Source organism: Lutra lutra, chromosome 2, assembly GCF_902655055.1.
Source record: "Lutra lutra chromosome 2, mLutLut1.2, whole genome shotgun sequence".
Classification (NCBI taxonomy): domain Eukaryota; kingdom Metazoa; phylum Chordata; class Mammalia; order Carnivora; family Mustelidae; genus Lutra; species Lutra lutra.
The window spans coordinates 22140036-22716751 of record NC_062279.1 but is presented as its reverse complement, the minus strand read 5'-3'; the positions used below and the strand labels follow the sequence as shown (position 1 = coordinate 22716751).

At 36.2% G+C, this 576716-nt stretch overlaps 2 protein-coding genes, 1 non-coding gene and 1 pseudogene across 5 annotated transcripts; 3 read left to right on the top strand and 1 right to left on the bottom strand.

Annotated features, from left to right (window-relative positions):
* Nucleotides 1–28670: 28670 nt before the first annotated feature.
* On the top strand, nucleotides 28671–31473 carry LOC125091893 (vacuolar protein sorting-associated protein 26A). Its single transcript, XM_047716011.1, has one exon. It carries the CDS (start codon nucleotides 28792–28794, stop codon nucleotides 29773–29775), a length of 984 nt encoding a protein of 327 aa, XP_047571967.1. The 5' UTR covers nucleotides 28671–28791; the 3' UTR covers nucleotides 29776–31473.
* A 123416-nt stretch (nucleotides 31474–154889) lies between these two features.
* Nucleotides 154890–406589, bottom strand: TUSC3 (tumor suppressor candidate 3). Of its 3 annotated transcripts, XM_047715981.1 has the most exons (11): nucleotides 406237–406589; nucleotides 306183–306352; nucleotides 281796–281913; nucleotides 274493–274633; nucleotides 270211–270351; nucleotides 252853–252942; nucleotides 189434–189497; nucleotides 171326–171400; nucleotides 167088–167178; nucleotides 162464–162526; nucleotides 154890–157218 (listed from the first exon to the last, which is right to left on the bottom strand). In XM_047715981.1, exons 1-10 carry the CDS (start codon nucleotides 406372–406374, stop codon nucleotides 162508–162510), a joined length of 1047 nt encoding a protein of 348 aa, XP_047571937.1. In that variant the 5' UTR covers nucleotides 406375–406589; the 3' UTR covers nucleotides 154890–157218; nucleotides 162464–162507. The 3 variants fall into 3 exon arrangements, with proteins under 3 accessions (XP_047571937.1, XP_047571946.1, XP_047571956.1); XM_047715990.1 differs by lacking the exon at nucleotides 162464–162526 and having other exon boundaries at nucleotides 406237–406588; XM_047716000.1 differs by lacking the exons at nucleotides 154890–157218; nucleotides 162464–162526 and adding an exon at nucleotides 162559–162731.
* Nucleotides 275691–275797, top strand: LOC125094507 (U6 spliceosomal RNA). Its single transcript, XR_007125534.1, has one exon. It is a non-coding gene; the product is annotated as a U6 spliceosomal RNA (small nuclear RNA).
* Nucleotides 406590–571918: 165329 nt separating the features above from the next.
* LOC125094343 (60S ribosomal protein L35-like) lies at nucleotides 571919–572294 on the top strand (annotated as a pseudogene).
* Nucleotides 572295–576716: the final 4422 nt, after the last annotated feature.

The window sequence follows — 576716 nt, the reverse complement described above, 5'->3', positions numbered from 1 at the left end:
TGGTAACACATTTGTTATTAAAAATGTGAATTTCTTGTTGATGCTACTTGATTCTTCCCAGTTCCTACCTTTGTGGACATCCTTTTTATTCTCATTCTTCTGCTTGGACATTTTTAGTCTAAATAAGTAGAAATGACAACCAAAAAGCCATGATAGAGATGAAGCTTGAGAAGAGATATTACGAGGTTATTGGGCCCCAGAACAGGACAATTTGCACTAAGCCCAATCAGGGCTGATGATATGAATGTGCTGTGAAGCCCGGATGGTCAGGATGGTTAGCGAGTACAGACTTGAATTCAAGACTTAAGACCACTGGATCAAGTAAGTTATTCTGAGGCTTTATCCGTAACAGAAATCCCTGTCTCCTCTGTTAATATTACCAGGCTAGAAATTTGCGGCGTCATCTAAAAGTCAGTCAACTAGAACAGGCTTGCCATCTTTGCCATCTATCCTATACATACCTCTTCTAATGTCCAAATGCACATAAAATGAAGAAAAGCATCTCTACTTGTCAAAACTGAAAATCACGAGTTTACCTGAAGTGCGTTTTGTTTTGTTTCTCCTCAGTGAAGTGGGGATGCCAATGAACAAATTAAAAATGGTTGCAACTGAAATCATTTTTGTTTTTTGGTCTTTGTTTTCCTCCGAGACTACAGAAGGGGACTGTGTTTTACTGGACCCACTGCCATTACTTAGTGTGCAAGTGGTCTCCAGTATGGGGAACAGGATGACACCCCCTTCCCAGCTTGCTGACAGTGAGGAGGCCTCTGCCCTCAGGCTGGCAGCAGAGTGATGGCCAGCCAAGCAGCGGGCAACAGTTGCTGTTGGGGGAGGCTTGTCCTCGAGCACTGAGCTGACCCTCAGCACAACTTCCCCCTCATTGGAATTCATCTGGTGTCTTTTTCATAGAGACTTCATGAGCCCAAAGGGACGGTTCATTCAGCAGGAGGTATAGCGCGGGAGGCTTCCTGATTGATATTCTCCCTGTAGAAATGCAATAGAAGACTGGACGAGGAGTCTAGCTCTCATCTCAAAAGAAAATTTAAACAGAAACCAACACAGTGAAAAAGCTACACGTGTATTTGACCAAATCGGCCAAACTCACTAATGGAATGAAAAAAAGAATCCGAAGGAGTCCACAGATTATCCGGCATAAAAATTTTGAAAAGAGATTTAAACACCCACAAACTATAACTGATGGACTCAAAGAGGTAACTTTTCAGTTCGTTTTGCCAGGGACATGTAAATGTGCGTTAACAGCAAAGAAACAAAACCGCCTCCCCAAAAATAATTTTAAAAATCCCAGTGGAAGTACACAACACTGTTTATGAAGACTTATCTTCAAAAAATTGAAATGGAGTCTGAGCACTGGGTATCTACATCTCCCTGCCGGTTTACAGGAAATGCAGAGGGACATGTTAAATGGTAGCAGAGAGATGAAGCAGCAAAATCCAGACTGTGGGACATACTGAACCCAGTTTTTTCATCTCATAAGTTGAAGGCGGGAGAAGTGAAATGATGAAAGATCCCTTAAAACCCAAAACCCAATCCATTTCAATGTATGATACTTATTTGAACAACCTGTAAAAAAAAAACAAAACTAAGGAGACATTCGGGTTAAGTGAATGTTGATTGGATATTTGATGGTATTGAGGAATTATTATTAATGTTTTAGCATAATAATGGTTTTCATGGCTGTTCTGATCTTCTCTCTGATGTTGCATTTTTCATTTTACAGGTTTCCCTTTGGTTTTCTGATCTTTGCTGAACCCTGTTCACACGTGTTGTTTATTTTCTCCTTTTAACACATTTATTATTTTGAAAGTCCCTCTCTCATCGTTACAACACCTGGGCCATCCTAGGTCTGGTCTTACAGATCCTCTCTTGATGATGACTCTTTTCTTATTGCTTCTTCATGGTATCTCATAACCTTTTTTTTTTTTTTTTAAGATTTTCTTTGAGAGAGAGAGAGAGCGCTCACGAGCACAAGTAGGGGGTGCAGCGTTGGAAGAGGGAGAAAGAATCTGGATAGGGAGCCTAACGCGAGGCTCCATCCCAGGACCCCAGGATCAGGACCTGAGTCCAAGGCAGCCGCCTAACCAGCTGAGCCACCCAGGCGCCCCTCTCATAACCTTTTATTGTATACCAGGCATGGTGCATAAAATCGCAGTAAAAACGGAAATAAAAGCATTAACCGTCTTCAGTTAGGCAGTCAGCGTGTGTGAAGGCTTGCTAACTCAGTCTCACCTGTGGTTGAACTGGGTCCGGGGTTGCTGCTGCGGAGATTCAGTTAACCACGGATTTCAGATACTTGGTGGGCGGGACTTGAACTCTGACGGTCTGGGGAGGGGTCTTAGTTCTCTTGCTCCGCCCCCAGGCTCCCCGCAGAGCCCGGATGTAAAGGGAGGGTCTCCTTCAGCTGTGCCTTCCCAGTCGGGACACTGAGCTTGGTCAGAGGTCGGCGGCCTGAAGGAATTCTCTCAGCTCTGGCTCTTTCCTCAGCTTTCCGTGGGCCCAGAGGGGTGCAAGGGGACCCTCTCAGCCGGCGCCCCTGCTCCCACGCGCCTCGTGGGCAACCCTCATGGCGCTTCAGCTGCTTTCTCTCCGTTCTGCCCCGCGTCCGGTCCTGACGTGCTCACCCCTTGATACGGAACCAAGACAAAGAGTTCACAGGTGAGTCTGAGTCGTCTTGGCGGGGCTCCCAGGGATTCTAAACTATCAAACCAATCTTGCTCAGCGTTTAAAATATTCGTTCGGGGTGCCTGGGTGGCTCACTGGGTAAGGTGTCTGCCTCTTGATTTACAGTGAGGTCCTGAGTTCAGGGTCGTTAGATCGAGCCCTGAGCTGCCTCAGCTCCATGGTGGGCATGGAGCCTGCTTAAGAGTCTCTCACCCTCTCCCCCATCCCCTTTCCCTCTTCCTTTAGCCCTCACCCCCTCAAAAAAAAATTTTTTTTTTCATTAAGTCATCCTCTGATTTCTTTTCACCCAATCTATGGTGAGTTTTGTTTTGTTTTGTTTTGTTTTCCTCCCGCCGCTCTACCAAAAATGAAAGCAGGCTTGGATCTCAATGCCCCTAAAGGGACCATTTTAGATTTTAATGTCATTTCACTATTTTCTAGATTTAATTTTATTTTGCTTACTTTGCACCCTTGGAGATTATATATAATATATATAATCTTTTTTTTAATGGCTTTGTAGATTACCTAATTGGCTCTTCATGTTAAAAAAAAAAAAAAATGAAAGCCACACTGTCCTACAACTTTCTACATCTCCACTGCAAGTGGAAATTCCCTGGTTGGATTTTCATTCTTTAGAGATTTATAGTGAAATAAATGTTGATGAAATGACATGATGTCTGAGAATTGCTTCAAATGGTCTAGTGAGGGAGGGTGGGTGGGATGTAGATGAAATGGATATGACTGCTCTTGGTACCATTGTTGACGTGGGTGTTAGGTCAATGGATATTCAATGATATTCTCTCTACTTTTGTGTATGTTTTAATAGGGTTTCCATCATAAAAAAGCTTCTTAAAATGGATACTGTAAAATGTTAATGCCTTGCTACCAGTGGGTCAGAAAATTATTTCCAAGTTTGCAGGGGTATATACAAAAAGAAAACAAGTCAATTACAGAATTCAAAATGCCAGTATAGAAAGGAAGGGGGTAAAGAGCTAATTTTTTTTGTGTGTGTTAGGGCAGATAGAAATCTCTCCGAGGGTTCTCATAAAAGAAACATTGAAAAAAGTAGTAACAAAAAGTCTATAACAACCTCCTCTCAACAGAAACAATGACGAATCTTTTTTTAAAATTAAATTTTTTCAGTGTTCCAAAAGTCATTCTTAATGCACCACACCCAGTGCTCCAAGCAATATGTGCCCTCCATAATACCCACCACCAGGCTCACCCAACACACCACGCCCCCCCCAAACCCTCAGTTTGTTTCTCAGAGTCCACAGTCTCTCATGGTTTGTCTCCCCCTCCGATTTCCCCCAAGTCACTTCTCCTCTCCATCTTCCAATGCCCTTTGTGTTATTCCTTATGCTCCACAAGTAAGTGAAACCGTATGATAATTGACTCTCTCTGCTTGACTTATTTCATTCAGCACAATCTCTTCCAGTCCTGAGCATGTTGATACAAAAGTTGGGTATTCATCCTTTCTGGTGGAGGCATAATACTCCATAGTATATATGGACCATATCTTCTTAATCCATTCGTCCATGGAAGGACATCATGGTTCTTTCCACAGTTTGGCGACTGTGGCTATTGCTGCTATGAACATTGGGGTACAGGTTGCCCTTCTTTTCACTACATCTGTATCTTTGGGGTAAATACCCAGTAATGCAATTGCAGGGTCATAGGGAAGCTCTATTTTTAATTTATTGAGGAATCTCCACACTGTTTTCCAAAGTGGCTGCACCAACTTGCGTTCCCACCAGTAGTGTAAGAGGGTTCCTCTTTCTATACATCCTCTCCAACACTTGTTTCTTGTCCTGTTTTTGGGCATTCTAACTGGTGTAAGGTGGTATCTCAATGTGGTTTTGATTTGAATCTCCCTGTTGGCTAATGACGATCAACATTTTTTCATGTGTCTGTTAGCCATTTGTATGTCTTTGTTGGAGAGGTGTCTGTTCATTGTCTTCCCTCCATCTTTGGATGTTTTGTGTGTGTTGAATTTGAGGAGTTCTTTACAGATCTTGGATATCAGCCCTTTGTACTGTCATTTGCAAATATCTTCTCCCATTGCGTGGGTGGCCTCTTTGTTTTGTTGACTGTTTCCTTTGCTGTGCAGAAGCTTTTGACCTTGATGAAGTCCCAAAAGTTCATTTTTGCTTTTGTTTCCTTTGCTTTTGGAGACATAATCTTGAAAGAAGTTGCTGTGGCCGATGACGAAGAGGTGACTGCCTATGATCTTCTCTAGGATTTTGATAGATTCCTGCCTCACATTGAGGTCTTTTATCCATTTTGAGTTTATCTTTGTATATAGTGTAAGAGAATGGTTGAGTTTCATTCTTCTACACATAGCTGTCCAATTTTCCCAGCACCATTTGTTGAAGAGACTGTCTTTTTCCCACTGTATATTTTTTCCTGTTTTGTCGAAGATTATTTTACCATAGAGTTGAGGGTGCATATCTGTGCTCTCCACTCTATTGCACTGGTCTATGTGTCTATTTTCGTGCCAGTACCATGCTGTCTTGGTGATCACAGCTTTGTAGTAAAGCTTGAAATCAGGCAATGTGATGCCCCCAGTTTTTTCTTTTTCAACATTTCCTTAGCAATTTGGGGTCTCTTCTGGTTCCATACAAATTTTAGGATTGTTTGTTCCAGCTCTTTGTAAAATGCCAGTGGAATTTTGATTGGAATGGCATTGAAAGTATAGATTGCTCTAGGCAGTATAGAAATTTTAACAATGTTTATTCTTCAAATCCATGAGCATGGAATGCTCGTCCATCGTTTTGTGTCTTCTTCAATTTCTTTCATGAGTGTTCTGTAGTTCCTTGAGTACAGATCCTTTACCTCTTTGGTTAGGTTTATTCCCAGGTATCTTATGCTATAGTAAATGGAATGAATTCTCTAATTTCCCTTTCTATATTTTCATTGTATAATATAAGAAAGCAACTGATTTCTGTACATTGATTTTGTGTCCTGCCACATTGCTGAATTGCTGTATGAGTTCTAGTAGTTTGGGGGTGGAGTCTTTTGGGTTTTCCATATAAAGTATTATGTCACCTACGAAGAGAGAGAGTTTGACTTCTTCTTTGCCAATTTGAATACCTTTTATTTCTCTTTGTTGTCTGATTGCTGTTGCTAAGACTTCTTGTACTATGTTGAATAACATTATAGAGAGTGGACATCCTTGTTGTGTTCCTGATCTCAAAGGGAAGGCTGTCAGCTTTTCCCTAATGATGATATTTGCTGTGGGTTTTTCATAGATAGATTTTATGAAGCTAAGGAATGTTCCCTCTATCCCTGTACTTTGAATCGTTTTAATCAGGAATGGATACTGTATCTTGTCACATCCTTTTTCTGCATCAATTGAGAGGCCCATGTGGTTCTTCTCCTCTTACTGATTTGTTCTATCACATTGATTTGTGAATGTTGAAACACCCTTGCATCCCATGGGTAAATCCCACCTGATCATGGTGGATAATCTTTTTAATATACTGTTGGATCCTCTTAGCTAGGATCTTGTTGAGAATCTTGGCATCCATATTCATCAGGGATATTGGTCTGAAATTCTCCTTTTTTTGTGGGGTCTTCACCTGGTTTGTTGAGCAGGGTAATGCTGACTTTATAAAAAGAGTCTGGAAGTCTTCCTTCTCTTTCTATTTTTTGAAACAGCTTCAGGAGGATAGGTATTATTTCTTCTTTGAATGTTTGGTAGAATTCCTCAGGGAATCCGTCAGATCCTGGGCTCTTGTTTTTTGGGAGGTTTTTGATCACTGCTTCAATCTCGTTACTAGATTTTGGTCTATTCAGGTTGTCAATTTCTTCCTGATTCAGTTTTGGAAGTTTATAGGTTTCTAGGAATGCATCCATTTTGTCTAGGTGCTTGACTTACTGGCATATAACTGTTGATAATAATTTCTGATGATTGTTTCTATTCCCTTGGTGTTAGTCATGATCTCTCCCTTTTCATTCATAATTTTATTAATTTGGGTCCTCTCTCTTTTCTTTTGGATTAGTGTGGCCAGTGGTTTATTGATCTTATTGATTCTTTCAAAAAACCAGCTTCTAGTTTCATTGATGTGTTCTACTGTATCTCTAGTTTTTATCTCATTGATCTCTGCTCTAATCTTGATTATTTCCCTTCTTGTGTGTGGGGTTGGCTTAATTTGTTGTTGATTCTCCAGTTCTTTAAGGTGTAAAGAGAGTTGGTGTATTCTGGATTTTTCAGTTTTTTTGAGGGAGTCTTGGATGGCTATGTATTTCCCCCTTAGGACAGCCTTTGCCGTATCATAGGTTTGGGACTGAAGTGTCTTCATTCTCATTGGTTTCCATGAATTAAGTTCTTTGATTTTCTGGTTGATCCAAAGATTCCTAAGCAGGGTGGTCTTTAGCTTCCAAGTATTTGAATTCCTTCCAAACTTTTTCTTGTGTTTGAGTTCCAGTTTCAAAGCATTGTGGTCTGAGAATATGCAGGGAATAATCTCAATCTTTTGGTATCAGTTGAGCCCTGATTTGTGACCCAGTATGTGGTCTAATCTGGAGAAATGTCCATGTGCACTAGAGAAGAATGAGTATTCTGTTGTTTTAGGGTGGAGTGTTCTGTATATATCTATGAGGTCCATCTGCTCCAATGTGTCATTAAGTGCTCTTGTTTCTTTATTGATTTTCTGCTTGGATGATCAGTCTGTTACTGAGAGTGGCGTGTTAAGGTCCCCTACTATTAATGTATTCATATCAGTGTGACTCTATCTTGATAAACAGTTTTCTTATGTAGTTGGCTGCTCCCATATTGGGGGCATAAATATTTACAATTGTTAGATCTTCCTAGTGGATAGACCCTTTAAGAATGTGTAGTGTCCTTCTGTATCTCTGACTACATCTTTTAGAACTTTTATTGTAGCATCTTTCAATAAGGGCTGATGACATCACACAGAAGTATGAGTCAGCAAAGACACTTGGTCACGTAACAATAGTGGGTATCCGGTCAATAAAGATATGAATAGATGCTCAATTTTATTCGTCACCAGGAAAATGCATATTAAAAATTAAATGAGATACCATCACACACAAACACACACACACACACACACACCCCCTTACTACCCCCAGAATTAATAAAAATGTAAAGAATGATGACAACAAATGCTGACAAGGCACTGGAATAAATAGAACTCTGTATACTATTGGTAGGATTATATGTTAGTATAAATTTTTGCAAAATTACTTGGCAATATCTACAGAAGCTGAATATGTATGTGGTTTATAATCCAGCAATTCTATTCCTTGGTATGAATCTAAAAATTGCACAGGCCTGAAAGAGAATGATAAAAAATTGTCACAGTATTATTTGTAAGCTAAAAACAGAAAATAGCCAAGATGTCCCTGAGCAGTAGAATGGATTAAAATACTGTGTTATATCAATAGAACATTATAGAAGAAAGTTGTAGATGAATGAACTACCATTACATTCAACAAAATGAATGGCTCTCAATGCTGATAATGTTAAAAGTGAGAAAGCCTGCTGCAGAAGATCACCTATGACTCCATTTAAACTACAGTATTTAAAGATAAATGTTTGGGAGGTAAAACTGTAAAGAAATACAGGAAAAGTAAGCATTACGGTTACTTTTGTTCGGGAAGAAGGTCAGTAGTGATTGGAAGGAGGCACAAGTTTCCTTGATACTGATAATATTCCAGTTCACAACCTATAGTTGTAATACAGGTATTTTCTTTGTGAAAACCTACTGGGCCATGCATTTTTGATTTGTGAATTTTTCTCTATGGGAGCTGTATTAAGCACACACAGAGATGATTAAAAGAAAACTGCATAGTTGAATGAGTCTTTATATCTTGATGGAGAATTTAGCAGAGGGAAATTGAGTGGGAATAATGAAGTGAAAATAATGCAACCATTTATAAGAAAGTGTATAATCAATTAGCTGAAAGTTCAATGAAAACAAATCTCCTTTAGCATAGTAGACTATAATTGAGACTTGTTCAAGTATGAGTAAAGCAAATGCTATAGCTTATGCCGATGTTATATATATCGGTGTTATATATTAAAGGGATTAACATTACAATGAAAGTGGGCAGTGATAGAAAGGAACAACACGTTAACTTGGAGAATAGATTCTAAGTAGGCTTCTCTCTATGTGGGTAACAATGAAAGGAAGACGAGAGAACATAATAATGAAATAGTATCTTTAAAAGGAGTATATATCCAGAAAAACTTTTCAAGAAATCCAGGAAAAAAAACTTTTCAAATTCAGAAAAACTTTTCAAGAAAAACATGTCAATCAAGAAATTAAATATTCATTTGCACCTGCTCTCTGCAGAGCAATGTGCTAAATGTTAATGGAAGGAGGGATATACTAAGCGTATATATGAGAGAAAGAACATTTAACCACCATAGAAACCAAAATATAATTATTATGTTCCAAATAGAAAAGACATATGCTTTCTTAAGACTAATCTGATGTAAGCCGAGTGAATTAGTAGAGGAAGTAAGATTTTTACTGGGCCTTTAAGAGAAACAGGAGAAAGGCAAAAGCATGAAGTCAGAAAAGAACAAAATGAACTTGAATTTCAGTAAAGGACTGGTTTTGCTAGAGTACATCTTAACCTAGGAGATTGGAGAGAGGTAAGATTGGAATGGTCAATCAGGAACATACAGGAAAGGAATTTAATGTCACCAAGCTGTGGAAACTTCTTCCTATGGGAAGCCTTGCAATTTTTGAATGGAACAAAATTCTCTTTTCTTTCTTTAAAACTCTAACACACCTTTTTTTTCTTTTCTTTTCTCATATGATTCTTAAAAATCATATCTTTAATTACAGTTCTTTGGGTGTAAGTAACTTTCCTCTCTACCTTGATTATAAGCTCTCTGTAAGCAGAAATAGTTTTATTAATCTTTTATACCATAGAATCCAGCGTGTCTGCCTGGTTTACTGTGAAATAATGAGACTGGTACTTTTGTGATAGTTGACAAAGAATCTGAACACAAAGGAACCAACCAGTAAGGAAGTTAATATTTTTTTTCCTGAATTTGAACTAGAGCGGTAGCCATTGGAGTAAAAATTAACTGGTAAATGAAAAAGGCATTGTGAACACACAGTTAGTCAGTCCTTGAATATATGCATCAAGAAATGATTCCAAAATGGATAGCTGTGGAAAATTGTGATACCACTACACCGTGATATCTTTGTCCTATCAAAGATAGCATGCACTTAGATGTTATTATATTAGCATGGCACTTAGATGTTATTCAATAATACATAGTCATGAATGAGTGTGTGAGCAAATGTCAGTTTCAGTTTTCAGTATTCTCTTACTTCTGGCAGCAGATAAATTTTTAATTTATATAAATTTGCATTATTTATATTTATACTATTTTTTAATTATATTATTATAATCCAAAGTTCAAAAACAGATATAAACATTTTTCTTCTGACATAAATAAAACATGAACATTTCTTTTCTCTTACGGAATTAAATTCACTATTCTAGTATGTATTGAGTGGTGTTTTATGTTAATATATTGGTAAGCTTTATTATAATCCATATAATATATAGTTATGATATATTTGTGATATATACTTAAATTTAAAGCCCATAAGATCTTATGCACAAGAAAACCAAAATTGATACATAGTATGTGTTTTCTATGTAACATACCCAATAATCAATCAAATTTTAGTTTTTATCCATACTGCCAGAAATAACCAGCCAAAATGTTGGGGGTGGAAATGGAATGACTAGGTTTGCAATAATTTAAGAGCATACCATCCATGTATTCCTCCTGTAAAGAGAGTTCAAAGAAGTACTTTATATCAATATCACTGATATTGAAAATAGGGGAAAAATAGAAAATACAGAAGATATGATTTAAAAGAAATGATTTAAGAACTGAACCCTGCTAATAAGTAGTATTTAGGTAATCATTTTATAGTTAATAGCTATATAACTGCATGTAAGTGTTAAAGAATGATCCTGACAGAGAAGATAAATAATGTAAACATGATAATTAATAATAAGGATCTTAAAACTCAGATTATTTAAATAACTATAGGGAGGTGGAAGAGGGATGAAAAGTGATAAGATTGCTAAATTTCTCACCTGTTATAGGGAGAATTAATTTGTTTTGTTTTAACCTTAATATGGAAATAGGAAATAAAGACACTATTTAGACATAAAAACAAAGTGTAGGAGAATTACAACAATATTTTTCTAATTATATATAAGTGTATTTTTTTATTTTCAGTATCTTACTTTCCATATCATTAGAAATATTTTTGTTTTTTCTAGAGGCTTGAGGCAAAGGCTTATTTAATTTAATATCTTTCAGGGGTGCTTGGGTGGCTCAGTCAGTTAAACATTTGCCTTCAGCTCAGGTCATGATCCCAGGGTCCTGGGTTTGAACCCCATGTTGGGCTCCTAGTTCAGCGGGGAGCCTGCTTCTCCCTCTCCCTCTGCCCCTTTCCCTTATTTGTGCTCTTTCTCAAATAGATAAATAAAATCTTTTAAAAATCATGCAAATTTAATCTTCTTTCATTCTTATATAATAACAAACATTTAGAGCTAGGAGTTAATCTTTGGTTGTATAGTTTGATGGGTATTCTTAGTCCCAATCTTATAAATTATTTTTCATTCAATAATTAGAAACACAAAAGCAATACTTAATCAGTGCAGCAGTGCAAACAATACAGAAGCTTTGAAAATAAAATTTTATAGTTGCTTTTCTTCTTCAGTGTAACACGTTAGCATTTTGATTGGGTATCAGTTTATAATACTATTTGCTTATAAGTGCAAATATATAGAATTCTCCCCAAAATTTCATCATAGCATATATTTATTGATCTATTTTAATTTTGTTGATTAAGAATATAATGGCAATATCTTTCCAATCTATCAAAATGCTGCCTTATTTTACCAAATCCTTATAAGGTAATTCATATTATACAAGAACCATATACAATTTACATTTATTCCCTGTAACATCATTTACTGAATCATTCTACAATTGATAACCATCCAAGTTATTGCTAGGTTTCTGCTGTTACATTGACCTCTGTTTCTAAATAGTCTGTAATTGCAATTTTAAATTCTCATTTTGATCCTGAGTTATTTAGGAGGATATTTCTAAATGTGTAAATGGTTGAATACTTATTTTTGTTAGGAAATAATCCCTCAACATTTAGAAAGAATATCCATTCCCATGTTTGGTATACAAAGTCAGCATAATTTTCTAATATCAGACTCATGAATTATTTTGCCTATTTATATGCCACTAAATCTATTGAAAGACTAAGAAGTTATTCATCACAGTTTCTTTGCTTTATATATTTTGATGCTTTTTTTAGTACATAAATATAACTGGTTTGTCTTTATCGTGCATAGTATAAATGCTTTGATCCCAAATTCCATTTGATCTCATATTATTATCATAAACCCAACTTACTATATATTTCCCTCTTCATATTTGCAGATACCTTTACTATTAACCTTTATTTCAAGAGTATTTCTTTAAACAGTGTATAGTTGTGCTTGTTAAACCTCATCTAAGAGTCATCATTTTTTTCAGAAAAGCAAGTCCATTTATTTATTTTGTATCTTATTTTATTTAAATTCAATTAATGAGCATATAGTATATCATTAGTTTTAGATGTAGAGGCTCAGTTATTCATTAATCACAGTATTATACCCAGTGCTCATTACATCACATGAGCTCCTTAATGCCTGTCACCAATTACCCCATCCCCCCCCCACCTCCTGTCCAGCAACCCTCAGTATGTTTCCTATAGTTAAGAGTCTCTTATGGTTCATCTCCCTTTCTGATTTCCTGTTATTTTATCTTTTCCTCCCTTCCCCTATGATCCTGTTTTGTTTCCTAAATTCCACATATGAGTGAAACCATGTGATTGATAATTTTCTTTCTAGATTGATTTATTTCACTTAGTATAATACCCTCCAGTTCCATCCACATCATTGCAAATGGTAAGACTTCATTCTTTTTGATAGCTAAATGATATTCCATTGGATATATATACTACATCTTCTTTATCCACTCATCTGTTGATGGACATCTGGGCTCTTTCTATAGTTTGGCTATTGTGGACATTGTTGCTGTAAATGGTGGGGTAGAGGTGCCCTTTCAGATCACAGTGTTTGTATCCTTGGGGTAAATACCTAGTAGTGCAATTGCTGGGTAGTTTTTTAACTTTTTAAGGAACATCTATACTGTTTTTCAGAGTGACTGTACTAGACTACATTCGCACCAAAAATGTAAAAATGTTCCCCTTTCCCACATCCTCACTAACCTTTGTTTCCTGACTGGCTCATTTTAGCCATTCTGACTGGTATGAGGTGGTATCTCATTGTGGTTTTGATTTGTATTTCCTAGATGTGAAGTGACATGGAGCATTTTTTCATGTCTGTCTTGGCCATTTGGATGTCTTCTTTGGAGAAATGTCTGGTCATATCTTCTGCCCATTTCTCGGCTGGGTTATTTGTTTTTTTGGGTGTTGAGTTTGATAAGTTCTTTATAGATCTTGGATACTAGCCCTTTATTTGATAAGACATTTGCAAATATCTTCTCCCATTCTGTCACTTGTCTTTTGGTTTTATCGACTATTTCCTTTGCTGTGCAAAAGCTTTTTATCTTGTTGAAGTCCCAATTGTACATTTTTACTTTTGTTTCCCTTGCCTTGATGTGTCTAGCAAGAAGTTACTGTGGTCCAGGTTGAAGAGGTTGCTGCCTGTGTTCTCCTCTAGGATTTTGATGGATTCCTGTCTCACATTAGGTCTTTCATCCATTTTGAGTCTATTTTTGTGTATGGTATAAGAAAATGGTCCAGTTTTATTCTTCCACATGTGGCCTCTGATTTACCCAATACCATTTGTTGAAGAGATGGTCTTTTTTCCATTGGATATTCTTTTCTGCTTTGTTGAAGAGTAGTTGGCCAGAGAGTTGAGGGTCCATTTCTGGGTTCTCTATTCTGTTCTGTTGGATCTATGTCTCTGTTTTTGTGCCAGTCCCCTGCTGTCTTGATGATTACAGCTTTGTAATCTAGCTTGAAGTCTGAAATTGTGATGCCACCAACTTTGGTTTTCTTTTTCAACATTCTTCTATTTGGGGATCTTTTCTGGTTCCATACAAATTTCAAGATTATTTGTTCCAAAAAAAAAAAAAAAAAGATTATTTGTTCCAGCTCCCTGCTAATTATGGGTCTGTTCAGGTTTTCTGTTTCTCACTGTTTCAGTTTTGGTAGTTTATATGTTTCTAGGAATGCATCCATTTCTTCAAGATTGCCTAATTTTTTGGTATATAGTTGCTTATATGTTCTTATAATTGCATTTCTTTGGTGTTTGTTGTAAGCTCTCCTCTTTCATTTATGATTTTATTTATTTGGGTCCATTCTTTTTTCTTTTTGGTAAATCTGGCTAGGGATTTATCGATCTTATTACTTCTTTCAAAGAACCAGCTCCTAGTTTCATTGATTTGTTCTACTGTTCTTTTGGTTTCTGTTTCATTTATTTCTTCTCTAATCTTTATTATTTCTCTTCTCCTGCTGAGTTTAGGCTTTACTCACTGTTCTTTTTCGAGCTCCTTTAGGTGTAAGGTTAGCATGTGTTTTTGAGACTTTTCTTATTTCTTGAGAAAGGCCTTTATTGCTATATACTTCCCTCTTAGGACCACATTTGTGGCATCGGAAAGGTTCTGAACTGTTGTGTTTTCATTTTCATTTGTTTCCATGAATTATTTTAATTGATTTCCTGGTTGACCCTTTTATTCTTTAATAGGATGCTCTTTAACGTCCACATTCTTGTGTTCCTTCCAAATTTTCTCTTGTGATTGAATTCAAGTTTTTAAAGCAGTGTGGTCTGAGAATATGCAGGGAATAATCCCAGTCTTTTGGTATTGGTTGAGACCTGATTTGTGACCTATTATGTGATCTATTCTGGAGAATGTTCTGTGTGCACTCAAGAAGAATGTGTATTCTGTTGTTTTAGGATTAAATGCTCTGAATATATCTGTAAAGTCCATCTGGTCCAGTATGTCATTCAAAGCTCTTGTTTCCTAGTTGATCAGAATTCTGCTTAGATGATCTGTCCCTTACTGTGAGTGAGGTGTTAAAGTCCCCTACTAATATTGTATCATTATCAATGTGTTTCTTTAATTTTGTTATTAATTTGTTTATGTAATTGGCTACTCCCAAGTTAGGGATATATTTACAATTTTTAGGTCTTCTTGTTGGATAGACCCTTTAATTATGATATAGTGTCCCTCTTCATCTCTTATTACAGTCTTTGGTTTAAAATCTGATTTGTCTGATATAAGAATTGCAAAAGCTTTCTTTTTTCTTTTTTTGTGCAAAAGCTTTCTTTTGATGTCCATTAGCATGATAACTGGTTTCTACCCCTCACTCTCAATCTGGAGGTGTCTTTGGGTCTAAAATGAGTCTTTTGTAAACAGCATATAAATGAGTCTTGCTTTTATCCTGGTCTTTTTGCGCTTTTAACACATTTACATTCAGAGTAATTATTGAACAATATGAATTTAGTGTCATTTTATTACCTATAAAATCAGTTTCTTTAGATTGTCACTGTTCCTTTCTGGTCATTATTACTTTTGGGCTCTCTATTCACTCAAAGGATCCCCCCCTTTAATATTTCTTGTAGGGATGTTTGAGTGATCACAATTTTCTCTTTGTCCCGGGAGGTCTCTCCTTCCATTCTGAATGACAGTCTTGTGGGATAAAGTATTTTTAGCTGCATGTTTTTCTCATTTAGCACCCTGAATAGATCATGCAAGTATTTTCTGGTCTGCCAGGTCTCTAAACAGGTCTGCTGCCAGCCTTATGTTTCTACCTTGTAGCTTAAGGACCTCTTGTCTCAAGCTACTTCCAGGATTTTCTCCTTATCTCTGAAATTTGCCAGCTTCACTATTACATGTCAGAGTGTTGACCTATTTTTATTGATTTGTGGGGGGGCAGGGGTTCTCTGTGCTTCCTGGCTCTGAATGCTTGTTTTCTTTCCCAGGTTAGGAAATTTCATAGCTATAGTTCATTCAAACAAATCTTTTTTCTCATCTTCCAGAACCCCTGTGGTTCATATTATTGCACTTTATGGTATCACTGATTTCTTGAAGCCTCCCCTCATGATCCAGTAGTTCTTTTACTCTTTTTTCTATTTCCTTACTTTTCATCATTTTGTCTTCTATATCACTGACTCTCTTTTGCCTCATTTACCCTAGCAGTTAGATCCTCTGTTTGTTACAGCATCTTAGTAATAGCATTTTTAATTTCAGCCTGGTTAGATTTTAGTTCTTTTATTTCTGCAGCAAAGGATTCTCTAGTGTCTTTTATGCTTTTTTTCAACACCAGCCAGTATCTTTATAATTATTGTTTTGAATTCTAGTTCTGACATCTTATTTATATCCATATTGATCACATCTATGGCAGTGAGTACTACCTTTGGTTCTTCCTTTTGTTGTGAATTTCTCCTTCTAATTATTTTGTCCAGAAAAGAGGAGAGGAAAAAAAAAAAACCAGCGACAACAAAAATATCTTTAGGAAGTGATTCTGGTGTATGCTGTGTGCACACCATTGTGTTTCGGCTGCTCTTTCCCATTGGTCCTTCCTCTACAGAGTTCCTCCTTGCGTGTAGTGGGGAGTGTTTGTTCCTTTAAATGGCTATGCTTTGATATGTTTGTGAAGTTAACTTGGAAGCTGATGTTTTGGAGATTTCTTTAATCAGGAGATTTGTTATATGTAGGGATTTGTGTTCTGCTGAGGGAGAGGTCTACCATGCTGGCTCACAAGCTGAATTGCCCTTATAAAGATGCTCCTGCCAGGTCAGAGGGAAGGATTTTAGTGTGGGAGACTCCAGCCTCCCATAGAGGTGCTGTGTTTCTCTTTGAAACTGACTGTGCTGGTGGGCTGGTGGGCTGGTGGAGGGGAGTGAGATGGGAGAGGTAGAATATGGCATTACCTATCCCTTTTGTCCTTGGGGGTGGAAGTGCCAGCAGCCATTGCCCAGGAAGCCCTATAAGAAAAGTGAGTAATTTCCTGTGACCTAGCTGAGCTCAGTTACTTACCCTAACCTGTGTGTGTCCAGTCGGTTGGCATGCCCAGAGTCGTAGAACTCTTGTATTTTATCTCTGGCCAGTGGCTGAGGTTCAAAACTCTAAGTTTTAAAGGGCCTGGTAATGTGCATGCACATTTTTGTCCCTGGCCAGGAGGCTCAGGGCATGCCCAGCTCTGTCCTGTCCCCAAAAAGCCTTTGTACAATATGCACAAAGGCTAGAGTTTATTGTAATGCTCAGTGAAAAGCTGGAGCTGGGCTACCAGCCATCTGCACTTGACTCAGCCCCCTACTCCCCTTTCTCTCAAAAAAAGCCTTCACAGAGGCTTCAGTCTATTATGGCAGAGAGCAAAAAGCAACCTGGTTATCCACAGTCTGCTCCAGTCTCTACACTCTGCTCTGTCAGTGCTTTTTTCTACTGAAAAGTAGAGGTATGGTGTGTGCACAGAGGTATAAGCCTATTCTGGCTCAGAGCAAAAAGCAGGGCCAGGTTATCTGCCATCTGCTCCAGTCTCTGTGCTCCATTGTGTCAGTTCTAGAAAAGCAGCTGTTTGGCACAAGCCCAGAGGTTTAAGCCTATTGAGGCTCACACCAAAAACTAAAGAGGTTTTCTGCCCTCTGCACACCCCTCTGATCCCGCTGCTGAGCTCCCCATAATGGTTCCACAGCTGCCCCTTTGGAAGGACAAATACACTCCTCTATGTGCCCTCCAGGAAGGGAGCAATCACTCCCTGAGCAACCCAGGGATCCCATCACTACAGCTTATTATGGGGTGACAGACCACTGCATTCTTTCCAACTTTATCCTTCTTCCTGACTTTGCTCCGGGAGCAAGGCTTCCTCCCCTTCCTGGCCCTTGGGGTTTCCCGGTTCCCCAGTTCAGTGCTCAGAATCTTGCTTCTGCCAAATTCACTCTTCCAACTATGCTGATTTTTTTTCTGTAATCCTCCAATTCTCTTCCTAGAGAATTCAAAATAGTTCAAGGTTCAAAATAGTTGAAGGTTGATCTAGTTGTATTTAAAGAACAAGGCAATTCAGAGTTCCCCTATTACTCTGCCATTTGGAACTCCCCCCATAGTCTTCATCATTTAATATTTAATAAAAGTGCCTATTTATGTGGATTGTTATGACTGAAATGTTTAGTACAATTATTTAAATATATTTTGACATTTCTGTTTTTGTTTTAGTGACTTTTTTGCTTTTAATGACTCATATCTTTCCCCCCTATTTTCAGCACACTGATCAAGTTGGTTTCCTTTTTCTTTAAATTTTGTACATTGATTAAATAGAAATTTGAACACAAGGATGGAAATACTTAATTTCATAAATATTTTTAGCATTCCTCATGTTGATTTAAAAATAAAATACATGGTAGATAAGCAATGAATCTTGGAACACTAAAAAAAATTAAATTAAGATTAATAAAAATCACTATGAGATAATTTTTGGTGGGATATATTTCAATATTTTAAAAATTTTTCCTGGGGGGGGAAAGCAAAACAAATGTACTAGTACAGAAAAGAAAATGCTGAAACAGAGAAAAGCTGCTTTACTAATTATAACACTAAAGGTGTTGTAGTTAAACATTTGGAATAAAAAGTTAAACTCTATAAATATAATTTCTAGGCAACAACTAATCTATTTTCTGTCTCTATGGATTTATCTATTCTTGACATATCATGTAAAGGAGATCATTCAGTATGTGGCCTTTGTTTATTTTTGTCTTTTGATATTAGCCATTCTGACAGGTGTAAGGTAATATCTTTTGATTTGCATTTCCCTGGTGATTAGTGATGTTGATCATCTTTTCCTGTGTCTGTTGGCCATCTGTATGTCTTGTTTGCAAAATGTTTATTCAGGTTCTCTGCCCACTTTCAATCAGATTATTTTTGTTTTGTTTTGATGTTGTGTTGTATGAGTTCTTGATATATTTTGGATATTAACCCTTTATTGTATGTATCATTTGTAAATATCTTCTGCCATTCAGTAACTTGTCCTTTTATTTTGTTGGTGGTTTCCTTCACTCTAAGAATCTTTTTAGCTTGATAGACTTTCAGTTGTTTGTTTATGCTTTTGTTTTCCTTCTGTAAGGAGACAGACCCAAAAACATATTGCTAAGATCAATGTCCAAGGGCTTACTGCTTACATTTTCTTTTAGAAGTTTCATAAAAAGTCTTTAGTCCATTTTGAGGGTTTTTTTTTCTATATGATATTACCAACTGGTCCAATTTCTTTCTTTCCTTGTAGCTCCCAGCACCATTTATTGGAGTGAATGTGTTTTCCCCAGTGTATATTCTTGCCTCCTTTGCTATAGATTAGTTGAGCATATAAGCATGAGTTTATTTCCAAGCTTTCTATTCTGTTCTATTGAGCTAAATGTCTATTTTTTGTGCCCATATCATACTGTTTTGATCAGTATAGCTTTGTAGTATAGTTTGAAAGCAGGAAGTATGATGCCTCTAGGTTTGCTCTTCTATCTGAAGATTGTTTTGGATATTTTAAGTGTTTTGTGGTTCTATACAAATTCTAGTATCATTTGTTATAATTCTGTGGAAAAATGCTATTGGTTTTGGTAGGGATTACATTGCATCTGTAGATTGCTTTGGGTAATGTGGACATTTTAACAATATTTTTTCAATCCGTGAGCACAGTATGTCTTTCCATTTATTTGTGTTATCTTCAGTTTCTTTTATCAGTATCTTATAGATTTCAGAGCATAGGTCTCTTATCTCCTTGGGTTACATTTATTCCTAGTATTTTATTCTTTTTGATGCAGTTGTGAATGGGGTTGTGTTCTTAATTTTTCTTTCTGCTAGTTCAGTATTAGTGTATAGAAACACAAAAAATTTTGGTATTTTTGTATTGTGCAATTTTACTGAATTCATTTAGTTTTAGTAACTTTTGGTGGAATCTCTAGAGTATTAATCTGCAAATAGTTACAGTTTTACTTGTTTCTACCAATTTGGATGCTTTTTTTTTCCCTTGTTTGATTGGTGTGGCTGTGAGTTCCAGCAGTATGTTGAATAGAAGTGGCAAGAGTGGGCACACTTATCTTATTCCAAGTCTTAGAGGAAAAGCTTTCAGTTTTTCATCTTTGAGCATGACATTAGCTGTGAATCTGTCATTTATGACCTTTATTATGTTAAGGTACATTCCCTCTGTACCCACTTCGTTGGGATTTTTTTTATCATAAATGCATGTTGAATTTTGTTTAATGCTTTTTCTACATACAGTGAGATGATTATATGGTTTATATCCTTCATTTAGTTAATGTGTAACATATAATTTGATTTACATGTATGGAATCAATCCTACTTGATTATAATTTGTGATCTAATTTAATGCTAATATTTTGTTGAAGATGTTTATATCTATGTTCATTAGGGATTTTGACTGTTTATTTATGGTAGTGTCTTTATCTGGTTTTGTTATCACAGTAATGGGTGGCATCATAGAATGGATTTGGCAGCTTTCTTTGATCTTTAATTTTTTGGAGTAGTTTGAAGGTAGACATTAACTCTTCTTTAAATGGTAAATAGATTGATCTGTGAACCATCTGGTCCTGGACTTTTGATTGTTGGGGTTTTTTGATTACTTACTCAATTTTATTACTAGTAATCAATCTTTTTAGATTGTATATATCTTCCTGATTCAGTCTTGGAAGATTGTATGCTTCTAGAAATTTATCCATTTCTTGTAGGTTTTCCAGTTTGTTGACATATGATTGTTTGTAATAGTCTTATAATTTTAGTATTTCTGTGGAGTTGGATGTACTTCTCTTGCCTATCTGGTTGTACTTCTCTTGCCTATCTCTTTTTCTTGATAAGTCTGGCTAATGGTTTATCAATTTTGTTTATCTTTTCAAAGAACCAGTTCTTAGTTTAATTGATCTTTTCTCTTTTTTATCTCTCTTGCCATTCTGATCTTTATTATTTACTTCTTTCTCATAACTTTGGGCTGTTTTTATCTTTTTCTAGTTCCTTTAGGTATAAACTTATATTGTCTTTTTTTCCCATTTTATTTTATTTCTTTTGTTTATGCACCATACCCAGTGCTCCATGCAATACATGCCCTCTATAATAGCTACCACCAGGCTCACCCAACCCAACCCAACCCCCTAATCTCCTCCCCTCCAAAACCCTGTTTGTTTTCTTGTTTCTTGAGATAGACCTGTGTCACCATAAAGTTCCCTCTTTGAACTGCTTTTGCCGTGTCCCATAATTTTGACAAGTTTTGTTTCCATTTCCATTTGTCTCAAGGTATTTTTTTTTATTCCTCAGTTTCTTCATTTACTCATTGGTTGGTTAGTAGCATTTTGCTTAATCTTCCTGTGTTTATGTTTTTCCATTTTTCTTGTAATTTATTTCTAATTTCATACCTCTGTAGTCAGAAGAGATGGTTGATATGATTCAGCTTTCTTAACTTTATTGAGCCTTGTCTTGTGGACCTACATGTGATCTATTCTGGAGAATGTTCTATATGCACTTGAAAAGAATATGTTCCCTGCAGGTTTTAGAGGTAATGCTCTGCATTTATCTATTAAGGCCATCTGGTCTAATGTGTCATTTAAGGCTTCTGTTTTCTTATTGATTTTCTGTCTGGATGATGTTACATTTGGATGATGTAAATGGAATATTAAAGTTCCCTTATGTCTGTTAATATTTGTCTTATATATACAGGTACTTCTGCATGGGTGTATGGATATTTATAAATGCTATATTCTCTTGCTGGATAAATTCCTTTATGCTTATGAATTTCCCTTCTTTTTACCTTGCCATGATTTTTGTTTTAAATTTGAATTTGTCTGATATAAATATTGCTATCCCAAATTTCTTTCCATATCCATTTGCATGGAATATCTTTTTCCATCCCTTCACTTTCAGTCTGTTTGTGTCTTTAGGTGTGAAGTAAGTCTCTTGCACGTGGCATATAGATGAGTCATGTTCTTTTTATCCATTTATTTCCCCTACATCTTTTGATTGGGGCATTGATTAATTAACATTTATTTTTTTAAAAGATTTTATTTATTTATTTGACAGAGAGAGATCACAAGTAGGCAGAGAAGCAGACAGAGAGAGAGGAGGAAGCAGGCTCCCTACCGAGCAGAGAGCCCAATGCGGAGCTCGATCCCAGGACCCTGTGATCGTGACCTGAGCCGAAGGCAGAGGCTTTAACCCACTGAGCCACCCAGGGGCCCCTGATTAATTAACATTTAAAGTAATTGTTGATAGGTATGCATTTGTTGCCATTTTGTTAAGTTTTCTGGATTTTTTTGTAATTCTCTGATCCTTTTTTTAATCTTACCTTTTCCCTTTTGATTTGATGATTTTCTTTAGTATTATGTTTGGTTTCCTTTATATTTACTTTTTGTGTGTTTATTATAGGTTTTTGGCATATGCAACACCCTATATGTATACAGCGATCTATTTTAGGTTGATGGTTGCTTAAGTTAAAACACATTCTAAAAGCACATTTTAACCACTCCCACATGCACACTTCATGTTTTTTATGTCATTCTGCCTATTTATATATGTGTGTGTGTGTATATATATATATATATATATAGACATAATGTATTACTTGCCCCAGGGGTACAAGTCTGTGAATCATCAGGCTTACACATGTCAGTTAACACTCACCATAGCACATACCCTCCCCGTGTCCATAACCCAGCCACCCTATCCTTCTCATCCCAACCCCCAGCAACCCTCAGTTTGTTTTGTGAGATTAAGAGTCTCTTATGGTTTATCTCCCTCCCCAGTCTCATCTTGTTTCATTTTTTTCCCTCCCTGTGCCTGACGATCCCCCACCCTGTCTCTCAAATTCCTTGTATCAGAGATCATATGGTAATTGTTTTTCTCTGATTGACTTATTTCTCTCAGCATTATACCCTCTAGTTCCATCCACATCATTGCAAATGGCAAGATTTCACTTCGATGGCTGCATTGTGTTCCATTGTGTGTGTGTGTGTGTATCTATATTTATCTATATCTATATCTGTATCTATATCTATATCTATATATATCTATATAGAGAGATATATATGTATATCCACCACATCTTCTTTATCTATTTATCTGTTGATGGGCATCTAGGTTCTTTACATAGTTTGGCTATCGTGGACATTGCTGCTATAAACATTCGGGTGCCCTGCTCCTTCGGATCACTACATTTCTATCTTTAGGGTAAATACTCAGTAGTGCAATTACTGGGTCATCAGGTAGCTCTATTTTCAACTTTCTGGGGGCCTCCATACTGTTTTCCAAAGTGGCTGCACCAGCTTGCATTCCCACCAACAGTATAGGAGGGTTCCCCTTTCTTCTCATCCTCGCCAACATCTGTTGTTTCCTGACTTGTTAATTTTAGCCATTCTGACTGGTGTGAGGTGGTCTCACTGTGGTTTTGATTTGCATTTTCCTGATGCCAAGTGGTGTTGAGCACTTTTTCATGTGTCTGTTGGCCGTTTGGATGTCTTCTTTGCAGAAATGTCTATTCATATCTTCTGCCCATTTCTTGAATGGATTATTTGTTCTTTGGGTGTTGAGCTTAGTAAGTTCTTTATAGATTTTGGATACTAGTCCTTTATCTGATATGTCATTTGCAAATATCTTTTCCCATTCTGTCAATTGTCTTTTGGTTTTGTTGACTGTCTACTTTGCTGGGCAAAAGCTTTTGATTTTGACGAAGTCCCAGAAGTTCATTTTCATTTTTGTTTCCCTTGCCTTTGGAGACATGTCTTGAAAGAAGTTGCTGTGGCCAAAGTCGAAGAGGTTACTGCCTATGTGTTCCTTTAGGATTTTGATGGATTCTTGTCTCACATTGAGGTCTTTCATGCATTTAGAGTTTATCTCTGTGTATGGTGTAGGAGAATGGTTGAGTTTCTTTCTTCTGTATGTCCAATTTTCCTAACACCATTTATTAAAGAGACTGTCATTTTTCCATTGGATTTTTTTTTCCTGCTTTGTTAAAGATTAGTTGACCATAGAGTTGAGGGTCCATATCTGGGCTTTCTGTTCTCTTCCATTGATCTATGTGTTTGTTTTTGTGTCATTACTATGCTCTCTTGGTGATCACAGTTTTGTAATATAACTTGAAATCAGTCAACATGATGCCCCCAGCTTTGTTTTTGTTTTTGTTTTCTCAGTATTTCCTTGGTGATTCGGAGTCTTTTCTGGTTCCACACCAATTTTAGAGTTGTTTGTTCCAGCTCTTTGAAAAATGCCATTGGCATTTTGATCGGAATGGTGTTGAAAGTATAGATTGGCCTAGGCAGCATAGATATTTTAACAATGTTTATTCTTCCAGTCCATGAGCATGGAATGCTTTTCCATCTTTTTGTGTCTTCCTCAATTTCTTTTGTAAGTGTTCTGTAGTTTCTAGAGTATAGATCCTTTACCTCTCGAGTTAGGTTTATTTCAAGGTACCTTAGGGGTTTTGGTGCTATTTTAAATGAAATCAATTCCCTAATTTATCTTTTTACAGTTACATATTTAGTGTACAGAAAAGTAACTGATTTTTGTGCATTGATTTTGTATCCTGCCACATTACTAAATTGCTGTATGAGTTGTAGTAATTTGGGAGTGGAGTCTTTTGGGTTTTCCACATAAAGTGTCATGTCATCTGCAAAGAGAGAGTTTGACTTCATCACCAATTTGAATACCTTGTATTTCTTTTTGTTGTCTGATTGCTGATGCTAGAACTTCTAGTACTATGTTGAACAATAGTGATGACAAGAGTGGGCATCCTTGTCATTTTCCTGATCTTAAAGGAAAAGCTCTCAGCCTTTCCCCAGCAAATGATATTCACTGTGGAGTTTCATAGATGGATTTTATGAGTTTGAGGAATGTTCTTTCTAACTCAACACTCTAATGAGTTTTAATCAGGAAAAGATGCTGTATTTTGTCAAGTGCTTTTTCTGCATCAATTGGGAGGAGTATATGGTTCTTGTCTCTCCTTTTACTAAAAACCTCCCAAAAAACAAGAGGCCAGGGCCCAATGGATTCCCAAGGGAATTTTACCAAACATTTAAAGAAGAAATACCTATTCTCCTGAAGCTGTTTCAAAAAAATAGAAACAGAAGGAAAACTTCCAAACTCATTCTATGAGGCCAGCATTACCTTGATCCCCAAACTAGGCAAAGACCCCATCAAAAAGGAGAATTACAGACCAATATCCCTGATAAATATGGATGCTAAAATTCTCAACAAGATCCTAGCCAACAAGATCCAACAGTACATTAAAAGGATTATCCATCATGAGCAGGTGGGATTTATTTCTGGGATATAAGTGTGGTTCAACATCCACAAATCAATCAATGTGATATAACATCTTAATAATTTACCTTATTTTAAAACCTTTTAAAAGTATATATTATAGTCATAGGAAATATCAATTGTAGCACAATTTTGAAAATGAAACCCTACTTAAACTTCAGCTGTTTCCTTGCCTCTCCCCATTCCTACCCCATGGATTATTTAAAGGGTAAAATAAATTAAAATAGGTGGAGAAAAAAATGTTGATTGCTAAGAAATCTAGGAGTAACAATGAGAGACTATTATCTGAACAAAATCACTATTAATTAAAAAAAAATAAACCATCCCAATATCCATTTCTCATAGTTAGAATTTTTGATTTCTCATAATTTTAAATTTTTCCTTCATAAAAACTTTATTATCAACATTATCGTCATGATCAATCTAAAATCATAATACCAAATACATATTGTGTGAGTATATCCAACATTCATATTTAAATACTTTTTGAGATTGAAATGATAATGTCAACCAACGAATATTCTTTCCCAATCATCTTCAATCTTCCTTATTTTTCTTAACTATCACCTACCTGAGTTTCTTTAGCCCTTTGCAGAATTTGTTTTTCAGAGAACCTAAATTCTACACCACTAGAGATGTGGTTCTTTGTTTTGTTTTGTTTTTAAGATTTTATTTATTTATTTGACAGACATGCAGGGGGAGCAGCAGGCAGAGAGAGAGGGAGAGGCAGGCTTCCTGCTGAACAAGAAGCCTGATGCAGGGCTCTATCTCAAGACCCTGGGATCATGACCTGAGCTGAAGGCAGACGCTTAACTGACTGAGCCACCCAGGTGCTCCTGGAGCAGTGGTTCTTAACATTGGCTAAATATTGGACTCACTTTGGGAGATTTAGAAAATACTGATGCTTGGGTCTATCCCTGCACACTCTAATTTAATTGACCTAGAGTGCAGCCTGAATGCTGGAATTCTTAAAAGATCTTGAGATAATTCTCATATGAAGACAAGGTTAAGAACCACCATCTGGTGCTCTTGTTGTAACAACAACAAAAAAAAAACCACTGGGGAAAACAAGTTATCATTCTTTTCTTTAAAGCTATCTAAGAGCTATAGATGCAAAGGAGTCAAAAAATGAACTAAATTCTGGAGAATTAGGCCTTCTTAAATTAGAAAGCATCAGCTGCTCACATAGCTAGGAGCTGCAACCTAGTCTACTTTAGTTTGTTTTGAGGGGGATGAGGACCAGTCTTGTCGAGGCAGGGATACTTTCTTAGGACAAAGAAAATCAGCTGAATTTTTAATGAACATGTGGGGTATCAAGAGGAACTGAAATATGAAAGAGCCCCAGTGGCAAAACTAATAATCCCAATGTTCTAGTTCTCTCACGGAGTATATTTTGTTAAATAAATAATGACTAGGAAGGGAGCAAGGGTATAGAGGAAGATATAGTGGTACTTTAATCCCAAAGTCTTTCTGGAGAAGGCACCAGACCTCAATCTCAAAACAGAAGTTTCCTTATAAAATGAAACTAATTAAGTAATGACCCAGCCTCTACCCAGTTAATTTCTTCATAGCATCAAAGATTTTAACACCTTGCAAATAAGAAAGCTGTCTGTTTTCTTAAAATTTGTGTTCAGACCCCAGAGCCTTTTTGGAGGGGGGCGCCTAACCAAACTTTTGAAATATTTGGAATCAGAAGTAAAATAAAACTATTCAGAGTCGCAAATAACTCCCAGTAGGCTCAGCAATCTCACCATTAACAACCAGCAAAGTCATGAGACCTCTCTGGGGGAAAGTATATCTCTATCTGTATCTACATACTACATCTATTCAACTTCAACATCAACTTTTATTTTATATATGGTATCTGGAATACAATAAAACATTTTGAGATATGTGAAGAACATGTGAAGAAGCCAAATCAAAACCCATAAGCATGAGAAGAAAATGTCAATAAAAGCATTATCAAAAGATGCCCTACTATATGTGCTAATGGATGTCAGTTAGACTTACTATGATTATTCTGCAATATATAATCAACTCATTATGTTGAACAACTGAAGCTATCCAATCATTATGTTGTACAATTGAAGCCAATATAATGTTATATGTCAATTATAACTCAATAACCAAAAGATGAGTTTTGGATTAGTATGTTAAGTCTTAAAATACTATTATAAATATGTTAATGGATTTAGACGATGCACAAAATGGATCAAGATTTATGGTGTTGTTTAAAGAAATGAAAGTCTATAAAGAATCAAATGAGTACAGCACTGAAACAATTTTTAAATGGAAAATTCATTAATAGGTTTAAGAAGATGTTAAACAGTATGAGAGGACTAGTGAATTGAAGTCAATTAAAATAAATTGAAACTATCATAACCAAAGCAAGCAAGAAAAAACAATAAATAAAACAGAATCAGTGACCCGTGGACTAATAGAGTAACATTGCTGCCCTAGGAGAAGAGATAAAGAGTAGAACAATGGAAATATATAAAAATTTTAAAATGTGTAAAGATAGCAATCCATAGATCCCAAAATCCCAGTGAACGTCAAGCATTTTAAATACAATGAATACCACAGCAGGACATCAGAGTCAACCTATTGAAATATAAAATCTTAAAAGCAAAGAAGAAAATCTAAAAGTGTATTGGGGTTAATGTAGAGTATGAAATCATCCATAATATCTGGCTTGCTAAAATATAATTTGGAGGCCACTGAGGGCAAGGGAAGGTTTTGGAGAAGGGCATAGACCTTTGGAATGAGGAGACCTGCATGACCACTCTGCCGTAGGAATGCCCTAGGGAGTTGCCTTCCCCAAAGCTTTCTTAGCCCAAACACCTGCCCTGTGATCTAAGAGATGTATTCAATGTTCCCTAAAGCTATGTTTAGCAGAACTCTTAGAACAAGCTGATCAGCACATTGTATCTTCCCTGTAATCAGACTCTTTATTTTCTTTAAGACCCCTTACCACACATTTGCTTGAGAAACAGAGTAGTAAAGATTTATGATTATCCTGAAGCATAAATAAAGGTAAGAGCAAAGAAGAATGAAGGATCTTTGTCTCTGAGCATTGACCTCCTTTCCTTCTCTCTTTCAAAGTCTGGAGTAATCTTTCATCCACCAGTATGGGGATTGCTGGCTGTCCCCAGCGAAAGTAGCCAGAGAATAAAGGCACATTACTAAATTCAGCTGAGCAATATTAAGAATAATAGCTGACTTCCCATAAAAAACAATGGAAATCAGAAAACAATAGGATAGTTTTAATGTGCTACAGAGAAAATAACTATCAATTCAGATTTCTATCTCCAGCAAAGATATTCTTCAAAACCAAAAGCATAACTAAAGCTAAGAGAATTTCTCACAGAAACCCCATAATGCTAAAGGAAATACTTCAGGCTTAAGAGAAATGCTTCCAAATGGAAATCCCTATCTTCAGGAAGGAATGAAGAGTACCATAAACAGCAGATATGTTGGTAAATGTAAAAAAAGAAAAAATTATGAATAAAGTTTTCTTAAAAGACTCATTAAATGTTTGAAGTAAAAATAGCAACAATAAATGGCAGTTTTAACTATATATAAAAATTAGGGGGCGGGGCAAGAGGCCGGGAGGGGACTGGAGCAGGGGGAGGAGAGGAGAGGAAAGGAGGGGTCACGTGCGGCCAGCGGCTCGAGGTCACGTGACGGGCGCTTGGGCGGAGGGAATCTGGACTGGGAGTTCTCCTGAGGGAAGCGAGTGAAGTGGTGGGGACGCGGCGGCGGCGCTGACAATGAGTTTTCTTGGAGGCTTTTTTGGACCCATTTGTGAGATCGATGTTGTCCTTAATGATGGGGAGACCAGGAAAATGGCTGAAATGAAAACTGAAGATGGCAAAGTAGAAAAACACTATCTTTTCTATGACGGAGAATCCGTTTCAGGAAAGGTAAACCTAGCCTTTAAGCAACCTGGAAAGAGGCTAGAGCACCAAGGAATTAGAATTGAATTTGTAGGTCAAATTGAACTTTTCAATGACAAGAGTAATACTCATGAATTTGTAAACCTAGTGAAAGAACTAGCCTTGCCTGGAGAATTGACTCAGAGCAGAAGTTATGATTTTGAATTTATGCAAGTTGAAAAGCCATATGAATCTTACATCGGTGCCAATGTCCGCTTGAGGTATTTTCTTAAAGTGACAATAGTAAGAAGACTGACAGACTTGATAAAAGAATATGATCTTATTGTTCACCAGCTTGCCACATATCCTGATGTTAACAACTCGATTAAGATGGAAGTAGGCATTGAAGATTGTCTACACATAGAATTTGAATATAATAAATCAAAGTATCATCTAAAGGATGTGATTGTTGGAAAAATTTACTTTTTATTAGTAAGAATAAAAATCCAACATATGGAGTTGCAACTGATCAAAAAAGAGATCACAGGAATTGGACCCAGTACCACCACAGAAACAGAAACAATTGCTAAATATGAAATAATGGATGGCGCACCAGTAAAAGGTGAATCAATCCCAATAAGACTATTTTTAGCAGGATATGATCCAACCCCTACAATGCGAGATGTGAACAAAAAATTTTCAGTAAGGTACTTTTTGAATCTAGTCCTTGTTGATGAGGAAGACAGAAGGTACTTCAAGCAGCAGGAGATCATTTTATGGAGAAAAGCTCCTGAAAAGTTGAGGAAACAGAGAACAAACTTTCACCAGCGATTTGAATCACCAGAATCACAGGCATCTGCTGAACAGCCCGAAATGTGAACTGAATAGGAGAAAAAAAGAAAAGCAAAAAACTCCTATGTCCATTGAGATGAAGTTCAGCTTGTTAAAGATGGCTGCAGCTTGTGGGGGGGGAAAGGCCAAAACTCCATTTATAATAGTCTTCCTTTATCTTACAGTGCTGCATTTATTTTATGATACAACTAAATATTCTTCATGTATATACATTAAAAAAAAAGCGCTTTCTTTGAAACACTGGAACTTTCTTAAGCTGCCGTTTTTTCTTTTTTTTCTTTCCTTTTTTTTTTAACTGCATACTTTGACCTGATGATAAGCACCCAGATATGCATAAACATAAACATTAAAGATTTTCATGTGAGTAGGCTGGTATTTGTAATTTTGCTTTTCTTCATAATGTTGATTATACTTTTCTCCTTTTTCATGCTAACAATTACCTCTATTCTCTACATGCAAAAAATTAAATAGTTTGTGTTCAAATAGAAATAGAAAAATTGACTGGGCCTTATATCTGGCAAAGATTTAAAACATGGCATCTCAATATTTTTGAGAAATACATTTATGTTTCTACATGTGTGTTTGAGAAATACATATGGAGTGTTTCACTGTAGGTGCTTTCGATTCTACCATTCCGTGGCTTCCTGAATTGTATCTTCTTTGAAGTTCTGTGGTGTGAATGTTAAAATTTTTCCCTGAGATTATGTGGCATGTCACAGTGGCCTGCTTGCTTGCCTGATACTCCCTTCCTCCCTCCCTCCCTTCCTCTTTTCTGTTCTTTTTCTTTCATTCTTTCTTTCCTTTCTCTCTCTCTTTCTTTTTTTGCCATATTAAGTAACTATTTTGCTACTACTATCCAGCAGGTACCACTGTATGTTTTCTGCAATGTAGAGTTGACTCTATGTTGGTGTTTTAGTTACAACTATATAATTTTTCTATAACTACTTAAAATTTTTTTTTAATTTAAGGCATCTTTTTACCACATACATACAAATATAATTTTCTTGCCTTCACAAATACTCTCTTCCCTTTCCAGGAGAAAATTTGAGGATGGGGAACTCAGGAGGACCTGTGAAGCACATAGTTATCTAGATCTGGACAATTTCATGTTTGTTAAACTGGAACTTTGGCTAGTTCAAACTGAAATGTAATTTCACCCACTCTGTTTAAATTTTGCTAACACTAAATTCAAGTCATTCATTCAAAGTTCCAAAAGAAGGTTTCAGTCATCTGTTCGTATGCATGGGGTCTGATCTCAGATACACTAAATGTGGGGTGTAGGAACTAAAATGAAGCCTGCCGTGTGAAACTACTTTCACTAAGGGTTCACTGGTTTTTGTACCAATATTTTTTTTATACACTTTAGCGCAAGTCTTGTCCGTTAACCTTACTTTATGAGTAAGCTAAGTAACCCAAATTACATTTCTTTAAACCTGTTTACTACTATGGCACTTTGATAAAATGGTCAGTAACCAACTTCATTACCTGCAAAAGGTTCCATGTACCATGTGCTGGAGCATCTATTTTAAATGTGGCTATCTGTGAATGGTAATGTTTTCCTTCGTGTAAGTGCCTGTTCAGAGTTTCAAAATTTAAAAATGCCAAATATTTTCATGGTCACATGCATGTAGTAATCTAGGAACTATTCGAAGAAATTTTGGAAACCAATTGTGTTTAACCAGCCTCAAATTGTGCAACCATGATGTATAATAAAGGATTTGAAATGATAAAAAAAAAAATTAAATATGAAGTAGGTAAATGATGAAAATAAATGGAATTATACTGTTACACAGTTTTTACAGTGGACTTTGATAAATTGAGGAAACATACCTTAATCCTTAAAGAAACCACCAAAAATATTTTTTTTAAAAAAGGAGTAACTAAAAATGCAATAGAGAAGAAAAACTTGAATAGTAGAAAATACAGGTTTAATCTGAAAGACATCAAACAAGGAAGAACGAGTAGGGAAAAAAGCAGATGAGACAAATAGAAAACAAACAAGATGGTAGACTTAAGTCCAACCATGGGACTCTTTGAAATAAAACAAAAACAACCAAAAAAACCTGGTACCCTGTTCAAATGTATATCAGTACAGTGGTATTTTTGCTATGTATATAAGATGATTAATAAGTAGTTTGTGCTTTTCCACCCACATTTTTACAACAGTATTTTATTCTATGAGTACATTTGTATCTGTATTTCTGCAGGCAACATCTCTCCTCATCATTAGCATTTGGGTAGAAATGCAGCCATGAAAATCCCATTGGCTATGCTACACAACTTTTTAGAGAAGTCACATTCTAAGCCTTAAATTTGAGAAGATAGAAATGGAGGATTTTGGTCTACTCTAGACCTACATACAAGAAAAAGTTATTTGACTACTGAAATATTTCTGTGATTCGGGTTTGCAGAAACCAGATGTTCAGCTTGAAATTAGAAGTTACCTCCCAAGACACAAACATGAAAGATAGGGATGCTACAAGTATCTGTGAGAACAGTAGCTACTGATTCTCTTTTGAGACTAAAGTGAAGGATAGGATAAATTTCAGTGAAGATGCATGTAATTTAAACCTTGATATACTAATATTTATTAAGCATTAATAAGTTTTTTATTATATTTATTCAGGTTGAGTCTGGTTATTTTTTCTACTGTAACAAAAAGTATGTAAATAATTATTAATCGAAGGTCAAATAGACAATCAAGCTTTCTTTCCTGGTTAAATATACAATAGTCTGAATGCATATGAACTTTTTCGACCTTTTAGATCTTGCTTGATCATATTGGACTTTATGTAAACTAGAAATACTCTTTATTGTTTTTAACCGACTGAGTTTTGGGGGTTATTTGAACAGTTATTTCACTCTAATAATGCCTAGATAATGTCTACTGAGGGTATGTAACTCCACATTTTAAAATATTAGTATCATACATCAACTTGATTGAATATGAATTATTCATTTTCATAAATATGAAATAGCTCTTGAAGAAAAGTATCCTGTGTTCTTTTTTTTTTTTTTAAGATTTAGTTTATTTATTTGACACAGAGAGAGAGAGAGATCACAAGCAGGCAGAGCAGCAGGCAGAGAGAGAGGGGGAAGCAGGCTCCCCGCTAAGCAGAGAGCCCGACATGGGGCTCAATCCCAGGACCCCGAGACCATGACCCGAGCCGAAGGCAGAGGCTTAACCCACTGAGCCACTTAGGTGCCCCAGTATCCTGTGTTCCTATAAAACTGACATGAGTGAGAATAACAAAGGGGATATGTCCAGTTTTGATGGGTACTTTTTATTTTTTTACAAAATAACAATTGAAATCATTGGAATATGGGGGCTCCTGAGTGGGAAGGAAGTGAAAGGATTCTAATTTAATAAGAGAACTATTTTTCATGATTAGCAAAAGTAAAAGTAACAAGGTTTATTATGAACATTTTTAAATAAGTGGGTGATGGTAATGTATGAAAGACTCAAATGCCGGTTGCTTTAAAAAGCCTAACATTATTGTGGCCAGGTGTGTCACCAAAACTTGTTCCACCTCCACCACGACCACACATGACCTTTCTTCCTTTTTTTTTTTTTTTTAAGATTTGTTTATTTATTTATTTGAGAGAGAGAGAGAGAAAGTGAGATAGAGCACATGAGAGGGGACAGGTCAGAGGAAGAAACAGATTCCCTGCTGAGCAGGGAGCCTGATGTGGGACTCGATCCTGGGACTCCAGGATCATGACCTGAGGTGAAGGCAGTTGCTTAAGCAACCCAGGAGCCCGCATATTACCTTTCTAACAAAGTGAATCAGAAGAATTAAATCAGAGGCTGACTCCCAGTAAGAGCTAGTCTGATTAACTGGAAGGCTTTTCATGGGGGCAGAAAGACAATCAAGTGCTGTGCCACTTAATAAAGGGAGATGGGGCATGTGAGGAAAGCAGAAGATAGTATTTTTCTTAAAGAGCTGAGTTCCAACTAAACGGACCAGGAAATCTTGTTTATTTAATCTGACTTTAGGCTGTTTTGTGCCATATGTTTACTTCACCAGTAAACACGCCTTGAGTTACTGCTCAAACAAAAGAACCCCTGGGCACAAAAAATCTACTCTTGTGGAAAGAATTGAGATTGACCCACAGAGAAGAGTAAAGTGATTGACAAAGAGACAAAGATGTTGATTATGGGGAAGTCTTCACGCTGAATGTGAGAGGAGAATGAAATGAAGAAGATGGCAGATTAAGAGCCAGCTAACAGACACAGTGAAAGTGATTGCTCTTCATTTAACACAGGCTGCCCCTTGATGAGGTAAGCCCGGGATCATAACCTGAGCTGAAGGTAGATGCTTAACCGACAGAGCCACCCAGACGCCCTCCTTCTTGCTTTTAATTCATGACTATTGATATCCTAAATGATAATAATAAAGAATTAAATAATGCCTCTCACATTTATAGCCTTCTTGACCATGCATCTATTCATTTTGTTTTAAAAACATTTAAATGGAAAACGCCTTAGGAACTCAGAAGTAAATGAGACCCTGACATCAAGTGGTTGTAGTCTACTGGCAGGGAGCAGGCATGAAAAGAGATCTGTGTAATGCATAATAATAAATATGGAGCAGGACACACTTTCTGTCTATGGAATGTGCACGATGGAGAGATTAATCCCTCCTGAGTTAGAAAAGAGAATGCTAGAGAAAATTATATTTTCATAAAATCATGTTTTGTTCTTTTGCTTTGACATCTAAGTTCAGCTCTCTTCTCATCTGAGTACTTTCTAAAAGTAAAATTATTAGGAAGATGTTCTAAATATAGTAATATAAAATATCATAATCTGTTGCCAGTGTTTAAATCTCTGGGGGAAGGGGCTTGAGATAATTTATGCAGTTTCCCCCAAAATTCTTATCCCTACGAATGCTATTACTGGCCAGTTCCTCAAGCCCTGTGGATTTTGTCTTAGTCATAAGCAAGCAGAGTAGCTTTGCACAAAGCCACTCAACTCTGAGGGCTCAAAAAGTCTGATGAGGATGCTGCTCAAAATCATGCTCAAATGTGTGGGTATGGCCAGGAGGGAGATTTTTATGCATTAACATTCATCATAGAATGTTCATCATAGATGAATTCATCATTCATCATAGATGAATTCATCATAGATACAGCTTACTCCTGGTCATCAAAAAACAAAAGCAGAAACAAAAACAAAACAAAAAAACAGGAAAAGAGAGCGAGAAGTGGGACAGAAATGAGCCCTGTATGTACGTCTTCGTTTTAAACTCCACAAATGCACATGCAAGCTTGGTATTGTAATCACAGTGCTCCAGAGAAGAAAGCATCATTTAAGCAATAAAATAATTTGTAAGTGACATAGATTAAATGAGTGGTGAGGGAAACACTGCAATGGAAATCAGGGGAATCTGACTGAAACCCTCTTCCCAATACCTTGGCACAGCCTTGCCTCCAAAGAGGCAGTAAATCCATGTGAATAGCCCAATTCTGCAGTGAATCTGTGAAATTTGTCAATGAAGTGTCCTGTCAATGCTGTTGCCAGCCTTCTACATTTTCCATGTATTTGTTTATAGAAAACTCTGCTGAATTGACTTTTATTCCAATGGCATACACTTTTCATAGTAAAGTCAGCTGAATATCCATGATATCTAAAAGTCAGTGCCATCTCGAGTGTTCCATGCCAAAACATCTTTGTAGCCTAATGAAGAGTAATGTGTTACTAAATTATTTCAGGTGATTCAGATAAGGTTTAGGAAGCTTAAGCACTTTTTTCAAGACTATATAGCTACTAAGTGACAGAACCCACAAAATATTAGATTGCAAAGTCTATATTCTTTCCATGATATTACCTATCCTCATTCACTACAGCAACTACTACAAATCAATATATAAAGCAGTTACTATAAATAATAGAACTAACAGCAAATAAATTTGTATTTATATAAATATGAATATATTTAAATAATATATAATAACAATAACAAAAATAACAATAATAACAAAATATATATTTAAATAATCCATTCATTTTCCTTTTTTAATGATTTATAGTTTGTACATAAGGGGAAAATGTGTTTGTTCTGTTTGGGGTTTTTTTGTTTTTGTCTTAATCACCAATCTGAGTAGGGACCACAGAAGCTTGTAGAGCTCATTCAAAAGTTCAAAATCTGGGACTCAGAGGTGGATGACAGGAAAATTTGATCCAGGAAGCAGCTTATCCACATTAAGGACATCTAGTAGGCGTGACTGCTTTTATGTTTACTGATGAAGTAATCTGTCAGGTGAAAGAATGTGAGCTCCCTGTGCACCTGGCTGTTCCTTGGAGTTCTACCTGCTTGGGAGTCCTCTTCAAATCAGAGTAGAGAAATAAATCTTATACATAAATCAATCTGTGGACCTTGCTGAACAGTTTTTGCTTTTGGGTTCTTACAGAGCATTAGGAAAATTGAAACAGTTCAATAACCTTACTTCTTTTCAAATAATTTATATTTTAAGCTGACTTGGAGAATTTCCTTGTGCCAGTTCAATTCAGTGAGGTCCAAGAGCCAACGATGAAAGTGTCAGGGACATCTTTTCTAAATGGACCAGCATGAATGGGCAGGTAGGGACTCCTGAATCACAAATACCCTGCCAGCCCATTAAGGCAGACTATGCAGAGTCAACCTTAATATAAGGTTGAGTTAATAAATCTGACATTAGTTTTCTTATGACCTATCTAAAAATGACACAGAAATTTGTATTTACGTAAAATGAAGAAGTAGGTAAGTGTGCAAGCTGTTCATATGTTAAAGTTTAAATCCCATTTGTTGTAAGGTAATGTTTTCTGCAGTCCTTTTACTATTATTATGGTGTGATAACTCTAAATGAAGATCATGTGCAGCAATAATGCTAAAAATAACTACACAAAGTTTTTTTTTATCCTTTTTGTTCATTGTGAAAATTTTTACTAAATTCATCCATGTCCATTTCTCTTTATAAAGGTAACATTAATATGATCTGTTACTCCACTAATGAGGGATACTTTGTTCAGAAATAGAGCTCCATTATGTATCTTTTCTTTTGCTTATGCAAATTCCAACAAAAGTAATTTGATGTTTCTTAATTCTCACTATTACATTTAAGAAAAAGAAATAATTTTATTCAGCCATGAATATGTATGAATAAAATTATTTCTTCCCTTCTGAAAAATAGGGGTGACTGCACTATTATTTATTTCAAGGTCCTTCAGTGCATCTTTTTTATTTCCTTACTAAAACATCTGTTGTTACATGACAATTCAGTTGCTTACTAACTACTTGAGGAAAAGGCCATGACAATATTTTAAGTGAATTTACACTTTTACATCCTAAAGTGAAGCAACAAACACTTATAACTGTGCTGAGGAGGGGACTGTGTTTCACTTGGTCTTCTTTCCCTTTTCCTGCCAACTCAGGCAGTTTTGGGCAAGGTAGATAGTGATGGAAGGAGTCCTACAGATTGACATGCGTGACGCCTCAACAATACGAGGTGTTTTCTATGTACTAGATCAAGAGAGAATTCAGAATCCCACATAGTTATATTTATTGTGTACCTTTATTCAGCGCAGTTGAGGACAGGCTCTCATTTGACCCCTAGTAATCAATCTGTCTATGAAATGGTGGCTAAATTAGAGGGAGAGAGGGAGAGAGGCAAAGACCATTATCTGTAGATTTCTTCTACATAACAAAAATAACTTAGTTGTTCCATAAATTGCTTGAAATAAAATGTCTAAACAAAGAGTACTAGAAGCTCAACCTATCACAGATAACACATGGGAGCATTTTTTTTTTTTAACAGAAGTGAAATACTGTCCCCCCAAGCCTAATGGTGGCTCCAATGGCCTGAGGGAAGGAATCTAGGAGGGTAAGGATCAGGGATGTACCCCCCAGAGGATCAAAGGGTAAGAAGTTGTACAAATAGCTTGGAACATGGCTTGTCCTAGGCAACTACCTAGATATAGCATTCCTTTTCTTATAAGGCTCCATGATGGGCTTGGCTTCCTCCCTTCCTGCTGGCAGTTGTAGCAGAGAGAATCATAGCGGGATCAGAGAACTGCCTTTGGGGCCAGACTGTCAAGTTTTTATCCTGTTACTTGATATCTGTATAATTTGGGGAAAGTTTCTTAGTCCCTTTGTGCCTCAGTTTCTACATCTATAAAATAGAAATAATAACAACACCCACTTCGTTAGATTATTACAGTGATTGAGTCATACCTGAAAAATGCTTAGAACATTGTTTGGCATATTGTTGGCACTTCCCATCTTGTCACCTCAGTCAATACCAAAAACAAATGTTTAATTCTCTTTGTTTTTTGTTAAGACATAGTAGATAAAAACAAAGTCATACATGGATTATTTATTTTACATGGATTTTTTTAAAGATAAATTTTTACTATACTCTTAGCATTAAGAAGATGAGACTTGGGCTAGAGTACCGGCAGATTTGATATAGCAAATCAGATTTGAACCAAGGGTAGGGTCAGAATAACGAGGGAGTATAGACAGGATGGGGTTGGGGGTCTTTACTACAAATAGAGAACCAATGGCAGAGGTGCAGGATAAGGAAAAAAATAAATGAGGGCTTTGCTTTTCCCTTCCCTTCTCACCACCACCTGAATCATCAGCACATCTTCCTTAGAGCAGTGTTGGGGTGAGATGAGAAAGAGGAACCCAGGTGGTGGGTTCCAAAACAAAGTAAATGAGGGGTAAAGTGGAGGCATAAAATGCCACATATTTCTTTTTTTTTTTTTAATTTAATTTAATTTTTTCAGTGTTCAAAATTCATTTTTTGTGCACCACACCCAGTGCTCCATGCAATAGGTGCCCTACATAATACCCATCACCAGGCTCATCCAACCTCCCCACCTCAAAACCCTCAGTTTTTCAGAGTCTGCAGTCTCTCATGGTTTGTCTCCCCCTCTGATTTCTCCCAACTCAAAGAGAGTCAGTTATCATATAGTTTCACTTACTTGTGGTTCATAAGGGATAACATGTAGGACATTGGGAGATGGAGAGGAAAATGCCACATATTTAAAGAAAAATGGAAGTAAAGGGGTGAGAAGGAAGCAACTGTTCAGAGCCCAAGGAATTTGAAGAGTAGTTGTAGTGCTGAACAAAGGAGACAGCCCTATGGCTGTCTGCTATGTAGGCTGGCTTTTTATTCTTAAGAGACACAACCAGCTGGATTATAAAATGTTGGAATTTATTATTCCTAAAATAATATCTTGCAAAGGAAGTCACAATATAAAGTGAGTTACACAATAAACTTTGAGATGAGAGATTGCAATATGAACCACGATGTTTAAAGAATTTTCCAAGGAGTGGTGGTGTTTAAACTCGGTTAAAATAACAGAATTCTATATGTGTGAACCAGACTCAATAGGTAGGATTTTCATGTTCTATATAGGAAGACCAAAAATGATAGACACTGAATGAAAATAAGATAGATTGGGATGACATTGAAGAGATCCTTGAACACCAAGATGAAGGTTTCAAAAGACAATTGTACACAATGGAAAGCTGCTAACATATGAGGAAATCATAAATGCACTGCCTCAAGGACGTAACTCATGGTCAGGGAAAGGCTAGACCAGGAGAAGGAAATGCTAGAAATATGTATAATGAGGGAGCAGTCGGGAAGCTAATAATGGAATAGTAACTATGAAAATGGAAAAAGAGGGTCTACCCAAGTTGCTGGAGAAATGTAGCAATGAAAGTCCGTTAACCGTGAACTGAGACAGTGAAGGACTATAATTGCAATCTTAGGATATGGAGTCAGAATAATGAAGGTTTGGTCCCTAATCAGGCTGCTCACTTGATCTTTGTCTTTGGGTAATTATTTGCCTCCCTAAGTACAGTTCCTTTGTCTGTAAAGTGAGGATGATAATATGCACCTCACAGTTTTGTGTGTATGTTAAAATACTACTTTTAAATAATTCACTATTGTCTCCGATCATAATAAATTATTCAAAAATATTTATCATCACATCACTATAATTTCCATAAAAGAATGCTTTTATATTGTTTCTTTCTCTTGAATGTAAGATCTATAAGAGCAGGGATTTTGCCCGCTTTTATATTGATGTATCCCCAGCACCTAGGATAGTATCAGAAACATAGCAGATGGTCACTCACTGATAACTTCAGGAGACTATCATTATGATTTGACATTGGGAACCTGAAAAAATAACAGAGCTTTTGTCAAAATAGGTAAGCAGAATGAGGAAACTACACTGGAGGCCAGATGATGAAACATGGGTTCAGATAATTATTTTGAGGTGTTATTAAAGTGTTACCTTCCAGCAAACACTACCCACTGCCCTAAACATGTTATACCTGATTATTGGAAACAATCAGTGAACCCACTTTGGTCACTAAAATAAAGATCTAGAATGTGGGAGGAATATGCTTGCCAGCTCTTGGTACTCAGAAAGGAACAAGATTTTGCAGAGTGTGGGAGCAGTATTTGATAACAATAGGACACAGAGAACAGGAATTCCAAGAGGGTTTCAATTCAGAGAAGCTAGAAATGAAACTGACCTGTTACTGAAGATTATCTGGCCTTTTCTGTTGCTCACAATACACAGAGCACTCTTATTTATTTTTGTCTCAATATTATCTCAGAACTTTTACTTAAAGTTCTTTTTACAGTATTCTTTTAAAATTAGTTGTTTATCATTTATTCCCATTTCTTGCTAAATTGTTTCACTTCATTCTTTTAATTAATGGTGGTTGACCGTTCGGGGCAGACAAACTGAAATTTTTAAAGAGCCAATAATAACTCATGGTAATTGAATTGAAACAGTGGGAAAGAGTTGATAAGCCCAAATCTCTTCATACGGCAGTAAAGTTGAAAACAATATATGAGGAACGAGCAAATTAAAATAATATTTGAGCAACGAGTATGTTAATAGAATAACATCACTAGTGAGCTAAATAAGTAGGGAATAATTATATAAATGTCAGCAAACAAAATTCATTCTATAATGAATAATACAACTCAATTGGAATAGCCATTTGTACAACTAACTATGGGAGAACAAGGCCAAAATGGAAAGAGTTATTGAGAAGGAGTATTCCCTCTGAGGTTACGCTGCAACACCCTTCCAAGTGAAAGCTAACACACCTTGTATGGATTACTAACTGTACAGAATAATCGCCGATTTAATACTTAATTTCATGGTTTCCGAGTACCGTAAACCTTATTGAGAGAGACAAGTTAAAGTGGACATCTCTGAGACGTAATGTTTGAAAAACAAGCTATGGCACGAAAGGATGAACAGGATCCAACTGTTTGATGAATGCCCACCCGTGCCACGATGGGACAAAGATAGTAGATGTAGAAACAGAGGCCCCAAGGAGACAGAGGAAGTTGAAGATGAATGATATCAAATGTTACCTTTAATGGAAAACAACTCGGACAGAATGCTTTAAGCACTTCGGCTTCTTTATTGCTGCTTCCTTGAAACACTTGTCTCGCTTTCCTTTACCACTTTGATGCACCGGCGTGTGCCACCACTCTGGAGGTCAGCAATGAGGTGAGATGCGCAAAGTCTGCTTTTCAAGCTCTTTGGCTTTCCCTCCTTATGTTTCAACCAAGGAGAAAGCCGTAGAGACAGAACAGTTCGCTGTGATGGGCAGCGAATGGGCACTAGGTGGGGCTCTTTAGAACCCGGTTCCCTTACAGTTACTGTCTCTGCCCTTCTCCTGTCAGCCCTCCAATCAGGTTTTGCAAGTTTGAGAGGGAGGGGAAGGATGCCGAGGATTCTGGCCAAGGATGCCCCACTGAAAGCACACTTTGTTGTAGTTGAAGCTATACCTCCTCATGGATTGCTTTGATTTAGGCTTGATATTTTTATTGTATTGTACTTTATTTCCTATGGATTTAACATAATACATGTCCCCAGAACCAAGTGTGCTTAATTATTAGGTTCACCATGTGGAAACGTTCTTGCCTGGGAACAGATGGATCTTTATAAGGTTTATGTGTTTCATAAAATGAATTCCAGGGTGATAACGTTTATACATGGGTGAGTCCACTCTGTGAAGTAAATCTTATTCTTAATGCGTGGTTTTAGGAATGTATATAATATAATCACCCCCAAATATTTTGATATAAGTAGAATACAATATAGTTTTTTAAATGCCCCAGACTAAGTGTTCACCCCTTGACCGAATGGAATACCTTTGATTTTTAAGTCCTGGAGGCTTAAATATATAATATAAATACTAAATCTGAAATATTCTATATTCCTATGACTAATTAAAGAATAAGGACTTTAACTCTTCATTAGCGTTCTGGGCATGTAAGGGATGTAGAAAGACCTGTGATAATCTCTGCCTATAAGAAGTTTTCCACTGAGGGACGCCTGGGTGGCTCAGTTGGTTGGGCCGCTGCCTTCGGCTCAGGTCATGATCCCGGGTTCCTGGGATCGAGTCCTGCATCGGGCTCCTTGCTATGCAGGGAGCCTGCTTTTCTCGCTGCCTTTGCCTGCCTCTCTGCCTGCCTGTGTGTACTCTCTCTCTCTGGCAAATAAATAAAATCTTTAAAAAAAAAAAAAAAGTTTTCCACTGAGGTGGAAGTAAGACTTGAAATAAAAGAAAATACCATAGCACAGTCTATGAGATTAAGTGCTTAGTATGTTCTGGAATTTAAAACAAGAAGTATCTTAGAGATCAAATCATTCAACCCCTTTGTTTTATAGAATATAAATGTCAATCCCAGAGAAGTTATCTCCATAGGAACACAGAAATCTACTCAAACCAAAAGTCTTCTAATTCCAAGTTGAGGGTCCATACTCCAGCCTCACTATTGCACTCCTGTCACAGCAGAGGAGGATCAAAGAAGCACTTGATGCATGACCGCTGAGGGGTCAGATAAGTTGGCTTCCCGCGGTTGACTACAGATAGGGCATGCACTTAACTCCCCTTATGGAGAAGCCCAGGATGATCATGCAAGAGGCCAGGATTGAAATGGGGATGTAAGAGGAATGTTCCCAGCAGCCACCTACAGTGAGTTGTGGAGACAGAAAAGGAAGAAAAAGGCCAGTTAACCAGTACTGTCTCTCCACTGTGTCCCACCATACTGATTGGTGCCCTATATGCAGCAGTTCATATTTGCTGGATGAAAGGCTCAATGGTCTCATTTATTTCCTCCCAGTTGTGCTGGCGTGGTTATTCCTAGCTTCAGTAAGGACGTGGAGGCCATTCACTCCATCAGCTCCATCACTCCATTCACTCCATCAGTTCGGTCATACTCTGTTGAGTGGAAGGTCTCGTGTTAGACTCAGTGATATAGAAAGGCCTCTAATTCCCTACTCAGGAAGTAGACATATTGGAGATTGAACTTTGATATTTGTATGTGCACTGTGCCTCTGAGCTTTATTTCTACACGGAGAAGTCATCTGACTTTTTAAAGATCACGTAACTTGAAAGTGGCAGTTAGCTTTCTTAATCAAAGCTTTCAAAAAATACTTGAAAATTCCTACTTTTTCCATTACGATTCACAGCCTGCCCTGTGAGAGGACAGCAGAGAAGATAGTATCATCTAGGTGGAGTCAGTTTTGTTTAGAAAATGCAGTTGAGAAGAACAGAAGTCAATGAGGATGAGAGCAGAGAGCAGAGAAAAAGGTAGCCTGTGGATACTCTGTGTTCAAGACAAGGACACAGAGACAGCTGTTTAAATGGATTCAGATCCAAGTACTTTGAGAGCTCTGCATAGAGAGAGAATATTGGAAAATCAGAAGCAGCCAAGAGAGGAATGGATATTTTTCCAGCAGACCAAAAGGAATTAAAGAGATGTGAATTGAATACACTTCTTTACTGCAGAATTCATATAAAAACACACTCTCTTTCCTCTTGTCTCATACATAGCTTCACATACATGCCAGAACCCTGTGGTTTATAATTCTTTCTCTGCTTCTCCCTTACACCTCCTATCCCTCAGCATCTATGCAAACCTCTCCAGAAATCTCTTTGAAATCCATGGGACAGAATAGTGGTATGAGGATATATCTAATTTCCAAAAATCACGGGTCATCTTCTATGTTTGGTGTAGATGGGGGTTTGCACTGAGGTTACCCAGAGATTATTTTAGGCAACAGGGCCTTCTCCTGAGAGTAGGGCCATCTGTGTGGCCTCTGGGCAGCAGGACACACATATTATGGAATCTTTTTTCCCTCTGGCTTAACTTAGTGTGTTTACAGGCTGTCTGCTGATATGTACCATGATTGATTAAGTAAAGCAGTCTTCAAAAATTGAGGCGTGTGAACTTGTGTTGGATAAGTAAATGCACAAATCTCAATCTTTCTAAAATAATTACCATGATAAAGTAGATTTATCCTGCAAGCAGTTTTGTAACTCTTACAGATGCGTCCTAACCACACTGACCTATAATGTTTGCATATACTCATGACTGTAGTGGAATAGGTAAACGGGAAAGAGGGAAGGGCTTGTGGCTATTATGTTTACTTTTCCAGATTCCTAGAACAAAACAAAATGCTGCTCACCTTCTGAAAAATGACAACTCAAGACTTCAAATGGATTGGTTGTTTTAAGGGATCCAGTTTACTCTAAACACTGCCTGTGCCCTGAGAAAATGTGACTAAAATATTAGATTGTAAAAAATCACAGAAGCTTTAAATATTTTAAACTGAAAAGCAGCATTAGAAATGACTTCTTTAGGTGGTTATTAACTTTTGCAGGGAAAAGAGAATCGAAGATAACTTTGAGAATCACTCCTCGAACAAATACACATATCAGTATAGTTTGCATATAATTTTAGGGAGTGTAAGGATTTCTTTATCCCTGCTATCAGACTAAGAACTCCTGAGCTAGTGGAACCCTCAGTTAAATTAAAACCTCATTTTTCAGAGATCAGGTGTCTTTCCCAGGATCACATGGCTAACTGGTATTAGAGCAGGACAAGAACCAAGTAGCTCAATACTTAGCCCTCTCTGACTAGAGTTACCAACCAAATTACAGGAAGTCATTACTTGAGGAACTTAAAATTACCTAATAAGGTTAACCATCAGGTTTTTTCTAGTTTTTGTAATTCAAGATTATGCCCTAATGGCACCACTAGTAACTTTCTAGAGGAGTTCAAATTATAAGAAATTTTTAGTTAAGTTGTATTATTTCCATTTCATAAATTCCACGTTCTGATCTGCTGTTTCCCTGATACTTTTTAATATGTTTTTCTTGTTATTTTGAAATGTCTGGGTAATATAGCACTTCAAAAGGGTGTAGAAAAAAATTTAAGACCACCCATGAGAACTACCCTTGGGTATCAGATATTCCTACTACTCGATTATTATGTTAAAATGAGATTCTAGAATAAGTAGGCTTTAAAGTGTCTGAGCCAGTATCACTTGTATTGAAATTCAAAGGATGGTAATCTAAAGTTAGTGTTGTTAGGTTCTCTAATGAGGTGGGCATATTTATCTTAACACAGAGATTTCAAGAATGATTTCTGTAGGACCAGTAGACAAACTGGAGGTTGTAAACTTATGTGTCATTTAAATAACAGATTATCAATATAACAATATATAGCCGTTATTTCTTGGTTATTTAGCAACATCAGCAAGCATAAAAAAAAGTGACATAGTTCTCAATTTTGGGCACCTGGTGTTCCTCCAGTTGTACTCCCCTCTCCTCAGACAGCACTTGAGTTCAGCCTACCTTCCCTGTCCTTGCCCTGTCATGGAGGATTCTGCTACATTAGCAAAGAAAAGGGAAGGAGGGCTCATAGCTCCTTAGAAAATAATTTGGGAAAATGATAAACTTACAGATTCACTGAAATTGATTAGGACATTTGAGAAGGCATAGCTAATGGATTTGCTAGATATCAGATGTCCCTTCTATCCCCCAATAAACCAGAGATTGATTTACTAGACACAGATATTTCACAGAGTGCTTCGGATAGGGTTATCCTAAGACTTTTTGCAATATTTATGAGATTTGAGTAACAGTTCAGGACAGATCTTATGTATACATCAGATCTCCAAGGGCAAAACCGTATCTCATAAGACATTTCTGTGTCCTCAATATTCAGTATGAAGTCTGGCACATAATAAAACAAAACTTTGTTTTATATCTTTAAGATATCTATTTTATATCTATATTTTAAAAAAGTGTGTTGAATTGGTGTTTACATATATGTCAAGTGATTTTTGAAGGGTTTTAGGAAGGTCCTGCTGCCAAATTTATTTCTTCTGTGCTTCAGAGTCAGAGACTCTGTTCCTGTAGAGTTATTCCCTTAAGTTATGCTTATTGCACTTGGAATTTTGGGAAATTAGTAGTTAAACATTTCTGCAAAATTTCTTAAAATATATAGCATGGTTTTGTCTTGTAACTGTCCAGGAAAGGAGATATATGCCACAACCTTTCCCAAACTTATTTGACCTGGTATCGTTTTTCAAGTAACCTATTTTTGGACTAGTGTTATACAGAGTATCATTGCTGGTGGATACTAGGAACTTATTCACACTAATGCATTATGCTTTTATTACCACAAATAAGGTCAGGGTGGGGGGCCCTGGTGTGTAGAGAAATCCCATGATGAGGTACTTAAAATAGAGAAAAAAAAATCATGAGGATAATTATCATCAATTTTGCAGATGATGGGTTACTTCTCCAAAGCCCTCTCCCCTGGGTTCCTGTCCTGCAGTTGCTGCTAATAATGTTAACAAGGGTAGTCGTTAGTGGTTATGAACATTATCAAAAAACAATGCGAATATTTTCATGTTTCCACATGGTCAATACTTTCTGACCAAAAATTACTGGCACCCGAGCTGAGAGGATAAGCGAATGGCTAAAGCCCTGGAAGTTCCAGACAGTTAAATGCCCTACAAAGATGTACATATTTCTCCCTCTTGGAGCCATTTGTTTACATTCTAAGGGGTAGTCAGCTTTGCCCTTTTCTTCCTACAGAGGACTTGTTTAGATTCTATATTTGAGAACAAAGGTTTTTCTCTCTCTCTTAGGAAGGAAGCAGCTGTCTCACTCCCCATATGAGCTCCAAGATTCATAATTTTGGGGTTTTTCTTGAATGTTCAAATCCCACTATTGCCTGCACAATATCTGCCCTCATGTTGCCTTGTGAGGGATTAGGGCATAGGAAACTAATGTTAGAATTACCAATAAGTAATCAGTTTGCCTCTGATGCAGAAAGCTTGTGGTTACTGTTAGGATATAATAAATACATGTAGATATTAAAAATATATCAAGTTTTATTATATTCCAGTTACTGTGCTGAGTGATCTGTGTACAATATCATATTTAATCTTCACAGTAACTGTATGTGGTAGGTATTAGACTTGATTTATAGATAAAGAGACTGAGGGTCAGAACTAATAAGTAATCAGCCCAAGGTCACTTTGCTCTTATTTAGTGGGGATGAACTTCTAACCGAAGTCAGACTGACTCTTAATCACTCTGCTAGAATGTAGATTTTGATACCAGAGAATGTAGCTTCTTAATCACTCTGTTAGAATGTAGCTTCTTGATACCCTATTTGATTCATCAATGTATCCCTAAAGCCTGGGAAAGTGTGTGACACTCAGTAGGTGCTCAGCAAACATTTGTTGAATGATTGCCCTACTGCTATCAGGAGTTCAGAATGTGGGTAACATTCTTATTAAATCTCAAGTGGCAAGTCACCGACAGAGCCCTCTTATGGGATAATGATTTAATTTAATTATGCAAAATTTTTCACAGGTTTTAAAGAATAGATTATAAAATATTTAAGACCTTAAAATAAGCCACAGGTAGAAAATGCTCAAATTTCGTGTAGATGATAAACCGAATTCACTACCATGGAGTACATGAAAAGCATTTGTGCCATACACCCAACAAAAGAACAATGTTGTCTTCTAAGGAAAGATTTATTTCCTTGTGTAATGATTGGTATAACAGTTTCCTAAGAAAATAATAAAATTTAGTTCAATTTGGCTGGTTATATTAGAATACAACGTACATGAACAAAATTTACATACAAATAGAATGAAGGGAGGATTGTGACCTTGGGTAGTAAATTTATTTACTGCATATTTTCATGTAATCCATTAATTACTACAATAGAGTATGGTAAAATATGTAATCCAGTCCTTAGTCTTGTTAACCACTTATACAATACGGAGTCTGGACCTATATCTTTGGACATACAGAAACTGAAACAAACTGATTTTAAATTTTCTAAGATAGCTCTCTGCAATTTAAGATTTACAGAAGCCAAAGAGCAGATGAATAATAAATTTGGATACTGGCTACATGGCTGTGATAATTAATGCCAAACTAGGGAACAACTTAAGCTAATGGAAAATATAAACAGAGGTTTTAATTGGACTTAAGGGACTCCTAGCGATGTTAATAATGGATTATGAAATACACAAAAAAAATGTCCTCCAGCAACCACTTTCAATAAAACAGTGGACCAAAAAGAATGTTCTACTTCAACCTAATCCATATATGCATGCTACATTTGCTGTTAAATTAGTGACTTTACTTCTTGTTTATTGTATCATTAACTAAGCTCAGGGACCCACATACATTTTTAATTATCACTTTACCATTGGCATCCTGTAGGATGTACGCTTAATTTAGAAAGAGACATGATTGTTTCTTTCACATAGAGAAAATCATGGACTTGATAGGATTTTCTCTGGGTAAACAAGCAAAAATTATGACATTTGTTCTGATTCTTTTTGAGCTTATCTTTTTATCCCATATTGTAAACAGCTATTGAGTGTTAACTGGAAATTAACCTTAAGGGACTTCAAAAGTAGAAACCTATGTCACACTTCTTCTCTTTCAAGTCTTAGTGCTCTCTTCTTTCTATCTTATTACCATCTTCTGCTTTCACTGTATTTGCATTTTTAAATATAAAAATTTTAAGCTTTTTACTCCTGGACTTAGAGTTTATATCCTACCAAATCTTTAAGATTTGCTCTCCTGAATTTTGTTTTTTAAGTAAAGGTTCCCATTGAATAACATGTCAACTTTTTGGAGCTGGAAATAGGTCAAATGTTGGATCTGAATATGGAGAAGATTTTTATCATTTAAAAATCTGGAAAGAGAAGTGAGGAGAAGGTTGTTCATAGTCATGATATATATGGCCAAGTTGGGAAACTGAACATCTTTACATTATAATTGTGGCTTTGGTTAAAATAGAAATTTTCTGAAACTGAGATGGCTTGTGATAATCTTACTGGGGAGCAAAATGAACCAGACTGAGGACATGTTGGTTGTATGTCCCTAAAAATGCATAAAGGATAAGTCTCAGAGGCCAGCAACACACTCTGAGGTGTTAAACCAATATCCTTTGTTTACAATAATAGAAAAGAGTGCAAAAGCTGGGAAAATATTTTCAAAGCACAAAGAGTGGCTCTTTCAGAAAACCCACATTTGCTGGAGATGGTCTGTTGATGATGCAAGAGGCTGGGACAGAGACCTCACATTATGAACAACTGAAGAGTTGACAATTCCCACGCACTGGAGAAGTAACAAAGGAATAGTAAGTAAGTCATGTTGAAATTCCTGCCATCTGGAACATAGTCCTACACTCTTCTTTTACGTAAACTTCTGCTAAATATTTGCTTAAATAAAAACCGAGTTTGTTTAAAATAGGTTTTGTTTTTCCATTTATAGAGCACAGGCAGAGTAGATTTAGCCTAATTCCTAAGGGCCATAGGATTTCTGAAATGGTAAATGAGCATAGGCTTCAACTTAAAGCCATCAGCTGCATTAGCCCCTTACAAGAGTCAGTCTGAACTTTGAAACTTTGAAGCTAGGCATTGAGTTCTGAAAGTCTTAAATGGTGTCTTCTTCTACTAGAAGGTTATTTTGTCTACATTGAAAATCTCTGCTTAGTATGAAAATCTTCATGAATTCTCTTAGCTAGATCTTCTGGATAACTAGCTGCTAAGCTTCTACACCAGCACTTGCTGCTTCACCCTGCACTTCAATGTTACAGAGATGACTTCTTTCCTTAAATCTCATGAACCAACTTCTACTAGCTTCCAACTTTCCTTCTGCAGCTTCCCCACCTCTCTCAGCCTTCACAAGACTGAAGAAATTTAAAGTCTTGCTCTGGATTAGGTTTTGGCTTAGGGAATGTTGTGCTGGTTTGATCTTCTATCTAGACCACTAAAACTTTCTCCGTATCAACAATAAGTCTGTTTTGCTTTCTTTTCATTCGTGTGTTCATGGAGTAGCACTTTTAATTTTCTTTAAGAACTTCTCCCTTTAAAAAAAAAAAAAAAAAAGAACCTCTCCTTTTCATCGACAACTTGATTTTTTTTTTTTCATATTCCATTTGGTTCTTTTTATTAGAAGTTGAGAATACAGCAAGTTTAAGGGAAATCCCATGGTGAATGGAACCATCACACAGAGGCCTTTCTGAAACCCCAACCTTCTCTGATCCCCAAAAAATGTGCTTTGTGGCTTCAGCAATTTATAGAGGGGAAGGGGGAAAATACTGAAAAAGGCCACTATTTAATGGTTAAAGAATGAAGCTATAGAGGTCTTAACCAGCCTAGGGCCAACGAAGAAAATTAAAAATCTGCACAGAGCAAGCAAGCCTCTGATGCTGAGAGGAAGGCATTCAGGCACCAACCTGGTGAGAGTTCTCAGCGAGCACTGTGAAGACCAAGTGCACAGTGAGGCTGTTGGTAGTGAGTTGCACATAGACACACACACATTAATGGGCGCACACACACGCAAATACAAGTTACCTTCCAGACTATCCTGCCTTTACTTCCTTTCCAATCTTAATCATTTCTAGCTTTTAATTTAAAATGAGAGGTGTGCAATTCTTCCTTTAAGTTAAACACTGAGAGGCCATTGTAGGGGTTATTAATTGACCTAATTTCAATATTGTTGTTTCTCAGAGGCTAGGGAGTGATAGGGTAATGGCCATTCAGTGGGGCAGTCAGAACATTCACAAGATTTATTAAGTTTGCCATCTTACATGGGTATGGTTCATGGTGCCCCTAAATGATTATCAGAGATCACTGATCAGATCACCAAAAACAAATGCAATAATAATGACAAAGTCTGAAATATATTGAGAGTTACCAAAAGTGACATGGAGATAGGAAGTGAGCAAAAGCTGCTGGAAAAAGGGTACCAATAGACTTGTTCAGTGCAGGGTTGCACAAACCTTCATTATGTTATTAAAAAAAAAAAAGGCGTCATACTTGCCAATTGCAATAAAGCAAAAATGAAATATTGGAGAAAACTGATAAAAAAAAGTGTGAGTTGGAAGGTTGTCATGATTTCTGTTAGAATTGACTGTGTCTTTCTTTTTCATCAACCTGGGAAACTACCATTTAAATATTTAGTGAATTTGTGTATTTTCTTTCATTCCAACTTTTGTTTCTTTGGCTTTCCTTTCTCCCTCAGTGACAAAACAAATGGCACAAAAAGATTTAATTCACAAAGAAAGAAAAACAAAAGGAACAGTTTCCAGCCTAACAGGTTTGTTAGGCAGCCAGGGTGTCTAGCATGCTTGCCAGCAAGATATAAAAACTGGCAACAATTGTTCCAGTTTTTGTCTCTGGTTTCCTAGTTTAGCTGAAAAGTAAAATATTAGATAGTACTTTAAATACTTAAATATTTTTGTAAGGAAAGTATTTTCCTGTTTGCTAATATGTCATTCTTTTTTGATCCAAAAGCAATAATAAATGCATACCTTTGTAATTCAGCTTCTTTAGTAAAGATATATTAAAAAAATCACAATTCTCATTTGTTCACTATTTAATAAAATAAAAGCTTGGTAGCACACTTCAGCCACTAGAAGAATGTTAAGAGTAACTTGTGAAATATTTAGAGTCTAGTCAGTATCTCGAGTCCAGTAGCAGTCTGTGAAATAGGAAAGGTAACTAGGACATTAGCCGCAAGTTCTAATAGTGTATAGGTACCTACAGATGTTAATATAAAACCTAGTGGCACAAATTGCAGAATCAAAAATGGTTTCAAAATCTGTATTAGTTTCTTAGGGCTACCATAACGAAGTACCACAAACTGTGTGACTAAGAGCAAAGAATTAGTCTCCCAGTTCTGGAAGCAAGAAGTCTCAATTCAAGTTGGCAGCAAGGCCACATCCCCTCGGAAGTCACTAGGAAAGGATCTGCTCCAGGCCTCTTGCCTAGTTCCTAGTAGCCTCACATCCTCCTTGACTTATAGATGGCTGTCTTTTCCCTGTGTCTTCACATCATCTTCCCTCAGTGCCTGTCTGCCTTTGTGTCCAAATTTACCTCTTTTTATAAGAACAACAGTTCCAACATTGGATTAGGGCCCACCCTAATGACCTTATTTTATCTTGATTAAGTCTGTAAAGACCTGGTTTCCAATAAAATCTCATTCTGAGGTGTGAGCACTAGGATTTCAACATGTTTTGGAGGATATAATGCAGCCCACAATAGTCTACCCTCCGGCTCCCCAAAATTGATGTCCTTCCCACATGCAAGATATATTTACCATCTCAACATCCTGATGCTGGAAAGCCTTTGGCATTCTAGGATCAAGTTTCATTTAAGCATTATCAACAATATCACCTCAAAGTCCCGAATCTCATCATCTAAGTTATTCCAATTAACTCTGGTGAGAACTAGGGTGTGATTCATCCTGAACCAAATGATTAAGTTTACTGATAAAAACTTAGGGGAAGCATTCTGACTGTAGAAGAACCAAGTCCAAAAACCAAAAGTACCAAAAAAAGGTACAAAATAGCAAAATCTGGGGATAAAATATTTTTTAAGTGCTGCAGCAGTGAAAACATAGCAACAATTTTGAGCCAAAGCTCTAGAAATGAATTTATCATTTTCTAGTTCTCTGAAGGTATTTTACTTATCTTAACCTGGAAACAAGATTTTATCTGTATAATAATCAATAAGAAAAATACAATCTATCCTAGTATCACACAACAAAGCCCAGTTGAACTTTGGTACTATTCATTGAATCCCTCTCAGTACACCCTATCCAGGCTGTTCCAAACTTACAGCTAGTTGTCTTCAAGTTTACTTGTAGAGAAAATTTCCCCCTCCTTTTTTTTAAAATAGAATATCCATGAATATCATATATCACATTAGGTTTTATTGAAATGTAATTTGATAAATACTTTGTTGAATGTATCTGAAATAAGAGGTTATTCCTCCATAAAAGTTATTTTTTTCAGTCTTACACAAGTTAGAATTTAGTGTTACACAGAAGAGCTCATGCTTATTTTATAAACGCTCACACTGCTCACACTGAAAAGCCCAGTGGTGTTTCATCAGTTACGGAGAAACAGAGAGAGGTGTATTCAGGATCCCTAATTTGCCTTTGCATCGGGTTGAGACAATAGATGGTAGTAATCTAATGTGAGAAATGTGGAGAGGCATTCAAAGGAAGAGACTGAGTATACAAATGGGTTATGGGGAGACCATATATAACAACAAAACTCTAGGGGCGCCTGGGTGGCTCAGTGGGTTAAAGCCTCTGCCTTCGGCTCAGGTCATGATCCCATGGTCCTGGGGTCAAGTCCCACATCAGGCTCTCTGCTCGGCAGGGAGCCTGCTTCCTCCTCTCTCTCTGCCTGCCTCTCTGCCTACTTGTGATCTCTGTCAAATAAATAAATAAAATCTTTAAGGAAAAAAAAAATAACAGCAAAACTCTAACTGCAGCCTCTGCAGCAATCAGCCTAGAATGGTCAGGACCTGGTCAAGGACTTAGACTTGCCTGTTTTTTAACCCCTACTTCCAACTCCAGACAAACCAGAAAAAGCTCAGCATGCTCCCCTGACCAATCCCCTAAGAAGTGCCCTTTCCAGTCAGTGCATCTCCAGCTTCCCTATGCCAGCAACTTCTAATCAGGGTATTTCCAGATCCTTCCTTTATTTCACTATAAAGCTGTCTTACTTCTTTGGCTGCCTTTGAGTCTCTGCCAAAGGCAAGTGATGGTGGCTGACTTCTGTGCTGTAGCAGTCTGAATAAATAGCCTCTGCTTGGTCTCATTTGGGTGGTCTTCATTTATTCCCACAGAACACTTCACCTTAAAAGCAGGAGAAAATGGCTCAGATGAAAATCCAGACCTGGAATCATTTCCCCATAAGTGCAGCAGGACACAGCTGCCCACCCTGGTGAGTAGTATTCACTAAATAACACCATTATATTGATATTTTGGGTACCATTATGAAGCTAGAAGATCCTTATCTTTTGTATTTGTATTTTCAGGTAAGAATATGCTGAAAAAGAAATTAGAGTTATTTTAAAAGCATATAGGGAGCTCATTGGTATTCACTTGTCACATATTTGCTGTTTGGAAGATGAAGAATGATTATGGTTGAGGTGGGGCAGTGCAAGTTCTGAGTGCTCACAATAATCTAAATGATCCCGAGTAACTTCATACATTTCAAAATGCCCACTGTAGCTAAAAATGCCATCCTTCAAAATTACATTTTTAAGTGATCTCTAAAATATTTTTAAAGGATGCATGAATTCTGTTTAAAATCATCAGTCATGTATCACGCTTATGCACTACAGACTCTAAGCTCAGTTCACAAGCCAAGATATCTGTACACAGAAATACAATATGAGGTGGAAAATGTCATGCTGATGGCATTTTACCCAGAACTAAAAACTGAATCACATCAGCAAATTTTCATTTTAATATGTTCAAGTTTGTCCATGAATTTTCCCAGGCAAAGAAACTCATTAATTGTGTTGAATGTTTTTGAAAAAAAATTTTAAACTCCTTAATGGTTTAGTAATTGATTACTAGGAATTATTTTATCAGAGTCATTAAAGAACATGAACTTAAGTTCCAATAGCTAAGGCCTTACCAACAAAATACTTGGGTAGGATGTACATAGGAGGCTCTCTCTGCCTTGTAGCCTAAATGTATATATCTCCCACAGGATCTATAATATTTCAAGGCAAATATTTGCATTCATGCCTGCCTTTTTCTAAAGGATCTCAATTTCCTCAAGAATAAACACAGTGCCTTATTAGTACTTGAGTATCTCAGTGCTTTGTTGCCAGACTAAAACATAGTCAGTACTTAATAAATGTGGAGTGAGTGAATAAATGAATGAAAATGCCATTGTGTTTACTTCCTGCCCTTGGCATTGAATATAATTTCTGGCAGTAGATACTGGGAATGCCTGAAAGGACATAATGGCATGGCTGTAGGATTTGGTAAAAACTGAATGAATGAATATTCCAGTGAATATTAGCTTTGAAACTTTAAGTGAGAGAATTATGGAAAGGTTGACTTCTTTCTTAAGTTTCTAGTTCCTATGGAGAGGAAAACATATAGTTAACCTAGATAGAAATGGCAGTCTAAAGCAAATTTTGCCAATAGGTTCTAAAACCTTTCATTCCAACTCATCAGAAGCAAGAAATCCTATGCTTTGGGAGAATTAGGAGATTGGCTTGAACTTGTGATGGAAATTCTGTTAACAATTACATAGGAAAGATACAGGACAGGTCTATAGATTTTCAAGAGCCCCAGGATAAAGACTGTACATATTAAGCCTATTGGCTAACCTTACATTTTGCTGATAAATAGAACTACTTGGAAAATGTTGCTGGGTGTTAAGTATGTTTACTTATACTCTATATATGAACAGATGTTTGAAAGGACTTTATGGAGGAGACTGTGGGGGTGATTCATGCATCACATAATAGTTGGACACTAAAAATAACGAGATATCTTCCACCTCTGTGATTATTTATTTCTTTGAGACAACAGAGTGATTCTCAATTCAGCGCGGTCATCAGTTAGGACCATCATGCACTTACTGAACCTCATCTTCCTCCTCTTTCAAAAAGACAGGGTCACTCTTGATACTTTAAAACATTTTCTTGTTCTAAAATTTTAAATTCTTTAAGAACGAAAGCTCTAATGGAATAGAAGCATTGTTTCTTTCATCTAATTTTCTTAATGCTGAGCCAATACAAGAAAGGCATCACATTCAGTTCTAGATTATATTGTCCCTACATGGAAATCAAATAATAAATACAACTGTACCGAAAAGATTTATAATAGAAAAATTATTGTTATTTGCTGCTTGTGTACCAAAAATATGGGGTGGTTATTCTTTAAAGAGCTGAACTTTCCGGTCTGAGTTTAATTTGGCTATAGGATTAGAAACCTGATTTCTGCACTGTTATTTTACATCCAACTATTAATTCTCTCTGAATAACAGAAATTTTTACATCAGTTTTATGATTAAGTACAAACATTTTACATGGAGGGATCTTACACTGTCAAAATTTTTTTAGTATTTGACATATTTGCCTAAAAATTCTCTAACTTTTTATAAATCAAATACACAATGGTGTCTTATTTGGAAATACCTACATGAATAAGTAAAACTCCTGAAGTTCTGACTACAATATGAAAATATTGAAATTTAGAGAAAGAAATGTTTTCTGACTTCTTTATGAATATTATTCTAATGTAAAGGCATAGAATCATAGAACTTTAAAGATGAAAGTAACTTTCGAAATTACAAAGTCCAGAATTCTTACTTTTTATAAGATAAGGCTGAGATTATGGCTGCTTAAAAAAAAGATAATATTGGACTTCAGAGGAAGAATGATACTTCGATGGGGCCTCAGCTCTTCAGTCTGATCTTCAGGGGGAGCTCGAGAAACCCTATTGTGTTGACAGAGGATCAGGATTTATCAGGATCAGAAAAACTGGTTCAGGCTTGCCTAACTTTTAAGAGACGATGCCATAAGGCAAAATCCAATATATTAATTTGAACTAAAGATTTTTGTACTATAAAGCAAATACAAAAATCACATCGGTTGATCTGCTTATTTTCTTCCTTTAAAAAATCTACAAGGAACAGTACTTGTTGAGGATAATGCCAGAGCAAAGGATTTTAGTGGCTGTTGTCACTGAGCTACAGGGACAGTTAATCTGTTTACACTATGAAGATATGACTTAAATCCACTACAAACAGGCTGTTGCCCTAATTCTCCAACAAAACTGATACTATAAAGGTTACTAATAATTTCCGTATTGGTATATACAATAGTCAACTCTCAGTTCTTCTTTTACTTGTCATATCTGCAGCAAATGAAAGCTGATGATCTCTTTTCCTTGAAATAGTCATTACCAGCACACTATCTTCAAGGTTTCCCACCTCACATACTGCTCTTTCCCTCTCTTTTATGTTGTTTCCTCATGCTTTTTTCCAATTTCTTAGCACAAGTTCCCTCAGAGCTCAGTCACTGAACTTCTTCTCTTCTGTGTCTACATTCACCATAGGGCAGTAGTTTCCAAAGTGTGGTCCTCAGACTAGCAGCATCAGCATGACCTGAAAACTTGTTAGAAATGCTAATTTTCAAATCCCTCTAAAGACCTAATTAATCAGAAACTCTGGGATTGGGGCCCAGCAATTTAGTTTTAATAAGCACTTCAGGTAATTCTCCTGAATGCTAAAGTTTGAAGAACATTTCCCTAGGGGATTTTATAGATTTTAACTTACTAATACCATTTGTAAACTTTGGCTTCTGGTTATTTTAATATATGTAGCCTAGTCTCCTCTGAATTCTAGATTTCTATATCCATTGCTAATATGATTTACTCACTTCTCTATGTATAATAGGTGCTTCAACAGTTATTTGCCAAAGCTAAGCTTCTGACAAAACAATTCTTTCCACTTGTAGTATTCCCCATTTCAATTAATGGCCAAAACTTCCTTCCGGTTGTAGAAGCCCAAATTCTCGAAGTTATCAGTGATGTCTCACTTTCTGTCATGCTCCATATCTAATTTATCAGGAAATTGTGTTGGCTCCACTTTTAAAATATGTACTGAAAAAAGGCTACATCTCGTTATTTCCACTACTACCAGCCTGGTCCATTTAGCATCATCTTTCATCTGGATATGTGCAATAGCATACCAGCAGGCCTCCCTCCATACCTATCTATAGTCTGTTTTCAACACAGCAACTAGAATGATCCTTTTAAAATAGAATTTGGAAATTCAATTCCACTTTAATGGTATAGTACAAGCACATTAAATCCAGTCTGCCTCATTACAACCAAGATCTCTGAACAAAATACAAAGATAAAAAGAAACCAAAGCTACCTGTAGATTTTCAAAAATAAATGAAAGGGAGCAGATTATGTGAGGAAGATAAAATTCAGAGAAGCAACCTGGCTGACTGGAGGTGTTTGCTTTAGTTTCTTGTAGGTATTGCTTCAATTGTGTGGTGATTTTTAGTCACAAAGGAGACTATCAACATGAGCAAACAAAACTCCCCCATCTTTCTGGGGGAGTAAGAAGGTAATCTTGTTGGAGAAAAAAAAGAGATAGGGCAAGCCTAATTCTGTGTGTGAACCTGAACACAGCCCAAGCCTTGTCTCTGAGTTACTGATACATGAAATGAACCTGAAACAGTATGTCAAGGGCTTTGAGAAGTGACACAAAATTTGGACAGCCACAGAGGGCAATACACAATTCATGTGTGAACCTGACTCAGTTGATTGGCAGTTAAATGAACAACAATGTATATGTTTTACAAAGGATTATAATAAGACCCAAAGTATTTCTTTTTTCTTTTTTTTTTTTTGACCCAAAGTATTTCTGTAACAACATTGAAAACACAGGATACAATTTAAATTATTAATATGCAAAATAATAAATAAGTAGTAGCTGGGTAAATAAATAACATGTGTTACTGTGTGTTTAAATGTGGCCATTAAAAAAAAAGCACTATTAGTAAATGCCAACCCTGAAATTACATATATCTTGGAACCCAGACAGAGACTTAAGGTATGATTTTAACTGTGCTCCATAGTATAAATGAAAATGCTCTTGAAAGGAATTTTAAAAATGGGAGATCTCAGCAGGGAAAGAAATCAAAAGGAATAACATTGAAAGTTGAGGTGGAAAAACACAACATCAGAAATAAAAATCATGCTGTATGGGCTAGCTATAAAGATGAAAATGAGAGCAAAATGAGTTAATGAACTAGAAGATTTAGCTCAATATAAAGAGTCCCTCTGAAGGACAGAAAGAAAAAACTTGAACAAAGATTCAAGGACATGCATGACAATATCAAAAGGTCTAATAGACATGTAAGGAGAGTCCTAGAAGGAGAACAACAGGGGAGAAAAAGAAATCTTGAAGAAATAATAGTAGAAAACTTCCAAATTGTGTGAAAGACATATAGTTATAGGTGAACAAACCACAGATAAGGTTAACTGGAAAACAAAAAACTTGCCAAATTGTATTATAACCAAACTGCTAAAGAAAAAAAAAAAAGATATAGAAATCTCAAATGCTTCTGGCAAAAAGAGATGTACTACAAGCATAGGAACAATTATTTGAACAACTGAAATTTCTCATCAGAAACCATGGAGTCTAAAAACAATGAAGCAATACCTTCAAATGCAGAAAGGAAAGAACTACCAACCCATAATTATATATTCAGAAGTATTCTCCAGAAATGCAGACAAAATATATTTTCAGATGAAAGAAAACTAAGAGACCATCAAACCATTACTGAACATCCAGATTTCTCCCAGAAAAGAAAATAAATACATACATACATACTTCAAGTTGAAGGGAAATAGCATCAGAGAGAAATCTGAATATTCAGAAAAGCTTGTAACAAAATCAGCTCTTGTAACAAAAATGGTAAATAGCCTGTGAAGTTAAAATTTAAATAGATGTAAAAAAATATATACATAGATAAAAAGATAATAAAATTATAAAGGTCAATATGAAGATGTTTCAAGTTTCTAGATTTTACATAAATATGATGTTAACTCGAAGTAGATATTGAAAAGTTGGTATGCAAATTGAAATTCCAATTCACAGCTAAAACTATGCATATTAAAAGATATATGTTAACAAGACAGGAGACAACAGTTAGCAAGAGTGTGGAGAAAGGGGAACCCTCTTACGCTGTTGGTGGGAATGTAAGATGGTACAGTCACTCTAGAAAACAGTATGGAGGTTCCTCAAGATGTTAAAAATAGAGATAGTCTACGACCCAGCAATTGCACTCTTGGTATTTACCCCAAAGATACAGAGGTAGTGAAAAGAAGGGGCACACACACCCCAGTGTTCTAGCAGCAATTCCACAATAACCAAACTGTGGAAGGAGTTGAGATGTCTTTCAACAGATGAATGGATAAAGATGTGGTTCATATATGCAATGAAATATTACTCAGCCATCAGAAAGGATGAATACCAAGCATTCGCATAGACATTGTTGGAACTGGAGGGGATTGTGCTAAGTGACATAAGTAAAGCAAAGACAATTATCATATTGTTTCACTCATATGTGGAACATAAGGAATAGCATGGAGGACCACAGGGGAAGGAAGGGAAAACGAAATGGGAAGAAATCAGAAAGGGAGACAAACAATGAGAGACAAACCATGAAAGACTCTGGACTCCAGTAAAGAAATTGAAGGTTACAGAAAAAAGGAGGGGGAGGGGGTAACTGGATGATGGGTATGAAGGAGGGCATATGCTGTGATGAACACTAGGTGATTTATGCAAATAATGAATCATTGACCACTACATAAAAAACCTATGATGTACTATATGTTGGCTAACTGAACATAATAATAAAAATAAATAAATAATTAAAAATAATTTTAAAATATGTAGGTTAAAAAATAAGAGCTAAGAAGTAAATTAAACTGAATTAAATAGAAAATTTTAAATAATACACTATAGCAAGAAAGGGGGGATAGGGGAACAAAAAGCAATGAAAGTAGAATACAAATAACTTGATAGTTGTAGATCAAAATAATCACATTAATTACATTAAATCTTAATGGTTAAAAAACTTGAATTAAAAGGAAAATGTTGACAGAGTCTATCAGTAGGAAGGTACTGCTATATTCTTCCAAGTGTTTAAACATAAAGGCACAAAAAATGTGAAAGTAAATAGATCAAGGATGTCAGTATTATGGTGGCAAAAGATAACTCTTTTTTCCCTCATCAGCAGCAAGAATTCAGCTTCTGTCCACAGACAACGTACCTTTGAGGGAATTCTGGGATTCACTGCCACATACCAAGGGACGCAGGAGAAGTCTCACCCACCCATTCGCTGGGTAATAGATGGAGAGACTTTGTATCCAGCTATGGATCCTGCAAAGGCCCATGAAATGTCTAAACCACAATTTGAGAGTCCCTGGAGAACACTGACTTAGACAGTAACCAATGGATGAGAGAGCATTATCAATCAATAATTACTCTAAGTGTAAATGGATTGAATCATTCAATCAAAAGGCATAAAGTGGTTGGATAGATAAAAAATAAGACCAGACAATATGCTGTCTAACAAAAACTCACTTCAGCTATAAGGGCAAATATCAGCTCAAAGTAAAAAAATGGAGAAAGATATCTCATGCAAGTGGAGACTAAAGGAGAATAAGAGTAGTTATACTTATGTTAGAGAAAATACAATTTATGCCAAAACTGTAACCAGAGAAAATAAGGTCATTATATAATGCAAAAGGGATAAAAACACCAAGGAGATATAACAGTTATATGAGGATATATGCAGCCAACATCAATATCTAAAGCAAACACTAACATATCTGAAGAGAGACATAGAAAAAACAATAATAGTAGGGACTCCATTTTCCCACTTTGAATAATCAACAAACCATCCAGTCAGAAAATCAACAAGAAACTTTGAAGTTGGACTGTAATTTAGACCAAATGGACTTAAAAGTCATATACAGAACTTTCCACCCAATAGTAGCAGAATACACTGTCTTCTCAATTGTATACATAACACTCTTTGGGAGAGATCCATGATAGGTCACATAACAAGTATTATGCAAACTTAAGAATATTGAAATAATACCAGCCATCTTTTCTGAACACAATGGTATGACCCTAGAGTCATTAATAAGAGAAAAGCTGTAAAAATCACAAATATGTGAAAATTAACATACTCCTGAACATTTAATGCATCAAAAAGTAAATAAAAAATGAAGTAAAAATTATCTTGAAACAACTAAAAATGGAAACAAAACATAAAAACAAACAAACAAAAAAACATAGAGAGGCACCTGGTAGCTCAGTCAGTTAAGCATCTGACTATTGGTTTCAGCCCAGGTTGTGATCCCAGGGTCATGAGATCAAGCCCTATATCAGGCTCCATGGTAAGTGCAGTCTGCTTGAGATTCTCTCTCCCTCTCCCCCTCCTGCTCATGTTCTCTCTCTCTCTAAAACAATAAATATTTTTAAAAAATAGGATCCTGTAAGCAATTCTAAGACTTTTATAGCAATAAATGCCTACAGTATGAAAAAAGAAAGATCTCAAATAAATAACCTAATTATATACCTCAAAGAACTAGAAAAGAAAAAAAAAAAGCCCCAAAATTGGTAGAAAGAAGGAAATAACAAAGATGAGAGCAATAATAGAGATAAAGAAATAATACAAAAGATACTGGCTGCTTTTTTTGCAAAGATAAACAATATGGACAAAGTTTGAGCTAGACTAAGGTGAAAAAAAGACTCAAATCAGAAATAAAAGAGGAAACAGTACAAATGATACCACAGAAATACAAAAGATCATAGAGACTGTGACAAATAATTTTATGCCAATAAATTGGATAGCCTAAAAGAAAGTAACAAATTCCTAAAAAACTGCCAACTATGAATTCTGAAGAAATAGAAAATCTGAGCATAACAATTACTAGTAAGGAGATAAAAGCTGTAATCAAAAAGATCTCAACAAAGAAAAGCCCAGGACCAATGGTTTCACTGGTGAATTCCACCAAACATTTAAAGGAAGAATAAAGCCAATCCTTCTCAAACTTTTTTGAAAAATTGAAGTGGAAAGGACATTCTCAAATCTGTTCCACAAGGCCAGCATAACCTCATACAAAATCTAGATAAGAACACTATAAGAAGAGAAAATTACAGACTAACATACCTGAAGAATATAAACACAAAAATTTGCAACAAACTATTAACAAACTGAACTGAATTCAACAGCACATTTAAAAATCATACAATAGGACAACATGGTCAGCAGGATTTATGCCTACAATGCCAGGATGGTTCAACACAGGTAAAAGATTAATAATACTACATCACATTAATAGGATGGCAGATAAATCATCTGACCTCTCAAAAGATGCAGAATAAGCATTTCCTAAAATTCAACATCTCGTTATGCTAAAAACTCTGAAAAACTGAGTATAGAGAGAAAGTACTTCAACATCATAAAGGCCGTATGTGACAAGCGAACAACTAATACTCAGCAGTAAAACATTAAAAGCTTTTCCTCTAAGATCAGTAACAAGACATGGGTGCCTGCTCTCACCACACCAATTCGACATAATATTGGAAGTCCTAGCCAGAGCAGTCAAGCAGTAAAAGATATCCAAACTGGAAAATAAGAAGTAAAATTGTTTGTTTGATGATGATATGATCTTATATAGAGAAAATCCTAAATACTGTACAAAAGCACTGATGGAACAAATTCAATATAATTGCAAGATTCAAAATAAAAATACAAAAATCAGTTGCATTTCTATACACTAAAAATAAAACATGTGAAACAGAAAGAAAACAACTAGATTTACAAGGGCATCAAAATAAATTAGAATTAAATTAACCAGAGAAGTGAAAGATCTGAACACTGAAAACTAATAGACTTTGATTAAAAAATTTAAAGGAGTGAGGTGATATCTCATTGTGGTTTTGATTTGTATTTCCCTGATGCCGAGTGATGTGGGCACTTTTTCATGTGTCTGTTGGCCATCTGGATGTCTTCTTTGCAGAAATGTCTGTTCATGTCCTCTGCCCATTTCTTGATTGGATTATTTGTTCTTTGGGTGTTGAGTTTGCTAAGTTCTTTATAGATTTTGGACACTAGCCCTTTATCTGATATGTCATTTGCAAATATCTTCTCCCATTCTGTCAGTTGTCTTTTGGTTTTGTTCACTGTTTCCTTTGCTGTGCAAAAGCTTTTGATCTTGATAAAATCCCAATAGTTCATTTTTGCCCTTGCTTCCCTTGCCTTTGGTGATGTTCCTAGGAAGATGTTGCTGCGGCTGAGGTCGAAGAGGTTGCTGCCTGTGTTCTCCTCAAGGATTTTGATGGATTCCTTTCTCACATTGAGGACCTTCATCCATTTTGAGTCTATTTTCGTGTGTGGTGTAAGGAAATGATTCAATTTCATTTTTCTGCATGTGTCTGTCCAATTTTCCCAATGGCTAAAATTAACAAGTCAGGAAATGACAGATGCTGGCGAGGATGCGGAGAAAGGGGAACCCTCCTACACTGTTGGTGGGAATGCAAGCTGGTGCAACCACTCTGGAGAACAGCATGGAGGTTCCTCAAAATGTTGAAAATAGAACTACCCTATGACCCAGCAATTGCACTACTGGGTATTTACCCTAAAGATACAAACGTAGTGATCCGAAGGGGCACGTGCACCCGAATGTTTATAGCAGCAATGTCTACAATAGCCAAACTATGGAAAGAACCTAGATGTCCATCAACAGACGAATGGGTAAAGAAGATGTGGTATATATACACAATGGAATACTATGCAGCCATCAAAAGAAATGAAATCTTGCCATTTGTGACTACGTGGATGGAACTAGAGGGTATCATGCTTAGCGAAATAAGTCAATCGGAGAAAGACAACTATCATATGCTCTCCCTGATATGAGGGAGAGGAGATGCAACATGGGGGGTTAAGGGGGTAGGAGAAGAGTAAATGAAACAAGATGGGATTGGGAGGGAGACAAACCATAAGTGACTCTTAATCTCACAAAAGAAACTGAGGGTTGATGGGGGAAGGGGGGTTGGGGGGGTGGGATTATGGACATTGGGGAGGGTATGTGCTATGGTGAGTGCTGTGAAGTGTGTAAACCTGGCAATTCACAGACCTGTACCCCTGGGGATAAAAATATAGTATATGTTTATAAAAAATAAAATTAAAAAAAAATTTTAAAGGAAACAGGGTGCCTGGGTGGCTCGGTTGTTAGGCAATTCCCTTAGACTCAGGTCATGATCTGCAGTCCCGGAATCGAGTCCCACATCAGGCTCCTTGATCTGCGGGGACCCTGTTTCTCACTTCTGCCCTCCCCACTCTTATGGTCTCTCTGTCTCTTATTCTCTCTCAAATAAATAAAATAAAATCTTTAAAAAAAGAAAGTAAAGAAAACATACATAAATGGAAACATATTCCATGTTCATGGATCAGAAGAGTTATTGTTAAAAAGTCCATACTACCCAAAGCCATCTATAGATTCAGTGAAATCCCTATCAAGATTCCAATTGTATTTTTCAAAGAAATAGAGCAAGCAATCCTAAAATTTGTATGAAACTCAAAACAACGTGAGTAGCCAAAGCAGTCCTGAGAAAGAAGAGCAAAGGTGGAAGTATCCATCATGGTTCTGATTTCAAACTATACTACAAACCCATAGTAATCAAAACAGTATGATATTGGCATAAAAATGGTCACATAGACAAATGGACCATTATAAAGAGCCCAGAAAGAAACCCTAGCATATTCATCAACTAATATTTGACAAGGGAAAGTAGAATACCCATCTGGGGAATAATAATCTCTTCAATAATTGTATTTGGAAAATTAGGTATTCACATGCAGAAGAATAAAATTAGACCCCTACCTTACAGTACTCACAAAAAAACATTAATGGAATGAAATAAAGACTTAAACATAAGATCTGAAATCATAAAATTCCCAGAAGGAAACAGAGGGAAGTTTCTTTGAAATTGGTCTTGGAGACAATTTGTGGTTGTTTGTGCCTTTTTGTTGCACAAGCAACAAAAGCAAAACTGAGTAAGTGAGACTTGAGACTAAAAAGCTCTGCACAGCAGAAGAAGCAGTCAACAAAATAAAAAGTCAACTTACAGAATAAGAGGAAATAATTGCAAATCATATATCTAATAAAAGGGTAATACCCAAAATATATAAAGAACTCATACAATAGAAAAAAATCTGATTTTAAAAGTGGATAGAGAAACTGAATAGACATTTATCCAAAGATTTACAGATGGCCAAGAGATACATTAAAAGGGGGTCAACATCAGTAATCATCACAGAAATACAAACCCAAATCACTATGAAATATTACCTCTCGGCTGCTAGAAGAGTCATTATTGAAAATGACAAGAAATAACAAGTGTTGGTGAGGAGGAGGAAAAAGGGGAATTTTGTACACTATTGATGAGTTTGTAAATTGGTACAACCACTATGAAAAACAATATGGAGTTTCCTTAAAAATTAATATATAACATATGTAGTCATAGTATGTGTTATATTCTATATTATAAAAAAGAGATCTGAATTCTTATATTCTGTATTCACTGCAACATTATTCACAGTAGCCAGCATGTAGAAATAACCTTAGTGTACTTAAACAGATAGATTAGAAGATGTGTTATATATATTACACACACAGAGACACACAGACACACACATATATATACATACACACACACAATGGAATACAGCCATAAAAAATATAGATGAACATTGAGGACGTTATGCTAAGTGAAATAAGTCAGAGAATGACAAATACTTAAATGTAAAATTTATGAAAGCCAAACTTGTGGAAACAGAGTATAAAGCTGGTTTCCAGGGGCAGGTTATGGGGAAAATGGGGAGATGTTTGTCAAAGGGTAGAAAATTTTAGTTACAAAATAAATCGGTTTTGGGGATCTAATGTACAACACGATGATTATTGTTAATAATCTGTATTTTATCTTAGAAAGTTGCTGAGACTAAACCTTGAATGTTCTCACCATCAATAAGAAATGGTAATTATGTGATGTGTTGTTGGAGGTGTTAGCTAAAACTCTAGTGGTAATCATTTTGTAATATGTAAGTGTATTAAATCAACATGTTATATACCTTAACCTTATGCATGTTATATATTGGTAATATCTCAAAGCACAAAAAAAATCCAAAACTTAAAAAGAAAAAAAAAAAAGAGAAAGTAAATGGGTCAAAAACATATCCCATGGAAACTATAATAAAAAAGCTAGAAAATCAGTGGCACCTGGGTGTTTCAGTGGGTTAAGCCTCTGCCTTTGGCTCAGGTCATGATCTCAGGGTTCTGGGATCAAGCCCCACATCGGGCTCTCTGCTCAGCAGGGATCCTGCTTCCCTCTCTCTCTCTCTGCCTGCCTCTCTGCCTACTTGTGATCTCTGTCAAATAAATAAATAAAATCTTTGAAAAAAAAAGCTAGAAAATCTATTCAATATTAGATAAACAGAATATTACTAGAGATTATGAGGAATATTTCATAATGATAAAAGAAATAACCACCAAGCATAACAATTTTAAATTCATCTGCGTCTCAAAATACAAAACAGAAATTGATTAAATAGGAGGGAGAGATGGACAATTTTACAATTATAGCAGAGAATTTTTAGACCTTGTCTCAGCACTTTACAGAACAATGAGGCAAAAAATTAGTACATACATAAAATATACAAAAACATGATCCACAACTTCAAAAAATTGATCTTTATAGAACATTACACCCAACAACTGCAGAACACAAATATTTTCCAAGGACAAATGGTGCACTCACCAAGATGGACGACACACCAGGCCACAGAAGAGTCTTCATAAAGGTAAAGGATTGAAATCATACAAATTGTATTCTTTGACCACAACAAAATCAAATCCTAAATCACTATTGCTACTAAGATATCTCAGAAACCAGCTAACTAGATCTGGAAGTTGAACAACATACGCTTGACCCATGAACAATAGTCAGAAATCCACATATAACTTTGACTCCCAGAAAGCTTAACTACCAATAGCCTATTACTGGAAGGCTTACCAATAACATCAAGTTGATTAATACATATTTTGTGTATTATATGTGGTATGTATTATATTCTTACAATAAAGTAAGCCAGAGGAAAAAAAAACGTTTTAAAAAAGCATAAAACACATTAACTGTATGTTATTGAAAAAAATCTGCACTTAAGTGAACCCATGCAGTTCAAACTGAGGTTGTTCACAAGTCAACTATATTTTTAAACAGTTCATGGGTCAAATAAGAAATCACGAGGAAAATAAGGAAATATTTAAAAATGAAGAACAATGAAAATATGTCATGTAACATTTGTGGAGTACTGCTAAAGCAGTGCTTGGAAGTAAATCTAGCATTTTAAATGATGTCATTGGAAAAGAATATTGACCTGGGATAATGCATTACAAAGCTAGAAAAGGGAAAGCAAAGTAAATTCAAAGTACGTACAAGGAAAGAATCCATAGAAGAAAAAAAGGAAATGATAAAAATAAAACCCCAAATCAGTAAGATAGAGAGAGGAGTGATATCAGAATAGTGGAACAGGAGGTTCCAGGCTCTACCTCCCACCAGAAACACTTACTTCACAGCCACCCACAGAATAAGGGACCCTCATGAGAGCTCTGGAATTCACATCAGAGGTTATACAACACCTTCTTGCGGAACACAGAAATGAGAAATAACAAGGCATTGAAAGGCGTAAGAACAGGTTCACTTTCCCTGCATTACCTCTCCCCATGCCAGCACAATATAGTACTGAAAGAGATCCCCTCTGTCAAAGAGTTGTGTAGATTAAATAAATAAATACTATTAAAGTAATTGAAAAGACAGTAAAATAGAAAAACAATACTAGGAAAAATGAACAAAGCTGAAACTTGGTTCTGTGAAAAGATAAACAGAATTAATAAATCTTTTTTTAGATGAATCCAGAAAAGAGAAGAGAAATCATCAATATCACGAATGAGAAAAGAAAATATGAGTACGGTTACCGTGAACTCTAAAGGGAAAATAAGAGTAAGTCATTAAACACTGTAAGCTAGCAAATTCACTAATTTTGGTGAAATGGACAACTTTTTGAAAAAAAAGTCACTTGCAAAATTGATGCAAGAAGAAACAAAAAAATCAGTTTAGATCTATATCTAACTTAAAAATTGAACTTTTAATCTAATACCTTCCCCAAAGAAAATTCCAGGTCAGATGGTTGTGATATTCAAGGAAGAAATACTACTGATGTTACAGAAAAATTTTAAGAAATTAGGAGAGTGATTTCTACCCAACTAATCTTGAAAGTCCAGCATAACCCAAATACCATGCATGATCAGACAAAAATATAACAATAATAGAATGGCATACCAATTTCTTCATGAATATACATGTAGAATTCTTAAGGAAATATCAGCAAATTAAATCCAATAATATATAAATAGCATAATACATCATGAACAAGTAGTGTTTATACACTGATTAAAAATTAATCAGTGTGGAGGGGGCCTGGGTGGCTCAGTGTGTTAAGCCGCTGCCTTCGGCTCATGTCATGATCTTAGGGTCCTGGGATCAAGTCCCGCATCGGGCTCTCTGCTCAGCAGGGAGCCTGCTTCCCTCCCTCTTTCTGCCTGCCTCTCTGTCTACTTGTGATCTCTCTCTGTCAAATAAATAAATAAAATCTTTAAAAAAAAATAGCAATTTTGATCTTTTATAGAAAACTCACTGTGGGAAGATACTATTAAGAAAGGCAAATCTCAAATCAATCGATAGATTCATTTCCAGAATGTCTTAAAAAATTGACTCACTGATTCCAAAATACATAGAGAAATGCAGAGGATATAGAAGACCCAAAAACAATTGTGAAAGAATAAATTTGAAGAACTACCTTACCTGATTTTGAGATTTATTATAAAGCAACAATATTTTAAAATTTGGTATTGCTTAAAGATAAACATGTAGATTAATAGAATAGGATAGGATATCCAGAAATGGATCCACACAGATATGGTCAGCTGATTTTCAATAAATGCCGAAAGGCAATTCAGTCAGGAAAGGGAAGTCCTTCCAGCAAATGCTACATCAATTGAATATCTATATTAAAAAAAAAAAAAAAAAAAACCTCTATCTCACCCCATACACAAAAGCAGTCAGAAAAGATCACAGCCCTAAATATAAAACATGAAACTATAAAAATGTTTAAACAGGAACACGGGAGAAAATTTTTCCAAACTTGGATAGGCAAAATTGTCTTAGAACACCAACACACACACACACACGCACACTCATACAAAAATGAAATGTTTTCCATTAAGTTTATAAGCTTCTTATCTGTAGTATGTAACGTTACGAAAAGGCAAGCCACAAACTGGGAAAAAACATTTACAAAATATATATTCTATTGGGGGGCCTGGGTGGCTCAGTTGGTTAAGTGTCTGCCTTCTGCTCTGGTCATTATCTCAGGATCCTGGGATCAATCCCCACATCAGGCTCCCCACTCAGTGGGAGTCGTCTTCTCCCTCTGCCTCTCCCCCTAGCTTGTGCTCTCTCACTCAGTCTCTCTCTCTCTAAAATAAATAAAATATTTATATTGTATAAAAGTCTCTTACAGATACATAATAAAAAAATAAACTCTAAAGTGGGCAACTGATTTGAGTAGATTCTGCATAAAAGACACACAAATGGCCAATCACACATAAGATGCTCTACGTCATTAGTCATAAGAGAAGTGCAAGTTAAAACTACGATGCAGTATGATTACATTTCAATCAGAAAAGCTAAAATTACAAAGATTGACCAGACATAGCATCTGTAAGGACACGAAGTAACTAGTGTTTCTCCTATACTGCTAGTGGGGATTTTAAGTAATAAAGCCATTTTGAAAAACTGGCAATTTCTTGAAAAGTTTAACATATGACTCCCATGTGTCTCCAGCTTTTCCATGCCTAGGAAACAAAAAATATATGTCCACACAAGGATTTAAATTTTGAAGTTTTCTCAGTAAAATCCTACATAGCCACTTTATATAAACAGATCAATCTTCTGTTCTTCCCTGCAGTCTGTATCCACTGCATCTCCCCTATTTATTTTTCCCCAGAAATTATCACCTTGTAACATTTATTATGTTTATTATCTAACACTTATTAGAATATAAATTTCATAAGTATGGGGATATTTTTCTGTGTTATTCATTCTTATATCTTCAGAACCTAGGACATTTGGCATGTAAAAAATGATAACTAATATCTGTTGAATGAGTAAGTTCTATTAAGAAATACTGAAGGAGGGGCACCTGGATGGCTCAGCCTGTTGAGGATCTGCCTTCGGCTCAGGTCCTGAGCTCAGGGTGTCAAGGGATCTAGCCCTGAGGTGGGTTGCCTGCTCAGCAGGGAATCTGCTATTCCCTCTCCCTCTGCCCCATGCCCTGCTCATGCACACCCTCTCTCTCTCTCTCTCTCTCTCTCTCTCTCAAATAAATAAATAAAATCTTAAAGAAAAAAGAGAAGAAAGGAATACTCAAGGAATCACGTATCCTGAACCTGGTAGCAACAAACTGACAATTGATTGCTTTTTTGGTGCCTCATTTCTGGATGCTGTTTCTCCATCAAACTGTTTTGTGCAACATAATTGGTCAGGTTCTAGCTTTCTTGGTAATAATCTTACTCTAGTTATGATTTCTTTACAGAGCATGTTGGTCATCCTGATTGGATTTGAGGTGATGAAGGTGGTAGTATCATTGATGATAACAGGTAACAGTTATCACAGGCTTACTTTATGTGAAATATCAAAATGCTTTAAGATGCTCTGTAAAAATACGAATTTTCTCTTAACACTGCTAACAACCCTCTAAGGTAAGTGTTGGTCTTCTAATCATACCACAGCTGAAAAAAATTGAGGGATAGGGAAGCTAAATAATTTGTGCATTGTCAAGCAGCAGTTATGCCTGAGCTATGACCTCGGGCTCATATTCCTCAACTAATTACTGATCCTATTGAATTTCTGCTTATGTATAGTCCTATCAATTAAATGTTATTTTTCCTTTTTAAATTTCAAAAAGTAATAATTTCTTTTAAGAAATAAAGAAGAGGAAGAGGAGGTGTATTGAAGGTTATTACTATATCTTTCTATAGGACTAAAGGCCCAGAGAGAGTACATTGAGTCCCCAAGATCACACAGCTTGCTGATAACTGAGCCAGGGGGTTTTCTGGATCCTAAGAGTATCTCCCATCTCCTTTCCCATGTGTCTCAGTCGACATAAACTATAATTTATCCAGCAGATTGTAGTAGGTTTGTGACTGTTTTTCAGATGACTACTTAACCACTTTTGGTAAAAGATTTCTGATTAATTCCCATTCCAGGAATCAAGTGTGGTAAAAGCAGAGTCACACTCAATTTATTAATGAGCATCTTGAGAAAAAATGATGTATGTGGACTAATTAAACAAGTCAGATTTAATGCTCTGCAGACTGAATGCTCTGCAGTGATGACCCTTTCTTCCCTTAACTATCTAATCCTACTAGAAGAAAGCAGAGAAAATGTAAATGTCATTAATATTCATCATTTTAGGGACCTAAATTAAGCTCGAGATAAATAAAAGAAATTCTGACCACTACCTTCAATCAGAGATCAGACCAGTTGACGAATAAGAATGTTTGGAAAAGGGAGTAAATGAAGATGAAAGGGCAGGAAGGGCAGATCCCATTCTCCCTATTATTATAAACAAGCCCAGATTCTATAAAATTTCAACCACTTAAATGCTCACATTGCAACTTTTGAATTTAAAGAATACACTCGAGGCCTTATAGCTCAGGGGTTAGAGAGCTGGTCTTGTAAAAGAACATTACAATAGCTAACTTAATCATCTGGCATCATTTTCATACAATAGATACTCATTTTGAGTATTGCTTAAGGCAGTGTTACTAAATTCAGATGAATTTTATTAGCTTTCGGCTCTATACACCAACTGTACAAAGTATTGGAAGACATGCTAATATGAGAAACATCTAATTACCATCCTCAAAGAGATTATTAGATAGTATGGAAAGAAAGGAATTGATGTAGTGTCATTATCATGAGAAGCTGATAGTCAAGTAGATATGCCCGTGACAGTTAAAAATGAAGACTAGCACTCAGAAAAATTTTAAGATATAAATATAAACGAGGAATGGCCTGCCTAGAGGTAATGATGAGAAGGTTGAGATAAATTAGTTCTAATTATCATATCATATAATTATTAGTTCTAATATCTCTTTATAATTAGTTCTATTATCTCTGGATAACAGAGATAAATTAGTTCCAGAGAACTCAATAAAACCAAGAAAATTGGAAGAGGAGGAAGAGTGGAATAGTGAATGGTAGTATTGTAATTTTATGAAATTAAAGCATAAGAAGAAAAAAATAAACATGTCTATGGAAACAGGGTTGACAATGAATTAAAGAGAATGACTGATGTTCAGTCTGCTGACTTACATCTGGGAGAGTGTTAATTTAAACATAAACTTCCAGAAGAGCCATCAGTGAATTTTCATGATGGAGGACGAAATAAACCCTATAATCAAGAATGTTCTGAATTTTCACCAGATAAAAGAAAGGATTTTGTTCATATTGTCTTGTCTTACTAAGAAAGACAAGGTGAACATGCTACATATTTAAATAAAGTCTTCACTGTTGAGTTAGCAATGACGCAAGAACCACAAACAGATAATTGTACTGAATTGGTGCCAGCAACAATTTCATTTTGATATTTAGTTCTTAAAATAAGAGGCAGTTAAAAACATATGTTTCAGTTGTAAGACATAATTGTTGTTGCCCTTCATATCTATATACCTAAGAGGTAAAATAGTCTCATTTGTATCATTCTGCTTGAATTTCCTCTTCTGATCTTTGGTGTCAATCAGAGAAGATTTGGAAAATTAAAGATTTCTATGCACTTTAAAAGCTCATTTTTAATGACTTGTCAAATGCAAAGGCTGTGGGGTAAGAATGAGGAAAATGATAAGATTCAAGCTGTACGATTGACGATCTAAGAACATTCAATTTTGCCAATTTTATGAAAATTAAAATAGAATGCATTTGAAGGTATTTTAAAGAGGCAAATGAAAGTACAATCATAATTTAACAGGAAGACAGCTCTAAAGAAAGTCCCAAAAGCTGTTTGAAAAGATTCTATTGAAGTTATACAATGATAAAGTGTAATCGTTACTTGATGTTTGCTCTGAGTACATGTTCTCTCAATCATTGAAAAGAGTATTGAACATCATGTGTCAGTTTTTTCTTAGCATATCAACTGAGGAAAGAAAACTTTTTAAAAGTTTGTCTTGACATCATCCTGTGACAGGATCTCCTGATAATCCAAGTTCTTCTGCTACTGAATCTACCTAATTTCATCTCTGTTCTTCTCCAAGGTTCTAGAATTTAAAGCTGAAATTTTATGTTTGCCGTGATCTCTATCCCTGTTCCCCTTTATCACCTTCATAGTGCTCTCTTCAGCTGCCTCTTTCTTTCATTCCTAGGATCTCCAGTGTGAGTCAGGGCTTCTGACTTGAGTCTAGCCCTAGTAGCAGTCTACTGGGTTTCTCTGCCCCTCATCTTTCCTCAATTCGCTTTCACAATTCAAATCCTCTGGAAGAAGATTCTGAGATGGAGTTTGGGGGCAAAATCTTTATTAGGGGTCAACACCTGGGAAAGAGAGTTGGAGGAAGCCAGAGTGGAGAGGAAGGAGGCAAGTGATGGGAGAGGCCCTGCAAAGTTTGTCCCAACAACACAGAGCTTTCCAGAGTGTTCACTCTGAGAGTTTCCACACTGGGCTTATTATATTCCACAATCCACACACCCCACTCCATCTAGATCAGTGAAAAGACGTGACCTCAGGGAGGCAGCTCTTTGAAAAAGCTGACAGTTTAAGACTGTCTGAAGACTATAGTTTTTACAGCTGGGCAACATTCATGCCTGACATGTTAGCCATGTTCATTTCCTAAAAAAGTATATTAAAAAATATAGTCGTTTCAGTAACATGGATTTAAAGGCAAAAAACCCAAGAATTTGAGTCCCCAAACCTTCCAGTTACTAGGTGATTTACTCTGGGTGAATTATTTAATTGCTCCAAGCATCCTATTCACATGTCAAAAAATGATTACACACACTTATTTTGTTATGTGGATTCAATGAGGAATGCAAATTTCCTTTTTTATATAAGATTTATTTATTTTAGAGAGAGAGAGAGCATGCCCACGCATAAGTGGGGGAGGAGGGATGGGGAGAGGGAGAGAGAATCCTCAAGCAGACTCCCTGCTGAGCACAGAGCCCACATGGGTCTTGATCCCAGGACCTTGAGTTCATGACCTAAGCTGAAATCGAGTCAGCTGCTGAACTGACTAAGCCACCCAGGTGCCCCAGGAATCCATGTTTCTTAAAATAGTGCTGACATACAATGGACTTAAATCAATGCCATATCCTCCTTGGCATCTTAATACATTAAATATTGGGGACTAGCATCCCTTTCTCAAAATATTATAATCTCACCCTTTCTATGATTCTGCATTTTCCTAGTTCTATATTGCTATAACATCAGTGAATTCTCCATTATATGTTTTTTCAACCTTTTGAGCTATTAACAATATGTAAGGTGTACAATATAATGATTGATACACTTAGATATTGTGAAATGATTACAATAGGGCTATACCTAACACCTCCATAATTATCTTTTGAGTGTGTGTCTGGTGAGAATATTTAAGATTTACTCTCAACTATATTCAGTTGTATAAATGGTCTTATTCTCTCCAGTCACTCTGCTGTGTATCAGATCCCCAAAACTTATTCATCTTATAACCAGAAGTTTGTACCCTTTGACCAACATCCCCACATTTCCCATGCCCCCCGACAACTGTCATTCTACTCGCTGTTACTACGAGTTCTTTTTTTATTGTTCTTATTTCCCTATGTAAGTGAGATTGTGCAGTGTTTATCTTTCTCTGACTTATTTCACTTAACATGATGCCCTCAAGGTGCATCTGTGTTGTCTCAAATGTCAGGATTTCCTTCCTTCTCATGGATGAATAATATTCTATTGTGTGTATATGTATACATCTTCTTTATCCATTCATATATTCATGGACAATAGCTTGTTTCCTGAACTTGGCTGTTGTGAATAATGCTGAAATGAACATGGGAGCAAAAATACCTCTTGAAGATCCTGACTTCATTTCCTTTGGATATACACCAAAAGTGAGATTGCTGGATCATAAAGTACTTCTCCTGTTTTCCATGGTGGCTGTACCAATTTACATTCCCACCAATAGTGCGTAAAGGTTCCCTTGATTCTACAAATTCACCAACACTTGTTATTTCTTGTCTTCTTTGTGATAGCCATTCTAACAGCTGAGAGGAGATACATCCTTGCGGTTTTGAATTGCATTTCCCTGCTAGTTAGTGGTATTAGCATCTTTTCATATGCCTGTTGGCCCTTTGTATGTCTTCTTTGGAAAAATGTCTACTCAGGTTTACTGCCCATTTTTAAGTAGACTGGTTTTTGCTTTTAACTTGTATGGGTCCTTCATATATTTGAATGTTAACTCCTTACCACATATGTGGTTTAAAATATTTCTTGATTTTTTAGGATGCATTTTCATTTGTTGATTTTCTCCGGCTATGTAGAAGCATTTCAATTTGGTATAGTCCTACTTAAGTACCTTTTGTCTTTGTTGCTTATGCTTTTTTTTTTTTTTTAAGATTTTTATTTATTTATTTGACAGAGATCACAAGTAGGCAGAGAGGCAGGCAGAGAGAGAGGAGGAAGCAGGCTCCCTGCTGAGCAGAGAGCCCGATGCGGGGCTCGATCCCAGGACCTTGGGATCATGACCCGAGCCGAAGGCAGAGGCCCCAACCCACTGAGCCACCCAGGTGCCCCACTTATGCTTTTTTTAAAAAAATATTTTATTTATTTATTTGACAGAGAGAGGGAGATCACACATAGGCAGAGTGGTAGGCAGAGAGAGAGTGGGAAGCAGGCTCCCTGCTGAGCAGAGAGCCCGAAAGAGGGCTCGATCCCAGGACCCTGAGATCATGATCTGAGCTGAAGGAGGAGGCTTAACCCACTGAGCCACCCAGGTGCCCCTGTAGCTTATGCTTTTGATGTCATATTTAAAAAATAATTTGCAAGACCAATGTCAAGATTTTCCCTATGTTTTCTTCTGGGAACTCTATGGTTTTAGGTTTAAGTATTTATTTCAAGTTAATTTTTGTGGATAGTATAAGATAGGGGTTCAATTTCATTCTTATGTGTGTGATGAACCAGTTTTCCCAAACATTATTTATTAAAGAAACTATCCTTTCTTCATTGAGTATATTTGGCTTCCTTGTCAAATATTTATTGATTGTATATGTAAGGGTTTATTTCTAAGTTCTCAATTCTGTTCCATTTATCTATGTGTCTTTTTATGTCAATATTACACTATAATTACTATAGCTTTGTAGTATAGTTTGAAATCAGACAGTATGATGACTACACCTTTGTTCCACTTTCTCAAAATTGCTTTGGCTATTTGGGGTCTTTGTGGTTCCATAGAGTTTTATAGTTGTTCTAGTTCTGTGAAAAATGCCATTGGAATCTTGGTGATTGCATTGAAACTATGGATGGCTTTGGGTAATGCAGACATGTTACCAATATTAATTCTTCTGCTCCGTGAACACAGGATATCTTTCTATTTATTTGTGTCCTTTATTTCTTTCACCAAGATCTTATAGTTTTTAGTATATAGCTCTTTCACATCCTTGTAAAATTTCTTCCTAAATATTTTATTTTGTCAGTTCTTTTGTAAATGTGATTGTTTTCTTTAATCCTTTTTCATATATTCGGTGGGTTCTAAGAAACACAAATGATTTTTTTTAAAGATTTTATTTATTTGACAGAGAGAGAGATCACAAGTAGAGAGAGAGAGAGGGGAGGAATCAGGCTTCCTGCCTAGCAGAGAGCCTGATGTGGGACTCGATCCCAGGACCCTGAGATCATGACCTGAGCCGAAGGCAGAGGCTTACCCCACTGAGCCACCCAGGCAGCCCAAACACAAATGATTTTTTATGTTGATTTTTTATCTTGCAATAATACTCAATTTGTTTATTCTAACAGTTTTTTGGAATAGTCCTTAGGATTTTCTTTCTTTCTTTTTTTTTTAAGATTTTATTTATTTATTTGACAGACAGAGATCAGAAGCAGGCAGAGAGGCAGGCAGAGAGAGAGGAGGCAGGCTCCCCGCTGAGCAGAGAGCCCAAAGCGGGGCTCGATCCCAGAACCCTGGGATCATGACCTGAGCCGAAGGCAGAAGCTTTACCCCACTGAGCCACCCAGGTGCCCCTAGGATTTTCTATATATGAAATCATATTACCTGCAAACAGAGACAGTTATACTTCTTTCTTCCCAATTCAGATGCCTTTTATTTCTCCTTCTTGCTCAATTGTTCCAAGTGGAATTTCCAGTACTATGTTGAATAGGAGTGGAAGTGGGCACCCTTGGCTTGTTCCTGATCTTAGAGGAAAAGCTTTCAAATTTTGTCATTGAATATGGTATTAGCCGTGGGTTTGTGCTATAAGGCCCAATGGCTTATGGTTCAAGTATTTGAGTGTCTATTGCATATTCAATGCTAATGATAAAGTTATGTCTGTACTAAGTACTCCTTAGCATAAGAGAAATATGAGAAACATTGGCTATCCATAAAATGCTTAGAAGCTAGTTGATGGTAAGATGAACATATGAAACAAACAAAATCATACTATGTATATACAAATACATAAAATGCTGCTATAATTAGAAGACTACTGATGAAAAATGGATCCAAGGATCTTGCAAGTTGCCTCCTTGTTGTTTTATGTGCCTTTTTTCCCCAAATTGAATCTCTCCTAAGATTGCTGTTGATTTGAACTCCAAAACAGAACAGAATGTTCACCATGATAGTGAAGACCTCACCATAAATTCTATTTGTTTCTTGCATCTAGTAAAAATATTTTGACTATTTTAAAAATCTCTAAAATCTGGCTTTGTTCTGCCCATTCAATACTGGATTTTTTTCTGATTTTCCTCCATAAAACCCATCTAACTCATCTGCTTGCTTTTTTACACTCCTTTTTTACACTTTCTCCCCATCCCACACCTATAAATCCTCTATGACTTTGTCCAAGAATTCACTCTGCTCTTTACCCTGTTAGAATTCCCTTCCACTTTCTATCCATTTTTTTTTTTCAGTTTCCTTGAAGCCCAGAGACATTGTACCAGTTCTTCCTCCTGTGTAATACTTTTCCTGTTGTCTCAGCTGATATAATCTCTGTTCTGGTGAAGGTTTTTTTGTTTTGTTTTGTTTTTTGTTTTGAGTTAAGCATTTACTGACATTTGTCATATGATTAATATCTTTTTATATATCATCTTATTATCAAATAGTGTACATCAGTAGTCTTCTAATTACAGCAGCATTTTATGTATTTGTATATATATAGTATGATCTTGTTTGTTCCATATGTTCATCTTACCATCAACTAGCTTCTAAGCATTTTATGGATAGCCAATGTTTCTCATATTTCTCTTATGCTAAGGAGTACTTAGTCAGACATAACTTTGTCATTAGCATTGAATATGCAATAGACACTCAAATACTTGAACCATAAGCCATTGGTTTTTCAGTACATCCCAAGATATTCATGAGTATTTTTTGTACAACTAGTTATATGACACTATTTACCCTGTGCTTTTAATCATGATATGAGGGAATAAACTTTATTTTATTCATTCTCTGATGATAAATTTATAGGTATGAACATAATATAAAATCTTTGGTTTGTACTGCTGGGGATTAACATAGTTTAAAATTTCATGTTTTGTAGGGTCCTTATATTCTAGCCTTTGCTATTCCTATTAGGCAGTGGTTCTCAAACATTAGCATTTATTTAGAATCACTTGGAAAGCTTGATAAAACACAGATTGCTAGGTACACCTGAGAGTTTCTGATTCAGGGGGTTGTGGATGGCAGCTTGAGAATTCACAAGTCTGACGAGTTCACAGATAATACTGCAACTGCTACTCCTGGGACCACACTTAAGAACCAGCGATCTAAGAAATGAGAAATCCAGATATAGGACCAAATTCTTTATCATTGAAGGGTATCATAAAGATATTTGGGAAAAGAGCCAAAACTAAAATGCCAGAAGCAGAACACATTTCAAGAAAGGACATCGCTCTCCTATATTAAAAGTCTACATCGTTTAATTTTAAGATCCTCTCTTTGCAGCCTGTCTGCCCACAACCGGTTAAAAGTTTGCTCTTCTTGTTTGCCTCTGTGTTGTATGTTTTGATCAAAGGGATGGGTTTTATACATTTTTTGTAGTGAGCATTTTCAAATAAATGAATGAATGTTTATTATAAACTTTAAAATAAATATGATTTTGGTTAAAATAATTTTTCAACTTTATATATTTGATACATAAAATGTGGAAAGAAAACTAGTATTACTTATTTGGCATCTGTTCATAATTTAAAACAGCAATAATTTTCCTTGGGGGTATAATATATATGTATATTTACATGCTTACATATTATATGTATAGTATATACATATGTACTGTATACATAAAATATATTAGTGCAATCAATAGAAGAAAGCAGAGTGTATGGGATAGGAACCAATACTTTGGTCTTTGAGGGATCTGAACCTGGCTATGAAGTGTTAAGCAAGTTATTTCACCTCTCTCGGCTTCCATTTCTTCATCGATAAAATTCAGATAACAATATTTCCTTCATAGACAATCTCGTAAGGAATAGGTAAGGTAATATACTTAGCCAATGTCTGGCATATAAAAAGTATCTGAGAAATGATTGTTATTATTATTCTTACTATTAACAAACAGTACCTATGGAAGATGCTCAGTAAATGTTTAGTGAGTCAGTGAATGAAAAGTTCATCTTACTAGGATTTCAAAAAATATAATACCACATTCAAGTGAAATAGATAAGAATTATTTACCCCAATAAATTATCATATGCCAACAACCTAAGAAAAATAAAGGACATCACGTGATAACATAAACACAGACATGGTGGCTTGTGATGTTTGCTTTTCATGTTTTGGTTCATGTTTGTGTTTTGTGTGCATTTGTATTTAGTCATGGCTAATATAAATGCTTTCCATATGATAGGGTTCCGTGAATGTTGACTCATTACCTATCGACCGTTTGGAACATAAAATGAGTATATTTTCTGCTTATATTTTCTTTCATCTCTTTTTTGTGTTTGCTGAATCTATCATATTTCTGTCCTACCTTAGTGTGACTCTGAAAACTGTAGTGTAGGTGTCATGGAAATGTACATTATTTCCAAGGTGTTCTTTGGGCATGTACATTTCAAGACTTAATTTCTTTGTTCTCTGGTTGTACAGAAGCCAAGGTGCTAACTTGGTGGAGAGAATAGGTGGGACGGTTACACTTACCATGAACACCCTAAGTCCTGATGAATGTTTTCACAGTTGCACTTACTCCACTACCTCATGCTTCCAAATAGCAAATAGGAAAAAACCTGACAGAGTTTTTAAAAGAGAGAGATTCTGTGCTTTCACTAACAGGAGTAGTCAGCAGTGAGTGGTGGTCCCTTACAACTAATGATGACATTATTACGGGAATTATTGCTGAATTTACTATGTTTCTTGTAACAGCAAGTTCTAAAATACTAACTGGGAACTTCAGTTTCTGTCCTTCACATGTTAGACTTCATTCTCCAATAAAATAGAAGAGGAAGATATTTTGGAGGTACAAAAATAGAAATAAAAAATTTCCTTTTTCCCTTTCATGTGTAACTTTAGAGAGCTAGTGTCATTAGGTACTGTAAATCTCCAATTCTGCCGTAACCACAAACTCCGTCTAGACTATGATTGTAACTCACTTGTATATCATTTGAATGGCACTGACTTAGAAGCAGCTACTCCATGAGGCTTTTAGTTGTTGGGAAAGCTCTGAATTGTGAGTCTGTGAATAAGTATGTTATGTTCCCAGGTACTACAGGTTAAAATGTGGATAAAAGCCTTGGCCTAAGAGTTGTACTGAATGAACTGTCATTTGGGGGGAATCACCATTTAAATTAAGTTTCCCAATAGGTGGCACCAGAAAACTGCACAATCCTTTAGGATAGAAGAGGTCGCACCCAGGACTCCTTGCTGAGGGCTACCTCTGCCAGGGTGTTTCAAAGATCTATCTTGTCCCATAGTATCTCCCTTCTCGTTTCATTACCTGAATTTTCACAATGAGTATCATTACTGTATCCAATGACATAAGTTGGGCATTTGTTTTCAGGAGAATAGTTAAAATGCATGTATTGCTATTCTGTGCGTTATATCCTCAGTATTCAAGTATTCCCAGCATATGCTTATATAATGGGTGGCCCAAATCAAAGAATAAGACTTTACCTCTGTTACCTCTCTTAAAGCTCATCTTCAGTTCTCTCCATTATCTAGATCTGTTGAGATAATTTAGGAATCTGACTCATAAACTAGGGCACAGCCAAAGACCGAACCTTGTAAAAGACCCTAGAGAATTCCCTTTAGGTTATCTTTGTCCAAAGATGACTGCTAACCGGGGAAAAGCAGTCCCTCATCCTAACGGCTGTTGATGTTGAAAGTTCACCAGATACACTAGGTAAACTGCCTCACTGAAATTTAGATTCAAGATATCTACACCTCTTCCTCTTTCTTCTGAAAAATTTTACAGGAAGAGGCAATGAGGTTGCCTCGTGATTTGCTATTTATAGGTCTGTGTTAGCCCTTCTTGCACATTAAGTGCTATAAGACAATTTATTCTGGAATTTTCCCCCAGAAACAATGCTAAGCTTACTATTTTATAATTTGCAGCACTCATTTTTAGAAAACATTTAGTGATGCTGTCTACCAGGGTCATTAATAAAGGACTGAGACGGAATTTACCTGAGTCAAGAGATTCGAACTCATTGCTCAAAGGATGAGAAATAGAGAGGCAGGGTGCCAAAAGAAGTGGAATTTGCTGAATCTTGGAAAGGCATAACTCTATCTGACATTACCCCTGGAACAGGTATAGATTATCTTGCAGAGACTGCTGACAGAGTCTTCTGTTCCCAGTTCCAGTTGTTCTTCCTATGCCTCTCCTTCCCTTGCTAGAGTTTCTCTTACACATTTCTCTTGGTTTGAGCTTCAAACCAGCTTTTCACTTTTTCATATGGCTACCCCATTCAAAAGTTATAATAGTTCCTAATAGTCTACTGTACTTAGTGAAAACACATTTACCTCTTTTAAGGATCTCTGAATTTTGACTTAATCTTTAATATAGTTTACCCTTGAACAACACAGTGGTTAAGGGTGCCAGCCCCGTGCAGTCGAAAATCCACATGTAACTTTTGACTCCATAAAAACTGAACTAACTAATAGCTTACTGTTGACTAGAAGCCTTACCAATAACCATAAACAGTTAATTAACACATATTTTGTATTTGGTACATATTCTCACAATGAAGTAAAACTAGAGAAAGGAAAATGTTATTAAGAAAATCGTAAGGTTCCATCCATGTCGTCGGAAATGGCAAGATTTCATTTCTTTTGATGGCTGCTGGGAGGGAGACAAACCATAAGTGACTCTTAATCTCACAAAATAAACTGAGGGTTGCTGAGGGGAGGGGGTTTAGGAGAAGGGGGGTGGGGTTATGGACATTGGGGAGGGTATGTGCTATGGTGAGTGCTGTGAAGTGTGTAAACCTGGCGATTCACAGACATGTACCCCTGGGGATAAAAATATATGTTTATAAAAAATATTTTAAAAAAGGAAAAAAAAATCATAAGGTTTACTCAGCTGTAAAAAATGTTTACTCAGCACCCATTGGTGCTGGGCTGGCTCAGTCAGTAGAGCATGTGACTTTTGATCTCAGGGTTTGTAAGTTCGAGCCCCACATTGAGGGTAGAGAATACCTAAAAATAAAATTTGCCATTTGCAATATAGATGGAGTAGAGAATATAATGCTAAGTGAAATAAGTCAGTCAGAGAAAGACAAATACCATATAATTTCACTCGTGTGGATGTTTAGGAAAAAAAAAAAACCAATGATGGAAAAGAGACAAACATCCTTACGTATAGAGAACAAACTGGTGGTTGTCAGAGGGAAGGTGGGGGTGGGGGTGATGGGTTAAAAACGAAAAGAAAATCATGAGGTAGAGAATACACTTACAGTACTATACCATTTAAAAATCCATGTATATGTGGACCTACACTATTCAGACTCATGTTGTTCAAGGGTCAAATGTACTAAATAGTATTTATTATTATTTCCTCCAGAAACTCCATCTGATCAGCATCCTGATTTCCTTACTCTCTCTCCCTACCCAGCCCCCAAGGCCTTTCATGATTATGTCCATGGATTTGCTCTTGCTCTTCCCGTATTATACCTCCCTTCCATCATCTCTTTACTAACACTTAATTCATCTTCCTGATCCACCTCCTGGGTGCTACCTCCCTTGAAGGTTCACAGTCACTTCGCAAAATTTTTATGTGCAAATCATTTACTGATTATTTAGTTTATTATTCAATTAATACCTTTTTTATACCAGATCATTGTCACATTACCTGTATTAATTGTGCTTCAATTATTACAGCATTTAATTTGTGTGTTTGTGTGCATCTTACTTGTTTCTTGATATATTTTCTTAGCAACTAAATGAGAAGCAATCTGTGGATAAGCAACATATATTTTCTCATACTTAGTAACCAATATATCTTACTTTTTTAATACTTAGTAACATTTTGCACAAAGCTAACTTTACTGTTATTATTAAGTACATAGTCTGCATTCTCTGCCTACTTGAATTCTGGGCCTCTGGCCTTTCAGCGTATCTCTAGGTATTCATGAATATTTTTGTGCAATTATTTGTTAATACTTAACATTGATGAATCTCTAAGTGCAGAGGCCATCTGAAATCTTTGGTTTGCTCAAGGGAAAGATTTTGCTTAAGGCAACTCTTTAGATAATTGAAATGAGCAAACAATAAGGACATATTATGTATTTGTGTGTTAACATAAATGCAAATTTTTCATTTAACTTCTGGGAAAATGGATATTTATGGACTTGAAAAAAATTCAAATCACTTAAAGTGTGTCAGTAACCAAAATGCCCTAAAAATCAACCAACTGTTGAATCAAAATGCATATTTCCTACCAGTAAATTGCCTGGAGGTGGTTAAAATGAGATATCTATATTTACATTTTGGTAAATTGAAAACTACATCTTTCTCACTTCTTCAATTTACTACTCATACTTAAACATGAATTTGTTCTTACAAAGGGTCAAAAATAAAAAAAAAAACCATTAATTTATTTTGGTCAGCTTGTCTCCACATCCTTCTAAAAGAAAAGGTTTTTTTTGGTTTTTTGTTTTTATCATGGAACTTCGTAGGAATATCACACACTTTGTCAGAGAAAGACTAAACATAACTACAAGTCAGTCAAAAATTAAATTGTGTTCTTAATCCCTTAATTCTAGCGTGAGGTACCTGCTGATGGTCTATTAGACTAAGTAAAAATGATAAGTAAATTCACTTAAAAAATCCCAAATTTCTAGGCAATATATGCATAGTTTTCTAACATAGGACTAAATACAGAAGCCTTCTATGTCTAGGCACTGTTCTAATTACTTTATGGTTATTATCTCAGTAGTCCTCACAAGAATCCAATGAGGTAGATACTATTATTATGAGGGAACTGAGACACAGAGAGGTTAAGTAACTTGCTCAAAGTCACAAAAAGAATAGTAGCAGGACCAGGTTTTAGACCCACATCGTCTGGCTCCAGAGAGATTGTACTCTTCACACTTCCTTATACTGCCTTAACATTCTGCTTTGATCTCAATGTTGAAAGACCAAAGAAAAATGCTGAAAGTCTAAAAGGTAAAGTCTCATATCATGGAATAAGCTATGTTAATCAATCCCAGGAATGTATAGATACTAGGTACCCAGTATAAACTTGTCAAGTGAAGAGGATTCCCATGTATCATATTTCATAGATTCTAAGAAACATGTAAATTTTACATTTCAGTCATTTACATTTTTATGTTTGACATCATTTTTATCAGTACCATGCTCTAACCAACTGAGCTAACCAGCCACTTGGTTGACATCATTTTTAATGTAAACATTAAAATATGCCTTCAGATTTATAGCATTTTTCAATTTCTTCTGGCAAGAAAATAGTTGTAAGGTGGTTGCTCTTATCTGATGAATTCTAGTAAGCTCAGGAAAGAAAGCATGAGAATTTGTAGGATGACATCAGAGGCTCAGAGGAAAACCCCAGATAGAAGTGATATATTTTGTTTTTCAGTTTCCTTTTTTTTAGTAAGTGCTGCATCACCAATACTCTTAATGGTGCAGAGGACTTAGTTACCTTAAGTTGAAAGCTATTTCAGATGACTCAGGATCCAAATTGCAAGAACTTTCAGGAACATTTTAACCAATCTAGTTCCATTATGTTTTCTTTTGGTTGGTGTACAATTTCTGAATCTAAGCAAACTCTTCCAGCAAGTATAAAACATAAATTCTGTGATTGAAAAAATTGTGTCCTGCATTAATGTTAGCTTTTTTTTTTTTTTTTTTTTTTTGCATTACTGAAATTTACAGTCCCATCTTACTTTCATGGGATATTGGAATCAATGGAATAAGGCAAACTTTTTTTTTTAAAAGATTTTATTTATTTATTTGACAGAGATCACAAGTAGGCAGAGAGGCAGAGAGAGAGGAGGAAGCAGGCACCCAGCTGAGCAGAGATCCCGATTCGGGGCTTGATCCCTGGACCCTGGGATCACAACCCGAGGTAAAGGCAGAGACTTTAACCCACTGAGCCACCCAGGTGCCCCAAGGCAAACATATTTTAAATATCACCATTCATATACTTCTAGCCATAGCTGTCTGTTTGTTTTCTGCCACTGGGAGTGATTTGAGCATCCACTGTTCTCCCTTACATAATAAGTTGCCGTTCTTGGGACCAGTGGCCACTACTGAGGTGTGGATGGCCTGGAGTATGTGTATTTTCTCAGTAGGAACCTCATTGAGATAGAGGAAGCCTGTGACCTAACTAGAACCTGGCCATGTTTTTTTTTTTTTTTTTTTAAATATTTATTTATTTATTTATTTGACAGACAGAGATCACAAGGAGGCAGAGAGGCAGGCAGAGAGAGAGGAGGAAGCAGGCTCCCTGCCGAGCAGAGAGCCGGATGGGGGGCTCGATCCCAGGACCCCGAGATCATGACCCGAGCCGAAGGCAGAGGCTTTAACCCACTGAGACACCCAGGTGCCCCCTGGCCATGTTTTTATAGCAGTCACAAATCTACCTATTGTAATCTCTGAAGCTGTTTCTTTAACAAAAAAATGGACATATTAGAATCAAGCACAATTTTTCAAAGTTGCGTTAGTAGTAGTTGTATCAATGTATACAATGTCATTTCCTTCAGATTTTGATTCCTATAGAAACAGTTAATACATACAACCAGGTCTCCAGAATTTCTCCACAACACTGTATAAATATACTGTCTGTGATTCTTTTGAAACTTTTAGTCTACAATCCACTCGATGTAAAAACTCAGATAATTTTACATTGAATACTTATTTGTTTATAAGCTTTATATTCATGGCAGCAAATGTGTTTCAATTTAAGATGCACTTTAATGCCTGCTGACAACACAATTAAAACTTTGCATCTAAGTTGTATGTTCCCAAAACCTTGACAAGAAAACCAATAAAAGTAGTCTTGCATCCTGCGTCCTATTTCTTTGGAGAATAAAAGGAATGCAAATTAAGTCAATAAGAAACCGTGGGCAAAATATTTTAATGGATCATCATCAAAGAGAACATAAAATCCTCTGTTCTTCAAATACCTATTACTGGGTTTTTGTTTTTTGTTTTCTATTTTTAATCTTGCTGAAATCAGTAACTGGAGAATAGCTCTGCCATTTTATGCAGACTTTTGCTCTTCAGATAAATGTGACAGCCCTCAGTGAAACTTGAAAACGTAATTAACAACGGATAATTTTTCTAACCTTTACCACGTCTTCAAAAAACTATATGGTTTTTTAAAGAAGTCCATGCCACCTGTTTACTTCCTCTGGTTTCCCTCCTCATGTGCCTTCTTTTTCAAATTAAATTCAAAGGTCAATTATAATAGTCCTATGACTTTTCACATGCTGTCCTTCCTTGCTTCTCACTTGATTCTTTGTGTTTGCCTTGCAAACCCCATCCTGGTCAAATCCAACACTACGTCTGTGTTTTACACCATCCGTGCAGCTGAATGTGTTTGGAAAAAACACAACCACACTGCCTTGTTTCACTCTAAATTCACGTCTAGAGCCTATGCTTCAGTGTCTTCACCAGATTCAGTTTCCTCTTCCTTCTGGGCACTTAGCTTGACCACATCTCCTGATCTCCTTCGCAGCTGGCAGGATCCCTAGAACTTAGGTCCCACCAGTGAAATGTGGGCAGAAGTGATGTATGACTCCTAAAAACCTGAGAAATTGTCCATCTCTCCCTCCCTTCCTCCTTTCCTTTTCTCTTCTCTCCTCTCCTCTCCCCTCCTCTCCTCTCCCCTCCTCTCCTCTCCCCTCCTCTCCTCTCCCCTCCTCTCCTCTCCCCTCCCCTCTTCTCCTCTCCTCTCCCCTCTTCTCCTCTCCTCTCCCCTCTTCTCCTCTCCTCTCCTCTCCTCCTTTCCTTTCCTTTTTTCTTCCCTCCCTCCCTTCCTCCCTCCCTCCCTTCCTCTTTCTTTCTTTCTTTCTCCCTCTCTATCTTTATCAGATCCATGTAGAAATTTTAATGAAGAAATTTGAACTTAGGCAGTGGGTTGGGAGGGAGGGGGTGGAAATGCTCAATGAAAAGACTATGTGGAACAGAGAACCTCTTCCTCTCCTTAAACTTCTCTGGAATGTAACAGGGTAGAGGGAAATAAAAAAAACCTTTATTAGCCTCTGAGGCTTGGGGGTTGTTTGTTAGAGTCATCTGCTTACATGTACTACTACAGTTACCATAAACAATGAGTCCTAATGCCTCAAAACAACCATGCTGAATTTCCCAAGCTGTTCACAGGTCTGTTCTCTTAAATGATACTTCCACACTTTTTCTTCTTTCCTCAAACCTGGTTCAGTGCTCCTCTCACCCAGTGTTCACCAGAGCTCATGTCTAAAATGACCTTCCAGTGTGCACTGGCCCCCATGCCTCTCAGTTGCTCAAGCACATTGCTCCACTGAGTCTCCCATCTCTTGCAAAATCAGTTTTTCTCTATTAAGTCTTTTTTAAAAAATTTATTTGACAGAGAGATCACAAGTAGGCAGAGCAGCAGGTGGTGGGGGGTGGGCAGGCTCCCCACTGAGCAGAGAGCCCAACGCCTGCTCCATCCCAAGACCCTGAGATCAGACCCAAGCCAAAGGCAGAGGCTTAACCCACTGAGCCACCCATGTGCTCCTATTAATTTATTCTTAACAACCAACCAACGAGTTATAATTTCTCTCAATAATATAAAACGTAAATTGGGACATCTGGGTGGCTCAGTCATTTAAGCATCTGCCTTCAGCTCAGGTCATGATCTCAGCATCCTTGGATCAAGCCCAGAATCAGGCTCCTTGCTAATCGGGGAGTCTGTTTCTCCCTCTGCCTCTGCCACTCCCTCCATTCATGCTCTATTTCTCTCTCCCTCTCTCAAATAAATAAAAATATTTTTAAAAAAACAACACAAATTAATACGACAGAAACATGTCTAAAAGATCAAGAATTATACTAAATATGATTGACTAATTTCCAGTTAAAAGTCAGAGAGTACCAGATTGGATTTTTTAAAAATTCCAGTTATACTCAAATTATCAAAAAAATTCTTAAAAATAAACACTTATTTTTATGATTGTTATTTTTTCTTGTAGATTTTCTCAAAACTTCTCCTGTCAACATTTCCCCCCTTCACTCCACTGAAGCTGCTCTTCCCTTGGACCCCCATATTACTAACCTGTTGTCAAGTCGTTCATGTTCCCTGGAAAAGGAGCAACATGTGGTGTAGTTGGCCATTCTTCCTTTTGGTTTCCAGGACACCTCCGTCTCATGGTTTTCTCCCTACTTGACTGTTCCTTGCTACTTCTGCTTCATCACCCTGATCTCTTATTGTGGATCACTCAGAGGCTCAGTCCTTGGTCCTCTTCTATAACTACACTCATCCTTAGAAGTCCAATCCAGTCATAGATTTAAATACAATCATTTGGGGGCACCTAGGGGTGCAGTCAGTTAAACATTGCACTCTTGGTTTCAGCTCAAGTGGTGATCTCAGGGTCATGAGATCAAGCCCTACATCAGGCTTTTCTGCTCAGCACAGTCTGCTTAAGATTCTCTCTCCCTCTTTCCTTGCCCCTCCCCACTACTCTCTCTAAAATAAATAAATGTTTAAAAAAATAAATACAATCTCTGTATTGACACTTCCCAAGTTTACATGCCATCCAGACTTCTACCCTGAACTCTTTTTATCCAGCTCCCTACTTAACATGTTTACTTGAATGCTCTGGAAACATTTTAAACCTAATGTGTCCAACACTGAACTTTATCTCTTCCCTGCCCTAACCTATTCCACACAGTATTCTCCTTCAGTTGATGGCACTTCCATTTTTTTCCACCTTTTCAAGCTATATTCTTTGTAGTCACCCTTGACGCCTCTCTTTCTCAGACCTCATGTTCAGTGTGTCAGCAAATCCTGTCAGTGCTCTGGAGTGGACTGTTTCTCACACCTCCACCAATGATACTTCGGGATTCCAGGAAGAATCACATCTTGCCTGGGTTATTATTAAAGACCTCCCAACAGGTTTCTCTGCTTCTGTCCTTGCCTCCCTATCATCTGTTCTCCAAATAAGAGCCAGAATGATCATTTTAGTGTATAAATCAAATTACAACTCTTTGTTCATAATCTCACAACATCTCTCCATTCTCTCAAAGTGAGAGATTGAGTATATAAAAGGACAATGGCCTCCAACTTTGATATGATAATACGATAATAGATATGATGATAGAACTTTGACCTCCAACCTCTGCAGCAACTAGGCAGGGATGACGAACCACAAATTCTGCAGTAACCTGTCCAGAAGCCGTACCACAACCTCTGCAGCAGTTGGTTCAGAATGGTCTGGACTTGGTCAAGCACTGAAAATTTCTCTCTCTCTCTCTTTTCTTTTTTACACTTGCCACTACCCCTGATTCCAACTCAGGGCCAATCAGGAAGAGCCAAACAAAGTCTCCAAACCAATTACATAAGGTGTCCTACTCCTAGTTAGCCCACGTCCGTCCAACATCCTCTGATCCAATCACTATCTGAAGATTTCTCTCTCTCTCTCTCTCTTTTTTTTTTTTTTTTTTACCGTAAAGTTTTCCTACTTCCCTGACTACCTTTGGGTCTCTGCTAAACGCAAGTGATGGTGACTGATTCCTTTGTTATAGCAAACTCTGAGTAGATCACCTCTGCCTGTTCTTACCTTAGGGTCATCTTTGTTTATTTTCATAAGAGGAAGACCCCAAATTTCTATGGCCTTCCAGACTCCCATTGATTCACTGCTGGATTACCACCTTGACCTCATTCCCAGTGCCTTGCTTTTGTTGCATCCACACCAGCCATACTGGTGTTCATGCTGTTCCTTGAACACACACGGCATGTTCTTGCCTTAGGGCCTTTCCACTGATTATTGTTTAAGTTTTGAATTATTTTCTTTGCACCTTTCATATCTATATGGTTCCCTCATTACTTTCTTCAAGTCTTTGTTAAAAGTGACTTTCTCAGTGAGGTCTTCCTCTTTTAGACAGGGGAAGGTAAGCAATTCTGAGTCTGTTGGCCTTGGTTGTCTTCAAATTAAATGCACATGCCAAAATGTCATATTTTGGGGTGGTATATTCTGTTATTCCTCAATTAGATGCCTTATAACATGTTTGTGTGGAGTGATTCTTGAATACCTTGGTCTATTTTCATAACATGGGAGCAAATTAACTTTCACCTATCAACTCTCCATAAGGAAAGTGACAATTGAAAGTAATCAAATGGCACCAGTTTCCAGTTATGAAGTAATCCTGTATCCCACCAGAAAGAGACATTTAAGGTGGTCATACAAAAATATATCCAACATAGTCATGGGGGTGTAATGTATAGCATGGTGACTGTAAAAGAATATTTTAAAATTTTAAAAAAGAAAATGAAGGGGCTTCTGGGTGGCTCAGTCAGTTAAGCATTTGACTCTTGATTTCAGCTCAGGTCATGAACTCAGGGTCCTGGGATCAAACCCCATGTTGGGCTCTGTGCTAGCACAGCGTGTGTTTGCACTTCTCCCTCTGTTCCTCCCCTAACTTGGTCTCTCTCTCTCTTTCTCTCTCATATCTCTCCCTATCTCTAAAGTAAATAAATAAAATCTTAAAAAAAAAATGAAGATTGCAGATTATTTTTATCTGTTCCACACTGTAGTCTACTGTTTGAATACAAGGCATATTTTAATTTCATACTGTGCAAAATGGGATTTGCTGTGACATTCAACATCTTGTGTCTAATGACTTGGTGTCGAAGAAATATTTTAATATATAATACTCTAAGCCAGAAATTCTCAAACTACAGAATGCATCAGAATCACCTGGAGGACCTATTAAAATACATGTTGCTGGGCCACACGCCCATAATTTCTGATTCTGTAAATCTCATGTACTTTGACAATTTGGAGTTCAGAGGAGTTCTCTGGTGCTGCTGCTACTGCTGCTGCTGCTACTGCTGCTGGTGATCGAGGACCACATGTTGAGAATGCTGTTCTAAGGCTTGCTACTAAAAGTGTGATCCGTGGGCCAGCAGGATAGGCATCACCTGGGAGCAAGTTAGAAATTCAAAAGCTCAGCCTTTTCCCCAGTTCTACTTAATTAGAAATTGCATTTTAACTAGGTGATTTAACAAGGTGCATTCTCTAGATGATTTGTATACATATTAGAGTTTGCAAAACATTAAGGTTCTAAAGAACAGGAGGAACATTGGGTTAAATGTTTTCCCTAAGGCTGGGTGAAGGCCAGCATTACCAGGTGTAAAGATAGCCAAATGGTGAGAAGCTTTAAATTACATTTAATTATATACATGTTTGTAGTCTACAGAAGCATCTTTTAAAAACACAATTTATTGTAGCTTGAGGAGCTTCAGGTTCAGAACACATAACTAGCAAACCAGGTGGCAGGCAAATCAGAATCAAAGGGTTTTGGGGGGCACTAGCAGGACCAGGTGAACATGAACACACACTTGAGCCTAGAAGTTGTTTAAAACGAGAAGACATCAGGCAAATTTCCAGTTATCTAACTCTTGGGAAGTATAAAAGACTTTTACATGAACTGCTTCTGTTTACCATGCATGTTCTTAGTTTCATGGAAGAAGTAACGATGGCAGGTTTGGAGGGGATCAGTTCAAGAGTAATCTGAACAACCGGAACCAGGCTGGAGGCAGAAATGGGCAGTGAAAGGTCTATATACAAAGACGTTTCCTATCTCCTCAGTTTTTCTTTGTCTACCATCAAAACTTTTGTGTAGTAATAAAATGCAAAGAAGTATCAAGAAAGGCTTACATATCAAAATAAATGTGTTCATTTTATTCCCCCAGTACTCATGACACAGCATTTTTTCAAAATGATTCTGTTCATTTTATGTTTAATATCTTAAAATAAAACTTAGTATTAAAATAATAATGGGATGAAATTTGTGACAAAAATTCCATGCAATGCTAGGGAACAATTGTTACCAAGTAAAGGAAGTATGTGCACTGAAGATAGGAGGTAATTTTTATACAATCACATCTTTTCTAATACAGGTCAGAACATAAAGCATTCCAAATCTCTATAATAAAATTATATGAGGTAATATGTTCATAATACATTGATAAGCTAGTATGTGTAGGAGGCTTTAAAAAGATACTAGTGTAACTAGGTATTTACCCAAAGAAAAGAAAAACACTAATTCAAAAGGTATATTCACCCCAATGTCTCTTGCAACATTATTTATGGTAGCTTAATTATGGAAACAACCCAAGTGTCCCTGGATAGATGAATGAATAAAGAAGATGTGGTGCGCCCGTGCACACACACACACACACACACACACACACACACACACACTGGAATATCACTCAGCCATAAAACCATTGAGATTTTGCCATTTGTGACAATGTGGATGGACCTAGAGGGTATTATGCTAAATGAAGTAAGTTAGGGAAAGACAAACACTGTATGATTTCACTTACATGTGGAATCTAAAAAACAAAACAAAAAGCAGAAACAGACTCCTAAATACAGGGAACAAACTAATGATTGCCAGAGGGGAGGAAAGAGAGATGGGCAAAATTGGTGAAAGGGAGTGGGAGGTACAGGCTTCCAGTTATGGAATGAGTACACAGGGATGAACGGTACAGCATAGGGCATAGAGTCAATAGTGCTGTATGGTGACGCATGGGAACCTCACTTGGGAGCCCAGTGTAAAACGTCAAGTTGTGGAATCATTGTGTCGTACACCTAAAGCTAAGGTGATGTGCGTCAACTCTATAGCCATTTAAATAATGATACTAATGTAAACATTTTTAAACATATCTATTTAGCCTTTCATGCTACTGAAATTCCCTGCGAATATTTATTTCAACCTGGTATAAGAGAATATATTTTGTTGTTATAGCAAACTCCTCAGTTCTCATTTGCTGAATGTGACCTTTCTTATCTTTAATTAGAAAGGTTTTATTTGATTTCAGAAATTATAATGTTGAAAGATGTTAGATATTTTACAGTCATGTATAGGCTTATAAAGTCATTTTATAGCCTAATAACAACATATTTCATCGTGGTTTAAACTGCCTTCTATGTGTCAAATTAGGATGATAATACTAAATTTCCTAAGACATGTAAGCAGTTCAATGTAATATTTCCTACTAGGCTTTGCCTCTCTTCCCTGCAAAAGAATCATGAAATATAGCCATGAAAGTACATTGCCTGAAAGAGAAAGCCTATTTTAAAACCTGAAGTCCTTTTTAAACAATTTGAAAATGACTTGCCGTCATTGTTTACTTGCTACCATGATTATAAGTGCAATGAGGAGAGTAAATGTTCAGAAGAAAGGAGTGAACATCAACATCAACTCTGTTCTTTAATTTTTTTCTGTCTCCTCCTGGCCATTATTGCCATGTGTTGTTTGTAAGGATCACACATTTACCTGAAGTGAATACTGTTTTTAACTAGTAATTATTTGTAGGTAACATAGTACATACATAATAATTGCTTATGCTTATTAATCTTAAAAATTTTAATGCTGGAATGACCACTGGGCGTGACTATAATTAGCAATTTTCTGCTACATTTAGCCAAATTCTGGGTCTGTCACTGAACAAATAGCTTTTCCTTTGAGAAGATATGCTTCATTTGCATTACCTAAGAATTCTGTCTGCTATCTGATTAATGGTTCTCAGACTGACCACATCGTCGGTTATATGACAGAGAGAGATTTCCGGATCACAAAAAAAGTCATTAACCCTGTGTTTATTCAGTAGATGCAGTTATAGCCATGCCACACATGAGGAAAATATGGCTTTCTATGTAAGTCTACAAAAAAGGAGACACCGGGTACAGAGATGTCCTATCTCTCTTCTCATCTAGGGCTCCACTCAGATGTCAGGCTCTATGACTATGGGAAAACCAGGGTGTTTCCCATCACAGCATCATTATCTTTTCTCCACCTTGTCAGCATCTCTAGATGTCCCATTCACCAGCTTGAGGTGTCTGCTCTATAAAACTTTGTCAGTGCTTTCAAACACTCCAAGCAACACCACGAAGAGTTTGTGTGGGACACAGCAGGTGCCCTCTAACAGTGAAGAAGAGCGCTCTACCAGCGCTCTGGCTAGGCTGGTGCTTTGGTCTTGGACTTCCAGCCTCCAGAACTGAGCAGAAAGAACTGTCTGTTGTTAGAATCCCCAGTCCGTGGTGTTTTGTTACGACAGCCCAAGCTGACTGAGACCCCAACCAGTCAAAATTCTCTTTGTAAATTTAAAGTTCATTGAACATGTCCAATCTCAAGCATTTTTTTTTACTTCATTTGAAGCTTGAAGGATCAGTTCCTCTCTGTAATCTAACAGAGCTATTATATCTTTAAATAAGCAAGCTAAATTTCTAGGCAAAAACAACAACAACCACCCCCCCCCCAAAACAAAGAAGCTTACATAGGAATTTTGCAGTTATTCCTATTTCTTCCCATACTACAATATGCATAATTAATACTTGAGAAGGGGCACTTGAATCTTAGTGGAATTTACTTGAGAACCATGAACCACCAACACAGTTTATTAATACCATGTGTTTTGACAAGAATAAAGATAAGTGTTAATTACCTGGTGATTTCTGGGGCTCTTCATGACTGCAATGTGGGATTTCACCCAGTGTCTTCCCAAACACTCTCCCACTCTCTATTATGGATTAAAATACATGCAGTGAATGTTGTGCTTTAATTGAGGACTCAGGCATTCCTCATTCTACTGCTGGGTGGGTGTCTTCAGAAAAAAAAAAGTGTGCACAGCCAAGTTGCTTCTCTAAGAACAGATGCCGGTTTTGCTAAAAACCACAAGATACAAAAACGGACAGGCCATTTTGTTTTATCTCCTCATGAATGCTAGTTAGAAGGATTTAACAAGAAATAATAGCAGAGTTCAATTATTCCTACAGTAAAATCTGTGAAGAGCAACCATGCTCTATTAACTGCCTCAACTGTTGAATTCTTTGAACTGTCCTTCTCTCCTGAACATATCACCAATCTCCTGGAATGTTCTCAGGATTTAGAGCACGAAGCCACATAGTAAAAATTTATCCCTGAGAAGTTGAGAAACACAACAGGCATCACACTCACTGAAGGGTTTAATGGACAGAGAGATTGATTTGCTATCCTCATGAAACGCTTCTCTTTGCAGCAATACAGGAGTCTGATGGTTTTGTAAACCATCAGGAATAATTGTAGTTACAATTTTATTAGTAGCTGGGGGATATAGTTATATTTCCTCTCATCTTGATTTTCAGGCAACTTTGCTGTGGAATTTTCTGCATCTTAATTTAGAAAACGAGCTCAGAGCACACCCTTGCCATCGTCCCTTAACGAGTACACACTGGTCGGCTAGACATTATTTACAGGAAATTCCTGATATTCCTTCCATGCTTTCAAGATCTTACCAACTAGGCTTAATGGACCTATTTTAGTCATACTCTTCAGTGTAAGTATTCACATTTATTTTAAAATTAAAATTTAAAACTTTTTATTCCCCTCACACAGGGAATGAGACTTGGAAAGATAGAGATATTCTGCCTTTTTTTGATTTAATATTGAATTAAGCCCTCGTAAAACTGTGCTTTTCAAATGTATAAATTTATAAATTTGTGTCTTTAGTGCCCTTGTTTTATTCTTTCTCACCTCTGAGTTCCCCTCCTGCATTCTGAGGTCCCCCAGGTTAGATTCTGAACATGAGGATAACATGTCTCCATCTGAAGCATCCGCCAAGCACTGGGATTTTTAAAAGACACTCAAGCCTCATGTGGAAATAGAAGTAAATTTTTTGATGGGAAAAGTGTTTTTTAGCAAGGTAGAATCAAACTACATCTGTTCTGTGGTATATAAATGCACCCCATCTTTAGTATCAGAACAACCTGACTAAAGTTGCATTGAAATCAAACTAGTTGTGTATTAGAAGAGTGAGAAATACTAGTATTAGATACCCCTAAGAATAATCCGTGCCCTAAATCTAACTTGGAATTAACATTAGTATTTTGGAAGAATGGGTAATTGTTAAGAATAAACAAGACAACAGGTTCAAAATGGAGTCACTCTTGCTAAGCCCCTTGTCACTGAACTGTGACTTAATTACAGTTTCAGTGCTTCCAGAAATGAAATCTTAAAACAGCCAATCAGAACTGTTCTATGCTGGTCACCTGATCAGTATTAGATAGGTAATCTGCCTGAGGGACCCCTCTTTTCCCCTGCAAGGAACCAAACCCTGCAATAACCAATTCAGTTTTTGCCTAGTCCAGCTTCCTCATTCCTGCTTCCTCTCCCTATAAATTTTTTTTTTGTCTTGCATATGTCTTTGGAGCTTCTTTCTACTTGCTAGATTCGATGCTGCCCGCTTTATGAATCTTTGAATAAAGGTAGTAAGTTCTTTAAAATTTACTCAGCTGAATTTGAGTTTTTAACAAAATGTAGTAGTTGGGTCTACCAATTTTGAATCAGAGGGATCTGGGTTCAAATCTAAGTGTAACAGCACACATGGTGTTGGATGAGCTATTCCACCATTCTCTATCTTATTTTTTGCTGTTTTTTATCTGTTCAGTGGAAAACAGCGATAAGCTTATCTGCCTCCGACCTCCTAAGGCTTTTGTAAGAATTGAAGGTGAGGATCTGGGCAGAGGGCTTAGCACAGGCTAATATTCCCACTGACTCAGGAGCAGCCCCAGGGTAAGCACCTACTCCTGGAGAAGTTGAAGCGAGTCTGAAAAGGTCATTAGCATTACAGTGGGGGTAATAGAGTGGGAACTCTGTTCCCTAGCATGAAAGGGATGCAGTGATTGCAGCCTGCAGTGTACAGCTTGTTTTCTCCTAATCTTAGCCTGAAGGCCTAGAGGGCTGCCTCCCTCAGTTTCTCCTTCACTTGCCCACATCCTAGATTCCACCGTCCTTTAAAAATACACCCTTAAGGGGCGCCTGGGTGGCTCAGTGGGTTAAAGCCTCTGCCTTCAGCTCAGGTCATGATTCCAGGGTCCTGGGATCCAGCCCTGCATTGGGCTCTCTGCTCAGCAGGGAGCCTGCTTCCTCCTCTCTCTCTCTGCCTGCTTCTCTGCCTACTTGTGATCTCTGTCAAATAAATAAAATTAAAAAAAAAAATACACCCTTAAAGGTACCAAGTTAAAATCCCAAATTAGAGGTTCTTTGCCTAAAGGGCGCCTGGTTACAGTTGGTTACATATCTGCTTTCAGCCCAGGTCATGATCCTATGGTCCTGGGATCGAGCCCCAAATCCAGCTTCCTGTTCAGCAAGGAGCTGCTTCTCCCTCTCCTCCTCCTCCCTACTTGTGCTCTCTTTCTCTGTCAAATAAATAAATAAATAAAGTCTTTAAAAAAGAAGAAGAAGAAGTTCTCTGCCTGCTCTGCTTGCACTGGGGCCGTTGAAGTTGGCTGAGGAAACATACACAAGGTCATCCTGATGGACATCAGTTCATATTCTCCCCCCAGCCCCAACCCACACACTCAAGGGAAACCTTACCACTTCCTCCCAAACCCAGCATGTTTCCCAAATCCCATTTCTCTGCCACCACCTCCGCCCCCTTGACAGTTTTGCATCTTCTCTTTTTCCTTCAGAGCATCAACACCTGGTCTCCCATTTTCATCCTGATAATCTAGCTTCCTATTTCAGGGAGAAAAATCCTATCAACCAGAGGAGAAGTTACACATGCTCCTGTGGCTAACAACATTGTCCCATTTTTAGTGCCTTTCCTCTGAAAGGGGGAGGACTTTCCCTTTCAGCTCCTGTTCCAGGCTGGCCCCTCGGTTTGAGCTCTGGATCCAGTCCTCTCTCACTTTCTCGGGACATTGCTCCAGCAATTGTACCTCTCCTCCTGCATTGTTGCATGATATCTCTCTTATGTCATCCGAAATATGGTCATAGAGCACAGTTTTTTTTAAAGATTTTATTTATTATTTATTTGACAGAGAGAGATCACAAATAGGCAGAGAGGCAGGCAGAGAGAGAGGGGGAAGCGGGCTCCCGCCGAGCAGAGAGCCTGATGCAGGACTCCATCCCAGGACCCGGAGATCATTACCTGAGCCGAAGGCAGAGGCTTAAGTCACTGAGCCACCCAGGCGCCCCATAGAGCACATTAAAAAAGAAAAAAAAAAAAATCTTTCCCTTCACCTCAGGTAATGTTCTAGGTACTGTAGAGGCTAGTTTTAGGCAATGGCCCCAAGCAATGGAACACTAAGGTAGAAGAGCCCACAGTGACCCCCTACCCATCCTGGCCATTAGGCGACCTACCTCAAAATATCCATAAGCCCTAGCTGACCAATGGGTTACTTACACCCAGACACGGTAAACAAAAAAGGAAAATCCCATAGGTTCCCATAGTAATGGAGGATGGTCGGAAGAAAAGCAGGCAGGGGCAAGCCCATCCCTCAAGAGGAAACTACCCTTAAAAGGAAGAAGACCCCATCCTGTTATTCTACACCACCCTGGAAGGAGCCCTCCACCCTTTCCCAGGTGGACAACTATCTGATAGGTAGATGAGCATGTGGGCAAAAACATGATGGGGTGACAGGTGCATGGAGGGTTAATCAGATTAAAGCAGCCCACACCAAAGAGCCCATAAAACCCCCTAGCTTTAAACACCAAATCTGCAACCATCTCAGGTCCCCTCCCCCTTCAGGAGTCTTGTATTCTTGCTCAATAAATTTTGCTTTGCTGCCCACCACACTTCATTGGTCTACCTCTTCGTTCTTTGAAGCCGGCTGACCAAGAACCAGGGGCACTAAAGGAAAAGAAATCCTGAAACAATACCTCCTCCCCCACCCCCTTAACTAGAGCTCCCCCACGACTGCCTCTAGGCAGGCAGGCTCTCCTTTGCTGCCCTGCCCATTGCTCCCTTGCAGTGTATTCAGTAAATGTCTATGTCCTTTGTTCTGCCTCCAGTGAATTCCCAGCCCTTCCCCACCCTGTGCTGCAAGCCTCCACCAAAGCACATTGTCCCACAATTACTACCTATTTCTTTATGCCTTTTAATAGAAAAAAAAAATCAACAGAGTTGTCTAATTTTACTGCTTCCAAATACTTGGGCATGGTCCCTTGAACTAACTTTAGTCAAGGTGTTGCACGAGTCACTTGGCTGAACTTGCCTCACACTGGCAAACCCAAGGAGCAGCATTTAGTCTTCGCCTTCTTGACCTGTCAGCAGCATTTGATTCAGCTTATGACTCCTCCTTTTCAAAACCTTTCTTCCACTTGGCTTCCTGAACACCATCTTTTTGGTTCTTGGATAGTATGTGTTGGATAGCTAGTTTGTGCAACCAGACCCTGAATGTCCTTGTTAATCACAGTCTTGCGAATGTAGAAATCCTTCCTCCCTCTGTATTCCCAGTAATCAGAACGTGCAGTAGAATGTGCTGTTTGGTGTTCAAGGTCAAAGTGGGGGATACACACTCTTGTAAAAGAGTTTTCAGGGGCGCCTGGGTGGCTCAGTGGGTTGAGCCGCTGCCTTCGGCTCAGGTCATGATCCCAGGACCTGGGTTCGAGCCCCACATCGGGCTTTCTGCTCAGCGGGGAGCCTGCTTCCTCCTCTCTCTCTGCCTGCCTCTCTGCCTACTTGTGATTTCTCTCTGTCAAATAAATAAATAAAATCTTTAAAAAAAAAAGAGTTTTCAAGTGGTATCCCTTAGAAATTCTGGTTGTGCAAGGTGAGGAAGGGTCACTGATAGTTGCTAGAGGAAGTTGCTATGATATCAAAACTTGCTGCACGTAGGTCCCAGCAGCGGATGCTCAGTCCAGCCAGTGGCTCCTAGACTTCCCCTATTTAAGTCCCCCCAACAAACCTATAGTCTCAGTCGCTGTCTCTAGGTCTTTTCTTTGGCCCCACTAGACCATCACTCACTCTAGGCTGGAAGTGTGCTGGGTGCTGCTGTATAGTTCTCCTGCTTTACTACCCATCCTCGCCCTCAGTCTGCATAGCTGATCCCTCCTCCTCTCTACGGCTCAGGGTTCAATGCCATTGGGACTCTGTAATTATCTAGATGATCTCTTCCACTCCTGTGGCTTTCTGCACAGAGGTACACTGACAGTTCCCGAATGTGTATCTCCTGCCCGGACCTTGAAGGAGAGAAGAATACACCATTTTGACATTTTGATTATTTTGAATAAAAAGTACTTGAGTAACAGCTGGTACAAGAAGGACACTTGCCTTTGCCTCTCTAAACGCAGGAGGTAGATCTCCCATGTGGCAGGTACCTTCCTGTAAGGAGGGTCTAATGCATCTTCATCATCAGAGAGACGGAATTAGGACCAAGGAGACTGTATAAACAAACCGTGTTACTTCTTCACCAATTTACTACTCGATGCTCAAACCCCTTTGTCTTGTCAATTCTTCACAAAATTTTTGCTTCTTTCTCTAAAGTGTTACAAGCGACCTGCTTTGGTCACTTCTTTGAGTTTCATGTACTTCTAAAATTAATTTTTTTCTTCTGTTAATCTGTCTTATGTCAATTTAATTATTAGATTGGCCAGAGAACAAAGGAGGGCAGAAGGAAAAATTTTTTCACCCCTACAACTCTGCTCTCTGGATTTATGTATCACTGCTTGCTGGGTGGTTGTGTCTCAATATTGACATGCCTAAAACCAGACTCCTGATTCCTCACTCACCCCATCTGCCCATCCCAATTCTGGCAATTCTTCCTGCATCAGTATATGAAAAGTCTTTGCAAGTCATCAACAAACCTTCTAGCTTTTCATGCAGGGTGCTCTGACCATCTCTACTTTCCTCTTCCCATCCCAACCTCTATCACCTCTCAATTTAATGACAAGCCTCCTTATTGAATTCTCCACCTCCACCTTTTCCCTCTTATTTCTCCCTTCACTCCCTTAGTCTATCTCCTTACAATAGCCTGTCATTTTTTAAAAATATGTCTGATCATGTCATGCTCAAAACCCTCTGTTGACTTTTCACTCAGTAAAATCCAAAGGCCATGAAAATGCCTTACCAGCACCTCCACAAGCAGCTCCTCTCTCCCTCCTCCTGCTGCCTCCTGGCCTGCATGTCCTACTGCTGGTTCTAGTCCTCATTCTGTTCCAGCCACACTAGTCTCTTGTGGCTCAAAAACACCAAGCAAGCCCAGGTTTCAAGGCCTTTTATTTGCTGTTTCCTTTGAGAGAGTGGGTTACTTGGCTTACTTAGGGTTATCTTAATTTTGCATTCAAATATCACCTTACCATAGACGACTTCCTTGACCATTTTGTAAGACAGTTCCTATCATTCTAATTCAGCCTGACCTATTTTCCTTATGTTGTTTGATTTTTTTCCCCATTGCATTAGCCCTATATTTGTTTATTTTGATATTTACTGCCATAGGATATGTACTCACAAGAGTATGAATCTTGCTGGTTTTCATAGTTTTATTCTCAGTGACTAGAACAGTACTAGCCATTTAGTAGGTGATCAATTAATATTGTATGAATGACTAAGTGACTGGAGTAATCCCTAACTGCATTGTTTGGAGTTTTTAGACTAAGTATGTGAGAATCTTAGGGTGTGGGCGGAGACCAGTAGGAGCCAAGGAAAAAATGTATCAAATTAAGAATAATATGGTTTACTGGGTATTTACCCAAAGAAAACCAAAACACTGATTTGAAAAGATATATGCACCCCTGTGTTTATTGTAACATTATTTACAATAGCCAAGCAACCCACATGTTCATTTATAGATGAATGGATAAAGAAGATGCGGAGTGTATACATACAATGAAATGTTATATATGTATGTATGTGTATATATATATACACACAGCATCTTCTTTATCTATGCAATATACATATATACAATGAAATGTTACTGAGCTATAAAAAAGAATGAAATCTTGTCATTAGCGACAACATGGATGGACCTAGAAGGTAGTATGCTAAGTAAAATTAGTTAGAGGAAGACAAATTCCATATGATTTCACTCATATGTGGAATCTAAAAAAAACTAAACAAATGAACAAACAAAAAATCAGAAACAGACCCACCAATACAAAGAAGAAATTGATAGTTGCTAGAGGGGATGGGCAAAATAGGTAAAGGGGAGTGGGAAGTATTGTCTCAAAGTTACGGAATGAATAAGTCATGGGAATGAAAGGTAAGAGTGGTGTTATTACAGCTGTGCCATGAATGTCAAGGTGTGCACGAATTATCAAGATGGTACTTTTTGAATGTCTACATTCTGTGGAGCAGGTTGGCAAGTTAGTAGCTGGTAGAAGCTAAAGTTAAAGAATTGTATAAACAGCATTGCTATAAAGAAAGTTCATCTCAGAAGAAAGCATTATCTATGAGGTTTCCAAGTGGTGTTGTCAGGGAAGAGCTACAAAGAACTAATGTTGACTCTCCTGGGTTTCTGTAAGTCTTGAAAGCAAGGTGCTGACTGCCCTCTGCTGTGACCTGTCTGTCCGGGGAATAGCCTTAGAGATAGTAATGTCTGTCTACAGCAAACAACAAATTTGCTTACAGTCTTGGAAGACAGAGTGGTGTTTCTCCCTGGAGCAAAAGTCAAACATGGCTACTGCCTGTTATAAAAAATTTGGTTTTGTGGGTCCTCTGGTATAGCATAACCCACCACATTGGCTGGTGTCATCTTGTCATCTTTGTGTGGCCCAGTGGGAACTGGAGCTCAGGAAACTGGCACAAAAATGCAAACACTCTGGCTACTGCTGTTGCTTTGAGGAATTATCTTTCATCTCTGACCTCAAGTTTCATGTCATCTACCAAATTCTGTGAAACTGTGGCAGGCTAACTTGTTAGTTCTCAAGTAGGATAATATTTCAGACCATTTGTAGTCCTTGACAGGATTGGCAAGGATGGTGGGATGCTGACAAAGACTTGCCTTGCTAGAAGATAAGGAACAGTGACTTCATGAGCTGATTAGCAACACATGAGGGGAGTCTATGGGAATTGAACATGTTGCAAATTGTGTGATCGGTTGGACAATAAATTGTCCTTCCCCACTGACCATTAATGAGGGGAAACTGGGAAAGTGGTCATAGGCCAAGAAGAGCAGGAAGCAGACTAAAAATGGTTGCCTGATTGGTATGCCATTGTGGTTGACACAATGTGGTTCCTCAAGGTGGAGGAACTTCCTTAAGACCCTAATGGTCAGCCCAAGTCCACTGCATTGTAACAAGTAGGGCTAAGCTTCATCCCCGGCAGGCAGAAGTTTCCCACCCTTTGTAGGCAACATTTACAGAGTTGTGTGTCTGCACTGAGTGTGAGGAGGGAAATGTGGGACTACTCCGAGGAGAAACTAAACTATTTGTTGGAAGCTTGACTGGTTCCCTTGGGATATGAGGGCGAGGACTCATATAGGAAGAGTGGCAGCAGCTGGGCCATCTTACAGCCCAATCCCCCTTCAGTCAGTGATGCCAACTGTAGAGGACAGCAGTATAGGCCTCAGCGACTGGCTTTTTCCTTGGGGCGGCATGTTTTTGGTTTGTTGTTATTGTTGTTTTTTCTTTTTTGCAGTGGATCCTGGCTGTGATAAGAAAGTGTTAGCCCTTTCAGGCAGGTCTCTCTGAGACAATTTAAGTCCCAGGGCAGCCATAGAAAAGACATTGACAAGTATTCTGCATTTTGCTGGCCTGGATTGGATTTAAATGCTGACAAAAAGGACCTACTGACCCAATGAAATTTAAGTAAATTTCTGTGGCCAGCCCCACCATGCTGAAAACTTCCCTGGCCCTTTTACTGAGTTGAAGCAAGAGCTTAAGAGATGTTAAGTGTGGCAGTAGGGCCCCAGGTGTTGCATATTAAAGTGGGCACCTTAAAAAGCAGCTGCATCTGAGTGTCAGAGTGCAAGCTTAGGCGTGTTGTTGGGAAGCAGCATGCTGGTGGTGAGGGAGCAGAAGGTAAGCTGAGGGCAAAGCACATGCTAACGCCCCACTCCCTCACCCCCCCCACTCCCATCCACCCCCTACAGACCCCTGGGATGGGATATGTGTGAAATGGGAACTGTGTCTGCCTTAAAGTTAGTGTTTTGCTAGAGGCTAAAAACAACTTTATCTTGACAATAGCCCAACCCCGGGGATTCTGTAACTCTTCCTTAACCTGCAGAAGTCCCTTTAGAGGCCTAGGCTATTTTTATCTGGGCCCCCCTCCCTCCACAGCTTAAAAGTATATCATCAGTCACTTATCAAAATTCCAACGGGGTTACAATGAAAACATGTCTTTGCACCAAAAACCTCTGAAGAATTCACTCTAAGACTGCACTTCAAATCACATCAATGGGGCTGCTGAGTGGAGGGGCTCCCCAGGTCCAGCGAGAGGATCTCACCCGTCCCTTCCCCCCACAGAGTACTAGGTGGAGTGGAAACACTCGAAGTTCATTTGGTAGAGTCAGAGCAACAGATCAGTGTGAAGCCTTGGAGAATGGCACAGAGCCTCGCTCTCTGTACTACCCCCCCCACCCCCTCCTCTAGTCTCCTTCCCTGCTGACCTCAGCTACTTAGAGGAGGACAGCCGGAGTATACTTGAGGCCTCCCTCCCCAAGGGGGTTGAAAGACTGTATCTCCCCACCTGAGTATGGTTGGGAATTTTGAATGGGGAGGAATTTAAACTTTCATGGCTTTTGGATATAGTTGCCTGAGGCATAATCATAAACAGACTAGATGCAGCTGACCAGGTTTGCGAAGACTTCACAGCAGGGAAAGGGAACTAATGTGACTTAGTGGGCCTATCCATGCTCTCTTGTTGCTGTTTTTCTACATCTGTATGTATAGTAGAAATTGATGTGTGGTAATTGTACTTCCTTGTCCCGTAACTCCAGGGGCATTTTTCTTTTTTTTTTTTTTTAAAGATTTTATTTATTTATTTGTCAGAGAGAGGGAGAGAGAGCAAGCACAGGCAGACAGAATGGCAGGCAGAGGCAGAGGGAGAAGCAGGCTCCCTGATGAGCAAGGAGCCCAATGTGGGACTCGATCCCAGGACGCTGGGATCATGACCTGAGCCGAAGGCAGCTGCTTAACCAACTGAGCCACCCAGGTGTCCCCAGGGGCATTTTTCTTGATTGGAAAGAACCACATACAGAAAACCACTAGTGGAACGTGGAAATAGCTCCCCACTTTGCATGCCCATCTTCCCCTGGCTGGTCTTACAGAAAGAGGATAGCATCTCAGAATGGGGAAGGAAAATTGCAGACTCGATGAAGGACTTAAAAGTAAGGAAGTAAAATAAGAGATGCACTAGTGGGATTACAGCGGTCTTGCACAATTGGCAGGAAAATCGGCAGCTGTTCTTCCACAGCCTCAGCCGATGCAGACACTGGAAGAGTAGTTGAATCTGTTACACAGATCATAGCTCTTGTTATGTCTTGTTTCTTAAGTGTCTAGGCCTGGTTCACTGATGGCTTGGCTGAGCTGAAACCCATGAGTATAACTTGGCTGCTGGGGGTCTTTAATCCCCATAGTAGCTCTGCAGAAAAAGTAGGTGGTTCACTTCAGTCCACAGACATAAATCCAAGTCCTTCGGATAGCTCTGCCTGCTACAATCCTTGGTGAACTTTGTCTTATTTTTACTAAGTCTTAGTCAATGGCATGGCTGCATGGTGTGACAGTTGGAAGGCTGTAGAGTGGCATATTAAAAATGCCCTTTTGGAGGTCCAAAACTGGGGAACGGTTCACAGCTGCTGGTCAGACTGTCTGGGTCACTCACGTAGACACACAGTAAGAGCCTGTTCTTTAATGAGACTAAACTGAATTAAGCACCAGATTGTCACCTTTGCTTCCTGGAACTATCAGGACACCAGGCACGGTATCCCATCCATCAGTATACTCTGAGAACCAAGGAAGGGCCTCTTTGTTTTTGATGCAGAGGCAACTAATACAAGCCAGAGTTGCGACTCCTGCTGCAAGTTTGTCTTCAGGTGAAGGGAGTCACACAGTTGGGAGTGTTGGTCCGCTCTCCTCCTGGAAGATTGACTGCACTGAACTTTGACCTTCTCTCACACTCCTTCAGTGTGAGTGTGAGATGGTACTTCAGCACTGATGACATGTTTTCAGTTTGCGCTATTGCTATTCTAGTCCGTTCATCTACTTTGGGGCATTCTTTGGGATAGACAAAGGGCACTCAGCTGGTGGTATAAACCCAAAGGACAAGTTGGAACCATTGACCTCAAGCACTCCCTCCTGAAGAATTGATTACATTATTCAAACTGCACTAGAAACCATAGTGTTCACCAGTCAATTGGGAGGCCACAGTAAAGGGCCTGCAACCTTTGCACAAAAACTAGTCTAGTTATTACTTGGGGGACTCTGACTAATGTAAGCAACACTTTATTCCCACAGGCCTCATGTCTTCCCAGTCCATGCTGCTTGTAAAAAGACAAACGTTTCTTAAGTCCCTCTTGAAAACATGGTGACTCCTACCTTACAGTAGACTTGAGAGCTCTCAGATGACCTCAGATCTCTCCAAAATGAGGCCACCCTGGGTTGACGAAGGGAGTAAATGGCACACTATTCACATGCAACCTGTAGGCAGTAATCTGTACATGGGGAATCCTCCAATTGGAAATGATAAAATTTGTTCCTGACTTGAGCTGAAGTGATCAGTGATGTCAGCTTGGCCCTGGAAGACCATCAGATCAGTTTCTGCTCGTTGGCCAGGGTTGTTATGAGGACAGAACTGCCCTATGCCTTCTGCTTGGGGGCAAGGCAGGGTGTGTGCAGACACTCATACATCCTGCTGTGTATGGATCAGTGTTTTCAGCCAGGTAGAAAGGTCAGTACAGGAACTTAAAAAGCTACCTGGCCTTCCATGGGTAACCCTGATTGATGGCTTACTGATTTGTTCAGGTGATTGGATCTGGGATTCCAGAGGGCATGATTAAGATCACGACTGCTGCTTGGACTCCTGTTGCTAATAGTCTCAATGAAATGCTATGTAAGATGAAGGATTTGTCCCAGCCTCTGTTCAGGTGGCAGAGTGGCTGTCAGAGTGGCATCTAGAAGGTTTATCAGAAGCCAGGGTGGGACAGAAAGGAGGAGCAGATGTTGTTAGGAGATAAATCTCCATGGGCCTCTCACATTCTTCTTTATTTTGTAAGGCACTGGTTTCCCTTTGTTCCAAACCCGCCTCTAAAATGTATTTGTACAGACAGCAGCGAGGGAAGACAGAATTTGTTTTTCTGGAGCAAAGGGCAGGCATACTCACAATATCCATCGCTAGAATAAAGATAACATTGCCCTCAGAGCAAAGGGCAAACATGATCACTGCCTATTATAAACATTTGGGGTTCCAAAGCTTAGGGTTCCTCTCCTGTAATTAAACCCATTATAAATACAGGCATCCTCTGGCTTTCTTTCTGTTGCCAACTTGGAATTGGAGTCGGGAAAACTAGCAGGAAAGATACAGCTGTTCTGGCTCAGTTACCGCTTTGAGTAATAGACTGTCTTTTATGATAAGGAATCTGATGCCTTCTACCTACATCCATGAAAATGTCAGGCTAACTTGTTCACTTGGAAGGAGGATAAAAATTTCCAGTTCTTTACAGTTCTTGATGATAAATTTCAGTGAATTCAAATATGCTAGAACTATTCCTCTATTTGGGAGGAATCATCAATTTTCTATAATAAAAATGTAATCTGATTTTCTAGTTAGAGAGAAAGATGGAAGACCCAGTGATCACCTCCCTAGAATAGTTTATTAGAAAAATAAGAGCTTTTATACTGGCTGTGTCATTCTGGGGAAAAAGCTCACTCTCAAAAATGGCTGGCTTTTCAGAAAAATGTGATGCAGAAGGAGAGAAAGGCAGAACACAGCAGAGAGTGACTTCCAAGGGCCAAGATAGTGCTGCAGGTCTAGCAGCACATCCTGGAAGGGCCATTATGTAGTAGAATGTACGGTGTTCCAAAAGTACCACGATTGAAATGTACAGTTCATTCAATACTTAACAACTGGAAGCCCTGTCTAGTGGAGGGGAAAAAAGCATCAGGGATGTCAGGCAATGGTCAGGGTCTAGGAAAGACCAGTGTCAGTTTTTTTTGACCCTTACTTCTTTAGGAGGAAGTGTCTTGGACCACTGTCCCCATCTCCTCCTCTGCTCTAGTCCTGTTGACCTACTCTGGTATTCTCAAACACACCAAGCTTTTTCTCTTCATAGGGGTCTTTGTTTGAGCTATTCCTTTTGCCTGGAACATTCCATCTCATGATCCTTGGAAAACCAGCTGCTGCTTGCATGTGTTCCAATTCATTCAACAAACATGTAGTGAGACCCAGTGCATCCCACATTTTTTCTATACTGCAAGGATAAAGCAATAATAAAACTAAACACAATGATTTAAGAAAATTCCACCCTTGTGGAACTCTTAATCTAGTGGAGTGTGTGAGGGCACACTATACACTATCTAAATAAAACTTACTGTGATTGAATTAATGATCAATTTGAAATGAGAAAAATAACTGGTAGGGAAGACAGTAAATGACAAGGTAATTGTGAGGGGTTTAAGTGGGGTGTAGGGACTATCTCACAAGTAACATTTGAATGAAGAACACAGGAGGATGGGTTGAGTCACATAGAAATCTGGAGAAAGACTGGTCAAGGCAGGAAAAAAAAATCCAAAGTGCAAAGGCCCTGAGATGAAAGTGTGCTGTGCCATGTTCGAAGAATAATCAAGAGGCCAGTGTGGCTCGAGCAAGGGGAGAGCGGGATGGCAGAGAAGTTAAAGTCCTCGAGAACCATGGCTGGATCTTGGTGAGCTTTGTGGCCATTGTGAGGACTTGGGTCACTCCTGGGTGTGAGGAGAAGCAGGTTCCATTTTCAGACAGGCGACTGATGATTGGATTGATCAGGGAGAGAAAGAAATAGGAAGATGTAGGAGAGACTGGGGAGTGGAGTTGAAGCCACCTTAGGGAAAGCAACAAGGCAAAGGACCTGGGGTCGAAATGGAAGGAAAACCTTGTGTAGTCACCCAGAAGGTTCATCGAGAGCAATAGAAAGGAGAAAGGCAGCATGGGTGGCCGACGTGGTGGCAGGCACCTGGAGAAAATCTTGTTCTCCAAGCAGTTTGTGACTGCTACTCTTTCCTTGGTGGAATAAGAGGCTGGGTCCTCAGCAGAGTGTGAGGAAGGGAGATATTGGAGATTTGGAAAGTAGTAGATAAGTAATGGACTAGAAAAATGTGATCTCATCGCCAGCAGTGTCAGGGGTCCTGTAGAAATCTGTGATCATGAATTTCAAACGCGACTCTCAGCATGCTCCTGTGTTTATCTCCAGGGTAAATCCAGCTGTAGGTACAGACATGAAATTATCTAGTCTTCATTCATGGCTCAGCTTAAATGGTACCTCCTCAGAGACCTCTCTCTCCCCTCTTCCACAGTGCCTCCCCACCCCACAGTGATATCCACCTGTTTTAATTCCCTGCATAGCATGTAACACTGTTTTTCTTCTCTAGTTGTCCGGGTGCTATCTATTTCTCATAGGGAAATGTGAAAGCAGATGTATATTCTACCTCATACCCTGCTAAGTTGGAAACTATGCTTGGTACATATTAGTTGTGCAATCAATGATGAATGAATGGTGACTCCCTTTATAGTGTGTGCACGTGCGTGTTGGTGGTGGGTTAACAGCAAATGCACTTGCTTTCTAAACCTAAATCCAGACTTGAAGGCAGACAGATAACCCATAAACCACAGCACTCTCCTCACCCAAATGGAATTGACAACCCAAATGGAAACACCAATAGCCTTCTTATATTCAAGAATGGAAAGTATTGCAGAAAGTTCAGTATTTCTCTTTTTCCCTCAATAAGGGAGTTTACATGCTGGGAAAAAGAAAGGATAAAAGTTGGCCACATAGATGATGTCATAGATTGAGATTTGTTACTTAAAGCATTTTATAAACTAGAGTGGAATAGCATGTACATATCATGAAGAGGATAAAATCATGGCTCACTGGAGGCCCATGGTTTTATCAAGAGGTCAAATAAGTAAATCTCTAAAACTGTGAGTGGCAGAGCTCTCTGACCTCTTACCTTCAATTTTTTTTGTGTATGTGTGTAAGATAAAAATGAGGTTTTTGTTTGTTTCAGTGTTGGCAGTGCTGTGAAATTTATTGGGAGAAGGTTAGGTATAAAGTAAATGGAAAAAATTCTAGCAAAGCTGGCCAATAGTGGGAGAGTATTTCTCAAGAGTGGATTCCCCAGTCCTGTTATCCAAGCAGGAACCAGCCTAGGTGGTCGCTAATCCCAGTTTACAGTGAAATCCATGTGCTTGCTTCAGCAGCACATATACTAAAATAAAATTAAATCTATGCCATGCATTCACATTGGCTGATCTATGCATATAAATAGACATATAAAAACAAAGGATATGTCCTATTTTTGTTCCTGAATGATAGAATTACCATTATTTACCATGACATGTATTTCTATTTAAAGGCAAACCCAGGATGAGGGAGTGTGTATGTGTGTACCTGAACATGCATGTGTGTGCATTTGTATAACCGACACCATGGATTAGGAAGGTGCAGGTTTTCCGGTTAGCCTTTTTTTTTTTTTTTTTTTTTTTAATCATTACATTAACATCTATCCTGGCAAATGGACAAATTAAAGACAAGACTGATTCAGTAGAAATAAGCTTGCTGGTGATTCTCACAAAACATTCAGTTGGGGTAAGGTTGTTAATTTTTTGTTGTTGTTCCCTAAGATAAAATCTGTTTTGTTTTTTTTTTATTCCATCCCTACTTCCATCACCCAGGTTGAAGTTGATCAATTTTTTGTCTTGAGTATTCCAACTTCCTCCATGCCTGCCCCAACCCAATCCATTGCCTACGTGGTTGTGAGAGTGCTGTTTCCAAAAAAGCAAATCTATGCCTCTCCCCTGCTTAAAAGTTGCCAGTAGCTTGCGGACAGACTCAGCATTCACTCCATGAGAAGGCTTTCCAGGCTTCTGTGTGATGGGGACCCTGTAGATGCCTCCAGGCACATTTCTGCACCCCCCCCTCACTCATGACCTCTCAGCCATGTTGAAATAGTCTCATGTCCTCAAATATACCTTGATTCTCCTCACGTTCCAGTCTCTGTCGGGTGTTCTCATTTGTGTGTTCTGCCTGACCTCCTATGTCACAAGGCATTTCTCTGTTACCCTTGCTCTTCTGGAGGTGGGTGTCCTTCCTGTGGGCTCACACTGGCCTATCATTTTATGCTTCCTTGCCATCTGCTTTTCTTTTTCCTTGTTATTCTGTTGCGGGAAAATAATCAGACCTACAAGAGACCAAGTGACAGGGAAGTAGGAGAACTCAGATTTATTTGGGGGACCCAGATGAGCTCGTGCTGGACGTTTTGGGCCCCAGATAGTGGGGTTACAGGGTTTTTATGGGGGGGGTGCAGGGTTAGGTTTCAAGGGCTATGCTGGCTGCTGGTAGGTGAATTTAAACTGGTGGAGTGGGGGCTGTTTAGGCGGGAACAGTAGTGTAGGGAGCCTGCAGCAGGAAGCCTGTTTGCAGAAGCAGAAGCGGCTGGCTTTCTCTTGCTCCCAGTAGGGCTTCTGGTTATCACTAGCTTGTTGTTAGTAACTTTCCATCTTCTGGGACCACCTGGCCTGGGCCTCCTCCCAGTAATTTTCCTCTTCAATTCGTAAGCTCTTCCAGAGCAGGGACTGTATTTGTCTTCTTCCTTATTGTAGCCCCAGTGTATGTCCTAGGGCTAGGCCGACAGTAAATGTACAATCTACCTTCGTTGAATGAGTAATTTTCTGTTCATTATATTTAGAACTGATTGTATTTTATTTCTATATCTGGATGTTATAATTGATACATACAGTCACAACTGATGTTTATTTTACTTTGTTAGGATGACCTGAATTTTCAGGATGCTTTTAATTCATGAAGTTTCATGGCTTCATTATGTTAATGGCCTTAATGAGGCATCAGCAGGAGATCCTCTGTCAGTGAACTTGTGAGTTGTCTCTTAAGACCGGCTGAGGGGTGCCTGGGTGGCTCAGTAGGTCGAGTGTCTGCCTTGGCTCAGCTCCGGTCATCATTCTGGAGTCCCCGGGATCCAGCCCTGCCTCGGGCTCTCTGCTTAGCAGGGAGTCTGTTTCTCCCTCTCCCTCTGCTCCTGCTCCTGTTCTCTTTCTTTCAAGAGAAAAAAAAAAAAAAAAGACTGGCTGGTAAATCAGATGAGTCCACTGTTAAAATGTAAACATAATGTTACCAAAGTGAATTGGGTTTAGACAATAGGAAATCCTCTTCTTGGAAATGATATTTTCTGTTGCTTCTTGTGCAGAGACTTGAGGCTTGGCCGTTCTTTTTCATTGATAAATAGGACATCAGACCCATTTTACAGTCTCCTGAACACTGCAAACAGCCACTGACACACACACATACACACACACATTTCTCCTCTGAGCCAGTGACTGGGGGCACCTCAGGGGGCTACACACAGCGGCAGGTATGAGTGACGCAGAAAACACCAAGCGGCTTTTTTGGCCTACCAGTCCGGGAAACTGTGGACAATGCTATTAGTTCACAGTTCTGGGCATGCTTGAATGAGGACACTGATTTCTCTTTGCTTGAAATGGCAGGAACTTTATTAAACAAACATATGTGAAGCTAAGCCTGAGGGTAGGAATTCCTGGCAGCTGGGGAAAAGGGGAGCCGTGGTTTGCCAATGCCATCTGCTTAATTTTCCTAATAATCGAACACCTGCCAGTGAGACTCCTCTTGTATCCCAAAATGGCTGAGCATTGTGGAAACCTCAACAATAACTTCTTTCAAGGTCCTCACTGTCATTAGCAGGAGAGTGGCTTTCCAACTTAGCCCTTTTGCTCTAAAACGAAAAGGATGCTGGTATATCCTGGGGACGCTTCGGCTGCCGTTAAGTCTGGTTTCCTGAGCGCCCGGCATTCTCGGTGCTCTCTGAGTGAAGAGACTGATTAAGTAAGAGGCGTCAGAGAGAAGTTAACCTTTCACCTCATCGTATTGTTACTGTTTCCATCAGTTTCCAGTTAGGCTGCCTGCATGAAGGCCTGATTTTTCTTTTATTTTTTATTTATTTTTTTTTAAAGATTTTATTTATTTATTTGACAGATCACAAGCAGGCAGAGAGGCAGGCAGAGAGAGAGGAGGAAGCAGGCTCCCCGCCAAGCAGAGAGCCCGATGCGGGGCTTGATCCCAGGACTCCAAGATCATGACCCGAGCCGAAGGCAGCGGCTTAACCCACTGAGCCACCCAGGCGCCCCCTGATTTTTCTTTTAACCGGCTTTAAAGATTAACTCCTATAAGTACTTACCTCCCACTGAAGGATGGAAGATTTGCTCGTATTCTCATGTAAACATTACTGTGACTTAGTTTTTGTTAATGTCTATCTTGTTTAGATTTAGTGTGATTTTTAGATCAAGTTCTTTCAAATGAGAATCTCTCCCAAGAATTCTTGACTTTTTCCCAAAGGTCCTCAAAGCCACGGTCTGTTAAAACCCTGGTCACTCTGACTACTGAGGGCAGAGAGGGTCAACCTAGGCCCATCGGTCCCCTGAACTTCCCTGAAAGTTCCATACCCCTCCTGAGTTACTCTTTGTAAAAGAGCCAGGAAAGGAATACTAGGGAAATAATTGCTCTGTTGTGACTATAGAAGTCCGCTCACCACTCCAAATGACTTTCTTTAGCAAAAACCAGAGCTTGTGACTAAAATCAACCTTGCAAGCATAAAATCTTTTAAGAATGAGAAGGAATTATGTGAACTGTGTTTTTACTATTAGGCTGTGAAGTGGATTCTATCTTCAGAGACTTTCAGTCTAGGATAAAGGGGAATAAGCAGTCTAAGAATAGAAATTGTTCCAATTGCCTTTGTTGTATATGAAGATTCAGTGCAGGAAAGGGCTCTTAGGAGGTGAAAGCTTCAAATTTTAATGTTGTGGAATACGTATCACGGGAGAAAAAAGTGACCGTGGATGGTGAGAAAATAGTGGCCACGAATATTGATCTCATATTCTATCAAAGGTTTCCACTGGCAATATAAAATCCATTCAAATATAATTTTCTTAGAAGCTTTACGAGACTTTGACCCAAATACTACAAGAAATATAATCAATGATAAACATATAATCTGTTGGCAGGATTTCACACAGACGAAATCATCATCTACTTTGTCCATTGTCTTTCATATTTCTTGCTAGGTTCATTATCAAAGATTGGTTCTAATCCATTATTAACCAGCACGTTGTTTTCACTCTGTAGTGTGTACGATGCTGATAGGAAAAGTACCTTGCTTACTTTACTTTTGAAATCCTGTCGAAAAATTTCTGAATTTAACACTGTGTACAAAAATAATTAATTTTTAAGGTAATTGATTTTTCTGAAAAAGACATAACTAGCCTAAATTTAGCCACAGCAAAATTATAAATTCTAGGACAGAAGAAAACCATAATAATATACATATCTGAAATATCTGCAGAATGCTGCAGTTCTAAATTTTGAGGTGCGGTGTGAGGGGGCAAATTAAGACAAGAAAAAAAATTTTGTAAGTAACAGTATAGATCAAAAGCCATGAACTTTCGTGACGCTTTCTACCTTCCCCTAATCCGTATCATTTCATTCTGTTCTACTGTCACTTCTAACTGGTTTCTAGTATGTTCTAAGCGGGTCTGCCTTTGTGTATGTGTAAGTATGTTTGTGAAGAGTAAGGGAGTTAGAAATGTATCATGCTTTTCCCCCCTCTCTATTGGACTTCTAATTAGTTCCAGGTTTTTCAAAAGTGTAGAAATTTACTGTTGCTAATTCATGTCAGGGAACAAGATCTACCAGCTTGCTTTCTGTCTGAATATTTTCTCTTTAACGTCCTCGTTCTTTTGTCTTTCATATTAAAAACATAGTAACACATTTCACCCTAAAACTGGTCTGTACACGGACATATTGCTCCTTTAAGACAAATGTTTTAAATTCTTAAACATTTGTAAGGGTAACATTTTGTAACTTTCTACTTCTGTAAAATGGAGTCATAAGATCTGGTATGTTTTGTTTCCAAACATAGTTAAGTTTTATCCTGGCCTACTTTGGACCTTGTTAAAAACGAGCTCAAACATGTATGCATGAAAAAAAACAAAACAAAACTCAGACATGGTATGAATATGCAGTTATTTTTCAACTCAGGATATAAATGAGGTGGTAGAAATATTGTGAAAATAACTTGGAAAGTACTAGATAACTGTGCTATTGAAATACCAGTGAGAAGTTGAAAAAAATCCAACTTTTCCAAAATAGTTTCAGAAGTCCAACATAGACTGTATATGGTCTTCTCATTGCATTTACTAATGCATTAGAATTTCTTGCAAGTTTTATTTGGAATCATGAAAAAGTCACTGTAGCACTAAAAAGACCTTAGCTAACATTTGATGAAATCTTTGAATTTATAGATTAGAACAATGGCTTCACAAATGGCTGTATTTTTTTTCACAAGTCAATGCATGTCTGTGGCACAAATGCGATGAAAGTTTTAAAATTTCTAATCTGGAGCTGAACTGATTATGGTGGTTGTTTTCTTGTTATTATTTTAAGGTTATTTGTCCAATAAAAGATACAGCATTTTGGACTATTAAGGGTTTTCTTCGCATAGACGTTTTGTTACTGTTCACTTGGTTGTAACAATCACATATTTATTTTAGTCCTTTTTCACCTAGCAGACTGTGATGAGCATATTTTACTTCTTTATATTATCATGATGTTTTCTTAATAAAAATGTCTCTATAGAAATTTTAAAAGTAAGATGAATTTGCATTGAAGAAAATCTGATAGGATATCCTCCCAACCATCAAGAAGGGTTGCCTAGTGTAGAGGAGCTCCCAAGCAGGGAAGGACTTGTACTCCCAGCTCAGAGTTCTTCTGAATTGACTGGACTTTACATCAGAAAGAATGTGATACTATTGCAAATAGAACTACCTAGAAAAATAGAAATTCTTTTCCTTGTATTAATTTTAGTCAACTCAAAAATGGACACAACTAACCTTAACTACATGTATGCCTACACCTTGCCAGACCCTTGAAAAATACATTTAGGTATAATGTTTCAGCTATTACTTTAGAGGAATAGAAGAACTTCGCAAAAACCTACTAAAACAATGATGGTATGAAAATGTAATTCTCTCCTACTCTCCTTCCTCTGTAAAGCTCCACCCCATGTTTCAAGAGTCCATCTCATAGGCAAATATTTTATTCATTGCTTTTTGAATTATTTCTCTAATTACCATGTTTCTAAAGAGTTTTTCATTTTCTGTGTCTTGATTGGTCGGCTCAAGGTAGTATAAACAGAATAACTGATAGAGTAAACAGGAGCTGGAGGCAAAGACCGTGATAAATAGGCTACCCATTCTAGGAGCACCACATCCTGACCTTGTGGCTTCCAAGACCCCTGGCCTAGCAGACGAAGGGCTGCCGGTGCAGAACATGTGCTCTCCCCATCCACGTCTGCCCTGGGGTCACCCATTGGATCATTATAATGCATTTGCTTTGCAGTTTTAGCCACCATCACCTCTCTCCTCCCAACCAGTTGGGGAAGGCTCCCATGATGATTCTGGTACAAACCTTGTGACATCAAAAACTCGCCTTCCCAACAAGTGGGAGGAGTCCCCCCAATGATTAGAAGCAGTCTCCATTAGAGACCACCCCATCCATGACCCAAGACCCCACTCACATAAAAGAGCCCTGTAGCCTCAGTGCAGTTGCCATCTCTGGGCCTGCCCACTCCCTTCCGGAAAGTGTTCTGTCCTTAATAAACTCCTCTATGCTTGCTACTTTCCTTCTGGCTGTCTTTATTGGGGCATGGATTCTCATGTAAATCTTTCATGGGGAATCCAAGAACCAGGACCTCCATTCACACACTACAGACTCTCCCACAGGTAATACAACCTCCCTCTCCTCCCAGCTGCCTCTGTTCTTGTTAATCTAATAAGATCCCAGTAACTTTGTGTCTATTGAAATCAATTTAAAGAAAACTGTGCTGTTGTCATTTGGATACTTGAGGTTATCAAGCCTGTTTCCAATTGGGTTTTTGGGGTTTTTTGTGTGTTTTTACTTTTGTTTTGTTTTGTTTTTGCATGTAATGAAGTTTTAGTGGTAACTTAAGAGGTATAGAAAACACATGTGCTTATGTACCATGTTAAATACAATATTTTTTTAATTTAATAATTTTATTGTATGCAGATGTTATCAGCACTAGTGGCCAATGTAACTACAGAAAAAATACATCAAATTCTTTGTACATTGAGATTTTTAAACTCCTACTCAGTTGTTGAAGTTAAACTGTGACTCATATCATATTTAAATATTTCAGCACACTTCAGGACCATGGGTTTTCCAGCATGGAGTAGCTTCCTTTAACTCTATATATCTATTGCCTTTTTTTGTTTTTTTAAAGATTTCTTTTTATTTGGATGGGGGTGGAAGGGTGAGGTGGGGGAGGGGGAGAAGAGGAAGTGGGAAGCTCAAGGTGAGAGAGAGAATCTCAAGCAGACTTCCTGGTGAGAGTAGAGTCTGATGCCAGTCTCTGTCCCACAATCCTGAGATCATGACCTAAACCAAAATCAAGAGTCTGTTGCCTAACGTGAGGCACCCAGGCACCCTATATGTTACTGCCTTTGCCACTTTGCACTTTCAGTCTCAAAACGTGTGAGCCAAAATTATTCAAATGCTGTTCTGGGGTAAACTGTGGCCCAAAATGCGGCTCTGTAAAAATTGGTATTTTGTGGTACAATTAAGGTAATCTTTATTATTAAATATCATTGTGACCTTAAGCATCTTAAAAAAAAAAATTAACATGAGAAAAAGACACAAAAATCACCCTAATTCCACTACTGCATGACAATCATTAACGTTTTCATTCACTTTCTTCTGGTCTCTTCCATTATAAGTAAGTGTATGTACAACTCTTGGGCTAAATTATTTTAATGAAATTTTTAACTGTTCACAGAAATGAATACATACTGTGTGGTAGACATTTAAAAATAGTACAATTCTAATATTGTTGGAATTAGAAATAACTTCTCTAAATTGCCCAGTCTTCTGGTCCAAAAGTGAGGGATCTCCATTTATTCTCATATAATTTCTTAAAGAAACCCACAGAATTGGGGCGCCTGGGTGGCTCAGTGGGTTAAGCCTCTGCCTTCGGCTCGGGTCATGGTTTCAGGGTCCTGGGATCGAGCCCCACGTCGGGCTCTCTGCTCAGCGGGGAGCCTGCTTCCCTTCCTCTCTCTCTCTGCCTGCCTCTCTGCCTACTTGTGATCTCTGTCAAATAACTAAATAAAATCTTAAAAAAAAAAAAAAAAAAAAGAAACCCACAGAATTCTACTTAGGATCAGTTCTAAGTGTTTTTTGTTTCTGTAAATGAGCTTTCATCTTTCGTATTTACTGTTGTTGTTATCAATAAATAGAGTTTTTTTAGTATTAATACAAAACTTCTGCAAATGCAGTACAGTGGGACACCATATAAAGCTCCCAAGTTACTGGAAGCTTTTCCGTTGATTCTAGGGTGTTGAATCTTTTCATGTATCCTTTGCACACATTCATACTTTCAATGATTATCATTGGTATGAACTTTCAGGTGGAAGTTATGAAAGCAATTTGTAAAAATTCAGAGTGGGTGCTGCCCTATCAAAGGGCTTTTCTACATTTAAAAAAAAGTTTACTTTCTTGTCATGATGTTGTACATGCACGACTAAGTCACCCTGAATTTGAAAATGAACTCTATTATTCTATATTTGAACATTTCAAAATTTGCATTCGTATCTATTACAATATCTGTATTACTATGTTTAGTTTTGATAACCTTCCCCTACAAACTGATTTTGTCAGCGCTTGCTGCTTTTTTTTGCTGTCCTGTTTTATCATAGAAGAATATATTTGTTCAGTTATTATAGGTCTCTAACTTATGCTCTTATTCCTGTTTTCCTTATTCATCTCTTATTTCAATTTCTTCAGTTGAACTGATTGATTTATTTCATAGTTCTTTAAAAGTTAACATGCTTAAGGAGTACATTTTCACTGATTATAATAATTTTGGATTCTAGGACTTTTATATAAGGAATTCTAAAGAATTTAGAATTCTAAAGCAGATCTATAATTGTAATTTATCTTTTGTAACTTGACATTTTAAGTGGTGATATATTTGACATATAGCACTATAAGGTTTCCAACATGTTGATTTGATTACATTTATATATTATAAAGGACTGCCATTCTAGCAGTAGATAGCACCTCTCTCATATCGCATAATTATTCTTTTTTGTGTGGGAATAGAAAGCTAGTTTCTTAGCAAGTTTGGCATTTGTAATACAATATTGTCTATATGTACTACATTTTGCATTAGATTCCAGGACTTACTTGCCCACTATAACCACTATTTTACTCTTTTGGGAGTTGGCATTTTAGGTTCCACATATAAGTGGTAATATGCAGTATTTGTCTGGTTTATCTTAGCACCATGTCCTCAGAATCCATCCATGCTGTAGTGAATGTGTAGGACTTCATTTTTATGGCTGAATCATATTTTACCATGCATATATACCATATCTTTGTTATTTTACTTGTATGTGGATACTTAGGTTGTTTCCATATCTTGGCTCTTGTGAATAAAGCTGTGATGAGTATAGAAGTGAATAAATCTCTTGATCTTGATTTGGTTTTCTTTGTGTATACACCCAGAAGTGGAATTGTTGTATCATATGAAAGTTTTATTTTTAATTTATTTAAGAACAGCCATATTAAATTATCTTAAATTAATAATTTAAATTAATGCTTTAAATGATAATTTAAGTTAAATAATATTAAATATGAAATAAACTTGTTCCTACAGAAGTATACAAAAATTCCCTTCTCTCCGCTTCTTGACAGCTTCTTTGTCATCTTGTGTTCTTGATGATAGCCATTCTAACAGGTGTGAGATGTTATCTTATAATGGATTGAATTGGGTTTCTCTGATAATTGGTGATGTCCAGTGTCTTTCCAGGTATCAGTTGACCGCTGGATGTTGTCTTTGAAAAAGTTGTCCACGTAGTCTTCTGTCCATTTTTAAAATCAGATTGTATGTTTTATTTTTGTTGGGTTGTAGGAGTTCTTCATAATTTTGAATATTAACCCTTTATCCAATATATGGTTTGCAGATACTTTCTTGCATTCTTCAGGTTGCTTTTTCATTTTGTTGGTTGTTTATTTTGTACAAAATCTTTTAATTTTGAAGTAGTCTACTTCATTAATTTTTGCTTTGTATGTGTTTTTGGTGTCTTACCCAAAAAATAATTGCCAAAACTTATGTTGAAGAACTTCTCTGTGTTTTCTTCAAGGAGATTTGGTCTTACATTTTTTGTTTTTGTTTTTGTTTTAAGATTTTATTTATTTGAGAGAGAGAGAATGGGAGAGAGAGAGCATGCATGAAAAGGGAAAGCGGGAGAAGCAGACTCCCCACTGAGCAGTGAGCCTGACGCGGGACTCAGTCTTAGGACTCCAGGATCATGACCTGAGCCAAAGGCAGTTGCTTAACCAACTGAGCCACCCAGGCACCCCTGGTCTTATGTTTAAGTCTTTGTTCTATTTTGACATAAATTTGTGAGCAGTGTAAGATAAGAGTCTAATTTTATTTTTCTGCATATGTTTGTCTAGTTTTCCCAACATTGTTGAAGCAACTATTTTTTCCCTATTGAATGTTCTTGGTTCCCTTGTCAAGTACTATTTGATATGTTATACATATGAGTGTTTAATTTTGGCTTGCCAGTTCTGGTCTGTGTGTATGTTTTATGCTGGTGCCATACTGTTTAAATTACTATAGTTTCATAGTATCATTTGAAATCAAGATGTGTGATGTCTCCAGCTTTATTCTTCTTTCCCAGGATTGCTTTGGTTATTTAGTCTTTTGTAGATACATAGAAATTTTGAATTGTTATCTATTTCTATGAAGAATGCCATTGGAATTTGGATAGGGATTTCATTCATATCTGTAAGTAGCTTTTGTTAGTATGAATATTCTAACAGTATTTTCCAATTTTATGAACACAGGATGTCTTTCCATTTGTTAATGTCTTCTTTGATTTCTTTCAACAAAGTTTTGTAGTTTCTGGTGTACAGATCTTAAATGTATTCTGAGGCATTTATTATTTTGACACTATTGAGAATGGGATAGTTTTCTTATTTTCAAATGTTTCATTGCTAGTATATAGAAATGCAACTGATTTTTATATGTTGATTTTTATATTCTTCAACTTTACTGAATCGTTGATTAGTTACAATGCTTTTTTTAGTTGAGTTTTTGGGATTTTGTATATGCAGAGCATATCATCCACAAACAAGGACAGTTTTACTTCTTCTTTCCTGATGTGGATGCCTCTTCCCCCCCCCCCCCGCCCCTTGATTGCTCTATTTAGGACTTCCAGTACTATGTTGAATAAGAATGGTGAGAATGTGCATTCTTGGCTTGTTCCTGATCTTAGAGGAAAAGTTTTCAATTTCTCAACACTAACTATAATGTTTTCTATGGATTTGTTGTAAAAAGTTTTTATTTGCTGAAGTATTTTCTTTCTATACCCAATCTGTGGAAGGTTTTTATTATGAAATAATATTGTGTCTTGTCATGGTTTTTCTGCATTTATTTGGGTGATCCTCTGACTTTTATCTTTCATCTGTTAATGCTGTGTATCACATGTATTGATTTTCATCCTTGCATCTGAGGAATAAATCCCACTGGTCGTGCTATATAATCCTTTTAATGTGTTCTTGAATTGGACTTGCTAATATTTTGAGTATACTTGAATCTATATTCATCAGGAATATTGGTCTATAGTTTGCTTTTGGAGTCCTTATCTGGTTTTGGGATTAGGGTAATGCTGGCCTGGTAGAGTAAATTTGGCAGGGTTCCCTCCTTTTCATCATTTTCTTTGTTGTTGTTGGATATGTTTGAAAAGACCTTGCATTGATTCTGCTTTCAATGTTTGGTGAAAGTCAGATAAAACCCTCTGGTACTAAGATTTTCTGTGTTGGGAATTTTTTGATAATTGATACCATCTCTTTTGTTGTTGTTGGTCTTTTCAGCTTTTCTTTTTCTTATTCAAAGTCTTGGTAGGTTTTGTGTTTCTAAGAATTGATCAATTTCTTCTAAGTTATCTAATTTGTTGATCTATACATGTTCATAGACGTCTTTATGATCCCATGTATTCCTCTAGTATCAGCTACAATGTCTGTTTCATTTTTAATTTTATATGAATCTTCTCTTTTTGGTTAGTCTGGCTAAAGGTTTGTCAATTTTTTTTTCTTTTTTTTTTTTTTAAAGGAGGCTTCGTTCCATTGATCCTTTCTATTATTTTTCTGGTCTCTATTTCCTTTACTTCTGCTCTGATCTTTATTGTTTTCTTCCTTCTGCCAAATTCCAGCTTAACTGCTTTTTCTAATTCCTTGAGGTGCAAAGTTGGTTGTTTGTGATCCTTCTAGTTTTTTAATATATTCATTTATCACTATAAACTTTCCTCTCAGGACTGTTTTGCGCAACCCATAGGACTTGATATGTTGTATTTCTATTTTCATCTGTTTTGTGATTTTTTTTTTTAATTCCCCTTTTGTTTTTTTCTTTGGTTATTTAGAGGTATGTTGTTGAATTTCCACATATTTGTAGATTTTTCCAGCTTCCCTCTTGTTTTCTAGTTACATATCATTCTGCCCAGAAAAGATGGTATGATTTCAATCTTCTTAAATTTTCTAAGACTTGTTGTATTTTATTATATGATCTATTCTGGAGAATGTTCCAGGTGTACTTATGAAGAATGTGTATTCTGTTGCTTTAGATGCAGTGTTCTATATGTATCTATTATGTTCATTTGGTGTAAAGTATGGTTCAAGTCCAATATTTCTTTGGTGATTTTCTGTCAATTGATTATTCAAAGTAGGTTATTGAAGTCCCCTGTTACTGTATTATTGCTTATTTCTTCAGATTTATTAGTATTTGCTTAATATATTTAGATGCTCCAATATTGGGCGTGTGTGTGTGTACATCTTCTTGATGTATTGACCCTTTTATCGTTATATAGTGACCTTTACCCTTTGTCATAATTTATGGCTTGAGGTTTTTTCTGATCTAAGTATGGCTACTTTGACTTTTTTGGTTTCTACTTGAATGTTACATCATTTCACTTTGAATCTGTGTGACTGTAGAGCTGAAATGAATCCCTTATGGGTGGCATATACTTGGGTCTTGGCTTTTTTTTAACCCATCAAGCCACTCTGCTTTTTGATTGGTGATTTAAATCCATTTATATTTAGAGTAAGTATTGATATGTAATGACTTCTGCAGTCTTATTGATTGCTTTCTGGTTGTCTTGAATTTTTATTGGTTTTTCTTTTGTTTCTGCATACCTTCTGTAAATTGGTAGTTTTCCATAGTGGTATGCTCTGTTTCTCCTTCTTTGTTACATGAATCAACTCTATGCTTTTGCTTGAGGCTTACAGAAAATATCTCACAGTTAAACAGTCAATTTTACGCTGATAGCAGCTTAGCTTCTTTCACCTATAAAGGCTCCGCTATTTTATAGCTCCCTTTTATATTTTTGATGTCACAATTTACTTCTTATCTGTGTATTAGTTGAATTATAGTAGCTATAGTGTCGGGTACCTGGGTGGCTTAGTTGGTTAAGCAACTGCCTTCAGCTCAGATCATGATCCTGAAGTCCTGGGATAGCGTACTGCATCAGGCTCTCTGCTTAGCAGGAGTCTGCTTCTCCCTCTGACCCTCCCCTTCTCGTTCTCTCTCTCTCTCTCTCTCAAATAAATAAATAAAATCTTAAAAAAATTAGTAGCTATAGTTTCTCTAATATTCTCTTCCTTTAACCTTTATATAATTAAGTAGTTAACCTTTATATAATGAAGTAGTTAAGTAATTAAAGAATTGGAGTTCTTGTTACTATGTATTTTTCACCTTTACCATTGTGTTGAAGTACTCAGTGTTACTAATTTTAGCCATTATAAAGGACATGCAGTCCTATCTCACTGTGATTGAACTTGCATTTCCTAATGACCAAGCATCTTCTCATGTGTTTATTTGTTAATATGTCATCTTTGGTGAGGTGTCTCTTCAAATCTTCAGTATTTTTAAGATTAGGTTGTTATTGTGAGGTCTTTATGTATTCTAGATACAAGTCCTTTGCCAGATATATGCTTTGCAAAAATTTTCTCCTGGTGTATTGCTTGTCTTTTTATTCCCTTAACAGTATCCTTTGAAGAACATTTTTTAATTTTAAATGAATTCTAATTTATCATTTAGGTTTCTTACAAATCATGTTTAGTGTAATATCTATAAAGTTTTTTAACTTAGGATTAGAAACATTTTCTCCATGTATTTTGGGTTGTGAAATTACTTGTGATCCATTTTGACTAACTTTAACACTTAACTCATGTCATTATAAGAATTAATTTTTGTGCATAAGGATATCCAGTTGTTCCAGCAACACTTGCTGAAGCTGTCTTTTCTCTGTTGCATTGCCTTTGCACTTTTGTTGCTTTTGATTTGTCAAAAATCAGTTACCCATATCTTTGGCCCTAATTATGTACTCCATTTTGTTTTCTTGATGTATATGTTCATTATTATGTAAATGTGTTTTGTTACTATTGTTTTATATTGTTTTGGAATTAATGTAATTCCTCCCTTTTTATTAAAAACATTTTGGCTATTTTAGGTCCTTTGCGTTTCTCTATATCAACCTTACAATCAGTTTGTAGAAACGTAACCGATTTTAGTGTATTAATTTTGGATGCTCGTCTTGTATCCTGTAGCCTTGCTAAATTCTTTAGTTCTAATAACCTTTTTTTTTTTTTTTTTTTGCAATTTCAACCATATTTTCTACATTGACAATCATGTGATAGTTGTACTTAATCTTTTCTAATCTGGGTGACTTTTATTGATTTTTCTTATCTAACTGTGCTGGGAAAGACCGCTCTATAGTACATTGAACATAAATAGTGGGGAAGATAGCTTTCACCATTATGACGTTACCTATAGGGTTTCCAAAGATGTTTATCAGCTTGAAGAAGTTCTCTTCTGTGTAAATTGGACAGTTTTTTAATCAGAAATGGATGTGATTTTTCTCCAAGGACTTTTTGAATTTATGGATGTTAAAACAAATTGATGACCTAGATGTTTTTTCAAAATAGTTGAATTACCTAATTTTTAAAAAAATTTTAGTTCAAAAATTAAGTGTTCATCTTTATACCATGTATCTTACCCTGGGATTTTACATTTTTACTCTTCTTCCCTTTTTTTAGTCATTACCAGTGTAAGTTGTAAGAATATATAAAGATCGTGATTACTGAAATTTTTAAAGTATTTAAATTTTAAATGTATTGGATGGGTGAGCCTGGTAGTGGGTATTATGGAGGGCACGTATTTCATGGAGCACTGGGTGTGGTACATAAACAAAGTATGCTGGAACACTGGAAGGAAATAAAATGGAAAAAAAAATTTTTAATCAATTACTGACCTTTTTTCACAACAGTATTTAGACAACTTCCATACAGCAGTGGTGTCAACACCCACTGATCCCTTCTTGGACCTGACTTTTTGTTTCTTGAGTTCTTAGATTAAATTAATTACATGGTTGAATGAAGAATATTTTTGAGTAACTTTTTGTTTTCCATGAAAAGTCAGTGGATAACACATTTGAACTCCTAGAAAAGTAAAGCTGTCACACATAAATAGGTATACAATTTAGGATCACTGTAATTTTTGGGGTCACTACACTCTGAAACTATAGAATGATACTATTTCAGTGTCTTTTTTTTTTAATGTTAGCTGGAGAGACTATGAAAGAAACGTGATTTCTGTCCATTTTTTTAAATTAAATTACTTTTTCTATAGAATTCCCCCCTATAGTCTTGAAATTTAATTATTTCTTTATAATATATCTTGGGATTAGTTATAGCTTATTCTGTAAACTGTTGAGCCATTTTGGTCTACATATCGGATTATTTCTTAGTATAAGAAAGCTTTCTCCTATGTTGTATTTGGTTACTCCTTCAATGTCAGTTTTTATAGTCTTTTTAAGGATGTTCATTATTTTTTTTATATCCCCTTTTTAAGTTATTTAAATTCCAGTTAGTTGACATACTGTGTAACATAGATTTAAGTGTAATTTAGTGATTCAACACTTTAATACAATATGCAGCACTTATCACAGTGCCCTCCTTATTCCCCATCACCTATTTAACCATTCCTCTACCTGACTCCCCTGTGGTAGCAATCAGTTTGACTTCCATAGTTAAAACTCTGTTTCTTGGTTTGCTTCTCTCTTTTTTCCCCCTTTGCTCATTTGTTAAATTCTACATATAAGTGAAATCAAATGGTATTTGTCTTATCTGGGTGATTTTGCTTAACATAATACTCTCTAGCTCCATCTACATTGTTGCAAATGGCAAAATTTCTTTTTATGACTGAACTATATTCCATTGTATATATACACCACATCTTCTTTATCTGTTCATCAGTCAATGGACATTTGGCCTCTTTCCATAATTTGACTAATGTTGATAATGCTATAAACATCAGAGTGTATGTATCTCTTTGAATTAGTTTTTTTGGGTTTTTTTTGTTTGTTTGTTTTTAATTTCTTGGGCATATACCCACTAGTGCCATTGCTGGATCCTAGGGTCGTTCCGTTTCTGTGAGGAAACTCTATATTGTTTTCCAGAGTTGCTGTATCAGTTTGCACTCCCACCAGCGGTGCAAGAGGGTTTATTTTTCTCCACATCCTCACCAGTATCTGTTGTTTCTTGTATTGTTGATTTTAGCCATTCTGACAGGTGTGAAGTAATATCTCATTGTAGTTTTGATTTGCATTTGCTGGATGATGAATTATATTGGGCATCTTTTTATATGTCTGTTGATCATTTGTACCTCGTCTTTGGAAAATGTCTGTTCATGTCTTCCACCCATTTAGTTGGTTTTTTTTGTTTTGGGTGTTTTAGAATTTCTTTATATATTTTGAATATTAACCCTTTATTACATAATGTCATTTGCAAATACCTTCTCCCATTCTCTAGGTTGTCTTTTAATTTATTATTTCCTTCACTGTTCAGAAGCTTTTTATTTTGATGTAGTTCCCATAGTTTATTTTTTGTTCCTTTGAAGAACATCCATTATTTTTTGACTGAATATTTGTGTATTCTAGGTCTTTTCTCAGTATTCTAATTGTCTCAATCTTTGCTAGGACTTCTTAGATACCCTCCAGTTTTTCTCTACCACACTAATTGGATTTCTTGGAGATTTGGTCCTATTTGTTAATCTCATCAATTCAGTCTATAATTCTATTTTGCTTTTTTTTTTTCTCCTGTGTAGTCTCAGCAGTGCCATCTCTTTTTAATCTTATCTCCTACCTTAATTCAGTTCCCTTTCTTCTTACTTTACACTGCTCTAGGCATGGTTTGTTTTGTTGTCCACATTTTATTGAAAACCCAAAGCAAATTTAATTTTCTTTTACTTTTCACTTAACTAATAAGCCTCCTGGACAGTATAGCATCACAATACAATGACTCAATGACCAAATCAAAATTTGTCCACATATGTGGACAAATTTCTTGAGTATGTCAAGGGTCTAACTAGTGTCGTAGAATAATCTCCAAAACCTCGTGAGGACTTTTATTACCACTGTTATATTCCAGAAGATCCACCGATATGTCACTGAAAGAATAGCTTCTCTTTTAAACAATCTGCATCACCACTTGTGTTCTTTATATCTCTGATCTCGCTATCTCAAAATCTTTTTAGGTGGATGCTGAGATTCCAGGCTGAATGCCTTGTATCTGTTGATGAAGGAAGAATGACAGAAGTCCAAGACCAATGGAAATATATGGAAACTAAAGGTACTTTTATCTTTTGAAACTTACCCAGAAAGTTACCCTCTCAAGACTTCAGATAAACTCTTGGACTATACAAATAATGAATTTCAAAGCAAAATTGGTCCTCACTAAATACTTGGATTCAGATGAGGTATAAATAGGGATAGTAGACATAAGAAAGAGCATTCTAATTATTTTAAAAAGCTGAAAAGCAAACTGTATTAAGGAAAACAAATTATTTCATGTGGATAAGAAAGACTGGGAAGGAAATTAATAATTAGAAAGAAATGGGGACGCCTGGGTGGCTCAGTTGGTTAAGCGGCTGCCTTCGGCTCAGGTCATGATCCCAGAGTTCTGGGATCAAGTCCCGCATCAGGCTCCTTGCTCAGTGGGGAGCCTGCTTCTCCCTCTGCCTCTGCCCACCACTCTGTCTGCCTGTGCTCACGCTCTCTCTCTCTCTCTCTGACAAATAAATAAAATCTTTAAAAGAAAGAAAGAAAGAAGGAAAGAAAGAAAGAAATGGGGACGCCTGGGTGGCTCAGTTGGTTAAGCTGCTGCGTTCGCCTCAGGTCATGATCCCAGAGTTCTGGGATCAAGTCCCGCATCAGCTCCTTGCTCAGTTGGGGAGCCTGCTTCTCTCTCTGCCTCTGCCTGCTAATCTGCCTGCTTGTATGCTCTCTCTCTGACAAATAAATGAATAATCTGAAAAAATAATTAGAAAGCAATGACTTATTCTTTTTTTGTTCTGAGAACAAGTTCAGAAGAATTGGCCAGGCTCCCTGCTCAGCGGGGAGTCTCCTTTTCCCTCTCCCCTTGTATGTGTTTGCATATCTATCTAAAGGTCAGTAATAATACCTTAGGGCAAACTAGTCCCAAGGTTCTGTTCATTTTTCACTCTTTTAAAATATAAATATACTATTAATATCTGTTTTTTCTTTGTAAACTTGGTATGATATTTGTGTGTTGTAACACAAGCTCTTCATAGGCTCCATGATATTCTTCTCTTTATTAGTAATATTACTCATTAAGTAATGAGAAGTCATGGGTATTTATTGGAGATATGTTTTGTTTTGTTTTTTTTTTTTAAAGATTTATTATTTATTTATTTGACAGAGATCACAAGTAGATGGAGAGGCAGGCAGAGAGAGAGAGAGGGAAGCAGGATCTCCGCCGAGCAGAGAACCCGATGCAGGTCCTCGATCCCAGGACCCTGAGATCATGACCCGAGCCGAAGGCAGCGGCTTAACCCATTGAGCCACCCAGGCGCCCTGGAGATATGTTTTCTAATTCTAGGTTTCTCTAGGATCACTCTTCCTGTTTTTCTCCATCGTCTTCAACACTACAACCACAGTCTTTATGCAAGGTCCTGGTTCCTCGTGTTAGAGATACGTGGGCTTTTCCCTTGATCCCATTCATAATAGTATTTCTTTCTAAATAATCTAAACCATGTACCATTACTCTTAGGCTAAAAGTTATGTGAAAAAAGATAATGCTAAGGATAGACAACTGCTAGTACTTTCCAGGATGTTTGTGAACATAATTGAAACAGACTATCCAACTCCAGGTCTGATGAAGAATTACTAAACTTACATAGAAATGATATTAAAGTGAACTAAAAACATCTGGGATTTAATGTTCAAATAGAATTACTGCAAATTCAGAGAGACAGAAAACTTTTAATGCCTTATTCTGTATTCATTATTGTATATTTAATAACTCAAGGCAAAATGTCTTGCATAAAGAGTTTATTGCTGGAACTTTCACTTCCATAATCCCATTATGTGAAAACCACCTTTTTTGTGGCCAATTATTTTTTCTATGGAGGAAAAATCCATTTGGGAAAAGTACATTTAGAAATAAACCCTTCCCCTATTGGTATAAAATCTAGGTAAATAATGACTTTAAATGGATGGCATAAGGCACCTTTTATATTGTGCTCAGCAGGTGATGATAAATGTTGGCGCAGGATAAAAGAAGAAAGATGCTTGCATTTATAAAAATCTGTGCTAAGAGTTGCCTTTTTTTGAGTCAAGCTTGAATTTTAGTCCCCTGGCATAGTGGATGCTGATGAGTTGAAAACACTTAATTCTAAACCGAAAGATGTTTGCCTGTCTTCTGTCTGTTTTTTCCAGGACCTTACAAGGACATCAGTATTGGAAAAATGATATCTGTTACTTGTAACACTTTCTCTTGCTCACTTTATGTTGTACCTTAGTGCTGATGATAGTTTCCAGAATGAATGTAGTAAGTCTGGTCCTTAGGAAAGCCAGGTGGGAGAAGCAGCTTTGGTACCTGAGAAGCAGGTCCTCATTAGTTGAAAACAGTGTGGTAGTAGCCAGTTTTTCTGCCTGTGTGGGCTCAGAATCTCTGATATAAGGGGCACACTGGGATTGGTGGAGGGAAGAGGAGGGGAATGAAGATGTTCTTCAGTGCTCTTTTCATTTCAAAGATCTAGGCATCCAGTGAATCTTTGATTATTTGATCTGATCCACCTACCCTCAATTTATGCTCATTCCTCCAAGGAATTGACAAAGCTGTATATGAATAGCCTTAATTGTTAGGAATTCCTATGAATTTATACTTTTCATGTATTTATGTATATGTATGTGGTATTTTAAAAGGGAATTTCGAGGAGAGAAAAAGGATGAATCAGGAAAGTTAGTGAATAGGCATCACAGTCCATTAATTTTTGAGCATTTTTTCCTCTGTGCCTTAGACATCTATCAAAGTAAATTGTTACACCTGCCTTACCTATATGAAGCTATAAGGATTAATTGAGATAATTAATGCATAAAACTTTCATTAAGATGCCATGCATAAACATACTATTTATATACTATTTGCTTGAGCTCTGGGACTGTGTCTGTCTTTTGACTCCCTAATATGAAACAGTACAAAATTAAATTATACTTTCAGTTTATCTTTAAAGCAGAATAAATAAAGATTTCTGTCTTCTACCCATTAACTTATTGGTGCACTTGCACCACGGACCTGATAAAATAAAAATCTCCATTTAGGGTGATTTTGACTGAGGAAAAGGAAATAAAACTAGAGGAAACTCATAAAGGCAAGTTTTACCTTTTTTCTTCACCTTTGGGAATAGCTTGATAACACCACTCCACCTAAAAAGGGAGTGAAGGTAATCAAGATACCTTGAATTTTCTGAGGTGGGTATATTTCCTCAAAATATTCTGTGTAACTGGAAGTCGGGGATGTTAAACAGCAGCAGTTGACTTACTTAATTCCAATTTTTTAGAAAGGGCTGGAAAAATTCTCCTTTTGTGCTTTCTACTCTTCAAAGTCTCTAGCTAGAAAAATCTTGAAACCTAAGCGAAGAAATGTGTAAAACCTGTTTTCTGGATTTCACAACCTGTCTGCAGTAGGTACAGTGTCATTATTTTAAAGGCTGATACAGCAATGCCCAGGCGTTAAATGACTTTTTAAGGAACATAAAAATATAACCACATTACACTTCAGTCTCAAGTTGTTTTCATCCTGTTTCTTTGCCATTTTCACATAACAGGGACAAGTTTTATCTTACAGAGATGGTCAAAATCATTTTGGAACACATCAGTTAAAATGATTACAAATGACCCTTGAACAACATGGGTTTATAGGGGTCCACTAATGTGCATATTTTTTTTCAATAAATACAGTCAGGCAAGTGTATTTTCCTCTTATTATTTTTTCCCTGTAGCTTTATTATAAGAACATAGTACATGGGGCGCCTGGGTGGCTCAGTGGGTTAAGCCGCTGCCTTCGTCTCAGGTCATGATCCAGGTCCTGGGTTCGAGCCCCACATCGGGCTTTTCTGCTCAGCAGGGAGGCCTGCTTCCTCCTCTCTCTCTGCCTGCCTCTTGCCTACTTGTGATTCTCTCTGTCAAATAATAAATAAAATCTTAAAAAAAAAAAAAAAAAGAACATAGTACATGACACATACACGTTCAAAATACGTTAATTGATATCAGTAGGCTTCAGGTCAACAGTAAGCTATTAGTAGTTAACTTTGGGGGCGGTCAGAAGTTATAGCATATTCTCAACTGAGTAGGGTCAGCACCGCAACCCTCTGGTTATTCAAGGGTCAACTATACAATATCCAAAAAGTCTTTAAAATCATTAAGTATTTTGTAATGTAAGGCCATTTGTGAAATAATACTTAAAAGATAATATAGTTCATTGCCAATTATAGACAGCAAGAATAAGGGGAAATATACTAAAAATCCCCAAATGTTAAAAATTGATTTGAGTATCTAACACAGTGATTCTAAACTTTAATCTTTTCTTAAACACCAAAGCATGGTAATACAGAGAAGTTTAAAATGCTAACTATATCGAAACTTACAAATTGGAATAATTATATAAGGCAATAAATCTAAGACCTGCATTTTGGGCTATGACAGGATTGGACTTGGAAAACCACATATAATGTTAAGTATGGCAAAATGTTTCCAAAAATAGTATTTCTCTAGGTATCCTGCTACAGCCTTCTCTTCCCGAGAATGGTAGGCTATGTGTTTACATTTTTTAGGGTATCTGTCCTTTAATAAAAAAAAATAAAAAAAAATAAAAATCCAAAATATAGGCTAAAATAGAATGTCTTCTTCCCTGAGGGTCACAGAAAAATGTGATCCTCGGTAATAATGAGACACCAGAAAAAGGAAAAAAAATTTAAAATAGGGTGAATCTTGATTCATAATAGAAGGTTGAAAAGCTGCTGATATAAAAGCAATCACCAGTTAAGATACTCTTCCAAGCTACTGTCCTTTGCATAGTGATAAGCTAAAAGTGCTTTACCGTGTAGAAACTGCTATGCATTGAAAAGCAGTGAATTAGATAAGCATATCATTTCTCTATCTGAAACTCATACAGTAAAACCTAAGAATTGAAAACACCATTGATTAACTTCATCCCAGTCAATTAATTGGATCTTTTTCTTTCTTCTTCTCCTTTCTTCTTATTTTCTTTTCTTTCTCTTGCTTTCTTTTTTTGCATTGGTTTATCTTTTCTTTTTTCTTTCTTATCTTTTTTTTTTTTTTTTGCTCATTTTCTCTTGCTTTCCCTACTAATCAACCTCTTTTGTCCTATACAAAGACACATTACAATGGGAAGAAGAGACACATCAGAGTAAGGATTCCCTTCTCTAAAAAGATGAGCTGTTGCCTTCACCATTATGAATATTTTGTGTGTGTGTGTGTGTGTGTGTGTGTGTGTATGTACGTGTGCCCATGTGCAGTATAGACATTTATATGCACATAGAATTTTTGTTACCTGAGAAGAAAACTCTGAACTCATGACATAGTCACTACCCTTCTTACTCCTCTCCCTGGCCTTTGGCAACCACTAATATGCTTTCTGTCTCTGGATTTTGCTATTCTAGGTGTTTCATATAAATGTAATCTTAGAATATGTGGCTTTTTTGTGTCTGGATTTTCTCACTTAGCATAATGTTTCAAGGTTCATACATATTGTAACATGTATCAATACTCATTCTTTTTATGGCTGGACAGTGTTTCATTGTATGGGTATAACCCATTTGTTTATCAGCTGATGGCTATTTGAGTTTCTACCTCTGGACAATAATAAATAGTGCTGCTGTGTACATCATGTACACATTTTTGTTTGAACAGCTGTTTTCAATTTTGGGGAGCATATACCTATGAGTGAAATTGCTGGGTCATATGGACAGCTATGTTTAATTCATTGAGAAACCATTAAAATCTTTCCAAAGCAGTTTATTCAGTTGACATTCCCACCAGTAATATATAAGGGTTCCCATTTTTCCACATCCTTGCAGACATTTTTTTTTTTTAAGATTTTATTTATTTGACAGAGAGATCACAAGCAGGCAGAGAGGCAGGCAGAGAGAGAGGAGGAAGCAGGCTCCCTGCTGAGCAGAGAGCCTGATGCGGGGCTGGATCCCAGGACTCCGAGATCATGACCTGAGCCTAAGGCAGCAGCTTAACCCACTGAGCCACCCAGGCGCCCAGACATTTTTCTTTTTAAATGATGGTTATTCTGGTAGGTGTGAGGTGGTGTTTTACTGTGATTTTGAGTGTAGTTCCTAACAACTACAGACGAAAAGCATCCTTTCATATGTTCTTGGTTATTTGTCTATCTTTGCCCTAATGTTTACTCAGGTCCTTAGCCCATTGAATTAGTTTCCGACAGCCGCTGAAGTAAAGTACCATGAACTAGATAACGTTAAAACAAAATCATGGTCTTAGTGTTCTTGAGGGTTAGAAGTCCAAAATCAAGATGTAGGCAGGGTCATATTCTCTCTGAAATCTTCAAGGACATCTTGCCTTGTCCTTTCCTAGGCTCTGGTCATTTGCTAGTGATCTTTGGCATTCTTAGCATAAAGATAAATCGTTCCAATCCTCCATATGAGCATCTCCCTTTGTCTTCATATGGTGGCCTCTGTATAAGGGCACCAGTCATATCAGATTGGAGGCCCACCCTATTCCAATAGGACCCCACTTTAAGTAATTACGTCTACAACCACTCTATTTGCAATCAAGAAATTCTGAGGTAACGGTGTTAGGATTTCAATGTATCTTTTTTTGGGAGGAACACAATTAAACCTGTAACATATACTTTTTACTTAGGACTGTTTTTATAGTTTGATTTATGAAAGTTATTTACATATTTTAGATATTAGATCTTGATCAGATTGAATCACAAACGTTTTTCTACTTCTGTGGACTGTCTTCTCATTCTCTTTATAATGTGTGCACAAAAGTTTTTAATTTTGATGAAGTCCAATTTTTTTTGTTTGTAATTCGGTTTCATATCTGAGAAACCATTGCCAAATCCAAGTTATGAAGACTTACACCTATGTTTACTTATAAGAGATTTAAGTTTTGCTTGTGAAAGTTTTAAGTTTTAGCTTGTTTGTTTATAGCTCTTATATTTAGCTTTGGTCCCTTTTGGGTTAATTTCTGCATATGATGAGGTAAGTGTCTACCTTTATTCTTCTACTTGTGGAACCCAGTTGTCTCTGTAAAGTTTTTTCCGGCGAGATAAACACGACACCAGGCAACGTGGGTGCAAGGCAAGATTTATTAAAGGCACTCTCCGGGAAGTTTCAGGGCTCAGGGAGAAGGGGAGCCAGGAAAATTGCGCCAGGAGGAGGTGGGCACCCTTGGGCGAGGTTCCACGACTCTGGAAAGCAGAGTGGCGGAAGTCGCGCCCAAGGCAGGGAGGAGGGGCCTTTAAGGGGTCTTGAGGGGAGTTCAGGGGTCTTTTGGCAAGTTTCCCTTATTTGGATATTTCGCCTGCTCGTCGGGGTCCCATGATCCACTGGAGCCTGGGGTGGGGGTCTCAGATTCCCACTTGTCAGGGTCCCATTGGTCTATGGGAGCCAGGGCGGGGGGTTTTCAGATTCCTGCTGGGTCTTTGTTCTCCTGTCCGAGCACAGGTTTTGTGGTGGGAACTTTCACCATCTTAAGTAGCCCTTTCTGCCAGCCCAACAGTCTCAATATCATTTGTTGAAGAGACCATTCTTACTGAAGAGTATTGGCACCTTTGTCAAAACATTAAAAGAACAGATTACAGATATATTTTTCATCTCTCAGTTATGGTGCATTAATCTATATATTTCTCCTCATGTGGTCGCTAATGTTTGGAAACTTGTAATTATCAGCGCCCGTGTTTGCATTGTTGTAGCATTGCACAAGGTTTTAAAACTGGGACAGGTAATCTTCTACATTGCTTCTCTTTTTCAGTATTGTTTTAGGGCCTCTTACAATTCCATTTGAGTTTTACAATCAGCTTGTTCATTTTTGCAAAAAGGACATTGGCTTTTAATACAAACTGCATTGCATCTGCAGGTTGCTTTGGGAATATTACCGTCTTAAAAATAGTGGGTGTTCCAATATATAAACACAAGGTGCTTTCCCATTTACTTAGGTCTTCTTTATTTCCTTTCAGCAATATTTTCTATTTTAGTTTTTTGGTAAAATTTGTTCCAAAGTATCTTCTTTTTGGTCCTATTACAAATGGAATTATTTTATTTCCTTTCATATTGTTCATTCTTAGTGCATAAAAAATCCAACAAGTTGACCATGTTTTCTGCAACTGTGATGAACTCATTTATTCTAATAGTTGTTTTTAAAAAATTCTTAGGATTTTAACAGTGATAGTATTATGTCTTCATTTCAAATTTTGTTTATTTTTCTTGATGAATGTTCTGGCTTAGAACATCTATAGTGTTGAATATAAATGGGGAAAGGAGGTACCTTTTCATATCCTTGGGTGAAAGATTTAAATCTTTCAACACTGAGTATGATGATAGCTGACAATTCTCAAAATGTCCTATATTAAGGTGAAGTTGTCTTCTTTCTAGTTTTGTCTATCTTTTTAAATATAAATGGGTATTAGATTTGATGAATGCTTTTTCTGTATGAACACATAACATAATGTAGCTCTTGCCTCTTCATTCTATCTGTGGAGTGTGTACACTGATTTTTTTCCGTATTTTTTTTTTAAAGATTTTTTTTATTTATTTGTCAGAGAGAGAGTGAGAGAGAGTGAGCACAGGCAGACAGAATGGCAGGCAGAGGCAGAGGGAGAAGCAGGCTCCCGCGAGCAAGGAGCCCGATGTGGGACTCGATCCCAGGACGCTGGGATCATGACCTGAGCCGAAGGCAGCTGCTTAACCAACTGAGCCACCCAGGCGTCCCTTTTTCCGTATGTTTAATCACCCTTAGATTCCCGGAATAAATCCTACATAGTTTTGCTATACAACACTTCTAATATTCAGCTGGATTAAGCGTGACAGTATTTGTTTGAGTATATATATATAGTCATAAGAGTTACTGCTCTGTAATCCTATTTTCTTATATTGTCTTTAGTATTGGTATCAGGGTAATGCTGGTATATAGAACTAGTTAGGAAGTGCTTTCTTCTCATCTATTTTTTTGGAAAAAAATTAAGATGGTGACCAATCTTTGAAAATTTGGTAGAATTTACCAACAAAGTCATCATGTGTTGCGTTTTTTTTATTTATTGGGAGGTTTCTGAAAACTGATTTCATTTTCTGTTATAGAGCTGTTCAGACTTTCTATTCTAGATTCAGTTTTGGTAGTTCTGCGTTCTTAGAATTTGTCTATATCCAGGTGATCTAATTTGTTGTACAATTGTTTATAGTACTCTTTTGGGTTGAATTTCCTTTCTTTTCTTTTTTTTTTTTTTTTTAAGATTTTTATTTATTTGAGAGCGAGCATGGGCAGGGAAGAAGGGCAGAGGGAGAGGGAGAATCAGACTCTCCACTGAGCAGGGAGCCTGATTCAGGGCTGGATCTTAGGACGCTGGGATCATGACCTAAGCGAAAGCAGACGCTTAACTGACTTAGCCACTTAGGGGCCTTAAATTTCTATTTTTTAGTTAAAGTTGACATGAAATATATTTTATGTGTACAAGATAGTGATTTGACGATTATACATTACAAACTGCTCACCACAATAACATTGGTCACCATATAAAATTATATCATTGATGTATTCATCTGCTATAGTTTTTACCCCCATGGCATATGTTATTTTATAACTGCACATTTGTACCTCTGAATCCCCTTCACCTATTTTCCTGTACACCAATTCCCACCCCTTCGGCAACCATCAGTTTTTTCTTGTTCGACTATTCTTTTGTTGCTGTTATTTAGTAATTTTTTTTTCAGATTCTACATAAAAGTGAAATCATATGGTATTTGTTTCCTCTGATTGATTAACTTCACTTAGCATAAACCCTCTAGGTCTACTCATGTTGTTGTAAATGGGTAAGATTGCATTCTTATTAATTTTCATTTATTTTTTAATTCCAGTATAATTAACATACAGTGTTACATTAGTTTCTGGTGTACAATATAGTGCTTCAACAATTCTGTATATTATGCAGCATTCATTACGCTAAGTGTACCACCAGTCCTCTTCACCTAGTTGACCCATCCATCCCCCCACCTCCTCTTGGCAACCACCAGTTTGTTGTCTATATTTAACAGTTTGAGTGTTTTTTTTTTTTTTTTTTTTCTTTCATCATTTATTTTTGCTTTTCTTAAATTCCAAGTACATGTGAAATTATATAGTTATGTGTCTTTCTCTGACTTATTTTACTTAGTATATACATCTAAGTGCATTCATGTTGTTGCAAATGGCAGTATTCCACTGTGTGTCTGTATATGTGTGTATGCATGTGTGCGTATATCTGTGTGTGTGTTCTTTGGGTAAATACCCAGTAGTAGAATTACTGAATCGTATGGTAGTTCTGTTTTTAATTTTTGAGAAACGTCCATACTGTGTTCCACAGTTGCTGCACCATCTTGCATTCCTACCAACAGTGCAGGAAGATTCCTTTCTTTCCACATCCCACCAACACTTGTTTCTTGTGTTGTTGATTTTAGCCGGTCTCACACATTTGTAGTGATATTTTACTGTGGTTTTGATTTGCATTTCCCTTATGATGAATGGTACTGAGCATCTTCATGTGTCTGTTGGCCATCTGTATATCTCTGGAAAAATGTCTGTTCATGTTTCTCGTTTTTTTAATTGGATGCAGGTTTTTGTTTTTGTTTTTGTTTGGTGTTGAGTTACATAAACTCTGCATATATTTTGCTTATTAACCCCTTATTAGATGTATCATTTGCAAATAAGTTCTCCCACTCAGGCTGCCTTTTTGTTTTGTTGATTATTTCCTTTGCTGTGCAAAAGCTTTTGTTTTGGTGTAGTTTTGGTAGTTTATTTTTGCTTTTGTTTTCCTTGCCTTAGGAGACACATCTAGAAGAATGCTGCTCTGACCAATGTCAGAAAATTGCTACCTATGCTCTCTTCTACGTTTTGAGTTTATTTTATTATGGTATAAAGAAGTAGTCTAGTTTCATTCTTTTGCCTGTAACTGTCCAGTTTTCTTTCTCTTTCTTTTCTTTTTTAAAGATTTTTATTTATTTGACCGAGACACAGTAAGAGAAGGAACACAAGCAGGGAGAAGAGGGAGAGGGAGAAGCCGGCTTCCTGCTGAGCAGGGAGCCCTATGTGGGGCTTGATCCCAGGACCCTGGGACGATGACCTGAGCTGAAGGCAGGTGCTTAATGACTGAGCCACTCAGGCACTCCCAACTGTCCAGTTTTCTCAATAACATTTGTTAAAGAGACTGTCTTTTTCTCATTGGATATTCTAGCTTCCTTTATCTTGGATTACTTGACCACATATTCATGGGTTTATTTCTAGGATCTCCATTCTGTTCATTCATCTACAGGTCTATTTTTGTATCACTACCATACTGTTTTGATCACTGTGGCTTTGTTTCATATCTTCAGATCTGGGATTATGAAGCCTTCAGCATTGTTTTTGTTTCCAAGCTGGCTTTGGTTATTTGCTTTGGTGGTTCCATACAAATTTAGGACTATTTGTTCTACTCTGTGAAAAATGTTGGTATTTTGATAGGGTTGCCTTAAATCTGTAATTGCTTTGGTTAGTATGGACATTTTAACAATGTTTGTTCTTCTAATCCGTGAACATGGAATATCTTCCCATTTCTTTATGTCATCTTCAGTTTCTTTCATCAGTGTTTTATAATTTTGAGAGTACAGTTCTTTTGACTCCTTGGTTAAGTTTAGGCTGAGATATTTTATCATTTCTGTTGCAATTATAAATAGGATTGTTAATTTCTCTTTCTTCTGCCTTATTATTAGTATATAGAAATACAACAGGTTTGTATATTGATTTTTTGTATCCTGCAACCTTACAGAGTTCACTTATCAGTTCCGGTAGTTTTTTTGGTGGTCTTCAGGGTTTTTTTATATATAGTATCATGTCATCTGCAGATAGTGATGGTTTTACTTCTTTCTTACCAATTTGGATGTCTTTATTTCTTTTTGTAGTCTTACTGCTGTGACTAGGACTCCCAGTACTGTGTAGAGTAAAAGTGGTAAGATTGGACATCCTTGTCTTCTTACTCTTGACCTTAGGGGAAAAGCTGTTTTTCACAGTTGAGTATGGTATTAGCTGTACTTTTTTTTTTTTTCATATGTGGCCTTTATTATGCTGAGGTTCCAAACCTACTTTGCTAAGGGTTTTTTTTTTTTTTTTATCATGAATGAATATTTTACTTTGTCAAATGCTTTTTCTGCATTTATTAAAATGATCATATGGTTTTTATTCTTCCTCTTATTGATGCGATGGATCATGTTCATTGATTTGTGAACATTGAACCACCATTGTATCCCATGAGGAAATCCCACTTGATTGTGATGAATGATTGTTTTTAATGTATTGTTGGATTCAGTTTGCCAGTATTTTGTTAAAGATTTTTGCATCTGTGTTCGACAGAGGTAATAATCTATAGTTCACTTCTTTTTGTGATGTCTTTATCTGGTTTTGGTTTCAGTGTAATACTGGCCTCAGAATGAATTTGGAAATTTTCCTTCCTCTGGTACTTTTTTGGAGTAATAGGAGAACTGGTACTACTTCTCTCTCTCTCACTTTTTTTTTTTTTTTTTTAAGATTTATTTATTTATTTGACAGAGAGAGAGATCACAAGTAGGCAGAGACAGGCAGAGGGAAAGGGGAAGCAGGCTCCCCGCCAAGCAGAGAGCCTGATGTGGGGCTCAATCCCAGGACCCCGAGATCATGACCCAAGCTGAAGGCAGAGGCCTACATGACTGAGCCACCCAGGCACCCCTTAACTCTTTTTAAATATTGGTAGAATTCACCTGTGAAGCTGTCTAATCCTGGACTTCTGTTGTTGGGAGGTTTTGTTTTTGTTTTGTTGTTTTTTTTTATAGGTTATAGGTTTCTAGGAATTCATCCATTTCTTCTAGGTTGTCTAATTTGTTGGCATATAATTTTTCACAATACTCTTAAAATTGTATTTTTCTGGTGTTGGTTATTTCTCCTCTTTTATTTGTGGTTTTATTTAAATTCTTTCTGAGTTTGGCTAGAGCTTTATCAGTTTTCTTGATTCCCTGCCTCCACCCACCCCACTGCCACTGGCAAGAACCAGCTCCTGGTTTCATTGATTTGTTCTATTGTAATTTTGTAGGTTTTTTTTTGTTGTTGTTGTTGTTTTTGTTTGTTTGTTTTTGAGGTGGGGGTGTCTTTTTTTGTTGTTGTTGGTTTTTTTGGGGGTTTTTTGGTTTTTGTTTTGTGTGTGTGTGTGTGTTTGTGTTTTTTTGTTTTGGGGGGGGTTTGGTTCCTATATTTCTGCTCTAATCTTCTTCCTTCTGCTGGCTTGGGGGTTTGTTCCTTTTCTAGCTCCTTTAGGTATAATGTTAGATTGAGAATTTTCTTGCTTCTTGAGTAGGCCCATTTGCTCTAAGCTTCCCTCTTAGAACAGCTTTTGCTCCATCCCAAAGATTTTGGACTGTTGTGTTTTCATTTCCATTTTTTCCATATAATTTTTCAATTCTTCTTTAGTTCTTGGTTGACCCATTAATGGTTTAATAGCATGTTATTTAACCTCCATGTATTGTGGTCTTCCTAGGCCTTTTTCTTGTGGTTGATTTCTAGTTTCATAGCAATGTGGTCAGAAAAGATGCATGATATGATGGTAGTCTTTCTGAATTTGCTGAGACTTGTTTAGTGGCCTAACATGGGATCTGTTCTGATAAATGTTTCATGTGCACTTGAATGTGTGTTCTGTGGCTTGGGGATGGAATGCTCTGATATCTTCGATCCATCTGGTCCAATAAGTCATTCAAAACCATCATTTTCTTGTTAATTTTTGTTTGTTTGGGTGACCTATCCATTGAGAAGTTGTGTGTTAAGATCCTTAATTTATTGTATTAATATCAGTTACTTCCTTTGTTATTAGCTGCTTTATGTGTTTGAGTGTTCCCATGTTAGGTGCATAGATATTTACAGTTGTTATATCTTCTTGTTGGATTGTTCCTTTAATGATTATATAGTGTCCTTCTTTGTTTCTTGTTACAGCCGTTGTTTAAAATCTATTTTGTCTGATAACAAGTATTGATACCCTGGTTCACTTCCATTTGCATGATGACTGCTTTCCCATCCCGTCACTTTCAATCTGCATGTGTCTTTAGGTCTGAAATGAGTCTGTTATAGGCAGCATATAAATAGATCTTGTTTTTGTTTTTTTAATGTATTTAGTTTACTCTGTCTTTGATTGGGGCAGTTAGTCTATTTACATTCCAAGTAATAATTTAAAGATATGTACTTACTGCCAGTTTATTTGTTTTGTGGTTGTTTTATAGTTCTGTTCTTCTCTTGCTTTGTTCTATGATTTGCTGGCTTTCTTTTGTGATACACTTGGATTCTTTTGTCTTTATTTTTGCATATCTGTTAGAAGTTTTTGATCTGTAGTTACCATTAGATTTATTTTTAATATCTTATGCATATAGCAGTCTGTATTACACTGATGGTTGCTTAAGTTTGAACCCATTCTAAAAAGCACTAAATTTTTAATCCCTCCTCCCCTGCCCAACACACTGTTTAGGCATATGGTATCATATTTCACAACCTTTAATTTTGTGAATCACTTGATTGATTTTTATAGATACACCTGATTTTACTGCTTTTGTAGTAAACCGGTGGCTCCATACCGGTTTTATAACTGAATAATATGCTTTTATTATGTTTATATGTACCTGTGAAATTTTTTCCTTTCCTATTTTTCGTACTCCTGCTTATGGTCATTCCTTTCTACTCAGATTATCCTCTTTAACATTTCTTGTAGGACTGGTTTAAGTGGCAATGAATTTCTTTAACTTTTGTTTGTCTGAAAAACTACGTTTACTTTTTTCTGAATGATAGCCTTGCTGGGTAGAGTATTTCTTATTGTAGGTTTTGCTTTCAACACTTTGAATATATTATGCCATTCCCTTCTGGCCTATAAAGTTTCTGCCAAAGAATGAGCTGATGGCCTTATGAGGTTTACCTTGTATGTAATGGTTTTCTTTTATTGCTTTTAAAATGTTCTCTTTATCACTAATTTGCCATTTTAGTTATTATGTGCTTTGGGGGGACCTCCTTGGGTTGATTTTGTTGGGGGCTCTCTCCTTCTCCTGGATCTGGATTTCTATTTCCTTACCCAGATTCAGGAAGTTTTAGCTATTATTTCTTCAAATAAATTCTCGGTCCCCTTTTCTCTCTCTTCTCCTTCTGAGGTCACTATAATGTGAATGTTATTATACTTGGTGTGTTGCTGAGTTCTCTTAACCCATTCTCATTTGTTGTAATTCTTTTTTTCTCTTTCTTGTCCAGTTTGATTGCTTTCCGTTACTCTGCCCCCCAGGTTGCTGATTCATCTTTCTGCTTCCTGTAGTCTGTTGTTTTCCCTATATTGTATCTTTCAGTTACTGGGTTTTCATCTCTGATTTTTAATACTTTCTATTTCTTTGTTGAGGGTCTTACTGAGTTTCTCCATTGAGAATACTCTCCAGTGAGTATCTTTATGACCATTACTTTTAGTATATGTGTTCCTGAAGGGAGCATGATGACCATATTTAAAAAAAATTTTAAGGGGCACCTTGGTGGCTCAGTCATTAGGCATCTACCTTCGACTCGGGTCATGATCCCAGGATCTTGGGATCGAGCCCTGCATTGGGCTCCCCGCTTGGTGGGAAGCCTGCTTCTTCCTTTCCAACCCCCACTACTTGTATTCCCTCCTTTGCTGTCTCTGTCAAATAAATCTTTAAAAATTTTTTTTTTACAGATTTTATTTATTTGAGAGAGCACACATGCAAGAGAGCAGGGGGAAGGGCAGCAGAGGGAGGAGGAGAGAATCCTAACAAGACTCTCCACTGAGCATGGAGCCAGATGATGGGCTCAATCTCATGACCCTGTGACCATTACTTTAATTCTATATCAAGCATATTGCTTGTCTCCATTTCACTTAGCTCTGTTGCTATGACTTTGTCCTATTCATTCATTTGGGACCCTATTCCTTTGTCACCTCATTATGTCTCTATTGATTTCTATGTTTTAAGAAAGTCAGCCAGGTCTCCTGCTCTCAAAAGTAGTGACCTTGTGAAGAAGAGGTGCTGTTGTGCTCTCCCATGCAATTTCCTCTCTTCACCAGATCCTGGTGCTTCACAAGTGTCTCCTATGTTTATTGAATGCCCCCTACTGTTGTAGCCATGACACTTTTACCTTCAGTCTGGTTATCTGCAGTGGCTCTCTTGCCTATTGTGGGCAGGGTTTGGTCTCTGTTTTGTTAAGGGGCCAATCTGCAGCTGCTTTGGGCTTAAGTTGGGTCAGATCAGATGTTTGCCAGAGATGCGGTCACAACAAAGTGCATGGTGTTGTCCCTGTGACACTTTTGTTGGTGGACTGGGCCTGCAGTCAGACTGGATGTCAGCCCAATGCTGGTGTTGCAGTCAAACTGGTATTATGGTTATCTTTGCTTTTCCCTATGGCAGGAGTCACTTGGAGTGGTGGTGACCCCTTTCTGGACTGCTTGCACAAAGCCACTATTATGGTGCCACTTAGATGGACTCCTGCCAAGTGAAGTGGATTGGATGGGGTGGATCAGCAAGAAAATGTGGGGTTAGGCTGTATGGTTAGGAAGCTAAGTGGAGTGTTTATGTTGGTTCTGGAAGATGCCCATTTATCTTAGCTGAGGCAGGGGGCAGAGGGAGAATGGGAGAGAAATGGTGACTAACAGCTCTTTTGCTTTTGAAGTCTCCTAAGGATCCCTGACCCTCTTGTGTTTGTTCTGGGATTAGTCAATAAACGTGCCTGTATATCCCTGGCATTTTTCAAATTGCTGCTTCTGTGCTGTATCTCAGTGGTTTTGCTTGTTGTGCCATCTCTTTAAGGGCAGAGACTTTCCCTTTGCTGTCCAGCTCTTCCGGAGCTCTGCTCACTGATTTTTAAAGTCCTTGGTGTTAAAGACCCACTCATAGTTTAAACAAACAAACAAACAAACAAAAACCCGAACAAAACTGACAAAGTGATGTTCCCCTGGTTTTCAAAGCCAAATGTCATGGGATTTGTCCTCTAGTGTGTGTTCTCCATGCCTAGGATGCCTGTATGGGATCTGCTCCTTTTTCTTCTCTGTGCTTGTAGTTTCCTTTTCTCCTGAGGTCAGTCTTGTGGCTGTTTGGTTCCTGGTGATGTCTCTGCCCTTGCTACTCTTGTCAATGTGGTCTCTTCTCTAGATAAGCTTGTGGTGAGTCTGTTCTACCAGTCTTCAGGTTTTTTTCTGGATTATTTCTGCTAATGTGGATGTTGTATAAGTATATTCATGGGACAAGTGACCTTAGGATCCCCTTACTCCACCATCTTCCCTAGATCTGATTTCATTTTTCTTTAGACACAAATACTGCAGTGAGCATATATATCACTTCTTTATCCATTCATCTATCGATAAACACTTGGGTTGCTTCCATATCTTGGATAAATAATGCTACAATAAACAGACTTCTGTGCATATATCTTTTCAAATAGTGTTCATTTTCTTTGGGTAAACACCCAGAAATGAAATTACTAATTGTATGGTCTAATTTTAATGTTTTGAGAAAGTTCCGTATTGTTCCATAATGCCTGCACCAATTTACATTTCTATTAACAGTCAAAAGTATCCTTTTTCTCCACATCCTCACCAACACTTGTTATTTCTTAAATTTTTGGTAATAGCCATTCTGACAGGTGTAAGGTGATAGCTCATTGTGTTTTTAATTTGCATTTCTCTGATGTGTTGAACATCATTTTATGTGTTGGTCATGTGTGTGCCTTTGGTAAAAGTCTGTTCAGTCCTCTGCTCATCTTTAGTCAGAATTTTTGTGGTGTTGCATTGTATAAGTTCTTCATATATTAACCCCTTATTAGATCTATCACTTGCAAGTATCTGCTCCCATTCAGTAAGATACCTTTTAGTTTTGTTGACGATTTTCTTCACTTTGAAAGGCTTTTTAGTTAGATGTAAGCCTAGTTATGATTTTAGCTGTTTTTGTCTGGGGAGACGGAGTCAGAGAAATATTACTGAGGTTGATGACCAGGAGTTGACTGCTCTTGTGTTCTTTTAGAAGATTTATAGTTTCAGGTCTCGTATTTATTTAGTTCTTTAATCCTTTTACATCTGTTTTTGTGTATAGTAATAAGAATGGAGTCCTGTTTCATGCTTTTGCATGTAGCTATCCCGTTTTCTCAACACCATTTATTGAACACTTTTCTACACTTTCTTTTCTCCTTTGTTGGTTAATTGCCCATATAGGTGTGAGTTTGTCTCTGTTTCATTGATTATGTGTCTATCGTGCCAGTAACAATTTGTCTGATAACTATAGTTTTGTGGTATAAGATTTGGGATTGTGATACCTTCAGCTTGTTTTGTTTTTACTTTATTTTCCTCTTAAGAATGCTTTGGCTATTTTACATTTTAGGTCTTTTGTGGTTCCATGTAAACTTTACAATTACTTGTTTGAATTTTGTTGAATTTTGATAGGGATTGCATTGAATCTGTATATTGCTTTGAGTTTTATGGACATTTTAACAATGCTCTGCCAATTCATGAAGCCATGGTATATTTTTCCGTGTGTGTGTGTGTTGTCTTCAAATTTTTTCATCATTGTCTCATAGTTTTGAGATTATAGGTCTTTCTTTCATCTCAAAATTTATCTCTAGGTATTTTGTTCTTTCCCATGCAATTGTAAATGGAATTGTTTTAACTTTTTTCTTTCTGCTAGTTCATTATTAATGTATAGGAATGCAACAGATTTTGTGTATTACTTTTCTGTCCTTCAACTTTATGAATTCACTTACAGTTTTTGGTGGAGTCTCTAGGGCTTTTTATGAATAGGGTCCTGTCATCTGCAAATAGTGACAGTTTTACTTTTTCCTTACCAATATGGATGACTTTATAATTTTTGTGGCTAAGAGTTCTAATTCTATGTTGGATAAAGTGGTTGATAGTGGACTAATCTTTTTCCAAGATAATGGAAAACTGTTCAAATTTTCTATTTCTTCCTGATTCAATCTTGGAAGATTATGTTTCTAAGGAATAAGCTTTCGGGCAAAAGTTTTCAGCTTTTTACTATTGAGTCCTCGAGTATGTTTATAGCTCTGTGTTGTCATATATGACCCTTATCTGTTGACTTATGTTCACTTTATACCTATTCTGGTTCAGAAGTTTTTTTTTTTTTTTCTTTTTTAATGGATGTTGAATTTTATTAAATGCCCTTTCTGCATCTATTGGGATGATCCATGAGTTTTTTTTAATCTCTGATTTCATTAATGTGGTATATCATGTTGATTTGGGAGGTCGAATCATGATTGTATTCCTAGAATAAATCCTACTCATTATGGTAATTCTTTTCATCTATTGCTTGCTAATATTTTATTGAATTTTAGCATCTATGGTTATTAGGATATTGGTCTGTAATCTTGTTATTTTGTTTGTTGTTTTGGTAGTGCCATTGTCTGGTTTTGGTATGAGGGCAATGCTAGCCTCAAAATGAAGGTGGTAGCATTGCTTCTGTATAAAAATATATAGGTATTATATAAAATACAGGAATAATAAATAATAGTATAGGAATATAGGAATTAATAGTTTGACAAGGATAAGTATTCTTTATAGAATTTATCTGTGAATCCATATGATGCTGAACATTTTTTGAGAGTTTGATTCAATTTTATTAGTAGTAATCCAGTCTTTCAGATTTTCTATTTCTTCCCAGTTCAGTCTTGGAAGAGTTTGCCTTCTAGGAATTGGCCATTTCTTCTAGGTTTCCAGTATGTGGCATACAATTTGTCATAGTAGTTGCTTATAATCCTTTGTATTTCTGTAATGTAGGTTATAACTTCTCATTCATTTCTGGTTTTGAGCCCCCCCCCCCCACCCTTTTCTTCCTTCTTCCCTTCCTTCTTCCCTTCCTTCCCTTCTCCTTCCTTCCTTCCTTCCTTTGAGGACTCCAGCTAAGGTTTATTTTGTTGATCTTTTCAAAGAACTAGCTTTTAGTTTCATTGTTTTCTTTTGTAATCTCCATTTATTTCCACTCCAATTTTTATTATTTCCATTCTGATCTTTTCCTTCTATTAACTTTGGGCTTTGATTTGTTTCTAGTTCCTTGAGGTTCAAGCGTAGATTGTTAATATTTTTCTTGTTTCTTAAGGTAGGCCTGTATCATTACAAATTGCCCTCTGAGAACTGCTTTGTTGCATCTCAAAGATTTTGAACTACTGTTTCCATTTTCATTTGCTTTCAGGTAATTTTTATTTGCCTCTTTGCTTTCTTGGGACCCACTGGTTGTTTAGTAGAATGTTTAGCCTTCACGTGTTGTTTTCCCCCCCAGTATTTTTCTTAGAATTCTGGTTTCATAGAGTTGTTGTGGTCAGGAAAGATGCTTGATATGATTTCAACCTCTTGAATCTATTGAAACTTGTTTTGTAGCCTAACATGTCTATCCTGGAGAATCTTCCATGCATGCTTAAAAAGACCATGTATCATTTTTTGAATCAAATATTTGGTGCATATCTGTAATGTCACTGTTTTCTTACTGATTTTCTGTCTGGCTGATCTATCCATTGGTCTAAGTGGGGTGTTTAAAGTTCTCTACTCTTGTTGTATTACTGTGAATCTCTCTCTTTACATCTGTTAGTGTTTGCATTATAAATTTAGATGCTCCTAGGTTGGATGCATAGATATTTACAATTGTTACATCCTCTAGTTGAGTTAGTCCCTTAAGCATTATGTAATGATCTTCTCTTGCTATAGTCTGTTTTGTCTGATATAAGTACTGCTATCTCATTTTTTAATTTTTTGCTTGCATTTGCATGGACTATTTTTCCATCCCTTCACTTTTAGTCCGTATGTTTCTTTAATACGGAAGTGAGTCTTTTTTAACAGCATACAGATTTTTTTTTTTTAATCCTTTCATGTACCCTATGTCTTCTGATTAAATTTAAATGGATTTAATGCTTCAAAGTAATTCTAGGTAGCTATGTACCCTTTGGCCATTTTGATAATTGTTTCTAATTGTTTTTATTGTCAATTGTTCTTTCTTCTCTAGCTCTCTTCTCCTGTGATTTGATGCTTTTTTGTGTGTGTTATGCTAATTCCTTTTTCTTTATTTTCTGTGTGTCTGTTATAGATTTTTAGTTCATGGTTAACATAAGGTTAATAAATAACTTCCTATATTAAGTGATTAGTTGGCTTTGAACATACTCTGTAAGACTATATTTTACTCCCCGCCCCCTGCCATGTTTTATGTATATATCCTTATATTTTACATCTATTTTGTGTACTCTTAACTAAATTTTGTAGATATTATTTATTTTACTACTCTTGTCTTTTAACCTTTATACTAGCTTTGTAAGTATTTGATGTACTACCTTTACTGTGTGTTTACTTTTACCAGTGAAATTCTTTTCTTTCATAGTTTTCCTCTACTTAATGGCCTTTTTTTGCCCCCCCACTTAAAAGTAGTCCTTTTAACATATCTTGTAAAGCCAGTTTAGTGGTGATGAATGTTTTGGAAATTCATTCTCTTCCAACTCTGAATGATAACCTTGCTGGGTGGAATATTTTTGGTTGTATGGCTTTTTCTTTCAGCATTTAGAATACATCATGCCACTTTTTTCTGGACTGCAAGGTTTCTACTGAAAAATGAGTTGATAGCCTTTAGGGTTTCCACTGTATGTAAATAGTTGCTTTCTCTTAGCTTTTAAGATACTTTTTTAAAAAAATATTTATTTGACAGATGGAGATCACAAGTAAGCAGGAGGCAGCTAGAGAGAAAGGGGGAAACAGGCTCTCCGTTGAGCAGAGAGCCCAATGTGGGGCTCAATCCCAGGACCCTGGGATCATGACGTGAGCCGAAGGCAGAGGCTTTAACCTACTGAGCCACCCAGGTGCCCCTAAGATACTCTTTATTAATTCTTGACTTTGTTACGTGTCTTGGTATGGATGGCCTTGTGATCATATTGTTGATGTGGTGTGTTTACTGGAGCTAGATGGCTACTCCCTTCTCATGTTAGGGAAATTTTCACGTACTATTTCTTCAAACAATTTTTTTTGCCCCTTTCTTCTTTTCTCCTCCTTTTGGGATTCCATAATGCAATATTAGTACACCTGATGTTGTTGCCGAGATCCCTTAATATATCTTCAATTTTAAACTTCCCTTTTCTTCTTGCTGTTCAGGTTGGGTTCTTTCCAATACCTTGTGTTCCATATCACTGATACTTTTTTTGTTTTTGTTTTTTTTTTGTTTGTTTGTTTTACATCTTCTAATCTGCTGTTGATACCCTCCGGCATATTTTTCATTTCAGTTATTGTATTCTTCAGTTATGAATGGTTTTTATGTTCTCTTTGTTGAAGTTCTTACTGAGTTAACCATTCTCCTTTCACATCTAGTGAGTATCTTTATGACCATTACTTTGAACACTGTATCAGGTAGATTGCTTATTTTCTGTTTCAATTAGGTATTTTTCTGAGATTTTTGTCTTTTGTTTGGAATGTAATTTCATTTTGTCTGTGTCTCTCTGCTCCTATGCTTTATGGAAGTCAGCTATAATTTCTGGTCTTGAAGGTAGTGGTCTTAGGTAGAACGCATCCTGTAAGGCCCTTCCTGCTGTGACTGGGTCACAACTGCTGTGGAAGTGCTGGTGAATGGAGCTGGCTTCCTCTTCACCAGGGCAGGATTTGCTCTCCAGGAGTGCTGGTCCTGGCTGGAGCTGCTGCCAGGTGTGGTGAGGTAGTTGCTTTTGGGAAAATGCCAGTACTGAATGCATTTAGGTGGAGTTAAGCCCCCCTGAGTTGCAGAGGTCCCAGAGTTAAGCCCTGCTAGTTGTTATGGGGGTTCACCTTCCTGGTACAGGTCCCCAGGGCTGGGGGTGCTCCATATGGGGCTTGATCCCTTTGTTCTCATGGATAACCTTCATAACTATTCTATCCCTCCTGTTTATGTGTTCCCACTGTGTCTCTGTTTTCTGTCATTTTCACTGTCACTTTCAGAGAGTTGCATTATATATGTTATACCTTGATTTGTCTGTAACGAGAAGTAAGCTCAGGATCCTCCCCCAATACCATTTTCCTGAAATCTCTTTATAGAACTTTTTGATAATCCTTTTTATTTCAGTAGGAAAGGTGTTATTATTCGTTCCTACTTTCTAATTTTAGAAGTTTGAGAACTATTTTGTTTTTCTTAGTCTAACTGAAGGTTTCTCAATTTTGTTGCTCTTTTCAAAGACTCAGGTTTTGGTTTGATGACTTTTTCTCGTTTCTTTATTCTTTATCATATTTATTTCTCTTCTAATCCTTCTAATTGCCTTCATTCTGTTGTCTTTGGGTTTAGATTGCTTTTCTCTTTCCAGCTCCTTAAGGCAAAACTTAGGGTAATGATTTGAGATTTATTTTGGTATGTGATTTATATAGTTATATCATACTGTAAAATCCTTTTGACAGATCTCTGCTTTTAGTTGGAATGTTTAATGCATTTATCTTTAAAGAAATTACTGATAGGGACTTCTGTCATTCTACAATTTGTTTTCTATATGTGATAGGTATTTACTCAATTTTTCCATTACTACTTTGGGGTTTATATTTAAATTTATAACAGTCTAGTTGAAATTAATAGCAGCTTACATTCACCAGTAGGTGAACAATGAGAGACTATGGGCTCTGAAAAACAATCTGAAGGGTTTGAAGAGGTGGGGGGTGGGAGGTTGGGGGAACCAGGTGGTGGGTATTAGAGAGGGCATGGAGCACTGGGTGTGGTACAAAAACAATGAATACTGTTATGCTGAAAATAAATTTAAAAAATTATAAAAAAGAACTGTTTCACTGCAATTCTAGCCATTTGCTTTTATGAGATTATTGTCAAATTACATTTCATAAACTGTGTCAGATCTGTGTGTTTTGTTGAGTCCCTCTAGCAAATTTTTCAATTACAGTTTTTCAGTTTTAGAATTTGTATTTGACTCCTTTTATAATTTCTGTTTCTTAGTTGATATTTTCTATTTGCTGATGCATTGTTCATTTGTTTCCTTTAGTTTCTTTGTGGTTTCCTGTAGCTTTTTGAGTACTTAAAGACTGCTAAAGTCTTTAGCAAGTTGAATTTCTGCTTTAAGGACGGTATTAACTTCTTTCCTGTTTCTTTGTGTGCTTCCCCGCCCCCCAAACCGGTCATTCTAAATATTCCAATGTAACAACTGTGGAAATTGGATTCTGCTCCCTCTCTAGAATTACTTTTGTTGCTTGTTGTAGTTATTTAGTGAATCTTCCAAACTGTTTTTATAAAAATTGTGTTCTTTGTCATGTGTGGTCTGTGAAGTCTATGTTTCATTAGTTTAGTGGTCAGCTAGTGGTTTGACAGAGCTGTCCTTAAGTGCGTGCAGATGAAAGAAAGAAAAAGAAATAAACTAGTCCCCTGGGCTTTAAATTGACTCTGTTAGGTCACCCCATCAGTACTTATTCAGGGTGTATATGGGCTGATGTAAACATCAGCAAGAAATAAAAGCTTAGGGTCTTCTCAGATCTTTCCTGAGGATGTATCCTGATCTGAGTTTTGGATGTGGCAGCTTTTCAAAGCCTTTTTTCCCCGAAGTATTTCACTCTTCAGCTTTTCCTTTCATTCAGTCCTCAGCCATGTGTCTGTTGTCTGTCATAACTGTTAACTCTAGCCTCAGGCAGGAGCATGTTCATTTCTTTATCAGTATTTTGGAGAAACACCCTCTGGAGCAACACCCTGAGAAACTTCTGAGTTAGGTTAAACAAAGGTAAAACCCCTTATTTCAATCCTCCCAGTAGCCCTCAGGGCAAAACAAACACTATCCTTGGGAATAGGAGTATTCTACCTCCTCTAGAACCAGGTCCCCATACCACTTACAGGCTGCCATTTTTTAAGACCACTACTGACTGAGAAGAAGGATGGGGAAAGACTAAGATAAAATGCTATCAAGTTAGCCATCTGAATTTCAGTCACATTTTAAACTTTCATTTGATTTCTCTTCTGTCATCTTCCAGACTTTGAACAATATTGAGTGACAGTTTCTGCCAGTCTTTCTAGTGTTTCTGTGGAGTGGATGGGTCCTTAGAGTTTCATTCTGCCATTTTCATTGCCTATATGCATGCATAATATTTTGTGGAAATAGACACACCAATTGGATGAATGTGACCTGATTTTCCTAGTATATTCTGAATGTTTGATGCTTTATTAAAATTTTGTAAATACTTAGACTGCTATATGATAAAAAAAATTGCATATATATTTGACATAATAGGTAAAAAATGGAGTATAGAAAAATTCATAAATTGTGCAAGGGAATTTAGGGGCTAGCATGAACATACTTGTACCCTTGTAGTATGACTACCAAGCTCACCCTTTCCCTACTATTAGAAAAAAAAAAAATACTATTAAAAAAATTATTAGTTTGACCCAGTACAGCTTCTTGTTAGAGTATGAAAAGCCTCTTGTTTTAATATTTTAAACTGAACATTAAAGAGCTCTGAGGAACATTGTCTCCAAAAATCCATTCAAATGTTTTGTTGCTAGATGCTCTAATGCATTTGTCTTTGTTACCAGTACTTCTTAAAACACACTGTTAACTGTCTTTGATTTCAAAATAATATGTCATGCCTTATTTAGAAATAACTACTCCCTTCATGTACCTTTAGGGAAGTTCTCCTAAATAGCAAGAAAGGGAATACTTGTCAAGCTCTACGGTTACAAGATACAATCTCCCCAAATCACCATGCTTGCTAAATTGTTAACTGACAAGGGATATTACTTTATATGCAAAAGAAAATTATAGTAAACACACAACACTATTGGGCTTACTCATGTGAATATCTGATGCAAGGAACAGTATGCTGAGCAAAATGCAACATTTTATTCATTAGATGTTGTTAGAAATTACACTCCTTTGGATGGGATTTTATGTTAAGATTTTTTCCTCTGGGTAGGAAAGCAATTCTTTTTATTCTAACTGAAGACTGTTCAACATATAATCAGTTTTTAGGGGAGCCTTCAATACAGTACATCTGGTTGAAAAGTGACATTGCAGGATACAGCATACCAGATAAGAATTAATTTTTCAATTTAATTTGTTTGGCAAAGGTAAAGATAGCCTATATTACATACATGATTTTCCATATGCTAAATTCTGAAGCAAAACTACATTTGAACCAGTCTTTGTAGTTTTGCCCACAGCACTTTCCAGTAACAACTTGCCTTGAGGCAGTTTATTTCCCTCTAGAATCACTTCCCTAATGTAACAACAGGCTACAGCAAAGTGACAGCTCTCTAGCTATAAAATGCTAAAATTTTTTTGTTGTTGTAGGCATATATTACTGAAAGGAAATTACATAATACAGGCTACAAAAGTTTTACTAATCTGAAATAGAGAAGTTCTCCTTACCTTGGTCATTGTCTGACTTTGGTCATGATTGAACACTATATTAAAGTTTTATAGACGTATGTATGTTGTTAATAACAACTTGAGCCTTAAGGAGACAAAAATAATTATAATAAACATGTGTTTACATGTAAAGCTTTGCTCTCAGATTCCAATTGTAATGCCTGTTCTGAATGATCTTAGAAAATGTAAAAATACTCAATGGATTTACATTTACAGGTCAAGTGCTCCCTAGGGATAGGCATTCAACAAATGATCATGATAACTTAATGTCTTTCCATAAATGCCATTCCAGTACTAAATTTATCACACTTTGAACAGGAACTAGGGAACTTAATGTGCTTTTTAATAACAGATTTGGGAATATGTGGTAAGGTGAACAGAGTTCTGAATTATTATGCAATTTTCACTGAATATCCTGTTTTGACAAGATAACTTATTTCTAGCACACACACTGCCCTGGAACTTAGCTTCATATGCCCCTGTAGGATTTTTATATTTCCCATTCTTTATTGAATTTCATAAAGGTATGAAATAAATAAATTTAGTAGATGTGCACTTGGTTCCTATTTAAGACTATACACCTGAAACTCCTGAGCTTTCCATGTTCTATTATTTAGATCTTAACCAAAATTAGATAACAAAACGTTAAAAAAAAAAAAGGAAAAACAAAGTTTATTGAACTGTGTTTTTAAATTCTTCCTTAGCACCAACGAAAATAAAAATTCAGATTTGAGAGTTCTAAAGCCCAGTTTATAAGCCCTATTTTTCTATTCTTTCTGGCTTCCAGCTTCTAAAACTTCTGTAAGTCAGAAAAAAATTTTAAATCCTGTCTAATTTATAGGGTTGTTGTAAAGAAAATAACATATGCCAAAGTGCTTTATAAACTAAAAGAGGATATACAAACATAGTAATGGTTAGACTCCAATATTTGGTTTTCAAAAAAGCTTCACTGAGTCACTCATGTATAGGATAATTTTTATCTGGATTCAGGGAATGAAGTTTTGATGGCAAACTTCTTCCATATAATACATGGGGAAAATGGCCATCAGGGTTAGTTTTGCAGTAACAAGTCTGGATTCCTGGGTGACCCTTCTAAATTTAGAGAGGAAATTAATTTCTAGTTCTGGTGTGTTGCTTCCATCACCTAATACCTTCAAGCTTACTGATTTAGACCTATTTGTTTTTAAAATTTATGTCCTGGGAAAAAACCTCCCATTTCCCAGGTTAAGCTTCTAAGTTGTAGGCACTATTCATCCAGCTCCCTGCCTCTAATTGTAATTAATAAGAACAAAACATTTGTAACCATACACACATCCTTTATACTGAAATGACAATGAATATATTTTCTCAGTATGTGACATAGTTTCATGCATATACCTTATCTCTGTACAACCTTAAGGATTCTTTAACATATATTTCATAGTTTTCCCTTACTAACATTGTGGTTTTCTTTACTAATGAGTGAACAGTTCTAACACATGAATTCATAATTACATTGTCATTTATTTCAGTCCTACAGCATACACTGAATATAATATGCTTGAAAACACTTCAGTATTTCTTGTTCTTTCCAGTGCTAATATGAATCTTAACTATCCACTTCTATAAATTAAATTGGCTAGGAAAACACATTTCAAAAATTGTACAAGAATAAGCTAGAATTATCACAATCAACGTGGATATGAACTCAAGAATTCAAACTATATCTCAGGAACACTTTATCTTCATGGTAAACATTCACTTTATGCAAATCCCACTTGGCTTCATTTAATTAAAAAGCTGAAAAAGAAAGAAAATTATATGCTGAAAACAGGGAAAACACAATATGCTTTTTATTCATTCTAAAATAGTACATGTAAATAGATACAATAAAAATGTCATAATTACATTAATTCATCTCATTCTAATTTTTTATCAGGGCAATTTCTCTGAACTAGTTCCTGAGATGGGGTCAAAACTTATGGTGAGAACAGGCGAGGGGTGGGAGAGGATGCTGATAAGAACTTGAACTAGCAGTGTTTAAGTTTGGCTAAAATACCCTATTTCTTTCTGTGAGCCACTTTCATTGCTGCTTAGAACAGAAGTTTAACCAGTGTTTAAACTGGCAATGTAAGAGGAACAAAAAGTATGAATTAAAACAAAGATTTGAAGTGGGTCATTTCAATGTCCTAAAAAAAAACAAACAAAAAAAAACTTTCTTTTCTTCAACCTGTAATTCATTCACTTACATAAAATGACTAAACGCTTGATGTTTTTAAGTGAAATTTATAGCTGAAATATATTGTACAGCCAGAAAGAATGTATATATGAATCATGAGTCTCCTCAGATTCTGAGTACATAAATATCTGTACATAAATGCTTGTACAGACAGAAATAAAAGGGAGCTGTTTTTCTTAACTTCCCTAAGCAAAGTTTTAATCTATGAACAGAAATATAAGTTGTAAGATGGTAAGTCAACTTAAATAACATTAACTAAGTTTCTGCTTGATATTTGTACCTCTTTCTAACATGTGGCAAGGTTTTTTGTTTTGTTTTTTTTTTTTTGTTTTTTTTTTTTTTTTTTGGTCCTAACAATATAACTTTGCAGGGTGACCAGAGACAAACCATATTTTAACAAAATATTAAAATAAAAACAAAAATAATTGTTGCTACAATTAGAAAGCCATGTAGTTGGAAAACTGTTAAATTCGTAAGGATATATAATATCTGGATGTTTAAATCTTAATATCCTAAGAATATATTTCTTTGTCTTTCTGAACCTCGGTTTCCTCATTAGTGAAAAGAATGTTTGGCTGATCTCCAAAGTTCTTTATAGTGCCCATATTTTATCAACCTAGTGACCTTGTGATGCTATGTGCTAAAAGTAAACACGTATTTAAAAAGACTTAAAATGTTATATAACAAAAATATAATAAATGTAATATAGTATAATAAAATTATAAAATAAAAAGGTTATACAATATGAAATAAGTACTCCATTTCTGAGGAATTATTAAAGGCTAGAAATCGTGTGCTGACCCCTCAATGCAACAAGACCTTGCTTCTATTTTTCAAAATAACTAGCTAAGACTGAGGCCTGAAGACGAATGTCAGTGGGGAAACTTCCTTAGAGCAGTAAGCAGTGGCTGCTGTTCAATCCACATAATCCTTAACACTCATGGCAGTGCACAGAGATGTGTCCTTTGTAGACGAACTCTTTGGCATTTTCTGTCTTTAATTTTAAACTTCCCCTAAAAATTAAAGCTAACTTAAGAATGAGAGTAATGATAAAAAGAAAACTTGGTCATAAAATACTTAAAACTTAAAGTTGAAAAAATTATGACTTAAGGAAACTGAGAACTTATAGGGTTTATTTATTTTTTAAACAACTGGTCTAAACCTTTCTAGCTGTGTGCATTAAAGATCACCTTTTATCATTGTTAAAACTATTATACTATAAAAGCAAAAACAGTAATATGACCCTTATGATCATTTTATACTTCCTAACTTCTTGGATCTAAAAAGTCAAAAAAATTCTATGATTTTTAGATAAAATCTAAAATAAATAAATAAACAAAAGGATCTCTGTACCTTCTTATTAAGGTAAACTAAGAATCCTTAGTTACCATGCTGTTGGTTCACACTAGGAATTTTTCCCAAACTATAATACTTATTTTTTTAAAAAGCTTGTTAAAACAATCTTTTGTTTACATTTTATTATGCAATGACAAATACATGTTTTATCTTGAAAGGATTCTATTATTTACAATAAAGGATAAGTTTAACAGACTACTTCCCGTTTTTTATATTTAAAATCTCTTTCATAAAAAGTTATAAACTTTACAAGTGTTCATTCAAGACACTGGAAAGATCGAAGTGTATCAAAAATGTTTTGTTAAAATCTTAGAAAAGCATAAAATATTATTCTCTAGGTAATCATTCAATATTAATATTAAGCATCCAAGGTATATTCCAATATGAATGTTTTATATGGATTTCATCATTTGAGATTAGTCCCTCATTCCTATCTGTCACGTTCTGACATAACTTTTTCTTTTTAGATTTACCTGTCTAGTAATTTTGATATATAATGTAACAGTTCTCTTCTATCTGTGTTTCTAATAGTGCTTGGATAGTATCTTTCCTAGGAATGCTTATTGTAAAAATGTATAAAAATACTTTTATAACATAAAAACTGTTGAATGCCAAAAACCAAATATACTCCTCTTACTTGGAATGTATTTTTCAGTATTGTGGTTGAGTTCCTTAGAGAGGGAGCAGCTGCCTTAGGTACCACCATCAACTTCTGTCTGGACTCCCTTTTACCCTTACACGAATGATTCTCTTCACAGGTCCTGGTAGTATGTGCATACGTAGCACTGACTACTGTAGCTAGCTTACTTTGAAGTGAATGCATGTATGGTCAACTGACGCAAGTAGTGACAGAAGATGGAAGGCTACATGGCAAGTCTAGAAAATTGTACACAGATTAGAGAGCAGACTAGAACCAGCATGAGTATGTCCCAGAAACTCCCCCTTTTGCTAGCTTAAAGGGATGCAACTATTCCCTTCTGGTCTACATAATTTGATTATTGCTTAAAGTAGATCAGGGATGCAGAGGGACATTGTGTATACAAAGAAGGAAGGGGATAGAGATCTCCCAAAACTTGCAAGTGTGGTTCTTTCCTAATGATTCCCTCATACTTACAAACATTCAGGATCTATATAAAAATGCAGTCCTTGACTTGCAGAGAAGTGATGTTCCAAAAGTTTGTAACAAGGTTATTATTTGAAATACCAAATAAGTTTTTCTAGAGAAACATGATTTAAAATGGTAGTTGTTTTCTCAAAGTTGAGCCAAAAAAAAGTCTGTCTCAATCACCATTCAGCAAAGATTTACTGCCCATCTATTCTGTACAAGAATATTGTGTTTAGAAGGGTGCTGTAAGATATGAAATGACTGAAAGTCATGGCCATTAGGTTTTTTTCCCTAGAGGAGAGTAAGACCTGGACATGATTAAGTATAACACAGACATATTTGATGTGATGGCAGGTCCAATTGTTAGAGTTTTGTTTGCTTGTGTTTCAGTTCCTCTGACTTTGAAAACAAGTTAAAGGAAGGGATAGTAGCCTAGGCTATGGGAGTTCAGTGCCAAAGAATAAAAATAACATTGTGTTATGTTCAGTATGGGAAGTATGTTCAGTATGACGAGCCCATACACTTTCTGTAAAAGGCCAGGAAGTGAATAAAAACTGTGGGCTGTAAATCTCTGTTGAAACCACTCAACTAAGCTCTTGTGGAATGGGAAAAGACCTCTGGACTTGGTCACTGTGTGGTCACTGGAGACTCATATTATATGTAAAACAAGTTTATTCCTTTTTTCTTCCTGTGAAAAATCTAACTAGGCATGAAGTAATGGCTTGCATTTTGTTTTTATTTATCTTAATTATCTGTTGTTGGTGTTTAAAAAAAAAAAAAAAGATGCATACACAGTGCTCTTAAATGAATGCTATCCAAGTGGGAGCTGGTTAAATTCTCTGAGCTCTTCAGATGGACATAATTTGCTTGTGTACTGTACTTCCTATTCTCAAACTGGGGAAGAGTCAGGGAGACCTAATGGTGACATGCCACCCTGTCTGACAGAACTCATGTATGTGATTAAAGGGCAGTTGCTCAGATTTCATTATGGTATTGAAAAGAAATTGGAAGGGAGGAAAAGCCTTGCTTCTTTACTCAGAGCATGGATCATCTGCTAGTTGAATTGTTCAGTTGGCCTTGCACCTAGTGGAAGGTGCAATGATTCACTGTTCTTAGGGCTTTCTTAACCTTTACTTTATATTCATAAATGTTCTAAGGGGATGCAAGAGAGAAGTACATTATGGCTGTTAGCCAGTCGTCTTTAGCCTGCTTCTCGGCTTTGTAATAGAAGATTACTGAACCCAGAAAAATGTTCCAATCTGAACTCCACAATCCCCAAAAAAGGCCTAGAGGACTTGACTTCATTAGGACAAGGGAAAGGAGAAGGGAAACGAGATCTTTGGGTATGGAAACCTTTCTGTATCTGTGTGTACACAGGGCAACAGCTCTCAAGTCTCATTACTGCTAAGGCCACTTCTCTACACAGCCTAAACTAAGAGACTTAGTAATAGCTTTCATAGCATGGTTATTAATAATGAGGCATAATCAGGAAGGTAGATACTATTCTGGGGAAAAAAGAATAATAAAGCTAGTGTGTGGAATAAGGTTGGGAGATAGCTGAAGAAGAAAAAAGTCTTTTAGATCACAGGAGCTGCCTATGCAGGGTTTCTGCATAGAGTAAGTGGTTCCTGTCACAGTAAGGAAGTTGAATTTTCAAGATGGAACTCACCCTCTAGAGCCATTTTGTGTATGTCTGTTCAGACTATGTGTTTTGAGGCTGGAGGGGTTGGAATGAGCAGTACAGAATGTAAAAGAAAAACAAAAACAAAAAACGGAATTTTCTACAGAAATTATCTTATATAGAGGTTCTTAGTATCTATTTCTAATATTACTAAATGCTGGTTAAAAAATCTTAGTACATACTTAAACATGCATTTTGTTTTATTATCTTGGGAATTAAAATTTATACTGTTTGTTAGTGGAAAGAGATGTGACTACATTTGTCCTAGGCAGAATGATATGTATTTCTGTCTTTTGTTTTAGTTCTGCTTTCCTAACCTTTTTCTAACTTCTTCCTAAAGTAGTAAGAGGGAAGTAACTAAATGAAATTATACATTGTTTGGAGTGGAGTGCATATGCATATATCGGAGTATTTTACAAAGCTACTATTTGTCAAACGGTTAATTCCATGGGTCAAAGTCTATTGCAGATATCTGTATCTGAGGTCTTATCTTTAAAGCAATGTACAACAGCCTAAGACTGGAATATAGGGTCTCACAGTTAAAAGTTATCTTACATCTATAAAGCAGCAGTTTGCTATAATTGTCTTATGTATGAGAGAAATATTATGGTCTTTATTTGAAAGATGAGGAAAACTGAGGCTCAGAGAAGATTAAAAGACTTGCCTGAGGTTATAGTTTTAAAGTGCCATGGTCCAAATCACATCTTCTCACTCAAAGTCCAGATCACTTTCCAATACACCACAGTGAAATACAACAATATGGAAAAAATAGTCCTTAAGATTCAATTTCCATTTGCAAAATATTATTACAAGATTTAGCACTGTATTCCTTATCTAGATAAGATAGGGGCCAGACAATGGTGCCTTTAGAGCATTCCAGCTCTTCTCCGAATCCTCTCTAAATCTTCGGTCCTTTATGTCATTCTTCAAAGCTGGAACTCAGCAGGAGAAAGACAATCCCAGTGAAATTCTTATCAGTGATATGTATTGTGGATTGATCACCACATCATTTCAATATTATTTTTCTATTTGTATAACTCAAGATTATATTTAATATTTTTCTACAGATGAAAGATCTACATGTAAGATACAGAAATGAATGTGAGATTGCTATACTGGATATCCTGGGATTTTTTTGTCTTGCTGTACTTGTCCACTACCATACTTTCCTCAAAATTCATATAAATGTCTTTCATTTCTGTTACTCTGTACTTCCCATTACTGAACGTCCATTTTTTTGTTATTCATTATTTCTCAAAATAGCCAAGGACATCAGGAATTAAAAGTAATTTTTTAAAAGACAATAGAAGATAGTTTCTATGTCCATTATAAGCTTAATAAAATATATTTTTATTATTTGATGCCAGCCAGCTAAGAATCAATCTGAATTTGCAATAAGTATCTTTAAAGCTCAGGTTTCTGGAATAATTATCTTTCCACACAGCACACAACCCTTTAGGTGTGTGGAATAACCTAACAACTCCAAGAGGTGTCATTTGATGTGAATCCATCTTCTGGAGTTGTACAATGTGGCAAACCAGTACTCTTCTTGTCACTGTTTCTATCTTAATGGTTCCTGTTGCATTTAGATAATACATAAAAAATGTTTTTGAGTTAAATAGTCAATTAATATGATGAGCACCTACTATGCGCACAGCACTTTGGAGATACAAAAAGGTATTTTCACAGACTCTTCTCTATCTCATAATATTACAGAATGAAAATGACTTTAATACATAAAACAGTAATATATGAATACTCAATGAAGAATGTAATGAAGTAAAGTGCTGAACAAAAACATAATGAAGTAAGATGCTAAAGTTGAAGGGCTTGTACAGGTTAAGAAGGAGGTGAAGTAAATATTTATTGAGAACCCCCTTACATTTTAGGCATTACAAAGTGATCATATAATTTATCCCCACAGAAGAAGATAGGTGTTATACCAACTACAAATGAAGAGAGAAGCTCAACAAAGTTAAATATCTTGACAAAAGAAAGAGAAATAACTTGAGACAAACCTAACAACTGAGCCTGTCTCCAACCCCATAAAAAACTAAAATGTGATTTTCAAAGTGAAGAAAAATGAGACCCAGAACTTAAGTAACTAACTCCAAGCCCCAAAGTTAGCAGAGAGGATCTAAGATTCAAACTCAGATTTATTTGACTGCAGAGCTAGAGCTATTAATTAAAAAATTATATATTGAACTCAGCTCTATGGTAAATATTATTTTCCATTCTGCTACTCTATCTTGCTAAGACAACTAAAGAGTTCTATAAATAGGAAGCAAAGTGATTGAATTAATAGAGAATGTTTCATGTTATTATTTTTTTTTTAACTAAAGTAGAGGCATGGGTCAGAAGTACTTTTACAGAAATTTTTTGAATTTTTGTAGGTCAATGTGCATCAGTGGAAAAAAATGGGATATTACCCGTAAGGAAAGACTATCAGGTATTGCTACCAGCTCTTTGCTTTTCTCTGAAAATGGGATGAGCCTAAAGTTAATCTTTATTTAATATACAAAATGAATGCAGTGCTACCATTGAAATAAAATTCTTTTTTGAATTATGGCTCAGATGGTAATTAGACCAAACTCTTAATAATCTTGATATTTCACTAGTAGTTTCAAGGGACTCAGGAGCCCAATTACGTTCATCAGAAGGTTCAGGGACAATCTGTTCTTCGCTAAACTGAATCATGCAAATATAAAAGTTACTTAATCTTCCGTGTAAAGAAAATCCTACTTAGTAAATGAAATATAAATGAGTTTGAAATATTTTTATCTATCTGAATTAGTGACAGTAAGCATCTAACATTTATTGAGTAATTAATACTATATGTTATTTACCACATACTTGGCAATGTGTTAAGTAATTTACATTCACTCTCATGTAATCCTTACGATAGTCAAATGAAGTATGTATTTTTTTTTTCATTTAGTAATCAGAAAACCAGTATTTAGAAGAATTAAATAATTTGTCCAAGGTCACAGAGTAACAGATCAGGGTTTTTTTGTTTTGTTTTTTGTTTTTGTTGTTGTTTTAAGATAGGGAATTTAAATGCAGCAAGTTTGCTTACTGAAACCTAACAGAATCTGGGAGAATTCAGTGATGGCGTCAAACCTATTGATACTGTAGGAAAAGCACCCTTAGGACTAAAATGTAGGAGAGATTTAAGGAAACAGGATAAACACTTCAAGCAGACATTTGTTTCTTTCAACAGTTATAAAGATCAACAAAAATAATAGTGTGAAGTGCAGAGATAATATAATGAAGAACATAAATGTTTAAGGTTTTGTGAGGCTTAAGATTAAAAAGAAAAATAAAACGCATAAAGATCACAGAAGAAATTGAAGGTTGTAGATTAAACAGAATTCAAAATTAAGAGGAATAAAAAATTAGCACTATGACCAGGATTACCTTTAAACTATCAATAGTATTCTTGATACAAAAGTTAGAATTCACAGAAATTTAAAAGGAAGAAATCAAAGGCCACAGAGGGCTTAAGGCATTATACCCAAGAAAGTACTTTAGCATTGGAGTTTGAAGTCCCTGGTGACAGGTGATTTTTAAATTAGTATATGATATTGTGTTCAAATGTGCATCTTCACTATGGGATAGCTCAACGGTTTTATCCACAGTATGGGTATTATCCAAAGTAGGCAGAAGTGGGAAGTTTCTTCAGTCTTTTTAAAGGAAAAAGTGTGTTTGTCCTTGCAGTTCATGTTGAAGTCAAGGATATGGTCTTGGACAAGAAACTATTCTTGTCTTTTGCAAGCCTACTTCAGTGTATGTCTGCTGCAAAGGATTGCATTAACTTAGCTCTTGGTCCCCAGGGTTAATAGTAGGGCTTGACTCTCCGTAAAGACGGTTAACCACAAATGTCTTGTCAGAAGTACTTAGGACAGCACATGCCTTCTGGAATGTTTTGCATGTTTTCCCTTTCCTATAATGGTGGTGTCCTGTATATCATTCTTTTATTCCTTACAAAGTGCTTTTGAGATGAGCAGGGCTGATATTTTCTTTTTTAGGCAGGTACTTTAAGGCTTGTGCCACAGAAACACACTTCTGGGAGTGCAAACTGCTTGAAAATGTGGTGCTATGTGACACTCATAACTGACCTGGCTTCTCATGCTGAATAATTCTGTGGGAAGAGAGCTTTTTCTTTAACATCTCACATTTCCACTTCTCAGAATTATTTCTCTCTCCCACTCTTTGATTTATTACTTCTCTCATTCTTGCTTGTGCTATCATCTTTGCCTTTTCTCCAGTGAACTAGTTGTATAGATATATATTTTCCCCCTATGCTGTTAGGTTTTTAGGATTTAGCTCAGGAGATATCCAAATCTCTGGCATGTAATCTCTGCAGACCTTTTAGCAACACTTGGTTTTGATGTTTATCATCTATTTATTAACACACTCAAGATAACTGATGAAAATTTCTGAGAAAAAAAAAGATAATTCAAAAGGCAAATGATGCAGTGCAGCAATACTAATCATTAAAAATAAAAAGCAGGATCAAGGGGCGCCTGGGTGGCTCAGTGGGTTAAAGCCTCTGCCCTTCGGCTCAGGTCGTGATCTCGGGGTCCTGGGATCGAGCCCCGTGTCGGGCTCTTTGCTCAGCAGGGAGCCTGCTTCCTCCCCTCTGCTCTGCCTGCCTCTCTGCCTACTTGTGATCTCTCTCTCTCTCTCTCTCAAATAAATAAATAAATAAATAAATAAAATTAAAAAAAAAAAACACAAAAACCCAGAATCTACCACAACTAAGGTAACTTGAGCGTAAATCTATGTGCTAGACTAATTAAGGAAGAAAACTTGTCGAATGTAAAATTGGTATTTTGGGGGGTATGTACTGATATTCTATACTACATTTTTTTAGTTCTAAGAGATGCATATATGTAAATGTCATGGGAGGAAACATATATCCTATATAAACCTGAGGAAGCCAAAGAATTTGAACGTGAGTGATCGGATGGACAGACAAAACAAGAGAAAAAGAAATTTGATGAATTCCAGAAAGCTAAACCCACTGTATTATATGTACATATACAATACATATGTGATAGGTATCTCTAAAATGAAGTTCTACTGTCTATAAGGCCGTGTGCCTCATAGGCCTCTGCAAAGTCTGAGCCGAACGCATGGCAGGTGCTCAAAGACTTGTTTAACTGAGTTAAAAATCACTTGGCAAATGAGTTAGCTACTTGATATTAGTCTTTAAATATCCATTAACCAATGAAGTCATTTATTAGTTAAAAATAAAAACATTCACATTAGTATAATGATATTACCTATAAGGATAGCCGTGGTATTTGGAACGAAATATTGAAAGTAGAAAACTGAAGAAGAAGACCACCAGGCCTAATCCCACTAGGCAAATTACTAGAAAGAGACAGAAAATGCCATTAATGTCTAGACACATGGAACCAAAATGCATATGTTTTTTAAATGCATTCGATTAATAACAGTATACTTACATTTTAATAGTTCATGGCACATACAGGCACAACAAACCAGATAATCCAAAATACAATGTATTCATTATTTTCCACATTCTTCTCAATGAAAATGTACTATTTGGGGTATGAAAACAACAAAAGTGACTGATCTAAGTCTTCTGGTGCTTTTCTTCTCTTACAGAGTTCCTATAAGTACTAAAATGCCTCAGGGATCAAAACAAAACAAAATATGTGATAAACCACAAACAAGATTATCAGCCCCTGTCTTATAAAGCATTGGCTATATTAGCATAGACATTTGCATTGTTAGAATACTAAACAGAATTTTATTCTTTTCAGATGCCATGCAATATTTACTAAGAAATGTCATTTTAGATTATTGGCTAGATTATTGTTTCGGTAAAAGTCTGTTACTTAGAAATAGTCATCCTAGTGTACAAAAAGCTGGAATAAAACCTTCAGGAGTGAAGTAGTAGGGATTCTGGAGAGCCCAAAGTGGGGGGAGAATCCCCCCACAGAGTAGATACTTTTGTCAAAATGCTATTATTTCTTTTAACAAACAAAGAAACTTTTAACAAATGGCATATTAGAGTAGAATGTGCTGTGGAATAGGTTTTCAGTATCCCTGTATCCCAGGCAAGTTAACAAGAGTGAAAATACTTTTTGTCTTCTTTTCCTTTTTGTTATGGTTAGGAAGATTTTACTCTAAAGTCAAAGAGTAATAAATATTCGTAATACAAAACAATGGAAATATGTATGCAAATAGAGTATTTAAACAAGATTTATTACTATTAGTAAAATACATGCTTGTAAAATTAAAATGCTTAAAAATCTGAGCCAATTAAATGCAGGTCTGTTTGGAATAAAGAAAAACATGAATTTAAAGAAATTGAAATGGACAAATCTATGCCATAAATAAGTAGAAAATAGAGTTAATTCTTAAGAAAAATCTAAGCATTTAAGAATAAAACACTTGCACGATACTTGTATCCTTTCATTCGTTTCAGAGAATTCTTATAAAAATACTGAAAATATTTGAAATAATTAAAGAAATGAAATACACTAAAGCACAGAACACAAGGAAGAGTTAGCAGTTCAATATACTTCCATAATGATGAAAGACATTAAAAAAAAAATCCTTCTAGCAGGTCTGAGACCAGGTTTAATTACAATCCTGGAAATCAAGGAGTGGATAAGTTATGACACTGTCAAAAAATGGTCTAGAAATCTGTCAGTTTTCTTTCAACAGTGTAGGATTATCATTCTTTCAGTTTCGAGTATAAATTGCTGAAAGTCCCAAGAGCTTAACAACATTCAACTGTAGCCTCTGTGACATTCCATTTCAGACAAAGTTCATGCAGTTGAACTTCAAATTAATACTGGCCGAAAATAAAGTAAAAAAGTAGGTTGCTAAATATCCCCAAATGAAGAACACCTTTTTAAAAACATGTAAACTGGGACGCCTGGGTGGCTCAGTTGGTTAAGCGGCTGCCTTCGGCTCAGGTCATGATCCCAGCGTCCTGGGATCGAGTCCCACATCGGGCTCCTTGCTCAGCGGGGAGCCTGCTTCTCCCTCTGCCTCTGCCTGCCACTCTGTCTGCCTGTGCTCATGCTCGCTCCCTCTCTCTCTCTTTCTAACAAATAAAATCTTTAAAAAAAAAATTAAAATAAAAATAAAAACATGTAAACTATCCAAGTGTGACAGACACCGGGCACTAGATACAACAATAACAGCATCACTTCTTACAACAATCTTACTAAACCTAGAACTGATTACCTCATGCTTTATTTTACACCTTACCACATCTGGTATTTTTATCAAACACTCATTCTTTCCTTTCTTGTTTTAAATTTTCAGAAGCTTTTAGTTGCTTTGCCACTTTGGTTGTGCTCAGTGGAAAATGAAGCTCAAAGTACGTGATCAAGTAAAACAATATATTTACTTGATGCTGTGCAGTGGAACAAAACAGGGCTACTCAAGTCCTTGTATATAGGGAAGGGAGCAGTGGAACTGAGTGAGTAGTAGTGAGGAGTTAGTAATTACTGAATGAACCACTGCAGCCCATATAAGGTAACATACTTGTAAGAAAATGCTATGATACAGAATCATTCTGATCTGGGAAATAATAATCAGAGCAGTTGTATTAAAAATCAAAAAGGAGTAACTGTAAAATATATTTCCCATGTCTCCTTCTTTCTCTCACACTACACATGAATAAATAATTTGACAATGCTGAGTGTTGGAATGATATGTTGGAAAATATCTACCAAGAGGGAAGCTGGAAGTAGTGATTTTATAAACTCAATATCACAGGTGTTATAAGATAAAAAAATTTGTGTATTTATTACTATTACTTAGCTTAATAAGATAGGATATATAATAATCACATAAGAAATGTCTTCATTAACATTGTCAATTCCAAGAACATTAGATTGTTTGTTCAAAAGATGTATCATAAAATGATATTCTGCACAATGCTTAACTAAAAATAATACATTAGATTCTTTTGTAGTTTCTTTACAATGGTGTATAGATACCATCATGGGAAAAGAAAGGACAGACTAAACTGTATACTATATTCAAAATATTTTAACACTTAAGACAACTATTTAGAAATCATTATGATTTATTTATATGCATGTCACCATAGCTAATACCTCCAAGAAGAAAATAAGTCTGGATTTTTATTTTATTTTATTTTTTAAAGATTTTATTTATTTGACAGAGAGAGATCACAAGCAGGCAGAGAGGCAGGCAGAGAGAGAGGAGGAAGCAGGCTCCCTGCTGAGCTGAGAGCCTGATGCGGGTCTTGATTCCAGGACCCTGAGATCATGACCTGAGCCGAAGGCAGAGGCTTAACTCACTGAGCCACCCAGGCGCCCCTGGATTTTTATTTTAAACTTCTTAATAAATTGTCTTTCTCAGATACCTGTGCTGCTCACACATAAATTCTAAGTTTAAAAAGTTTCCAGAAATGCTAAGCATACTGGGAAAAATTTTAATTATGGGTTTAATTATAAAATTACATAAGAACTTGATAATTAAAAAAAAAATGTTTGTGGCAGGAAATTTAAGGTCCTGTCTTCATTCCTAACCTATGCTCCTAAGGGTAGATTCTTCTCCCATGTTCTTCCCTTGTCTTGTCAAAATCTAATACTTCATACATATGAATTTTTTTTTCTACAACCTCCCTGAAAGGAATAGTTCCATCAAAGGATAAAACGTAGATAACTTGCTTAGAAACACAATGCTTAGAAAACACAAGGTGCCTGGGTGGCTCAGTCCCTTAAACATCTACCTTTGGCTCAGGTCATGACGCTGGAGTCCCAGCATGGAGTCCCACATTGGTCTTCTCCCCCACTTAGGGGTGGGGAGTCTACTGCTCCTTCTGACCCTTCCTGCTCTGGTGCTTTCTCTCTCTCAAATAAATAAAATCTTAAAAAGAAATCTTAAATCTTTCTAAAAGAAATCTTAAAATCTTAAAAAAAAAAAAAAAAACAACCATAATGCTGGAAATCTGTGGACTTGTAAATCTTGGAATACCACTGGAAAAGGCGTAGGGCCTGGAAAAGGCATGATCAAAACATAACTTTTTAAATGTTGATTAAAAGAAATTTGAAAGTAATCGGAAGGTATTCTATTTCAGTGTTTTGTACACTGAAAACTGTGAGTCCTTGAAATACCTGATTGTTGTAGAATAAGGAACACAGCATTTGCCAATAAAATCTGAAGACTCTGACCACAGAATTGTGTGTCTCCCTGTAGTGTGGACGTTACTATGGAGAATACAGCTTCAGTAGACACGGGTCAGAGCAGCCCTGACAAGGGCTGACAGCTTGCCTTTATGTGCAATTCCACCGAAAATCACCCAATCCCATTTTGGAAGAAACCGATTTTAAGTATTTGTACACCCACATCCAAGAACTAGAAAAAAGTAAAACAAACTCCAACCTTTCTCATATCAGAACATTTCTTTAGAAATTTATTAAGGGCTTTTATATATTTCCCATTTTACTTAAATGAATCTTAAGATTAAAACAAAACTACAAAAATAGCAACACACACTTACTCCGTCTTTTTCCAACATCTCCCTTGGATGTTGCCGCTTCATTTAGAAGAACCATCCCCATGGTGATAGCAGCATCTATAGTAGTTGTCAAGGAAACAGCAGAAATACATGCAAATAAAATCTATTAATTTTTCTGGATCTGAACACCATGTGTTCTGTTCCAGAATGGGAATGTTACAACTGCACACAGGACTAGATATGATTTAACTCTCTCCACCTAACACAAAATGACCATTCTTCGTGTGTTTGACTATGGATTAATTTTAAAAAATAAGTAACTTGAAACTGAGATTTTGAGGGTCTAACTCTAAATGTTAAGTTCCAGGACTCATTTTCTTAGCATTTAGGAATTAAATGGATTTCCAAAATCAGTTACACCATTTCACATTATTATTATTATTTTTTAAGATTTTATTTATTTATCTGAAAGACAGAGATCACAAGTAGGCAGAGAGACAGGCAGGGGGGGGGGGGGGGAGCAGGCTCCCCGCCGAGCGGAGAGCCCGATGCGGGGCTTGATCCCAGGACCCTGGGATCATGACCTGAGCTGAAGGCAGAGGCTTTAACCCGCCGCTGAGCCACCTAGGTGCCCCACCATTTCACATTATTGATGGAAGCTATGTACTAGTTATAGTCACAGGGACACATTTCATCGGCAATCAGAGAAAAAACAAAATATATTTACTATGATTTTTTCCCCAGGGCTTGTGTGCATAGCTTTCCTTTTCTTGGCTTCCATTTCATGTGTTGTTTCATAGATTACCTTGTTTAAAGAAATATTTATTAAGGTCCAGTACTGTGTCATGTGGAAGTTCTTGTTACAAATTACAAGTCTTACAAAAGCAACAAACACATTGTGATAAAATGCTCTCACAAATTTAGCAGGATCTTAATTTAGTTAAATTGACATTTTAAGAATAAACACAAAAATTCTGTAATGTCTGCTTACAGCAGGATGAATATATTCATACCACACTGAAAGATGCCAGAGATTAGAAAATGATAGATTTCACTTTTTTTTTTAAAGATTTTATTTATTTATTTGACAGAGATCACAAGTAAGCTGAGAGGCAGGCAGAGAGAGAGGGGGGAAGCAGGCTCCCTGCTGAGCAGAGAGCCTGATGCGGGACTTGATCCTAGGACCCTGGGATCATGACCTGAGCCAAAGGCAGAGGCTTAACCCACTGAGCCACCCAGGTGCCCCGAGATTTCACTTTTTTAAGAACATTCTTGGTCATGTTATTAAAACAGGTTTTACAAGGACTAATGTTAAGACTCATCAACTCTGTAAATACATTTATTATGTATTCTGCCCAAATGACTAACAGGTTGAAAAATAATGGGTTGAGAAAACTAAAGAAATTCTAGGCCAGAAATTCCTTAATTTGTTCAACTCTATTATGGTCTCCTTGTATTCATTTCTACTGCTATGTATGTACAACCAGCATCAGTAAGTCTGTTGTACAGGATACACCTAAGTGTCTTCTCCAAACATTGAAAGCTCAACGAGTATTATTTGGCTTTGTCTATATAATTAAGTGGAGTAGGTCAGGGAAAATTCTGCAGGTAAATATTTCCACTATATTTTCATAACCATCATATCAAAGTATTGGTTAATAATTATAAAATAATTTCTTTCATGACCATATTATCCAACTTCTAAAAACAATAAATACCTGACTTCTCCAGTTAGGTATTTATGCTTATAATAACCTCTCTCTATATATGAGTGGTTTTCAATCTATTCTATTTAGCAATCCTTTATGGAATTCTTACTGGAGAGAACCAACCAACCAACCAACCTTGATTTGAAGCCTACCGCATACAAGAGAAAAGCCACTATCAGCACTATGTAACACCAGCCCCCCCCCACTTCCCATTCTCAAACCAAGCCCAAAACACATATATATCTTACACTACCACTGAACTTTTAGGGAACCATGATACATAGTTTGAGAACCATTGAAATTTTGGTAATTATTTGAGTTCCTTGAGTTTCAATCATGTCGTGATAGCCTGAAAAGGGTAAGGTAAGACAACGAATATTTCATTTTATGGTATGGTAGTCTGTGGACTGAAAGGATTCATTCTTCTTTTTTTTTTTTTTTTAAAGATTTTATTTATTTATTTGACAGAGATCACAAGCAGGCAGAGAGGTAGGCAGAGACAGAGAGGGGGAAGCAGGCTCCCCGCTGAGCAGAGAGCCTGAGGTGGGGCTCGATCCCAGGACCCTGGGATCATGACCCGAGCCGAAGGCTGAGGCTTTAACCCACTGAGCCACCCAGGGGCCTGAAAGGATTCATTCTTAACATGTTTTAGACAATCCACTGATAAAAATTCCCTTGACCCTAGAGTCCTAGGACTATGCTAATTATAAAGTTATGGGGAAAAAAATTAAAAGCTCCTATCACTCAAACTGCTCATACGTAGGGAATTTCTATTGCTTAGCTTATTGGAGTAAACTACTGTGACTGTATAGATCCTTAATAAAGAGTTAAATTAGGTTTCCGTTTCATTCTTCTCTGGTTACATCTGGCCAAAATTTAGTAATAACAAAGTTAAAACCATCAAATCAATAAATAGTACTTAATAATAGTTTATTGGGAGTGCAAGAACAATTTTTAAACTAGGGTTCCCCAAATTCACGGACTAATATAATCCTCAGGGACATGAAGTCACTGAGTGGCTTATAAAGTAAAAATGAAGAAGTTACTGACTTTTATAGTGATTGGTTATTATAGTGGGGATTTCCAGATAGCAGGGGATTGGTTACGAGTGATTATCTCTCATGCCATTTTTAGGAAGATGACAAGTTTCTTTTATAATTATCAGAGGCATTTGTAAGAACTGTCGCGAGTTAATTTCACTTATGTTTTTGAAAAGGGCTAAATTTAGTCGTGTTTATGCGGCTTAAATGATTCTGTCTGCTAAGGGAATCCTTAAGTCTGAGTTCTACTTTGTAATTCACCTTAACATTCTTTATTACATTCAGGTACAATTTGAATCTACACAGTTAAATATACACATTTGATCTGAAAATTCACAAAGGATTCCAGATCATTTTAACTCCAACAAAATGCTTTTTGCAAATATTCAAAACATAAATGACATTTAAAATGATTTTATGTAGATATTATAAGTAAAATAAGTATCACTACAAATGCTTCTGAAATTCCACTAATAAAATCATGGGCAAATGTGACTATTTCTATTTCTGGGGAAGAAGTTTTGCAAAATTAAATGCTTAAAAATTTTAATAAAAGTATAGCCATATATAAAAATATATTCAGGATAAAATTTTACACATAAACATTCATTTGCACATATATATGTATGTTATAAACATACCTATACACAGATATAATGTCGAGAAAAAGTATTCTTTATTCGGCAAAAGAATATTGGATATTAACTGTGGTTACACAAGTAAAACCAGTCCCCATTAAAAGCTCTTCATGCCATTTTTTACTACTTTTCCTCTGCAAAGAGTTAAGCTACAATGTGAAAACTACATGAGTAATATGCTTCTTGTTGGACTTGTTTTTCAATAATCAAATTCAATTTGTGACAGAATTATAGGATTTTCTTAAGCATATACCACATTTTATTGCTTTATATTACTGATGCACAATTGTTCCCAAATGTTTGCTATTATAAATATTCCTACAAGGTTATCTGTTTACATGTGCAATATTTTCCATAAGATCTACACTTACAGGTAGAGTTTTTTTAAGAGGCGGCATGTGTATTTTCAAGTTTACTAAGGTACAGTCACACTGTATTTTTCCTGTATTTCATCAATAGTTTTGCTGAACTATTGCTTTTACCAAACTGATGGGTGACCATCTGTAATAATAGTCTGAGCATCCTTTGATAAGTTGATTCCTCTCTTTGTTTAACCTTCTGTATATTGCTCTTTTTTTTCCCCATTTCCCCATAACTCTATTACCCATATTTGTATTTTTCTTAAGTTAATTTGTATGGTGCTTTCTTTTTCTGGATGTGATTTGGTTGAAGTGTTACATTTGGATTCTTCCTTTATGTGTTGTTTTATATGTTTGTATGTATGTATTTAATCTAATAGCCAACATTTATTTACCTCAACTATGTGCAGGCAACTGAGCTAAGCACTGTGCATGGATTTCTCTCATTAAGCCTTCTAACGGTGCTGTGAGGTGGGTACTGTTTTAGTTCTTACTTACAAATTGGGATAATGAAAATTAGAGACTAATAACTGGCACAAGGTGTTAAGTAGTGTGAGAGCCAGAATTCAGACCAAGGCTGTCTGAGCCAATGCCCATTTGCTCTTAACTACAATGAGATAGACGTCTTCTCTCCTTTTTTTATTATTAAAACCTTAATATGTCTGACATACGACATTGTGTAAGTTTAAGAGGTACAATGTATTAATTTGATATATTTTAATTTGATTGCCATTGTAGTGATAATCATCACCTATATTATATAATTACCCTTTTGAAATAATTAAGGTCTAAACTAAGCAAATTCGATTACAGTACAACACTGTTGTCTATATTCATTTCACTGTGCATTAATTCTCTATGGTTTATTTACTACCCATTATTAACTTCATACTCTTCACTGTCTTAGCAACCTTCCTCCCTCTTGTGGTAACCACCATTTTACTGTTTTGACAAGTTTGGCTTTTTAAAATTCCACGTATATCATACAGTAGTTGCTTTTCTTTGATCTCACTTAGCATAATGTGCTCAAATTCCATCCCTGTTGTTGCAAACAGCAAGACATCCCACTTTTTTGTAGCTGAACAATATTTGTGTATCAACTTTTTTTAACCATTCATCTATCAACAGACACTTAGGTTGCATCCATATCTGGCTATTCTAAATAATGCTGCAGTAAACACAGGGGTTCATGTATCTATCTAAAGTAGTTTTGGACACATATCCAGAAGTGCAACTACTGAACTGTATGGTGGCTTTATTTTTAATTTTTTGAGGAAACTCCATATTGTTTTTTCATAGTGGCCACACCAATTTACATTCCCATCAGCAGAGCACAAGGGTTCTCTTTTCTCTATAGCCTTGCCAATATTTATTTATCTTTTTGATAACAGACTTAAATTATAACAGAGTGAGGTGGTATCTCCTGGTGATGCTGATCTGCATTTCCCTGATGACTGGTGATGCTGAGCATCTTTTAATATATCTGTTGGCATTTGCACATCTTCTTTGGAAAAATGGCTGTTGAGTTCCTCTGCCCATTTTTTAATCAGGTTGCTTTTTGTAATTGAGTTGTAGGAGTTCTTAATATATTTGGATATGAACCCCTTATTTGATATGTGGGGTTTGCAAAAACTTTCTTGCATTCTGTAGGCTGCCTTTCCTTGTTGTTTCTTTGGCTTTGCAGAGCCTTTAAATTTGGTGTAGTCCCCCCCCCCCCTTTTTTTTTCTTGTGTTGTGTTTTTGGTGACATATCCAAAAAAATCATTGCCATCAAGACTGCTGTCAATGAACTTCTTCCCTTTGTTTTCTCCTATGAGTTTTATAGTACCAGATCTTATGTTTAATTCATTTTGGTTTACTTTTGTGGGTGGCACAAAGATAGGGGTCCAATTTCATTGTTCTGCATGTGCAAAAGAGACATGTGTTGAAGAGACTGTATTTTCCTGAATGTTCTTGGGTTCCTTGTCAAATATTAATAGATTGTATATGCCAAAGTTTAATTTTGGGCTCTCTATTCTATTCCCTTGGTCTCTGGGTCTGTTTTTGTGTCAGTACAACACTGCTTTTATTACTATAGCTTCGAAGAATTGTTTGAAATCTGGAAGTGTACCTCTCGTTTTGTTCTTTTACCCAAGGACTGCTTTAGCTATTTGTGGCCTTTTATGGTTCAAAACAAATTTTAGGATTGTTTCTCCTATTTCTTTTTCTTTTCTTTTCTTTTTTTAATTTTTTAAAAGATTTTATTTATTTATTTGAAACAGAGAGAGAGAGAGATAACAAATATGCAGAGAGGCAGGCATAGAGAGAGAGAGGAGAAAGCAGGCTCCCCGCCGAGCAGAGAGCCCGATGCGGGCCTCGATCCCAGGACCCTGAGATCATGACCTGAGCTGAAGGCAGAAGCTTAACCCACTGAGCCACCCAGGTGCCCTCTTTTCTTTTTTTTAAAAGATATTATTTATTTATTTGATACAGAGAGAGAAAGCACAAGCAGGGGGAGCAATAGCAGGAGAGGGAAAAGCAGGCTTTCCATGGAGCAGTGAGCCCGATGTGGGGCTTGATCCCAGGACCCTGGGATGGTGACCTGAGCTGAAGGCAAGCACTTAACCAACTGAGCCACCCAGGAGCACCTCTTCTATTTCTGTAAAGAATGCCTTTACATTTTGACGAGGATTGCATTGAGTATGTAGATGGCTTTGGGAAGTATAGACATTTTAATAATATTCTTTGGATCCATGAACATAGAATGCATTTCTATTTGTTTGTGTTTTGATTTCTTTCAGCAAAGTCTTGTAGTTTTGTTGTACAGACTTTTCATTTTCTTGGTTAAATTTATTCTTAAGATTTTTAAAAATTTTGATGTTATTGTAAATTAGATTGTTTTATTTCTTTTTTAGATGTTTCATCATTAGTGTAAAATGCAGCTCTTTTCTGCAACTGGATTTTGTATACTCCAACTTTACTGAAATTGTTGATTAGTTGCCAACAATTTTTTGGCTCAGAGTTTGGGATTCTCTTTATTGGTACTGATATAGATATATATATAAGCTCAGATCATCTGCAAGTAGCAACAATATTACTTCTTCCTTTCCAATTTAGATGCCTTCTATATCTGTGTCTTGATTGCTCTAGCTAGGACTTCCAGTATAGTACTGAATGAGCGTGGTGAGAGTAGGCATCTTTGTCTTGTTGTGGATCTTAGAGGAAAAGCTCTCATTTTTTTTTTTTTCCATTGAATTTCAATGTTAGTGGGGCACCTGGGTGGCTCAGTCGGTTAACCATCTGCTTTCAGCTCACCTCATGATCTGAGAGTCCTGAGACTGAGCCCCACATCCGGCTCCCTGCTCAGCAGGAGTCTTTCTCCGTCTGCCTCACCCTCCCTCTTCTTCTGCTTCCTTTCTCTCTCAAATAAATAAATAAAATCTTTAAAGAAAAATACAGTGTTAGCTTTGGGTATGTTTTATATGGCTTTCATTATGCCAAGGTATGTTCTGACGTTCTGACTATATACCTAATCCATTAAGGATTAGGTATAATCCCATTAAGGATTTTTATCATGAAAGGATGTTGTATTTTGTCAGATCTTTTTCTGCATCTATTGAGAATGAACACATGATTTTTATCTTTCGTTTTATTGATGTTATGTCCTACATTTATTGATTTGCATGTTGAACCATCCTCGAATTCTAGGATTAAACCCCACTTCATTATGGCGTATAATTCTTTTTAAGTGTTCTTGAATTTGGTTTACTGATAGTTTGTTGACAAACTTTTATATTTGTAGTCACCAGGGATATTAGTCTATAGTTTTCTTTTGTTGTGCTGTCCTTATTTAGTATTAGTATCAGTGTAATGCTGGCCTCATAGAATCTGAAGTGTTCTCTACTACTCCTTTTTTTTTTTTTTTTTTTTTTTTTTTTGGTGGAATTGAGAAGGATTGGTGTTGATTCTTATTTAAGTGTTAGGTACAGTTCTCCAGTGAAGACATTTGGTTCTGGGGTTTTCTGTGTTGGGAGGTTTTTGATTACAGATAGGATATTTTTATTAATATTTGATCTGTTCATATTTTCTCTTTCTTCCTGATTCAGTGTTGGCAAGTTATGTTCCCAGGAATGTATCCATTTCTTCTAAATTATCTAATTTTTTGGCATATAATTATTCATAGAAGTCTGTTATGATCCTACATATTTCTGAAGTAACCATTCTAATAACTCCACTTTCATTTCTGATTTTGAGTCTTTTTTTCTTGGTTTAGCTAAATGTTTGTCTATTTTGTTTCTTTTTGAAGAATCCACTCTTAGTTTTTTATTGGTCCATTCTATTGATTTTCTGGTCTTTATTTCATTTTTTTCTACTTTGTACTTATTTCCTTTCTTCTGTTAACTTTGGGTTTAATTTGTTCTTTCTTTAGTTTTTTGAGGTGTAAAGTTAAGTTGTTTACTTGAGATTATAATTTCTCAATATATGCATTGATTGCTATAAACTTAAGTCCCAGAACTGCTTTGGCTTTATCCCATTAGTTTGGTATATTGTATTTTCCATTTTCATTTGTTTGAAGATGTCTTTAAATTTCCTTTTTGATTTCTTTTTGACCTATTGGTTGTTTAGAGATATGTTTTTTAGTTTTCACATTCGTAGATTTCCTAGATTACCTCTTATTGATTTATAATTTTATACCATTGTGGTCCAGAAAAGATAGTTGTTTGATTACAGTCTTCTTAAATTTGCTAATATGTGTTGTGGGTCCTATCAAATCATTTATCCTGGGGAATGTTCCATGTGCACTTGACAAGAGAATGTGTTTTATGTTGTTGGATGGAATGTCCTGTGTCCATTTTTTCTAAAGTTTGGTCCAATTCTATCATTTTCCTGTTGATGATCTATCTGGATAGGTCTATACATTGCTGACTCTAGGTTACTGAAATTGCCTACTCTTACTGCATTGTGTTCAATTTCTCTATTCAGATCTGTTAGTATTTGCTGAATATATTTTGCTGTTCTGGTATGTTTGGTGCATATATATTTACAATTATTGTATCTTCTTGATGTATTCACCCTTTTAACATTATATAATGACCTACTTTATCTCTTGCTAACATTTTTGGCTGAAGTCTATTTTGCCCAATCTAAGTATGGGTAGTTCCACTTCCTTTTGTTTTACACTTGCTTGAACGATCCCCTTCCATTTCTTTATATTGAGCCCACGTGTGTGTTTAGAGCTGAAATGTCTCTGACAGGCAGCATATATTTGGGTCTTGCTTTTTAAAAAATTCTGTTCAGCTAGTCTGTGCCTTCTGATTGGTGATTTCAATCCATTTACATTTAGCATGAATAGTGATATCTAAGGACTTACTACCACCATCTTATCTTTTGTCTTTTGGATTTTCAATGTTTCTTTTTCCCTCTGTTTCTTTGTAAATTTGTGGTTTTCCATAGTAATTTGCTCAGTCTCCCCCCTAAATCCTCCCCCATTTTTTGTTTCCTGTATCTGGATTTTTAACTTGTGGTTATCATGAGGCTTAGACAGAATACCTCAGATAAGTTGCTATCAGCAGGAAAACAAAAAAGAAAAACTTTCTCTTCTTGATTCACGTATAAAAGTTCTACCCTTCACTCCTTAGCTTTTTTATTTTTGATGTCACAGAACAGCTCTTTTTATGCTGTGAATTCATTAACAAACTGCAGTAGCTGTAATTATTTTTAAAGTTCTTTCCTTTAACCTTTATATTAAGTGGTTAATATACTTTTCTAATATAAAGTTACAGTTTTCTATTTCTTTCACCTTTATCAGACATTTGTGGACTTTCATTTCTTCTGTGTTTCTAATTAGCATCTTTTTATTTCAACTTGAAAAACTTCTTTCAGCATTATTTATAAGACAGATCTGGTGGTGTAGAGTTTCTTCAGCCTTTCTCATATTTGAAGGATAATTTTATGATATAAAGTATACTTGACTGGTAACTTTACTTTTTCAATACTTTGAGTATGTCATTCTACTCTATCCTGGCCTATAGTGTTTCTACTGAGAAATGCATTGAGAGCTTAATGGGGGTTCCTTTCTAGGTTATTTTCCCTTTTCCCCTGGCTGCCTTTAAGATTATTTCTTTATAAATGATTTTTAACAGTTTCTTGGAGATCTTTTTGCATTGAGATAATAAGGTGCCTCCTTAACTTAGTAGATTTACAAGTCTAGTTTCTTTCCCATGTTTAGGAAGTTCTCAGCTATTACTACTCTAAATAAACTCTGCCTCCTTCTCTCTCTCTTCTCCTTCTGGTATACAATTATTCTGATATTTGCTTATCTGATAGAGTAATAATCTTTAGGTTTTTTTTTTTTTACTTTTAAAAATAATAGTTCCCTATTATTCCAACTGAGTCATTTCTAAATTCCTATCCCCCAACTTGCTTATTCTTTGTTCCATCTGATGTGCTCTGTTTTCTATGCTTTCTAATGTATACTTTATCTCATTTATTAAGTTTCTCAGCTCCGGAATTTGTTTCATTCTTTTTTTAAAATTTAAATCTCTTTGGGGCACCTGGGTGGCTCAGTGGGTTAAAGCCTCTGCCTTCGGCTCAGGTCATGATCCCGGGTTTCTGGGATCGAGCCCCGTGTCGGGCTCTCTGCTCAGCGGGGAGCCTGCTTCTCCCTCTCTCTCTCTGCCTGCCTCTCTGCCTACTTGTGATCTCTGTCAAATAAATAAATAAAATCTTTAAAAAAATTAAATCTCTTTGTAAAGAACCCCTTCGTTCATTAATTTTATTCCTGAGCTCACTGAATTGCCTGTTTTCTTGTAACTAATTAAATTTCTTCATTGTAATGAAGAAATTTTGAATTCTTTATCAGTTAGATTACAATATTCCATGCCTTGATTTGGTTGCTTGAGAATTATCCTTTTTGTGATACCCTATTACTGTGATTTTTCAGTATCTAACGAAATGTGCCTCTACTGTCCCATTTGAAGTAGCACATGCCTTTCTTGTTCACTTCGTTACAGTTCAACAGGCTGGCAATTAGAAACCTTTTGTTTTCCAGAAGGTGGTGCTAAAGCACAAGTTTTGGGCTTTCTTACTGGAGCTGGCTTTCATTGCTACCCTTGGGATCAGGCTTGTAAAAAGAACTATGTTTAGAAGAAAAAAAAGGCTGGGGGCAAAGTCTGAGTAGGTATGGACTTAACACCTGGGGCTATGGGAGTGCCCTTGGGCCAGTAAGAGAATCCTCCAGTGGGGAAATCCCAGAGGTCTTTGGGCTGACCTTTAGCTGAAATCCTGGAGCCTACTGCAGGAAACACTTTACTTGTAAGACCCCTTGATGTTCTTGTCTGCCTCTCTCCATTTACTCTTCCTTTCCCCAGTCATAAGGTCCCTCCTCAGGAGCTGGGTCTTGCTGGTCTCTGCAGCCTGCACTGCCAGGCAATCTGTCCTTCACCATTTTCCTTTTCCACTTCTTCTTCTGCCAGAGATGTAGTTGCTGTTGCTTCCCACCCTCCAAGCCTAGTAGGTGGCAGTGTTGCCCTGGGACAGAAGGCCAACTTGGGTTTGTTTTCCTCTTTTTTTCTCTGCCCCAAAACTTGTCTGTTCTTGTCTGACTGTTTGCCAGTTTCTCCCATCAGGCTGGTTGGATCCCGAAAATACTCTATCTCCGGTCAGTGTACTAGTTTTTCACTCTCCACATTACCTTTTCTGATGGCAGCAAGTGGGTATGGGACAGGCTCACAGACTCCTTTGGATCCAGCCCTCTCTGACATCCTGTTCAACCACTATAGGGAGTACAGAGGGGTATCCTGGTGGATTGAGCTGAGGTACTTTTGTTTGGTTACAAATGTCCAATTTTGTAAATAAAAAAGACAAAAGGAACAACTCATACTGTCATGATGCTGAACTCATTCTCTTTTTTAAATTGCTTTGTTATGCATAGTTGTCATTTTAATGTGGCAAATTATTTTTCCCTATGAATTTGTGGTTGTTTCTTGCTTATGAAATTCCCTTAAATCTTAAAAACATTCTTGTTCTTAATATCTTTAAGTCAGGTAATGACACTCTTCTGTTCAGAACAATTTAAAAGCTTTCCATGTCACTCTGAATAAACAAGATTTCAAAGTGGCCTCTAGGCCCTACATGATTTGTATCCTGATCCACAGCCTATACGTGTCTGCTCTTGTTTGCTCTTATTCTTGTCCTACTAGCTATTTTTCCAACAAGACCGAAATCTCTTTGCTTAGGCATCTTTGTACTTGATATTCCCCTGCTTAATGCTCTTCTCCCAAATATCCACAAAATTCACTTCCCTCTTAGTTTCTGCTCAAATGACGTCTTATCAGAAAAGCCTCCTCTAACCTCTCTCATTCCTTTTTCCTGTTTTTTCTCTGTAACATTGTTTTTGAAAGAAATTTCACATTCAATTAAAAAAAAAACAAATTTACTTACTGTCTTTTTCCTGCCACTACAATGTTAGATCCCCAAAAAGGCAGCAGGTTTTTGCTTGTCCTCTTACTCATTGCCATACAACTCTTTGACAGATACCTTTTTTTCAGTTTCCAAATAAGGAAAATGAAGCAGAGAGGTCTGAATAACTTATGCAAAGCCACAAACTAGTAAGTGACAGTTGCCAATCAAAAAACCATAAGAGAAATAAGGTAGGATGATATCACAAGGATAGATGAAAATGATGAGAGAAGAGCAAAGTAACAAAAGAGCTGGAAATGCAGAGAAAGATAAGAAAGTTAACAGCAACTATCTTGAGGTCATAAGGTTGGGGATTTTTGCTTTTTTTACTTACCACATCCTACTGAACAGTAATTTGCAGAATTTTTCTGTAAAGGCCTAGAAAGTACAGTTGACCTTGAAAACCACAGGTCTAAACTGCTGGGGTCCACTTGTATGCAAATTTTTTTTGTTACTCTAGTACAGTATTATAAATGTACTTTCTTTTTATGATTTTCTTAGTATTTTCTTTACTTGAGCTTTATTTGTAAGAAACAGTATATAATACATATAGTATTTAAAAATACGGTATGATTATTTGCTATCAGTAAGACTTCCAGTTAACAGCATGCTCTTAATTTTTGAGAAGAAAAAAATAATTATGTGGATTTCTAAATGTGTGTGTATGTGGCGGGGGGGGGGGGGGGTGTCAGCAACCCTAACACACACACTGTTCAAGGTTCAACTATAAATTTGATAAATACAACTATATGAACTCTCTGTAAGCTGTATGACGTATGGCTACTACTTAACACTGCTGTTATAGTGCAAAGTAATCAAGACAATACAGAAATGAATAGGTGTGCCTATGTTCCAATAGAACTTTATTTACTAAAATAGTAGACAGACTGGATTTGGAACTCATTGGTACTAGTTGTCAACTGTGTTACACAGAATCCAAGGTAGTGCAAAAGGCAGTATAAACTGTTATATCTGAGAGGAAGTTAGTTTTATTTACTTGAAAATAAATCTGAGAACTTAGTAAATACAGAGCATACAACCCCAAAATAGGATTTAAAAGCAAAGGAATGAGTATATATGGTTGTGTATAAGCGCAAGGTAAAATATTCTATTCGAAAGCAGTAGGGTCAAGAAACAAGTGTTATCTTAAGAATATTTACTGCAAACTTGAGTTTTCTAGGCTTTACCAAAAAATAAGCTGCAAACCTACTTTAAACTTGATTGTAATTAAGATTATGAACTAAAATGGCTTAAAAGAGCTAACTTTCCTTTTTCCCTCTCTTTATTTAAAGATACCTTTTTAATTTAAGGCCTTTGAGTGTTGAGAATTATTATTTAACTTAAGTTAAATATCATATCATTTTGCATATCAATGACAGGAAGTTTTGGTTAGAAAAGGGCCTACATAAGACTCACCATTTGGGAAAAAAAATCTGTAACATAATTTTTAGGTGAAGTATTAACTTTTAGAAAGAGGTAAAAGCTAGATGATGGTCTGTCAGACTTGATGTGTAAGGCTTTCTTCACTGAGTAGAGGGTTGAATGACTCAGCACTAATCTGAGAGTTTCTATGTTCAACTCTGGATTAAACAGTTGATTTTCTGCCATTAAACTGTGAGTGTAGCCATTTTGGCTGTCTTACTGAAGAGTCCCAAGCGGTGGATGAACTACGTTTTTGAGACTTTTTCTGTTGTTCTGAGTTTCCTAATGCCTGTGCCTACACACACACACACACACACACACACACACACGTCCTAGTCTACTTCATGTATTACTTTCACTTTGTATTGAGTAATGTCATAGCAATGCACACCTGAGTTTCTCTGCTAAATCTGTCAGCTTTTACTGCTTAAAAAGTCAAAATATTGACAGAATTCCACATAAAACGGAAGCTGCTATTTGTATAAATTATATGCAGCACCCAGAGGCACTGCGCATCCTACTAAACAGGTAGCAAATACATTTGTACTATATTATGATCCATTCTCAGTTGTACATGATGTTAGGTTTACTGTTGCTCCTAGGAAGAGAATGAAGGCTGTCAATTGAAAGCTAAATGAGAGCAGATGTTGAAAAAAATGTTAGCATATTAAGAAGACTTACAGAGCTCTAAATCTAAAATTATCTTCAATTTGCATCCATTTTTTTATGTAGTATGTTTTTCCTTTGATATAACATACTAAAACATTTGCTTTCTATCACAGATTGAAAACAAATGCAAAGTGAAATAATATTCATTCATAATAAGTGGAAAACAAATGTATTTCTCATAGGAAAAGCAAATGTGACCTAAGTGTGTGTGTGTGTGTGTGTACACATATATGTGTGTGTGTATATATATATATATATATTTAAATTATTGCTAGTGTACCCTTTGTCTTTTATATTAGCATTTTTACTTTGAAAAGATGTTTATGTCATCATCTTGAGACCCTAGAACTTGAAGGATGTAGAGAACTAAGGAATAGATCAGAGTTTTAAAAAAGTTAAAAGCCAGTCCTAGAACTCCTGTATCCTGTATCTGCTAGCACAAATAGACCACATCTTGGTGAATTCACTTAAGGTTCAAATTTCTTAGCAAGGTATGGGAAGATTTTCATTATGCATCCAAAGTAACCTTTCATCAATCTGCTCTTAAGCATTTGTGAATATTCTCTCTCATTTTATGTTTTTGTACCTGCTCGACCTCCTAACTAGAATATTCTCATTCATTCTCTGTCTGGGAAACTCCTTTTTCCACTGTACCAAAACCAGCTGAAAAGTCAGTGCAAGTTCTCTAGGCAGTGAGTTGCTCTTCCTTTTGAGCTTCCAAGCACTCATTATAACATTTGTCACACTAAATTACAATTATTTTTCTATCAGTCTACCTTCTTGTAAACAGCAAATATTTTACATTTGCATCAGATATTGAAATACAACTGAATGAAAAATAAGTAACAATGAATTTTTACTAGGAAAAATAAAAGGATTACATAAAGTTATTCTTAGTTCATATATTCCATATTAAAATGTGTTCTCCTTTTTATATAGTTTTCTCTCATGAGCTACTTAGGACTGCTTTTTGTTTTTTTCTTAAAGAAGGTACTGAGAAAATAAAACACTAATGGGGAGAAAAATCTTATTTTTAGTAAATATGAATCTATAGCCTATGACATCAAATGATTCCATCTGTTCTTAGTTTTTTTCCAGCAAAATTTTGCATACAGCAATTGCATCTAATGATTTGGCTTACTAAATCAGAAGGAGAAAAACAAAGAGCAGGCGTATTCTCTCTAGATGAACAAGAAGTGACCGTCTGGAATTTACGGGATTTTTCCTTCCTTCCTTCCTTCCTTCCTTCCTTCCTTCCTTCCTTCCTTCCTTCCTTTCTTTTTGTAAAAAGGAAAACATACACATGCAAATTACAAAAAAAAAAAATACATGGTAAGTTTAAAAAAATATCAGAGTCTGCCAAGTGAAAGTAAAAGCAGAAATTATTATTTCGGCTACTTTTAAAATTTCACCAGTAGTTTTTTTTTTAAAGATTATTTATTTATTTATTTGACAGAGATCACAAGTAGGCAGAGAAGCCGGCATAGAGAGAGGAGGAAGCAGGCCCCCGCCCAGCAGAGAGCCCGATGTGGGGCTCGACCCCAGGATCCTGGGATCATGACCTGAGCTGAGGGCAGAGGCTTTAACCCACTGAGCCACCCAGATGCCCCTTTCATCAGTAGTTTTGATGAGTCCACCATTTTAAAAGACATTTTCTCAGTTACCTTACAACAAACAAACCAGGAGAAGAAAGCAGTAAGTAACTACTGGTAGCATACAGAGAATAAGCACTTTTAAATCTGTTACATATTACTGTTAAAAATCTATATGGAAGCCTTCATATTGCTTGTACAATTTCTTTGCATCCTAAATCTCAGCTTGATGTCAGTGAGCCATGAAATGAAACCCTGGAGAATTCCTGCCATACAATGATGGTCTCAACATAGTTTTTGCTAGGTACTCCTGATGTGTTTCATAGACTAGCTGCTTTGAAGAAAGTACATGGCTAAAATGCTGTTTCATGTATTGAAATAAGGATAGAAAATAAAAGCCTACAATATATAAATAAGAGCTAAAATGTCACCTGTAATAGTTGGTTTCCTACCAATGTGCTTCAACACAAATGTATTTTGCTTCATAAATACATCTATAAAATGTAGAGATAAGTAAAGAGTAAAGATGGTCTTCCTTTATTTTCCGATAAGGAGAAAGAGATGTTCCAATACATAGACCTGGATTTCATTTTCTCACCCAAGACACCTCTGATGTGCATAAAGTATGAATTTCTTATTGTATTAAAGTTAGAAAAGAGAAACCTGCCACTTACTGATCAAGACCACAAAACTCGAGAATGTTAATTAAAATACTGATATTTCTGATTTTAATCTATGAGACAAACTACAGCAAAAACATAAATCCAGTAGAGCTTCTTATTAAAGCACACAGGTAATTAAATACATGCAAGCAAAAAAATGGGCTGAAGATGCACAATTCCCCATACTCATACAAGTATGTGTAAAGGGTGGAAGAAATATGAATTCAGAACTCATGGGAAAGTAAAAGGGGAAAAAAGAAACCCCAAAATAGCCCCCAAATGCTATGTGGTTACTTTGCTAATCCTGGTTTTATAAATGAGAAAATTTGTGAGCTTCTTGAGAATTGGAAGTGCTTTAAGCACTCCTACCCCTCTCCTCCACTATAATTAATCAAAGACTCAGTATATACTAACACCTGACACACTGTCCAGAACATACTACGCAAACAAAATAGATTGCTTAAAAAGCTGAAGGTAGAAAATACATACTTGCGGGTGAATTTAAAGAATGCATATTATAAGGTAGAGAAATACAAAAACCTTAATGATATTAAAGTCGTTTCCTTCTCGATTAAAAACAAAAACTTCAAGATGGAATGACTGACATTTATTCATGAAATCCTGTGTCATAGAACATAATAACATATATAAAACTTAACTGATAGACCATAACAAAGAAAAGGGAATTCTAATCCTAGTTCTTCCTTCAACTTAAAACAAGTCAATTAAATTTTGTAGGTTTTAGTTTTCCTACCTATGAAATGAGGTTTGGACCTAGATGAGTTCTAAGATTCCTTAAAGGTTTAAATAGCTCTGATTATATAAAATACTAAAAATTTGTTCTAGATTACTTCAGTTGAATATGAATCTTGGTAACCGGGAAAGTAATCAAATTTTATAAACAATTATATAGGCACACTTTAAATCCTGATGATGACTCAATATATTCAACATTATAAATTTAAACTTCAAATATTTCTCAAAACACACATTAGTGTTCCCCCAAAATACAGTTATTTACCCCAAGAGTAACTTTATTTCATTCAAGAATATTCAGAGTTTGGTTTTAATTAGACACTTTAAACTTAACCTCTTTCCTGTTCTATTCTGTCTTCTTTGCCCTTCTACCACCAAACCATAAATTGTACTCCATTATCTGATTTATAACATTTAGTCTGCTATGTTCCAAAAAGACATGTCTAACCATCTTAAATCTCCCTTTTCTGACTTACCATACTATTTAAGGTAATCAGTATTAAGATAGTATTTTAAAATTGTGCTTTTTATATTTTAGGACACGTTTTTCTCCGTTAGGACCCTTTAAAGTAAAGCCACACAAACTCCACAAAAAGATGTTAGTCAAAGATAACCAAAGCAGAGCAAAAGCTATACTTTGCAATTCAACAGTCAGTAAAAAAAAAGAGAAAATTATAGGTTGTTAATGACTCAGGATAAAAGCAAAATTAAATAATAAATAATTGGCATAGGAACTAGAAAGTAACATAGTAAAGTTCAAAATTTCATGACTTTAAAATCTTGATAATTACTGCTATGAAAAAAAGTCAGTTTGATAGCATGCAACTTCTGTCCTTTTCAATCCATCAGTATTTTAAAGGATACTTAGTACCAGAATAATGTGTGACTCTGCCACGAACTGAGCTTGGCTGCTTCCGTGAATGTAGCTCTATAAAACAAGACAAAGAAACAAAAATTACAATCTAGAGAAAAGCAGATCTTTTCGTAAGTTTTTTTTTTCTTTCCTCCCTTCCTTTTTTTTTTTTTTTGTATATTTAATTTTATACCATGAAGGGAAATAATAGAAAAATCTAAACTCCTGTTTCTAATTCTTTTGAATAAAATAATTAACTAGAAATAACAGATGAATATGTTTGTTGAAATTACTGTAATTTGTAGAAAGCAACTTAATATCAAAAGTAAATTTAATATAATTCCTTAAAAGGTTTACTACAAACACAAGCATATAATTTAATGATTGCTCCACAGTTACTGAAGATATAAGATACAAATTAGAGCAACTAAGTTTATCTTTAAGGAAAAAATGACTACCAAATATTAAATTGCTCTTTTCCCCATTATCAGAGTTTTAAAATAAGATAGCTTTATAAATTTATTCATTCCATTAGAGCATTTAAATTGGCCTTTAAAAAAATAAAACTGTTACCACACTGAGAAATGTACAGTTTTCCATACCTAGTAAGAACTATTAATAGTTGATGCCAATCAATTACAGAAAATATGAGACAAATCTCCATCTAGGATATTTTACTGCTTAAAAAACTGACTCACATTATTTCTGCTGTTAACCTCTTATGAAAATTAACTGCTATGCAGTTGTTATAAATACACATCATTTTCTAGGTTTTCTGATTATTAAAAAAAATTTTTGGAGAAAAAAATAACATCTATAATATAAACCAATGTCCTCAATTTTAACACCACATGTGAAGCATAATTATCATTTGAGAGGACCCTTTTGGTTCTCTCAAAATCTTTTGTTTTTATTTTTGACAATAAATATGGATGAAAGCATACCTAAAGCATGTTCTTATAAAGAGTAACTACAAATTAGAAAATTACTCTTTCTTGGCCTTGATCTTGGACATGTTACCAAATTTCTCAGAAACTCCATATCCCTTCATCTATGAAATCAGGAATGGAATTAGATGATTTCTATGATTTTTGTGAAGTATATAAAGTCTTCTGTTTTGTCATAAATTTCCATCTCTAATATCATAAGTTTCCATCTCTAATATCAGTAATTCATAGGGCAGCTGTCTTATCCAAAGATATGTTTAAAGATTTTTTTTTTTTTTTTAATTTGACAGAGAGAGATCACAAGCAGGCAGAGAGGCAGGCAGAGAGAGAGGAGGAAGCAGGCTCCCTGCCGAGCAGAGAGCCCGACGCGGGGCTCGATCCCAGGACCCTGAGATCATGACCTGAGCCGAAGGCAGCGGCTTAACCCACTGAGCCACCCAGGCGCCCCCAAAGATATGTTTAGTTATGTCCTTTAAGCCCAGCTTCAAGCAAACTGACTAAAAGAGACTTGGTATTCTAATAGTTTTCACTAATGTACTCCACTTGAAAGTCTAAGACTTAAAGTGGTCCAAACCAAAGCTTTGATTCTATTCCAGAATTGGCAACATAATTTTTCCAGTTGTTTAAGCCAAAATCTTGGAATCATCTTAGTCTATTCTTCTCTCCTTCCTCCTCTCTTCCTCTCTTTCTACTCATTTGGAAAATACACTGACTCTACTTTCAAAATCCACTCCAAATTTAACCAGTTGTAACTACTTCCAGGAAGCACTAGTAAAAGTGCCCATGGAGGGCTCCTGGGTGACTCAGTGAAGTGCAACTGAGCCTCACGTCAGGCTCCTTGCTCAGCGGAGTGTCTGCTTCTTTCCCTCTTTCCCTCTGCCCCCCAACCCCCTGCTGGCTCACATTCTCTCCCTCTAAAATAAATAGATCTTAAAAAAAAAAAAAAAAGTTCTCAAGGATAAAGGCCAAGACTTATTGCCTGGTCTAAGCAGTCACCATCTCTTGCAGAGATTATTGCAATATCCTCCTTTCTTCTCCCTGCCTCTGCCCTAAAGTCTATTTGCTAACCAGATTAATCCTGCTAAAACTGAGACTCTATCACTATCCTACTCAGAATCCTTCAATTCTTAAGTGTGTAAGGAAAATATTGTATGATATAATGTATTATCTGCTTGTAATCACAATTCCAAAGAATCTACATTCTCTCTAATTAAAAAAATACAGCTAGACTAAAAACAAAAATCTGAAGTTGATCCTTAAAGACTTACTTCACTCTATCCGATCTATAATACATGTGGGCTTACTTCTTGTCTACATGAGGCAATACAGAGTAAAGGCTTGGAGACAGTCCTGAAACTGCTACTTGCTGTGTTATCTTGAACAAATTACTTAACCTCACAGCTTTAATAGGATTAGGAAGATATTCCTCAAAATATTGTCCTAAAAAGTAAGATAATGTCATGGTAAGTAATTAGCACAACACCTGGCTTTCTTTGTAGTACACAGTCAAAAATAATTAAGGTCCTATCATTTTAAAGTCTCTATTTGAAACTATTTGTATCACGCCATTCAGAAATTATTTACATGGGTAAATTTAGTGTGTTGAACTGATATTTTAAAAAGATGATAGGAACCTGTACTAATTTTAATTTTAAGACCAGATACCCTGAAAGACTTCAGGATTTAATAAAGTAGAATGCATTAGATAAATTTTTACTGAAAAATTCTTATGTACCAGGTATTAATTTAGGCAATGGGGACCAAGCATAACAAAACAGAAAACAACTAACCCCCCCAAAAAAACTAAGTTTTCATGACTTAACACATTCAAACTGTGAGAACACTGTTTGTCTACCTAAGTAAACAGAAAGATTATTGGCACATACTAAAAGCCATTGAGAGCTAACACAAGAATACAAACACAAATAATAAGGAAATATACAAACACAGACTTTGCAAAGGCCTGGGCGTTGACCTTAGAAATAGTTATCTTTAATTTATGGGGCCACCCAAAGCAATGACTTAATCAATTAAAATGAACTAAAGTGCTTGATTTTTAAGGTGGTCTTAAAATATTGTATTTAATGCACACACTTTCAAAATCCTTTGACAGGGGCGCCTGGGTGGCTCAGTGGGTTAAAGCCTCTGCCTTCAGCTCACGTCATGATCCCAGGGTTCTGGGATCGAGCCCCGCATTGAGCTCTCTGCCTGCCTCTCTGCCTACTTGTGATCTTTGTCAAATAAATAAATAAAATCTTTAAAAAAAAAAAAACCTTTGACAGAAACATCAAATAATAAATTCTTTTGTAGCTTTAGCATGATTAATATCTTTTCCCTTTCTGATTTTTACCAATTCTGATAAGGGAAGTATTAGTAACTAATGATAAATTCATCCTAGCTATATATGGACAACACAGTTATAGAATGATGAATGGATAAGAAGGAAATCTGCATAGTCTTAGATACTCGATACATATCTATCTTTTCCATAGAGATAAAATGTTTTAACAAACCATAAATATATTCTTCCCTTGACCAGTTCATCGAACACTTATTTATAGAGCATATAAGTTAAAAATCAAATGAAAGACTGGCTCATAAAAATTATTGGAAAGTTCATTACCATGACATCACCTAATGACCAATTTTATTAAGAAGAAAAATTAAAGGATTTGAATTTTGCATAGCATAATATAAGTAAATAATATATATGAATAACACTTTTCTCTTAATTTCAAGTATCATGCTTGAAAATAAAAAAATAGTATGTTTTGTTTAATATAGTGGTTCTAATACCTCTTATAGAAGAGTATCAGAAAAGGAAATAGAAATTAAGCTAAATATAGTATAGGTCAGTAGATAAAAGGAACCTCATTCCACTTAATCCTAAATTCTTGGGAAAATGTTATCTGTCATTCTCTGCCTTTTCAATATTGTTTAAAACTGTGTTGGTACTGAGTAGTCGTTAAGCAGTTCTTTATACACTTAAATATTCTGAAAATAACTGGTTAGTGTGAACCAACAGTTTGTTGTCCGAGAAAGAAGCTTTTGTAATGAAAAGTACACTGAACTCAGAGTCAGGAGTCTTGTTTTCTAGTGCTGATCATCTCCATTCAATTTAAGAAACTAGCTGTTAATCTCAGTCAATTCAATCATTTGGGTCTAAGTTTCCTAATGTGAAGACGAAAGACACTGAAATTGATTATATCAAGAAAACAGGATAGTATGGTAGTTTCAATCCAAATTTCAATCCAAATGCCTGAGTTGGAATTCCTATCCTGGATCTGCCACAAATGTGACCTTGAGCAAAATTACTCTAAGCCTCAAAGGGTTCAACTGGAAACAACTATTTCCAGCTGGGAAAAAAAAAAAAAGTGAGAAGTAAATGAGCTAATACATGTGAAATACTTAGTATCAGGCCTAAAACCCACTAAGCAGTCAATAAGTGTTATTATTATTACGATTAGTTGTCTAAAATTCAAATGAATTTCAACATTTTACTTAGATATGTGACTCACAGATGAACATAATGGCCATTGATTTTATGTCCATTGGTAGTCAATTAACAGTAGATTATGTCTGGGTTAAATTCTCCCTGTCAGTGAATAAATATTTTTTAAACTTCCAAGCTGATATTAAAATTACCTGCCTTGGAGCAAAAGCAAGATCTAAACAACCAACCAGTTTGATGAACCTGAACAGACTGTTGCAGTTAAATGGGCTTTGGAGCAAAACCAAGTAACATAAGCACAACACAAAAAGTTCTTCACTAACCTATATAAGCCAGGAAATAACTCTTCTGAAGACAGTAATGCAAAGGATTCAAATTAGTTGTCTCTCCCTTATTCACTGATAAAATATATATTGGTATCTATTTGCTTTGGCATATGTGTCTTGCTGGGAAAAAACCAAAAGTGTACTTAAACCAATCCCAGGGAGATATAAGTGGTTTTGAATATTAAAAATGTAACTTATTTTAAGTGAGTCATTTATAACACCAAGAAAATGGCAAATGCATGAAGATTGGATATTGGGTGTTAACCCAATGGCAATCTGTCTCAGCTCAAAGGTCAAATCCACAAAAGTGCTTTTGGTTCCATCTTTCATTTTAAAATACGTGGTTGTGTAATGAACCAAGAACTTGTCAACTGCTAGAAGAAACACTGCTGGGATTATCTTTCAGCAACTACATGAATTTTTTCTGTCCATTTTTTTCATGTACTTTCACTTAAACAACATGTAAATTTCCTTCCTGTCCATTTTCTTTCCCCCTTTTTGTACATATTGCAAAAAATTACTTATATGAATCCTTTTAGCTTTGTTCAGTCCCTTAATCCTAGTACAAGAACAACAGACACATAAAATTTAAGATAATCTTAAGCGATAGACTCAACTGTCTAGTATATGATTCTTACTCTCTGCAAAAGAAGTATTGCATTAGCAAGAAAAGGAATCACCATTTTTACCAACATAAAAAAAGTAGAATGAAAATACTATATTTTCTTTGACAGCACTTCCAAGAAGTCAAAAGAATTGCCTCAGTACTTTTAAAATTTTGTCTTTGAAATTAATCTTGGCTATTTAAGAGTCGGCAGTAGAAGAACAATTGCTTTCCTGATTGAAGCCTAGGTAGAATGAGGGATCTATTTTTTGTATATGATAGAATCGATCATTTTTTTTAGGATATAATTCTAAAGAAGTAAGATGATATTTCAAAATACATATGCTAGTAGGAATGCAGTAATGACATTATTGTCCTGAGTCTCCTTTGTGTGCTAAAGTACACAGAACACTAAAATGGAATAATCTTTAGTATTTCCTTTTCAGTTTCTTTCTGGGAATTCTAATGTCCAGGAAAGAAGTCTTTTAAACTGTTAAGATACACTATCTTATTTAGTGTTAAAATTAACAGAAATACTTAAAGGCATCCTATGATCTTCCCCTACAAGATACCTGCTTAACATGGAACAAATTAATTGGGTCTCTAGTAAAAACAAAGTGTGAGAGAAGGAAGAGGGTAGGAAAGCAGACAGGCTTCTGTTTAGCTAATGGCAAAAAGAAGTATCCTGTGTTATTGCACAAAACAAGTTGAAATCCCAAGGTACGTATCACATTGACATCTAATAAAAGATTTCTCTTTTTTTTTTTTTTTTTTGGATAGTTACACATTTCTAGCCTTCTCCTAAGGGCCTGTCTTTTTATTCATCATCTTACATCACCTTTTCTAAGGTAGCACCAGTGTTTGCTAGGCTGCTACACTAAATGGCAGATGTGATATAGATCATAAAAGAGCTAGGCTGAGTCCTTCTGGATTTGCCTGAAGGAAGAGCTATAAATAGGTATTACCTACATCTAGGTGGTAAAGAATGCCACAATATTTGATTTCTCTAGAGGGTACACATAACTCAGGCTTGAAATTCCCAAGTACTTCATTAAATATTTGGCTTACATTAAATAATTACAGTAGAATGAAAACAGTTCTTCATGAAAATAGTGATAAATCTGTCTGCCTGTCAAAGTATTTTGTCGGTCAGCTGTTAGCAGTAAGTTACCCCTCTCATTCACCTGAGATATTAGGGCATCTTTAAGCCCTATTTCAGTTGAACTTACCAGTTGTGGAGTATGAAATTGCTTACCTGCCCCAACCATATTCCAAAAACTATCTCTTCAGTTTTTCTTATGATATTTGAAGATCAAAAAGGTTGACCAGTTAACCTAGGTCAGGGTTCTCAGAATGTGTGTGCATGACATTCACCTGGAATATTTGTTTAATATCATATATGGAGATTATAATGCAATAGGTCTGTGGTAGTAACCAGGAATTTGTACCGTTCATGAGCTGAAAGCCATTTCTACACATCTACATTTTGTAAAAGGCTCTATAGGAAGAAGAGAATGTGTAATCCTTTAAAAATTGTCAGAAAGGCTACTTTATTGGGGAAAAAAAAATCTTACTAGTAAGTTTGGTTTTAAGTAATAAAAGAATTCCTACATATTCAGAGAAAATACCTTACTAGTAAGAAGTCTTTGGTTGTTGTTTTATGTTTTTTGACAGTAAACGAACTGCTACATAGCCAGAGAAAACACCTTATTAGTAGGAGGAGTTATTGTTTTTATAAATAAAGAACCATTATTTCAAATGTAGTCATTTAGCTCTATGGATGCAAGCCTATAAAAAGAGTGCTGGCTGAAATCAGACCCAGGCAACAGAAAAAAACTACATGATGTTTGTCAAGCAGGTGAACAACAGATATTATCACAAGTCTGAAAATCCAATTTCAGTTGTCCTGTCCAGTATTATGAGATATTTTCTAGAACACTAGAAGACATTGGGTAAAAGTTACCAGGAGGCGGAAAATGAGCATATTAAATATGGCAAAAAATGGTGGGCTAGCAGCTCCCAACTGGGGACATAAGAGAAATTGACAATTTTAGAGTAACTGTGATCCCATGCTAAAAAGGGTGTGCTTGGTCCAATTCAAACCCTTCTCCACCAAAAGTTGTGAGCCCTAATAGTAAAGTGGAGAAATCTCTCTCATTATGAGCTTTACCTGAATTTACCAGTCTTACTGAATTGTATTCCTGTATTGTAAGGGGACAGGGCTGGTAACAACAAAACAGAATAAAAAAATTTTTTCCCAGTCATTCCATTACTAAAGAAATCCTAAACAGAATATGCTGTGAAACAGTTCATTGTAATTGCCACTTCCTAGCAGGTCAACCAATGGGAATATAGAGTGTAGGGGTGAAAAACTTCTATGATAAGAAAAACAACCCTAAGACTCGGACACTAGTGAGAGAAACTGGGGATAAACTATGTTTGGACAGGCGTCTTTTACTTTCTGAAGAGAACTGGTAATATGACCAATGAGATAAAGATCTCATATGTACTTTCAAAATGTTGAGAGAATAAAACTATAACATAAATGAGACTTTTTCCCCAAGTGTATGGCAAAAAATTAAGAGGGCCTATGACTCACCTTCTAAGTAATTTTAGTAATATTTTGTTGACAACACATTTTTCTAGGCTTATTACAGTTTTCATTTCATTGAGTAACAAAAGAAAACTTAAAATGTATAGTGTAATTATTCGCATAGAATTTTCTTTTGTAATTATTCCCATAGAATTTTCTTTTGTAACTAAATAAAATGTTCAAAAGAAATTGTTATATTCAGCATTTTAAAATCCAACTGAATAGCTTCTAATGTGAGATATACTGAATATGTAAATCTACAATGTAAAAGCTTTTTTAGAATATATATAAAGTAAAATCATATCAGGTATATGTGTATATGTATATATGTAAAGTAAAATCAAAATGTACTTTTTTTTTCTTTATATCCCCCAAAATAAGTAACCGTCAAGGAAGTTTAATACTCCCAAGTCATTATTATAAAAATAATCCAAAATGCAAGAACAAAAAAAGAGCAACTTAATTCCATGTTAAAAATAAAATCACTCATTTTATATCACCAAATATTTTGCACCCGTGAATGGTCTAAGACATGTGTTAGGAACAGAGCTTTTCTGTGTCCTATTTCAGTTTTCCACTTTTGCCAACAAATTGAATGATTTCCCCCAGGAAAGCCATTTAATCTCTCTGTAATTCATTTTCCTGGTACAGAGTATTTGTTGTTACCTATGAAGCTATTAGGTGATAGAAAAAAAAAAAGATGTTATCAAGCAAAGTCTATAAAAAGGCATTTAAACAAAAACCAAGAATCACTCTTGTGAAGCATAGATTCTTATATTTCTCTTCTTTTTTTCATGTGTCTATGAAAATGGATGTCTACATCTCCACTCTTAGTACTCACATGATAGATAATTCTTTGATAATTCTATACAGATAAGCATATTCATGTAGATGACAAATGCCCTGGGTGGCCAGGCAATTATTCCTTAATAATGAATCTTTTAGCATATCTGTTAAATCATTCTCTGAACATTATTTGTATTTTGTATTTATTCATATTGCTGCCTCACTGATTGCAATATGAGCAAAATATTGCTGAGTCAAGTCCTGTTACATCATGCTGGCCTATCTGCTTATGCCAGTTTTTCTATTCTAGTTCTTCAGAAAGCTTTAGTTTATATCCTTGAAACTTATATTGTCTTAATAATGTGACTCTTTCTCTGAAGTTTGCCGATTGCTTTAAAAGTCCAGTGTCATCCATTTTCTCCATACGTCTAGGACCACTGCATTTTGATGAGTGAAACTGGGAAATCACTGCCTCTAAATCTTGGACATCAGAGACTCTATCTTGACATTTGATATGAAATACAGTATAAAAGTATGATAAATGAAACCTATCTAAAAAATGAAAATGAGACTGATAAGGATTCAGATATAAGACCCATATAACACAGTTGACAGTTCCATGGCTTTCTGAGCCTTGAGAATGGGTTTAACTAATGATGGATGTTACTGGTTGAACCTGCTAATCGGCCAAATGAGACATTAAATTCTTGGTTTAATTTTCTATTTCTTCAAACCTATTATTTGAAAACTGTAAATTATCAACATTCATCTTTACATTTAATCAGCATGCCATCAGTGTGAATTCGGTTATATAAAAAGTATTCTGCATATAACAGGCTGATATACAACTTGAGGTTCCACTATAAAAACTTTATAGCACCAAACACAATAATCTTTAATAGAAGTACCACATTCTAGTGGTTGGGAGCTCTAGTTACAGAGCTCAGTTGCTGGGTTTGAATTCTGGCTTGAGGGATTGGCATGTTATTTACTCAACCTTTGGGTTCAGTTTCTTCATCTATAAAACTAGGTTGTTACAAAAATTTAAAGCTTTTAGAAAAGTACAACATTTAAGTGTTGGCTATTATTGTCATTTTATTTATTCCAATATTTACTGAATGTCTAACATGTCATAAGTATATTTTTAAGCACTGGAAATAAAATAGTTAAATAAATCTGGCCTCAGAGGCTTACAGTCTAGTGTGAGAGGAAGAGTATCATGATCTATGCTGAGAATAGCCTATAGTGGAGCAAGGATAGAAGCAGAGACCAGAGAGAGGTTACCAGAGCAATCCAGACATAAAATGCTGATGGTTTAAAGAAGGTTGATGGCAGGTATTTAAGAAGCGATCTGATCCTGGATATATTTTGAAGGAAGAACAGCATTTCTTATTCCCTCTGTTTTTATGCAAGATGAAACTGTAACTTTATAAATGGGGAGGGAATGTATAGTAAAAATGTAGTTAAAGTAAAAAATCATAATAATTCTATACATTGTAGTTTTTATAGTAACACAAGCATAGAACGTTTACATTCAGGTACGGAAACAGAAATTGAAAACAATCTATAGGTTCAGTTGTATGAGTTTATTAAAACACAGAGGTCCCTCAAATGGTAAACATACTTTAATAAGAGAGATGTTACGTTATTTGCCCATGAAGTTCTATTCTCTTTTTATGTTTTGTCTCTTGAATGATGCATACTTTTCAATCACAGTTCTGCTGTATGAAAGACCCCTTCTCAGCCAGTCTGTATTTTCAAGTCATACTATCAGTTGTGTACATTTATTTGAATATCCCACTTGACTCTCGTAACACTTTAAAATATTCTCAAATAAATGTCAGTATTCTCCAAACAAATTAATTTCTTTGCCAGAACTTTACGCTTCTATCAATAATACAGGCATTCTTCTGATCTCAGTTTCAACTTTGACATCTGTGCCTACATTAATCACAAAGCCAGTGAACACTTCCTATTCTATACTTGCCATTTTTCTATTACTTTGACACAACTGATTCTGTGTGAATGCTTATCATAGCGTGCTAGGATTATGGATTTCCTAATCTTTAATCTCTCACTCTAGGTAAATCTTCCAAAATCACCACTTTCATCCGTTTACTGCTCACAAAGTTTAGAAAATTTTAAAATTGCTGAGAGGCCTTGGCAAGATACTTTTGTGTATCTTAGAGGCCTAAGCCAGATACTTTTGTGTCAATCAGTCAGTTAATCAGTCAATCGATACAACAAATACCTATTCAGTACTTAGGAGTAAGAGATACTGTAGTTCATAAAGTTAGAAAAACAAGTAAATATTAAACATGGCGGTTCTGCTCAAAAGGAAATAGAGCATATGTACAATAAAGGCAAAAGTGAGAGCACTGTGCTTAACACTATAGATTTAGTAGACCAAGATTTGAATCTGTGCTTGAGTTGCCTTTGTAAAAGGGGATAATAATAATATTATCTTTCTTAATGAGAAATGCTATAGGATTAGACTTCGTATATTAGTAAAAGTAGCTATTAAGTTGCATGGCACTTGGTAAGGACTCTACAGTTTTGGTTATCAATTTACCTATGGGTACAATGACTTTTAGAGAAATGTAAAAGGCAAAATTACTGTATGCTGAAATGGAAGAAAAAAGACTCCAAAGTTGGTTAACTGCAAACAGGGTATTTCAATGTATTTTATGTTAAGAAAAGCTAGGGACATGAGGAGAGAATTTCAAACAGAATGTGACAAGGAGACTGACAGAATGGAAAGCAAAATTGTTTAGGTGATCTTACGGGGTAGGAGTTTAGAGGTAGCCAGATCAAGTACAATTACACACACACACACACACACACAAAATAATAATGTTTCAGTAAAAATTCTGTTCACAGCCCCCAAATTCTCTCATTTCCACCTCTATACAGGTTCGTAAGGCTGCTTGATTTCTCTTTTTCCTGACACATACCAAGGAATGAGCTTTATTCTTATTGGTTAACCAAAATTTGCCCTGATTTTTAAGGCAAATCAAATTCCTCATCTTTTTTTTTTTTTTTTTTTAAGATTTTATTTATTTATTTGACAGACAGAGATCACAAGTAGGCAGAGAGGCAGGCAGAGAGAGAGAGGTGGAGGCAGGCTCCCTGCGGAGCAGAGAGCCCGATGTGGGGCTCGATCCCAGGACACTGGGATCATGACCTGAGCTGAAGGCAGAGGCTTAACCCACTGAGCCACCCAGGTGCCCCAAATTCCTCATCTTTTAATAAAACCTTTCCTGAGAATTTTGCCTTGGGGTAATATTTATTGCTCTTAAGCTATTAATATTTATTGTCTATCACATTTAACCTGCATCTTAGTCATTTATAATTTTAGTGTTGTTTCGTGTGAGTTTTCAGTCCAGAATCCTATCTGTTTCAGGAAAATGGATATATTCTAGAATACAAATAGAAAATATACTTTTTTAAGATTTTATTTATTTATTTGACACAGAGAGCACAAGCAGGAAGAGCAGCAGGCAGAGGGAGAGGGAGAAGCAGGTTCCCCACCGAGCAGAGATCCTGATGTGAGGCTTAATCCCAGGACCCTGAGATCATGACCTGAGATGAAGGCAGAGGCTTTAACCCAGTGCACCATCCAGGCACCCCTCCCACATCTTATTATTATTTTTTAAAGATTTTATTTATTTGACAGACAGAGATTACAAGTAGGCAGAGAGGCAGAAAGAGAAGGAAGCAGGCTCCTTGCTGAGCAGAGAGCCCGATGTGGGGCTCAATCCCAGGACCCTGGGATCATGACCTGAGCCGAAGGCAGAGACTTTAACCCACTGAGCCACCCAGGCGCCCCTTATTATTTTTTTAAAGAAGTTTTCCCATTACATTACAAATGTTTTTACAAAGAGATTTATCACCTTGACAAATTTCACGTTACCTTACTTTACTTTAGGCTAAATTCCCAATGTGTACAGATTGCACTCTATGCCATCCCTCTTCACAGTTTGTAACTCTATGCATTTTACGGAAAACATTATTTTTTAAAAAAGATTTAAGAGAGAGCTTTGTCTGTGTGTGTGCTTGACTAGGGGTAGGAGCAGAGGGAGAGAATATCAAGCAGACTCCCTGCTGAGCAGCAGGGCCCATGGCAGGGTTTGTTCTCATGATCTATGAGATTGTGACCTGAGCCAAAACCAAGAGCTGGATGCTTAATAGACTGAGCCACTCAGGTGCCCCCAGAAAACATTACTTTTTTAAAAAAAGAGGGGCACCTGGGTGGCTCAGTTGGTTAAGAGACTGCCTTTGGCTCAGGTCATGATTCCAGAGTTCCGGGATCAGGTCCCGCGTCAGGTTCCCTGCTCCCGAGGTAGTCTGCTTCTCCCTCTGACCTTCTCCCTTCTCATGTGTGCGTGCTCTCTCTCTCTCTCTCAAATATATAAATAAAATCTTTAAAAGAAAAAAAAATTGGGCGCCTGGGTGGCTCAGTGGGTTAAGCCGCTGCCTTCGGCTCAGGTCATGATCTCGGAGTCCTGGGATCGAGTCCCGCATCTGGCTCTCTGCTCAGCAGGGAGCCTGCTTCCTCCTGTCTCTCTGCCTGCCTCTCTGCCTGCTTGTGATCTCTCTCTGTCAAATAAATAAATAAAATCTTTAAAAAAAAAAATTTAAAAAGTGAACAGTCTTCAAATATTTCAGTATATTTTAAAACAATTTAAATGCAAAATACATTAGAACTCTAAAGTAAAATGTAAAATGATTCTTCTAAGAATTTATATATTTAGAGTAATTCAGGAATTTAAAATAAAAACCTAGACCATCTATTAACAATTCCCTATCTTTTTTTAACTTCTTAAATGAAGCTAAAACTGAAGTAAAATTCCTCAAACTGGAATGAAGAGCAGTTAAACTCAGATCTTTTTTTATCTATATAAATCTTAAGAAGAGTGTTAAGTTAAACAACCATAGTGAATGTTATTTAGAATTTATAAAATCAGAGTTTACTGGTTTTAGATTTATAGTGAGCTCATTAAATAATGACTCTAAAGTAAATAGTTTTTTTAAAAGCCAATAAAAAATTTTTTAAAAGATTTATTTATTAGAGGGAGAGAAAGAGAGCTTGAACACAAGCGGGGAGAGCAGCAAGGCTAAGGAGAAGCAGACTCCCCACAGATCAGGGAGCCTGATGCCAGGCTTGGAGCTCAATGTCAGGCTTGAGGACCCTGAAATCATGACCTGAGCTGAAGGCAGATGCTTAACCGACTAAGCCATCCAGGGGCCTGAGAAGCCAATGAAATTTTTAGTACAGATAGTAACATTTGGTGGTTATTAGTATGTACTACAAGCATATAATTTAAAAAATGTTTCCACAATGGCTGTACCAATTTATAGTCCTACTAACAGTGGATGGTGGGTTCCTTTTCTCCATATCCTTGCTGACACCTATTATTTCTTATCTTTTTGATAATAGCCATTCTGACAGAGGTGAGGTAGTATGTCATTGTAGTTTTGATTTACATTTCTCTGATAAGGAGTGATGCTCAGCATCTTTTCATGTGTCTGTTGGCTATCTCTGTCTTTTTTTGAAAAATGTCTGTTCAGGTCCTCTTCCTTCCTTCTATTTTTTTTTTTTTTTAAAGATTTTATTTATTTATCTGACAGAGAGAGATCACAAGCAGATGGAGAGGCAGGCAGAGAAAGAGAGAGAGGGAGGCAGGCTCCCTGCTGAGCAGAGAGCCCGATGCAGGCCTCGATCCCAGGACCCTGAGATCATGACCTGAGCCGAAGGCAGCGGCTTAACCCACTGAGCCACCCAGGCGCCCCCTTTCTTCTATTTTTATTGTTATTGAATTATAGGATTAATTAGTAAATTTGGGGCATCAACTCCATATCAGACATATTATTTGCTAGTATCTTTGCCCATTTATGAACCTCAAATGCTTATAAACATAAATTATATATATTACACATACATATATCTTTTACAACTGGCCATGTGTGGAAAAGCAATTGGTAAGATGCCCACAAAAATGTAAACCATGAATAATTACTTGTAGAATAAATTTTACAAATTGACAAGAGAATGATGAAAAGGAGACCTATATGTTTTAAATATAGTTATGTATAATTTGAGTCCTTTACAATGTTTACAAAAAGTATTTGAGTATTCGTGGGGATCAACATGTTCTTCTAAAAGAAAGGCAAAAATATTCTTGCCATCTAGTAGTTTATAAAATTCTAGAAAAATAAGAATTGCCTGCAAATGGTATAGGACAAATCAAATTTCAAAATTGATTGAAAAATATCCATCTAATTTAACAACATGGAAATACCTGATGAACTTAGAGTGTGATTTTCAGTGGGTACAAGAGCCAGACTGAAGTGCTGGAAAGAGTGAAAAGGAAATGAAGTAACTTCATGGACACAGACAACTCTTTTTTGGTATCTCACACAGGAAATAAGGTCAACATCTAATGAGTATGAAGACTGGGACAGAGGTGTAGTGGTGAGAAACTTCAGGAATAAACAATGTGGAATGCATTACCAAAAAAAACTTAATAACTTTCCATACTATTTTACAAGTAGCAGCCAGATAAAGAGTAAGCTTAACAAGAATGAGGATTGGTAAGAAAGATATGGTTGAAAGAAAAAATAGGCTGGAGACTCTAAAGAAAAATTGATTTTAGTGTCCTTGGAGACCAGTTAAGTCCCGTAAAAGAGGCTGACAAAATAGGAAAATACAGGAGAGATCCAACAAAATAGGTAAGCAAAAATAAGAGAGTGGAAGGAACTGAATTCAATGATTAATTTCAAGTTTGAGATCTTGGTTTTGGAATGGTCACAGGTTTTGATGAGATGTCAAGTGCTATTTCCCAAATGAGCAATTTAATTGGAATGGAAAGGTAGGTTATAGAATTTAAAGAGAAAATGATAATAAGAAGTCAGTGTGCTAAAAGAATTGACAGCATGGGTGTTCTCAACAAAGAGACTTAAACTTTTTTTTTATCATCTCTGAAGACAGAAGAATGAATTAGATAACCTTTCAAAGTCCTTTAAGACCTTCTAATCTTACTTTACAAAGAGGTTACTACATGATTGTCTTCAATATTATAAAAAGAAAAAAAAACGGACACTGGGCCTTACATAAGACTGATGAATCACTGACATCTACCTCTGAAACCAATAATAGATTATATGTTAATTGAATTTAAAGAAAAATAAAATAGGTGACAATTCAAAAAAAAGTATAAGTGACACAAAAAATAGTCAATTCTAAGGAATAAAAAAAAGTAACATCATTTACAGAAAGTGCAAATTAACTTACTGAGGTTTTTTTCCCTTGAAAATACAAAAAATAAAGGGCTGAGCAATAATGATTTGTCTTAATTGGAATATCATATGGTAGCTACTGCAATGTTTTTGCTTAGCAAATCGTAACTATATATTCATAACTTTAGTCTCTTATTTATGATTTCCTTTCAGTTCCTAAAAATAGAGTGAAAACCTGACTGTATCAAACTGGAGGGAGAGGGGCGCCTGGGTGGCTCAGTAGGTTAAGCCGCTGCCTTCGGCTCAGGTCATGATCTCAGGGTCCTGGGATCGAGTCCCACATCGGGCTCTCTGCTCAGCAAGAAGCCTGCTTCCCTCTCTCTCTCTCTCTCTGCCTGCCTCTCCGTCTACTTGTGATCTCTCTCTGTCAAATAAATAAATAAAAAATCTTTAAAAAAAAAATGGGGGGAGGAGGAGGATATAAATTTTAAAACAGATTCTTAAATAGTAGAATAACTCTAATTGTCAAAATTTTCCAAGTGGAACACTTATTTCAATAAACAAAACATACTGGCAATTTGATCATCCGGATGGATATAAAGAATTAAGGTACTATTGTTCACTAAAAGATACTTGCTTGAGCAAATTAAACAAAACTCAGATAAAAGTATTTACAGCTTTAATTTGCTTAGTAAAACAGGCTTGCACAGTACAATAAGCTTATCTAAAGATAATGTTAAGCTATCACAAATTCCAAAATTAAGAGTCCTTGATTAATGCTTAAAGCAACTTAAAAATCTATCTTTTGTACCCCCCCCCTTTTTTTTTGTCTAGAACCTAGTAATCTCTTTAGTAACCTAAGTTTTTGGTTTAGAAAAAGTAAAATAGATTGCCAGTGGCACAGGTATTCTGAAATTAGGCTTGTCCTCTCAATCTTCCAAATGTTTGAGAAAAAAGGCAAGATGTTCTATGCATAATAGATGAACTATGGAATACTACAAGAGAAGGGAGAGAAACGTAACGTTAGAGCATAAGGAGGAGAAACTTAGATGAATTCTTCAGAAGAAATTTTTCATTATTTTTTATTACATAGGAGGACAGGTAGTAGGGAGGGGAGAAAACAGGAGGAGGAAGAAGAAAAAGGAGTAGTAGGTTTTGAGCATAATGTTTGTTATGTCTGCATTACCAGAAGCAAGCCTGCATTTTAGGGCAGAAGTTCTTAAATTTAATGTACAAAAATTTAATGTACATAAGACTCAAGAAACCCTTGGGCAGGTGGGCGGGTTGAAGTGGTAGATTAGTTAGTGACTACAGAGAAGCAGGGAATGGCTTCTGGAATGCAGGTGACGTTCCAGTTCTTGATCTGGTGTTGGTTATAGGGGTGTCTTCTTTTCATGACAACTAAGCTGCATACTTAGGATTTGCACATTTTTTCAAATAGGTATTTCTCTAGAAATTCCACTCAGATAAATAAGTAAAAAATCTGGCAATCATGCTACAAAGGTATATTTCTGTGTCCCATTTTCTGGAATCTGCATTTTATCAAGTACCCTGGGGTGTCTATGCAGCCAATCTTCAGAAGTAATTTCTTTACCAGCTCAGCAATGCTTTTTCCCTCCATAGGTATTTCTAGGCCATTCAATGAATCTGCTGATTTTAAGCCCTGCTACTGCAGCTGTCCAGCAAGCAGACTGATCACTGACTGTAGAATAAGGGCTCACCTTGGGTTAAAACGCATTTACACTCTTAATCTTTTATTATATCTAGGTTTATTTTTTTAATTTTAAAAGATGTTATTTATTTATTTGACAGAGAGAGACACAGGCGAGAGAGGGAACACAGGTGGGGGAGTGGGAGAGGGAGAATCGGGCTCCCAGCCAAGCAGGGGGCCCAATGAGGGGCTTAATCCCAGGACCAGGATCACAACCTGAGCTGAAGGCAGACACTTAACGACTGAGCCACCCAGGTGCCCCTATTTTATCTAGGTTTAAAAAAGCACCAGGCCCTATACTAGATAACACAAAAATAAAGTGTTTTTGCATTCAAGAAGTTTAAAATCCACTTTAAGTATATATTACCTAAAATACAAAAAAAAAAAATTAAGTAGTGTAAGTGGTAGCAAATAAAGCACTATAAAAGAGGAACAATGGAGAAACAAGGTTTCTTAAAGGATACCATAAAAGCTAGATAAAACCTAAATTAAATTTCAATGTTAGAAAAAAGAATGAAATATTTCCAGAAAGGGAAGGTGGGGGAGCACTAAGGTAAGGAACGATACAGTCTGTATAAAGGGTTACCCGGGAAGGAAGTAGAGACCAGGCTAGGAATGTAGGTTGTCACTACATTTGAAAGGGCCTTGAATACAGGGCAGAAATAACTATACCTTATTTTAATTTTACAGGCATAGAAAGTCACAGAAGACTTTGAACAGAAGAGAGAGTGACTTTAGGAAGCTGCATCTGGAAGCCATCAACTTAATGGATTGCAACGAGAGCAAGATGAAGGTGAGTCACTGCGCTGTTCCTAGGGATCGGGAATCTAGGCTACACAGTTGGACACATCTGAATTCCACTGCGACTCTACTTTGATCAAGCTGCTTAGCCTTTCTGAATCAGTTTCCTCACTTGTAATTAGGGGATAATAGTGACTACTTCATGTAAGAGCACCGTACGGCCTGAAGGAGGTGAGACACAAAGCTCCTAACTCGTTAGGGGTAATTCATCATCATCATTGTCCTCTTCACCTGCTTGTTCAATGGTTGCCTGCTTTTCCTGTGCTCTTAGATTCGATGCATTGAGATGGCTCAGGTGAGTTTTGCCTAAACTAAATTCTGATGGGGGAAATAAAGGGTAAGCGAAAAGGAAAAAGGAAATAGAGATAAAAAACACAAGAGGATAGATTAACTACGTCAAGTTCAATATGCCAAAGGAGAACTGGAAAATATATGGAAGAGCCAAAATACATAAAATCCACCTTCTCTAACAATGCATGTTCTCATCATCTCATACTTGGGAGTTTGGCAAAAGCTCCCAGACTGGCTCTCCTCCCTCTAGTAAAATAACAGAACTATACATTGCTGTCATGTTAATATTACTGAAAGAAAACTCTCTTTCAAAAGTAACTAATCAATCAGTTAAGTAACCAGTCTGCCTACCTGACCTTCCAAATAGATGATGCTGGCTGTGACTTAACTTTCCAAACTTAATACTGTCTAACATTTGGCTGCCCTCAGGCTATCTTTCCTATATAACACACACAACTTTCACTGCCACCTTCTCATCTCAGTGTATGATCACCTATCATTTTGAGTGTTTCCTGTCCTCTTTTGAACCAACTTAAATATGACTTATCAAATCTAAATTAAGTACCACTTTCGCAATCAAGCTTTTCATAGCACTCAACTCCACACAGATATTTTTGAATCTGAAACTGAAGTATTTATAAATCAAAACCACCAAGTTTATACTTGCCTATATATGGATTTGAATTGTTTTCTGCTTCATTTTATTATTAGTCTCATGACTCCAAATGGTTTGTGAAGTTCTTGAAATAGGGTCAAGATTATGCATATGAATCTCCAAAGTACACAGGATAATAATGCTTGGCAGAAAGTGTTCTTAAATAACTGCTGATTGATTATTCAAATCAAATGCTATATCTAAACTATCAGTGTTTTTTCCTTCCCCATCAAAAATCTGTTACAGCATGCATTATCAACGTGTCTCCCAAGCCAATCTGAAAATCATCTCCATTCTCTTTTAACTCTGCTCATTTTACTGCCTATGAAGTTCTGTAATTACCTGTCTGTAGTCACTACCACACATTTATTCATCTGTTGCCTCAATCCCCAAACCAGACTTTCAACAATTTTTATATCACTTTTCTAAAATACAAATCTGCCTGTGCAGCTCAAAGGCTGATGGGCTTCTGAGGGCCAAATGCCTACACAAGACTGTGTGAACATCTTAGTGTAGCCTACGAGGCTTGCCTGATCGACTTTCTCAGCGTCGCCTGAACAGTACTCAGGTTACTCTATATCCTCTAAATTTATTACCCTGAACCTTCCAATAACTTTTCATGCCTCTATCCTTTTAGGCATTTTCTTTACTTTATGCTACTTTGCCCAGTGTAAGGGGGAGGGTTGAATATTGACTCCCAAAATTTATGCCCATCCAGAAATTTGGTGCGACTTCATTCGAAAATAGCACCTTTGCACATGTAATTAGTTAGGATTGAAATCATACTGAATTAGGGTGGGTCCTAAATCCAATGACAGTATTATTGCAAGAGACAGAAATATAGAGAAGAAGATATATGAAGGTAGAGGCAAAGATTGGACTGAAACACGTAAAGTCATGGAATGTCAAGGACTGCCAGGAATCACCAGAGGCTGGGAGAGAGGTATGGCATGGTTTCTCTCTCAGAGCTTCCAAAAGAAACCAACCCTGCCAATGCCCACCTCTGAGAGAACAAAGTCTCGTTATTTTAAACTACCCAGTTTGTGGTACACTTTGTTATGTCTGCTCTAGGAAACTAAGATATCCAAATATCTGCTTGTGAAAATCCTACTTAAATGTAAAGGTCTGGGTTCTTTACTTCTCTTTCCCCATCTCCTGAGGATGCATCCACACAGTAAACTGTTGCTACTTCTTCGCTCCCATGGAAATATATCCATCCTTATATCTAACTATCACTGAGTTGCATGATGGTTATCATTTTCAAGACAGAAAACAAACTCATTTTACTTTGATTTACAGTATTTAGTGGTACCTAACATAATAGATGGTCAAGAATTACTTGCTGAAAAAGTTTTTTCTTGTTAGAAAAAAACGTACACCATTCAACTTAAACATTTTTGTATTATATTCAGCACCATTATTACAGTGCTTGTCACAGTTCAGGATAGGAAACAAAAGACCACTAACTTAAACCTGATTTTAAATTTTTTTAAGAAGTAAATTTAAAGCTTTTGGGATTAACTTAGCAAAAACATTTTCTAGTTGTATATGCATTTTCATTAACCTATTATCTAGTTCAGTTATTCTGTGTAGGCACTATGAAAGAAGTAGCTGAATCTCAGAGTGATTAATACCACCTTATATAAAAATTCTGTTAGTATGGAAGACTTTTTAAATATAGCTGACATTTTTTTTTTCAAAGTTTTTATTTACCTATTTGGCACAGAGAGAGAGTATAAGCAAGGGAGCAGCAGGCAGAGGGAGGGGAGAAGCAGACACCCCACTGACCAGGGAGCCCAATGAGGGGCTCAATCCCAGGACCCTGAGATCATGACCTGAGCCCCCCAGGTGCCCAATAGTTGACATTTAATATTATTTTCAGGTGTATAACAGTCTTCAATAGTTACGTATATTACCAAATGTTCACCACAGTAAGTGCAGTTACCATTTGTTTTTACAAAGTTTTTATAGTATTTTGACTCTCTTCCCTATGTTGTACCTTTCATGCCTGTGACTTATTTATTTTATAACTGGAAGTTTGTACCTCTTAATCCCCCCACCTATCTGGCCTACCCCACCACCCTTCTCCCTTCTACAACCACTTGGTTCTCTATATTTATAGACTTTTATTTCTTTATTTTTCCTCCAATGGCATCTTAGAGATATCTTTTTCTTTTTTATTAACATACAATGTATTATTTGTTTCAGAGGTACAGGTCTGTGATGCATCAAGTCTTACACAATTCACAGCACTCACCATAGCACATACCCTCTCCAATGTCTATCACCTAGCCACCCCATCCTCTCATCCCCCTCCCCTCCAGCAACCCTCAGTTTGTTTCCCTCTCTGGTTTCATCTTGTTTCATTTTTCCCTCCCTTCCCCTATGATCCTCTGCCTTGTTTCTTAAATTCCTCATATCAGTGAGATCATATATTTGTCTTTCTCTGATTGACTTATTTTGCTTAGCATAATACCCTCTAGTTCCATGCACGTCATTGCAAATGGCAAGATTTTGTCTTTTTGGTGGTATGCATAATATTCCGTTGTATAAATATACCACTTCTTTATCCACTCATCTGTTGATGGACATCTAGGCTCTTTCCATAGTTTGGCTATTGTGGACATTGCCGCTATAAACACTGTGGTGCACTATAATAACAGTAAATAGGTATAAAACTGGAAGAGACTTAACATTGCAAAAAGAAAACAAAATGAGTATTCAGAAAAAAAATGGAATCTAAAACTCATGAAATACACTTTTTATAGTTAGCAAATGATGATTTATAATTCCTGTGACTGAATGATCAAAACTAGCATGCTTCTGGTTACTGTTGTTTTAGTGTTGCTCTGGATGCCTCAGTCAATTTCACAAGTTCCCTTAAAACTTAACTTCCCAAATTTAAAAGCACAGAATAGTAGAATAAAGAGCAGAATACAGCTGTCAGCTTAATACATGCTTCTCTAGAAGTACTTTATGTTCCTTAAACGTTGAAATTGTAGAAGGAAGGATGTTCAGAATGTTTGTGATCATATCTTTTCATGATCAACAGTTCAGTATGGTTCATGCTTCATCCATACACATACACAATCCTGTGATTCTACTTTCAAGTCATGAAATACTTATCACTGTATTAATATCTTTCTTTTATTATAGGCTACATTTTTATAAGCAACATGAAATTGGCTATACTATATATATATATATGTATATATAGAAAAAATTGATATTATCTTTTCTCCACTCCTGCAAATATAATTTCAGAATGGAAGCTTCTATTGATATCTCAAACCCTTTTTAAATATTCACATTTTGACTGACTGCTAAGTACAAAGTCCTGATGAAAGTTACTTTCTTGATTAGCTTACTTAAGAATTGGTATTTTAATACCTAATTGAATTTCTATGTTAGATTATATATTATGAAAAATCTTTCCTTCATTATCTGGGTAAAATATCTCAAAATAGAATGCTATTCATGAGAAATAACGTTTTCTTCTTTCCCTTTCCTTCCTTAGCTATGTACTGATAACATAAAGAATATCCCTAGACTCTAAAATGAAAATTAGCAGCACATAAAAAATATATATCAAAAGATAGCATAAATGCATGCTTTAATAGTCATTCATTATTTATGAAGTATTCAGAGGACCATTATGCAATACTGGGCTACACCAGGAGTACTGAGACAATAGCTAATGCTATTGTCTCTAGATCACAGTCTAGTTGAATTAGTTACAAAAGGTAACCATTTATGTTAGGGTCACTATTAAAATTGGGAGAGATTCAGGGTGCATGGGTGGCTCAGTGGGTTAAGCCCCTGCTTTCGGCTCAGGTCATGATCCCACGGTCCTGGGATCGAGCCCCACATCAGGCTCTTTTCCTCAGCAGGGAGCCTGCTTCCCCCTCTCTCTCTGCCTACTTCTTGGCCTACTTGTGATCTCTCTCTCTGTCAAATAAATAAATAAATAAAATCTTTTTTAAAAAATTGGGAGAGATTCAACCATGTGCAATATGAACATCTTTAAAGAGAGTATTTAATTGGCATCCAAACCCCAAATTTACAACATAAAAGAAAACACATAGTAGAAAAATGGATGCCTTGAATTTGATCTCTATGGAGTCACATCACAGGGATTCAAGTTTTATGAGCAAAAAAAGGAAACACGGAGTTCCACATGATTATAAATAAGACTCAGAGCATAAAGAGGGGAATGACAGCAGAAAGAGAAGCTATTTCTAAAATATCTAAGAGATGTGAGTGATTGAATAAGACCTACCTGCTATGGCCACAGTAGTGAAGCAGTACTACAAAGAGGACATGCATGAAGACCTTGCTTTTTCTAATCCATCACAGAGCAGTGCTCAAGGAGGTTAGAAAGCAGTCTTCTGAGAAAGCTTTATCAGAGCAAGCTATCAACATTCAGGTAAGAGTGATTTTAAAGGCAGTTTGGTCGCTCTATTGTACTACCAAAGAAATGGTTACATAAAGATTTTATTCTAAATTTAAGTTAATGTATATGGTATTATAATCAAATCTTTTTTTTTTTTTTTTTTTCAGCATAACAGTATTCATTATTTTTGCGCCACACCCAGTGCTCCATGCAATCCGTGCCCTATACAATACCCACCACCTGGTGCCCCCAGCCTCCCACCCCCCACCCCTTCAAAATTCTCAGATCGTTTTTCAGAGTGCATAGTCTCTCATGGTTCACCTCCCCTTTCAATTTCCCTCAACTCCCTTCTCCTTTCCATCTCCCCTTGTCCTCCATGCTATTTGTTATGCTCCACAAATAAGTGAAACCATATGATAATTGACTCTCTCTGCTTGACTTATTTCACTCAGCATAATCTCTTCCAGTCCCGTCCATGTTGCTACAAAACTTGGGTATTCATCCTTTCTTTTTTTTTTTTTTTTTTACAGCTTTATAAACATATATTTTTATCCCCAGGGGTACAGGTCTGCGAATCGCCAGGTTTACACACTTCACAGCACTCACCATAGCACATACCCTCCCCAATATCCATAACCCCACCCCTCCTCACCCCCTCCCCCCATCAACCCTCAGTTTGTTTTGTGAGATTAAGAGTCACTTATGGTTTCTCTCCCTCCCAATCCCATCTTGTTTCATTTACTCTTCTCCTACCCCCTCAACCCCCCATGTTGCATCTCCTCTCCCTCATATCAGGGAGATCATATGATAGTTGTCTTTCTCCGATTGACTTATTTCGCTAAGCATGATACCCTCTAGTTCCATCCACGTCGTCGCAAATGGCAAGATTTCATTTCTTTTGATGGCTGCATAGTATTCCATTGTGTATATATACCACATCTTCTTTATCCACTCGTCTGTAGATGGACATCTAGGTTCTTTCCATAGTTTGGCTATTGTAGACATTGCTGCTATAAACATTCGGGTGCACGTGCCCCTTCGGATCACTATGTTTGTATCTTTAGGGTAAATACCCAGCAGTGCAATTGCAGGGTCATAGGGTAGTTCTATTTTCAACATTTTGAGGAACCTCCATGCTGTTTTCCAGAGTGGTTGCACCAGCTTGCATTCCCACCAACAGTGTAGGAGGGTTCCCCTTTCTCCGCATCCTCGCCAGCATCTGTCATTTCCTGACTTGTTCATTTTAGCCATTCTGACTGGTGTGAGGTGATATCTCATGGTGGTTTTGATTTGTATTTCCCTGATGCCGAGTGATATGGAGCACTTTTTCATGTGTCTGTTGGCCATCTGGATGTCTTCTTTGCAGAAATGTCTGTTCATGTCCTCTGCCCATTTCTTGATTGGATTATTTGTTCTTTGGGTGTTGAGTTTGCTAAGTTCTTTATAGATTTTGGACACTAGCCCTTTATCTGATATGTCATTTGCAAATATCTTCTCCCATTCTGTCAGTTGTCTTTTGGTTTTGTTCACTGTTTCCTTTGCTGTGCAAAAGCTTTTGATCTTGATAAAATCCCAATACTTCATTTTTGCCCTTGCTTCCCTTGCCTTTGGTGATGTTCCTAGGAAGATGTTGTTGCAGCTGAGGTCGAAGAGGTTGCTGCCTGTGTTCTCCTCCAGGATTTTGATGGATTCCTTTCTCACATTGAGATCCTTCATCCATTTTGAGTCTATTTTCGTGTGTGGTGTAAGGAAATGATCCAATTTAATTTTTCTGCATGTGGCTGTCCAATTTTCACAACACCATTTCTTGAAGAGGCTGTTTTTTTTCCATTGGACATTCTTTCCTGCTATGTCGAAGATGAGTTGACCATAGAGTTGAGGGTCCATTTCTGGGCTCTCTATTCTGTTCCATTGATCTATGTGTCTGTTTTTGTGCCAGTACCATGCTGTCTTGATGATGACAGCTTTGTAATAGAGCTTGAAGTCTGGAATTGTGATGCCACTAACTTTGGCTTTCTTTTTCAATATTCCTTTGGCTATTCGAGGTCTTTTCTGGTTCCATATAAATTTTAGGATTATTTGTTCCATTTCTTTGAAAAAAATGGATGGTACTTTGATAGGAATTGCATTAAATGTGTAGATTGCTTTAGGTAGCATAGACATTTTCACAATATTTATTCTTCCAATCCAGGAGCATGGAACATTTTTCCATTTCTTTGTGTCTTCCTCAATTTCTTTCATGAGTACTTTATAGTTTTCTGGATATAGATTCTTAGTCTCTTTGGTTAGGTTTATCCCTAGGTATCTTATAGTTTTGGGTGCAATTGTAAATGGGATGGACTCCTTAATTTCTCTTTCTTCTGTCTTGTTGTTGGTGTAGAGAAATGCAACTGATTTCTGTGCATTGATTTTATATCCTGACACTTTACTGAATTCCTGTACAAGTTCTAGCAGTTTTGGAGTGGAGTCTTTTGGGTTTTCCACATACAGTATCATATCATCTGCAGAGTGATAGTTTGACTTCTTCTTTGCCGATTTGGATGCCTTTAATTTCCTTTTGTTGTCTGATTGCTTAGGCTAGGACTTCTAGTACTATGTTGAATAGCAGTGGTGATAACGGACATCCCTGTCGTGTTCCTGACCTTAGCGGAAAAGCTTTCAGTTTTTCTCCATTGAGAATGATATTTGTAGTGGGTTTTTCATAGATGGCTTTGATAATATTGAGGTATGTGCCCTCTATCCCTACACTTTGAAGAGTTTTGATCAGGAAGGGATGCTGTACTTTGTCAAATGCTTTTTCAGCATCTATGGAGAGTATCATACGGTTCTTGTTCTTTCTTTTATTAATGTGTTGTATCACATTGATCGATTTGCGGATGTTGAACCAACCTTGCAGCCCTGGAATAAATCCCACTTGGTCGTGGTGAATAATCCTTTTAATGTACTGTTGAATCCTATTGGCTAGTATTTTGGCGAGAATTTTTGCATCTGTGTTCATCAAGGATATTGGTCTGTAGTTCTCTTTTTTGTTGGGATCCTTGTCTGGTTTTGGGATCAAGGTGATGCTGGCCTCATCAAATGAGTTTGGAAGTTTTCCTTCCATTTCTATTTTTTGGAACAGTTTCAGGAGAATAGGAATTAGTTCTTCTTTAAATGTTTGGTAGAATTCCCCCGGGAAGCCGTCTGGCCCTGGGCTTTTGTTTGTTTGGAGATTTTGGATGACTGTTTCAATCTCCTTACTGGTTATGGGTCTGTTCAGGCTTTCTATTTCTTCCTGGTTCAGTTGTGGTAGTTTATATGTCTCTAGGAATGCATCCATTTCTTCCAGATTGTCAAATTTGTTGGCGTAGAGTTGCTCATAGTATGTTCTTATAATTGTCTGTATTTCTTTGGTGTTCGTTGTGATCTCTCCTCTTTCATTCATGATTTTATTTATTTGGGTCCTTTCTCTTTTCTTTTTGATAAGTCTGGCCAGGGGTTTATCAATCTTATTAATTCTTTCAAAGAACCAGCTCCTAGTTTCGTTGATTTGTTCTATTGTTTTTTTTGGTTTCTATTTCATTGATTTCTGCTCTGATCTTTATGATTTCTCTTCTCCTGCTGGGTTTAGGCTTTCTTTCTTGTTCTTTCTCCAGCTCTTTTAGGTGTAGGGTTAGGTTGTGTACCTGAGACCTTTCTTGTTTCTTGAGAAAGGCTTGTACCGCTATATATTTTCCTCTCAGGACTGCCTTTGTTGTGTCCCACAGATTCTGAACCGTTGTGTTTTCATTATCATTTGTTTCCATAAATTTTTTCAATTCTTCTTTAATTTCCTGGTTGACCCATTCATTCTTTAGAAGGATGCTGTTTAGCCTCCATGTATTTGGGTTCTTTCCAAATTTCCTCTTGTGATTGAGTTCTAGCTTTAGAGCATTGTGGTCTGAAAATATGCAGGGAATGATCCCAATCTTTTGATACCGGTTGAGACTTGATTTAGGACCAAGAATGTGATCTATTCTGGAGAATGTTCCATGTGCACTAGAGAAGAATGTGTATTCTGTTGCTTTGGGATGAAATGTTCTGAATATATCTGTGATGTCCATCTGGTCCAGTGTGTCATTTAAGGCCTTGATTTCCTTGTTGATCTTTTGCTTGGATGATCTGTCCATTTCAGTGAGGGGAGTGTTAAAATCCCCTACTATTATTGTATTCTTGTCGATGTGTTTCTTTGATTTTGTTATTAATTAGTTTATATAGTTGGCTGCTCCCACGTTAGGCGCATAGATATTTAAAATTGTTAGATCTTCTTGTTGGACAGTTCCTTTGAGTATGATATAGTGTCCTTCCTCATCGCTTATTATAGTCTTTGGCTTAAAATCTAATTGACCTGATATAAGGATTGCCACTCCTGCTTTCTTCTGATGTCCATTAGCATGGTAAATTCTTTTCCACCCCCTCACTTTAAATCTGGAGGTGACTTCGGGTTTAAGATGAGTTTCTTGTAGGCAACATATAGATGGGTTTTGTTTTTTGATCCATTCTGATACCCTGTGTCTTTTGATTGGGGCATTTAGCCCATTAACATTCAGGGTAAGTATTGAGAGATATGAATTTAGTGCCATTGTATTGCCTGTAAGGTGACTGTTATTGTATATTGTCTCTGTTTCTTTCTGATCTACTACTTTTAGGGTCTCTCTTTGCTTAGAGGACCCCTTTCAATATTTCCTGTAGAGCTGGTTTGGTATTTGCAAATTCTTTCAGTTTTTGTTTGTCCTGGAAGCTTTTAATCTCTCCTTCTATTTTCAATGATAGCCTAGCTGGATATAGTATTCTTGGCTGCATGTTTTTCTCATTTAGTACTCTGAATATATCATGCCAGCTCTTTCTAGCCTGCCAGGTATCTGTGGATAAGTCTGCTGCCAATCTAATATTTTTACCATTGTACGTTACAGACTTCTTTTCCCGGGCTGCTTTCAGGATCTTTTCTTTGTCACTAAGACTTGTAAATTTTATTATTAGGTGACAGGGTGTGGACCTATTCTTATTGATTTTGAGGGGGGTTCTCTGAACCTCCTGTATTTTGATGCTTGTTCCCTTTGCCATATTGGGGAAATTCTCTCCAATAATTCTCTCCAATATACCTTCTGCTCCCCTCTCTGTTTCCTCTTCTTCTGGAATCCCAATTATTCTAATGTTGTTTCGTCTTATGGTGTCCCTTATCTCTCGAATTCTCCCCTCGTCGTCCAGTAGCTGTTTGTCCCTCTTTTGCTCAGCTTCCTTATTCTCTGTCATTTGGTCTTCTATATCGCTAATTCTTTCTTCTGCCTCATTTATCCTAGCAGTGAGAGCCTCCATTTTTGATTGCACCTCATTAATAGCTTTTTTGATTTCAACTTGGTTAGATTTTAGTTCTTTTATTTCTCCAGAAAGGGCTTTTATATCTCCTGAGAGGGTTGCTTTAATATCTTCCATGCCTTTTTCAAGCCCGGCTAGAACCTTGAGAATCGTCATTCTGAACTCTATATCTGACATATTACCAATGTCTGTATTGATTAGGTCCCTAGCCTTTGGTACTGCCTCTTGTTCTTTATGTTGTTGTGAATTTTTCCGCCTTGTCATTTTGTCCAGATAAGAGTTTATGAAGGAGCAAGTAAAATACTAAAAGGGTGGCAACAACCCCAGGAAAATATGCTTTAGCCAAATCAGAAGAGATCCCAAATTGTGAGGGGGGAGAAAGGGGATAAAAAGGGTTCAGAAAGAAAAAAAAAAAAGGAAAAGAAAGAAACTATTAAAAAAAAGAAAGCCGATAAAGAAAAAATATAAAAAGAGGAAAAAAGTACATATATTAGATAAACTATTTAAAAAACGTTAAAAAAGAAAACGGTAAAAGTTAAAAAAATTTAGCAGAAGAAGAGAAAAAGAAAAAAAAATTAAATTAACTGCAAGGCTAAAAAATCATGGGGAGAAAGCCATGAGTTCCGTGCTTTGCTTTCTTCTCCTCTGGAATTCCGCCGCTCTCCTTGGTATTGAAACTGCACTCCTTGGTAGGTGAACTTGGTCCTGGCTGGGTTTCCCCTTGATCTTCTGGGGGAGGGGCCTGTTGTAGTGATTCTCAAGCGTCTTTGCCCCAGGCGGAGTTGCACCGCTCTAATCCGGGGCTGCGCTGAGTAATCCGCTCGGGTTTGCTTTTGGGAGCTTTTGTTCCCTGAGCGCTTTCCGTAGAGTTCCGAAGGACGGGAATGAAGATGGTGGCCTCCCGGTCTCCGGCCCGGAGGAGCCGAGAGCCCGGGGCCCCACTCCTCAGTGCGCCCTTAGAGAACAGCGCCCAAACACTCCCGTCACCCTGGCCTCTGGCCGCGCTCCGAGCTGACCGAGCCTGCGACCGGTTCAAGGCAACCCCGAGCTGAGAGTCACTCCTCGGCTCTGTCTCTGTAGCCGGCTTCCCCGTTCTAATACCGGTAAGCTCTGCGACACTCAGACACCCCCGATCCTTCTGCGACCCTGCGGGAGCTGAGGCCGCGCTGACCCCGCCTGGGCTTCACCCCAGTTAAGCCTCTGGAGCGATGTCCCTCAGCGGAACAGACTTTTAAAAGTCCTGATTTTGTGCTCCGTTGCTCCGCCGCTCGCCGGGAGCCGGCCCCTCCCCCCGCGGTCTACCTTCCAGTTGCTTTGGATTCACTTCTCCGCCAGTCCTACCTTTCAGAAAGTGGTTGATTTTCTGTTTCTAGAGTTGCTGTTCTTCTTCTCTTCGATCTCCTGTTGGATTTGTAGGTGTTTGCAATCTTTAGATAAGCTATTTAGCTGATCTCCCGCTACCCGAAGTAGTCTCAGCCTGCTACTTCTCCGCCATCTTGACTCCTCCTATAATCACATCTTATTAACAATTATTATATTCATCTTGGTTTCTAAACACGGTTTCATAAAAATGAATAGATTCTACATTAGATTTCTAAAAGAAGTCTTACTGCTTTAATAGTTATAGAGAATATTTTAGAATTTTGTTTTTGTTAAAAAATATATTTAAAAAATATATTCAAAAATTGTTTTGTTCAAAATATGTATGTCTATATATTTTGTTCAAAATATTTATAGGACCATAAAGTCCCACTCATCATAAAAAGCTAAGAAAATACTCTAGTGATACTGCTTTTCATCACCAAAATTCTGTTTCTTTCCTCCTCCTTTGGAATAATTATTTTGGTGACTGTGGCTCTAATTCCTGTCTTTAAAAAGGTCAGGAAAAAAAAAAAAGTCATGCTTCCAGGACATTATTATTATTATTAAATTATCTTTGAACAAATATGTCCTAAAATTACAAGAATATACTGATGAAATAAAGCCATGAACTATGAGATGCCAACTTGCTATGTGACTTTGGGCAAATCATTTAACCTCTTTGATTCCTGGTTTCTTCACCTAAAAATTTAAATGATTGAGAAGGATTCTTCTCATTACAAAGTCTATGCTGATAAAGTTTAGTCATATAGGAACAAACATTGCTCATTTTTTTCTATTTCCAAGCATCATAAATCTGCAAAAGAAAAAGGAAAAGAGGGAAGGCGATGAGCATAGAGATGGGGAAGGAGGGAAGGAAGAGGAAGGGGAAAAAAAGGAATTTCCTCTAACTGGCATGCATGTTTATCTTGGTGCTGCTCCTGGGCAGCGTTTCTGAACTGGGGCACAATATTTGGTGTGGGACAAGAGTATCCCACATACTGCAGAACATTTTGCTTCTCTGATCCTTGGTCTCTAAATGTCAGTCACTATAAAAGCAAAGATATTTCCCTGCACTTCCAAAATGCATTTCTCTGTAGGGGCGGGAGGAGCAGTATGTGTCCTCTGGAGAACCAGTGTTAGAAGCCACTTTATTAGTTGCCATAAACTGAATGAAAACTAAGCTTTGTGACTCTCTTTTTGAAAAAGTGATGCTTTAAAAATGTTAGTTCATCTCACCACTCTGGTTAATATTCTCCCATTAGGATACCACCCCACTTAGATTAAAATCCAAAGTCCTTACCATAGCTTACAGGACCATACAACATATGCATGCTAACCCACACTCCCACTGGGCTGGGAAGGGTGAGGAGAGGAGAGTATGCCCCTAGAATCCTGTTGTCACGCTAATCTCTTCTATCAGCATTGCTATTGCTCATTGCTATAACCACACTGCTTCCTTGCTGTTCCCACAAAATGTTAAACGTATTTCCTTTTTTTTTTTTTTTAAGATTTTATTTATTTATTTGACAGGTAGAGATCACAAGTAGGCAGAGAGAGAGAGAGAGAGGGAAGCAGCAGCCCCCCACCCCTCCGTGAGCAGAAAGCCAGATACAGGGCTCTATCCCAGGACCCTGAGATCATGACCCCAGCCGAAGGCAGAGGCTTTAACCCACCGAGCCACCCAGGCGCCCCTGTTAAACGTATTTCCATTTCAAGTTCTTTGCATTTGCTGCTGGTGCTTCTCCTTCCAGGTATTAGTACAAATCATTCTCGATTCTCTCATTTCCTTCAGGTCTATGCTCACATGACCTCTTTTGGGACAGAACGACTCAAAACACTATATAAAAAAGCATTCTCCCCCAACTCCCAATCACCTATCCACTCTGCTTTGTTTTTCTCAAAGTACCTAGTACCACGGGACACATTTGCTTTTTCATCATCTGTTTCCCCTAAGATGAAAGCTTTCAGAGTTGAAGAGATTTATCTATTTTGTTCCCCACTTACCTGCAGTGCCTAACCAAGATCACTTAGCAGCCAGACTAAGACAATATCTAGCACACAGGAGACACTCTTGAGACTTCTCTTGAATGAAGACATGAATGCTAGGCTGCCCCAAACGGTCATTTTAGCATCCCTAATAAATATACATATATGTTAAAAACAAGACTGAAACTTCAAATTCTCTAACTCATTTGCAACCCGAAGTATACTAACTTTGAAGAAGAGATTCCACTAAAAATGGTTCAGAAAAAGAAATGGATAGTGTAGGGTAGTTGGAATGTATTAGTTGTTTTACCGCTATTTCCATGATATTATAATCTGTAATTAATTAGGCTCCAGCCACCTATCTCTTTCAAGTTTACAGCTATACTAGTATCCCCTGCTATTTCTTTTACAAAGTCCTTGAATTCAAAAAGAAATTAGAAAGACACCTCTTTCCCTGATAACAGCAAGCCATGCAACTAGAACGAGATTCTGTCATCACACGGGAAATCAACAGCAAGCATCTCAGCAGTTCTTCCTGTTCTAGGATCTAAATTAAACAATAACAAGATAGCTTCAACGCTGCTTCCTTTGCACAGGTGTTTTCAGATTCAAAAAAGAACTAGTAGAGTCAAATGTGTTCTCTCTCTCCCTGCCTAAGAGTTAATTACTTAAGGACAGAGGCTTCTTCAAATAAATGAGAAATCCAAAAGCTGTCTATTCTTTTGGACTTCTGCTGATGATATTTTCTAATCTCCTTTTTGAAACCATTAACTCTTTGAGGGCAGATTACTTCAGAAATAGAGCTATGTTTTCTCTCTTAACTTGCAGAAGTGTGGTTTTGACAACCTCATTATAAATACTCTCTTCCACCATTCACTTTTAGAAGCAAATGAGCTTCATAGAGAGATGAAGCAAAGAGCAGAGTGGTCTTTACTAAATTAGTGAATAGGGACAGTATACTTCCAGGTATTATGCACATCAACAGGCAGTTCCACTACCTGGCATCTTCTCCTATGCCTAGCACTGCCGAAACAAAGGGAATCGTGAGTTGAACTGTCTGATGTAGCAATTAGAAAAGGTAGGAGAATTTGTTAATTGCTGTCAATTTTTTTTTAAGTAATATAAGTTTGGTACCCAGAAATAATAGTAATACTTCTCCCTGTTCAGAAGACATCTGGAGAGCAGTTTTTAAATGTGAACAAACCAGAACGCAAACAGAAGGCAGCAACCAGGATGGTGAAGAGTTACGACATCAAGGACCTGAAAATAAGTTGCCTAGAAAAGAGTCCAGATTTGAGATTCCAGGGAATGGGGAAGAAAGTACTAGTACTATACTAGGCATTACAAAGAAACAGTTTTCAACTCAATATGCAAAGCATCTTCCCAATGAGTAAAGCTAAAACTGGCTATCTCATGAGAAAGTGAGTTCCCTACCATCTGAATTGTTTAAGAAGCTCAAACACCTTTTTTTTGATATGGATGTTGTAAAGGGGTTGCTCAGCAAAATAAGAGGATTCCAGCTTTGATAACTTCTAAACTCCCTTCTATCCATTAAGATCTATAAAAAGTCTTTGAAGAATAAATGGCAAAGCAAAAAGTCTATAAAAATGAACTCTGTCAGGCCCTGAAAACAGAATCCTTGTTGTTTTACTCCACATACCCTACTGGTTCCTTATATAATGATTCTTCCATTCTCATCACATTGTTATTACTTGGGTTATAGCCTTAGTAACCTGAAGTTCATCAACAACCCCTTAACTTATCTCTGAGAATGGAGACTGTGTCAACATGACTTAGTAGTTTGTCCAAAGAAATCTTTGCCTAGCAAAGGTAAGACTACACACACATCCACACCCACCACCACCACCACCAACAACAACAACAACAACAACTCACTGTTAGCCTCAGGAAATTCTTACAGATCAATTTGTCAGAGGCAAGAGTCTGAACACCTGGCCAAACTGATTACTTTAGGATTTTCATTTCACAGTGCTCAACAAACCTATACTGTGCTGTAAAAAATTTTGCCTAATCTAAATCAGTTCCTGCCTTTCAAACTCACCCTAAAACAAAGAGTCTAGATCCCAAGATCTTATAAATATCCTATTTCTTATAAGCCACGGCAAAAACTTTCTTACTGAAGTAAAGTTCTAAGACATTTAGCTCTGCTTTAACACCTAATAATGACACTGGGGGGAGTAAACCTCTCCATGTACACCTACTTTGACAATGACCCACCAACCACCCCCTCACTCCCCAAATACCTAATATACCTACTATAAAATTCCATCCTAAAACATTACTTTTAATATATTGTTGACAGTTTAGAATTTTTAACAGTAAAATATAGGTTCACACACCCACTCACACACACTCCCAAGACATTTCACAAATCATTTCAATCTCAAAAACATTGTGTAAAATTCCAGACGCATACAATGTAATTTAAAAAAATTCTACTGTAGGCAAATTAATCTATGGTGATGAAAATCAGAACAGTGGCTTCCTAGGAGGGGGAGGATATAAACTGAGGATCTAAAAACAGCCTGTGGGGGGATATAAGCGGTCTATATTTTGATTGTTATAAGACATATATATTTATCAAAGCTTGTCACGTTGTGCATTTAAGCTCTATTATACTGTTGTATACTTTATTTCTGTAAAAACTTTAAAAGTCAAATTAAGACTACTGGTTCTGGACAAGGTAGAGAAAGTACATTTTCTCCCTGTTTCTCCAGTCTGTCCTAAACCCTGGATGTTATACATTAAAACAAACATAAAAAGACTCAGAAAGATAGAAGAAAACAGAGTCTAGGGACCTCAGGAACCCAGGTTCAACACAACAGTGAATTCACTGGGTTTCTTCACACTTGATGTATTTGAGACTGGGTGATAGTGGAGAAGTTGGCAGGCCGGGAAACACCAGTGGGCCCTGACAGCTCCCCCCTGCCACCACCGTCCCCCCCACCCACCCAAAAGACTCCAATAAAAGCCTGCTGTTTCTAGCCAAAAGACCAAGACAGGTGCAGCCTAGCAACAATGGAGAACTTTCATACAAGCATTCTCTCAGGTTACTCCACCCCATCCTTGCTTCAGTTCATTCCATGACTTCCTACTGCTCACATGATAAAGAGCAAATTACCACAAGGTTTTCAAGGTGCTTCCTAATCTAGCACAAAGTTATCTTTATAGCCTTATTTCTCAACACTTACGGACACTAATCCCATAAAATTACTTTCTGTTCTCCGGACATGGTATGTGGCCTTTGCTCATTCTGTCCTTTTTTGAATATACTTTCTGCTTTATTTTGATGAAATTTACTTCTCCTACAATACTCAGCCTGAGAGAAAAGGTCTTTCATTACTCCTCATTCTATGCTCATGTATCATTTTTTTTTAAAGATTTTATTTATTTATTTGACAGAGATCACAGGTAGGCAGAGAGGCAGGCAGAGAGAGAGGAAGAAGCAGGTTCCCTGCAGAGCAGAGAGCCCGATGTGGGGCTCAATCCCAGAACCCTGGGATCAGGACCCAAGCCGAAGGCAGAGGCTTTAACCCACTGAGCCACCCAGGCACCCCTCATGTATCATTTTGCTCTTATCATCCTCTTCATCACACTGTATCTGAACCAAACTGTATACTTACCTATACCCTTGACTAAATTGTGAGATTCATGAATGGAAGAATGAAGCCCAGAATGTTGTTACAATATCAGAGCAACACAAGAGTGAAAGGCACACAACAGTTACTCATTGAATTGAACTGGAATGGTTTCAAATGTAAATATTTCCAGTGGTACAACCTGGTGAACTTCATTTTTTGAGTCACTGCCTCTGAGATTATTTGGAGTTGACTGGACTTGGATACTTAATGTATCATCACCTAGGCCTACTGCAATCGCTGTCATCTTGCTTTTTTTATCTAAAGAAAGTGCAAAAGACAAGGTATTCAGTCTCTACAACTAATAAAGGACTCTACTCAATGTATTCCACAAGTAGACTGCAACATGCTATTGCTCTTGATGTGGACCCAAATCCTGCTTATGAGATAGGAAGGTATTCTATATGGGTTTTTGTTGTTTATGTAATTCTTCAATGGCATTTGTTGCAAGGACAATCACTTGGTCAAAACAAAACCAAAACAAAAACACTTCTGAAAGTTCTATTTTACCTTTAAGTGCACTATGTAACATTGAATTAGGTTTTTCCAGTGCTTTTAGTTCTGACCAAATAGAAAGTCTGTGCTATCTGTAACTATAGAAAGTCTAAAAAAGCTACAAAGCACTCCAATGGCTTGTCATTCTTAACCTAAACTCTTAAGAGAAGGGGAAAAAAAAATGTCCTGTGCTATCAGAATCTAAAATTCATTTGAAAATCCAATTATAATTAATAATGAAGTAAGTTTCATACTGCATTTTCATGCAGAATTTTTTTTTCACCTTAACTGAGATAAAGACAACACTAGCAGTATTTCCCCATTTCTCATCCTCAAATGCTGGTACCCACTGCTCTGCTGTATCTCTAAGTGCAGCTTTTTGAAGGTTCCATGCATATGTTATATCATACTTTTAAATTATGTCCTATCATGTTTGTCTTTGGCTTATTTCACTAAGTGTAATGCTCTCAAGGTTCTTTTTAGTTGTTGAAAATGACAAGATTTCTTTGTCTTGGCTGAATAAAATACACACATACGCACATAAATACTATATTTATCCCTTCCTCCAATGACAAACATGTAGGTTGTTTCGTATCTAAGCTACTGTGAATAATGGTGCAATGAACACAAGGATGCAGATATCTCTTTAAGGTTTTCAAGATCTTGTTTTCACTTCCTGCATATACACCCAGGAGACTGCTGATCATATGGTAGTTCTATTTTTAATTATTTGAGAAACCTCCATATTGTTTTCCATAGTGGCTGTACCAAGTTACATCTCTAACAGGGCACAAAGACTCCTTTTTCTCTACATCCTAACAATTTATCCACATAAATATTTTTATTTTATTGAAGTATAGTTGACATACAATGTTTTATTAGCTTCACATGTACAACACAGTGATTTGACAATTCTGTATATTAGTCCATGCTCACCATGGTAACTACAGCCACCATGTGTCACCATACAACATTATTAAAATATTATTGACCATATTCCTGATGCTGTACTTCAAGATAAGTACAGGGGTTAATAGAAACTTCTAGTTATAAATATGTCAGACTATTTCTTACACTTTTTGATAACAGCCCTCTAACACATGTGAAGTAATAGCTCATTGTGGCTTTAATTGGCATTCCCCTGATGATTTGTGATACTGAGCATGGTTTCATATACCTGTAGGCCATTTGTAGGTCTTCTTTGGGTAAATATATTCAGGTCCTTTGCTCCTTCTTTAATCAAGTTCTTTGTAATTTTTGCTACTGAGTTGGATGAGTTCTTAATATATTTTGGATCTTAACCCCTTATGACATACACGATTTGTAAATACTTTTCCCATTTTGTAGATTGTCTTTGCATTTCGATGATGGTTTCTTTTGTGGTGCAGAAGCTCTTTAGTTTGATGTAGTCCCACTTTATCCTTGCTTTTGTTATTTGTGCTTTTGGTATCATATCCAGAAAATCACTGTGAAGACTAATGTCAAAGAATTTTTCCCAATGTTTCTTCTAGGAGTTTTATGGTTTCAAGTCTTACATTTAAGTCTTTAATCCATTTCAAGCTCATTTTTCTGAGTGGTTTAACAGGTAGGGGTCTACTTTCATACTTCTGGATGTGGTTACCCAGTTTCCTGAACCTCATTTGACTGTCCTTTCCCCACTGACTATTCATAGCTCCCTTGTTAAATATTAGTTGACCATTCATGAGAGAGTTAATTTCTGGACTCTTGATTCTCTTCCATTGGTCTGTGTTTCCATTTTTATGCCAGTACCATACTGTTTTGATTACCACTGCATTGTAGTATAGTTTGAAATCAAGAAGTGTTATGCATCCAGCTATGTTCTTTCTCAGAATTGCTTGGGCTGTTATTATTTATTTAGTGTTTTGGCTCCATACAGATTTCAGGAATTTTTTTTTCTCTATTTCTGTGAAAAATGTCATTGGAGTCTGATAGGGATTGCACTTAATCAATAGATGGCTTTTGGTGGTGCTCTGGCTAGGACTTCCAGTGCCGCTGAAGTGGTAAGAGTGAGTATTCTTTCTATCTTAGAAGCAAAGCTTTCAGCCTTTTGCTATTGAGTATGATGTTGGCTATGAACTTGTCATGTATGGCCTTTATTGCTCATAAGTATGCTCCTTCCACACCCGATCTGTGAAGTTTTTATCACGAAAAGGTGGGATAACATGTTAAATGAATTTTTTTTTTCCATCTGTGGGGATGATCATAAGGTTTTTATCTTTCATTCTCTTACTGTGGTGAATCATAGTTATTAATTTTGCATCTCAGGAATAAATCCCATCTGCTTGTGGTATATGATCTTTTTTGTGTGCTGTTGAATTTGGTTAGCTATTATCATGCCAAAAAATTTTGTATCTGTATTCATCAGAAATACTGGTAATTTTCTTCTATTTTAATGTCCATATATGGCTGTGGTATCCAAGTAATGATGGCTTTGTAAAAGTAAGTTTGGGAGTGTTTCCTCTTCAGTCATTTGGAAGAGCTTGAGAAGAACTGATGTTAATTACTTCTTGGTAGAATTCAACAGTGAAACCATATGGTCCATGGCTTTCCTGTATCGGGAAACTTTTAATGACTGATTTAATCTACGTAGTCGTTATTTGTCTCTTCCAATTTTCTAGGTCTTCATACTTCAGTCTTAGTAAGTTCTGTGTTTTTAAGAATTTATCAATTTCTTCTAGGTCTATAGTTCACTGGCATAGTTTTGCTCATAGTAGTCTCATCATTCTTTGTATTTCTGTGTTATAAGTTTTAATGCCTTTTCTTTCCAATTTTGTCTTCTGTTTTCTGACTTAAGCTACAAATTTGTCACTTTTGTTTATTTAAAAGCCTGACGCACTGATCACCAATTCATTATTGATACTCTTCTTCCATATTGTAAATGGTGCTGTATAAAGCTTTTTAGTAATGCTACACTTAAATGGCAAATATTATGTAACAACTTCTGTTTGTATGTAAATTGTACCCTAAGAGAATTAAAACTACAACCTATACTTCCAGTGAATAGCTCCCAGGAAGATGTAAACTTGCTTTATGATATTAAAGAGATTTATGATATATCTATATCTATCTATCTGTATATAGAAAGAGAGTGAGAGTGTGTGTGTGTGTGTTAGGCATGAAATAATTTTAGGTCAAGAATTTCTTTCAGTTGAGTAAAATAAATTCATGCATACATATACATATGTGGATGTACACATGTGGGTGTGTTCATCCTTATCTTCCAGTGTGTTTTCTAAATGTTTCCTGATACAGCCTGTACATACTTGTGTGTAGGGGTGATGGGAGTTGTGTACTTATTTCCAGTTGGCCAGGTTGCAGACTCCTTAAAGATACAGTATATCAAGTTTTCTGTTATTCTTTTTTTTTTTTTTTTTTATTTGACAGATCACAAGCAGGCAGAGAGGCAGGCAGAGAGAGAGGAGGAAGCAGGCTCCCTGCTGAGCAGAGAGCCCGATGCGGGGCTCGATCCCAGGACTCTGAGATCATGACCTGAGCCGAAGGCAGCGGCTTAACCCACTGAGCCACCCAGGCACCCCAAGTTTTCTGTTATTCTGCTGTTTCTTTCTAAGATCAATTTGTTGCATCCTATAGTATCATTTTCATAAGTAGTGATCTTTATTAAAATAGGGTATTTTTTTCTAATAAGTAATTTTTCTATAAAACATTTTGTTTCATTGACATTTTGTTTTTCTTATTTATATTTTATTTATACTTAAGTCCCTACTATTATTGTATTGTTGCCTACTTATTTCTTCAGATCTATTTACTAATAAAAACCCCTTTATCATTATATAATGAAGTTCTTATCTCTTGTTTTATCTCCTGAAGTTGCCATCTCATTTTTGGGTATTATGGAGGGTACATATTGCATGGAGCACTGGGTGTGGTGCATATACAGTTTGGAACACTGAAAAAAAATAAATAAAAAATAAATAAAATATCTTTTGTCAGACATAAATAGAGCTACTCCTGCACTCTTTTTGTTTGTACTAGCATGGAATACCTTTTTCCTTCTCTTCATTTTGAGACTGTGTGTGTCCTTAAAGCTGAAGTAAATTTCTTGTAGGCAGAATACAGTGAGTCCATTTATTTTATCCATCTAGCCACTCTATGCCTTTTGATAGGAAGATTCAATTTTTAATTGAAATATAGTTGGCAATGTTAGTTTCAGATATACAACATACTGACTTAAAAACTCTGTATGTTACATCATCCCCACAAGTATAGCTACCATCTGTCATAATACAACACTATTAAAACCCATTCACTATATTCCCTGTATTGTACCTTTCAGTCTGTAACTTATGCATTCCATTACTGGAACCCTGTATCTTCACTCCTCTCCACACATTTTGGCAATTCTCCACCCTACCTTTACTCTGATAACCTATCAGTTTGTTCTCTGTATTTATGGGTCTGTTTCTGCTGTTTGTTTGCTTTGTTTTTCAGATTCCACATATAAGGGAAATCATACAGTATTTGTCTTTCTCTGCATGACTTATTTAACTTAGCATAATACCCTCTAGGTCCATCCATGTTGTCACACATGGCAAGATCTCATTCTTTTTTTATGGCTAAGTGATATTCCATTGTGTGTATATATACCAAATTTTCTTTATCCATTCATCTATCAGTGGGCACTTAGATTGTTTCCATATCTTGGTTACTGTAAATAAGGCTGCAGTGAACATAGTGGTGCATATCTTTTCAAATTAGTGTTATCATTTTCTTTGGGAAAATGCCTAGTAGTATATATGGTATTTCTATTAATTTTTTGGGAAACCTCCATACAATTTTCTCTAGTGGCTACACCAATTTACATTCCCATCAACAGTGCATGCGGGTCCTTTTACTCCATACCCTCACCAACAGTAGTTATTTCTTGTTGTTTTGACATTAGTCATCCTGACAAGTATAAGGTGTTATTTCATTGTGGTTTTGATTTGCATTTTCCTGACGATTAGTGATGTTGACCATCTTTTCATGTATCTAATAGCCATCTGTGTATCTCCTTTGGAGAAATGTCTCTTCAGGTCCTCTGACCATTTTTAAATCAGACTGTTTCTTTGCTATTGAGTTGTTTAAGTGCTTTATGTATTTTGGGTATTAACCCCTTATTGGATATATCATTTGTAAGTAACTTCTCTGATTCAGTAGGATGCCTTGTCTTTCTGTTGACAGTTTCCTTTGTTCTATAAAAGCTTTTTAGTTTGATGCAATCTCAGTAGTTAATTTTTGCTTTTGTTTTCCTTGCCTGAGTAGACATTTTGCTAAGGCCAATGCCAAAGAGATGACGACCTATGTTTTCTTGTTTTATGGTTTCAGGTTTCACATTTAGGCATTTAATTCCTTTTGTGTTTATTTTCATCTATAGTTAAGAAAGTGGTCCAGTTTCATTCTTTTGCATAATAACTGTCCAGGATTTCCAGTACCATTTACTGAAGACATGGTCCTTTCCCCACATAATATTTTTGCCTCCTCCGCCATAGAGAAATTGACCATGTAACTGTGGATTTATTTCTGGGCTCTCTATTCTGTACCTTTGATCTAGGTGTCCATTTTTGGGCCAGTACCATATTGTTTTAATTATTATAGTTTCATAGTATATCTTAAAATCTGATAGGATAATACTTCCACCTTTGTTCTTTCTCAGGATTGCTTTATCTATTCTAGGATTTTTATGGTTCCAGACAAATGTTAGGATTATGCTGGTTTTGTGAAAAGTACTGTTGCTTTGATAGGGATTGCATAAAATCTAAAGATTGCTTGGGGTAGTAGAGACATTTTAGCAATATTAATTCTTCCAATCCATAAGCATGGAATATCTTTCCAATTATTTGTCACCTTCAGTTTCTATCATCAGTGTTTTATAGTATTCTGAATACACATCTTTAAGCAACTTGGTTAAGTTTATTCCTAGGTATTTTATTCTTTTGGTGTAACTGTAAATGGAAATTTTGATTTTTTTTTCCCTGAAAGCCATAAGACATTATTGAAATAAATTTTTTATTTTTTCAGTGTCCCAAGATTCATTGTTTATGCACCACACCCAGTGCTCCATCCAATACATGCCCTCCTTAATACCCACCACTAGGCTAACCTATCCCCCCATGTCCTCCCTTCCAAATCCCTCAGTTTGTTTCTCAAAGTCCACAGTCTCTCATACTTCGTCCCCCCCTCTGATTTCCCCCAATTCACTTTTCCTATGGTTTCTTTTTCTGCTACTTTGTTATCAGTGTATTGAAAGAACAGACTTCTTTATCCTGCAACTGTAATGAATCCAATTATTCTAACAGGTATATAATGGAGCCTCTAGGGTTTTCTATCACAGTATCATGTCATCTGCAAAAAGTGATGATTTTACTTCTTTCCCTAGTTGGATGCCTTTTCTTTTATCTGATCACTGTGGCTAGGACTTCCAGTACTGTGTTAAATAATAGGGGTAACAATGGAATCTTTATGTTGTTCCTTCCCAAAAGGAAAAGACCTCAGTATTTCATCACTAATGATGATTTAAGCCATGGGTTTTTTCATATATGGCCTTTATTATGTTAAGGAATTATCCCTCAGTTTTTGTCACGAGTAGATGCTGAATTTTGTCAAATACTTTTTCTCTGTCTACTGAGGTAATCATGGTTTTTATGCTTTGCTTTGTGAATGTGGTATATGACACTGATGGATTTGCAAATATTGAACCATCCTTGCATTCCCAGAATAAATCCCATGTGCTCATACTGAATGATAATGGTAATGTTTGGTTGAGGGGTTTTGCATCTGTGTTCATCAGGGATATTGGTGTGTAGTTTTTGTTGTTTATTTTTTAGTGTCTTTGTCTTGTTTTGGTTTCAAGGCAATGCTGGCCTCATAGAAGGCATTTGGACCCTTTCCCCTCTCTATTTATAGGAATAGTTTGGGAGTAGGTATTAACGCTTCTTTAAATGTTTGGTAGAATTCACCTGTGAAGCTGACTGGTTTACTGATGTGAACTTGTTTTAAGTTTGTCAGGAAAATTCTCCTGCACTTATGCATGATAACCTTGCCAGGTAGGGTATGCTTGGTTGCAGATTTTTTTCCTTTTTGTACTTTACAGGCCAAAGGGAATGGCATGATATATTCAAAGTCTTTGCTGAAAAATCAGCTATTATAGCCTTACAAGATTTCCCTTAAAGGTAACCATTTGCTCTTTTGCTGCATTTAAGATTCTCTGTTTATCTGTAATTTTTGTCACTTAAATTACCATGGATTTTGGTGTGAACCCCCTTGGGTTCATCTTGTTTTGAACTCTCTTTGCTCTTGTACATGACCATCTGTTTCCTTCCCCATGTTATTAGGAAGGCTTTTAGCTATCATTTCTTCAAATAGTTTTCTGTCCCCTTGTCTCTATTCTCCTTATGGGACCCCTATATATTATGCAAATATTTTAATGATGTTGCAGAGGTACCCTTAACCTATCTGTTTTTTTTTATTATCCTTTTTCTTTTTTGCTATTTGGTTTGCTTTGCATTATCTTGTCTTCAGGACTACTGATCTGTTTTTCTGTATGCTTTAATCCAGTGGTGATTCACCTACTGTATTTTTCATTTCAGTAATGGTATTCTTCAGCTCTGATTGGTTTTTATATTTTCTATCTCTTGCTGATGTTCTCACCGTGTTCACACAGCCTTCCATCAAGTCTGAGGATTAGCTTTATGACTTACTTAGAGGTCTTCACTGGTAATGCTATTTATCTCTGTTACATCTTTTTTTATAATTTTGTTTTGTTCTTTCATTTGGGACACATTCCTTTGCCTTCTCATTTTGTCTAACACTCTACCTATCATGCAGGTTCAGCTATGTCTCATCTTGTGGCCTTATGTAAAAGGGACCCTGTGGTGCCCTATAGTGCAATTCCCCCTATCACCAGAACTAGGTGGTTGATGTATGTTCCCTGTGTGAGCTATATATATGCCCTCCTGTTATGGCTGAGCCATTACTGCTGTGGGCATACTGTTGGGCATGGTTTGCTCCTTGTCACCTGTCTGCAGTGAACCACTGTCGAGGTTTGCTCCCCATACAATTAGCAGAGAGGCCTGGCTGCAGCCCCTTCAGGCTTGCTGATGGGTAGGTTAGTGCTCAAACCTGCTGCCTGCAGTGAGTTGCTGTGGGCGTCCTGCTCAGCAGTTTCTTCCACACACTGTGAGCATGAAGCCTTGGCAGCAGCCTTCGTCAGCTTGCTTGCGGATATTAATCTTCCTCTTCTAGCTCCTTGGTGAATTTCTCACTTTGCTCTTAAATTGTTTTCCTAGTATTGTTCATTTGTTCTCTTACAGCTAATCATCTTTAGAGCAATTATTTTCAGTTCTTTATTGGGCAATTCCTGAATCTCCATTTCTTTGGGGACAGTTATTAAAGGTTTATTCTCCTTTGGTGGAGTCTTGTTTCTCTGATTCTTTATAATCCCTATAGACTTGCTTTGGTATCTAAACATTGTAAGAAGCAGTTGCATCTTCCAGACCTTATGGACTGACTTTGATAAGAAAAACCTTTCTGTGGGTGGGGGCACAATGGAGTGTGATGTCACCCTGTGTCTAGTGGTCCAGGGAGCCAAGTGAGGGGCATGTGTTGGTAGCTGGTTGGGTTGGGGGGGTTGCTGTCTCTTTATTCTTCAGCTCAGTCTACCATGGTAGTGATAAGCAGGGCTTCTAGGCTTTCATCTTGCATGGCAGAGCCCTGGAGTGGCTTCCAACAGGACTCCCAGGCTCCAGTGGGGCAGGGTTGAACTCAGCAGCTGGGGTCAGTGAATAGAAATACGCGCGCGTGCACGTGTGTGTGTGAGAGAGAGAATATGGCTGGCTCGATTGGAAGAACCTACCACTCTTGATCTCGAGGTTTGGAGTCAGAGCCCTATGTTTGGTATGGAGAATTTAAATAAATAAAACTTAAAAAAGAAATACCTGTGAGGTGAAAAATGGCAAAATTTGCAGGGGGTCCTTGGTGGCTATTTTGGTCATTGGCTTCACCTACTGAGTTTATGCTCAGAGCAGATCTCTGTGAGAATCGCTCCTGCTGAGTGTCAGCTAATAGCAGTCTCTTCCTGTCCAGCTTGATCCTTGCTGGTACTACATGTCTCAACTTTGTTGGTCTGGGTGGGTAAAATTGAAAGGGACCATGGCACAGTACACCAAAAGTCAGAATAAGCGTTTTGTTCATCCCCTCTTCCCTCTTAGGTTCTGGGAATCCTTTCTACCTGGGAAAGTTCTTTCTTTGTGCTGAATAATGCCAGCATGTGATGATGGCATGCAAAATGAAGCAGTCTTCCTTCTTTTGTTGTGCTTCTGTTCTCAGGTTTTTTTGTTCACTGTGTTGCTAACAATGGACTCTATAGCTTCTTGCAGTGTTGTTATTTGTGAATAATTGTCTATCCATTGATCTTTGTGGGTAGACAAGGAAGCTAAAGTTCTTATACACTATTTTTTTTGCAATTAGCACTTTTAGAAACCACATTAATTGTCTCAGATCATACCATCCCTTTTAATGCTAGATTTTACCATTGATTTTGACTGTTGATAGCTGGACACTTAAAATTCCAGGGTGTCTAGGATTTTACAAGCATTAATGAAATAGTAAACAGAGAGTGAGAGAATAAGAGAGCAGTATAAAGGTTTGAAAGTTTTTAAAACCACAGTGAATGGAAGGAGTAGAAGGGGAAAAATGAGAAAGTGAAAACACTCTAAGCCATTACTAAAGGTTTTTTCATTTTAATCAGTAATGAAGTATAAATAACAACTGACTGAGGACTTATTACACTTAGAGATTGCTAGTTATATTTAGTGTATTTTGATAAAGCTGTTAGTTGTTTAATATATATTGAAGACAATCCATGCCTTCAAAACTCAATTTTTAACCAATAAGCAAAATGGAGAAAAAATTATTTCTCAAAACTTAAAATATAAACAGTATTAGAATATCATGAGGACATATCACAATGAAAGGCAAAAAAAAAAAAAAAAACCACTTCATTTTCATGTCAAGTATGGGAATGGTACAGTCAACATATACTGTCAAACAGTATATACTGTCAGAAACTATAATTATCTAATGGCAAATATTTTGAGATGTAATAGTTCCAAAGAATTTAGATGCCATAGAGATTATGATGATGCAAATGTTTCTTCTTCATATATGAGGCTTGAGATAGTTTGTATGAATCGAACAGTTGCAGGACTTCTGAAGAACAGCAGAAAGTGGTAGTGTACTCGCTATATGTGCAATCTTACATTATTTATACTATTAAATTTTTTGAAAAGCATATACCATTTTTGCTCCCTTATTAATCATAGTATTAGTTTGCATATCCAATTAGACTGAACCTAGACAGGTATGTACTTCAAAGAAAGAGCACCATGGTATAATGCAATCTCCTATAACTGGAAAATCATTACCAAAGATTCCTAGTTTACATTTTGAGCCTGAAACTGAAACTTAATAAGTAAATAAATTGCAAATCAAATTTCAGATACAATAAATAGTGATGACTTAGTTCATAATGTTCCCTTCTGCTGTGGGGGGAAAAAAATCTGTTTGCATTTTGTTAGTGAAAGGAAACTATAATGTTACCTAACTTTCAGGGCTTTTGACAGATTCTTGTGAGATGTGATGTAGGACACAATAATTTCTTGGCAGAAATAAAATGTTGCTATTTACAGTAATTGCTTCTTTGGGAGTGAATTAAAGCATTTTTGCATTATTAACACAGCAGCTCCTCTGTTAGTATATCTATTATAAAATTCAGGAATGAGGCTTAAAACTTTTAAAAAGTTACACTCATGGATAAAATGAGATTATACATTATAGCAGAGGCAAGTAATATTTTAAAATTGTTTTAAAACATTTTATGGTATATATTAACTCTGTATTTCAAAACACAATTTGGGGTAAGTCCAAATTAAATACACACACTTGGAACCAGTCCAGAATCTTTTAAATAGATTAAACTTTCATGCATGTAAGCAATAAACAATTACAATCTGTACTGGAAAAGTATTAAATAGAGTAAATACATATAGTTATAGAGCAAGAAATAATTTCATAAATCATTTCTATACTAAATTAGTCAATGGTCTCCCAGTTAATAGAAAAAAAAAAAGCACTCTTTAAGGTTAACCTAAAACAAGCAAAAAATGAAAAATAAAAACTTTGACATTTTATAAAAATGTCAAAATGCTTTATAAAAAGCTAGGGAAACACAGGTAGCATCAGTAGGCTATATATAGAAGAAAAAAATCTACATATATGTCCATTAGGTTTGGTCATTTTTTGTGCATATTTTTTGGCTTGCTCATTTATTCATAAGTGTATACAGTCTTATAAAGAAGATTATAAAGACAAGTAATATTTTGATTCTGTGCTCAAGATACTCTAAAAAATTAGGGGACATGATTATGCAAAAAAACCCATAAAACTGAAACGTAAGACAAGTAACTTAATAGGAAAATTTTATATGCATCCAAGAGCATAAAGAAGAAACTTTACCAAAACAGTGACAGTTGAAGTAGGAGAGAAAGGGCTTAGAAGTATGGAGAAAGGAAAAACGTCATTCCAAAATTATAATAGTTACAATAAAATATTTTCTGTTTATTATAAACCAGAGTTAACAAAAAATAAATCTGATTCATTTTTTAATCTACATGCTATTCTTCCATGCTTTAGGCTATTTTTTTTTTTAAGCAAAAATGACACCACAAGTGAGAGAGATCTGTTGTTATTTTAAAATATTCAACATGACTCATCCAAAGTAATGGGAAATTTTTCTAGCACATATCTATTGTTTCTTCCCTTTAGAGTTATTAATTATTTTGAAGTTTTAGAACTTATAAACTAAAGCATAATCTGGCCTAAGAACATGACCAAATCATACTGTGACCTTTATTTAATATAAAAGTGACACAATATATTTGGTTCTCTGTTTTGATAAATATTTGAGACATGTGACTGATGGTGCTTAAGACTTTACCAAAACAAAAAACCCCACAAAACTTCCCTAATATAAGAAACAGTAAAACATATTTCACTGAACCTAATACTTAAATTTTACAAATTTTCACATAGCTTCTAATCTTTTTATCTAAAGGTGATATACTGAAGTAACTTTTGAACGTAAATTTCATCTAGGTTTATGAAAAGTTAGTTGCATTTATATCAGTGATTAGGATTCCAGAGAATCAAAATACAATGTTTATTGTTTTATTTTTAAAAACACATAATGTATTATTTGCCCCATGGAAAATGTTTAAAAAATTTATATTAAACAAGAATTACTGTGTTATTGACATTTACACGGTCTTATTAGAAGTTGGAAAGACAGAACTTTATTTTTTTTCAAACTAGAAGGTGTATGCCTATTATGTTTAATATAACTGACTTAATTTTATTGGTAGGATGAGAATAATGTCGTTGGATTTTAAAAGCCACATTACTCTTGCCAATGCACTAAATAATTATCCCAAAGTGGAAAAATTTAAACAATATGAACCAGTTAGAAAGCAATATATCGTTTTCTCTGTGGAAAGAATGTTTTTCTGTTTGTCTCTTTTCTCCTCTGACACTGTATTTATTCTGGAGTCTCAGAATATTTAACTGTAGTAGATTAAGTTTGACAAAAGAAAACACATTCTCATTTTGTAGTTCTTTAATTCTCTGTGTATATGCTTTCAAGGTGTTAATTACAAAATACAAATAGAACTTAGGGAAAACCATTTTTTCATTTTTTTCTTTACGATTATTATTTTTAAGATTTTATTTGTCAGAGAGAGCGCGTGTGGCAGGCAAAGGGAGAAAAGGCTGAATCGGGACTCAATTCCAGGACTACGGGATCATGACCTGTGCCAAAGGCAGACTCTAACCGACTGTCCCAAAATCACTTTTTTTAAATAAACATTTTTGAGAGGCTAAAACTAGGAGTTCCTTTTAGCACGGGCATATTTATTCATCTATTCAACTATGTATTTAATATCTATCATGTGAAATGCTTTGATCAGAGGTAAGGATACAAATCACAATGTCCTTCTTAATTGCCAGATCACAAATAGCAACAGCTGAAAGCAAGAGTAGGCATAGTTTGGGTTGGTTCCAGAAGTTGGTAATCAAGGTCAGGCAGAGTTTTAAGACTGCATATTGTGATGATGAAGGCACAAAGCAATGGCAGCAGGTGCTAAAAGGGAAGGAGTTTTACCAGAGTCCAACTAAGACACAAAAAAATATCAGAAGGAATAAGATGATATAAGGCAAAACTTACTGTGTTATTGACATTTACATGGTCTTATTAGAAGTTGGAATGACAGAACTTTCCATCTGTTTTGGAACTTTTGGAAGTTCCATCCAAAACTTCGAAAACACAAGATTCTAGCAACAAAGTGACCAGGGTACTGAGGCAAAATGAGAAAACAATTTCAGTTTCTAATACCGTGCAATGAATGCACGAAGAGGTGAAGCTTTACTAACTGAGCTTTTAGGCAAACCCGTATGATGTCATCTCTCTCCACTAGTCTATGAGCTCCATGATATACTAGCACTACTAAGGCAAATCTGGGACATAACATTTAATGGGCTCTCAGAAAATGTCTACTGCATGGAAAAATAAGAACACAAATAAGTGAAAGGGCAGAATCCCAACTCCAAAATCTATTGTAAAGTTTCTGCATTTCTTCAATGTATATTGATTATGATTATCTGAATTTATTTAAATGACATAGTCTGTGGTGGAGGTATGAAGATTACAATAAAACTACTGAACATCCTGCAAATATTTCCATTCAAAATATTTGTGCTTAGTTGAAATAAGTCTATACAGTTTCCAACTTAAGGCTAAAATATGTCTCTCAAAAAGCTAGCATATGCAAAATCCTTGAGGTCTAAAAGTATGGAAGAATTGGAAAAAGTTTAAGACTATTACGGCTGCCTGAGATGCAGAAAAAGTGCTTCATTATGATAAATTCTGTATTAAGCATCATGCCATTTTTGCAATACAATATTTTTCAGTGTGCACAGAGAACACAGCTCTTAGTTTCATTTACAACTGAAGTAGCTTTAATGCAGTGAAATATTTTGGATTTTATATGGTAAACTGATAGCAATCCTCAGGTAGTAGCTAAAAGTCAAATCCAGGGAAATGAAAACAGAAAGAACACTACTCTTATATATGTTCACAGTTATGAGCTATAGATAAGCTTTATTTCACTGAATGTATTTTCTTCAGGATGATGTCTTTTTTTTTAACAGAAAATAATCTTTATATCCCATGTGACCATACAGTTTCCCTTTAGCTACACAGTAATAACTGCTTTTGTGATGACTTTCATGCTGTTAAGTGGACCATTAGTACTTGCCTTGTCCCATTACATAACATCTTAATGGTGACAAACAAACAAACTTGCAAATCAGCACAGCACCATACTGTGAGCACTATTAATTTTCTTTACACTCTCTACACACTTACATTCAGTTCAGTGCAGTGAAAATCATTCTAAGAGCATTTTTAGATCTTGTAGACATGTTTTTTACTCCACAATATATGAAAATATGAACGGTCACCAATATTACAAATGTTGAAATTTATAAACTAATAGCTAAATGAAAAGCTAACAACATACTCCATAGTCTTTTTTAAAAAGGACTTTTTTTTTTTTTTAATTTCTTTATTTGACAGAGAGAGAAATCACAGGCAGAGAGCCAGGCAGAGAGAGAAGGGGAAGCAGGCTTGCCACTGAGCAGAGAGCCCGATGTGGGGCTCGATCCCAGGACCCTGGGATCATGACCTGAGCCGAAGGCAGAGGCCTTAACCCACTGAGCCACCCAGGCGCCCCTCTCCATAGTCTTTTATTAAGCTCTCTGACCCAATTTGCTCAGTTCAGTTAAAATATTAAGACTATTAAAGCTAGAATCAGAAGTTTGGAACTGACAGACTCAATATATGTAGATCCTATTGATGGTCACAAACTATGTGCCATTCCCACCCCTGTTTCCCGTCAATTTTAAGGTAAAAAAGCAGTAGGGATACATAGCTAAGAGGACTGCAATGCATACTGCTATGGAAAAATACAATTAAAAACACAGACCCTGTTGATAGAGCATCAATAACAAATCTTCTATAAAGGAATAAATGATTTGTCAATCTATATAAGAATTGCAAAAACTTAAAAGATACAACAGATAGGGGAGCCTGGGTGGCTCAGTGGGTTAAGCCTCTGCCTTCAGCTCAGGTCGTGATCTCAGGGTCCTGGGATCGAGCCCCGCATCGGGCTCTCTGCTCAGCGGGAGCCTGCTCCCCCCCCCCCCGCCCCCGTCTGCCTCTCTGCCTACTTGTGATCTCTTTCTCTGTCAAATAAATAAATAAATAAATAAAATCTTTAAAAAAAACAGATGTACATACTCTTAATTGAATTACTACCTCTGAGACTGTTTTGGGAAGAATCCAAACTAAGGCTGAGTGTTTTCCTTTTTTAAAACTGCTTATACATCTACTATCATATTTTGTAAAGAATTATATAAGGTAAGAAAAGCAAGATTAGACTTATTTTACAGAAGAGAGACTAAGTACTCTCCCCCCTAATGATATAACCAGTAAGAGGCAGAGCTTGGGAAAAATTCAACGCTGTTTGTTTCTCTTACACAGTACAGAACAAAGGCATAAAAATGATTGGGATTAAGAATCTTCTTCACCTTCTCTTAGGTAAACGTCTCTTTTTAAGCATATAAAATGTCAGATTAAATCATGTTTACTAAGGTATATTAAAGAAAACGATTATGTAAAAAACATTTCTATTTCAATATATTTACTGCTGGCTTTCAGTATTTATTTTTTTTTAAAGATTTTATTTATTTATTTGACAGAGATTACAAGTAGGCAGAGAGGCAAGCAGAGGGGCGGGGGAGGCAGGCTCCCTGCCAAGCAGAGAGCCAGATGTGGGGCTGGATCCCAGGACCCTGAGCCGAAGGCAGAGGCTTTAACCCACTGAGCCACCCAGGTGCCCCGGCTTTCAGTATTACTTAAAATTTATTTACTTAAATTTTTTTTCTTTTTTTTTTAAAGAAAGTCAACCTTTGAGTATAAATGCTAGTTGGAATGTTTCCTTGGCTGCAAACATCTGAGAAGACAAAATTAAGGTTCTCTGTAGCTCTAAAACAGGGCTGCTGCTTTTAACATTCTGACATTTGGGACCAGACCATTCATTGTTGTGGGCAACTGTCCTTTGCACTATGAGATGTTTACCAGCATCTCTGGCCTCTATCATTGTTATTAGCAGGCAGCTGCCCCCACAGTTTTAACAACCAAAACTGTATCTAGAAACTACCAAATGTTCCCTGAGAGTGGGGGGCAAATTCATCCCAAACATCCCTTCACTACTATTTGAAAGACAGGCAATATATAAGGGCAATAATGTTTAATGTAGCATTGGAACAGAAATCATGTATACCTGTACTGAAATTTTATAAGTCAGGAAAGTCCAGATAATACTTCCCTAATATTACAGGATTCCAAATTTATCAAGTGTGGGAAAAATATTAGATGTGAAGCTTCTACTTCTGAAACACTACTTAATGGTGTTATACAGAAAGAACCATGGCTTTTCATATGAATCTGTTAAGAGCTTGTGTTCCCCACCAGTAGCTCAACAGAGCCATGACAGCATGAAAAGTAAAACACAAAACACTCTGGTAAGAGAAAGGGCATGTGAAGTGAAACAGTATTTTTGCGGGATAAGTAAGATACACGTCAGCATATTAATGAACACATAAGAGTGAACTATGATGAAGTTCATAAGCAAAAAGAAACTGTGTGCCAATGTTTACTTCAACAGCTCCTGATGTTAATGGAAGTTCTCTCTTACTTTGGTGTTAGAAGAGAATTACAAAGCCAAGTCAAGGAAACCCTAAGTTTCTCATTCTGATGAATCTCTACCAGTGTTGTATCAGTGTCGTAACCAGAAGGAAGGAAGAGGTATATGAGGCACATATAATCACATATATTACATATAATCAGCATATATAATCATCTTAACCCTGAAAATCTTCTGTTTCACTGTCATGTTTTTGTTGTATCATCCTGAGAATGTATACAGATTCATTCCCTTTTTTCAACTGTGTGGATATAGAAGGTGTTTATGTATATATATATATGTTTGTGTATATATACACATATTTATATACATATATATGTACAATCTAGTATATATACATCTAGTATATGTATATATACATCTAGATATATCTATATCTTGATGCAAGAAAAAGCCATTCATTTCTCAGTGGCCTTTTAAGCTCTCTTCTCATATTTTGAATGACTAGCTAAGATTTTAATGCTATGCATTTCCTATTTCTCATTACTTCACAGTTTAATCTATTACCTATAGATAGCACTTTGATTACCTGATGCAGTCTCTCCCCTTGATGCGAAACTGTAAGGTGGTATCATTTACTGATACATATTTTATACTTTTCTAAATTTCCACAATGAACACTTATTAATTTTATGATCAGAGAGTAAATTTTAAAAGCAAAAGCTGAAATAGAAGAAGGCAAAGTATCCTATTTAAAAAACTAATTAGGAGAATCAGAAAAAAACAGCCTAGAAGCAAATGATACATTTTTAGGACTACACCTAGCCATATATATCTTTAAGTCTCCAGGGTCTTATTAAGTCTTGGTCATATTTAAAAGGATTCTATTTGTCAAGATTACAGAGGTTGCATGATCTTTCACCCATATTTATTTATTTTTTAATTTTTATTTTTTTAAAGATTTTATTTATTTATTTGACAGAGAGAGATCACAAGTAGATGGAGAGGCAGGCAGAGAGAGAGAGAGGGAAGCAGGCTTCTTGCTGAGCAGAGAGCCCGATGTGGGACTCGATCCCAGGACCCTGAGATCATGACCTGAGCCGAAGGCAGCGGCTTAACCCACTGAGCCACCCAGGCGCCCCTCACCCATATTTAAATAGGCAATCTTTATGAAGAAAATAGGCATTATCTCTGATGCATAGGTCTCAGATTTCTTAACATTTCAGGCAGAATTTTAAAATGGATTTTATCAAGATTTAAACATTAACCACTGTTATTAACCATATAAATTTAGAGATATATATTTTAAAATAATTCAGTCAAATTATCATGAAATTAGTCCATGAATGAGTTTATCATGTTAGAAGACTTGCCATTCTAATTCTGACTACTCCTTTATCTTGAAATATTATTTTTCTTCATTTATAAAATACCTGCTCTCTGACCTCACAGTATTGTTCCTTAGTATCTACAAGATAATGTGCATCAAAAGCACTATATATATTACATATCAGCATTTCTCAGAATGTATCTAGTAGCTATGTAAGGTGAATGGAGACAAAATAAGTTTGAAAGCTTTGGGTTAAACAAAATTTCCTTATCAATGAATATGTACCATTCACTTCTACATGAGTAATACAAATGCAGTACTTACCAAACATCTAATGAGGAAAAATTTAGAGAATAATAACAATGATCTTATTTAATCTTTGACACCAGTCTTTTGGGTAAGTTTGACCATTAGACAACAAAAAATAGGTGATAGGATTGAACTCAGAATTATTAGCATCTAAAGCATGAAATTTTTAAGCATTCATTGAAAGCCTTTATGTTCTGGAAATTTTTCTTATTAATTTTCAGGTGTACAACATAGTGATTCCCCATTTATTAACCAGACAAAATGATCACAATAAACTACATATATCCATCACCACACAAACTTGTTAAAATACTACCATATTCCCTATGCTGTACATTGCATTCTCCTTATAAGTAGAAATTTCTAATTTTTAATGTTCTTCCCCATTCTACCCATCTCTCAACCCCTGCCTCTTCCCTCTGACAACTGACACTTTGTTCTCTGTATTTGACTGTTTCTGCTTTAATTTGTTCTTTAGATTCTACATACAAGTGAAATTAGATGGTATTTGCCTTTCTCTGACTTATTTCACTTAGCATGATACCCTCTAGGTCCATCCATGTTGCCTCAAATGACAAGATTTCCTTCTTTATGGATGAGTAACATTCCATTGTGTGTTTGTGTGTACATCACATCTTCATCTCTTCACCTAATAATGAACGCTTACCTTGCATCTATATCTTGGCTGTTGTAAATAATGCTGCAATAAACATAGAGGTGCATATTATCTTTTCAAATTAGTGTTTTCATTTTCTTTGGATAAATACCCAGAAGTGCAATTGCCGGATCACAGAGTAGTTCTGAGTTTTTGAGGAGCATCCATACTGTTTTTCACAGTGGTGTCGTCATATTGCTTTCCCACCATTCACACAGGAGTGTTCCCTTTCCTCCTGCTAACCCGTTACTTTGTCTTTTCGACTCTCTCCGTTCTGCCACGTTAGGTGATATCTCTTGTGGCTTTGATTTGCAGTCACTGATGATTAGTGGTTTTGAGCATCTCTTCCTGTATCTGTTGTATTCTTTGGAAAACTGTTCAGGTCCTCTGCTCATTTTTTAATTATACTGTTTTCTTTTTTTGTTACTGAGTTGTGTGAGTTTTCTATGTATTTTTGATATTAACCCCTTATCAAATATATCCTTTGTACATATCTTCTCCCATCCAGTAGGCTGCCTTTTCATTTTGTTAATGATTTCCTTCCCTATGTAAAAGCTTTTTGCTTGATATAGTCCCAGTTGTTGATTTTAACCTTTTTTGCTCTTGCCTAAAGAAATATCAAGGAAAATATTGCTTAGAGAAATGTCCAATACTATGTTACCTTTTAAGAATTTCTCCAGGCTTGTACTGAAGTCTTAAATCCCTTTTTGTGTATATTTTAAGAAAGTGGTCTAGTTTTCCCAACACCATGTATCGAAGAGACCATCTTTTCCCCATTGTATATTCTTGCCTCCTTTGTCAAAGATTAAGCCCATGTAATAAGCCTCAATAACGTGAATGATTTGTGGACTTTAAGCTGCTCCACTGATCTATGTGTTTTTGTATAGTAGTATACTGTTTTGATTACCATAGCTTGGTAGTATACTTTAAAATCAAGGCTCTTGACACTGCCAGATATTTCTTTCTCAAGACAGCTTTGGTTACTCCATATCTTTTGTGGTTCCATTTTAGATTTCTTTGTTCTAGTTCTGTGAAAAATGCCATTGGTATTTTGATAGGGATTACACCGAAGCTATAGACTGCATTGTGTAGTATGCACTGCACATCCAAATGTTAATTCTTCTCACTTATGAGTGTTGTATATCTTTCCATTTACTTGTTTATTGTCATTTCTTTTATCAGTCTTAGTTTTCAGAGTATAGAAAAATGTTTATAGATGTACAGCATACACCCAGAAAAGTTCATATTTCACAAGTTTAAAGTTAGATGAATTTCACAAACTGATCACACCTGTGTGCCTATCACCTAAATGAAGAAATGGGGATCTACAAGCCATCTACTGTGCCTGCCTCCTGTCTCCTCTAATTCCAGTTACAACCCATACAGCTCAAATGTACCACTTCCCTGACATTTAACACATGGATAAGTTCTGCCTGGTTTTGTGCCAGGCTTCTTTCACTTTATAGCTTTGAGATTTGTTCTTTTTGTTGTAAGCAGTTATTTGTATTTCACTATTTATAATTTATTCTACTGATAGACATTTAGGTTGTTGCCACTCTGGGGCTATTAAGAATAATGCTATTAACGTTTTTCTACACTGCATTTGGCACTCATATGTATACATTTCTCTTAAATATATATTTATGAGAAATTCCAGGATCGTGGGTATGAGTATGATCAGTTTTAATACATGTTGTCAGCTTTTAAACTGCTTGAAACTCTGCATGGTATCAGTGTTACTGATTTTAATAATTATGCTGATGGTATCAGAGCACTGTATTGTGTTTTAACTTCCATTTACATAGGTAATAATAAGGTTGAAATCCTTTTCATATGTTTAGTGGCCATTCCTATAGCCTCTTTTGAGAAAGTGTAATCAAGTCTTCCCCAAATTTTTGCCAGTGAGTTGTGTTTCTTCTTTATGTCTTCTGGATCCAAGTCTTTGTGAAGACATCTGTATTACAAATATCTTCTCCACTCTGTGACTTATCTTGATGATGATAGTTCCTAATTGTAAGGTATTTCAATGTAGCATGTTTTCCATTCATATTTATCTCCATAATCCAGGGGGATTTATGTTTATGGTATATGACAACTGTTAAGATTCTGTATTTTTCAATTACTCTAGCACCATTTATTAAAAAGGCCCTGGTTCCACACTACATTTTGGTTATTACTATGGCCATAAATGTGTGCATATGTCTGTTGAATGAAAGACAAATACACCAATATAACAGAATGAGCTTGCACAATTAATAAAATGCTGTTTTAAGTAATGCAGCTTTAATATATGTTTTGAAATTTGGTAACCTAAAGTCAGTTGGCTTTGTGCTTCTCTTTCAAGAATTTGAATTTCTATGGATTTCCTGAAATATCAAGTGATAATCCTAATCAATACCTGAAATGAAAACTGGTCAGAGGAAAAAAATAAAGGCTTTTTGTAACTAACATGGTTTTTATGCTTAAAAAATATAAAACTGGATCTTATAAAGACAACTGCTATTAAACAGGAAAAATGGCAATCTAGTTATGTAGTGTTTGGGACAAAAGAGCTAATAACCCAGAATTCTATTTAGAAATCACATCTTCAGAGGAAAAGGAAAAAAATAAATATTTCTGGAAATCATAGAGAATTTCATAATGCAATCCTCAAGTATTTACAAAGTTAGTTCACGTTAACCTAACACTGACATAAATAATTCTTCATGAATAATTTAACACAAATTCCTTAAAACACCTAACAGAGTTGAAGTAAACCATTTATGTAATTAGCAAAATTACAACTCAATTAGCTGATCTTTATGTATAACAGTTAACTACAAGTAAATCTCCAAAGTGTAAATGGAAATTGTCTTATACAGCTTACTCCCCACTAACACACTTGATGTACACTGGTGATCAAGAATAAATGCCAAGTTATAAAATTCCTTTATATATTCATAAGATACTCCGTACCACTGAAAGAGGTAAACAGCCTCATTATAATATTCTAAAAAACACAAATCCTACATGGTAATTTCTCTTTAGAAATACAGATTAAAATATGAAGAAATTACCAAAGAAGGATGGCTCTAATTTTCAAGTTATATCTTGAAATTTAAACACATCTATTATAAAGAAAAACATTTACTATTATCATTCTAATGAACAATCATTATTTAAAGTTCTGTACTAGTAACCATTTCATTTGTAAAGCAAAATTAATCTCGTATTTTGTTTCAGTAATATGAAAACACATTATTATGTAAATCAATTCATTAAAACAAAACTTAAACCATAATTTCCTTTTTCAGTGTATGTTGACATTATGTATATAAAAGGCAGGAAGATAAATTTGCTTGGGAATATGTTAAAATGCAAAACAAGAAAAAAGCTCTATACTAACAGGCAACATTCTGCTGCTCCTTTCCACAGTGCTTTAATAGGCAGACTAAAGGCTTTGTCTATACTGCTAAGCAGTTAATATCTCACATAAACTTAAACCTGTATCCACATCTCTGTGGCCAGGAGTACATTCACGCATCGTTGCTCTAGAAGAAGCTCCTGAATTTCTAAGATCTTTTTATTTTTATAAAATACGAGAGGGTAAGGAGTTGGAACAAAATTCATCTTTTGAAATACCTTAGCTGTTGGGGCGCCTGGGTGGCTCAGTGGGTTAAAGCCTCTGCTTTCGGCTCAGGTCATGATCCCAGGGTTCTGGGATCCAGCCCCACATCGGGCTCTCTGCTCAGCAGGGAGCCTGCTTTCCTTCCTCTCTCTCTGCCTACTTGCGATCTCTGTCAAATAAATAAAATCTTAAAAAAAAAAAATATCTTAGCTATAGGTTTAAATTTCATTATTTCTAACTTGACTAAGTTGCTGAAAGTTAAGATAAATATGTTAAAAGATGTATGTATGAAGGAAATGCTTTTCCCTTTACAGAAAATTCTCCCAATGTGTTTCTCTGGGCCTCAGAGTATCTTTTCCTAAGGGCCATGCCAATCACTACCTGAAAAATAGTAATATAAAAATGTGGAAAAAGATAAATAATTTTCTAAATAATCTCTCTCTAATCTGAACTTTAAAATAAATGTTCCTGTCAGAAGAACTGGTTTATGCTGAATTAACAGTGACATGTTAATCTTATTCTTCTTCTGACTAGTGAGACCATTAAAAGGAGAATTAAGGGGGTGCCTGGGTGGCCCAGGGTGGCCTGGGTTAAGCCTCTGCCTTCAGCTCAGGTCATGATCTCAGGGTCTGGGATCGAGCCGCATCCCGCATCGGGCTCTCTGCTCAGCAGGGAGCCTGCTTCCTCCTCTCTCTGTCTGCCTCTCTGCCTACTTGTGATCTCTCTATCAAATAAATACATAAACAAAATCTTAAACAAAAAAAAAACAAAAGGAGAATTAAGATAATCTAATTTTAGAAACAAAAATCTAGTATGAATCCTTATAATCATTTAATAAAACACTTCCTGAGGACCAGCTACATACAAGTTGTCAAGATAAAAATAGCTTCAAAGAAACTCCATTATGTCTAAGGATTTGACTAAAGTGGGATATATAAAATATTGAAGAATTATTGTACTAAAAAATGCATAGATACGTAAATGGACTAATTACATGTTAATAAATATGTGAAGGGAAGTAGGGACACTTCCAATGTAATTACATAACGCATCTCAGCAGGATGGCAAAATCAGGTGAGATATGAAGGATGGGTACAATTTTATAGATAGATATAGAGGACATTTCAGGAATGGAAGCAGGAAAAAGGCATATATTTAGGAAACAAACAATGGCACAAATAGGCTAACACTGAGTTTGTTTGCAAAGTAGAAGAGTTAACAGGTTGAAAAGTAAAATTACAATGGGAAAGGTACTTGGGATTGTAAACTGGTAACTTGGGTCCATACGTATTATAATAACTTATGTTTTAGGAATATTCACCTAGTATCCTAAAATATTCAGCTATGAAGTCTACTGCCTCACATGTAGTCAGTAAACAATAGGTCACACCCATTGTCAGTGACTGTTACTGGCACAAACTCTGGGAGCTTATTACTCCAGTAAACTACATGTAAGAAGATTAGATGATTTAGAAAAGCAATAGACAATAGAGATTACTTTAAGAAAGGCAGCAGCTTTCATGTAAGGACTATTCTGAGTTGAGGGCAGTTGAGGAGAAGATAAAAGAAAGATTTCTGGCCTCCCCAATCTGCCTAAAAGTAGCATATAAAATTACAAAGGTGTCCCTCCTCCCCCTCTACCAGGAAGGAGAAAGGTAAATTCCTATAGACAACTTTAGACCTTTATCAAGAAATGTGGGGGAGTGGGGAGAAGGCACCTTGTAACTTAATTCTGCACAATAAATCTGACTTTTACTTACCTTGCTTTTCCTGGTCACCTCTGAGTATTACTGATTTTTCCCTGAGTACCTCCCATGTATAAAGGAAGTATACTTCTTAATAAATGTGTTTTTCTCTTATAATTCCGTATTTTGTTATAATGGTCCTAGCCAAAAACTCAGAAGAGTAGAGGAAAAACTATTTTTTCTTCCCCTATCAACTAAACACATTTCATAAGAATGTTGGTTAATTTTCCATATACTTTAACAAATCAAATAAAAAGCAATGCTTAATGCTTTTCAACCTAAGGAATATTCTCTTAAAAGACAGTAATAACAAATTTATAAGATTTCCTAAATTTACTGAACTAGTAGGAACATAATAGTGATCCAATCTTTGCATTAGGACTTTATGTAATAGGAACAGATCAGTGACAAAAACTGGTAATGGTAAGTACCTGACAGCAGGACTTTTTATGTCTTACTGGTGTCGTGGTAAAAGGCAGACAAATACAAATAATACAAAATAAGTAGATTTGATAGCATATTAGATGATTTAGTGCTACGAAGGAAGAATACAATAGGAAAGGGACAGAAGAGTATGGGTATCAGGAAGGAGGAGAGGAAAGGATAACACTTTCTAGTCAGGCTGTTGGAAAGATTTCCTTGATAATTATTTCCACTTATTTTTCTTTAAAATAATTTATTAAAAACACTCTATAACTCCTATAACTAATGAAAGATTTCAAAAATATACACACATGGCAAAACCTATGTCTAAATGACTATGGTAGCTGATCAAACAGTCTAACTCTGACACCGTATCATTGCCATCTTCAGGAGAAATCTGAGACCAAACTGATCCTTACCTAACTCTGGCTAGCAACTAGTCCTTAAAACCTGACTCGGCAATGAACAAAGTGAATTATTTCCCCAATGTATAGAGTTCCATCAAGAAGTTCAAAGAAGGGGCGCCTGGGTGGCTCAGTGGGTTAAGCCGCTGCCTTCGGCTCAGGTCATGATCTCAGGGTCCTGGGATCGAGTCCCGCATCGGGCTCTCTGCTCAGCGGGGAGCCTGCTTCCCTCTCTCTCTCTCTGCCTGCCTCTCTGTCTACTTGTGATCTCTCTGTGTCAAATAAATAAATAAAATCTTTAAAAAAAAAAAAAAAAAAAAAGAAGTTCAAAGAAAGTCATAATGTAGGAAGAAGAAATAATAACTTGTTGGCTTTAATATTATAGGTATTTGAAGCACTATAAACAATGAATCTCAAACTTATGTTGTCATCTATAGAGTTAAACAGAATTTATAACATTCTGCCATATGAAAATCTCATTCAAAACTGCAATTTTAGGAGTTAAGAATTTAATATTCTAGGTGACTGTGGCAACATGGTTATGATTTTCAAAGACCTTGTCTTTTAGAGATACCTACTGAAGTATTTCTGTATGGAAGGTGAAGAGAACTGAGAGGAAGAAGAGATGAAACAAGTATTGTTATGAGCTGGTAATTGTTTGGTAACATGTACATGAAGGATGTCATTACATTATTCTCTCAAAATCTGTGTTTTCAAAATGAAAAAGTTAGAGAAAGTCACATTTTTAAACAGTTAATCTTCACCAACCTAATAAATATTAAGCCCAAAGACAGTTGATCTAGTTTTCCAAAGTTGATTACAATATATCCCATTCACCAAACAAAAACAAAATACCTAAAAAAGTAAAGCAAACAAAATAAATAAATTCAGTAGCAGTTATTAATGTGAACTTTGCTACTGATTCAACTGCACATCATTTTCCTTTTTAATGTTGTAGCAAACACTTCGTAGCATTCTAATATGAAGACTGCCAGGGTGCTGAATGATGTTTTAATTAATCTGTTCTTAACTGAATTTACCATTAATGGGACACCGACTACAAACTATTCCTGTTGCCTCTCCTGGCATTACATAATACTGCTGTAGCAATATGTAAAGGTGAAAAAATAGGTTATGAACATTTATTTCATGTGGTAGGTACCCTAATTTTCTTAAACACTAAAGCAGTCCTCACCCTAAAAAAACACATTATATATGCATGCATGTGTGTATATAGTAGAGGTAGTATTAGAAGGGAAAGAACAAAACTTTAGATTTATAGACAAAATCTGTTCTCACTAAATACTGCACATGATTTTTGATTCCTATATAAACAGGATGAAAGGGGTACCTGACTGGCCCAGTCAGTAGAGCACCTGACTCTTGATCTTGGGGGTCCTTAATTCGGGCCCCATGTTGTGTGTGAATACTATATTAAAAATAAACAGGATTAAAGTTCAAAATATGAATGCTTAGAACAAACACTTACCACTTGTCCATTGTGTGGGTTCTTATGAGCATATGGAGGTCCACGAATATGATTCCACATCTGCCCAGAAGTCATAGCGAAGACTATACACTGAAAAACAGGGTGTAATGTTATAATATGTAAATCGAAGTATATCAGAATTCTGCATCTTTTAAAAATAATGATCACAAAACTAAATTTAAAAAAATCATGTATCGCTTCACCCATTAGAATAATTTTTACTTACTAACTATGGGACTTTGGGAATTAATCCCAAATGAAAGAGCAAGATAAAGCCATAGCCAGAGTTATAAGTAATAGGCCTGATGGAAAATTTAAAGCAATAATCATAAGGATACTCACTGGGCTTGAGAAAAGAATAGAAGACATCAAGGAGACCCATACCACAGAGATGAAGAATACAATGAATGAGATTGGAAACTGGCTTGATGCAATGAACAGCAGGCTAGAAGAAGCAGAGGAACACAAGTAAATGACCCAGAAGATAAAATAATGAAGCTGAACAGAAGAGAGAAAGAATTATGGAATATGAGAATAGACTTAGGGAACTCAGTGACTCCGTCAAACGTAGTAACATAGGAGTCCCAGAACAAGAAAAGAGAAAAGGGAGTAGAATATTTATTTCAAAAAATAATAGCAGAATACTTCACTTATCTTGGGAAGGCAACAGACATCCAGATCCAGGAGGCACAGAGAACTTCTAATCAAAATCAACAAATGCAAGCCAACACCAAGACATATATTGATAAAGAACAAATCTTAAAAGCAGCAAGTTAAAAGAAGTCCTTAACTCATAAGATCCATAAGGCTAGCTGGAGATTTCTCAGCAGAAATTTAACAGGCCAGAAGAGAGTGGCATGATATATTCAACGTGCTGGATGAGAAAAATCCACAGCCAAGAATATTCTATGCAGCAAGGCTATCATTCAGAATAGAAGGAGAGATAAGGAATTTCCCAAACGAAAACTAAAGGAGTTCACTGACCATTAAATCAGCCCTGCAAGTAATACTAAAGAAGACTCTTTGACTGGAAAGACCCAAAGTGACAAAGACAAGGAAGGATCAGAGAAATCTCCAGAAGTGACAATACATAAATAAGATCTTACTTTGAATGTAAATGGACTAAAAGTTCAAATAAAAAAACACAGAGTGGGCGCCTGAATGGCTCAGTGGGTTAAAGCCTCTACCTTCAGGTCAGGTCATGACCCCAGGATCCTGGGATCGAGCCCCACATCGGGCTCTCTGCTCAGCGGGGAGCCTGCTTCCTCCTCTCTGCCTGCCTCTCCACCTACTTGTAATCTCTATCTGTCAAATAAATAAATACAATCTTAAAAAAAAAAAAACGGTGTCACAATGGATTAAAAATTCAAGACCCATCTATATGCTGCTTCTAAGAGACCAATTTTAGACCTAAAGATACCTGCAGAGTGAAAGTGAGGGGATGGAGAAAAATTTACCATACAAAGGGATTTTGAAAGAAAATTGGAGTAGCAACTTACCTCAGAAAAACTTTACAGCGATGACTATAACAAGAAGACTAAGAAGGGCACTATATCATAATAAAGGGGACAATCCAACAAGAAGATACAGTAATTGTAAATATTTATGCCCCCAACCTCAGAGCACCCAAATATATAAAACAAAAAAGAATTGATAATAATAGAGTAATAGGGGAATTTAACATTCCACTTACATCAAGTGACAGATCATCTAAGCAGAAAATATATAAGGAAACAATAGCTTCAAATGACACACTGGACCAGATGGACTTAACAGTTATATTCAGAACATTCTATCCCAAAACATTCTTCAAGTACACATGGGACATTCTCCAGAGTAGACCACATAACAGGTCACAAATCAGGGCTCAACAAATACAAAATGACTGAGATCATACCATGTACCCTTTCTGACCAAATGATATGAGACTAGAAGTCAACCACAAGAAAAAATTTGGAAAGACCACAAATACATAGAGGTTAAACCACAGGCTACTAAATAATGAATGGGTCAACCAGGAGATCAAAGAAGAAATTTTTAAAAAATACATGGAAAAAATGAAAACAAAACAGTCCAAAATCTTTGGGACACAACAGAAGCAGTCCTAAGCAAAAGTGTATAGCAACACGGGCCTACCTCAAGAAGCAAGAAAAGTCTCAAGCAACTTAACATTACACCCTTTAGGGCTAGAAAAAGAACAACAAAAGAAGATATAGAAACTAAAAAAACCCAACCCAATAAACAGACCAGTGGAACCAGGAGCTGGTTCTCTGGAAAAAAAAATCAATAAAATTGATAAACCTTCAGCCAAACTTCGCAAAAAAGAGAAAGGACCCCCCAAAAAATAAAATCACAAATGAGAAAGAAGAAACAACAACCACTGCCACAGAAATACATACAAGAGAATATTATGAGCAATTATATGCCAACAAATTAGATTATCTGGAAAAAATGGAGGCACTCTGAGAAACACTTAAACTACCAAAACTGAAACAGGAAGAAATAGAAAACTTGAACAGACTAATAATCTGCAAAGACACTGAATTAGGAATCCAAAAACTCTCAACAAACAAAAAGGCCAGGACCAGATGGCTGCAGAGGTGAATTCTACCAATGCTTCAAGGAGAGTTAATACCCATTGTTCTCAAACTGTATCAAAAAAATAGAAAACTTCCAAAGTCATGCTATGCGGCCAGCATTACCCTAATACCAAAACCAGATAAAGACTATAATAAAAAAAAAAAAGAGGGGTGCCTGGGTGGCTCAGTTACACAACTGACTCTTGATTTCAGCTCAGGGCATGATCTCAAAAGAACTTGGCTTCAGATTCTCTCTTTTGCTTTCCCTCTCTTTCTTCTCCCTCTGCCCCTCCCCATTCACACACACACTCTCAAATTAAAAAATAATAAAACACTTTTTTAAAAGTGGGAGAGGTGAGGACTAGAGGAAGAGGAGAGAGAGAATCTGAAGCAGTCTCTGTCTCACATCCTCGAGATCATGACCTGAGCTGAAATCAAGAGTCAAACACCCAACTGACTGAGACACCTAGGTGTCCCCTATTATATACTTATTCTTAAAATTAGCTAAAGAAAATACCTTACCAGTACTGTACTGTATTTATCACAAATAATCTGCATATAACGGACCCACACAATTCAAACCTGATTTGTTCAAAGGTCAACTATATTCACTTTATAGTAAACACTAAAAATATCCTGTTTTATATAATCCTCTCTACAGTCCATGTCCTTACAATGTTATATTACAAATAATTTAATGACTTCTTCACTTTAAGTATAATTACCAGAGTAACAAGAGACAACCACATCAGAAAATTCATACACTATTCATTTCTACTAATGATAAGTGACTTTAATTGTAGTAAATTTATAGTATAACCATTATTTCCTATCACTCAGTCTATACACTGCAATTGAAAGAAAAAAAGGTAGGCAGTATCCTTCTTGAGACTAAATATTTTATTTCATGGAAAGGAGTTACACACTGAACATAACTGTCTCAACAAGTATTACTTATAACCACTACTGAGTTGGATTAAGGTTAGCAGTGAGTGGCATGGAGTACAGAAGCTAGATAGTCATTCCGAGTATTGGGTCTTCATAGTGAGGTTTATTTAATTACGACTTTATAACAAGCAAAAGACTAGGGCAACCACACAACATTAAAAAAGAAAGAAAAAGGAGGTCCATTCATGTATGAGTAGTTTTAAGATGTTCTTTTAATTATTGAGGCTACTGTCTGTCCTCATTACACAAAAAGGAACTACATTAAGAAAATGGTACCCTAAAAATATATGAAATCTTTTCATTATATTCTTGCCATAGTCCTAACACAAAAATATACATGAGGCTATATACAGAAACTACCAATTTGCAAAAAGACATACCCATCTTCAAATGACTCCAAGTTAAAAACAGCAGTTGCTTCACTGAAAAAAACATTAGCAGCACTTACCTGCTTCTCACTTATAAAGAGAACAAAGTAAAAAAAAAAAAAAAAAAAAAAAAACCCACAGAGATAGTACATGCATAATATTAGAAGTTACATAATTTCAAATAAATGTGGAAAGGTAATCATTGTGATGTGAGAGCCACCTTGCAGTTTTGAATGGTCACAAGAAATACATTTCAACTGATACAACACAATATGCAGACACCAAAGAACCCTTCAGGAATGTGAAACTCATGTAATAGTTTGTATTAATTTCAAGCTTAAATTTGTCACAAAACTTAATTAAACTGATCTAATTTCTTTGAGACAGAAGACACATTAAGGTATGTGAATCATCTTACAATATAGATCATCAGTGTTAAAAGGCAGAAAACTGCTCTGTCCTACTAAGATTTACTGTGATAATAAAGTTTGGGTTATTAGATTTTTAAAAATGATATTTATATTTCACGTTTTTAATTGCAACTTCTTAGGATATTTTTCTTTGCATGTGAAATGAATATAACTATCACACTTATATTTCTGCTTTGAAATGACAGCCATCTATGAAGAGCTTTAGGCTGCCATGAAGATCTGTGCTAAGGGCTACAAAACATAACATTTTAACTCATTTTGATATTCCAAGTCAACATTTATTTCTGAAAACTATAAACTATAGATTTATATTATACCCCTTAAAATTATGTAGCAGTGTAGTTCAATATTTTACCCAACCATTCTATTTTAAACTCATCATAAAACAGGTAATGTATAAGCTTATTGTTTATCATCCTTCTTCTTTCAAGGATGGAGGAAGGGAAAATGGAGTAAAACCAGAATCAATGCTTATTCAGCTCTATAAACAATTACCACCACTTATAAACAGGAGTTAATAGCATTTTTTTTTCAAGACCAGGAGGAACTTATGAATACTCCTTTACCTATTTTTTTTTTTTAACTCAGAATCAGGAAGCTCTAATATACTTTTTAAATATTTGCATATCTTCCTCCATATAAGGAAATTGCAAACTTTGTCTCTAATCTATACCCTAAAGCTCTATGAACAGCTTCCTATCTCCAGGAAACACCACATTCTCAGCCTGTAAGTCACATAACATAATATGAATAATGAAAAGAAAAAGAAAAAAAAAACCCTAGCAATAGAATAGTCTATAGAACTAAGGATGTGTAACACAGTAATCCCCTGGGAGATACTTCTGCAAAGGTTCAATATCCAAATGCTAACTGTACAGGCTTGTTCTTTACCAAGAAATGGGTATGTGGACAGAGCTTCTTTAACAAACTTTTTCTCGTTATTCTCATTTGCATACAGTTTTTGGTATTATAGAAATGGTCTGGTCTAATTCATTATTTTTATTTTAGAAGCTTTCCTTTTCTGTGCAATCCAATCTTTCATCAGAGAAAAATTACTAACAAACATTATCTTTCCCAAAGGAAAAGGGGATATTGGTTATTTCACACAACTGTTTGAAAATCTGAATCAATGGGTTAGCATTTTAGTTCGCCTCTTAACTTTGTGAGGCTATCTTAAGAATTGGGTAAGATTAGAAATGAACAAATCCATTTTTTTTCCCACTTCAGTCTAGCTGTTTTTACAATAAATAGTCATGTTTGGTGAGGGTAGTGGTGGCTATCAGGCAGAATGAAGATTCAAATTAGTTTCCATAAGCTATCTATAGCTAAGGAAAATATCACGGTTTGTATATTTCTATATTAATGAAAAGCAGGAAAGTTTCAAGAGGAGGAGCTTTTTAAATTCAACATTTTGTCATCAGACCAGAGTTTTAAAATACATTGTTTGAAAACATGTCTGTACTCTGCAGCCTGTTACTAACTTCTAAAGTCTGCCATTGAGGAGTGTGCACACTTGCCAAGATTTCCTTCTCAAGTATGTGTTTCTGAATGTTAGAATATTTTCTGCTATGCCAAGGTAATTAGATTCCAAAGATTCAAAGCAGAAATACAAAATCTGCATGATGTAGCAGAGGATGGAAGAAAATTTATCTGTTCAAGTATTTAACATTTATGCACCATATAAAACTTCAGGCATTTATTTGTAGTCATAATGGCTCGCTACATCCATTGGTTTAAACATCCAACATATGAGATACATGTCCCAATTTAGAGAAGCCCAGAATCATTAAAAGAATTTAGAACTAGAAGTAAGACACATGGGATCAACTCCTAGCCAATCATTTTCTAGCTGTGTAAGCTACAAGTTAAGTTTGCTGAATCTTAGTTTCCTTGTTCATAAAAGGAAGAGAATACAAATTCCTTTCCATTATCATTTTAAATAAGTACATAAAACATAACCCAAAGAAGGAAAAGACTCAATAAATAGTAGTGATGGTTACTATTAGCTTACAACAACAATTCTGGGGAGGAAAATAATGAAGGCATGCTATTGTCAACTGAGTCTAATTCAGAGAGATTACATTATCAGTGTTTTGGTAGACTAAAACAGTGACAAGATTTGGCAAAACACTAAATACTAAATAACTTTTAACTTTACAAAAACACTGAAACAAATACTATATTTTCATTAAAAAACCTGGGTAGCTTTACTGAATGAAGCAACTTGAAAACCAGCCTAAGCAAAACCCAAAACACTTTTGAACTAAGATAACTAAGATAACTCTAGTATCCAATTATATTAGAGTATAATTAATCCATTATAACTCAGTTATCAAAAGTAGGAAAATATTAAACTTAATGAAAAAGCCCAAACTTCAAATTTGTATTTTCTCTATCTACTAGAGAGATATTTTCTCCATATATGAGAAAGTCATAGAGGTTCTTTTTGAATTTCCGGACTCTAGGTATTATTGAAGATAGATGCTATGCTATAATGTGACATGCCTGGTTGTCTTAACCTGTCCTATCACATCCAACTCAATCATAAAGACTACTAATTCTTTGTAGAAAATAAAACCAGGAGGATAAAGGACTACCACATGAAGATGAAGGCATAAAGCAACAATTAGCTATAAATATATACACACATGTAGTCTGAATTTTGAAATTCTAGTCATATACGTTTTTTATCATTTGCAAATATCTTGCCCCATTCCATGGGTTGCCTCTTCATTTTGCTGTACAGAAGTTTTTTATATTTATGAAGTCCCAAAGTTCTTTTTCACTTTTGTTTCCCTTGCCTTTGGAGACGTGTCTTGAAAGATAAAGGGCTGGTATCCAAAATCTATAAAGAACTTCTTAAACTCAATACCCAAAAAACCAAAATAATCAAGTCAAAAAATGGGAAGAAGATATGAACAGACACTTCTCCAAAGAAGACATACGAATGGCTAATAGACACATGAAAAATTATTCATCATCATTAGCCATCATCAGGGAAATTCAAATCAAAACCACACTGAGATACCACCTTACACCAGATAGAATGGCAAAAACTGACAAGGCAAGACAAATGTTGGAGAGGATGCGGAGAAAGGGGAACCCTCTTACACTGTTGGTGAGAATGCAAGTTGGTATAGCCACTTTGGAAAACAGTGTGGGGGGGGTCCTCAAAAGTTAAGAATACAGCTACCCTATGAGGGAGCAATTACACTACTGGGTATTTACCCCAAAGATACAGATGTATCGAAAAGAAGGACCACATGCACCCCAATGTTGATAGCAGCAATGTCCACAATAGCCAAACTGTGAAAGGAGCCAAGATGCCCTTCAACAGATGAATGGATAAAGAAGATGTGGTCCAAAGTTTCAATGGAATATTACTCAGCAACCAGAAGGGATGAATACCCAGCATTTGTATCAATATGGATGGAACTGGAGGAAATTATGATAAGTGATGTAAGTCAAACAGAGAAAGCAATTATCATATTATTTCACTTATTTGTGGAACCTAAGGAATAGCATGGAGGACACTGAGAGAAGGAAGGGGAAAATGAAGCGGGGGGGGGGTGGTGGGATCAGGAAGATGAACCATGAGAGACTGTGGACTCCTGGAATCAAACTGAGGGCTAATTTTTTTTTTGGAGGGGAGGTTAGCCTGGTGATGGGTATTAAGGAGAGCACGTATTGCAATGAGGGTGTTATACGCAAACAATGAGTCATGGAACACTACATCAAAAACTAATGATGTAGTGTATGGTGACTAACATTACTTAATTAAAAAAAATTTTAAAAAACCTTTTGTAATCTAAAAAATATATTTAAGTATATTTTTTCTTCTTATTAAAGATTTTGTGTTCAATTACATATTTAAATTGCTTACTGTATAAAAATAGTCGTGATTATTGGATAGTGACTTTGAATTCAGAAAACCTGTTCAACTCCAGTAATAATTTTTATTTTTGGTTCTCCATAAATGGTGATAAATTTTTCATGTGGACAATCCTAAGTAAATATGGACATGTCTACTCATTTACATTTATTTATTCCCTGCATTTCTTTTTCTATTCTTATGCTTTGACTAATACCACTAACAATTAGTAGTATGTAATTATAGGCTTTATTTTAAATTATCAGTATTAAATAAGATATTTGCTAGACATTTTAAGATATCCTTTACCTAATTAAGAAAGTTCACTTATATTTATAGTTTGCTAACTTTTTAGAATCATAAATGGCAAACATTAAGTAATCTCTATGGTATTAGTGACACTACTTATACTTTTAAGCCATTACTGTGATAGTTTTCAATTAATTTATACTTCCTCTACAGCTTAATCAACCATTCCTACAACCTGACTTTTGCTATTTTATATACAGCTAAATTTGGTTGGTAGTACTATTAAAGAAAAACCTTCAAGTCCATGTTCATAAGCAAGATTTATCATATGCCACATTACTACTTCCTATTTTCTAGCCACCTCTAAATTCTCATACTTAGTTTTACAGTCTTTCCTCCAAGTACTTCATCATCCATACTAGAGTAATTTATTTATTTATTTATTTTTGCAATTTCACCTAACTTTCTGGCAAGTTTTCTGTATCTGCAGGAAAAGTTGCTCTCATTTGTAAATTATTGCCTTGTGACAGCTACGCACAGATACTCTCTTAAATGCTGTGTCAATATTGCTCATGTTTGAATAGGACCCATTCTTCTTGAACTGGTGAACTGGCTACAAGCAAAAGACCACATAGCTTAGGGGTTCAATTTGTTGTTGTTGTTAATGAAAACTATCTACTCCCTTAAAATATGGTGCCTCTGTGTAGCCATGCCTCCTTCGTCTCTCAGAACTTTACCTATTTCAGGCAGACTTCTTCCACTAACTCTTCACGCCCCTTGATTTCTTCATGAGCCACTGCCACTGAGAAACACCATCAGTACTTCACAGGTAAACCACTCGTTTTCCTGGGCCGATCTTTGCCTGTACTTTGAATTCTGCCATCTCTGGTCCCTTAGCACTCATTGCCTGAGCTGTTTTTACCACCTGCCCACGTAATCCTTCTCTATCGAAGTAAAGTCCCACCACAAGTATTCCTTCTCCAGACAGGGTCCTCATTGTCTGGGAAGAAATGTTTCTTGCCAATTTTTGATACCTGCCACTATAACGCTGCACCCCTTAGGGCTTTCTGCTGCTCTCATTAACAAAGGGTCTTTATGACAGCGGGCATCTTACAGTGGCTGTGCTGCTTTCAGTAGTTGTTGAATATTTGCTAAAAATGACTTAGAAACTACTGGACTTTTTCACTTTTCAAGGATGATTTGCAAATGTTTAAACTTAACTAATGGTTACTTATATACTATGAATTTAAATTTTTTCCTGACATAATTTCAGGTGATATTTTCTAAGAAACTTGCTTTTTATATGTAGTAAAATTGACAGTACTGACTTTCTAAGAACCATGGTTTATAAGAGCATTCTACCACTTCCTCTCTACAAAACACTGATTTTTGACAGTCGCCTATGGACAAGAATGCCTTTGAGGAGGTTGAGTGCAACAGAGATATGCCAGAGCACCAATGGAACAACAATAATAATGAAATAATAGACGCACTGGAGAGGGTTTAAAAAGAAGAGTTTCAGTTTCCTCCACTGAGGGCACAGCTCAGTGCCCAGAGAGAACTTCTCCCATGATCTCTCCCACAGGGGAAACTGAGTGTGTGTTAGTGAGCACCTGGCCTCCCCAGCTGTGTGGGAGATGGACAGAGACACAATTTTTACTCCATCCAGAATACTGAGTCATACAATGCACAACTAGGGGGCAATGAACTGGTGGAGAATAGCAGCCAGGCCTCAGAATGGAACACATCAAAAAAATGCAGATCCTAAGAACCACCTGATGCAATCCGTCAGGAAGCCTGCCACCGAGTTGCTGAAGAGACTTCAACAGTGACTCCCCCTGAGCTGGCCCACAGGCACCCTCAATACTCCATGGGCATCACCTACACACCCTTCTATCCTCTGTCGCCTGTGCACACTCTGAAGGCAATCAAAGTCTTTCAGACAAAGTCTTTCTGGCCAAATGCAGAAAGCCACCCCGATTCTGCAGGATGAGGAGAAAGGACACAAACCAGAGCATTCAGCACCCAGCCTACTTTTACAGGATCAACAGAAGGTATAAAAAGCTGAGTCCCCCCTCAGAGGGAACAAGAAGTAAATGGTGGTTTTAGTAAGCTACTGAAGTTAAATTACCAGTGAAAAACAGACTATTCTCTCATAAGATGTTTCAAGTAAGCCTCATGGTAATCTCAAAGCAGAACTACACAAAATACACAAAAGAAAAAGAGAAGGAAGTCAAAACGTACCACTGTAAAAATTCATCAGTTTATAAAACAGCCAGAAACAGCTGCCAGTATCCTCTTATATAGTGACTGATTCTTCCCCGCCACCCCACCCTGTGGGTGGGGGAAGTATGGAATTTATTTTATTTTTCTGAGTCTGTGTTTTGTTCCTTAGACATCACAATTCCTAGATTACAGGGACATGTTCCACCTGCCCGACTAGTAGTCCCATGGGCCTGTTTGGATTGTTTTCCAGATTCAAAGTGCACTGAGAAGCCTTCACGGTTTTAATACTTCCTAGATGCTCAACTGAGGCAGAGTGACAAAATGACTCCCCTACCCCCGCCTGCCAAAAAAATAAAATCCTAGGCCCTCTGGCAGCAGAAAACAATTAAGATGACATTAATAAGTCCTTATCTGTCAACAATGACTTTAAATGAAAATGGATTATTCATTCAAAAGATATAGAGTGGATAAATGGATAAAAAAAGAAGACCCAATTATACGGTGCCCCCTAGACATTCCTTTCAGCTTCAAGGAGAAAAATATTTTCAAAGAGAGGATATGGATTCCATGGAGATGGAAGCCAATAGAATAGGGTAGCTATACATGCATCAGAAAAAAATAGAATTGAAGTGGAAAATGGTCACAAGAGATAAATAGGGTCATTATATAATGAAAAATGAGTCAATTCATCCAAAAAATATAATAGCTTAAGTATATATGACCGTATCACAGCACCTAAATATATTAAACCAACAGTAACATATTTGAAGGTAGAAAAAAAACAGCAGTACAGTAGTCAGGGATTCTAATACCGCAGTTTCAACAGGAGATGACTCATCCAATCAATAAGAAAACAATGGGCTTGGATTATACTTTAGTCCAATAGACCTAACAGACATAAAATTAACACTCCATTCAACAGCAGCAGAATAAATACACTTAAGTGTACAATGAACATTCTATGGGACAGACCATATGTTAGGTCACAAAACAAGTTCTTAGCTAACTTATGATGGTAATTGTACTAAGTAGTTCTTCAAATACAATGGTACAAAACTAGAAGCTCACAAATATGCTATAGAACACACTCCCAAACAACTAATAGATAAAATATTGTGAAACAAAAGGAAATGGAAACAATATACTAAAACTTACCAGATGGTACAAAAATAGTTCTAACAGGGAACTTTTCAGTAATAAATGCCTATAAGAAAAAAGACTATCTGAAATAACCTAATTTTCTATCTCAGGGAAGTAGGAAAAAAAGAACAAACTTAGCCAAAAATGAGCAAAAATAAGGAAATAAATTAGAGCAGAAATAAAAACTGGAAAACCCACAGAAATGATGAAACAAAGAACTGGCTTTTTAAAATGATAAAACTGACTACCATTATCTAAATGAAGAAAAAACTGAATGAATAAAATCAGAAGCAAAGAAGACATTTCAACTCATACCACAAGAATACAAAGGATTAGAAGAGACTACTATGAACAAACATACCCTGAGAAATTTATGACCTAAAAGAAATAGAAAAGTTCCCAGAAGCACGATCCTATTAAGAATGAATAATGAAGAAAGAGAAAATTGGAGACCAGTAGCAAGTAAGAAGATTGAATCAGGATTTAAAAACTTCCCAACAAAGAAAAGCCCAGGATCAGACAGTTTCCCTAGTGAAGTCTACCAAAAATTTCAAGAGTAACAATCCTTCTCAAATTTTCCCAAACTCACTTTATTTTTTTTCACTTTATTTCTTTTCAGTGTTCCAGAATTCATTGTTCCAAATTCACTTTATGATGCCACCATTACCTTGATACCAAAGCCTGATAAAGACACTAGAAGAAAACTATAAATAAATATCCTTGATGAATACAAATGCAAAGATTCTCAACAAAATTCAACAGTATATTCAAAAGATTATACACCACGATTAAGAGGGATTTACTCTTGTATGCAAGGAGGGTTCAATAAGGATAAGACAGGTGATATACTATATTAATAGGAAGAAAGATGAAAATAAACCATATGATCATCTCTATAGATACAGAAAAAGTATTTCATAAAACTCAACATCCTTCATGAGAAAAACTCAATAAATTAGATACAGAAGAAATGTAGCTCAACATAATAAAATCCCTATTTGTTGAGCCCACAACTAACATCATACTCAATAATGATAGGCTGGAAGGTCTCTAACATCAAGAACAAGACAAGGGTGCCCACTATCATCATTCCTATTCAGGATCATAGTGGAAGTCCTGGACCAGTGGAAGCCCAGACCAATTGGCCAAGAAAAAGAAATAATAGGCATCCAAATCAGAAAGAGGAAATTAAAATTGTTTGTAGATATGATCTTATATACAGATATTCCTAGACCCCACCAAAAACCTATTAGAATTAATAACCAATTGCAGTAAAGTTTCAGGATACAAAACCAATATATAGAAATCAGTTATGTTGCTATAGACTAACAACAAAACATCTGAAAAGAAACTTTTTTTTTAAAAGTCCCATTTACGTGGCTGGGTTATGGACATTGGGAAGGGTATGTGCTATGGTGAGTGCTGTCAAGGGTGTAAGCCTGATGATTCACAGACCTATACCCCTGGGGCAATAATACATTATACGTTAATAAAAAAAATTTTTAAAAGGAAAAAAAGTCCCATTTACAATAGCATCAAAACAATAAAATTCATAGGAATAAATTTAACCAGGGACGTCAAAGATAATCATGAAAGAAAGAAAACAAATGGAAAAATACCTGTGTTCACAGAGCAGAATTAATATTGTTAATATGTCCACACTACCTAAAAATCAATGCAATCACTATCAAAATTCCAATGACATTTTCACATAGAAAAACAAATCCTAGAATTTGTATAGAACCATAAAAAGATGCCAAATATCCAACACAATACTGAGAAAGACGAACAAACCTGGAAGCACAAAATTCCCTGAATTCAAAGTATATTACAAAGTAATCAAAACAATGGTACTGTCAGAAATAGACCAATGCAATAGAATTGCAAGCCCAGAAATAAACTCACACAAGCACTGTGAACAAGTATTTGACACTACATCTGTATCTTTGGTATTTACCAGTACCCCAAAGATACAGATGTAGTGAAACAAAGGGGCACGTGCACCCCAGTGTTCACAGCAGCAGTGTCCACAATAGCCAGACTATGGAAGGAGCCCAACATGCCCTTCAAGAGATGAATGGATACAATGGAATGTATTGTACAATGGAATACTACTCAACCATTAGGAAGGACAAATACCCACCATTTGCATCGACATGGATGGAACTGGAAGGGATTACGCTAAGTGAAATAAGTCAAGCAGAGAAACAAAATTATCATATGGTTTCACTTATTTGTGGAACATAAGGAAGAGCACGGAGGACCACAGAGGAAGGGAGGGAAAACTGAACGGTAAGAAATCAGAGAGGGAGACAAACCATGAGAGACTATGCATTCCAGGAAAAAAACTGAGGGTTACAGAAGGGAGGGAGTAGGGGCGTGGGGTAACTGGGTGTTGGATATTAAGAAGGGCTTGTGTGGCAATGACCACTGGGCGTTATATGCAACTAATGAATGCTTGAACACTACATCAAACACTAATGATGTTATTACTACATGCTGGCTAACTGAACAAAATAAAAAATAAATAAATTCCAAAATGGCAAAACAACAAGTATTTGACAAGGGAATAAAGAATACTCTATGAGGAAAGCATAGTCTTTTTGATAAAAAGTGCTGAGAAAAGTAAATCTTCAGATGCAAGAGAATGAAAATGAACACGTATCTTATGCCAATCACAGAAGTTAATTCAAAATGGATTAAAGGCTTAAACATATGAAAAAAGCTCATTGACACTGGTCTTGACAATATTTTGAATATGACACCAAAAGCAAAAGTAAACAAATGGGACTATATCACACTATAAAGCTTTTGCAAAGCAATGGTAACCATCAACAAAATGAAAAGTTAAAGAATAAGAGAAAATAATCTGCAAATCATATGTTGGAAAAGGAGTCCAAATGTGTAGGAAACTCACAGAACTCAAGAAAAAAAAATCCAATTAAAAAGTGGGCACAAAACCTGTATGGGCATTTTCCCAAAATAGACCTAAAAATAGCCAACAGGTACATGAAAAAAATGGTCAAAAATTACCAATCATCAAGGGATTGGAAATCAAAATCACAATGAAGTAACACCTAATACCTAGTAGAATGATTATCAAAAAGATAAGAGGTTACAGTTGTTGGCAAGGATATAGAAAAAGGAATACTTATGCACTGTTGGTGAGAGGGTAAAAGGTATAGCCACTATGGAAAACAGCACGGATTTTTCTTAAAAAATTAAAAATATAACTAGCATATGATCCAGCAATCCCACTTCTGGGTATGTATCTGAAAGTCATATTTCCATCCTAAAGAGAGATCTGTACCTCCATATTCATTGCATCATTATTCATAATAGTCAAGACATAGAAACCACTTAAGTGTTCATTGGCAGATGGATATATGTGTGTGTGTGTGTATACATATATATGTATATATACATGTATCTCTATTGTGTGTGTATGTGATACATATATACACACATACACATATTTCAGCCTTTAAAAAAAATAATGCCATTTGCAACAACATGGATGGACCCAGACAGCATAATGCCAAGTAAAATAAGTTAGACAAAGAAAGGCTAATACTTTATGATCTCCTTTATATGCAGAATCTTAAAGGGAGAATAGAATGGTGATTTCCGGAATCTGTAAGGTGGGGAAAACAGGGAGATATTGGTCAAAGGGTACAAATTTCCATTTATAAAATGTGTAAGTTCTAAGGTTATTGTTTATAGCAGTGTGACTAGAGTTAAAAATACTATATTATATACTTGGAAATTTCTAAGAGAGTATTCTTAAATGTTCTCATCACACACACAAAGGTAATTTATATGAGGTGATAAAGGTATTAACTAACCTTATTATGGTAATCATTTTGCAATATATACAGGTATCAAATCATCACACTGTATACCCTCAACTTTCACACAATGTTGTATGTCAGTTATTCCTCAGTAAAGCTGGGATGGGGTGGGGATTCCTTTCTTTATAGATAGCAAAGAAACAAACAAAAAGCCTACGTTTCTAGATTTATACATTGTTTTACTCAGCAGTGTGGGTTCTCAATGCAGCAGTTCTCCGAAAGGGTACTTACTTGTGTTACATGATTAACCAGGCCACCTTCTCCTTTTTTTCAGTTGTACACCCTTATTTTACAACATTGATATCCTGGTCTCCACAGAAGACCCCACAAGGGCCTTTCATATCCTTTAAGCTCTTAACCTCTATCCAGTGTCTCAAATTGAGGAGGGATCAGAATGGCTATTCGAAAGCCAGCAGTGGAAGACCATAACCTCTTTCTCTATTTTTTTAATCCCCAGGTGCAGAACATGGATTTTTGCTTACAAGTACTGCAGTCAATCAATAAATTACCAACCATAAAATGGAGGCTCCTGAGTTCAGTATTTTCTTTAATAGGACCCTGTCACTTTGCCTTAGGTGGCTCACAGGATATATGCCAGTATACAGAAGAGAAACTTTTACTGGACCACAAGAACATCTAAGCCAGATCTGAGTTCACTACCATAGAATTTGCATGTGCCTTTTTGCCCTTTGTCTATGCTCTTTGGTCAAGCATCGCATCAAATCTTTTGCCCATTTTCTGAATTATTAAACAGTAAAATTGACTTTTTAATTCTTTTGGTGAATAGTTTTATTAATTTTGTCATGGTGAGGAAGGTTCTGCTTTAAGAGTTTGGCTCCTACAGTTTCCACTGCCAACTGCTTTCATTGTCTCTACTGTTCTACCACGGGATCGCCTGAGGAACTGAGGTACAAGAAAATAGAAAACAAAAAACACAAGAATCTCTTCTACTATCCTTGAGCCTGAACTAGAGGTATCTCCTAGATACCTCTCTGTCTGCTCCAAATTGCCCAAACTCAAGTCAAAGAAAACCAAAATAGAAGATGTAGAAGGTTGATAATTTTTTATCTGCTAATTAAATGTCATCTTGAATGTGGGTTTTCTTATCTGATCTGCTGGCTGACCTTTACTTTTTAGAAACACCAAATACCTGAGCAGCTTTGCATTGACTCCAGGTTTATAGTTCTATTAGCAGGAGAGAAAGGCTAGTATGTACATATGCCATCTAACCTATAAATACATTGTCTGTTTTTTTAAAACCATGATTCCTATCTTCTTGGTAGCAATAATTCTTCACATATTCTAGATGTATGCCCCATAAGCATGTATTTTCCAAATATTTTCTCTGAGTCTATGGATTCTTTTGAAGAGCAAATATTTTAATCTTAAGTCCAATTTATTTTTTCTTCCATGGTTTATGCTTGTGTTACACAGATTTTGTATTCTTCTGGAAGATTTATAATTTTAGTCTTACACTTGGAACCATAATCCATTCTGAATAACTTTTATATGTGGTGTGGGCTAAGGGTTTTGGTTCATTATTTACTTGAGGATATTTGACTGTTCCAGCACAATCTGCTGAAGCCTATTCTTTTCTCACTGAATTACTCTGACACCTTTGTTGAAAATCAGCAACCATACAACTTACACTATTTACAAAGAAATAAGGAGAAAAAGTATACTGTAATAACATACCAGAGATACCATGGCCCAGCCAGTCTTGTTATAGATGAATTCCAAGTTGTTCCTTCTTAAATAGAGCAAACCGCCAACGAGTGACACTAACAGGGCCAAAGCTATGGTGCCAGAATAGTTGGGTGGTCTGAAGACTCGAATCTGCAAACATGAAATGAAAATTTTTAGAGCTGAATAAAGTAAACTGTTTTTTCTCTTGACCATATCCTAGTCTTTCCAATTTTCAATTCCAAAACCTCAGAAAGGTGACACCCTACTTTTCATTTGTGGAACTAACTCCTTTTATTCTTTACAAATCAAAAACATATGGCTTCCAACATTATGGCTATGTAAAAAGACCTGCTTTAGGTAACCAGTTAATATACACACACATTACCTATATTTAACCCACAACTGCTGTGTTTCACCTATGAAACATGGGGTCATCTAGTACAGGGGGAGGAAATGGGAGTGTAATTTATTTATTATTCCAAATTGGGACTTTTTTTTTTTTTTAAAGATTTTATGTATCCATTTGACAGACAGAGATCACAAGTAGGCAGAGAGACAGGCAGAGAGAGAGAGAGGAGGAAGCAGGCTCCCTGCCGAGCAAAGAGCCCGATGTGGGGCTCAATCCCAGAACTCTGGGATCATGACCTGAGCTGAAGGCAGAGGCCCCAACCCACTGAGCCACCCAGGCGCCCCCAAATTGGGACACTTTAACATCTTTAACATTTTTTAACATCTTTACCAACATATAATACATATACCATACAATTCACCTGGTGTACAATTCAATAGTTTTTAGTATATTCAGGGGGTTGTGTAACTGTCACCAAAGTCAACATCAGAACATTCCAATCACATCAAAAGAAAACCCTTCAGCAATCCCCCTGGTACACCCCTCACCCTACAACACTAAAAGGCCATGAATCTACTCTTGTCTATACAGATTACTCTTTTAACTAAACTTTTCATATAATATGTGGTCTTCTGTAACTGGCTTCTTCCACTTAGCATGATGTTTTCAACGTTCTTCTTGTAGCATGTTTCAGTACTTCATTCCTTTTTATGGCTGAACATTCCTTTGTACAGAAATGCCACAATTTGATATCAATTATCAGTTGATAGGCATTTGGGTGTTTTCCACCTTGTGGCTATTACACATAATGCTGCTATAACTATTCTGATACAAGAATTTGTGTGGGTACACATTCTCATTTATCCTGGCTATATACCTAAGAGTCGAATTGCTGGGTTATATAGTAATGCCACGTTTCCTGGTTTGAGAATTGCCCGACTGTTTTCCAAAGTGGCTGTACCATTTAACATTCCCACTGGTAGTGCATGAGAATTCCGATTTCTCCACTTCCTTGCCAATATTTTCTCTCATTCACTGATTCCAGCCAACCTAAATGGGTATGGGATGCTAACTCACTGTAGGTTTTATTTGCATGTTCCTAATGACTAATGATGCTGAGCATCTTTTCATTTACTTATTAACCACTTGTATATTTTCCTTATACAAATGTCTATTCAGATTATTTGTTTTTTAATTGCATTGTCTTTTTATTATTGAGTTGTAAAATCCCTATATACATACTAGATATAAGTCCTTTGTCAAAAAATGATTTGTAACTATTTTCTCCCCTTCTGTGGGTTGTCTTTTCATTTTCTTGATGGTGTCCACTAAAACATAAAAGCTATTTTTAAAAAGTAGATGGCATTGTTATGAAATCATGATTTCCAAGTATATTCAGATCTTGGTTCTAATAGTATTTCTCAAATAAACCAAGGCTCTGAGAACAGATGTATAATTGAGTTCTACACAGGGCAGATTAGGTAGATAAGCCTGAAATATGTCAGGAAAGTAAGAAAATGCTCAAAAGAAAATAACAGAGAGCGGGACACCTGGGTGGCTCAGTGGGTTAAGCCTCTGCCTTTGGCTCAGGTCATGGTCTCAGGGTCCTGGGATCAAGCCCCGCATCGGGCTCTCTGCTCAGCTGGGAGCCTGCGTCCCCCTCTCTCTCTGCCTGCCTCTCTGCCTACTTGCGATTTCTCACTCTGACAAATAAATAAAATCTTAAAAAAAAAAATGACAGAGAGATGTCACACTGACATGAGCCAGCATAAAGAAGATTCTGCTAGTCAAATCTAGAACAATTTTAGTACCAAAATATTTAAAGTATAGTAGTAACTTACTAACCACTGGAGAAAAAAATGCAACTCATGAGTCCCTACCAATGACTGATAGGTAGGAGAGGAGAATTCTTGCTCACAGTAAAATGCTGAAGGCTAAGTAGAAATATGGAGGGAGAAGTGGAACATCATCATTTTGCAACCAGTTAGGTAAAATCTGGATCAAAGAAAAATCACCAATGGATGTTAGATCTAGGTAAGAATTTTGATGAGGAGTATGATATTTCTCTGATCTTAAGGTGTTTCCACACAGACAGCTTACTAATTATAAGGCAGGGCAGTAATTATACAGCAGAGAAATGGAAAACACCATGACCAGATAATCGAAATTAAAGATCATCAATGAGAGTCAAGACAGATATCATGACCAAAACATGACCTATGTAGTACTATGTTTAAGAAAGTGTAAATAGAATCTAATCAGAAAAAAAATCAGAAAAAAATAAATACCAGGCAAATAAAATGAGGATCATTCTATTTAAAAAGTGAAAAAGGATTCAAGATGTCAATGCATTTAAATGACAAAGATGGGCTATGGAAATATTCCAGATTAAAAGATGCTAAAAAAAAAACCTGATGACTAAATCCAATGACTAACTCTAGAATGGATCTTGTACTGGAGGCATGAAAATGCTATTAAAGGGTATTTTTAGGTCAACTGACAAAATAGAATATGGATAGTAGCTCAAATAAAAATATTACATCAGTGTAAATCTGTGAAGGTGATATCCGTACTGTTTTTATGTATGTCTCAGGAAATGCAGTTCACCTTCTGAAAAGAAATATATGTGCGTCTATGAAGTATATATATAGATAGGAGTGGGGGAGAATAAAGTGGTAAAGCAAAAGGGGTAAAATGTTAAGTATATAGGTGAATTTGATAAAGGTACACATTGGTACTATTTGCATTATTTTCATGTGTGAAAAAGGTTGAAATTATTTCCAAATATTTAACAAAAGTATATTTATCATATAACTTAAAGTGTAGATATCATCAATAGATTAGAATCACATCTGATGAAAATTCAGTAACTCTTATAAAGAATTAATAGTACTTTTTCAATGTTACACTTAGTATCTTGTATGAACTAAATGATACCACTGCAGAACTGAATATTTGCCAAAGATTACAGAAAAAGGATGACAAGAGTTAACAATGACGTCAAACACCCATCTTGACTAAGAATAAATATGTTTACACCTTATGGTAAAAACTGCATATTCTAGAACAAATGTACTTTAAAATTACTGGTTATAATTGTTCTCTATAGAAAATTCTGGTGAGATAAAAGAATAAAGCAGCCTTAAGCCCTCCCCATAGACATTAACTATCATCAAGATTTTTGCTTGTTTACTTCCTAAATAAACTCTCTACATATCTACATTATATTTATGCTTTAAAACAAAATTCTAGATCATACTATAAAGGCTATTTTTCTAACCTTAAGCTGCTTTCTATGTCAAATATACCTGCAGACCATTTTTGGCCATGCTATATAGTACATTTAAGTAGTCTCCTATTTTTAGACATTTCACTTATTTCTAATTGTTTTCCATTTACAATGAATGTTATTTAAAAAATATTTCTATTTATATTTCTATTGAATCATCCCTAATTATATCCTTAGGTTAAATTTCTAGAAGTAGAATTAGTTAAATTACGTAAAATAAAGACATTACACACACTTAGAATTAAGTTATTCCATAGTTCAAAGAACAGTATACATATTTTCTCACATGGTTCATGAAAAGTAGTATATCATTTGTATTTGCCCAAAAGCTAAATAAAAAGTACACTTTTTAATTAGAATTTCTTTACTAATACCTCTGAATAATATTCCATATATATTTTAGTCTCTGAAATTACTTTTTGCCAACTTGTGAACTTTTTAATGGTTCTTAAAATGCCAATATACCATTATTCTAAAAACCATTTAAATTCACCTAATTCAGTCAAAATTCAGCTTATGCTACCACATGGTATTCTCTAAACAAGGAAAAATATTCTATAGAGTAATTTTAAGAATCCTTTGGCCTTACTACAGTGCTGTAACAAACCAAACTATTTAGTCTATTATTAAAACTGTAGGGAATAAAAACATACATGAACATCCGTTCTGTCAGCAATCCACTTTGCTAGTTGTTCAGCAGCAAATCCAATCCTTTGAAGGTCAAAAGTATCAGCTCTTTTTGGTCTGCCTTTTGGAGGAAAATGCATGAATGTAGGGGCAGAATTCATGTTGAGCTGTAAAACATAAGATAAAAAATAATAAATGTAATATTGCAGCAATCTTTATATCTCATTAATCTAACATTTTATGTTTTTTTCTGCATGAATTTTAAAGAGATAGAATTTATTATGAAAATTCAAGTGGCTTTCCAGAGCTTAATTATTGTGTTTATTCATTGTAATATACTACTGACTGAAAAAAAACTTGTGAGTTTGACTAAGTTCTTGAAACCCTCACATATAATGTACTATTTCACATAAGCAGTTATTAAAGAAAAAGTACTGGCACTTGTTGAAAAATATAAATGCATAAGAACATTAATGTCAAATTATTAAATTCTCTATTAAAAATTTAAAGACTTCTTAAAAATGATGATTTTATCAGAAACCAGCATTTTTTGTTCTAAACAACCTGAATTTACCAGATTACAGGAGAAATCCACAATGATAATCTCTTTCTGCTCAATTGCTCTATTAATTCAAGTGTCTTACAATAATCATATCTCACAACTATTTTCTATAGGTAGTTCCATTTGAAGAGTGTACTGAATAGAATACTACTTTGATATAAATGGTGCCTATTAAGAATACCTAAAACAAGTGTTAGCTTAATTTGCACTGAGTAGCAAACTATAAAAATTATATAAATTAAATTCTCACTGCTAAGGAATTATGAAAAATGCCTCAAATAAAAGGCCAATAGATTTTAGGCCCTGACATGCAGTATAGCTCAGCATTTCACAATACTAAGAATGAAAAGTGAAATCAAAGCAAAAATTGTCACCACAGGTGACACCAAAGTAAAGATACAGCTGTACCAACAGTGGGCTTGCATGTTATGGACATTAGTACGGCTAGTTAAAGAGAACAAAACACACAGTCACCAGTTGCCTTCTTGTCTGTGCTTTTTCCAATGCCAGATTTTGTTACTGTGTGTTTCCATGCTGGGTGCACAAGAGATAGCTAGAGCCAACATGTAAATAATATATTACAATTAAAAACTCTCTGCATTGGAACAAATTCCTAAGGTTTAAGATCTAAAAATCTTAGAGTTAAAAAATAATCTTATTCAGTGCTCGCTTCGGCAGCACATATACTAAAACTGGAATGATACAGAGAAGATTAGCATGGCCCCTGCGCAAGGATAACACGCAAATTCATTAAGCGTTCCATATTTTTCGACCAAATGGGATTTATTCCAGGGCTGCAAGGTTGGTTCAACATCCGCAAATCAATCAATGTGATACAACACATTAATAAAAGAAAGAACAAGAACCATATGATACTCTCCATAGATGCTAAAAAAGCATTTGACAAAGTACAGCATCCCTTCCTGATCAAAACTCTTCAAAGTGTAGGGATAGAGGGCACATACCTCAATATTATCAAAGCCATCTATGAAAAACCCACCGCAAATATCATTCTCAATGGAGAAAAACTGAAAGCTTTTCCACTAACGTCAGGAACACGGCAGGGATGTCCATTATCACCACTGCTATTCAACATAGTACTAGAAGTCCTAGCCTCAGCAATCAGACAACAAAAGGAAATTAAAGGCATCCAAATCGGCAAAGAAGAAGTCAAACTGTCACTCTTTGCAGACGATATGATACTATATGTGGAAAACCCAGAAGACTCCACTCCAAAACTGCTAGAACTTGTACAGGAATTCAGTAGTGTCAGGATCTAAAATCAATGCACAGAAATCAGTTGCATTTCTCTACACCAACAAGACAGGAAAAAGAAATTAAGGAGTCAATCCCATTTACAATTGCACCCAAAACTATAAGATACCTAGGAATAAACCTAACCAAAGAGACTAAGAATCTATACACAGAAAACTATAAAGTACTCATGAAAGAAATTGAGGAAGACACAAAGAAATGGAAAAATGTTCCATGCTCCCGGATTGGAAGAATAAATATTGTGAAAATGTCTATGCTACCTAAAGCAATCTACACATTTAATGCAATTCCTATCAAAGTACCATCCATTTTTTTCAAAGAAATGGAACAAATAATCCTAAAATTTATATGGAACCAGAAAAGACCTCGAATAGCCAAAGCAATATTGAAAAAGAAAACCAAAGTTGGTGGCATCACAATTCCGGACTTCAAGCTCTGTTACAAAGCTGTCATCATCAAGACAGCATGGTACTGGCACAAAAACAGACACATAGATCAATGGAACAGAATAGAGAGCCCAGAAATAGACCCTCAACTCTATGGTCAACTAATCTTCGACAAAGCAGGAAAGAATGTCCAATGGAACAAAGACAGCCTCTTCAAGAAATGGTGTTGGGAAAATTGGACAGCCACATGCAGAAAAATGAAATTGGATCATTTCCTTACACCACACACGAAAATAGACTCAAAATGGATGAAGGATCTCAATGTGAGAAAGGAATCCATCAAAATCCTGGAGGAGAACACAGGCAGCAACCTCTTCGACCTCAGCCGCAGCAACATCTTCCTAGGAACATCGCCAAAAGCAAGGGAACCAAGGGCAACAATGAACTATTGGGATTTTATCAAGATCAAAAGCTTTTGCACAGCAAAGGAAACAGTGAACAAAACCAAAAGACAACTGACAGAATGGGAGAAGATATTTGCAAATGACATATCAGATAAAGGGCTAGTGTCCAAAATCTATAAAGAACTTAGCAAACTCAACACCCAAAGAACAAATAATCCAATCAAGAAATGGGCAGAGGACATGAACAGACATTTCTGCAAAGAAGACATCCAGATGGCCAACAGACACATGAAAAAGTGCTCCACATCACTCGGCATCAGGGAAATACAAATCAAAACCACCATGAGATATCCCCTCACACCAGTCAGAATGGCTAAAATTAACAAGTCAGGAAATGACAGATGCTGGCGAGGATGCGGAGAAAGGAGAACCCTCCTACACTGTTGGTGGGAATGCAAGCTGGTGCAAGCACTCTGGAAAACAGCATGGAGGTTCCTCAAAATGTTGAAAATAGAACTACCCTAGGACCCAGCAATTGCACTGCTGGGTATTTACCCTAAAGATACAAACGTAGTGATCCGAAGGGGCACGTGCACCCGTATGTTTATAGCAGCAATGTCTACAATAGCCAAACTATGGAAAGAACCTAGATGTCCATCAACAGACGAATGGATAAAGAAGATGTGGTATATATACACAATGGAATACTATGCAGCCATCAAAAGAAATGAAATCTTGCCATTTGCGATGACGTGGGTGGAACTAGAGGGTATCATGCTTAGCGAAATAAGTCAATCAGAGAAAGACAACTATCATATGATCTCCCTGAGATGAGGGAGAGGAGATGCAACATGGGGGGTTAAGGGGGTAGGAGAAGAGTAAATGAAACAAGATGGGATTGGGAGGGAGACAAACCATAAGTGACTCTTAATCTCACAAAACAAACTGAGGGTTGATGGGGGGAGGGGGGTTGAGAGAGGTGGGGTGGGATTATGGACATTGGGGAGGGTATGTGCTATGGTGAGTGCTGTGAAGTGTGTAAACCTGGTGATTCACAGACCTGTACCCCTGGGGATAAAAATATGTTTATAAAAAATAAAAAAAAAATCTTATTCAAAGCTTTGATCTTCATTAAAATGTACAAATTCCACAAGACTATACACAAAGCAAGGTACAATACAGATCTTATTGCTAGTCCATACCTGCTTCTAACACACCACAATCATTAACTGGTCGGTCTGTTATCATTCACTTAGCCTCAACCATTACATGGGAATCACATATAACTGAAGTTACTTTCCCAACAAGCCCCCAGTAAGTTTTAGCATTCCTGTTAATATTATCTTCGGAAAGCACAATGTTTTAAAATGTCAATTCAGAAAGAGCTCTTCAACAAAAATGTGGTTCCATAGTTAGTGAGAAAAGAAACCTAGCATTAAAAATCTTTTAGTTCTCAATAAAGCAAAATATGTACCTTCCCTATTTTTGTATAATTCCCCATAAAACCACTAACTGCTATAACTTTTATGCATTTTTAAAATAACTCTTATTGCTAAGCCAGGGGCTAGGTTTTAGATAAGACAAAACAGTTCTATATTCAGAATTCTGCTGAATCAAAATTAACCTGAGGGAAGTTTTCAACTAAAAACAATCTTGATGTCAACTTTCGTATCTGTTAAACTTTAAAAAAAAAAATCTTATGTCTAAAGCATACAGAAGAATTCAATAATTATATCTAACAATATATCTATAAGGTTATATACTGGCAGCCTGTACGGTCAGTATTCAGCACACAGTTTGAATTAGTTGCCCACATTTTAAAGATAGAAAAATTTCATATAAAATTCATATTTGGGTTTCTCCTTGAAAAAAGCAACTCCAGCTACATGTGGCCTGCATTTGCTAAACACAGCTAGAACAAGCTGTATCCCTCTGAGGTCAAGTTTGTCTGCTCCAGTTTGCCAAAGTCCTCATCCACACCATACTGTTGACTCAACAACGAGACCAACAGCATAGTGTTCTGCTGAACTTATTTCTTAACAGTCATTAGGAGAAAATGAAATCAGAGTATTTCCACTAAAGACTTATTTTATAAAAAATGACCCAGAAAGACCTTGTTTTATAAAAATAGGAGAGAACATATGTAATTATGCAAGTAAAGAACCAATGTGTTTAATATATTAAGAATGTAGTACATATATAAAGATACCATAATTCAACTAAACTAATACCATAATTCAATTCAAATACTTAGTTTACAAATTTGGCCAGGAGAGATATTTGGGCTTGAAGCCTCTGCTCTTGCAGGCACAATCAATGGACCTGGACAGCTATTTCCTAATATGGCAGAGAGAATTCAAATATATAATGAGTAGCACTTCACCTGATGATCTCTCAGGTCAATTCTCCTGAGAGTCCACGGAGACATACAAATTGCATGAATTAGTACTTGGTTCTCATAGTACTATAATTTTCCTTTGTAAAGTTATTTGAAATTACAGATGGTCCCTGACTTATGACGGTTCACCTTGCAATTTTTTAACCTTACAACGGTGCCAAAGTGTACATATTTAGTAGAAATTGTACTTCAAATTTTGATTTTTTATCTTTTGGTAGGGCGGTGCTACACAACACAAAGCTCTCCCATGACGCTGACTAAGCACAGTGAGCCACAGCTCTCAGTCAACCATGTGGTCAGGAGGGTAAACAACTGATACACCAACAACCATTCTGTGCCCATACAACCATTCTGTCTTTCACTCTGACTACCATATTCAATAAATCACAGAGGACAATTCTGTCCAACTGTAGACAATTCAAGTGTTCTGAGCACACTGAAGGTAGGGTTGGCTAAACTATGATATTCAGTAGTTAGGTGTATTAAATGCATTTCTGACTTATAATATTTTCGACTTAAAATGAATGGCTTTATTGGGACATAACTCCAATGTAAGTCAAGGAAGAACTGTATATATATATGTGTGTGTGTGTGTGTGTGTTTTATTATTATGATAGTATCACTATCAGCTCCCTGATCTGTAAGTTCTTTATGGGGAAGAGCTATATATGTGTTTCTCACCAATCCATTGCTCCTACAGAGTAGAGAGTCAGTAACATTTGTTGAACAGGTGAACAGAAGGAAACTCTCCAAAGGACAAATAAATTTATAGGGGAAGAAATAAGTGAGGAATACTACGAAAGACCAAGAATAAAGGCTATTGAAGGCAAAAGGAAAAAAGAGGAATTTCTTATTCAACTAGAAATTGGCAAAGATGAATGAATAATCAATCTGGAAGCAAATAAGCAAAAATACTTACTAATGGCCCATTTATAATTAGCAAGCTAGATTCTTTACAGAACTAAATGCTTTTCCATGACCTGATAAAGTATTATGCCAAAGAGTGTCACATGTGAGAAAAATAAAACAGATCAAACTAATCAATGCCATGTACTACAATAAATTTTACATTTGAAAAGCACTGATCATGTAGTGATAAGTACAAAAATATTAGTAGCTGCAAGGTAATAGCATAAGAACTAGAGCTCTGGGAGACAAACTACTGAGCTCAAACTTTGGCCCTATATTACACTAACTTTGTAAACCTAGAAAAGCAACCTCTCCATGCTTTAAATTCCTTATGTGTGAAATGAAGATCACATTATTTTTCTCATTGGATCACTGTAAAACTAAATGAAGAATATACATGAAGCACTTCGAGGTGCTTGGATCATGAGCACTTCATGTTAGCAGTGATGATGACACGACCATGACAGAATCGATGACAACCAACATCCTTATGCTGCAATTCATTGTCTTGCTCTACAGAGAAGACTGTGTAAATGAGAATGTGTTAGTCTGCTCAGGTTACTAGAACAGAATACCACGGACTGGGTGGCTTAAAATATAGAAATTTGTTTTCTCACAGTCTGGAAGCTAAAGTCCAAGATCAAGATGCCAGCAGAATTGGTCTGTGATGAGACCTCTTTTACTCATTTGCAGATGGCCGTCTTCTTGCAGTGTCCTTACGTGGCCTTTTCTCTGTGCACATACTTCCCTGCTATCTTCTGCTTCTTATCCTTGTAAGATAAGTCTATTTGATCAGGGTCCCATTCTGTGATTTCATTTAACCTTAATTATCTCCTTAGAGGCCCTTTCTCCAAATACAGTCGCTTCTAGGTTATGGCTTCAACATATGAGTTCGGGAGGCACACAGTTCAGTCCATAACAGAGAATACTTTTAAATAAATATTTATTACCTTACATGTAAAATTCTCCTTATCTGTCACATTGGAAGAAGTGAGGCTTAAGTTAACATTACATTGAATTTATATAAAATTTCATAAATTTGTGCAAAATGTCAGCTAAACCCAATATAGTTAAATGTCAAAATAAGGATAATGCATGTAAACTACTACTATATGCTTGAAAAAACATATTTCCTCTATAATGGAAAAGTTAGAATGCGTTTACCGTACTAATAGCAAAAACTGTGCAATGATAAAGATAACATTGGCTAAAATTATTTTAATCACATTACAGAATTTATTTTAACTACGTATTGTAGTTATTAACTTATTCAATGCATTATATTTTTATTTGACCAATAAAAACTTATCCACCATAACCAACTCTATTAAATATATTAGCAAAATAAGATATATATACATATATATATATAGCAAAATAAAATAACTCTTTTACCTGTTGGAAAACATCTGTCCCCTCATCATAGTCCACCATACTGAAAAAGAGTTTGTTGCAAAAGGCAGACGAGTAGCGCCAGGAGTTAGCCAGTATTTGATATTCTTCATTAGCTTGCCTGATGAGGAGAACCGGGCAGAGTTAAGACATATCAGTAGTCCAGGGTAAACAAAGCTGTTAATGAAACAGGTAATTCTAACACCGGGGTTGGCTAATCTGGCTACTTTCTGTACAGACTGCAAGCCCTGATCTTATGTTTTCACATAGTTGTAACAAAAGATTCTATCACATGTAAAAATTATTTAAGATTCGTATTTTGTTGTTCATAAAGCTTTACTGAGCCCCAGCCGCACTGATCCATTTGCACTGCTGTGACTGCTAGTACTATGTATAGGCAGAGTCGAACGGTTGCAATGCCAAGTGTGTGGGCCAAAAGTCTGGCATGGCCCTTTAAATAATCAACAACTCTAACTCCAGGGTTTGTGGCATCCCCTAAACCTATAATTTCAATCTTCAGATGATTTTTAGTAAAGGACATAAAGCAATTTTTAAGAGTATGGGCAATTCTGTTTAACAGAGAACAAAAATAATAGGCATTTTTAAAATTATAAATGCATTATATAACATCTTTACATATTTCATTTATCTAAAAGTGCATTTACATTCAAAGTTACTAAAGTAATCAGTAAAAGTAAGTAAAAATTCCCTTCATAGTTAAACCACATGCCACAAATAAGCCCTCCTCTATGAACATTATTCACTCCTATTTTGAATTTCTATTGGATATTTTATTGATTTTCCAAATGATAAAGCTTTATTTAAGTGTAGGATTGGAGTAGAAACAGATATATGGCATTACTAGAAGGATGTTAAGTAGAGTTATAGAAACAAGAGGCAACAGGTGATCATTAAAACACGTTTTTATAAAGTGTGTTACCTCCATATAATTGAGAAAGGAGTTTATTTCCTCCCTCGCCCAAAATGGAAGATACAAAAATGTACAGCCTCATAATAACACAAAGACTTGGAGTAGAGTCAGCAGCAGATAGGAGATTTGAAGAAATACCTGGAAAACAGAAAGCTAGTGGAGAAGTTTTGATGGCAGAAGGTACAATCACAAAGGGAGACTGCAGTGCGGGAAAGAGTTGGGAAAGATGCTGGATGAAGAAGCAGCAGGGTCTGGAGATAAGAAATGGAGTTCAGAGATCATAATTAAATTTCTTTATATGGAATAGAAGATCCAACGTCCTGCACCACTCCCAACCAGTTCCTATGTTAGTCTTTCTATAGCTAAATGACTGGATTATTTAAAAAAAAAAAAAAAATCACCTTAGTGATTGAGGAAAACACAACATGATTAAAAAAAAAAAAAAAAACGAAAAAAGAAGAAAATCCCAAACAAAACCACCTTCAGAAGAAACATAATTTATAGTAGTTCAAAAACATTAAAAAGAAACTTTAATATACTCAGAAAAAGTGAGAAGAATTTGTCAAGAACTGCGCAGAGGATGAGATTTTATCTTACACAGAAACTAACAAGCTGCCCTGTTACTGTTTCATAGAAGCTGGCAGAAAAGATGAGATGCTGGGTCATTGCCAAAGGACTTTATTACTTCATGTTCATTCACATCCGTTACCCCTGCTCCCAAGTCTCACGGGTGACACTATGGGTCCTTCATGAATGCCAGCACACACAGTTGACTGGGTTACAAGAGGGGAACACCGAGTTTGAGGGACTTACTGTTTCTATAATAAGTGAGATAAAGCCTGTGCTTGGCTCGGTGGGGGACATTATTTCATTCCTTAAGGCTTCTCATTGCACATACCCCTTGAGCAACTGCCCAGGTAAAGAGCAGTCAGGCCTCTGCCTTCTTGGCAAAGCAAGTAAGAACTTGCAGGGATGCTCAGGGCCTGCTTCTTCCAACAGTAATTCACATACACACACAACATCATAGAAAAAGGGAACAAAGAAAGTAAAAGAGAGCACTTAAAATTTAAAATAGGATTGTTGAAATTAAATACCAATATTAGAAGATAGTGTTAAATAAAATTTACAGAATAAAAAAGACACAGGTGGACTATAATGGAAAAAAAGAGGGAGAAAGGGACATACAGATATAATCCAAAAATTCCAACTTCCAGAGAAGACCCAGAAATACAAGAGAGAATAGAGGAAATATTTCTGGAAACATAATATAATGAAAGGAGACTAAGTCTTCAAATTACAATATTACCCAGATTTTAAGTAAGAAAAACAAGAAAAGACCCAATACCAGACATATTGTGATATTTCAGATTATTATAGATAAAAAGAATGTCAGAGGAAAAAATATGTAACAATGACAATGAGATTGGGATTGGACAGGTAATTACCAGCACTGGATATTGACAGATAACTGAACAATTCCTTCAGAGTTTTAAGAGCATGTTATTTTCAATGTAGAAGTCTGTATCAAGCCCAACAATTAAGTTTGAAATAAACATATTCTCAGAAATGTAAGGAATATGAAATTACCTTAGGATTTAACAGAAAGAAAGGTAATTTTGAAGGAGAAAAATGAGAAAACTTGGGAGTATGATAGAAACGCTACAAGAAAGGGAAAAGGGTTGGGGCGCCTGGGTGGCTCAGTGGGTTAAGCCGCTGCCTTCGGCTCAGGTCATGATCCCAGGTCCTGGGTTCAAGCCCCACATCGGGCTTTCCGCTCAGCAGGGAGCCTGCTTCCTCCTCTCTCTGCCTGCCTCTCTGCCTACTTGTGATTTCTCTCTGTCAAATAAATAAATAAAAAAAATCTTTAAAAAAAAAAAAAAAAGAAAGGGAAAAGGGCAACTAGAATCATGATTAATGTAGGCAGGCTAGAAGATGTGTAAGAAAACTGTGATCCAACTAAGAAGTTATAAAGTACAAATTAGAACAGAAATCTAATTGGACTTTAAGATAAGAAGATTCTAAGCAATTATTAGAATCAGTAAAAGTTGGAAGATACTAAGACCATATTACGTAAGACATATTTGGTCCAGGAAAAACTATTAAAAAAATAATATTTAAGATGTAAATTAAAATGTATCATAACACTGGGGCATCAGTCGTTAAGCATCTGCCTTCAGCTCAGGTCACGGTACTCGGGTCCCAGGATGGAGCCCTGCATCATCAAGCTCCTGGCGCAGCGGGGAGCCTGCTTCTCCCTCTCCCACGTCCCCTGGTTGTGTTCCCTCCCTCACTGTGTCTCTGTCAAATAAATAAAATCTTTTTTTAAAAATGTATCATAATTTTGGTTAATTGGAAATGAGAAAGGTTCATTATTTTGAACAGTATGGAAGGTAAATGCTATCAACTCTTGATACCGTAAAAGTATAATTAACAGGGTCTGGTAGGCAAAAGAGGAGGGGAAGAGGTGAGAACAAAGTGTGCGCTTCCTAATCTTCATGTGACCAATTAGGGAATAAAAGAAGTGATCTATAGCTAATGACAAGAAATAGAAGGATGCTATTTACTGTTACAATAATAAAAGAACTAGGAAGCTATACAAATAAGGAGAGCTGAATTAAATACTTACCTATCATAGAAAGAAACATCAAGATCAAGTCTGCTTTATGAAATATTGTTATAAGAGTAACATTTAAGAAATATGAAGAAAAAAAATCACCAGAGGAAGAAAATACAAAGGAATAATATGATTGCCTATGGCCAAGTATACAAAGAGAGGAGTGTGAAGGCTAAGGAGTATAGTTGTTCATTTTAGACTTTTTGTTTTCTTATTAACAAGGAGCACATAATATTGCTGTGATTAATATATATATATATATTTAAAAGGGTAAAATACAAACAGGGCTATAATCTGAGGTCATTTAGCATAAAGACCCTAAGGGCATCATTTTTTTGGACCATAAATCAAAAACAGATCATTTTAAGGATCCGCTTAAGACTGCAAGACAGTCGTCCAACCAACTGAGCCACCCAGGCTCAGTTGGTTGGACGACTGTCTTCGGCTCAGGTCATGATCCCGGGGTTCCGGGATCGAGTCCCACATCGGGCTCCCAGCTCCATGGGGAGTCTGCTTCTCCCTCTGACCTTCTCCTCGCTCATGCTCTCTCTCACTGTCTCTCTCTCAGATAAATGAGTGAAATCTTTAAAAAAAAAAAAAAAAGACTGCATTGTGCTTGGGGCACCTGGGTGGCTCAGTGGGTTAAAGCCTCTGCCTTCGGCTCAGGTCATGATCCCAGGGTCCTGGGATCAAGCCCTACATCGGGCTCTCAGCTCAGCAGGGAGCCTGCTTCCCCCCCTCTCTCTGCCTGCCTCTCTGCCTACTTGTGATCTCTGTCAAATAAATAAATAAAATATTTAAAAAAAAAAAGACTGCATTGTGCTTCATCACAATCTTTTATTTTTTTTTTTAAAGATTTTATTTATTTATTTGAGAGAGAGAGATCACAAGTAGGCAGACAGGCAGGCAGAGAGAGAGGAAGGGAAGCAGACTTCCTGCTGAGCAGCGAGCCCGACGCGGGACTCGATCCCAGGACTCTGGGATCATGACCTGAGCCGAAGGCAGCAGCCCAACCCACTGAGCCACCCAGGCGCCCCTCATCACAATCTTTAAAGCTTTGGTGGTTCAGTAAGATTTAATTTACTATAATTCACTGAAAAACTATTCACTGAGCACTTAATGGCAATAACTGAGCTAATTTCTAAGGTCTCCGCTCTCATGAAGTTAATATTTTAGTGGAGACATATAGTAAACAACCAAATAAGTAATTAAAATCTATAAAATATATAATAACATAAACTGAGAAAATAATACAGAGAATGATATTACAGAAAATAATGGAGGATCTAGGGAGATGGACTGTCAAAAATTAGGTTTTTCAGAGAAAATGACTCTAAAGCTCAAATCCCGAAGATGAGAAAAACACAACACCAAAACAAGCTAGAGAACAAACACTTCGGGTAACAGGAAAAGCCAGCACAAAGGCCTAAGGAGGGAAAGAGCTTAAGATGCTGGTAAAATGAAGCTGTGACATAAATGAGAACATGCTCTCTGCTTATTAGAGGAACGAACAGAGAATACAGAGCTTATGCTCTCCCTCATCTATTAAAACAGTGCCTCACTGCAACAATAAAAACAGTAAAGACCAGCGATAAGTCCTAAATTTTGATTTGCTTTTTGCTGTATGGAATATAGTATTACTATATTGATTTTTGAAGAGGCCCTTTGCATGGTGAATTGGCACCAACAATTAAGTAGGTCTGAACATCTCTGCACACTAATAAACCTCAAGAGAACAATGCTACCTTTCAAAAAAATCATTAAACAGGTAACATGACAAAGAACATTTTAACTTCAAAAAACTGAAACTAAGGGGAACAGCAAATCAGCAAAAACTGGCATTCTTGTGACAATAATATTCTAAGAAATTAAAATGCTTCATTCCAAAAAATATGCAAGAAGAAAACAATCAAATTTTAGTATTCAACATCTGTGTACAGTATCTTATAGAATGATGTAGCATAGCAATAATGTTGAATTTCTTTCCCTCATAATGCTGTAACTAGACCAGGCCTACTACAGTCTACACCAAGTATTCATTCATTCACGCAGGCATTACTTCACTCCACAAATACGCAGTACGGCCACCAAAAATTAAAAAGGAGCAAGGGCTCTGATCTTAAGGAGAATACAGTCCAGTGAGAGAGGCCTCCTACAAGTATATCCAACATTTCAAATAATCATAAGTCCTCTGAAGAAAATAAGAAAATGTGACAAAGAGTACTGAGGAGTCAAAGAGGATGAATTAATTTTGCCTTCAGACTATTTATTCCATATCACCCCACTTTTTCAGCTGAAATTCCCAACTAGCAATTGTAGATTCTATCCTGTGTTCCAAAGCCGGAGTTTCCCACTGCCTATATAAAAGACAATGGGCAGAACAGAAGGCAAGATCATCCGTACACCAGCCACAACTTAGATCTATGACCAATACTATATGACCGTATCACACTTAAAGGCTGTTTTATGACGTCCCATGTTCATTCTTGGAGTTTAAATCCTTTGCTTAGAATGTCCTCCCTCTTTCAAAAGTTTGCTCAAAAACTTCCTCTCCTTCAGAAGTCACTTCAAATCTCTATACCTAAAATATTTGCTAAGGCAACTGCCTGAAATAGAACTTCTCAGCTAATGTATATTACTATTTGCTTTATCCATATATCTGGTCCATTTATGCATGTTGTATTTATCCACTGACTATTCATTCAATGGATAGGACCTAGTACAGCATGGGCACTTAACTAAGGTTTGATGATGGTAATAATAATATAATTTCCTAAAAAGTCAATATAGCATATATACCCTAAAACTAAATATCACTACATTACTAATTCTGAATTCCATAAGGACGAAAAGCCCCCTGAGTCAGATGTACATTATAGGTTAATGTCTTGTACATTACAGGTTAGTGTCTCTTTTAAGGCCAATTTACTTTACTCTACTGGTTGTCTTGGGAAGAAAAGAAAGAAATATTTTAAATCTATTTACCATCCCAAATACATGCTATTTGCCAAAGGAATATTAGGCACGACTTGAAAGGCTATAACGACTAAATTGTCAATCTAACATCATCTAATATAATGACTAAATCATCATTTAACATCATCTAAAACCTCATCTAACATAATCCATAACATCAATTCATATGCAAATATGAACCCAGATCTTAATCATCAACGATGTTTATTCAGCATTTTAGTGTGTGCTACAATAATAAAGAATTATAACTCATAATCTCTACCTTTAAGAGGTTTCTAAGAAAAATGAATAGAAATGCACTAAAGGTCCATTTATATGAAAAATTTTTGATATAATATTGTAAATGTATTTTCTCATCCTTGTAATTTTAATAACATTTTCTTTTCTCTAGCTTTATTATAAGAATATAGTATATAATACATATTATATATAAAATACTTGCTAATCAATTGCTTATGTTATATATAAAGCTTCCTGTCAACAGTAGGCTATAAATAAATTTGGGGGGAGTCAAAGTTAGGCACAGGGAGTCTGGGTGGCTCAGTCGGTTAAGAATCTACCTTTGGCTCAGGTCATGATCCCAGAGTTCTGGGGATCAAGTCCCACATTGGACTCCCTGCTCTGCAGGGAGCCTGCTTCTCCTTCTGCCTCTATCTCTCTCTGTCTCTCATGAATAAATAAATTTAAAAAAAAATTTTTTTAAGTTATGTACAGATTTTCGAATGCATACAGGGATCAGTGCCCCTAACCCCTGCATTGTTCAAAGATCAAATGTATATTTTTTTAAAATGCAGATTCTAAGTATGATATATATAGCATATAGAGGAGAATGAGAGCACAGTGGACTGGAGTAGTTGGACAAAGTGAAAATATTCAGAAAAGAAGGGAAGGACTAAAATTATAAGGAAGGATAGAAAGAGAATATTAAGGTAGCAGAAGCAGTATAAACAAAGACCACCCAGTCTGAAATGTGTATTATATATTTTAAATAATAGAATATAGGCTTCATGTTAGAAAATAAAGGGAAATAAAGTTAGAAAATAAGGGAAGAAGAGACTGGAAGCTCTCTTCCAATAGAAATATAAATAGGAACTTGACTTAACTCTCTCAACAGTGAACAACCATAACGGTTCTGAAAAAAGTGAATTGTACAAAATACTAATTGAAAAGTAGTATCTGGAAACAGTGTGTACTATATATTGGAGATGGAGAAAATAAATGTTTGAAAAACACTTAGAAATGTTACTATACTGGTCTATATGAGGATAAACACATATATATATATGGTTATTAAATTAGTATATAAATGAAGTTACGACTTATGTCTTACATATTTTCCTTTAGAATCTAAAGCACCAAAGCAACCAAAAAATTTTCTAGACAGGTTGCTTCTACTTAAGAATATATCTAGGTGTGGGGGGTGCCTGGGTAGCTCAGTCGGTTAAGCATCTGCCTTAGGCTCAGTCATAATCCCGGGATCTGGGATGGAGCCCCAGCCAGGCTGCCCACTCAGCAGGGAATCCGCTTCTCCCTCTTCCTCTGGCCCTACCCCCAACACTCTCACTCTCTCTCAAATGAATAAATAAAAAATTTTTTGAAAAAAGTTTATTTCTGGGGGCTCCTGGGTGGCTCAGTGGGTTGAGCCTCTGCCTTCGGCTCAGGTCATGATCCCAGGGCCCTGGGATTGAGTCGGGCATCAGGCTCTCTGCTCAGCAAGGGGCCTGCTTCCCACTCTCTGCTTGCCTCTCTGCTTACTAGTGATCTCTCTCTCTGTCAAATAAATAAATAAAATCTTTAAAAAAAATCTTTAAAAAAAGTATATTTCTAGCTGGAATAGAGAATTTTGGTAAAGCCAAGTAATTACACTTTCTTAACACAAATATAATACTTAGAGAAAATATAATACTGACAACATAAATGTGGGTTTTGATGTTGTTGGGCGCAATTCCATAGCAATAGCATCAATGAACAGATCTCTTTGTCATTAAATAATTCAAAGAGACTGAAAAACATGTATTTCAATGTTAATGATACCTATTCAAAGTAAAAAGGACTCCTTAGAAGGAATGTGCCCCATACCATAAAACCAGTTCTCTTAACTCCTTTATCTCTTAATTCCAACTTCTCAATGCTTAACAGGTAAATAGAGAACTCCTAACTAATGACAAAGAAAGTAACTGGATTCTGGGGCGCCTGGGTGGCTCAGTGGGTTAAAGCCTCTGCCTTCGGCTCAGGTCATGATCCCAGGGTCCTGGGATCAAGCCCCACATCGGGCTCTCACCTCAGCAGGGAGCCTACTTCCTCCTCTCTCTCTCTCTGCCTGCCTCTCTGCCTACTTGTGATCTCTGTCTGACAAATAAATAAATAAAATCTTAAAAAAAAAAAAAAGTAACTGGATTCTTCCATATGTCTATGTTGCCTTAGACTAACAAGCAAGTAAGATATCCCTAGTACTTATTAGCACACTTCAGACCTTACTGACATCTGAAATTCAAAGTCGAAAACCACAAATGCTATAAGCCACTTAACTGTTACCTAAAAAAATATATTTTGTTTCGGTAATTTAGAGGAATATTAGAGGACTACTTTTATGAGTTTAAAGGACATTGTAAATTGTTCTAATGTACTCATATGTAGCCTGAAGAGGGCAGTCAAGTTGCATCAAAGCATCCAGAAGGGCTTAGGCAGTAACTTCAGGGCATGCTTCTGTTAAATCTGTTATATTAAATATTCTCAATTTTTTTATTATGGGAACAAGAAAAAACATCACCTAATCCAAATGCTGTAACTTTTTAATATTATAACCCTTTTTAAAAGGTTATATAAAATGAAAACGGATTATTAACCCGTCTGTAGCTGAAGATATTTAATGTATTTCTCATGAGGAATGTTTAACTTTAATCTTTAATGCCGTTGAAGGGATTTTTTTCAAGAAATATGGTTTTTCAGTTTAATGTTAATCAAACTTCCTAATCGGTAATGGATTTTTACCAAAATCTCAATGTATGCCTTTTGGAGTCATATAGCTACGATGTATATATGTATATGTATATAAATATATATTACAAAGTTATTCCAGAGTATTTCTTCATAAAACTCCTAATCAATCAACTTCTATAGATAATGGTGTGTGGAGAGAGATCTGATGTGAGTAGAATGCCTATTACTTAGGGTTCTGGTACTCTGAAAACAAACTGGTAAACAGCACAATATACAAACATTTTAACAGAATGATTTTCCTCTGGTTATGCTATACATTCCCAGGACCCTACTAAATATACTGAAATACATTCAATAAACCCAAAGCCTCTAAAGGGTTGAGATATCAACAATTCAATACTATACTGTAATTGACTACTAGGTAAGATAAAGAGGTTGTGTCCATCATGTTCCATGTTTCCTATACATCTATTTTTCCCTTTATCAGACCTAAGTAAATTACCTTTCCTTGGAAAACAACTCTAACATGAAATATGAGATTCAAACATGTATCTCAAAGCAAAATTGTGTATGAACATAAGAGATGCTAAATTGTATATATATGCAGTTAGCACTCAGTTTATAAGTCGATAGAATTTTTGCTCTCTTTAAAAAATGATAACATATAAATGCTTAGACATTGTGTCTGAGGAAGACTGACACACCATATAGTAAAGGAACAAACTAATTCATCCATTGTTCACAAGTTTATACACACACACTATAGGTATAAAAACTATAGTATATATTTGATCAATATTTGTGGAACTAATAATAAAGAACCGATCGATGAATAAATAGATGGAAGTAATATGGGGTCTGGGAGGGGTAAAAGTAAGCAGAAAGATACAGGCCCTGGCCATAAGATAGGTCCATCTATTAGGGAAATGTATATAATGTTAAATAACGAATACAAAATAAATGAACAAGTTCAAAACAATGTAAATCTTGTTTATAATAACCTGCCTAGGAATTAGGATAACATCCAAAAATATTGGAATAAAAGAATGTATTTACTCAGGTTGAAAATAGGAAATCATAGCATGAATCCTACAGGATTCCTGAGCGTGTGGTAAAGAGCCTAATATATGCAGCCTTTAGAGAACTTTGCTGGAATGAATCAAAAAGGCAGACACACAAGATGAAAAACAAAACAAAACAAAACAAAAAAAACTGTGTTCCATGAGGTGGGATTAGGTGTTTTCTGCTTAACTAAAAGCATCACCATCAGGGTGCCAGTGGGTTAAGCCTCTGCCTTCGGCTCAGGTCCTGGTCTTGGGGTCTTGGGATCGAGCCCCACATCAGGCTCCCTGCTCAGCAGGGAGCCTGCTTCCCCCTCTCTCTCTGCCTGCCTCTCTGCCTACTTGTGATCACTGTCTGTCAAATAAATAAAAAAATAAAAATAAAAATAAAAATAAAAGCATCACTATCATCAGTAACATTTGAGGTTTACCATTTGCAAGAACCCTTTTAGGTATTTACAATTCTTTCATTTAGTCTCCACAAAGCCTTGTTATTTTTTTAGAGTTAAGTATTTATTTTATTATTTTTATGTATATTAAAATATGCAAAAAGATTCTGAGGATCTTTGTCCCTGCCACAGATTGGAAATGTTGGAACTTTAAAAAGATCTTATTGAATGTCATAAATATAAAATTTGTATCCTTTGGGTAAATAATTAGTAGTGCAATTGCTGGATCACAGGATAGTTCTACTTCCACAAAGCCTTATTAATACAGGTACTGGCTTTATCTGTTTCATCTGAGGAATCTGAAGAACAGAATTTAATCGGCTTGGCTCTGTTCTCTGGCCAGTAATTATTACAGCCTGCAGAATTTGAACTCACATAATAAGAGACAAGTTAAAACTACACCTATAATTATACATCAAGATACAAACTCAATTCTCAAGAGTATTGTTCCCCAACCACTTACATCAAAAATCATCTGGAATTTTTTCCTAGGACTTTTTTTTTTTTTGAGCAGTTTTAGGTTTATAACAAAATCGTAAGGAAGAAGAGAGACTTCCCATGTATTGCTTGTCCCCCACACATGCATAGACCCCCCCCATTGATCAATATCATTGACCAGCATGGTACATTTTTTTTTCTTTACCATGAAGGAACATCCACTGACACATCATATCACCCAAATTCCATACTTTAACTTGGGGTTCATTTTCAGCATTGTACATTCTATGGGCTTGGACAAAAGTTTAAACATGTAACTATCATTATAATATCTTCAAGAGTACTTTCACTCAAATCCTCTGTACTCTGCCTTTTCACCTCTCACCATTCATTCCTGACAATCACTGGTCTTTATTGTCTCCAATACTTCTGCCTTTTCCAGAATATCATATAGTTGGGATCACACAGTATGCAGTCTTCACAAATTGGCTTCATGTTTTTTTGTTTTGTTTTGTTTTTTGTAATTATTCAATGTAAATTTTATACCTATCAAACTGGAAATTTGCACATACTATTTGTACATACTATTTGTACATACAGTTTACAACTTACTCAGCTTTATAATATAATTCTTGACAAATTAAAAATATTCCTTTTGAATAGCACCATTTCAAAATGTGTATTTAAAATAATATTAATATACTTTTTTCCTGTTATTTCAGATATCTGTAGTTAAAATACTTATAATATTAGTGATTGGTAATTTTTGATAATTTGGTACATGTTCTCTTTCCCTTGAGCAGATTTTATTTATTTATTTATTTATTTATTGACATATACTATTTGTTTTAGGGGTACAGGTCTGTGAATCATCAGTCTTCAGCACTCACCAAAGGACATACCTTCCCCAATGTATTACCCAGCCACCCTACACCTTCCCGCTCCCCTCCACTCCAGCAACCCTCAGTTTGTTTCCTGAGATTAAGAGTCTCTTGGGGTGCCTTGGTGGCTCAGAGGGTTAAGCCTCTGCCTTAGGGCTCCGTCATGATCTCAGGGTCCTGGGATCATGCCCCGCATTGGGCTCTCTGCTCAGCAGGGAGCCTGCTTCCCCCTCTCTCTCTGCCTGCCTCTCCGCCTACTTGTGGTCTTTGTCAAATAAATAAATAAAATCTTACCAAAAAAAAAAAAAAAAAAAAAAAGAGTCTCTTATGGTCTCCCTCTCTGGTTTCATCCTATTTCATCTCTGGTTTCATCCTGTTTCATTTTTTCCTCTCTTCCCCTAAGAAACTCTGGCTTGTTTCTTAAATTTCACATATCTGTGCGATTATAACTGTCTTTCTCTGACTGACTTGTTTCGCTTAGCATAATACCCTCTAGTTCCATCCATATCATTGCAAATGGCAAGATTTCATTTTTTGATGCCTGCATAATATTTCATTGCATATATATATACACATACACCACATCTTCTTTATCCATTCATCTTTGATGAACATCTAGGCTCTTCCTATAGTTTGGCTATTGTAGTCATTGCTGCTATAAACATTGGGGTGCAGGTGCCCCTTCCGACCACTGCATTTGTATTTTGGGGGTAAACACCCAGTAGTGCGATTGCTGGGTCATAGGGTAGCTCTATTTTCAACTTTTTGAGGAACCTCCATACTGTTTTCCAGAGTGGTTGCACCAGCTTGCATTCCCACCAACAGCGTAGGAGGGTTCCCCTTTCTCCACATCCTTGCCAACATCTGTTGTTTCCTGACTTAAGTTTAGCCATTCTGACTGGTGTGAGGGGGTATCTCACTGTGGTTTTGATTTGTATTTCCCTGATGTTGAGTGATGATGAGCACTTTTTCATGTGTCTGTTGGCCATTTGATGTCTTCTTTGCAGAAATATCTGTTCACGTCTTCTGTCAAATTGGTTTCTTTCACGTAGTAACATGCATTTAAGGTTCTTCCATGTCTTTTCATGGCCTGATAGCTGAGTTCTTTTTAGCACTGAGTAACATTCCATTGTACAGATGTACCAGTTTATCCGTTTACTTACTGAGAAACATCTTGATTGCTTCCAAGTTTTTGGCAATTATGAATAAAGCTGCTATTAACATCTCTGTGCACATTTTGGTGTGGACATTGGTATTTATCCAGAGAAGTTCAAAAACAACATGAGTGACTGCTATCATATGATCAGATTATGTTTTGTTTTGTACAAAAACTTTCTTCCGAAGTAGCTATTCAATTTTGCATCCCACCAGCAATGTAAGAAAGTTCCTGTTACTTCACATTCTTGTCAGCATTTGGTATTTTTGGTTTTTCTGAATTCTGGCATTCTAATAGGTGTGTACTGGGATCTCATTGTCATCATAATTGTCATTTCCCAGATGACATACAATGTGGAGCATCTTTTCATATTCTGATCTGCCATCTATATACCTTCTTCAGTGAGGTATCTGTTAAGGTCTTTGGTGCATTTGTGTGTGTGGTGTGTTTTTATTATTTTAAGAGTACTTTTTATATTTCAGATAATATGAGTCCATTATGAGTCTTCTGTGAATATTGTTCTCCCAGTCTGGGGCCTGTCTACTAGTTCTCTTGATACCGTCCTTTCACAGAGCAGAAAATTTTCATTTTAATGAAATCCAGTTTATCATTTATTACTTCATGAATCATGTCTTTGGTTTTCTATCTAAAAAGGCTTCACCATGCATGCCCAAGGTCATCCAGGTTTTCTCCTATCTTCTAATTTTATAGTTTTGCAGTTTACATTTAGGTCTATACCTTTTGAGTTAATTTTGAGACAATTACAAGGTCTGTACCTAGATTCATTTTTTGCATGTGGATCTCTAACTATTCCAGTACCGTTCACTAAAGAGATTATTGTTGCTTCACTTATGGCCTTTGACCCTTTCTCACAGATCAGCTATTTATGGACATGTAGTTCTAGGCTCTCTATTCTGTTCCACTGATGTATTCATCTATGCTTTCATCAACACCACAATATCTTGATTACTGTAGCTTTAGAGTAAGTCTTTTTTTTTTTTTTAAAGATTTTTATTTATTTGTCAGAGAGAGAGACAGAGCAAGCACAGGCAGACTGAATGGCAGGCAGAGGCATAGGGAGAAGCAGGCTCCCTGCCAAGCAAGGAGCCTGATGTGGGACTCAATCCCAGGACGCTGGGATCATGACCTGAGCCGAAGGCAGCTGCTTAACTAACTGAGCCACCCAGGCGTCCCTAGAGTAAGTCTTAAAATCAGGTAATGTCAGTTTTCAACTATGTTCTTCCCCAATATGGTGTTGGCTATTCTGGGTGTTTTGCATCACCATATGAACTTTAGAATCAGTTTATCAACATCCACAAAATGACAAAATTCTTTTATTGGGATTACACTTATTCTATAAATCAAATTGGGAAGAACTGACATCTTGGCAATAGTGAGTCTGCTTATCCATGAACATAAAATATCTCTCCATTTATTTGTTCTTTGATTTCACTCATTACTTTTATAATTTTTCTCATATTTTACATATTTTTAGAGTTATACCTTAGTATTTATTTTTAGAGTTATACCTTAGTATTTATTTCATTCTGGGAGGTGCTAATGTAAATAGTACTGTGTTTTTAATTGCAAATATCATGTATTATTGTTGGTATACAGGAAAACAATTAGCTTTTGCATATTTGCTTTGTTTCATGTGAACTTGCAATAATTCATCATTAGTTCCAAAACTTTTTTTGATTCTTTCGAAGGTTCTCTACATAGATAATCATGATGTTTATAAACAAAGACAGTTTTATGTCTTACTTCCAAATCTGTACACACTTTATTTCCTTCCCTAAGCTTTTATCTAACTTTTACTTATTCCTTCTTTGATGTTCTTCCTTTCTTTATATAAACCCAAGTTTTTGACCTATAATTTTCCTTCTCTATAAAGAACTTCTTTTAAAACATTTCTTACAAGGCAGGTCAACTGGCAAGGAATCTCAATTTTTGTCTGTTTGAAAAAGTATTTATCCTTCATTTGTGAAACATAATTTCATAGGGTGCAAATGCTATCCTACTCTCTCTCAACGTTTAAGTATTTCATCCCACTCTTCTTGTTCACATGGTTTCTAAAAAGTCAAATGTAATTCTTGTTCATGTTCCTCTATAGGTTTCCCCCAACACACTCTGGCTTCTTTCAGGAATTTTTGTTTGTTTTTAATTTCTGTAGTTTGAAGATGACATGCAAAGGTGTTACTTTATTTGGCATTTATCCTACTTGATGTTCTTCGAGTTTTCTCAATCTGCAGTTTGAGATCTGAGGTTAATTTGGAGAAATCTCAGTCATTATTATTGCAAATATTTATTCTGTTCTTTTCCTTCTCCTGATTAATCCCATTACACATCAATACTGATTTGTAGTTGTCCCACAGTCCATGGATATTCTGCATTTTTTTTCAGGCTTTGTTCTCTCTGGCTTTTAGTTTTCAAAAATTCTACTGATATATCCTCTAGCTCAGAGATTCTTCTCTCAGCCATGTTAAGTCTACTACTAAGTCCATCAAAGGCAGTCTTCATTTCTGTTATGGTGTCTTTTATTTCTAGCATTTCTTTTTTATTCTCTTAGGGTTTCCATCTCTTTGCTTACATTGCCCATCTATTCTTACAAGCTACCTTATCCGTTACAGTTCTTAGCATATTACTCAGTTGTTTTAAATTTCTGCTCTGGTAATTCCAACATCCCTGCCATATCTGGTTCTGATGCTTTTTTATCTTTGGTTATTTTTTTTTCCTTTTTTTTTTTCATTTTATTTTATTTCTTTTCAGTGTTCCAGCATTCATTGTTTATTCACCACACCCAGTGCTCCATGCCACCAGGCTCACCCACTCTTAATATGACTTCCAAATAATGTAATACTACTCTCTTTATTATCCTTTTAGCCAAGTAGTATGTATGTATGTATAAAAAATCTGGACTTGTGTACTGGCATTGCACTTCATAATATACAAACTTGGAAAAGTCACATGTACTTTGTTTATTTTTCCCTTTATACCATGACAATAATTCCTGATTGTCATGAAATTAAAAGCATGAGCTATTAGAACATCTTAAGAAATGGCAAAGGGTTATGCAAATCTCAATGTGTTCAGCATCTAACCTGAAATCCACTGACTGCATTTTCAGATCTCATCTTTAGCTATTTCCCCTCTTACCCCATACCAGGCCTGAAGTTCTCTTTTATTTCCCTCAATGAACTAGGCTTACACTTGAAGTTGAATGTTTTTTTTTTTTTTTTTCCTTAGGTGCTCTTCATTCCCTCCTTCTCTTCAAGGCACACTTGGCACATACATCATACAGACATGTCCAGGGCATGGGAGCAGATATACATGCTTTGTGAATTCCTACTAATCCTGCAGATCTTATTACCTCAGTTATTACTTTACAAAGTTAAGTCTTTTTTTTAAAATATTTTATTTATTTATTTGAGAAAGAGAGAAAGCAAGAGAGAGAGAGAGCATAAGCCAGGGGGAGAGGCCATGGGAGTGGGAGAAGCAGACTCCCTACAAAGCAGGGTGCCCGACCACATGGTACTTGATCCCAGGACCTTGGGATCATGACAAGAGCTGAAGGCAAACACTTAGCTGACTGAGCCACCCAGCTTCCCCAATAAGCCTTTTTATTTTAACATCAACTTTAACAGATAAGACCAGGGTCTTCTCACAGATCTCTGTGCTTACTATTTGTGCAATAGGTAATTATAAGGTTAATTGTATAATGTGACATTGTTCAACATTTCAACTAAATTCTGCTATCAATGAGAGGGGCAACCTGGTGAGTTTGTTCACATTACCTCTTTAGCATACAGCACAGATAGTAAACTGTTCAATAAATACTGGTTCAAAATATAAATTGTCATGATCAAGATAATATTGTATCATCACAGTAGTATCCAATTCCATGACAAAAAGCCTTAACTTTGTAAAGATTCTTTTGACTGCCAGTTCTATTTAAGATTCTTAAGGGAAAAACAAAACAACACTATTCTGCAGATCTGAAAAACAAGAATTTAAATGAAAAAATTAAACAATATTAAGTACATAACTTTGTTATTAATAGTGTTAAGAAATACTTCATAATTATTAAAAGATTACATGTTGGGGGCCCTCGATACCAACCCAGATTCAAATGCACACAGAAAAAGACTCATGGCGAGTAGTCTATAGTCATATTCATTACACTGAAAGGTTAAGATTTGTTTCAGTGGAAGAATACAAAGAAAAATCAGCAAAGGGAAAAGGCACCTGCAACAAATTTTGAAGGAAACTAGATGCAAGCTCTTAAGAGTGAATCCCCCTGGAATCACATTAAGATTCACTTAATTCCTTCAACAGTGAGTTGTGACAATGCATTCAGAGTGCTATCTACCAAAAAAGCATATTAAAGATTTAGTGTTCAAGATGTGTACTGAGGGCTGGTCCTGTAGATACCCTCTGTCTAACACAGACCAAAATTCCAGACTCTCAGAGAGAAAGCAGGTGTTCAACATAAACTAGATTGTTTGTATAGAGTTTAGGCACAGTGAGACTCTTATCAGTTATGGAATTGTGGGAACATTCTTAAAATCCAAGTTCCAGGGACGCCTGGGTGGCTCAGTTGGTTAAGCAGCTGCCTTCGGCTCAGGTCATGATCCCAGCGTCCTGGGATCGAGTCCCACATCGGGCTCCTTGCTCAGCGGGGAGGCTGCTTCTCCCTCTGCCGCTGCCTGCCACTCTATCTGCCTGTGCTCATTCTCTCTCTCTCTCTCTCTCTCTCTCTCTAACAAATAAATAAATAAAATCTTAAAAAAAAAAAATCAAAGTTCCATACACCAATGAAGAACTAAACTTTTGAGAAAGACCTTTCTAAGGACAGTAATCTCGGGTCTGCTATATTAACTTGTTTTTGCACAGGTTCATCACCTATGCAAAAAAATAAGGAACAAGTCATGTTGTTCCTTGGATTTTACTCACAAAGACAATGATCTACTACATAGAACAAATCTGAAGCTGTTCTAATTGACAAAGCACTGGACTGTACAAATTTATTCCCATGCGACCAAGCCTCCTATGCATCTAAGAGGAATTATTTAGGGACTAAAGCGGGGAACACAATCAATAGTAAACTATATTTAATATGTTAATGACTAACATAAAAAATCATGGAAATCACGAACAAATGCTTAAAAACATGAATGTCATCATTTGTGAACATAGAATTGATACATATATTTCTAGCTTTGAAGATAAAATGTACTTTATTTTGAATGCTTGAGAGTAGCTATCAAGACTAAAATTGTATCATTTCAGTTATAATCTTCATACATAAAGCTTTCTAAAGGGATAAAATGCTGTTTTATAATCTATTTACTTCCATAATTACATAATAAGAAACTTTTCAATGTGTTTTTTTCCAATACGTAATAGTAATCATTAGTTTAATTCAGTAAAATCCTACTTAGCACATAGAAAATGGAAAGCCCTTAATTGTATGTGATCTAGCGTTTGGCATGTCACCATCATCATCGTATTTGTATATTAGTTTTTCCTTCAGAGAACTTTCTCACTTGTGCGCAGACTCCAAATCTTCCTACTAAGATTAACTCTGACTATAGTCCACTCTTCCTGTCAGATAATAAAAACCAACTAATAGCTTCTAAAAATTGCAGTCTACCAGAAGAGAAAACCAAACTATTCATCCCTATAAAATAACTAGGATAAAAAAGAAAATTAGAGAATGTAAATCTATATAAAGATGGGAAATTAACATCTGCAACTTCAGATACCCATGCAAGAACAGGAAGGACAGAAACCACAGAAAAGAGGGGAAGAGAAATCCTAGCACAGGCAGAATGCAAAGAAAGAAAGAAAGAATTAATTAATTAAATAAAAAAATAAAATCACAATGACTGAATTAGGCAATATTGAGACTAGGTCTAAGACTTGATAGATAAGAAAGTGGCTGCTAGCCAGTGTAAAAGAAGAAGCTTACAAGTACACAGGAACAAACACAGCAGTCTTAAGAAGGTACTACTTTGTGGGAAATGAGAGGCAACAGAGAAGAGGTAGACAGTCCTTAGAGGCTTGGTGATACAGTGAAAGGGAGAAGCAAGTTATGAAAAGTACAGAACCTATGGAAACATGAAATTATCTTAGAATCAGAAGATACTACTGCACAAAAAAAGGAAAAAAGAGAAAAAGAGAAAAAGGTAAAGGAGAAAACTGCTATGTTCAACCTACTGTTTGTTGTTGTTTTTTTTTTAATACATATATTTTTATCCCCAGGGGTACAGGTCTGTGAATCACAGAAGGATTCAGGAAAATTTAATTCACATTTAAAAAAAAAAAGATGGCTACTGATGATGGGTTGCCTTTCTCAATGAATCTGCATCTCCCCTTGAAGCTTAATTTATAATAGAGAAATTAAATTTGAATAATTTTTCTTGAAAATTTTTCTTAAATCTTCTCTCTATATTCCATCATAGTTGTCACCTTGGGATCTGTTTGATCCACACTGCCTATCATATGAAATACACTTAGTACTCTCTTGGCTCAATAATAGATCAAAGAGTACTCCTGAACCACAATTATTTAACAGAACTTCCTTTGAGATTTATATTATGCTGTAGTATAAATTTATAATCTTCATCTAATAAAGTCCAAGATATCCCTCTATCAGCTCACTTAATTTTTTTCCTCTCCAGTTCCATTATCATCCTGAGTAATTTCAAATACATGTTTATAATCCAGACATTACCACATCTAAAAGTTCCTCAAATGTCTCTACAAAATAAACAATCATCTACATTATACTTCAGTAATTTACTTATTAAAAAAAAAATCTTTTGTATCTACTTCCTAATTTTCAATCCCACCCTACTTTTATATAAAACCTGTTTTTCACTCTTGTGAGAATTTAGCTTTATTATATCACATCTAATTTATTAGCTATCCCTAGCTTCCTCTGACCACCACAACCAAATTTGAACCCAGAGTTCTATCTTTCAAATATACTCTTGCTAGCACTCTCAAATCATTTGCCTCATCTACTTCACACCATAAACCAAATATGTTAACCTCTAAGGAGAGTGTTCTTTCTCCTTCACTGCTGTGTACTGGCGAACAAAATCATTAAATTCTACAGATTCTTCACTAAGAATTTGGGGATCATAGTTTCAAAAGGATTCTCAAGGCTATATGGTCATTCAATTAGTTAAACCTTCCCATTCCCACTGCTCCTCAATGAAAGTACATAAATGAAACCTATGAATCATGTACCTGCTTCTTACCTTCCCCTTCTCTATACTGGCTGCACACTACAATTACCTAGAGATCTTATTTTTTTTTTAAATGTCAATGCCGTGGCCCTACACCAAAACAATTAAGTCAGAATTTGAATGGGGGTGAGGGGTAAGAATTCTGGGTTTGGGAACCATGTCTGCTTTTTTACTTTTTATTTGCTTCTAAACCTTTATCTATTTTTTCTTCTCTAAAGTTATCTTAACTTTTCCTAATAACTTCCTTTTTCTCTTATAAATCTAAAACTTTTCTATAATTTTCAAGTTTATTACAAAAAAGGCTGTAAAAAACAGGTTATTTGACCTATGTGTCATTAAAAAATTAAGAATCTGTGTTCAGCAATTCATTTAACTACATAATCCATTAGGTAAAATAATACCTAACGGATACACCATTTAATAGTATGTTGTAGTTTATGTCATCACAATACATACAACTTTATGTAATTATGAAGTTACATAAATACTTGAATAATAAGAGGACATATATTTTTGTGGAAATGTAACTGTTACATCAAAATGCCAATTAAGGTAGTGTTTTTGTCTGAGTAGGTTTTATGGCATCCTTGAAGGCATACGGTCTTATCCAAATGTGCTAGCCCAATTATGACAACACTCTTAATGCCAACTCGAGTACTGGCCTTGTGTAAGACAGAAGGAGAAACCAAAATCATCTGCAATGCTAGTTTTCAAAATACTCTTTTTTTTAAAAAAAAGATTTTATTTTTATTTATGGAGAGAGAGCAAGAAAGAGAAAGCATGAGTGGGGGTGGGGGTGGGCAGAGGGATAATCAGACTCCCTGCTGAGCAGTAAGCCTGCTGTGGGGCTTGATCCCAGGGTGGAACCAAAGGCAGACACTTCACTGAGCCACCCAAGTGCCCCTCAAAATACTTTTGCTCACCATCTTCTCTACCCACTTTTAGACATGCTCCCAACATAGAGTTATTATTACATCATAAGATCCTTCTAGAAAATGTTGAGACACTAAAATTCCTTTCCTGCAAACTAGTCTGAGAGAAACAACATTTTTCATTGACCCATGTTACTAATAACTTCAATTTCCACCAGAATTCACAATGATTTAAATTCTAAAAGTATACATATGAATATACAATGTGGAGAGTCACTATGTGGAACCACCACATAAAAAGTATTCTCGAAGAGAAAAAGTGTTCAGCCAAGAGACAACCTGAATTGTCCTTAGCCATTGAGGAAATGAAATATGTAATTTAAAATCATGAGACCCAGATGGTTTCACTGAAAAATTCTATCAAATATTTAAAGAAAAATTAACATAATCTTCTAAAATTATTTAATTTTATACAATCTCTTCTAGAAAGTAAATAAGGAATGAAATTTCCCAACTCATTTTATGAGGCCACTATTAGCCTAATAACAAACTAGACAAAAAGCAGTATAAAAAATGAAAAGTACATATATCTCGCATGAACTTAGATACAAATTTCTAATAGACTATTATTAGTGAACAGAATCCAGCAATATATAAAAAGAGTGATATACCATAATCAAGTAGGATATATTCCAAAATGCAAGGCTCATTCAATATACCAAGATCAATTACTATAAAGCACCGTATCAAGCACCTAAAGATGAAAAATCATATCAAATCGCACCAAAAAATTTTGATAAAATCCAACACCCATTCAGGATCAAAACTCTTAGCAAACTAGTAGAGAGCTTCCTTAAAATTAACGTGGTAAAAAAAAATCTTAAAAAATCTTACAGCTAGTACCATCATTAAAGACTAAAGATTAAATACTTCCAATGATGAGATTAAAATTTAAAACAAAAACTGAAACTTTCAGAAAAAAAATTAGAGAAAAACTGGGATATAGGGCTAGACAGAGTTCAACTAGATAAGAAAAGTAAAGCTGTAAAACAGGAAACTGGTAAACTGGACTCATAAATTAAAATCTGCAAAAGATCAGTCATGAACATGGAAAGATAAGCCATAGACTAGGAGAAAATACTTGAAAACTACATGTCTGACAAAGGACTAGTATCTACAATACATAAAGAACTCTCAAAACTCAGGAAAAAACCCCACTAGAAATGGGCAAAAGACATGAAAAGAGAGTTCATCAAAGATGTGACATACAAATAACAAATAATCAAATGAAAAGAATAACACCATTGCCATTAGGAAAATGCAAAATAAAACCATAATGAGTTATCACTACATACCTACAAAAATGAGTAAAATAAAATAATGACAAATGCCGGTGAGGATATGGAAAATCTAGAATACTCACACTGCTAGAGGAAATGTAAAATAATACAGCTACTCTAGAAAACATTTTGGCGGTTTCTTATAAAGCTAAACATACAACTACCAAACAACTTAGCTATCATGGAGAAATGAAACCTTAATTTCACAGAAAAATCTGTACCAGGATGTTCACAACAGTTGTATTTGTAATAGTCAAAAATCAGAAACAACTGAGATGTTCTGTAACAGATGGATGGTTAGACAAACTGTTGTACATTCATACCATGAAATTTTACAAAGTAATAAAAAGAATGACTATTGACAAATGCAACAACTTAGATGGATTTTGAAGGAATTATGTTATTAAAAGCAAAACCCAAAAGATCATCAACAGTAGGATTCCACTCCCATCACATTACTGAAACAACACAAAGGAGTGCAAATTTAGGATGTGGGAGGGGAATGGGAATGGGTGGATGGGTGTGGCTATAAAGGGCAAGAGGAGGGATTCTTATGGTGACGGAACGGTTTTGTATCTTCACTAAATCAATACCAATACCCTGCTTGTGATATTATACTATAGTTTTGCAAGATGTTACCACTGGGGGACACTGAATAAAAGGTATGTTGGATCTCTCTGTATCATTTCTTACAATTGTGAACCTATAATAATTTCAAAATCAGAAATTTGTTAAAGCATTGTTGCATATGTATTTGTACTTACCCAAAATTTTCTTTGGTACATTACCACTAAAAAATATTCATTTCAAATGATTTACTTCTGTAATGTAGGGAGAAATTTCTAATCACTGGAGGTAATGAAAAGTAAGTGGACTTTTGTAGGTAAAAGTGTGTCCTCTCTATTAAACTATTAAAAAAGAATATGTTTAAGGAGGTAACTTCATTAACTGTAAAACATAATTAGGTGACCTACACGGCAATATTAGAACCAAATTCTATCATATATTTACCTTCATACAGGATATAAAGAAGCAAATTTGTTTCATGATTATATCAGTATTTTATGCAATAAAAGAATATTAGACTAACAAAATTATTTTCTAAAATACACTGATTTTGAGCTTGCTTATACTTTTTACAGATTTATATATTTGAGAGAGAGAGCACACTCATGAGTGGGGTGAGGAGCAGACAGAGAGAGAAAATTTCAAGCGGACTCTGCACTGAGCACAGAGCCTGACCCAGGACTCAACCTTAGGACCCACGAGATCACAACCTGAACCGAAACCGAATCAGACGTTTAACCAACTGAGCCACCCAGGTGCCCCTGATTTTGAGCTTACTTTCAAATGCACATGTATAGCTGACTATAACCTTGAATAGCTGCTGAATTCCATTATACAGATTTACATATATGTAATAAATACACAAGCAGAGGATAATAATTTAAAATTATTTTAAAATATGTAAATTACCTGCACACAGAACATTGCCGCTGAGGCTGAAGAGCAGTGAACATAACAATCATAGAATAGTTTCGAGGTGGTGCCTTTATAAATTTTCGGAATTTATCACCATTCATTCGGAAGATTGAGCGCCTGGAACTCCATTCCATCAGTTGTTCTACTTTTTCAGCTAAAAGATTCTGCAATTAAAAATAGGAATTTAAATTTACACAGAGTTAACATTCTTCACTTTGTATTTCATATAAACTGAATTGCATGAGATTACGTCTTAGCCAAAATTAATTTCTGCTACAAGTTCTTTTGGTGAATGTATTCATTATTAATTGATGTATATGCATAAGATATTTCATTTCATTTATAAGTCGAAAGACTTATAAAACAGATAACAAAAGATAAACAGACTATCCAGAAAGATGAAATAGATATGCTTTTCCCTAATCCTCCCACTAAATACAGCAAAAAAAACCTCTAGCCATTACATAAAAAACAGAGTAAGGCTCTGAGAAAGGATGCCCACTGCTTAAAAAAAAGAAGGAAATCCTACTTGTGACACACGGATAAACGTTGAGAATATTATGCTGAGTGAAATAAGCCAGTCACGTAAGGACAAACATGGCATGATTCCACTTGCTTGAGGTATCAAAAATAGTCAAACTCATAGTACTAAAGAATGGTTATTTTCAGGGATTGGGGAGGGGAAAATGGATAATTGTTGCTCAATGGAAATAAAGTTCCAGTGATGGATAATGAGTAAGGTATAGAGATCTGCTGTACAACACAGTATCTATAGTTAACAGTAGAGTATTGTGACCTTTAAAATAAGTTAAATAGGACAGATCTCATGTTAAGTATTTGTACCACAACCTATACACACATGCAAAGAAAACAAGGAAATTTTTGAAGGTGCTGTATGTGTTTGGTACTTTATGTTAACAGAATCACAGATGTGTACATATGTGAAACTCATTGATACATGTATCAAATGTGTTCAATGTACTGTCTATCAATTATAATCCAATAAAGCTTAAAAAAAAAAGGAGGAGGAGGAGAGAGAAGGAGAGGTAGGCCTCTTACCCTGGGATAAGGTAAAAGACTTGGTGAATTGCTCTGCACCTATCTGAGGAAGAAAAAAGATAAACCAAAAGAAATGGAAGAGATATGGAAGAGAGATGGGAAAGAGGGACAATAACTTGGTCAGAGCGGCATGCTTAGGTAGTAGTTGGAAAGAACATACAGGTAAGTGCACAATGGCAGACTGACAGTATGAAAAAGAAGTATTACAGCTAATTACTGGGATAATTGTTACTTAAAAACAATTTTACCTTAACAAAAAGGTATTAGTTGAAATTCATCCAATCTCAAAACAAATTATTTGGATCTGATTATATTTGACTTTGGGCCTTTAATTCTGACAGCAAATATAATATGAATATATTTCCATACAAAATAAAATAATACCCTTGTTAGACTGAAAATTAAAACTTGATACTGCTCTGCTTCATCAATACACACAAAACTGCTAAAAACTAAGCAGGACTTTTACTAACTTTTCTTAGTTTGAATTCTGAGAAATAAAGTCTTTTCCATGTCAAGCATAATTTACTAGTGTTTGTCTTATTATTTTAAAATCTTCAATTCTTTGTTTTGGGGCAAGATGGTGGAAGACTGGGGGACTCTATTTCAACTGGACCCCTGAATTTAGTTGGATATCTACCAAGCTAGTCTGAACACACATAAAATCAGCCTGAGATGTAAGATTATAGATATGGATCTCTACGGGGACAGAGGATCTTCAATCTAGACCTACAAAGGACAGAGTTAGGATTGTGTGGACAGATATTGGAGCATAAACAGAATGGGGGAGGAGGCCACAAGAAGCTACCTACTGGAAAGTAAAATAATACACCCAGTGCAAAAACGTCCTGAACCTGGGGACCAGTGATAGCCTGCAAAAGAATGGTGGTGGAATGGGAAGCACCAGAGAACAGCACTAGAACAGAATCCAGGAACTTAAGGGACAAACCGACGGTACTAGGGTGGCTGCTTGTGTGGACCTGTGCCTGTGAACCTGGGGGACTGGCCATCGTTGCCGCTACCACAGCCCCTGCCTAAACTGCAGCCCACACCTGCCCAAACTGGGATCACATGCAGTTGTGGAGACAAAAGGGGCAGAGACAAGCAGGTCCTGGGTCGACTGCTGAGAGGACCGCTGGGGAGATGCACTGCCTGTGGGAGGCTGTGGGTTGCAGTGTTGCTTACAGAGGGGGAGACTGTGTTCTGGAAGATTTAGAAAGGAGCAAACTGTGGCTTCTCTACTCTGGGACAAAGGTCTGGGCGTGGACATTTTCCTTTGCCCTGACCCTCTGGAAAGGTGCAAAAAGAGGTCAGAAAACAAAAGCCACCAGAAAACAAAAGCCAAAAAACCTGTTTCCATGGAGCCCAGCCTCTTGGTGAGGGCAGGGCAACTCCACTAAAACAGGAGTGCCTGAAAAACAATGCAGCAGGCCCCTCCCCTAGAAGATAAGCTGGAAGAACAAGAGGACAACAACCCAAGGATCCCCATAAAACTGTAAAACCCCAACACCAGAGTAAAATAGTATCCTGATCTCTTGATGTTGCCTCATGGCCTATGTATGTCTTAGATACAACATTTTTTATGTTTTATCATGGTTCTTCTGTTTTTCTCTTTTTACCTACTTAGCATTTCAACTAGATGTTAATACAACATATTCCATAGTAACTTTTTAACTTCTACTGTTTCACACTAATTTTTCTCATTTTCATATAGATATAGATACAGATACACACACAGGTATAGATATATATGTATATAGATATACAGATATAGATATAAGCTTCAATATAGTCCTTTTTTCCCTATTCAACACTACCTTTATACACACACACACACACACACACACACACACACACATATACACATACCAGTTTTAATTTCCCTGTAACTCTGGGAAGAAGTGTTCTCACAAAGAGAACAAAACATGCCTCGGAAGAACTGAAATACCCTACCTCACTGACATTAAGAGATTATGGCCACCCGTCCGCTCACTCCCTCTTTTTTCTTTTTTTCTTCTTTTTCTTTTCTTTTTTTTTTTTAACATTGTAAATTTTGATTCTTGGGTTTCATTTTGGCTGGGTTTTCTTGGTGGTGGCTTCCGATCACTCTGAATTTTCCCAAGGAACACCTTGCCTGGATTGTGGTTGCTATTTTCAACTCTGTATATTCCCTGAAACACCCCTCAACAAATGACTAGGGTGGGTGAGGAGCTCCCAACAAAGAAAAGAACCAGAGACAATGGTCTCTCCCGCAGACCTAATGGATATGGATATAAGCAAGATGTCAAAAACAGACTTCAGGGTAACAGTTATAAAGACAATAGCCAGGCTGGAGAAAACCATTAATGGCAACATAGATTCTCTAAGGGCAGAAATGAGAGCTAAGCAGGCAGAACTTAAAAATGCTATGAATGAATGCAATCTAAACTAGATACTCTGACAGGTAAGATAACCGAGGCAGAAAAACGAATTAGTGATCTAGAGGACAAACTGATAGAAAAGAAGGAACAGGAGGAGGCCTGGAACAAACACCTTAAAATCGATGAAAACAGAATGGGAGAAATAAGTGATGCCATGAAATGTTCCACTGTCAGAATTATTGAGATCCCTGAGGGGATGGAGAGAAAAAAAGGACTAGAAGATATATTTAAGCAAACAGTAGCAAGAGAACAAACCAATGCCCCAGCATGCAACAATAAAACTCACAAATCTTAGAACTAAGGAAACCATGTTAAGGATAGTTAAGGGGAAGAGATTCCTTACATACAGAGGGAGGAACATCAGAATAATGTCAGACCTAGTCCACAGAGACCTGGCAAGCCAGAAAGGGCTGACAAGACATATTTAGGGTACTAAATGAGAATAATATGCAGCCAACAATTCTTTACCCAGCAAGGCTGTTATTCAGAACAGATAGAGAGACAAGGAGCTTCTAGGGCTGGCAGAAACTGAAAGACTATGTGACCACTAAGCCAGCCCTGCAAGAAATATTAAGGGGGGGTTCTATCAAAGGAGAAAGACCCCAAGAGGGATACAGAACAGAAATTTACAGAGATCTATAGAAACAAGGGCTTCACAGGCAATATAACAGTAAAATTATATCTTTCAATAATCATGTCAATGTAAATGGCTTACATGCTCCCATGAAATGGCACAGAGTTGCAGATTGGATGAAAAGACAGGACCCACCCATATGCTGCCTATAAGAGACTCATTTTGCACCTAAAGATACATCCAGACTGAAAGTGAAGGGATGAAGCACTATTATTTATGCCAACGACCGCAAAAGAAAGCTAGGGTAGCAATTCTTGTAATCAGACAAATTAGATTTTAAGCTAGCCTATAGTTAGAAATACAGAAGGGTACTATATCATGCTAAAAGGGTCTATCCAACAAGAGATCTAATTGTAATTTAAATATCTATTTATGAAATATCTATGCCCCCAACATGGGAGCAGCCAACTAAAGAAGCCAACTGTTAAAAAAAGAGACATATTGATAATAATACATTAATAGTAGGAGACCTCAACACTCCACCCTCAGCAGTAGACACATCATCTAAGCAGAAAACCAACAAAGAAACAAGAGTTTAGATTAACATACAGGACCAGATGAACCTCATAGATATATACAGAACATTCCACCCTAAAACAAAAGAATACTCATTCTTCTCGAGTGCACATGGAATGTTCTCCAGAATAGACCACATACTGGTCACGAATCAGGTCTCAACTGATACAAGACTGAGATTATTCCCCACATATTCTCAGACCACAGTGCTTTCAAACTAGAACTCAATCACAAGAAAAAAATTTGGAATAAATTCAAACACTTGGAAGCTAAAGACCATCCTGCTTAAGAATGTTTGGGTCAACCAGGAAATCAAAAAAGAACTGATACAATTCATAGAAACCAATGAAAACGAAAACACATCAGTCCAAAACCTATGGGATATTGCGAAGGTAATCCTAAGGGGGAAAAAGTAACCATCCAAGCTTCACTCAAAAAACAGAAAAATCCCTAATTCACCAACTAACTTTATACCTTAAAGAACTGGAGGGGAAAAAAAATGAAGCCTAAGCCACACTCCAAAAGAGAAATAATCAAGATTGGAGAAGAGATCAATGAATGAGAAACCAGAAATATAGTAAAGCAGATCAATGAAATTAGAAGCGGGTTCTTTGAAAGAATTAGTAAGATCAATAAACCACCAGCCAGACTTATCCAAAAGAAAAAAACCCCAAATTAATAAAATTATGAATCAAAGGGGAGAGATCATGACTAACTCCAAGGAAATAGAAACAATTATCAGAAATTATCATCAACTACTATATGCCAATAAATTAAGTAACCTGGAAGAAATGGATGCCTTCCTGGAAACCTATAAACTACCAAGAGTGAAACCGGAAGAAACTGACAACCTGAATATACCAGTAACGAGACTGAAGCCATGATCAAAAACCTCCCAAAAAACAAAGGTGCAGGACCTGATGGATTCTACCAAACATTCAAAGAAATAATACCTATTCTCCTGAAGCTGTTTCAAAAACTAGAAACAGAAGGAAAACTTCCAGACTTATTCTATGATGCCAGCATTACCTTTATCCCCAAAACCAGGCAAAGAACCCAGCAAAAAGGAGAATTTCAGACCAATATCCCTGAAGAATATGGATGCCAAAATCCTCAACAAGATCCTAGCTAAGAGGATCCAGCAGTACATTAAAAAGATTATCCACCATGACCAGCTGGAATTTATCCTTGGGATACAAAGGTGGTTCAACATCACAAATCAATCAATGTGATAGAATACATTAATAAGAGGAGAGAGAAGAACCATATGGTCCTCTCAATTGACGCAGAAAAGCATTTGACAAAATACAGCATCCTTTCCTGATTAAAACTCTTCAGAGTGTAGGGATATAGGGAATATTCCTCAATTTCATAAAAATCATGTATGAAAAGCCCACAACGAATATCATTCTCAATGGGGAAAAGCTGACAGCCTTTCCCCAAGATCAGGAACACAACAAGGATGCACACTCTTGCTACTATTGTTCAACATACTACTTGAAATCCTAGCAACATCAATCAGATAATAAAAAGAAATAAAATGTATTCAAGTTGGCAAAGAAGTCAAACTCTCTCTCTTCACAGATGAGATAATACTTTATTCAGAAAACCCAAAAGACTCCATTGCCAAATTATTAGAATTCATACAGCAATTCAGTAATGTGGCAGGATACAAAATCAATGCACAGAAATCAGTTGCTTTCCTATACACTAACATGTAACTGTAGAGAGAGAAATTAGGGAACTGATTCCATTTACAATAGCACTAAAAACTGTTAAGATACCTTAGAATAAACCTAATCAAAGAGGTGAAGGATCTATACTCTAGAAACTACAGAACACTTATGGAAGAAGTTGAAGAAGACAGAAAAAGATAGAAAAACATTCCATGATCATGGATCAGAAGAATAAACATTGTTAAAATGTCTACACCACCCAGAGAAAACTATTCTTTCAACACCGTCCTGATCAAAATACCAATGGCATCTTTCAAAGTGACGGAACAAACAACCCTAAAATTTGTATGGAACCAGAAAAGACCCTGAATCACCAAGGAAAATGTTGAAAAAGAGAAAGCAAGCAAGCTGGGGCATCACTTGCCTGATTTCAAGCTCTATTACAAAGCTGTGATCACCAAGACAGTATGGTATTGGCACCAAAACAGACACATAGATCAATGGAACAGAATAAAGAGCCCAGATATAGACTCGAAATATGGTCAACCAATCTTTGACAAAGCTGGAAAAAATATCCAATGGAAAAAAGATAGCCTCTTCAACAAATGGTGTTGGGAAAATTGGACAGCTATATACAGAAGAATGAAACTCAACCATTTGCTTACATGATACACAAAAATAAACTCTAAATGGATGAAAGACCTCAATGTGAGATAGGAATCCAAAGTCCTGGAGGAGAATATAGGCAGTAACCTCTCTGACATCTGCCACAGCAATTTCTTTCACACACGTCTCCAACAGCAAAGGAAACAAGCGAAAATAAACTTTTGGGACTTCATCAAGATAAAAAATCTTCTGCACAGTAAAGAAAACAGTCAACAAAACAAAGACACAACCCAGGGAATGGGAGAAGACATCTGCAAATGACACTACAGATAAAGGGTTGGTATCCAAGATCTATAAAGAACTACTCAAACTCAATACCCCAAAAAACCAAAATAATCAAGTCAAAAAATGGGCAGAAGACAAGAACAGACACTTCTCCAAGAAAGACATGAATGCTAACAGACACATGAAAAAATATTCATCATCATTAGTCATCAGGGAAATTCAAATCAAAACCACACTGAAATACCACCTTACACTAGTTAGAATGGCAAAAACTGACAAGGCAAGAAACAACAAATGTTGGAGAGGTTGTGGAAAAGGGGAAGCCCTCTTAACACTGCTGGAATGTAAGTTGGTGCAGCCACTTTGGAAAACAGTGTGGAGCTTCCTCAAAGAGTTAAAAGTAGAGCTACCCTATGCGCCAGCAATTACACTACTGGGTATTTACCCCAAAGATACAGATGTAGTGAAAGGAAGGGCCACATGCACTCCAATGTTTATAGCAGCAATGTCCACAATAGCCAAACTGTGGCAAGAGTGGAGATGCCCTTCAACAGACAAATGGATAAAGATGTGGTCCACGTACACAATGGGATTTTACTCAGCCATCAGAAGGGATGAATACCCAACTTTTGCATCAACATGGATACAACTGAAGGAGATTATGCTGAATGAAATAAGTCAAGCAGAGAAAGTCAATTATCCATATGGTATCACTTATTTGTGGAACATAAGGAATAGCATGGAAGATATTAGAAGAAAGAAGGGAAAAATGAAGATGGGGAATCGGAGGGGGAGATGGCCATGAGAGACTATGGACTCCAGGAAACAAACTGAGAGTTTTTGGGTTGGGGGGGTGATAGGTGAGCCTGGTGATGGGTATTAAGGAAGACACATATAGCATGGAGCAATGGGTGTTATATGCAAACAATGAATCATGGAACACTACATTAAAAACTAATGATGCACTGTATGGCAACTAATATAACAAGAAATAATAAAATAAATAAATAAAATAAATATAAATAAAATCCTCAGTTGTTTACACTAACACTCAATGAGTTGATTCAGTATCTATAAAATCTTCTGAAATAATTTTAAAATAATAAAATATATACTATATAAATATTTTATTTATAGTAAGGACTGTGACCCTCTATGTAGAGACAGAACATCCAGACTGGAAATGGAACAAGATAATAACACAGTAAAAAGGGTAGAAGGAAATTGCTCTGAAAAACAGCTACTTATATGGAAGTTCCTAGGGTATTTTAGTACTTTCCTCATTAAATAAAAACATAGACTTTCCTTTTAAAACTCTGTATTTCTAAAGTAACCTTACTCTATTTGTTCTTGTTTTTTAAAAAATCACATCATTACATCAATATGTATCTTTCAAGGTATTAAATAACTATGAAAGGCAGAGGATTTTGCTCTACTTCTATTTTCTGAGTTACCAAGGAAGCAAACCAATTTTGTGGATGCTGGCAAAAACAAGAATCCTGAGTCAGAAATAAGACTTCTTTTCTCTGACAAGGTTTATTTTTTTCTAGCTTTAGTTACATTACTGTATAATTTTAACAAAGTATGATTAATCAAGTATAATTAATCAAGTATAATTGACCCAAAAGTAAGGTATTTAAATTATATAACATGATGATTGGATATGCATATACATTGGGAAAGGATTCCCTCCATCTAGTTAATTATCACATCCATCACCTCACACAGAATATCTTTTTTCTTTCCTGTGTGTGTGTGTGTGTGTGTGAACATTTAAGTTCTACTCTCTTAGCAAATTTCAACTATACAGTACAGTGTCATTAACCACATTCACCATATTATACATTAGATCCTCAGACCTTATTTATCTTACATCTAAAAGTCTGTACCCTCTTACCAACCTTTCCTTGCCCCACTCCCATCACCACCTTGTATGTGCCCCAACCCCTGGCAACCACTCTTCTACTATTTGTTTCTATTATGTAGAATGGTTTTTTAAACTCAACATATAAATGATTCCATATGATACACACATACATCACATTTTCCTAATCCATTCTCATGGTACAACAGGCACCATGAACTCTGATATCACCCAAGTCCCAAGGGGCTGGTGTGGAATAACTCAGATGGATGGTCCTCAAGCAGTAATTTAGGTCACAGCTAAAGAACTCAAAGGTTACAAAAATCCAAACTTTTAAAGGTACTGCTAGCAAACCTGCCCACCTTCTGTTCAAGAAGGAAAACAGTATCTTTATTATCCTCAAAAGGATATAAATCTGTCCTGACACTTAGGAAGAAATCTAAATTAAAGTCTCGATTCGCTATCTTTCAAGGCTGTTCATACAACAATATCCTTAAAAAAAAAAAAAAAAAAAAAAAGTCCAGATAATGCCCGTGATGAGACATGCACAAACATGACAGATCCATGGGGATTTGTCACCCAAAACCATCAATCAGTACATTCTCTATTCACGTAATTTGAAAACATAATCTGAAAAAATAAATAAATAAAAGACCAACCCAAACACTTAATACGAGTTGTTCACTGACTTTTTAGGAGTTAAAAACCTAGTTCTGCTACATATGCCTCAGAGTATGGAAATAAATTTCAACTTGTCAACAATAAACTATGCTCTGAATGGTGGATATGGATGGCTGATCTAATAGTCTCACAATTGGATTCTGCCACAACACCACAATTAGCTAAGAAATACTAATCCATATATTCTAAAGTATCTTCTATCAGGATCACACAGTTAAAAAAAAAATTTTTTTTAAACGCTTCCATTCATGCCAGATCCAGCACTGACTTTGAGACTCTACAACTTGACAACCATTGCACTACAAGTTTTAGGTACAGAGTCACACTCAACATCAATGTCAAAATATAACTTCCACACAATCATGCCTTGAAAAAGGTAAAATCCCAATTACATGTAGTTTTCCCACTGCAAATAATCTGGAAAATATTTTTTTTAAAAAGAAAATACCCATCAGTCCCATCAATGTACATCAGCCTGAGAGACTACAGTTAACCCTTGAACAGTACAGGTTTTAAACTGCATGGGTCCACCTATAAATACAATTTTTTCAATAAATGTATGGGAAATTAGGGGGGATGTGAGACAATCTGGCAAACTTGCAAAATGAGTAGCTTAGAAATACTGAAAAAATTAATTAAAAAGTTATGTATTATTGTGAGAATACAGTATGGAATACAAACAACGTACAAAATAAGTGTTAGTTGACTGTTAATTGACCAGTTAATTGACTGGAAGCCTTACGTATGACATTAGTCAGTTAACACATACTTTGTATGCTGTTTGTATTCTGTACAGTACTTAAGTTTTGGGGACTGAAAAATTGTGCTTGGATTTTCAACTGTGTGGAGGTTGGGACCCTTAATTTCTGTGCTGTTCAAGGGACAACTATATCCGTATTTTTGTTCTTACTGTGCTTAAAAGCATGGTATGGATGTGATACGCTAATCCTACCTACAATGTACTCATGTATTTGAGTGAGTTTCACTACACCTTCACCAGATTAGGGTATACATTCTCAATCATATCCTCTCTCACTACTAACTCAATAAGTAAAATGGTTTTTCATTGCTTTAATTTGCACTATTATTTTCTGGCAAAATTGAACAATTTGCCAAATTCTACATACCAGTTCTATGTTTTTTACTAGTTATCTCATGTCCGTTATGTTTTATCTACTCACAAATGTGATTTATTATATAGAAGAGATTTAGAGATATGTAATAAGACCCTTTCTATACTAACAAATTAAAATAGCACTAGGATAAGATTTTATCACTTCTAAATTATCTTCTTTTTGCTTACAGGGTGAACATAGAGACAATAAGAAAAGTAATGTTTTAAAATTATCTACTTGATTATATCTTGTGAATTATTTTTCTTTAAAAAGTCTCAATTTATTATATGAAAACATAATTCTTTAAAATCTGAAAAAAGAAACTTATGCTCTGGAGCCACAATGAATAACAAATCCTGGTGCCATTAAGAAGCCTCCCTCCTGGGGCGCCTGGGTGGCTCAGTGGGTTAAGCCGCTGCCTTCAGCTCAGGTCATGATCTCAGGGTCCTGGGATCGAGTCCCACATCGGGCTCTCTGCTCAGCAGGGAGCCTGCTTCCCTCTCTCTCTCTCTCTGCCTGCCTCTCCGTCTACTTGTAATCTCTCTCTGTCAAATAAATTAAAAAAAAAAAAAAAGAAGCCTCCCTCCTATTCTAATATCCTAACTGCTTGATTAATCAAACAAGTTTCTCTCCTAATATAATTATTCAAACAAAACACCAATAAAAGCCACTGGTAAAATTTTCCCATGCACGTTAAGTACCAGACCACTTTTAATATTTTTTACCAAAATGTTAAGCATGAGGGGGTGACTGAAGTATTCTCTCTGATGACTGTGGTGACAGAACCACAACTATGCATTTGTCAACACCCAAAGAAATATATGATATAAAAATGAATTTTAAGTAATTATTTTTTTAAAAATCAACCAGGATTGGGGAAGGAGATTGTAATATAAACCTTAAAAAATAAAGCTAACTGTATTATAAACCAATAATATACACATAACTTTGGAAAAGAGTATTTGACTGGATGTATATGCACACACATAAACACATATGTACACACATACATACATAAAAAATACAGATTTTTATATATATATATGTATATATATATATTTATATTTATATATATGGACCAGTATGAATGCATGGATTAGTGTATATATATATACTTCCAGCTTTGTCCAGTAAGAAGTTTGGAGACCAACAACATCCCAATAGCCACAAGCACACATGGCACCAAGATCTTTGTTTCTAAAATATCATTCTCCATTAAGAAGAACCAGGGTTTCTTGGAGTAGCAGTTGATTAAAAGGCTGAGACAGAGAAAAACAACATGAGGCCAGAAAGTAAAGAGGTTCTCAAGAAAGGCATGTCAAAGGGCACAGGCACCAATTGGAAAAAGCTCCCAATAACTAAAGCTGAATAATGTAAGCAACAACAAAAATGACAATAGTCTTGAGTTCTAAACCACGTAATACAAAAAGTCCATGAGTCCATACTTGCATATACAAATAACTGAATGAATCAACAAATGGGAGAAAGGGATTGCCCTTCCTTAGAGAAGAATTCCAAATAATAAATGGAGAGGCAGCAGGAATAATAGAATACCACGATGAGCAATATACACTAATGGGTTCTAAGCTTAGTAGGTAAAATTTTGAGGAGAAACATAATATTTTCATATTCTCAAAGTACCTTCCCAAAGATGTTTATTAATTATCTATAGAAAAACAATACTCTGATAGTAGAGAAACCTAGCAGACACCTCATCCAACTAATCAGTGTTAACAGAATCAGTAATAAGACACATCAACGTCATGTATTCCTTGATACAGTCTACTCACACTTCTGTGGTATTCTTGCCAAAAACACATAACCTCAATCTAACCATGAAAAAAACATCATAACATTAGCAACATTCTACAAAATAACTGACTAGTATTCTTAAAAGATGTCAAGTTCATGAAAGATAAGGAAAGACAGAATTGTCAGACTGAAAAAGACTAAAGAGACATGACAAATAAGGATAAGATGTGGAACTCTGGAACAGATATAGAACAGGTAAGTGACATCACTGAAACAACTAGTGACATTTGAATGTCTATGGGTAGGTTAATAATACTGAGCCAATGTTAATGTCTTATTTTTGTAACTGTACATAATGTTAACCCTGGGAGATAATAAGTGAAAGGCATATGGGATGACTACACAACTTCTGCAACTCTTCTGTAAGTTTAAAATTACAGCTGACCCTTGAAAGACCCTGGGCTTAGTGGCCCTCACCACCCACACAGCCAAAAATCTACCGGTAACTTCTAACTCTCCAAATACTTAACTACTAATAGACTACATTGAGTAGAAGACTTACTGATATCATAAGCAGTCTATTAACAAATATTTTGTATGTTTTGTACACTATACACTGTATTCTTACAAACAAGTAGCTAGAGAAAGAATATTAAGAAAATCATAAAAAGGAGAAAGTATATTTACAGGACTGTCTCGTAAAAAATCCACATATAACTGGACCTGCAGAGTTTTTGTAATTTTGGGAAGTATTATGATCAGGGTCATGAAGGTGTGAAGAAAAAAAAAGAATCAGGCAAAACTCTTAGATCAAGAGATTTTGATATTTTAAAAAAAGAGAGATTTTGACAGACTTTGCTGGGAACTCCTAAGGATGACAGGTGAAGCACACCCTGGAAAACTGAAGCATAGCTCCATAAGGTCACTCATTTATATGTGTGAGGCATTCTCTAATTCAAAAAATATTTACAGAGTATCGCCTATGTGCCAGGCACAGAATTAGGACCTGAGAATGTAAGAGTAAATCTGATAAAGTCCCTGATGTCACTGAGTTTACAGAGCGAAGTTTCTTAAATTTTAATAGTGAGCTGATCCCTTTTTAAAGGAAGGAAATTCTTGCAGCCCCTTATCCCAGGTGTCTTAATTATTTTTATTATATAATTCCAATATGTAAGAAATATAATAGGTATAAACTTTGGCTTCTATATTTAGTGTAACTTTTTTTTATATAGACATGAACTTTTAAAGTCTTTTATTTTAATTCCAGTATCATTAACAGTGTTATATTAGTTTCAGGTGTACAACATAGTGATTCAATAATTCTATACATTACACAGTGCTCAGCATGACAAGTGTACTCTTTAATCTCAGTCACCTCTTTCACTCATCCTGCCTACCACCTCCCCGCTGGTAACCATCAGTTTGTTCTCCATAGTTAAGAATCTGTTTCTTGGTTTGTCTCTTTTTTCCTTTGCTCATTTGTTTTGTTTCTTAAAGTCCACATATGAGTGAAGTCATATGGTATTTGTCTTTCCCTGACAGGCTTACTCTCTAAATACATCTATGTTGTAGCAAGTGGCAAGACTTCATTCATTTTATGGCTGAATGATATTCCACTGCGTGTATATACCACTTCTTTATCCATTAATCAATCAATGGACACTTGGGTTGCTTCCATAATTTGGCTATTGTAAATAATGCTGCAATAAACATAGGAATTCACGTATCTCTTCAAATTAGTGTTTTTGCATTTTCTTGGTAAATACCCAGTAATGCAGTGACTGCATCATAGGGTAATTCTATTTTTAATTTTCTGAAGAACCTCCATACTGTGTTCCCCAGCAAATGCACCAGTTTGCATTCCAACCAATAATGCATAATGGTTCTTTTTTCTCCAAATCTTTGCCAATACTTCTGCAAGGCAAAGGAGACAATCAACAAAACTAAAAGGCAAACTACTAAATGGAAGAAAATATTTGCAAGTGGCATAACCAATAAATGGTTAGTATCCAAAACATATAAGAACTGATACAACTCAAAATCCAAAAAACCAAATAATCCAATTTTAAAATGGGCAGAAGACACGAACAGATATTTCTCCAAAGAAGGCATACAGATAACCAAAAGACACATGAAAAAGATGTTCAACAACACTTATCATCAGGGAAACTCAAATCAAAACTACAACGAAGGATCATCTCCCACCTGTGAGAATGACTTAAATTAAAAACACAAGAAACAAGTGTTGGGGGCACCTGGGGGGCTCAGTGGGTTAAAGCCTCTGCCTTCGGCTCAGGTCATGATCCCGGGGTCCTGGGATCGAGCCCACATCGGGCTATCTGCTCGGTGGGGAGCCTGCTTCCCTTCCTCTCTCTCTGCCTGCCTCTCTGCCTACTTGTGATCTCTCTCTCTCTGTCAAATAAATAAATAAAATCTTTAAAAAAGAAAAAAGGAAACAAGTGTTGGCAAGGATACAGATTCACAACTTTCTTAACTAAAATAAAACAAATTAAAAACTACTTAAAAAGGTAATGTAAAAACTTATTCATAAAATCAAACATCAATTGGTAAATGATGAGGTTTAGAGAAGCCTAAAATGACAGTGAGAGCACTGTCAACAAAGGTACATGTTCTTTATACTGGTTGTGCAATGACTTTTTTTTTTTTTTTTTTTTGCTATTTGGTGAGATAATTATGTTATAAAAGAAAATAAAGGCAAATCATAAAAGCCTTAAATGATAAAAGGCTAAGCCAAGATGGGATGTCCCATCCCAAGATGGGACACAAACTAAGTGTCCTTTGACAGATGAATGGATAAAGAAAATGTGATACGCACACACACAAAATGTAGTGTCATTCAGCCTTAAAAAAGAGGGAGGGAAACCTAGCCATTTGCAACAACATGGATGAATCTGAAGGACATTAAGCAGAAAAAATAAGCCAGATACAGAAAGATAAATATCACACAATGTCACATGTGGAATCTTAAAAAAAGGAGAGAAAGAGAGAGAGAGAGAAGGAAAAAGTCATACAGTAACATAAAGTAGAATGGTGGTTACCAAGAAGCTGGAAGGTGGGAGGAAAGTGTGGATATTGATCACAGGGTACCAACTTTCAGTTATAAGCTAAGTTCTCAGTCTGCTAAGATTAATAATAATAATGTAGTATATACTTGAAATTTTCTAAAAGAGCAGATCTCAAATAGAGTTAACATTAGAAAAACAAGGGTTTGAACTGGGTGGGCCCACTTACATGTGGGTTTTAATTTTTTTTTTTTTCTTATTTTAAGAGTTAATAGCAAAAGCCACCAAGTTGTTCATTTATAACTGCCAGCCCCAGTCACCATAGGACCAAATCACAGGCAACCGGTGCAAAATTGTCCTCTGAGTACCTGGGGAGGCCTGCGGAGACGGTTAGCTGCCCAAAGGGCAGGACCAAGCAGGAGTAAGGTCACAGGAGGAGTGGTCTGGGGAGTGCCCCAGGCTGGTGGGCAGCAGACTGGGCTAAAAGAAGGGGGCAAGGATGGCTCCACACCCCACCAAGAGCCCTGTCCCCCAAATCCTCCCCTCAGGGGCAGCCCCCTAGCCTTAGGGCCTGCCCTTCCTAGATAGGGTGAGGCACCTCAGCGTGACAGCCACTGAAGGCCAGCACACTCTCATGTGGCCACAGATGCAGATGACCACTGGGTGGTGGTGAACCTCCAGGAAGATAGGCAGCTGGACTGTGCCTCTAGAATGTCACTGCCCTCAGGCCCTCCCAGCAGTTGATGCCTTTGAGCCGAGGCCAGCAGACTAGGAAACACTGCCATCAGATACAGTACTATAAATTCTTTTCTCTTCCTTATTAATTATTAATTCCTTATTAATTTTCTATTCCTTAATAATTTTCTTTTCTCTACCTTACTTTATTGTAAGAATACAGTATATAACATATATGACATACAAATATGTGCTAATTTTCTTTTTATATTATCACTAAGGCTTCTGGTCAACACTAGACTATTAGTAGTTAAGTTTGGGGAAGTCAAAAGTTATAGATTTTCAACTACATAGGCATGAGCAGAGTTGTTCAAAGGTCAAATATATTCTCACCACAATGAAAGAAATGGTAACTTTGGAAGGTGACAAATGTTAATTATTTGTGGTAATCATTTCATCATGTATATATCAAAACACCATGTTGTAACACCTCAAATATAAGTAATTTTGGTCAAAAATAAAATATTTAATTTAAAAAGTTTAAGGTTGAAGACTTTTGTTTTGGAAAAATTCCTCAGGCTGCAAGGTTAAGAGAACCAACCAGAGGGAAGAGGCAGCTGAGAGGCAGAAGTCAGCTTAAAAGGAGAAGCACACAGAGCAGAGCGGAGGCAGTACACAGGGAGAAGTAAGAGATGAGAGCTGTGTAGGCAATCCCATCAACAGCACTTGGTGATTATGAGGGGAAAAAAGTGAAGCGGGTGGGGGCTGAAGTCAATGATTCTCTAGTTTCTGCTTTGAGCATGGAGGTAAATAATTTCCTCATTCACTAAAACAGGAAAGCACAAATAGGAGAGCAAGTCTATAAGAAACTGAGTTCAGTTTTGGGGGTTGATGACCCTCTATTTAAAGTCAGGGACTGTGTGTGCTCTGTTCACTCCTGAATTATAGACACCTAAAAGAGCACCTACCACATGGCATGCATCAATAAATATTTGCAGAATAAATCAACAAAATTACAGTATGCTAATAAAAGGTATGTTGATTTTAAAGTTTCAACTTCCCTGAAAGATACAAACAGTAGAGAGAATGGCGGTGGCGCGGGGGCGGAGGGCACCTTCAGCAGCTACCCAATGGACAGAAGAAAATCTACATGACACACAGAACCAAGATCACTATTGACCCTAATCTCTACTTTGCTAGTTTCACTTCCTACTGTTACCTCATTCTCTACCTTCACCACCTCATATATCTTATACCTGGATTAGGAGTATCTAAGAACCAGTATTTTCCTTAATAAATTTCTTGCACAATTCTAACATGAAGACTAAGTTGAGAAGTCACTGCTTTAATCAATCTCAGAAATATGGCATTTATTTTTACATCACCAGACTAGCAGAGAAAAAATAGGTACTTCACCCTTTTCCACCGCCAGTTCCTGTGAATTCATCCTTGCCCTAAAGGGACAACTCAAATAAAACCACATTCAAGGATTTTTTTTTTCAGAAAGCCAAGGGACCTCAGTCTCTCCCCTTTGCAGAAACTATCAGACCACCTACTACACTGCATCACCATGCTCTACCTGTATGACTGCCTCCCCTATTACCCTAGTTCAAATTTTATATGCAAATGTATACTACTAATTATAAGCTTTTAAAATAAAAATTAGACACTATTAAAAGGCAGGAAAAACTAAGACCTCTATTTTTTTTTGATTATTTCTAAACATTTCTATACACTAGGTAATTTACTTCTATTCCATTTTTTACCCATAAGAAGCAACGTGATCAGTTTTCCTATCTCCTACCTAAAATACCTCTTCCCTGTTTTAAAGCCAACAATTCAAAAGTCAGAGACACTTGAAATTAATATATATACCTTCATGGGGTGCCTGAGTGGTACAGTCAATTAAGCATCTGACTCTTGGTTCAGACTCAGGTCATGATATCAAGCCCCATGTCAGGCTCAAGTTCAGTACAGAGTCTGCTTGAGATTCTCTCTCCCTCTCTCTCTCTGCCCCTCCCCCATCCCCCCCCCACTCTCTCAAGTAAATAAATAAATCTTTAAAAAATAAAATAAAATATATACCTTCGACTCATTTCTGAATCGTTTTATCTGTCCACACAAGAAAAACACAAGGAAACATCAGAAGGTGCACAAGTAACTATGTTAACTATATAAATGACGTTTATAAACAAAAGAAAAAAATAAAACCTAGACAAGTTAAATTAAGATTTTTGCCTTCCCACCTCACTAATGTCAATATATCATCACTGGTAGAGACAATGACATTTAACCACATTCATTACAGAAAACAATTTATTATTAAAATGTACCATCATCATCTGTACCATAATATAAGACTCCAGATCAATGGAAAGGAACAAATATTTAATAAGTACTTCCAATGTGTCAGGCACCTCCCAGGCCATGCCCCATTTTACAATGTGTCAGGTGCCATACCAACAATCCCATTCTATAGAGAAAAAAATTCAGATTCAGAGAACCTAAATTACTTATTGAGATCAAATTAGTAATTAGTTAAAAAGGAGTCAAATTTGGCTTCTCTATCACTAATGTGCCTATCATTATCTTCTCTACCATAATGTGTCTATCATTAATATGTTTTGTTTTATAAGCATACACATATGCAATATATTTTCAAAAACTTGGAACTGTTTAAACAAAATTAGACCTTTCTACCCAGTGAGACAGTTTACTATAAAAGTTCTTCTAATTTAATTCCCTGACTAGGCCTAGAAAGTAATTCTTTGTAAGATGCATGATGTATGGCAAGAACTAGGCCAGATAAATAATCTTAAACCAGTACAATTACGGGGCACGTGGGGTGGCTCAGTGGGTTAAAGCCTTTGCCTTTGGCTTGGGTCGTGACCCCAGGGTCCTGGGACTGAGCCCTGCATCTGGGTCTCTGCTCAGCGGGGAGCCTGCTTCCTCCTCTCTCTCGGCCTGCCTCTCTGCCTACTTGTGATCTGTCAGATGGATAAATAGAATCTTTAAAAAAAAAAAAAAAAGTACAATTACATAAATGCCACTTAGAGATAGGAAAATGTATAATACTTGAAGGTTATTCAAATTTTAGTTTGAATCCAGACCCACACCTCACAATTTACACAAAATTTAATTCCAGATAGGATTTCAGACACAAATATTAAAGGCAAAACAGAATCTTTAGAACTAAATTTAAGTTAGAATCTTCATGGTTTGGGGATACACAAAGACTTCTTAAAAAGAAAGAAAAAAGTATTAACCATAAAAGAAAAACATTGATAAGCTGAACTTTATTAAATTCTGGAAGATACCATAAAGAGGGAAAAGGTGAGTCACAAATGGGAGAAGATACTGGTAATACATATACACGACAAAGACTCTGTAAGAAGACTAATGAAGAACTCCCTACAATTCACTAAGAAAAAGGCAGATTAACTGATTTTTAAAAAAAGCACAAAGATCTGAACAGGCAGTTCCCAAGAGAAAATATCTGCAAACATTAAAAAAGATGCTCTATATGATCTTTCACCCAGTAAACACAAACTAAAACCATAATGTGATAATACTATGCATCCACCAGAAAGGCTACGAGGGAAAAACAGACAATCCCTGGATGTCCTACATAGTTGAAGGGAGAGTGAAAACGGTAGAATGGATATGAAAATTATTTGACAGTATGTATTATGAACCAACAATTCCATTCCTAGATCAGTATCTAATAGAAATTCATATAGTAGGGCACCAGCGTGGTTCAGTGGGTTAAGCCTCTGCCTTCAACTCAAGTCATGGTCTCAGGGTCCTGGGATGGAGCCCCACATCAGGCTCTCTGCTCAGCAGGGAGCCTGCTTCCCTCTTTCTGCCTGCCTCTCTGCCTACTTGATCTCTCTCTGTCAAATAAATAGATAAAATCGTAAAAAAAAAAAAAAAAGTAAAGAAAAAGAAATGCATATAGGAATGCTCTCCTTTATATATGCATATTTATAGAAGCATTAGTGTTAAAAGTTCCAGTTTGGATACAACTCTAAAGCTCATCAACAGAAAGGATTAATAAATTGTGGTATGTTCATATAATACATACTATATAGCAATGAGATTTACTAAACTACAACTACTTGAAAAACTTGGATGAATTTCACAAATATAATGATGAGTAGAAAAGTAGAGCCTCAACTATTAAAAAAAAAAAGGTAAAATATAAGTCTATAAAAATAAAAGTCAAGACTGTCAATAACTTTGGGAGTAGGGATGGGTAATAACATAATGGCTACTTTCTGGGATTCTGGTAATGTCAGTTTCAAAATATATAACATGTATTTTTCTGATTTTAAAAAAGTACCCCATGTAAGTACTGTTAGGCATGTCACATACCCTGTAAGCATTGACCATTACATCTTCCTAAATGATAAGAACAAAGTTACAGAAAAGTACATCAGCAGGAAAGAAAATCTTTATGTTCTGAATTAAAAATTCTATACCTAGGGGCGCCTGGGTGGCTCAGTGGGTTAAGCCTCTGCTTTCGGCTCGGGTCATGATCTCAGGGTCCTGGGATGAAGCCCCATGTCGGGCTCTCTGCTCGGTGGGAAGCCTGCTTCTCCCTCTCTCTCTGCCTGCCTCTCTGCCTACTTGTGATCTCTCTCTGTCAAATAAATAAATAAAATATTTTTTAAAAAAAAATTCTATACCTAAATTGTAAAATTGAAGAAAAATAATGCCTAAAAAATATAAGGAGTCTAATTTACTAAATTTCTATTTGCAGACTTCTAGCTTCAACACTCAAACAAAACTTAATTGATGAAACTTGATACACAGAGTTACACCAGAGAGCACCAAGCAAAGTCTACAAATACTGTTTAAAAAAAAAAAAAAAAAAAAAGGAGATGGGTATCAGGGGGCTAAGTTCTGGTCACTAAACATAAAAGCTTGGACAAATCATTTTGCCTCTTAGAATCTATGGACTCATCTACTAATATCTGACCTGCCAACATAAAGATTTATTGATGAACACATAATGGATGAAAAAATCCTTATAATTTAAAAAGTACAATACAAATATAAGGCAGTATTACTGGTAGTATTGTTTTTATTGTTTTAAAATAATAAAGGATAATCTTACCACTGTCATTCTATAATTCCTTTCCTGTCAAATTTCCCACATATTCTGAAAATACATTAAAACAATACTTCAGGGGCACGTTGGGTGGCTCAGTCAGCTAAGCATCTGCCTTCAGCTTAGGTCACGATCTCAGGGTCCCGGGATCAAGCCCCATGCTGGGCTCTCTGCTCAGCACGGAGCCTGCTTCTCCCTCTTACGCCGTGCACTATCCTCTCAAATGAATAAAATCTTTAAACAAACAAAACATAACACTTCAGTGAGAATCACAGTTTTAATTCTGGCTATTACCAGAGAACTTGAGAAGATGTTTATATTCAGGTTAAATACTAGATGACAAAAAATAATGAGATATCTCTCAAATAAAAGTCTATATTTCTCTAGTTACTATCTCAAAATCTTAAGTGCTCTTTATACGCTAAAGACTCTGCAGTGGACATCACATATGGTGTCTTAGTAAACTTTCATAGCAATCATAGCAGCAAGCAGATAATATACTTATTTTACAGATAAGGAATCAAAGTCTAAAGAGGTTCAGCTCTCACCATTGCCCTACACTGAATAATATACTTGGAACAGACTCTAAAATGTACAACAGAGTTATCTTAATCCAACAACTGAGACCTCTAGTGAGTTCCTTCACTTTTACTCATCTGACAAGCTGCAAACACCCATTATTAGGGTAAAAGATACTGCTGACCTATCCTCTGAAATAAAATACTTCAGCATAAGAGGTAGAGGATTAGTTTTATTACATATTTTTAAAAAGAAAGTTCCAGGGGCGCCTGGGTGGCTCAGTGGGTAAAGCCTCTGCCTTCGGCTCAGGTCATGATCTCAGGGTCCTGGGATCGAGCCCCGCATCGGGCTCTCTGCTCAGCAGGGAGCCTGCTTCTCCCCCCGCTCTCTGCCTGCCTGTGATCTCTCTCTCTCCATCAAATAAATAAATCTTAAAAAAAAAAAAAAAAAAAAAAAGAAAGTTCCAATTTTTTAAAAGTCAATAATTTCTATACATAGAAAAGACAATATATATATATATATATATACATATACTTAGTAGATAAAATATGCCTGTCCATGTGAAAAAATATATATACAAAAAACAGCAATAATTTCTGAAGATACTGAACTAACAAATTAATAAGTCTAGAAAGATATATGAAAAAGAACAGATGTTATAAACATAGCAGTAATGAACCTTAAAAAACTGTAGTAGTAATACTAGCTAACACTGATACCAAGTGCTCACTATATGCTAGACACTGTACAAAACATTTTCCTTACATCAGTGAATTCATCAGTCCTCATAACAATCCTATGAGAGGGGTGATCACTGATATCTCTAGTTTAGAGGAAAGGAAACTGAGGCACTGAGAGTTTGAGTAACCTGTCCAAGATCACGCCATTAGCAAATAGTAGAGTCATGATTCCCAACCTTATTCCAAAGTATATACACTAAACTTCTATACTATAGGGCAGAATCTTACTGGTTTCAAAGATTATTTAAGGGGCGACTGGGTGGCTCAGTGGGTTAAAGCCTCTGCCTTCAGCTCAGGTCACGATCCCAAGGTCCTGGGATCGAGCCCCACGTCAGGCTCTCTGCTCAGCAAGGGGCCTGCTTCCTCCTCTCTCTGCCTGCCTCTCTGCCTACTTGTGATCTCTGTCTGTCAAATAAATAAATAAAATCTTTAAAAAAAAATCATTTAAAAATTCTTGCAAGCCCCTGCTTGTACTCTCAAATAAAAAAAAAAAAATCTTTAAAAAATATTCTTGCAATCAATATCCTAATGCTAAAATATACATGTTGCATTTGAAATAAAATGTTAAACAAGGGAGTTTACATATTGAAGAAGTGAAAACGCAACCACAGAAGAGAAACTGCACAGCACCTTGAACTAATCACTTTTGTACAGGGGGAAAAAAAAAGCTCTAGGAAGGGAACTTTTTTAGGGCATCATGGTTAACTCAAACTTCCAAGAGCACTTGTTATAAAGGGTGAGCTAATTCTATTAAAAAAAAAAAAAGTTATACGACAGCATCAGAGAAATATTCAGTAAGGGAAAAAGTTTGATTAATTTGAATACAAGCTTCTAAATTTTAAGAAAGACTCACATGTTGAGCTATGTCCATAAATAGGGATTCCCCCACTGCTGCATTTCTCTGTGACAGGAATACAGCCTTGTTTATGGACAGGTTAAGTACATTTGTCCCTTTTAAGTGTTTCCCTTTCCATGGCCATTTGTACTCCTTTTTGCTCGGAGATTTTTCTTCCTGCTATAGTTTCACTTACTACTGGCAAGACTTCACCGCCTTCTGTATCTGGCTGTTTCTTTTGGCCTCCTGAAAACAGTAATGCCCATGATTCTGAACTCCCTATTCCCACTGGAGAATTAAAAAGTACTCATGCCTAAGGGAACTTTGTGTAATTAAGGGAACACAGAAATGTCCATAAGATGAAATATAATACAACTTTTGAAGCTGAGAAAGTGCTATATGGCCATTTTAGAAACAGAAAAGGATTTGATGGCTCAAGTTCAAATGATGATTCTGTATTTACATGCAATGTGACTGGCCAAAATCCTCCTGTAAATCTCAGTTTCTTCATCAATCATTGATATCATTGAAATAATACCTCATAAAGATGTTGGTAAGATTAAACAAGTTAATATATGGAAAACTCCTAGGACATCATCTTGCAAAGGATAGGTCCACAAATTCTGCTCCTTGCGTCAGGTCAGTTTCTATCAACAACAAGGACTAAGCTGCTAAAGGAACAGTGGGAATTTTAAAAATCTCATGAGTACCTTCTATCTCAGAGTTACCAAATATTTTCTGAGTACTTATCACTTGACAAGCATTGTGCTAAATTTATAAACAAGTATTGTAGATTACTAACTACATGACAAGTATTGCTTTAAATTTATGGAAAACGAAAAATGGGTACAACAAATCTCATTGTCAAAGCCTTATAGCAAATAAGCCAAATTATTTATATTGCTGTGTAATGGTTGTGGCTTTAAGTAAATGCCTTAGTGCCAACTCAGGAAAGGATGGCATATAAGATCTTACTTCTATGAACATTACCTGATGGACAATGGCTAATTTAAATTCAGTACAGAGGGAAATTCTGAAACCTGGACTGCTACTATCAGTGAAGACTGTGTGAGTAGATGGGTTTTGTCTGCTCTGGCATACAACTGGGAAACAGGGACATAAGTACTATAGTACTTAAAAGAAAGTACTTAGAAGAAAAAGAAATCTAAAGTTTAGATTCTTCAAGGGGAAACCCTGTCCTTATCTGTTATTCTGTAAAAGTCAAGGACTAACAGGACCCACATATTAATGAAGATAGGCAGTCATTTTAACTATAGGGGCCCAGCTTTCTAAATTATATTTTTATCTTAATACTTTTATGAAAACTGAATTTTAAGGCAATATAACAATAAACAAATTGGCATAATTTATGTGCCAGTCCCCATATGTGACATTACTCAATTTCTTCACAATCCATGTTTTTTAAAATAAATCAATTCTTAACAAAAATACAAAGAAATGGTACATGTAAACAACATGAAACGAAATTGTTCATTCCAAAGTAAAGCTTAAATAGGGGGGAAAAAAAAACTCACTAATCTAATACTTTAATACTTGTGTTTTGTTTCCACCACCTTATCTTTTGGTACATTTTAATAATAACCAGATATCCCAAAACAAAAATATATTTGTTGTCTCACATATTAAAAAAAAAAAAGACACATCTGCCAGATGGATAGCTAGCTATTTATATGTACTAGTCACCTATATGGTACTTATTTAGGGAGTATGTGTTATCAAGCTTACAATATACACAGGATACCGATTTGGAAGGAAGATAAGTACAAGTTGAAATACATCTCTTGGTGACACACAGAAACTCTGTGACCTATTGTGTTCCTCTCTGTATTTTATAGGAGTTTATGAGAGAAAAAGAGGCTTTACCTTTCAAGACTTTAAAATCTAAGTTCAACCAAAGCCCACTGAGCAATCAAACAGAAGCAGCCAGATGTGTACTGATCTTATTTGGGGGGAAGTTATCTTCAACTTCTGAAATTATCTGATACTAAAAACCTTTATTCATTTTTCTCAATATTATATCATTGCTCTCAGATTTGAAAAAAATATAAAGGGCAATGAATGCTTCCAGAAACCAAAATACCAGAAATTAATCACTACACCACCCCCTACACATTACAAATTGTTCACTAAAGATCACAGAGAAGACAATGAGCTATACAATAAGACAAACAAACCATTTTTATAAAAAATATAAAAACTTATGCAATACACATGCCATAAAGAAGACAAATATCAAACAAGAAGTTAATCAGTTAAGAACTTAGCAAATGATAGTATCTCTGCAGGAAATGTAATCTATACTATTGGAAAATCTCACCTATTATTACTTCAGGGTTCTGGTAAGAGTACCAAAATACAGTTAATAATTCATACTGAAAGTTTTTTTGTTTTAGGTTTTTTTTAAGGTTGTATTTATTTATGAAAGAGAGAACAGCAGGAGGCAAAGGGAGAGCCAGGAGCCTGATGCAGGACTCCATCACAGGACCCTGGGATCATGGCCTGAACCAAAGGCAAGATTACTTAACCAACTGAGCCACCTAGGTGCCCCATACAGAAAGATTTTTTGATGTATTTAACATTAAGCACTTGACTATGAGAAAACCGCAGACCATTACCACCTCACAAAAGATCCTAGTCTGTATAAGAACATAAAAGGGATTCGAGTTGTCAAGACATGTACAGCAGTATCCCCAAGTTTATATAGGAGGTTACCTAAGTTTTTAAGCTCAACATGTCAAAGATAGTATCTACTTCAATTCAGATCAGAATAAGAAAAAAAAAGTTAGCTAAGAAAAAATGTATCCAAATGTCCATGCTTTTTAGAAAGGAAAAATCTTCAGTTGATGGTGCTCCCAATACTCAGTTAAGTGAACTTTTTCTAGAAACTCAGTAAAAATATTTCCAGCAATACTCTTTAATTTGTGGCTTTACCAACCTGAACTCTGCTCAGAAAATTTCCCTGAGGAAAGATCCACATTTTTGCTATTTCATCTCTCTCAAATGTATCTGAACATAGTTAGGTCCTGAGAGGTCTTAAAGCCCTTCTCTCTCTATATATATGTTCCCCTATGTATATCTATTCAATAAATGGACAACTTGTAAGATTTTAAGGTATAATCTAGGAAATGATCATTTATTAACCCTATTCAAATGGATTATTTTTTAATTTAATTTGAATAATTGAATATTAATATCACATCACACCTATCAGAATAGCTAAAATCAAAAACACAAGAAACAACAAATACTGGTAAGAGTACTTGTAGAGAGGATGTAAGAGTACTGCGAGGATGCAGTACCAGTGGGAATGCAAAGTGGTGTAGCCACTCTGGAAAACAATTTGGAGGTTTCTCAAAAAATTAAAAATAGTACTATCCTACAAACCAGTAATCACACTACTATTTACCAACAAAATACAAAAACACTAATCAAAGGGATATATGAATGCCTATGTTTATTGCAGCATTATTTACAATAGCCAAACTATGGAAGCAGTCCACATGTCAACTGATAGATGAATGAATAAAGAAGATATGAGAGACACACACACAGACACACACACGCACATATGCACAAATGGAATATTACTCAGCCATAAGAAAGGATGAGATCTTGCCATCTGAAACAACCTAGGGGGTATTATGCTAAATGAAAGAAGGGACAATCACAAAATGGGTTAAATGTGCAACTCATTTTCATTCCACCTTATCTTCTGTCATCATCTTTCCTAAACTCCTTCATATCCCTTCTGTTGCATAAGTAAATATCTCATTTTAAAACAGGTACCAGATAACAAAGAATCCACAGCAGCTATTAAGAACAGAGAAAATCTACTTACAGTTGTACATAGCCATTTGGCCTTACTCCCTTGAGAGGAAACATGGATGCACACAGATGCAGCCATTGACAGAGTAAATGAGTGTAGCAGATACCCTATTATAATAATACATTAGATCATAAAATAATCTGCACTGCTCTAGAAGTCCTTGTATGTAACTTCACTATTAATAGCATTACACTATATGACAGAGCTGAAGAAATTTTTACTCTAAGAATATGAAAAAATAAAAACATTAACTATTCATAAATTGCAAAACTGAGAAGTAATTTTTTTTTTCCAGCAAGTTTACTCCTGAGTCACACAACTAACCAGTAAAATCTGTGATGGTTAAATTATTAAAACTAAGAAAAATTAAATGAAATCCAACAGGAAACAAGCCAAGAACAAAGCTTTATATATATATTTAAGAAGTTTTCCAATTCCTTCTTTATTAGCCTTAATTGGATTTGGTCTACCAAATCACTTCCAAATGGCAGGAGCAAATTAAGTTTTTGGGAGAGGAAAAAAAAAAAAAGATTTGTTTGGGTTATTCCGTATAAAAAGTATGCTATTTAAAAACTGTCACAACTACCTACTAACTAAGATCTGTGTTCTTGGCAGAGCCCCCAAAGATTTGGGGGCACCAAAATCTCCAAAGAAATTTCTTACATGGGGCTTTATGTAGAAAACATTGAGTACTCTTGGAGATAAAATTCTAACCTCACATTGCTCCATCAATCCTGGATGGACTGAGATGCCTCTACTATTGTTCCATATAATCCCACAATATCAAGAAAAAACACCACACTGAAATCTATTATTTTTATTAAAAGTACGGAAATAATATAAGGTAACAAATCAAGCAAAAAGAAATTAACAAATTCAGTACAAATTAGACCCTCTTGGGGCAGAGGAGTAAGACTACTTGAGGATAAAACCTAGCCAAATGATAAATCAAAATAATTAACTCATGAAAGGAGAAACTATGATAAAATCCACCTAAGAGGTGAATCAGAATAAAGAACTCAGGAAATAAAGAAGCTAGGGTAAATAACCAAATGTAGAATACAGTGCTTAATGTATTAAATGCAAATACATTAAGAATAAACAACTCCAACAATTAGTGTTACAGCTGGACCACCCTGATTTGCCCAGGAGGCCCCAATCTGTACTTGCTGTCCCTACATATTCATCACTAGCACACCTTTTCTCTCTCAAAAATATCCTAGTCTGGATAAGTCATATGGTCATTCAAGATTTGTAACACATTATGGTTCATAATTAGACAAAGTTATTAAATATTTAGAAATGAGGAAAGAAATCTGAGAGGGATATAAGAATACAAATTTCCACATCTACAGCATATAGTCAGTCAATATAAGCTTTAATTATAACATGATGTTATTTAAAATAATTAATGTTATGCATGTTGAAGAAAGAAAATTATGTCTGCAACTTATTTTAAAATCCATTAAAAAAAAGATGGAATGATGGATGATAAGATGAACACATGATAAAGAAATCAAAGTAACGGGCGCCTGGGTGGCTCAGTGGGTTAAGCCGCTGCCTTCGGCTCAGGTCATGATCTCAGAGTCCTGGGATCGAGCCCCGCATGGGGCTCTCTGCTCAGCAGGGAGCCTGCTTCCTCCTCTCTCTCTGCCTGCCTCTCTGCCTGCTTGTGATCTCTCTGTCAAATAAATAAATAAAATCTTTAAAAAAAAAAAAAAGAAATCAAAGTAAAATGTTAATTGTAGAATGTGGGTGATGCGTATTTGAGTATTCAGTGTAAAATTCTTTCAGTTTATCTGCATGTTTGAAAATATGCACAAAAAAATGTTGAAATGCAGCTAACATTAATAACAGTTGGTTTTGGATGCCATAATTTTTTAGTGAATTGTTTTTTGCTCTCATCTCTGAACATTTCTACTTTCCTTTTGTTATAATGTATCAATCTACAAATGTATCATTTTATAACTATGATGCTAGTTTTAAGAAGTGTGACTTATTACCTGCTATTTATCAGTTTCTATTTACCACTAAATTATTAAAACTCAGAACTTACAGCCCAGAGCTGTCTTATATATCACTGTATCTCTAGTGACCAGTCTTGTGCCTGATTCTCAAATAAATAGTTGTATAGTTAATGAAGTAATGAAGTAAATGCAGAAATAGGATTATTTGACTGAGGACATAGGATATAGGACCGAGGCCAACATGGTCCTCAGTCCAGACACCCTGCCCCATCCACCTGTAGAAGGAAAATTAATCTTTTTAAAACATTTGCGATTACAATAGAGATAGCAGCCCAGGGCAAAGTTCATCATTAAAACTTGGAAGTAGTGTGTACACAGGTCCTATGTTTAGTGCTAATAGTCATTTGGCAAAAATATTATAAAACCATTTTGCTTCATTTAACATATAAATATGTTATCTTGAAAATGCCACTGAAAAAGTTAAGGGACATCACATGGATATACATTCGTATAACCATTCAAGATCATACTACTAATACATATAAAATTTTAATGTATATATCCTTTAGTACAACAATACTATTTCTAGGACTTATCTTAAGGAAATAGACAAGGCACACATGTTTATACAAAAGGCTGTTCAGTGCAAAACTGTTCATAATTACAAGTATTTGGAAATAATTTCTGTGCCTATAAAAAGGAGGCTGGTTAGATGATGATATAGTATAAAATAGAACACCGCTGTAGTCATTAAGAAGATGAGACAGACTCACCTAAAAGGATATAAGCAATTTATCTTTAAGTAATCCAACGGGATTACTAAACCAGAACACTGTGTAAAGTACTATTTCATATTTTAAAAATACATGTTTATTTCTATTCACTCAACTTATTTTTTCACATATGCTAAATATCTGAAAAGATATATAGCAAAATGATAATGGCTTATTTCTATAGGAGATTACAGAGGTATATTTATTTTGTACTTTAATTGTCTAAGTTGTTTGAAATTTTTATCTGTATTACTTTACACAGAACAATAGTTCTTTCCAGTTGGAAAGAAACCGTGAAAGAGATATCCCAAATACAGAAGCTCAAAGATAAGAAATTCTGATCCCTCTGGGAAGAAATATTTAACATGGCCAGGTGTTATATCACTACTGTTTGCCCCTTTGTGTTCCTATCTTAATCTTCCCATCTATGGATTGATCCCATTCTCTTAGAAGCTAATCACTTCACTTCAGTCTAATCCTTACTCTTGGTCGGGCTGGTATTTGAGAAATGAGGATGTTTCATTATACAGTAGTCCCCCTTTATCCAGAGGGGACCCCAAGTTGATGCTAAAAACTGCAGATAGTACCAATCTCTATATATTATGTTTTTCCCCATACATGCATACCTTGATAAAGTTTAATTTATAAATTAGGCACAGTAGGAGATTAACAGTAACTAATATAAATAAACTTATAAAATACTATAACAGAAGTTATATGAATATGGTCTTTCTCAAAATATCTTACACTGCATTCACCCTTCTTTTTCTTGTGATGGTGTGAGATGACCAAATACCTACACCATGAGATGCAGTGAGGTGAATGACAGAGGCGCTGTGACAAAGCTTTCCTTGTCTCTCTTTCTCTACTGACCTCCTGAGGCGTCTATTGACTTGACCATATATCAACAGGAGGACCATCTGCTTCCAGACGATGAGTGACTGAAAAGATGAAGAGCAAAACCACGGAGAAGAGGGGACGACTATACTCTAACTTGCACAGTTACTACTGCATTCATCTTTACTGACCAACGACTTATTTTATGACCTGGAGCATGTATCAGAAATTCTTCCTCAGGGGCACCTGGGTGGCTCAGTCGTTAAATGTCTGCCTTCAATTCAGTTCAGGTCATGATTCCAGGGTCCTGGGATCAAGCCCCACATCGGGCTCCCTGCTCAATGAGAAGCCGGCTTCTCCCTCTCCCACTCCCCATGCTTGTGTTCCCTCTCTTGCTGTCTCTCTGTCAAATAAATAAATAAAATCTTTACCCCAAAAAAAAAAAGAAAGAGAGAAAAAGAAATTCTTCTTCAATAACCAGGATTTTATGTATCTCTTTACCGAGAAACTAAAGAAAGCGATCCCAGACACTTCACATCTAATCCAGTAACCCAACAGAGAGAAGAGATACAAGAAACCAACAGAAGGCCAAAAAATAAAATCATCTGCCTGGGTCTAGTAAGATTAAGATTTGGGCTTTTCTGGTAATAAACATGCCAGAAATGGACAAATTTAGGGCTAGTAAGTGCTTTCGCAGTAACACAGTCTTAACCACATTATTAATAGAGTTCTATTCTGCTACCATAAACATCAACCACTATTCAAAGGCTGACTTTTACCATCTGAACAGAAAAACCAAAGGGCAAACCAAATCTTGCATTAATCACAAAATATCAACTGCATCATTATGTGCGCAAATAAGCCATATATAACTGGAGCAAAGGACTGAAGTTAATTCCCTTTTCAACTAACCTATTTCTGTACCACTTTTTTTTATTACAATGATTCTTTATAATAACTATAATATTTTTATCATAATCATTTTAAGAATTTTGAGAACTGTTTCAATGAAGAAAAGTACAAAGATTAGCAAAATGAACACCTATGTATCCACTCTCTATAAATGGCAATTATCGATTAGTAACATTTGACAGGTTTCTTAAGATAAAGAATTAAAACACTCTAGGTGTATGTGAACTCTTATCCCATGTTACTTTCTCTCCCATCCACGTAAAAGTATTACATTTTCAAATCTATCTTTATATCTATACACACACACAAACAGGTACACAAAATCACAAACAATACAAAATGCGGTTTTATATGGGTTTTTTAAATTTGCATAATGTTCTCTTCCAGTATCATACTGAATTTTAAAGTCAAAATTTTGTTTTAGTAACTTATGCATGTTAACATATATATGAATATAATTCATTTGCATCCCATCATAAAAATATATCATTCTAACGTTTTCTAATTTTTTTTGACAAGTCATTTTGGTTTTTCCTATTTAATTTAAATTCTTATAAGTCATGCTACAATCATGAGCACCGTCCAATGAATGGTTTAGCAACTCTCTCTACAGGAGTTCTTAAACTGGGTCTCCTTAGCTTCCAGGATTAGAATTCAGAGAGAGACCATAAACTTGGAAAGGGGAAAAAAACAGGTCTTCATTTCACAGTTTAAATTTAAATTTCACATTTAAATTTCTGACTGAAATTTAACATTTCAGTGATGTGGAAACAACAAACAGTAGAACTAACAATATCCATGACCCGATAACCAATAGAAATCATAGATATTTTACTATTTTATTCAATTTGTTAGATAACTTAGTTTATATAATGTATCACCTTGTCTAATATCTTGATAATTATATTTCAGTATGGTTATCTTTTGTATTTCTATATATTTAATTCATTTAAAAATTATTCTGTGAAGAAGTACATAGGTGCCAGACTGTCAAATCTGCCCACAACATACAAAGTTAGTAACCAATTGTAAGATATTAGCAAATTGCTTATCCAAACTAATTGTAACAATTTACATTCCCACCAGCAATGTATGAATCTTAATTTTCCCATATCCTTATCAACGTAAGTACTTTCAGACTTTTAAATATTTTTCTATGTTGATGAGTAACAAATGGCATCTCAATCTTATAATTTTCAAATTCTTGATGACCAATGATATTACAGATATTTTAATATGTTAATTAACCATTTGACTATCACCTACAAACTGCTGGTTCAGCTCATTTACCTATTTTTCAACTGAGTTGTCTTTTCTTATGAATTCATGGTTTTTAATTGGTAATTAATTAGCAATGTATTAGTAATTAATATTAATCATTTACATGACAACTACCTTCTAGCTTATAAGTTTCCACATATAATTTATGATATCTTTTGTAATATAGAATTTGTTTTTAAATTTGTCAAGTTCAATGTTCCTTTATAATCTGTACTTCTTTCTGTCTTACTTAAAAAGACCTTCTTTACTCTGATATCATAAAATATTCTCCTACTATAACAGCATTAAAGTTTTATTTAACATTTAGATTTGTATTTTTGTTCTTTTTATTTATGGTATAAGGTAATCATCTAATTTCACTTTTCTATAGATCACTTTTATTGCCTTTGTACCAGTAACAACAGTTAACACACACTGAACACATACTATAATCCAGGCACTATGCTAACAGATCCTGTGTGTGGGTTTGTGCAGATTTTTAACAAAATTTAGGCAATCTGCACAAGATCTGCAAACTCGATGCTGTTTATTTCAATCTACTGAATTACCTTCCCATTCCAGGATGAGAAACAGACTCTAAATATAAACTCAACAAGATTTGTAACAAGTGAGTGTAAAATGTGAAGAAATAATTGATAGAATTCACTCAACAAAATGTTGAGAACTACCGGTGCAGAGGTTATGAATGCTGCCCTCTGAGTACCCAGAAAGGCCCACTGAGGCCACCAGCAGCCCCCAGGGTGTCGGGACCGGGTAGGGCTGCAGGTTCCCCTGTATGCCAAGGGAGTCAGATAAAGTGCCTGGGGCTGGCAGAGAAGGGGAGGAAAGCCCCTTAAGGGCAGGAATGGCACCACACTGGGATACCTATGCCCCTGGTGCCGCCCAGCCCTTGCCCTAGTCCTCTGCGTGGCAGGCTTCAGAGGTACACTGGGAGGCCTCAGGCCTTGGGCCCTAACAGGCCCTGCACAGATAGCCCACTCTATCGCTTCTCAGAGGTCAGCACACTTACACATGGCACCAGCACTGCCGCTGCTGAGTCAGGGCCACCAGGCCGCACGAGCATCATCATCACCATCTTTCAAAGGCCACTATAAATCTCTACTTCCTTCAAGTCTCCTCAGATTCTGCTTGAACCTAACATTAAAGCGATGTCTCCACTGACACGGAACAACAGATTTTATAAGTGGATGATAAATAGAAAGTACCACATTTAGATCAAAATTATTACAGAAGTAACCAAAATTTTAACTCTGATCACTTGTGTACCACAAAAAGGGACCTTAGCTTTGTTCTACTGTTTTAGGTTACCAGGCTGTGCCACGAGGTAAGTGTGTCACCACTATGATCTTTCTTGTTCAGGGGGCTAGCATCTCGTCTCAGATCCCTTCAATCTACAAACCTCTTGCCTAAAGCACTTAGACCTCCTTACATCCCTATTATGAGTGCCTCCTGGTCACAGAACACTTTGGAGAAACATCTGTGTGAGAGGTTTTTGTGGGGTTTTTTTGGGAGGGTAGGGGTAATGTATTTTATATACTACCAAATAAAAAGCAGACAGCCACTATAATCAATGAATAAATAACACACATGCTGCTTATTAAAACGATAGTCCCTGAAATTGGTTAAGACCTCATCCTCACAAGAATCTTTTGGTTAATAAACCTGCCTTGGGCTTAATACCCAAGGATACTGTGAGAACAAATCCACTAAATGACCTTTTACAAAGTTAACCCATATTTTAAAGTTGTTTAGTGTTATAGGCTTGTTTACTTTTCTTGATTTGAGTGAACCTGTATTTTTCCTACTGAAATGAGAAAAAGTTATTTCCACTAAATACATAAAGTATTTAACACAGTGCCAGCATACATAAGCTCCTATTATGTATAATTACCATTATTAAGTTACTGAGATTAGTTATTTCTGATGTTATAAAGCAATTTCACACTGATACTCTATTTACCCAATCTACCAGGGACAAATTCCTTTATTAGCAAGATCAACAATGCTAACAAACACACAAAAAATTGACAATTTATAGCAAGTAGCTAAAGTATTCACTGAGAGAGTTCAAGAAGAAAGTGATTTAAGGGGCACCTCGATAGTTCAGTCAGTTAAGTGTCTTCCACTCAGGTCCTAATCCTCAAGCTCCTGCTCAGTGGGGAGCCTGCTTCTCCCTCTCCCTCTGCCCTTCCCTGCTGGTGTGCACGCATGCGTGCGCTCTCTCTCTCTCTCCTACATGTGTTCTATCACTCTCAAATAAATAAATGAAATCTTTTTTTTAAAAAAGTGCTTTCAGTTTTTAACTTACATGTTAAAACAGTATCTCACACCTTATATGTATCTCATGACCAGTATGGAGTCCCCTCCTCAAAGGTTCATCTAGATGTTTATCCCTCTCCCCCACTGCCCCACCAATTCATTTTATTCTGTAACCCATTAAGATGAAGCAAAGATAAAACAATGTCACCTATATGCCTTACAAACTTAAGGATCATAATAATGGTAAAACTTGATCAAGAGAAAGAAATCTATACACAAAATAAACTATAAGAATCATCATTCATCTCTAATCCTCTGAAAGTTAATTAATGTTATCATTAGATTCTCTAAGCCTACCTAAATCTTAATCAAACCTGCTTATCCTTAAATATAAGCATTTCTGATATATTTATCTAACATAACCATTCAACATTTTTCTTAGTTATTATTACTACAGTAGTATTATCTTTTTTTACTTTCATTGCAAATGTCAGCATTCCCCACACCGCCACTTAAATGTTCTTCCGTGGACTACCTATAGTTTTCTAATAGAAAGTATATTTAGACAACAAATTCGAATTTTACAGCTTAAATGCTTATGAAATAATTTTTTAAAACAAAAACATCTGCAATGTACACATATCCTATTTAATTATATGAAATCTTGTCTTACCAGGCTAAAATTATACATCTTTAAGAGGAAAGTCAGGACATAAAAATGGAAAATATTGATTACTTCATCAACACAAAAACATCTCCTAAATTATCCAGCATAGATTAAATATCACATCAATAGCGACATTTTGAATGATACTTGTGTACTGGTTACATGAATAATAATTTACTTGAAATTAATTGACTTTGAAAGAGCTGCTACAAACTTATTTTGAAGTACAGAAATAAAAGAGAATGGAAATCTACTTCAGTACTTCTACTTAGGATCCAGCATACAATGGAATAAAATAACATGTTAGTTTTGACTACCTATAAGACAGGGGAAAACTTATTATAAATATCATATCTCTAAGTTGAAATAAACTTAAAGGTCATCTAACTCAATCTAAATTTTAGTAAAAAGGGATCGTATCATGAAACTATAGTATGTTTAAACAAGAAAAAATCAAAGAAAAATCTAATGTATTAATAAAGATTTGGGGGTGGTATTGGGTGAGGGGATAAGGTTCTAGATTATAATGACAGGAATCATATAAAAGCTCAATTTATATTATGTTCTACCAATCCCTCCTTGAGCCAGATTTATTCAACCAGAAACTCTTGAAGTTTGGAAATAACCAGACACTCACACCAATTATTTCTCTTGAATCTAGAAAGAACAATCTTATGTGTACAGAAAGCACTTCAAAATTATAAATGATGGCCCACAGAATAAGTGTACATGTGTATATATACATTTACATATATAAATGGTGATCAGTGGGAATTACTACATACTATTGTTACTATTCTCTAAAAACAATACATAGTATCAATTAAAGGGTATTCCCCCTATTACTAAATTAGAATTACAATTGCTTTAAAAGTTAAGGTGATTCTTATTTCTGGCAAATGATAAAACATAAAATTGTTACAGGGCAAGAAGCCAATTAGGCATATACTTTCAATAAATGTCCTTAATTCCAGTGACAGGCATCTGGTCATCATTATCTAAGAACACATTCATGAAGGTTTTTCTAACTAATGTCAGTCTCATTTCAATGAATATTTTGCTATTATATACCCACTATTCTAGGCTTATGAAACTAATACTTTAGATGTTAGGTTATTAGTATTTTATAGGCCTGATCATTTAAAAAAAATTACAGAGTTTTATATAACTCAAACTTCAGTGAGCTGAAGAGAATAAAGAAAAAAAAAGAAGAAAAGCAGCACATGAATGTACTCAATAAGTTACTAAGCATACTGATAAACTGAAATTAGCAACTAATATTTCCAGAACCCAGCATCTAATTGGCCCAAGAATAATAAAAAATTTCCTTCAATAAAGTAATGTCCCAGGGAACCTGGGTGGCTCAGTCAGTTAAGCACCTGCCTTCATCTCAAGTCATGATCCCAGGTCCTGGGATCAGGTCTCACATTGGGCTCCCTGCTCAGCAGGGAGTCTGCTTCTCCCTCCACCTACCCATGCCCAACATGTGTTCACTCTCTCTCTTTCCCAAAAATAAACTTTAAGGGGCGCCTGGGTGGCTCAGTGGGTTAAGCCGCTGCCTTCAGCTCAGGTCATGATCCCAGGTCCTGGGTTCGAGCCCCACATCGGGCTTTCTGCTCAGCGGGGAGCCTGCTTCCTCCTCTCTCTCTGCCTGCCTCTCTGCCTACTTGTGATTTCTCTCTGTCGAATAAATAAATAAAATCTTTAAAAAAAAAAATAAAATAAACTTTAAAAATTTTTAAAGAAAAAAAAAAAAAAGAAAGAAAGTTTCCCAGATTAAACTCAAAATAAACTAAATGATACATGGTTCAGGCAACCCAACCACGTGGTTCAGATCACAGGGCCTCTGGGCCTTCTCAATCAATACAGACAATTCCTGGGTTGGACCAAGAGAGGATTAAATTACCACCACTCAAATCTGCAGCAAATCTCTATTACTACCATAGTTCCTCCTCACACTGTCATATTTCTGACCTTGAGAAAGGTGCTATCTCATCTTCATATTTTACTTTTTATTCTATTTCTAATATCTTCCTACCTCTGTTGATAATTCTCAGGCAACAATTCTCACTTCCGTTGAACTGATCCATTTTCTCCTAGCCTTCAATAACTAACTATTTACTTTCAAATGTTTCTATCTGACCAAGCTTTAAATTGGACTATTAACCCTATCACCAACTGCACACCCTCCATCACAATCTGTGATGGCCAGTTTACTACACTAACTTTAAAAAAGTATCTTCCAATAGTTGAAGTCATAATTGAGTATAATTAGAAGATACATACTTTATGAAACATTTAAGGAAGGGAGAAAAGAATTATGAATAGTAAAACTATGTTCAATCCCAACCAAAAAACTATATCTACTCATTTAAAGTATTGTAAATTATCCCAAAGCCCACACCATATATCCCACTTTCAAAGCCTCTCACAAGTCAATGAAATTTGGGTTTTTATAGGGAAAATGTAACTATAATGATATAAAAGAATATTGGCATAATAACAATGTTTAAAAATTAAGGTTACAACTCATGAACAGTGTACCCCATAATTAACCTACAATTACTACTATTATAAAGGCATATTAACTCAAGTTCCAAATAATTTTTTACAACACTGAAAAAAGGTTTTTTTTTTCCCCCCTGTGGGCAAATAAAATCAACTAAAAAAAATCCATTTCAGAAAATTCATCTTATGATTACAGATAGATTATATGTTCCTGGTAAGAACATGTCACTATAAAATGAAAAGAAATACTTGGGTTTTTAAATGCTCCCTGTAAATGCATTCTGAACAAATAAATTTTTAAGACTTTAGGTGAAAGATTAGAAAAGTGTCAAACTAAGTTTGGGGAATACCGCCTATCATCTCAAAGCTATTTTATACAAAACCTTAACTGTGGGGACCTGGGGAAATATGTTGAAGATATACCCTTGGAACCTTTATTATTCAAAATTAGTTGAATTACAATCATTTGCTAAAACCACTAACTCACTATAGCATACTTATTAAGATTGTCATTTTAATTCTTACAGCAAAGATAGCTCAAGTACAACCTGTACGTTTTAAAAAAATTTGCTTTTAAGTCTACTCTGATTTCCATACACATTCTAGAAAATACTTAACTGAATTTTTCAGACCACTTCGAGTAATATAAAGCCCATATGAGTGTTGTTATATTGTGTTGCACTGGGCTTAAAAATCACTAACCATAAAAATTTCTCTTACCAATTTCATAATGCCTTTCAAAAAGCAACAACAAATACAATACTTCCATCTCTGCCCAAGAGAAGCAAAAGGGACTGTATTTACCCACTTACCTGAAACAAACAAAAGCAAATAAAATATACTAAACAGTTCTTAGGACAGTGGACATCAGGAAATAAAAGACATTGATGCTGAAGAGACAGGAAACAAACAAACAAACAAACCTACTGCCCTGAGACAGATTCAAGGCTGAGGCACAGAAAGGAAGAATACAGGTAGCTCTCAGTTAACTTCCTCAGTTAAGGAGAAGGAACTGAAAGCCAAGTCTGAAAGCCAAGTAACCAAAGCAGCTAAAAATCACAGGACAGAGAAGTTGAGACTAGAGAATTACATGGAGAGAAACCCAGTGGCCTACAGATGGTCCCCTTGCATAGTCAGCTGAGTATTGACCAAAACTTTCATAAAAGGAGATTACCTGAGGCTGGGAAGAAGCTCTACCCATAAGGATAATGGAAACAGTATTCAGCACTCACAAAGAGACCAAGATAGTGCCTATTTCACCAGCCAAACTGTAAAACTTAATTCACAACACACTGGGTGAGGTACAGGATTTTGCCTAAACAGTGGGGAATAGTTATCCATAAATCGAACGCTCCTCTGTTACTGCCTAATCTTATAATCAAGGTCCCAAAGGATTAAAAATGCTTACATTCCAAAATAAAGCTCAATGACACTGAAAGGAATACAAAAATATACAGCATCCAAAAACGTAAAGTTTCAATTTGTGAATCCACTCAAATGTTACCAGGCATGCCAAAAAGCAAAAAAGTACATTCTATAATGATAAATTAATCAATCAAAACTGACCCAGAGCTGACCGAGATGGTGAAATTAACAGAGTACATTTCACTGAATTCAATATATTCAAAATGTAAGGCGTGAAAGATATAAAAAAGATCCAAACTGTACTACCAGAGATGAAAATTATGTGAGATGAAAAACATAATGGTTGGGATTAATAGAAGATGAGACATACAGCAGAAAAGATGAGTAAACGTAAAGACATGCCAATAAAAACTGTTTTGAAAATCCATGAGTGTGGGACAACTTTAAGTGATCCAATAAATGTGTAATTACAGAAAAAAAAGGAAAATATATGAAGAAATAAATGGCTGAATTTCTCCAAATTTGATAAAATTATTTATTCACAGATCTAAGAAATGTAACAAATCCAAAATACAAGAAACATGAAGAAAATTATACCAAAGCACAGTATAATCAAATTTCTCAAAACCAGTATTAGAAAATCTTAAAAAGAGCAAGAGAAAAAGAAAGGCACACTGCATACACAGAAACAAAAACACAATTACAGCTGATTTCCAACTGGATATAATGCCAGGAAGAGATAACACAGTGACATTTAAAGTACAGATATGTTACATATAATCACCCTAGCACCCTAGAATATGTGTTTAACTTACACACAGATTATACTAAGTCCCCAAATCTCTATACTCCAAATTCCAAATCAGGAAATTTTATGGTTCTAAAATGAAATTCACCATTAAAATTTTTTTTTCAGGTTTATTTCCATTCATCCTCAAACCCATTTTTCACATGTAAATCAACAAACATACATCAATTCTGATTCTCAAGTACATACCATTAGCAAAAAAACAGCAGGTCAACACTCTTAAAGATTTTATTTATTTTTCAGAGAGAGAGGAGAGCGAGCGAGCACAGGCAGACAGAATGGCAGGCAGAGGCAGAGGGAGAAGCAGGCTCCCCGCCAAGCAAGGAGCCCTATGTGGGACTCGATCCCAGGACGCTGGGATCATGACCTGAGCCGAAGGCAGCTGCCTAACCAACTGAGCCACCCAGGCGTCCCAGGTCAACACTCTTAAAATTCAAGAACAGCATATCACAAAAACATCAAAGTGTGACCTCAGATACCAACATAACTATTACAGCTTCAGTTTCTTGGCTTGTTCTTATCTCAGTGAATGAAAGAATTCAAAATTTTAAAAATGCTTTGATTTTCTCAAATTTAAAAAGGGTGTTCTCAAGGGTAACTGGATTCAGAACATAAATTTAAAATAAAAGTAAATTTAAAATAAAAAGTAGGGGAGAAAAGACATACATTTATAAAACATCTCATAACAGTATTATTAGTACATGCCAAACTTAGTAATATTGAATAATAAAAAGAACATTAATATTGGCTGTAATGATCAGAGACAATGAAGTAGGTTACTACTTTCCCCAGGTCTTCAGAATTGGTAACATTTTGATTGATGGAGAAGAAAATAAGAGATAGCAGTAATTAAAACCAAGAAGAAAAAAAGGAAAGTTGGGACCAAGCAATGATAAACAATAATGCAAAGGGCATAAAAAATAAAAGGATTAAAAGAATCTCAGATTTAGAAAGGAGAAAACCAACAAAAACTACCAGAGTAATTTCAATATAAAGGTGAAAACTAACAAGAGACCATAAGAAATTACAAAAGTAAGGATAGCTGAGATGGGGAAACAAAAATCTGGCCATTTGAATTGTAACTATATTACTGAACCAATCGATAGGAAGGACAGGTGACAAATCCTAACTCAAACAGTTTTCATTTTAAACAAAATTTTAAAACAACAATGAAACTCATAAAGCAGATGATAATATATATGTAAATATTAATGACTTATTTAAATATCACTATATTTATAATGCTCTGACCATGCTATTGGCATGAGAAAATCTACTTTATACAGACCTAAAAGGAAAAACTGACAGTAATACATTAAGAGCTGAAAACTTTAACACTGCATTTACATCAATGGGTACATCATCTAGATTAAAAAAAAAAATTAGTAAGGGAACAGTGGCTCTGAATGACATATTAGATGAGATGTACCTATAAAATACATAGAGAATGATCCATCCAAAAGCAGCATAACACAAATTCTTTTCAACTGCACATGGAACACTCTCCAGAACAGATCACATGTTAGACCACAAAACCACTCTCAATAAATTCAAGAAGACTGAAATCACATCTTGCATCTTTTCTGACATTATGAAATTAGAAATCAATTAGAAAGTCTGAAAAAATATAAATACATAGAGGTTTAATAATATGCTACTAAACAGTAAATGGGTCAACCAAGAATCCAAAGAGATAATTAAAAACACATGTACAGAAGTGAACATGAAAATAAAAACAAAATAAGCCAAAATCTTTGGGATGCAGCTAAAGCAGTTTGAAGATCAAACTTAATAGCAAATACAGATCTACTTCAAGAAACAGGAAAAATCTCCAACAACCTAACTATACACCTAAATGAGCTAGAAAAGGGAGAACAAATGAAGCAAAAAGCCAGTATAAGGAAGGAAATAATAAAGATTAAAGCAGAAATATATGAAATAAAGACTAAAAAAAAGCAATAGAACAGATCAGTGAAATGAGGAGGTGGTCTTTGAATAGATAAATAAGCCTGATACACCTTTAGCATGATTCATTAAGAAAAAAATGGGAGAGAACTCAAAACCAGAAATGAAGGAGGGGAAATAACAACAGGACAGAAATACAAAGGATTATAAAGGGAACACTATAAAAAAGTATATGCCAACAAACTGGATAACCTAGACAAAATGGATAAATTCCTAGAAATATTAAGATCTTCCTAAACTGCATCAAAAAGAAATAGAAAATTTGAACAGACATGTACTGACAATGAAATTGAATCAGTAATCAACTCCCAACAAACAAAAGTCCATGGTCACATGGTCTTACAGGCAAATTTTATCCAATATTTTTTTAAAAGTTAATTCTTATTCTTCTCAAACTAGTCCAAAAAATAGAAGGAAAACATCTAAATTCATTTTACAAGGCCAGCATCATCCGGACACCAAAACCAGATAAAGATACTACAAACTAGTATCTCAGATGAAGACAGATACAATATTTTCAACAAAATATTAGCAAACCAAATCCAACAATACATTAAAAAAATCTTTCACCATCATCAACTGGGGTTCAATCCAGGTATGCAAAGGTGGTTCAATATCCACAGATCAATGTGACACATCACTTTAACAGAGAAAGGATGGAAAACTTATGATCACGATCATTTCAATAGATGCAAAAAAAGCATTTAACAAAATACAATATCCATTCATGATAAAAATTCTCAGCAAGGTAGATTTAAAGAGAATTAGGGGCGCCTGGGTGGCTCAGTGGGTTAAAGCCTCTGCCTTCGGCTCAGGTCATGATCTCAGGGTCCTGGGATAGAGCCCCATGTCGGGCTCTCTGCTCTGCGGGGAGCCTGCTTCCTCCTCTCTCTCTGCCTGCCTCTCTGCCTCCTTGTGATTTCTGTCTGTCAAATAAATAAATAAATCTTAAAAAAAAAAAAAATTTAGGGCGCCTGGGTGGCTCAGTGGGTTAAGCCGCTGCCTTCGGCTCAGGTCATGATCTCAGGGTCCTGGGATCGAGTCCCGCATCGGGTTCTCTGCTCGGCAGAGATCCTGCTTCCCTCTCTCTCTCTCTCTCTCTGCCTGCCTCTCCATCTACTTGTGATCTCTCTCTGTCAAATAAATAAATAAAAAAATCTTTAAAAAAAAAAAATGTAAAGAGATTTATATTTCAACATAATAAAGTCCATATATGAAAAACTCACAGCTAATATCATATTCAGTGGTGCAAAACAGAGAGCTTTTCCCCTAAGATGAGAAATAAGACAAGGATGTCCACTCTTATCACTTTAATTCAACACTGTACTGGTGGTACCAACTGCAGTGATTAGACAAGAAAAAGAAATAGAAGTCATGTAAATTGGAAAAGAAAAACTGCCACTGTAGATGACAAGATCCAAAAAAAAAAAAATTTTTATAAAAAATTAATATAAAAAATATGTAAATAAATATAAATATAATAATATAATTATAATTATATTAAAAATAAAAATATATTTTATTAAAAATATAAATTTTTATAAAAAGATATTTAAAAAAAAAACTAAAAACTCCACCAAAAAACTACTAGAACTGATAAATGAATTAAGTAAGGTGGCATACATACAAATATGCTGCATTTCTATAAAATAATAATGAAGTCAGAGAAAGAGAAATTAAGAATCCCACTTCCACTTTGATGTAAAAGATTAAATACCTAGGAATAAACTTTAACCAAGAAGTTGATAGACAGGTACTCTGAAAACCATAAAACACTGATGAAAGAAATTAAAGACTACATAAACAAATGGAAAGATATACCATGCTCATGGACTGGAAGAATGAATATCATCAATACGTGCACACTAGCGAAAGCAATCTACAGATTCAATGCAAGTTCACAGAACTAGAACAAATAATCCCAAAATTTATATGGAACCAAAAAAGACCCCAATACCCAAAGCAGTCTTGAGAAAAAAGAACAAAGCTAGAGGTATCACAATCCCAGATTTTAAGATATAATACAAAGCTGTAGTAATCAAAACTGGTACTAAGCAAAAATAAACACAAAGATCAATGAAACACAAGAGAGCATACAAATAAATCCACACTTATATGATGAATTAATCTACGATAAAGCAGACAAAAATGTACAATGGGGAAAAGAACTTTCTCTTCAACAAATGATGCTGGGCAAACTGGACTGCTACATACCAAAGAATGAAATTTCTTACACTATACACAAAAATAAACATAAAATTTAGGACTGAAGACCTAAATGTGGTATCTGAAACCATAAAACTGGAAGAAAACACAAGCAGTAATCTCCATGACATAAGCCACAGAAACATTTTTCTAGATAGGTTTCCTAAGGTAAGGAAAACAAAAGCAAAAATAAACTACCAAAACTACACCAAAACAGAAAGTTTGGGCACAGCAAAGGAAACCATCAACAAACAAACCAAAAAACAAAGGTAACCTACTGTATAAGAGAAAATATTTGCCAATGATATTCTGATAGTTAATATCTAAAATATATTAAAAAACTATACAACTAACATCAATTGAACAAATACTCTGATTTAAAGTAGGCAGAAGACCTGAATAGACATATTACCAAAGAAGATATACAAATGGCCAATAGTTGAAAAGTTGTTCAACATCACTAATCATTTGGGAAATGCAATTCAAAACCACAATGAGATATCACCTAACACCTGTCAGAATGGCTAGAATCAAAAAGACAGTAATAAACATTGGCAAGGATATGAAAAACAAAAGAAACCCTTGTGCACTACTGGTGGAAATACAAACTGGTACAGCCATTATGGAAAACAGTATGGTTTCTCCAAAAATTAAAAACAGAAATACCACATGATACAGTAATTCTACTACTGGGTATTTACAACCAAAACGTCCATCAGTAGATGAATAGATAAAGAAGATGTGGGGGGTGTGTGTGTGTGTGTGTGTGTGTGTACTTATAAATATATGAATATTAACCATAAAAAAGAATGAGATCTTGCCATTTGCAACAATGTGGATGGGACTAGAGGGTAGAATGCTAAATGAAATAAGTCACACAAAGACAAGTACTACGTGACTTCACTCATATATGGAATTTAAGGAAGAAAATGAATAAAGAGAAAAAGAGACAAATAAGCAAACAAGAAACAGAATATTAAATATAGAGAATAGGCGGTTGCCAGAGGGGAGGTGGTGGAGGGATGGTTGAAATAGATAAAGGGGATTAAGAGGTACAAACCTCCAGTTACAAAATAAAGAAGTCACAGAGATAAAATGTAGAACAGGGCAATACAGTCAGTATGATTTTAAAATGATTTTAAAACTGCTGATGGTGACAGATAAATGACTACACATATCATCCTGAGCACTAAATAATGTATAGGATTGTCGCATCATGTTGTATACCCAAAACTAACACCTCAAAAAAAAATTTAATACACTGAAACAGACAAAAATAGTATTAAAAAATCCATTCTTATGCTTCACGGTTGAAAAGACTGGAACATTTTAGTAAAGCTGAGGTTCACATAAATAATAAAAAAAACTTTTCTAAATAAAAGTATAAGAAATAGTTGAGACCAAAAGCTAATACATCAATTAATTGAGAGGTAACAAAATAAAAATAGTGACGAATGTCTGAGTGGAAAACAGCAAAGTTTGAAGGCATACACCAAAGAAGTCTCTGGTGAAACTAAAATTGGTTGTAAATATCACCTACCTTTTAAAAGTTAAAACTAAATAAGAACATAATTATCTCCTTACCACACCTACCAAAATAATGGTTCATACCATTATGAAATGGTACCAAGAAAAAGCTATAAACTTCTGGTCCATCTACTTAATTTTGGTGAGTAATTCCAGAGAATTTCAGAGAAGAAAAATGACTTTCAAAAAGACTGAGAGTCAATTAATGGCACAGCTGTTTTTCAAGCTCAGCTTGGTATATAAAGTTCAAGGTTCTGTTCTATCACTGCCATCATAAAGTAAATTCTTCATTAAACAAAACCAAATTTTATTAAAAATATTCAGTTCCAGTTATCTCAGAACACAGGCAATCATTCATAGAGGGCAAAATTTACTACTCTATTTAGTTTGTTATTACCAGGATTAAACATTAGTAATGGTGAGGGGAATTTCCCAACTTCTTTATTTGAATGGATCAATAATTTAAGATTTATCTCCTAAGATGTATCTTCACAAAGGAGAAACCTAAAGAAGAAAATACAAGTATTTTGGAAGTGATAAGGGTATGTAACTCTTTATACTCAATCTATTGCCAAAATACATACAGAAATCAGTTACATAAGGTCAAGGAGTAGAGGTCCACAGAAGAGTGAGTATGGGAATGTTTCTCATGTGAGTATCACAACAGTAGAAGAAACAAAATATCAAAACCTAAAGAAAACAAAGACATGAAAGATAAAGCAAAATTACACTATTAGGGTTAAGAAAAATTTTTTTAAAAATTACTAACTAGAGTAGAAATGTAGCTGCTACTTCTATCCCATCTAATACACATAAATACATATACGAGTGACTCCTGAAAAAACATGGGTTTGAAGTACACAGATCCACTTATACATGGATTTTTTTTTATAAATACAGTATAGTACTATAAACATACTTCTCTTATGATAACATTTTGAGTTTACTTTATTATAAAAATAAAGTATACAATATGTACAACATACAAAATTATGTAGTAATCAACTGTTTATGTTATCAGTAAGATTTCTGGTCAATAGTAGGCTAGAAGTAGTTAAGTTTAGGGGAGGTTAAAAGTTATACACAGATTTTCAACTGTACAGAGGGTGAGTGCCCCTAAAGCTGGCATTGTTCAAGGGTCAACTGTTCAAGGGTCATAATAAAATTCTCAAGATTTAGAAAAGCAAATTTATAAGAACTTGGGTATACATAATTAAATATTTTGGGATAAATTGGAAAGAAAATCTAGAATGACTGGGGTGCCTGGGTGGCTCAGTGGGTTAGGCCGCTGCCTTCAGCTCAGGTCATGATCTCAGGGTCCTGGGATCGAGTCCCGCATCGGGCTCTTTGCTCAGCAGGGAGCCTGCTTCCCTCTCTCTCTCTCTCTCTGCCTGCCTCTCCATCTATTTGTGATCTCTCTCTGTCAAATAAATAAATAAAATCTTTAAAAAAAAAAAAAAAGAAAATCTAGAATGACTAATATTAAAATTGAAATATCCATAATTGTCATCCATCTATTTTATTATGATCTAATATGTGGCTGCCTAAAACTAAATCAGAGACTTTAAAAAGCGAATTAATAGAGTTAATTCAAAACTTAAATACTTATTAGGAATTGGAGATACATTAATGATGAAGCGAAATTTATCCCACCAAAACGAGCAAGTTTACCTTAAAGAGAACTTACGTTTATCAATTCTTTGCTATACTACCCTTACTTGAGACCGTGAGATCTTATATTCATTTGCTCAAGTCTGTATTTTTTTTCATCTTTTTTCCAGCAATAAAGGTGTTTCTAAAACTTTCTTACTGTCCCTTTCCAATTTCATTCAGTTTTGAAACTTTCAATTTAAACTTACACATATTGTCCAAGTCATCTAAGGGTGCAAGGCTTGGAGCTATACATAAAATTTTAATATGATCTGGACAACTGGGTGGCTCAGATGGTTAAGCCTCTGCCTTCAGCTCAGGTCATGATCTGCAGGTCCTAGGATCAAACCCCACATTAGGCTTCTAGCTCAGCGGGGAGCCTGCTTCTCCTTCACCCTCTGCCTCTGCCTCTCCCTCTCCCCCTGCCTGTGCTGTCTCTTTCTCTCTCTCATAAATAAATAAAATCTTTAAAAAAATTCTCTAACAAATATGGGATGTAATCACATGAGCTTAGTGATCCGGCACAATACTTACAAATCCCAGTATGGAAGCAGGCTTATTTCTATCTCACAGTAAACTTAATGTTAATTTAAATTTTAATTTTTAACTACCTACTAATGACCTTATGTCAGATTAACTCTGCCCCATCCTACACTTCTCCTTTCCAAACTTCATCCTTATGTTTTGTGACGTTCAAAAACAAAACTGCCAGTTATTTTACCAGCAAAAGTGGGTTTACTTGGAAATGGCAGAGAAATGCAATTAAAGACAAGCAAACTAAGGCAAAACTATAAGCAAGTCCAAAAAAGGAGAGGACTAAAGAGAGGAGGAAGCTGGGGGAGGCTGTTTGGAAACAAAGTCCATTGGAGAAAGCAAGGGTTCAGGGTGACACTAGTTTCTCACTCACTGAGTTACAGGGGTGGCTAATTTTATAAAGGTAATGCAATAACATCTTTCCCCGTAGAGGCCTCTAACTGATTCTTTCCTGTTGAGGATTCTTCCCTTGGGGAAGGTAACAGACAGGACTGTTGGAAGTCTGTATTTAACAATTCTTCCTATAATTGACATCTGAATGGTAGGGCTCCCCTTCTACACTCCCCATTATGGCCTAGCAACTCTATTTTAGTGAGGTTTGTCCTTTTTAATTTTGACAGTTTATAATTGACCCATGTTGCCAACATCAACACAGATTATCTCATCTTATTCTATTTTTTAACGTCCTGCTTCGCAAACTTTAACGTGCATAAGGATCTTGTTACCTTGAAGATTCTCAAAATGTCTGGAAAGTGAGTCGGAACTGCTACAGTTAAATTCCCAGGTGAAGCTGATGCTGGCCATTTATGAACCACATTTTGAATAGTAATAGTCAAAATACTAGCAACCTCAGAATAATTACCTAGGGAAAAAAGTTTTGTTTCTAAGGCAAAAACTTAGAAACTATGTTCATTTGAAAACAATAAAGTCAACTAATTGTAATAAACTCAAACACTTAATGAATCTAGAATACTTTGTAAATAATGATATAAATAGAGCATTTACACATAATTATGCTACAAGTATTAACAACTTATAGCATCTGTGATAATGCAGTTCAATTGAGAGACTTAGTTATCTTGGCGTCAATTCTATTTTAAACACCATGAGCAAAACTGCTCTACAATTGTACTTACTCTATGCAAGAGCTTAAAACCCTACTTTGAGAAATCTTCTTTTGGTGTGTTTCTGGGTAGCAGGGTGAAATAAGACAGACCTTAATTTGGTTATTCAAAACCCACGGGGGCGGGGTGCCTGGATGGCACAGCAGGTTAAACAGTTAAGCAGCTGACCCTTGGTTTCCGCTCAGGTCAAGACCTCAGGGTCATGAGATGGACGCCTGCCTCAGGCCCAGGGCTGAGTGAGGAGCCTGCCTGAGAGTCTCTCTCCTTCTCCCTCTGTCCCACTCCGCCTCCACAGATTGCACATGTGCTATCTCTTTCTAAAAAGAAAATAAAATAAAAAACAAAAAAAACATGGGAGTATCATTTAAGTACCAATGACAAAGAGAGAAAGAGTAATAAAACTGAATGTTAATGGGGCGCCGGTGGGGCTCAGTGGGTTAAAGCCTCTGCCTTCTGCTCAGGTCATGATCTCAGGGTCCTGGGGTTCGAGCCCCACATCGGGCTCTCTGCTCAGCAGGGAACCTGCTTCCTCCTCTCTCTGCCAACCTCTCTGCCTACTTGTGATCTCTGTCAAATAAATACAATTAAAAAAAAAAAAAAACTGAACATTATAACAGCACATTAAATGGAAAAAAGTACATTTCCGGCCAGCTTATACAGGTATATCCAGGAAAAATAAATTTTTTAAAAAATAAACTCAGGGTCAGGATAAATGTAGAAAGGGCAGTGTAAAGAATAAAGTCCATAAACATATCTTCAATCTGTGCCATATTTATCATAAACCAGTACATGAGAGTAAAATCTGAAAATACAGTCCAATGATCATGAAGTTTCTGTTAAGTAATTGTTTCAGCACAAGATGAAAAACAGCTGCTACAATAGCAACAAGGACTAAGAAAGTCAGGACAATTTGGTATTAAAAAAACAACAACAACAGTATTTTTTCAAGTGTAATTCCCCCAACCAGCAGTAGTTCCCAAACTTCATCACGCTTCAGAATTACTCAGAGGGCTCACTTTTTTAAATTAAGAGTTTTAAAGCCAGTAGGTCAGTGTGGCCCAAGAATTTTCATTCTAAAAAGCTCCCGCTCACAAGACCACACGGAGAAGCACAATATTCAACTGTTGTTGGTAACCATCAAATGTCTATCGACTCTGCTCCACAGCTAACCTCTCCATGTCAGCACCGGCCTCACAGCAATAGATGTGTTTGGCCCTGAACAGCTCTGAACAATGTATAATATTTGCTACACAGATGACTTGCCTCCTACACTTCATGGAGAAAAGTGAAGCCATGTTATTTGTTACATAAACCCTTCAACTTCTCACCCCTAAATTATTTACATCTACACTAATTACTCTAGACCTCCTGATCCAAAGGTATGATTCCCACAAGAGACACAAATCATTCTAAGACCTTGATTAATCATTTAGCCCTCTACTAATCCACCTTCAACCTTCATCATGTATTACTGGCTTCTACTGATGTTCTTCCTGTGGATAAGTTCTAGCCTCTCCCATAAAAAGCAAAACACTTGTCATTTGAGCTCATATTTACTTCTAGTTAACTGTGTTCTTCCCCACTTCCTGCTCTTTAAAAAGTAATCTGTCCAATTGCTTCTACCTTGAATTCACTCCTTAACCCACAACACTCAATCCTCTGTACTTAACCACTCACTTAAACTGTTCTTGACAAACTAAAAATGACTTGGCAAATCTGCTGGATACTTTTCTGGCTTTCCTTTATCTGAACACAGTATTTGGCGCATTAATCACTCCCTCCGTAAGATGTTTTTCCTAGTTTCTACACACCACCCTCTCTCCTAGTTTCCTCATTCCACCCTCACTAATTTTTCACAGGATTCTTCACTGTATCTTCCCCCCAAATTAATTTTTTTCTGGCCAACTGGTCTCCTCATTCTATATGAATTCCCTGGGTGATCTCATCTACATTCATGGCTTTATCAGCATACACATTTATAACACCAATTGTGGATTCCAAGTCTATACCTATCTCCTGAACCTTAAATGAAACTGCCAATGACTTAATATACCATGTGTCTAAAGATGAATTCATGTGTACCCTAATATAATTCCCACACTTGTATTCCTAATGCCAGTGAATATATAGTTGCCTAAGCCAGAAACATAGAATCCATTCTACAGTCTCCATTCTCCTCCATTTCTATACCCCAGCAGCCCTTCCACCTCCTAAAACATTTGACTCTATCCCCTTCTCTCCTTTTCTTTTATCATAACAAGCACGCTAAGGCAAAACTATAAGCAAGCCCAACAAAGAAGAGGAATAAAGGGAAGAGGCTTCATTATCTCTCCCATATTAGTACTTTTATAGCCTTGACTGGTCTTTATTCTAAGACTATTATATTTAAAAAACGCCTCCAACCCCAAATCTCTTCTATACTATTGTGAGTTATCTTTCTAAACACAGATATGTAGTGTCTCACAAGTCTGTGTATTATCTTTCAATGTCTTCACATGTCCTACAATGTAAATTTCAAACACTCGATGTATTAGCGTTTCACATCCTTCAAGTCTTGGCTTCCATTTTTGCCTGTCCATCCTCACCTCAATAATCCCAACAGAACCTTGCACATGCAAAAGGCCTCACTATTCAAATCCCCTGAACGCATACTTTCAGAATGTTGTACCTTTAAGGAATGCTGTTCTCACCAGCTGAGATTCTCCATTCTCCTCCTTTACCACTACCACCCACCTATCCACCCATTTCAGATCCAAACAAAAGTCTCCACTAAGATGTCAAACTCCTCATTAGTCAAAACTAAATTCAAATGCCTAATTCTGAAGCCTTTCCAATTCTTACCATGCTGCGACACGCACTTACTCTTAGGTCATAAAGCGAATCTGCCTAGCACTTACCATATTATCGTTATTAGTATTTATATAGGTCTCTCTCACTAAACAGTCTCTGAATAGGATATGCTTTCCTTGCCATTAGATTTCCCCCTAAACCTGTAAATTCCTCCAATTATGCTAGTATACATTTAATGAATGAGCAATTAAATTAATCAAAACACACAGAAGTATTATAAGACAGTCTTATAAGTGGAATCTTCTTCCACTTTTACAATACAAAAACAAATACATTATCCTCCCTGATCAGTTTGCCTTTAATTAAACCTTCTGATTAATAATTTTATAACTACTCACTAACATAGCAAAACTTTTGTCCCCTACTCAAATTAATGATAATGCATATGAGGCTCACAATTGCGAATATGTTAAAGAAAATTAAATGTTTAACATCAACTAAGCATCTAAATATTTTTAATTCCCACAGAAATATTAAACAGTTGGCCAATGCGTTTGATCACACTATCCATAAGTGGCTGTTTTTAAGAGCATTTTCTTGCAAACTATCGCCCCATTAATAGAAAGGGCAAACTACTTCTACCATCTGTCATGAAATTTGATTAAGCACATCCGCCTACTAAGATCATATTCCCCTTTCTTCTTCCCATTCCTGATTTTTCCTTCCTAAAAATGTATTCTAATCATTTAAGAGAAGTCTCTTCTCAAATAAGAGGGGGGTTTTGGGTTAGAATAGAGAAATGGTTCATGCTTCTTATAATGTACCTTTTTAAGAGTTGCCCAACAACCAAAAAAAAATTATTTTAAAAAATAATTCATCACCATTTCCCTTCACAAAAGGATATAACTGGCATTGGAGTAGATGTAATTTTATTAAACCTCCCACACAATATGGCATGTACAATATCCTGACAATTGATCACCGTAGGTCAATACTTTTAATAAAAATTAGCTTGCTAACTCAACAGGCAGATATCATCTCAAAATGGTGATAATATTTCAAAATTTCTTCTTATAATAAGTGCATATATTTACTCACGTAATAACCATCCACTGAACCTAATTTTGCCCTCTGGAGCTACAAAAAGGAAGTCTTAACCATAGAAGATACATTGTCAAATATTTAAAGGGAACAATAATGAGACTTTATCTTTCATTTTCTAAGTTAAACTTGCCAAATTATTTCCAATATTCCCAAGTAATGTGGTTTTCACTCTTTACCATATCTGTCAATCTTCTCTGCACTGGCTAGAGTTTTCAAATCTAAAGGGTGTTTTACTTACTCTTCATTGTATTAAAAAGTGACTATGTTGAAACAAAAAACAACATAACTCAGAAAAGAATCCCTGAGTCAACAAAACAAAGAGGCAACCTACGGAATGGGAGAAGATATTTGCAAATGACAGTACAGACAAAAGGTTGATATCCAGGATCTATAAAGAACTTCTCAAATTCAACACACACAAAACTGATAATCATATCAAAAAATGGGCAGAAGATATGAACAGACACTTCTCCAATGAAGACATACGAATGGCTATCAGACACATGAAAAAATGTTCATCATCACTATCCATTAGGGAGATTCAAGTTAAAACCACATTGAGATACCACCTTACACCAGTTAGAATGGCCAAAATTAGCAAGACAGGAAACAATGTGTGTTGGAGAGGATGTAGAGAAAGGGGAACCCTCTTACACTGTTGGTGGGAATGCAAGTTGGAGCAGCCACTTTGGAGAACAGTGTAGAGATTCCTCAAGAAATTAAAAATAGAGCTTCCCGGGACGCCTGGGTGGCTCAGTTGGTTAAGCCGCTGCCTTCGGCTCAGGTCACGATCCCAGCGTCCTGGGATCGAGTCCCACATCGGGCTCCTTGTTCTGTGGGGAGCCTGCTTCTCCCTCTGCCTCTGCCTGCCACTCTGTCTGCCTGTGCTCACTCTCTCTCTCTCTCTCTGACAAATAAATAAATAAAAAAAATCTTAAAAAAAAAAAAAAAATAGAGCTTCCCTATGACCCTGCAATTGCACTACTGGGTATTTAACCCAAAGGTACAGATGGAGTGAAAAGAAGGGCCATCTGTACCCCAATGTTTATAGCAGCAAAGGCCACGGTCGCCAAACTGTGGAAAGAACCAAGATGCCCTTCAATGGACGAATGGATAAGGAAGATGTGGTCCATATACACTATGGAGTATTATGCCTCCATCAGAAAGGATGAATACCCAACTTTTGTAGCAACATGGATGGGACTGGAAGAGATTATGCTGAGTGAAATAAGTCAAGCAGAGACAGTCAATTATCATATGGTTTCACTTATTTGTGGAGCATAACAAATAACATGGAGGACATGGGGAGATGGAGAGGAGAAGGGAGTTGAGGGAAATTGGAAGGGGAGGTGAACCATGAGAGACTATGGACTCTGAAAAACAACCTGAGGGTTTTGAAGGGGTGGGGGTGGGAGGTTGGGGGAAACAGGTGGTGGGTATTGGGGAGGGCAAGTATTGCATGGAGCACTGGGTGTGGTGCAAAAACAATGAATACTGTTACACTGAAAAGAAATAATAAATAAATAAATAAATAAATAAAAATAAAACATACACATATACACTATATTCTAGAAATTTGAGGGGGAAAGAGTATGATTTTCATAATTGTTTTGCCATTAACTACTTAACTTAAATAAATGCCTATGCAACATTTAAAAAAAAGAAAGCAAGAATCCCTGAAGTACCAAATCCTATAAATGCTGTGATTAAATATTAAATGTTTAATGGGCTACAATTAGAAAAATCAGAGCACTAAGCTTATTTTGTAAAGTGCTTAAAAACAGTATCACATAGTAATCTACTTAAGTGTGACAATTAATGGACCCATTGTTCATTATCTTTGTAGTGGTGAAGAATTTTATCTGAAGTATGTATGTATAATCAATGTAAGAACAGCCTTATTACTACTGGATGTTTTTTTAAATTCCAGTATAGTTAACATACAATGTTATATTAGTTTCAGGTATACGATTCAACAATTCTATACATTACTCACTGCCTATCTTACTATTGGATTTTGAAAAACATTTTCACTATATTAAATGTCAAATCGCTCAACAATGAAGTTTAAAAATTTGCTAAAAACTACAGAGCACTATGCCTAATCTTTATTTATAGCCAAAATTGGGATCACAATCAAGATCAGAATCAAGAGATGCTATAGAGAAATTCTAAAGCATCTTCAAAAAGAAAAAATTTCCTCTTCCACCTTCCAGGATCAGGAGGAATATAAGGCAAGCAGCAGCAAAAGAGAAACCATATCAGCAATAGCTCCTCCTCCTACCAGGAATGTCCATTGCTGTTAACCTATTCAACTGGCATTACTTAAATGCTTCCCAACTGTCAAGTCAGAAAACACATTTTAGAGATGTAAGGAAACACATTATAGGTTGTATCTTAATATAGCAATGTAGTCAGATTTTGTCTCATTCACAACTGTTTCCAACTTGTGCTTATCATAATCTTTTGGGAGGTGGATAATATTTAAAATTATTTTATTATAATAACACTTAACATGAGATCACCCACTTAAAATTTCAATTATACAGTAATTTTTGTTGACTACAGGTACAATGTTGTACAGCAGATCCTTAGAATCTATTCATGTTACTTACCTGAAATATTTTGCCCATTGCTTGGTATTCCCCATCTTTCCCTTCCCCCAGCACCTGGCAACCACTATTTCACTCTTTGAATCTATGAATTTGACTATTTTAGATGCCTCATCATCATAAGTGGAACATTTGTCTTTCGGTGACTGCCATCTAACTTAGCATAATGTCCTCAAGGTTGATCCATGTCACACATTCCCTCTTTTCTCAAGGCTGAATGTATATACCACATTTTCTTTATCCAATCATTTGTCAATAGGTATTTAAGTTTTTTCTACACATTAGCTGTTGTGAAAAGTGCTGTAATGAACATGGGGGTACATATATTTTTTCAAGATTCTGATTTCAATTCCTTTGATAAAAACCCAAAAATGGGATTGCCAGATCACATGGTAGTTATATTATTAATTTTTGGAGGAACCTCCATACAGTTCCCAAAGTAGCTACACCATTTTGTATTCTCATTAACATTGTGCATTTCTATATACTGACAATAAACCATCTTTAAAAAGAAAATTAGGAAAACAGTCCCATTTATAATAACACCAAAAGAGCAAAGTAGTTGGGAATAAACCTAATGAAGGAGGTGAAAGACATGTATACTAAAAACTGGAAAGCTGCATGTATACACTATACTGTAACTCAGAAACAACTAGAAAAAGTAGTTGCCAGCTGCTAATCCCTGGTTAAACTCTGGGCAAAACATAAAAACTCCCAGAATTTTGAAAACATTCCTCAAACCACACACAGATCCATTGGCAAGAATGCAAGACTTACTGGGTCTGGGCTCTTAATCACAACCTCTAGCCAATCACTGGCAATTCCTAAGAACGCAGGCTTAAAAACAGAAACAAGGAGGCAAAAAAATTAGCTTTAAGATATCCAGTTTTCAGCAAAAAAAAAAAAAAAAAAAAAAAAAAAAATCATGCATAGAAACAACAACAAAAAAAGACACACAAACACTAAAGTGTAAATCTTGCACAGGAAAGTCCTTAACAAGGACCTCAAAGTGGCTATTATAAATATGTTCAAACAACTATAAAAACCACATTGGAAAGAGTAAAGGATGACAATAATTCATCAAATAAAGATTAAAAATAAAGAGACAAACTACAAAGCATGACCAAATGAAAAAAAAAAAAAAAAAAGTACGAGAGGGCACCTAGGTGGCTCAGAGGGTTAAGCCTCTGCCTTCGGCTCAGGTCATGATCTCAGGGTCTTGGGATCGAGCCCCACATCGTGATCTCTGCTCAGCAGGGAGCCTGCTTCCTCCTCTCTCTCTGCCTGTCTCTCTGCCTACTTGTGATCTCTGTCTGTCAAGTAAATAAATAAAATCTTTAAAAAAAAAAAAAGAGTATGAAACATGCTTTCTACCTCAAAAAAATCTAAGAATTAAACTGTCCTGACCTCACTAACATCAAAAATATTACTTTGATTATTAACTCTAAGATCCACTGTGTAAAAAGGCAAATGAACATTTAAAAAATGTCTATACCAAAATATACTACGTATATTGTTCTTAAAAAAGAAAAAAGAAAGGATGAATACCCAAGTTTTGTAGCAACATGGACGGGACTGGAAGAGATTATGCTGAGTGAAATAAGTCAAGCAGAGAGAGTCAATTATCATAAGGTTTCACTTATTTGTGGAGCATAACAAATAGCATGGAGGACATGGGGAGATGGAGAGGAGAAGGGAGTTGAGGGAAATTGGAAGGGGAGGTGAACCATGAGAGACTATGGACTCTGAAAAACGATCTGAGAATTTTGAAGGGGTGGGGGGTGGGAGGTTGGGGGCACCAGGTGGTGGGTATTGTAGAGGGCACGGATTGCATGGAGCACTGGGTGTGGTGCAAAAATAATGAATACTGTTATGCTGAAAAAATAAAAAAATTATAAAAAAAAAAAACAACATCAGAGTACTTGTATTAGATATGCTTGAGCTGTCCTACATTATTCTTATTACCACAGGATAATTATTATGAGCATCCCCTTTTATTCTCGAATGTGTTCCAACTGATGTCAATTATATGGTCACTGATAAACCTACACATATCTTTCAAGTTATTTATGATATTTTTAAACTTTTGTTCCCTAATCTTTCATTATTTAATTGCCATTTAAAATGTTAATATGAATTACTTAATATGTTGTTGTGTATCATCAAAGTAGTCAAATGCCTGTTCTTATAGCATGAATGTATCCCTCAACCCACTTGGGTACACAAGTAACAATAAAGAAAAGCAGTGGAACAACAAAAAATAGTAATTTATATAAACTAGTACAAGTATCATTCTTCAAGAGAAACAACATATTTAACTCTATTTTTGTATCTGATAGAAAAAACAGATTCCTAATTGCCTAGCAAAAGGAAGCTAGTCCATCGACTAATGAACTTGTAGTCTCTCACAGTTAAGAAAGCAGTTCTACACACATCATTTAAAAACTGATTTGTTGCTTTAATAGAAAACCTTTAGTTGGAAAAATGAAAATGAAAACTTTTGTGCTACATAGGTTCAAAGAATGAACCAAAGTATAATAATACCTTTTAAATTTCAACTGGAAAAATAAAAACTATCAGTCTCAAAATCTGAAATTGGCAATATTATTCAGTTGTTACTATACCCACTTGAAAATAATACATAACTTAACCCATTAATCACAAATTTCCAACTGACTTTTATAACAGTTTCCTAGATTTAAAATTTGCTTTTAATCTTGGGTGTAAAAGTATCTTTAAGAAGGCTAAAACCTCTATCATTTTCACCAAAAAGAAAGATTACATATTTGTAAAAGAAGTATATCACAAAGGAATTTCTGAAATAATCCCCTTACTTAATAAAACAAGTTATGTACATACCTACATTAGATTTATTTAATATTTTAATTAGTTGCCAAGAAAAGATTCCATTGCAGCTGAAAATCAAGTCCAAATAATCACTGCAAAATAAAATCAAATTATTCCAGTTCAGTAGCTTTTTTATACTACACTGACTACTTCACAAGGAAGCTATAGTCCAACAAACTGGGATTTCTGGAGGCGCAGGGGTGGGGTATGGGCTAAGACTGGTGGTGGGTATTACGGAGGGCACGTATTGCATGGAGCACTGGGTGTGGTGCATAAACAATGAATTTTGAAATACTGAAAGAAAAAGTAAAATTTAAGAAAAAAAAAGCTAAGTGTTAAGGATAAAACACACAAATGAGCTTTACAAAAAAAATTGAACTTTATAAAATTCCTGTTATCTCCTAACATAGAGTATGTTTATATATAACATATGTGTATGTATATATGCAAACATTATTCAATTGACTGAATATGTCCCAAGAAATATACATTTTAAATGATAATGTAGTGTATTCTTAAAAATTGTTAATTGCTTTTAATGAGTAAGTTTATACAAAACATAAAACTTCTCTAACAATAAATTCAAGAAAAAATGTAAATAAAAACTAAATATTATATAAACAACAACAAAAAACCCTCAAAAGTTAAACTAACTTCTCCTTCAAGGTAACTTTTAAACAATACAAGGCATACCTTAAGAGATACTGCAGGTTCAGTTCCAGACCACAATAAAGCTAATCACTATAAAGAAAGTCAAGTCAATTTTTTGGGATTCCCAGTTCATACAAAAGTTTTGTTTATAGTACGCTGTAGTCTATTAAGTCTATATATATCACTAGCATGATATATATAAAAAACAGCATTACTTTAAAATTTATTTAATTTAAAAATATTTATTACTAAAAATCGAATCATCACCTGAGCTTTCAGTGAGTTATAATCACTGATGACAGATTACCCTAACAAATAATAATGAAAAAGTTTGACATACTGCAAGAATTAGTGAAATGTATAATGGAGACAAGCGAGCAAATACTGCTAAGAAAAAAAAATGGTGTCTGGATGCAGGGTTGCCATAAACCTCCAATTTGTTAAAAAAAAAAAAAAAAAGTGCAGTATCTAAAGCACAATAAAAGGAAGCACAAACTAGGTGTGTCTCTAAAAACCCTGGGATAGTTAGATCCAAGGCAGGAGGCACTCCTTAAGGCTGGAAGTATTAAGTTAGACATACTTAATAGGTCCTAACTGGCTGATCCCTCTAAATGTTTTCCAAGTGAATCACCTCTAGATGAAAATCCATTTGCACACAAAGCGTAACATCTAGCTTAAAATGTCTGAGTGATCTATTTCTCTAAAATGGACACAATGGACTGAATATTTGTGCCCCCCCCACCAAAATGCATGGGTTGAAATCCTAACTCCCAATGTGATGGCATTAGGAGATAGGACCTCTGCAGGTAATTAGATAATGTGGGTGGAGCCCTTATGAATTGGATTAATGCCTTATGAAAGGGACTCCAGAGAGATCTACTGCCCTCTTTCCACCACATGTGGATAGTTGTCAGCCATCTGCAACCCAGTAGGGGCTCTCATAAAAACCCAACTATACTGGCACCCTCTTGGAACCTCCAGACACCAGAACAGTCAAAAGTAAATTTCATTTGTTTAGAAGGTACCCAGTCCATGGTATTCTGTTACAGCCGCCCCAACTAAGGCAGTGTATAAACCCTCCCAGATTCTGAAAAGGAATGAGACAATGCCAGCCTACTAGCTCTTTGGAAACACCTGTGAGTAAAAACCCTGAAGCAGACTTTGTGAGGCAGAGTTACCATAATTATCAATAAATAAATTACTCTCATGGGGTTGAGAGGCAGCTGATTGCTTTATTAAATCACATCTATTGCCCAGGCCCATCATAATCTAACTGGTAAAGGTAGAAAAAAATCTCTGGTTTTAAGAAAGAGTCTGAGCAAGACAGACAATCTGATGACGCCTAAGTACGTGGAAGAAGAAATAAGAGCAGGACAACAACAGACATAGAAGTAGTTGAGTGCTGGAAAAATAACGCCTTCTGAGATTTTTATGACCTATGCAATTTCCCCATCCTCATCATATTTATATTTATAGTCATACTTGCATGCTATTGGTAGCAACAAAGAGGAACGCAGCAGGTTACATCTTTATAGATCTTAATGGTAGTGCTGAAGTGTATGCAACAGCGGGAGAGGGAGGCACAGAAGGAGAGAGCTACCCGATGAGTGCATAAAAAAAACTAAGAAGAGACTCTGTGGTAGATTAACAATTTGAATGTCAGTGAGGCTCCTTTAAGAGAACAACGTTGAATTTCCTTAAGTGTAACTAACCCAGATAAAGGCTTAAAAAAAAAAAAAAAAGAAAGAAAGAAAAGAAAAACTGGAAACACTCCCAGGAACAAAATATCACCCAAAAATGGCTACGGAAATAGCTAAAATCACCTAAGAAAAGGATTGGCCAATTCATTCTCTACCTTGCACAGTGAAGATAACTGTGTTTTCTCCATCTATTTGGAATTGCCAGGGAAGCTGCAGATGACATGTGCTTAGGAGACAAATCTCCGTATCTCCATGTCCTAGGACAGCTTTTCTTTCAGAATACCTTTTCAGTAATATTTCCAAATCAAAAAGTCTCAGAAGCTAGGGACAGGGTTTCCTCTTGGGTCAGAGACCAGATTTGTTTCCCAACCGGAATAATAAAAATATACCTTCTGCAGGCCGAAGACTGCAAAGTTAGGACTCCTTTAAAACACAGGTTTCGGGCACCTAGGTGGCTCAGCAGTGAAGCGTCTGCCTTTGGCTCGGGTCATGGTCTTGGAGTCCTGGGATAGAGTCCTCCCTCAGGCTTCCTGCTCAGTGGGAAGTCTGCTTCACCCTCTCCCACTCCGCCTGTTTGTGTTCCCTCTCTCTCTCTGTGTCTCTCTCTGTCAAATAAATAAATAAAATCTTTAGAAATTTAAAAAAGAAAAGAAAAGAAAAGAAGAGAAGAGAAAAGAAAAGAAAAGACGAGTTTCCTAAACTCAGGGCTTCTCAGCTGTGACACAGCCTCACTGAGGGGACCCACCTCTCTATTAGGCCCATGGGTGGAGATAGAGGAGCCCTTTAGAACGTGCAGGTCATAATGTCTTCTGTGTCTGGAGTAATAACTATGAATAAAGATTCTACTGGAAGGCATGATAGCTCTGATTCTCTTGTTTCACAAAGAGAATAAAGCTAGGCACCCTTAGGGTAACTTGTTGGTAGGCCAAGAATAACATGGTATACCATCCTGAAGCAATAGTTATATTCAACAACTGAGAGTACAAAAAAATGCACAATTAAAATTTAAAAACTAAAAAAAAAAAAAAACCCTAACAGATAATGCAATAGAAGGCAAAGTTGCAGCATGTTTAATATAAAATCTAATACCACAGACATTCTGAACAATTAGGCAGCATCTTGCTACAGCTCCAGATCCCCCAAGGTACGCATTCACTCTTCTGCCCTTAACAAGAGAAGCACAGATTAAACTAGTAGTTAGTTAAAACGAACAAAAGAAGTCAACTGTGCATTTGAATACTGGCACAATTATTAGCTGCATGACTTGGAGAAAATTAGTTCAACTATGTGAACCTCATCTATAAAATAAAATTACATTAATTTGTGCTTAAATGAGATAACATACATAAAAACACTCAAAACATGGCATATAGCAGGTATTATTAAATGCCTGTTATTGTCATTTATCATAAACTACCATGAAACATACCAATGAAAGGTAAATTTTACTGCCTGTTTTAATTAAATCCAAACAATTATGTTTTTTAAATAATTTCCAAATTCTTCTTCCAGCACAAAACTACGTGGTTATTACTCAAGAGAATTTTGAGTTTTCCTTAGATTAACAAAGGAGGGGGAAAAAAACACAAGTCTGTATTTGAGTTTATATACTTTCATATGCAATATACTTCTGATGTGTTTCAAAACAACAAATACAATCTTTTAACCAATTTCCATCATGCATCATCAGAAAGATCAGTTAACTTTCAAAAGAAGTATTTCAGCACTCAATGTATGTGTGCCTGTACATAAAATATTTAAGCACTCCAAAACAAAAACATGTGTGTTTTAATGAAATAAATAAATTGCAATGAAGATAATATAATGTGCAATATCAGTTTCACTACACAGAAAAAGTTGCGAAAATCTTATAGGATTATAGACAAGTTATAAATTTATAATAACGTGGGTAGATTTTTGGATCTATGGGCTCTTTGAGAAAACTTACCCATCAACATTTTGTAAATACAAACCGTAATTCATTATAAATATAGGAATGCAAAAAAGCCTCTATTTTAATGAAAATGAGCTGCTTAACTGATGAAAAAAACAGAAAAAGTATGAGTAATTTTTTTTTATAAAGATTTTATTTATTTGACAGATTACAAGTAGGCAAGAGAGGCAGGCGGAGAGAGAGAGGAGGAGGCAGGCTCTCCGCGGAGCAGAGAGCCCAATGTGGGGCTCGATCCAAGGACCCTGGGATCATGACCTGAGCTGAAAGCGGAAGCTTTAACCCACTGAGCCATCCAGGCACCCCAGTATGAGTAATTTTAAAAGCAGTGTTTAAAAATTAGAGAAATACTGTATGTTAGGAGTTTTTCAATTACTGATTCAGTTTCATTGCCCGTAATTGGTCTATTCAAATTTTATATGTCTTCCTGATTCAGCTTTAATAAGTCATAGGTTTATAGGCATTTATCTATTTCTTCTAGGTTGTCCAATTTTGGGCATATAATTTATCATAACATTTTCTCATAAACCTTTGTATTTCTGTGGTATCAGTAGTTATTTCTCCTCCATTTTTTTATTGATTTATTTGCGCTCCCTCTTTTTTTATTAAATAGTTTAGTTAAAGGAATATCAATTTGGTTGATCTTTTCAAAGAAACAGCTCCTGGTTTCACTGATATTTTCTACTGCTTTTTTACACTTGATTTCATTTATTTCACTCTAATTCTTTATTATTTCCTTTCTTCCATTGCCTATAGACTTTGTTTGTCCTTCTTTTCCTAGCCTCTTTAGATTGTAAGGTGAGGATGTTGGAGATTCATTGTTTCTTAAGGTAGGCTGATATTGCTATAACATTCCCTCTTAGACCAGCTTTTGCTGCATCCCAAAGATTTTGGACTGCTATGATTTTGATTTCATTTTCATTTGCCTCCATGTATTTTTTTATTTCCTCTTTGATTTCTTGCTTGACCTATTCATTATCTAGTATCATGTTATTAAAACTATATGTATAGGTGTTCTTTCTAGATTTTTTTCTCATGCCTGATTCCTAGTTTCATACCATTGTGGTCAAAAGAATTGCATGATGTGATTTTTTCAATTTATTTCAAGTTACAACCTATTCTGGAGAATATGCCATACGCACTTGAAAAAAATTTGCATTCTGTTTTCAGGATAGTATGTTCTGAATATATCTGTTAGGTCCATCTACTCTAATAAGTCATTCCAAGTCACTGTTTCCTTGTTGATTTTCTCTCTGGATGATCTATCCATTTATTGATGTAAGCTGAGTGTTAAAGTATAAAGTACAATGTGAAATTGAATCAATAGTCAAAAAACTCCCAACAAACAAAAGTCCAGGACCAGAGGACTTCACGGTTAAATTTCACCAAGTATTTAAAGAGTTAATACCTATTCCTCTCAAACTATTCCCAAAACAGAAGAAAAAGACCAAGAAGAGGAAGAAGAGGAGCTTTCAAATTCACTCTACAACTCCAGACAGAATTACCCTGGTACCAAAACCAGATAAGGACACTACAAATAAAGAAGACTGCAGGCTAATACTTTTAATAAAGACAGATGCAAATATTCTCAACAAAATGTTAGCAACCAAATCCAACAACACATTAATCATTCACCATGATCAAGTGCATTTCATTCCACGGATGCAAGAGTGCTTCAATATTACCAAGTCAATCAATGCGACAGATCACATTAACAAGAAAAAGGATGAAAAACACATGGTCATCTCAAGTGAAACAGAAAAAGCATTTAACAAAGTACAACATCCATTCATGATTTAAAAAAAAAACAAAAACAAAAAACCTCTTAACAAAGCTGGTTCAGAGGAAACTACATCTCAATACAAAAAGGCCACATATGAAAAACCCATTATACTCAGCTCATACTCATACTCTTACCCAGACTCTACCTAAGGGCAAAACCCCTAATATTTACACTGATAGTATAAATTTTGAGGTGACCCATGACTCTCTAAGAACAAGTTTTTCTTATCTCTAATAGAAACAAGAGTAAAAATGTTGTAATGTCTAAATTATTAGATGCCATACTCTTCCAGATACTTTGGCTATTATAAGGTCCCTGGAAATTCCAAACTTGACTTCCTAAAGCAAAAGGGAACAACCTTGGTGATTTTTCTGCCAAGACTACTGCTCTCAAAAGGGCCAAACTTCTGGCATGGTCCAAAGGAATGTTCTCTCAAATGATAATCTAGAAAAACTGACTAGAGATACCTAACAAGTGTTCCCAGAAAAGGAAAAACAATATTGGAAACCTAACAATTGTTGGTTCAATCAAAAAAGAGTACTCTAGTTAGGGCTATATGAGAACCCAGTCCTGCCAGAGCCTGAAATTCCCAAGGCTGACTACTGTACATGCATTGAATCATTGATCTACTGATAAAAGGGTAAACTTTATGAACCTATTCTGAAAGGGTAATAACAATATGGCCACAAAAGTACCCACTTTTGCTTGTACCCAGCAGCCCAAAATACAATTCAGGAAAATCTGTCCATACTGCTTGCACAATGGACCATTCAAATTTGGCAAGTAGAATTCATACAGTTACCCCCATCTCATCAATATAAATATGTTTTCCCACTGGCTACTGACTGTTCTATGACCAAAATTCTATTAGAAAAGATAATCTCTACCTAAGGAACCCTCCTCGAACATTACATAACTAAATAACTCACTTCACCACTCAATTACTTTAACATGTCTGTTTGGCCAGTTCTACAACACTTTCATTGTGCTTACCACTTTCAGTCCTCAGGGCTTCATTGAGACTCAGTTATTAAAATTTTGGTATGATATTTTGATATATGATATATATATGATATTATGATATTTTGGTATGATATTAAAACATCATGGACAAAAGCACTGCCGTTAGTCCTTCTAAATCTCAGATCCACTCTTTTTGGACACTAAACTCTCACCCTTTAAGATAATCACACAAGCCAAATGTGTCTGGCCTCTGCCTCTTCTGATCCACAACTGGTAAAATGCGATATACTTCAATACTACAAAGGTCTACTTGCTCCTATTGAAAATAACCATATTCTAGAAGAACAATCTTTCTGTAGCATCCTCCTGGGACACAAAGACCTTAAGCATCGCTCCTTACAACTCAGAGATTTCATTATTGGAAAGACATCTCCAAAAAAACTTTCTTCAGCCTCACTGGAAAGGCCCCTGTTAGATACTGGTAACTAGCCTTTATGACACCAAACTAAGGGACAGACTCAGACCCACATATCACAGCTAAAGAAAGCACTAAACTCTGACTGGAACAAAAAAAAAAAAAAAAAAAAATGCAGCAGCTCTTTCTGCCCACCAGTCCTGTTCCCATGCTTTAATAAAACGACCTTTTTTGCACCAATAAATAAATAAATAAATAAACTAACTTTGACTGGATCTACATACCAACTGAAGACCTAAAAATAAAGATTTCCAAAAACTGAAACAGATGACAGCTAAAGGTGACACCTTTCCCAACATGGTAAGACTAGACCTGCACATCTTTTTCTCACTATTGATTCTTGCCTTGTTTTTTACTTTCTACCTCTTTTTCTTAGAAAGACAATGCTCTTATCCACACTTCCCAATCTACTGCGAAAGAGGGAAACCTTTCTGACTGCCGGATCTGACACCAGAAACTGATCTGTTTATAATGTTGGGAGACCTCCTTGGTCTTACCTGTAACCAATTTCTCCTTACTCCCAAATGCTACTGTTGTTACACCCCTGAGCCTACGGACGTCACCTATTAGGTTAAGTTATTACAGCCAGGTATCCCCAACATTTTCTCAATCACAACTCTATTTGCCCAGCCAAATACTTCCATCTTTGCCAACAGTATAATCTTTGCTTCCCCATGTTCTTTTCCTTATTTAAGTGTGCTTTGTCTCCTTCCATTCAAGGGTAATACAAACAGGCTAAATTCTTCTTTAAAAAGCATTCAGAAAAAATCCTTTAGAATGAGAAGATCTCTCACAGAATGTCATCCCAACTCCTCTGATCCCTCCCTTGGAAGGGTCAATGGAGAAATTCTGCCTAATGAGTCTATCAAAAACCAGATGTCAGCTGGAATAATCCGTGCTCCACCTGGTTTCATTTTTGCCTGTGGTGGATGGCATTTCCCTTGGGCATATGAATGTTTATGAACGTTTAGATAGTTGGCAAAATGAAGGTCAATATTTATTGGGATATTTAGTTGTCCTGTTAACCACCCTAACAAATAAGAAATTCCTCACTGGTCCATCCTATTAGATCTTCATGGCCACCTTGAATGGGAACGTCCAGGGAATACACATGATCCCAGGTTTGCCTCCGTGAAGTGAACCCTTCTTCCGTGGATCAGAGTGAATACTAATCAACTCATGATCAGAAATTTCTCCCTAACATTAAGAGAGCCAGCTGCTTCCACAGCAAAGGCAGTAGGAGCCCCACAACAATCACTTGATTCATTGGCTTAAGTAGTTTTGGACAATCACAGTCACCGATTACCTACTTGCTCAGCAAGGAAGTTTTTTTTTTTTTTTTTAAGATTTTATTTATTTATTTGACAGAGAGATCACAAGCAGGCAGGGAGGCAGGCAGAGAGAGGAGGAAGCAGGCTCTCCGCAGAGCAGAGAGCCCGATGCGGGGCTTGATCCCAGGACGCTGGGATCATGACCTGAGCCGACGGCAGAGGCTTTAACCCACTGAGCCACCCAGGCAGCCCAGCAAGGAAGTATTTATGCCACAGCAGCCACCACCTGCTGCACATTAATCAATTCCTCTGCAAGAGTAGAAACCCAACACTTAAGCTCAGAAACAAGTGCATTGGCTACAACAAATTTCATCTAATGATCCATGGTCCCTTTGATCTCTTTAGCTGGTTCCCATTGGGTCTGGGCTGCTGATTTAGAATTATTATACAAACTGGAATCATTATTCAGTCATCTTCTTTTGAAAATTATTTTCTAGCTTTGTACCTGCTGCCTGCCAAAACTCTGAAGTGATGTACCAAATATAGTAGTTCTAGTTCAACACTTCAAGATCTTCACCAAAACTTAAGACCTGAAAAGACAGAGACTTCGGATGATAAATGTCTGAGAATTCTCTCTCCTATTCTTCTTTGTTATTCAAATGTGGCCTTAATGGTTTCCAATCTACGCATCTTCCCTCCAACAGGGAACCCAACAAACAAGCAGGAAAGGTTCTTCCGGGCAACAAGGGACAACAACCAGTAAATGTAGAAAACCCGACCCTCGATCAACAATGTTATTGAGGAAAGATCTTGACAGAAGCCAGTAAATGTAAACGTCATTCAAAATGGGGTTCAAAAGTCTTGAAGGGAGAGCTCATGCATGTTACCACTTATCACAACTTATTTTACATACCATGACAGGAATATGTTTACTTTATTAACCAGGCAGGAAGGAGTATTTCCCCTTGACCAGCAATAGCCCAGCCAATAAGAACCAACGGCAACTCAGCCAATAAAAAGTCGCCACAACCCTGACATCTCACTCTCTTCCAACGGACTTGCATGCCAACTTCCTTCTTTATTAAAAAGAAAAAAAAAAAAAGTTCTCTGCTTGCCTATGGTTTGCCATAATTTTGATATCCCAAATTGCAATTCTACTGCTATTCCTGAATAAACTCATTTTGCCAGCAAGCTAACTGGCTATTTTTTAATTTTAACAATATTTTGCATGAAAATAGGTTACCTATGCATTTTTTAGCAGGTACCAAGAAAAACTATACAAGTGAAGGTAGAGTAATGCAAAACAAATGAATAATTGAAAGAATTAAGCTGCCTATCTATCCTATAGTCCTTGTGCCAAATACAGAAGCAGCTAGGATAAAAAAATTTCTTTTGACAATTTAATTGTAAGAGTGCTAGTAAACTTCTGTTTTACATATTCTTAATCATATAATGATAAAAAATTAAGGTATTAAACTTTCATAATAATTTCTCAAAATTGTCTCACTCAACCTAAGTAATCATCAATAGTTTAGAAAAAACTATGGAGTCTAACTCAGGTCTACTTGGAAATATTTATAAAGAAATAGTTACCTCTTCTGGAATGACTAAAGAAAGAAGTATACCAAAGAACTCTACCAGAAAGCCATGAAGTTAAAGCCTGGAATGGAATATGAAAAATAAATAAAGGACAAGATAATCTCCATTTACTGAAAAACTAAAAGTAAAAATATGTGACAAAGTTTTACCCAAATTTGCCAGCTTGAACTTATTTATACATTTTTAAATCTATATTTTCTTAATGAAAGCTGAAACAAATTATAAATGGCTTTCACATATTTATTAAAATGTCTTTATTTAAAAATGAAAAAAGAGCTCTTCAAAAAGGGCAAAAAGGGATTGTAGTATAAGTACAGAGAACAAGGAAGGATGGCAATACATCTGGTTTCAGGGCTCACTAGATCCACTAACTTGTCACTACTCCCTCTAGCCACAGAAGCTGAAAGAGGACAACATTTTCTATACGGTTTATTTCTATATTGATGGTAACTAGAACAAAGACAAGCACAAAGTCAATACTCAAGTGTTTACTGAATCAGTGAAAAATCTCTTCAGTCTTTGTGTAACCGTTTAGTTTCCACACATCAAGAGTTTTTCATGCCAGAAATAACAGACAACCTAAAATCACATCCTTCCAGTTTCAAGCACCAATTAACGAGATAACGGTGCTAACAGAATAATTGTTCCAAAGAGAAATCTGTGAATGACTCTAGGTCACCTGCCCAATCCTGTGCTGAATATGACAAGGGCAATAAGTAGTACAACTAGCCTAGCCTGGTAATATATTCACCTATGTGGTCATAAAGCAGGGTGTAAAGAGGGCGCCTGGGTGGCTCAGTGGGTTAAAGTTTCTGCCTTCGCGTCAGGTCATGATCCCAGGGTCCTGGGATAGAGTCCCACATGGGGCTCTGCTCAGCGGGGAGCCTGTTTCCTTCTCTCTCTCTCTGTCTGCCTACTTGTGATCTCTCTCTGTCAAATAAATAAATAAAATCTTAAAAAAAAAAGAAGGGTGTAAAGATGAAAACAAAGAAGGACGGAAGAAAGGGGAGGCCTACAGAGGACAAAAATAATAGGTACCACGTGCTCTTTAAGTTGTCCTTTCTTACTGGCAACCTAATACAAGCCACTGGACTCAGCAATTTCATAGCAGTCTTCAGTCCTGCATATGCCACAAGAGATGTTCCTTACCTAAGTATTCAACATGTGCACACGCAAATACAAAGATGCATAGAGAGGCAATTTATGTTTATTTATGCTACATTCAATAACAAACCAACCACTTCTAAAAGTAGTCCCTGTGCAGACATCCATCCTCATTTCCCCCCAGCATATATCCCAACACACCATGTCACACTACTTTTTGATCACAATCTTTTGTGGTTTTTTTGGTCACTTTTGACCACAATCTCAGTAACAGCAAAGAATTTCATCAAGTTGATTTTTAAAAATTGATGCATAAGAACTACTCAATTGATATGCAAAATCATTGACACATAAGGACATGTCAGAATTATAATAATCAACATATAAAAGAAAAACCAATAAGGATGATAACATTAAGTACATCAAAAAGAATATGAATATCAAATAACAGAGATGCCCCTGAGAAAACGGATAAACCTGAAAATATTTTGTGAAAGTGACCTCCAAAATCATACTCCAAAAGTCAAACATTAACTGAAAATGTCCTATCATGCTATCACACAATTTTACTGAGAAAAATCACACCAAAAAATATCAGCATTTATACATCCATTATTATTCCAACAAATTTTCACTACTTGGAATTAAACACTAAATTTTAAACACATGATCAGCTGAATGAATTTTCATAATTTTGATTTAATTTTATATGGATAATTCATTTTTTTACTTCTATGAAATACTTTTCCTCACTTCAGATTCATAAACCAGCCTCTGTCTCAGTCCTATTTAATTTCAGTTAAGGGGACCTTGTATACTTAAGAAATGCTTCCTACTATTTTGAGTATTAAATATTTAAGCAAGCACCTATTCTGGGAAAAATACTAGACTAAGTTCCACGAGAGACCCAAAGATAAATACAAAGGATGTTATGCTAGTATTTGAGAAAAGAATTTTAAAATGTGCTATGATACCCCTAGAGAGTAATCAATAGTGTCTAAGTACAGAAACAGTAAGTTAGGGGGCGCCTGCATGGCTCAATTGGTTAAGCACCTGACTTCAGCCCAGGTCATCATCCCAGGGTCCTGGGAGGGAGCCCCACATCCCAACTAGGCTTCCCAATGAGTGAGAAACCTGCTTCTCCCTCTCCCACTGCTACTCCCTTTGCTTGTACTGTCAAATAAATAAAATCTTAAGACAAAACAAAAACATTAAATTAGGGGATTTTTTAATTGGAAAATATTAACTTCAGTGATCTTTTGAAAAAAAAGTCTTCCTTACTGCCCTTAAATATGTTCCAATTCTTTCATTAAAAGGATTGACAAGATGTGAAATTTGAAAGCCACCCATCATCTAGCTCAATTTTAATTCTTTTTTTAACTGACAGAAGTTATCATGACCTTAAAAAGACAGAGTAGTTTCTCTGGAAAACAGTCTGGAGGTTTCTCAAGAAGTTAAAAATAGAGCTACCCTATGACCCAGCAATTGCACTCCTGGGTATTTACCCCAAAGACACAAATGTAGTGATCTGAAGGGACACCTGCACCCCAGTGTTTATAGCAGCAATGTCCACAATAGCCAAACTGTGGGAAGAGCCAAGATGTCCATCAACAGAAAAACGGATAAAGATGTGATACAGATATATAGATATATGTGATGTATCTCTCTACACACACACACACACACACACACACACACACACACACACACACAAAATGGGTCAATCAGAGAAAGACAACTATATGGTTTCACTCATATATGGAATATAACAGCACAGAGGATCATAGGAGAAGGGAGGAAAAACTGAATGGAAAGTCATCAGAGGGAGATGAAGCATGAGAGACTCTTAACTATAGGAAACAAACCAAGGGTTGCTGGAGGAGAGGTGGGGGGGATGTGTAATTGGGGGATGGGCATTAAAGAGGATACATGATGTGATGATCTACATTTCAGATGTAGAGTTCAATAATTCATCAGCTGTGTATATAACACCCAGTACATGCAACTGATGAATTACTGAACTCTACATCTGAAACTAAGGATGTACTACATGTTGGCTAATTGAATTTAAATAAATTTTAAAAAATTAAAAAAGATTGGCTTAACCAAGAAGACAGAGTGAAGAGTTAAAAGAACTATGATGAGAACCTTTGTTATGAATTCCCATTTGGCTGCAACACTGTCTTATCCAAGAGCACATTCAATAAAAGCCCCTCCTGGTAGCCAATACTAAGTGAAAACCAACAGAGAACATAATACGAATTGAAAAAAAATATGATGCATCTAACAACTTCTAGAAATATGTGTCTCCTATAACTCCAGGGAAGCAAATATGCATGAATACTCACTCTGAGGCATATCTGATGGAAAAAAAAAAATGAACTTAAAGTCAGAAGATCAGTGTTTGAGGTCCAGCTCTTTCCCCTACCCACCCTGTCTTCATGGGACAAAAATCTGTGAACTTAGTTTCTTGTATCTTAAAATGGTAACATACTGCCTATTCAAAATCATCCTATGAAGAATAAATGAGATGATACTATGGTTTTAAAGCTGTGTGCCTCAAAACACCACCTGAGATTTGCTTCTCAAGCAAAAGAAACAACATTTTGAATAAGACAAATGAAAATATGCTGGAAATCAAACTGCTGCATCCCACATAAAAGAGGGAGGTACTAGTAAAGAAGAGCTATTGAATTATCTGCTCTAGTCTAGACACTGAAAAAAAAGAATACTGTACAAGGGCACCATTATAAACAGGCAAGCAGTACCATCAGCTGATAATGTAGTCCAAAGAAGAAACTGAGAATGCAAACCAGTGAGTTAGTTCAGCAGATGAGACAGATTTTTTAATAAATGGTGGGCATGTATGTTGAGGCTGTTTTCCCTGTACAATACATTCATAAATGCAAATCCAAGGAAAATGTACTACTCTAAATTAGCTGTATTTAAAATACACAGAAAGAGTTCAGATTTTTGTATTCAGTTTTCAACAAACATCTCTATTAGGAAGAATAAATGAAGCTGTAGTATTGTAGCGCCAAATAGAGCCCAAATTTTCGTGACTTGTATCTATATTAGAGTCCAAAGAACAACTCAGGACAACAGGGAGACTCTATTGCAGTCAGACACCAAGGATCATAGCTCCTCTGCCATCCGCAACACATGGCTTTCCAGCCACTCTTTACATTGCCAAAAGTCATACAGAAAAGCTTTGTATCAGGGTTCCATTAGGAAAACAGAAACCATTCCATGTGTTCCAAGTATGAAGGTATTTAACACAGGGAATTAGAAGCAGCTTAGAGTACCATTGGAAGTACAGAGAAAATGAAGGTTTAAGGAAAGCTACCACGGATCGCGATGTGCAGCACCAATGCAGGGGACTGTCAAGAGCTCACCTGGAATTCTTAGATTTCTTAAAGGCTTCCGCCAAGTATCTGGGTCTGCATCAGTCAAGTGGGTAGTTGTGACGGACTAAACAAAGCACCCTTGCCATGTTCATGTCCTAATTCCCAGAAACTTGGAACATGTTACCTTACATGGTAAAAGGACTGTGCAGGTGTTACTAAATAAAGTTTCTTGGAATGGGGAGATTATCCTACATTGGCCAAATCCCCACTATTGCAAAAGGTCACACCACTAGGTTTTATAAGGGGGAGACAAGAGGATCATCAATGAATGCAAGGATGCAAGGAATCTGGAGTGATGCAAGTAAGGGTTCATGAAGATTTCAAGTAAAGGTGAAAAAGACAAGGAAATGGATTCTCTCCTCTGAGCTCACCAAAGGAGTCAGCCTTGCAGACACTTTGACTTTAGCCCAGTGAGACTGATTTTGAACTTCTGATCTCCAAAACTATAAGATAATACATTTGTGTTATTTAAGCCACTAAGTTGATGATTATTTGTTACAGCAACAACAGGAAACTAATACAGTGGTCATTCTGGACTTCTCTGAATAATGCTTTAAACCTTTTATCTGCCTGTGAATCTGCCTCAACTATTTCTGAAGAATGGTGGGCTCTCACCTTTTCTACCTTCCTAATCTCAGTGGCACACTAACACAGACCCTTCACAGCTAAGCTGGTGGTGCAATGCAGATGAGTCCTCTGAAGAGTGGACAATCAGTGCAAGCCTGGGAGAAATCTTCAGGAGTCCAGTCAAGCTGACACGCGTCATTTCCATTCCCATTTCACTGCCCAGAGCTTTGTCTCACAGACCTGAAATAAATGTAGAGGAGCCTGGGAAATGTAGTTCAGCTTGTGTCTATAAAGAAGGAAAAAATAATGTGATAAACAGCTCTGGCACACCATCAAAGAATTTAGGAAAAAATATAATAAAATCTGATAAAAAATGTGAAAGCTACAGTAGGAAAGTAATGTAAGAAATAGCTCTCTAAAAACTGTTAACAAATATGTTCAGGTAGGCATTGTATATGCACAAACAAAAGCAGCTAATAAAAAGATGTGTACATCTTTCAAAACAGTATAGGATAATACCATAAAAACTGTCAATTTTATGTAGGTTATTATCTTTAAATTCTACACTATTCAGATTTAGTAATAAAAATGTAGACAATGGATAATTTACTTTATTGTAATACCAGTCTGTTGGCAGCTGAATGAAGGTAAGGTGAATATTTCAAATGAGACAAGTAATCATTTTTTTTTAATTTTCTATTGACATATAATGTATTATTAGCCCCGGGGTACAGGTCTGTGAATCGCCAGGTTTACACACTTCACAGCACTCATACCACACCATAATACATACCCTCCCCATGTCCATAACCCAACCACCAAGTAATCATTTTTTAAATTTTTTATTTTAGCTGATAGAAAAATGTTAACTCAAAAATAATATGGCCATCCCAACTTAAGTATCTTTCTAATATTCTCTATAATATTATTCAGTTTGAAAATGGAGGGTCTACTGCTATGAGGCTTACAAAGATAAAATATTTAGTATACAAATGAAAAAAAGCTCAGCTTAATGTTCAAAATAAATGATTTTTCTCTTTAAAAACTACAAGTAAACATCTGATAGAAGAATAGTGGTTTGTCTAAATAGTGGTTTCTCTAAAGCTCTTATATAGGAGAATGTATGTTTAAAATACATTTCACCTAACAAGTTTTAGATGGACTGAAAATTTTTAAATTTTAATTGTTAGTCTTCCCTGTGAAGAAAATGTCTATTATCCTTCCAAACTTCTTTAACCATTTAGTAGTATTCTGAGCCTGCAAGATAGGTGAGCTGTTTAAAGTAATTCTGATTTCCAACTATTTTTTTTATAAATAATACTTTCTCAGTACTGTGCAATTTCCAAACTATGAGCTTGAAAATCACTCTGAGGATGGTTTCACTCCAAGAAGAACACAGGCTTGTTCTTCTTTTTCCCCAACTTATAGCTATAGACCCAACTTCCCTTGGACCACAAGCTCCAGCATCAAACATGCAAACAATATCCTTGCAGAGACTATTTAATCAGCTCCCACTATTGCAGAAGGTCAAATCTCTGCAAGAAACATAGATCCAAAACAAAAAAATAAACATAGATCCAAACATACATGCATATACAAATACATTCATCTTCTCATGGTTCTACTTCTGACTAAATCCTGACTGATACACAATATTAACAATTTAATTTTATAGCCATTTTTAAATATCTTATATTAAATGTTATCCTATATACTATCATACTTGTTTTGTTGACTTCTGAGGCCACCATTTAGAAGTATATAAAAATCTAAAAGTGCAAGTTTGCCTGGTTTAGTAGACAGAAATCTAAAATAAACCCTAATGACCCACACCTTTATGTAACTTCCTCCCTTGACTACAGATAACACCTGTGAATGTGACACAACAGCACTCCCATAATTATGTTACCTTAGATGGCAAAGAGATACAAATGTAAAGCCCCTTAACAAGCTAACTTAGAGCTACTCAAAAGGGAGATTACATTGGGTGGGCCTGAGCTAATCAGGTGAGCATTTTAGAAGAAAGCAAAGCATCAAAAAGGTGTTCCTACTGGCCTAGAAGAAAGCAAACAGTCATGTCTTGAACTGTCTATGGAGGGGCCCAAATGACTAGGACATGAGGGTGCCTCACAGAGCTGAAAGTACATAGCTAGCAAGAAAATAAGGAACTCGGTCCTACAACTGCCAGGAACTGAATTCTGCCAACAACTGAATGAGTCCGGGAAGAGGGCCTAGAGATTCAGATGGGAATACAGCCCAGTCATACCTTAATTTCAGTCTTGTGACACCGTGAACAGAAAACCTACCGATACCATGCCATGCCTAGATTTTCAAACTATAGAAACTATGAGATTCAAAGAAAGAGTATTATTTTAAGTCACTAAATTTGCACTAATTTGTTATACACTGATTGAAAACTAATATACTCACAAACCATCTTTGTATTTATATCGTATTTCTTAACACTCATAGTAGATTATTCATCTTAAGAGGAGACAAGAGGGGCGCCTGGGTGGCTCAGTGGGTTAAGCCGCTGCCTTCGGCTCAGGTCATGATCTCAGAGTCCTGGGATCGAGCCCCGCATCGGACTCTCTGCTCAGCGGAGAGCCTGCTTCCTCCTCTCTCTCTGCCTGCCTCTCTGCCTGCTTGTGATCTCTCTGTCAAATAAATAAATAAAATCTTTAAAAAAAAAAAAGAGGAGACAAGAATAATGGAAAGATAAATTGCAACACAGTTCTATTATTATCTAAGAGATAAGATTATTCTAAAACAGGATATTTTATACCCAGTCTACAAATGATAACATCGCAGAAGAAAATCATGAGACAAGTGGGAAATCATTGCAGTACTTCACCCGGTAATTCTGTAATGACACCCCTGGTTATAAGAAAATCCTGGGAAGAGTTTTTAATCTTCAAAATTTCTGAAACCAGTCTCCTGCCTACTTGTTATTGCTGCTATTTTTCTGTTTTTTTCTTAGGTACAAAAGCTTACTTAAAATTTGATCCTGAAGTCTACTTTTTAATGATTTTGACCCTTTATATCCAGAAATCATGCATTATTGATATATTTTTTTATCAGAGAACTATGAATTATTATGAATTCAGACCAGCTTACAGCTCATACAATGATCCACAGCTGAAACAGTCTGTAAGGAATTTAGCTGAAGTTGTTCTTGTTAAAGAAAAGGCTGCCATTTGCAGAAGATCAAATGTTGCCCAATTTCTATAAGATCGCTTAATCAGAAGCAATATTCCACACATCTATGAAATACTGCAAACATGAAAATGTTTATCTTATTCATAAAAATGTCCGAACTTTAGGAAATTGGTCTGAGACCTTGGAAGTGAGATACAAGAGAAATGAAAGTTACCATTAACTGCCTAACAATTTCTCCTTTTAAGACTACAATCCCGGGGCGCCTGGGTGGCTCAGTGGGTTAAAACCTCTGCCTTCGGCTCAGGTCGTGATCCCAGGATCCTGGGATCGAGCCCCGCATCGGGCTCTCTGCTTAGCGGGGAGCCTGCTTCCCCCTCTCTCTCTGCCTGCTGCTCTGCTTACTTGTGATCTCTCTCTCTCTCTCTCTCTCTGTCAAATAAATAAAATCTTAAAAAAAAAAAAAGACTACAATCCCATCACCTTATCAAAGGAAAAGATATTATGTAAAACTGTCACAATCACAACTAATTCCTTCCATCATCTGTATCTGTGATGAATGTGTCCTTAATGTCTTTGCTAGAACCCCTAGAGCTACTAATATGGAAACTTCATTCTTCTTAACTTTCACAGAGGATGCAAGATAGAGTTAGCAACCTCTTAGTTCCATACCTTCATATAAAAACTCCTGCTCCTTTATATATCATACCTTCAAAATTTAACATTCTCTACTTGCTTTAGTCACTGTCACCTAATTAATTCCAGGTCACCACCCTTCCTCCTCCCATTCTTCTCAGTAGTAAAAAAGTCCATGTAAACATCTTACACTCTAGCTTTCGGCTCCTATACTCACCATTTCTAATAATATTATTAACCTCAAGTCCACTTCAGCCACAGACCAGCAAGTTCTCATCTGGTACTACGTCCACCACAAGCTAGTTAATGACAAAAATGTACCCTTCCAGTTCTCTCACTCTTGTTGCCCCCACAACATACCTATCCTTCCACTCCCATGGGACCTTTCTTCTTCCCCTATCAGCACCTAACCGTCTTTATTTTCCACGTTATTCACTCTATATCAGATCTTCAACTTTCCTTTCCATTCTCTCTGGCTCACCCACCTGGAAGCCTCCGACCCTGAATAAATCCAACTACCTAGATTTCTTGTCCCTATAGCCCTCTTTCTGAGCTCAGCTAGAGGAAAACAAGAAAAATCAAGTAAGAATTGTATCAAACATATAATTTCCAAACTTAAAGGGTGCGTCCTATGATTTAACAATGCTTCTTTATTTTCTAAATATAGTTACCTCTCCTAGCTATTTACAATTGCATCTCTGTCCTAAACTTACCAGTCCTACCAGATTATTCCTACTTCCCATTTCATAGAGAAAATATATCTGTATCTGTACCCCTTCTTTTATCCATTCCTATCAAAATGTAAGATGTCAATACTCCATGTAACAATCCAAATAGCTTATATTACAATACTCTAAGAGCTCCAGATCTCAGTATTTAAAAAAAAAAAAAAAAAAAAGGCTGTATTTCCCCATCTCATGGGTTGGCAGAGAGATTCTGCTCATCCTAGTTAACAGGGACCCAGGTTGTCACAGCACCCACTACATCAAACATTGCCCATTACCATGCCAGAGACAAAGAGAATGGCAAGCATGTAGTGACACTTCAAGTTTCTGCCTAGAACTGACGCAAAACACATCAGCTCACATTTTCACTGTCCAAAGTAAATCATGTGGCCATGTCTGAGTTCCCATCATATGCATGGAAGAAAACCAAACAGGTGAACAGCCCTAAGAACGATCACATTTCTGTGCCAAACTAATTCCACCTGATGTTCTTAGACTCCTATTCCTTCCTCCTACCTTCTCAGCCACCTAACTCTACACAAGTTATTTTCTCTTTCCATTCCAGCCTCTTCTCCAGCCATCACCCACTTAACTCCACTCATTCACAGCACAACTGCTCGATAAAGTGTTGACTATTTCCACCTCCTCACTACCCACTCATTCATTAGCCTACTACATTCTCATTTCCCCCCTAACACTGCAGTTAAACTGCTCTCACTAAATCCAAAAGACTCTACAGTTTTTATTTAGCTTCTCAGTAATCACCACTTGTCATTGTTGATCTCTCTTTTTGAGGGAGAGACATGTAAAATCTGCTGGATTTCTAACTCTCTAGCAGCGCAGTTGTGGTCTCTTTTGCAAGCTTGCCTTCCGTAGGGCTAAAATATTGGTAACACTTAGGGTTTGCATTAGTTTTTCTACTTTCCCTGTGTATTTTCTGGCTGGGTGATTTTTCAGCCAACAACACAAACTTAATTCCTATTTATGCTCATGATTTCCAAATCCATTTTATCTTCAGCCCAGATCAGAGGTCCATATTCATACATTCTGGACTGCCTCTCAAACATTTCCATTAGACTTCACATAGGCATCTCATACATTCTCAAAACTGAACTATTATCTTCCTTCCAATTTCCCATTACAGTATATAGAAGGCCCCTTTAACCAAAACATGGAGTCATCATTCTCATCTTCTTTCCCCTCATCCCTTAAAGGGATCAATTCAACAAGTAAATATAACAATCATAAATTAAAGGAGCCAACATGGGAAAACTTAAATATATGAAGCAAACACTAACAGATCTGAAGAGAGAAATATACAACAATAGCAGGGAATTTCAATATCCCACTTTGAACAATGGATAGATAATCCATACAGAAAAAAAAAATCAACAAGGAAGGACTGGACTTGAGCTATACTTTACATCCAATGACCCTAACAGATATATATGGAATATTCTATGCAGCAGAATACATATTTTTCACAAGTATGCATGGAACATTCTCCAAGATAGGTCATATGATAGGCCACAAAAAAAAAAAAAGCTACCTTAACAAATTTAAGATTGAAATCATACCAAATATTTTTTTCTGAACACATGTAGTGAAGCTAAAATTAAATAATAGGAGCTGAAAATTTTGCACATGTGAAAATTAAACAACCACCAATGAGCCAAAGAAAAAATCAAAATGGAAAATCAAAAAAAGGTCTTGAAACCGAAGAAAACAGAAAGACAACATACCAAAACCTAGGGATGTTGCAAAAAGTTTTAAAAGGGAAGTTTATAGTGATAAACGTATATTAATAAAACATAAAGATCTCAAATAAACAACCTAACATTACACCTCAAGAAGAAAAGCAAAAAACAAAAACGAGAGGGGAGAAAAAAACAAAACAAGGTCAGAGTTAGCAAAAGGAAGTGAATAAAGATCAGAACTGACTAAATGACAGAGAGCACTAAAACAACAAAAAGATTAATGAAACTAAGAGCTAGTTTTCTGAAAAAAATAAATAGAATAGACAAAACCTTACCTAGGTTAATGGAAAAGTTCAAATAAGTGAAATCAGAAGTGAAAAAGTAGGCATTATAACTGATAACAAAAATATACAGGGTCATACAGACTACTATTGAATACGTACATGCCAACAAACCGGATAACCTAGAGAAAAAAAGTATAAATTCCTAGAAACAAACAAGTTACCAAACCCTCCCGAACTCATTTTAGAAAACCAGAATTACCTAATACCAAAGCAGATAAGGACACTAAAAGAAAACTAGGTGCACTGATGTCACCAAGATGGTGATAGAGATCATTCCGACTTCACTTCTCCTCACAAGTACTAACAACTATTCACAGACAGGATCCCACTGAGGGAAACCCAGTGCTCAAGAGTGAAGCTAGGTACCTTTGTGCACCACAAGACCAAACAGACTGCATTCAAAGGGTAAAAGGAACATCTACATGCTATCCACACTGCCCCTCCCCCAGCACACACCACGCTGAAAGCTCTCTCCTGAGCCTACAGTTCCTCCAATGGGAAGAGACAGCCCAGGGGTGACATCCAGACTGCCAACACTGTGGGTCTCTTTGTGGGAACCCCCACTATGGTTTAACACCACAGGGATCACAGGAGAATCTGTGAGACTCAACCACTGGGAGTCTGATTGAGATGGAGAAGGGAGTACAGACTTCCAATGACCAGCAATAGGGTGTCAGTGGACAAAGTTCCCACCTACAGAGCCCAACCAGCAGTTTTATTCATTTGCAAACCGAGTTTGGTGGCATAGTTTGAGGAATTGGCAAAGTACAGTTTCTGTCTAATTCAGTCCCCAAATGAGGAACTCTGCCATTTCTAGAGCCTGGGCATTTGCAGAAGAGTTTAGTCATACCCAACCACAGTAAATCATGACTTTCTTCACCAGAGAACTTATTTGAGAAAATCTGAGAGTTGCTTGAAGTGGGCCCTCCCACTCCTGTTCAGGCAGGAGTCAGAGACATAGCCCCACCTACTGCAGAGCATGGACCCCTCCCCCAATCCCATCTGACAGGAAGGGCTGGTAAGAACACCTGAAAGCAATGCAACCCAGAAACTCTTGAGTGGAGAGGCAGAGGAGAGCTAATCCCCCAGAGCAAAGCCAGTGGCTGTGTTCTGCCAGGGAACCTAGGGCACAGGTAGGCTCGAGTCAAGACCAAAAAAGAAGAGCATTAGTAGCCTTGGAACTTTTCCGCTGCACCCAAGCCAGCAATCAAACTCATAGCCCTACTTATTCCTGAATACATCCTTCATCCTGCCAAACAAGGAAACTTACCAGAGCACACAGAAAGCTATAGAGCCAGCCCATCCAACAAGCCCGTTTACAGAAAGCACAACTCGTGGCTTCCCTATCTGTAGAACAAAACTGGTGGTCTCACCTGACCAGGATATTCAGTGCACACTGTTGCCTGATTTGGGTACTCAAAATAACAAGCCATACAGGCCTGGAGTCTGGTCCTGCTGTCCCAACAGGACAGAGAAGCTAATCCATAGCCTCACCTATTGCTTAGTACCCATGACAGAATGCATAATAAGCCTGACCAGAGAATCCAGGAAACCACAAAACCCATCCTACAGCCTCACTTGGGCAGAGAACCAAGCCAGTAGTCCTATATAGCTGTTCTCAGCCAGTGGCACACCCATCCACCCCTGACTCCAGAAATCAACAGATGCTTCACCCAAAAAATTTACCCAAACAGGAGGCCCCCCTGCCAAGGCCATTACCAGTAGAGAGGTCCAAAATCTCAAACTAAGCTGACTGGTGAAGAACTATCTTGGTCAAAGCAAACCTGCAAAGTCTGGAAAAGGACACCACTTACTCACATATGCAGACACCAATACAAGGAAAAAAAGGATCACAAAAAATCAAGTAAATATGATAGTACCAAAGAAAACAATAAAGTTCTAGTAACTGAACCCAAAGGAACAGGTAACAGTCAAATAATTCAAAATAAAGCTCTTTAAAAAGTTTAGTGAACTAGCTCAGGTCATGATCCCAGAGTCCCGGGATCAAGCTCCACACTGGGCTCCCTGCTTAGTGGGGAGTATGCTTCTCCCTCTGCCCCTAACCCCACTCATGGTCATTCTTTCTCTTTCTTTCTTTTTCTCTCTCCCTCTCTCCCTTTCTCTCTCTTTCCCTTTTCTCTGACAAATAAGGAAAGTTTAGTGAACTACAAGAACAGACAAATAACTAAACAAATTAGGGAAACAATGCACAAACTAAACAAGAAGTTTGACAAACAGAGTAACAATTAAAAAAAATCCTAGAGCTCAAAAACACAAAACTGAACAATTTAACAGACAGCTTCAAAAGCAGACTCGACCATACAGAAAAACAAATAAGAAGGAAGATAGGATAATTGAAATTATCCACTCAAAGGAGCAAAAAGAGCAGTGAAGAAAGACTGCAGGAATTATGAGACACAATGGGAAGAATAATATGCACTATGAAAACTCCATAAGGATAAGAGAAAGAGAAAAAGACATAAAGTGCATTTACAACAATAGTGGAAGTGGGGGAGCACCTGGGTGGCTCAGTTAAGCATCTGACTTCAGATCAAATCATGATCTCAGGGTTCTGGGGCCGAGCCCTACATCAGACTCCATGCTCAGTGGGGAGTCTGCTTGTCCCTCTCCCTCCACTTCTGCCTCTCTCCCAGCTCGTGCTCTGTCAATCAAATAAATAAATAAAATCTTAAAAAAAAAAAAAAAAAAAAAAAAACACAGTGGCTAAAAATTTCCCAAACGCGGGAAGAGAAGTAGACATCTAGATATAAGAGTCTGAAAGGATCCCAAATAGGTTTAGATGCACATAGAGCTAAACCTAGACATGTTTTAATTAAATGGTCAAAAGTCAAAGACAATTTTAAAAGCAGCAAAAGAGGTTATATATATGAGAACCCCCATACGACTACAGGTGGATTTCTAACACAAACTTTTCAAACCAGAAGAGAATGGGATGACAAATTCAAAGTTTTGAAGGAATTAAAAAAAAAAAAAAAAAACCTAACTCACCCCAAAATATATTACCTTGCAAAGCTATCCTTCTAAAATGAAGAGATAAAGACTTTCCCAAAAACCAAAAGCTTAAGAAATTCATTACCACTAAAAGTGTCTTACAAGAAATGTTAAAGGAATACTTTGAGTAGAAATTAAAAGATGCTAATCAACATCATAAAAATATGAGAAGGCATGGTGACGGTAAACACATAGTCAAAGTTGGGATTCTATAATAGGGTAATTCATAATTCATTTACGACTCTAGTTTGAATTTTTTTTTAAAGATTTTATTTATTTATTTGACAGAGAGAGAGATCACAAGTAGGCAGAGAGGCAGGCAGAGAGAGAGGGGAAGCAGGCTCCCGGCTGAGCAGAGAGCCCTATGTGGGGCTCGATCCCAGAACTCTGAGATCATCACTGGAGCCGAAGGCAGAGGCTCTAATCCACTGAGCCACCCAGACGCCCCTGAATTTTTTTTTAAAGGAGTAAAAACAACCATAATTAGGATAATCTGTTATCAGTTACACAGTATAAAAAAGTCTGTAAATTGTAAAATCAGTAACCTAAATGTGAGAGGGAGAAGTGAAAGTGTAAAGCTTAAGAATTTTATTGAAACTGGGTTGTTTCTAGTTTAAAATAGTCTGCCAAAATTTTAAGATATTCTATGTACGTGTCAAAGTAACCACAAGGGAAAAATCTATAGTAATTACACAAAAGAACATGATAAATAACTCAGAGCATACCAATACCACAAAACAATAAACACAGAAAAAGACACCATGGTAATAAACAAGGAAGAATGGATCTACAAAACCAGAAAACTATTAACAAATGGCAATAATAAGCCCTTACTTATCAATAATTACTTTAAATGAAAGCAAGCTAAATTTTCCACTCAAAAGACAGAGGATAGCTAATAGATAAAAAAACAAGGTACAATAATATGTTGCCTATAAGAGACTCATTTAAAGACACACAGAGACTAAGAGTAAAGGAATGAAAAAAAGATATATAAGCAAATGGGGGGAAAAAAGCAGGGTTAGCTATACTTGTTTTAGAAAGTGGACTTTAACAACAGTATACAATGATAAAGAAGATTGCTATATGATGCTAAAGTGTTCAATAAACCAAAAACATGTAACACTTACAAATATTTATATGCCCAATATGCCCAATAAGAGAGCACCTAGTTAAAGAAAAAACTGACAGGGATAAAAGAAAAAAATAAACACAAATACAATAATAATCAGGGACTTTAATATCCCATAGTCAACAACGGATACATCATCCACCCAGAGAGTCAGTAAGGAAACAGTGGATTTGGAAAACACTGTACACCAAATGAAGCTAACTAACAACCATATACAGAACATTCTATCTGATAACAGCAGGCTACACATTCTTCTCAAGGATACATGGAACATTTACTAGGATATATCATATATTAGGCCATTAAAAAAAAAAAAAGTCTTAGCAAATTCAAGAAGACTGAAATCGTATTAAGTATCTTCTCTGGCCATGATGGTATGAAACTGGAAATCAATAACAAGAGGAAAACTGAAAATTTTACAATTATATGGAAATTAAACAACATTCTACTGAACAACCAATGTTTCAAAAAATAAATCAAAGGTAAAATAACAAAGTATCTTCAAACAAATGTAAATGAAACACAACCTACCTAAATCTACGGGATGCAGCAAAAGCAGTTCTAAAAGGGATATTCACAGCAATAACCACTATATTAAGAAGTAAGAAAGATACCAAATAAACAAGGTAATTCTACACCTTAAAGTACCAGGAAAAGAACAACAAACAGTGTGAAGTTAGCAGAAGGAATGAATAGTAAAGATGAGAGCAGAAATAAATGAAATCAAGAACAGGAAAATAGTAGAAAATATTAACCAAACTAAGAGTTGGTTCTTTGAAAAAGTAAAATTGACAAAATTTTAGGTATAATAACCAATGAAAAAATAAGGACCCTAATCAAGAAAATTATAAATAAAAAAGGAAATAATATCATGTATACCACATAAATACAAAGAATCAGAAGAGGCTTAATTATTAAGAACAACTACATGCCACTAAACTGGACAAACTAGAAGAAATGGAAAAATTCTTAGAAACACACAAACCACAAAGACTGGATCAGGAAAAAATAGTCTCAATAAACCAATTACTAGTAAGGAGATTTAATCAAAAATCTCCAACAAAGAAAAGACCAGGACCAGATGGTTTCACTCATGAATTTTACCCAACTTTTAAAGAAGAATCAATACATGCTTCTCAAAGTCTTCCAAAAAATCAAAGACAGAATGCTCTGAACTCCATTTTACAAGACCAGCAGTAGCCTAATACTAAAACCAGAAAAGAACTGTACCAAAAAAAGTGACAGACCAACATCCCTAATAAATGCCCATGCAAAAATTCTCAATAAAATGCCAGCAAACTGAATTCACCAGCACATTCAAAGGATCATTCATCATGATCAAGAGAAATACATATCCTGGATGCAAGTATGTTTTAACATACCTAAATAAATCACCTTGATTCATCACATTAATAGAATGAAAGAAAAATACCATGATTATGTCAAGACATAGAAAAGGCATCTGAAAAAATTCAACATCCATTCATTAAAAAAAAAAAACCTCTTAAATTAGATATAGAAAAAATACACTTCAACAAAATAAAAGGCCTTAAATAATAAGCCCAAAGCTATTATCATATTGAATGATGAAAGGTTAAAAGCTTTCCCTCTAACATTAGGAACAAAAAAAATTGCCCACTCTCATCATTGTCATTCAACACGATCTTGAAAGTTCCTTGCCAAAAAAATCAAGCAAGAAAAAGAAAGAAAAGGCATAAAAATTTGAAAGGAAAAAGTAAAACTATCTCCATTTGCAGGTGACATAATTTTATACATAGAAAGTTCTAAAGAGGCCATCAAAAAACTGTTGGATCTAATCAATGAATTCGGTAAAGTTGCATGCAGGATACAAAATTAACATGCAAATCAGAGCATTTCTACATATTAACAATGAATTATCTAAAAAATAAAGAAAATAATACCAAAGTAACTTCAATAAAATACTAGGAATAAACTTAACCAAGGAGTTGAAAGATCTATACTCTGAAAACTACAAGACTGATTTCATTTGGGGCACCTGGTGGCTCAGTTGGTTAAGCATCTGCCTTCTGTTCAAATCATGATCCTGTGGTCCTGGGACTGAGCCCACATCAGGCTCCCTGCTCAGCAGGGAGTCTCCTTCTCCCTCTTCCTCTGCCCCTCCCCCTCATTTGTGTGCACTCTCTCTCTCACTCTTCTCTCTCAAATAAATAAAACTAAAAAAAAAAAAAAGACTGATTTCACTTAAATAATCTCTACACCCAAGACAGGGCTCAAACTCATGACCGAGAGATCAAGAGTTATACACTCTACCAACTGAGCCAGCCACATGCCCCCATGAAAACTACAAGACTGAAAGAAATTGAGGAAGACAAATAAATGGAAAGGTATCCCATATTCATGGATTGGAAAAATATTGTTAAATGTTCATACTATCAAAAGCTATGCATAAATTCAATGCAATCCCTATCAAGAGTCTAATGGCATTTTCATAGAAGTAGACTAAACTATCTTAAAATGTATATGAAACCACAAAAAAACCCCAAATAGCCAAAGCAACCCTGAGAAAGAAAAAGGAGACAGAACATTTCCTAATTCCCAGCTATACTATAATGTTAAATACCAAATCAGTATGGTACTGACATAAAAAAAGAAAAATAGATCATTTTAACAGACTCAAGAGCTCATAAATAAACCCAACCATATGCAGTCAACTAATATTTGACAAGAGAGCCAAGAACACTCAGTGTAGAAAACACAATCACTTCAATAAATGGTGCTGGGAAAATTGGATATTCACATATAAAACAATGAAACTAGACTCCCATCTTATACCACACAAAAATTGAATTGAAATGGATTAACACTTAAACATAGGACCTAAAAGCATGAAATCCCTAGAAAAAAACAGGAACAAAAGTCTTTTGACATGGGTCTTAGCAATGATGGCTATGACATGTAAGGTACAAGCAACAAAACAAAAAATAAGTGAGCCTACATCAAACTAAAAAGCATCTATAGCAAAAGAAACCACCCACAAAGTAAAAAGATGATCTACAGAAAAAATATTCATGCCATATATCTGATAAGGGGTTAATCTCCAAATTATATCAAGAACTCACACAACTCAAAAGCCAAAACAAAACAAAATCTAATTTAAAAAATGAGCAAAAAATCTGAATAGACATTTCTTTCCCCAAGAAGGTATACAAAAGGCCAAGAGCTACGTGAAAATTGGCCAACATCATGAGTCATTAGAGAAATACAAATCAAAACCACAATGAGATACCACCTCATGCCTGCTGGAATGGACATCATCAAAAAACAAACAAACAAAAACAAGTAATGCCTGTTAGAAAGCCTATCGTCAAAAAGACATGAAACAACAAATACTGGTGAGTATATTTAGAAAACGGAACCTGAGTATGCTGCTGATGGGACTGTAAACTGGCGTAGCCACTGTGGAAAACAGAATGGAGGATCCTTAAAAACATAAAAATAGAACTATCATATGACCCAGAAATTCCACTTCTGCGAATGTATCCAGAGAAAACAAAAACACTAACTCAAAAAGATATTTGCACCCCCATGTTCATAACATTATTTATAATACTAAAACATGGAAACAACCTAAATGTCCATCAGGAAATGACCAGATAAAGAAGCTGTGGCATATATATACAATGGAATATTACTCAGCCATAAAAAAAATGAGGAACTACCACCATTTGCAAAAACATGACGGCATATGCTAAGTGAAATAAGTCAGAGAAAGAGAAACACTATATGACTTCACTTGTATGTGTAATCTAAATAATAATAATAATAATAATAATAGAAAAAGGAATCACATTCAATGACATGTGATTACCAGAAGCAGCGTTGGGGTGGGATAATTGGAAGAAGATGGTCAAAAGGCACAAATTCCCATATGTAAGTATTAGAAGTGTAATATACAATGTGAGGACTATAGTTAACAGTGCTATATGATGTACAGGAAAACTGTTAACAGAGTAAATCCTAAGAATTCTCTTCAAAAGGAGATTTTTCTTTCCTTTTTAATGTATCTATATGAGAAGGAGGATGTTAGCTAAAACTAATGTGGTAATCATTTCATAATATGCGCAAATCAAACAATAATAGTATATACCTTAAACTTATATAATGATGTATGCCAATTATTTCTTCATGCAACTAGAAAAAATAAAAAGACAAGTGATAAACACTGGTGATGATGTGGAGGAAAGGGAACCTTCACACACTAGTGGTAGGATTGTAAACTGGTATTGTTACTCTGGAAAACAGAATGGGTGGGGGGAAGTAAACAGAATAGAGGAGCCTCAAAAAATTAAAAATAGAACTACCATGTGATTCAACAATTCCACATCTGGAATACATCCAATCAAAATGAAAACACTAACTCAAAAAGATATCCACACCCCCATGTTCATAACGCCATTATTTACAAGAGCCAAGACATGAAAACAATCTTGAGTGTCCACTGACAGATGAATATGAAGAAACTGTATGTGTATACACACAATGCATATACACCGCACACACACACACACACAATGGAAATATTCCATTCAGCCATAGTAAAACTAAGAACTCCTGCCATTTGCAACAATGTGGATTGACACTGAGGGCATGATGGTAGGTGAAATAAGTCAGACAGTGAAAGACAAATACTGTATTATACGCATAATCTAAGAAAAAAATTTCATAGAAACAGAGTAAAGTGATAGTCACAGGAGGTGGTAGGCAGGGGAATGGGAAGATACTGGTCAAAGGCAACAAACTTCCAGTTAATAGGTAAGTTCTAGTAATCTAATGCTCAAGTATTTTGATTATACTTACCAGTAGTGTAGTATTTACTTGAAAGTTGTTATGAGAGTAAATCTTAAATGTCTCAGCACAAAAAGGGAATGGTAACTATGTGAGGTTATGGGGGTGTTAGCTAAGGCCATGGGGATGATCATTTTCCAATATATAAGTGTATCAAGTCAGCATGTTATGCACTTTACATATTCAAAATATTATGTCAATTATATATCCATAAAGCTGGGGATGCGGAGGGTGAGGTAGTAGCCAACAATGTCAAAAGCTGTATAAAAGTCAAGTAGTAAAAGTCCGCATTATGGCTAGCAATGAAGCAAGCAACGATACTCTCAAGAGCCCTACCTTGTCAAATAGGAAAACAAAATATTTATAAAAAGTTATGCATATCAAATGGATTAGTTTTTAATGTGTCTCTTGTAATGTCAAATCAATGTGTGCTATTCATGTAAAAAAAAAAAAAAAAAAAACGAGAATACACCCTACAAATTCATTCACCAATATCACCACCGAAGCTAACATGAAGCATTTACTATGTTCCATGCACTTTGCTGCTAAATCCTTTATGGGATTATCTCATGGCAGGCTCACAGCTCTACAGTAGGGACTAACATACTATCTTCATTTTACAGATAAGGGAAAGAGGCTTAGAGAGATTAAGTAACTTGACCAAAATAATTTCACTAAGCATTTACCAACTGCAAGGTACTATGCTTGAATATGCAGGTATAGAAATGAAAGGGGGAAAAGCCGTTCTCTTCAAAGGGCTTGTAGAACCATAGGAATGACAGACGACAGACAACAATTCACATAAGTGTTATAAAGAAATAAGTACCAAGATCCATTTGTGTGAGCACAGAGGAGGAGTCCATCATCCAAAACGGGTGGGACCAAAAAGAGGTCCCAACTTTTCTTTTGCTTAATCTTAAGTGATTTAAGCTGCACTGAAGGGAAGCATGTAAGAGCAGACAGAAAGCAAAAAGTCAAGTCAGACACAGGCTCACTCGGGAAAAGTACTAACAGCACACAAAGAACCTTGGATTGTATCCTGTGGCACTTAAAAAACAGTACTCCTCAAAAACAGCATTGGTCAGAGAAGCTGCAGAATATCTTTAGCTGGGGTAAGGGAATGAGTGTTCAAAAAGTCACAAGTAAGTAAAAGTAAGAGACCAAGTGAAATGTGCCCAGATTTCTGGCTTTGGCAAACAGATTTGTGAACATGTTTTACTTAGTATTAGGGATTATAGGAGGCACTGGTTTGGGGTTCTGTGCTGTTTTAGAGCCCTGACTCTCATGACTAAGGTTTACCATAGCCTAACTTCCTTTACTTAAACAGGTTCATAAAGAAACAGATGGTTTAATTTTATAAATTAGTTCTCAAGGGAATCACATCTAAGCAGTATTAATGGGTTTTACATCTGCCAAACTTTTAATCATTTTAGGTTTTAAAAAACAAATTTCCATGAAGAGGAAATTACAAAGTTAAAACATCAGCTATGAAAAGACAGAGGAAAACAGTATAATGAAAGTAGTGAAGGGGCTGATGGGAGGGAGAAGAATCTGAGAGCATAACTGAGCATGGGAATATGGAAATAGAAACTCTGGTGTCAGGAAACCTAACATCCAGTCCCAACTTTATTATTTAGCCTGAAACCTGACCCTCCTGCTCTAACATTCCATAATGAAGTTTTTTGTTTTTTGTTTTTTTAATCTATGGTTACAACTCTCTTTATGATTTGTAATATGCTCCAACATCAAAGCATGTGACTCATGTACCTGTCAAGAGGAACCTAAATTAGAGTACCGTTACAGTAGTATTACACCTTGATTCAGCCACTCTTTCTCCCCATAAAGTCTCTAAGAGAAAAAAGTACAGGAAACAATAGTAAGACACAGCCCACCACTTCACTTTCCTGAACATTTTTAAGAAAAATCCTTTAGGAGTGCCTGGGTGGCTCCGTGGGTTAAAGCCTCTGCCTTAGGCTCAGGTCATGATCTCAGGGTCCTGGGATCAAGCCTGCATCCCGATCTCTGCTCAGCAGGGAGCCTGCCTCCCCCTCTCTCTCTGCCTGCCTCTCTGCCTACTTGTGATTTCTATCTGTCAAATAAATAAATAAATTCTTTTAAAAAAAGGGGGGGGGAGAAAAATCCTTTCTTCACTTTGAAAACTCCAATGCTAAAAGACAAACAGAAACGAAAAAGGAACAATCATCATTGCACAATACCCTCATCTTTGGAGGGGGGAGGGTCCCAACTTTTCTTTTGCTTAATCTTAAACTCAAATGTAAACCAAAATAACAATATTCAAATATGATCATTTTCAAAATAAAATGTCTTCCTCTATTTTATTTGGTAGTCTTTAAAATGAAACTAGGTACCACTCTATTATACACACAAAAGCAAAAGAAGTTATTTTTTAAAAGGATTCACACAGAAAACAGCACACATCAAATATATCTGAAGCACAAGTTATTTATTTTTTTTAAAGATTTTATTTATTTGACAGAGATCACAAGTAGGCAGAGAGGCAGGCAGAGAGAGAGGAAGAAGCAGGCTCCCTGCTGGGCTCGATCCCAGGACCCTGAGATCATGACCTGAGCTGAAGGCAGAGGCTTCAACCTACTGAGCCACCCAGGCGCCCCAGCACAACTTATTCTTTCTTTTTTTCTTGGGCTAAGAGCTTTCAAGGCATATAATAAATTTATTTCCAATTTCTTTCCTACAATTTTTTGGACATATCATACTTAGAGAACTTCAATTCATACAATAAAAACAAAGTTCTATTAATAAAAGGAAGACATGGAAAAAAGCACTTTCAAAAACACCAAAACATACACAGACTTCTAATAATGATCATTAATATTCAAAGATAAAGGAGAGCTATATGTATGTAAATAATCCTTCAATATTTAATATCTAATTCACAAAGAAGGTCATATAGCTAGGTCATTGTTAAGCTACTAAACACAGTATAAAAAAAAGAAGAAAGTAAATTTATAAGTTGGGTAAATAACAATCACGGGTAAAACTCTTAATCCCAGATTAATCCCAGTTAATCCCAGATAATTTTTCTCAGCAGAATGCTTTCAGATACAAAAAAATCTGTAAATTCAATTCAGAATGTCTTAAAGAATATGAAGCTTATTAGCACCTAACAAGGAGTCCAGAGTTATAGCAATTACACGACTAGTTAGGTCATGTCAAATACCCATATTTTTTCCATTTTTCTACTCTGCCATCATGAACTTACTGGTTTTGCCCTCAGGCTTGTACTTTAATGTTTACAAGATGGGTTCAATAACTCAAACATCACATTCTCATATTAATATAACAAAGACAAGAAGAGAGAATTTCCCTTCCTTGTGTCCTTTACGAAAGAGGAGGCAACTTGTCACAAGTCCCCATATAACTGTATATGGGCTCACTCCTACCTACACCAGTAATTTCTAAGGTACTGGATAATGATAATCTTTGACTTAAAAGTTTTGGGCTTGGGATAGTCCCAGTTTCTCTAAATCAAAACAAGTTACTGTTGTTAGCTAAATAAAGGTAAGGCAAGCAAAGCTGTCTGCCAAACCAGCAAGCGAAGATACTGTAAAGACCATTTCTAACCTAAGTGCCTAGCATTCTATCTCCTATCTGTTATATTACTTTTTTCGTTCTCTAATATAATTTAGACTGATTTCCAACTTCTTAGTTTGTTAAATTCAGTGAGTTATCTATCCTAAGGTATCTCAATTTAATATTTAATATGAATAGTAAACAGATTCCACAATTTATAATGAATTCTGTATCCCAAGTTTTACCACAATATTTATATAAACTAAGTTTCCAATGGTTTCGTTTTCCAAGCACAGAACCTATACTCAACCTATACTCAAGTGCTCCTTTTCATTAAAGGTAGTTAAGTTCTCATGGTAACATGCAATGGAAAGAAATTTCTATTTCACCTCCGAATGTCAAACTCAATAGTTATCTTTACATGATCAACCAAAACTTTGGTAACAATAAACATATCAGTAAAGACTTCCTTTTACTTTTTTTCAGCTCATAAATATGCCTTCAGAGTTCTACTCTTCTTTGTTAAGACTTTTACCATAGATTTTGAAGGACTCCATAAGCTCATTGTTGATCTTTTTTCTTCTGGCATTAAACAGAATTTTTGAAATTTTAATATTCAAACTAAATATTTATGTGTTTTTCATAGCTATTAAGGGAAAAACCCTATTTTGGCAAGATGTTCTCCTTAAATCTGTGTACAGCTCCTCGAGAGAGTAGAGAGCCAGCCTTTCTGTATACAATGTGCAAAATACAGGGTGAGAGTGACAAAGACGTATTACACTGCCAAGTGATTACTTAAAAAATGAGATTTGAGGATGTTAAAATTTATTCCCCATAAAACAACACTGTTAACAGCAAAGCAAAAACAAGTGAACAGAGAGAAGGCTTAGGAATTCCCCTTTAGGGGTGCCTGGGTGTTTGCCTTGGGCTCAGGTCATGATCCCAATGTCCTGGCATTGAGCCCTGCATCACATCATAGGCTCCCTGCTCAGTGGGGAGCCTGCTTCTCCCTCTCCCTCTGGCTCCCCCTGCTTGTACTCTCTGCCAAATAAATCCTTTAAAAAATTAATAAAAAAAAGGAGTTCCCCTTCAGATATGCTCAATTTGAGAAGACGCAGAAATTTTGCCCAATAGATAAAATAAAAAGTAGATACTTACATAAATACTGTTTGGTCCCCTCATTGCAAGCCGAGCGCATACACACATGCACACACATACGCGCGTGCACACACACTCTCAGTGTTATGTTAACATACACATTTGTTCATGATCTACCTGTTCGCTAGCCCGGGAACAACAGCCATTCCTACACTTGGCCAAAGGTAAATTTTCTATCTTGGTGGACTTAACGTGATGCTCCAGGAGGGAGTCTTATGGAAAGAAGCAATCATAAGATAAATAAACCATGGAGACCACCAAAGTAACCAATGTCAGTCACTGGCATACGGGTCACAGTCATCCAAACTCACTAAATACGGAGAAAATAACAAAAGTAAATGTGTTAAAAGATTAACAACTGATAAATCTGTGGCTCAGGTTACACATTTCTCCCCTTTCCCTTTCTATCTTCCATGTAGAACAGATCATATATGGGACTGAATATGCTGGTGGTGTATGTATAGAGAGGAAAATATCCCAAAATTCTCTTTTGACAAAGTTACTATCTCTTTATCTCTTACTTAAGGAAACAAGTCATAGATTTCTACATAACATGCAAGCAAAGTACTAACTGCCTTTGTTCTGAACACCTTTTCAAGGATGTATATAGCACACAAGCCTTGGAAGACAGTGTCCTGTCTAAAACAAAGAGGTTTTTTTACTTTCCACTTTAATAAAGATAATGTCACCTTCGGGTCAAAGGTCAAACAAACCATTATAAAAAACTTTGAGCTCCTTAAACTCAAGATCCTTCTGCTGCTGCAAAATTTCCTACACCTGTAGGGGTCATTTAGCCTGCGTCATCAGCACAAATGCTGATACTCGGGCAAATCTAGGGCTGTGAGTGATAACCTGTCCACCTGTGACCCAGGAATTCCATGCCTTCTGCCATCATCTGTGAAAGTGCAGCAGGCTAAGCCTTCACAGTACTTGACAAGTGGTTTTGGCCATTCTGAGTAAGACCTGTCACTTCCAACTACTCAGCAAGGAGTTAATACATACAAAATTTAGCCTAGATGAAACTACCTGCATCGGCATAATCTGTGGTCTGTGTATACACATCTATGCAAAATTACTATGCATTTCTTAAAGTTGTGCTCATATATTTACAAACTTACTTCTTTTTCAACTTAAGTTCTTCGCTTAAAGATATAATCTATTGCTCACTTCCATCCTCTCCCTTTTCTTCACTGCCTAAGACAGTAAAGTCTCTATTTTACAGCTATGCCACTAAAAAATAACTGGATATATTCACCTCAGTGTAAAATGTACTTAGAAATATTAATCACATACAGAAGTTCTGTCAGAAGCAATTAAGATATTTCATTTAGACAATCATATTACTTTGCAAAAATATTTATGAGCTGCTCAATTTTTCATAATGCATACTCATTGTTACCTACATGTCATAGTCAATTAGCTAATGTAAAGGATAAATTATTTTCATAGCTTCTTTTGATATTAAAGTCAATAAATCCACTGAAAATAATTACAGAATTTAAGCTCCTTTTATATTATCAGGTATTATTACAGATTCTAAATGAAGCTGATTAACTGGTTAAGTGTTAACAATGTAAAAAATAGAGACGCCATTAAAATAAAAAGAAAATGATGCACTACATATGCAAATGATATACTACCAAGAAACTACAGACTCCCACAAATTCTTATCACTTCACATGAGGATTCAAAAATTAGTTTGGGGCGCCTGGGTGGCTCAGTGGGTTAAGCCGCTGCCTTCGGCTCAGGTCATGATCCCAGGTCCTGGGTTCAAGCCCCACATCGGGCTCTCTGCTCAGCAGGGAGCCTGCTTCCTCCTCTCTCTCTGCCTGCCACTCTGCCTACTTGTGATTTCTCTCTGTCAAATAAATAAATAAAATCTTAAAAGAAAAAATTAGTTTAATGACTCTATTCAATGTAATCAAGGAAAGTGATTATAAAAATCTCCAATCTTCTTTGCCTATTCACTCATCTATTGCTCTTCACTATATTCTTAGAGAAATAAAATTATTTTTAATGAAATGTCTTCATTAAGAAACAGATACAAAAACATATATGTGGACATACAAACACTCACAAATACCACCAATTCTTCCATGTTGCAAAATCTCCTGGGAAGTTCTCAAATATCGTAAGAGTTTGGAACTCTGTGTTTCATAATAAAAACAGGCAATTTATTCTAGTAACTATATATTTTATAATAATGATAAAATCGTTTCTTTAGCAAAAATATTTGAAAAATATTTTATATTTTAGGATTTCGTCATCATGTCTAACCATTTAAATGAAGACCACAGGGCGCCTGGGTGGCTCAGTGGGTTAAGCCGCTGCCTTCGGCTCAGGTCATGATCTCAGGGTCCTGGAATCGAGTCCCGCATCAGGCTCTCTGCTCAGCAGGGAGCCTGCTTCCTCCTCTCTCTCTGCCTGCCTCTCCATCTACTTGTGATCTCTCTCTGTCAAATAAATAAATAAAATCTTTTAAAAAAATAAATAAATAAATAAATGAAGACCACATAATAATAGCTACGAGTATTGATCATCTGCTATGTTAAAGGCACTACACTGAGTAGTTTATATACAGTCGTATTCAAATACCAGTGACAACCCTGAGATGTAGGTATATCTGTTTTAAAACAAAAGTTAAAATTCAGGGAAGTTAAATGGTTTGCCTGATGTCATAAAATCAGATAATCACTGAGTTATAACTAGACAATCTGCCTCACTTGAAAACCTATAGTGGTAGCTATTATTCATAACTATTACTTCCCTAAAAACAACTACATCCATTCTTGGCTCCAGGTTCAACTTTAAACAAACTGAGGGTTTTGGGGGGGGGGGAGGGGTGAGCCTGGTGGTGGGTATTATGGAGGGCAAGTATTGCATGGAGCACTGGATGTGGTGCATAAACAATGAATTTTGGAACACTGAAAAATAATTTAATTTAATTTTAAAAATAATTTAAAAATTTAAAAATGAATGTCAATTTGGCCTCCCCAGTATAAAGGGATACGCTACTCATGCCAAGTCAACTCTTCTAGCACTTAAGTTTGTAATATTTATTGTAATAAATTAAGTTCCAACTGCTACACTTGGTGGTTCAATGGTGTCAAATTTTGTACCAGGCATCAGGTTCTAAATTCAGCAGGGAATGAAGTGACATGTTCAAAGCAACCCTGGAATACCCTTAGAAAAGCACCACAATGATGACCAGCCACTTTCCAATATTTCTAATAAAGAAAGTGTTTCTTCTAGCATTGAAAGACACTACAACCTTCCAAGTTATTAAGGACTAAGATTGAAATCAGGGGCTCTGAACTTCACAAATAAATTTGTATAACTTAGTGAGTTTTTTCTCATATACTACATTCCAGATATGTGTACTCTTGAAGTATTAAATTTCATTTGTTACTTTGTCCTTCTTTTCCCTAAATATGTGTATTCTGCAAAACCACCACATACTAGTATTAGACTCTCCTGTTTAAGATAAATAAAAACAATTCCGGAAGACATCCTTTCCTAATCCTTAACAATTTCTTCCTAATTTTTCATTTAAAACCTGTTTTATGAAAAATATATTAATGGAACAGATGTTAATTTATTGTTATTATACTAAATTAACAAGCGTTTTCACCTGTTAAAGTAGCATACAACGATACCAAGATGCTTTGAAAATGTATCCTTTTCAGATTTTCTGACTTTTCTTCCAACTGAAAGTTACTATGATCAGAGTTATCTTTTTCTCCCCCCCCCTTTTTTTTTAAGATTTATTTATTTTTAGAGAGAGACTGCAAAAGCAAGATGGAAGGTTGGGGAAGGAGTAAAGGGAGACACGGAGAGAAATCTCAAGCAGCCACCTTGCTGACCACTGCACAGACGGAGATCATCTCAAGACCCTGATTAAGACCTAAACCTAAATCAAGAGGAGGATGCTCAAAGGACTAAGCCACCCAAGTGCCCCCACAGTGATCTTTCTAAGAAGTAAAACATCAAAATTCCTATGGAATTCCTCATCATTTTCAACTGCCCTCTGCTGTGGTAATCCTCAAAAAAAAAAAAAAAAAACTTTTTAATCTCCCTTCCTCAAGAAAAACCACCACACCTAAAGGTCTTGGGATGTGGTATATAAATACCAAATGCTAAAGAAATATATCTTTAAATTATTTTTTAAGTACAGTTTTAATTTTAAGAGTTCTTCTCTAAACCTCGCACCAGAACTCCATGAAGAATTTTGTAAGGCCTGCTTTCATGTTAAAAGTAAAAAGCTAACGGGAAGAAGTTAGTACTGAGTTCAGATTTGTTTCAGGCCAAGAGTAAAGACAATTATTTACACATGAAGCTGTTTTTTGTTTTTTTTTTTTTTTCACTCTCTACCCAGCTATCAAGAAACTCCTAGAAACATTTTAAACCCGAATTAGATTTTGAGTCACGTGTGTGCAATATTTCACCAGGAAAACCTTGAATAAGCGAATACTCTTACTAAAACAATGTACTTTCAGAAACACTGCTCGCATTTCCAAGTAATTTTTTTTTCTGAGCCTGCTCGATTGAGTATCCAAGGCAAAGATGGATACCTGAAATTCACAAATTACTATTTTAAATATAGGGACTTCAACCCTCTTACCAAAGTTATTCGAGGACTAAGACTGAAATCAGGTGATCTTCACAAATTTACCGAACTTAAAATTATGAGTTTGTTCTCACCATTATATTAGTTCAACATAAGGAAAAATAAACCTACAGCTTTAATAGTATGTAATTATGGATACAAACTTAATATACATTTCCAAAATGCTCCGCTACCCCTTGAAACGAACAACGAAGGCAGCTGGGTACTGAACGTAAAAACCAAGTATTTCTCTCTCGTGGGTTTGCAAATACTCCTAAGAGGTATTTTCACATCCAACACACCCCCTTTAGTGACTCAAGGGCAGGAAGTTCGGCCTCCGAGGGTCAAAAGCGACGCGAGTCTGAATGCTGTGCGGTGCTCAGGCGCAGGGTCAAAGATGATGCTTTAGTGTTTTTGAGAAAACACCAGGCTAACCCCACAAGCGCGACTGCGTGGCACGAAGGCCTCGCAACCGCTGGGCTCTAGCCCGCAGGCCGCCGTCGCCCACGCCCAGACGCCCGGCTGCCTAGCAACGCGGCGAGGCTGCCAGGCAACGCCGCCGCCCCGGCCCGCCCGGCCGCCCCAGCGAGCCCCAGTCAGCCCCGGCCCACCCGGAAGGCCAGAGGATTCACCATACCTCTTTTTTCTTCTGTCCTCCCCCGAGCTGGATGCAGAGAAGTAGCAGGAGGAGGAGAAAGGGAAAGCTCCCGGTGGGCAGGTATCGCAGCCGCCGCCCCGCCTGCCTCCGGCGTGAAGGAGCGCCCCTGGCACCCATCGCCGCAGGGCAGTGTCTCCTCCACGCTCGGTAACCGTGCGCGCCCAGCTCCTACCGCCGTCCTACCCCTGCCAGGCCAACCGCCGGGAGCCCCTGCCTGTGCCCTCGCGGATGCCTGCGGCTTCGCCAGGGAAGCGAACGCCGCCGAGGACGCGGAGGAGGAAACTGACGGAGCATCCGGTTCACCGGGAGAAGGGACCTGGAAAGGCCCGGGATGGGGCAGGAAGTGGGCGTGGCGAGGGAAGCAGGGGCCTCGTGCGCTCCCCGCGGCGCCCACCGCCAGAGTTCTCCCGGAGAGCCACGCGGCCCAGGGCCACGGTTCTCCAGCTGGCTGGCTCAACGCTGTCCTGTTACTGAATCCAGTGCGAGGTTCCAGGAATATGTGAGGGGCCTCTTCAGTCCAGCAGAAGTAAACTCCTGTTTACCTGGAGGCACAGACAGACCTGCCTTCTAGGATGATGGAGGAGGGATTTAAGGAATTAATAAGCGCTTGGCCGCCGTGGCCAAGGGGCAGGGTTAAAGGGTCAAAAGGGCTCCCTTTCCGTTGGGACCTTTTTAGAGACACATTTGTGGCTCCCATACTGAGCCCTCTCATGCCTCTAACATAATCCACATAATATAATCCCGCAGATGCATACTAGCCACAGGCAACTTCACAGCTGTTCCTTGCAGTCCCAATTGAGGGGCCTGAGGAGCCAAACTTCACACCATTCCATTCATTCATTCAGTTTCCGTGGAGTGCCAAAGTGTAGAGGGCTGTACTAGACACTTGGGAATGCAAAAATGAAAAGGACTTAACCCTGCTTCTGAAATATTTTAAGAACGATAGGGCAGACTGTTTACTGGATATCTGGTATGGGTCAAGTACTGTCCTTAAAGGATTTCTTTTCCTTCCGTGCAGGTTCTTGGTCAGGCAGCTTGGAAGAATGAAGACGTAGATCAGAGAAGAATGGAGAAGAAAGCAAAGTTTATTGAGGGACAGTACAAAGCTCCGGAAGAGGGAAGGCGATCCAAGAGGGCTGTCATCTTGGCTTTTAGATCTGAGGGTATTCGTGGGCTTGTTGGAGGGCTATTTTAATCTGATTAACCCTCCATCATCCAGTCAGGTTTTTGCCATCTACCCATCACGTGGGAGAGGGTAGAGGGCTCCTTCCTGGTGTGGAGGCCGAGAAAATTAAGGCCATCCCACCTCAAGTTTAGCTGATGTGGGAAACAGAGGCAGAAGAAAATCATTAAAATTCCTTACCTACTGACAAACCCTTGAAACAGACAGAGTGGCTCTCCCCTGGGGACTCAACTGCCCTCACCTTGAGGTTTTGCTAAGGACAATCCTAGCCTGACCGACCCCCTACCCCAACAGGTCCGATCAGAATCCTGTTAAGTCTACTTTAACAATTCCTTTAGGAAATTTTATCTCTAAACCTTTAAGATAGTGTCGAGAATCATTCCCAAGCATATGGCCCACTGATACATCTAAAGGGTCTCACGAGAAGATTTTTATTATTGGTAATAAATAACCTTTCTCCCAACAATAGTTAGCCCCTCAAGGTCCTGGAGACCTTGCTTCCAAAAGTCCTTGGAGACTTACATCATCCATAATCCCCTTTGTCCTCACCCACCGACGAGTCCACCCTTACTCTGCCTTTAAAAACTCTGACTGTAATCTGGTTCGGGGTCCAAGTCCCTACTCCGCTGTGTCGGGTATACTTGGGCCCAAGCTTAAGCTTGTCAAATAAACCCTTGTGTGATTGCATCGATGCTTGGCTCCTTGGTGGTCTCTCGGATGTGAAACCTCGGGCATAACACTGGGTGATGTAAAATCCTTTTAAGGGTGGTTTCCCCTTGGGGGGAGGGGAGCTCAGGGATTGTCCCCACCTGCCTTTCTTCCAACTATCCTCCATTACTGTTCTAGTGTAGCTTTTATTCTACCTCAAGATTTCTTCTCTTAACTTTTATCATGAACATGTCCGATAGTCTAATGAAACCTACCGGCCCAGTCTTAAAACAGTATTTCTAACTGCAAAAATTAAATTCATAAGATTACAAAGGAATCATTTATAATTAAATACCATTATCAACACTAAAACAATTCACCTCCTTTCACCTCCTTTCAAACATTTCTATCTGGGGAAAGCTGGAAAGCAAGGGTACATGTTGGAACCAATGTACAAACATTCAGAGTTCACAGTGTGATTATGATTGACCAAGAAGCACAGAATTGTAGGATATGTGGCCAACTAAGTAGCCTCAGGGCTGTAAATAAATTTTGCAATCACATGAAATCCAGCAGACCTAACAGCAATTCTAATAAATATGGTAATATGATGATAAACAGTATTTCAGAATATCTACTACTGTCCTGCCATGCGAAATTATTTTTAGTTTCTACAGGAAACAAAGCCATACATACTGCTAATACTACCATGCTTTGCCTTCCACTTTATAATTGAAGAAAACAAGATTTTCATTAGAGGTTAACAGAAATACGGTTTATTTTTTTTTTCAATTAAAGTTTCACAGATGCCCCCAAATTTCATGAACTCCAGATTAAGAACTCCTGCTCCACAATAATCTTATCAGATAACTCCTATTATAACAATTTTCACCTGAAGAAACAGGCCAGGAGAGCTCAGTCATACAACTAGAAAAACGTGTTACCAGGAATTTGAACTTTGGCAGTCAAGCTCGATAGCTGCTTATATGCTACACTATGCCAGCTTTTTTAAAGGAATTTACCAAGAAATTCTATCTCCCAGGCTTTTGATTTCCCACTATTATGTGAGCATTTTTGCCCATAGTAATTTCTTGCAAAAGAATAGCCCGTTGCTTTTTCCTTGAGACTTGTGAAAGTGGCCTCCACTTTTATTTATCTGTAAATTTATGGTTTCTATCAAGATACACTCAACATAATCAAAATCTACCGTCTGTTACTTCATCTCCCAAATTTATCTTAATTTCTTTTATTGTAATTAGTGGTGGTACCACTGTAACCAAACCAATGTGAGTTCACTCCTTGCTGAGTCACAGATAGAAACTGTATCAGTTGAGTTGTTGCACAAAGGGAACTTTATTTGCGGTAAATAAGGAGATCATAGGAAATAACTTCCAAAACCATGACTCTGAGCAAGGGTGAATAGGTTCCTTTTATTTAGGTTTAGGAGGAATATTTTATTTTTATTATTTTTTTTTTTTTAGATTTTATTTGTTTATTGGACAGAGAGAGATCACAAGTAGGCAGAGAGGCAGGCAGAGAGAGAGAGGAGGAAGCAGGCTCCCCACCAAGGAAAGAGCCCGATGTGGGGCTCGATCCCAGGACCTGGGATCATGACCTGAGCCGAAGGCAGAGGCTTTAACCCTCTGAGCCACCCAGGCGCCCTAGGAGGAATATTTTAAAAGGGGATCTTTGTCATTGTATAGAGGTGGGAATAAGGTCACGCATGTCCCTTAAGGAAACACGCCTATATATGTATCGTATGTTATGCAAATGAAGTTTGTTCTCCCCTTTGGGCAAAAGTTGAGTATTAGAATGAGGCAAGGGTAATCACTGGTTATTCTAAAGGTCACTCCATGATCTGCCTGTGCAGGTTCATGACAGGGAGTTACGTTCAAACTGGTCTGAGTAGTCTGGGCAAGCTGGAGGTCCTGAGTTAAGAGATAAGGCAGGAGGAAGAGCTTAAGGAAAAATGTAGAACAGAGGGAGGTGAGTTCAGGCAGTAAAGCCCAGATCTTGGGATCGGGTAGGTGACACCACCATCCTCCCAATTACCAATTTTCAGAACCTCCAAGCTGCCCATTCTCTCCAACCATACTGCCATTGTATTCGGTTTCCAACTTACTCTGCCTCCACAGTGTCTTAAGAATTTGTTTTCTTCTTTTCATTTTGTAACTCTAGCATTCATTAGAAAGACATCAGACGTCATTATTCATCCAATCTCCCCTTGCTTCTAATCTTACCATCCTCCTCTACCAGCCTAAACCAAGACTTTTTAATCCTGTCTTCTTGCTTTCTATTGGGAAATTAGCCAGAGTGAGCCTTTTAATACATAAATCAGTGCAAAGTATTTTCTCTGTCCTCAGCATAAAAAGTAGTTCTTTCCATGCCCTCAGGACCCTACATTATGTGGTGCCTGGTCACCTTTCCAACCTTATTGCCTACTTCTGTTTTCACACTCTGCTCCAGCTGGGCTCTTTACCTTCCCTTATGTATGTTAAGCACACTCCGTCTCTGTCCTTCGCACTGTTGTCCCTTCACCCTTCTCACAGAGGTAGATGTTCCCATGACAAACTTTATCACTTTATTCACGAGGAGGCTCAGAGCTCCTAAAATGTCATCTTGAGATAGGGAAACTGAGGGGATCCCATTAAAAAACAAAACAAAACAAAAAACTGGGTTTTAACTCCTTTTCCTCCTCCTAGTCTTTGTTAGGAGCTGCACCGCTCCCAACACACACACACACACACACACACACACACACACACACACACACACCCTCCCCCCCCCCCTTAATGTATATCCTCCTTGTAAAGGACAAGGAGTTCATGATTTCTTTGGAGTCTCCTAGCACAATAGATAACACCTCAGGAATGACTGGGTAGGAATGACCAGGCAAGGCCATCATGTGTATATTCTAGACCACTGGCACTAGACATCTCAACACCAAGACCTCCTGGCTCCAGGGAATCAGTGACTTATGATAGACATCTGGACCCTGTCCTTGTTTAGACTACTTCTAGATGCCTGAGAGAACATGTGCACCAGACCACAATCATCAGTAAAAACCCTAGACCCAAACAAAGGAGAGACTCTCTCTCCTTTGCTTTCGAAGTCTCCTGGACACTGTCTGTACTTGCACTCTCTACATGTCTTCACTAAACTCTGCTACACTTCCCACTGGCTCACATTTGATCCCTATCCTGCTATGCTTAGCCAGGACCCTCTTGGCTGGTCCTGCTGGACCCTCTTTGTCCTTGGGACCTAGGCTGCCTGTATCAATCTTGTCTCTGTCTCTCAGACAACCCTTTCTAAAAACTAAACATCTTAACCTACACACACACACACACACACACACATACACACCCTTAAATATTTTTATAGCACTCATCATTACCTGAAATTATGCTTTTGATTCATTTATTTAGGATTAGGATGTAGGCTCGGTTACACAGGGCTTTCTTTCATCTACACTGTCTAGAATAATCCCCGTTTTACAATTTTTATACTATCTATCATTAACTGATAGTATGTATTCATGTATTCACTTATCTGTCTTTCCCCGCAATTGAATGTAAATGCCATGAAGGCAGAGACTTTGTCTTCTTTGAGTCCACACTACACAGAATAGTGCATTTGTTGAATGAATGAATGAATGAATGAATCCAGCCATTCTCTGTTTATTCCCTAAAGTACAACACTACGCATGTCACTGTCTTTAGTCCACAGGCTTTCAGTAGCTCATCCTATGTTCCGAAGGAGGTCCAAATTCTGAATAGTGGCTTGGAGCCAAGTTAAAGTCTTGACCCTTGATTTAACATAGCAGCCTTCAAACGACTTTATACCAAGGACTACATAGACATATGGTTTTAAAAGAATTCACTTCCCAAATCTCAACAATCCCGTGTTCTTTCCTAAAACTGATGGACTTTGAAGAAGTGCCTGAGGTGCAGGTTAACTCCTACTGTTTCTTCTTGCCCAACTTTGCTAGGAAAAATTGCCTTTTATCTTAGCTAAAGAAGGAGATTTCTCCCTCTATCCCCATTTTTTGCTTTCAACAGTATTGAAAGAAGACATGCTCCAGTTGTCAGCTATAGATTTAAAAATTGTTTCGGGAATAGAACACTATGTAATTTTTGGCCCAGTACTCAAAAGGAGTTCATACAATTGACTGATACTGTGGTAACAGACCCCTATTCCTGTCGCCTTATTGTGATAATAGTTCTTTAATACTTACCATAAACATAAATTTAAAATAAGAATAAAATGATGCTGGGCACGTGGGTGGCTCAGTGGGTTAAGCCTTTGCCTTCGGCTCAGGTCATGATCCCAGGGTCCTGGGATCAAGCCCCTCATCTGGCTCTAGGCTCAGCAGGGAGCCTGCTTCCCCCTCTCTCTCTGCCTGCCTCTCTGCCTACTTGTGATTTCTCACTCTGTCAAATAAATTTTAAAAATCTTTAAAAAAAAAAAGAAGAAAATGATGCTGAATATTATCTAATTCTAGCAATAATATTTATCCACAAATACTTAAATGATTTTTTAAAACATTAATTATTTCTGTAAATAATGTTTTCTCAATACACTTTTGCATTTTTCATGTTTACTACTATTTTCTCAAATTCATAATATCTGTTATTTTGATCAATTGGCTGCACCTAATAACTAATAGTAACTCAGTGCAAATGATAAATTTTAATATAGCCTCATGGTCAGAAGTTTAAATCAAATTTCAATTCACACAGCTCTTTTTTGCAGAGAAGGCTCTGAAGCATAAAAAAACTATCTTAGGATAAGATTCTAACTGCTTACACTGCCAGTAGGAGGTTAAATTTGTTCAACCACATTGTAAAAGTGGCAATATCTATTGAAGTTAAATAGCACCTACCTGCTATGACCCAGCAGTTCCAAATAGACATATATTCACCAAATGGCATATACAAATGTATGTAGCCACTTAATTCATAACAGCCCAAAGTTTGCAAGAGACCAAACATCTGTTAACAGTTAAACAGATAATTAACTTGTGATGCAGACATACTATATATCAATAAAAATGAACTAATGACATCTATACATAATATGAATGCATTTTACAATATAAGGATCCAGACATCAAACTAATGTAATGTGCAAATAAGCAAAGACCAACCAGATGAGAACAGGCAGAAGCTGTTTTTTCAGAGCTTGTTGTAGCAAGCAATTAAACCCCTCCCACTTCAGTTTTGACAGACTCAAAGACAAGCAGAAGAGTAGGAAAGTTTAATAGAAAAAAGGGAAGGCCTCAGGTAATCCCCACCCCCTTGCAGATGATTGGCTTGAAGGAAGCTGTAGATGGGCTAAAGAGGAGGGCATCTCTGTGATTGGTTAGGGCTGTATATTTAACTTTCTAGAGTTGGTTCTAAGTTGGAAACAGGGACAAAAAGTAGGTTGATGTCAGTTTTTAATCAAGTGCTGGCTATTTGGGGCCAATTGTTAAAGAAGTTATTGTTTGGATTCCTGGATTGACTAGAGACAACAATCTGACCTCCTGCCATCCAGGCTGGCTTGGGGGTGGGGGTTATTATAGATAAAGGGTTGGTTTCCTGCACATGCTGCAGGTTACATGTCAGAGTTCTATTTCTATATATTATCTGACCAGTAAGTTGGTTAGTGTATTAAATATCTCAGGTGAAAAGTCAGGATAGTGGCAGAGGGCCCAAGAGGGCTCTAGACTACTAGAAAAAGTCTATGATCTATTTCTTGTTCTGATTGGTGGTTATCATGTAAGTGTATATTCTTTCTGCAAATTTATTGAGCCATAATTTTGTGATTTATGTATATATGTTATATTTTAATACAAAATTTATTTTTTAATAAAAAGTTCCATTTAAAAAAGTACAATTTGGGAACACCTGGCTGGCTCAGTCAGAAGAGTAGGTGACTCTTAATCTTGGAGTTGTGAGTTCGAGGCCCATGTTGGGTACAGAGATCACTTAAAAAAATAAAATCTTAATAAATAAGAATGATTTTTTAAAAAGTAAAATTTTCAAATCCCTTGGAGGCAGCATAATGGAAATACAAGTTCAGGAGGATAAAAAGATAATATAAAATATCCATTTGTTAAAAAGAAGAGTTTCTTCTTGTTTGTGAGTTTGTTTTTTCATGGAGAATGATTGCTATAATTTCCGTTCTTTGGAAATATTTATAAGAATCCTGTGACAGTTTTATTTACTATTATTAATGTCAATATTTATAACTTGATGGCAATTGCAATCTTCACAAGTATTTAAGCTTATAATGAAAACTTTTATATGTTTATTTTAAAATACACAAAGGGATATCTAGTCTTCTAAATTCTTTTTTTTTTAAGATTTTATTTATTTATTTGACAGACAGAGTAGGCAGAGAGGCAGGCAGAGAGAGAGGAGTGGAAGCAGGCTCCCTGCTGAGCAGAGAGCCCGATGTGGGGCTTGATCCCAGGACCCTGAGACCATGACCTGGGCCAAAGGCAGAAGCTTTAACCCACTGAGCCACCTGCCCTAGTCTTCTAAATTCTTCTAAATAGAGGGATGTTATCAAAGCATCTTGAAGACCACATTCTGCACGTTCCAGTCCCTATCACTGTTGCAGCTTTATGGAATGACCTCGTCTACAAAGGTACTTCAAGATCTTGCTCATTCTTTAGTGCACAACTTAAATATCATCTCTGTTGTGATTTCCAATTCCTATCCAGCAGTAACCAATATTTTCTCTTGGCTTCCATATATATTTGTTTGCAAGTTGCTTATTGAAATTCACATAAATCATCAGTATCTAAAGACAAATATTTACAGATATTGTGTCAAAACACTGCAATAAATAGTAATGATTACTAAGAACTTAACTTTTCTTTCAAATATAAGTAATCTTTCCAAAAGTTATTTGAGAAGATACAAAAAGCATCTTTTTGTGACAAAAATGAAGTACTAATCTAGTCAATCTAGTCATAAAATAACAGGGTGATTTTATAGAAAGAGATTAAAATTATAATTTTAGGCCTTCTGTATATCATTCTTAAAACAATATTGTAGTAAAAGATTTATTAAGACACCTTACCATACATGTTTTAGGCATTCACAGATAAAAATGAATAAATCTGTAAATTAAGGCTTTTGACTGTACTTTTAAACTATAACCTATTAATATATTAAATAAAATAGATATATATCATAATATACCTTATTGATAAACTGTAATAACATAATGGACAGAAAATTACATGCATTATTTCATATAAATAAGTATGTATCTTTGTAGTCAGAGTGCCTGGAATACTCAGACATTTATATTAATTACCATATTTAACCAAAGTAACCACTTTTTTCTCCAGACACAAGAGAAAAACAGAAGACAGAAAACAAGAACTGTTTAGCTATCTTCTCTTCATGAGTGCTAGTGTCTTATTTTATCTCTACTTACAAGGGTTAATATATATATATAATTCAGATGCATTTGTGTATTTTGCCCATCTATAAATATTCTACAAAATGTTAAATTATGTTTAGTGATTATGATATTGTGATTTATAATAAGAAATGTATATCTGGTCTTCATCCCCATTTCTGGCACAGTGCTCCTTTTTTTGTTTTTTTCCTTTTAGCAGCAAGAGTGGGATTATTCAGAGAGTGGCTAACAATGAACTTTTTTGTCTTTTGAAGAGATAATGCTGTTGCATAATTTTACATTGTGTTTGAAAAAATAGTTAAGGATACATATTATATATTTAAAGCTAACTGTTGTAAGAAGAGTTGTATACTCTATTACTTCTAAAAAAACAGAAGCATAAGGAAGAGATAGAAAGAGATACCTTATCTGTCCACCCAGGTGCATAAAACAAAAGGGAGTAAGGAACTAAAAACAAAAGACAAAAAATAAAACCAGTAAATAGAAAACACAAGATAAATCCCACAGTATATATAATCACAATAAAAATAAACTAGTTCTATCCACCTATTTAGTTTTTTGTGCTTCATATTTTAGATCTTTAGCACAACTTTATTTTTAATTTAAATTCAATTAACATATAGTGTATTATTAGTTTTGGAGGTAGAGCAATGAATGATTCATCAGTCTCGTATATTACCCAGTGCTCATTACATCACATGCCCTCTTCAGTGTCCACCATCTGTTACCCTATCCCCCAACCCCATCCCTCCAGCAACCCTCAGTTTGTTTCCTATGATTAGGAGTCCCTTACAGTTTCTCTCCCTCTCTGATTTTATCTTGTTTTATTTTTCCCTCTCTTCCCCTAAGAGCCCAGATGTCTATTGACAAATGAATGATAAAGAAGATGTGGTATATATACACAATGGAATATTACTCAGCCATCAAAAAATTGAAATCTTGACATTTGCAACGATGTGGATGGAACTAGAGGGTATTATACTAAGTGAAATAGCTCAATCAGAGAAAGCATGATCTCACTCAGATGTAAAATTTAACAATTAAAACAGGATCATAGCAGATGGCACAGAACTCCTTAAAACCCTTGACCTTTCCTGTGTTGTGAGTGATAAAGATGTCTTTTATTATGTCAGTAACGTGACTTTTGGACTCTACCTAAGGGTGGGGCTGGTTGCCAGGGGAACTAACCAAGTGACTGGTGGGTTGGAACTTCCAGTCCCACCCCTCCTCTCCCTGGAAGGGAGAGGGGCTAGATGCTGAATCAATCATGCCTATGTTATAAGACCTCCATAAAAACCCAAAGGACTGGGTTCAGAGAGCTTCTGGGTTGGTGAACACATGGAGATTCTGGGAAAATGGCATAATTGGAAAGGGCATGGAAGTTCCATGTTCCTTTTCTTATACAATACCTATGCATCTTTTCCAACCAGCTGTTCTTGAGTTATATATTTTTTTATAATAAACCAGTAATCTAGTAAGTAAAATGTCTCTTTGACTTTTGTGAGCCACTCGAGCAAATTAATCAAACCTAAGGAGGGGATCGTTGAAACCTCCAATCTAGGGCCAGCTGTTCAGAAGCCCCGGTGATGTTAACCTGGCCATGTGACTGGGGTTGGTGGGATGGTGGGGAAACAGAAGCAGTCTCATAGGACTGAGCCCTTAATCCGGGGGATCTGATACTATCTATTGATAGATCATAATGTCCTAAATTATAGGACGTCCACCTAGTGTCAAAAATTGTTTGGTGTTGTGGAAAAATCCCTGCCACTGGTATGTGGTGCAGAATCCTTTTAATGATCAGTGGTTTGTTTTGTTTTGTTTTGCTTTTTTCCATTTCTTAAAAATTATCCAGATACCCAAAGATTCTTTATTAGTTAGCTTAATCATATATCTAAAGCAGTGCTATCAATAGAACTCTGTGATTATGGAAAATTTCTGTATCTGTGCTGTCCAATAGGGTAACCACTGGCCATATGTGACTATTGGACACTTGAACCATGGTTAATGCAACTGAGGAACTGAATATTTAACTTATATAAGTTTAATTAATTTAAATAACTACAGTAGCTATTATAGTACTTGCTACTGTCCTGAATAGTCTTAAGTTCTCAAAATTAGTTAAAAACCAGGAATATAATCTTAGTTAATATCTTAAGTCTTCATGATTGGAAACACTGTAAGAATTTTATAAATTAAACTTGTATAACCTTTTTAAAGATTTATTTATTTATTTTAGAGAAAGAGAGAGTATGTGTGCAAGCAGGGGGAGGGGCAGAAGGAGAAGGAGAGGGAGAGAGAGAATCTCAGGGAATTTCCCTGCTTGGCCCAGAGCCTCAATGCAGAGCTCAATCTCACCACCCTGAGATCAGGGCCTGAGCTGAAACCAAGAATCAGACACTTAACCCACTGAGCCACCCAGGTGCCCCTCTAAAATCAAACTTTTAAAAAGACATCTATTATTATCATTTTATTATTTAAATATATATATGTTTTTATATTTCCAATTATTATATATTTTTATATTTCTCAATTTTTTTTGAAAAATCATGAAAACAGCAATAATTTACTTAACTTATGAAATCAGTTTAGTGAATTTAAACCGTGTGACATTTAACCCTGGTCTTGTATAAATATAAGTGTTGTGCTGATGTTCTTTTTTTGGTAAACTAAATCTTACACTCCTTAAATAATGCCAAAAATTCTCTCATATGGGAACTAAGGTCTTTTTTTAAACCTCATAATTATAGTAATGGAGGTTATTAAGTTAATGCACTCTTTAGCCACCACAATTTTTAAAATAAATGTAACAATGATGTCTTTATTACTTAAAAAAAAAAAAACAATTTTCAGTTTGTCTCTGCTAAATATTCCCAGAGTGCACACATACCAACAGAGTGATTTTTTGTAATCTCTTACTCTAAAGTTTCCCAGCATCAGAAAAGGGGAGGGAGAGGCAGAAATAGAAAAAGTAGAAGTGCAAAGAAGCCAACTTCAGACAAATATTAAGTTGTCACTGTAAAGAGCTAATGATGTCCTATCTAAAAGAGAGATGACAAAGTTTAGATGCAGCAAAACCCATTTTGACATATATACACAGACAAGAGAAAGTCCTTGGCAATTTTATCAAGCCATACAATTAAAAAGCCAGAGATTTTGGAACCCTGAAGCATAGAAATGAACCAGAAGAGGAGTCTTCAACATGAAAGAAAATGATCTCTCTTCTATACACAAGACAATCTTCTCATGTGTGTTTCTTCACCTTTTGTTCTAAGGGAGCTACTGAAAGATCATCTTGCTAAAATCAAACGTTGCCCATAGTAGTCACTGCAATTCCAATTTACCTCTGCAAAGTACTACCAGCAGAAAATAAATATACATTATATTTAGAAAACATAAAGGAAACAGGGTTTTGGTCTGAAAGAGGTGCAGCTTCAGACTGAGAAGAGCACATGAGAGCTCTAGTGGTCAGTATGGTTGGTGCTAGAGGAACTTGGCACTGATCAGGGGCCAGACAAAACTGACAATGGGCACATGAAAGTAAACAAATCATTTCTTACAAAACTGGGGAGGACCCCTTACAAGGTTTTGAAACTCTGGCCTAAAGCAACATGTACCCAAAGAACATCAGTCTGAGGACACCTTCCGAACTCCCCCTTCCTCAGCCATGACCCAAGGATGGACTTATCAGGTCTATGTCCAGACCTTCCTCATAGACTGTTCTTTGTATAGACAAAACCAGCAGGCCATAGAAGTAGATGACACAAGGCAGAAAAGAAATTCACCAAGGATATAATATGAATCTGATCATTTAACCAAAAAACCCCAAAAGAACTTATTCCTGAGTAAACAAAACAAACCCAGTGCAGAAGAATCACAATGAATATTAATCAGAGCTCAGTTCAGAGTAGAACGTACCTCCCACCTGTGGCCAGTGACATTTTGACTTAAACAGAGATTTCAAGACCTCCAATGTGTACATTACTATTGAGTCTAAAGTCTTCATCATCCAACAGCAAGGGACTCAGCTAACCCTTGGTAGAATCTCTGTTTCTGTAACTATCCTCCATCTAAACAACACAACTGAAGTCAAAGTACATTGGGTTTATTGGCTCATTCCAAGTGCTCAAGCCTATTCCATGAGGAGTTTCAGGGAATCTAAATAAGAAATTATTAGAAGGGAAGTGTTACAGCACTTAGATTTGTTTTTTAATCTTTTGGGGAGGATTCAAGGAAGTGTGATTCTATTCTGGATTTAGAGCTGTCAGAGCAGGAGAAATTCCATGGTAGGTTATCTTAATTTTTGTCTAGAAGGTAAAAGGAATAAAGTAAAACTAAATATAAAATGGATCAAAAAAGGAACACTTTTTTGGTGGGTGGGTGTTTGGTCTTTTTTTAGTTTATACGGCACTCTTGTTCCTGACAAGATTATAGAAGGGACTCATTTTTGTCTTGCTCTGTCATGGTCACAGAGTGGCCTTGTCCAATGTTGGTCTTCTGCAGAATATTTTTATATTCAGCAGAAGAATACCAAGGCCTCTTAGAGCCAGATCAGCTCAGAAGCTGGTTTGTTCTTTCTACATCTTGGGCAAAATTATTTTAATTTCCTAATCAAAAAAACCATAGGACTCTTGTGAGGATTAAATTAACTAATAGATATAAGGAAATTATTACAAAGTTCAGAATGTATGAATTCTTAATATTTGCTAGTGTGATCATCATTTACTACCACATTGAACATATGTTCGCTTACCTCCCATTGAATAATAAGCATTCAGAGCTTTATTTATCTCTGTATTTCCTACCCCAGTGTGTGCTCCCTCCATCGGCACTACACAAAGAAGGGTGTTGAGAACCTGGGCTTTGGGTCTGGACTTTCTACCTCTTAACTATGTGTCCGGAGACAGATTACATCACCACTCTGCTCCTCAGTTTCTTTATCATAGAATGAAAAGAATTATAGCACCTTGAAGATGAAAGAAGGGAAGACACACAAAATGTCTAGAAGAGCACTTGACGCATTGTAAATGCTATAGATTAACTCCCATTGTGAGTATTGGTACTCAGTCAATATTTTAATTCTTCTCCTCTAACAGACACTGACTAGGGTAAATATAGGAGTAAGGACAAGAAAGAAATGAGGGGCAGAGTCCTTTTCTAAGAAACAAACATAGATACTTAGCATGTTTCCGTGGAGGGATGGGTCAATTAGTGACATATCAATGTCCCCCAAGATGCTGCATGGCAAACAGAACCTGGGAGCAAGGATGTGACTCACTCACATCCTAGTACTGTATATGATGTAATATAGGAGCATAAAAACTTTTTTAACCCATAACTATTATATGGATGCCCATATGGAATAGACAGAGGAAAGTGTAAAGGGAAAACCCCTAGAGCTCCAAGAAACACAGTTGAAAAACCAATAGTTGGAAATAGCACTAATGCTTAATCCTAACTGCCTTTTCTCATTTTAAAAAATATATTCATTTGTTAGTACATCTAAATAATTTTAGTATTTTTCAAACAATTGACTGTTTAAAATAAGTTTTCTATAATGAGTGTGTTTCCTAGAAATATTCCAGAATAAAAGTGATTTTGCATATTATGATAAATTACACTCAATTATTTTAGAACTATATCTTAATAAATATCTAAACTCTTGAAGTATTATGTCTGTGTAAAAAACAGAGATTAGATTATTTTTGTAAATATTGCTAAGCTTTGGGGCACCTGGGTGGCTCAGTCATTGGGCGTCTGCCTTCAGCTCGGGTCATGATCCCAGGGTCCAGGGATCGAGCACCGCATCGGGCTTCCTGCTTGGCGTGGAGCCTGCTTCTAGCTCTCCCACTCCCCCAGTTTGTGTTCCCTCTCTCTCTGTCAAATAAATTAATAAATCTTTAAAAAAAATTTTTGCTAAACTTCAGCCTAATGCCACTTCCCATGGAATTAATTAAAACATTTTCTTTTATTCATAGAACTTAGTAGCACTTCTAAAAATTCATCGCATATGATATTTTCTGCCTAGAATTTCTATCAAAATCAATATAAATTCATATTTAAAATGCAGAATTAAGGAATAGTCTAGTAATAGATTTACCAAATGAATTGATGCACTCAAGAACATGTACCTGCACAATTACATTTAGGACCTATGTTTGGGATGTTTTCAGAAACAACCCTCAGCATACGATTTCATTATGTTGAACATATGATTAACTCAACAGCCTTTCCATTTATTTTTTCAGCATGTTCCATGTATCTGAAAAGGCCAGTGGAACATATGTTAGCACCAAGAAATACCATTTCAAAGGACTGGTTGGTAACTTGGGGCCTACCATGGGGAGCAAGGGAGAAGGCATTAATTTTTTAAATGCTTATATATCAGATGTTCTGTAATCAAAGTCCCAAGTCTGGCTCTTTTTAGGCAGGATACTTTCAGAATTTTCTAGACTGAGTAAGAAAATTAAACTTATCTTAATGAAATGGTGTAGAAGCAAGGTAGGGATATGAACAAATCATGGAAACTCTTTAATTCAAGCGATCTGTAGCAAGTTTTTAGAAAGAGAAAAGAATCCAAGAGGGACCCAGGAATATGTAGAAAGTATCTCTGAGATTCTAAAATAATTAAAGAAATGTTCTACAGAGCAAGAAAAATATTGGAAAGGAAATTATGAAGCCAGGTGAGCTTAAGAGATAGTTTTACTATCCTTATTATGACAAATGTTGTTTAAGCTTGGAGATATGTGAGTTTGTTGAAGAATACTTAACAGTGTTATCTTTATTTGGGTTCTCATGGTTTTAAAATGTTGTAATTTGGGACACCTGGGTGGCTCAGTTGGCTAAGTGTCTGCTTTCTGCTCAGGTCATGAACCCAGGGTCCTGTGATCTGGTTCTGTATTGGCCTCCTTGCTTGGCAGGAAGCCTGCTTCTCTCTCTCCCTGATGCTCTTATGCTCACTCTCTTCTCTCTCTGACAAATAAATAAATCAAACCTTTTAAAAAATGCTGTAATTTGTTAGATGCAATGACCAAGTTATGTTTTACTCCCTTTCAATTTTCTGTTCTTTTGAATATATAAAAAGTCGAATTGAACTTTTAAAATTAATGAGTAAAATATGGACTGAATCTCCAAGTGGAGAACTTTCTTCCTAATTTATATCCTAAAATCACCAAATCAGGCAACTTTTATGCTTATTCATATGCTAATAATTGTATTTCACTGGATAAATGTTCATTTTAATCTCTTCATTTTTAAGGAAAGAAATGATGTATCATTTTCTTTAAAAAAAAAATCACAAATGCAGGGTGCCTGGGTGTCTCTGTTGGTTAATTGGCTGCCTTTGGCTCAGGTCATGATCTCAGGGTCATGAGATAAAGCACTGTGTCGGGCTCTATGTCAGGCTCCCCACTCAGTGTGAAGTCTGCTTGAGATCCTGTCTCTCCCTCTCCCTCTGCCCCTCCCTCTGCTCAGCATGTGCTCTCTCTAAATGAATGAATGAATGAATGAATGAATGAATAAACAAATAAATAAATAAAATTCTTTTAAAAAATCACAAATGCTGAGCTAAGTATGGCTTTTTATCCTAGTAATATTAAAGTTTTAAGCTGGAATTATCAGTAATTAAGTTATATTGGCAGAATTATGACAAATTCTATTAGTTTCCTGCATTTTATTCCAGGGATTAGGTTAGTTATTAAGACATATGTCAAAGGATATTTCTCTGGGCTAAAACCAGGGAGCTCTAAAATTAGTACCTCAATTTATTAGTTAATGATGTTTAATCAACATTGATTTCATTGCTAAAAAATCATTTACTCATTAAAATTATGTATCAATGAATATAGGGTAGGAAGAAGGGAATGTATATGGAACATTTAAAGAATGAGAGAAGAAGTTTTCCAAATCAGGGATTTATTTTGTCCAATGATATTGAAACTGTTGCTCGGTAGCAATGCTTAGTAATTGCGTATAGTACCTATCTGACTGAGAATAAAGCAAGCTTCAGGAGTTCATGCTTCATACAGAAAAGTGTTAATAATGTGTGAATCAGCAATTTTCAAAAAGATGTATTTATTTATTTATTTATTTGAGAGAGAGAAAGAGGGTAGGAGCGAAGGGTAGGAGAGTAGAAGTAGAAGGGTAGGAGAGAAGGAGAGAGTAAGTATTAAGAAGGCTCCCTACTCAGCACAAACCCACCCAACCCAAGGCTCGATCTCAGGACCCTGAGATCATGACCTGAGCTGAAACCAGGAGTCCCACACCCAACCAACTCTGCCATCCAGGCACCCCATGAATCGACAATATTAAATCAATAGGGACTGTATTTTCTTTATCATTAAGTGAAACAGACCAATAGTATATGTCAATGTGTAAATTATAGTAAACTTTTAGTGACCTGGCATGATTGAAAATGGAGAGCTCAGGAGTGGGGGGAATGGGTGAAATATGTGATGGGGATTAAGGAGAGTACTTGTCATGATGAGCACCAGGGGATGTTTGGAGTTGTTGAATCACTGTATTGTACAACTAAAAACTAATATTACACTGTATGTTAGCTACACTGGAGTTCAAAACTTAATTAGAAAAAGAAAATAGAAAACTTATCAGTTATTTAAATTAAATTTTAACTTCTATATTCTTTGCTTATAAAAATTCTAATATGACAAAAAAGAAACTTCACAGTTGAACTATACCAAATATTGATTAGTAGTTATGACATAGAAGCCTCTTGAATGTTAAGTGGCAATGTATTATCTTAATCCTTATTTTATCTTTCTTATTCCTGCTGAGTGCTCTATTTCCCTTGATCCTACCCCATTCTTCCCGCATCACTCAGGCGTCAAGCCCTGAGACTCTAGCACTGGTCCTTGTCATTTTATACATGGACTCCTATGATAACGTTTCTACTAGTTTCCCTCTTTATGGAATCTAATCTGCTAGCAAGACAAATTTCGCCCAGGCAGAGTTAAATTTATGTCACCTCCCGCTTAAAAGCCTTCACTGGCTCCCTAAAGCCAATATGATTAAATTTGAACTCCCCTAGTCCTGGGTTCCAGCCTTTGTCTTCCTTACCTTTCTTTTCTAAGTACTTTGCTACTACTTGCTTTCTCATTAGGGCCAAATTGATCCAATTTCTGTACCCCCAAACCACTCTGTGATTGGCATCTGTGTCTTTGTTCTTATTGGCTTGCTGACTCTTTGGCTCCTTTCCTTTCTACAGTGTTAAAATCCTCCAGTATCATTTAAGACTCAGTACAAGTTTGTGTTTCTCCAAGAAGTCCTCACAAAATCTTCTAGTCCGCCCTTGAACTCTGAGTTCTTTTTCCAAAAAATGGAACATTTATTGATATGTTGTAGCAGTTCTTAAACTCTTTGAAGTAAGGACCCTTTATACTCTTGAAAATTATTGAGGATCCTGGGAACTTTTGTTTATGTGGGCTATATATATACATATATATCAGTGTTTGGCATATTATAGAGTAAAATTGAGAAAAAAATTTAAATGACTTATTTAAAAATAATAATAAGCCCATTGTTTGTTAATATGAAAAACATTTTTTTTAAATTTTTTAAAGCATTAGTAAAAAGAGTGATACCATTTTACATTTTTGCCAGTCTTCTTCATGTCTGGCTCAGTAGAAGACAGCCATATACTCACAGTTTCTACATTTAATCCATTGTGGTATCATGCATCATATAAATTCTGGAAAACCCCATGTACACTCCTGAGAGAATGACAGTGAAAAGACTTCTACCATAGACTAAACCATAGGTTTGGGTATCAAAAAATGAGTCCTTCATTAGGTTTATTGATATCCCTATCTACTTGAAAAAAAAATGAAAAGAAACAGGGAAGTCACACACAGTCACAATTACTTAAGCAGAAATTACTCTCCTTGTGGCTTTAAAGGAAGGAATCAGAGGTTAGGTAGGTTGGAATGTGTGGGTTACCTGTGGGACCTGCTAGTCACTCAAACACGCACAACTTGAAAGTGCAAGGGAATTAAAAGTCTGGATTAGCCTTGACCAGTGGTGAAGGGGACCAATGAGAAAAAGGTGTCAGTGGCCAAAAAGGGACATCAATTCTGAGACATGTTTCATGAAGTGCCTCCGAAGGTCCCAGGGGATGATGGGCCAGTCTCCAGTATTTGGGGCCAATTAGATAATACATCCTTGTAAAGGATTTCTTTCTTCCCTATTTTGTTCCCACTGCCCCTTATGCCTCTGTGATCAGGTCCTAAATAAACTAACTGCACCTAGCCCTTGTTGCACATTCTGCTTTGGCAATCACTTTCATCATTTTTATTGTAAGCAGTGGTTTACTTTTATTTTTTTCCCCTCTCTCAACAACTCTATGTGGCTGGGAATTTTGACTTACTTATTTCTGTATCTCCTAAGCCTAGCACACAGAAAAATCTTACTGTATTTTTGATGGATAAATGGTAGCATTTTTGAGAAATTTCTTGTGGGTAGAGGCAATAATAGGTTGCAGGCTGGAATTGGATAGGTAAAGAGAAATATGAATGAATGAGAAAAATCATGGAGGGAGAAACTCATGAATCTCCTCTATCACTTGTTTATTTCTATATACAATAAAAACTTTTTTTGCTCTCATATAATGCAGAGGTTTCCTACAATATAGAGTAGGGGATGTTTCATGGCATCCTATTTGACTCTTTTGATTTTGTAGAAATGCAGGTTGGTGTTTAAATAACAAGTATCTAAGGAAGGACAACATTTTTTTATAACTGTGAGAGGCACTGGACCAAATGGTTTGCATAAATTATCTCCTTTACCAATGAGGAGATGAAGGCTTTCAGAAGTTTAATATCTTATTCAAGGTCATAATGTCATTAAATGGTACAGCTGGAAGGAAGCAAAATCCAATTGAGCATTAATCTCAGTCTTCATAATGTTAAAGATAGTTAAACATGTCTATCTACTTACAAAATCAAGAATCCTTATTAGCAAAGACCATGCCTTATTTTTTTTCTCTCTCCCTCAGTGTTTCCATAATATCTTGCAAAAAAAGGGAGAACTGGTTGAATTTAAATTCATCTAAAATGTGATCAAAGAAGATAGCATGCAACTCCAGAAAAATGAGGCGATGTAAGGAAAAGCAGGATGAAGAGGTAAATTGGAAGGATACAATTTTGGAGTCTATCTGACTCCAATTAGGTATACTGTAGGGAAGAGGGCTGCAGGAACAACATCCAGGACGTGGCAGTTTTTAAAAGCCACCAGTGAGCAGAGTCTCTGAATTGTTTCATCCATATGTACCTCCAGTTTCTCCATCTAGATAGATTAAAGGTTAAAGAGGCCATAACCACATGCCAAGACTCTTGCTTCCTATTGAACAGACTACTCAGTCCAAGAATTAGAGAATTTTTATGTATAAAAATAGTTTAAAATAGAACAATTATCCAATTCCTTTTGGGGGCAGATATAGACCTTTTGACAACACTATGACCACTGATTTTACTACAGCTTCAAGGTTCTATAATTTATGAGTAGTAAATTAGTTGAAAGTCTACTTAGCTTATAACAGAGGGAGGATCTATGAAAAATGCTGATTATATAAAATATACTTCAGGAATTATTACCAGAAGATATTAATGTTTTTACCATCTTTAATAAGCTTTGATTAGAATTTAAGCTCCAAAAAAGTTTGAAAACTATCCTAAAATTAGCCAAATAAGAGAATAAAATGCAATCATTATTCTCGCAATCATGACTCCTCCATCATGCTTCAACAATTTAATTAAAAAATGGGTGATAAATCTTATGTCAGCAGATGTGTATATGAGAGCGAGCAGGGAGCCAAATCAATGAGCCTAAAATACAGGACTGCACAGCACTCTTGTAATAATGTTTTTCTTGTATAAGCAAATGTTATTTTGTGACTTATTTGCATACAAAGATTTCATTTATTGATTCGATTTTAAGATAGTCTTGTAGTGTCATGGGCATAGTTCAATAAACATTTTCAAATAGAGAGAGCAATTTAATTTAGGTTGATTCTATTCTTTAAAATGAAATTATTTCTTCCTGTTTAGATACAAATTTGAGCATAAAACTTATGTTTAGTTTTATGAAAAGATGAGGGATTACTAGCATTGCTAACTTTAGATCTTTACTTAAGTATGTACTAGAAGTATCCCTGAATAAACCTTTAAAGACATATACTACTCTAACCCTAGGTTATTTTCTCAAAGTTCAAATTTATTACTATGACTAGTAACCATTCCTCCAAATATATAGATTATTTAATGCCTATTTACAATTCTATGGAAAAAAATTATAGAAACCGAGACTATCTTTTGATAAGAAGTGACTTGATACCCTAATCGAATTCAATTAGTTAAAAGAAAACTCTTCTATGTAATATGTATGTGTGTGTGTATATATATATGTATATATACCTGCACACATAATATTCTCTATATATTTTATATCTATTATAGCTATAGATCACTATATTCTTTTATATATATTGACATATAATAATATATATGTATATAAATAGCCTTCATTACATTGGGTCTCCTGGGTGGCTCAGTGGGTTAAAGCCTCTGCTTTCGGCTCAGGTCATGATCCCAGGGTCTTGGGATCGAGCCCCGTGTTGGGCTCTCTGCTCAGCAGGGAGCCTGCTTCCTCCTCTCTCTCTGCCTGCCTCTCTGCCTACTTGTGATCTCTGTCTGTCAAATAAATAAATAAAATCTTAAAAAAAAAGAAAATAAAATAAAAAATTAAAAATAAATAAATAAATAGCCTTCATCACAGAGAACAAATAAAAATTTGAATTTTTTTCTATGTCTCTTTTTTCTATTTTGCATTTAGTTTTCTACTCTTTTCTTAATATCACACACTATATGGATAAAACCATAGCATCTATAATGTGAGATAACTGTAAATATAAAAGCATATATTATTGTGTAAAATACTTTCTTTTAAATGACAAAAAGTAAAAATTATGAAAATAATAAATCATAAAACTAGAAAAGGAAATTGTAAGAGATAGCACAAGCATGATGCTAATTTAAAGAAGCCAGATACAAAAGGCCACACTGTATGTGATTCCATGAATATAAAACCTACAGAATAGGTAAATATATCAAAACTGAAAATAGATTAGTAGTTAGCAGAGACCAGGGCAAAGGGAGAGTGGAGAATGACAACAATGCATACTGGTTTTCTTTTGGGAGTTATGGAAATGTTTTGGAATTAGGAAATGGTGATGGTAAGAAAACTTTATAAACATAGTAAAAAGCATTAAATTATACACTTTAGGGGTGCCTCGGTGGCTCAGTGGGTTAAAGCCTCTGCCTTTGGCTCAGGTCATGATCCTTCGGCTCAGGTCATGATCCCAGGGTCCTGGGATCGAGCCCTGCATCGGGTTCTCTGCTCAGCAGGAAGCCTGCTTCCCTCTTTCTCTGCCTGCCTCTCTGCCTACTTGTGATCTCTGTATGTCAAATAAATAAATAAAATCTTTAAAAAAATTATACCCTTTATAGGGGCAAATGTTATTGTATGTTAGTCATAAATTAAAAATAAAAATGAAATTTAAGACTGTATTATTTATTCTTTTATTTCAAGATGACACACATCCACCATATATATATATATATACAACATTTGTAGAAATCTGCCAGTTATGTCATGGTGGGGGACCAATCAAACAAGCACAAAAATCTGGAAATACATAATTGGAGGTGAAATATTTGTAATACAGGTGATGCTTAACAATTGTTTCGTGTGATGTTTAGTAATTATATAGGGTGCAGTATAAACTGAAGTACAAAGAAATTCTCCTTTTGAGGAATACATTATTGAATTTGATCATTTTTCCAGAAAATGCAATCATCCAATAGTGTTGTGTAAACCTTAAATGTGTCTCATATTAAATATCAGGAAACTTTCACAATTGTTTAAAGTTTAAATTGTTATTCACCTTAGCCCTGTGTGTGTGTGTGTGTGTGTGTGTGTGTGTGTCTGTCTGTCTGTCTGTCTCTGACTTTGCAAGTGTGTCTGCATTTGTGTGATTGGCAATAGAGTTAATACAGAGGAAGGAATGGGGTGGAGGTCCATTTGGGGAGGTACAAAGAATTCTGTAGTGGTAAGAAGGCAACTTGAGTTCTTGTATTATCTTTGGTAATAACTGTTTATGAACTTAAGCAAATCAATTTACTTCTTTTACTCAGTTTCTTCATCTATAAAAAAAGGTTTGGAATAAGATAAATTGTGGCCAATATTTGTGATCTCAAGTGACAACTCTGAGCTACGAATAGAGCCCTCTACAGTTTTTGTTCAGAAGGAAGTTCAGGTTCCCAAGGAAAGTACAGATATTGATTAATGACTTCAATTGTGAGTATAAAGGAAGAAATGAATCTAGGTATTGGTACCATGAACTAGATGTCTTTTTCTTTTTTACATATTTTATTTATTTATTTTACAGAGAGAGAGAGAGAGAGCACAAGCACAAGCAGGGGGAGCTGCAGGCAGAGGGAGAGAGAGAAGCAGGCTCCCCGCCAAGCAAGAAGCCTGACATGGGGCTCGATATGTCGGGCTCAATCCCAGGACCCCAGGTACACGACTCAACCCAAAGGCAGATGCTCAACCGACTGAGCCACCCAGGCACCCCTAGATGTCTCTAAAAACCTTCATTTTTCTAAAATCCTATCACATTTTATTATTTTTTCCCAATTAACATCAATTCAATTAATTGTATAAAAAGTATAAAATTAATCAGCTTATTCCTTAAAATTAAACTTAAATAACATAAACAACATTATCCACTACCATGAAAACCATAGGCTCACTTGGAAATATATTCTTCATGATGGATAACCCCCATTTTTATATTTTGTGTCTATTACTCATCATTTTTATTCAGCAAACATTGAGGGAATAGTGAGTAACCTATTACATTTCATAGAATTAACTATCTAAATATAGCCTGTCTAAATCAGAAGCATTTTTGCCCTCTGGTTAATGGTAGTGTGAATGTGAGAGAGAACACTTCAAGTAATGAATGGCAGAACAGAGTTTCATGGAAGAGCCAAATGCTTTCAGCTCCAATTTATAAACCTACCCACTTTAATTAAGAAAAGTAATCTTCATGGTAATGGAAACCCAAACTATTCTGGGGGAAAAAAATCACCTGCCATAGTATCAAGAAGCTATGTATGTATCAAAGACACAGTCCCAGTGGAATGTATTGGAAATGACTGATACCCTAGGGTAATCAAAGTGAAAAGCAGTCTGCAACAATGAAAGTAGTAAACAAAATGAAACTGTCAGTAATTAAGGTCAGGTGAGAACATTAGAAACATTTTAATAACTTGCTTTAAAAAGTTGAAATAGATCATGAATTTTGTATATTGGTTGGCAATGCATTCCTCTGTAATTGTTTTAATGTCCACTATATGCTGAATATATCAAGGACATAATCATGTAGGAAATATATGTCAATTCTAAGATCAGTGAAGCATTTCTGAGATGGTAGATGAGGGTGAATCAAATTCAGTTAACTCAACCATGAAAGTCATTAACAATGAGTAACTGTAAAAATCTATGCTAGCTTGACCTCTTTATACATTTCTCCAAAGTCCCCTAAAACTCTTTGGGATCATTTTTAAAAGATAGAAAATTACGGGAAAGTACTAAGGATATAAGAAAAATTTTTGAATAATAAATTTTTGTACAAAATATACTGTATAGGGGTGCAAGGTGGTTCAGTGGGTTAACCGTCTGCCTGCAGCTCAGGTCATGATTCTGGGGTCCTTGGATCAAGCCCAGTATTAGGTTCCCTCAGTGGGAAGTCTGTTTCTCCCTCTGACCTTCCACCTTGCTAGTACTCTCTCTCTCACCTCAATCTCTGTCAAATAAAAAAATAAAATCTTAAAAGACGTACTGTATAAATTTTTGTATATGAAAACAATTAATAAAAACTCCATTGTCATTTTCTCTAGGCTAATGTTTGCACATCTCCAAATTTGATTTCAAATGCTACATGGAATAAAGAACTGAGGAAAATGTAACATTGGCTAGAGTGAGGAGGATACTGAATGACCTTGCATACTAGAACTGAAGGAGTAGAATTTGAGTAAAATGCACAACTAGATTATCAGTCAATCTTTCGTGAATTAGTTCATCACCCATAGGTCTTATCGTCATTCCTCAGCAGATCAAGTTAGAAAAGAAAAATGTATGTTTGACTTTGGCAGTATTTATATCTCACTAAAGATTGACACCTGACAGAACTGAATTTTTTGGTAAATCTTTTAAAAAATACTCAAGTAGAAGTTGACAACCTCATCCTAAAATTCATATGGAAATGAAAGGGACCCTAAATAGCCAAAACAATCTTGAACAGGAACAGTCACTGGACTTTTCGATTCTAAAACTTTGCACAAACCTGCAATAATCAAGATAGTGTGGTCTTGGCCGATAGATTAACATATAGATTATCAATCAGGAAAAAAAGGGTTCCAGAAAGAAGTCCAACATCAGCAGTCCATTGATTTTTCAGCCAAAATTAAATAAAAGCATTATCTTTTATGGGATGTCATTTATATGCCAAGCATTGAGCTAGAATAGTTACATTATTTTCTTCCTTTCTTAACCACCGTCATGTAAGGCAACTTTTATTACACCCATTATGTAGATTAGGAAACTGAGGTGGAGAGAGGTTAAGCCAACTCACTTGTAAGTGGCTAAATCATAATTCTGAATGCAGGTTCCCCTGATTTTGGAGCCTGCTTCCAGAGGAATCTTGAATACCATCTTATGTGACTGCTTTGACATATCGTCATAAAATAAATAAGATAAAGTAGATATTGAAGAATATTATAAATACCAAATAAACATAACTATAAAAATAGTTCAATAAATCAATATAGTAGGGAATTCCATAGCAAAAATCAAAATAAAACACAGTGATTGTGTACCTTGAAGGAGCAGGAGGCATATAGCTCTGCCCCATGAAGAGGGTGGAGTTCTGCCTTCAGAGCTCATAATGTGAATCAGCACCCAGATTTCACAATCTTCTACTTTGTCTTTTATAGTTAAAATATTTAAAAGTATTACAGCATCCAAAGGACGATGTTTTATTTTGCATGCTGCACGCTTTGTAATGATGCGCAATTTTTTAGTATCCCTGTTACATTAATTTTCTTGCTCAACTTACTCTTGGCACATAGTTATTTAAAAAAAATCTAAAATATAAAAAGAAATCACCACCACAAATATAAGTGTTATTGTGAAAGAAAAGAGCTAGTTTGTCAGCTTACAGCTATTAACTCTTTCATCATTTACAACATACATGAACAAAATAGGATCTAAATATCTACATAATTACAAGAGAACAGCACTCCCTTAAGTAATGTTGCAGAGAGTGAAACATCTAAATGACACCGCAGTAAACCCAGTTGGATTTTACAGTGGAAATTATAAACACCGACAAAGAGCAACTTTCCTTGTTAATGAATATTTGAGAAGTGGTGTTATATAGAAGTGAGTTCCACACCGCTAGGGTAAAAGCCATGATATATCCCAATATGCTGTATGAGAAGCACAGTTATACATGAAAGAGAGGAGGAAGGAAGATAACAGCAGAAGAGAAACAGGAGGAGAAAGAACGAAGAATGGACAGAAAAATAAACCAAGGCACCAAGGAGAGATTATGTAGATGACACAAAAGGAGGGAAAATTGGGGGAAAATTAAGGACAAGGTTGAAAAAAGTAAGAACCAGGGAGGCCTGGCTGGCTCAGTTAGTAGAGCATGTGACTCTTGATCTTAAGTTCGAGCCCCACTTTGAGTTAAGTCCCAAAGAAAGATAGAGAGAAAGAAAGAAAGAAAGGAACCAAGGAAGGAAGGAAGGAAGGAAGGGAGGGAGGGAGGAAGGGAAAGAAGGAAAGAAACGGTGAGCCTGCTCAGTAATCCTAAGTAAGATACAGGTGCAGTCAGAACTTTATACCTAGATGTGATTCCTTCTCTTTGGCCCCAGAGCCAACCTGCTGCTTTCAAGTGAAGGTAAATCTGGCATAGACCCAGAAACAGAATGCACTCTACCACAAACTACTGTAACATTCATTTTAACTTGCCTACTTTTTAAAAGTATTTAATGCGCCTTGAAAATTAAAGTGTCAAGAAGGTATTACCAAATTCTCAATAAAAAATTATTGACCCACAGCTTCATAAAGCATTTTCTTAAAACTTTGGGGTTTTTGTTTTGTTTTGTTTTGTTTTTCTGGTTTTTTAAATTTATTTTTTAAGGTAAATTAAGAACTTTAATAGTAATGTAACAGTATTGGCTCATCCTTTTAACAGCTGTATCTCTCTAATGCAAGATACTAATAGTGGGAAACTACATAAATGCAGGGGTGAAGGGTATATAGGAACTCTCTGTACTTCCAGCTCCTTTTTCAGTGAAATTAAACCTGCTCTAGGGGCACCTGGAAGGCTCAATCTGTTAAGTTAAATTTTTTTCAGTGTTCCAAAATTCATTGTTTATGTACCACACCCAGTGCTCCATGCAATACGTGCCCTCCTTAATACCCACCATCAGGCTCACCCCACCCCCCACCTCCCCCAAAACCATGTTTGTTATTTAAACTTTTTTTTGTTTTTCTGTTATTTTTTCTTTTCTTTCTTAATGCCCATCACCCAGTTACCCCATCCCCCCATCCTCAGCAACCCTCAGTTTGTTTCCTATGGTTAAGAGTCTCCTGTAGTTTGTCTTCCTCTCTGATTTCGTCTTGTTTTATTTTTCCCTCTCTTCCCCTACGATCCTCTGGAAAACTTTGAATATAATGTTGTTTTAGATTAGCTATTGCCTTCACATCTTTAAATGATAGTCTATAATTCTCAGTTTAAAATAAAAAAAATTTAGTGGTACCTTTTGATTTTTCCTGTGAAAGAGAAACAGTAGAAACTTTATCTTCAACCACCAACTCCCATTCTCTCCATTAATGGCCATTTTTTTTAAGATTTTATTTATTTATTTGACAGAGATCACAAGTAGGCAGAGAGGCAGGCAGAGAGAAAGGGGGAAGCAGGCTCCCCACTGAGCAGAGAGCCCGATGTGGGTTTCGATCCCAGGACCCTGAGATCATGACCTGAGCCGAAGGCAGAGGCTTAACCCACTGAGCCACCCAGGCGCCCCATTAATGGCCATTTTTTTTCAAAGATTTTATTTATTTATTCGACAGAGAGAAATCACAAGTAAGCAGAGAGGCAGGCAGAGAGAGAGGAGGAAGCAGGCTCCCCGCCGAGCAGAAAGCCCGATGCGGGGCTCGAACCCAGGACCTGGGATCATGACCTGAGCCGAAGGCAGCGGCCTAACCCACTGAGCCACCCAGGCGCCCCCATTAATGGCCATTTTTAAAGTAATTTTTTTTCTGAGATATTTTTTAACCTACTACTAACAACTTATTGTTTATCTATTGTGTAGTTTTCCTTTTATGAATTATAGTGATTATAATACATTTCTAGCTACCAAGTCATTTATATCAAATCTTATGTTTCTTTAGATCTTATTTTCATGATCAATTTTTATATATTACGACACACTCAATTGTTAGTATTTTATTTTCATTTAATATGTGGGTGGCTGTATTAATTTTCCAACTAAGTTTTTAATAAGGTCCATGAGTATAATAATTCCTAATTTCTTGAATATTTGGGATTATTGTGATACCCTCTCTGGGCAAAATTATTCTTGAGTCATATATTGGGATTCTCATGAGAAGCAGAACTAAATATACATATATATACACATACATACTATGTATAGAGATTTATGTGTGTGTGTTAGTGTGTGTGTGTTTGTGGAGACAGAGAGAGAGGGAGAAAGACATTTATTATAAGAAATTGGCTCCTGAAATTGTGGGGCTTGGTGAGTTCAAAAGCTGAGAGTAGGCCTGCAGCTAGACACTTAGGAAATAGAGTATGAGTTTAAAGGAAGTTGGCTGGCAGAATTCCCTCTTATTTAGGGATGGTTGGTCTTTGGTCTATCAAGGTCTTCAACTGATTGGACAAAGCCCACACACATTATGGAGCATAATCTGCTTTATTTGAAGTCTATCAATTTGAATGTTAATCTCTTCCAAAAAACACTTTCATGGAAACATCCAGAATAATGTTTGACCAAATGTCTGAGGATCATGGTCTGGCCAAACTGGGACATAAAATTAACCATCATATATTTTTTTTCTTCTATTCTGTTGACACTGATTTTTTTCTCTTCCTTCACTTTCTCCTAATCCTTCTCGTCCTTCTCCTTCAGGTCCTTTTCCTCCCCTTTTCTTCATTCTTTTCTTCATTCTTCCTGGGTGAGCTACTAATTGTTTTTTTCTGAATTCTTGCAAGATTTCTTTTAAACTTAATATGGAAACTTGACCAGGGTCTGCTGAATCTTCATTTCCTCCCCCCCTTATTGTTAAAATACCATGAAGACTTCTGTTCTTACCAAGATTTAGCTATATTTTTAAAAATTTAACATGGTTTGTTGCAAGCCTTTGGTTAATTAACTTCCAGTTTTGAAGAAGTTGGTTCTGACATTTTTTGCCAATTTTCTTGTTAGTTTTATGGAGAGAAGCATTTCTGGAAATCTTTACTTCACCACTTGGTTGACATCACTATTTTTTTCTTTTCATTTTCTTGATATTTCATACATCTTCAGTTTTAGGTGTTTCCTTCGCACTACACTTGAGAGAGGATTTCTCTTTATGATGCTGTTCCTTTCCCAGCAACAGACTGTTATTAATGAATACTTTTTAGCCTCTTGTGAAGGAATAGGAAGAGGTGTTCTCTGTTATTCTGATTAAACCTCTGTCTTAGGTAGGCCTCATGTATCTAACTCTCAGTGAGCCTTTTGTGTGATCCAATCCTGATCTGATTTGTAGATTGAATCTGGGATGTACCCCGATCCTCTCCCTGGAATAGAGAACTTTTTTGTTACTTTCTCCCATCTGCAATGGGTGCCTGACCGTGCTCTTAGAAAGACAGGCTTTGTTCACCTTCTTCCAGCAGTATAAGGCTTTGGAGCTCCAGAAAGGGCATCATGCTTATCACGCTTTTTCTCTGAGAGCTGGTGTTGCTCTCCCTGGTACTACTGCCTGAGTGAGCCTTTCTCAGACTCTAATCTTGCAACTGTTTTTTTGTTTGTTTGCTTTGGCTAAATCTGTAAGATGAGCCCGTGAATCGAAGCACATACCCCTTGCCTGCAATTCTCAGGACCCCTATATTCTCTCATTAGTTCACACTTGACTTTTAGCAATTCATTAGAAGTTTTAGCCAAAGTTTTACTGATGAAAAGCAGCCTCTGTCCCAGGTGAGTAAGTTCTTGCTTTCTGTCTGTCCTTTGATCGCTTATCTCCACTTACAATTCAAGTTTTGTGGCTGTCCTGTAATCTCAGTTCTGTGATGGGTTCATGAAAACTTGTGAATTTGCATATCATGTAGATTTCATTGCTCTTTTGGTAGTAAAGTAGGAGCAATGTTCTTTCTAGTTTTCTACGTCCTAAATGAAAGCCAAAAGCCTCACTCACTTTTGAATGGACAAGTTGTATTGAGACCCATGAAGAATAATCTCAGTAGTTTTTCTCTACTGCTCCTCAACATTTACTCAAGCATACTTTTTGGTTATGTGGTCTGGGAAAGATCTTCTAATCTATGTACATTTTAGTTTCTTTGTCCATAAAGTGACATACTAAAATTATCTTCTTCAAAGTGGTATTGTGAGGAACAAATTAAATAATAAATATGAAGAACTCAGGATAGTATCTGGATAAAATGAGCATTCAATTTAGTTATTTATTACTATCAATTTTCCCATTATTTCTCATTTAAGAGAGCTGGGTGAAGAAAATAAATATGCCATGCAGTTTCTTCTTTCCTGTAATCTATCCACTGCTCTTCAGGTTGAAATGGGCCTCTAGTAGGGCATTTATTGCTTCTCTCAAGGTCTACCCATATTTCTGAGACCCTTCTTTTATTTTTTTTCTTTTTTAAAGATTTTACTTATTTATTTGACAGAGCTATCACAAGTAGGCAGAGAGAGAGGAGGAAGCAGACTCCCTGCCAAGCAGAGAGCCCGATGCGGGGTTCGATTCCAGGACCCTGGGATCACGACCCGAGCCGAAGGCAGAGGCTTTAACTCACTGAGCCACCCAGGCGCCCTGAGACCCTTCTTTTAAAGCAAGAATTCTTTATAAAGCCCTTGGGTTGCTGTCTTCTGCAAGGTCAATAGAAATGTATAGTATATGTTTGTCAAGAACTATGAAGGACCTAAGATTTTACTGTACTTGCAAGCTAACAAATTAGCCAATCACAGTTTCACTGATGTTGGGAAAAGACACAACACTCCTGGGTCAGAGAAAAGCACTTTATTCCTCATGGCACAGTGGGCAGGATGAACTCAATGGTTACTTAAGTTGTTGTCCTGAAATCCCACAAGGGTAACAACACACAGACTGCCTCAGGTAGATACTGTGCACATAGCTGAGGAAACCAGAGTTTAAGAAGCCACCAATCTAATAATGGGCTGCTAGCAAGCCTGCCTATCCTTTGCCCCAGAACAGAAATTACCTTTATTGTTCTAGTCAAGAAACAAATCTCTCCTTAAGTCTAATGAGAGACACCGTCTCTGTCCTCCAAAGCTGTTTGATATACATTTTTGAAAAGAGTCTGGAGCAAATCTGTCAATTTTTGCACAGAAAAGAAAGAGAAACAGGTGATCCATGAACAATTGCCTTCCAAAATTTTTGACCATGTTGTTCAATTTGCTTCACATGTTAGGATTTTAATTATCTGTAACCCTTTTCCCCCATCTTTTGTACTTTTTGTATGTTTGTTTTGGTAACTTATATGAGCAAAAGTTACATACATGTCACTTTAGTCTCTGGAGGATGAGATCTTCCTAATAATGATGAATCAGGTTTAAGATCCAGGAGTTCCTGATGACTATAACTCTGTCTTATGTTTGAGAATGGTGATCTAAGCCTCATTACAAAAGAGCTGTTGAGTAGTGAGATGTCAGCATTTTTCTCATCTCTGAAGAGTTACACAGACAGGTATGCATCCCTTTAGAGACCAAAGACTAACTATGTAGATGATCATATCATCTACCAAGGGGAAACATTCCCTTTTTTTTTTTTTTTTTTTGAGAGAGACAGTGAGGAAGAGAAAGCACAAGCTGGAGGAGGAGCAGAGGGAGGGGGGAAGTAAGCTCCCAGCTGAACAGAGAGCCTGATGATGTGGCTTGACCCCAGGACCCTGGGATCGTGACCTGAGCCAAAGGCAGACACTTAACCGACTGAACCACCCAGGCATCCTGGGAAAACATATTCTGAAGAAAGCCTCATCATTCCCTGCTCTGTGTGACTACTTTGCTCTGTTGTGATTTGTACTTCAAGCCTCATAAATCCAGAATTTATAGCAGGAGTGTGATGTTGCCTTTTCCTAAATCAATAACCCACCTACCATACAGCAAACACTAATGTAAGATATGTGAACATTCTTTGGTAAGCAGTATACAGCCATCAAAGATTTCGGGCATGCTTCAAATGCTACATTAGAAAGATTTAACCATAAACAGATATTGAAATAAATTGGAATATGAGAGATGGTAGATGGAGAAATAATATTGAAAACATTGAAATTTGAAACATGATATAAAAATTAGTAATCTTATGTTTTCTTATATTGTTTGCCTCATATAGAAAAAATTATTTTCATTTTATTTCAACAAACTAATAACACTTATTTAAAGAATTAAATAGTGCCAAAAGCACTTTGTTAAAATAATACAACTGACTGCACCTACTCTTACATGATTTTTGCCACTCTCAGTTACTTCTTTTTGGGATTTTAAAAATAAAGTATAATTGATAGAAATAAAATGAGTATAGTTAAAATATAGAATCTGACAGTTTTTATATATGTACACACTCATGAAACCATCACCATCATCAAGATAATAAACATGTCCATCACTCTCAGGAGATTATTCCCTTTATAATCTCTTCTTCCTCTTCTATTCCTTTCCTCTTATCATGATATCTCTGTGTGGCTTTAATTTGAATTTCACCAATGACTAATGATGTTGAATATCTTTTTTTGCAGTTACTTGCAATACATTGCCATCTTTGATGAGGATTTGTTAAAATCTTTGCCCATTTTGCACTGGGCTTTTGTTTTCTCATAAAATTTTGAGAGTTATTTACATATTTTGGAAACAGGGCCTTTGTCATATCCCAGGATGTGGTTTATGTTTTCATTCTCTTAAGAGTGTATTTTAAAGTTAAAAAGTTAATGAAATCCAACTTATTCATTTTTTAATGGATCAGGCTTTTGACATCCTATCTAAAAAAGTGTTGCTGTACACAAGGCCCAAAAGATTTTCTCCATTATTCTCTTCTAGAAGTTTTATAGTTTTTACATTTAGTACTATGATCTATTTTGAGCCAATTTTATATATAATATGAGGTATGAAGATTATTTTTTGTGTGAGGTCCAATATTTCCATCATCATTGTTGAATAGAATTTTCTTTTTTAATTAAATTGCCTTTTGCACTTTTGCCAAAAATCAATTGACCATATATTTGTGGGTCTATTTCTGGAATCCTTTCCTGTTCCATTGATTTTTTTTCTCTATATTTTACAAATATCTCTGAATTATTATAGCTTTCTAAGTTTTTAAATCACATAGTAAAAAAATCTTCCAACATCATTCCTCTTTTCAAAGTTATTTTGGATCTTCTCAGTTTTTTGCATTTCCTTGTGAACTGTAGACTCAGCTTGTCAATTTCTACATAATGACTTCTGGAATTTTGAAGGCGATTGCATTAAATCTATAAAAATGTTTAGGAACATATGACATCATAGCAATATTTAGTCTCCTATTTTAAGAACATTGTGTATCATCATTCATTTAGATTTTAATTTTTCTCAGTATTGTGTATTTTTTTGGAGTACAAATCTTGCACATCTTTTGTCATATTTAACTATGAGTTTTCATATTTTGATACTATTACAATTGGTGATACTGTCTTTTAAATTTATATAAACATTTTAAATTAGCATTTTCTAACTCAGTACTAATGTGTAGAAATATAATTCATTTGTGTATATTAACTTCCATTTCTGCAATGATGCTTAAGTCTCTTATTAGTTTTAATAGCTATATTGATATTTCATCATATTTTCTACATAGAAGATCACATCATCCACCAATAATGAGAAATGGCATTTTGTTTTTTGTTTGTTTTTTTGTCCTTGTTTATTTTTTTAATTTAATTTTATTTTTTCAGTGTTCCAAGATTCATTGTTTATGCACTGCACCCAGTGCTCCATGCAATACATGCCCTCCTTAATACCCGCCACCAGGGTCACCCATCCTTCCAGCCCCCTCCCTTCCAAAACCCTCAGTTTGTTTCTCAGAGTCCACAGTCTCTCATGCTTCATCTCCCCTCTGATTTCCCCCAATTCACTTTTCCTTTCCTTCTCCTAATGTCTTCCATGTTATTCCTTATGCTCCATAAGTAAGTGAAACCATATGATAATTGACTTTCTGTGCTTGACTTATTTCACTCAGCATAATCTCCTCCAGTCCCAACCATGTTGATACAAAAGTTGGGTATTCATCCTTTCTGAAGACTCCCTTGTATATCTGGACCATATCTTCTTAATCCATTCATCTGTTGAAGGGCGTCTTGGCTCTTTCCACAGTTTGGTGATTGTGGCTATTGCTGTTATGAACATTGGGGAACATATGGCCCTTCTTTTCAATATATCTGTATCTTTGGGGTAAAAACCAAGTAGTGCAATTTCAGGGTCATAGTGTAGCTCAATTTTAATTTTTTAAGGAATTTCCACACTGTTTTCCAAAGTAGCTGGACCAACTTGCATTCCTAGCCACAGTGCTGTTGGTATTTTGATAGGGATGCATTGAATCTGTAGACTGCTTTGGGTAGTATGGATATTTAACAATATTAATTCTTCTAATCCATGAGTATGGAATAATTTTCCATTTGTCTGAATCATGTTCATATTCTTTCATCAATATTTTACAGTTCTTGGAATAGAGATCTCTCATCTCCTTCATGAAATTTATTCTTCCATATTTTATTCTTTGGTTGCAATTGTAAGTGGGATAATTTCTTTAATTTCTCTTTCTGCTATTTCATTACAAGTATATAAAAAGCTACCAACTTCTGGGTATAATTTTGTATCCTGCAACTTTACTGAATTCATTTATTGCTTCTAATAGTTTTTTTGATGGAGTCTTTAGGGCAATGTGCATTATTATGTCATCTGCAAATAGTAAGTTTCACTTCTTTACTAATTTGGATGCCTCTTATTTTTTTTTCTTGTCTGATTGCTGTGGCTAGGACTTCCTGTACTATATTAGTAAAAGTAGTGAGAGTGGACATCCTGGTCTTTTTCCTGATCTGTGGGGGGAAAGCTTTCCATTTTTAACCACTGAGTATAATGTTATCTTGTGTTTGTCATACATGGTCTTTCTTATGTTGAGTAACTTTCACTCTAAACCCACTTTATTGACAGTTTTTCTCATGAAAAGATAATAAATTTTGTCAAATGCCTTTTCATTTTCAGCATCTATGAAGATGATCACATGATTTTTATTCTTTGTTTTGTTGATGTGGTGTATCACTTTGATTAATTTGTGAATATTTAATTATCCTTCATCCTGGAATAAATCCGACTTGATGATGGTAAATGATCTTTTCAATATATTGCTGAATGTGTTGTGCTAATATTTTATTGAGGATGTTTGCATCTATAGTCATCAGGGATATTGGCCTGCATTTTTCTTTTTCCCTTTTTTTTTTTTTTTTTTGTGGTGTCTTTCACTATTTTGGTATCTGGGTAATTCCAGTGTCATAGAATATCTTTGGAAGTTTTTCTTCCTATTCAATTCTTTGGACTAGATTGAGAACAAGTATTAACTCTTTAAATGTTTGGTAGAATTTACCTGTGAATCCATTTGGTTATGGACTTGTATTTTTTTGGTAGTTTTTGTGATTACTGATTCAGTTTTGTTACTGGCCTTTTTATATTCTATTTCTTGAATGATTCAGTTTGGAAGATTGTATGTTTCTAGGAATTCATCTTTTTTCTTTTTTTTTTTTTTTAAAGATTTTATTTATTTATTCGACAGAGAGAGAGATCACAAGCAGGCAGAGAGGCAGGCAGAGAGAGAGAGGAGGAAGCAGGCTCCCTGCTGAGCAGAGAGCCCGATGCGGGGCTCGATCCCAGGACTCTGAGATCATGACCTGAGCCGAAGGCAGCGGCTTAATCCACTGAGCCACCCAGGTGCCCCTTTTTTCTTTTTTTTACATTGTCCAATATGTTGGCATATATTTTTTCATAGTATTCTCATAATCCTTTGTATTTCTGCGGTATCAGTTGTTATTTCTCTTTCATTTCTGATTTTACTTATTTATTTATTTGGGTCTTTTCTTTTTTCCTGATGAGTTTGGTTGTGGGCTTTTTAATTTTGTTTATCTTTTCAACTAACCCGCTTTTGGTTTATTGATTTTTTTTTCTATTGCTTTTTAGTATCTCTGTTATTTATTTCTGCTCTGAGGTTTATTTTGTTTCTTCTACTCATCTTGGGCTTTGTTTGTTCTTCTTTTTCCAGTTCCTTTACAAGGTTAGATTGTTTGAACTTTTTCTTATTTCCTGAGGTATGCCTATATAACTATGTATTTCATTCTTAGAACTGTTTTTGGAGATTTCCAAGATTTCTAACTATTGTGTTTTCATTTTCATTTGTTTCTGTGTATGTTTTGATTTCTTCTTTGATTTGGTTGTTTAGCATCATGTTGTTTAGCCTTCAACTCTTTGCATTTTTTTCCAGTTTCTTTCTCGCAAATGATTTATAGTTTCATATTGTTATGGTCAGAAAAGATCCATCTATGATGTCAATCTTTTTAAATTTATTGAAACTTGTTTTCTGGCTTAACAGTTGATCCATTTTGGAGAATGCTCCATATACACATGAAAAGAATGCATATTTTGTTGTTTTTGGACAGAATGTTCTATATATATCTGTTAGGTCCAACTGAACCAATGTGTCATTCAAAGACCTTGTTTTCCTTATTGATTTTTTTGCCTAGATAATCTACCCACTGATGTAAGTGGGGTGTTAATGTCCTCTACTCTTATTCTACTCTTATTGTATTACTCAATTTCTCTATTTGTATCTATTGTTTGTTTTATGTATTTAGGTGCCCCCATGTTGTCTGCATAAGTATTTATAATTGTTATAACCTCTTGTTGGATTGAGCACTTCATTGTTACATAATGACCTTCTTTGTTTCTTGTTACAGTCGTTGTTTTAAAGTGTATTTTGTCTGATATGGGGGGAGGAGTCAAGATAGCGGAGGAGTAGCATGCTGAGATGACAACAGCTAGCAGGAGATCAGCTAGATAGTTTATCAAACCATTCTGAACACCTACAACTCCAAGAGGAGATCGAAGAGAAGAGCAGCAATTCTAGAAACAGAAAATTGACCACTTTCTGAAAGGTAGGATCTGCAGAGAAGTGAATCCAAAGCAACAGGAAGATAGACTGCAGGGGAGGGGCTGGCTCCCAGCAAGCAGCAGAGCAATGGAGCTCAGCAGGTGAGCTCAGCTTGCATCCAGAGGCCAGGGAGATGGAGTGATTGAATGTTTTTCCCCAAGGCCGCACTGAGGAGTGGGGCCCAGAGGTCTCAGCTTCCCTGGACAGAGATTGGGAGGCTGCCATTTTCATAACCGTTCTCCAGAGCTCCACAGAAAGCATTCAGGGAACAAAAGCTCCTGAGAGTGAACCAGAGCAGATTACTTAGCCCAGCCCCTGGCAAGGGTGGTGCAATTCTGCTTCAGGCAAAGACACTTGAGAATCACTACAACAGGTGCCTCCCCCAGAAGATCAGCAAGAAATCCAGCCAAGACCAAGCTCACTTACAAGGAGAACCGTGGAATTCCAGAGGAGGAGAAAGCAAAGCATGGAATTCATGGCTTTCTCCCATGATTCCTTAGTCTTGCAAAATTAATTTTTTTAATTTTATTTTTTTCTTATTCTAATTTTTTAACTTTTACTCTTTCCTCTTTTAATGTTTTTTAACTAGTTTATCTTAACAATACCTTTCATTAAAAAATCTTTTTGAACCTAAATTATTATAGTCATATTTTATCCTTCATTGTATCTAAATTTATTTTCATATACACATAGGGTTTTTTCTTCTAAAATATTTGGATACAACTTCTTCTAATAGATCAAAATATACCCTAAATCTAGCACAGGGCTTTGTTCTAGTCTCTAGCCCGAGCAAATTCTCTCAACTTTCTTTTTCCAACCAACTTATCAACTCCTTTTTTAGAATTTTTTAAAAATTTACATCTTTACAGTCATATTCCATCCCTTCATCATCTTTACCCTTAATTTTGTACATATATAGATATACATATATATATATATAGATAGATGTATGTGTGTATATATATATATATATATATATGTATATATATGTATAATTTTTCCTTTCTTTAAAATTTTGGGAGGTAGTTTCTTCTAAGAGACCAAAGTACTCCCAAAATTAAGTGGGTGGCTCTGTTCTATTCACCAGTCTAATATCTATATTTTCTTTTTTTCCTTTTTAAAAAAATTTTTTTGAACTGTTTTTTTACCCCCCCCTTTTTTTTTACCCCCCCTTTCATCCCCCCATGATTTGGTGTCTTTTCTGATTTGGTTAATGCACATTTTTCTGGGGTCTTTGCACTCTTTTAGTATTTCATTCTCTCCTTCATATATTCTTATCTGGATAAAATGGCAAGGCAGAAAAACTCACCACAAAAAAAAAAAAAAAAAAAAAAAAGAACAAGAGGCAGTACCAAAGGCTGGGGACTTAATCAATATGGACATTGGTAATATGTCAGATCTAGAGTTCAGAATGATGATTCTCAAGGTGATAGCTGGGCTCAAAAAAGGCATGGAAGATATTAGAGAAACCCTGTCTGGAAAAATAAAAGCCCTTTCTGAAGAAATAAAAGAACAAAATTCTAACCAAGCTGAAATCAAAATAGCTATTAATGAGGTGCAATCAAAAATGGAGGCTCTTACTGCTAGAATAAATGAGGCAAAAGAGAAAATTAGTGATATAGAAGACCAAATGACAGAAAATAAAGAAGCTGAGTAAAAGAGAGACAAATAACTATTGGACCACAAGGGAAGCATTCGAGAGATAAGTGATACCATAGATGAAACAACATTAGAAAAATTGGGATTCTAGAAGAAGAAGAAAGAGAGAGGGGGGCAGAAGGTATATTGGAGAGAATTATTGTAGAGAATTTCCCTAATATGGCAAAGGGAACAAGCATCAAAATCCAGGAGGTTCAGAGAACCCCCCTCAAAATCAACAAGAATAGGTCCACACCCCATCATCTAATAGTAAAACTTACAAGTCTTAGCGACAAAGAGAAAATCCTGAAAGCAGCCTGGGACAGGAAGTCTGTAACATACAATGGTAAAAATATTAGATTGGCAGCAGACTTATCCACAGAGACCTGGCAGGCCAGAAAGAACGGGCATGGTATATTCAGAGCACTAAACGAGAAAAACATGCAGCCGAGAATTCTATATCCAGCTAGGCTATCATTGAAAATAGAAGGAGAGATAAAAAGCTTCCAAGACAAACAAAAACTAGAAGACTTTTTAAACACCAAACCAGTTCTACAGGAAATATTAAAAGAGGTCCCCTAAGCAAAGAGAGAGCCTAAAAGTAGTAGACCAGAAAGGAACAGAGACAATATGCAGTAATAGTCACCTTACAGGCAATACAATGGCACTAATTTCATATCTCTAATAGTTATCCTGAATGTAAATGGGCAAAATGCCCCAATCAAAAGACACAGGGTATCAGAATGGATAAAAAAAACAAAACCCATCCATATGCTGTCTACAAGAAACTCATTTTAGACCCAAAGACACCTCCAGATTTAAAGTGAAGGGGTGGAAAATAATTTATCATGCTAATGGACATCAGAAGAAAGCTGGGGTGGCAATCCTTATAACAGATCAATTAGATTGTAAGCCAAAGACTATAATAAGAGATGAGGAAGGACACTATATTATACTCAAAGGGTCTGTCCAACAAGAAGATCTAACAATTTTCAATATCTATGCCCCTAACATGGGAGCAGCCAACTATATAAACCAATTAATAACAAAATCAAAGAAACACATCTACAATAATACAATAATAGCAGGGGACTTTAACACCCTCCCTCACTGAAATGGACAGATTATCCAAGCAAAAGATAAAGAAGGAAATAAAGGCCTTAAGTGACACACTGGACAATATGGACATCACAGATCTATTCAGAACATTCCAACCTAAAGCAATGGAATACACATTTTTCTCTAGTGCACATGGAATATTCTTCAGAATAGATCACAGCCTGGGTCACAAATCAGGTCTCAACAGGTACCAAAAGACTGGGATCATTCCCTGCATATTTTAGACCACAATGAAGCTAGAACTCAATCACAAGAAGAAATTTGGAAAGAACCAAAATACATGGAAGCTAAAGAGCATCTTGCTAAAGAATGAATGGGTCAACCAGGAAACTAAAGAAGAATTGAAAAAGTTCATGGAAACAAATGAAAATGAAAAGACAACAGTTCAAAATCTGTGGGACACAGCAGCAGCAGGCCTGAGAGGAAAATATATAGTGATACAAACCTTTCTCAAGAAACAAGAAAGGTCTCAAATACACAACCTAACCCTACACCTAAAGGAGCTGGAGAAAGAATGACAAAGAAAGCCTAAATTGAGCAGAAGAGGAGAAATAATAAAGATCAGAACAAAAATCAATGAAATAGAACCCCCCCCCATAAAAACAACAGTAGGCAAATCAATGAAACTAGGAGCTGGTTCTTTGAAAGAATTAATAAGATTGATAAACCCCTGGCCAGACTTATCAAAAAGAAAAGAGAAAGGACCCAAATAAATAAAATCATGAATGAAAGAGGAGAGATCACAACCAACACCAAAGAAATACAAACAATTATAAGAACATATTATGAGCAACTCTACGCCAGCAAATTTGACAATCTGGAAGAAATGGATGCATTTCTAGAGGCATATAAACTACCACAACTGAACCAGGAAGAAATAGAAAACCTGAAAGGACTCATAACCAGTAAGGAGATTGAAGCAGTCATCAAAAATCTCCCAAAAACAAGAGCGCAGGGCCAGACAGCTTCTCAGGAGAATTCTACCAAACATTTAAAGAATAATTAATTCCTATTCTCCTGCAACTGTTCCAAAAAATAGAAATGGAAGGGAAACTTCCAAACTCATTTTATGATGCCAGCATTACCTTGATCCCAAAACCAGACAAAGATTCCATCAAAGAGAATTACAGACCAATATTCTTGATGAACACAGATGTGAAAATTCTCCCCAAAATACTAGTCAGTAGGATCTAGCAGTATATTAAAAGGATTATTCACCACAACCAAGTGGGATTTATCCCAGGACTGCAAGGTTGGCTCAACATCCTCAAATCAATCAATGTGATACAAAACATTAATAAAAGAAAGAACAAGAACCACATGATACTCTCAATAGATGCTGAAAAATCATTTTACAAAGTACAGCATCCTTTCTTGATCAAAACTCTTCAGAGTGTAGGGATAGAGGTTACATACCTCTATATCATCAAAGCCATTTATGAAAAACCCACTGCAAATATCATTCTCAATGGAGAAAAACAGAGCTTTTCTGCTAAGGTCAGGAACACAGTAGGGATGTCCATTATCACCACTGCTATTCAACATAGTACTAGAAGTCCTAGCCTCAGCAATCAGACAACAAAAAGAAATTAAAGGCATCCAAATTGGCAAAGAGGAAGTCAAACTATCACTCTTTGCAGATGATATGATACTTTATGTGGAAAACCCAAAAGATTCCACTCCAAATCTGTTAGAACTTGTACAGGAAAGCAGTGAAGTGTCAGGATATAAAATCAATGCACAGAAGTCAGTTGCATTTCTATACACCAACAACAAGAGAGAAGAGAAATTAAGGAGTCAATCCCATTTACAATGGCACTCAAAACCATAAGATACCTAGGAATAAACCTAACCAAAGAGGCAAAGAATTTGTACTCAGAAAACTGTAAAGTACTCATGAAAGGAATTGAGGAAGACATAAAGAAATGGAAAAATGTTCCATGCTCATGGATTGGAAGAACAAATATTATGAAAATGTCTATGCTACTTAAAGCATTGTACACATTTAATGCAATCTCTATCAAAATCCCATCAATTTTTTTCAAAGAAATGGAACAAATAATCCTAAAATTTATATGGAACCAGAAAAGACTTTGACTAGACAGAGGAATGTTGAAAAAAGAAAGCCAAAGTTGGTGGTATCACAATTCCAGACTTCAAGCTCTATTACAAAGCTATCATCATCAAGACAGTATGGTACTGGCACAAAAACAGACACATAGATCAATGGAACAGAATAGAGCCCAGAAATAGACCCTCAACTCTATGGTCAACTAAACTTTGACAAAGCAGGAAAGAATTTCCAATGGAAAAAAGACAGTCTCTTCAACAAATGGTATTGGGAAAATTGGAGAGCCACATACAGAAAAATGAAACTGTGTCATTTCCTTACACCAAACACAAAAATAGACTCAAAATGGATGAAGGACCTCAATGTGAGAAAGGAATCCATCAAAATCCTTGAGGAAAACACAGGCAGCAACTTCTTCAACCTCAGCCACCACAACTTCTTCCTAGAAACATCGCCAAAGGGAAGGGAAGCAAGGGCCAAAATGAACTATTGGGATTTTATCAAGATCAAAAGCTTTTGCACAGCAAAGGAAATAGTTAACAAAACCAAAGGACAACTGACAGAATGGGAGAGATATTTGCAAGCAACATATCAGATAAAGGGCTAGTATCCAAAATCTATAAAGAACTTATCAAACTCAACACCCAAAGAACAAATAATCCAATCAAGAAATGGGCAGAGGACATGAACAGACATTTCTACAAAGACAACCAGATGGCCAACAGACACATGAAAAAGTGCTGCACTTCACTTGGCATCAGAGAAATACAAATCAAAACCACAATGAGATACCACTTCACACCAGTCAGAATGGCTAAAATAAACACGTCAGGGAATGACAGATGCTGGCAAGGATGTGGAGAAAGGGAAACCCTCCTATACTCTTACGCTGTTGTTGGGATTGCAAGCTGGTGCAACCACTCTACAAAACAGCATGGAGTTTCCTCAAAGAGTTGAAAATAGAGCTATGCTATGACCCATCAATCACAGTACTGGGTATTTACCCTAAAGATACAAATGTAGTGATCCGAAGGGGCACGTGCACCCAAACGTTTATAGCAGTAATGTCCACAATAGCCAAACTATGGAAAGAACCTAGATGTCCATCAACAGAATGAATGAATAAAGAAGATGTGGTATATATACACACAATGGAATACTATGCAGCCATCAAAAGAAATGAAATCTTACCATTTGCGATGATGTGGATGGAACTAGAGGGTATTATGCTTAGCGAAATAAGTCCATCAGACAAAGACAATTATCATATGATCTCCCTGATATGAGGAAGTTGAGAGGCAATGTTGGGGGTTTCAGGGGTAGGAAAGGAATAAATGGAACTAGATGGGATTGGGAGGGAGACAAACCCTAAGAGACTCTTAATCTCACAAAACAACCTGAGGGTTGCTGGGGGGAGGTGTGTAGGGAGAGGGTGCTTGGGTTATGAACGTTGGTGAAGGTATGTATTATGGTGAGTGCTGTGAAGTGTAAACCTGGCGATTCATAGACCTGTACCCCTGGGGCCAATAATACATTATATGTTAATAAAAAAATTTAAAAATTTTAAAAAACATTTCTAAAAAATTTATAAAAAAAGAAAAAGAGTGTATTTTGTCTGATATAAGTATTGCTACCCTAGCTCTTTTTTTTTCACTTTCATTTGCATGATAAACATTTTTCCATCCCTTCATTATTTTTTTATTTTTATTTTTTTCCCCATCCCTTTATTTTCAGTCTGTATGTGTCTTTAGGTCTGAAGTGAGTCTCTTGCTGGCAGCATATATCTAGGTCTTGTTTTTTTTTAATTCATTTGACATTCTATGTCTTCTGATTGGAGCATTTAGGCCACTTATATTTAAAGTAATTTTTGATAGGTAGGTCTTATACTATTCAGTTAATTGTTTTCTGGTTGTTTTTACATTCTTCTCTGTTACTTTCTTCTCTAGCTCTCTACTTTTGTGATGATGAGTTTTTATAGTGTTAGTTTGGCTTTCTTTATTTTTTGTGTATCTATTACATGTTCTGTATTTATGATTACTATGAGATTCATATAAAACATCGTAATGATATAAGAGCCAATATTAAATTAATGGCCTTTTAAATTCAAACACATTCTAGGGCGCCTGGGTGGCTCAGTGGGTTAGGCCTCTGCCTTCGGCTCAGGTCGTGATCTCAGGGTCCTGGGATTGAGTCCCACATCCAGTTCTCTGCTTGGCAGGGAGCCTGCTTCCTCCTCTCTCTCTGCCTACTTGTGATCTCTCTCTGTCAAATAAATAAATAAATAATATTTAAAAAAAACCTCAAACACATTCTAAAAAAAAATCTTTTAAAAACTCCTTCCATGTTTTGTGTATATGCTGTCATATTTTACATCTTTTCATTCAAAATTGTTTTATGTCTAGTTATGGCCATTTCTTTTCCATTTAAAAAGTCTCTTTAACATTTCTTACAAGGCTGATTTAGTGGTGATAGACTTCTTTAATTTTGTCTGCAAAACTTTTAATTTTTCTCCCAATTCTGAATGATAATCTTGCTGGGCAGTGCTCTTGGTTGTAGGTTTTTCTTTTCAACACTTTGAATATATCATTCTACTTCTTTCTGGCCTGCAGAGTTTCCCTTGTATGTACTCTTTCACTTTGCTGTTGCTTTTACATTTTTCTCTTCATTTTTAACCTTTGACATTTTAATTATTGTGTGTCATGGTGTGGAACTTCTTGGGTCCATGTTGTATGGAATTCTGCACTTCTTGAATGTGGATGTCTATTCCTTCCCTAGGTTAGGGACCTTTTCAGGTATTATTTCTTCGAATAAGTTTTCTGCTTCTTTCTCTCTCTTCTTCTTTTTCTGGGACCCCTGTAATGGAAATGGTTGTTCATTTGATATTGCTCAAGAGATTCCTTACCCTAACCTCATTTTTAAAAATTCCTTTCACTCTTCAGCTTGAGTTCTTTCCATTGTCTTGTGACTTTCTGTGCTTGTTTTCATGGATTAGGTAGGACAACTACTTCTCCTAAACTTGAAGGAATGATCTTGTGTATGGTTAGTCCCTATGTAGACTGTGTGTCCTTGGTGACTTTTTGGTGGCTGGCTGGAGCTGCGCCTGGTGTGGGCTGAGGGTCCCAAGGCTCACCACACTGCAGGCACCCTGGCAGGACATCTAAAGCTGAAGTGGTACAAGCTAGGTTGTCCCAGCACCAGAGGGCACCTTGGCAGGATAGCTGAAGCTGAAGTGTTATAAACTGGACTGTTCCATGACTCTGCACAGAAGATGCTCTGTGGCGCAGCTCGCACCAAGGTGGGATTGAGGCTGGGGGCTCCTGGCAAGATAGCCAAAGCTAAAGTCAGTGCAGGCTGGTGTAGTACCCAGGTTCTCTGCAGAAAATATGCACTGGTAGGATGGCTGAAGCTAAAGTGGGTCCAAGCTGGGGTGTTCTGGGATGCTTAGCATGGGGGGTGCCCTGGCTGGGTGAATGGGGCTGAAGCTGACAAGGGTGGGAATGTTATGGGGTGCTCTGAGCAGGGGTCAGTCTGGTGGGTGGCTGGATCTGAAACAGACATCTGCTGAAGGTTCTAGATCACCAAGTACCAGGGTGTCCTAGCAAGCTGTGTGAAGCTGAAGTGGTACAGACCTGGAGTTTTCCTGGGTGCTTTGTGCAGTTGTTACCTTGACATGAATGCAGGCTGGAGTTGCAATGAGTGCTAACCAGGGATGTCCTGCTGTGCACCATCCCAGATGGGTGGGGCTGGTGTTGGCTAGGGGCTCTTCTGTGTAGGGCTCACTGAGGTGACAGGCTAGTAGGACACCAGGACCATAAACTGATCTGTGCTTTCAAGGTGGAGGCATACCATAATTCATGTTGGTTTCCAGTCCCTCTGACCTAGAGAGAGTTGCAGCAGCTCCTCCACTCTTTGGCAGAATTCTAGGGCTGAATCTTTTATTAACTTAAACCATGGCTTTTATCTGTACCCAAGGATAGACAAAACTGCTCCCAGTACCTCAGTACCATCCTTACTCACTAGAGTTCACAGCATTGGGGGTGCGGGTTTCCTTAATTACTGTGTCTCCTTCTTTCGTGATGTTCTCTTTTGCTGTTCCATCTTTTGTTGTACAGAAGCTATTTAGTCAGCCCTCAGTTCTTCTTCAAGAGTCCTATAAACATGTGTAAACTGGCATGTTCTTTGGAGGGGGTGAGTTTAAGGTCTTCCTATGTCACCATTTGGATGAGAAATTCCAGTGGTTTTATTTTTGAGTGAATAAGGTGATTTGCATTGATTGGTTTTTCAAATGTTAAGCCAATTTTGCATTCCAGGAATGAATCCCTTCTCAGTTTCATAAGGATGTATTATCTCTTACATACTTTATCAAATTAAATTTGCTAAAATTTTATTTAGAATATTTGCATCCATAGTGATAAGGGAAATTGGTCTCTGGTTTCATTCTTTTATAGTATCTTTGGTTTTGTGATCAGGGTAATGCTGGTTTCATGGGAAAAGTTGGAAAGTATTCCCTCCTCTTCAATCTCCTGGAAGAGTTAGTGTTAAATTTGGTATCATCACTTCCTCAAATCTTTGATGAAATTCACCAGTAGAACCATCTGTGTTTGAAATTTTCTCCATAGGAAGGTTTTTAACTACAAATTAATCTTAAAAAATAGATATAGAATTATCTACCTCAAAAATTTTTTTTGTTGAAGTATAATTGATGTACAAAATCCTATTTGCTTCAGGTGAATATCACAGTGATTCAATATTTTTATACATTATAAAATGATGCCCACAATAAGTCTAGTTAATATCCCTCTTTTTTTTTCCATCTATCTTCTTTTTAAGTGAGTGTTAGTAAGTTATCTTTCAAGTAAATTGTCATTTTTTTAATGAGTTGCTGAGATTATTGGTATGCATTTGTACATATTATCCCCCATTACCACTATAATGGCTATAATACCTGTGATGATGTCACTTCTTTCATTTCTGGTATTGTTAACTTGTACCCTTTCTTTTTCTGATTTGTCTTTTTAAAAGTTTATTAATTTTATTGAACTTCACAAAAAACCAGCTTTTGATTTCTTTTTTTTTCTATTCTTTTTTTTTTTTCTGTTTTCGATTGCTTTGGTTTCCACTTTGATCTGAATATATCCTTCTTTCTGCTTCATTTGGTTAACTTTTTAGATTTTTGAAGTTTGAAGCTGAAAACTTTGGTTCAAGGTCTTTTTTCTTCTTCTATTATACATTTCATGCCAAAAATTTCTCCCTATGTACTCCTTTAGGAGCACCCCCAATTTTGATATGTTTATTTTCATTTTCATTCAGCTCAAAATACTTTCTAATTTCCCTTATAATTTCTTTTTTGACTTCTGTGTTATTTAGCTTCTAAATATGTGGGAATTTTCCAGACATATTTCTGTTACTGATTTATAATTCAATTCTATTTTGACAGAAAACATATACTATCCTTTGAAATCTATTGAGAGTTCAGAATATGATCTGTCTGGTAAATGTCCCATGTGTACTTGAAAAAGTATGTGTATTCTATTTTAAACTTACTTTGTTTTTAAACTAAATGAGTTTAGTTGTTTCCCAGGTAAAGCAAGATAGAATGTAAGTTATAATATTCAAGTAAATTTTAGCCACGGATAAATTTACCCTCCAACCTTCTCAAAGATGCTCATCTTCATTGAAACTTTATCAAAAGAACTTTATGCCTCCTTTTTTGGTAACTTTCAAGCATTGAGCTTCCTTTTGTCTTAATGTTTAATTTAAATCTGACTGCTGAATTAAGCTATAAATGAGAGATTTAAGAAGATAGAAGATGAATTAAATCTTGTTCATTTAAAGCACACAAATAATAGAGAGATAAATTTTATTGCTATTTGCTGTGTTTGAACTGTCAAAACTTTCTAGAATCTCCTATTCAGAATTGCATAATGAGAAATAACTTATTAAAATAAAAAATATATACATGTGCATATTTTGATTAACTGAAACATCAAAATATACTCCCTTCATGTATTCATACTCATTTTACTTTTAATTTATTAGGTCAGTTAATTTATGGGGATGAAATGTGAGCTTCAAAATCATCTGCATTTTAAAGATGAGGTGAGGTCCATAGATATTAAAAACTACAAAGCCAAAGTTAAATCTATAATTTGTTCTGATAATATTTAATCTGATGTTTTTACAGTATTGCATCATGATTGCAAATTTCACAGACCATTAGATTAAAAAAAAGGAAACTGACCTAAGATATTATTGATAAGTTAGAACATTAAAAAAGAAAAAACAAGAAAAAACTCTGACACTATTCTCCAATATGCATTCTTTTCTCTCTAGTTGAAAAATAAGGTTGGTTTTTATCAAGGCAAAGGAATTTCTTCTTACTAGATCCCTAATGTTCCTCAGCTGTTCTTTTAGCTGCTTCTCCCCTTCTCAAGACAGTTTATCCACACCATTCAAATCTTCCCCTAACAATCCCTCTCATTCTTAGCTGATGCTCTTATTTTAAATTATAATTTCACCAGTCAAGACTTCTGTAACCTGGGGCAGTTACATCATTTCTTAAATTTTTAAATTCCTTTTTGGTAAAATGGTGACAGTAACAGTACCAACTCTGTTGGGAGAAATAAATTAAGGTAATGCATTTAAAGCTCTTAGCACAGTGAGTGGCATACTACCGTCAATCAACTGGCTTTTGTTGTCTTCATTAGTGTCTATTTTTCCTTATTTCACTTTGAAAGGAAACCAAAGATTAAACTACCTCAAGTTTTATCTTTGGACCTATACATTTATCTATAATCTCACTTAATTCCATTTAGTCATCTTGGTCCACTCTCTAAGGAAATGGACTCTATCTCTAGTTTTAGCTAATCTGATCTCCTGCTGTTAGATCCTATGCTCATCCTCCCTCATAGATCTTGTCAATCATCCATCCCTCTTGCTATTCACAGGGTCCTTCATTTTAGTTAATAGAATGTCTTCAAGTCTGTCCCATTAAGAAGGAATTTTTTATTACCCACAGTATGCCCAGAGCAAGTTTTGACTCATCTTTTATTACTCTGGTTCAAGGTTTACCTCTCTATTAACATTTGTTCACCTCTACTCCTTTCTGTCTGGCTTTACCTATTGGTTTGGCAAATTCTCCCTTTTGTTCCCTTTGTATATTTCTTACATAACTATAATTCTCTTTTCTTTCTCTTTTTTTTCTCTTTTAATAGTAGACTGTTAACTACAAGAGTGTGAAGACTTATTCTTTGAATCTCCAGCAAATATCAAGTTCTCAGTACTTAGTGCTCAAGAAATAATTTAGAATATGGGAGGTTATAGAAATTGTCCTGATTTACATCTTTTTCTACTGTCTTGTCTTTATCCTTAGAAAGTCCTTGAGTTTTGTAAGAGTTTTGTTTAAGTTTTTTTTAAAAAATTGATAAAACTCAGAAAAGGCACAGACTCCTAATTTTCTTTAAGCATAAAAAGTAGCAGGAATTTAAAAGATACGAAGAAAATGGATGTTTTCCAATTTTTTTTTTTTGCCAGATCACCATCTGTCTGATTTTCACAAAATTCCATGTTCAACTGTACAGATCTATATGAAGAAAATTTGGTAAGGTATGAAATATGTATATTAAGGGATCAGAATTTTTCTTTTTGCCAGATTACCATCTGTCTGATTTCCACAAAATTCCATGTTCAACTGTACAGATCTATATGAAGAAAATTTTGGTAAGGTATGAAATATATATATTATATAATATATATTAAGGGATCAGAATTATATTTATTATATATATGTATAATTTATGTGTGTGTATATATATATATGTAAAATACATGAAAAAACAGCAAACACCCTTATTCTCAATTATAAAGGACCCTGAGGCCAAGGTATTAATATATACAATAAGGGAATCATGTTTTGAAACAATAAATTAAAGTTCACCTTAACTTTCTTTCTGTCAAGTTAATGAATGTAGATCCTGAGTTCTTCTAGAGTTTGGATAATTAACCTATGTGTTCCAGTGTGAGATGGAAGTTATTAATTTCCACTCAAGGTATTTTTACAATTATTAATGCAGAATTTCTCATCTAGAAGCCATGGCAAGCACTAGTACACCAGGTTGTTGTGGACAAGGCTCAAGAGTTCATAAAATAGATTTTTCAAAATTGGTTTTAGCCTCTTCACTGTGTCCTATTGCTTGTGCAGCCAGACTGAGAAAGAATATATTCCCTAGGATTTTAAAGAGATCTGTATTCAGGTATAGGAAAGGAAGGTTCTCACTCAACCAGGGAAGCTCATCAAATCTTTCCATGTTTTTACTATCAATCCTTACTGCCTCTGAGGAGCTTAAAACAAATAAATAAACAAACAGAACCAACTTCACAAATATAATGTTTCTAATTTGCCTAATCACTGGGTTCATCAATTAAAATGATAGTTTTTCTTACCTCCTCACCCCCACCCCCAGACCTACTAAATCAGACTGTCCATGAGAAAAGCCTGAGTATTTCTATTTTTAGTTGATGACTCTTAGGACACACAAGTTTGGGAAATACTGTGGTAAATTACCTAAGCCAGAGAATGGGAGATAGAACTAGTGTGGTAATGGAACACCCAACTGGGAAATGTCCCATTGTTCACTGCTGAAGATTTTATCAACAGGAATAATAATGTTGCTCAAATTATGCACCAGCAATTAGCACTCAAATTGACTGATAAAGAAATTGACATGGTACATTAAGTACAAACCTAAAAATATGTCAGAAAACAACTAGTCTTGGCAAAAGGCCGTAAGAATAGATTAAAATCCTAACCATCAAAACAATATTCTGGTTCTTTCTTTTCTTTGTTTTCTTTTCTTTCTTTTTCTCCTTCCTTCCTTCCTTTCTCTATTTCTCTCTTTTTCTTTTTAGAATTGACAGTGCAGCTTAACTTTCTGACATAGTTGCTTTGTTTGGCAGAAGTATTCCTAAAATATTTTATCACAAAAAAGTAGCTGTGGCAAAGGATCTGAGCCATATAAGAAAATAGTCATGATGTAAAGCCAGTTCTCATGTTGCTAAGAGGAATGATTTATTCCAACTGATGAATATTTTGTAGGCTTGGTGGATGGAAGGCAATGTGTTATATTTTCATAATGTGGGAGACAATATTTCCAGACTCTTGCCATTTGGCAGTTTAATGTTTAATGGATATTGAAATAGTATTATTTAGAAAGTCTCTAACTCTTCTGAAATGAAGAACATTTGAATTACAAAAAAGAAAGAAAAATATTTCCAAAAGGGAGCTCAAATATTGCCTTTAATAGAAAAATTCCTTTGGGGACCTGGGGACACAGTCCTAAAGAGCAAGAATATTGTGGCAGTAATAGGAATGTGTTTTCTTTCGAGTAATTTAATAAACTGATTTTAATAATAATGGTGATAACTCATACTAATAATAACTTATCCTTGCTGAGTGCTTACACCTACTTTGTGCCAGGCATTGTGCTAAGTAGTTTATACGGACTAATTTATTTAATTTTTACAAAACTTCTACAAGGAAGGAATTCTAATCTTTATTCTATAATTCAGGAAACAGAGACTTGCAAAATCAGAAAGCTGGCAAGTGGCAGAGTCAGTATTTGAATCCAGGTAGTCTGGCTCTGTGACCTCTGCTATTAACTGTTCCTCTGTAGTATTAAAGATTTGTCTTTGCTGGATGCACTGTGTACCTCACCAGATTCTTGTCCAGGGTGAATAGTGGACAGGGAGAAATAAATTGTGTGTTCTCTTCCATAGAGGGTCTTTTTCTATCCATACCTCTGGGTCCTACATCCCAGGATGTAGTAAAAGTTCAGTATATATCCTTAAAAAGAGATTGTTACAAAATCAATCAATAAGTACTACATGATAATTATGTGTCAAAACCAGGTTAACATGAGTTCCAAAACTGATGTGCTATAAAATGATATATTATTTCCTATTGCTGCTATAATAAGTTAATACCATTTTGGTGTCTTGAAATAATGGAAACATATTATTTGATAGTTCTGGAGGTCTAAAATCAAGTGTGAGTGGGGCTGGTTCCTTCCAGAGGCTCTAGGTGAGAATATGTACTTTTCTAGCTTCTAGAGGCTGTCTGCATACTTCGGCTCTCGATCCTTCCCTCTATTTTCTGAACCAGCAACAGAGCATATTCCTTTCTCTCTGACCACTGATTCCATCATCATACCCACTCTTCTCGTTCTAGACCTCCTGTCTCCCTCTTATAAGGACCCTTATCCTTATATTGAGTTCTTCCAGATCACTCAGAATAATCTCCCCATCTCGAGATCCTTTACTTAGTCACATCTGCAGAGTCCCTTTGCTATGTAAGGTAATACGTTCTTTCCAGGTTCTGGAGCTTAGGGTGTAGACACACCTCTGGGGGCCATTACTCAGCCTACCAAAATCGGATTAGTATATCCAAAGATTTGTGTATACATTTTATTTACCCTACTGAAGAAAGAGACTAATTTTTATTAATGGAGAAACTAAGACCGAGAAAAATAAGAAAGTATTGAAGAAAAACAGCTTAGACCCTTCAAAGTTTTTTTTTTAAATCTCAAATTAGAAAATGGAAACTGTGTGAAATAGCAAGTTTGCACAAGTGCCAAATAAAAATGAAAATAAGAGGCCAGCCTGTGCCTGGAGAGTCAATTGGGCAAAAAAATACATTCTAATTCCTTTTTCTGCCCTAAATGCTTTTACTTGTGGAAATTTTATAGTGATAATATCATGCACTTGACAATTCTTCTTAGGTCTTCCACAAAATCACTAAAAACTGGTAAATTGTATGCAGCTAGTCACATTTGGGAAAGAAAGAATATGAGGTCTTAGATTTAATACTCACTTTCAGGGCGTCGCACAGTAAATTTCAAAGACCTGTGTCAAGGCATATAATTGTGGAGCATTTGAGGAAAAAATTAAAAAAAATATATAAAACTAAGCAAGTGAAGAAATAAGGAATTTATAGATTCCAGCAAAAATATATACAAAGGAAGACACAATCATAGTTTATTATTTGGCTTAGAGGTAAACATTGTGAAAACATTCTGCTGGATGGATGTTGGTAACATATAAGAAGTAGTAGTATAGGGGCATCTGGGAGGCTCAATTGGTTAAGCATCTGCCTTCGGTTCAGGTCATGATCTCAAGGTTGTGGGATCTAGCCCTGTGTTCGGCTACCTGCTTGGCAGAGTCGCTGCTTCTCCCTCTCCCTCTGCCCCTTCTCTGGCTCATGCTCTCTCTTTCTCAAATAAAAAAATAAATTCTTAAAAAAAAAAGAAATGGTAGTATAAAGGGATTAAATCCTTAGTAAAACAGGAAATCAATAGATGGTAACTAAAATTGAAAAATCAGGGAATAACATCATGCACATATTGTTTAGAAATATGGAGGTGGATATCAGAGGAACTAGATTAAGTTATCAGTGGTTACTTTTAGGGATCAAGACAGGAGGAAGGTAGAGATAGGTAAAATAAGAGACTGTTATTTGCAAATTATGTTTTCAAACATAATTTGATTTTTAACTTTGTACTAGTGTGACTTTGATAGAATTTTTAAAAACTTTTTAAAAGAGCACTAGAAACAAACAAGTAAAACAATCAGCATCCTCTTAGGTATATAGTAAGCATTCAGTAAGTATTATCATTCTTACTATCATCCTTTGCTGGAGGGAGAAGACAGGAGTAGGATAAGAGTGAGTTATAGGGGTGCCTGGGTGGCTCATTGGTTGGGGGACTGCCTTCGGCTCAGGTCATGATCCCGGACTTCCAGGATCAAGTCCCGCATCGGGCTCCCAGCTCCTTGGGGAGTCTGCTTCTCATGCTCTCTCTCACTCATTCTCTCTCAAATAAATAAATAAAATCTAAAAAAAAAAAAAAAAAGAGTGAGTTATAGACTTTCATCACTTTTGGATGCCTAGGGAAGCCTTCCTTCATGTTAAGACCTCTCCTATAAATCAACCTGGCTTCTTCCTTCCTGCTCCAAAATACTGTGACCAACTTGAAAGATGAAAAAAACAAACTTACCAACATTCCAAATTCAATATACATTTACTAAGTAGCTACTGTTTTCAAGGCACCAGTGATTCAATAATGTAAGGCCTACAGGGCATGATAAACGTGTCAAGTTTTGTTAATTGCCGAAGTGAAGTACAAGCAAAGTACCATGTGTACATTAAATATAGAATAATTGGTCCAGACTTTTGGGTTCATAGAAAGATTCATGGAGGAGGTGGCATGTATGTTATTTAAGCCTTGAGAGTATGTTCATAGATTTAACTGAGAAATGGAAAGAAGGAATTCCAGAATCAGTCTTAAACTTGGCTGGACCAAGGAAGTTAGGGAGAATAGATAGGAAAACTGTTTTATGGCATTTTAGCTATACTGATAGACTTAAATTTAAAAAGTTGAAGTTTTGTTGTTGTTGCTTTAGAAAAAAATATTAACCAAGCCAAGGCTAGTGACCCCTGAAAGAAAGAGAACTGGGATTCCTCCATCTCGGCTATTGTGAAGGCTTAATATGCATGACTAGAGAGTAAATCATGGAACTTTTCAGATACTAGAGTTTTGTTAAAATATTTATCTACTGGGGCACCTGGGTTGCTCAGTCGTTAAGTGTCTGCCTTCAGCTCAGGTCATGATCCCAGGGTCCTGGGATGGAACTCTGCATGATCCCAGGGTCCTGGGATGAAGCCCTGCATTGGTCTCCCTGCTCGGCAGGAAGCCTGCTTCTCTCTCTCCTGCTCTCCCTGCTTGTGTTCCCTCTCTCTCTCTCTCTCTATCAAATAAATAAACAAAATCTTAAAAAAAAATAATTTATCTACTGATGTTTCATGTCCTATTTTTCTTTGTAGATTAATAACTTTAAAAATCTATTTAATGTGCTATGATGAGTGCTGTGAAATGTATAAACCTGGTGATTCACAGACCTGTACCCCTGGGGATAAAAATACGTTATATGTTTATTTAAAAAAAAAAATTAAAAAAATCTATTTAATGTTATTTAGTGGAGCTTCCTTTTTTTAGTCTATCAGGTTCAACCGAAGTCTACATTATATTCAATATTTTTGGAATCTGAGCAAATTAAAAAAAATATGTTTCCTTTATGAACTTTCTCAGACCAATGAGAATGTTGATTTTTCCCTTCTTTGTGGTAACAGTGACTGATTCATGAAAATCAACCTCTTATTGGCAGTTAAATCCTTGATTGACTAAAAAATACCAATGTATTTTATTTAAAAAGCAGTTTGAAAAGGTGAATACCATAAGAGGAAAAAGAGTCTTTGGGACCTTTGGTGAAAAATTAAGTTGAAAACAAATTAAATTATAAAACAGTGGCTCTTGTGGAAATTAAGTATGGGAGAAGGAAAAGCTTGACTTCCCCTGATCTGTTCACTTCCATCAAGGGAGATTCTTTTGAGTTTGGAGTAAAATCAACAGCCCAGGCCTCTTTGTATCTGAAAGGTTGCTCTCAGACAACCAATTTTTCTGTCACCAATCACCAGAGTCTCTCCACCATGATCAGCCTGTAGTCCAACAGAAGAAATCTCATTAACCCCATTATCATTATATATGTGGCTTCAATAAACACCAACAATCTGCCTCACTCTCCACACCAGCATTCTAATTTCCAATTAACTGGTCACACTCCCTATTATGTCCTAATGACCAAAGCCTCTCCATCTACAGAAACAATTCTGTTCTTCCCACTGGAATTTATGCTTTGTCATAATTTCTCTAAATGTTCCTTTTTATCCTCTCACTCTAAAAGAAACTTGGCTTTCTATTAAGAGTCTTGTCTCCCCTACAACTCTCTAAAGAGATCCTGTGGTTGCTTTGTACTCGGTCAACTCAGCTAAAGTAAAACTATGATTCTCAAAACTCTCTTCCTTGTAAGGCTCTAGGCAAAAGTTGGCAACAAGAGAAATTTCCATGGGATTTGAAAGACCAAAGTGAAGCAGTAGCCATTATGTTCTGAAGGTCAGTGAAGTATGCCAGGGCCATAGTTTCACTGCTCTCTTGGCTCATCTTATTTTCAAGGGGTAGCATGAAAACCTTCCTAATCACCTTTTTTAGTTTCTTCAAGTTCTGTGCCAGGTACATGTGTAGCTCCATGGAGAGAGTCTTCATCTTCTACATGTCACCCAAGTCTTGTCAATCTTGGAAGCCATGAGAAAGCATCAAGGGAATTGAGGAGATATGCAAGAGGGTGATTATAATGATGGCCAGGATAATTTAAAGAGAGCAAGGAGGAGGAAGAGGACATTCTGGAGATGAGAAAAAGTAAATTGTGATAGTATTAATAAATTACTTGCTCTGATAAAATTGAAGGGCTATTGCAGTGAGGATATAAAAATGCATTGGCTGGAGAGTTGTATGGTGGTAACTGGAGAGTGGGATGCATGGAATTAAGATTTTAAGGTGTGAGGATTCTATTGTTGGTAACAACCAGGCAAGGGTTAACAGTGGAAATTAATGGCTAAGATGGATTAGGAAAAAAAAAGTCATTGAAGGAAAAGCATTCAAAATATAGGGTATTAGAACTATTATCTATATGGATATTGAATTTACCAAGAGTTAATATTGGACTGTAAGTTATGATAAGTGATAGAATGCAAATGCAAAAGAATACATGTGATTTCATTTATATGAACTACAAAGAACAGGCAAAGCTAATCTAATATGAGAGAAACCTGAAGCTATTGCCCTGTGTATGTGTGGCAGGCTGGGGGACAGATGCTGTCTGGGAATGGGCATAGGTGAATTTCCTGGAATGATATAAAAGCTCTGTATCTGATTTGGTGATGGTAACATGGAGGTATAATCTGACAAAACTAATTTAAGTGCACACTTTCATCTTCACATTTTATTGTATAGAGTATACCTCAATAAGGAAAATATATAAAAACCCCAAAATGTTTAAAGAATTTTAGATATGAAAGAAAGAGAGAGGAGAAAGGGGGAAAAAGAGGCTGGCTTGCCATTGGAGGGAGTGACTGAAACAGGGATGAAAGTGTCAAGATGAAAGCAATAAGGAAAGTAATGGGTGATATAATATGAGAAAATGAAATTTGAAATTTGAAAATGAGATGGGGGACAGAGGTTAGGGAAGAATAGGGAATCTAATTGTAACCAATAATGACAAAGAAAACACCTAGCTGACTTCTAAACCCAGTTTCAGAAGGTCTGTTGGAGTATATAAAAAGCTACCAGCAACAGTTGAGGTTCGGTTAAGTAAGCAGAAACACTTAGTGATGAGTAACAAAGGAATTTATAATATGGATCAGTTTTTACACATTGGCCGGAACTGATGAAGGAGCTTATGGAAGGGTCTATCTCTGCATCTGGGGGTGGCTAAGAGTCACTGTAGGTCAGCAGTGCCCATAACTGGGAGAAAAAGCTTGACAGGGAGAAAACAAGTAAAACTGGAATGCATGAAGATAAACCAGAACCTATATATTTGTCATTGTCTTGACACCTTGACAGTGTAGTTGATGGGAAGCAGCAGGAAGATGGAAAAATCTAAAACACCATCCACTTAATCCACTACTCAAGACTGGGAAAAGACGAAACCATGCTGAATGACTTACTTTCAAATTCATGGTAAGGGGCCTTAGGTAGATTCTGTGGCAACCATATAGTTTTCTGGTCCATGTGCTCTTCCACTCTCCCATAATACTATTTTATACTTATTCATCTCTACTCAAATCTGTAACACTTCTGATTTTCAATTTCAACTTTTGTTTTTAGTTCCTACTTCACTGAGAAAATGGATCAAAAGTGATCGAAAGAATGCTTCCACAAACTTACCACTGGATCTATTCATTTATTCTATCTGTGGTCTTATGCTCTCTTCTCCCTTAAGCTACAATCTGAAGGTTGAAACCTACATTTTAAAATAAATCTCATTCCATTTCTCTACTCAAAGGCACTATTTCAGTAATTTTGTAGTCTTTTTCCCAAATTATCAATTTTTCTTCTCTAATAGGTCATTCTCATCAGCATACAAATACTTTTGTCTTTTTCATCTTAAAAACAAAAAAGAGAAAACGTAGATTGAATGTGTTTCTCTTCCAGCTATTATCCCACTTATCTGCCCTTCTTTGTGGTGAAGCTTTTCAAAAAGAATTGTCTATATGTAATTATTGTCTCTAAATCCTCTGCTTCCATTCTCTCAAAGACTTAATTCCAATTGGGCTTTAATTCCCATCGCTCCTATGTACTGCTCTTATTAAGGTCTCATCCAAAAAGAGATCATTCCTTTTGGGTCTATAGCATTTCTGTAAGTTTTATGAGAAGAGACACTGACTGCCTTTGTTCTAGAATATGTTTTAAGGATGTCTGTGTAGCTACCAATCTTGAAAGATAGAACTAGTGTGTCTCCGTGAAGATAAAAGTCAAGTAGGATTACTGCTTATTATAAAAGAATGGGATACCCTAAACTTAGGGATTTTTTGCACTAATGCAACCCACTATCTGTCTACTCATCACTGGGTCCTCTATATCATCCTGTGAGAAGTGGGGCTTGAGGACAAATATTGACACTGTATTCCATGGTTCATTTATCCATCAAGTCTCTGTTCAAACGTAAACTGAGAGATGGTTTCAATGAATACCCCTTTCATTTGAAACTATCATGGTGGGGAACCTGGGTAGTACAGTCAGTTAAGCATCTGACTCTTGGTTTCTGTTCAGGTCATGATCTCAGGATCCTGAGATTGAGCCCCATATTGGACTCCATGCTCAGTGTGAAGTCTGCTTAAGACTCTCTCTCCCTCTCCTTTTGCCCCTCCCCACTGCTCTCTCTCTTAAATAAATAAACAAATCTTGTGGCTTTTTTTTTTTAAGCTATCATCATCACACTCTTTATGCTCATTTTCCTCCCAGCACTTATCACATGTTCCACCTTATATCATTTACTTATTTAGTATGTTTATTGCTCATTGTCTGCCTCCCTCATCTTCTTGGAGACAGAGATCTTTTTCTGTTTTGTTCACCAACATATTCCTAGTGTCTAAAACAGGATCTGTCTCATAGTAGCTATTCAATAACTATTATGTTAAAAGAATAAGTAAATTTACCTTTTAATCTTTCCTAGATTTCTACCACTGGCTTTTTTTTTTTTTTAAGTAGGCTCAACCCCCAGTGTAGGAGCCCAGCAGAGCATGAACTCACAGCCCTGAGATGAAGACCTGAGCTGAGATCAAGAGATGGATGCTTAACCATCTGAGCCATCCAGGTGCCACTCTACCAGTAGCTTCTTTAAATTTTGCTGTGAATATTCTCTATGCACTTCAGTCAAGGTTTTGAAAATTCATTCAAATACAGTGGATAACTGAACATATTTAAAAAAAAAAAAAGAGGGTGCCTGGGTGGCTCAGTGGGTTAAGCCGCTGCCTTCGGCTCAGGTCATGATCTCAGGGTCCTGGGATCGAGTCCCGCATCAGGCTCTCTGCTCAGCAGGGAGCCTGCTTCCCCCCCCACTCTCTCTGCCTGCCTCTCTGTCTACTTGTGATCTCTCTCTGTCAAATAAATAAATAAAATCTTTAAAAAAAAAAAGAATCTCTTAAAAAAAGAAAAAAAAGAAATCTGCATGGAAGTTTCCTCCATAAAAAAAATTCATTCAAAACAAAGTAAATTTTAAGGTTTAATGTAAGATATAAACATTGAAAAGGACTTGTCAAATTTTCTAGCATTTTTATTTTTCTCTGGTTAAATCTTACATATTTGATAACATTTGAATTTGTCCCATGGTCATGATCTAAAACAATAGAAATTTCTACTTTCAACAGAAATTGAACACATCAATCTCTGTTCCACAGGTGTTGATCCCAAAGGCACTCTTCAATAAACATCCTGCCTGCTAACCTCCATTTAGGAATTTGCTTCGCAGGCAACCTAAACTGATCCGTGATACTTGATACTAGGAATGTTTTGAGAAAACAGGTGTTAAGATTGGGTTTGGAGGTGCATTACTCACTTTCTGCTGGCAATGAGGACCTCCTAACCAGTAGAAGATAGAACAGAGATAGCCCCCAGCTATCTAGCCCCTCTGTCTAATTGTTAAAAACTTTTATCAGTAGTGATTTGATATGGCATGCCAATTAAGGGACTGAATTAGCTGTTCTGATGTATTGTGAGTCTAATAAATATGGAGGAAACTGTAAGTTAAAGGTTAATGAGATGCTAATATGGCTCATCCTTCTGTATTGAAATGCCCAACTCTTTTTTGCTTGGAGATAATCTAGAGGCATTTTTCATTTAAGACATATTCTTTTCTCAGGATCTGTTCTTATTCCCTACTAAGTCACTGGGTCTATATCTAGGCTCACTCATAGAATAGCCCAGTTAGGAATGATAAAGGAGGAAAATGACTCTATCCAAAAGGACTCTCAAGACTTTGCCAGTCGTATGCCAACAAAGCCAAGAAAATATGTGTTGTATTTAAATTTGAGGGCTTTTGACCAAAAGGGCAAATGTGTAAAGTTGGATAAGTAAAAATTTATTAATTTGATATCATTCTCCCACCATACTAGATTAACATCTTGGTAATGACACTAGGAGATGGTATAAATTTACTTTTAGGATGTCTCCTAGAAGCATCAAATAATCAATAGCCTATGTTAACTTAAGTTGAAATGCCAGATATCACTTTGGCAGAAGGGAAAGACTGTTTAAAACCTGAGGGAAGGGGCACCTGGGTGGCTCAGTGGGTTAAAGCCTCTGCCTTCGGCTCAGGTCATGGTCCCAGTGTCCTGGGATCGAGCCCCACATCGGGCTCTGTGCTCTGCAGGGAGCCTGCTTCCCCCTCTCTATCTGTCTGCCTCTCTGCCTACTTGTGATCTCTGTCTGTCAAGTAAATAAAATCTTAAAAAAATAAAATAAAATAAAATAAAACCTGAGGGAAGTGGGCATGTTATGTAAGGCAAAGAGATATACCAGGTGATTATGTGTCATGGAAAGACCCAGAGGGTAGACCATTTATTAAGGCTATAAAGAATGTACTCTTGAAAAAAAAAGTACTATTGAAAGGGTGACCAGAATCACTAAAATTAGTATCACTGGTTTTCCTCTGTAGGACAGGCTGAAAATAAGAGAGGATACTAGAGAATTAGGGTAACTGATAGCAATAGGGATGATAGGATTCTGAAAAAATAGAGGCCATTTGATAGCATTAACTATTAGAAGTTAGATAGAAACAATTTTCATATTTCATGGTATAGTAGAAGGAGAAGCAAGGGCTCTACAAATTTAATATAACATGATGACCTTAGAGTAAAATAAGTGAGTAGGAAACAATGATACACTCATTTTGTAACATCAAAGGAAACTAAAGATAGGTGATTATAAGTCTGCGGGCAATTTCTCCAATATAAGGGTATAATTTTTTTCCCAATTTCTATGTCTGAGCTACTTTTTGGATCTGGAGCCCACTCTGTAAAGATGAGGCCACTTCCCCTGGAATAATGACCCTGAAAGATGATGGCAGATATACCTGGTAAAGGTTTCCATCTTTCCCCAAAGGGACCTATTGCCATTTTCTTGGATGGAATTATATGTTAGGGAAAGAGAAATGCACAATCATTTCAAGAGCTACAAGGCACAAAATTTGAGTTGTTGTTAATACCTTGAGACTGAAAACATGATCATAGGCCCCTGCCAGAGATAAGGCACATATAAGACAGGTAAAAAATGAAGTCATGATAAGCATCCAAGCATAGTGGGTCCACTTGTTCTGTGAACCTACCCAAAGACCATTTCTATGGTTTTTGATTGTATATTCAGAATATAAATAATTAGTATTTGGCAAAACTCCACCACTGGGTTCTTATGGGGGTTAAATCTATCACAGCTGGGAAGGCCCAGTGGAAGTCTTTGAAATTGACCTCCTTTCTTCTCCAGTCTAGCCAAGAAAGACATCAAAACAAATATTTTGCTCCAAAGGGACTGTAATAATCAGTGCCAATCTAAAACATCTAAAGCATTTAGGACTGGTGGTTTCTATCATATTTCCACTTAAGTTATCAGTTTGGTATCTTTGCAACAATCAGAAGGATCCTAGAAAATGACTAATTTTCCACCAAATTCAATTAAAAGAAATCTTCAAGTGCATCTGCTATGCTATATATGCTCTATTTTTGCTAGAAGAGATTAATATGCCCTCAGGCACATGATATGTAGCCACTAACTTAACAAATGTGTTATTTTCCATTCCTAGTGAAGAAAGCGGGTCAGAAACAGTTTAAATTTACACAGAAAGGCCAACAGTATATATTTACAGTTTTGTTGCAGGAATATATTATTTTTCTTATCCTTTACCATAATATTGCCCCAAGAGATCTGTTCTGTCTGGACATTCTACATGACATCACACTGATCCAAGACTTCATGCTGATCAGCCAGCAAAAGCTGGCTATTGTGCTGGAAATCTTGGTAAAAATGTGAGAGATAACCTTTATAAAGCTTTAGAAGCCTACTTCATCAGTAAAATTTTTAGGGGTCCAGTGGTTAGGGCCATGCTTCAATAGTTCATCAAAGGCAAAGGACAAAGGACATATTACTGTCAAATTTGAGAGCCTCTCAGAGCAGGAAAAGGGCTCTGCCACAGGTCTGGTCTGTGCTACAAACTTCCCTGCAGGTTGGATTATATAACCCTGCAAACCCTATGGAACTAGTCATTGTAGTGGTAGGAAAAGATGCTGTCTAAAGAAAATCACAGTTTAGATTGCTAAGTTTCTACACAAAATCATGGCATCTTTAGCAGACAACTGTATATCTTTGAAAAACCACTTCCAGGCCTGCTACTGGGCGCTGGTAAAGACAAAATATCTGACCATGAAGTACTGCAGTGGGCTAAAAAATGGCTCCCTTAGAGATACCCACATTCAAATTCCTGAAACCAATAAATGTTCTTATATGGCAAACTCTTAGCAGATGTAATTAAATTAAGAATTTTGAAGTGGGGAGATTATTCTGGACTACCTGAGTGGGTCCTAAATATAATGATATGTATATTTGTACTAGGGAGGCAGAAGATTTGACATAAACAGAGGAGGAGGAGGCAATGTAACCATGAAGGCAAAGATTGGAGTGATGAAGCCACAAAGCAAGGCATGATGGTCACTGCCAGGAACTGAAAGGTAAAGAATAGATTCTTTTTTTTTTAAAGACTTTATTTATTTATTTGTCAGAGAGAGAGAGAGAGAGCGAGCACAGGCAGAGTGGCAGGCAGAGGCAGAGGGAAAAGCAGGCTCCCCACAGAACAAGGAGCCCAGGCAGAGGGAGAAGCAGGCTCCCCACAGAACAAGGAGCCTGATGTGGGACTTGATCCCAGGACGCTGGGATCATGACCTGAACCGAAGGCAGCGGCTTAACCCACTGAGCCACCCAGGCGTCCCAAGAATAGATTCTTTTGTAGAGCCTCTTAAAAAAGCACGCATTGCATGGAGCACTGGGTGTGGTGCATAAACAATGAATGCTGGAACACTGAAAAGAAATAAAATAAAATAAAATGGAAAACTAGAAAAAAAAAAAGTATGATCTTGCCAACACCTTGATTTTGGCCCATGGTTACTGATTTCAGACTTCTAGTCTCCAAAAGTATGAGAGAATACATGTTTTCTTTAAGCCTCACATTTGTGAGAACTTGTGATAGTAGGCATAGGAAATGAATACAAGTACTGAGTGACCTGGTAGCCATAACTACTCATTATGAGTTGGTTTCTGTCAGAACTAAAAAGTCATCAGGTTGGGCAGGCCCAGAAGCAATCTACTGTTATGTGGACATGGCACACTTGGGTTGAATTATGAGCAGGACTAGAGGGCATAGGAGCAGGTACCCAAGACTCTCATGTCACTTGTCACTGTTGAACTAGTACCTCTCCTTTAGCTTATACCTATAGACATATGGAAGATCTATGAACTAAGGCTGAGTTTGCTTCACAAATGGGTTAGCTCAATAGATTCAAGTTGAAAATGGAGGGCAACCACAGCACAGCCCTACTGATGGGTGGACACTAGAAGATATATCAGGATTAATGTAGTTGTTCATTTACTCTGGTGTGGAGAGAAGTGGCACATATATAAAATATATTAACACTCATGGACATTAGTGATTTGCTTGGCCGGTCAGGTACATGATATACAGCCTAGTCTCCTTTGTCAGAGTCCAAGAATGAGAAAGAGTAGAAGATTGGAAAAGTATATTTGGGCTAAAAGTATGAGGTTGGACATAAGGGAATGGGCACAAAATGTGAATATTTCTATCACATGCTAATTCACCCTCAGTGAGCATCCACCAGAGAAGAGACAACAATTTGACAAAAGATTTGGCCAATCCTTCCTGATTAGATTACAGGTAATGGCTGATCTCAGGCTGACTTGTAACTACTCAGAAGGGACCTTCTAGCTCCAGTATCCCCCATGGGGACAGCTGAAGCTCTCATTTGTCCAGCATCAGAGCTAAATTTCTTTCTCTGTTCATTCTTGCTTCTCCACCATTCCACAGACAATCCTTAATAAACATCTTGTGTGCTAAACTCCATCTCAGAGTCTGCTTATCAGAAAAGCTAATTCACAACAAATATCTTTAAATATATATTGATAAAAATGATAAAAGATTGATAAACATGATAAATATGATTTTTAAAAATAAAGAAAATAGGTAAAGGGAACTCAGCTACATGATCAAGCAAAATAATATTCCATTATAGGGATTCCAGGGGAAGAACAAAGAAGGGAGGCAGAAAGTTTATTTTAAGAAATAATTGCTGAAGACTTCCCTGATCTGGGGAAGGGAACAGACATTCAGAGTCAAGAGGCACAGAGAACTCCCAACAAAATCAACCAAGGAGGTCTACACCAAGATACATAATAATTAAAACAGCAAAAACTAGTGAAAAACAGAATTTTAAAAGCAGCAAGAGAAAACAGTTACATGCAAAAGAAACTCCATAAAGCTATCAACTGATTTTCAGCAGAAACTTTGTAGGCCAGAAAAAAGTGGCACGGTATATTCAAAATGATGAAAGGGAAAAAACTGCCACAAGGAACACTCTTTCCAGCAAGGATATCATTCAGAACAGAAGGAAAGATAAAGTTTCCCAGACAAACAAAAGTTAAAGGAATTCATCACCAGTAAACTAGTCTTGCAAGAAATGTTAAAGAGGATTCTTTGAATGGAAAGGAAAGGCTATAATCAGGAATAAGAAAATTGTGAAAGGAAAAAATTTCACAGGTACATATAAACATAATAAAAGTAAATTAATCACATAAAACCAGAATGTAAGTTTAAGCACTAAAACAGTAAAACAAATATATCCATAAAAATCAGTCAAGGGATTCACAAAATGATGTAAAGTATGACACTGTAAATCTGAAATGTGGTATGGGAGGAGTATATATTTTGGTCATTTTAGAAGGGGTTCAAACTTAAGTGACTATCAGCTTAATATAGGTTGCTATACGCATTTCACCACAAATCAAAAACTGGTAATAGATCTGCAAAAAAATAAAGAGAAAGGAATACAAACATATTTAAAGAAAGTCATCAAATCACAAGAGAAGAGAGCTAGAGAAAACAAAAACAACAACAGAGAACTACAAAACAACCATAAAACAAGTAACAAAATAGCAATAAGCATATGCCTACCAATAATTATTTTGACTGTAAGTAGACTAAATGCTCCAATCAAAAGATATAGGGTGATTAAATGGATAAAAAGGCAAGACTCATCTACATGCTGTGTAAAAGAGACTCACTTCATACCTAAAAATAGATGCAGATTGAAAGTGAAGGAATAGAAAAACCTAATCATGCAAATGGAAGCAAAGGAAAAGCTGAGATAGCAATGCTTATGTTGGACAAAATAGACATTAAAATAAAGAGTATAACAAGAGACAAACAAGAGTACTACATAATGATAAAGATAACACTCCAACACGAAGATATAACAATTATAAATATTTGTGCACTCAATGTGGGAGCACCCAAATATATAAAGCAACTATTAACAGACATACAGGAAGAAATCAATAGTAATACAACAGTAGGGGACTTTAACAACTCATTCACATCAATAATAGATCATCCAGATAGGAAATCAACAAGGAAACAGTGGCTTAGAATGACACATTGTACCAGATGTATCTAATAGATACAGAACTCACTATCCTAAAACAACAGAATAGTTTCTTTTCAAGTTCACATGGTACATTCTTCAGAATAGATCATGTTAGGCCACAAAACAAGTCTCAACAAATTTTAAAAGATTGAAATCTTATGAATTTTTTTCATCCACAGGAGTATGAAGCAAGAAATCAATCACAAGAAATCTGGGAAAAACATAAATACATGGAGGTTAAATAACATGCTGCTAAATAATGAATGGGTTAATGAAGAAATCAAAGAAGAAATTAAACAAATAGATGGAGATAAAAGAGAATGAAAACAAGGGTCCAAAAATCTTTGAGATGCAGCAAAATCTGTTCTAAGAGGGAATTTTATCCTACGTCAAGAAGCAAGAAAAATCTCAAATAAGGAACTAACTTTTACACCTAAAGGAGGTAGGGAAAAAGTACAAACAAAGTCCAAAGCCAGTAGAAGAAAAAAAAAAAAAAAGACTAGAGCAGAAATAAATGAAATAGAGACTAAAAACAATAGAACAGATCAATGAAACCAGGAGCTGGTTCTTTGAAAAGTTCAACAAAATTGTTAAACCTTTACTCAGACTCATTACAAAATTAAAAAAAGAAAGATGACTCAAACAAAACAGAAAATGAAAGAAGAGAAATAACAACCATCACTATAGATATACAAAAGATTATATGCCAACAAATTGAACGATCTAGGAAAAAATAGGTAAATTCCTAGAAACATATAACCTTCAAAAACCAAATCAAAAAGAAACAGAGAATTTGAACAGACCAATTACTGGCAATAAAATTGAGTCGGTAAATTAAAAAATCCCAACAAACATAAGTCCCAAACCAGATACCTTCACAGGTAAGTTCTACCAAACATTTAAAGAAAAGTCAAGGGGTACCTGGGTGGCTCAGTGGGTTAAAGCCTCTGCCTTCGGCTCCGGTCATGATCCCAGGGTCCTGGGATGGAGCCCCACATCGGGCTCTCTGCTCAGTGGGGAGCCTGCTTCCTCCTCTATCTCTCTCTGCCTGCCTCTCTACCTACTTGTGATCTCTGTCTGTCAAATAAATAAATAAATTCGTTAAAAAAAAAGAAAGAAAACACTCCATTAAAAAAAATAAAAATAAAAAAATAAAGAAAAGTCAATACATTTTCTTCTCAAAATGTCCCAAAATAGGGGCACATGGGTATCTCAGCTGGTTAAGCATCTGACTCTTGATTTTGGCTCAGTTCATGATCTTAGGGTTTGGGATTGAGCCCCATGTCAGGTTGTGTGCTCAGTGTGTAGTCTATCTGCGATTCTCTCTCTCCCTCTCTCTCTTTTCTTACCCTCAATAAATAAATAAATAAATAAATAAAAATAAATAAATAAATAAATAAATAAAACAAATAAAATAAATAATAAATAAAATAAAAAATAGATAAAATATAAATAAAAATAAATAAAAACAAACAAATAAATAATAATAAATAATAATAAATAAATAATAAATAAAATCTTTGAAAAAATTGTTCCAAAAATAGGAGGAGAAGATTTCAAATTTATTTTATGAGGCCAGCATTACCCTGATACCAAAACCGGATACAGACACTTCAAAAAAAAAACCCACAAAACAAAAACAATAAAACCAAACAACTACAGGCCAATATATCTGATGAACATAGATGCAAAAATCCTCAACAAAATATTAGCAAATTGAATCCAACAATACATCAAAAACATAACTCACTACGATGAAGTGTGATTTATTCTAGGGATGCAAGGATAGTTCAATATTCACAAATCAATTAATGTGATACATCACAATAACAAAAGGATAGAAACCATATGATCATTTCAATGGATGCAGAAAAAACATCGGAAAAAGTACAACATTCACTCATGATAAAAAGTTTTAACAAAGTAGGTTTAGAAGGAACATATCTCAACATAATAAAAGCCATATATGAAAAACCTACAGTTAACATCATACTCAATGGTGAAAAAGTGAAAGTTTTTTCTCTAAGATCAGGAATAAGACAAAGATGTCCACTCTCATTTTTATTAAATATAGTACTGAAAGTCCTGACCACAGCTGCAGACAAGAAAAAAGAAACACAATTCAAATTAAAAAGAAAAAAGTAAAACTGTCACTATTTGCAGATGACAGTATTTTATATATGGAAAACCCTAAAGGTTCCACCAAAAAACCACTAGAACTAATAAATTCAGTCAAGTTGCAGGATACAAAATCAATATATAGAAATCTGTTGCATTTCAACACACTAATAATGAAGTAGCAGAAAGATAAATTAAGAAAATAATCTTATTTACAATTGCACCAAAAATAATAAAATACTGAAGGTAAACTAGCTAAGGAGGTAAAAGACCTCTACTCCAAAAACTATAAAATACTGATGAAAGAAACTGAACAAGACACAAACAAATGAAAAGCTATTCCATTCTCATGGACTGGAGGAACGAATGTTATTAAAATGCCCATGCTGGGGCGCCTGGGTGGCTCAGTTGGTTAAGCGACTGCCTTCTGCTCAGGTCATGATCCTGGAGTCCTGGGATCGAGTCCCGCATTGGGCTCCCTGCTTGGCAGGGAGTCTGCTTCTCCCTCTGACCCTCTCCCTTCTCATACTCTCTCTCTCAAATAAATAAATAAAATCTTTAAAAAAAAAGAAAAGAAAAGAAATGCCCATGCTGACCAAAACAATCTACAGACTTAATGCAATTCCATTAAAATACCAACAGCATTTTTTGCAGAACTAAAAAAAAAATCTTAAAATTCAATGGAACTAGAAATGACCCCAAATAGTCAAAGCAATCTTGAGAAAGAACACAAACCCAGATTTCAAGATATACCACAAATTTGTAGTAATCAAGACAGTATGGTACTGGCACAAAAACATACATGTAGGTGAAGGGAACAGAATGGAGAGTGAAGAATAAACTCATACTTTTATGATTTATTAATCTACAAAAAAGGAGACAAGAACATGCAATATTAAAAGATAGTCTCTTCAACAAATGGTGTTGGGAAAACTGAACAGCTACTTGCAGAAGAATTAAACTGGGTTACTTTTTTATACCATACACAAAAATAAACTTAAAGTGGATTTAAGACCTCTATGTGGGACCCAAAACCACAAAATTCCAAGAAGAAAACCTAGGCACTAATTTCTTCAACATCAGCTACTGCAACATTTTTCTAGATGTGTCTCATTTCGCAAGGGAAAGAAAAGGAAAATTAAACTGTTGGAAGTATATCAAAATAAAAAGCTTTTACACAGCCAGGAAAATCATTGGCGAAACAAAAAGCCAGCCTACTGAATTGGAGAAGATATTTCTAACTGGTTTATCTGATAGGGGTTAATATCCAAAATATCTAAAGAACTTATACAACTCAATAAAAAATAATCCAATTTAAAAATGGGAAGACATACAAATAGCTATTAGACACATGAAAAGATGCTCAACATCACTCATCATCAGGGAAATACAAATCAAAACTACAATGAGATATCACCTCATACCTGTCAGAATGGCTAAGACAGGAAATAACAGATGTTGGCAAGGATGTATAAAAAGGGGAACTCTCATATACTGTTGATGGGAATGCAAACTGGTGCAGCCACTCTGGAAAACAGTATGGAGGTTCCTCAAAAAGTTAAAAATAGAACTACCCTATGACACAGCAATTGCACTACCATGTATTTTCCCAATGGATAAAAAAATACTGATTCAAAGGGGCACATCATCCCAATGTTTATAGCAGGATTATCAACAACAGCCAAATTATGGAAAGAGCCCAAATGTCCATCAAGTGATGAATGGATAAAGAAGAAGTGGTATACATACAATGGAATATTACTCAGCCATCAAAAAGAATGAAATCTTCTATTTTCAATGACATGGATGAAGGTAGAGTGTACTATGTTATGTGAATTAAATTAGTCAGAGAAAGAAAAAACACCATATGATTTTACTCATATGAATTTTAAGAAACAAAAAAAGCAAACAAATTTAAAAAGAGACAAATGAGAAAACAGACTCTTACCTACAGAAAACAAACTGAAGTGCCAGAGGGGAGGTGGCTGGTGGGTGAAATAGGTGAAGGCAATTAATTACTCTTGTGATGAGCACTGAATAATATATAGAATTGTGAAATCATTATATTTACACTTGAAATGAATATAACACTCAATGTTAATTCTACTTGAATTAAAACAAGTTTATAATTTAGTTGCAGAAACAAGATTGAAGAAAATGATAAAAGCTATATAAGTTCAGTGACTGTTTAACTAAATTAGTGTTTTCTTCATCATATATGTGAAAACAGTATGACATATATGTTCATGACACATTATTTATTCTGCCTATGTCGAGAATATGAGTTTAAGAATTGCTTGTAATAATTCTTTGGTCCACTATGTGTCCACAGGTTAGAGACTTGACTAGAGGTATCACATAGTTACATAGGTATCTTTCATCTACAGTATATAATGTGATTATCTGTTAAATAAAACATTGCTCCATGTCACTAGATAGATAAATAATAGCCTCCATTAGGAGGCTAGATCCATATCTAGATCTAGGTATGGATCTAGGTATCTAGATCCACTAACATCTAGATACCATGAAGGAATTCAGACTCAAAATTTATTGTGTATGGCACAAAATTCAATTCTGTATTTCACACTGAAAGACCACTTGAAACAACACAGCCTAGTAGAGATTGAGTACGATAGCAGCAGCAGAGAGCGGAACAGCTGATGGAGCCCTAGGCTGGGGTTATTTTGAACAAAAATTTCAAACACATTACTAAAGAAGAAGACAGTGCAAAGAATACCAGCTTGTCTAAATAGCAGCTAGACTTGTAAATCAAAAGGCAAATTTATGTGCAGATCACTGAAGAAATTATAGCACAATTGTTGGCCTTTTCAGTGAAAATCATTAGTATAGTCCATCAGCCATAAAAAATGGTGATGTTTAGACATTCTCATATCTTGATTTCCAAACCCAATAAAAAGTAAAGGTTATAACTGATTAATTGGTTGCTATGAAGGGAATTTATATATTTTATATTATAGATACAAAATTGATTTCAGGTTGATCTATTGCAATCATTTTTTTTTTTAACTTGATAGTGTCTTTTTTTCCTAACTGGATAGTTCAATGCCTGAAGTTAAGACTCTCATTTTATATTTATAGTAAACTTCATTATACATTCTTAGTGCTGTTCCAGTACCAAATGTTCAATAAATATTTAGGGATTCATTTTTTAAAGTTGATGCCTCAACCTGAGATTCATACAATGAAATGCAGAATCTGCAGTCAGACGGAGGTAGAATTTTTAGCTCTCTAATGCATTGTGTGACTTTGCATAAGTTACTTAACCATTCTAATTCTTACTGTTCTAAGAATACCTACCTTGCAGAATTTTTATAAGGATTAAAGATTATACTTACCAAGCCCCTTTCACTATGCATGGGACACAACAGAAGTTCAAAAAATGGTGGCCACTGTCAACAGTTTTGTCTTTTTTTTTTTTTTAAGATTATTTGGTTATCTTAGAGAGAGAGAGTGAGAGAGCACATGTGAGTAAAGGAAGGAGCAGAGTGAGAAGAAGAGAGAGAATCCTCAAGCAGACTCCCCACTGACTGTGGAGCCCCTTGGGTGTTCCATCCCATGATCCTGAGATCATGACCTGAGCCAAAACTAAGAATCAGACACTTAACAGACTGAGCCACCCAGGCACCCCAGCTTTGTCTTTTTTATAATGTATTATAGGACTCAGTGAAGAGAAGAAAGGATTATCACTAGAGAGTCAACTCCTTTTTTTTTGTATTTTTGCATATTTTGCATATATGCAATGACAAAACATCATATAGATATCATTATTAAGTCATATCTTTAAACATTTACATAATTTGTGTCTGAAGTAATCTGTGAAGTCATCACATCAAATATCCTACTCAGTACATTCTCTATAACATCCTTAGGACCACCCAGTTCCCATTTGAACACGTCCAGAAGGAGGGCCCCTACCACTACCAGTGTTCAGTTTGCGGGTAGCTTTTAACATCAGAATATTTCATCTTTAATGTAAAAACAAATTAGGAAGATGATGATTTTGCACTCACCTGCCCTAATCCTGCCATCTGGAACTGTATAAAGAAGCTTCTAGCACATACAAGTTCTTTAAATAATAAGATGGAACTAATATTGGATAATAATATTACAGCAGCTAATATTAACCAGCATATTAATATTGCCATAAGGGTGGTCAGTCAGGAGAGACTTCAAAGTGTGGGCATTTCTTAAGTTGGTGCTAACTCCAACTGCCCTTCATCTCATCACTCTACCCAAATAGGACTGAGACACCTCTCCTCTGGGCCTCCAATGCCTCCACATATATCTTCAGCCTAATGAATTCCAAGATGGCGGCAGGGGGACATTCATGTGGTAAGTACTCAATGTGTTTTACAGATAAATTGAGTAATATACAACTAGATAGTTTAGGGGTACAGACATTTCTTTCTAACTCGTTAGATGGCATTAACTACACTAAAGAATATTAAAGCTGTTAATATACAAAGTAACTAAATAATTTAGAGCAGCTAATATATGTAAACTACTTAGAACAGAGCCTAGGGCATTGCACCTATTCTTTAGCTAATGTTTTAGCTAATGTCTCTGGGTTGAAAGGAAGCAAAGAAAAAATGTGCAATGGTCTCTGATTTCTCCAGCCTCTGCCTTGTGAATCATCTGGAGAGAGTATAACACAGAGAGGTTGGAGAGAACTTCCCAAAGATAATCAGCCATATTTGGCATAGGGTGTATAATGGAGAGGGTATTCTGTGGTTACGGAATAGGTCTATAATTGTCTCTCTTCACTAGAAATCCAGTCTTACCTTAGATAAGCTTACTTGGAACAAAGATGAAACAAATCAGATAAAGGATGTACTGTTTTACCAGAGTAAGAAACCAACACACTCATCCTTACTTGTGCTATCCTGGTCCTACTAGCCTCCTGTCCATTCCTCATTTTCCCCCCTGCAAGCTGCATTTCCCAGGCTTCAGTATCAGCAGGTCTGTAGTTGGGTAGAGTTAATCGGAGGCGCTGCTGGACATTGCAGGGTGATAATGGGGGAGCAGTGGAGAAGGATGCAGTGCAGTGAAGCAGGAAAGGAAAAAAAAAAAGAAAACTAGGGTGTTTTCCCCCCTACCTCCTCCTTAGGCAGCAATCTTGTGGGGATCATGCCTTCTTTTTTTTTTTTTTAATTTAATTTAATTTTTTCCGTGTTCCAAGATTCATTGTTTATGCACTACACCCAGTGCTCCATGCAATATATGCCCTGCTTAATCCCTTCTTTGTGGCACTAGCTCCTAATGGACAGCCCTGCCATGATTTAGCTTCATTTGGATATAAATGGCTCCTGCACTTTTCTCTTCATCTCTCCTACTTAGGGGTGAGTGGATTAATGTATGTCTTAAAATCTGAGACTACTCACCATTACTTGTTTGGCTTTCTAGCCCTTCCATCATCCATGTAAAAAAGAAATCTCTGCAGTAAATTCCTGCTGTTGTAAATTCTTGTTGAGGATTCATTCTTTCTGACTAAAGCCTATGATACAATATCCTAGTAAAACAACACAAAAGAAAGACAAGTCTTTTCTCTCAACTGTGCCAGCACCAACAGAACCAAAAAACGTTATAATATGATTGTCTGGTCATATCAGAATTAATCTTTTCTACCACATATGTCTGATTTGTTTAGGAATAGGCTAGATTCTGATACACTATATTTTGAATACTGAGGCATCTTTAGAAAGAATAATTGAGATTTCTTGTTTTCAAAGCCAGTGTAAACAAAAATGAGAGACCATTTTTACTCTTAGGGTATAAGGAACCATGAAAGCCTTAATAGAACATTAGGGATGTGTAGGTACATATGTATTATTTAGATTAAGCTACATGTGGCAGAAATAAATCATCTCTGCAAATATCAGTGGCTTATATCAACAAAGATATATTTTTTGCTCATCATAGATATCCACTGAAGGTAAGTTGCTGATTGGCTCTAGGTCATCTTTCCTCTGTGATCCAAATTGATACAGTAGCCTTTATCCACAACACTTCGTAAGGAAGAGAGATCCTGTGAGCCACAAAGTAGCTTTCAAAAGTTCTCCATGGGACTCCTGGGTGGCTCAGTTGGTTAAGCAGCTGCCTTCGGCTCAGGTCATGATCCCAGCATCCTGGGATCGAGTCCCGCATCAGGCTCCTTGCTCAGCAGGAGCCTGCTTCTCCCTCTGCCTCTGCCTGCCATTCTGTCTGCCTGTGCTCGCTCTCTCTCCCTCTCTCTCTGACAAATAAATAAAAATCTTAAAAAAAAAAAAGTTCTCCTTATATTTCATTGACCATATTAAGGACCAAAAAGCAGGAGTGTATAATGATAATCTCCCCATCAGGAAGGGTACTAGAGTGAGGGAAAGTGGTTTCTTTGGCAGAAAATAATTAGTCATGCTGTGGAGTGAATTGTGTCTCCCTCTCCCCCCTCCCCCCCATACATATACACAACCTGCAAATTCATACATTGAGGTCCAACTCTAGACCTTAGAATGTGACGGTATTTGGAGACAGGGCCTTTAAAGAGTTAACAAAGATTAAATGCGATCAAGTGGGTGGGCCTAATCCAATCTGATAGCTGTCTTCATGAGAAGAGGAGATTAGAACACACTCATGGGTATCAGGGGCATAAGCCCTCAGAGAAACAACCACGTGAAGAGGAGCAAGAGGATAGCCATCTGTAATTTGTGGAGAGGTCTCAGAATGAATCAAACCAGCTAACATCTTGATCTTCAACTTCTGTCTTGTGAGAGAATGAATTTGTGTTGTTTAAGCCACTCAATCTGTTAGGACATCCCTCGAATACTAAGATAGCAGCTTTTCATGACAATTACCATGAAAATTTTACTGGTTTGTATAACATTATGAAGAAAAGGTAAGAAAGAGGAAATAAAAAAAAAAGGCAGGAAAGCAAGAAGATAATTAAGCCAGTATCATCTTATTTATGGGCTAGAATTCTAGACAATTTGTATGAAAATACCATGTGTATATATACAAATATATTTCTCACTGTATTTATTTCTTCTATTTCCCAAAGTGGAAAGTGGAGTCAATTTTCCAAGTTAGTTCATTGGTTGCAAGTCATTATTTGCAGAATTACACTATCTATAATGAAAATTTGATGTTAGGTTGTAGGCAAAGTTTCATGAGTCTCTATCCTAGAAAACTTAAAAATAAACAAAGGTAGTGGGGGAAGGGTAAATATAGCCCTATAGACGATTAGATAGAGGCACACTTAACTTCTGGTCAATGGAATTGGAAAATTCCAATTTTTGAGCACACTATATAATAATTTCCTTGGTAAATAACATTTTAAAAATGTAAGTGAGCCATGTCTTAAGCCTTAATATCCGAGGATTTACACGCTTTGGTGATACAGCTACTGTGTTCCTTAGGGGGGGAAATCACTTTAACTAATAAATAAAAAGATTATAGTGTGTTAAGTCAAAACCCCCTGTAAACCTCTTACTATACCAAAAAAAAGTGAACTAGAACATACAAGAATATAATATATTCCAAAATAAGATACACATTTTGGGTGCTTAAATGTATTTCCTAGGAATTACTGTATTTTTTTATATTATACTCTGCTCAGTGTCCATATTGAATTAGATATTACTAACTGGGTTTTTCCCCCCTTTAAATAGATTTTTTTCTTACATAAGAGCATAGAACCTATTTGAAAAATCACACAATTACTTAGTCATTCTTTGGGTACAGGCTGCACTTTGGTGTGTTAAAAAAAATTCACTTTATTCAGAATGAAATTTCTAAGTAGGAGCAAACAAGTATTGTAGGAATAATTTTAAAGATATCTTTGAAAGCTTGATGTACAGAAAGCCAAAAAATATCTCATTATGTTGTTAAAGTTCCAGAAGTTCTATTCTTTTGAGCTCTAAATGTTCATCAAACTGAGTTATCCTTGTTAGAACAATCTAATTAGAAAGGAATATATTCTAGAATCACTTAAATCTATCAGGGGAGGAGAATTAATGCAACTAGATCATCCAGACTTTCAGAGTACATACGTCCTATTAATGCTAATTACATTTATAAAATGCAAATTACTTACTTCCCTTTGCTCTGTGTATTTATGTTAATGTGCCCAATTTAAACTAAGGCAAAAACACACTTAAGCCAATAATCTTCATATAAAACTAAAATGATTAGCTTATTTTACCACTACTCAAAGTAGCTATTGTAGTGGTATTTATCCCCAAATACTCCAAAGCTCAAATTTTCCAGATTGTCTATTTATATATATATTTTCTTTCAGCACAATGAAAGTGAAAATATCTGTACAGGGTTAAACAGTTTCTGATCTCAAGGTTTATCTAGGGGAATTTAAAAACTGCTTTTGGGATTTGGCTAAGAGGCTGAGAGATAAACAGAAAACTGACAGATGGGAAGAATAATATTGATACTAATTAATTGAATCCAAAGATGATAGTACCTAAAAATCATCTCAAATGTCACCTTAACTGTGTAAGCACCATACAAAAGACCTAGGGAAACAGTGTAGAATAGTATCTCTGCCTTGGGGAAGACTGATTTGGATTCTGGTCTTAGCTCTGCCCTTTACCATTTCTATAACTTTAAACAAGTTCCTTAGCATCTCTAGCCTCAATTATAAAATGGATCTAGGAAACATACAAATGTCTTTAGAGTTGTTGTGAAGAGTGAATAGGATAACTTAAGCCTTCAGGGGTTAGCACAATGCCTGACGATCTAATGATTGCTCAGTAAAATTAGCTATTATTAAAACGTAGCAGCAAATCAAGCATAAAGGGACCCCTCTAAATGCAGTTGTTGGATTGTAGCAGTTGACAATGATCAAAACATTTAAGTAGGTAATAGCAAAATAAAGAAGTGAGCCTTATGTATCAGCAAGTAGTCACAGAAAAGAGAGATGGCTTGAAGATAGAGTTAAATGCTCTGCTAATGATGGTTGTGGAGAGGTTGGGCAAGGATGCTCAAGTTTGGAGTGGGATGAAACTGGGATGTGTGTATGTGAGTGTGAAGGAAGAATATAGAGATCATGAAATAAATCCCAAGTTCTAAACTGTCAACATTTCCTAGTAACTCCACTTAATTTTTTTTACTGTACTCTTATTTCTTTGAACACTCAATTTAAAAATTTTCTAGTATGACAAAACAAATGCACATATTTACTTGTTACAATATATCACCCCATCCTCTGCAAGCTGTGAGATTATACATTACCTTCAATTTTCCCAGAAATGAAGTTAACTTCCAGAATGCATGCATTTCTATACCTGTTCCATTTGTTACTCTTGTGAAATTCAATTATTGTGTCAATTAAATTAAGTCTCTTTGCCGAGTAAAACCAGAGTTTTTCACTTGCTCTCTGAACCCATAGCTCCAAACCAGTGCTTTGATTAACTGCCAACAGGACTCTAACTTGAAGAGCAAATTCAGATAAAGCCGGCTTTTTTTTTCTGTAATGTTTTTGTGTGAAAGTGACATTTATTCTACCAGCAAGGACAAAGTAAGGGGTGGAATATTTCTATTCAGATAAACTGAGCAGTAATTTGTTTTATCACAGTGTTGTGACACAGGGTTGTACCCCTCATGACCAGCATCAGATGTTTTGATCAAGTAGTTACAAGTTACACATAAATGCCACATCTTCCAAATATAATATTAATAATTCACCATGTTGGAAAAGGATGCTAACTCAGAAGTCAGACCTTATATGAGGGACAGTAAGAAGGAGAAACATAGGCCCAACTTGAGACTTTTACCATCCTCCTTCATAAAGGCAGCAGACACTGCAAAGCTCTTGGGTTTGGCCTTGTCCCCAGATCGTCATGAGCTTGAATCCTACTTCTGTCATTTGCTGGTTAGGTAACATTAGGTAGGGTAGCTTACCTCACTGAAACTCTGCTTACATGTCTGTAAGATGACAAAACCGTATCCACTCACCGTGTTAAGAATTGGAGATAATTTTATGAAGTGTTCTATTTGTGATACCTGTAGACAAAAGCCAGTACTTAGTGGTAATTTTCTTTTTTTTTTTTTCTCTCATTCCCCTTATGAGGGGCTCTTTCATGACTTGTTGAAGTCAGTTCTGTAGTTCACTACCACTTTCATCAAGATCACCTCCCTCAACAACCTATCTGTACAGCAGCCCACTTCTGAATGACTAGTTTAAAATGGTTTCTTTCATTTTCTATCTTTAAAGTGATATGTTACATATTTTATTAGTGTTCATATGACTGGTTGCTCATTTTCTCCAAAAGAAAAATAAATAAAAAATAAGAGAAATGAAACATAAAATCCTACTCTAGAAAAATAGACTTCATAACTGTTTAAGAATATTTACATACTAAGAATATTTTTTTTTAAAGATTTTATTTATTTATTTGTCAGAGAGAGAGAGCGAGCACAGGCAGACAGAGTGGCAGGCAGAGGCAGAGGGAGAAGCAGGCTCCCCACAGAACAAGGAGCCCGATGTGGGACTCGATCCCAGGACGCTGGGATCATGACCTGAGCCGAAGGCAGCTGCTTAACCAACTGAGCCACCCAGGCGTCCCCATACTAAGAATATTTTAAAAGGTATTTAAATACTGACTTACTCAAAGATAAGAATATTTGTAATTATGTATTAGGTTATTAGCATTTTGAAAAAAAGAATGATATATGTAAATATATGTATATATAATGTAAGTACACTGAAATATGTAAAATGCAGAATTCCTAAGGAAATTGTTTTATAAAGTCATTGAAGACCTTAGATTTTAATAGAACATGGACTATAAAAGGGGAATCTCCATTTTGTAAAGGTTTGAATAGGCAAGTACTACACTTACCATTTCATTCAGCTGATATTAATGACAGAGTTTCTTCTGTCCCTCCCTTTCCACTCCAAAAGAATGACAGAGAATTGGACACAACTCCCTAAGCAAGAATTAGGCATCCATAATTTTAAGAATATCATTTGGATAATTAAATTAAAACTATTCTGGTGCAGCTCGGGGAGGAAAGGCATTTTTGTACTGGACATCAATGTAAGGGGAGTTTTAACATGGAAACATTTTTTTTTTTTTAAAGATTTTATTTATTTATTTGACAGAGAGAGATCACAAGTAGATGGAGAGGAAGGCAGAGAGAGAGAGAGAGAGGGAAGCAGGCTTCTTGCTGAGCAGAGAGCCCGACGTGGGACTCGATCCCAGGACCCTGAGATCATGACCCGAGCCGAAGGCAGCGGCTTAACCCACTGAGCCACCCAGGCGCCCCAAACATGGAAACATTTTTTAAAAGGATCTTACTGACCTGCTTAGGAGCAAGTATGATTTCCTCTGTGTGTGTGTATAGATATAGGTAGTGTATTTTAACTTCTAACTTGCTTTGACTATGTCTATAAATATTGTCTCCTTTCTGATAACATACTTGGTCTGCCAAAACAAGTATTTTTACTCTTAAATCTAGCTATTTATAGTAATGTTTTGGTTTTAACCTATGTTTAAACAATTTGAGTAACTGATATACATTTGTAATGGATATTTGGCCCTTCATAAGAGCATTTCATATATTTGAGAGATTCCCCAACTTGTGAGCCTTGTTTCTGACACAACCCAGAGCTTTCCTCTGTCTACAGAAACTGAACAGGGCAGATGCTCACTTTCTTAGTCTGGAGAGGAATACATGACCTATTTTCTCTTTTTCAGGGGCACTTGCCTCAGATTTTGAATCTAGAGGTTTTGATGGAAATATATAGACCTAGCAGAGAATTTGTTCTGGGGTAGATTGTGGCAAAAGTGACAGCAGTATCAAATACAGAGGAATAGACATTCTGTGGTTTCATCACTTCCAGCTTTCTAGCATTGTTATCCAGAACCAACAGGAGGAAAGATATAAACTCAGGATTTATTGGTGGCATCTTCCGTGTCTGGTGTGGTTTTCATGTGTCATGACTTCAGCTATTGTTCTGATAAGTGACTAATTCCTTCTGGACCTTGCCCATTTTCTTTTCTTTTCCTTTTTTTTTTAAAATAATTTTATTTATTTATTTGAGAGAGAGTGTGAGCATGAGCAGGGGGAGGGGCAGGGGAAGAGGGAGGAGAAGCAGATTCCCTGCTGAGCAGGGAGCCAGATGCAGCCTTGAATCCCAGGATCCTGGGGATCAGGACCTGAGCTGAAGGCAGATGCTTAACCCACCAAGCCATCCAGATGCCCCTGGACCTTGCCCATTTTCTAAACTGCTGTTTTCCCTCCCTCTTACTTTCCTCCTTTTCTTCCCTTCCTTCCTTTCTTTCCCTTCCTTCCTTCCTTCCTTCTTTGTATTGAGAGACAATTCTCCTTGGATTTTCCACAACTTCTGCATAACCTGGAACTTCTAAACAAAGGGCAGCAAACATGCCTTACGAGTTAGAGATTATGTCTCCCTAAAGGTAGAGAACCCTGGAGATATTCCAGGATGTAAAATTTCCTTCCACTCTAAGGTCTTCTGCTTACTTTTCAGGCTAGAGAGTTCTCTCTCTCTCTCTCTCTCTCTACTTCTCTCTCTTCATCTCTATCTATCTCCATCTCTACCTTTTTCTCTCTCAGGAGGGGAATATATGCAGATGTACCAGTAGGCTATATAAGACTACAGTTTCCTTAAATTTGAGCTTCCTCTCTTGTTCTGCAACCCTGCCATATGCACAAGTAGCATCTGGCCTTCATGATGTTGCCCGTGGGAACTGGGCATAGGGAATTGACTCAAAGAACACTAGGCCAAGGTAGAGTAAGGCTAGTACAACCTCTCTCTCCAGCTTATTACAACTAAAAACTCGGAGAGAAGAAAGAAAGAAAGAAACAAACAAACAAACAGCTATCTGAGAATCCCGAAAAGTATAGAAGAGCAGGCATAAAAGGAAGACGGTCAAAACTTGAAGAAACAATTGTATGAGGGTGGTTTTATTTTGTTTTTTACTTTTTCTTCGTCTGGAATTGATCTGATGGCAGTCCTAGTTGCAGAATTGTGCAGTGGGCACTGACAGCAAAAACTCCATCAAAAACCTTGTATTTTTTTTTTTAAAGATTATTTATTTATTTATTTGACAGAGAGAGAGATCACAAGTAGACAGAGAGGCAGGCAGAGAGAGAGAGGAGGAAGCAGGCTCCCTGCCGAGCAGAGAGCCCGACATGGGGCTCGATCCCAGGACCCTGAGATCATGACCTGAGCCGAAGGCAGCGGCTTAACCCACTGAGCCACCCAGGCGCCCCAAAACCTTGTATTTTTATTTCTGGCAAAAGAGCCAGGAAAAATGTCATCGCAGGCAAAGACGGTGAATGTAATGCCCATTTTTTTTTTCTCTTATTTTGCTCATGGTCAGCCTGAAGGCAGCCCCCATAACAGAACAATACAGTGACAGTGAGGGCAGCTAGGACTGAGAGAAACTCCATCTTTCTGGCCAGAGAAATCAGGAAGAAATGCCCCTGTGGTCTGAAGAGTGTATATGTGTGTGTGTTGTGGGGGAGGGCTCTCTGGTATTTTTTCCTTATCTTTTCTATTGCTGTTTTGTCCTTAGGGTGGCCATAGTCATACCAAACTAACTATATGTTGGCAGCATAAGCAGCTAAAATTCTGAATGAGATCTCATCTTGCTGGACAGAGATCTGGGGGGAAAGTCTACTGAGATCTAGGGAGGTGGGCACAATCATGGAGTTGGAGAAGATATGAATCTCAGACTGCACCTATATGGGACAAGCCCAAAGAAACACAGCAAAAGCACTGACACATAACATAAAATAAAATTTCAGACTAGCACCTTAGGGGTACACAAGTAGGAGGACCCAAAACTGTTCTAAGGGCTTTGAAAACTGAACTGACAGTAGAAACATTACCCCAGAAGGCAAGAAAAAACTATGAACCTAGCTGATTTGATTATCTGCTAATAGAAATAATAGAATTCTGTAGAGGATTTTAGTAGAACCTAGAATCTCACAACATAGTGTTTAAAAGGCACAGGACACAGTCCAAAATTACTCATCATAGAACAAGGAACATATGACCAACTCTGAAGGGAAAAGAGTACTATTTTAATCCACTGAGTATCTTTTATGTCATATTAGGAGCAAAGTATATGAGAGTGAGTTTTTATTGAGATAGGAGAACAAAGACTTCAAACAATCTTATTCTTTCTTAGATGTCACTGAGAAATCAGTATATATGTAGTTTATAGCTCTGTCCTTTCCAAAAGACTTTTTAAAAATCTGCTTATTATGAGAATATAACTTTCTTCCTATGCAAGTTTAAACTATACTGGATTGGTTTTTTTATCCTTGACTGATAGACATGTTCAGGCAAATATTTCTGAAAACAAACTATAAATATCAGTTCTTAGTAAGACTTGGAAGTCATTTATTGATGCCAAGAGCAGGAAAGCTCAATATTTTTGTCCATAGAAATACGTTTCTGTGTTGGAAGAACTTATAGAATGAAAACCTAATTTCTCTCATTATCTTAACATTCAAATGATGCAATTTACTGAAATTCACATCCCTGGTGAGGGTCACAACTGAGATTCAAATCCACCTCTGCCTGATTGCAAAGTCAGTATTGTTTCTCCCACTTTATCATTCATATGCAGAAGGAATGAAATAGTGACCATGTCATGAAATTTAGGTAAATAACCAGGTGAAAATGCAGTAAATTGTTTTTGATTTTGCTTTAGAAATAGACATGGAGTTCATGTATGATTTCAGATATGATTTCATATAACATAACTATATACTAATGTTTGTGTCTGACTGGTGACTATATTCCATCCTAAATATGTGTATTCTGCCTTCCTATATCTATAATGCACTTAGCATTCCATTGCGTAGAAGAATTTGAACAAATGTTTATAGCATAATGAATTTTACCTTGATCTTTAGAAGTAGAAATGTCAGTACCTGATAATACATGAAGCAAAAAAATAAAATTGATATCATTTGCAGTTTACAACTGGAGACTCTTAGGTAAGCTGCTTTCTTGTGTAGGTCCTTATGCCATCTTGGACATCAGTGAAGTGAATTTTATTTCAAAGGAAAAAATTTTGGTTCACTTTGATGCTCCACTTTGAACAGAAAGCTTGGGTTTGGCAAATACTTAAGGAGATTGAGATATGAAAGAGGTTTTGACTAATTTGAACTCCTTTTGTCCATAATGGAAGGAATGGCCAGCCAGAGACAAAATTTAGGCCACAAAGCATTTCTGCAAAAATGATTTATTCATAGCAATAGCATAAATTGATGCAAGTATGCTATAGAAACTTTAGTTCAACCTCATGGATGACAAAGTTTTAGGAATCTATTTTATGTTCATTTTTGTGGCCAATTATCCTTGGTCTGAAAATCTTTCACAATTTCTTAGGCTTTAAGTTACAGAAATCACTTAAGGCAGACATTTTGGAACTTTACCATACAAAGGCAAATCAAGTTTTAGGCATAAGTTAGAGAATTTTTATTTTGCTTTTTCCATATGCTATTTGAAATAGGCTAAATACAATTTGGAAAATTCCTTCCAAATATTCCCACTAGAGATACACCAAAGAAATTTTCTCAAAGCTAAGCATTATTTTATATATTTCACATGTATTATTAAGTATTTAAAAATGTGTTTACTACATTTTGGTAACTTGATTGAATAGGGTAGCCTATCTTGATTTTTTCCTTATACACATAGCCAGAAGACACATAGAAATAGGAAATTAATTTAGAAATATTGGACTTTTCCTACTTTCCTATGTCATGAAACAATGTTATTGAAACTTTTTAGAGCCATATGGTACCTAAAAATACAACAGACATTATAAGAATTTAGATAGGTAGATAGATGATAGATAGATGGATGGTAGATATAGATCTCCTCTTTTTAGAAGGTTTACTTGGAAATGTAAAACTTCATGTATTTGGGCATCTAAAGTAAGAACTAAGAATTTTAAGAAATTTAAACTGGCTTATTTGCTTTTGGAATTTGGATAGGTATAACTTTGCAATTTCCATGTAGCGGTTAATCAACAAAGTCAACTATATTTTGTGTGTTTGGTATCTATTTGCTATCTATTCTAACAGGTCACCCCAAAGCTTAGTGGCTTAAGGCAGTAATCATTTATCACATGGTTTCTGCTGGTGAGAATTTTAGGGGGGATTTGACTGGCAGTACTCTCTCAACCAGGATCTCTGACCCAGTCACAGGCATATGTTGGCTTGGACTGCAGATACAAGTCTTGACTGAGGCTGAAGTACCCACTTGGAAGACAGCTCCTTCACATGGTTGGCAATTGACATTAGCCATGGATTGGGGGCCCCTGTTCTTCTTCCAGGACTGCTTGGTTGTCTTCACAGCGAGGAAGATACTTTCTCCAGAGTGAGTGGTCTGAGGGAGAATGAACCAGGTAGAAGCCTGATTCATTTAACCCAGTCTCAGAAGTCATACAAGTCACTTCTGCTGCATAGAACTGGTTGAGACAATTACAAAAAAGAAGGAACATAGATCATTGCAGGATAGAATGATGTCAATGTCTGATTGTAATGAGAGCCTGGGTGATGGAATGCAAATTGGTTTAGTCACCTTTGTTAAATACAATCTGCTATCATTCCGAATTTCAGATTCAACCAACAGTGAGCATCCACCATGCTCCACTCTGCTTTGCTGTTTTGTCTAGGCTCATTTGAACTTTAAAATAACCTTGTGAGCTAGATATTATTTTCTTCACTTTATGCAGAGAAAACTAAGGTTAAGATAAATTGACTAGCTTTTTAAAAAGATTTTTTTTTTTAATTTGAGAGAGAGGGTTACAGCGAGCACAACAGAGAGAGAGAAAGAGAGAGAGAGCGAGCGCACACCAGCAGGAGGAGAGGGAGAGGGAGAAGCAGGCTCCTGGCTGATTAGGGAGCCCAATGTGGGGCTTGATCCCAGGACCCTGGGATCATGACCTGAGCTGAAGGCAGATGCTTAACAGACTGAGCCCCCTAGGTTCCCTAAATTAGCTAGGTTTTTTTTGTTGTTGTTGTTTTGTTTTTTGTTTTTTGTTTTTTTAGCTCTTCACATAAGTACTATAGAGGACAGAACATGATGATTTAGGTTAACATGAGTTTAAATTGTTGTTCCATTACTTATTTACTATGTGATTGAAAGCAGTATCAATAATTAGTTGCAAATCACCCTAAACTTTTAGAAAAATACATATTTTGTAATAATAAAATGAAACATTAATATTGTGTTTCACACTCTGCAAGTGCCATTCACTTTATTCACAGTTGTAAATTGTCTGACAGATAGGGAAACTGAGTGAGATTAAGTGATATTCTCATGTCTAGGAAGAGGTGCAGTCAGAAGTATAACTAAGGTCTTTGGACTCTTAGGGCAATGCATATTTGCTTATTGGTATTTTCCATCTTGTTGTTAATTTTGATCAATTGTGTTTAAGCACACTGAAACATATTACAGTTTTGATACTGTGAAATAATTTGATGCTCAAAAATGTTCAAAGAATACAGAAAATGGGCAGATTTTAAGAAATTACTTGTTTTCCATTATTTAAGAGTGTGAATAAAATTAAATTAGTGTTTTGAGGCAAAATATTAAGAGAGTATTCAAAATTAGAGACTCGTAAATAGTTCTGTTTGGTTTAAAAGATTTTTCTAATTATTGGTATCATTGTAATTGTATTAGTTATATTATATGAATGAAGACTAGTAGGTCATTGCAAAGTTCCAAGGGTAAAACTTTCCAGCCACTGGCTTATATCAGTTATTTCATATGATAGAAGCAATAGAGAATGAAAGCTTGAGGCTCTGCTCTAGTCAGTACCTGCTTCTGTTCACTACATTTCTGAGGTTTTATTTTTCCGAATGTATTTGCATGTTTTTAAAATTTTTTATGGGTAATGCCATCCTGAAAGAGATTCATGATTTTAGTCTGTGGCTCTTATAGGTGCTTAGAGTTCAACTCCTTAGTTTGAGTTGGAAGAATGCAAAAATGATAAGGATTTTTAACTTTTCCTTACCCTGTTTCAGAATTCTGAAAGCATTAAGAAAATGTACTGCAGATGAGATACATTAGGACAATCATCTTCTATTAAAATCTAAAGCTCTACCTAGATTTTTAAAGTATATGTATAGCTCAAAGCAGGTCTGGCTTTGAGATGATAGAAAGAGGCAAAGCTTGTCTCTGTGTCCTTCCAGCCATGCTCTTTGGGCAGTCCCAGATACCAGACACCTTATTTCTTCATGGAAACCAGTGTCTATATTTCTAGTTTTGTATTTTCTTCTACATCCATATCTTCAAGAACTCAGGAGAGAATACCTCCTTTGAATCCTAACTGATTCAACTTACATCTGCTGATGTATCTGTTGATACATAAAAGGAATACACTCTACTGGGATAACATGGTGATTCTAATCTGAATAGGTAATGCTAAAATGGTAGTATGAAAAGTAGACAGAATAATGGCTCTGCAACCAGCTAGATTTCTGCTTTAAGCTCTTTCTACACATTACTAGCAAGCTGTTTAATTTTTCTGAGAATCAGTTTTCTGTGAAATGGGGTTGTTGTGTGGACTGGAGACACTGCACAGGAAGTGTTAGCACAGTGTCTGGCACAGTCTTAGGGAGTTACTAATTGCAGGTTATCATTTCTGTTGATGACCTCAGGAAATTGAAATAAGCCAGTGGTGAGACATTTGTGGTCTTAAAAAACACTTAACAGCCAATCTGCTCATACAAGTCCACTTTGATTAAACAAGGGTGCTTTATTATCAATAATGCCTCAGGAAATTGAATACATTCTATGGCCAGGCATGATCTTTTTGTATAATAACAGTTTTTGAATTTAGTATAGGGCTTACAGATATTATTATTATCCCCATTTCAATTTGATAAAATCGAATGTGGCAGTCAGAGTCCTGTCAGAAGATACAAGGCTCATTCAATTTGAGTAATGCAAGAAGAGTTTAATAAATACGCTATTTAATATTGTGTGGTCAGTTATGAGGAAACAACAAAGGATAGTCCTATAACTCAGAGCTAGGAACAGCAGAAGCCGTTGGTCCCTTCTGTCCTGAAAGATCAAATAGTGGTGGGAAGGGGTTATCTGAATCCAGAGAGAAAGGACTGCCTGCCTAGATTTTGATCTGGTTCAGGAATGCAGCCAACCTATAGGGCTTTAGTAGGGATGAAGACAGGAAGTAAAAATCTAATCATCTTCTCTCTCTCTTTGGTCTATTACTGTTGCTATCATAAACCACACTCAATTGAAAGCTGGGGGTCAAGGAAGCTCACTAACACAGTTCATAATAATATTCTCACTGAGTTACAGAGTAGAGTGGGGAAGGACCAATGAATCTGAAAGGGCACATGGAAGTTATCTAGAACACTGCATTTTAAGAAGGTCAGCTGCTTTTGGCTAAGATTATACAAATTTGGGAATGACTAGTACTAGACCTCAGGTGCTTTGAATTATAGACCAAATCTGTTTTTTTTCCTTCTTTTTTTTCTTTTCTTTTCTTTCTTGCTTTCTTGCTTTCTGGCTTGCTTGCTTTCTTTCTTTCTATACCATTATCTTCCTTGATCTCAATAAATAACTTCCTCCTATTTTGCTCCTTTTATTTTATTTTTTTAAAAGATTTTATTTATTTATGTGACAGAAAGAGATCACAAATTGGCAGAGAGGCAGGCAGAGAGAGAGAGAGAGAGGAGAAAGCAAGCTCCCTGATGAGCAGAGAGCCCGATGCAGGGCTCGATCCCAAGACCCTGAGATCATGACCTGAGCTGAAGGCAGAGGCTTTAACCCACTGAGCCACCCAGGCACCCTATTTTGCTCCTTTTATATACAGTTTTATTAATTTTTGCCTTGTACTATCTCATTACTATACAAACCTGTCTATTCCCAATACATCCAACTTTTCTTCCTTTCTTCTTTTTCTTCCCCATTCTTTTTCTTTCTTTCTTACTTTCTTTCTCTCTTTCTTTCCATACCATGTTATCTCCCTTTATCTCAATGAATATACCCCTCCTATTTTGCTCCTTTATATACATTTTATTAATTTTTGCCTTGTACTATCTCATTACTATACAAACCTATCTATTCCCAATACATCCAACCAGTCTGTCAGTTCATTAGTAGTAAGAAACTTTCTTTGTAATCAATATATCAGTTTGTTCCTTAGAAATAATGCAATGAATACTAGGTGAATTCAGTCATTTGTTTATTCATTCACTGTTCGTTCACTCAATTATTCATTCATTTAATAGCTATATTGTGAGTACCTACTATTTACCGGGCCCAGAAATTAGTAAAAACAAATGTATCCCTGCTCTCATGGTGTTGTAAGATAGGATTCCTCCAATGACTGTGCTAATATGTGCATAACTGCAAACTGAAATAAGTGCTCTAAAAGAGAGAAACATTTGCATGATTTTGACCTTGGATTTTAAGGACAGCTTCCCTGACAAAGTGATGCATCACCTGAAACTTGAAAGGTGAGCAGGAATTATTGAATTGAAGAAGAGGAAAGGGAGGACAATTTGATAGATGGTGGGAACACCATGCAAAGAGTCTGTGGCCATAGGGAGCATGGTATGCCCAACAAAATAGAGCTTATAGGGGAGTGGCACAGAGAGAGGGAAAGGGAGGATGGAAGGTAGGTGGAAGGATGCTAAAAGGAAGACTGGGCAATACCCTGAGGTTCTGTGTTGGATTTTGATATTTTTCCCAAGAGCAATAGAGTAATTGAAGGATTTAAAGCAAGGAATGACACAACTAAATTTTCATTTTGATAAAAATTAGTGACATTACAGAGTTGGAAGAAAAGTTGAAAGGGGCCAGAAGGGATTCAAAGAGACTAGTTAGGAGGCTGTTGAAGACATTGAGACAGAGTACCTTATAGAATGGAATGCCATAGGTTATTTGTCCTTTTATTGATTGCTTTCATTACCCTCCCCATTTTAAACAATGTTACAAAAAACATATCTTTATGTGCTTACTAGTTTGTGTACATCAGTGTGAACTTCTTTAGAATAGACACCTTGATTTTCTTTAGGAAATTGAATCTTCCTTACTCAAACCTGGGTGAATTGGGTCAAAATGAATTCATCTTAACTCTTGAGTGCCCATGTGAAATATGCCTGGCTAAGAAGAGCACTGTTTCTCACTTCTGGAGATTTTGCAGCGCTATTGGAAAGAGGAGACAATTTTTGATGGGAATGTTCATAAATACCACTTTAAGCTGGAGATGTTGGCAAGTGCCATTGTAAGTGGAGAGCTTGCTTGAGGATAGTTCAAATAAAGAAGAAAGCAATGCCAAGTTACAGTGATGGTACAACTTTAAATGATTTGAATTCATGGATTTAGAGATGCTTAGGGCAAGGACTACATCTGTAATTACATGTACTAATAAATTCCCCATTGTTACTGAAGCCAATTTGAGTTGGATTTCTCACTTGCAACTAAAAGTAAAATAATGAGTGAATGAATGAATGAATAAGTAAGTAAAACAAAACTAAAAATTCATGTGAAATCTGTTATTATATTTCCATAAAAATTAATATTTTACTAAATTTGAAAAACTTGTTTACCTCCAACCAATATTAGTTATATTCTTGTAACATAGAACTTTGAATGGAAAATAATTATGCCCACAGAATGGAGAATCATTACAATACATAGTAGGATATATATTGGGAATTAACAAAAAGATAGCTGTGAGGCAGGTTCTTTAACAATATTGGAATCAACTCTTGCCAGTCATTGCAGATAGTTGGATGGAAGGCCAGTCCCATCAACCAGTTCACCTGTAGGGGGAACACATGCACCGAGGGTAAACCTGCCTACCAATGCACCCACAGTAATAAGGACGCATCTTTGTAGACAGCTGGACTGGAGGCTGGCCATGCTTAACAGTGTACCAAGAGCACTTATGGCCAGCCACAATAGGAGGGTACCACAGGACACCTTCTACATACAGCCACTAGTGTCAAGAACAGAAGATCTAAATGACCTACATAATACCCTAATACAAATTAACATGCACAGAGAGTCAAATAAAATGAGACAGAAGAATATTATCTAAATGAAAGAACAAGGCAAAACCTCAGAAAAAGAGCTAGACTATATGGAGATAAGCAATTTACATGACAAAGAGTTCAAAGTATCATCATAAAGGTACTTATTGGACTTGAGAGAAGAGTAGATGAATTCAGAATTTCATCAAAGAGAAAATTTTAAAAACAACCAGTCAGAGAAGAATGATCTAATAACTGAAATAAAACATACACTACATGGAATCAATAGAAAATAAGAGGATGAAGAAGACTAAATCAGTGATCTGGAAGACAGGGAGTGGAAAGCACAAAAGCTGAATAGCAAGACGAAAAATGAATTTTAAAAAAATGAGCATAGGTTAAGGGGTTTCTAGGACAACACTGGGTATACTAACATTTGCATTATAGAAAGAGAATAGAGGGGTGCCTGGGTGGCTCAGTGGGTTAAGCCTCTGCCTTTGGCTCAGGTCATGATCTCAGGGTCCTGAGATCAAGCCCCGCATCGGGCTCTCTGCTCAGCAGGGAGCCTGCTTCCCCCTTCTCTCTCTCTGCCTGCCTCTCTGCCTACTTGTGATCTCTCTCTCTCTCTCTCTCTGCCAAATAAATAAATAAATAAATAATCTTTAAAAAAAAAAAAAAGAAAGAGAATAGAAAGAGAAAGTGACAGAAAAATTATTTGAAGAAACAAGAGCTGAAAACTTCATTAAGCTGGAGAAGGAAAAAATTATCAAGGTCTGGAAATCACAGAGAGCTCCAAATAAGATGAACTCAGAGAGGTCTACACCAAGACATAGGATAATTAAAATGACATAAATTAAATATAAAAAATGAAAAGCAGCAAGAGAAAAGCAAACAGTTATGTACAAGGGAAATCCCATTAGGCTATCAGCTAATTTTTCAACAGAAACTTTGAAGGCCAGAAGAGAGTGGCATATATTCAAAGTGCTGAAAGAAAAAACTTGCAATCAAGAATACTGTACCCAGCAAGATTCAGAATTGAAGGATAAAGGGTTATTCAGACATCAAAAGTTAAAATTCATCACCAGTAATCCAATCTTACAAGAAGCCTTAAAGGGACTTCTCCAAGTGACAGGAAAAGGCCATTACAAAAAGTGAGAAAATTATAAAAGGAAGAAACTTGACTGGAAAAGAAAACATATGTAAAGGTAGTAGAGCAGTGACTCATAAAGCTGGTATGGAGGTTAAAAGACAAAAAGTATAAAATCAATTACATCAACAAAAATTAGTAAAGGGATAAAAAAATAAAAAATACAAAACATCACATATATGTATATATTTATATTTCATATATACATATATCATATATATGTAATACATAGAAGAAAAGAGTAAAAATGTAGTGTTTTGAGAATGTGTTTGAACTCAAGTAACCAACTTACTATGTCCTGTTATATACATAGGATGTTATATGTATTATATATGTACCTCATTGTAACCACAAACTGAAGCCTATAATAGATTCACACAAAATAAAAAGAAATACAAGGATAACACTAAAGCAAATCATCAAATCATAAGGAAAGAAGGTAAGAGAAAAAGAATAGAATAGAGATGAACTACAAAAATATCCAGAAAACAGTTAACGATATAGTAATAACTACATACTGATCAATGCTTTCTTTTTTTTAAGGTAAAAAATTTTATTTGCATTAAAAATAAAACACTTAATTGAATTAACAAAAAATGTGAAACTTGTATTCTGAAAGCTAAAACATTGTTGTAAGTAATTAAAAACAGTATAAGTAACTAGAAAACATCCATGTTTATAGAAGACAACATTGTTAAGATAGCAACACTCTTTAAATTGCAGATTCTTTTAAAAAAATTTTCAGAATTGAAAAGCTTGATCCTAAAAATTACATGAAATTGAAGGGACCCACAATATGCAAAATGATATTGAAAAAGAACAAAACTGAAGGAAATATACTTCCAAATTTCAAAACAGATTATAAAGCTAGAGGATGCAAGACAGTGTGACACTTGCATAAAAATATAGAGATCAATGAAATAGAATGGAAGGTCAAGAAATAAACCTATATATGTGTGTAGTCAATTGATTTCAGTCAAGGTGCCAAAGCAATTCAATATGTAAAGAACAGCTGTTGGTTTTGTTTGTTTGTTTGTTTTTGTTTTCAAGAAATGATACTGAAACAATTGAGTACCACATGAAAAACCAGAAAATTGGACCCCTTCTCTTAAAAATTAACTCCAAATGGATTAAAGACCTCAATGCAAAATCTAAAATTATATACTGATCAATGTTTTTTAAATATAAAGGGACTACATACTCCAATCAAAAGACATAGGATGACTGAATGGATAGAAGAAAACAAAATCCAGCTATATGCTGCCTGCAAGAGACTCACTTCATACCTAAAGACATAGAGAGACTGAAAGTAAAGAGAAGGAAAAATATATTCCATCCAAATAAAAGAGAAAAAAGGTGGAATAACAATGATTTTATCAGACAAAATAATTTTATCAGACAAAAGAGACTTTAAATCAAGACTGTGACAAGAGAAAATATGGGCTCTACACACACATTGATAAAGGGATCAATCAAAAAAAAAAGAATATAACAATTGTCAATATCCAACCTAGGAGCACCCAAGTATATAAAGCAAACATCAACAGACATAATTGGAGAAATTAACAATAACATAATAATAGTAGGGGACTTTAACATCCCACTTTCAGTATTGGATAGATTTTCTAGACAAAGAAATTAATAAGGAAACATCAGCTCTGAATGACATATTAAACCAGATAAGTTTAACAGATATATAAACAATATTTCATCTCAAAATAGTAGAACACATGTTCTCTTCAAGTCCACATAAAATATTTTCTGGGTTAAACCAAATGTTAGGCCACAAAACAAATCTCAATAAATTTAAGAAGACTGAAATCATATCAAGCATCTTTCTAACCACAGTGCTATGGAACTAGAAATCATTTAAAAGTTTTCTGAAAAATAAAGATGTGGAAGTTAAGCGACATTCTACTAAGCAGTCAGTGAGAAATTGAAGAATAAATAAAAAATACATGAAAAAATGAAAAGAGAAATACAGTTGTTCAAATTCTGTGGGATGCCAGGCAACCTACAGAATGGGAGAAGATATACGCGAATGACACATTTGATAAAGGGTTAGTATTGAAAATATATAAAGAACTTATAAAATAACACCTCAAAAAGGAATAATCCAGTTAAAAATGGGCAGAATACATAAATAGACATTTTTCCAAAGAAGAAATATAGATAGCCAATAGACACATGAAAAGATACTCAACATCATGATCATTAGGGAAATGCAAATCAAAACAGCAATGAGATATCACTTCACACCAGAATGGCTAAAAGCAACAACAACACAAGAAACAAGAGGTGTTGATGAGGATGTGGAGAAAGGGAAACCCTCTTTCATTGTTGGTGGGAATGCAAACTGGAGCAGCCACTGTAGAAAACAGTATGGAGTTTCCTCATAAAGTTAATAATAGAACTACCCTACGATCTAGCAATTGCACTACTTGGTATTTAAACAAATACAAAAATGCTAATTCAAAGGGATACATGCACCAAAATATTTATAGCAGCATTGTCTACAATAGCCAAATTATGGAACCAGTCCAAATGTCCATTGACTGATGAAGGGATGAAGAATATATATATATGTATATATATATATATAAAACATATATGTTTTATGTATATGTATACACATATACATAAAATGGAATATTAGCCATAAAAAAGAGTGAAATCTTGCCATTTGCAAGATGTAGTTGGAGCTAGAGAGTATAATGCTAAGCAAAATAAGTCAGTCAGAGAAAGACAAATACCAGATGATTTAACTCATGTGAAATTTAAGAAACAAAACAAACAAGAAAGGAAGAGGGAGAGAGAGAGACGAACCAAGAAACAGACTCTTAACTATACAGAACAAACTAATGGTTACCAGAGAGGAGAGGGGTAGGGGAAGGGTTACATAGGTAATGGGGATTAATTTAAGAAGGGCACTTGTGATGGACACTGGGTGATGTATGGAAGTGTTGAATCACTATATTGTATATCTGAAACTAAGATTTCACCGCATAACAACTAACCAGAATTTATTTTTTCAATTGTTTTACCTTTTATTTTTAGACATATGCAGCACTTTTTTTTTTAAAGATTTTATCCATTTATTTGACAGAGATCACAAGTAGGCAGAGAGGCAGGCAGAGAGAGAAAGAGAGAGAGGAGGAAGCAGGCTCCCTGACAGGCAGAGAGCCCGATGCGGGGCTCGATCCCAGGACCCTGGGATCACAACCTGAGCTGAAAGCAGAGGCCTTAACCCAGGCGCGCCTCAATTGTTTTACTTTTATAGCCATTGAATTGTTTCTTTATGCTCCAAATTATCAGTCTCCAGGTCTGTTTGACTACACTCTTCACAGGCTGGTCACAGGGTTTTCGGATCCTGTAAACACTAAGCTGGCATTTTCAAGTTCTTCTTGGGGGACATTGAAGCTGAATGATTTATTGTAGATAGGATCAACTATGCCTCTTTAGAAGGAAGTCTTCTTTGTTTTCACAAGCTTGAGTCCATGTATGAGCTGGATTTTCCACAAAAGGGGCTGAATCTTGGCTCACATCTGTCTAAAGAAGTTATTTGTCTCGAATGACAACATTCCGTCTCCCAGCTATTGAGTGACAGAAGAAGCTCCCCCAGCTCTACTTCATCCTGAGAACTTGGAATTAGCACCTTCTACCAGTGCCCACCCTTCACCAGGCAACCTCCCACAATAACAAAATCAATTATAAAAACCACATGATCATCTCAATAGATTCAGAAAAAGTATTCGACAAAATTCAGCATCCAGTCATAATAAAAACTCAAAACAAATGGATTTAGAGGTTACATACCTCAACATGATAAAGCCTATAAATGACAAAACTATAGCTAACATTATATGCAATGGTGAAACACTAAAAGTTTTCCTCTAAAATCAGGAAGAAGATAAGGATATGAGACTCCACCTTGGTGTTCTCTGCCCACGGCTTGCTGAACCCAGTTTTAATAAGTATTAATCTTTGTTATGTGAGTAAGATCCTCATCCCCCCATCCTTGATATCTAAGTCACTAATCTGCCTTAGCAGGAAACCTATTAAACTAGTTAAGCATGAATCTCTCTATCCTTAATGTCTCTTCTTAGCATTTTTTCATCCACTGACCTCTAGTGACTTTGTTATGAAGCAAATTTTTATATTAGCAATTAATTGATGCCAATAACACACACACACACACACTCTCTCTCTCTCTCTCTCTTTCTCTCTCTTAATCAGGCTAAAGCATATGACACACTGCATCTTTGCTTCATGAAACAGACCACCTGAAAAGTAAGAAGAGGCTTGGCGCACCTTGGTGGTTCAGTGGGTTAAGCCTCTGCCCTGGGCTCAGGTCATGATCTCAGGGCCCTGGGATTAAGCCCCACATCTGGCTCTCTGCTCAGTGGGGAGCCTGCTTCCCCCTCTCCCTCTGCTTGACTCTCTGCCTACTTGTGATCTCTCTGTCAAAAAAATAAATAAAATCTTTAAAAAAAAGTAAGAAGAGGCTCTATGTAATTAAAGAAAATAATTATTCACGAAACTTTTTAAAGAATAGTGAGACAGGTTTTATTTAGAAGGACTCTTGCCCAGCACCAGGGTGGCTCAGTGGGTTAAGCTTCCACCTTTGGCTCAGGTCATGATCTTAGGATTCACATTGGGCTCCCTGTTCAGTGAGGAGCCTGTATCTTTTTCTGTCTGCAGCTCCCCTGGTTGTGCTCTTTCTCTGTGAAATAAATAAATAAAATCTTAAAAAAAAAAGAAAGAAAGACTCTTGCAATAGATATAGGGACTCTTGCATGGGGCAGTACATTAGAGAAAGAGATTGGACTCAACTGGACAACAAGGAAAAATGGAAATTGATAGCCAAGGAGCAGGGTGCATGTGTGGTCAGTGGATGAAAAATTACTAAGAGGAAACACTAGGAGTAAGAGGGTATTTTCTGGCTAAAGTGACCTAACAGAATTTTTGCTGTATGCAAGCTGGAGTGATCGGATATCTCATAGGGGATCATGGAGAATGAGGAACCTGATCAGATATTGTGTGCTTAGATATGGAGGGTGAGGAAATCTGGTCAAGCTGAGGCAGAAGGATTCACTCTAAAACTGAACAAAGCAGAAATAAACAGGGAAACCCCAAAGCAGGTCCTACTCAAAAAGAAAGTTCAAAGGAGCCTCACCAAGGTTTGGTCAAGGAGAGAATCTTTGTCAATACCGCCTAATATTTCTTCTCTAATTCAGAAATCTGAAATTTGTTATATGTAGAGAGAATGTGATTGTTTCCTTACATTCTTAAAATAACATCCAGTGAGGGTCAGGACAAGATGGTGGAGAAGTAGGAGGAGGTGCTGTTTCAACCTGTCCCATAAAGTGAGCTGATTACCTACCAAAGAACTCTGATCACCCATGAAATCAGCCTGAGGTTAGAATTACACACTTCTGGATCTTGAAGCAGAAGATGCCAGTGGGCAGGTAAAGCGGAGTGGGAACATCGGACTTATACTGGAAATACAGAAATCCCAGAAAACTATTGGAAAAGAAGTAGGAGTGGATTGTTGGTAGAGAACTTTCTCGCAACTTCACACTCAGGAGAAGGGTAAACTGAGAAACTTATTTTTTCCTGCATCATGTCAGTTTAGGTACCAGAAGAGTGGGCAGTAGAGGAATTAAGCAGGTGAACCAGGAGAAATCTTACTAGAAACAAGAAATTTGATGTGTAGATGTTAACATCAATAGCCCTCCAACTGCAGAGGATAGAGATCAGGAATAGAGAATGAAGGAAAATAAAATAATCCCATATCTGTATAGATATCCTTGGCTCAGGGATAAGTATGAATAGAAACTAAATGTAAGCTATTAAAAACATTGTAGAATAGGGAAAAAAAAATCTCTCCTGGGACTCTGGAATAGCAAAACTCTGCAAAATGATTTATTAGAGGGTCTATTTAAGAATTCCAGAGATAAACAGATAAATAGAGATATGACCTCTTTGGAAAAGGGGCAGCAGGTCACACAGAGATAAAAAATGAAGAAAATGGAAGTATAGGTAATAGAATAGCACAAAAAAGAAAGTAAATGAAGTAAAATAAGGATTTCAAATAAATAAAAACAATATTCAAAGGGAAATTCATACTGGCGGTAGCAAATGGAAACGGTTCTGAAGAAAAATCAAATGGTAAGTTGGAGAACAACTTCAATACTGTTTCCTAAATGCAGATGAAGAAACACAAAATTAAACTAATGAGATGACAGAGAATGTACAGGGTTCACATGCATAATAGATGTTCCCAAATTTAGTTCAAGGCAAAATGTAAAGTAAAATCTCAAGATCATCTGTATTAGTCTGTTGGAATAGCCAGGGTTGGTTTCTGGTGAGATACCTCCTCCTGGCTTGCACACAGCTTCCTCCTCCTCCTCCTCCTTCTTTTTAGATTTTATTTGTTTTGCGGGGGAGGGGAAGAGGGGGAAGGAGAAAGAATTTGAAGCAGACTCTATGGAGAGTGTGGACCCTGAGTGAGTACTTGAAATCATCACCCCAGCCGAAATCAAGAGTAAGTTGCCGGACCAACTGAGTCACCCAGGCACCCCACACAGCTGCCTTCTTGTTTGCCCTTGTATGGCTTCTGTTCTCTCTGCGTGGAGAGAGAATCCCTGGACTATCTTCCTATTCTTAGAAGACACCCATCCTACTGGAGTAGGGCCCCACCTTATGTCCTCATTTAACCTAATTTAACTCCATAAAGGCCTTATCTTCAAATACAGTCACATGGGCATTAGGGCCTCAATACTTAACATTTGGAGGAAACAATTCAGCCCATAACAACATCTATTCAAGAAAAAAAATAGGTTTTAAAAATCTCCCAAAGCAACTTGTATCATAGTTTAAGGATGCAACCTTAAAGTCCAGAGAACAGTGGAACAAGATGTAAGTTTTGATGGGAAAACATTATAACTCAATTAACTTATATGTATGTTAGTACTAAGGCTATTAGAAAAACAAAGGCAAACATTAAAAATAAATAAAAGCACATGAATTAGAAAGATATGACATTAATGGAGATTAAAGACACAAATAAAATGACTATTATGCACTTCATTATAAAACTAAAACTAAATATTAAGAAGTTTTCTAGGATAAAATTTTAAACGTAGTGAAATATTTGTTAATTGAAATGCTCAAAGACTGGAAAGTTGGTGACTAAGGAGCAACAAAAAGAAGCAATAAAAACATACCAAATGCCTTGTTTAAAATAGATTTTGAAACAAAGATTCTCTGTCATTTTTTATATTCTTGATATTAACAGACTCCAAAAATAAAGGTTAATGATTACTTATGAAAACATAAAAGTAATATATCACTTGTTTAGTTATTTTTATTTTTCTTATTTAGAAGAAGTTATATCCACCTTCCTACAGTCAATCAAGTGTATATGATGTAAAATATCAAATAAATCATTACCAATAAAAGAAGTGGGACAAAAACAGAGATAGCCTCATAATGTTTATGTAAGATATTGATTAAGAAAAAAAGGCATAAAAGATGCAGAGCTGGATTGTTCAACATGGTGTACATGTGGGTATATAAATTTAAAAAAATTTAAATTAATTAAAATTAAAAGTCTCAGTCATAATAGCAACATTTCAAGTGGTCTATAACCATGTCTGGTTAGTGGCTACTGTATTCTATAGCTAGATATAGAATATTTCCATTTCCATCATGGCAGAAAATTCTATGACACAGTGCTATTTAAAGAGCACATTAGTATAGACAAAAGATGAAATGTACATATCAGATTCACCTTTAGAGCCTTTTCTTATTTCACAGAGGGACCCACTTAGTGTTTTACATGTTCTACTACTTGAAGGAAATACTAGGTCAGATGTGAAAAAAAGTGTATGCAGAAGAGTGTTCATTATACTATTATTTCCAATATTGAAATATTAGAGACAATTTTTATACAATAACATTATAGTATTGGCTAAATAAATATGTATCTAACACTATTAAGCAAGCATTAAAATTTGTTAGACTCTTTAACTGAAGTGAAAATATATCTATGATGCATTGTTAAAAATAAAGAGTGCTAGGGGCGCCTGGGTGGCTCAGTGGGTTAAAGCCTCTGCCTTCGGCTCAGGTCATGATCCCAGGGTCCTAGGATCGAGCCCCGCATCGGGCTCTCTGCTCTGCATGGAGCCTGCTTCCCCCTCTCTCTCTGCCTGCCTCTCTGCCTACTTGTGATCTCTGTCTGTCAAATAAATAAAATAAAATCTTAAAAAATAAAAAAAAAAAGAGTGCTAAAAGAAGCAGCATTTCTACAAAAAATCTAGAAAAGAACTACCCCAAAAATCTAGAAAATGATTAACAAAATGGCAATAAGTATATACCTATCAATAATTACTTTAAATACAAATGATCGGGTGCCTGGGTGGTTCAGTGGGTTAAGCCACTGCCTTCAGCTCAGGTCGTAATCCCGGGGTCCTGGGATTGAGACCTGCATCAGGCTCTCTGCTTTGGCGGGGAGCCTGCTTCCCCACCTCTCTCTCTGCCTACCTCTCTGCCTAGTAGTGCTCTCTGTCTGTCAATAAATAAATAAATAAATAAATAAATAAATGCAAATGATCTAAATGCTTCAATCAAAATCCATAAGGTGGACTAAAGACCAAGACCCATCTATATGTTGACTACAAAAGACTCACTTTAGACCTAAAGACATACACAGATTGAATGTAAAGGGATAGAAAAAGATACTCCATGCTAATAGAAGCTAAAAAAACCTGGAGTAGTAATATTCATATCAGACAAAATATAAAAATATATATGTAAAATGGATACTATACATAATATATTAGACTTTAAAACAAAGACTATAACAAGAGATAAAAGGGGTATTATGAGAATGGATAAAGGGATCAATCCCAACAAGGATCAATAACAGTGGAAAATATCTATGCACCCAAAATACAAGCACCTAAACATCTAGAGCAAACAGCAGCAGACATAAGGGGAGGCACTGACAGTAATGCAATAATCTTAAGTGACTTCAACATCCCAATTATATCAACGGATAAATCATCCAGACAGAAATCAATAAGGAAACAGTGGCTTTAAATGACACAATTAGATCAGATGGACTTAACAGATATATAGAGAACATTCCACTCAAAACCAGCAGTACACACATTCTTCTCGAGTGTATTTGGAACATTCTCCAGGAGAGAGCACATGTTAGGCCACAAAAAGGGTCAGTAAAACTAAGACTAAGATGATATCCAGTATATTTTCTAACCACAACGGTATGAAACTAGAAATTAGTTTCTAAAAGAAAACTGGGAAAAACACAAACATGGAGAGGCTAAACAACATACTATTAAACAATGAATGGGTCAATGATGAAGCCAAAGAGGAAATAAAAAGTATCTAGACAAATGTAAATGGAAACACAACAGTTCAAAATCTTTGAGATGCAGTGAAAGCAGTTCTAAGAGGGGCAGTTTATATTAATAAAAGCCTACACCAAGAAAAATGTCAAATAACAATCTAACCATACAACTAAAAACCTAGAAAAGGAAGAAAAAAAGTTCCAAAATTAGTAGAAGGAAGGAAATAATAAAGATCAGAATATGATTAAATGAAATAAAAATAAAAAACTATGGTGAGAAAGATCATTAAAACCAAGAGCTGGTTTCTTTGAAAAAACAACAACAACAACAACAAACAAAATTGATAAATCTTTAGCTATGCTCATTATGATAAAAAGAGAGAAGGCTGAAATAAATAAAATCAGAACTGAAGGAGGAGAAGTAACAACCAAATCCCAGAAATTCAAAGGATTATGAGAGACTACTATGAAGAATTATATTTGAAAATCTAGAAAGAAATGAATAAATTTCTAGAAACATACATTTGTCCAAAACTGAATCAGGAAGAAATAGAAAATGTGAACAGACCAATTACTAGTAATGAAATTGAATGAGTAATCAAAAACTACTAAACAAGCAAACCCAGATGGCTTCCTGGATTAATTCTACTAAACGTGCTCTAAAAGCTAATACTTATTCTTCTCAAACTATTCCAAGAATGGGGTGCCTGGGTGGCTCAGTGGGTTAAAGCCTCTGCCTTCGGCTCAGGTCATGATCCCAGGGTCCTGGGATTGAGCCCCACATCAAGTTCTCTGCTCAGCAGGGAGCCTGCTTCCTCCTCTCTCTCTGCCTGCCTCTCTGCCTACTTGTGATCTCTGTCTGTCAAATAAATAAAATCTTAAAACAAACAAGCAAAAACTATTCCAAGAACTAGAAGAAGGAAAACTCAGTTCTATTCTTTGAGGCCAGCACTACCCTGATGCCAAAACCAAAGAGACACCAGAAAAAAAGGACAACTATAGGACAATATCCCTGGTGAACATAGATGTGAAAATCTTAAACAAACAAATATTTGCAAACCAAATTGAAAAATACATTAAAAGAATCATCAACCACAATCAAGTGAGAGTTATTCCAGAGATGCCAGACTGGTTCAGTGTCTATGAATTAATCAATGTAGTATACCACAAGAATAAAATGAAGAGTTAGAACCACATGATCAAATTGATAGACTCAGAAAAAAGCATTTGACAAAATTCAACACCCATTCACAATAAAAGCTGTCAATATGTGTGTTTAGAAGGAACATACCTCAACATAATAGAGGTCATGTATGAAATACCCACAGCTAATATCGTAATGGTCAAAATCATAGCTTTTTTTCTAAGATTAGGAACAAGACAAGGATGTCCATTCTTGACACTTTTATTCAATGTATTAATGGAAGTTTTAGCTACAGCAGTCAGATAAAAAAAAATTGAAGAAGAAGAAGGGGGGGAGGAGAAGAAGAAGAAAAGGAATAAATAAAAGCTTCCAAATTGGTAAAGAAAAAGTAAAACTGTTACTATTTATAGATGATATGCTACTTTACATACAGAAAACCCTGAAGACTCTACCAAAAATCTATCAGAATTAGTAAATGAGTTCAGTAAAGTTGTAGAGTGCATAATTAATATATAGAAACCTGCTGCATTTCTATACAGTAAAAGCATAAAGAGAAATTAAGAAAACAATCCTATTTGCAAATGATATATCTAATAAGGGGTTGATATCCAAAATATATATAGAACTTATATAACACAACACCAAAATAATAACCACAACAACAAGCTGATTAAAAAATGGGACTTGAGCATAGAGAGTCAATTATCATATGGCTTCGCTTACTTGTGGAGCATAAGAAGTAACACGGAGGACATGGGGAGATGCAGAGGAGAAGTGAGTTGGGGGAAATTGGAGGGGGAGATGAACCATGAGAGACTGTGGACTCAGAAACAAACTGAGGATTTTGGAGGGGAGTGGGGTGGGGGGTTGGGTGAGCCTGGTGGTGGGTATTAGGGAGGGCTCCTATTGCTTGGAGCACTGAGTGTGGTGCATAAACAATGAATTCTGGAACACTGAAAAGAAATTTTTAAAAAATGGGACTTGAAGTTGACTCTTTTCCCACTTAAGAAATACTTCTTTTAGGGGAGCCTGGGTGGTTCAGTGAGTTGGGCCTCTGCCTTTGGCTCAGGTTATGATCTCAGGGTCCTGGGATCAATCCCTGCATTAGACTCTCTGCTCAGTGGGAAGCCTGCTCCCCCACTCCGCCCACCCCGCCTGCCTGCCTCTCTGCCTACTTGTGATTTCTGCCTGTCAAATAAATAAATAAAATCTTTTAAAAAAATACTTCCTTTAAAGCACACTATTAATACATTATTTTACATTATTATGAAGAGGGTTTCTATAACTCTCAAATTCTATCAGTCACAGATCTTAATTTATCTATACAGAAATTGATGCTCACTCAGTTTTTTAAGCAGAAAAGAAAGGTATTAAAAGGATATTGGGTAGCTCATAGAAACTTTAGAGGGTTGGGGAAGCAGACTTAGAGCATCTGCAACCAGAAGAAATGCCTGGACTCACCCATTGTGAAGATACTGCCGAGTTCTAGATGGGCAGTTTGCTAGGCTGACACTATGGGCAGTGAACCAGACACCACAACTCGCACGATTGTCACTCCTGTCTGAGAACTGCAGCAGCCAGACAAGGTGCACCACAAACCCCTTTCCTGGACATCACTAACTCTTGGTTGAAAATCCACTTGGTGTTGTTGGGTCATGAGACTGTGAGCCACATGCAAAGGGAGTTCAAGGGAGCAAACATTTTCAGTTTTTATACTGTGAGGTGTTTCTAGAATCATGGGGAGCCCCAAAAGAGTGATGATGTCTCACAAGAGTATTTAGAATAAAATATGAAATTACTCAGCATCATCACCATTGTCTGCCTCCTTCCAACTCCTTCATGTGCCTGTGGCAATTATGAATTAGTGGTAAGAGCATTTTATTTGAATTTAACAATGAAGTCATTGAGGGTTTTCCATGTGTGTAAAAAAAACCACTTTTTAGATGTTTTAAATATAAGATCACTTTTAATTTCTCTAAATAAACATATCAAGTAGTAATTATTAGTATCCTCATAAATTTAGCCAGAAAGAAGTTATAAAAATTGGCCAGAGTCACAGAACTGATGAGTGATGTAAGGATTTTAATCTAGGAAATTTGGTTCCAATGCTCATACTCTGAATTCTGAAGGTAAACTGCCTCCCATATATCTTAAAATAACTTTTGTGTGGTTGTGGTGGTGGGAAATCTACATATTTTTATTCTTGACCAGATTTATTGGAATATCTTTCTATACCAGTAATGAAGAAGTGGGGGGAAAACTATCATTTTGCCATCAGTGTATCTGCTCTATGTTACTGAAATTAGGGGTGTTTTTGTTTTAGCTTGTCTTGGACATAAAACTGTGATATGCATGCAAAGTGTTAGAATTTTTTCCCAGGAAAGAAAACATTTGTCAACAATGGAACATTTTCTTCACTGATTTTCTTCCCACTTCCTCTTCTTTCCAAACCTGTTTAAAAATGTTTTGACCGGGGCGCCTGGGTGGCTCAGTGGGTTAAGCTGCTGCCTTCGGCTCAGGTCATGATCCCAGGTCCTGGGTTCGAGCCCCACATCGGGCTTTCTGCTCGGCAGGAAGCCTGCTTCCTCCTCTCTCTCTCTGCCTCCTCTCTGCCTACTTGTGATTTCTCTCTGTCAAATAAATAAATAAAATCTTAAAAAAAAAAATGTTTTGACCTGGTTTAAATACTGCGTTTCTCAAGGTCAACAAAGAAATTTGCATGAATTTGTAAATTATGTATTAAATATCAGAAGACACATTAATGAAGGCAAAGAGCAACGGATTAATTACAAAGGGCAATTAATTCCTTTCATTAAATGTATGTGGGTATTACCCTCTCATTCCCCAGAGTAAGAGTTTACCAATTGTAGATACCTACTTAAATTCTATAACTATCCCAAATTTTAAGAGAAGGCAAAACATATTAGTGCTACTCCTTTTCAACTAAAGTTACTACAATATACAGATGAACTGTGACTATAGTCAGTGGCTAGGATATAATGTAATATACAGATGGACTGGTGACTTGTGTATGTATACATGGGTGACCAGGTCCAACCATTTTACTTTCTGCAAAGGTTAACACATGGCTAATACATGTAATTGCTCAAAAGCTGCCCATTGGGACAATGGTTTTAAAAGAACTTTACATTTGTATGGTAATGATTATTACTTATCATGATTATTTCAAATTTTAATAATGTCCCTAAACTATGAAAGCAATAGACTTTTATTTCTCAATCACTAAAAAATTAGTTGAGTAAGTATATATATTTATTAAATGTCCATTTCAATCTCAATGATATTCACTATTTACTTTTATAGCACCATTAAAATAGCAAGTAGTTCCTTTTCTGCCATCATTTCAAGAAAAGTGATTTTCATCAGACTTTTGACTTGTCAACTTGTGCACATTTACTTGATGCAACTGCTCTGAAGTATTTAACAAATCACTTTTTTTTTTCAACCAGTTACAGTTTCATTAGCTATGACGGCCACATTTTCAACACATGCATAAATGCATGGATTTACCGAATAGCAAGACATAGACAAACAGGATTTAAATATATTCATAGAACATTCTACTTGGAGAAATCACTTGGGACTTTATAAAATTACATGGAGGACTAGTTCTCAGGAATAGGGTAACTATTTATTCCCAATATGAAGCCTCCAGGTTATGTATAGATTATATTTAGCTAAAGGAATCTATTTTGTCTTGCCTGGTTTTCTGTCAGGTATTGATGTTCCAACTAGCTTCCAGCTAGCTATTTGTTTCAATTCTATTCTCCATCAGGAACACAACTTTCTCTAACTGTTCATTTTCTTCTCTTAGGGTTCCTTTTCCTCTGTAAATTCAAATATTGCTATGTAAAATCAAATATTGCTATAACGCAGACGGAGCCCCATATTGTGTACCCATTATGCAACCACAAATAATTTGGAGTAAATACTGACCTTGTTAACCCAATTCTTACAACTAAGTAGGCAAAGTTACAACCTAAACTTTGTCAGGACATGATCCAATCAGTGGTTTAAATAAGCATGTCTATTGATTTGTGTATATTTTTCATACTAAATATAATTTTTTTGTGTGTAATTTCTATTATCAACTGTTACTGGCTTCCTCCTCCAAGATGAATTCAAGAGTATTTGAAGATAAAAAAAAATACCAAGAAAATTGTGAAAAACCTTTAGGCAATAGGGGGTTGAGATAATTAGGGAAATTAATGACTCTGACCTGAGCAGTAGGTAGCCTCAATGGACTGTGATAGAAGTAATACAGGACACATTTCTTGGAGTTCTGTTCTTGCTTATCCCCATCATTGCCTTGAGAAATACACTTGTAAATGAAGATCTCAGAAAAGTAAGTGCATACTAACTGATCTCTAGCTTGTGTTCTTCCAATGTCCCAGGACTGGCATATCATAATCTAAGGAGTGCCTTCCCATTGAGAAATGAAGAGTAAAACCCTAATCTGTAGTCCTCTCTTATAGACTGAGGAACTGCTGACTAGCTTTCTAAAACCTAGATTTCTTCATTATCAGGCCTAGATGTTAAAATGATAAGATATTTGAGGAGCCTAACAATTTAAAAGGGAACAAGAGCATATTGTACTACAGATTTCCATTGGGAACAGGCATATTAGAAAGATGGACCAAGAATATAAAACCAATCTAATGAAATGTTCTAACAAATCATTAAGAAGAGATTAACAGTATGTCTTTGAACAAGAAAACATGAGAATAAGAATAGATGCTAGTCAAAACTTTTTTGAAAGAATGAACAATGTATAAAACTAAATATCTGAAAACATAAAATCAAATAATGAATTAACTCACTGAAAGTCTAGATTGAGTAAATCTTCTAGAAGTTAGGAAACTTCTGTAAAGGGCCAGCTAGTAGAGTTTCAGGCTTGTAGGCGATATATGATGTCTGTCATATAAATAATTAAAAAAAATATTTAAGAATGTAAAAACCAGGGCTCCTTGCTCAGTGAGGAGCCTTCTTCTCCTGTCTGTTGCTCTCCCTGCTTGTGCTTTCTCTCTCTCTCTCTCTGACAAATAAATAAAATACGAGAAAAAAGAATGTAAAAACCAATAAATAAATAATAAACAAATAAATAAGAAAACAAAATGTAAAAACCACTTAGTTTCTGACTATGTACAAATGGGCTTCGGGCCAGTCTGGCCCATAGTTTGCTGACCCCTTTGACTTGAAGGAAGAAGAAAAGAAATTGAATATAAAGTATAAAAGCACATCCTAAGGGCACCTGGGTGGCTCAGTGGGTTAAGCCGCTGCCTTCGGCTCAGGTCATGATCTCAGGGTCCTGGGATCGAGTCCCACATCAGGCTCTCTGCTCAGCAGGGAGCCTGCCTGCCTCTCTGCCTACTTGTGATCTGTCCCTGTCAAATAAATAAATAAAATCTTTAAAAAAAAATTTAAAAAAAAGCACATCCTAAAATATACCTGGAAAGTAAAAGAATAATAACAACCAAGATACCACAGAAGAATAAATGCTGAGAGGAAGACTTGCCCAAACAGCCATCAGAGCCTTTTTCTTTTTTTTTTTTTTTTAGATTTTATTTATTTATTTGACAGAGAGAAATCACAAGTAGGCAGAGAGGCAGGCAGAGAGAGAGGAGGAAGCAGGCTCCCTGCTGAGCAGAAAGCCCGATGTGGGGCTCGAATCCAGGACCTGGGATCATGACCCGAGCCGAAGGCAGCGGCTTAACCCACTGAGCCACCCAGGCGCCCAGAGTCTTTTATGATCTTAAGAAAGAGTGTTATATGGGTAGGGAACACAGTTGTCCATTGAAGAGAATGTAGAATCTAGAATTATAGCCATTCATCTATGGAAGTTTGATATAGACAGAGGCAGGGGAAAGAAACTCTTCAATAAAGAAGGCTGGAAAAAAATAGTTGTCCATTTGGATAAAGAAAAAATTGGATTCCCATCTGACATATAAGATTAGGAAAAAGAAATTAAAATGAAGAAAAAGGAAGGAAGAAAAAGGAAGAGGGAGAAAGCACTCAACAATTTTAAAACTGTCAGAAGAAAATGTATTGTGTATCTTTTAGAACTGTATGGAGAACTATTTCTTTCATTTTTTTTTAGAGAACTATTTCTTAAATAAAATTAAAAAGTATTGTCCCAGACAAGAAAAGATAGATATTTTTTATCACATTAAAATTAAATACATTTATTCACTAAAAGACACCCTTTTGAAAGTGAAAATACAACTAACTGCAATTTGACAGAAGATATTCATGGTACAGAAAACCGGCAAAGGATTAATATCAACGATATAAAAAGAACTCCATAAACTAATTAAGAAAATCACAAACATATAGAAAAATGAATTTCCCTGAAAAGAAAAACATATGGCTAGTAATCATAGATGATCAGTAAAATGCAAATCAAGACCACAGTGAATTATTATTTTATAACTCTTCAAGATATGGTCAAAATTTAAAAGTTGCAAAATGCCACATGTTGGAGAGAATATGGATTTACATCTATACACCCTATGACCCAGTAACTTATGCAACCAGAGAAATTTTTGCACATATACAACACAGAGGTAAAGAAATGTTCATAGCAGCATTGTTCATAATAGCAAAAACCTGGAAACAATTCAAAAGCCTATTATAGGGAAGTGAATGAAGATATAGCATTATATTTACAAACTGAAATAATTTATAACACTTGAGTTATGAATAAATCTTAATTATATAATATTAAGAAAAATTGTCCCAGATGATAATGTGCAGTTTGAAAACTTTTAAAAAGTTAAGAAAACCAGGGGCACCTGGGTGGCTTAGTGGGTTAAAGCCTCTGCCTTCAGCTCAGGTCATGATCTCAGGGTCCTGGGATTGAGCCCTGTATCGGGCTCTCTGCTCAGCGGGGAGCCTGCTTCCCTTCCTCTCTCTCTCTGCCTCCCTCTCTGCCTACTTGTGATCTGTCAAATAAATAAATAAATCTTTAAAAAAAAAAGTTAAGAAAACCAAACAAATCTTAACGTGTAACAGCATACCTTTCAATAATACATGTAGATGCATTAACACTGTAAAAAAAAAAAAAAGCAATGGAATAGTGGGATTCAGGATGATGGTTACCTCTAGTAGGAGGAAGATAGATAACAAATGAAGTTGAAGTCAAAAGGAAAAATGTAGGCTAAAGGTCAAGGCCTTCACTTTTGTTTGGGATGATGTGCTTGTAGGTGTTTATTTCATTATTGTAAATAACCAGTTAATTGAAATCAGGTCACATATAGGCCAATGATGAATGTATCAGGTACCAATGATTAAGATATATTTATGACCCAATTTTGGCACCAGAGGCCCAATTTAAAAAAAGTAGAGTGCATATTCCTCTTCCCAACTTTTCAGATAAAAAAGCACTGATTTTCTACAGAATTCAGAATGATAAAGTAACTTGGGACAAAAAACTAACCTTCAGTAGGGAAAAATCATCAGTTTATATTTGCTAGGATAAAAGGCCAGTTCCTGTTAAGTAAGATTTTTTAAAACTCTTAGACTTTAGCTTTGAAGATGGCAAAGTATTACTACATAAGCTCTTCTACTTCTTTTAAAAAGTTGTTCTGTGTCTACTAGTTCCTTAAGCCCATAGACATTAAAAAGGTTGAATTAAGTTTGTGAGTGGATCTTGGAAAGTGTTAAAACTAGGCTTACTTTTGCCTTCCCTGATATAAATTTGATTGAATCTTTTCACCAAATAGATCATGTTCGTTTTTAATAAATACCTATTGAGGTAGCAAACAGGTAGCTAACATAAATTATCAGATCCAGAACATCTGAGGAGATCATAAAAGAGATCTCCTCAAATATTCTGGATTTATAATTCCTTGAGTATCTATATCCATAGCCTTTTCACTCAGTTTGTGTTTTGTAGATTTGAAAAAAAAACTCTGGAAATACCATTGACATGGCAAAAGTTTCATCAGTACAATATCATACTTAGCTTAAGTTATCAAAAAAGCCCTAGCTGAAATACAAATTTGCATCCAATAACTGTGTTGACTTTCTAGTGCTTCAGTTCTATAGTGATAATGGAAATTGTTTCAAATATGTATTTTGTTAGTCTTAATGACTAGTCAGTATTCTTGCTTAACTGGAAGTTGAAGGAACTATTTTCTCAATAAGCAATTATTAATTAATGTAGACATTTTTATGTATGTCAAATTAAAATTTGTATAAATAGATTTATATATATGTTCAAATTAAAAGATTAAAATAATATAAGATTTCATTTTTTAAAAATATTTTATTTATTTATTTGAGAGAGAGAGAGAGACAGAGTGAGAGACCATGAGAGGGGAGGTCAGAGGAGGAAGCAGACTCCCCATGGAGCTGGGAGCATGATGTGGGACTTGATCCCAGGACTCCAGGATCATGACCTGAGCCAAAGGCAGTCACTCAACCAACTGAGCCACCCAGGCACCCTAAGATTTCATTTTAAAATAAGTTTACTTAGTTCAATATAAAGAAAAACTTTAAGAATATATAGTATGGTTATTTGGAAATTATAGCAAAGTCATGAAAGTGAAAAGTGACTGGATGGCTGATATTCTGATTTAAGAGATACTAAATGTTAAAAATGCATCTTATATTTAATAAAATATAATAGGTGATGGAACAGCATTAAATCTTTCACCAAACAAGTGGTCCCTGACTTAAAATGGGTCAACTTAAGATTTTTGGACTTTACAATGGTGCAAAAGTGATATGCATTCTATAGAAACCATACTTTGAATTTTGAGTTTTGATCTTTTCCTGGGCTAGCAATATGAGGTATTATACTTTCTTATGATGCTGGGCAGCAGCAGTGAGCCACCACTCCCAGTCAGCCACACCATCACAAGGGTAAACAACCAATACATTTACAACCATTCCATACCCATACAACCATTCTGTTTTTCACTTTCAGTACAGTGTTCAATAAATTACAGAGATATTCAACACTTTTGTGTTAAGTGATTTCGTCCAACTGTAGGTTAATATGAGTATTTTGAGCATGTTTAAGGTCAACTAAGCTGATATTATGCTCAGTAGGTTAGGTATATTAAATGCATTCTCATTTTATGATATTTCAACTTATGAAACTTATCAGATGCAACCTCATTGTAAGTCAAGGGAAGTCTGTGATTTTCCTTCCTTCCTTCCTTCCTTCCTTCCTTCCTTCCTTCCTTCCTTCCTTCCTTCTTTCCTTCCTTCCTTCTGAACAAGTTGTATTCTAAGACTCTTGGATTCTGTGAAATATCAATGGGTCTTTAATAGATGAAAAGTGCTTAGAGGTCAGGAGGGAAGATATTAATAAAACTTTTAGGTTACTAAGAGAACCTGGTGCAAGCTTCATAATAACTTAATTAATGCCTTCCGTATGTCTTCATCCTTTCCTTTCCATTCTTTTCTTCACCCCCCCACCCAGCTTACAGATGTTTAAGAGACTACTGTACACACAAGTCCTGCAACTGAGTAGTTATAGAATATATGGGATAAAAATGTTCATCAGGAGACTGATTTACTACAAATTACTTAGCATGAATTTTGAGTAACTATACATATATTGGTAAGATAAACATATATGCTGTTATTTCAGCTGGTCTAAATTTAGAGAGGTCATTCATCTCTATGATTCACATAATTCACTAGCCTCAGAGGATTTCTTTTAGTGGCTTAGAATAGTGTCAATATAAACATTGAGAAAATAATTACCTTGATAAAATTGTAATAAAATATAATACATATCATTGGCACCAAAATTGGACTAGATAAATTTACCTGATTGTGCAATTCAAGTTATTCTCCTTTTATATGCTCTTAATTAGAAAGCATCTGGCAACCGAACACCTGAGCAGCAGATAGGTAGTAGGATGGAATAATAGCTCTTCATATTGTTTAATGGGCTGTTACTGAAACAACTTTTTCAGATCATGGAGCCTTTTGATTATTACCAAATAATTAGTGCTGCTAAGCGCCATTAAGTTAAGTTTTTTCATTCACCTGCAATAAAGAGAATAATGAAGGGAAAACTCACAGAGCTTGGCTTACTTTCTGGTGTCAGAGAAGGTTATCTCAGCTTATAGTTTCCCTAGAACCTGATGGTTATGCTGTTACAATGAAGTGATTTATACTCATTTCTGAGTGCCCCAGAGTTTGCTTGACATCACATCTTTTCAAAACTGTACATACAAAATTCTGTTATTTTTTTCCCATCAAGACCTACTTATATTTTTGATAATTAGTGGACTCATGCATTTTTAAAGTAGTGTTTCTTGACTACAGTCTTATGGATGAAGGAACTGCTGGACTTGTGAAAAAGATTCCTGAAGTTCTTGTAAGATGTCGTTTAGTAAAGAATTTATCAAACTTCACCCAAGCCTCAAAGAGTTAATCAATCCATAGTATTATAGACAACTAGAACATAGCATATTGGCCACATATAGTATACTGATTACCAAGGTTATTGAATTTTTTAAATAAGAACTTGATTCTGTTCAACTAGAGAGTATCTCAGAACAGATATGGAGTGACTAATGTCAGCCACCTTGGTAGTTCTGCTTATTGGGTTGGAGTCTCATTAAATTGATCTAAGCATGAAAAAAGCACAGATACAAGTTTCAATAATTCAGGAGGGACTATATGATACCTATAAAAACTATGCATCACTGGATGTAATTTGATCCACTAATTAATTAATTAAGCAAATATTTCTTGAATGCTTATTATATGCCAAGCAATATTCTAAATATAGACATAACAGCAATAAATGGAAAAAGGAAAACCTTTGTTTTCATGATACTTTCTCTCTAGTGTACTATTTGAGTCATGGAACAGAATATGTTTTAAAGTTACTCAATATTTAAGTGTATTATTGCATTTTATTACTATGGTTTTTCAACTAATTGAGTTTAATTTGTCTCAGTTTGTCAATAAATTTTACTTTTTAAATTGAAGCTATGGAATCTTATATTTAATCAAAGCAAGTGTATAATAGAGTTCAAAACTTCTATTACCTGCAAAGCAAATAGGTTTATAACCCTTTTTATTTATATCCAGTTTGTTATTGCAGAGATCATACCTTCATGAGGCATATGATGGCTTCATTTTCTGTTCAAAATGTGGTCATAATTGATTTCTCCTAGAAACCTTCAAAAACTTCTAAGACAAATTTCTCTTTTACAATGGATGTAAGAAATCCTTCACTGCCAGATGCATTGTTATTTTGTGTGGGGTTATGAAAGCAGAAATGCCAAAGGTGAGATATCAAAGGGCTACACTCTTAGTACAAAGATAAAAACAAGTGAAACCACCATGTAGATGGAGAAAGCAAGGAAACCGTCATATCTTAATCTTAGCACTAGATAATAGAAGAAAGAAAAGTGTATTTCCTCTGGGAATTTGAACCACAACTAGATTTACGTTTTGAATTTACACCAACAATGTGGTCCAAAAACTCATAAAGAAATTGTAATTTAAATTCTAAGTTTATTCCAAAAATGATTGAAAGGCACTATTGATTATAAAATGTAAACTGATTTAAGAGATACTAAATGTTAAAAATGCATCTTATATTTAATAAAATATAATCAAATTTATGCTACATAAAACTATATATAGTATTTCCAATACTAAATTAAAAAATACTTATTTTTCAGATAAGGAAGTCAAATTTATGTTAAAAAATGTTATATAAAACTTTCACTTGCAAACACCTTTTATCTAGACATATTTAAAATAACATAATTTTGTAATTAAAGATCAAACATACAGGCACTTTATGAATTACTTTTCTGAACTGCATACCTGCTCATTTGTTTTAATAATTTCTATGTTGTATTGGTTAGTTTTCTCTTCTCCCTGCTTGCATTCTAGGTGTTGGCAAGCATTTTTTTCATTTCCTCCACAACCTATCCAGTAGCCCTTAATTCAGTGAAGAATACTCAGGGAATACTGAACTTATAAAATGTAGTATTTACTTCTTTTATTTTCTATGAAAAATGCATAACATTATAAGTAGTCAGATAGAATTGCACTAGTTTTACTAAAGCTAATAATGAAATTACTATTATTTTGAAAGGTGTATTTTTGAAGTTGCTTTCTCTTAAAGATAATATCTTTTCTACCAAAGCCTAACTGCAGCAGACACTTTCCTTTGGAACACTTTCAATACATCTAAAGAACTGTTTACATCACAAAGAAATAGTTTATGGGTGGAGGATTCAAGATGGCACTATAGGAGGATTCTGAGTTCACCTTCTTCTACAGACACAACAAATACACAACTACAAATGGAGTAATTTTCTCAGAAAAGGCCCCGAAAACTGAATGAACAGCGTCTCCACAATGAAAGACAAAGAACCAGCATTGAGATGGGTAGAAGTGGTAGAAACAAGGTCTTGCTGAAAGAAGAAAAATCAGGTACAGCAATCCACAATTGTGGAGGGATTTCAAGAACATAGAACTTCTCCTTGAAGAGCAAGGGGTTGGCTTACCACAGTAGGCACTCCAACCCTTAGATCACAAGAGAGACGAGACCACAAAAATCTGGGCTTTGAAAAAAAAAAAAAATCTGGGCTTTGAAAACCAACAGGAAAACCATAGAGCTATAGGGAAAGGAGGAACCACTCTTAAAGGGCTCATGCATAGTCTCACTTGCCCTGAGACTCAGTGCTAATACACTAGTTGGAAAAACATCCAGAATATAGGTGAAGGAGACCCACTTACTATTGCTGGGGTATCTCCCAGAGAGGCAGGAAACTGTTGGGGTCCTCCCTGTGGACAGAGAAACTGTCCAGTGCCATTCCTGCAGCAGAATCTACCTTGTGAGTGCCCATGCCAGTGGGTACCATCTTGGAATTCTCACTTTAACTTATTAATGCTGGTAGGGTGCCCCATTTATATCCCTGCCCAACAGCCACAGCCATGACAGCTACCACTGTGTGTCTCAGCCAGCTGGTCTGGAGGTAGAGACCCACCCACCACTACAGCTGCAGTAGACAGGGCAACCAGCAAGCTGAGCCAGGAAGAGAGCTCTTCCCACCACTATAGCTATAGCAGTGATGTTAGTACCCTACCACCTGGGTAGGGGGAGAACTCCACACATGACCACAGAAGAAGCACACTATACCAGCCTAGTCAGGTCAGGGGAGAACCCCTCCAGACTGCCACAGCCCAGCCAGCCAGATTGGGGGGAAGCCCCACCCACCTATCAGTGACCTACCACAATAAGTGGTTGCACACATATCACACAAGAAATGCCCATTGAAAACCTAGATCTGGTAACAAAGGGGAACAATATACTTCTGGGTCCTGTGGGATGTGGGACATCACTTGCACAAAACCACTCCTTTAATACTGGGAGAGGGAGTTGATTTGCCTAATACATAGAAACAAACACTTAGAGTCAAATTGAGGTATATGAATTCTAAATTAAAAAATAACACAAAACTTCAGAAAAAGACCTTAGTGGAACTGAGATAAGTAATCTACCTGATAAAGAGTTTAAGGTACTGGCCATAAAGATAATCACCAAACTCTAGAGAATAATGAATGAATACAATGAAAATTTCAACAAAGAAAGAAAATATTAGACAATGCCAATAAGAGCTAAATAATACAGTAACTGAAATGAAAAATCCATTAGAGGAAATCAGCAGATTAGGTGATACAAAATATTGGATTAGTGATCTATAAGACAAAGTCTGATTGGGGAATCACCCAATCAGAATAGCAAAAAGAAAAAAGAAGTAAAAAAAACATAAGGATCATTTAAGAAACCTCTGGAACAACATTAAGCAAGCTAAATTTGCATTTAGGGCTTATAGAGGGAGAAAAGGGAGAAAAGGAAGAACAGGGGGCAAAACAATATTTGAAGGAATAATGACTGAAAACTTGCCTAACCTGGGTAAGGAAACAGATATCCAGATCTAGGAAGCAGAGTCTCAAACAAAATGAACCCAAAGAGATTGATACTGAGACACAGTATAAATAAAATGGCAAAAGGATGGGGTGCCTGGGTGGCTCAGTCAGGTAAGTGTCTGCCTTTGGCTCAGGTCATGATCCTGGGGTCCTGGGACCAAGCCCCACATTGGGCTCCTACTCAGCAGGATGTCTGCTTGTCCCTCTCCCTCTGTCCTTTCCCCCACTCATGCTCTCTCTCCCAAATAAATAAATAAGCTTTTTTAAAAAATGGCAAAAGGTAAATATAAAGAGGGAATCATAATAGCAACAAGAGAAAAACAACTAGTTACGTACAAGGAGACCCCCATGATGTTGTGAACTGATTTTTCAGCAGGTATTTTGTAGGATAGAAGACATGGCATGATATATTCAAAGTACTGAAAGACAAAACCTCACTATTCACATACTACCTAGCAAGGTTATAATTCTGAATCAAGGACAGATAGAGTTTCCCAGATGAGCAAAATTTAAAGCAGTTCATAAACACTAAACCAGAAAAGGTTAAAAGGACTTAATCAAGTAGAAAAGTCCATAACTGGAAATAAGAAAATACATAAAAGAGCAATAATATAATAAAGGTAATGGACCAAAAACTTATAAAGCTAGTTAAAAGACAAAAGTAGTAAAATAAACTACAAGTATATATATATGCATATATATACACACACACACACACACAGACCAAAATAGACTGATACATATACTATATGTATATGTGTGCATATATATATAACATACATATACACTATGTATGTTATATATATATAAAATTTATAATTGATACACAAAAACGGAATGAAAGGAATCCAAATATTACAGTACAGAAAGGCATCAAAACACAAGTGAGGAGAGCAGAAAAGAAAGAACAGAGAAGAACTACAAAACAACAAGAGAAAAATGGACAAAATGTCAGTAATTACATAACCATCAATAATTACTTTAAATTTGAATGGCCTAAATTCTCCAACCAAAAGACCTAGGATGGCTAAATGGATACAAAATAAGACCAATCCATATGCTGCCTACAAGAGACTCACTTCAGCTATAAATGTGTACACAGACTGAAAATTAAGAGATGGAAAAAGATAATCCATGCAAATGGAAATTTTTAAAAGCCAGTGTAGCAATAATTTATAACAGGTAAAATAGAAATTAAAACAAAGATGAACAGGAGACAAAGAATTGTGTTACATAATGATAAAGGTATCAATCCAATAAGAAGATATAAGAATTGTAAATATGTATGTGCTATGGCGAGTGCTGTGGAGTGTCTAAACCTGGCGATTCACAGACCTGTACCCCTGGGGCTAATAATACATTATATGTTAATAAAAAATAAAAATTAAATTAAAAAAAGAATTGTAAGTATCTATGCAGCCAACATAGAAACATCTAAATATATAAAGCAAGTATTAATAGACATAAAGAGTAAAGTTGATAAGAATACAATAGTAGGGAACTTTTAATACCCACTGGCATTAATGGATAGATCATCCAGTCAGAAAATCAATAAGAAAATATTGGCCTTTACACAACATACCAAATGAGCTTAATAGATACATACAGAACATTCCATCCTTAAACAGCAAAATACACATTCTTTTCAAGTACACATGGAACATTCGCTAGGATAGACAACAAATTAAGCCACAGAACAAGTTTCTAAAGATTTAAGATTGAAATAACATTAAGCATTTTTTCTAGTCATAGCAGTATAAAACTACAAATCACCTACCAGAAAAAAAGTGAAAAAAACAAACACATGGAGACTAAAAAAAAAATTCTACTAAATCACCAATGAGTCAATAAAGATATCAAAGAGGAAAGTGAAAAATATCTTGTGACAAATGAAAATAGAAACATAATGTTTCAAAACTATGGACATCAGTAAAAGTAGTTCTAAGAGAGAAGTTCATAGTCATACAGGCTTACCTTAAGGAAAAAGAAAAACTCAAATAAATGATCTCAGTTTACACCACATGTAAAGGAACTAGAAAAGGAAGAACAAACAAAATCCAAAGTTAGTGGGAGGAAGAAAATAACAGATCAGAATGGAAATCAATGACCTAGGGACAAAAAAAAAAAAAAGATAATGAAAATAAGAGCTAGTTCTATTAAAAGATAAAATTGATAGACTTTTATCCAGACTCATCAAGAAAAAGAGATGGCCCAAATAAATAAAATCAGAAATAAAAAAAAGCTACAACTTATACACAGAAATATAAAGGATTATAAGGGACAATTTTAACAATATGTCAACAAATTGGACAACCTAAGAAGAAATGGATACATTCCTAGAAACATATGATCTTCCAAGATAAAATCATGAAGAAATAGAAAATCTGAGTGCACCGAACACTAATAATGAAATTAAATCAATAATCAAAAACTTTCCAACAAACAAAAGTCCAGTACATAACACTGTTACAGGTGAATTCTATTAAACATTTAAGGAAGAGATAATATCTGCCTTTCTCAAATTATTCCAAAAAATTGATGAGGTTGAAATAGTTCCAAACTCATTTTATGAAGCCAGCATTACTCTGATACTAAAAACAGAGGAAAACACTACAAAATTTAAAAAAAAAAAAAGAAAGAAAATTACAGCCAATATCACTGGTGAGTATAGATAGAAAATCCTCAACAAGGCACTAGCAAACCAAACTCAACAATACTTTAAAAGGATCAACTATACCATGATCCAGTGGGATCTATTCTAGGAATGCCAAGATGGTTTATCATTCCAAATCAAAAACTGAGATATACCATATTAACAAAACAAAGGATAAAAGTAATATGATCATTTTAATAGATGCACTAACACATTAGACAAAATTCAACATTAATTCATGATTAAAAACTCACAACAAAGTGGCTATTGAGGAAACATACTTCAACTCAATAAAGGCCATAAGTGACAAATAGAAAGCTAACATCATTGAAAATGGTGAAAAACTGAAAGTTTTTCTTCTAAGATCATGATTAAGACATGGATGCTCAGTCTCACCACTTCTATCCAATGTAGTATTTTAAATCCTAGCCACAGCAATTAAGAAAGCAAACACATAGAACCCATCAAAGTTAGAAAAGAAGCAAAACTCTCACTATATGCAGATGACATGATACTATATACAGAAAACCATCATAAAGGATGAATACCCAGCTTTTGCATCAACATGGATGGGACTGGAGGAGATTATGCTAAGTGAAGTAAGTCAAGCAGAGAAAGTCAGTCATCATATGGTTTCACTTGTGGAACTTAAGGAATAACATGGAGGACATTAGGAGAAGGAAGGCAAAAATGAAAGGGGGGATTTGAAGGGGGAGACAAACAATGAGAGACTATGGACTCTGGGCAATAAACTGAGGGGTTTAGAGCAGAGAAGGGTGGGGTGATGGTTTGGCTCAGTGATGGGTATTAAGGAGGGCACATATTGCATTTAGCACTGGGTGTTATATGCAAACAATGAATCTTGGAACGCTACATCAAGAACTAATGATGTACTACATGGTGACCAACACAAGATAATAATAATAAAATAAAATAAAATAAACAGTGAAAAAAAGAAAACCCTGAGGACTCCACTAAAAACTATTAAACCTAATAAATGAGTTCAGTAAAGTTAAGGATACCAAATTAATATACATAAATATGTTGCATTTCTATACACTGAAAATGAACTATAGAAAGAGAAATTGAGAAAACAATCTCATTTACAATTGCATCAAAAAGAATAAAATACCTAAGAATAAATTTAATCAAGTTGACGGAAAACCATATTACAATTCTGTAGTAGTCCTCAAAACAGTATGGTACTGGCACACATAGACATGTAGATCACTGGATGAGAAGAGAGAGCCCAAAATAAACACATGCTTATATGATCAGTTAATTTACAACAAAGGAAATAAGAATACACAATGGGAAAAAAAGACTATACAGCTACATGGGAAAGAATAAAATTGAACACTTTTTTTTTTCCACAGATTTTATTTATTTATTTGAGAGAGAGACAGAGCAGGGAGGAGGCAGAGGGAGAGGAAGAGGCAGACCCCCTGTTCAGCAGGGAGCCTGATGCAGGGCTTGATTCCAGAACCCTGAGATCATGAGCTGAGCTGAAGGCAGACACTTAACCAACTGAGCCACTGACATGCCCTGGGTCACTTTCTTATACTATATAGAAAAGTAAGCTCAAAATGGGTTAAAGACTTAAATGTCTTTACATAGTTGTTTTTTTTTAAAGATTTTATTTATTTATTTGCCAGACAGAGATCACAAGTAGGCAGAGAGGCAGGCAGAGAGAAAGGAGGAAGCAGGCTCCCGCTGCGCAGAGAGCCCCATATGGGGCTCGATCCCAGGACCCTGGGATCATGACCTGAGCCGAAGTCAGAGGCTTTAACCCACTGAGCCACCCAGGTGCCCCTTAAATGTCTTTAACTTAAATGTAAATGTAAGTTAAACTTAAATGTAACACCTGAATCCATATAACTCAAGGGAAAAAAAAAAAAAACATAAGCAAGAAGCTCAGTAACATCAATCTGAGCAATATTTTTTAAAAATCTGTCTCATTAGGTAAGGACAACAAAGAAAAAACTAAAAAATGAGACTATATCACACTTAAAAGCAGAAGACATGAATAGACATTTTTCCAAAGAATACATACAGATGGCTGACAGACACATAAAATCATGTTCAACATCACTCATCAGCAGGGAAATGCAAATCAAAACCACAATGAGACATCAACTCATACCTGTCAGAATGGCTAAAATCAACAATTAAAAAAAAAAAAAGAACAGGTGTTGGCAAGGGTATGGAGAAAAAGAACCTTCTTTCACTGTTGGAATGCAAACTGGAGCAGCCACTCTGGAAAACAGTATGGAAGTTCCTCAAAAAATTAAAAATAGAACTCCCTAGGATCCTGCAATTACACTATTAGGTATTTACTCAAATGATACAAAAATACTAATTCAAAGGGATACATGCAACATGATGTTTATAGTAACATTACAAACAATAGCCAAATTATGGAAACAGCTCAAATGTCCACCAACTAATAAATGTATAAAGAAGAAGTGGTATATATATATAAAGGAATATTTCTCAGCCATAAAAATAAATGAAATCTTGCCATGTGCAGTGACATGGGTGGAGATAGACAGTATTATGCTAACAGAAATAAATCAGTCAGAGAAAGACAATTGTCATATACTTTTACTCATATGTGGAATTTAAGAAGCAAAACAGGTAAGCAAAGAGAAAAAAAAGAAAGAAAGAGGCAAATCAGGAAACACTCTTAACTATAGAGAATGAACTAATGGTTTCTAGAATAGAGGTGGGTGAAGAGATGGGTTAAGTGAGTGAGGGGGATTAAGGAGTGCAATTGTGATGAACACTGGGTGTTGTGTAGAATATTGAATCACTCTGTTGTATACCTGGAAGTAATACTTTTTTTTTTAAAGATTTTATTTATTTTTTTGACAGATAGAGATCGCAAGTAGGCAGAGAGGCAGGCAGAGAGAGAGGAGGAAGCAGGGTCCCTGCTGAGCAGAGAGCCCGATGTGGGGCTCAATCCCAGAACCCTGGGATCATGACCTGAGCCGAAGACAGAGGCTTTAACCCACTGAGCCACCCAGGTGCCCCAAAAGTAATACTTTTTAAAAGATTTTATTTATTTATTTATTTGTGGAAGAGAGCACAAGTTGGGGGTTATTCAGAGAGAGAAGGAGAAGGAAACTCTCCTACACAGCAGAGAGCCCAATGCAGGGCTTAATCTCATGGTATCATGAGTTGAGCCAAAGACAGATGCTTAACTGACTGAGTCACCCAGGTACTCCATCCTGAAAGTAATATTACACTGTATTTTAACTAACTGAAATTTAAATTAAAACTTTTTAAAAAAGCCTTTTCTTAGAGTAGGAAACCATAAACAAAATGAAAAGGGAACCTATAGAATAAGAGATGATATTTTCAAATAATATATCCAATAAGCAGTTATCATCTAAAATACATAAAGAGCTCATACAAGTCAATATCAAAAAGAACAAATAATATGACTAGAAAATGGACAGAAGACTCACATAAACATTTTTCCAAAGAAGTATATAGATGGCCTACAGACATATGAAAAGATGCTCAATATCACCAATCACGAGGGCAATGCAAATTAAAACTACAATGAGATATCATCCCATACCTGTCAGAAGGGCTAGTATCAAAAGACAAGAAATTTCAAAAGTTGGTGAGAATGTAAGAATGGAGAATTTGGAATTCTTATGAACTTTTGAGGGGAATGTAAATTAGTGCAACCACTCTAGAAAATGGTCTGGAGATTCCTTAAAAAAATTAAAAATACAGGAGTTAAGATGTTGGAGTAGTAGGAAGACTCTGTCTTATCCCTTGAACACAGTTAGATAAATATCAAATCATTCTGAACACCCAAGAAATTGATCTGAGGACTGACAGAATAAACTATACAACTAGAGGGAGAGAAGAGGCCACACCATGCAAGGTAGGAGGTGTAGAGACAGGATCGGGGAGAAAATGAATGTGAGTGCTGTGGTGGGGAGGGAATGCTGATCACAGAGATATGAGAGAGAGAGAGAGAGAGAGAGAGAGAGAGAGAGAAGAAAGCAGCACACAGGGGATTGCACAAGGAAAACACAAAGTCATTGACTGGGAAAATGAAAGGAGCTGATTGTCATGAGTTTTAACAACAAGTAGAGCTCCAAGATGGAGTTTTAGAGGTCTGCCTAGTGGTTGGTGTTCAGCCTGGCAGGCACTGCAGTGCTCCTATGGAGAAAGAGATCAGGGATGTACTGGGAGAGAAGATTCTCCCTTCTTGGAATATATCTGAGAGATGTGGCATTGCATCTCCAGGGACAAAAGAGCCATTGGGCATCATTATGCTCCCCTCCCCCGCTGCCCACCACCCTACCTTAAGTACAGGGGTAGAGACACCTGCTAACCGCAACTCACCTGAACTCAGGTTTTTTGCTGCACTTCACTCTAAAATCCAAGCTCCTGTGCATTAGTGCAACTGCCTTTCTGGAACAAACTGGTACCAGCCCCAGATCAGGAGACACACACACACACCCACCCCGCCTCCCAAAGGACCAGATACCTCCACACTATGCTTGGTCCCTAAAGTTTGGAGTTTTGAAACTCAGCCAATGTACCTGGGATAAAATACAGGTTCACTGTGCTTCTGGATGGGCAGGTGGCCTGGACACAGGCAGGGTGAGGTCATAAGTCTGAGGGAATGGGTGGCACACATGAGGGGAGATTATTTGCTCTTCTGTGAGGGCTTCCCAGATGGTGGTGGTCACAAACTCCCCTCTCCTGGGAGAAGGGAGAGAGCTAGTGACATTTTTCTCCCCAACCCATCAGCACAGGCTGACTTCAGTGAGCAGCATAGTACCAACAGTGGAGGCCCAAGCTGCTTACACCAAGCCTCACCCCCCTTCACTCTGCAGGTGCTTATTTACTAGGACAAGTATGTTTGAGAGTCAGAGCATCAGTGGACCACCTGCCCAGCAAAAATGCCCTGCACACGCCAAGTCTGCTGATTACAGAGTGCTGAAAGACTCAGTTCTATTGGAAATAGGAATAAGCCTCCTTTAACAGGCAGATGAGAGCACACTTGGTTAAAACTCACCACACAGTGGACAAGGTCCAAATACTGTCCACTGCAGGCAAGGAGAAACTCTGCAGAGGACTGACTCCAGGAAAAGAACAGGCAAAACAAACAGCAGAGTTCACACAGCATACACTAGAAACACTTCCTGAAGCAATAGGACCTGGACAGTATGTGACCTCTTCTTAATATTGCCATTACTCTCAGGAGCAGGAAAGATAACAGGCTTTCCTAACACAGAGAAGAAGACAGAGACCTACACAAAATGCCTAGATGGAGGAATTTATTTCCAAAGAAAAAACCAAGAAGAGGTCACAGCCAGGTATCTAATTGAAACAGATAGAAGCTATATGCCTGACTGAGAATTTTAAAAAACAATCATAAGGATGTTAGCTGGTTTGAGAAATGCATAGAAGACACCAGGGAGTCCCTTACTGCAGAGATAAAAGACCTAAAAACTAATCAGTCCAAAATTTTTTAAAAATGCTATAATTGAGGGGCGCCTGGGTGGCTCAGTGGGTTAAAGCCTCTGCCTTCGGCTCAGGTCATGGTCCCAGTGTCCTGGGATCGAGCCCCACATCGGGCTCTCTGCTCAGCAGGGAACCTGCCTCCTCCTCTCTCTCTCTGCCTGCCTCTCCGCCTACTTGTGATTTCTATCTGTCAAATAAATAAATAAAATCTTTAAAAAAAAATTAAAAAAATGCTATAATTGAGAGGCAAAACCAACTGGATGTAATGACCACAAGAATGGAAGAAGCAGTGGAATGAATAGGTGATACAGAAGATAAAATTATGGAAAATAATGAATCTGAAAAGAAGAGGAAAAAGATATTGGGTCATGAATATAGACTCAGGGAACTCAGCCACTCCATAAAGTGTAATAAAATTTGTATCATAGAAATCCTAAAAGAAGAGTAGAAAGAAAAAGAGACAGAGAAGATTTTTTGGAGAAAATTATAGCTGAAAACTTCCCTAATCTGGAGAAGAAAACAGATACCATATCCAGGAGTCATCAAAATCAACAGAAGCCGGGCAACACCAATCATGTCATGTTAAAATTTGTAAAATACAGAGATAAGGGAAAAAATCTTAAAAGCAGCAAGGGAAAAGAAATCCCTAACTTACAAGGAAAGGCAAATAAGGTTAACAGCAGATCTCCCCACAGAAATTTGATAGGTCCGAAGAGGGTGGCATAATATATTCAATGTGCTTAATGGGAAAAGTATGCAGCCAAGAATACTTTATCTGGAAAGGTTGTCATTCAGAATAGAAGGAGAGATAAAGAGTTTTACAGCCAAACAAAAACTAACAGAGTTTGTGACCACTAAATGAGTCCCGCAAGAAATATAAAAGGGGACTCTTCAAATGAGAAAGAAATACCAAAAGCAACAAAAAAACTGGAAAGGAACAGGGATAATCTCTAGGAACAATGACTTTACAGGTGATACAATGGCACTAATTCATATCTATCAATAGTCCTTCTGATTTATATGGACTAAGTGCTTCCATCAAAAGACATGGGGTATCAGGATGGATAAAAATAAAAATAAAAAAAAAATAAGACCCATATATCTGTATGCTGCCTACATGACACTCATGTCAGATCTAAAGACAACAGCAGATTTAAAGTGAGGGGATGGAGTGCTCGCTTCGGCAGCACATATACTAAAAAAAAAAAGTGAGGGGATGGAGAACCATTTATCATGTTAATGGATGCCAAAAGAAAGCCAGAGTGGTTATGCTTAAATCAGACAAACTAGATTTTAAACCAAAGACTGTAATAAGAGATGAAGGAGGACACTATAACATAATAAAGGGGTCTATCCAAAAAGATCTAACAATTGTAAATATTTATGTCCCCAACTTGGGAGCACCCAAATATATAAACCAATAACAAACATAAACACACTGATAATAATAAAACAATAGAGAACATTAATACCCTACTTATAGCAATGGACAGATCATCTAAACAAAAAAATCAACAAGGGAACAATGGCTTTGAATGACAAACTGGGTCACATGGACTTAACAGATATATTCAGAATATTTTATCCTAAGACAGCAGAATACACATTCTTTTTGAGTGCACCTGGGACACTCTTCAGAATAGATCACATCCTAAGTTACAAATCAGGCCTTAATAAATACAAAAAGATTAAGATCATACCATACAATGCTATGAAACTTGAAGTCAATCACAAGAAAAAACTTGGAAAGACCACAAATACCTGGAGGTTGAAGAAGAACCTACCAAAGAATGAATGGGTGAACCAGGAAATTAAAGAAGAAATAAAAACTACATGGAATCAAATGAAAATGAAACACAATAGTCCAAAACCTTTGGGATGATCAAAAGCACTCATAAGGCACAAGTATATAGCAATATAGGTCTACCTCAAGAAGCAAGAAAATTTTCAAATACACAACCTAACCTTATATCTAAGGGAACTAGAAAAAGAAGAGCAAATAAAGCCTAAAGCTAGAAGAAGAATGGAAATGATAAAGATTAGAGCAGAAATAAATGATATAGAAAGAAAGAAACAAACAAAAAACAGTATCAGTGAAACTAGGAACTGGTTCTTTGAGGGAATTAATACAATTGGGTGCCTGGGTGGCTCAGTCAGTTAAATATCAGCATTCAGTTCAGGTAATGATCTCAGGGTCCTGGGATCAAGCCTCACTTCCAGCTTCCTGCTCAGCAGGGAGTCTGCTTCTCCTTCTCCCTGCCCCTCCTTACCATGCATGCTCTCTCTCTCACACTCTCCCTCATTCTCAAATAAATAAATAAAATCTTTAAAAAATAAAAAATTAATAAAATTGATAAACCCCTAGCCAGATTTATCAAAAAGAAAAGAGAAATGATACAAATAAATAAAGGCCCAAATGAGAAAGGAGAGATCACAAACATCATCACAGAAATAAAATTTTTGTTTTTAGAGAGAGAGGGAGAGAGAGAGTGGGTTGGGGGGAGAGGGGCAGAGGGAGAGAGAGAGAATCTTAAGCAGGCTCCACACCCAGCATGGAGCCCCATGCCGGGCTTGAACTCACACCTCTGAGATCATGACCGGAGCTGATACACTTAAACAACTGAGCCACCCAGGTGCCCCAGAAATATAAACAATTATAGAGAATATCATGAAAAATCATATGCAAACAAATTGGGCAATCTGGAAGGAATAGATAAATTCCTAGAAACATAAACTATGAAAACAGAACAGGAGGAAATAGAAAATTTAAATAGACTCATAACTAGCAAAGAAATTGAATTAGTAATCAAAATCTCCCAACTAAAAGAAGTACAGGGCCAATTGGCTTCCCAAGGGAGGTCTACCAAACATTAAAGAAGCATTAATACCTATTCTTCTCAAAGTGTTCCAAAAAAACAGAAATGGAAGGAAAACTTCCAAACTCATTCTTTGTAGTTAGCATTACCTTGATTTCAAAACCAGACAAAAACCCCATTAAAATGGAGACTTATAGTCCAATAGCCCCAATGAACATAGATGCAAAAATTTCTGAACAAAATACTAGCAAATCAAATCTAACAGTACAGTAAAGAAATCATTCACCATGATCAAGTGGGATTTATTCCTGGGTTACAAGGACAGTTCATTATTCACAAATAAATCAGTGTGATATACCACATTAATAAAAGAGAGGATAAGGACTCTATGATCCTCTCAATATCTGCTGAAAAAGTATTTGACAAAATACAGCATTCATTCTTGATAACCCTCAACAAAGTAGAGATAAAGGGAACATACCTCAACATCATAAAGGCCATAAATGAAAGACCCACAGCTAGTATCATCCTCAATGGGGGAAAACTGAGAGCTTTTCCTCTAAGGTTAGGAACAAGACAGAGATATTCAACCTCACCATTATTTAACATAGTATTGGAATTCCTAACCTCAGCAATCAGATAACAGATAGAAATAAAAGCCTAGGAGGAAGTCAGACTTCTACTGATTCATAGATGACATGAAATGCTATATAGGAAACTCAAAGACCCCACCACAAAATTGCTGGAACCAATACATAAATTCAGCAAAGTCACAGGATACAAAATCAATGTACAGAAATCTGTTACATTCCTATGTACCAATAGTTTATCAGGGGAAAGAGAAATAAAGGAATTGGCCCATTTATAATTGCACCAAAAACCATAAGATACCTGGAATAAACCCAACCAAAGAGGTAAAAGATCTGTACTCTGAAAACTGTAGACTACTTTGGAAAGACATTGAAGAGAACACAAAGAAATGGAAAAACATTCCATGATCATGGATTCGAAGAACAAATATTGTTAAAATATTTATACTACCCAAGGCAATTTACACATTAGAGCAATCATATCAAAATACCAACAGAATTTTTCACAGGGCTAGAACAAACAATTCTAAAATTTGTATGGAACCACAAAAGACGCTGAATAGCCAAAGCAATCTTGAAAAAGAAAAACAAAGTTGGAGGCATCTCAATTCCAGACTTCAAGCTCTATAGCAAAGCTGTAATCATCAAGACAGTATGGTACTGGCACAAAACCAGACGAATAAATCGGTGAAACAGAATAGAAAACCCAGAAATAGACCTACAACTATATGGTCAACTAATCTTTGGCAAAGCAGGAAAGAATATCCAATGGGGGGAACAAAAGACAATCTTCAAAAAATGGTGTTGGCAAAATTGGACAGCAACATGCAAAAGAATGAAACTGGACCACTTTCTTATACCATTCACAAAAATAAATTAATCAAAATGGATGAAAGACTTAAACATGAGACAGGAATTCATAAAAATCCTAGAGGATAACATAGGCAGAAATCTCTTTGACCTCAGCCATTCATAAAAGTAAAAATGAACTATTGGGATTTTATCATGACAAAATGCTTCTTTACAGTGAAGGAAACAATCAGAAAAACTGAAATGTAACTGACAGAATGGGGGAAGATATTTGCAAATGGCATAGTTGATAAAGGTTAGGGTTCAAAATAGAAAAAAGAGGGGCACCTGGGTGGCTCAGTGGGTTAAAGCCTCTGCCTTCGGCTCAGGTCATGATCCCAGGGTCCTGGGATCGAGCCCTGCATCGGGCTCTCTCCTCGGCGGGAAGCCTGCTTCTCCCTCTCTCTCTCTGCCTGCCTCTCTGCCTACTTGTGATTTCTGTCTGTCAAATAAATAAATAAAATCTTAAAAAAAAATAAAACAAAATAGAAAAAAGAATTTACCAAACTCAACACCCAAGAAACAAATAATCCAGTTAAGAAACGGACCTAAGACATGAAGAGACATTCTTCCAGGGAAGATATGCAGATGGCCAACAGACAATGAAAAAGATGCACAAAATCATTTTCATCAGAGAAATACAAATCAAAACTTTGAGATACCATCCCATACCCATCAGAATGGTTGAAATCCACAATATAGGAAACTACAGGTGTTGGCAAGGATGCTGTGAAAGGGAATCCTCTTACACTGTTGGTGGGAATGCAATCTGGTGTAGTCACTATGGAAAACAGTATGGAGAGTCCTCAAAAAGTTAAAAATTAACAACCTACAACCCAGTGATTGCACTATAATTAATTACCCAAAGGACACAGAAATACTGATTCAAAGAGGCATGTGCACCTCTGTGTTTATAGTAGCATTTATAACAATAGTCAAATTATGGAAACAGCTCAAATGCCCACTGACTGATGAATGGATGAGGAAGACATGGTATATATAGATATATATGATGGAATATTACTCAGCCATAAAAAGAAGGAAATCTTGCCATTTGTAATGACATGGATGGAGCTAGAGAGTATTATGCTAAGCAAAATAAGTCAGCCAGAGAAAGACAAAATACCGTATGATTTCACTCATCTGTGGTATTTAAGAAACAAAATATATGAATATAGGGGAAAGAAAAAAAAAGAGAGAGGGAGGGAAACCATAAAAGAGACTCTTAACTATAGAGAATAAACTGAGAATTCCTAGAGGGGAGGTGGGAGGGGGGATGGGCTAAATGGGTGATAGGGATTAAGGTGTGCACTTGTAGTGAGCTCTGGGTATCATATGTAAGCAATGAATCATTGAATTTTACTCCTTAAACTAATATTACACTATATGCTAACTAACTAGAATTTAAATCAAAACTTGAACCATTAGGGGTGCCTGGGTGGCTCAGTGGGTTAAAGCCTCTGCCTTCGGCTCAGGTCATGATCCCAGGGTCCTGGGATTGAGCCCCACATCAAGTTCTCTGCTCAGGAGGGAGCCAGCTTCCCTTCTTCTCTCTCTCTGCTTGCTTCTCTGCCTACTTGTGATCTCTGTCTGTCAAATAAATAAATAAAATCTTAAAAAAAAACTTGAAACATTAAAAAAAAAGAAAATATAACTGCCCTATGATCTAGCAATTCACTCCTGGGTGTTTGTTTATCTGAAGAAAATGAAAACATTTAATTTAGAAGGACATATGAACCCCTTTTTCTGTCACATTTATTCACAATAGCCAAGATATGGAAGCAACCTGAATGTCCATCAGTTAATAATTAGAAAAAAAAAATGTGATACACACACACACACCCATTGAATATATATATATTCATATATATATAATGAAATATATATATAATGAAACATTATCTAGTCATAAAAAGAATGATATCTTGCCATTTGGAGCAACATAGGTAGACCTAGAGGGTATTATGCTAAGTAAAATAAGTCAGACAAAGAAAGAGTAATACCATATGACTGCATATGAGTGGAATCTAAAAAACAAAACAAGATAGAAACAGACTAATAAATACGGAGAGCAAACACTTATTCTCCAGAGGGAAGAGTGGTGAGCAGCTATTGAAATAGGTGAAGGGAATTAAATTTACAATATTCAAGTTATAAGATAAATAAGAAACAGGGATTTAATGTATAACCTAGGGAATATGGTTAATAAGATTGTAAAAACCATGTATTGTGCCACATTGAGACTAGACTTATGGTGATCATTTTATGATGTATATAAAAATTGAATCACTATTTGTGCACCTGAAACTAGTATAATATAGAGTCAGCATGCTTTAATCAAAACAAAAAAAGCAGTAATCATTTAAAAATTACCTTCCTCTAGAGAATTTCATTGGAACTGAAACCTGCTTTTTATGTTGTATAGAATTTTAACACTCATATGACTTTGTATAGTTTAGAGCCTTATATAAGTTACAAATATTTCAAAATTATAAAAGTCTAAATTATTATCAAAAAAGTATGTTCAAGATAAGAAACATGTTTACATAAAATTAAAAACTCATTCTTAGCCTATTTTTAAGTAAAATTCAATAGTGTATGTCCAATTAAGCTATTGATAATCTTGAAGCAATTTTTAGCCATAACATTTGAGTTAAGAGATTTTCAATCTTTTCTCAACTCAAATACTAGCTATCTAATTTAAACATGGCATTTTAAAAATACTATTTGCATTTGTCTGAACAGTAGGTGAAGGCTGTTTATTATTTTGTTGTTTTGCTTTAAATTGAGTTATTTATTATTAATTAGATTGTTTGTGAGAGATACAGTGTGAGCAGGGAGTGGGGGCAGAGGGAGAGAAAGAGAGAGAGAGAATCCTAAGCAGGCTTCACACCCAGTGTGGAGCAAGACAGGGGACTTGACCTCTTAATCCTGAGATCATGACTTGAGCTGATATCAAGAGTTGGATGCAGAACTGACTGAGCCACCCAGGCAACCCTAAAACTTGGTTTGTTTTTTGTTTTTGTTTTTGTTTTTGTTTTTTTAAATTCATTATTTTTCTTATTTTCCTTTAGGGGAATGTATTTCTCCATGTTCTGATGGAATGTAAATTCTCAATTGTTTCACTTTTAATTTGTCAGTGAGAGGGCCACTGATCATTGAACATTGCTTCTTTTCCACTCATAAAGGACATCTCTTTCAGTTAAATTAAGTTTTCGATATTTAAATTTGTGACTTTTGATTATCCTCATTTTGATAGTCACTTCATTGACATTTTTGAAATCATATTCCCAGTGTATTCAGCAAAGATAGGCCAGGATATGTGTGCACTTTTGGCTATACAGTTTTAAGATTTGGAGTATTTAGAAAGAATTCAGAATAAAACCATTAATTTTATGAAAAAGTAATAAAATAAAATCTATGAGGAATGATTAGAAGGCAGAATTGATAGGTTTTCTAGTAGTCGAGAATACTTAGTATGAATTATGATGACATCCTATTTGAAATTCATTCTTTTTTTTTTAGATTTTATTCACTTATTTGACATACAGAGATCACAAGCAGGCAGAAAGACAGGCAGAGAGAGAGGGTGAAGCAGGCCCCCTGCTGAGCAGAGAGCCAGATGTGAGGCTTGATCCCAGGACTCTGGGAGCCAAAGGCAGAGGCTCAACCCACTGAGCCACCCAGGCGCCCCTGAACTTCATTCTTACATCATCCAAAGGTATTACCTATGAAGGCCCTTTAGTTAAATGTGAGTCCAAACTTTTCTCTATTGCTTTTCTTTTGTCACTATAACCTTTCTCAGTCTTGGACTCACAAAGTGAACAACTTGAGTTGAAAACATGAAATGAAGATACTCAAATGACCCCAACCTAATCAGAATCAATTGCAATAAATCAAAAATGCAGACCAATGGGATAACTGTTTCAGGCTAGCACACTTTTCTAACCCCTAAATCTTATGATTGCTGTTCTTTGCCCTAATTTATTTTGCTTTCACCTTCCAGTTTCAATGGAAATTCCCAGTATTGGCCCTTAAAGAGAAAAGCCATTTCTTGTTTGGATCTTAAGAACACACCTATTGGAATTCTAGTGGAAACTGCCACCAATATAGCAAATTTCTCCACCCAAATTAGCCGTGGTCCATGGCTTTGACTTGAAAACTTCCTAAGTCTTTTACCCTCTAAGGGTCTCATATGTGTAGCCAATCATCTTAAATTATATCTCTTCTCAGTTTCTCTTTTTTATTTCTGTGTTTTTTCCAGAACACTGTATTTTATTTTCCACACATTTTCTTATTTAGGATTTATTATTCACAAATATCTTTCCACAATTTTCTTAGAATCCAAAAGTATAACTCACTCTCCCATGGAAGAAGCTTGTAACTTTACATAAATAAAAAGTACTTAAAACTAGGTTTGCTGGCAAGATGGTGGTGCCAGCATAGGAATTACAAAATACAGTACAAAAGAGAAAAAATATCTGTAACAAGGTAAAATATAGATTAGAAATTAAAAAGAGAATGACTATCATGTGCCTACCAGAAATCTGAAGTATTTCTGCTACATGTATTATTGATGAGATGATGTAGAAAAGCAAAATTGAGGGCAACCGTATAATTATCCTCCTGACAGAAAAAGAATGTTCTCCCTTCATTCCCTGCCCTGGAAAGAAGACATACACCCTGGCAGAATCTCATAGACAACTCTTTTTTCTGAGAAGTAAAAATTGTGTTTTCTAAGAGATGGAAGCCCATAGGGAGTTCAGGAGCTAATCAGAGATTTCCATTTCACTCTCACATACCTCTGTGAATAAGGAAGTTGTGGCAGGTACATTAGAGTGAACTACTTCTAAAAGAAGATAGACCACTTGTAACAATGGACCCTTCTTTATGGGGACTACCTGTATTTATATAGAGATGTGACTCAGGATTATGGCTCTGCCAATGAGTAAAGCTTTATTTTCCTCACCACTCTTTAAAATGATGTACTGCCAGACGTTTGTTTTTCTTTATTATCCCCTTAAATTAATACCTGATGTGTCCTTTAGGAAAAATTTAGATTTTGAATAATCCAATGCTTACCTTGGTCTTAAATAGTTTAATTCTTGCCAGACTATAAGACAACCTTGAAACAGCATGGAACCTTCTAAAGAAGGATGAATAAACAAAGAGAAGTGACAATGGGTATAAAAAGATCCTCCATTTCAGCACAAGGGGTTCCCTTCTAGAGATTCAATACATTTATCCCTCTTAAGTATATAACTTAAGATGTATTCACAAAAATACTTTAACCTGTTTTTATGATCATTTAAAAAATTACTTTCCATGAAACTTCTCAATGAGAACCCAGGTACAGTTGTATAGAAGGAGGCAGATGAATAGATTGGACCCAGAAGAAAATGAATTAATTAAAAGAAAAGACAAGCCACACAAATTCTCTCAGAACACAAAGGAAAGGAATGATAATGAGGTCCAGAAGATAATAATAAAATAGGCATCCCACCCTATTGATCATAAGCTTCTTAAGAGATAATAAAATAATTAGAACCACAAAGACATTATTCATGAAAAAAAATTGGTAAACTGGACTCCATTAAAATTAAAAAATTTCTCCTCTGCAAAAGATAATGTTAAAAACATAAGATGAGCCAAAAATTGGGAGAAAATATTTGAAAATGACACATCTGATAAAGGACCATTATCCAAAATATGCGAAAATGACACATCTGATAAAGGACTATTATCCAAAATATGCAAAATAATAAAAAAATCAAACAATAAGAAAATAAGCAATCTAATTATAAAAATGGGCAAAAGATGTGAACAGACACTTTCACCAAAGAAGATACATAGATGGCAGGTAAGTTTATGAAAAGATGTTTGACATCATATGTCACTAGGGATTTGCAAATTAAGGCAACAATGAGCTATCACTGCATGTCTATTGGAATGGCCAATATCAAAAACACTGTCAACACCAAACATTGTGAGAATGTTGAGCAACAATACTCATTGTTGGAAGGAATGCAAGATGGTACAGCTACTTTGCAGGACAGTTTGAAAGTCTTTTTTTTTTTTTTTAAATAAAACTATTTGTATTCTTACCATATGATTGCTCTTTGGTATTTATCCAAAAAACCTGAAAATTTATGTCCACATGAAAACATGCACAAGGATGCTTATAGAAGCTTCATTCTTAACTGCCAAAACTTGTAGGCAACCAAGATGTCCTTCAGTAGATGAATGGATAAATAAACTGTGGTATATATAGACAATGGAATATTAGTCAACTTTCAAAAGAAATAAGTTAACAAATTATGAAAAGTCATGGAGGAAACTTAAATGCATATTACTAAGTGAAAAAAACAAACCTGAAAATGTTGCAAATTGTATGATTCCAAGTATATGACATTTTAATTTTTTTTTAATTTTTTTTTTTAACTTGACAGACAGAGATCACAAGTAGGCAGAGAGGCATGCAGAGAGAGCGAGAGAAAGCGAGAGAGAGGAGGAAGCAGGCTCCCCGCTGAGGAGAGAGCCCAATGCGGGGCTTGTCCCAGGACCCCGGGATCATGACCTGAGCCGAAGGCAGAGGCTTTAACCCACTGAGCCACTCAGGCACCCCTATATGACGTTTTAAAAAAGGCAAATATGTAGACAGGAAAAGATCAGTAGTTTCAAGTTATTAGCGGGGAGTATGGAATGAGTAGACACAAAAGCAAAGGAGTTTTAGGGCAGTAAAACTATTCTGTATGATACTACGATGGTGATACATGTCACTACAGATCTATCCAAATTTACAGAATGCACAGCACCAAGAGTGAACCCTAATGTAAACTATGTGAACTCTGGGTGATAACGATGTGTCAATGTAGGTTATCAGTTCTAACAAATGCATTCTGATGGGGGACGTTGATAGTAGGGAGAGATGGCCTGTTGGGAGGGTCAGGGATATATGGAAATTTTCTGTACTTGTTGCTATATATTGCTGTGAACCTAAAACTTCTGTAAAAAAATATTAATTAAAAAAATGAATCATTGCTAATCTAAAAGTTTCAGTGATGGTTACTGCTATGATAAGGATGATGGCAGTGTGATTGGACTACCTGTATTTATCCTTATTCTCTTTGTCATCATTAGGAGAAAATTCCTGGAGAACCACAAGACAAAATTTCCAGTTTTTTCACTCTGAACACATAATAACCAGAACTAACCACTTGGATGAAATACGCATTCTTGAGAGGATAGAATTAACACAGGCGAGAACATGGGAAGGTGAGTTGATAATTTCTATACGGCTGGAATGCGTAAAAGAGGATACTTTAATGCAAGTATTTAAATGAATATATTTGCATATTTTAATTGTGAGTTGTGATGCAGGATAAATTGCTGGTGTTTGTGGGAGGGTACTGGTGATCAGGCAGTCTGGCATAACCCCTGTCTTCTTTCTCACAGGCCGTGTTACTAGTGCAGAAATTTCTAGCCATAAAAGCAAGGCCATTAGAAATTTGTCTGAGTATAAGGTAGAGAATAATGTAGTCTTTGGTTCTGTCTGATCCATGGGTCTTCAACATGCAGATCCCTGGAACTGATGCTCCAATAGCTCAGACTCAGCCCCACTTTGAACTTACACAAAAACATCTGTTTTCCCAAGGTCTTCCCATTATGCCTGAGGGATGGGTTTTCCAAGCAACTACCAGACACTACTTGAATAATCATCTCTCTTGCCTTCTGCATCTTCTAATTCCCACCTGATTAACAAAATCTTTTCTTTCAGTCCAGAAAGCTTCCCTTAGTTTTAGTCCTAGGATTATGGTGCCTGTTCTGTGAGGAAACTTTACCTTTCTGTGTATCAATTGTTGCTATCAATCATAAATAGAGGCTGCTAAAGCATTCTTAAGGGAAAAAAAAATCACACAACTATAAAGGTTATGTGACATGACAACTGACAAATTTGCGTACCATGACCAATTTAGTTCCCAGCCTCAACTGGGCCCTGAATACTGCTTAGTAGTTTTTTTGCTGCTTTCTTTTTCCCAGATTGTTTATTGCAAATTAGAAACTTTACCACTCCACTTAATCTCCCATTCCCTCACTAGTAGGAGATGATCTTTTATTTTATTTTTTCTTTTAAATATTTATTTATTTATCAGATGGAGATCACAAGTAGGCAGAGAAGCAGGCAGAGAGAGGGGAGGAAACAGGTTCCCTCCTGAGCAGAGAGCCTGATGCGGGGCTCAATCCCAGGACCCTGGGATCATGACCTGAGCTGAAGGCAGAGGCTTTAACCCACTGAGCCACCCAGGCGCCCCTGATCTTTTATTTTAATCATGCTATTCTTTTGCCTATCTTAGTAAAGGTTACTTACTCCTAATAAGATCTCATTTTTTAACCTCTTTCTTGAAGACAATTTTTGACTTCCACAACCTAACTGAATTAAGCACTACTATCCCTAAGGAAATAGCATGTTTTTAACACCTTTGTTATAGCACTATAGCACTTAGACAATTATTTTGTACATGTCTACTCAATCCCTAAAGCTAGTACTGGAGGAGGGTGCCAATGATTTTCTATTCAACTTGCATCCCTAAGGCTGATCATTGTATTGCTGTGTACATAGATAGCTATAGTGGGCAAATGGTGTTATTGTTTGACCATTAACTTTCATTGGGAAACCACATTTATTTCATATCCTATTGGTTTTGTGGGTAGAATATCACGTTTTTTCTCCCTTTTTTTAGACATAGTTAAGATTTGTTTCATATGTTCTATTTATTTTTTTTGAAAGATTCTATTTATTTTTTTGACAGAGAGAGAGAGATCACAAGTAGGCAGAGAGTCAGGCAGAGAGAGAGGGGGAAGCAGGCTCCCTGCTGAGCAGAGAGCCCGATGCGGGGCTCAATCCCAGGATGCTGGGATCATGACCTGAGCCGAAGGCAGAGGCCCAACCCACTGAGCCACCCAGGCGCCCCTCATATGTTCTATTTTGACATTGATAAACAAATACTGGGAAAGGACAAAAATCTTCCATGTGCTAGAGTTGATAAGATGGGATGATTTAATCTAGAGCTACTAGTGACTGCCTTCTTTGATTGTATAAAGGATGAAGACAGAAAGAGAAAAATTAAAATATTCCCAGGAGCATCTGGGAGCCAATAAGTAGCCCCAGACAATAGGAGTAATCTCATCTTTCCCAACAGGGATCATACTGGGCTCTATGATTGGGGACTTCTAGTTCTTCCTCTGTTACAAGGGCTTGAGAGGGCAAGAAGGACCATGGAGCTCATAAAAATATCCTCAGGCATACATCTTTTTAAAAAGGGCAAAGGTAAATCTGTGACTTTTCTTTCCACGGGGAGCAAGCCTACCCTACTCCTTTAAGAGGGTCAAGAGTGAACCCCTGGAAGGACTTACACTTCTAACAATGGTGGATAGCTACTTCTGACCTACTTTTCTGCTTAAAACAACTAGAAAAACTGAGTAAAATTAAACAAACATCGGGAGATAACAAGGAATTGCAAAATTATCAGACCAAGATCCAGAAGATGGAAATTGAGAAAAGCAGATTTAGAATTAAGTGTACTGTTCCCTCAGGTGCATTTGCTGATTCCCAAAGAGGCTGATGAATTTATGACAGACTGTGTAGGGGGTAAGCCAAGTGAGAAATACCCTAGAAGTAAGGCTGACCTTAAAATAGAAAAGGAGGGTGCATAATCTGATTCGTCTTCAAGTTAGCAAGCATAACCTTAAAAAAAAAAAGAAAGCTCTGCAAGAGCATTCTAAGAAAGGGTAATTACAGACAAATCTCTCTCATCATTATAGATGCAAAAATATTAGAAAAGCAAATCCATGTATATATACATATATCTATATACAGTATTTCTCTATATACCTTTTTACAAATGTAAATGTATACATATGAATATATGTGTGTGACATGTGATGCCATGTATATACATGCATGTGTATTTGTGTATGTGTAATTGACAGGTTGATTTTAAAATGGAAATACAGGTGCATCTGCATGGCTTAGTTGGTTGAGTGTCTGACTCTTGATTTCAGCTCAGGTCATGATCTCAGGATCATGAGACCAAGCCCCGTGTTGGGCTCTGCACTCAAGATGCTCTCTCTCTCTCTCTCTGCTCCTCTCCTATTCATACTCTCTAAATAGATAAATAAAATCTTTTTAAAAATTAAAATAAAAGGGAAATACAAAAGGCCAATGTTAGAAAAGGCACTCTTAAAGAACAAGTAATAATCTCTCTGCTGGCTAAGAAGACCTTTATAAAATGATAGGTATTAAGAGAGTGTGGTGTTGAGTCAAAGGGAAAAAAAAAAAAGAATAATAGAATAGTTCAAAAGCCTTGTTGAGAACATTGTCTATTTACTACTCAGTATAATAAATTTATATGAAAAAATATAGTAACATGAGACTAATAATAGCACATAAAAATACTACTTGTAAAACTTTGATTGGTTATAGTTTGAATTCACTTAGCAAAATTTAGAAAACAGTCATTTGGACCAGGTAAAAGTAAAAGAAAGAGGAACATTAGAAAGACAAAATAGAGAAGAATTCCGAGACTTTAAAGCACAGTGTCATTTGGAACACGGAACAAAAAATAAGTAATAAGTATAGTTAGTAGATTAGGATGTTACTAGGAAAGAGGAGAAAGTGATTTTTTAAAAGGAAATGAAGAACAAATTAAGTTCAAGATGCATTCGACAAATAATTATTATGTTGCATTATAAGAAAAAATAAAATCAAACTAGTTTTACTAAATCAGAAAATTTTGGGTGATATAATTCTGAGCATGTGTCACCCTATCATAATGTCATATATGCTCATGATTCAGGGTTTCAGATGATATGCAGACCTTATTCTCTTTTTCTGTCTTTCAGTCTATTTCATTCATACATATGTGCAATGAATAGGTACCTATGGTTACCATCTAACAAACTATAAAATTGATTTATTACATTGTTTGTTACTGTCCCTATTTCACTACTAGAATGAAATCTTCACATAAAAGGAAATTTTTGTCAGTACATGCTCTGTTCTTTGTTCAATGTCACAAGAATGCTCACAACTGACAAAAATTCCCTTTTGTGTGGAGCTTTCATTCTAGTAGTGAAATAGAGACAATAGCAAACAATGTAATAAATCAATTTTATAGTTTATTAGATGGTAATAAGTGGTAAAAACAAATAGAAGGGCATGAGGGGGCTCGGAGTACAGATTGCTATTTTAAAGATTTTATTTATTATTTGACAGAAAGAGAGTACAAGCACGGGGAGCAGCAGAGGGAGAGGGAGAAGTAGGGTCCCAGCTGAGAAGGCAGACTAAGGCAGGGCTTGATCCCAGCACCCAGGAATCACGACCTGCACTTAAAACAGATGTTTAACTGACTGAGCTACCCAGGTCCCCCCAGGTTGCTATTTTAAATAAGATGGTTGGGGATGCTTCTTTGAAAAGGTGGTACTTGAGCAAAGACCTGGAGCAAAGGAAGTAGAGTAGTTGACAATTAGTATATCTGAAAATGTGTTGCAATCAGAGAGGATAACTAACACAATGGCCCTAAGATGGCCAGTGCCTCATACCTCCTTTGTAGAATAAATAAAAAGCAGTAGCAATTCAATTAGAAAGGCAACGAAGCATCAGACACGGTAGGTCTTGTGATCCACCATGAGGACCTTGGCTTTTGCTCCAGTAAAGATGGGAGGATACTGGAGAGCTAGAAGAGTGATAAGATATAACTTCTGTCTTCAAAGGATCACTCTGGCTTCAATTGAAAATAGGCTGCAGAGGAGACAATGTTAAAAAGGCAGCAAGACTACTTTGAAATTTATTGGGGATTATCCAGCTAAATGTGTATGGTGGCTCCAAACATAAGGAGAGCAATGGAGAGAGTGACATGAGTTATTTATTCCACTTCCACTTTGAAGGCCATAAGGATTTTATGACTGATTTGGATAGGAAATCTATGAAGAATCAAGATGACTAAGAATTTTAGCTTCAGCAACTGAAAGGATAGAACTCCCGTCAAGTATGATAGGGAAGATTATAAATTTAATACTTTGGGGAAGCAATCCAGAACCAGTAATTTAGTTTTGGACATATTAATTTGGATATGGCTAGCCACATTCTAGCAGAGATGTTGAGTAGGCAGTTGGATATACATGTCTAGCATTCAGAGCAGAAATCTTGGCAGGAAGGGAACCCAGGCAGCTCATCAGTTAAGCATCTGCCTTTGGCTCAAGTCATGATCCCAGAACTCATCATACCAGAGTCCTGGGATCAAGCCCCATATCGAGCTCCCTTTTCAGTGAGGAGTCTGCTTTTTCCTCTCCCTTCCCCCCTGGCTTGTGTTCTCAATCTCTCAAATAAATAAATAAATCTTTTTAAAAATTTTTTATTTATTTTTATTTGAGAGAGAGAGTGAGACAGAGCACGAGAGAAGAGAAGGTCAGAGGGAGAAGCAGACTTCCCATGCAGTTGGGAGCCCGATGCGGGACTCGATCCCAGGACTCCAGGAACATGTCCTGAGCCAAAGGCAGTCACTTAACTAACTGAGTCACCCAGGTGTCCCTAAATAAATCTTTTTTAAAAGAAAATTTGGCAGATTAATAAAAATTAGAGTAATTTGCATGTAAAGGGTATTAAATTAAAGACACTGGATGAAATTACCAAGAGATTGTGTGTGAAAGAAGAGAAGATAAAAGACTGAGTCCTAGGCCACTCCAAAGTTAGGGTGCCAGGGAGAAGAGTGGGCATTTGCACAAAACATTGAGAACCAGTGACTTGCAAGGTAAAACAAAGAATAGTGTAAGTCCATGTGAAGAAAATGTATTAGTGAAGAGAGAGTGAATTCCATTTTTTAAATCTGCTAATAAATGAGATCTCTGGTAACACAGACAGAGGCACTGTTTGGAAGTGTGGAAAAAAAGTCTGATTGACACGATCTGAGAGAGAACAAAAAGAAGTAAACATAGAAGTTACAATCTTTCGAGGAATTTTGTAGGAAAGGGTAGCAGCAAATGGGTGGCAGCAGGTGGAGAAATTGAGGTTTACAGGAGGTTTTGTTTGATACAGAAACAGATTCTATATGACTTTTGCTTAATGTGACCTTTATAAAAGTCAATATTTATCACTAAAATATAACTTTCCAAAGGTAAATCTTCAAAGGCCAGCATAATATTACATTACGTGCAAATAAGTTTGGTTAAAATGTTATCTCTTATTACATTAAAAAATTAAAATAGTAATTATATGCTATCCACAGCTACATTTTATTACTTGCTAAAAAATGAATATTTAAAATGTGTATATTTTGGATGAACCCTTTGAAATATATTGATATTTTCCTGGTGATTTTAATTGAGACATTTAATTGGGATTTTACTTTGAGACATCCAAATAGATGGATTTATAAAAGATAGTATAGATATTCTCTAAAATATAAACAAGTTCAATGTTTTCAATATGATACATTATAATTAATAATCTTTTCCTTGATTTTACTTTCCACAAAATGGGCTGAGAAATACATGATATTAAACACATATCTTCATTTTACCCATGGAGCAACTGATGTTTATCATATACAAAAGTCAAATTGTATAATATTGTACAGATATTCCAGTCTTCTTCCTAATACCCTATATCCTAAATGTATGGAACAAACACCTTTGGCATTGATATTTACATCAGTTCATTGCATTCATTGCTTTGTATTCTTTCATGCACATATACCCCTAGACCAGAACGTTTTGACAGGAGGACTTGTATTGCTATTTCTTTTTCATATGTTCACCACACCAAAATTGGTACCATATGTGTTTAACAAATATTTCCTAAATTTATGAATAAACATTCTAAAATATTATGATTGCTATCTCCTCATAAAAGCAAAGACTAAAAATTGGTAGAGGATAACTGACTTCAATTATAAGATATACAAAACTCCAACTATGCTTTTAGGCATTTAGTTATCAAAAGTTATGCAGGAGTGCCCTGGTGGCTTAGTTGGTTAAGTGTCCAACTCTTAACTTTTGCTCAGGTCCTGATCTCAGGGTTGTGAGAACGAGCCTCAGGTCAGTTTCCTTGCTCAGGGCAGAGTCTGCTTTTTCTTCTCCCTCTGCTCCTCCCCCACTCACTCTCTCGCTTTCACTCTCTCTTTCTCATGAACGAATGAAAGAATGAATGAATGGATGGATGGATCTTTTTTTAAAAGTTAGGAAAACAACAAAGATAATAAAACAGCTCAGTTTTCTCTATCAGCTGATTTCTCTTGATTTTAATTAAAACACTGTGACACTTGTTGAAAGTATTTTCAGTGTTTTTTTATGCCATATCTTTTTTATTAACATACAATGCATTATTTGTTTCAGGGGTACAGGTCTGTGATTCATTAGTCTTACATAATTCATAGTGCTCACCATAGTACATACCCTCCCCAGTGTCCAACACCCAGCCATTCCATCCCTCCTACTTGCCTCCACTCCAGCAACTGTCAGTTTCTTTCCCGAGATTAAGAGTCTCTTATGGTTTATCTCCCTCTCTGGTTTCATCTTGTTTCATTTTTCCCTCCCTTCCCCTATGGTCCTCTGTATTTTTTCTCAAATTCCTCATATCAGTGAGATCATATGATAATTGTGTTTCTCTGATTGACTTATTTCACTTAGCATAATACCCTCTAGTTCCATCCATGTCATTGCAAATGGCAAGATTTCAGGTTTTTTGAAGGCTGCATAATATTCCATTGTGTGTGTGTGTGTGTGTGTGTGTGTGTGTATAGATGTATCTATATATACACACACCACATCATCTTTATCCATTCATCTATTGATGGACATCTGGGCTCTTATCATAGTTTGGCTATTGTGGACATTGCTGCTATAAACATGGGGTGCAAGTGCCCCTTTGGATCACTACATTTGTACCTTTGGGGTAAATACCCAGTAGTCCAAATTGCTGGGTCATAGGGTAGCTCTATTTTCAACTTTTTGAGGACCCTCTGTACTGTTTTCCAGAGTGGCTGCACCAGCTTGCGTTCCCACAACACTGTAGGAGGGTTCCCCTTTCTCCACATCCTTGTCAACACCTGTCATTTCCTGAGGGGTTAATTTTAGCCATTCTGACTGGTGTCAGGTGGTATCTCACTCTTCTTTTGATTTGTATTTCCCTGATGCCAAGTGATGTTAAGCACTTTTTCATGTGTCTGTTGGCCATTTGGTTGTCTTCTTTGCAGAAATGTCTGTACATGTCTTCTGCCCATTTCTTTCTTTTTTTTTCTCAAGAATCAGGACATAAGATTTTTTTTTTAAAGAACCTAGCAATTTCAATTCTTAGCTTCATGAAAGAAGTCTCTTTTCAAGATGAGGATTTTTTAAATTAATTTTTTAAAATTTTTTATAAACATATAATGTATTTTTATCCTCAGGGGTACCGTCTGTGAATCGCCAGGTTTACCTCCAATATACCTTCTGCCCCTCTCTCTCTCCTGGGATCTAAATTATTCTAATATTGTTTTGTCTTATGGTATCACTTATCTCTCAAATTCTCTGCTGTGATCCAGTAGTTGTTTGTCTCCCCTTTTTTCTCAGCTTCTTTATTCTCCATCATTTGGTCTTCTATATCACTAATTCTCTCTTCTACCTCATTTATCCTAGCAGCTAAAGCCTCCATTTTTGATTCTCCCCTTTAATAACCTTTTTTATTTCTATTTGGTTAGATTTTAGCTCTTTTATTTCTCCAGAAAGGGCTTCTCTAGTATCATCTATGCTTTTTTCAAGCCCAGCTAGTATCTTTATAATCATCACTCTGAACTCTAGTTTTGACATCTTACTAATGTCTATATTGATTAGGTCCCTGGCAGTTGGTATTGCCTTTTCCTTTTTTTTTTTTTTTTTGAGGTGAGTTTTTATATTTTGTCATTTTGTCCAGAGAAGAATAGATGAATGAAAGAACAAAATGCTAAAAAGATAAAAACTACCCCAGCAAAAATACACTAAACAAATCAGAAGAGACCTGAAGCTGGGGGGAAATGTTAAAAAAGAAAGAAAGAAAGAACAACAACAACAACAACAACAACAATGAAAAGAATATGATCAAGCTGGTGAATAGAACAGAGCCACACACTAGATTTTGGGTGTATTTTGGTCTGTTAGAAGTTTGCCTCCCAAAATTTTAAACAAAGAAAAATATATACAAGAAAATAAGGGTAAATACAATGAAGGGATGGAATATGAATATAAAGATGAAAATTTAAAAAAAATTAAAAAGGAATTGATAAGAAATTGGTTGAAAAAAGGAAGAAAAAAATTAAAAGAAAAAAAAAGAGAGAGAGAATGTGGATCAGGCAGGAGATTAGAACAAAGCCCTATACTAGATTTAGGGTATATTTTGGTTTTTAGAAGAAAATGTATCCCAAAATTTTAAAGAAAGAAAAACTTATATATATACCAAAGATGAGGTTAAATAAAATGAAGGGATAGAATATGACTGTAAAAATGATAATTTAAAAATAGAAAAAGAAAAAATAAAGAAAAACTAAAAAATTAACTTTGAAAGACTGAAAAATCATTGGGGAAAAGCCATGAATTCTATGTGTTGTATTCCCCTAGGGCTGGAGTTCAGCAGTTCTCATTCATTGGTAAACTTGGTCTTGGCTGGATGTTCTTGCTGAGCTTCTGGAGGAGGTGCCTGTTGCAGTGTTTCTCAAATGTCTTTGCCTGAAGGGGAATTGCACTGTCCTTGCCAGGGGCCAGGCTAAGCAATCTGCTCAGATTTACTCTTGGTAGCTTTTGTTCCCTGAAAGCTTTCCATTCAGCTTTGGAGCAAGAGAATGAAATGGCAGCCTCCTAATCTGCAGCCCAGAGGAGCTGAGAGCTTGGGGCCCCCACTCCTCAGTATGAGCTCAGAGAAAAGCAGTCAGTTACTGTCTCCTTGGTCTCTGGCTGCACTCCATACTCATCTGGCCTGTGACAGAGTATTTGTATCTCTGGCACATGGCCCCATTTGAGTTTCCAAACCCAGCAGATTCCTATGGTACACTCCCATGCCACTCCTCCCAGAGGAAGAAGGGGAATCTCCCCTTCGTGGGGGGTCCCTGCTCAAAGAACAGTGACCTACCTGTGCAGCAGAACATGGTTTATGGCAACTTTGAGCTGAGAGCCTACTCCTTGGCTCTGTCATTACAACTGGCTTCCCTGCTCCAATACCTGGGAGATCTGTGACACTCAGTCAACCCAGTCTTTCTGTGACCCTGAGGGTCCTGAGACACACTGTCCCAGTGAGTGTTCGTCTCCCTGTTTAACCACTGGAGTGACATCCCTCAGTGGAGCAGACTTCTAAAATTTCTGATTTTTGTGCTCTGCTACTTTATCACTTGCCGGGAGCTAGCTGATGGAGGATCCCACTCCCCACAGTCCATCTTCCCAAATATCACCAGGAATTCATTTCTCTGCACATCCTACCTTCCAGAAAGTGGTTGCTTTTCCATTCATAGAATTGCTCCTATATTTTCTTTGATATCTGTTGAGTTTGTAAGGGTTCAGAATGGTTTGATAACTAGTTAGCTGAATTCCTGGGACCAGTCAAAATTTAGGTCACCTACTTCTCTGCCATCTTTCTCTTCCTCTCACCATATCTTTAATCATGGGACAGAAAAGTTTCTCTCCTTTCTCACAGTTCCCTTCAGTCACTTTGTTCACTGGAATGAGACTAAATAGACTTCTTTACAAAGAGACTTCAAAGGGAATATTTGGAAAAGGAGAAATATATAATCTTTTTGTCTTCTGATGCCTAGATGAAATTTAACTGAAGACATTTTTAATATTTAGTTCTTTTTTCCCTCTTTTTAAAAATTTATTTTTTCAGTGTTCCAAGATTCATTGTTTATGCACCACTCCCAGGGCTCCATGCATACGTGTCCTCCTTAATATCCACCACCAGGCTCACCCATCACCCCACCCCCACCCCTCCAAAGCCCTCAGTTTGTTTCTCAGAGTCCACAGTCTCTCATGCTTTGTCTCCCCCTCCAATTTACCCCAGTTCACTTTTCCTTTCCTTCTCCTAAGGTCTTCCATGTTAATCCTTATGTTCCACAAGTAAGTGAAACCATATGATAATTGACTTTTGTGTTTGACTTATTTCACTCAGCATAATCTCCTCCAGTCCTATCCATGTTGATAAAAAAAGTTGGGTATTCATCTTTTCTAATGGAAGTATAATATTCCACTGTATATTTGGACTATATCATCTTCATCCATTTTTCTGTTGAAGGGCATCTTGGCTCTTTCCACAGTTTGGCAACTGTGGCCATTACTGCTATGAAACTGGGGTACAGTTGGCCCTTCTTTTCACATCTGTATCTTTGGAGTAAATACCCAGTGCAATTGCAGGGTCATAGGATAGCTCTATTTTTAATTTCTTAAGGAATCTCCACACTGTTTTCCAAAGTGGCTGCACCAACTTGCATTCCCACCAACAGTGTAAGAGGGTTCCTCTTTCTCCATATCATCTCCAACACTTGTTGTTTCTTGTCCTGTTAATTTTGGCCATTCTAACTGTTAGAAGCTGATATCTCAATGAGGTTCTGATTTGAATTTCCCTGACAGCTAATGATGATGAACATTTTTTCATGTGTCTGTTAGCCTTTGTATGTCTTCTTTGGAGAAGTGTCTGTTCATGTCTTCTGCCAATTTTTTGTTATGATTATCTGTTTTTTAAGTGTTGAGTTTGAGGAGTTCTTTGTAGATCTTGGATATCAGCCCTTTGTCTGTAATGTCATTTGTGAATATCTTCTCCCATTCCATGGGCTGCCTCTTTGTTTTGTTGACTGTTTCCTTTGCTGTGCAGAAGCTTTTGATCTTGATGAAGTCCCAAAAGTTCATTTTCACTTTTGTTTCCTTTGCCTTTGGAGACATATCTTGAAAGAAGTTGCTGTGTCCGATGTCAAAGAGGTTACTGCCAATGTTCTCCTCTAGGATTTTGATAGATTCCTGCCTCACGTTGAGGCCTCTCATCCATTTCAATTTTGTCTCTGTGAATGGTGTAAGAGAATAGTCGAGTTTCATTCTTCTATACATAGCTGTCCAATTTTCCTAGCACTATTTACTGAAGAGACTGTCTTTTTTCCACTGTATATTTTTTCCTGCTTTGTTGAAGATTATTTGACCATAGAGTTGAGTGTCCATGTCTGGACTCTCTACTCTGTTCCTTTGGTCTATGTGTCTGTTTTTGTGCCAGTATCGTGCTGTCTCATGCTGTCTTGGTGATCACATCATTGTAGTAAAGCTTGAAATTAGGCAACATGATGACCCTGGCTTTGTTTTTCTTTTTCAGCATTTCCTTAGCCATTCAGGGTCTTTTCTGATTTCATACAAATTTTAGGATTGTTTCTTCCAGCCTGGGATGCAGGGGTGGTTCAACATTCACAAATCAATCAATGTGATAGAACAAATCAATAAGAGAAGAAAGAATAACCACAGGGTCCTCTCAATTGATGCAGAAAAAGCATTTGACAAAGTGCAGCATCTGTTCCTGATTAAAACTCTCCAAAGTATAGTGATAGAGGGAACATTCCTCAACTTCATAAAACCTATCTATGAAAAACCCACAGCAAATACCATTCTCAGTGGGGAAAATCTGACAGCCTTCCAATTGAGATCATGAACACGGCAAGGATGCCCACTCTTGCTACTGTTGTTCAACATAGTACTAGAAGTCCTTGCAACAACAATCAGACAACGAAAAGAAATAAAATGTATTCAAATTGGCAAAGAAGAAATCAAACTCTCTTTCTTTGCAGATGACATGCTACTTTACATGGTAAACCTAAAAGATTCCACCCCCAAACTAGTAGAACTCATACAGCAATTCAGTAATGTGGCAGGATACAAAATCAATGCACAGAAATCAGTTGCTTTCTTATACACCAACAATGAAAATACAGAAAGGGAAATTAGAGAATGAATTCCGTTTACTATAGCACCAAGAACCATAAGATACCTTGGAATAAATCTACCCAAAGTGGTAAAGGATCTGTACTCGAGGAAGTACAGAACACTCATGAAAGAAATTGAAGAAGACACAAAAAGGTGAAAAGCATTCCATGCTCATGGATCAGAAGAATAAACATTGTTAAAATGTCTATACTGTCCAGAGCAATCTATACTTTCAATGCCATTCCAATCAAAATTCCACTGGTATTTTTCAAAGTGCTAGAACTAACATTTAGTTCTTTTTTTTTTACAGATTTTTTTTTTAAAATTTATTTGACAGACAGATCACAAGTAGGCAGAGAGGCAGGTAGAGAGAGACAGAAGGAGGAGGCAGGCTCCCTGCTGAGCAGAGAGCCCGATGCGGGACTCGATCCCAGGACCCTGAGATCATGACCTGAGCCGAAGGCAGAGGCTTTAACCACTGAGCCACCCAGGCGCCCCTAACATTTAGTTCTTAATATTAACAAAAACAGTATTGAGCTCTTCATCTTAACCTTACTGACTTCCCTCTCATTATACCCATTCCTTTTCTATTATTTTACATTCTTATGCATTGCCTTTTGGTGCCAATTTTATTAATTTTTATTTTCTGACATAAAAATTTTCTGACTACTAATTTCTCCCTTTTGCTATCTATTAATAGTGTTTCTTGACAGCTCTGTGTGATTAATGACAGCTTTGTAAAATAAATGTTTCACATGTAGCAGTAATTTGAGAAATACTGCTTGAAGTAAATACTTGTAGAGTCCTAAAACTTTTAGGACTTTTGGCAGAGGAATGTGATTTTGTTTGGAAACCTGTATAATCCAAGTTGGAAAACGTATATTCAAAAAGTGCTTTTTTGTTGACATTCCTCAGTCTGTTCAGATATGAATACTTTCTGTCTTTATAACAGAAGAGACAAGCTATGTGCATTTTGCTAATAGACTACCACGAGAGCTGACCAAATCACCGGAGACCCCAATACATTTAATGATGAATTTCATAGTAGGTTCTCAATGATTATTCTTAACTAGTTGACTTACAGCACTTATTTGTTACTGATTGTTGATTTCTTTTTCTTTAACATGAAATATACACTGATTTCTCCCCTTTTTTATTAAATATGGAATTTTTATACTTGTTTATCTAATGGAACAGATACCTAGAAGGCTTTTGTTTTCAAGTGTTATAAAATGTCACAGTTACCCAGGTTTCTAGAGTTTCAATAATCAGTTCCGTAATGCTGTAAGAAACTTCACACAGCTTATTAATATGGGCAGATTTCTATATCTTCTTCCCTTTTCTTGACTTAATTAACATAGCTCCATCCTGAGAGTGGAAGAGAAAGACCAGTCTTGTTTAGCAGTACAAGTTGACCATAAGCCAACATTAATATAGAACATTAACTATAAAATATTGCAGCTACCTCACTGAATATCTCACCAATTGGGCATGCCATCTCTTAAGATCTTGGAACAAAGCTTTCAGATGATGGTTGCTTAGCGTTTTCACAAGTGAATGTGTAGCAATATTTCCTCTCTTGAGTAAATGTACTCTAACTGAACTAAGTGCACAGCACACATGGGATTCAATCTCGTGACTCTGAGATCACAACCTGAGCTGAAATTAAGAGTCAGACACTCAACCAACTGAGCCACCCAGGCATCTCTAACTCATTCTGTACATTATTCCCTGGTGTAAGCATTTTAAGTCCTAATTAAATAAAAATCCTGCAGAGGCTTGCCATTACACGATTTCTTAGCTGAACATATATGACTTTGCAGGAAGGAACCCAAGTTTATGTTCTAGCCTCATCTCCTGACACTTGCCCTCATTTAGTTCACTGTAAATTAGACTGAGCTACTCACTGTGACTATGCAGACTGTGCCTAGATGTGCTCCTCCTTTTCTATTTGGTGAATTGTTGCTTATTTTCAGCTCCAATGTTGACACTACTCTGAAGCATTTTCTATTTTCCTTGAAGAGTTAGTCACTCCTTTTCTGTCACTATACACATGACATAACATCATATTGTTGTAATTAGTTATTTGCCTATTTCCCCCTCTTCAAGTGTGGTAATCAGAGCTTATACTCTGTCTGTCTCCAAGTACAACACCTGCATATTGCGAAGGCTCCTCAATAATAATAAATAGATGGTTCTTAGGCTCTTGTCGATATTTTTTGTATTATTTTATAACCTACTACTCTATTATATCTGGGACACTTTTCTTAAAATATTTTATTAAATAAAATAGCATATAATTGGGGATGCCCTTTTTTCCTTAAGAGCTTGAAACTGAAATGTACATATGGAATTTAAAAAAAAAAAAACAGAAAGGGTAGTGCACAATAACCAGCCTATTCAATGACCATGAGTTATATTACACATCCTATACAGAAAAGTAGTCTCTGCAAGTCATATAAGAGGCATCCATTCTCTAGAGAAACAATACAATATCCTTTCTTAGTGGTTAGGAACCTTGAAAGTCACAGAAGTCTTCTTATGGGCCAAATGAAATATTTCTTAATGAAGTTTAATTCTGTTTCTTGGTTTATTCCTCAAGGGTAATTGATAGTGGCTGAGCCTCATCAATCAATTAACAAATCAGCAAGTACTATTTATTGAATTCTTACTACACAGTCATCACTGTAATTACAAAATTGGGAAACATAAGATGTATAAGACATCACAATTGTTCTTTGCCATTTTCATTTCCTTATGATATGCTCCATGGAAAAATCATTTGTTAATTAATCTAAAAATATTTACTGAGAATCGGATTTTTTCTAGGGACTAAGCAAAGTATTAGGGTTACAGAAAGAAGATTTGATCTCTTTAAGAAATACAAAACAGTCTATCCTCTCCCAAAAATACAGCCTTCTTAATATGAACACTTGCACCAAAATGTGAGTTTTGTTTGAGGTATGGATGCTGACAATATTCTATAACTACAGAAGTCAGGGTTGTTAGAGTAGTATACATTGTTGCATGTACCAGTTATCTGTTGCCACAATAATATTATGCATCAAAGACCCACAAAACTTAGTAGATTAAATCAACAAGCATTCATTATTTCTTTCGAAATATTTATAGGTAAGTTGCTTCTGCTCAAACAAAGCTTGCAAAGTTTACTTATGTATCTTTGGTTAACTCTGTTGGTGAGGCTCTTTCACATGTCTAGGTTCCCACCAAAGACAACTGACTGGGCTTTGCCTAATGTGTCTCAGCTTCAAGTAACCTAGTGTGGGCATGTCAGCATGTTATCAAGGCAAAGGCAGAGGAGCAAAGTGGAGAGAGATAGAGAAGAGATGTGCAATAACTTTTTTCAAATCTCCACTTGAACCAAATTGGCTAATGTACTATTGCTCAAAGCAAGTGACTTGAACAAACTAAGAGTAACATTATGTACTAAAGGGCATACATACAGAAAGGCATGAAAAATTTGACACTGATATGATCAGTCTGCCATACTAGAGGAGCTAATCACTGAGAAGTAGATTCTAAGCCAAAGTGTCCAGAACCCTTATGTTAAAGATTTTTTTTTTTATCTTTCACCATTTCAAACACAGGAAGTAAGGGAGTTTGGACTGACTCTGATTTAAAAAGATGATGATTTGCTGGACATGACCACGGAATCACTAATTGCATATGAGCATCTCGTAAGAAGTGAATCTTTCTGGCCAAAGACAGAGGCTATAGGAATATGAAGTCTTAATTAAATAAACCTATATTTATTTATACCACAAACCTATCCACAAAGTTCATGTCCACACTCTAGCAATAATGGTATTTCTCTGTTCCAGCTGCTACCTTTATGTGGTTCTTTTTGGAAGGGTAATTTTCCATGGTCACACTTAATTGAGAGGACATCATGTCTAGAAGACCTGAGTTACTGGCTTTTTTTGATTTAAATCTCACGGGTTGAATTGTGTTTTCCAAAGAGATATGTTGAAGATATTACCCTCAGTACTTTAGAATGTTACCTTATTTTGGAAATAGGGTCATTGCAGATGTATTTAGTTATAGTGAGGTCATACCTGAGCAGGGTTAACCCTTAATTCGACATGACTGATGTCCTCCTAAGAAGAGGGAAGGGAAACACAGAAAGGAGAGTGCCATATGAAGACATGGAGAAACCTAGGGAGAAGATAATCATGAGATGACAGAGGCAGAGATGGGGGAAATGTTCTACAAGTCAAGGATTGCTAGGAGTTTCCAGTAACTGCCAGAAGTTAGGAGAGAAACATGAAACAGATTCTCAGAGCTCTCAGAAAGAAGCAACCCTGCTGACACACTGATTTTGGATTTCTAGCCTTCGAAATTTTGAAAGAATGCATTTCTGTGGTTTTCAGTCATCCAGTTTATGGAGTTGACTTTGGAGTTGGGCAATGAGTAGGATTAGCCCCAGGAGAGCTGTTTGGGTCATGTTTTCAGTGTTTGAAGCTCTCCAGAACTGGAACTACCATTTGTTCTTCCTCCTCTATAACCAATTCTCTAGGTATGGCACAGCTTTCAAAAAATCTCAAAACTCATATCTTATTCAGACCATTTCCCAGGACTATTGGAGCTACTCACTGTGTGCCCATGTTTCTAAGAGAATGCTAAACCCAGTGATTTCAGAATGATCATCCCATCCTATTTTTACTGTGACATTTTTGGTTATTATTCTAGCTTTAAAAATCAAACATTTAATCTCTAACTATTCTGGTAGGGCTGCTTGCTAACTATCCATCCAAATGACTTTACCTTTTGAGGGTTTGAGCAAGTCCCATGGCCTCCTACATTTCTTCAAGCACTATACCCTCTGCAGAATGCTTCTTTTCTCTAACTCCTTCAGCCTTTATTACAAGTTCCCCCAGGAGAGCCTGTTGGCTATATTGTTCTCTAGTTATTACTGGAGATTAGGATTCTTGTCTTACAACCACTATAAGCTTTGACTTCTTTTTATATTCCCAGGGTGCCTAGCACATTGTAAGGAACATATTGGTGCTGGTAGCTTGCTGATTGACTGATTCTTGACCTTTTTATCAGAACAGTTACTGTCATAAATCCATGAAGAAAATTCTCCAGAGGTTTATTGGTGGTAGTGGCAGGAAGAGGTAGTTGAATAAAAGCGAAGGAAAGCATTACACAGGGATGGTGGGGCAGCTGTCTCTCTGCTCCAAGTACTATCTCACCTTAGCCATTTCTAAAGGACCTGGAATGATTACCATTAAAGTTACTTCTAATTACTTTTCAAAGATACTAACTTTTAACTGGTAAATGGAAACTCTAACACATTTAAAAGCTGGAAATAAGAAACATGCTATGAATAAGTATTAACTCTGTTCCATAGAGTCCAGATGGAGCAGAATTGGGGAGAGATGTTTCAGTCATGGGGAAGAAGTCTTGTAAAAAGTATCTTCCTTTGCTCCAGAAATTTGTTTTGAATGATAGGAAGTAGTTTTGGGACAGCAGGGGAGAAAGTGGGTTAATCAGCAGGAGGATGTCAATAAAAGGATAAGATGTAGAAGAATACATTTTGCCAATTTCTTAAGGTGGATCCATAGTGAGAGAATTGGGGTGTTCATCATTAGGATAATTTTCTTCCCCCATTGTTGTTCCCAGTAGTTCTGACAGGAAGGCATGTATGTCTAGATTCTTGTTTCATTTATGAAAGCTTTTTATATGACAGAAAATATACTGGAATAAATTTAATTTTTTTAAGAGCCTAGGGAGTTTTTCACAGAAGAAATTAAAAACATCTTCAGCTTTGATTCACTACTTTGCAATATTTTGGTTTTAAATCAGACATTTGAGTCCTCTATAAAAATAGCAGGCAAATTTCACAAACACAAATATACATTTTAAAGTCTAAATGTCATCAAATCATATTTAAGATAAATGAGGATTATCTTTATTTTTAAGATTTTAAAAAACCCCAATTCTATACATTATGAATATATTTTGATTTAGAATTATTAAATGACTTCAAGCAAATCAAAGTATTTTTATACCAACATGAAATTTACTATAAGAAAATTACTTTTGGTTCTAATGTTTGTTTGGGGTTTTTTTTGTATTTAAATATGAAGGAAAATTAGATCTTTGAAACAGCAGGTAATCCTTGAAGTACTAACAATTCTTTTTTTTTTTAAGATTTTATTCATTTATCGGACAGACAGAGATCACAAGTAGGCAGAGAAGCAGACAGAGAGAGAGAGAGGAGAAAGCAGGCTCCCCGCTGAGCAGAGAGCCTGATGCGGGACTCGATCCCAGGACCCTGGAATCACGACCTGAGCCGAAGGCAGAGGCTTTAACCCACTGAGCCCCCCAGGTGCCCCAGTACTAACAATTCTTAACAAAGAAAATATCTCATTGTTTCAGGTGTGGATTTTTGGAAATAATCTCAGGAGGTTAAGGACTCTGGAATTGAAGGCCTCTGACCTAAAGGGATTTTAGTGTTTGCCCAAGTCTCGGTTTTATAGAAACTGTGGTTAGAAATGGAATTACTCAAGCAAGATTGATAATTTGTAAACCTCAGACAGATAAAACTACTCTAAATTCTTGAAATAACCATGGTGGGTAACACAGGATCTTTGACAGGCAATTTTTTACCTTATTGAGGTTCTGTTATCTAGTAATCACCTTAGCTGTTTTCCTAGATACTAGAAGAAACTGAAAAATAACACTGAATATTTCTTTGATAGTAGTATTCAACCATCAACCAAAGGAAAGAAGAAATTTTATTTGAAGACCTACTTTTAAAACTTCTTAGAGAACAGAGTCCAAGATAGCAGCATATGAAGACCCTGAGAACAAACAAAGAACAAAGAGCTTCTGTACAAGAAACAAGAGAGGGACCATATACAAAAGGAAGAGACAGACATGGTGACAATGGGAACATTATCTCCAACACTGCAATATACAATAGGAAGTGATATCACTGAGGGACCTGTATGTAGACTCACTCACACTGGGACACAGTGGAAAAATAGTTGTTTAGAGAGCAACTAGACTACAAGTGAAGAAAATCTACTTCCTAACCCTAGTGTCTGCCAAAAAGGTGGAGAACTCCTGAAATTCTCTCCAGGATAGTAGGCTCTGGTGAACACTACTCTATATTGTCCCTACCACCATAACGTGGTAGGAGTAGTGTACAGTTGCTCTAGTCAGTCTGCTAGGGCCACTCCAGGTGTACAGGCCCCTGGCCCACATCGGTTTACTCTTTCCCCCAAGATGAGCCTGTCTATCCCAGCTGTAGCAATTCCACCAAGGTGACCCCAGTACTCTGTGCTCTGAGACGCTCTGGCCTGCACTGCACACAGCTATCTTACCAAGGTGGCCCCAGTGGAACATGTTCCTGACCCTCCTTGGATCCTCCTGACCCTCTTGACCCTCTTACTCCAGCTCCAACCATTCATCCAGGGTAGCCCCAGCCTATACCTACTGCAACCTACCAGTCCCATGAAGGCAATCACAACACTGAGATTCCCCAACTCTTGTTTACTCCAGGTCCACCTCTCTCATCAAGGCAGCCAGGCACAGTCTACACAGGGTCCACATACAAAGTCACTCTGCCAAGACTGGGAGAAATAGCTGTTCTACCTATTCACAGAAAGAAAACAAAGAAAGTGAAACAAAAGGAAGCGACAGAAAATTGTGTTCTAAACAAAATAAGATAAACCATAGAGAAAAAAAATGCTCTAATGAAATGGAGATAAGCAATCTATTTGATAAAGAGTTCAAAGTAATGGTTATAAATATGCTGACAAAACTGGGAGAAGAATGGAAGAACAAAAGGAGAATATTAACAGTGAATTAGAAAATATAAGAAATGATTGAGCAAAGCTGAATAATACAATAACTGCAATAAAAATAAAATGGAGGGAATCAACAGCCAATTAGATGATATATAAGAATTGATCAAGGATCTGGAAAACAGAGGAGTGGAAACCACCCCATCAGAAGAGGAAAAAAATAATAAAAAGAATTTTAAAATATGAGGATAGTTTAGGGGACTTTAGGACAATATCAAGTGTACAAATACTCACATCATATGGGGTTTCAGAGGGAGAATAGAGAGAAAAAAAAAATCAGAAAACTTACTTGAAGAAATAATGGCTGAAAAATTTCCTAACATTGAGAAGGAAATAGACATCCAGGTCCAGGAAGCACAGAAAGTCCCAAATAAGAAGAACCCAAAGAGATCCATGTTAAAGAATATTAAAATTGAAATGATAAAAGCTAAGAATAAAGAGACAATCCTAAAGTCAGTAAGAGAAAAACAAATAGTCATATACAAAGGAAACCTCATGAGACTGTCAGCTGATTTTTCAGCAGAAATTTGCAGGTAAGAAGGGAATGGTGGGATATATTTAAAGTGCTAAAAGGAGGATGAGTACTGAGTAATAAATGGAATTATTGAATTCTTGTATTGTATACCTGAAACTAATATAATGTTGTATGTTAACTACTCTGGAATTAAAATAAAATTTTAAAAAGGGGGGGAAGTGCTACAGGGAGAAAACTTATAGCCAAGAATACTATATTCAGCAAGGTCATGATTCAGAACTAAAGGAGAGATAAATAGTTTCTCAGAGAAACAAAAACTAAAGGAGTTCATTATCACTAAACCATCCTTACAAGAAATATTAGAGGGTTTTCTTTATTTCTTTTTAAAGATTATTTATTTGACAGAGAAGGAGAAAAAGTAAGAGAACACAAGCAAGGGGAGCAGGAGGCAGAGGGAGAAATAGGCTACCCACTGTGCAGGGAGCATGATGTGGGACTCAATCCCAGGACCCTGGGTCCATGATCTGAGCCAAAGGCAAATGCTTAATGACTGAGCCATCCAGGTGCCCACAAATCCTTGTTGTCGTCGTCGTCGTCTTCTTTTTTTTTTTTTTAAGATTTTATTTATTTATTTGACAGAGAGAGAGGGAACACAAGCAGCGGGGAGCAGGAGAGGGAGAAGCAGATTTCCTGTCGAGCAGGGAGCCTGATGTGGGCCTCAATCCCAGGATCCTGGGATCATGACCTAAGCTGAAGGCAACTGCTTAACGACTGAGCCACCCAGGTGCTCCACAGATGGTCTTCTTTAAGAAGAAAAGAAAAATTCATACTAGAAATAAGAAAATATATGAAAGAAAAAATCTCACTAGTAAAGACAAATATATAGTTAAGGCAGTTGAGTACTTAAAGTACTTAAGAGATACACAAAATAAAAAGATGTCAAATATGATGTTAAAAACATAAAATGGGGGGGGGAGTAAAAATGTAGTGCTTTTAGAATGTGATCAAACTTAAGCAACTATCACCTTAAAATATATATGTCAGTATATGACCCTCATGTTAACCACAAACCAAAAACTTATAATAGATACACAAAAGAAATAAAGAGAAAGGAACCCAAACATAACACTAATGAAAATCATCAAACCACAAGAGACCAAAAAGAGAAAGAAACAGAGAAGAACTGTAAAAATGACCAAAAAACAATAACAAAATGGCAATAAGTATAAACCTATCAAAAATTACTTTAATGTAAATGGACTAAATTATCGAATCAAAAGAGATACAGGAAAAAAAAAAGAGATACAGGGCTAAGGGGATTAAAAAAGGCAAAACCCACCTATATGCAGCTTACAAAAGACTCATTTCAGATCTAAAGTCACATACAAATTGAAGGGGAAAGGATGGGAAAAGATACTCCATGCAAACAGAAATGAAAAGAAAGCTAGGGTAAAATTAGTCACAGCAGAAAAAATAAAAACAAAGACTGTGACAAGGGATTAAAAAAAAATAAAAGACATTACTTAGTGGTAAGAGGTCAATCCAGGAAAAGTTGTAACATTTGTAAATACTTGTGCACCCAAAACAGGGGCACCTAAATGTATAAATCAGATATAAACAAACCTAAAGAGAGAAATTGACTGTAATGTAATAATAGTAGGGAACCTTAAAACTCAACTTATATCAATAGATCGTCCAGACCAAAAAAAATCAATAAGGAAACTTCAGCCTTAAATAACTTATTAGACCTGATGGACTTCATAGATATAAATGGAGCATTTTATTAAAAAATGACATCCACATTTAAAGAATACACATTCTTTTCAAGTGCACACAGAATGTCCTATGAGATAGATTATATGTTAGGCACAAATCAAGCATCAGTAAATTCAAGAAGATTGAAGTTATATCAGGCACCATTTCCAATCACAACAGTATAAAACTAGAAGTCAACTGAAATAAAACAAAGAAAATCCTACAAACATATGGAAACTAAGTAATATGCTACTAAACAACTAATGGGTCAACAAAAAAATCGAAGAGAAAATTTTAAAAAATACCTGGAGACAAAATGAAACACAAAGTTCCACACTCAATGAGAGACAGCAAAAGCAGTTCAAAGAGGGAAGTGCATAGTGACACAGACCTATCTCAAGAAACAAGAGACATCCCCCCAGAATTATCTTTGCACTTAAAGGAAATATAAAAAGAAGAAAAAGCCCAAAGTTAATAAAAGGAGGAAATAATAAAGATCAGGCAGGAAATAAATGAAATAGAGACTTAAAAAAATAGGAAAAAAATCAGTGAAACTAAAAGCTGGCTATTTGAAAAGGTAAACAAAATCAATACACCTATAGTCAGATTCATCAAGAGGAAAAAAATAAAAGAGAGAGAGAGGGCCCAAATAAATATAATGAAAACTAAAAGAGAAGTTACAACTGACACCACAGAAATACAAAGGATCATAAGAGACTATTCTAGATGATTATACATCAGCAAATCAGAAAGCCTAGAAGAAATGAATACATTTTTAGGAAAACATAACCTTCTAAGACTGAATCATGAAGACACAGAAAATCCAAATAGACTGATTACAAGCAATAAAATAGAGCTTAAAATTTAAAAACTCCCAAAAAATAAAAGTCCAGGACCAGATAACTTCACAACTGAATTCCTTCAAACATTTAAAGAAATTACTATCTATTCTTCTCAAATTCTTCCAAAAAATGGAAGAAGATAGGACACTTCCAAACTCACCTTAGGATGTCAATATTATCCTGATACCAAAACCAGACAAGGACAGCATTAGAAAAAAGAAAATTACAAGCCAATACCCCAATAAACACAGATGCAAAAATCCTCAACAAAGTATTAGCAAACAGAATTCAATAATACATTAAAAGGATCATATGCCATGATCAAGGGGGGGGGTTTATTCAAGGTATATGACAATGCCTCAACCTCTGCTAATCAATCAACATCATATACCAAATTAACAAAGTGAAGGATAAAAATCATATGATCATCTCAATAGATTCAGATAAAACATTTGACAAAATTCAACATCCATTTATGAGAAAAAAATCTTAATAAAGTAGGCATGGAAGGAAATTACCAAAACATAATAACAGGCATTTACAACAAACACATAGCTAACATCATATTCAATGGTGAAAAACTGAAAATTTTCCTTCTCAGATCAGAAACAAGACAAGGATGCCCACTCTTGCCACTTTTTTCAACAAAATATTAGAATTCCTAGGCGCAGCAATTAGGTATGAAATAGAAAGCATCCAAATTGGTAAAACTGTCACTATTTGCAGATGGCATGATATTATATATAGAAGTACAAATTTAACCAAAGAGGGAAAAGACCTGTACTTTGAAAACTGTAAGATACTGATGAAAAAATTAAAAATGACCCAAATAAATGGAAAGATTTACTGTGTTTGTGGATTGGAAGAATTATTATTTTTAAAATCTCCTTACTATCCAAAACAACCTATAGATTCAATGCAGAACCCCAAGAAAATGTCAGTAGGTTTTTTTTTTTTTTTTATAGAACTATAACAAATAATCCTAAAATTTGTATGGAACCATGAATGAGCCAGAAGAACCAAAACAATTTTGAGAAAGAATACACCTGGAGTACATCATGGAGTACTACAAAGCCACAGTAATCAAAATAGTATGGTAATTGTACCAAAACAAATATAATGAAATAGAATGGAGAGCCTAGAAATAAATCCACACATATATGATCAATTAATTTATGACAAAGAAGGCAAGAAGACAGTCCCTTCAATAAATGGTGTTGGTAAAACTGGACAAATAAATGCAAAAGAATGATACTAGACCACTATTATACTATATACCAAAATAAATTCACATAGGCAGTGAACTATTTGACATCAGTCTTATGAATATTATTTCAGACCAGTTTCCTAGGCGAGGGTAACAAAGGCTAAAATAAACAATTCAGACTGCATTAATATAAAAAACTTTTGCACAGTAAAGGAAACCATCAACAAAATGTAAAGGCAATATAATGGATGAGAGGTGATATTTGGGTTAATATCCAAAATATGTAAAGAACTTACACAATTTAATATAAAAAAATTTTAAATCCTGATTAAAAAATGGGTAGGCAACTTCAAAAAATATTTTTCCAAAGAAGACTTACAAATAGCCAGCAGACACTTGAAAAAATGCTCAATATCACTTGAAATAAGGAAACTGCAAATACGGGACAGTTGGGTGGCTCAGTCAGTTAAGCGTCTGCTTTGACCTTAGTCTATGATCCCAGAGTCCTGGGATCGAGCCCCATATCGGGATGCCCACTCAGTGGGGGCCTGCTTCTCCTTCTCCCTCTCCCTCTGTTGCTGCTCTCTCTCTCTCTCTGTCAAATGAAAAAAAAAATTTTTTTATAAATGGAAACTGTAAATAAAAACGACAGTGAGATATCATCTTATATCAGACTGACCATTATCAAAAAGACAAAAAATAAGAAGTGTTGGTGAGGATGTGGAGAAAAGGGAACCCTTGTACACTGTTGGGAATGTAAACTAGTGCAGCCACTGTGGAAAATAATATAGATGTTCCTTAAAAAATTAAAAATAGAACTACTATACAATACAGCAATTTAACTTCCTGATATTCATCTGAAGATAATAAAAACCATCAACCTGAAGAGAGACATGCACCCTTATGTCTATCATAGCATTATTTTCACTGGCCAAGGATCAGAAGCAACCAAAGTATCCATCGATAGATGAGTGGGTAAAGAAGATGCGATGTATATACACAATAAAATTTTAACAGTCACAAGAAATAATGAAATCTCGCAATTTCTGACAAACTGGAGAGATCTAAAAGGTGTTACGTTAAGTGGAATAAGTCAGATAGGGAAAGAGAAATACTGTATGATTTCATATATATGTGGAATCAAAAAACCAAATGAACAAAGAAAACAAAACAGAAAGGTCTCTTCAATACAGGAAACAAACTGTTGGGGACCAGAGAGGGGAGAGAGGGGTCAGAAATGGATAAAAGAGGTGAAGGGAATCATGAGGTATGAAGTTACAGTTATAAAATAAATAATTCATGGAGATGTAATATACAACCTAGGGAATACAGTCGATAATAATGTACTAAATTTTTATGGTAACAGGTGGTAACTAAAGTTATCGTGGGGATCATTTTGTAATGTATAAAAATATCAAATCACTATGACATACACTTGAAGTTAATAGGATATGGTATGTCAGTTATACCTAAACCCTCAGGCTTCTTTAATGGTCTAAGTCTAAAAATATCGTATAGAAGATCACTAAGAAAATCAACGTGCCTCTCTTCAGCAATGATACAATATGATGTAAATGCTTAATAGAGAGATATACTACATAGTGGCTTTGGCCCCTTTGCTAACGTTAAATTGGCCGGTGTTAAGCAGGCATGCCATTTCACTCCTAAGGAAGGCAGTTCATGAAGATTCCCTCCTGGCTATTTTGTAAGCCTAACACAATTTTTTCTGTTTTCTTGACATTTGCTTTTGACACCCCAACCAGTTTCTTGTCTTGTTTAGGCTCCCCGTGGAGTCACTCTGAAGGCAGAATGAGAGTAGAAAGGAGTCCAGTTGTTAGGCAGTGGCCAATAGAGATGACCTACATTCCTGCTCCCAATGGTTAGGCCTATAAACCTGGAGTGGGTCTGCGTAGGTCATGGCGAGCAGTGCAAGACATAGAACTTGTCTACAAGAAAATAATTTTCAAGAGGCTCTGGGAATAGTTTCTCTTACTGAAAGAAAGAAGCTATTTTTGAAGGAAAGAAGAGAGAGTGCTTTAGAAATAAAGCATAAATTCCCTCCTGTGTGTTTAGACACTAAAATCTGCAGGTAAACAAGGCAGCAGGGAGCATTTGCACACAGGGTGAGGAGAGAGGCAGGCAGGGGGAGATCACCACTTGCTACAACACTTGACATTAATTAAACCTGCTTTAAATAAAGAAAGTGTTAGATTATTTTTCTATTACATGCAATATTTACATTAATTATACCAAATGCTGAAACTGTTTTCTATAACAAGTCATCTGCACTCTCAATAAATTCATGTATTTTTGAGACTAAAAAGATGTGCTGGGAGAGGATTCTAGCATGCTGTACTTTGTCCATGTGAAATTAAAATGCTCTGCCCCAGGGAGCTAGTCCTTCGTTTCCACATCAGACACTGCTCTTTCTTTTTCTTTTTTTTTTTTTTAAAGATTATTTATTTATTTATTTGACAGACAGAAATCACAAGTAGGCAGAGAGGCAGGCAGAGAGAGAGGAGGAAGCAGGCTCCCCACTGAGCAGAGAGCCCGATGCGGGGCTCGATCCCAGGACCCTGGGATCATGACCTGAGCTGAAGGCAGAGGCTTTAACCCACTGAGCCACTGAGCCACCCAGGCGCCCCATTTCTTGCTCCCCTATAGAATCATTAGTGAGCAAAATTCCTCTATAGCACACTGGGGTAAGGACTCATCTCTTCTACTCTCTCAGCTTATGGTCTGAAATGGTATTTCCTGGGGCCGAAACTCTGACCAAGGGCTGTTTGGTTTACACAAACAGAAGGGGGTTCTGGCAGTTTCCTTGGCCTGCTCATATCTATTGATTTTCAGTTCTTCTAATTATAAGCCAGCTAAGATGGCAATGGATGGCATTCCATAGAGACCCATGTTTTTCTACTCCTTCTTCCATCCAGATACATAGACCTGCTTCTAGTCTCTTGTACCCACATTGTTCCTACTCTGCATGGATTTTTGCACATGCCAATTGCTTAAACTGGAACACTGGTCTTTCACACTTTGCCTAGTTACCTCTATTCTCTTCCACAGACCCACTAACCTCTTTTATAGGACACAGAGCAATGACAATTACACATCTGTGGTGTGATTATTTGATCAATATATCTATCCTATTGAAATATGAGCCTTAAGAGACAGGAGTACATGTGTTTTGGTCTACCAATGTATCAGGGTCTCTCACTTATTCTAGAGGCCCTGGCATAGAGAAGGTATATAAAAATAAGTGTAGATTAACTGAGTAGATGAGCAAATGGAGTGAATGAATTAAAAAAAAAAACCCATAACTGTTGTATCCATGTTTTGTCTCAAATTGCCCTTCTGCTTATAAAACCCTCTGGCTTTCAATCTTTTCATTACCTTCTTCCCATAATTTGAGAGCTGCCAAATCCCAACTCCTGCATGAAGTAATTTTTAGCTATTAAATCCTCACCAAATCCTTTTTTTTCTCCAAATGTCATACATCATGAACATACATGGAATTGCATTTTATGGTAGTTTTTTCCCCACATCTGTTAAAAAAACCAGACTGTAGGTCTATGATGACACAGAAATATTTCTTACCATGCTTAAAACAGCACCTAACATACTGGAGATACAAAAATGAATTGGGCTTATTTCTGGATTCACTGAGATTCTATCTCTCGTTATATGAAGAAATGCATTAATGGCTAAGGGGATGACTACTCCACTCTTAAAAACAATGGCTTGTGTAGTAAAAAAAAAAAGAAATGGAGTTGGTTGGGTTAGGGAAGAGGAATAATGGCACAGTGAGAAGGAGTATATCTAGGTCCAATCAGGAAAACATAGCCAGCCCCACCAGTGATTTTAGCAAAGAATTTAATACAGGGCATTGGTTAAAGCAGGTATGAGAGAGCTAGAAAAGTGAAAAGGGCATACTCGGGTAGTATGGAAATAGTAAACATAGTCACCTACCATCCTCAGGTTTAGAAACAAAGAGAAGAGGTTGAGATCATTAGAACTAGAAGCTTGGAGGAAGCACCCTGAACCTGGAAGTTAGATCATTGAGCTGCTGGTGCCAGAGAGGTCACAGGGAGGCCAGAGGAAAAGGTTAAAAACTGGAAGGGCCTGCTACAGGAACAGTTCACAACCACTATGGCAACACGGGTAGAAACAGGAAGCATTGGTGGGTCCTCGTTCCCACTGCCTGCCTGCCAGTCTTCATCCCAGTGGCAGAACTTACCAGCTGAAAAAGGGTAAATGTACTTTGAAGCATCCCAGCTCCAGCATCACAAAGCCAAGTAGAGACGAGGAGGTTCAGAGCTGAGAGGCAGTAGCTTCACAATGGCACAGGAGGAAAAGAATGAATGACATTTCCTACTAACATTAAACTGCCAAGAATGCACAGATATTTGGCAAAATACATATAACATGGTAATTCTTATTTAGGTGACATTTTAGGATTTAAAAATGACCTTTTTTATTGGCTGCTTTTAAAACAGACCACTCCATATAATGATAATTCAGGGACTAGTTTTTACTCTTTCCACAGAATTTACTAATGGCCCACAGAATCATCAGTAAATTTTATCATCTTGAAATGCTCTGGGGAGGGGAAACTTCTGGTATTTAAAAGAAAATACTTCTGTTCTTTTCCTTACCAGCAGCGACCACACATGGCCAAGATTAAGGCTCCAGACCTTCGTGGCAAGAAGGAGGAGCTGCTTGAACAGTGGGAAAACCCAAAATTGGAGCTGTCCCAGCTGCATGTCCTCAAAGTGACAGTCAACAGTCACAGTGGTTTCAAAGCTCTGCAGGATCTCAGTTATTTGCAAATCTATCCCATGTGCTCTCACTGTCATCAACCAGATTCAGAAGGAGAATGTCAGGAAATTCTACAAGGGTAAGAAGTACAAACTCCTGGATCAGCAGCTCAAGAAGTTATGTGCCATGTGACTGCGGCTGAACAATCACAAGGAAAACCTCAAGACCAAAAAGTAGCAGAGGAAGGAGCAGCTGTACCTATTGTGGGAGTGTGTGGTCAAAGCCTGAGCTTCTGTATCAATAAAACACAAACTGAAGGAAGAGAAGAGAAGCGGAGGGAAGTGGGAAAGTGGGAAATGGGGAGGGGAAGGGGAGGAAGAGGGGAGAGGGAGGGAAAAGAGAAGAATTTTTTTCCTTTTGGAAAGAAAAAAAAAAGGTTCTTAGAATATTTCAGGGTTATGAACAAATGCTTAACTTATGAGAATAAATATATAAAATTAAACTTTAAAACTGTATAAAGCTTAAAGAACTTAATTCTTCCATTCACTGGGTATTTGTCCTGATGCTAACACTATACTTCTGTGGGATAGCTTGGGGAGGGGAGCAAATCGATCTCTACTACAATATTGTTGAGTTCTTTCAAGTCTTCTTAACTATTCTCTGTTCACAACTCCTTTCTTCCCTCCATCCCTTAACACAAACACTCAAAATCTAGTCTCCACATTTCCCTGCCTATGCCCCAAAATACTGACACTGGGAAACTTTGTTACCCATCCTCTTTGCTACCTGGATTCCAGTTGGATTTGACCAGCAGCATGCACAAGCAGAGGGTCAGAGAAGAGGAGAGACATTGGGGTATGTCTTCCTGATTTTGACCATAGCATTTGGCTATGTCTCTGAAAGTGGCTAGCATCTCTTTTTGATTACCACACCTATTGTGTGGCCCATTTCCACAGTTTTAGTACTTACTGGGTTCCAATAATACTGTTTGCTTTCTTTAACCCTTTACTCCTAAAGGTAACAATGGCTTTCTGATCTTGGTGATCTTTGAGCATCTCAAGTTCTTTGTCCATTCCCTTAGCACTGTTCATACCTCTGTAAATATTTTTTTATTTAAAATATTTTGAATCGTTGAAGTTGGATTCTGTTTTTTGATAAGAACCTGAATGATTCACAGGTACAGTAGAGTATTATCTATTAAATATAAGCTTTTTATATTTGTTTGACTTTTTGGTTACTATTTGTCTCAATTACTGGACTACAAACTACATGAAATCAAGGCCCATAACTACTGTATTCCTCACTATATACCCAGAAATAATATTGTACCACCTATAGAGTAGTTGATAAATATTAATGAGGGATTTCATTCATTTAATAAATATTTATTATAGTTATTATATACTATTATATAATAATTGACATTGGGAGTACTACAGTGAGGAAAGAAAAAGGCAATGAAGAAGAAAGCCACATGATAAAAGGATAGAGAGTCATTATGGAATAGTTGACCAAGTTTAGAGTTACCTCAGATGGAGACAGTGAGTATCTCTTTATGAAAGATGATGTTTGAGCAAAACCTAAAACAAGAGACAAACTAGATCATGTGGAAGATGAACAGCCCCATAAACCTGAAAGAGGCAGGTACATCAATATGAAAAATCATCAACTCATGAAGAAAGACAGCAAGAGAAGAAGAAAAGAAGAAGGAAACTACAAAACAGCTAGTGAGCAATTAATAAGATGGCATCAGTATTTGCTGACCAATAATTATTTAAATGTAAATGGATTAAATTCTCTAATCAAATGGCATAGAGTGGCTGACTGGATTATAAATAAGATCCAAGTATATGCTTCCTTTAAGAGACTCAATTTAGATTTAAAGATACACATAAGCTCAGAGCGAAGGGATGGTAAAAGATATTCCATGCAAATGAAAACCAAAATTGGGCAAGACTAGCCATACTTCAATGAGACAAAATAGACTAAGTCAAAAACTAATAAAAGACAAAGAAAATCAGTCAATTCATTAAGAGTATATAACAATTGTAAGTACATATGCAGCCAACATCAGAGCACCTAAATATATTAAGCAAATACTAACAGATCTGAAGAGAAAAATAGACAACAATTCAATAACAGTAGGGAACTTGAAAACCCCACTTTAAATAATGTCTTAGTCTAAACGGACCAAAGAGACATAAAGAGTACATTCTACCCTACAGCACCAAGACACACACTCTTCTCAAGCATACATGGAACACTGTCCAGGATTATCTCAATTATGCAGAAAAAGCATTTGATAAAATTAGACATTCCTTCCTGATAAAAACTCTAAAAAAATTGGGTATAGAAGGAATGCACCTCAATATAATAAAGGCCACATATGACATATTCACAGCTAACATCATACTCAATGGTGAAAGTTTGACATTTTTCCCTTTAAGATCATGAATAAAAGAAAGGTCCCCCGTCTTACAACTCACTGCTATTCGACGTAGTACTAAAAGTTCTAGCTGGAGCAATTTAGCCAGTAAAAGAAATAAAAGCATCCAAATGAGAAAGGAAGAAATAAAATTGCCTCTGTCTGCAGATGATGTGATCTTATGTATAGAAAATTCTAAACATTCCACCAAAAAACTATTAGAACCAATAAACAAATTCAATATAGTTGCACAATATAAAATTAACATACAAAAATCAACTGCATTTCTGTATGCTAACAATAATCTATCTGAAAAAGAAATAGTCTCATTTATAATGGCATTAAAAGTAATAAAATATTTAGGAATAAATTTAACCAAGGAGACAAAAGATCTGTACTTGAGGAACTACAGAACACTCATGAAAGAAGTCAAAGAAGACACAAAAAGATGGAAGACCATTCCATGCTCATGGATCAGAAGAATAAACATTGTTAAAATGTCTATACTGCCTAGAGCAATCTATACTTTTAATGCCATTCCGATCAAAATTCCACCAGTATTTTTCAAAGAGCTGGAGCAAATAATCCTAAAATTTGTATGAAATCAGAAGAGACCCCAAATTGCTAAAGAAATGTTGAAAAAGAAAAACAAAACTGGCAGCATCACGTTGCCTAATTTCAAGCTTTACTACAAAGCTGTGATCACCAAGATTACTATAAAGCATGGTACTGGCATAAAAACAGACACATAGACCAGTGGGACAGAGTAGAGAGCCCAGATATGGACCCTCAACTCTACGGTCAAATAATCTTTGACAAAGCAGGAAAAAATATACAGTGGAAAAAAGTCTCTCCAATAAATGGTGCTGGGAAAATTGGATAGCTATATGTAGAAGAATGAAACTCGACCGTTCTCTTACATCCTACACAAAGATAAACTCAAAATGGATAAAAGACCTTAACATGAGACAGGAATCCATCAGAATCATAGAGGAGAACATAGGCAGTAACCTCTTCGGTATTAGCCACAGCAACTTCTTTCAAGATATGTCTCCAAAGGCAAAGGAAACAAAAGCAAAAATGAACTTTTGGGACTTCATCAAGGTCAAAAGCTTCTGCACAGCAAAGGAAACAGTCAACAAAACAAAGAGGCAACCCACGGAATGGGAGAAGATATTTGCAAATGAAAGATCTGTATATTAAAAGCTATAAGACATTGATGAAAGAAATTGGAGAAGGCACAAATAAATATGCCGTGTTCATAGATCAAAATAATTAATACTGTTAAAATATCCATGCTATCCAAAGCAATCCCTATCAAAATTATAATAGCAATTATCATATAAATAGAAAAATCAATCCTAAAATGTGTATAAACTTCAAAAGATCCCAAATAGCCAAAGCAATCCTGAGAAAGAACAAAGCAGAAGGGATCAAATTTTCTGATTTCAAACTTCATTAAAAAGCTATAGTAATCAAAACAGTATCATACTGGCAAACAAATAAACAAACAACAAGAAAACAGATACATGGACCAATGGAACAGTCAAGAGTCTAGAAATAAACCCAGGCATATATAGTCAACTGATACCCCATAAGGCAGCCAAGAATATGCAATGGGAAAAAGATAGTCTCTTCAATAAATGGTGTTGGAAAAGCTGGATATTCACATGCGAAAGAATGAAACTGAGTCCCTATCTTTCACCACTGAAAAAAATTAACTTGAAATGGAGTAAAGACTTAAATGCAAGACCTAGAATCATAAAACTCCTCAAAGAAAATATAGGGGACTAGCTTCTTGACATTGTTCTTGGCAACAATTTTTTGGATGACACCAAAACGGCAAGCAACAAGAGCAAAAATCAATAAACAGAACTACATCAAACTAAAGTGTTTCTTCATAGCAAAAGAAACAATTAACAAAATGCAAAGACAGCATAGGAGAAAATATTTATAAAGCATCTATCTGATGAGGAGTTAATAACCAAAATCATAAGGAACTCAAAAAGCTCAATAGTAGGAAAACAATCTGATTAAAACTGGGCAAGGACTTGAATAGTCTTTTTTTCTAAAGAAGACATACAAACGGCCAACAGATACAAGAAAAGTTGCTTAACATCACTAATTACCAGGAAAAGCAGATCAACACTGCAGTTAGGTATCACTGCACACCAGTTAAAATGGCTATCCTCAAAAAGACAAGAGATGAATGTTGATGAGGGTGTGAGAAAAAGAAAAACTTTGTGCACTATTGCTGGGAATATAAATTAGAACAGCCACTATTT

Coding starts and splice junctions, on each gene's coding strand:
- LOC125091893 (XM_047716011.1), top strand. CDS start 28,792: ATGAGTTTTCTTGGAGGCTTTTTTGGACCCATTTGTGAGATCGATGTT.
- TUSC3 (XM_047715981.1), bottom strand. CDS start 406,374: ATGGGTGCCAGGGGCGCTCCTTCACGCCGGAGGCAGGCGGGGCGGCGG. Junction 306,353..406,236: donor GAGGACAGAAGAAAAAAGAG/GTATGGTGAATC, acceptor TTTTAATTGCAG/AATCTTTTAGCTGAAAAAGT. Junction 252,943..270,210: donor GCTGGGCCATGGTATCTCTG/GTATGTTATTAC, acceptor CCTGTTTTTCAG/TGTATAGTCTTCGCTATGAC.